Source organism: Sus scrofa, chromosome 14 (genome assembly GCF_054392235.1).
Source record: "Sus scrofa isolate SSC_HxYL_T2T_F1_AM1 chromosome 14, Sscrofa_HxYL_maternal_Yorkshire_Landrace_v2.0, whole genome shotgun sequence".
Classification (NCBI taxonomy): Eukaryota; Metazoa; Chordata; class Mammalia; order Artiodactyla; family Suidae; genus Sus; species Sus scrofa.
The window spans coordinates 79940967-80517682 of record NC_139396.1 but is presented as its reverse complement, the minus strand read 5'-3'; the positions used below and the strand labels follow the sequence as shown (position 1 = coordinate 80517682).

The 576716-nt window shown below is 44.8% G+C and overlaps 3 protein-coding genes, 1 long non-coding RNA gene and 1 pseudogene across 17 annotated transcripts in view; 3 read left to right on the top strand and 2 right to left on the bottom strand.

Annotated features, from left to right (window-relative positions):
- Nucleotides 1–118968: 118968 nt before the first annotated feature.
- LOC146396811 (signal induced proliferation associated 1 like 2) lies at nucleotides 118969–233937 on the bottom strand. 3 transcript variants are annotated; one of them, XM_021073828.2, is made up of 21 exons: nucleotides 232216–233869; nucleotides 211669–211802; nucleotides 209293–209481; nucleotides 205311–205485; nucleotides 200220–200323; nucleotides 189838–189995; nucleotides 182826–183402; nucleotides 178964–179238; nucleotides 164168–164425; nucleotides 161384–161467; nucleotides 159978–160078; nucleotides 159540–159643; nucleotides 156975–157363; nucleotides 151347–151571; nucleotides 147344–147497; nucleotides 144078–144297; nucleotides 135347–135478; nucleotides 123255–123308; nucleotides 122579–122702; nucleotides 121585–121666; nucleotides 118969–120232 (listed from the first exon to the last, which is right to left on the bottom strand). In XM_021073828.2, exons 1-21 carry the CDS (start codon nucleotides 233693–233695, stop codon nucleotides 120086–120088), a joined length of 5166 nt encoding a protein of 1721 aa, XP_020929487.2. In that variant the 5' UTR covers nucleotides 233696–233869; the 3' UTR covers nucleotides 118969–120085. The 3 variants fall into 3 exon arrangements, 2 of the variants coding, with proteins under 2 accessions (XP_020929487.2, XP_084852964.1); XM_084996838.1 differs by lacking the exon at nucleotides 123255–123308 and having other exon boundaries at nucleotides 232216–233937; XR_014827838.1 differs by lacking the exons at nucleotides 118969–120232; nucleotides 121585–121666; nucleotides 122579–122702; ... (7 more) ...; nucleotides 159978–160078; nucleotides 161384–161467 and adding an exon at nucleotides 162612–162762 and having other exon boundaries at nucleotides 163573–164425; nucleotides 232216–233695.
- On the bottom strand, nucleotides 233481–351478 carry SIPA1L2 (signal induced proliferation associated 1 like 2). The gene is made up of 4 exons (XM_084997483.1): nucleotides 351130–351478; nucleotides 298212–298254; nucleotides 251035–251121; nucleotides 233481–233937 (listed from the first exon to the last, which is right to left on the bottom strand). The coding sequence occupies exons 1-4, from the start codon at nucleotides 351476–351478 to the stop codon at nucleotides 233934–233936; spliced, it is 483 nt and encodes a 160-aa protein (XP_084853609.1). The 3' UTR covers nucleotides 233481–233933.
- A 210-nt stretch (nucleotides 351479–351688) lies between these two features.
- Nucleotides 351689–353043, top strand: LOC146396810 (large ribosomal subunit protein uL4 pseudogene; annotated as a pseudogene).
- Nucleotides 353044–441414: 88371 nt separating this feature from the next.
- Nucleotides 441415–576716, top strand: part of LOC146396806 (uncharacterized) — a 769570-nt gene continuing 634268 nt past the window's right edge. The window contains exon 1 of the long non-coding RNA XR_014827920.1: nucleotides 441415–441468. This is a non-coding gene — a long non-coding RNA (uncharacterized LOC146396806). The remainder of the gene's footprint in view (nucleotides 441469–576716) is intronic.
- The window catches only part of MAP10 (microtubule associated protein 10), an 82604-nt gene continuing 4861 nt past the window's right edge, over nucleotides 498974–576716 (top strand). Inside the window, exons 1-5 of one of the 12 annotated variants that reach the window (XR_014827877.1) lie at nucleotides 498974–501500; nucleotides 501798–501884; nucleotides 507443–507632; nucleotides 510046–510126; nucleotides 549988–550106. Coding sequence is in view for 1 of the 12 variants with exons in the window: in XM_084996866.1 (XP_084852992.1) it covers nucleotides 498981–501674 (2694 nt within the window). In the remaining 11 variants the exon portion in view is untranslated. Of the gene's footprint in view, nucleotides 501679–501797; nucleotides 502403–507442; nucleotides 507633–510045; nucleotides 510127–549987; nucleotides 550319–553716; nucleotides 554275–576716 lie in introns of those variants that run through there. The other 11 variants (XR_014827870.1, XR_014827879.1, XR_014827872.1 and 8 more) reach the window with 11 other exon arrangements.

Genomic DNA, 576716 nt, shown 5'->3' with positions numbered 1-576716 from the left:
AGCCGCTGGCCTATGCCACAGCCACAGCAATGCCAGGTCCGAGCCTCGTCTGTGACTTACACCACAGCTCGTGGCAACGCCTGAGCCTTAACCCACTGAGCCAGGTCAGGGATCGAACCCTCATCCCCAGGGCCACTAGTCGGGTTCGCCACTGCCAAGCCGCAGCAGGAACTCCAACAGAGCATTTGCTTTTATTTTTATTTTTTAATTGAAGTGTTGTTGATTTACAATGTTGAGTTAGTTTATGGTATACAGCAAAGTGATTCCATTATATATACACATATTCTTTTTCATATTCATTTTCTTTTTTTATAATGATTTTTCTTTTCTTTTTTTTTTTCATTATAGCTGGTTTACAGCGTTCTGTCAGCTTTCTACTGTACAGCATGGTGACCCAGTTACACATACATGTATACATTCTTTTTTCTCACATTCTCATGCTCCATCATAAGTGACTAGATAGAGTTCCCAGTGCTCCACAGCAGGTATATGCATTTTCATTATGATTTTTTACAGGATACTGAATATAGTTCCCTGTGTTACACAGCAGGATCTTGTTATTTTTATTTATTTATTTTTTGTCTTTTTGCCATTTCTTGGGCCGCTTCTGCGGCATATGGAGGTTCCCAGGCTAGGGGTCGAATCGGAGCTGTAGCCGCCAGCCTATGCCAGAGCCACAGCAATGCAGGATCCGAGCCGTGTCTGCAACCTACACCACAGCTCACAGCAATGCCGGATCGTTAACCCACTGAGCAAGGGCAGGGATCGAACCCGCAACCTCATGGTTCCTAGTTGGATTCGTTAACCACTGTGCCACAACGGGAACTCCAGGACCTTGTTATTTATCTCTTCTATATATAGCAGTTTTTATCTGCTAATCCCAAACTCTCAAACCATCCCTTCCCAGCCCTTTCCCCTTTGGTAACCATGAGTTTTTTTTCTATGTCTGTGAGTAGTTTCTGTTCCATAAAGAAGTTCATTTGTGTCACAGTTGAGATTTCCCAAGTAAGTGATAGCATATGGTATTTGTCTTTCTCTGTCTGACTGACTTGCCTTAGTCTGATCAACTCTAGGTCCATCCATGTTGCTGCAAATGGCCTTATTTTGTTCTTTTTTATAGCCATGCAGTAGTCCATTGTGTTTATTTGCCACATCTTCTTTAGCCATTCATCTGGCAATGGGCATTTAGGTTGCTTCCATAATAGGCTATTGGAAATAGTGATGCAGTGAATATTGGGATGCATGTATAATTTTGAATTATGGTTTTCTCTGGATATATGCCCAGGAGTGGGATTGCAGGATCATAGGTAAACTCTCTGTTTTTACCTTTTAAAGGAAGCTCCATGCTGTTTTCCATAGTGACATGGATGCATGTACAGGAATATTCATTGCAGAATGAAGTATATCCTAAAACTGAAAGCAAGCCATTTGTCCACAGAGTAGGAAGGATAAATAAATCATCGCAGATCGCACCATAAAATAATACATGGCAATGAGAATGAACAAACCGTAACTGCATGCATCCGTGTGAATGGGTCTCACAAACAGTACTGAGTAAAGAAAGGGAATATATGGCTTGATTCTATTCTCATGATTCTATTTTCTTAAAGTTCAAAAATGAATCCATGATGCTGAAGGGCAGAATAATGATTTCCCTTGGGAGAGGGGTAACTAGTGACAGGGAAGGAAAGGAGGGCCCCAGGTATTGGTAATACTACATATCTTAACCTGGGTGCTGATTTCAGGGCTACATTCTCTTTTCTGTGAGTAAATTTAATTTTTTTTTAATTATAGCAGCCATAATAACAGGGGACTTTTCTTAAGAGACAACCATGTGCCAGGAACTGTTCTGCACTTTGTATGTATTGTCTCACTTGCTCCTCACAAAACTCCTTGAAGCTGGCTTCTCAGCCCCACTTTATGGTGCAAACAAGGCTCAGAGAGGTTAAGAAACTTGCTGAAAGTCACACAGCTAGTGAGTAGATACAGAATGATACATGGTTTTATGAAATCAATCACTAGACTGGGTGAGAGAGGGTTGTGGGGTTTCAGGGAGGGAGAAGTCTCAGAGATGAGTGAAAGAGGGGGCTGGAACATCTAAGTACCTCCCTGTTGTCAGGGGGCAAAGAGATGGACAGAAAATAATGGGTTTCTCCTGCTCAGTTCATTGGTTCAAAGTCAAAATATATGAGAGCCCAAGCATGGCCACAGTGGAAGGGTTGGTTTTCTTCTGGGAATGACGTGTTTCCCGAATGGATCCGTGCACACACACAGCCTCTGTGGGCTGTGGCCTTAACTGTCGCATTTGAAATCAGAGAGAATCTGAAAAAATGGATAAATGTATAACTGATTCACTTTGCTGTACACCTGAAACTAACACAACCCTGTAAATCAACTATATTCTAATAAAATTTAAACACACACACACACAAAGCCCAAACACAACCCCAAATTAAAAAGATGGAAAAAAACCTTGAGGCCTGTACAGTGTGTGATAAGCAGAAGGGAAACCGAGAACCCCCCACGCACCTGCCATCTCTAGGGCTGTTGTGGAGCCGTCTGCCCCCCGCCCCCGCCCCAGCCTTCGTCCCTCCCGCAAAGGCTTATGGGAGAGCAGCTATTTGCAAGTCCAGTGCCAGGCACGGCAACATTTCATTTTTCAAAATGACAGTGTCAATATAACCTGACGCATATGTAAGCTTGTGAAATTATTCATACGTCCCCAAATAGAAATAGAAGGATCTATGACCCAATAAAACAAATACTGCAAAAATTAGGAACGTTCAACTAAAGCCTCTTTCCAGCACAGGCAGTGGAATGAGAGCATTTGAAACATGTGTCTGAGTCCCTGAAGGTATCAATAAACTTTTATATGGGGAACACTATTCAGATAGTAGAGCATACACACTCTAACATTTTATGTTTTATTTAGCAGCAGTACGTAAACTCCCCGAGGCCTCACAGACAACACTGGTGGGCTCTGCCTTCCTCAGCGGCTAAAGGGATTCTCAGAATATTCATCTCGGTCATTCCAATGTAATGCCTCTCGCCTTCACTGTGGAATCAGTACCTTTCAGCTTCAGGGAATTTGCGCTTGCTGTTTTCAAAATCCTCTTTTCAAAATGGAGCCACGTAAAAACTAGACAAAAGATAATTATTTTCGAGAGGAGTCGAGTCATCTATGTTCTGCCTCATTAAGTGTGCACGGGAATCGGGTGCTGTAATCGTGTTTAAATCCCTTCCCTTTTATGCTGGTTGTGTTTATGTACGCACATGCCGGCAAAGAGATAGCTGTTATGGCCGTAAATTGTGCCTGATACAGAGATTAATAGCTATAAAAATTGTGCTTGAGGGAATTAGGGGTCTGGTTTAACCATCTCTGTAGTGTTCCTACTCCAAGAGCAATATTTCACGGGTGTTGTAAAATTTATAAGCCTATATATAAGAGGCCTGTGTGGTTCCAACCAGGCGAGACCGGAAGTTTATTTCCAGGACCGAGTGGCTGTTGGCCGCTGCCTCCTATTCCAGGCATCAAAATAAACACAGAAGCAGTAGTTAGAAAAGCTGAACTCAGCAGGGTCTTGGCGCCTACATGGGTGAAGGCAAAGCTCCATTGGAACCGGCCCTTCCTCTTCCACAGCAACACAGGAGGGGGGAGGGGGAGGGGCAGCTGGGGAGGAGGATGGGGTCACATCCCAGTAACTGGCACTTCATTAATTCCACCCCCTCCGGCTGGACAGGAAGGGGAGTGTGCCGTACTCTGCGTGCCTGTCACCGGGTGAATGGAGGCCCACGGCTTGCCCTGCTGCGGTGAGGGCTAGAGGCGGACTCTTCCAGCTTGCCAGTGAATCATTAAATGTTCACGCATTTTGTGAGCCTGTTGTTCCACACAGCCATAATTAAAACTAGAATCATGCAGGAGTTTCCTGGTGGCTCAGCGGGGTGAAGGATCTGGTGTTGTCACTGCTGCAGTGCAGGTTCAATTCCTGGCCCGGGAACTCCTGCATGCTGCTGCAGTGAGGCCAAAAAAAGGGATGGGAATCATGCAGACTTACAATTAATAACATATTGCCTTCAAAGTTAAATGCTCAAAATGTTTCTTTTACTATGGAACTCAAGCCTCTGCTCACTAGTGCTGAATAGAAACTCGGAGACAGAGTTTTGGGTGAAGGAGAAAAAAATAGCTTTATTGCTTTGCCAGGCAGGGGAGGATACAGCAGGTTAATACCTTAAAGACTTTGCCCCCCACTTAGGAGAGACTGGGAGGTGGTTTTATAGTTTTGGGATTGAAAACCAGGGCCACAGATAAGGAGCATTGTTTTCAAAGCTGGCGTTCAATGGTCTTGTGGTCTTCTTTCCAGAAAGAAGAATGCTTCATGAGCATTTTCTGTTTGTTGGGGGGTTAGTTCTGTAGAAGAACTCAAAGGTATTGTTATGTATGTTCCTTAAGGAGGACCCAGGACCCTGCTCCAAGGCTGCACTATTGTCTCTTGGCGGCTTCTCCCTGGGGTCTGCATCCCCGCCCTTCCCTGATCAGCAACTGTTTGAACCTGCGCTTTGGGATGCAAGGAAGGTCATGGAGGCTGAAATTTATACCCTAAAAACAAGAAATGGGGGAGACAGAAAGGCTTGTGTGCCCAGGAGTCCATGGGACCCTGCTTGGTTTCAAAAATTCTTCAGGTCTTCATTTCGCTGCTGTCTGTGTCCTGCAGGGTGGTGGCCTTTAATAGTGGAGCCCTGTGACCTAGGGCCACGGCCACCTCTGCCTGACTCCAAAGTCAGCGATGGCAGTGATGGCTTGGATTTGGCCACCATGGGGGGGTGCTTGTGTCCCAGAAATGAACAGATGCTCTGTATCAGGGTGTGCATGAATGTGAATGTGAGTGAGTGTGTGTGTGTGAGTGAGCATGTGAGGTGTGAGACTGAGTATGTGAGAGTGACTTTGTGGGTATGTGAGTGAATGCAAGTGAGTGTGAGTGTGTGAATGTAAGAGGGTATAAGTGAGTGTGTGTGAGTGTGAGATGTGCGTTTTTGTTTGGAAGGCCAGTTGTTAAACACTGACCAGCATCCTGGCTGCATCCTGTATTTTCATCCCAGTTGCCTCCTCTACCCCCGCCCCTGCCTCTGCCAGGTCTTTCCTCAGACGGCTGCCAGAGTCTGTCCTGGTGTGGTTGAAGGGGAAGCCTCTGTAGCTGCCCCTGTCAGCATGCCCTTCATGGTACACAGCATTCCCACTGATGGCCTCATGGCTGTCACCCCCAAGGCCCACACGCACCGCCCACACTTCTGCCTACTTGGTGGCCAGAGAGCCTCAGGCCACATTCTGGGCAGGGGGATGAGGAGGCAAGGGACCAGAGGCTGTAAAAGAGGCGTGTATATGGGGATCAAAACTCCAGAATTTTGAGCTGATGGTTTGTTACATTTTAGCTTGCAGTTCTGGAAAACTCACAGACATTGAGTGAACCCTCATTTTTTTGCATCAGAAGAGGAGGGGTGAAAAGAGTATCTTCCTTCCTTACTTTGCAGAGTCCTTTTTTTTTTGGGCAGCACCTGTGGCATATACAAGTTCCCAGGCCAGGGACTGAACCAACCCCACAGCAGCAACCCAAGCCTCAGCAGTGACACCACCAGATCCTTAACCCACTGAGCCACCAAGGAACTCCTGTAGAGTCATTGGACCTCAGTTCAATGTTGTCAAACATGTAAGAACATAATTTGTAAACTATCATGGGCTTTATAATGGCCTTGTCACTCCCTGGTGATTGGGTCTTCGAAATGCCCTGGTAAGAAGTACTGTTCAATATGTAACAGGGATAATTCACTAATAGAAATTTGCTTGGCATCACAGAATGCTAGACCTGGAAGAAACCTCTCAGCCCAATTATCCACTCAATGCTCCAACTTATGAAAAGTTTAAGGACTTACAAAAATTCCCACACCTGCTAAGACCAAGGACCAGCATGTGAAAGCCGGCTCTGTCTCCAAGCCCACCTCCTCAGAGACCCTTTCAACCCAAATCAAAAGGCTGCTTTGGGGTCTTCAGGTCACAAAGAACAAAGATTCATTCAGTTTCTGTAGGAAGCAGATGCAGGAAGGCAGGTTCTTACAGACACCTGCGTGTTGATGGGGACAAGCGCATGGAAATAACAGAGAGCCTGGTAACCTCATTGTACTGTTTTCTTTGCTCCATGTATCCCTTTGCTTAATCATCACAACTTCCATGAATTCTTTCCTCTGTTTTGCAGATGAGGAGGCTTAGGCAGGTCAAGTGTGTGCCAGATCACAGCCAGCACTGCACCAAGCTAAGATGCGAACTTGGATCTGCCTGACCTCAGAGCCTGGCCTCTCAACTTCAGGAATGCAAACTGCAGGACAGCTGGCTCCGTGGGGACAGAAGCCAGGGAGTGCCCGCCACATTGCACGAGGAAGCAGGTCTTTCTCATAGCATCTGCTTCTTTCTCACCTTCTAATTTCAACTTCCAGCAGCAGACCACAACCTCGACTCCAGCTCCATTAGACACGCCCTCCCATTATCCCCGTCTCTGAGTTTCCTAGCGTCAAACCACCAAGAGCGCCTTCTCACTGGCCCCATCCTCTTTTCAAGCTGGGCCATAATTCAGCACATTTGCAGTGGAGGTCAGGCCTCCACTCCTGGTTCAACCAGCTGTGTGCATGCAGCCGAGACCAGCACATCCAGGACATCAAAGATCCGCTTACAATTTGATCTCCTGGAACCTCCACAGTCTCCTGGTCTGTAGCTCTCTTTGTGAATTCATCATATCTTCCCCACCAGACAGCAGGGCCAGGACCTACATCTGCTCCAGCTTTGTATCCAGCATCTGATACTGTAGCAGGTGGTCCAGGAGGGTGGACTGAAGTGGTGAGCTATCGGTTGGCTGATGGGGAGGCCAGGTTACACTAGTAAAAGAGATGTGTGCAATTTAAGTAAGAATCCAGAGAACTGAATGCCATTCCTTTGCCCCAATTCTCTGACTATTTCAGTGAAAGTGTAATATTCTTGGTCTTTATTCACAGAGAAGAGACTTGTGATTGACAAGGGGGTGGGGACTGGGCGAGAGAGGAAGTGAGAGTTTGGGATGAGCAGGTGCAAACTAGTATATACAGGATGGGTAAACAATGAGGTCCTATTGCAGAGCACAGGGAGCTGTATTCAGTATCCTGTGATAAACCATCATGGAAAAGAAGATGACATGCAATGTATATACATGTATGACTGAGTCACTTTTCTGTACAGCAGAGATATACACAACACTGTAAATCAACTGTACTTCAATGAAATAATTTTTAAAAATTATTGACCTTTCTTATTGAGATTATTAAGTTGACTTCCAATTTCACTTGGCTGGCAGACATAAGATGCTGAGAACAATGGTACTTTTTGGCAATAGGGACTGAGTGTATCTGTGACCCAGAAATGGGAAGCAGCCCTTGGGTCCCCCGGCCCACAGGTCATTCCAGGCTGACCAGGAAGGGAGCAGCCCTGCCAGGGCTCACGCCATCTTGCTCTTCTGCCTTCCCGGGCATGTGGGAAGACTTGCCATCACTCCTTGCAGTTGTGTTGGCCCCATGGAATTTGGCCCTTGGACTCTGAGCAGAAGGGAAATGAATTGAGGAAGAGCACATATATGTATGAATGGGTCACTTTGCTGTACAGCAGAAATGGACAGAACAGTGGAAACCAACTATAATAGAAAAGATTAAAATCTTTAAAAAAGGGGGGGGAATTGCATCATTTCCAGTTGGGGACAATTGACAGCAGGTGTACGTTTTCTATGTTCCTTCTCTTTCCTATCATGGCAATGCAGTAGGCTGCTCGCTGAGATGGCAGGGCTGCCACAGAGATCACAGCAACAGATGCCCAGAGAGTCACCTTAAGCTTGCACTTAAGTTGCATGAACAAAAAGAAACCTTAGTCTTAGTAAGCTTTTAAAACTTTGCTTTCATGGAATATCATAACCTATCTGACTGATGCAAGCTTCCAGAACCCCCAGCCCATAGCTCTGACCATGGATGCCCTCAGAGGTCACCTTCCTCTATTCAGACTCCTCAGGGGCATAGCTCAGTGACTCAAGGGTAGCTGTGGTGATGGACGGGAGCGCTGATCAGGTAGACCCAGATTGGAATTGCCTCTCATGCTTCATAGCCAGGTGACCTTGGAAAAGTTAAACCCTCGGCTCCTCCTTTTCCTCGTCTCAAGAAAAGGGGTTGAAGCAATGTCGCAGGCAATGTGTGAGGAAAAAATAAGAGAATACATACTCAGCACCCCTGTGTGATCTCATAGCCCCTCGCTTCCCCTCCCATGTCTCATGATGTCACCTGATGCAGGTGTCTTCTCTGAGTCACTAATCATGGGCCATGCACATGCTGCAACCTTGTTGGGTCAAGTTAAAGGCAACAGAAGTAAATTGAAGATGAGTATGGTTTATGAGTGGCTTTGGCCATGGCCAGTCTGGGCAAATCCCAGGCATGAATCAACATGGCTACACTATGGTCCTCCAGTGCCCAGGAGAGACAGAGGGTCCGGGGGTTGGGGGGGGGGGCACATACAGTTGCCTCCTCATCATGGCCTTGGAGCAACATAGTGGTCTGGATGCAGGTCAGAAAGTGTTTGATGAACACCTTTAGCTTTAGGGAGGATTCTCAGTCCAATGTTTACCCCTGGGATTAAATAATGGGACATCATCCAATAATTCTTCGTCCTCTTTTGGTTTTCTAGAAATTATCCTAGGGAATTACAGAGCCTGAATCCAGACTCTTATCCCACAGGGTGTGTGTGTGTGTGTGTGTGTGTGTGTAGAGGAGAGGGTTCATGAGATGTTCCCTAAAAGTCACACCTGATGCGTCTAGAGAATTCCTGTCTCAGAGCGGCTCGCAATTTTTGGAGTGATTGTAGGTACTTCCAAAAATGACCCCAGTTTGACAAATTTTACTTTAAAGAAAAAAACGAGACTCTCGTAGACCCCCTAAATAGAGATGGGAAAATAACATACAGGAAATTGTGTGTGTGAAACAAAAGGGAAAGAGTCTATTCTTAAAAGCAAAAATAGGAGCTCCCGTCGTGGTGCAGTGGTTAACGAATCCGACTAGGAACCCTGAGGTTGTAGGTTCGATCCCTGGCCTTGCTCAGTGGGTTATGGATCCAGCGTTGCCATGAGCGCCATGAGCTGCAGTGTGGGTCACAGATGTGGCTGGGATACCGCATTGCTGTGGCTGTGGCATAGGCCTGCGGCTAGAGCTCCAATTTGACCCCTAGCCTGGGAACCATATGCTTTGGGAGTGGCCCAACAAATGGCAAAAAGACAAAAAAAAAAAAAAAAAAAAAAAAAAAAGCAAAAATAGAAAGTTCCTGTTGTTGCTCAGCAGTAATGAACCCAACTAGAATCCATGAGGAGGCGGGTTCAATCCCCGGCCTCACTCAGTGGGTTAAGGATCTTGAGTTGCCATGAGCTGTGCTGTAGGTCACAGATGCAGCTTGGATCTGGTGTTGCAGTGGCTGTGGTGCAGGCCAGCAGCTGTAGCTTAGATTCGACCCCTAGTCTGGGAACTTCCATATGCCACAGGGGCAGCCCCCCTCCAAAAAAAGGCAAAAATAATGTCCTTTAATTAAACAAGATATTGAGGGAAAAAAATACTCTCGGTAAACTACAACCTCCAAGTATTCATCAAAAGAAATCCAGATGTAGAAATAGAATTAGACAAACCTCCCCCTCCCCTGCCCAGCACAGGCTCTGACAAACCACCTGTGCTCAGAGCTGGACATGGGGCTCAAGCAACTTTTGCAATCCTGACAGAATTTTTCTACACAATGGTTTTTGGAAATTTCCTGTAGAAGGAGTTTTGTCCACTTTCCTGATCTGTGACTTTTCTCCAACAGGTAGAGGAGGAGAGAAGCATTGCCTGGATTGCCCAGGAAGACCCCAGATCCCTCTGAACTGTTTGTGGCACACAGGTAACCCTGCCTCTTGGGAGGTTTCTTCCCAATACTGAACCAGAATCTCTCCTACCCTCATCTTAACTATTAACAATGTTTCCCCGCAATGGAGGTCAACAGGTGAAAAGACAATTCATTATTATTCCTCCTCTTCTATCCCTTTTCTATCTTTCTCTTTCATTTCCCAAAAGGCAGAAATTAGACAGATGCAAATCAGAAAGTGAGGCCGTCTCCACTGTGAGCTGGAAACAAGAAAATGAAATCGGAAAATGCTTCGCTCAACAGGCCCTGTCTTTGCAAGCTGGGGTCGGCCAATTAAGCAGCTGATGGAGTGTGTTCACCCACATTTCCTGCTCTGGACATTGTGAAAGCCAAGCATTCAACTCCAGCTGGAAAGAGTTTTCGGCACAGTGTTAAGGGAGAAGCAGCCTTTACCTTAACACGGCTCTACCTCCTCTGGATGCTACCATTAGCATCCAGAGGTTAAAATATGAAATATCACTTTCTCATCCACTATCCAGCCAGGATGCAGGGAGTGTTCGCTGACCTACACAACACCTGGTGAGCTCCAAGCCAAATTAGACCTGAGCAAGTGAAAATTACAGAACCAGCAGCTCCTTTTCTGTTGGGCTATCAGCAAGAAAACCCGCTTTAATAACCAAATATGAAATATTTAAATGGATGCAAATTGCATCAATTAAAATTGTTTCCATTCCAAGCAAGCTCAGATGGCTTGCATGTTTTGACCCAATGTCTTTTTATGTTTGATATACTTTTTTAATTAAAAAGTACACTGCGATTTTTTAAAAAAAGCATGAATGATGGTAACATAAATGTTTAAGTGCAAAATTAAGAAAAAACTTAAAAAAAAAGGCAGAGGTAGAATTCTTTTGTAAGGTATACACTTTATGTATTACTGCTTTGTGATTTTGGCAACACAGTAAGCCATGGATATAAGGAGTGCTTTTTATTTCTAAAGCTGACCTTGGTTTCTGTCTCTAGGATGTGCTGACCCCTTGGCATGTCCAGACCTTAAGGACCAGGATGAACCTGTAAGGTACCAGGAGAAGACGGTACAAATGGTCCTGGGAACAGGTCACCTTAGGGCTTAATGAGGCCTTTGGGAAAAATAAATCAGATCGGTCTTTCTCTTACTTAATACTGTCCAACTGCTTCCAGGTAGAACAAATCCAAGCTATTGACTGAGTGCTCCGGGGCCCTGTAGAAGCAGACCCCAGCATCTTCCTTGTCTTCATTCACCTCCCTCTTACCCTGTTGGCTGTCTTTGTTTCCTGGGAAACTGAGATTCTACCCACCTCGAAACCTTTGCCCTTCCTGTTCCCTCTGCCAAGAACATCCTCAGATATTTTTTGTGTAGCCGACTCTCTTCCTTTAGGCTCTGCTCAAACACTCACCTCTTTGGAGCAATTTTCTCTGAGCACCCAATCTCCCCTCCCCCCCCAGCTCCCTCCCACCACCAGCTTTCTATCAGGATATCCTCTTTATCTCTCTCATTCCTTCATTACACATAATGCCTTCAAGAAATTATCTTTTTAACCATCATTTATGAATTTAATACCTGTTTCTCTCAACTGAAGTATAAGCTCATGAAGGGCAAGGACTTCATCTGTTCTGCTCACCTTGAAGCCACAAAAACCCAAAGCAGTGCCTACACATAACATGTGCTCAATAGATACCTGTTGAACTGGCACATCTGAAAGTAGCAGCCCAAACACAGGGTTAAACCAGCCTTGCCCTCATGATGCCACTGAAGAGTGTGCTGGTCTTATTAAGTGTCTTTTGTCCAAGCCTTTGAGAGACTTAGGCCTCATCAGGTCCATCCAGGCTAACTGTATCCTGGCACCATGTGATTTAGGATGATAATTTTTAGATAGTATAGAATGAATGAATTCTATTAGAATAACAAAATTAATAGAATTATTATATAATAACACAATTCCCCTTTGAGGTCCCCTGAGAAAATATTCTAAGACTGGTTCTTAGACTGAAAATGATAGAAATAATGTCTGCTATTCAAATATTAAAATGATGCTACTTACTCATCCTCAATGCAAAACATGCTTTTTGGTGTTCTTGCAGGGATGACTAATTTGAGTTTATCTTTACTAGTTCTTTCAATTTCATTTCTCCTTCTGACCAGGGTCAATGACTGATTGACAGATGGGGCCCTTACTTGCTATGAAATGGCTGTAGGTGCTCCTAAACCCCCAGGGAGGCAAGCTAGGGTAATGGGAAAGAGAAAGTCTCCTGTTGCAATGACCTGGATTGAATCATGGCTCCTCCACTTACTAGATGGGTGACTTTGGACATGCTTCCTAACCCCTCACTGCCTTGATTTTCTCATCTCTAAGATGTAGACTAATAATAGCAGCCCAGCTTCTGAAGGGTGTTGTAAAGAGTACATGAATGAATGCAAGAAGAGCACTTAGAACAATGTGGAACTGTGCTCAGTGCCTGGTAAGTGCTGTGCTATGTGCTATGCCTGCCCTGAAGGAATTCACTGTCCAGAAGGAAAACCAGGACACACAGTGGAAAAGGTGATCCAAGGCTGTACATCTGATGAATGCCAAGTGAACACTAGTGACCAGAAATACCATGGGGCTTCAAAGAAAGGGAGGAAGTGCTCTGGGCTGGGCAGCTTTAAAAGGGCATGAGCCACATGTAAGCTGAAGCCTTGAGATGTGTTCCTTTTTGGGGACAATTGATTAGGTTTCAATGAAATCTCCAGACCTTGGATTCAGATGTCCCTGCCCGACATTGTGATCACTAAGCTGCGACATGAGGTTGGTCATATCGATCGACCCCCTCAAGGTAACATCACACACAAGAAGAACGTGGTCACATTTAAGCTGTTTGGTTGAAGTTTTTTTTTTTCTTTTTGTTTTTTCCTTTTTACAGATTTTTAAATTAAAGTATAGTTGATTGACAATGTTCTGTCCATTTCTGCTATACAGCAAAGTGACCTAGTCATACATATATACACAGATGGAAACTGTTACATTTAGAATAGATAAGCAATGAAGTTTTTTGTTTTTTTTTAAATGGCCACAGCATATGGAAGTTTCCAGGACAGGGATCGAATCAAATCCAAGCCACAGCTGTGACCTGCACCACAGGTACAGCAGCACTGGATCCTTTAACTCACTGCCCAGGGCTGGGGATCAAACCCGAGCCTCCACAGTGACCCAAGCCATTGCAGAAGGATTCCTAACCCAGTGCGCTACAGCAGGAACTCCTGATTGAAGATTTTTAAATTTATTTGTTTCAAACTCAAGATTTCAGAGCTGAAAGCACTGTTAGAAAGAAGGGCAACCCTTTTCTTACTCTGCCAGCTAGCTCCTGGAAGTTGGACAATTTTGGTTTTATTTTTGCAATACCTAGAATTTCTTTTTTTTTTCTTTCCATTTTTAAAAAGTTTTATTGAAGTAGAGTTGATTTACAGTGTTGGGTAACTTCTGCTGTACAAAGTGCCTAGAATTTCTCAGGGTTAGCCTTTGCAAAATGGGTTAGCACATCTGCTTTTCTCTCTCTTGACCAGGAAAGGACCAAGAAGGTCATGACTTGAAGGGGAGCCCAAATTCAGGCAGGCAATCCCGGGAGTGGTGGGGTGGGTGTGGGGGAGGAATCGTGGGGCTTCTTTCAGCTCCACCTCTGACTCCTGCCCTCCTCTCCCCACCTCTGATCAAGAGGCTGTGCTGCTTACATCTCACTGCCCACACCTCAACCACAGGCGCCAGCAGCCTACCCCATTGTGGGGGTTGAGGTGGGTTCCTGCTGCTGAATGCCAGGGGATCAGGGGCTGGGAGGGACCCGCATCTTCTACATTCCCTTCCAATTTAAGCCAGAGAAAAGCTCCATCTGTTGGCTTCCTGGGTGTGGAGTCTGCCTTCATCATTTTACTAGCGTGTTCGGTCAGGCTTTGGAGGGTGGTTCCTTTGCTGTTGGGAGACAAAAGCCAGCGGAAGTTGCCTGGAGAATGGCCTCTCATGGGCAGATGCTTAATTAGGGAGAGCTTGTTAACTACGCCGTTATATGTGCCATTTAGATGCATTTATACACACACACACACACAAACACATACCCCAAACAATATATATACACCTACCCATGCATGTAAGTAGAGATGCAAAGGCGTATATTTCTTTTTCTGTCCAAATGTTGACTGCTCTGTTAAGGCATCTGATGAAATGGTACCTCAGAGGGAAAAATGAAAGATTGTTTCTTATTCCAGGCTGTTTCCATGGTAGCTTAATCCCCTAGGGTTGCACCCTAATGATGAGTTATTACTTTTTAGCTAAAACACATTGTGGGAAACTGATTAATCATATAACTTGCATAGCAAAACAACAGGTTAATTTTTCTTATGTTTATTCTCAGACGCGCACGCACACTGATATGGATGATAATTTCTCTCCACGACCTGACTCCCTCATCCTAGCGCTTCCTTCACAGAGTTAACGAAGGACGGGGAGAGGAGGATAGAGGGACCCTCAGGGGCTCCCTCAGGCAAAGCATGTAGGTGGCATCTCAGATGCTGCCCTGAAAGGGGTATTTTAATCAGGAAAGCCCCCTCTTAAAACTGTTGGACCAAGTGTTCTGGAGGCTGTGTTCTGTCAGATGTGATGGTACCCATGGCGCATCTTGAACTCTGTAGCAGAACTGATATTACAAAACGGTCTGACTGTTTACAAGGGTTTCTGGGAGGAAATTGCACCTGCCATAATGAGAAACCTCTTGCCTGGAGGAGTGACCGAATCCCTGGGGTTCTCCAGTTTGACCAGCCGGCCTCAGAGCTTAGAGCAATGTTCTCCTTGTGGCCAAGATGCAAAGATGGCCTAGGGCCCTTAATAAAAGTGCCTGTGGGCGAGAGGTGATGAGAGGGGTTAATACAGACTGAAGCCCAGGCAGAGCAACATCAGGCTGTACCGAGAGCCCGAGCCAAGGGGCTTATGGAATTCTCTTAGGAATTGAGAATGTATTTGGTAGCTTAAGAGGTTAAAGCCCTGGATTTCACGCTGCTTCTACATTCCTAGGATGCCTTCCACCTCCTCCTTTTTCCAAGGCCCATTTCCCCAGGCAAGTCTGGACATAGGGCAAGACCATCTAGCTGAAATATTCAACAACGAAAAATAATCAAGAGAAGAATTCCAAATGTGCATGTGGGGACAGACAGTTTAAATCCCTCAAATGCATAGAAATCAGATGGTCATCTTCAGTTTAAAGTAAAGATTTTCAGGCCACGTGTTCATCCAAGTATAAAGAAAATATAAGACAATGAACAGTGGATAAAATTACAGTAAATAAATAAGCTATCATCCATTTTCTGTCCTGGACCCACTAAGACTTGGAGACTAAAAAACAAACAAATAAAAGACTGTAGCTATATTCTTAGTTATAAAAAATATGTATTCCAAAATTAATTATATATATATACCCCACACACATATATGGATGTATATACACATGCATACAATGTAATATATATTATATTACATATATCAATATGTATTATATATATATGACATTCCCTGGAGAAAGTCAGAGACTAGAAAATGTACTATTTTATTAGAAGATTTATTTATATCATAATCCAGTTCAATTTGGTTTATTTATTTTTAAATTTTATTTAATATTAACATATAATTTGTTTACAATGTTGTGCAAATGTCTGCTGTATAACAAAGTAACCCAGTCGTACGCATATATACATTTTTTCTCATATTATCTTCTATCATGTTCTATCCCAATGGTTCAAGTGAATTTAAATGTCAAAAGAAAGCTAACAGGAGTTCCCATTGTGTCTCAGTGGTTAACAAATCCGACTAGGAACCATGTGGGTTTGGTCCCTGGACTTGCTCAGTGGGTTAAGGATCCAGCATTGCTGTGAGCTGTGGTGTAGGTCGCAGATGCGGCTCGGATCCCGCATTGCTGTGGCTCTGGCATAGGCTGGTGGCTACAGCTGATTCGACCCCTAGCCTGGGAATCTCCATATGCCGCGGGAGTGGCCCTAGAAAAGGCAAAAAGACCAAAAGAAAAAAAAAAAAAAAAGAAAGAAAGAAAAGAAAAAAAAGAAAGAGAAATTTATCAATAAGTAATGTTTTAATCTGCCCAAAGGATTTGTAATAACTTATTAAAATTGAGGATTATTTTTACACAGTTTGAAAAAAGAAGACATTTTTATGTTTCTGAACTGTGTTTATAGAGGACAGAAGAAGAACTACTTTTTGAATTGAGGTATAATTCTCATCTAACATCATATTAGTTGCAGATGTACATCATAATGATTATATATTCATTTATACTTCAGATGATCACCATGATAAGTTTAGTTAACACCTGTCACCACACACAGTTACACCTTTTCTCCTTATGATGAGGACTTTTAAGACATGAAAGAATAGGAGTTCCTGTCATGGCACATCGGTAATGAAACTAGCATCCATGAGGATGTGGGTTTGATCCCTGGCCATGCTCAGTGGGTTAAGGATCCAGCGTTGCCGTGAGCTACATGTAGGTCACAGATTTAGCTTGGGTCTGGCATTGCTCTGGCTGCCAGTGTGGGCTGGCAGCTGCAACTCCGATTCAACCCCTAGCCTGGGAACGTCCATATACCTCGGGTGTGGCCCTAAAAAGCAAAATAAAATAAAATAAAATAAAATAAAATAAAATAAAATAAAATAAAATAAAATAAAATAAAATAAATCTGCAAGAATACCTTGGAGATATTGTGGATTTGGTTCCAGACCATGGCAATAAAGTGAACTTTGTAATAAAATGAGTCACATGAATTTTTTGGTTTCCCAGTGCATATAAAACTTGTGCTTATGCTATACTGCAATCTATTAAGTGTGCAATAGCATTATGCCTAAAAAATGTACATACCTTAATTACAAATACTTTATTGCTAGAAAAAAAAGTTAACCATCAACTGAGCCTTCAGCGAGTTGTAATCTTTTTGCTGATGAAAGGTTTTGCCTCAGCGTTGATGGCTGCTGACAAACCAGGATGGTGTTTGCTGAAGGTTGGAGCAGCTGTGATAATTTCTTAAAATAAGGCAACAATAAAATTTGCTATATCTCCTGACTCTTCTTTTCATGAACAACTTCTCTGTAGCATGCAATGTTTTTGATGGTATTTTACCCACAGCGGAATTTCTCTCAAAATTGGAGTCAATCCTCCCAGGCCCTGCCACTGCTCAATCAACTAAGTTTACATAATATTCTAAATCCTTTGTTGTCATTTCAGCAATCTTCACAGCATCTTCACCAGGAATAGATGCCATCTTAAGAAACCACTTTCTGGGCTCACCCATGAGAAGCGACTCCTCATCCACTCAATTTTTATCCTGAGATTACAGCAATTCAGTCACATTTGCAGGATCCATTTCTAGTTCTAGTTCCCTTGCTGTTTCCTCCACATTTGGCAGTGACTTCCTCCACTGAGGTCCTGAGCCCCTCCAACTCATCTATGAGAGTTAGAATCAACTTCTTCCCAGCTCCTATTTTAATGTTGACATTTTGACCTATTGCCATGAATTGAGAATGTTCTCAACAGCATCTAGAATGGGGAATCTTTTTCCGAGGATTTTCTTTTTTTTTTTTCTTCTTCTTTTTCTTTTGCCTATTTATTTATTTATTTTGATTTTTAGGGCCGCACCTGAGGCACATGGAAGTTCTTGGGCTAGGGGTCAAATCAGAGCTGCAGCTGCCAGCCAGCACCACAGCCACAGCAACTCGGGAATCCCCGACCCACTGAGTGAGGCCAGGGATTGAACCTGAATCTTCATGGATACTAGTTGGATTCATTTCTGCTGCACCACAATGGGAACTCCTTCCCAAGGGTTTTCAATTGATTTTGTCCAGGTCTATCAGAAGAATCACTATCTATGGCAGCTATATAGCCCTATGAGATGTGTTTCTCAAATTAAAGACTTGAAAGTTGAAATGACTCTTTGATCCATGGGCTGCAGAGTGGATGTCAAGTTAGCAGACATAAACACAACACGAATCTCATTGCCTGTCTCCATCAGAGTTTTTGGGTGACCAGATGCATTGTCAAAGAGCTGTAACATTTTGAAAGGAGTCTTTTATTTCTGACCACCGTTGGCTTAAAGTATTCAGTGAACTATGTTGTAAACAGATGAGCTGTCATCCAGATTTTCTTGTTATAATTATACCACACCGGAAGAGTAGATTTAGCATAATTCTTAAGGGCCTTAGGATTTTCAAAATAGTAAATGAGAGTTGACTTCCACTTAAAGTCACCAGCAGCATTAGACATAATAAGATAGCTGGCTTATCCTATGAAGATTTGAAGCCAGGTATTGACTTCTCCTCTCTAGCTACAGTCAACGGAAAATTAACCAGTTGATCTAAGAAAGAGTGGAGGGAGTTCCCTTCATGGCTCAGAGGAAACAAACCCAACTAGTATCTATGAGGATGAGAATTTGATCCCTGGCCTCGCTCAGTGGGTTAAGGATCCAGTGTTGCTGTGAGCTTCGGTGTAGTTTGCAGACATGACTCAGACCCTGCAATGCTGTAGATGTGGCATAGGCTGGCAGCTGTAGCTCTGATTAGACCCCTAGCCTAGGAATTTCCATATGCCATGGGTACAGCCCTAAAAAGCAAAAAAAAAAAAAAAAAAAAAAAAGTGGAAAATTTTATTGGAGCCACATTGAGGATGACAACCTGGGAACAGCCTCTCAGAAAGCTCTGAGAACTCTTCTGCCTATTAGAAGTCAAAGCCCAAATATACAATTTTCAAGATAGAGGGCTGCACATCAAATGATGCATTATTGACTGGTTTACAGTATCCACATCTGGGTTCTGTGACCTCTTACAAGATCCAGAAGGAATGTTATCTTTTAAGAAGCTGTCACCCAAATGTGACACAGCAGTGCAGAGTGAGCAAATGCTGTTGGAAAAGTTGTGCCAATAGACTTACTGAACACAAGGTTTCTACCACCTTTAATTTAAAAAAAAATGCAGTATCTGTGAAGCTCACTGAAGTGAAGTGCAAGAAAACACCTGTGCTCGCTTAGCAACTTTCAATGTTCAATACAGTATTATTAACTATGGTCGCCATACTGCACATCACTTCTGTAAGACATTTGTTTTAGGAGTTCCTGTCGTGGCTCAGCAGAAATGAAACTGACTAGCATCCATGAGGAGGCAGGTCCGATCCCTGGCCTTGCTCAGTGGGTTAAGGATCCAGCATTGCCGTGAGCTGTGGTGTAGGTCACAGATGTGGCTTGGATCTGGCATTGCTGTGGCTGTGGTGTAGGCCAGTGGCTATAGCTCCAATTAAACCTCTAGCCTGGGGACCTCCATGTGCCATGGGTGCAGCCCTGAAAAGGCAAAAAACAAAAAATAAAAAAGTTAATAGAAGTTCTCAACACTTAGAATGCCACTAAATGTAATCCTTTCCTGGGTTTCTTGACAGTGAAGCCATAAATGAAAGACATTAAATAATCATGTGAAATCTACTTTCCAATGTAAACAAAAATCCAGCCACTTTCAGTGGACCAAATTCTGCTAGCCTATGCCTCCATTGAAAGAACCTTTATCTGATGTCCCCATGTCAGTACTATGGGGAAAAGATGCTGTCTGCTTGGTCCGTCATTGTATATTGGAGCTGAAACTGATTTCTAGACAAAATAATCCCTCAGCAAAAAAATTTTTTTGTCTTTTTTGTCTTTTCTAGGGCCAAACCTGTGACATATGGAGGGTCCCGGGCTAGGGGTCTAATTGGAGCTGTAGCCACTGGCCTACACCACAACCACAGCAACACAGGATCTGAGTCACATCTGCGACCTACACCACAGCTCATGGCAATGCCGGATCCTTAACCTACTGAGCGAGGCCAGGGATCGAACCCGAAACCTCACAGTTCCTAGTCAGATTCATTAACCACTGAGCCATGACAAGACAGGAACTGCTCTCAGCAAATATTTGTTGAATGAGTAACTGAATTTTGTTTCCAACATCAGAAAATTATATCCGTGGTTAATATCACCTCTGATATTATCAGAACAGTCTTTAGGTATACGAAAAGGTTAGCTTCCAGTCATGGATACAAATTTTCCAAAATTATATTATACACATATATACGTATTTTTGTAAAGTTGTATCATCATTGGTAACTAATACTGTTGGTTGTTTTTCTTGAACAGACGGGGTCACTTTTTCATTTTTGAGAAAACACCTGCCAAATAATCTTGTTGAATAACCAGAGTTTGCCTGTCAGTCACTAGCGGAAGAAAAGCAATGTCCCATGAAAATAAAAGCAACTAGTTCAGCTGGCTGATGAAACACATAGTGCTTTTCTTTAAGACCATCTCTTGCTTCGGGCTGCAGCAGCAGATTGCATGTTCTTTCCCTCTTATGACATTAATATTAAAAAGATGTATTCCCAAGGGTTGATGTAATAAAATTAATAATTTTTGCTGCCTCATCAAAGACCTTCTTAAATGAAACTAGAGGTTTTTTTTTTTTTTTTTTTTTCTCCTGTGGGTATTTTGGCAATCAAGAACACAAGTTCCCACTGTGATGCCGTGGGCTAAGGATCCGGCATTATCGTAGCTATAGTCTAGGTTGAGGCTGTAGCTCGGATTTGATCCTTGGCCTGGGAGCCTCCCTATGCCAAAAAAGGAAATAAAAGTGGAGGGGGGGGGCGGACCAGACGGTGACTCCCAGAACAGTCTAGGGTTTCCACCTTGATTCCTGCTAAGGCAGCAGTAGTTTTACCCAACCCTTGTTTGGCACTATCAGTGCCAGTGTTGACACAGTGAAAAAGCCAATGATGTTTCTGTACTATCATGAAAATAGCGTGCACGTTGCAACCCCCCTGAAAAAGTCTTGGGACCATGGACCACACTTTAAAAACCACTGGTCTGGAGTTTCTGTTATGGTTCATTGGAAACGAACCTGACTAGCATCCATGAGGACGAAGGTTTGATCCCTGGCCTCACTCAGTGGTTTCAGGATCTGTCATTGTTGTGAGCTTTAGTGTAGGTTGCAAACATGGCTCAGATCCCACGTTGCTGTGGCTGTGGTGTAGGCCAGAGGCTGCAGCTCCAATTCCACCCACTAGTCTGGGAACCTCCATATGTCATGTCTGTGGCCCTGAAAAGACAAAGAAAAACCAAAAAACAAACAAAAAAAACCCCTCTGGTCTGTGATCTCTCAGCAATATTTTATTGTTGAAAGGAATTTGGGTAATTACCTGATAGAGTTTTCTGAAATGTAGTGTGAGGTCTATAAGCATTAGAATTGCCGAGGACGTATATTCATAGGCCCCAGAAGTAAACAAAAAAATTTTTTTTGTCTTTTGTCTTTTTTTTTTGTCTTTTGCCTCTTTTTCGAGGGCCACTTCCTGCGGCATATGGAGGTTCCCAGGCTAGGGGTCAAATCGGAGCTGTAGCTGCCAGCCTACGCCAGAGCCACAGCAACGCAGGATCCAAGCCGCGTCTGCAACCTACACCACAGCTCACGGCAATGCCGGATCCTTAACCCACTGAGCTAGGCCAGGAATCAAACCAGCCACTTCAACGTTCCTAGTTGGATTCCTTTCCACCGTGCCATGACGGGAACTCCACTAAATGAATTTTTGAAAAAAGAAAACATCATTTGAAGTACATATATGGGTAGATCTCTGCTCCAAAATCATTGTGGAGCAGTAGGGAATTTGTTCAAAATAGGGAAATATCTTTGATAATTATCTTGCTGTGAAACATACACCATCGTGAGAAGAAGCTCAGAAAATGGCAGGAGAGGAGGTTTAGCTTTTCCTTTTCCTGGCACCCTGAGAAGTCACAAATATGTCATAGTCACCGATTTCAAGCCCACCTCTGCTTTGGCTTACCTAAATGCACCCACTCTCCATGACTCCTAGCGTTTTCCATCAGAGCTATTGCAGATGGGAGCACGTTTCTTCTGTGGAGCCCACTGCTAACCCTCTACAGTGTCAGAATTCACATGCTGAAAATAATGCAACAGCTCTACTTTGAAAACATTCTATCATTCGGCCTCGGCCTGCACCTGAGCCGCCTTTATCATAGCAGAGTGACTTATACATGGACAGGTAGAAAATGCACCTGTGACACAGGCACAGGCCGTGGAGAACAGAGCACAAACCGTTCTTACCACACACACACTGTGGCATTTAACTAAATACTTCTTTGAGTTGTTATTTACTCTTTTTATGAGAGCACTCCTCGTGCTGACCTGAGCAGAGGGCAGGGAGACCAGACAGGATTGTTATTATGATAATTCAGACAAGACGGTGGCAGGAACCAGGATGTGGATAACGGTGGAGAGCCAGGCTGGAGTCCGGAGGCCTCGTAACGCATCAAGGAGTCGAGGGGGAATATGGGAGCATACTGAGCATGCATGGCCAGGGCCTGGCCAGGGAGGACAAGGAACAAGAGTGTGGTGTCTTGAAAGCCAACGAAGGAGAGACAGGGAGGGGTAACCTGATCAAAATGCTGATGGCCAAGTAGGAGGAGGACTGAGAACCCGGGTTTAGCTGCACGTGGGTTTGGATGGCAGGGGAGCTGGCAGGGCTGGGGGGTGGAGGGGCACAGACAGGGTGAGGGCTGTTCAAAGCGGGTTTAAGACACAGTCACAGAGGAGGCGCTGTGGACATAGAGAGCAGACAGCTCTGCCCAGGTGATGCTGCAGAAGGGAGCAGAGGAACGGGGTGCAGCTAATCAAGGAATGGAGGTTTGTCAACTTCCTATTGCTTTTGAACGTGCGAAATATGAAGCCTGTGCTAAAAATAAGGGTATGGCACCAAGGGGAAGATGGATGATTTAGCATCGATGGAGGAGTTTTGCCAGAATCACATCCTTGAAAGGTTAAGAAAGGGTAGAATTGTAGCCTGACTCGCCAGATGGCTTTACCTGGGACTTCCCCCAGCGATGCAAATCTTGTGTCCCAGGAAACCCTTAGCTCTGGGCCAACCAAGACAGTTTATCCCCCTAAGTGAGGTTGGGGAAAAAAAGGTCACCTGACAGTTGACTGGGGGCAGGAGGGGCTGGGGGGTTGGGATCGAAGGGAGGGTGGGAGTGTTTCCTGGGACACAGCTCAGATGAGCCACACCTGTCCCCACATCCCAGGAGAGCAGTGAGCTTTTCATCATAGTTTCTGATAAAAATAAAGTAAAAAATAAAAAACTGGTAGTGAGAGGAAATCTTTAGCCACAAAGGCTTTTGGGGTCATGGGAGAAAAATTCAAGAGATGTCTAAAAAGAAGTAAAATAGGAGCCTTAGCTGATAACCAGTGAAAAGAGAAAACATTCAAAATATTATACCCGTCATTTACCGTATCTTTATAGTTAATGAAAAATCACATCCTCTGTGAGCTTTTGGGAAAGAGGTTTACCAGATAAGATCCTTGGAAAAAGTCTCATGTGGAGAGCTATTGACCATATCATTTGTTTTCCGTCTATGCTCTCGCTGGGACTGTAAACTTGGCTGGCGTGATAAGGGTCCTTCATGGGGAAGAGTCAGAGATAACATCCGCAGAGGTCCTGGCTCACGCTCAACCGATAAATCATGTCAAGATAAGGAAATCATTTGGTTCTTTAAAGCTGAAAAGAAGATGTGATTAAAAATGTCATTTGGCGGATATATGAAAAACTTTCCTATAATCAGTTACCCCAAATAAACCATATTATTTACTGGGTGTCAGCAGGGAGACAAGTCAACGGATATTTAAGACAATAACGGAAATCAGAAGAGATCCCCAACATGAAAGTGCTTTGAAAAAAACGTGTATTGATTTTGGAGGAAAAGAGTGAGCAATATATATGTTTATATTTTAAATGATAGCCTGATATGGCTGTGAGGGGATTTTTTTTCCTAACGAACATAGAAATGAAGGGGTTCTCGTCGTGGCACTAGTGGAAACGCATCCGACTAGGAACCATGAGGTTGTGGGTTCGATCCCGGGCCTCTCTCAGTGGGTTAAGGATCCGGCGTTGCTATGAGCTGTAGTGTAGGTTGCAGACGCGGCGTGGATCTGGCATTGTTGTGGCTGTGACTGTTTTTCAAGCAGGAATATGGGGTAAAGTAACACAGGACAAGACGGAGTTTTTAGAAGAGAAAATAGAAGCAAAGAAGCTAAGAAAAGATTGTAAAAACATGTCTCGTGATACCCACCCCCCTTTTAAACCTAGAAGTCTGGAATGACTTGGCTCTTTGATCACCACGAACACCTTCCCAGCAAGCCAGTGTCTTCTCCTCCTCCTGCGCGTTCCAGCGTTTTTGCAGCTTCCTTCTTCACCATGACGCCTGGAAGGCAAGGAACACGTGAATGGATGGGTACCCAAATGAGAGGCTGAGCTTCTGGATCGTCTTTCTTACTCCGCCCTGCTCCTGGCCAGGCTGTGGTTGACCAGCCCAAGCTGCAGAGGCATCACCTCGTTTTCCATTGTAGGAAAGTGGCTGTGCTGGCCACCAAGGATTCTGCTTCTCATGTGCTCATGGATTTCCCAGGCCTGCTCCTCTGGGTCCATCCTACAGAAGCAACACAGCAAGAATATTCTTGTGTGCCTGAGGTCGCCGTGGTTTCTGTCCTCAGAGAGAAGAATGTGAGGGGCCAAGAAAATGATGGAAAGTAAAAAACACACGCTGGTCTCAGTACCAGTCGGGAAAAAGCAAGCCACATAAAGGCTGAGTGATTAGAGGCTACAGCTTCTGTCCTGAGAAACGGTGGGAAAAAGATGAATGAAATGGACCGAAGAGTCATTCAAATTATACCTGAGATCCTGAATGGTCATTCAAAGAAAGCACAGGACTGCCTCACTCCAGGACAGCCAGTGCTGTGTTTCTCTGCCCACTTTTCCTTCATCCTTGAAAAGACATGTCTCACCCAAATAATTGCAAATTGGACTCAGTAGGTTAGAGTGTGGGGCCTCCTCCTCCCCTTGAGATGAAGCTCCCTCTTTATACCCAGGCTCTTATTCTGGGTGGTAAATAAGATTGTCGCTTCCTGGGCTTCTGCTCTGCTCGGGAGGCATCAGGTTGATCCAAGCACAGCTGTGTTGTGGGGGCTTAGGAGCCAGTGGCACCAGTGCATGGCTAAGTTCTAGGTTAACTCCTGGGTGTCGGAGGGTTGTCCTGCACTGGTATTGACCCCTCCAGGCTCCTGTTCCCTGGCTAGACTGCGTCTCCATTCCCCTGAGCTCCCAAATTCATCTCAGCCCCCAGGCATGCATGATGACAAATATCTGCTGGCTTAGAGCTGTCTCCTTCCCCTCCCCTCTCTCCATCACCCTGGCCCCTGCTTCAGGACTTCCAGCATCCTCAGCGGCTTTTTCCATCCCTTGTGAAAATTACTGGGGCTGTGCTCCATGCTCATGGGGTGATCGCCCCTGTCTTGATTAATCGCATAGACCAAACAGGGGTCCATTGCTTCCCACTAAGCCCCTACCAAAAATGTTGGCATTTTAGTAAGGAATCGTTGAAGGACTGGGGCTGTACTTTAGCAAAATGAGTCTAGGCATTGAGGAGAGTAAGGAAGTGGAAAGCAGAGTCAAGAAGGAAGGGGAGTGTGTTGAAAGGCTATGTGTAAAGGAGGAATCACGAGGCAGCAGCTAGGACCACGGTGGTGGACAGGGACATTAGTATCTTTGGGGATGTCAGAATCTTTGAAGCTCCCATTTTTGGGCAGGGCCAGAATGAATCCAGCCTGCCCTAGGTAGACTTGACCTTGAGTCATAGTGAAAACGTTCCCATCTCCTTGGCACCGAAGGATCAGCCACCTGACTTACACTTGGCTAATGGGGCGCCCATTTAAAAGAAGAAGCACAGTGTCTGCTGGCAAGGGCACACTATGTAGCAGAGTGGTCCCCTGATTCCACTGGCTGCAGGGCAGTTGTCCTAGCAAGTTCATGGGGTAACGGTGATCTGTGCCCAGAGGAGGCTACCCATGGCCTCCGCTGGACTAATCTACTAAGGAAAGAGCACGCGTGTTCTTCCCGGCTGTGAAAACCCCAAGCTCAAATCTTGGGAGATACTGTGAGTTCCCTGACATCTGCATGTGAGTTTCTTTTCTGTTTAGCCTACCTTGAGGGGTTCCTTTCCTGCAACCCTGATTAATACAGGATATCGTGGAGAGGATTTGAGTGACCCGGCTGAGGCTTGGACAAGAGGGTCAGTCCTTCAAGAACCCTACTGCACCTGCTTGATAGCCTTTGCAGGACCTACACACTAACAGGCATTGCCTAGGTAGTGAGGACTGCGCATGCTGATTGAGAATCTTCTGAAAGTTACCAAAGACCTTCTGGTTTTTAAAGCCAGATTTGGTGCAATACATACAAGTTCTCAGTGACCCCTCAGAGCTCCCCAACTAAGCTGGGTGTCTTTGAAGGTTCTCCATCTGTGAAGCAGAAGCTAGAGGGAATGTCCAATAAGTGCCTGCAGATGAAATGCGTGGGCTCTTGGAAAGGAAGCTGTTCCAGGACAAGGATGGCTCAGGAGGCGGAGAGGCAGAATCCCTTCACAGAGACTGACGTGGTCTCTAACGTTTGATCTGACTGTGTGAGTGAGAGAAAGAATTTAGCATGAAGGATGCTTAAATTGGGCCTTTTATTTGCCTGAACAACTTGTGCATTTTTTGAATTTCACCTCTGTTTTATCTCTGGAAGAAAGGAAAAGAAAAGTCTCCAGCAGAGCTGAGGCGAGAAACGATCATATTAAAAATCCTATTTGCTTGCCTGGCAGCCAGTGCCCTCTGAGCTTCGGTGAGATTCACAGCCTCCAGGAAAGCTGAGGTCAGGGCACTAGGCTGGGCTGGGCTGAGCGGCTTGCAGGTGAGCATTGGTTTCCATCCTCATTCATCATCCATCCAGCAGAGCGGGTCTTCCCTGCTTCCCATCTGAAACCCCTTTGCTCTGCTTGGAGACAAGCTGCAAAGAACTAGGTGAAAAACCTCCACAGAACACAGGTCACAAAGGCAGCTGTAATGTTGGCAACACCAGGTGTTGAGTTTACAGGCTGCAGAGGAAGAGCCCTGGATGCTTTTATCAAGAAAACTAGGGTCACATTGATCCTGGGAGACGTGACCAAGGTGATGAGGAAGCTAAACTAAGCATGCCAGCCATTCAGAGGAAGGGCAATACCAACCCGGCAGAATGCAGGCCTTAGGCGTCAAAACAAAGGGGAGCCGAAAAACCAGAGCACTGAGCTCTTGACATCACTGGCCAAATGACATCACTGGCCTTTAGAGTGAACTTCCTTTAATGCATCCAACACAAAGTGCAGGTTGCTGTCTTATAAACCTGTGCAACAAGGAAGGCCACTTCAAAGAACTGCATTTGCTCAGAGTTGAACAGGGCAGTGGGGGAGAGCGCCTACTGTTTGAATCTACAACACACGAATTTAATGCCACGCTGTTATCTCTGCAATTTCCTTAAAGTTCAGGGATATCATTAGGAGAAAGTCTAATGAGCCGGTATGGGATTTTCACAGTCACTGAAATGTCTGTTGGGGTGACTTTTGTTCTCTTTCTGAATAAGTTTAATAATAATATAGTAGGTATATAGCTTGACGGTTTAAGGCATTCCTAAACATTATCCAGCTGTGTTATAATCCTGTGTGAGAGTATTTCTAACCTTCTGACTTTACAGATGAGGAACCTGGGGCTCCAGGCGATGAAGCTCCCTCCCTGTGTCTTGCGGCTGGTGCTTGCTTCTGACCAATCCCCCGGAGATTCTAAACGGACTCTCTAGACCACTAAGCCAGTCTCAGTTTGGTGATGGGATGAAGGCCAGTGTCGTCTTTCCTACAGTAAAGACATGGGAAACTCTTCAGTGGAAGATAACAAAACACATTCCAAAGATAGAAATCTGCTGCCTCTGGTAATACAGACGGGAAAGTGTTTTCCTTCCCCCTGTGCAGCGCCCACTTTTGGTTGGTCTTGGTCTCCCTGGGTTTGGTGCATTACAGAGTCACTGCAGACTGGTGGCAGTGTTACCGACCAGGGGCCTTGGCCTCCTTAATCAATAGAAACTGAGAAGAGGCCAGACTAGAAATTTAGGCAAAAAAGTTCCCCTCCTGGAGTTCCTGTCGTGGCTCAGTGGTTAACGAATCCGACCAGGAACCAGCTGCGTTATAGTCCTATGTGAGAGGTTGCGGGTTCGATCCCTGGCCTCACTCAGTGGGTTAAGGGTCCGGTGTTGCGGTGAGCTGCAGTGTAGGTTGCAGATCTAGAGTTTCTGTGGCTGTGGCTGTGGCTCCGATTAGACCCCTAGCCTGGGAACCTCCATATGCCACCGGTGCGGTCCTGGAAAAGGACAGAAAGACAAACAAAACAAAACAATTCCCCCCTGATTGCAGCAGGGGGAAGTGAAAAGGAGCAACAAGTTCCCTAGCTTGCTCACTCCCAAGGCAGGCGAGTTGGTTCCTTACATGGAGTGGGTGCGGCTGGGTCTAGGGGTCTGGCCAGAGGGGTGGCTTAGGTGGTTTGCCCACCCCCTTGGTGTGGATAGGTGCAGGGGGCATACCTAGTTCCCTGCTTTTGCTCCCAGGTCCTCAGAAGTGGCAGTTGCATTTTTTGATCTTTTTGTATCTTGTCCATAATTTACCTCAACTGCACATGCCCAGTTATTTTTAGCCGTTATAGTCTATCTGTATTTTTTTTTTTTTTTTTTTTTTTTTTTTTTTTTTTTTTTTTTTTTTGCTGGAGAAGACCTTTGTACAGGTGCAACCACTGCAGCAAAGGGTCCCAGGTCCCAGGTCCCAGGTCCCAGGTCCCAATCTGCTTCAGCATGACTTCTGCAAGTTGCTCACCATCTCTCCAAATCAGTGTCCTCAAGAGTAAAATGGAAATAGAGGAAAACACTGTACCACCAACTGCTATTGAAGCGTTGGGGAAGCGGTCAGGACAGCGAAACTGTCGCACATATGGGACAGTGCCTTCAAATGACCTAGACCTGAGCCCGGGACACTCTGTGCAGAGCATTGAATCCAACTGAATTTGCAGTGTTTCTGGGAGGAAGTGGCTGTCACATCCCCACAGAGACTGACACCGCTAATGGCCTAAACCTAGTCAGAACACAGATTGGGGTTTGGACCCACCGTTTTAAAGTAGAGTCACTCACCCAGTGTCTGGACTCACAGAGGTTCAGGTTCTTCATGCCTCCATGCAGAACAAATTCAGCGACAGACAAGCGATAGGCAAGAAATAGATTTATTAAAATAGGACGATTCCGAGAGATGCAAGCAGGCAGGCAAGGAGGCTCTGCCCTGAGGATTAGGTGGGCTACAGTTTTATCATCCAAGGGGAGTGGGGGTTGGAAAAGACCACCTCTTCCTCTTTCTTAGAGCAGCAGCTCTTCCTTAGTATCCCGTAAAATGTGTATTCAAATCAGCGGAAGGGCAGTCCTCAGACTCCTGTCCTGGGTCTGAATCCTCATCCCATCCCCCACCCAATGACCTAGACGATTCTCACATCTCCACTAGTCGAGCAAGCCTGCCTTGTTCTGATGGCTTTCTTGAGCAATTATTAACTTACAGTGGTTTCCTAACGTCCCCTGGGTTTCCCTCCTCACCTATGGTCCCTTAACTGGGACTTCTGCAACTGCCTGTGCCTACTCCATCCCTATCACCACTGGAGCCTCTTCCACAAACAGATCAGACTCTGGGACCTTCTCCCTGATTCACCAATTGCAGTGTTTGTATAAACCTCCAGGGACAGTTTAAGAAGGACTGAGGGGCACTGTCCTACCTAGTGGGATCGGCTGGTAACCCCGGGTCCCCAGTTTTAGGCTCAATGGGGACACTTCTCTGCTCTCTTCTTCTTACTGGATACTTGAATGGTCCTCCAAGTTCAACGGAGAAAGCTGAGGGGAAGCTGAGCTGTGACTGGTGGCAGATAAGCTGGCTCGGAGTCAAGAGGTGTCCGGGAGGCGAGCTCCCTCTGGTAAATCTAGACTAAATCTGTCCAAACAAGCTCCCTCTGTTTCCCCCTCCGGGCTGACAAATCTTTAAATAAAACGCACAAAATTTGCATAGAGCTCTTTTCCTCTTTTGTCTTCCCCCCTCCCTCCTTCTCTTCCCTCTTCCCCCCTCCCTGCCTGTCTTTAACCACACTGGCTAATGTATAAAATCCTGGTAAAGATCAATTCTAAGGTCAGTTTTCAGGTCTGTTCTAATAGCGTTCCTAAAATGGAGAGACTCTCTTATTACATTAATACATTAACATAATTAAGCTCTTCTCGCTGCAGAAACTGAGGGACTAATTCAACACCCGGAAGCAAAAGCTGCTCTGGGTTGAGGGTAAAGGCAGAGGAGGGGAAGCACTGTGCCCCCACTGGGGACAGATTTGGAGGAGGGATGGCTGTCAGGGGTGGCCTGGAGCATACTGTCCCCTGGGGGTGATGGAGGGGCACGTGGTACCTCTCTCCGGTTATGGCAGGAGATGATGCCAGCTCAGACGAAAGAGCACATAGAGGCTGTAAGTCAGAGATACTGCTCCAAGTTAATTAAATCTCTCCGGGACTGTGGCAGTCGGTGGAAAGGACTCACGTTTTACTAGCCATGTTTATCATCATAAATGCCAACTATGAACTGCTGCTAAACTTTCTCTAAGAGGGTCCTGTTTAGAGTTTGTTCAATAGGATTTATTTCTGACTCATTAGGGGAAAGAGGTTTTTTTTTCCATCTAAAATTACTGTCATTGCGGAGTTCCCATCGTGGCGCAGTGGTTAATGAATCCGACTAGGAACCGTGAGGTTGCGGGTTCGATCCCTGGCCTTGCTCAGTGGCTTAAGGATCTGGCGTTGCCATGAGCTGTGGTATAGGTCACAGACGCGGCTTGGATCCTGCGTTGCTGTGGCTCTGGTATAGGCCGGTGCCTACAGCTCGGATTCAACCCCTATCCTGGGAACCTTCATATGCCGCAGGTGCGGCCCTAGAAAAGGCAAAAAGACAAAATAAATAAATAAATAAATAAAATTACTGTCATTACATAATAGCTGTACTTTTCACTTATTTCATCTTAATAAATTTACTGTGGAGCTCCCTGGTGGCTCAGCAGATTAAGGATCTGGTGTTGTCACTGCTGCGGTGCATGTTTGATCCCTGGCCCTGGAACTTTTGCATGCTGAGTGCAGCCAAAACAACTTTTTTTTTTTTTACTTAAATAAATCTTCAAAATAATCTTGTAAAGCAAGGACCATCTCTACATTTCAAAGCCAATACAATCCTAGAGGGGGAAAAAAGAGGCAGTCAAAATAATGAGACAGTTAATAACAACATATAAGATGTTCCTGGTTTCACCTCCGTCTAGTATTTTAGTACATCTACTCCTTGACTTAAAGCCCACTTCCATACCCATTACCTCATTTTCATGATGTTTGTGGGATTTGGCATTCAGGTTGCATTCTACCCTATTTTTTATGTGTCTCCATGGATGGCATGGACTGGAAAATATATTTTATAGGCTCTGCATCCAGGATCTGACTGGTTCACTATGAGCACCCTTCATGATTTGGAAGGTGGAGGCTGCCTGCTTGTGGCCTCAGCTGTCACTCCCAATGCTAGAGTCCTGGTGATGCTGGGCGGCCTGACTCAACATCCAGGGTCCAGCCACCTGCCAAGAAGCCACTGTGGTTCCTGACAGACGGACACTGGTGATATGTTCTTGAACTCTGGCATTCCACTCCGGTGCTGGCCTCCAGACCCCCACTTCCTCAGCAGAAGCAGTAGTTCTTTCCCGGCTGGCCAATTTGGTGTTGTTCTAGGAGCTGCTTTCCAGATCTCCCAACTTGTAATTCCTCGTACTGAGTGCTCTTTTTATTCGTATTGGCCATGCATGCATGGCATGCAGAGGTTCCCAGGCTAGGAATCGAACCTCCCACATAGAAACAACCCAAGCCATAGTGGTGACAACACCGGATGCTTAACCCACTGAGCCACTGAGTCTGCTTCTCACTGAAAATAGCTAGGATATTTTCAGTTTCATGCATATGAACCCCCTCCCCAACCAGTGCCCACCCAATACAGGAGCCTCCACCAGTATGTCATGTCTGCCTCTAGTCACAGCCATCCCACCTCCCAGGTGATGGTCATTGTTCCCAAATTTTCTTCTCCTGTTCCTGGTAATGACCTCTCCTGCTAAGACTTCTGAAGCCCACGAAGACCCTTGGCTGCTTCCACTACTGTTGGAAGGTCCAGCCAATGGATGTCCAGCCAGAACTCCTCTGTGGGGCCATCCCCCCTTTTGCTCCCTCAATATGGCAGCACATGGTAGCCTCTGATAAACCATGGGAATTTCTTCCTCACCTTAGTAACACTTTGACGCACCTGTTGGATTCCTCCTCTGACTCAGAGAATCAGAAGGGCACAAATATGCCCGTCAGTTTGGACTGGAGAGTCCCACTCCCTGATCCTGGCCCCAAGTTCACTAATTAAAGAACCAATTTTAGAAGTTCCCGTTGTGGCTCAGTGGTTAACACATCTGACTAGGAACCATGAGGTTGCGGGTTCGATCCCTGGCCTTGGTCAGTGGGTTAAGGATCTGGCGTTGCCGTGAGCTGTGGTGTAGGTTGCAGACATGGCTCGGATCCCGCCTTGCTGTGGCTGTGGTGTAAGCCGGTGGCTGCAGCTCTGATTCGATCCCCAGCTTGGGAACCCCCACATGCTGCAGGTGCGGCCCTAGAAAAGCCAAAAAAAAAAAAAGCAATTTCGCAAGTGTTTGCAGGGCATCTGATGTAGGGCGGGCGTGAGGCTACAACTAAAACCATCAGTTTATTCTGACATTTGAGCTTTGTCACCTGGTCAAGTTTCTGTCCTGATGTTCTGCTCCCTTGAAGGACCCCTCTGCCCCTCAACCCCGGGGCATGAATGAGGCCCTTCATCCACCATATAGATACTCTGTAGGTCTGCCAGACAGGACTGCAAGCTGAGGGGAAGAGCCAGCGCTGCCTGGACGCCAGCCAGGAGGAGCAGCAGACGTTGGGAGGTGCCTGGGGAGGTATCTGTGGATGCTGGCTCCTGCTTCCCAGAACCACCTCCCCAAGACCATGCTCCCTTGTCCACCATGTCATCTAGTGGATCTGGTGGTGACACAGCCAAGGAAGGAAATCCCTGGACAGCTGAACTTAGAAAGGTATTGCTTTTGCTGACTCGCTATAATAACTGCTTTCCCGAATTTTCCTTTTGACTGCTCCATTATTAGAAAATGAAACTAATCCACCAGTGGTCCCTGTTAGCGGACTTGTTTCTTTGAAGGCTTCTTTAAGTACAGTACAAAGTATTGCAAATAAAGTATTGTATATAAAGTATTAGGTCTGTTTCACTCTTTGGAAACTAACTTTTCTTCCTCCCTTCCTTCCTCTCTTCTTGCCTCACTCCCTCTCTCCCTCTCTCTCTTTCTCACCTTCCTTCCTCTTCCCTCCCTCTTTCTTTCCTCCCATCCTCCCTCTTTCTTTCCCCTTCTTTCTTTCTCTCTCTCTCTTTTTTCTTTCTTTCTTTCTTTCTTTCTTTCTTTCTTTCTTTCTTTCTTTCTTTCTTTCTTTCTTTCTTTCTCTTTCTCTCTCCTTCCTTCCTTCTTTCCTTCCTTCCTTCCTTCCCTCTTTCTCTCTCTTTTTTTCTTCTTTCCTGGCTGCACCCACAGCCTGTGGAAGTTCCCAGGCCGGGGATGGAATTTGAGCTGCAGCTGCCAGCCTATGCCACAGCTGCAACACCACCAGGTCCTAAGGGACGAGGAGGGTTAATCTGGAAGTTCCAACAGAGATAGAAAAGAGAGAGGAGCCTTGAGGGACGGTGTTTGAAAAGTAATGCCTGAGAGTTTTCCAGAAGAAAAGAGATAGGCTTGAGGACTTAAAAAAAAAAATCTCACAATATGCCAAGCAGAATGCATGTTTTTAAAAATCCACTCTTGGATGCATTTTGGTAAATGCTTGAAACATAAAAGGGTAAAGAGAAAAATCTTATAATTGATGAGAGCAAGACACACACACAATAGACACATACTCCTCATAGAATATATTCATAGGACTTAAGTCTTGTAGAATAAAAGCTTTTTATTGATTGTGATGAGCATAGATTGCTTCACTGCTTCTGCCTTGATAATAAAAATTAAATGTAAGCAAAGTCGTTGTGGGTACCCGATAGGAGAAAGACGGAGGGTTGCCTTCCAGCCTTCATGAACTGGAAGCCTGGGTAAATTTAATATCAAATATTGAGGTTATTAACTTTGTCCCAGTATTACTGAGTGAGAAATATTTCTTCCCTAAGCCAAATGTCAATGTTTGGAGCTAATACTTCAGGCCAAAGTCAAGCCCTCAGAAGACAAGTCTGGCTCCATGTTCAGAAGAGTCAGTAGACTTGGCCCTCAAATGCTATTTAGGAAAAACCAGTTCCGAGACAAGGGTTCCTCACTAAAATACGGAGTCCAGAGACTTCTGAACTTGCTTTTGGTGTTGTTAGCAGACACACCTAAGCAAAGAAACACCCACTCCTACTGGTTTGAACGCTGTGCCCAAAACACATGCACATTTGGGACCTCAGAAGGTGACCTTGCTTGGAAACAGCGACACTTTGCAGATGTAATGAGTTAAGAGGAGGTCATTCTGGGAGTTTCCGTTGTGGCGCAGGGGAAACAAATCCAACTAGAACCATGAGGTGTCGGGTTCAATTCCTGGCCTCACTCAGTGGGTTAGAGATCTGGTATTGCCGTGACCTGTGGTGTAGGTTGCAGATGCAGCTCGGATCTGGCGTAGCAGTGGCTGTGGTATAGGCCAGAAGCTGTAGCTCCGATTTGACCCCTAGCCTGGGAACCTCCATGTGCTGCAGGTGTGGCCCTAAAAAGCAAAAAGAGGGAGGTCATTCTGGATTAAGGTGGGTTCCAGTGGCTGGTGTCCTAGAAAGGAAAGGGTGATATGGAGACAGAGGAAACAAGGAAGAGGGCCGTGAGACCATGGAGACAGTGATCACCGAGGCCGAGGGAATCGAAGGATGCTGTAATGACTGGAAATGAGCAAAAGCAAGGAAGTGTTCTCCCCTAGAGCCCAGAGGGAGTGACACCCCGCCAACATCTTGACATCAGAATTCTAGCCCCCAGGAGTTCCCACTGTGGCCCAGCAGAAATGAACCCAACTAGGACCCATGAGGATGCGGGTTCCATCCCTGACCTTGCTCAATGGGTTAAGGATCCCGCGTTGCCATGAGCTGTGGTGTGGGTCACAGACAGGGCTCAGATCAGGTGTTGTTGTGGCTGTGGCCTTTTGACCCCTAGCCCAGAAACTTCCATATGCTGCAGGTGCGGCCCTTAAAAGTTAAAAAAAAAAAAAAAAAATACTAGCCTCCAGACCCACAAGGGAATACACTTCGAGTGTTTTGAACTTCCTCGTTTGTGGTTTGTGTTGGCAGCCCCAGGAAACTAATACACCTGGGGGATAAGAGGACACCGAGCCCCTGTAACCATTCTTATCTACCATTAACATCCAACAGGCAGTTTCAGCAGAGGGCCCCTGCCAGCCTCTCATGCTCCTTGGAGACATTTACCTGACGGCCCAGGGTCTACCTTCCTGGTGGGTGCCACACCACAGACTTTCAGGGTCCCCATCAGCTTCCTTGTGAGCCCTGCCCCAGGCCTTCCCCTTGAAAACTTGCCAGCCCTTGACTTACACAAGCAGTCACGGTCTATCACAGAGATCAGGATGCGGCAAGGGGAGGTCATTTACGGTAATTGCTTTGATGGTCTTTCTCCAATGCAGTATGGGCTCAGAGCCCTGGGTTTGAGCCTCAGCTCTCTAATGTGTAAGCTGTACCCTGTGCCCCCTCTGCCCCCATACATTGACTGTTTACTGAGGTCTTTTGTCTGGAGCTCATCTCCTCCTCTGTTTCATCAACCTACTTCACTGGGAAGAAGATCAAAATGGGAAAAAAACAATCTGAGCTGTAAACAATGTTAGCTGTTGCTGTTATGCAATGTATTGGCATCATTTTACTATCCGAATTCCTCTGGGGATGGAAGCTTTCTTTCCCTGGGAAAAATCCCTTGGTAGGGCTCCCCAGAGCCCTTCGGGAGCTGTGTGCTGGTGGGCACCGAGGTTGCTGAAGGAGAATTGAGTTGTTTTAAAGAAAGAGGGTGACGATTTTAGAGTCTGCAGGAGAGGCGCTAAGGATGGTGGGGATGGTGGGGGCCGGTGGCGGGACAGTTGAGAACTTGGCGTGAACATGAATGATGTTCCCTCCAAATATTCTGGAGATTCTAGTGAGTCTAATCCCTGGAGTAAGAGATTCATTTGCTGTTTCTTTTTTTTTTTTTTTGGAGGGGGTGTCTTTTTTTTTTTTAAGGGCCAAATGCATGGCATATGGAGATTCCCAGTCTAAGGGTCAAATCTGAGCTCTAGCTGCTGGCCTATGCCATAGCTGCAGCCACAACAACACAGGATCCGAGCTGTGTCTGCCACTTACAGCACAGCTCACGGCAACGGCAACGCCAGATTCTTAATCCACTGAGTGAGGCCAGAAATTGAACCCCTATCCTCATGGATACTAGTCGGGTTCATTAACCACTGAGCCACAATGGGAACTCCCTCATTTGCTGTTTTGCAGTGGAGACTGGGCTTCCCATTGGAATTGATGTGTACATTCGTCTTAATAGTTACTGATCTCATGGAGACACCTCCTCATTCCTCCCTGGGGATATGCAGACGTCTTAGGGAGGAGCTGGAATTGCACGGGACTTAGAATTGCAGTTTGTGTTTCTGCAACTAGACTCAAGGAGCACAGCAGCCTGACTGGTCCCCAGCTACCTTATCGGCTTCATCGTCTCAAGGCAATAGTGTGATTGCAAGAGAGATTTTATCTTTTACGTCAAATTTGATTGACTGTCTCTAAAAGAGGTCAAGGTGGTTGCTAACAACATGTTCTATTTGGCTTACGGTGTGGAAAATAATGGAGGCTCACATTAAAAAAAAAAAAAAATCAGAGATGGGAGTTCCTGGCTCAGCAGGTTAAGAACCCAACTAGTACCCACGAGGATGTGGGTTCGATCCCTGGCCTCACTCGGTGGGTTAAGGATCCAGTGGTGCTGCAAGCTGTGGTGTAGGTCGCAGATGTGGCTCGGATCTGTCATTGATGTGGCTGTGGCTGTGACGTAGGCTGGCAGCTACAGCTCCGATTCGACCCCTAGCCTGGGAACTTCCATGTGCCGCGGGTGTAGGGCTAACAAAATTTTTTAAAAATCAGAGATTTCCCATGCAATGTAGATTTCAGACATCTCCTGAAAAGTCGGAACCTATGACCATGTTGCCAAAATCAGCAGGTGCTCCCCAGGGCCACCCCTTCTGCCTCGCACGCCCCTGTGGGTGGCAGCCCACCTGTCATCTCCTTGCAGGAGGGTGAGTGTCACGGTACTTTTCTTTGTTATGGAGGAAACTTCAGGACCCATCTTTTCTTCACAGGTGGGAAAACATATTGACTGAGAAATAGGGCTTCTAAGCAAAACGAGAGAAGGTGTATTTCTCTGACGAAGTACTGGGTCCTGCTGGTTACTTGGTCTGCACACACTCTGCTGGGGTGAAAGAAGTCGAGTTGGCTTGTGTTCCTCATTTATGTTATCTGCTCACTCCCTGCAGACATTCCAGCCCCCGGTTCTGGGCTGAGCCAACTTGATTCTCAGCCTCATGTTCTATCTTCCTCACTTAGCAATGAACCATGGTCCTTTATAACTTATCCTCCTCTTTTGAATTGACTTCATTAGCCTCTTATTTGTCTTGTCTTTACAACTAGATGGTAAGTTCCATGAAGGAGCTTTTCCTGAGGGTCCATCCCCTTTCCACCCCTGCCTGGCACTGCTCTGCCCAGTGGAAGCCAGAGCAGATGCTGAGGCCACCAGGTCAGAACAAGCCACCTCAAATCCTACCAGAGAAACTCACCTGAGCCACTTGCTCTTTTTCTTGGGAGTGGGGTGGAGTCTGGTCTGCTCTCTCCTCTAGATTTGGCTTATCCTCCAGCTTAGAAATTCTGGGCCTCCAGAGAGGGGTGCTTAGCCTTGGTGCTTCCTCTAAGGGCTTTGCAAGACCAGCATCTCAGCCTGCTGGACCATATCAAAGCTGGACTTTGCTACCACATCCTGCTGTGCCGGAGCCCACTTGACACTAGGCCCCAAGCAAAGCCTGTCCAGCAGCCTCCCTTTGAGGAGAAAACAGACACCTGCCTTGATTGATTCAGCAGCTGATTCAGACCAGCGTACACCCAGAAGTACATGCCTTCAGCTCCCAAATTCTTTTTTTTTTTTTTTTTTTTTGCTGTTTAAGGTTGCACCTGCAGCATATGGAGCTTCCCAGGCCAGGGGTCAAATCAGAGATACAGCTGCCAGCCTACACCACAGCCACAGCCACACAAGATCTGAGCCGGGGATGTGACCTACATGGCAGCTCACAGCTCACAGCAATGCTGGATCCTTAACCCACTGAGTGAGGCCATGGATCCTTAACCCACTGAGCCTCCTCATGGATAACAGTCAGGTTCATTACCGCTGAGCCACAGTGGGAACTCCCCAAATTCTTTTAAACTTTTTTGTTCCTTTTCTTTTTCTTTATCTGGAGCATGGGGGAGGGTAATCAGCTGTTCTTTCTTACTTTCTTGATCTAAGGAGGTCTTCTCACTCCGTCCCTCCTGAAGCTCTGTGCCCTAGTTTCACACTCTGCAGGGGAAGCAAACCCTGACCATTGTCCTCAGTTCCTTTAAACGTCCCCCAGTGTGGAAGAGCCCGTCACCCCCAGCCTTCTGGAGAAGTCTCACACCCACGGTAACGTCCTCAACTTTATTTTTCAGCCACATGGAATTCTTGGTAACTATTTCCTCCACTTGTGCAAAAAGTGAGGTGGCAATTCCTGGGGCTTTTTGGCTCTGACAGATGTCTGCCTGGCCAGACGCTATGCCAAGCCCAGACCCTCCTTTCACAGAGAACTCAGATTTACGGGGAGACAAATTTCAACATGGCCTGCAAATATAGCAATGATACAAATTGGAGCCCAGAAAAAGGAGGGCCTTTAGTCACCTCAGGGTGACAGAGCCCTGGATGAAGAGACATTTGTGGTGTTTATGCAATACTTTGAAGAGATATTCGTTTTTTAAAGACTATCAATATTTCAAAGTGAAGGATACTTTATAAGGAATACATGTAATTTATACACAGATCTGAATTGGCTAGACTGGTGAGTTTTGACCAGGGCATATAACCATGTGACTGTCACTCCCATCACCCCTGGAAATGGCCCCAAGCTTTGCTCCCAGTCAATCTGCCCCCTCACCACGGTTCTAATTTCTATGACTATAGATACACTTTGCCTGTTACTGAACTTATAAATGGAATGTGTACAACATGAATCATACATATGGGCCCATTGCTTCAGCTTATTTTATTCAAGAGGATGTTTCTTTTTCGGGTTTGTTTTTTTTTTTTTTTTTTCCCAGCTGAACTCATGGCTTATGGAAGTTCCCCAGGGCCAGGGATCACATCCAACCTGCAGCTGCGACCTAGCTTTTTTTTTTGTTTTGCTTTTTAGGGCCTCACCCATGGTAATGGAAGTTCCCAGACTAGGGGTCAAATTGGAGCTGCAGCCAGGCTTTGCCACAGCTCATGGCAACGCCAGATCCTTTAACCCACTGAGCAGGGCCAAGGATCGAACCAGAGTCCTCATGGATACTAGTTGGGTTTGTAACCCGCTGAGCCAAAACAGAAACTCCCAGATCCTTAACCCACTGCCATGGCAGGAACTTCGACAGGATATTTCTGAGGTCTGTTCGTGCCATTGTATCCATAGTTTCTTGTTTTCTAATGCTAAGGTAATCTCTTGCATGAATAGACAACAGTTCATCCATCCATTCTCCTTTTGATGGACACTTGGGTTCTTGCTAGTTTGGAATTATTACAAATAGAGTAGCTCCAAACATTTGCGTAGAGGCCCTTTTTTTTTTTTTTTTTTTGTCTTCTTGTCTTTTCTAGGTCCGAACCCACGGCTTATGGAGGTTCCCAGGCTAGGGGTCTAATCGGAGCTATAGTCACCAGCCTATGCCAGAGCTACAGCAACTCAGGATCCAAGCCATGTCTGCGACCTATACCACAGCTCACAGCAATGCCAGATCCTTTATCTACTGAGCAAGGCCAGGGATCAAACTTGCAACCTCATGGTTCCTAGTCGGATTTGTTTCCGCAGCACCATGACGGGAACTCCCATATTTTTTGGATCAGAGTTAGCCAGGACTGTGTCTGTTGCAAGATATCAAGATTTCTAGCAGTGGGAAAGGAGGTGAAGAAAAACAGATCAGCGGTTCCACATTCTTGGGGTAAAAACTTGTGGGGGGTGGGGTGGGGAGGGGCTGGCTCATACTCACCAAAGAAAATGTGGAGAGTGGGAAAGTTGTGAGTTTTCTTGCATGAATTCTATTCTCTCTGAGTGGGAGGAGCTGGGGTGCTGCGTGGGAGGGAGTGGAGAGAGGGGATCAGATGGAGGAATGAAGCACCCAGGGCAGGGCCACTGTATGCCCGTGGCCTGGGCCTGGCCCTTTGTGGCTGGGAGAGCAGAGGTTGGGAACAGGTGTGACCTGGTGTCTCTAAAGCACTGCTCTCAGAGCCCCATGGCAGGAGGCCAGCTGTGAGGCTCTCTGCAGGCTTTGGAGGGAAGGGAAGAGGACGGGGCTTTCCTGCCCCACCATCCAGGGAGCCAGCTTTGTGCTTAACGTTCTGTGAGGGGAGGAGAGGTGGGGTCTGGGTTTGTCTGTGAGGTTAGAGACCCAGGGGGCAGCTCCATGCTAGCCGGGACCCTCTCTGTCCCACGGCACTGTAGAGGGATCCTCGTGCAGGTCCTGGAAACTCTGAGCTCTAGCTTCTTCCTCTGCCAGGATGATGATCCTGCTGGCCCAAGGTCCCCCATGCAACAGTCACAATGATTAAATCCCAGGAAACATGGTGAAGCACCGACGGACCCTAAAGGGTCTATATATGTGAATTTGTATAAGGATCATCCCACTGTTGCTGAGGGGTTACTTCAATTAATCCGGCTTAAGATCAGGAATTCCTGCTGTGGCTCCATGGGTTAAGAACCCAACAAGTACCCATGAGGATGCAGGTTCTATCCCTGGCTTCATTCAGTAGGTTAAGGATCTGGCGTTGCCACAAGCTGTAGGTAGGAAGAAGCTCAGATCTGACATTGCTCTGGCTGTGGTGTAGGCCAGCAGCTGCAGCTCCGATGGGACCCCTAGCCTGGGAATTTTCATATACTGTGGGTGCGGCCTTAAAAAGCAAAACACAAAAAATAAACAAACAAAAAAATTAATTTGAGATCCACTTTAGAGCTGTTGACCAGCACAACTTGAAAGAGAGCTGAGAGGACTGCAAATATTTCCCTCTTTGGTTCGAGCAGCATTGGGTAAACAAATGCTCCCACAAGCAGAAAGTGGGCAAAGCTACTTGTGGAGACAGCTCGGCAGCTCCTCAGAGCCTGCATGTCTCATAAACCAGCACTCAGTGGTTTCTGTGTGTTTGTTCTTCTGCACCCGAGCCTGCATGAACATAACTGCTTCGTGTACCTGTGCGTACACAGGACACATGGTATCTATGCATTAGAAGAAAGATCACATCCATAACACAACAAAGACAAAGGTGGAATTGGAAGCCCACACAGGGGTGGAGCCACAGGGTGAGTTTGTGAGCTGCCTAAGAATGGAAATGAAATGGTGCCTCTAACACCAGAGAAAGGGTTATCTGGAAAAGATGCTCATACTTTTGCAGCAAGAATGAAACTTAAGAATTTTAGCAGTTTGTATTACTTACAGACAGGATAAACAACAAGGTCCTGCCGCAGCACACAGGCTTATTCTATCATGGCTTATTCGATATCCTGCAATAAGCCATAATAGAAATTATATGAAAAATAGCGCATATATATATATATATATATAACTGAACCTCTTTGCTGTACAGCAGAAATTAACACACCGTACATCAACGATGCTTCAATAAAATAAATTTTTAAAAAAGTAGTAAAATGCCAATAAGCAAAAAATAGGAAGAAAGAAAGAAAAGAAATTTTAGCAGCTTTAAATAATTATTTAAAGCAATTATTTGACCCAAAAAACAAACAAACAAAAACTAACTTAAGATCCACTTTAGAGCTGGTGACCAGCACAACTTGAAAGAGAGCTGAGAGCACTGCAAATAAGAAAACAGGCCTGGAAAGAAGATTTCGAAGATAAGAAAACAGGCCTGGAAAGTCTGATTTATTTTCACCTGGCAACATAGCTAATTAGAAGTGTAGCTGGTATTAGAATCCAGTTCTTCTAAATCCTGGAGGTAAATGATGGCAGCCTGGGACCTGTCTTGGTCACGTTACCTTGCAAGATTGCCCTGTATGCTCAGATTTGAGCAATTGTTTCAAGTTTGTATAAGGTATAATGTTTTCTGGGAAAGGAGGACTCATTGATTAGAAACCACATGACTGACTAAAGAAAACCACTGTGACCAGGAAAATGCCTCTATGTATCTCCGAAATCTCAGCAGGAGGAGTTCGAGAAGAAAGAAAAAAGGATGGGGAACAAATAAAACAATCAAAAAAAAAAAAAAAATAGCGCGGCTGGAGGGGTCTTAGGAATTTGCATCCTTGAGTATTTTCTGAAGAAAAAAAGTTCTGCATCACTAGGAAGGATTAAAATCCCTTAAAGGATAATAACAAGAAAAGAGAAAAAGAAAAAAATACCTAGACAAAGGGAAAGACTCCCCAGAGGAAACGACACCAGAATGAGGCAGGCGGCAACAATGGGGGATGACAAGGGGACACAAGAGGCAGCGAGAAAGAATGTACGAGGAGCATCAAAGGGGCCACACACCTGGGGAAGCAGAGCAGGCAGAGCGGCCTCCCTGCATCAGCACCAGAAAAGCAATTTCTGACAAGGTACGTGCTAATAAGCCTGAGATGCAGGCTTAGCTGCTGCATCCATTATTCATGACTTGGTTTGAGAAGCGCCCTCCTGCAGAAAGCAGGACACAGAGAGAGAGGTGCAACCACCATCACAGTGCGGCCACTGCCCGCTGTCCACACCCCAGTGACCCTCTGAGGATTCCCCATCTGAGGGAGGAAATAGAGTCCCCTGGGGCTAAACTAAAGAGCAGTTTCTTTCTTTTTTTCTTTTTGGGGCCATGCCTGCGGCCTATGGAAGTTCCCAGGCTAAAGGTGGAATCAGAGCTACAGCTGCCAGCCTACACCATAGCCATCCCAACACCGGGATCCCAGCTGCACCTGAGACCTACACCACAGTTCATAGCAAGGCCAGATTTTTTAATCCACTGAGCCACTGAGCGGGGCCAGGGATCGAATCCATATCCTCATGGATGCTAATTGGGTTTCTTTCTGCTGAGCCACAGCAGGAACTCCAGGAGGTAGTTTTCAAAATGGAAAATGAACCCAGGCCTGAGAGGCCAGGGTGGCCCTTGGGCTCAAAGGCATCGAGTGAGCCTGGATGGAGAGGGGGAGGAAAACCACTTCAGAGCTCCCTGTACACCTAGGCCTCCTGTGCAAGTCTCTGCAAAGGCCTGTGTCCAGGCCCTGCCCCCACCACTGTTATCAGCCTGGGCTCTTGGCCTCCTTAATCAGTAGAAGTTGATAACAGGCTAGACAGGAAAATTCAGGCAAGGCTTTATTGAGGCCCCTGTTGCAGCCGGGGGTGGGGGTGCGGTCGGGGGGGGGGGGTCGGTACTGAAATTAAGCAAGTTTCCCTTGCTAGCTTGCTGGGGGGGAGGGGTGCAGGGGGACCTGGTTACTTTCATAGGGGTTGGTCCAGGGGTAGGGCCAGAGCTGTGGCTTCGGTGGTCTGCCCTTCTTTGGTGGTATCATGTGCTTTTGCTCCTGACACCCGGTTTTTGCTCTCTGCTTTTCAGAAGTGGCAGTTGGGGTTTTAGAGTTTTTGTATCTTCATGCCCATAATTTGCCCCGACTGAGCATGTCCACAGTTATTTTCAGTCCCTTGGAGTTTCTTTGTATTTTGTTGCTCCAAGAGATGCTTGTCCAGGTGCAAGCACTGCAGCCATAGCAGCAAAGGGTCCCAGGTCCCGCTTGTCTTACCACATGCTCTTCTGGTGGCAGATACTCCAGACCCAGGAGGGTGACCAATCGTGACCAACCTCCCAAGAAGAGTTAAGCAGCAGGCTGACCACCCAGAGGCATTGCTCAAAGGCAGTATCATTTGACTGGTTTAGAGGAGGCCAGGGTCCTTGAGCACCAGGGCCACCTGGCACTTTGTATTTCAGGTCTCTGTCCATTCACTGCTCCATAGGTCTCCTCACCAGAGAGAAGGAAATCCAGTAACTAGCTCACACAGCTGGGTGGTGGCAGGACAGGATTCTAACCGGGTCCCTCTGGCTCCCAGCCTGTGAATGTCCCTGGAAGCAGGAACTTGAACATCCAGTGCCCAGACGTACATCTACACCCCAACTGCAAAGCACGACATCACCCACAACAGGTCAGTTACAGCGACAGAGGCAACAGGCAGCCCTGCAGTGTATTCTGGGCCCGATGACTTGTGACTTCTCTTGTGACTCCAGGCACGAGTGCCGGAAAGCAGAAAGAAACACGTTCTCCCACTGCCAGGCGCATCCCTCCTAAACAGATGCACCCATGCCAAGAAAAGTGGGTGGGCGGGGGGAGGAGGAAATAATATGAGAAACAAAATGAAGGCCAAGCTGCAAGTGGGATAAATCATTTTACTACTGTTTGATTTGTTTCGGCCGTACCCTCAGCCAGTAGAAGTTCCCGGGACAGGGGTGGAACCTGCGCCACAGCAGTGATCCAAGCCACTGCAGTGACAATGCTGGATGCCTAACCCCCTGTACTACAGGAGTGTTTGATCTTGATGGAAGGCAGATGCCTTAGAAACCATCCAAAATGCCCACACAGTATACATCCGACGAGATGCGCTCCACTTCAAAGGGCAGTTGGTTCAGAACCACTCCAAGCTCTGCAACCCATGGGCCAGAGCCAAAGCCCTGCTCTTAAAGATGGTTGTTGTCTGGGGCCTTCTTTTGGACTTTGCGAGGATTCCAGGGAAAGCTGCCTCCATTTGCCATCTGCTTCGAGCGACAATGGTGGGACAATAGCTGTGACAAGTCTCCAAACGGCAGTCATCACCATCGTGGTTGTCAGACCTCTTACAAAGTGAGCTTTAAGCTCCTTAGGATGCAACTTGCTGTCTAAAATTGTCTCGTTTGTTACCTATTTCTTGTCACTCTGGAGCATCAGCCCCATGGGCCAGGGATGAAGCAGGAGATGGAGGGGTCCCAGGCTGAGCAACTGAAATCTGTCCCCTGTGGACAGATAACTTTAAGATAAAGATTATGGCAGGAGCAAGGAGGAGCTATCCTGTTGGGATAAAAGAGAGAGACCACCTATTTCTCATTCTTGAGGTCAAGGAGACCTCCCAGACCACACATGTGCAGAAAGGTTCCTCAGGGGTCAGAGAAGGGAGGGGGCGTCAGCCCATAGTACATCCTGTCAACTTCCCAGAGACCTCCTTGCTAGAATCCATCCTGGCTAAAAGATGCCATGTGTGCACAGGGAAGGGCCCTGAGTCAGGCCAGAGGTGGGCTCAAGGCCAGACAGCGCAAGACGATTGGCCAGAGGAAGCTCAGAAGGACTGCCCCATACATGTGGTTTAAACCACCCCTAAAGAATGTGCCATGCTCTTACTTTTTCTGTCTCTGTCTCTCTCTCTCCACAGCCCCCAGCCTGCTTTCTCCACACCCATGTTCTCTCTCTCTCTCTCTCTTTTTTTTTTTTTTTTTTTTTTGCTTTTTAGGGCCTCACAGAAGTTCCCAGGCTAGGGGTCCAATTGGAGCTGTAGCTGCTGGCCTACACCACAGCCAGAGCAACATGGAAGCCAAACTGCATCTGCTACCTACACCGCAGCTCACAGCAACACCGGATTCTTAACCCACTGAGCAAGGTCAGGGACTGAACCCACATCCTCATGGTTATTAGTCAGATTCGTTTCTGCTGCACCACAACAGGAACTCCCTGTCTCCTATTTAATAAACACTTATTTGCCTCACCACCTTCAGTGTCTTTGCAGCATTCTTCCTCCAAAAGGACAAGTTCTGGGGGCCTACATCAAGCGGTTAGGGTTCAGTGTTCTCATCCTACAGCCACCTGAGAACACCATGCCCTTTTGCCTTTTTTATTCCCCTGTAAGCCCAGCATACAGAGGTGCTCAAAACTCACTGAGTGAAGGAACAAACGGACTGTCCCACAGTCCACAGCTGGAGAAGGTGGGCAGGCAAGAGCCCCCAGGCCCTGTACCCCACCCCCCACCCCCCATGTTGCCTGTTGATTCTAGAAGAAGTCAAACAGGGTCAAAAATAAATCCTAGAAATATTGAGTAAAAATCTTCAACTGGACCTGAGGCTGGGCCCTGCCTGATTCTCCCTTTTGGTTCATCATTCCAGAAATTTCCTTGACTTTCTCCTCAAGCAGATGTCCTAAAAGATCATCCCCAAGTGAGTTTCATCCCTGAGCTGGGCACCAGTGGAAGCTATAGTGATGGGTTGATGGGGACTTGCCAGCCTGGGGCATGTGGGGTATTGTCCACCTCATGCTGGGGGGACAGGCCCCGGGGCAGCTGAGCTGTGAGTCCTCAGCCTTTCCCTGAACCAAGCTCACACTTACCTGACATCTGACCACCCCCTCGGCCTGCTTCTGTCCTTTAGAGGACCCCTGGGGCCCCCACCCAATTCACTGACTCCCACTAGGAAATCCGCACTCTCACAGGGAAAACATTTGATGCTCAGGGAGGAAGCGTCCTTCGCTCCCACAGGCTTGGCTGTAATGTGAACCTGGTCTTCTGAGAACAAAGACCACATCCTGTGTTGGCTCACAGGGCACCAGCCTGGGGAAGGGAGTCCCCAGGTACCGCTGGGAGATCCCCTAGAGGAGGACAGTCCACGCTGAGGTCAGGGTCCCCAGGGAGAGGCAATGAGGGGAGGGGGGACGGGGCGGCTCGACCTCTGACCTGAGAGAGGGGGCGGGGCCTGGCAGCTGAGGCCCCAGGGAGACTCGGGCATCTCCAGTCCATGGGGAAGTGTGCCCCGGGGCCGCGGTCACTCCGGACAACCATGCGGGCACACAGGCAGGGGCAACACGGTGCCTTTGTGCATTCGGCCTCTCAGCTGTCACCTTCACTGTCGGTTGGGAAGGCAGCCCAAAGGGTGAGGGCAGCGGGCTTCACGGAGAGTTGGAAAGTGCGTAGTTGTAGAAGGTTGTTTGGGATGTCTTGGCTCTTCACAGTGAGTGACTTTGTTCCTCTTTGTTCGCAGCCCTCTTAGAGGAAAATAGAAACATATTTCCAGTTCTCCTGTGCCAAGAGAGGGCGAGCTGCCAGAACTTTCTTCTAGTAAACAGAAAAACTTGCAAATCGAGAGCTCCCAGGAGATGTGATTGAGTTTCCCAGGTCAACCAGGGGAAGTTATGACCTTGGAAACAGCACCACTCTGGGAATAGGTGCTTCACCTTGAATGACTGGAGATCTCCCTCCAACCTTGCCCAGCGGGAGACCACCTTCCAACCCCGCCCCCACCCCCGGGACCTCCCTCCAACCCCCGCCCCCCAGAGGAACCCCCCCCACCCCACACCCTAGAGACACCAAGGGCACGTGGGCTGTGGTACCTGCTGGAAAGTGAGTGGTCATTGGTTTAAGGGTAAAAACCCCTCTCCTCCCTTCCAGGAGCAAGAGCTGTGGATTTGGTTTTACAAAATGCATAGAAGCTCTGAAAATAAGCACTCCATCAATAATAGATGGAATGGAAAATAGGAGCAAACAAGTCAAAGGAAGAGGAGGTGGAAGGCAAGCCAGCCAATTCTCTTTTAATTGCCCTCCCGTCCATAAATGTCAAAGGCACAGCCACCCTGAAAGTTTCCTAATCGAATAGAAGGCCAAGAAGGGAAAGTCTCTCTTGGAGGAGAGGCAGAGCAACTTGAGTTTAATAAGCCGAAACGTATTAGGCCAGCGAAACGAAACCTGCGGCAAAATTCAATTCTAAAAACAGAAACTGGCTGTTGTAACTTTTTTGAGCTTTCCAATTTTTTTGAAGAATTTTTTTTTTTTTAGAACTCTATCCACAGACACAAAGTGCAAAACAAGCATTTTAAAGTCCAATTACATTCAGTTAGAATGGCTTTTTTGTACAGCATCTCCTCTCCAAACATCTCAGCCATCTAAGGAAAAACTCAACCTCCCCAAGAAAGTGTGCTGTGTTTACCTATAAACAGGTGAATGTTCTCTTCAAAGGCTTTTCCCTCTTGAGCCCTCATCCTCACCTCGTGTCCCATCCCAGGCAGAATGTCATTTAACACAGATCAAAGCCTTTGAGGATGAAGTCCTTTCTGACAGTGAAATTTCAGCCATCAGCCCTTGGGTTGATAAGGGGTTGACAGGCATCAGGGTGCACCCCTTAAACCACATCATGTATAACTTTGGGGCAGGGTTAACCTCTCTACCAAAACAAATCGTTACCCACCCCCCCAAAAAAATCAGTGCATTTTCAGGAAGAAAATTAAGGCAAGGTGTGTGCTATGTCACTGTCATCCACACATCTCTTTTCTTCGAATGAAATTTAGAAAAGCTCACTTGCTAATGAACTTCAGAGACCTTGAGCTCTATTTTAGCCCTAAGTCGTCACAGTGAAAATAGTGTTTTTATTTTAATTTATTTATGTATTTATTTTGGCTGTACCTGCAGCATGCAGAAGTTCTAGGGCCAGAGATCGAACCCAAGTCACAGCAGTGACAACATGGAATCCCAAACCACTAGGCCACCAGGCGACTCCCCAAAATACTGTTTTTAGTAATCATTTGAATAAAGTTGTATCACTACAAATCTATTTGAGCATTTTATAGAATTCTTATTACTATTTATTAATTCATCAAATTTTTATTGTATACCTACTCTGTGCCCTGGGAAATACAAAGATGAACGGAAGTGCCGGTGTCCTGGGAGACTTTGCTAAACTTGTAATTCTAATCTACTATTATTGTTTGTAGAAATTGTTATGACACAGGGCAGTCTGTGGTCCTGGGAGTCATAGTGATAGCTTCATTTTACCTCTACAGACCCAGTGCTGACATATTCACACAACCAAAATTTATGTTGTCTTTTTTCTTTTTAGGGCCGCACCCATGGCATATGGAGTATCCCAGGCTAGGGGTCAAATTGGAACTGTTGCTGCCAGTCTACGCCACAGCCCCAGCAATGCCAGATTCGAGCCACATCTGCAACCTACACCACAGCTCACAGCACCACCAGATCCTTAACCCACTGAGCAGGGCCAGGGATCAAACCCGCAACCTCACGGTTCCTAGTCGGATTCATTTCTGCTGTGCCAAAATGGGAACTCCCCACAACCAAAATCTATTACCTTAAAAAGTAACTAGGAGTTCCCATCGTGGCACAGTGGTTAACGAATCCAATTAGGAACTTTGAGGTTGCAGGTTCGATCTCTGGCCTTGCTCATTGGGTTAAGGATCCAGCATTGCCGTGAGCTGTGGTGTAGGTTGCAGGCGTGGGTCAGATCTGGCGTTGCTGTGGCTACAGCTCCAATTCGACCCCTAGCCTGGGAACCTCCATATGCCATGGGAGCGGCCTTAGAAAAGGCAAAAAAAAAAAAAAAAAAAGTAACTGAAGGTATTCCCTCGTGGTGCAGCAGGTTAAGGACCTGGTATTTCTACTGCTGTGGCATAGGTTCATTCCCTGACTTGGGAACTTCCACATGCCATGGGCATGGCCCCCCAAAAAAGAAACAAAGAGCTAACAAGTGAGGGTATAAGCTGGAAATGTGTGGCCCTTCAGAATTCATGTGTTAAATCCTAACCCCCGGGTGATCACATTAGGAGGCGGGGCCTTTAGGAGTGATTAGGTCATTAGGGTGGAGCCCTCCCAAATGGGACTAGTGCCCTTATCAGAAGAGTCACAGAGCTGGTGGCCGCATGAGGACACAGGGAAGCTGGCTGTCCACAAACCAGGAAGTGGCCTCTCACCAGGCACTGGATCCGCCAGCTCCTTGATCTTGGACTTCCCAGCTTCTGAAACTGTGAGAAATAAATTTCTGTTGTTCATAAGCCGTCTTGTCCATGATGTCCGGTTTTAGCAGCATAAATGGACTAAAATAAGTGAGCAAGGTCTTAAAAGAGAATATGAGGTAACTAGGAGATGGCTGAGTCACAGACGAGATGTTTCCAGACGCAAAGCATGTAATGCAGGGCTGAGAGGAGGGATTAAGAAGTGTTCAGGACAAGGACAGTTTCGGCAAGGTGAAAAAAAATGAACACTAATGTTTGGTTAACACATGTGACTGGATAACATTTTGAAATTAACTTGCAGGGTGGTTTTTTTTTGTTTTTTTTTTTGCCCCCATATTTTCTCCCATGTGCAATAGCACTTCTCTCCCCAACTTCCAAGTGGTTCAAATGGAAGAAACCCTGTGTTCATTGCTTCAGGGGAGCTATGCCTGCAAGGGGTTTTCGATTTGTTTTCAATAGGCCAAGCTCAGAGGAGAAAGATGAGCAGAAGCAGAAGAAGAGAGCCAGGGCTTGGTTGAAAGAAGCAGAGCGACTTGGAAGAAGTCGGAGGAGGCAAAGAGGCACTTGAAAAGAGAGAGAGAGAGACACATTTCCCAGGACGCAGGAAGGAGGAGTGAGATGGGCGTGTGACCCACAGTGGGCTGCCACGCTGCTTCCCAGAAGCCCTTGAGGGCGTGACAATCTGGCACATGGAAGAGGCAAAAATCCGCGTCCAGAGAGGCATTGATCCGAAGAGCCTGTGATGGGAGGGGCAAGGGACACGCTAGTAGGAACTTGGGTGAGCAGGCGGTAATGAGCAGGGTCACCCCAGTCCTTTGGCTCAAACCCCAGCACCCCAAAAAGGCTCAAAGTGAAAACCCCAGATATGTGAGTCTGAATATGAACAGGTGGTCTCGTGTTAGAGCTCCTCCTCTTAACCACCATGCCCTCTGGTCCCGATGATTCAAAGTGATGGTGTGAATAATTTACACGGAACAGAAAGAAATAACCAAAATGTATGTGAGTGTGTATACACACTCACACACACACACACTCACCCCTTCAGTAAATTTATGATCTTCTTTTTCCAGATTTTGGGGGATTTTATCTTGATGACTTGATGGAGGAAAAAAAAACAAAACACGGAGGGAGGGAAATGGTGGGCAGAAATCAAGATGAGTGTGTTCCCAGCCATCAGCCCCAGGAAATCCTATTAGGCAGCAAAAATGAGATTATTGTACTTTTTACTTTGCCGCTATATGCAAATGACTTGATTTAGCTGCTAAACATGTTGTTATTGAATTCTGAGAAATTCCCGTCACAAAATGTAATATTTTTGTGACAATATTGTCAGCAATACCAGATTGCTTTTCTATTTTGGTTAAGCTTTTATCCGAGTCTAGTATATGTCATCTACTCTCAGATTCCAAATGATTGCTTTTATGTAATTTTTGTGTATGCAAGAAATAATAACATACTTAGAAATGTGAGAAATGTGTTAACCTTCCCATTATTTTTCAGGGCCCAAGAGAATTAGAGGGTGGGTCACTGTGGGGAATGTAATTATTTCTCATGATGAATTTTTATTTATGTTAATATCCTTTGAGAGCCCACATGTGTTATTAACCACATTCATTTGTTTTGCTCCAGCCTTTATTTCCCGTGTCTTTAATCCTTCTACTTTTAGAAGCTTTTTGCGTAACAGACAAAGACGTTCAAAGCCTGTAAACAAAGGATTGTGAAATCACACTTTCTGTCTCTGACACATTTACCCCCTCCTTGGTCACATCACTCTAATTCCACCCTTATTTGTTTATGTATGTATGTATGTATGCATATATTTTTTATCTTTTTAGGGCTGCACCTGCAGCATATGGAGGTTCCCAGGCTAGGGGTTGAATCAGAGCTGTAGCCGCCGGCCTACACCACAGCCACAGCAACATGGGATCCAAGCCGCGTCTGCGACCTACACCACAGCTCATGGTAATGCCAGATCCTTAACCCACTCAGCGAGGCCAGGGATCGAACCCGCATCCTCATGGATACTAGTCGGGTTGATTAACCACTGAGCCATGATGGGAACTCCAAGACTGGCCTTTAAATCAAAGAACTTTGAGGAAAACAGGTGAGCCTCCAAAATGTGGAGGCCTCACCCAATCAGTGGAAGCCTTGCTAGAAAGAGGACTGAGGTCTGGGAGGAACAGGAACTTCTGCCCCCAGACGGCCTTTGGATTTGAACTGCAACATCAACTCCTCCCTGGGTCTCTAGCCTGCCCCTCACCCCTCTGGCCTGAAGATTTTGAACAAATCAGCCCTCGCAATTGTACCAGCTGTTCCCTTAAAATAAATAACTCTTTCTACACACACACACACACACACACACACACACACACACACACACACACACACAATCAGTTCTATTTATCTGCAGAACCCTGACTAATACAAATAGGTATGGTCTACTTCACAGTTATAAACCATTAAACGCTCAATTGGCTGGACTTATGGTCCGCTACTGGGTCCCTGCTAATATCAAGGTTTGGCCTGACAGCTGAAGTTGTAGGTACAGGATTCCTATTCTAAGACTGTTTTCCTGAATTACATACCTTGTCCCTTTACCGCTAGGTCAGCAGAGATGCCCAGGTAAGTTAAGATCTCTAAGAGAGACTTAGCATGACTCTTGCTTGAAGCAAGATAATAACTGAACATCCCACATGCATCCATTTAAAGACTTTCAACAGAACAGGTGCTCTCCAATGGGACAGAGACAGTGAAGCAAATAAGGACTGATAAAAGGCCCTAGATTGATATAAACTAAGTCATTGAAGGGTGTATTGATTTGCTTTTGCTATGTTAACACACCACCCCCAAATGTAAGGACTTGTTCTTACTATTACTCCCAGGTCTGTGGGTTCCCTGAGCAGTTCTGTTGTCGGCCCTGGCATTGGCTGGGTGCTTTGTCTAAGATTATTGACTTGAATATCCGGCTGTTGGGGCTGGCTGTCCTCTGGTGCCAGTTGAGATCACTGGGGTGACCGGGCTCCACGTCTCCTATCGTTCTCTGGGTTTTCTTGACCTTCTTCATGTGGTGGGAGAAATTTCTAGCAGAAAGAGTGGAAAAGCCCCAGTGCATTTTCCAAGTCACTGCTTATAACACGTCACATTTGCTGATGTCCTATTGGCTAAAGCCACATTGCCAAGTCTAGATTGAAGGGTGGAAAAAATGATGTCTACCTCTTGATGGGAAGAATGGCAAAGTCATGTCACAAAGAGGCATTTAGGCAGGGATGGGAGGAACCTGAGCCGATGTCTCCCCGCCCACAGGCCACTGAGTGGTGTCACTGTGCTGCATGCACGAAGAAAGGGTGGCCGGCTGTGCAGACAAGCGCTCTGACAAATGCACTGAAAGAAATGATAGAAATTGAATGGAAGTTACAATGATCAGTAGGGCCCATGTAGAGTACTTTTTTTCTTACTTAGGTTAAAAAAAAAAAAAAGCAGAAAAATAATGGAAAAGTGTCAAAGGCACGTTAGAGACCCAAGATTTGGGAAAAAGAAGAGACACACAGGAAAGAAGGCGACTTAGAAGTTGCAAAGGTTCAAGGACGTGCTCCCTCAGTGAGGTGATTATCAGACAGTGCTTGGAGGCATATTCCAGGAGAGAGGTCCCCAAGGGTCAGCCTGGCGGAGGGAAGGGGAGGCCAGGCCGGGGAAGGTCGCCTTTTATCGGCTTCACAAATTGGACTCGGTGGAACATTCTGTTTAAAGATAATAATAATAATATTTTTAAAAAGGATTCCACTTACTGAAAAACCTTTGCATACAACCACCGCCTCCATAAGGGGAGATGACTTTTGAGACTTTGAGAGTCAAAGGAAAATGGAAAGAGAGATTTACACAGAAAGGGACCAAGGTCAGAGGATGGAGAGAGAATAAATGGGAGATGGAGTGAGTCAGGGCTGGAAGATGAACAGCAGAAGGTGATGACCCTGGAGGGTGGGAGGGAGCCAGGTCTGGAAGAACTCTGACCAGGATGGCCTGGAGGGCACTGATCGGGGGTGGATCAGAGATGGTGTGGGGAGCTGGGAGCTCCCCAGCCATTTGCAGAAGGAAATCCATGCATGCATCACGCCATTTTTCTCCAGCACCACAACTGACCATCTCAGGACAGTCCAGAATAAAACTGAGGGTGAGGATGTTCCAGGGTGGAGCGAGGCTCAGTGCAGAGTCTGAGGGAGAGCAGACTGGAAGCCAAGTGAAATGGGGGCTGGGTGGGAGATCTTCTAATCTGAAGTGGCCTGGGAGCCTGTAACCTGGAAGGAGATCCTGAGTGGTTGGAGGGTCTAGGGCTCGAGTGTTATAAGTCGAATGAGTATAAGGCTGGGGTTGCTAACTGCTAGGTAGGTTTTGGAGCCGCTTGGCACTCTTGAGGGATGAAATGCAAAAATCACATCTTATAAATCAAATTCCTGGGGCTTTGTGAGACTTTTGCTGTCTCAGAGGCAAAGCATTTGATGTTTGAGTGCAAAGGAAAAAAAAAATATTACCTAAGTCCTAGCCACACTCCTTGCTTCATGCCAAGAGATTTGACTGGGAAGGAACAGAGGTCTCTTTGGGTCTGTGGGCCAGAGATTTTTCATGAGTCAGACGATGCAGACTTCTCATTTGCATAATGGCAACTTACTAGAAAATAAGGACCAAGGCTCCTATGGATCTATCAGGGAATCAGTGTGCTAATCCAAGTCCTTCCTCATCTTAGCCCAATAGCCACTCTTTCCTGGAGTCATTTTTTGTTTTTTATTTTTGGACACACCCACAGTGTAGGGAAGTTTCTGGTCCAAGGATCAAACCAAACCACAGCACCTGATCCTTAACCCACTGATCCACCAGGGAACTCCCTAGAATCTTATCTAGATTCATGAAGGGAGAGAGTTTGAGGAAGTGAACTCGGGATTTTTAAAAATTTTTATTTATTTGTTTGTTTGTTTATTTATTTATTTATTTATTTTTTGCTTTTTAGGGCTGCACCCTCAGCTTGTGGAAGTTCTCAGGCTATGGGTTGAATTGGAGATGCAGATGCAGACTTACACCACAGCCACAGCAACTTGGATCTGAGCTGCACCTGCAACCTAAACCACAGCTCACGGCAACATCGGATCCTTTAGCCCACTGAGCAAGGCCAGGGATTGAACCCGCATCCTCATGGATACTAGTTGGGCTCATTACCACTGACGAGAACTCCGAACTCAGGATTCTGGTGCAAAGCAAGAGGCACAAGTTTCCCCCACCCCAAACCCAACATTAAACCCTGGGCCATCCTTCCACTTTAATTGCTCAGACTGTGCGCCCTGAGTTACTGTCATACCCGGGGCAGACAACCGCTAACAGCTCCTGGGGTCCAGAGAGGAGCTCTGTCTCAGGGCTCTCCTCCCTGGACACATACTCTGCTCAGAAAGCACCACCACACCCCTGAAACAGAAGTCTGCACAAAGCAAATTTTGCTCTGAACACTTGTGACTGTTGATGGGCTGAGAAGTCAGCTGTTCCCTCAGGAGCCTGGGGACCTGACTGTGGCCAGAATCACCTGGAAAGACATCTGGTAGGGCAGGGGGTCAGGTGGGCTGCCAGGCGGGGCCATGGGTGAAGCAGCTGGTGGAAGGCCCCGCTCCTGGTGTGGCTTGGACTCACAGAGGGTCCAGCTGAAGAAGGAAGAAGTGGGGCTGCTGCTCTTTAAGGAAAAGAACGTGGACTGCGTACTAAATGCATCTCTGTCATCTTGCTTTTCAGCCCAGAACGAAGAGCTGAGATTTACCCTCTGCCTGGAAGGAAGCCCTTCCTTGCCGGGCTGCACTCATTAACCTGGCAGTTGTGCTGGTTTGATGGGCCTCTATGCTGTGGTTCCCGAGGAAGGCCTTCTCACAGCTCAGGATTGTCCCTGAGGGGCAGCAGGGCTGTCCTGCAAGGGGCCAGCTCTGTCTGCTCCCTTCCTCCTGTAGCCTGCTCCTGAAAAATGATGCAGACCCTGGTGACAAACTGCCTTAGAACCCTGGAGCTAATGGGATGGGTTTGGTCCCTAAACTGATTAAGCCTAAAAGTCTTCTCCCAGCTTCTCTGACTTGTCACTGAGATTTCAAAGACCTCTCTGAGCCCAGCTAGGGACGAACTTTAACTCTTTATTTGCATATGGAACACTGAAAGCATCTGCAGGAAGGGATATGTATGTAAACACACATGTGCTTGTGTGCACGTGTGTGTGCGCACACGCGCACACACGCGCACACACACACACACACACACCCCTAAGATCCCTCTGCAATCCTGACCTACTCTTCATTTTCTGGAACCCCTCTCAGAAACGAGAAAAGAGCTTAGAAAGGTATGAACAGGTTGACTCACTTAGCAGTTCTGGATTTCAAAGCCACCTCTTAACCTCCCAGCTTCCATCCCCCAGCTGACACTGTACGATTTCAGACCTAAAACAGAGCTCTGTTCTGCTTTATGAGACTCTGGCCCTAGGGACACTTTTGTCACCTCCCAGTCCCATAACAAATGTAATGGGCTGTTGAATTACCTTCACGTGCCTGGAGCCTTGGCAAGGGTCACTGTCTATCAACAGTAAAAAGATAAAACGCTGACTCTTTGGCCTCCAACTTCAGATTCCATCGTGATTGACTTGTCAGATGGATAAGGCATGAAATTAAGCAGTTGCTCTTGGAGTTTTTTTTCCCCTCTGGAGAAAACCATCTGATGGCAAAATCCTCTTTGACCTCAAAGAGCTCAAGTTCTTATAAGATTCCTCACCTGCTCATCCCTGGGTTGGCAGAAGAATGAAAGACCAATCCTGGGGCCTGGAACTGACCACGCCTTCCCAGCCTGACGGTCCCCCACCTGCACCCCACTCACCACGGTCCTCTGTCTCCATCTCTCCTGCGGGGATGGAAAGCTGCTTCCAGGTGCAGAAGTCCCTTGGCAGCCCTGTGGCGCGCACCCCAGCCGCTGGCCGCCCTCTTTGCACCCACGTGCATGCACACTCCCAGCCCCCTCCCTGCCCCTGCACACCACACCCCAAGCTGCTGAGATTCCAGCTTTAGGAGGTGAGCAGGGCTGCCTTAATCAAGCTCTTTGAGGGATTCAGAGAGAAGGGTCAGTAAAGTTTTTCTCAGCTACGGGTTACGGTTGGAGGAAACCATTATATTAAACATTTTGGCAAGGCCAGTTTATGCCATTGAGGGGTTCAAGAAGAAAAGTAATATTCATCTGTTTAGAAAACATTTTTATGTCATGAGCTCCTTGTATTTCAGGCACTTTCATTATTCAGAAAGGCAGGGGATGGGGTCCCGCAAAAACTTTAACAATTCTCTGTCTCTCTGTTTTTGTTTTTGTCATTTTAGGGCCTCACCTGCAGCATATGGAGGTTCCCAGGCTAGGGGTCCAATCGGATCTGCAGCTGCCAGTCTACACCACAGTCACAGCACTGTGGGATCTGAGCCACGTCTGTGACCTACAGCACAGCTCATGGCAACGCCAGATCCTTAGCCAACCGAACGAGGCCAGGGGTCGAACCTGCGTCCTTATGGATAGTTCGTAACCAGCTGAGCCACAAAGATAACTCCTGACTTTAACGATTCTTGACTCTCAAACCTGATGGTGTAGGAATCACAGGGGAGCTCCTCCTACGCAGATTTCTGGGCGGGGATCTTAAACATTCCAATTCTGAGGGCCTCAGGGTGGGAGCTGAGGTCTGCTTTTGAATAAACACCCAGGAGATTCCATTGTAAGTGGGCGAAGGCATGCTACTTTAGCTCAGAGTTGACCCCTTGCAGGTAACCCATTTTCACAGAATAATAATGTTTTCAACATGGATCCCTGGCAGGAAACCTAATAGGAGAATAATTTAAAATGGCTTTGAGGGAAACCCTCTGAGTATTCTGCTTTACTCTGCCTTCTCAGAAAAAAATAAAAATAATAAGCCGGTAACTTCATGATTTCCACAGAAATAATGAGTGACAGTCTCAAGTGCCATGACCCCATCACATGCATATATGGTGTCCGCAGGGCAGGTCCTGGTGAGAGCCTGACACCATCTGGCTACAGTGCCAGTGGCAGACCCGCACCTCGGCCTGCTCAGCCACCCCGTCACTGCCACCCCCCAAGCCTTCCTCCCTTCCCTGCCTTTGCCATGCAGTCAGTCCTTGGCTCTCAGAGAAACGGACAGGTGAATCACAGAATGACACTTGGCCAAATCTTTGGGGACTCAGAGCCAGTGAAAGGTGGGGGTCCAGTGAGCAGAACTGAGCAGGGCATGCTCAGAGCAGATATGTTTGGTAAATATTGTGTTCTGCTCACGCAAAGACTTACTGGGGGCGTTTCCGTTGTGGCTCAGTGGTAACGAACCTGACCAGTATCCAAGAGGATGTGGGTTCAATCCCTGGCCTCGCTCAGTGGGTTAAGGATCTGACATTGCCACAAGCGGCAGCATACGTCACAGAGGTGGCTCAGATCTGGCGTTGCTGTGGCTGTGGCGGAGGCTGGTAACTGTAGATCCGATTCGACCCCTAGCCTGGGAACGTCCATATGCCACAAGCGTGGCCCTAAAAAAAAAAGGTACAGACTGATCATCAAGAAAGAAAATAAGACAGAGATAATATGTGCTTTCCCACCACCTCCCTCACCCCTTCCCTGGTTCCCCAAACAGCTGCTTGGCACACAGCTGTGGCCAGTCCTGTTCAAAGTGCCCAGACTCACTGCTTGCTGGGTCAACGTTCCCAGGAGCTTCCGTAACACACGTTGCAAAAACCACCAAAGTAAAAATGCTTGTTACTAGCTGCTCCAATCACACCTGCCTTATTAAGGATGTGACCCTAAATCCTTTAGGAACAGTCTAGTTCGCAAGTCTTACCATTGGAGGCGGGGGAAAGGTCCATCTTTGGGCCCAAGGCAAGGAGAGTGACCTAATGTAAGCCTGTGCTGGGAGCCTCTAACCCAATCCCCTCCCTGCCCCGGAGCTGACTGTCCCACAGCCTAGAAGCAGGTGACAGGCATGAGTTGCAGCCTCAGCAGAGAGAGGCTCTCCCAGGCAGTAAGCTGGCTGCCCTGCCCGCAGTTTTATCAGGCCAGGCGGGGGTCCAGCAGCTTCTCCCCACGCAAGTCCAGAGTCTCCTGGGAGGCCCGTGCATCTCAGCGGAAAGCTGTGTCTCTGGGCCTCTTGTGGAAGATGGCTTGTCACCCTGGAGAAGCCGTCCTGTAAATAACCTGAGGCCATTGCCTGGACCCACATCAGTAAGTCGGGCTGGCGAGGGTGTTTTTCCCCTTTTCCTTATCATTATGCTCCCTTCTGCACATACACCCCCCAGAGCTCTTGGGGTGGGATTTCCAGTCATCAGATACCAAATAAGATAAGTTTTAAGGCTCATTTTTGGCTTGTAAATGTCAGCCGAGTCAATCATACACAGAAATTATTTCCAGACCATGAAAACCAGGCTAGGGCTTGGATTGGCAGGCCTCTCACTGATGGACTCCATCCACAGGCCTGGGAACCCTCTCCTGCCTGATGCTGGGGGACACGACCTTCTCTTCCCCTCTGCGGTCACAAATAGACAGAAGCCTCTGCACCTTACTATCCAGCCTGAGATGGATGCTCTAAGCACCACCTCAGCTCCGGATTTCCGCCCCACCTGCTGGACCACAGGTCCCAGCACGGTGTTTGTGGGAAAGGTCTAGGTCATTCCAAGCACCACGACAAGAAGACTGTAAAGGCGTAATAAATATTTAAAGAGGAAGTGATCTTATGGTCGAAGCCTGAGTGGAGGTGGAAGAAGAGCCTTAGCAAAGTGTCTTCTGCCTGGTGTTGAGGAACCTGTCCAATGCCACCTGGATGCCATCCTCCTGGGGGCTCAGGGCAGCCACAGGTGCTGCGTGGGAACAGACAGGACATCAGTATGGGAGCAGAGGACCAGCAGCCTCTCACCTGTCCCCCACCCCGCAGGGATTTTGGCAGGGAATGAAGCTCCAACAGAAAACTAATTGAGGAGTTCCCGTGGTGGCACATCAGGTTAAGAACCCGACATAGTGTTCTTGAGGATGCAGTTTTGATTGCTGGCCCAACCCAGTGGGCCATGAGCTATGGTGTAGATAGAAGATGTGGCTTGGATCTGGTGTTGCTGGGGCTGTGATGTAGGCCAGCAGCTGTAGCTCCATTTCGACCCCTAGCCTGGGAACTTCCATATGCTGCAGGTGCAGCCCTAGAAAGCAAAACAAACAAACAAACAAAAAAAAAAAACAAAAACAAAAACAAAAACTAAATCTAATTGAGGGAGGGTGTTCTGAGTTTCCAGGAAATGGCACAGAGCTGGGATTCTTCCAGGTGCCTGGGGGAGAAGTTAGTAAGCTGGGCACCTGAAGGCTCAGGGCTCCATTCTCAAGGAAGTTGGGTGGGGGGACTCTGGGGGCCAGAGTATCCGGTGGCCTGCTAACCCCTCTCCTCCAAGATGCTGCAGAACAACTGTGTCTTCCTAGCACTGCCCTGAGAAGCTAATACCCCTTTGGGGGAGGAAGCGGGAGTTGTTAGAAGCTATCCGGGTTGCAACTTGCTGTGGGTTCCAGATAAACAGCCGCCTCCCATTGGGCCAACAGGGATGGGCCTGTGCTGGCCCGGCCTTGTGTGGGCGCCTCCTCACCCCAGGGTGTGTGACCAACCACCAACCCTTATGCCAGCTGTGCATTTCCTAATTCAGTCACACCTCTGGCCCCTAGAGGCATGTTCCAGTTGGTGGTAGACGCTCATTAGCAAGTCTGGCTCCAGGGAAACTCGACCAGGAAATAACAATCCAGTCCGTTTCCATGTCCCATGCTGAAGCTTCATGTGCTAGAGGAAACTCTGACCTGAGCTGTCGAACCAGTGAACTAAACAGAGCCGGGGGAGTTATTGTCACGGTTCAGTGGTAATGGACCCAACTAGTATCCATGAGGACACAGGTTCCATCCCTGGCCTTGCTTAGTGGGTTAAGGATCTGGCGTTGCCGTGAACTATGGTGTAGGTTGCAGACGTAGCTTGGATCTCATGTTGTTGTGGCTGTGGTGTAGACCGACAGCCGTAGCTCCAATTCGATCCCTAACCTGGGAACCTCCATATGTCACCCGGTATGGCCCTAAAAAAAAGACAGTAAATAACTAGATAACTAAATAAGGGAGTTCCCATTATGACTCAGCGGAAACAAATCCAACTAAGAACCATGGGGTTGTGGGTTCAATCCCTGACCTCATTCAGTGCGTTAAGGATCTGGCATTGCCGTGAGCTGTAGTGTAGGTCGCAGACATGGCTCGAATCCTGAGTTGCTGTGGCTGTGGTGTAAGCCAACAACGACAGCTGTGATTAGACCCCTGGCCTAGGAACCTCCATATGCTGTGGGTGCCGCCCTAGAAAAGGCAAAAAAACCCCAAAAACAGAAAACAACTAAATAACTAAATAATTAAATAACAGAGCTCAGTGTACCCACTTCACTTCTTCCTGATGGTGAAGATGCGTCCTTGCTGAAATTAATGTTTCATCTGAAATCCTCTGGGTGGAGAAGAATCAAGTTCCCCATGGGTTATCCCCCCACCCCCGAAACTGGTTCTGCTGCTAAACCAAGGAGAGGTGGGGGAGGGGAAGGGGAGGGAACAGACCTAAACATGCATTCAAGAGTCACAAAGGTCAAAGGGAAATTTCAGCCCCTCTGTCTAAAAATCACGTGACTTTTCATTCTTCAACCTCAAAGGTCAAAATTACTTCCCTCAACTTCATCAGTTTCATAAGGAGCGGAAGTAAAACCCTGTGCAAGGCAGAGATTTTATTACAAAGGGGCAGAATAGGACTTGCCCTTGGCGGGAGGGTCTCCACAGGGGATTCAGGATGCTGGGGTAAATTTGAATTTTAGAGAAATGACAACTAACTTTCTTCGTGTTAGCATAACTATACTGCACAGGATATTTGGGACATACTAAAATTCTTCTGAAATTCAAATGTAAGCGGGGGTCCTGTATCATTTTCCTTTCTGAGAAATCAGGCAGCTCTGCCTGGACGGTAGTCCACGGTTAGTGCCTGGGAGACTGACCTGCCTCTGCCCTTGGCCCTTTAACAGGGCGGCGCTGTCATCCACTCACCTGAGCAAAGACACAGAATGGTGCAGGTGGCCACGGACATGGATGTGTCCAGGATTTGTTTTTAAAGCAGTTCAAAACAGATCAGCCGACGAATACAAGGTGGAAGGCTAGAGGGACCCACTTTGGGAGGGAGGGTGGCCAAAAAGGGTCCGTACTGAATCAATCCACCTACAGACTGACCCCATGGGATCCTGGCTCAGGAGCTCCGCCTGTGTCTACAGCCAGCAGCACACCTCTAGCGCTGGGGCAGAGGGGCTCTCAGAGAGGTTCTTGTCCCCAGGTTCTCCTTCCCAGAGTGTGCCGAACTGGCGAGCTGTGGGACAGGCCCGTCAGGATCCACAGGGGAAGCAGCATCGCATTTTGAGGGGGTAAGAAAGGCGACAGGAGGAGCTTGGCCCAGGAGAGGACCCTCATCCTCGGCGGCGGTGGGGAGCAGTTCTGAGGACCCTGGGGGTGTCCACCTGGATGTCACCCTTGGGCCAAAGTTTGAGAGCTGAGAAGTAAATGACAGCCACAGGCGTGAATAAACATAAAAAGCTACCCACCCCCACCTCTGCCAAAAAATAAATAAAAATGAAAAGCACCCCCTCAAGATCCTTCTCAGAACAACTCAAAGAGCATGAGTTCTCCCTAATGTCCCCAGAACGGATTGCCCCACCTCCTGGCAGGTGTGGCATGGTGAGGCCCCCAGGACACTCACACTGGGGGCAGCTGGGCTGGCAGGAGCCAGGGACCCCACACAGAGGGGAGCTGCAAAGCTTTCCACTCCCAGCACAGGGGCTGTGGCCCCCAGGGTGGTCGGTGGTGGCCATTGGGCACAGCTGTGCCAGCAGGGCCTGGTGCCAGCAATGGGGGAAGACCCAGGGTGACTGGTGGGTGCTCCTGAGAGCAGAGGCAGCACCTGACAGGCCTGGACTTGGTGCACAGGAGCCAAGCACTCCTGGGAGGGTTCCAGCCCCCTACATAATGGGTGCTCCGCAGAGGAAGGAACGCAAGGCTTTTGTGATTTTCACACAAGTGTAAAAACCCAACCCAAACTGGAGTGGAGACACAGGTTCCTGTTTAAGGCAGGGATTTTGCTCTGTAATTTCTAAACTATGGCTCAAGAAATTGTCAGCACCGCTTGGTTCAGTTCCCACCTGGCACCTTCCTCAGGGGTAAATTGATTTCAGTATCCTTTTTAAAGCCTCATCACGAAGCATCTATAGTCAAGTATAATTCATCAAGGTTTAGAATTAGCCCAAATTTCTCTAACTCCTTCTTTATTTTTTCACACAAGGCTTCATGATTGTTGGTTTGGAACATTAAGATGCAAATGACAGAGGAAGCCAAGCACATTGAAATGTGCAGGATTGGGGTGGCAGGAAGCAGCTCTGGGAAAGAACCATTCTGCCCCCTCCCCCTCCCTCTCTTCCTCCTCCCCCTCCCCCTCCTCTGCCTTTTCCTCCCCTGCCCCCTTCTCCCCTTTTTCCCTCCCCCCTCCCCTCCTCTTCCAGTTTTTTTTAGGACAGAAAGGGGGCAGGTGTAGAGAAAGAGGGAGATTTTAGTCAGGTTAGTTTGACTCACGCTTTGCTGGTTAGGCTGAGAGAAAAAACTTTACGAGCTTTTAAAAACCTAATGTGCAGACACTTTCAGCAAAGCCCCTGACTCAGCAGGGCAAAGCTGGGATGGGAACAGATGGTCTGTTTTCCACCCGGAAACTAAGCTAAGCTTTATCTTTCTCTTCCCCTAGGAGAGTTTGTGTGATCCAGTCCCCTCCTAGCAGGTGGCGCTTCCTCTGAACAGAACTAAAGGTGACAAAGCGGAGGAGTTCCCTGGTGGCTCAGTGGCTTAAGGACCTGCCTTGTCACTGCAGCGGTTGGGTCGCTGCTGTGATGCAGGTTCAGCCCCTGGCCTGGGAACTCCCACATGCCACCGGCTAGGCTAAAAAAAGGAAAAAAGTAACAAAGGGCATGAGGAGTGATGTTGGGACAGAGGCCTGGCAGTTCCAAATCTGTTCTCCCAGAAGTGTCCCCCCAGCCCCCACCCTGACTGTCCAGTGCTTCTGCCAGGCCCCTGTCTCCTCCTTCCTTGCTTTTCTCAGCTGCCTGCTCCAGATCCCTTTCCCCTCCCCTCCCCCTTTCCCCTCCCCTCCTCTTTCCCTCTCCTCCCACCTCCTCCCCCTTCCCCCCCTTCCCTTCCCCTTCTCCCCCTCCCCCTTTTCTGGCTATTCCCCCTCCTTTCTGCTTCCCCTTCCTTCTTCCTTCCCCTTCCCTCCCCCTGCTCCTTTTGGTCCATTTCCAGTCTAGTCCATCCATCCATCCCTCCCTCTGGCCCGCAGCCCACCCTCCCAGCCTGATCCTTGCTGCTACAGCCGCGCGCGTGCACACACACACACACACACACACACACGCACACGCACACGCGCGCGCACACACACACACACACACACACACACACACGCACCCCTACCTCTCTGTGAAATCCACCCACCCTGGGAAGGATGAGCAATGCGTTCCGGGCCTGGAGCCTTTGAGGATGGGCTGTCAGGAAGGGTGAGTACTTCCCCTTGACCCTGAGCCAAGCTTAACTGGGGAGAAGCACTTCTCGGCCTCCAATAGGCTTGCCTGACAAAAGGGCAGCGGAACCCCCGCCCTGCTCAGCCCACCTGCTCATGGAGGGAAAAGAGAGACAGGCCTGCTCTTGCCGGGCGGCCTCTGCTGCTGAAGTTGCTGGAAGTCTTGTCAGCTAGTAGCTGAAAGCAGCTCTGGGTGGAGAGAGGAATGCCTGAGGCAGGGGCCTTGAGCCGAGGAGAGGAGACCTCGCTGGGGGCCAGTGAGGGTCAGAGATCCCCAGCCCTACCTGGCTCCAGGTCCGGGATCACTGCCTTGACTCTGACCCTGGCCATGCTGGGTGCCCCTCCTTGGCAGATGGGTGTTGGGTGGGGCTATGAATGCCTCTTGTCTGGGAGGCACTGGGATGAGGGCAAGGTGTGCTGGAAAGCAGGGCGCTGCCCACTCTTCACCCTCTGCTTCTCCTTCCTTCCTTCCGGGGCTTCTCAGAGAAGTGTCTTCGGTGGACCTATTGACCAAGGTACCCCTAGGATGGGTAAGGCCAGCAGGTCAGTTTTAGGGAGGGGTTTTGCCGACAAGGGGCTTCATACCCTGGGCATCCAGCTGGGATGCTCCCAGAGCAACCCTGAAAGCATCTCTGTGTCTGAGATGCTCTGGAGGAGAAGGCGTCGGTCACCTGGGTTATGTGTCAGGCTGCCGGAGTAACATTTATATTTTATCATGACATTTTTTAAGATACGAAGCCTAGGGAGGCATGTCCAAGCCGTGTTGGAAAGAGGTGATAAACACAGAAAAATAAACATAACTATATTTCAGTAATGTCAAAAAAGTCCAGGAAGGGTTATGGAGAGGCCTGGTCATCTTATGTCCTATCACAACTCTCCACGCTATAGATCTGGGAATTTAAAAGGAAAAACTTATCCCCAGAGTTCCTTTTTCTTTCTTCCTTCTTTTCTTTTCTTTCTTCCTTTTTCTTTCTTTCTTTTCTTTCCCTCCCTTCCTTCCTCTCTCTCTTTCTTTTCTTTTTTCTTTCTTTCTTTTCTTTCTTTCTTCCTTTCTTTCTCTCTTTCTTTCTGTCTGTCTGTCTTTCTCTCCCTCTCCCCCCTCCCCTTTCTTTCTTTCAGGAAGAAATCTTTGCAGGCAGTGTCACACAGAGAGAAGGCTTGGTGTACAGCAGCTGTGTGGGTGCCCTCGTGTGAACACCGCCCCAGGGGTTCCTGCTGCCCGCACAGCTGGAGAGGTTGGTGTTGGCTGGTGGGCTAGGGTGTGAAGGGAGGCATCACCAGCGAGATCATCACCTCCCCTCCCCCACCTCGTTTGTCCCCAGGGGAAGGGAAGATTGGTTAAACTGGCCCCCAAACCCAAATCCACAACCCGTTAACAGATGTTCATTGGAGAACCAGCTTACCAGCAGGAATCGTTCACACCAACTGTCAGCCTTTGTGCCCAAGCTTGTTTATTCCTTTTCCCAGGGATGCAGGGCTGACACAACACCCCGACCCCCCCACCCCAAAGATGGGGAGACTGGGAAGCTGGGAAGAAATGGGCCAAGGAGAGCTATCAGACTCTTTCAGATCAGTGGATGGCGCCACCTCACTTTTTAATGATTCCAGCATACAGAAGAGCTCATCTGACTGGTAATCAAGTGGTGATGTACCTTCCAGGAAAGTTATCTCTAAGTAGACAAAATAGGATGAGGGGTTCTCGTTGTGGCTCAGAGGGCTAAGAATCTGACTAGCATCCATGAGGATGTGGGTTCAATCCCGGGCCTCGCTCAGTGGGTTCAGGATCTGGCATGGCCACAAGCTGCATTGTAGTTCACAGATGCCACTCAGATCTGGCTTTGCTGCAGGTGCAGCCCTAAAAAGACAAAAGAAGAAAGAAAAACAGAAAGAGAAAGTAAAAGAGAAGAAAATAGGATGAGATTTACAAAAGCTGTGCTTACACCTGACCTTTAAGAAGAGAGTTATACTTGAAACAAAGACTTTCTCCGATCTATTTTTAATTCCCCACCATTCTGCTCTTGAAGCAATGCACAAGCAAGATGAAATGGTGTGCTTTGAATAGAAGGTGCAACTCAGAAAAAAAAACAAGAAGTGTATGTGTGTGCGAGGTCTGGGCTTATATATATATGCACACACAAACACATATGCACATCTTTTCAATATGAAAGAGAATGTGTATGGGACTTAAAACATGTAATATAAAAATACTCAACTAGACAATAGCATCATACAGAGACTCAGAAAGTATGTGTTTGCCTTTTTGATTTGTCACAAACTTCCACTGAAATTCCTTAAACTCCAGCATCTCTGACATATACAATTTGACTCAAAATACCAGTTTGGTGCAGATTTTTCTGACACAGATTGTGAATTATCCTACGAGACGTTGTATAAGTTCTGCCAGTTTCCCCAGAAACAAATATACATATTTATTGATAATAGTCCTGGGAAACTAAGGTCTCCATAAAACCCAAAGTGATTTTTTTTCCTGTGTTGCCAGCTTCTGTCCCTCCAATCTTCAGAGTCTCTTTGTGGTGACTGTAATAAGAAGCTACCTCCACTTCCATCCACTCTTCCTCAGATAACTTGCCCCAGGAGGACCAGGATTTGAAGGGAGCGAGCAGGGTACCACTTTGGTCACTTGGAGATGCAGCCAGTATGCTGACTCTTTCTCTTCTCCTGGCCTCTCCCTGACGCCAAGGGCATCTTCTTTCTCCAGTGGAATGTACAAGCCATCCTGCTTCCACCTCCAGGTGCTGCCCCCAGCCAACTGAGGGCCAGGATGCACCTACTTCTCCTGCAGCCCCACCCCTTCCAGGGTATAACTTACCACGAGAGATGCAGCTCTTGTCTTGGGAGGTGTCTTGAGCACTCAGTGGCTCCTATCAGCACATGGTGGTGGTAGACACAGCAGAAAAGGGTCAGAGAAATGACCTCTGTGATCTGGACCATTCTCCTGCATAAGGCTCTTCCCTCCTTCCTGAATTCCAGATCAAAGCCTGCATGATGCCAGCAAGTCTTCAGTAGACATGGGAAGGGTGGTTTAGATAGCAAGCCATCAGCAAGGCAGCTAGTGTGGGTAGGAGAAGGCATTATCAAAAATCAGTGCGAGCAGGGAGCTTGTGGTTTTATTTAAGAGTATTTTAATGCTTGAAACTATTAAGTGTGTGTTGTTGTTTGGGGGTGGTTTGTTATTCTAGGCTATCTTCCTCTCTCTTTCAACTGTACCGTTCAGCCCAGTCTCTTTCCAAGAAACAGGAGACTTCCAACCCACCTCTTTAAGGGATCAGCTCTTTCTCGCAGCAGTGGAAGGAGTTGGTGCTGATCACCACGTGCTAATCTCCCTATTTCACATCTCCACACTGCTGGCATTTGACTGTATGACATCTAAGTGAAGGGCATGCCTATATTAGAAATTTTGGGTCAGATCATTCTTCCAGGAATGTTTAAGAGGGAAGTTTGGAGTGGGTGTCCTATCTGAAGCTCTCAGAGCTATGAAAGGAGAGCTCAGAGGGACCTTTGAGGTTGCTCAGAACAGCAGCTGTTCTTTGCTGGGTTTAAAAACATGAGCCTTTGGTTCTTGGACTTCCTGTAGATTGTCTGGTTATGAAAGCTCTCCTTTCTCCCAATGTCACCATGAAATACTGTGTCGTGTCTTCTGGACATTCTGTCTTGAGGCAGCATGGCTTTGTCATTTTAAGCTGTATTTTGGCACCAGCCTGGCTGTTTTGTTCCTTTGTGGTAGAAGCTAGAAAGTAAGGCTGATGGATCATCATGATTTGTCCAGGCACATTCAACTACAGGACCATGAGGAAACACTGGAGACTGTGTTGAGAGCAAGGCCTATTATCTTGCTGTTGGACTGGACACATGGCCTAGACATAATGCACCCCTTCTGGGAGTCTCAGTTCTGAGTCATCCACCAGAGTGTTTTATATTCGAAGGCTACCAGGAGCGTCTATGAAGGAGCAAGAATCCTTGACTGAGGGACACGGCTCCTCCCACTGCCTTTGCTGCTAACCTGCTCAGGACCTAAGTCCTGAGGACACACCTGGCAAACTGAGGTCAGACCGCTTCACCAGTGATGATGTGCAGAGGGTCAAAAAGGACCAGGTGCTCCATAGAGAAAGTAGACCTGGAAGATGTGACTACACAGAATTTTTTTCTTTTTTTTACAAAATCATCTTTTTAGCTTGAATGTTTATGGTCAATCCTTGTTTCCTCCAACGCCGACTTTAGCCAAAGAGAAAAAAGTATCAGTAAGACATTCTGATTTTCATTCTCCTGGGCTGAGCTGTCTTAGCCAGTCCTAATTGCTGGCTATGAAGGGCCAGAAATAATGAGGCTGGTCAGACTCTGCCCGAGTCTCAGCAATTCCCAAGGGGGAGGGGAGAGACAGGGAGGAACCAAGGACAGGCCAGGTTCTAACGGTCTCGTTGCCTGCGGGTTCAGACTTTATCCCTCAAAGCCACCTGTCCCAAGGTATTTCTCTTCAGTTACTGATGGTGGGCTGTAATGACGGCTGAGCTCTGCTGTTCCCTCTTGGCTGCTGACACCACGATGTTCATTGGAGGGTGGAAGGGGCCACGACAGATGGGAAGGGCAGAGACAGATGGGAGGGTCCAGGACAGGTGGGAGGGGCAGGTGGGAGGGGCCAAGACAGTTGGGATGGTCCAGGACAGAAGAGAGGGGCCAGGACAGGTGGGAGGGGCCAAGGGAAGTGGGAGGGGGCAGGACAGGTGGGAGGAGCCAAAGGGCAGGTGCGGTAGTGCCCAGGTCGCTGGAATCCAAGTAGCTGTGGCTTTGGCTCCTCTTTGATAATCCCTGGAACGTCTTTGGAATAGAAGACAACACTGAGAACTTCTAGCTGAGTTAGAAGCACCCGGTCAGGGTATGTGGGCAGAGGGAAATACCTGCGTCTTTGGGGGTCTTGGGAAGGGTCTGGCCCAGGGAGGCGGTGCTGGGGTCGATGTGTATAATTCATCCCAAGTCTCAGTCAGCTGAGCACACTCCTGGGTGAGCATACTGGAGATAGCTAATAACCAGCGAAATCCCGGCGGATGACACCATCTGCAGCCAAGCTGATGAATTAAAATCCAAGTGACAGTGGCAGGAGCTGGAGAGAACTCTGCAAATGAGGCTGACAGGACAGCACACTGAGGGAATAGACTCTCCTTTTATAGCTGCACCACCCTCAGAGGTCCTGGGTCCAAGCCCGCAGGCTGCAGCCGGCTGGAGAAGCAAGGACAGTGCCCTGAAAGCTGCAGTCAGGGGTCTTCTCAGGACACGGCTGGAAGGAAGGCGAGAACCCCTGGATCTGAATAGTCCGGAGCAGGGTGAGTCCTGCTTTTGCCTTGGAGGAGCTCCGTGACTTTGACATGCCTACTTGACTTCTCTGGGCCTTGTGTTTGTTTGTTTGTTTGTTTATTTGTCTTTTCTAGGGCCGCACCCGCGGCATATGGAGGTTCCCAGGCTAGAGGTCTAATTGGAGCTATAGCCACCGGCCTACACCACAGCCACAGCAACTCGGGGTCCGAGCTGCATCTACAACCTACACCACTGCTCACAGCAACACCGGATCCTTAACCCACTGAGCAAGGCCAGGGACCGAACCCGCAACCTCATGGTGCCTAGTTGGATTCGTTAACCCCTGAGCCACAAGGGGAACTCCCCCCTTGTGTTTATTATTTCCAAAATTAATAACTGCCAGATAGGGCTGTTGGGAGATTAAAATGAGGTAAATTGCGTGAAATAAATCAGAGCTATATCAGTTGCAAAAAAAACAGGACTCCCACTTTAGGCAAAATGGGGAATTTGGCACAAGGACCTCACACTAGTTAACGGAAGGGAGGGCAGCCCTGCCCAGGAGTTCCCAGAACCAGGGGCTGAAATGCTGCCCAAACTTTTTCTTCATTTCTTACCTCTCCGCTTGGACGCTTCTTCTCTTTCTCTGGGAGACTGATTTGCTGCACGTGTCAGAACCAGAAGCCAATGGCAGCCCCCAACTTTCATATCCACTGCTTCACCACCGGAGAGAAGTCAAGTTTTGCTCCCTAAATTACAGGGAAGGCCTTTGACTGGCTCATCTGAGGTCAGGTGACCCACCTTCACCCAATCAACTATGGCCAGGGGGGCGTGGTCTGAGACGTGGGCCGGCCTTCCCAGAACAACGTAGTGGAGATGTTGAGCAAGGATATCCTGCAATAGTGATTCCAGGGCCAATAGATGTCCACCCAGGGCCAATAGATGTCCACCCAGGGCTTTGTGAGTCGTCAGGGCCATGTCCCATGTGAAGTCTTGGCAGTGACTACTGGGCAGATACCCTCAGTGCTGAGAAGGTTTTAGCCCATTGTGTGCACATGTGCAGACAAGCATCAGTCTCCACTTCCTCCTCCTAAGAAAGATATCTATTCCCTGCTTGTGTGGATGTCTACCTTGAAGCAAGAGTTTTATACTTTCTGAGCTATAGTTTGGCACCAGCTAACTGCTAATACTGCTAGGAAAGAACAGAGAAGAAATCTATAGTCTGAAGGCCTATCAGCCTTTGGACAGACACATTGAGCTGAACAACAATCAGAAAAGGCTAGAGGTTTGTGCTGAAATGAGAAGAAAATGAATTTGTTGATTTACCATACCCTGTGGCCAGGGAAGATGATGTGAGTCATGAGTCTGAGTTATTTAGCGCTGGAAACTTTACTGCCCTGGTTTATCATCGTCCTGTTGCTCCCTTCCAAGAGCTGTGTCTACCATGAAACGAATGCACTGCTTTGCAAGTGGAGAAGTTTGTGAGGGGGCCATGCCTGGAGTGGGGGGGAATTGTGGGAGAAGAGTAACTTCTAACTATAATTAAGGCTCAGGGAGCTCCCCTCCTCCCCTCCCACAGTGCATGGTGTGTCCTGCATTTCTCAGCATGGTTTAACTCCTCACCTGACAGCATCTGAGTTTCTCTGAGGTTTCAGCTTGTAAATTTGCTTCTAGGTTGGCCGCCCCTGGAGACTAGCATGGGTAAGAGTTACCTGGCTACACTGACTTTTACCTTTGTTTCCTCGGGCTTGTGCATGGCTTCCCCTAGCCATGTAGCCCTCATATTAAATAATAGGGGAAGGAGTTCCCATTGTGGTGCATCAGGTTAAGAACCTGGTAATGGAGTTCCCGTTGTGGCCCAGCAGAAATGAATCTGACTAGCATCCATGAGAACGCAGGTTCGATCCCTGGCCTCGCTTAGTAGGTTAAGCATCTGGCGTTGCCATGAGCTGTGGTGTAGGTTGCAGACTCGGCTCAGATCTGGCATAGGCCAGCAGCTACAGCTCTGATTCAACCCCTATCCCAGGAACCTCCACATGCCTCGGATGTGGCCCTAAAAATTAAAAAAAAAGCAAAAAATAAAAAATAAATAAAAAAAAGAACCTGTCTAGTATCCATGAGGATGTTGGTTCAATCGCTGGTCCTGTTCAGTGGCTTAAGGATCGGGCATTGCCATGAGCTGTGGTGTAGGCTGAAGATGTGTCTCAGAAGGAGGATTCTGTCTGTGGAGGAATTTAATAGAGCATAAAACCTCAGTCATTATTTTGCAATGAGCAGCTCCCTCATTTTAGGGTCTCTTTTATGAAGGCACTAATCCCATTCATGAGAGCCCCACTGTCATGACTTAAAAACCTCTCAAACTCTCTACCTCCTAACATCTTCACAAGGGGCATTAGGATTTCAACATATCAGTTTTGCAAAGACACAAACACTGAGACCATTACACTGCCTTAAAAAATGTAAATGTATCTAAAAGAGGATCATTGAGTTAATCTCAAAATCAGAGGCATCTGGGTTAAAATATACATTGCAAGTGGGGTTTAAGTACATTTTACTTTATATTTATTTATTTATTTAATTTTTGTTTTTCAGGCCCGCACCTGAGGCATGTGGAAGTTCCCAGGCGAGGGGTTGAATCTGAGCTACAGCTGCTAGCTTACACCACAGCCACAACAAAGCAGGATCCGAGCCATGTCTATAAACTACAGCGGAGCTTATGGCAACGCTGGATCCCCGACCCACTGAGTGAGGCCAGGGATGGAACCCTCATCTTCATGGATACTAGTCAGATTTGTCTCCACTGAGCCACAATGGGAACTCCCAAGTACATGTTATTTTTAAGACTCAAATAGATGTTGTGAAATTTGGAAGACATGTTGATGGTTAGAACAAGAATTAGGCCTGGGCTGTGTGGGGCCTTTCTCGACAGGGAAAACGATGGCAGACTGAATGAGAACCAGGCAGCCAGAAAGCATTCATGTGTCCGTCACTTCAGAGCTTCATGGTTAATTCTGCTTCCCAGCATCAAGATCCACTGTCAACATTGCAAGGCTTGGAGCAGATGGAGGGTCATATACCACAGGCCAAACTATTTACAAGAGTTAAACTAAAAACTGGTAAGTAACAGAAGTTCTCTCCTTCTATTTTTACCATTATTTTTTCAAAATTGCTTGGAGTTAGGTTATAAGAAAACATGGATATGACCTTAGATCCAGCAATGGTTTCTTGATGGTGACACCAAAGGCAGGAAGAAAGGCACAAATAGATACATTTTACATCACCATAAAAATGAAATGCAGAGTTCCCTTCATGGCTCCGTGGTTAACAAACCCGACTAGGATCCATGAGGATGCAGATTCGACCCCTGGCCTCGCTCAGTGGGTTAAGGATCCAGCCTTGCCATGAGCTATGTTGTAGGTTCCAGCGTTGCTGTGGCTGTGGTGTAGGCTGGAAGCTTTAGCTCTGATTTGACCCCTAGCCTGGGAACTTCCATATGCCACAGGTGCAGCCCTAAAAAAAAAAAAAAAAAAAGAAAAAAAAATTAAATGCTTTCCTGCTTTGAAAGACAAAGTGAAAAGACAACTCACAGAACAGGAGAATGTATTTTCAACTTATTTTTAAAAATCTTACAACTCAGCAGTGAACAGACAACCCATTTTTTAAATGAATGAAAAGTTGGAGCTATTTGTACAAAGAACACATACAAATGGTCAAAAAACACATTAAAGGAAGCCTCAACATCATTTGCCGTGAAGGAAATACAAGCAAAACCATGATGAGGTACCATTTCATGTCCACTAGCGCGGTTCTAGTCCAAATAAGAGATAATAAGAAGTGTTAATGAAATGTAGAAAAATTGGAATCCTCATATATTACTGATGGGAATGGAAAATGGTTCAGCCACTTTGGAAGAACAGTCCGGAAGTTCTTCAAAAGTAAAGCTTAGACTTATCATATGACTCAGCAATTCCATTCCTTAGGTATATGCCCAAGAGAATTGAAAACACAAGTCTACACAAAAACTCATGTTCCTAGTAGCATTATTCATATTAACCAAAACCTGGAAATAACCAAATGCCCATCAACTGATGAATGGGTGAACAAAATGTGGTACAGTGGAATGTTATTCAGACTTTATTGAATTACTGATGTATATTCCAACATGGATAAACCTTAAAAATATTATACTAAGCGAAAGGGAAGCCAGTCACCAAACCCCCCTCATATTTCATTTGTATATGTCCAAGAACAGGCAAATCCATAGAGACAGAAAGATTGGTGGTTACTGGGAATGTGAGGAAATGTCTGGAATTAGACAATGATTATGGTTGTAAAAGTTCATGAGTTTAGTGAAACCTATGGAATTTTACACTTTGAAAGGGTGAATTCATAGCATTGAGAACTATGTCTAGATACTTATGTTGCAACAGAACAAAGGGTGGGAAAAAAATGTATACATGTAAGGATAACTTGATCCCCTTGCTGTACAGTGGGAAAAAATAAATAATAAAAAAAGAAAGGGTGAATTTTAAAGTATGTGAATTAAATCTCAATTTAATGCCATTTGCAGCAACATGGACGGACCTAGGGATTATCATACTGAGTGAAGCAAGTCAGACAGAGAAAGACAAATACCATATGATATCACTTGGATGTGGAATCTAAGGACATGATTCAGATGACCTTATGTACAAAACAGAAACAGACACAGAGACTTTGAAAACAAACTTATGGTTACAAAAAGGGACAGGTGGTCAGGGGAGGGATGGACTCGGGGTTTGGGACTGGCATATGTATACTGAGGTACATGGAATGGATGGTCGACAAGGACCTGCTGTAGAGCACAGGGAACTCTATCCAATATTCTTTGATAATCTATATGGGAAAAGAATCTGCAAAAGAATGGATGTGAGTCACTTTGTTGTACAGCAAAAATGATCACAACCTTGTAAGTCCACTCTACCTCACCAAAATTTTAAAAAATGAAAAAAAAAATTCTCGACTTAAAAAATGACCTGAAAAGTTGAGTTCTAATTTAGAATTTGCATCACCAATCCCCTCCCCTCCCCTCCTCCCTGCATCCCGCTTCTCTTCCCATGGTTGGCCCCTCCTGCGTCACCAGCGCCCTCACAGGTGCCTATGTGACCAGCCTGCCCATATGTCCTGGCTCTGTCCATACCCCAAGAGCACCCACTACTCAGACCTGGAGGTTCTGCACTGGCAGCAGAACCTGCCCCAGGAGGATGGTCCTGGACAGGAGTGTAGGCAGGCCCTAAAATAGGGCTCAGTGACATTGGAGCAGGGGATTCTGGTATTTAAGTACCTGGAGTGTGATAAGTGATTGAGGGGTCCAAGGAGGCAGTTCTCTTGGCCCTGAAGACCTAGATGAGGCTCGGATCTGGTGTTGCTGAGGCTGTGGTGTAGGCCTGCAGCTCTAGCTCCAATTGACCCCTAGCCTGGGAATCTCCATATGCCGCAGGTGTGGCCCTAAAAAGCAAAAAAAAAAAAAAAAAAAAGGCAATCCTTTCTTTAATTTAGTGCAAGTTACTAGTCTAAGGTTCTGGTTCTGGTTCTAAAGTATCTACTTTTGGAGTTACCATTGTGACCCAGCAGTAATGAACCAGACTAGTATCCCTGAAGAGGCGGGTTCGATCCCTGGCCCTGCTCAGTGGGTTAGGGATCCGGCATTGACGTGAGCTGTGGTGTAGGTCACAGACGCCACTCAGATCTGGCGTTGCTGTGGCTGTGGTGTAGGCTCTAGCTGCAGCTCCGATTGGACCCCTGGCCTGGCAACCTCCATATTCCATGCCTATGGCCCTAAAAAGCAAAACAATACAAATAAATAAATAAGTAAATAATAAAAAATAAAGTATCCACTTTGAAGAATGGCTGCCAAATAAAAAGTGACGAGTCTGTAATCAATCATTCAAGGAGTTTCTGAAGAGCCTTGGGTGTGAGGTGGGGCTGCTCTACTATGTTCTTGGCTCACAGAAGCTTACTTCGCAAAGTATTCTGCTTCCCTCTGCCTTGTCTATGTCCACCCCACTCCCAGCCCAGAGATGGCTGTGTTCTAGCTCACTTCCAGGCTGCTTACCAAAACCTTGTACCCACCACGTACTCACTGCCTCCCCAGCACACACACACACACACACACACACACACACACACACACACACACACACACCACACACATACACAGCAATAGGGAGGGAGCAGATCCTCGGTTTTCCGGTCATGGTCCCTTGCACAGGGCAGAAATAGAGGGATGTGAAACAGATGCTAACCCACCCTCAGCTTTCCCACCAAATATCAGAACAAGGTGCCCGTCCCTCCACTTCCGATCTGTTTCTCTTGCTCTATTTGTGTCTTTGTGTCGATTCGGGACAATGACACGAGGTGTGTGTAGTGGTGGTGGGTGGGCACACTACAGGAATTCAGGTGGTTCAACATTTTGCTATTCTTCCTAAACGACTTTCCATTCAAATTCTGGACCAAGGGCTATTTTGGGAGCACTCAGCCTGAAACAGGAATGATGAATCGTGCAGTGCCAGGGGAACAGAAAATAAAGAAGGACCACGTAGGTAAAAATAAGGCTGCTGTGATTCATTGGGCTTCGTTATGCTTTTCTCTCCTCTTCCAGGAGTCTTCTGACTTTTTCTCACTTCTCTCAGAGAGTTTTTCTTACTCCTAGGATTTCGTGTTGCTTTTACCTTTCCAAAGTTTGTTTTATAATAAATAACGTGTTCTCCCATGGCCTGCTCTCAATGAGCTCATGATGATTCACGCCACATAATTTCTTCAGCACCTGCCATGGGTCAGGTACCAAGGAGGAAAGGAAGGTGAGCCAGCAACTGGCCCAAGGCCAAGGAGCTCACCCACCCCCTGGTGGGAGACAGACATCATAGATCTGCCCTGAATCCATGACAGACTGGAGGCCCCCTACTCCACAAAGATGGACAAAAGCACAGCCCAGGTTTGGGGACAAGTTGGGTGAGGCTTCTGGAGAACCCCATGGGGCTGTGGGGTGAGAGATCCTATCCTAGGAGGGGACTCTTGGGCGAGCACCTAATGAAGACCATTGGAGAGGCAGCGCTGTGTCATTTGGAGCTAGGCTGCCTGGGTTTGAATCCTACCATTCGTATATGCCAGGTGGGTGACCTGGGTTAATTTATGCAACCCTTCCAAACCTCAGCTTTCTCCCCAACAAAATGAGAATGACAATAGAGCCTATCTCACAGCATAACTGTGACAATTATTTGAATGGCTGTATGTCAAGTGCTTAACAAAATTAGCCGCAATAGTATCAATAACAAAGTGCTGTTATAACAATAATAATGGCAACTCAGGCCCAATCCAGTGACCCAGGCAGGAGGGCCAGAGGAGGCCATGGGCTGCTCTTAGAGGCCTAGAGCTGGCAGCAGGGGTGGGGAGGTTGGAGGGAGTTGCCAGCTGGTCTGTGCTCTGAGGGCCCCGGGCAAGTGCATTGTTGATGTCCCAGGGGCAGTGGGGGCGGGTGGTGGTGGTGGTGAAGCATTTAGTCTTTTTTTTTTTTTTTTTTTTGTCTTTTCTAGGGCTTCTTCCCTTGGCATATGGAGGTTCCCAGGGTAGGGGTCGAATCGGAGCCGTAGGCACTGGCCTACACCACAGCCACAGCAACGTGGGATCCAAGCCATGTCTGCAACCTACACCACAGCTCCCGGCAACACCACATCCTTAACCCATGGAGCAAGGCCAGGGATGGAAACTGAAACCTCATGGTTCCTAGTCAGATTCATTAACCAATGTGCCACTACAGGAACTCCTGAAGCATTTAGTCTTATAGCCAACAAACATCTGACGAAGTCCCTCCTGTTGTGAAACTCAAACCCCGGAGAAGACAGAAACTGCAGAAGTGAGGTCACCCCTGACAAGAATCTCCCAATGAAAATTCACGGAATGTTACATTCGTGACCCTTCCAGCCGGAGAGTTATAGACTTGGCCTCTGGAGTTAGCTTGCCTGGGATCCAGAATAGCTCTGCCATTTTCCTGTTGTGTGGCCTTGGGCCAGGTCTTCAGCCTCTCTGCCTTCATCCCCTCCTCTGCTAACTGGGGTGATCAGCAACCACCTTGTTTTTAGAAGGATTAAATCTGAGGGAAAAGTGCTTTGTGTAGATCATGTTATTATTATTATTATTAAAACTAATTAAACAAATTCCAGCCATGGGTATCCGCTTCATTCCTTCAATCAATTATGCCTTTTTTTCCCATTGACTATTTATTGGAAAATACTTATTATAGTAGCCCTACTATACTGTTCTAGGGTCTAATCAACTAGAAGATTGTTATTAAAACAGTCAAAGCCTTCATGGAACGTGCAAGCCAGTGGGATAGATGCAAATGCCATATAATGGCAGGTGATAATAATAAGCTATAAAAGTAAAATAAAATAATAATAATAAGCTGTAAGAGTAAAGCCAGGAGAGGCAGTGGAGAGGGAGAGGGTGACAGCCTCCTCTATAAATAACAGGCCAGCTGAGCCCTGATGAATCGAGAAGGTGAGCCGGGCTGGCCTCTGGGGGAAAAGCCCTCTGCAGAGGGACCAGCCAAGAAGCGTGGGCTGGAGTGAAGCGAGAAGGGTGGGAAAGGCAGTCAGGGCGTATCTGCGTTTCCTCTTGAGATGGTTGGAAGTCATTGGAGGGTTTCGAGCAGGGGTGGCCTGAGCTCACTTTGCAAGGCCACTTGGGGTGCTGTGGGGGAAGCCGACCAATGAGAGCAGAAGCAGAGCAAGGAGACCAGTTGGTCACATATGGGGGGGCCTAGTGATAGTGGTGGTCATGGTGGAGGTGGGGAGATGTGGTCAATTTCAGAATTCATTTAGCTTGTGGAGCCAACAGGAAATGTCCAGAGACGGAAGCGGAAAAGAAGCATCACGGGAAGCATGGTGCTGAAAGTTACCAGGCAAATAGGATTTTCGAGCGTGAAAGGAGATGCTTAAAGACGGTCCAGGTGAACTGGCATATACAGGTGCTTTCATCAGGGATTTTTTGCCCACCTGGATGATGCTCCAGCAGCTCACCGTGATGAAGGACATGGGACAAAGAGCAGGTGGGTGGGGCCCAGGGAGCTGGGAATCAAAGAGTTCTGTCCAGGGCAGGCAAAGCTTCAGAGGCTTCCAAGTGGCTTGGGGGTGGGCCAGGCGAATGAATGACGAGGCGGAGTCACACATATGCAGTCATGGCCCTGCTGAGAGCCCACGTGTGGGTGGAGAAGACGGGGCCTCCCACTCAGGTCATGATGGGGAGAGGAATCCGGGAAAATGGTCCTGAGAAGGAACAGTCAGTGACCAGGGGAGAAAGCAGGAAGGGCAAATGTTGCAGAAACCTGGAGAAAACATTTCAAAGGAGGGGTGATGAAATTTGTCAGAAGGGACTGATTGAGGAAGAGGAGGACGAAGGGGCGAGCACAGGATGTGGCTTCGTGCAGCTTGGTAGTAACACTGACACTTACTCCAGGGCACTGGTTCGACAAAACCCCATAAGAGCAGGTGCCAAAGAGAGTGGGAGGTGAGAACACCGGGACTGTGAATGCAGGCTTTTTCAAGGCATTTCAACGGGGGCAGTAGTTGGAAAGGAGTACTTTTTATTTTTTATTTTTTACTTTAATTCTTTTTGGCCGTACCCGTGGCATAAAGAAATTCCTGGGTCAGCAATTGAACTGGCGCCACAGCAGTAAACCAGAGCCACAGCAGTGATAATATGCGAAACCACAACAGGAGCAGGTCCTTAACCTACTAAGCCACCAGAGGACTGTCTGGAATGTGTGTGTGTGTGTGTGTGTGTGTGTGTGTGTGTGTGTGTGTGTGTGTGTGTGTGTTTAGGGCCACACCTGTAGGATATGGAAGTTTCCAGAGTAGGGGTTGAATAGAAGCTGTGGTTGCTGGCCTACACAACAGCCACAGCAACACTGGGTCCAATCCATGTCTGCAACCTACATCAGAGCTCACAGCAATGCTAGATCCTTAACCTTAACCCTCACAGCACTGAGCAAGGCCAGGGATTGATCCTACATCCTCATGGAGACAACATAAGGTCCTTACCCACCGAGCCACAGTGGGAACTCCCAGGAGTGTGTTTTAAAACTGGGAGAAATGATAGTGTTTATTATGCTGATGGGAATGAACAGTCCATGGGGGAGCTTCTTGAGGTGGGAGAGAGGAAGGCTGATCACATAAGGGCTAGGTGAGAGGGGACAAGTCCAGGGCATGTGTCCAGGGTCTGGCTTTCAAGAGGGGCAGAGGTGGTCCGTACCTTGGGACAGCAGTGCACATGGCGGAGGTGTGGCCAGAGGCATCAAGGGAGCAGATGGGACTGTACGGGGTCACCAGCCCTCCCAGAGCTTCTGCTTCCGCAGCGACATAGGAAGCAGGTGGTTGGCTGAGACCAAAGAGGGAGAGAGGTTTTGAAGGACTGAAAGGGGAGGAGATCAGAGATGAAGGAGTGGGTGGACAGGGGGCTCTTGATTGGCTGCTGAGCCATCCTGAGGAAGCGCTGAGCGTTCAGGTCATCAGCAGGTTGACACCAGCTCCCCAGGGGGCCCTACCATGCTGGGCATAGTCAACAGCTCAGGCGCAGACACAGACTCCACCTGAACAGAGCCAGTCGTCCTGAGGGGCTGAACAGCAGAGCCAAGGGTGCTGAGAACGTCATCAAAGTGACGGGTTGCGGCTGCGAGAAAAGAAAGTGAGAATGTGAAAGCAGTAGAAGCGGCAGATGACAGTCCTTGGGGAAGAGTGAAGGGTGGGCTTCGGGGTAGGAGAGGGAGTGCACTGGAAAGAGGGGGTGGAGTCAGAAACCCCAATGCTTGAAACTTGCATTTTGGTGTCTCTGGGGTTGATGGCAGTGGAGCAGGTGGCTGGGGCAGGCTGGGGTGTGGACAAGGCCATTGGCAGGGACAAGACGGCAGATGATGTGTGTGTGTGGCACCGACATCGCCAGGGCTGATGACAGCGGTGTTGTTGAGGGAGAATCAGAGAGACACGCTCGTATTTTTGGTCCTCTGGAGAGAAGGCCAGGTGGCTGTAACGGGAAGATCGGGGAGCTCCCATTGTGGCTCAGCTTGTTAAGGACCCAATGAAGTCTTCCTGAGGAAGCAAGTTTGATCCCTGGCCTGGCTCCGTGGGTTAAAGATCCGGCATTGCTATGAGCTGTGGTGTAGACCGGCAGCTGCAGCTCTGGCCCGGGAACTTCCATATGCTGCAGGTGCAGCCCTGAAAAAGGGGGGGAAAAAAGATGAGGGGATATCCCACAGGAAACTAAAGTTGGAAAGGGGTGCTGATGACTGGCTGTAATTTCCAGACCGCTGGGTCAGGGAGGGTCAGAATCTCCCAGGGCCTGAGTCAGATTTGGGGGTAATGACCCAGCTGTGTTGGGACATTGCTTCTGAAGGGGTGGCCAGAGAGTTTCAGGTTCTTACATCAGCTGTGGCAGAGAGAGCTGAAGGCCAGCTGGAGTATCACTGTGGTCCTTCAGGGCAGATGGAGCATCAGCTCTATTTTCTCCTCCTCCTTGGCCCTGGTCTTTCAGCAGAGGTGAAAGGTTGCAGAGCAGATGGGGGCATGGAGACCTGACCAGGAACCTCCCCAGGGCAGGTGTGGGACCATCTTATCAGGACATCTGGAGCTCCAGAGTCAGTGCAGACTTGCCAGGGAGCAGGGAGGGCAAAGACCCAGGGTGGGGAACACCTGTGCGTAGGGCGGCCAGAAGACCCAAAGATACCCTGTCTAGGGAACCCCAGACCACTGTAGTGCCAGAGCTTCTCTGTTATGACCACAAGAGCTGGGGGCATCGCCTGCCCCTACAGAGGCTCTGGTCTGTGTTACAGGAGCAGTCCCGGCTTTCTGCTTCTCTGTCTCATCCGCACAGCAGCTCCCTGTCTGCTTGCATGTTAGAGATGGCAATGAATTAAGAACAAAAGATTAATGCTGCTGGCCTGGTGTATTTATATGCTCAACCTCCATGGTGACCCAGCAGGTAGTAAATCAGCCAAAAACTATATTTAATAATTCCTAGTAAAACCCAATTTACTCACCTGCCAAGCATGGACAAGTGGATTGCTTTGTTAAAGGGATCTCATTCATTGCAGACCACAGTAACTGCCCTGGATGGAAGAAACACATTTTCCTCTTTGGGATAAGGAGGGTGCTTTGAAAATGAGCCATAAAATAGCCTAGAAGCAACATGCCTGCAGTGAATAATAGCGCTAGATCACTTTATTTGTCGTATATTCCAAATCTATCTACTTAGTAACTGACATCATTCTTGATTTTTTTTGTGGGGGGGGGGGCATGCCTGTGGATGTGGAAGTTTCTGAGTCAGGGATCAAACTCATGCCACAGTAGTGACCCACGTCACAATGGTAACAGCACCAGATCCTTAACCCAGTAAACAACCTAGGAACTCCCATTCCTGAATTTTTAACAAGAGTCCTTATAGGGAGGAAGCAAATAACTGTAGACTTGTAAAGGAAGACTTGAAGAACAGTGCCCTTCCTTCCTGGATGTTTAAAAAAAAAAAAAAAAAAGTCATTTGGGAGTTCCTGCTGTGGTGCAATGGGATTTGCAGCATCTCTGCAGCCCTAGGATGTAGGTTCAATCTCCTGCTCCAGTGCAGCGGGTTCAAGGATATAGCATTGCCAAAGCTGCAGCACAGGTCACAACTGAAGCTCAGCTCTGATCCCTGGCCCTGGAACACCATATGCCGCAGGGTGGCCAAAAAAGAAAAAAAAAGACGTCATTTAGCCTTAGCCTTGGAGGAAGATAGGAGCTGTCTGGACCACGTCTTACTGAACGCTAATTGTACTATTAGGTTTCCTGGGGACCTGCTTACGTCATGACCTGTTAGCTCAGTGATTGGATTGATCTGATTGTAATGATGAGGAAGCTTTCGTTTCCACCTCCTTGATTTCAGCTCTTTATTGTCTGCCTAGCATTTTCTCCATCTTTCTCTTCTTTCATCAACAAGCTGCTTGTTCCTGAGAAATTCCACGTCCTCCAGCTGCTTTCTAGATGCAAGTGCACTTTGACACAAGACATGTGAACCAGGAGGGCCAAGCACTGGAGAGGGCAAGTGATGCTGTTTCCTGGATAATTCAGTGCCTACTTCACTGCCTCTTGCGTCTTTTTCTTTGATGGATAAGCATCGATTGTTTCAAGGGGATGGGATGCTTTCTGCTTCTGGTCAGAGCAGCAGCGCTGGTATAACTTAAAAGAAAGTTCCTGTATCTCCTGGGTGACCAAGACCTGGAAGACATGCCCAGGGAAGACTCCTAGGATCCAGGACAGCAGGAGGGGCAAGGGACTCAGTCCACAGCCATGACCATGTAAGTGTCCCAGGATTCAGACCTTTCCCTCTAAAAACCCTCAACCATGGCGAGACTGGGCTTGAGCTCACGTCTGCAAATAGGCCACACCTCACAATCAGCTCACTAATTAGAAGTCTAGGCTTTCGTTGGGTGTGGACTAGCCTTGTTTCCCTGGCTGGACTATGTCTCTTCAGAAATCTTTCACAGTCATAACAAGAGGATGTGGGTCATCCAGGCTCCCTTTGAATGGTGGGAGCCAAGGTTCACCCAATATTTTAACCAATAGAAGCTCTTTGCCTTCTTTCTCAAATAAGCCTGGGAGGATACGTTCTCACAGATCAGAATTTGGAGAATGTCTTCATTTTTTTTAAGTGGTATATTACCTTTTTGCTAATACTATAAAAAAAAAATCAACATGTACATTTGCTCATAACTCCAGGCTGGTTTCGGTGTTTCCTCTAGTTCACAATTAAACACTAGCACTGCATGTATGTAACTGTACTCCAGGCACCATCAAAAGTAGGTACTTATTTTATCTTCACACCAACACTGCAGGATGGCAACTATCATCTGCCTCTTACAGATGAGGAAAGAGGCACAGAGATGGTAATGTCCTACCCTGTGTTGCACAGCTGGGGAGGGCTGGACCCTGACCCACCTGGCAGTCAAGTCTCAGAGCTGGTAGCTCTTAACTGCTTTGCCATTTGTCCTTCGGGCTGACAGCATGCCTCTTTTTCCTTTTTGCTTTTTAGGGCCATACCTGCGGCATATGGCAGTTGCCAGGCCAGGGATCAAATAGGAGCTGCAGCTGCCAGCCTATGCCACAGCCACGGCCTTCGTTTTCTCTCTAAAATGAGGGAGTTTTAGTAGATCAATTTTACCCTCCTTTTTTTTTTTTTTTTTTTGGTCTTTCTAGGGCTGCACCCACAGCATATGGAGGTTCCGAGGCTAGGGGTCTAATCAGAGCTGTAGCCACCGGCCTACGCCAGAGCCACAGCAACATGGGATCTGAGCCACATCTGCAACCTACACCACAGCTCCCGGCAATGCCAGATCCTTAACCCACTGAGCAAGGCCAGGAATCGAACCTGCAACCTCATGGTTCCTAGTCAGATTCATTAACCACTGAGCCACGAAGGGAACTCCCACTCCTTTTTTTAATAGCTAGGACACTTCCATCCAAAAAAAACACATGCCCCTCATAGCATATTTGTTTCGCAAAGCACAACTTAGACCCATTCTTAGCGGCCATCTGGGCTTCGTGGAGAGAACTCTATGACAAGAGAAAAATGGGTGATGGATTAGCAATGTCTGCCAGGGGTATAGAGAGCAGACAGGGTTCCCAATGAATAGCATCCTGTCTGGAAGACAAATACAGTATGCAGGTAACAGGGAACATTTCAGGCTCCATCTGCCTGACTCCAGATTACACTCTTGAGTGAACCATTTTGCTATATTATCTTAGAATTCTTCTTAGCATCTCTTCATCTCTATTATTCTAAGTCTTGGAGGTAAAATACTAAAAATCTACACTAATAAATGAGATTTTTGAGAGGAGCTTGCTGGTTAGTGACTAAAGGAAAATGTTTTTCTTTTTCAGCCATCTCTGCAGCACCTGGAATTCCCAGGCCAGGGATCGAGTCCAAGCCCACCATGACTTAGACCACAGCTGCACAGCAATGCTGGATCCTTAACCCACTGCACCATAGCAGGAACTTGGTTTATGACTAAAATGATCCCAACCGAACCCAGCACAGAATGTGAGACTAACATCCTCTGCATTGGAACATTAGGCCCAGCCACTACAATATCATTATTTATTTTTTATTTTTTTTGCCTAAAGCCTCACTTTAATTGAGAGACGGGAAATAAATTAGGCTTTCGGGAAGCAGGGGTTAGTACCAGATCATCATATTTGGCTGTGGAATGTTTAGTCTCCTCTTGCAGGCACCTGCTTCGTGTAATTGGCTGTCTGGTGGGATGTTTTAATAGCCTTTTTCTAAGGGATGAATAATGTCCACTGTATCGCTCCAGGAGCAAAAAAAGGCCACAGCTGGGCAAGACGCTTAGCAACTGTTACTGTGTTGAAGAGATTTGCCGCATTCAGCAATTTGAGGCCGTAGAAATCCATCACTGTGTTCACAAGATGCCTCAGTACCAACTAGGATGGGGACTCCCCTTTGGTAGGAAAAGAAAAAAATCCTGGGGAGCCACCCGCCTAAACACTCACCAAGCCTCCAAGCCTCGGTACCCTCAGAACAAGGTACAAGCTCCTTGCCCCAGATAGAGTGTTTGTTTAAAAGATTTGCAGGCGTTCCCATCGTGGCGCAGTGGTTAACGAATCCAACTAGGAACCATGAGGTTGCGGGTTCGATCCCTGCCCTTGCTCAGTGGGTTAAGGATCCGGCGTTGCCGGGAGCTGTGGTGTAGGTCGAATACAAGGCTCGGATCCCGAGTTGCTGTGGCTCTGGCGTAGGCCAGTGGCTACAGCTCTGATTAGACCCCTAGCCTTGGAACCTCCATATGCCGAGGGAGCAGCCCTAGAAAAGGCAAAAAGACCATAAATAAATAAATAAATAAAAGGGATTGCAAACAAAACGAGGGGGTAACAGCAGCAAGCCTCAGTGGCTGCAAATTGTACTGCAACAGAGAAGACGAGAAAGAAGAAACCTTGGGTGAAGAACAGACACAAATGCATAGTTTATAGGTATATTCGAAACTTCATTTTAGAGACTGCTTCTCCTTTATCAAGTTACTTTCAGTGTTGATCCTAAAAAGATGGCTCTAAGCCGATGAAAGGACTCACCTCAGGTTTGCTGGGCTGGACGAAGGTAATGATCTTATGAGAGTAGGTGGGACTGTAAGACATCAAACTGTTAAAAAAAAAAAAAAAAAAAAGATCTAACATCGGTGGTGTCCTTCATTCATGCGTAATGCAGGATCTCGGGCAAAGCATTCCAGCAAAATAATCATGACGCTTGTTCTTATCCTTGTATTGAGAGGGATGCAATGGGAAGTAAAGATGAATTAAATGATTTAAGTCAGTGCTTTCAACTATTTAGATAATTACAAAAAAGGCCACAAATATATTATGACCTGGAAGAGGTCAAGACTCAAAAGAGGTCTTGCCTTGTAAACAGATGCCACTATTTTTTTCAAGCACACATAAATGCCATTGTTGTTAGGCAGAGAAGAAATTCATCATGTGGAGTTCCCTGGTGGCTCAGCAGGTTAAGGATCCAGTGTTGTCACTTCAGTGGCTTGGGTTCCTGCTTTGTTGTGGGTTCAGTCCCTGGCCCTGGAAACTTCCACACGCCATGGATGTGACCAAAAAAATAAAAGAAAGGAAGTCATGGAGTTCCTGTTGTGGCTCAGTGGTAATGAACCTGACTAGGATCCATGAGGTTGCAGGTTCGATCCCTGGCCTTGCTCAGTGGGTTAAGAATCTGGAGATGCTGTGAGCTATGGTGTAGGTCACAGACATGGCTTGGATCTGGCATTTCTGTGGCTGTGCCATAGGCTGGCAGCTGCAGCTCTGATTCAAGCCCTAGCCTGGGAGTCTCCATATGCCACTGGTGCAGCCCTATAAAGAAAAAAAAAAAGAAGAAGAAGAAAGAAAGAAATCCATCTTGCTTCTCAGCTGTGCATCTCCATTCAGATGTGTTTGTACCTTTCATCCAATGTATACTCACTCATCCATTCATTCAGCACATGGAAAGATGCCCAACAGCCTTACTTGGGTCAAAATCACAGTGAAATACTGTGTTGCAACCACGAGAATGGTCATCATAAAAAGACAACAGCAAGGGCTGGCCAGGTGTGGAGGAATTGGGGCCCTCATACGCTACTGGTAAAATAAGGCAGTCCCGTGAGAAACGGTCTGGCAGTGCCTCAGAAAGGTTAAACATAGTTACCACATGACCCAGCAATTTCACTCATAGTAACATACTCTGGAAAAATGAAAATACATGTCTGCTTGTACACAAATGTTCCTGGCAGCAGTATTCATAACAGTCAAACTGGGAAATAATCCCAGCGGTCCATCAACTGATGAATGGATCAATCAAATGTGGTATATTCATAGGATGCAATATTATTTGGTGATAAAAAGAAAGGAAATGTAAAAAGAAAAAGAAATGAAGTGCCAATACAAGCTGTGTATGATATGGATACACCTTGAAAACATACTAAGTGAAAGAAGCCAGACATAAAAGGCAACCTATTGTTTGATTCCGTTTATATGAAATGCCTAGAATAGGCAATCCTTAGAGACAGAAAGCAGGATAATTGCCGCCAAGGACTCAGGGAGAAATGGAGAGTGACTGCTACGGATGTGAGATTTGGGGGGAGGGTGATGAAAATATTCTAAAATGAGTTGTGCTGCGGGGAATTGTCTTCAGTATCCTGTGATTAACCATCATGGAAAAGAATGTGAAAAAGAATGTGTGTATGTGTGTAATTGAGTCATTTTTCTGTACAGCAGAAATTAACACAACATTGCGCATCAACTCTACTGCCATGAAAATTTTAAAAGAATTTAAAATTAATGGGGCTGACAATTGCACACTTATGGATATACTAAAAATCATTAAATTGTACACTTTAAATGGGTGAATTATATGGTATGTGAATTATATATCAATAAAGCTATAGTATAAGAAAAAGAAATAACCCAGAAAAAAAAACCCCGAATATTAAGAGCCAAGACTAGAGTGATAGAACAAAAAAAATCCATGGATTAAAAAACAGAGGCAAGAAACATACCATTAATTTAATACGTGATAAAATTTGCACTCCAAATCAGTAGTGAAATAATGAAATTATGTCATTAATTAGTTCAGTAAATTATGGCAAAGAAGCTTGCTAGTCATCTACAAAAGAAGAACAAAGTTAGGTACTAAGCTCTAAGCTCATGGCACATATAAAAACAAATTCCAAATGGGCTAAGAGATAAATGGACAAAAATAATATACAACTGTTAAAAATTAGGCAGGTAATCTTGTCAGGTAGAAGGTCTTTCTAAAAGAGAAATAGAACCTAAGTATTCAAAAAAAAAAAGGGCAGACAAGTCTGATGACCTGAGAATCAAAATACTTTATGACCAAAATAATAAAAAGTTTAAAAATAAGCAAGACTATAAGAATATTGCTACAGACAAATGTCCAAGGACAGAGAAGTCTTATAAGTCAATAAGTAAAAGAAAAATTAAAAACTTTAGAAAAGATGGGAGCAGGTAATTAACTAATGGACAAAGAAATTCATGTGGCCAATAAACATTTGAAAAGGTACCCATGGAAGTTCACCATAAACAACAAAATTTCTTTTTTTAATCTATATGATTGGCAAGAATTAAAGACGGGAAATACCTAATGTTGGTGGGAAAAGATATTCGTTCTCATAGGAGATAAACTGGTCCACCTTTGGGAGATCAAAATTTGGCCACGTCTGTATAATTTTGTATTTATGCCATCTTTGTGGTTCCAATTTAAGAACCTAGCCTTAAAAGAATACTTGCGCAGGTGCCCAAAATGATAAGTAAAGATAATTACAACAAGGTTCATAATATTAAACACTGGAAATAAATTACAGGGACTATTGCCGGGGTTATCACATAAACGAGGGTACATGCCTGCCATGCAATAGTATGCCCTTGTTAACGTGGTGCATACTGAATGGAAAGACCCTCAAGACACATTCTTAAGGAATGAAATGCACATCTCAAAACATTAACCATGGCAAGAGTCCATGCTTATAAAAAATTCATATGTAAATATAGAAAAAGATTAGTGTTTATAAAAATAAACACAAACTTTTTTATAAAAATAGTTATTTTTATAAAATAAAGTTTATTAAAAATATCTGTGTAAACATAGAAACTGACTAGCGATGCTAACATGGTTACTATGGGGCACGTGATATAAAGGGAGGATCCTCTTACTCTATACTTGTGTGTTAGTTTTCAAGGAATACATATTTATGTATCATTTAATTCATCTAAATTGAGATTTAAAATAATAAGGGATGCTGGCTGGATTAATTCTCAGTTTCTTTCCAGCTCTCCCCCTCTCTGTTGCTCCACATGGGCATCTGTGACTGCCTCCTCGATCTGCCTTCATCTCTGCAGAGGCAGACAGGAGAACCCTGCCAGCTCCAGAATTTTGTAGCTGGAGCCACCTCTGTGCTGATCCGACACACAGGTGTTTAGCCCTCTTGCTTGAATCAGTGCCTCCCAGAGGAAACATATCCGGTGGTAGGTCAGTTTGGGAGACAGTAAACTTAACGTGGTAACAAAATCAAGCTGTCTGATGGCATAAATCAGAAGCTAGCCCACAGTGGGGTGCCCGTGACTTTCCCCAGCTGGATCAGCTGTGCAAACCAGACCCAGGGGCAAAGCTGCCAAAGAGGAAACTGTGGGTGGGGGGTTTGGGGGTGCTCAGTGGGCATCCCCACCTGTCCTTTGGTCCTTTGCTGTTTAGGAGGACAAATGGATGCACTAGCAGGAGAAGGGAGAGAAGCCATCCCGTCCAAGAGTGTCAGCCACGTCTAAGGGAGAGCCTTGGGTGGTGTCACCAGAATCTAGGTGAGATGCAGAGACACTGGACTCATGAGGTGCACAGACTATCTTGGTTAGGAAACTGGATGCAAAGAACAGAAAACCTCCCAAGCTATCATGGTGCACTTCCAAGTGTAAAATGTAAAGTTATATCTGGGCCACAGGGAAGACAGAACTGGAGCAAGAAAGAAGTTAGGAACTACTTCACTGTCCCCACCCCTTCGTCTCCCCTCCCCATCACACACACACACACACACACACACACACACACACACACACACACACACACACACACACACACACCTGTTATTGCATCTACTTCATCCTTCCTTCCTCCTGCCTTCTCTCTGTCCATCTGTCTGTCCATCTTTCTCTTGTCTCTCACCCAGTTGGCTTCCTCTGCTTTAAAAAGTCCAAAATAACTATTCAAGGAGTTCCCTGGTGGCTCAGCAGGTTAAGGATCTGGTGTTGTCACCTCTGTGGCTCAGGTCACAGCTGTGCCTGGCAGGGGTTCAATCCTAGGCCCAGGAACTTCCACATGCCTTGCCTACCACCATTTATCTGGTGTGGCCAGATAAATAAATAAATAAGATACGCAACAAGGACCTACTGTAGAGCATGGGGAACTATATTCAATATCCTGTAATAAACTCTAAGGAAGAAGAATTTGAAATAGAATATATATATGTATAACTGAATCACTTTGCTGTATACCTAAAACATTGTAAATCAACCGTGCCTCAATTTAAGAAACAAAGAAAAAGAAAGAACTGCATTCGTCATCCACAGGATGAAAGTGTCACTACAGAAAGCCCAGGAGCTGGGAGATGGTAGGAGAGGAAGCCAGCCCGGTGTGGGTGATCAGACCCTCTTTTCCTCGGGAGCAGCACTGAGGCTGAGGACAGCAGCTTGAGGGATACGTCACAGTGGAAGCAGAGGCCTCCCAGGACAGGGAGAAGCATGGGCAGGGCCCAGAGGCAGCAGGCATTTGACCAGCTTGAGGCCTGAGGAGGCCAGTCTGGCTGGAGGTTGGTGAGTAACAGGCAGGGGCAAGAGAGGAGGCAGCCAGCAAAGCCTGGAGGGCACAGCCAGCGGAAGGGGGAGAGCCTCTGCCAGACTCTAAGCAGGCAAGTGGGATGGCCATATTTTTAAATTTTTATTTTATCTTATTTTATTTTATTTACTTTTGGCCATGCCCATGACATGCAGAAGTTCCCAGGTCAGGGATCAAACCCCCGCCACAGCTGCGGCAACACCGGGTCCTTAACCTGCTGAGCCACCAGGGAACTCTCTCGTATGTTTATCTTTAAAAGCTCCCTCTGTCTGTTGTGCAGGTAAATCAGAGTGGAGGCAGAGTGGATGGGAGGGCAGGTCAGAGGGACTGCGGGCCTCTGAAAGAGAGATGGTGGCTGTTTGGATGGGGTGGGGAGTGGAGGGAGTGTAGTGGGGGTCAGGCAGGGCAGAAGAGTTGGAAAGAAGTCAGTCAGTAGATTTGAAGTGTATTTTGAGGGCAGAGGACTTTGTGATGATTTGGAAGGGGAAGGAGAAAGGTGAGTCATGCTTACTGAGACAGAGAACAGTAGTGGTGTCAGGAATTCAGGATGGGACCCAGGAGGGAAGAGATGCTCAGGAAACATCCAAATATAGATGCCAGGGTACTAAGTGGAGAAAATGCCCAAGCCGAAGTCTGGAGCTGTTCTAACTAGAATTCTGTGGGCAGCCTTAGCCGGATCGCTCGGAAGCAAACTCTGTTTCATGAAGACCCTCATAGACAGGAGTTTCCATGTGGCTCAGCAGGTTAAGACCCCACCTAATATCCATGAGGGTGAGGGTTTGATCCCTGGCCTTACTCGGTGGGTTAAGGATCCAGCATTGCCCCAAGCGACGGTGTAGGTCACAGATGTGGCTCAGATCTGTGGCTGTGGGGTAGGTCAGCAGCTGCAGCTCCGATTCAACTTCTAGCCTGGGAACGTCCGCATAGATCCTCATAGCAAGTATAATTCTTCACCCTGCTGTAAACGTGGAGCCATGACAATCAAAATGCAACCAGTTGCTTTGTAAATAAAGCATCTTGAATAAATAAGTTTCTCTTTGGCCATTTTGGAAACCGAGAGAGTCTCACAACTCAGTCATCACGTTACCACGACGCTACAGTCTCATCACACTTTCCTCCTTTCTCACCCCTTTGCTTGCTGTAATTCGACCACAAGAATGAGTTCTGGGGCTCTGGGGCCTATGGGGGTGTGGGTGGTTTCCTGTGGTGGCATCAGCAGGATGATTTCTAATTAGGACCCAGGGTAGGAATCGTGAGGCATCAGGCCTTGCTCTGATAATTAACAGTGACACCTTCAAAAAAGAGCTGATCAAAACCCATCTGCTCAGAGCCGCAGCCCAGGATGAGGGGTGGTCCCCCAAGGCACACGCCTGCAGTTGAGCCCAAAGGCCTCCACCCTGGGCAGAGAGGACTTGGGTGAGGGACAGAGGCTGGCAGAGGCAGGCTCTGGGTTCCAGACTATTTGCCTGGCACTGCAGTTCTCCTTTCACTTCATCCAAGCCCACAAAGGAAGGGCGGTCAATGGCGGCCCATCACGATGGTCCCAGAGCTGCCCTGAGCGGATGCAGTTCCCACTCGGGTGGGTCCAGGATTTGGGGGTTACTGTGGCCAAAGGGGATCCCCAGGCAGGGGACTCAGACTTGCAGACCTGCTCAGGCGCCTCTCTATTTCCCTCGTGATGCTAACTGGGACTAGCCTCCAAGCTAAGATGAGCTGTCACACCCTCTCTTGTCCCACTGTCTCCCCTGGCCCCACTCACCCTGTTAATTGAGTTGGTCAGAAGGTCCCCGCTGCAAAGAAACCTCCACTTATCTGCACCCACCCTGGCTGCCCTATTGTGAGACAAGCAGCTTCTCAGTGGCTGCGTCTTGTTTTGTGCACACTTGGGCTCTGGCTAAGGGACATGGAGCTCTGGGCCTGATGGGTGGGGGAAGGGCCCATGGGCTTGGAAGGAGGCTCCCAAGGCACCTGCCAGCAAAGGGAGGGGGGAGGGTAGAAGCAAGTACACCCACAGCTGGAGGTGGAGGGGTGCAGTCTTTCAGGGTAGAGGGCGCCGTTCCCCCCCAGACCTCTGGCAAGGGCTGCCTGTCCCCTGCTCCTGCACCACTGCACCCCTATGACAGCAGCACAGAGACAAGGCAGCTTCTGTTTTGAGGTTGCATTTTGGATGCCCTTGCTCAACAGCCTTGCGGGGAGTTGCCAGGCAGCTGGGGAGAACCTTGTCTCTGACTCTGGGATTGACCTTGACTCCATGACCAGAAGACAAAGGGCCAGCCACTGAAACAGGGACAGGGAAAGCCCGGTCCGCTCCCAACCTGCCTGGCTTGCGGGTCCTCACTGCTCTTCTCTGGAACCACCATTCAGGTGACATCACATGTCTGAGGTTTTCCCCACCAGGCAGACTTTCCTGCACTTGAAAAAGTTACCCAGGGCAGCTAATGGTTCTGGAGGCTGGTCACAGGCCGGCCTCTTAACAAGCACATCTATTTCTGGTATGTGGTAGGGTCAGCAGGAACCATGCTGGCTTTTATTAATCAGCTCAGAATAGGGCGTAAAGACTGCACCCAGGCAGAGTGCACGCAGTTTGGGGGGGCAGACAGCAGCGCAGATTCATCTCTTCAAAGTGGCCTTGGATTTGCGGAATCGACCACCATCCTCAGTGTGGCCCTACCTTGTTGCCTTAGAGTCCGAGAACCATTTGGACAGGGGATGTTGACTCACCCGACCCAAACTCTCTAGAAAATTCAGTATACAACCAGACTGCCAGTTTTTAATTTTAGGATGAGAACGTTAACTGGCAGGTAGACCAGATGTTCACACTGGCCTGACTGCTAACACTTTCTCTCCCTGCAGGCAGGTTATATGGGAAGCGGAATATGAAAACAATATTTGGCAAGAATAGAGCTTGGGCAGGAAGCGTGTGTGTGTGTGTGTGTGTGTGTGTGTGTGTGTGTGTGTGTGTGTGTGTGTGTGTGTTTAAGGGTACTCAGAGTTTGTTTTAAACAGGTGTGATGGGACACACAGACCTAGAAATGACTGTCATGAAGGAAGAAGTCATAAAAGCTATGAGTATAAAGCTCACAGATCCCTAGAAATTGGAGGCACAGCATGGCAGGTAGGGCCACATGGGGAAGAACCAGGGTTGGTCAGGAGGGAGAGGGAGCAGGAAAAACATGGACAAGAGCCTTAATTGTGATTTCCATGGGAAGGGACAGGTGAGGCAGGGTCAGCAGCCTTAGGATGAGCTAGGTTGAAACACTTCATCAGGTTCTGGGGTATAGGTGCTATCTGCGGTCTTCTGGTACTGACCATGGGTGACTAGGGCAGAGGGATAGTGGCCCTGAGAGTGAAAGCCCGATGAAGGAGGAGGCTGGAGAGCTGGCTCTGTGTTGGTTGGCTGGTATTTGAAAAGCACTCTTGCAGGTGCATTGTTTGTTTTCATTAGAAATAGGTTAACCTGGGGAAAGGCTGTTCATCCAGGGTCACCAGGGCCCCAGAATATCAAAGCTAAGGATACAGAATAAAAAGACATGATTAGGGAGTTCCCATTGTGGCTCAATGGGTTACGAACCCCACTAGTATCCATGAGGATATAGCCCCCTTTCAGTGGGCTAAGGATCTGGCATTGCGGGGAGCTGTGGTGTAAGTCGAAGACGAGGCTTGGCTCCCATGTTGCTATAGACGTGGTGTAGGCTGACAGCTGCAGTTCTGATTCAATCCCTAGACTGGGAACTTCCATATGCCACAGCTGTGGCTCTAAAAATAAATAAATAAAAAAAGATATGACTAACACAGCATATAATTTACATGTGTGTATACATATGAATGATTTGAATATTTAAAAGAGTGATCCGTTTATTCCAACATTGTCAAACGCCTACTATGAACGAGTTGCATGTATCACCCCTAACCTGTTGGAGCTCACAGTTCAGCATCAGTCTCCGAAAGTCCAGGAAGTCTATATTCAAAATAAAGATACACCTAGTTGAGACTCGCCCTTGGCCAGTAGAACACCCTTCTCAATAGTGCTCAGATGGGCACTGCCAACGTTAGGCTCTACGACTTTCCATTTTCTGACTTTCTATGTCTGACCCAAACCTGTGATGAAGGACACGGTCTTTGTTTCGGCACACTGATACATCTTGGTGACCTTCCAAGTTCTTGTGCGTGACTTTCCATAGCCCAGTTCTGTGCTGACTTCATGATTTGAAAGGTATTTTTCCAAGAACCATCTTCAGGCTGATTTCACACACTCCAAGAAGGACAACTCTGGGGATGGATTGCAACATGTGATTTCTTAGGGTGACGTGTCCCATGACAATTCCCTTTGTCCTGGGGAATATTCCTCATCACACTCCTGAAGGGTGGCTCTCAGAGGGGAGAGGAGAGAAAGGTTGAACTAAAACTTCTCCCTTCATAGCCTGTGGACTCAGAACATCCTGGGAAAGCTGTGTCTTCAAGGACAAGCAGGCATGTTTGGGGCACACACAGTCCCAAAACCCCAAGGAGAATGTCACCGTGAAGCACAGTGAGTTTATTTTAGCAATTTCTGTCCCACCATTAGGTCCAGTTCTGCCACATGGTTTTCAGGTCAGTATTTTGCAACTCCAAACAAAATTCTCAGTAGGAACAAATTTTATAAAAGTCATGCTACATGATGGCTCCTCCACACCTACTTCCTTTCCCTGGAAGATCCAGCTCTGATGATGAGCAGTTTATGCAGGGATCACACAATTTTCACCTAAAAGATGAAAACACGTGCAGAGCAGGGCATCCAGGCAAGTAAAGCCAGCAGCACGGAGCTTCCAGGACAGCGCCAGGGAGGGCTCCTCACCATGCAAGAAGAGGTCGAAATTGGCCACTCTGTGCAAAATAGAGGTGTGAGGGTGCAAAAGCGGACGTCTTTTGCGGAACCAGCCCTCATGGGCAAGTCTTGCCTTCATCATTCCATCTCCCACATTCCCTGTCAGCCCCCACATTTTTCCTTCCTGGGCTTACACTGCCTGCTTGAATGTCAGCTACGGAACCAGTCAGGATGAGTTTGGGGTCTGTCTACATGACAGAGAAACCTAAAGAAGCTTAAACAACTCTCTCGTGAAGAAGAAATTTTGGTGGTGGCAGTGCAGGCCATGGAAGGCCCCACCAAGCCCCCCGGTACCCAGATTTCTTCCAGTTCCTTGCTCTTCCATCCCGAGTGTGTGCTCTGGGTGTGTGTGTTGGGGGCGGGGGGGCATCTTCTCCCGCACTGTCCACTCTTTCTACTTGCATCCCATTGGCCAGAATGTAGTCACGTGGCCACAACTAACTCCAAGAGAAATGGGGAGATAAGCTCATGGCTGGGCACATTGTCACCCACAGGCACTCAGGGCTTTTTTCCTAAGGAGGAAGGGGAAAAGTGTAGATGTGGCACCTAGCAATTTCTGCCACAGCGGACAGTGACAATGAGCCCATCAATGAACCTCACTGGCTGCAGCCATGATAATAATAATAACACTTGCTGTTACTAACTTCAAGTTCCACCTGCCTGATCCATGAAAAGCCAGTGAAATAACCTTTGGGGCAAGGAATAGCTTCTTTATCCAGAAAGGCAGCAGACCAAAAGATGATGGATGAGTGTCCCAAAGAACCATCTTATGTAGATTTCAGGCTTCCTTATACCAAAAGTCGAGAGCGTGTTGGTTGTTGCAAACTTTTGGCTGCAGGACTCCTTTGTTCTTGCAGCTTTCCACGTAGGTCAGGTCCCAATGGTCCTGTAAACTTCCAACAAGACAAATGTTATTCTCTGTTCTCCAACTTTTTAATCTCTGTGTGAATGGAAAAGTATTTTACCCTTAAAAGTCAAAGCCTTGAGAATGGGCTCTCCTGTATATTTCAGGCGATAGGCAACATTCCTAACTTGTAGCAGAAGCACTAGAATACAAAGTTAAAGTAAAAGAAACATCCAATTGGAATGAGGTGTGTTCTTTCCTATGACACTGTGCAGAGCCCCAGGCTAAGTATTTAAAACACACGCTCTCTTAATTCTCATTGTGACCCTGTGAATTACATGATTATTATCCCAGTTTAGTGATGCGGAAACTGAGGCGCAGAGAACACATCGGGAGAGGGCAGAGCTGGGATGTAAAGGCTGCAGATTTACCCTTTTTGCCCTGAGACCAACAAAGGTCTGAAAATGTAGTGGGGCCATCTGTGCAGGACTTGGGGCTGTCCCCGCCCCTGGCCACAGATGTGTAAACTTCCCATGGCTGAGTTCATATATCTCCTTGTTAACCCTGAGGATGGGAGCTTGTCCTCCTGCCAGAGCAGGACTGGGTGGAGTATTTGACTTTTTTCATGTCCCATAGCTGCAATTTTGCTCTCATTAGCTCACAGAGTGCCCCTGTCAATCCTGCTTTCTTTTAATGTCAGCTATTGTTGATTTCATTCATGTCATTCTGGTGCCGGCCATAGAAAAGGCCGCCAGCAGCAGCAGCACCTGCCAAATTAGGAAGGTGCTGCTTTGCCAGCAAATGTCAGAGGTCAGAACTGAATACTGTAGACAGGAAATGGAGCTGCAGTGGAGACCAGGAGGGCAGGGGAGGGAATGCCACGTCCACACCGGTAGGACCCTGGGAATGGTAGAGTCCTGGTAGATGGAGGAGCCCTTATGCAGATGGCGGGACCCTTGTGTGGATGGTGGATGCCTGGTCGATTGCGGGAATCTTATGTAGATGGTGGAGACCTTACGTAGATGGTGCAACCCTTATGCAGATAGCAGGACCCTTACACAGATGGAAGAGCCCTAATGTAGATGGCGGGGCTCTGGTAGATGGTGGGGGCCTTGGTAGATGGTGTTGATGCCAGTCTAACCTGGCACCAACCTCTGCAGGGGCACCATGACTATCTCCACCTCAGATCAGAAGGACACCATCACTTGCTCAAGGCCACTTGAAATAAAACACAGAAGAGCTGATTCTTCCTATGCCCCAGCATATCCAAGATGAGGAGGTAAGATGGGGAGAGAAGATACGGGCCAGGCTGGGGATCACAGAGGAGCAAACAGGGCAAAGTCAGAACCAACAGCCAAGGTCACAATCCAAAGCTAGAGGCCAAGGGCTGAGTTGGGAACGGTCAACGGAGCATGAGAGTGAACACCGGGATCCTGTGGCAAGGCTGATCCTGGGATCGCAGGCCACTTGCCTCTGCGCAGAGGCTGGTGTCTGGGAGGCAGACAGACCTGCCCACCATGTATAATGCAGTTTGGGAGCAGGATGAGTGGGTCCCAAATTCCAGTCTCAGTGCTACTGACCTGGTTGTGGGCCTTTCCCAGAAGGATACGTTTCTGAATTCATACAAAGATGCCTCAGAGGCCAGCTGCAGCCTTGGAAGAAGGTGTGTCTACCAGAGGATGCTGCTTTCCCCAAAGCCTCACTCTGCTGCTGGTTTCCACCCCAAGACTCACATGGAATCTCCTGGGCAGGTATGTGTCAGAAACTGCAGAGCGAGAAGGGGCCTGTGTTGGGCAAGGGTCCCTCTCTAAATGCCACTGCCTGAAAGGGCCCTCCTTGAGGGCTCAGACCCCAAGTTATACCCCTACCACTGGGCCCCCAGCCTTTCCCCTGCCCTCTTGTGCAAAAGCCTCCAGTGACTGGTTCATAATCCTTACCTCCCCAGAACACTCATGATGGGGTTGCCTCTGTATCTTTCAAAATATCCAGCCCAGTCCTAGGCAGGAGCTAGGAGAGGAGTATTGAGAATTCCCACTGCCCTTTCTCTGTGACCTTTGGCTTCTCCAGGCCTCCACCGATCTTCCCGCCCAGATGGAAAGAGACTGCATCAACTTTCCTGCCCCCCTCGGGAGTTTCCGTCATGGCTCAGTGGTTAACGAATCCAGCTAGGAACATGAGTCTGAGGGTTCGATCCCTGCCCTCACTCAGTGGGTTAAGGATCTAGTGTTGCCGTGAGCTGTGGTGTAGGTTGCAGATGTGGCTCGGATCTCGCGTTGCTGTAGCTGTGGCGTAGGCCGGCGGCTACAGCTCTGATTAGACCCCTAGCCTGGGAACCTCCATATGCCATGGGTGTGGCCCTAAAAAGACAAAAAAAAAAAAAAAACCACGAACCTTTGCTGCCCCCCCCAAAGATAACATGATCATAAGGACCGTAATTACACATTCAAGCCCGCTGGGGAATTTTACTCATTGAGATCCTACTATTGACCAGACATCTTAAAGACATTGTATTTTTTTTGGCCATGCCCATGGCATGAAGAAGTTCCCAGGCCAAGGATGGAACTGATGTCACAGCCGTAACCAGAGCCACAGCAGTGACAATGCTGGATCCTTAACCTCCTGAGCCACCAAGGAAATCTAAGACATTGTATCATTTAATCTCACCACAGGACCATGCATTTTGTGTCACTCTACTCACTATGCCAATGAGGGACCAACAGCTCAGAGAAGGTAAGTGATTTGCCTAAAGACACACAGCAGAACTGGAATGCAAATAGTTTCTATTCCAAATCCAAACAGTTTTCCTTTTTTTCCTTTTCCTATATAGCACCGTCATCTCAGTTCCCAATATACTTTTAATTGAACATCTAGCATTATGTCAGACCCTGGGGGTCCAATGACAAATAAGATACGCTCTCTGCCCTTAAAATAATTTTGCTTATGGATTAGAGCAAAGAAAGATCATCTGAGTGGAAATGATACAACTTTATGAGTGTTAGCAAATGCATGATCAAGCCCAATGGCCTCTGGAAGTTCTCTCTTTGCTAGCACTTCACAATCCATGATTACAAACAGCAGACTTCCCCAGACCCGCTGGTGGCAGGAGGATGGCAGGAGGATGGCAGGAGGGTGGCAGGAGGGTGGCAGGAGGGTGGCAGGAGGGTGGGCCCTCCCCTCCAAGGACATGGCCAGTGCTCACAGGCTGGGATCTGCAGACAGGAGCTCAGTTGGAAGCAAGAGGGCTTGCTCAGCTGTGTACACGGCTGCCTTGGAGCTGCCTGGGGCCAGGCTCTGTGCAGAGCTGAGGGATGGAGGAAAGATGGTGCCCATGCTCCATCCTCCTCCCACTCCAGCCTGTGCCCGAAACCTGGGCTGGTCCTGGGCGATAGCATTGCTGGAGCTCTTCTTATAGACATTTCCCAGCGCTCCAAACTTCACTCAGGGAACTTCACAGGGCAAATAGCAACGGGGCTGGTTTGTGCAGTGGGGCGGGCAACGGAGAAAGAGATGGGAGCCAAGATTCTAACTCACAAAGTACCCTGGAAGGAGCTATTGGCCAGCTGGCAAGTGGTGCCATGGAGCCATGACTCCAGTTGCTAGGTTGCAGCACAGGCGGCTGGCCCTCCCCTCCAAACCCCTGCCCCACACTATGTTCTCAATCTGGAGGTCCGTGGAGATCTTGACAGCTAGGAGCCAGCTCACCAGCCTGGGAATGAGCTCAGGGAGGGGCTGGTGGCAGAGTGTGTGTGTCCAGGAGGGTGTGGGTGGGTCCGAGGCTCCAACACAGCCTCGATCCTGTGGGTGGAGGGTGTAGACTCTTGGTGACCCTGCTTTTAAAGTTTGTTCCCCTGCTCAGATGTGACCACATCCATTGGCCCAAGGGGCTAGCTTTTCTATCTTCTGGCAAATGAACAAGACCTTAAAAGAGAACGACTTTGCAGGGAAGGAGAAATGCTTGGGTGCAGCCTTGGGTCAGGCTGGGACGAGCTTGCCATTGACCAGAGACAGGAGTTCAGGGTATGAAACTTTGCACATTTTTAAATATCTTTGAATGAGGGAAGATGCGGTACCAAATGGCAGCATGATTTGGAGAGGAGTTTGAAAGAGAAAGCGGACATAGAGGAATGCAGGCAGAGGTGAAGCGGGGAGACCCATGGCAGACCCTGGGTGCCTGAACTCTGCAGGCAACCCAGCTTCACAGGGTGCAAGGGGGACTTACTAACTGTGCAGCTGACAATCGTTTTTTTCCTGGACACTGGGGGATGCAAGAGGGTTACCCTCATTCTGGACGGTGTGTGGGAACCACCCTGCTCCTCACACCCCCTGCAGCTGCACCCAAGCTGGTGCATGCGTGAGCACACACACACTCACACGCACACAGGTGTATGTGTGCATGCGTGCACACACAGGCCCCATTGGGTCTAGGGGTCTGTAAGCTGTATATCAGGGCTCTCCAACAGCCAGCTATGCAATTTAACTCCCTAGCACACACATTAGAAAATTAAAAGGAACAAATAAAATTCATTTAAAGAACATATTTCATTAACTAAATAATGTGATCATTTCACCACGTGATCAAAATAAAACTGATTAACAATCTATGACACATAGTGTTGGGGGGGGGAGGCTGGGAGACAGTGACAGCAGGGGCCCCTGTGCTCACTCTGAGGTACGGAGTGTGTCTTGTTCTGGGAACAACACAGGAGCCTTAACCCACTAGGCCAAAAAACAAACAAAAAACCAAAAACTATGGAAAACTATACAAAAACTACAAGGCCAGAAGGAAATGTTGGTGACCCTCTTTGCAATCCTGCTTGGGAAAAACTCTGTTGAACAAAATACAAAAAAGAAAGGCCAGAAGACAAAAATCCGATCTTTCCATTAATTCGAAAGTCAGGATTTCTTTTCCATAACTGGCATCTGAGACAGAGTGAGCAGATGGGTGAAAATATTATCTGGGATAAGCTATAGATCCATTTTCTGTAACTGAGAAATGTTGGTATTTAGAATAGGTAAAGAACGGTGGCAAATTAGCCAGGGAAGAAGATACACAGGAGCGAAAACTAGGCAATATATCTGAGTAGGCACATCACGGGTGGGGGCCGGGGGGAGGGGGGGGCTGGGCTAATGGGTGTAGGATGAGGCTCTCAGCCTCGCCAGCTCTCAGAGCCAGACAAACACAAATTGCAGAGAAATACAACCCCCCCACACCGATTGGCTAGAACTCAAAAACTGGGTAATAGCCGTTGGTGACAAGGATGTGGGACGGGGTCCTCATGCGTGGCTTGCTGGAATGGGGCCCTGTGTGGCCAGTGGGAGGGCAGCCAGGCAGTGAGTACCTGGTAGAGCTGGAGAGGAGATAACCACACTACACATCATATATGAACCTGTACCAGAAGGAGTGTGCACTTTTGTGTCCAAGGGGCTGGGTCTGAGACTGGTCGTCATGGTGTCACTTGCGAGAGTCAAGGGCTGGGTGGCCTTAGTGTCCATCATGAAGAGAAGGGATGGTCAGACGGGGTACTGTTGGCACAAGAGATTCCCTGCAGCAACCAGAAGGCATAAACCAGGTCTGCAGAGACAAGGCTCAGGCCTCAAAAACACACCGTGAGTGCAGATTGAAGAAAAGGGGTCAGATACGAGTTGTAGTTGTAACCTCTGCCGAAGCTATGGCAACGCCAGATCCTTAGTCCACCACGCTGGGCTGGGGGTTGAACCTGCATCCCAGAGCTCCAGAGATGCACTGATTCCTTTGTATCACAGCAGGAACACGCCATAGATTGATTGATTGATTGATTGATTGATTGATTGATTTAGAGAGCCATAGCTGTGGCATATGGAGGTTCCCAGGCTAAGGGTCGAATCAGAGCTGCAGCTGCCGGCCTACACCACAGCCACAGCATGCGGGATCTGAGCCTCACCTGAGACCTACACCGCAGGTTGTTGCAACGCTGGATGCTTAACCCACTGCGCGGGGCTGGGGATTGAACTTGCATCCCAGAGCTCCAGAGATGCACTGATCCCAGTGGGAACTCTCCATAGTTTTAAATCTCTTTTTCTAGCTCTCTAGCTTTACCTACTATATTTAGTTATTTCATGAATCTGGAGTTCTTAACATTTGAATCATGTAATGTCTGGAATCGGCCTCCTACAATTCTGCAACTTTACGCAAGGATAGAAAAAGTGTGCACAAGCTCTAAGGAACCAAGGGTGCTGGGTCCAGGGTGATGAACTGGGTTGAACGCCAGGCACCCAGGAGCTGAAACTGCCTGGAACGTGGCAATTAGACAAGCCGGTGGCTTCCCGACTTGAGCCAAGGACTTCTGGAGAGACCACCTTTTATCCTAAACTGCATTGGTACCCAGTTCTTTGTCTCTGGCTTATATTCTGTCATCCTCTGATGCGCCGATCATTTACTGCAAGGCCCAGGGGTGCCAGGCCTGTCTGTCCGATCTCCACATGCAGACACACAGACACCCACTATCCCTGAGCCCCTGAGGGCTGACCTGTCCCTGGCACAGGCTGGATTGTCACTCTCCATTCCTCATCCTCCTGTTTTTTTTTGTTTTTTGTTTTTTTTGTCTTTTGTCTTTTTAGGGCCATCACACCTGAGGCACATGGAAGTTCCCAGGCTAGGGGTCCAATTGGAGCTGCAGTTGCCAGCCTACACCACAGCCACAGCAACGTGGGATCCAAGCTGCATCTGAAACCTACACCACAGCTCACAGCAACACCAGATCCTTAACCCACTGAGTGGGGCCAGGGATCGAACCTGAAACCTCACGGTCCCTAGTTGGATTCATTTCCGCTGCGCCACGACGAGAACTCCATCCTCCTGGTTTTGAGGACACAGCCATTGGGATCTGCTTGTCTGCAGTGGCTCTAGACGCTGCATTCAGTCATTTTCACTTTAGCCCCACGAAAGATAACTGGCAGGAAATCATTGCATAATTGATGGTGACACAACCACAGGGGCCTCTGAGGGTCCCGGGGGGGAGGCCATGCCCTTTCTGTGGCCTTTCTGAGTGAGACACCCGTCTTCTCGCTCCTTTCCATCAACATCCACTGGCACCTAATACCAGGTGACAGTGAGCCACGGAACCAGAGGGTGTTTGAGTAAGAAACTCATGTGCCAGCTGGAGAGATTGGCACAGGAAAATACAAACTGCTAAGTGGGATGGCCAAGGCTGTGTACAGTCAGTGTGTATCTGCTGAGCCTCTGGCGTATGCCAGGCAGGCTTTCAGATGCCTGGACAGAGCCCAGTGCAGGACGGGGCAGGCATGCCCCCTCTAGAAGGGTCTATCAGGATATTAACAGCTTGCTTTTATCAAGCAGTTACTTGCATGTCATGCTTTTCCTTTTTTTCTTTCTTTCTTCCTTTTTGCTTAGCCTGCACCCCACCCGAGCCACAGCAGTGACAACGTGGGATCCTTAATTTACTGAACCACCAGGGAACTCTCAAGTTTTAGATGAATGAAATCATAAGGGTCCGAAAAAGTTTTTTTTTTTTTTTTGTCTTTTTAGGGGCGCACCCACAGCACATGGGAGTTCTCAGGCTAGGGCTCAAATCGGAGCTGTAGCCGCCAGCCTATGCCACAGCTACAGCAACGTGGAATCTGAGCTGCATCTGGGACCTACATCACAGCTCATGGCAATGCCGGATCCTTAACCCACTGAGCGAGGCCAGGGGTCAAACCTATGTCCTCATGGATACTAGTTGGGTTCGTTAACCACTGAGCCACAACAGAAATTCCCCCAGATGCTTTTCTAAGTGCTTCTCTTGTATGTTCTCTTTCTGTTATCATCCTTCTTTCATACACGGGGAAACTGAGGCACTGCGATGCTAAGTAGCTAGCCCACGGTCACATGGCTCATAGGCATCTGAATTCTGGATTTGAATCTAGTTAAGCTGGTGCCAGAAGCCCTGACTTATACTCTGCCCAGTGGGGAACAGACTGTTTTCTAGAATTCAAGTGTCCTCCTGGCCGCAGTGCCAAAGTAAGAAGTACCCAGAACACATTTTATCACGTGTCACACAGGAAGGAGTGGGCATCCCATCATCTCAGTTTCCAGCCCAACAAATGTGAACTAGGCACCTAGCCGGTGTCGGGTGAAAGGGATAAAAATGTGCAGCTGAGTGGACAGTAAGCACTTAATCAGGGTTTGTTGAATGAATGATTAAGGGAGTCACTGAATGAATGAGAGACAGGGTCTCTTTTTCTGGTAGTCCAGCCAGGTGAGTGCTCCATCTGTTTGATGGGTGAAAGGCAGTGAGGTCTCAAAGGGCCTGTGGCTGGTGATGTCTGGAGAAGAATGTGTTAGGGGAACCCACGCACGAAGTCATTCCCAGCATGGCTTTGAAGGCTGAGCATGACATTATCAGTTGGAGAAGATGCGCTGAGGCGGATGAATGAACTAGATGTCAGATGGCCCGGTGGGTTCAGGAAGCCAGTTGGTGTGTGAGGAGGAAGGTGGGCCCAGAGGTGCTGGCTGGAGCCATGAGGGCAGGGAGGCTGGGTTTGGTTCTGAAGCCTTTCTCTGGGGCTGGGCAAGGCAGGAAGTACAATTCACAGCACCCTGCGGCCTGCAGCGTGGTGCTGGGGGCCACGCGGGGATGGGGGGGGGCAGGGGCAGAGCCTGGGGGGCTACTCAGGAGTTGGGGACCAGACTCCAGGCAGGGAGTGGCAATAGTGATGCCTGGGAGAGAGGATGGAAACGTGACACATTTTCTGGGTTAGGACATTTGAGCCACCACCACCAGCACCATCGCAGTGCTTCTTGGTGATGGATGAGATGTAGCCAGCAAGGAGGCTCTGTGACCAGGGCTGACTCCTAGACTCCTGGCCTGGGTGCCCGGCGGATGGTGTCATCCTCTGAGATGGAGACAGGGATGCAGGGCGGTCACTGCTGGGGAGGCAGGGAAGGATGGTGTTTCGTCTCCTGCCCGCTATTGACTTTCTCCTCCCTTACAAGACAGTCCTCTGAATCAAGCCAGGGTACTCAATCCTATGCTCCACGTGCTTTGGAGGAAGACAACCCAGGCCCAAGTTCCCAGGGGCTTTGAAGGTCTTCCCTCAACCCTGCCTGTTGGGATGAGCTGAAATGAGATGTGGTCCAAGCCACCCAACTGAAGCAAACTCTTGGAAACTTGCTTAATCCTTGGGGCAGACATGTGTCCTCTCTCACTCTGGAGGTGAGGAGGAGAGCAGGCCACCCTGGGAGAGGTGGGACAGTCACTGTGTCAGAACAAGAGTCAGCCTTATGATGAGGCAGACCTGCTGAGCGGGACAGAGACCCAGACAGGAGCCAGCGCCTGGAGATGCGACTGTGCCATCAGATGAAAGCCATCCAGAAGCCTGTCCTACAGCGATTCCCTGTTCTGGGAGCCAAAGATCCCCTTAGGGTTCAAGTCCGTTTGAATTGGGTTTCCATTAATTAGAACTGAAAGCATCCTAATTGATACAGAAGAACAGACTTCTGGCTTGGGGAGGGAATTGACCTTGAGACAGAGGCTGTGCTCCAGGTGAGTAGAGCCAAAGAGCTCCCTGCAAGCAGAGGGTGGTCTGTAGAAGTGGCTTCCACGCCACTGGGGGCTGCAGGAGGATGCTCCTGGAAGGCTGGCCGGAGGAGCCCACAGGGAAGGTAGTGGGAAAGCAGTGGTCAGAGAAAGAGCAGGGCCAAGAGTCCTAGAAAGATCTGGAAATCCTGTAAGGCTCATAACCTTCCATACGTCAGCAGCCGGAATGTAGAAATTCTATCATGAAAGGTGACTCTGCTTATAAAACTGAAACGTCTGTTTGTTTTGGTCACTGGCAGCCGTCCGGAGAGCCTTCAGGGTGGGGGGAGAGGGGCGAGGTGGGGATGGGGGGTACCCTTAAAAGAGGTGGTTGGAGTCTGAGACAGAGGCGCTGGCCTTGATGGAGGGGAGGGACCGCCCATCTGCCTCGGTGAGAGGAGAAAGAGGAGGGGAAGGCTGGAGGGTGTGGCCAGAAGGGGCGGGGCATAGGAGCTTTCAAGGGGGAGAAGGTAGCTGCCGTGGGGAGGAAATGAAGCTCGCAGGATGCAAAGGACAAAACCAGCCTCCTTGCGTGTGCCCCCCTCCACTTCAGATGCCCACTCACCTTCCTCCTACCCTCCGACCTTGCTCCTGGCTCCGGCTCTCTGCTTCCCGCTTCCCACCCCTCATGCAAGCAGGAAAAATGCATTTATCTATTTATTATTATTAATTTTTTTTTTTGCTTTTAGGGCTGCACCCACAGCATATGGAGGTTTCCCAGGCTAGGGGTTGAACCGGAGCTGTAGCTGCCCGCCTACACCTACATCATAGCAATGCAGGATCTGAGCCACGTCTGTGACCTATACCATAGCTCACAACAACGCCGGGTCCTTAACCCCTGAGCAAGGCCAGGGATCAAACCTGCATCCTCATGGATGCTAGTCAGATTCGTTAACCACTGAGCCACGATGGGAACTCCAGGAAAAACACATTTAATGTAGTTTGCAATTGAGTGAGTAGGAAGGGAAACCCCTGACGATGCTGCTTGTACTTCCAAGAATACTTTGTGTAACGTGTCAGCCTCTCTGATGGACCATTCTTTGTGGCCCAGGTGTCCAGCCTCCAGAGGACAGGCTGAAGACAGGATGCAGCAGCCCACGCAGCCGGATCTCTAGAAAGGTCATTGGTCAAGGCTTGACCTGCTCCAGACCACACTCCCACCCTCCTTCCGAAGTCTGGAGCGTCAGCCTCAAAGCCAAGTGCGTTCAGTGCCCAGGCTAGCTGATGTGTTCCATCCCAGAACACAGAGCAGGGGAGCAGGACCAGGAGCCCAGCCCCAGGAAGGGAACTCTGTCTGGTTCCCCCACTATCCAGACACCCCTCCTGGGGCTCACCCGAGTGGGCACACCTCCTGAGCTGGCCATGCCGGCTCCCTCTAGCGAAAGCAAACCACGGAAGATGCTTGGAAATGTCCCTGCAGAGGAACTGGCTGACTTACAGAGAGGGCTGTGCGCTGGCCTGGCTGGCCCAGGCCCTGAGCAGCTTGGAGGGAATTTGGGGGCCTCATGTGGAGCAGTACAAACAGGAAACGGCCGGCTGGTCCTTCCTGGGTCTCTCTGGAAGGATGTGGGAGCCTGGGAAAACCTGGGGCACAGCCCCCAGAACGGCTTCTGTTTTGCCAAGTTTTTAACAATTTAAAACTTGGAGCAGGGGTTGGGAAATACTTTCACGGCAGGTGTTTACTTTGGCTGGCACCCCTTGAAATGAGTTGGCTCCTGGCTGGGAAAAGGCATTGTTAGGTCTCTTTGCAGCTCGGTTCGGGGTTCAGGGGGCCCTCGCTTGCTCTGCCTGGCACGGTTAGTGGGAAGCCCAGAGCTGAAAGCCGGGAGCCAGGTCTCCACCTGAGTCCTGGGTTTTCCATGGGGAGAGGGATGATCCCAAGGGACTTGGGCTAGGAAGGGGCTGTGGGCATTCAGAGTCGGTGCTCGGGGGGGTGGCCAGGTGGGTCCCACCTGCCAGGAGCAGTGATGTGGCTCTCTGGCATGGGGCCCTTGGGCTGCCTTGGGCTCCCGGATCAACACCATGTCCAGCCTGCCTTCCACAGTCCTACAGGATTTCAGCTGCTGATGACCACTGAGTCCCCAGGGTACACCACACACACACACACACACACACACACACACACACACACACACGATTTACAACTTTCTGCCGTCACCTACATAGATGTGTGTAGGTCTGCATTGCTAGTTCGTATCTTGGTGCCCTCTGGCAGAGAAAGAAAATGACTTGATAGCAACTATACTTGAATTTTAAAAATATGTGTGAATATATATATATATGTATATATTCCTATTGGACAGCACTAGTATTTATGATGTATTTTCTTTCTTTTCTAAAAATTACTGCTGTGTGATTGAGTTTTATCTCACTAAGTATTGCTCACGCTCTCAATGCTGCCTTAAGCTTGTCAGGGATATTTTGGTAAATTCCTCTGCTCACTGCCAACCACCTGGATCCAGAGAATAGAAAGGATCTAGAACAGTTGAATTACATCATAAGATCATCTTAGGAATTCTCAACTTTTATGACCTCAACAAAGTGTTAATTCCTTTTTTTTTTTTTTTTGGTGGTGGTGGTGGGGGAGCTGCCCCCACAGCATGCAGAATTTCCCATTGCACCACAGCTGTGACAATGCAGATCCCCTGCTGCACCCCTAGGGAATTCCAAAAGAAGTTAATTCTAGTCCTTTCAATGTCCTTGCTTATTTCCTTTGACAAATAATAAATTGTCAAAATGGGGGGAAAAAATGACTTGATGTTAACACCCATATATTTTTGACTAGAGCAGAATTGATTTACAATGTTCTACCAATTTCTGATGGACAGCAAAGTGCCTCAGTCATACAGATATATATGTTCTTTTTAAAATTTTATTATTTTTCATCATGGTCTATCCCAAGAGATCAGATATAATTCCCTGTGCTGTACAGTAGGACCTCATTGCTGATCTATTCTAAATGTAATAGTTTGCATCCACTAACCCCAAACTCTCCGTCCATCCCACTCCCTCCCTCTCCCCCTTGGCAAACCACAAGTCTGTTCTCTATTTCGCTTGTTTGATTTCTGGCACCCGAGGTGTCACATGTTTTCCTGTCATGCCTGGAAAGAGGGCCTGTCATTGTACTTCTCTCAGCAACAGGTGGGAGAGGAAATGAAGGCCAGATGCGTGGAGGGGTGAGGACCGGCCAGGGGGTATTCCTGGGACCATCCGTGCCTGCAGCCTTCCTCTCAGCAGCCCCCTCCCCTGTCCCTCCCAAAGCACTCGGTGGCCCTTGGGTCCTTACAGAACCCACGGTGAATCTTGAGTCCACTGCTGATAAAGTCATTTCTCTCATAGCACTGCCCCTTAGAGACTCCTTCAGGCTGTGTGCCCAAGGCCGACCCCAGTGACTGCCCCTCAACAGGTACTGGAAATAGCCTGTGGGGTGGGTGGGGGCAACAGTGGGAGAAAGAGGAACATGGGAGAGAGAGGGCCTGGTCATGAGGTGGCTTATGAATTATGTCTCAGTTCCAAAGATGATCCATCCATGTCACTTAGGAGACAAAGCTCCTGTGAATACTAACACTGTCCTTGGGAATATTGTCTAGATATGATCTCAATCCTAGATTCTGCTGAGAAAACTATCCAGCTATGAGTTTTTCCTTCCAGGGTTTTCTGATAACTGACACATTCTAGGCCTACCTGTCATCCTAAAAAATCCTAGGCCATGGAGTTCCCATTGTTGCTCAGTGGGTTATGAACCCAACATAATTTCCATGAGGACGCAGGTTCGATCCCTGGCCTCACTAAAGGTTAAGGATCCAGGGTCACCGTGAGCTGTAGTATAGGTCACAGAAACAACCTGGAGCCTGTGTTGCTGTGGCTGTGGCAATGGCCGGGAGCTGCAGCTCCAATTTGACCCCTGGCCTGGGAACTTCCATATGCCACAAGTATGGCCTTAAAAACCAAAAAAAAAAAAAAAAAAAAAAAAAAAGCCTAGGCTGTGGCCACCTGGAAGAGCCAGAAAAATGGGCAGAGAGCATCTTGGACAAGGACCCACTGAGAGGCTCAACATTCTTTCTTCCCAGGCCAGGTTCTGCCCTTTCCCCTGACCTCCGTGGGTGAGGGGCAGCAGGGTACGCCACCATCTGTGGGGTGATATGGCCCTTCCAGGCAAGTATTTAAGAAAATTCACTTCTTAGCTTCAGAACTGATTCATGCCCTAAGCACTGGGGTCAGCCAAGAGTGTGGAAACCGCCGTTCTCTTCCTGTCAAGGCTGGTGAGCCACTGAAAGGAAGCTGCCTTTGGGGGGCTGCATGTGAACCCTCTGCCCTCTGCTTGCCGAGCAGTCAAGGGCACTGAGGGATGTTCCCCAGCTCCCTCTCTGCCAGCGAGGTCTGGCAGAGGCTGCAGAAGTTCTGTGAAGACAAAGACTGCTTGATTAGCCCTTTGATATCTGCCAGTGGCACTGGTTAACCGTGACCTCTCCAGGTAAAGGGGCCTATGAGTCAACGCCAAGGTCTGGCGACTCTGAATGGAAGTAGGGGGCCCAGACTCAGTGTCCTCCACGAGGAGCTTCCATCTGGGCTCTGTCGGCTTGTGCTCAGGGCTGAGGTGGCTCCTTCTCCTTTCTGAAGAACAGGAAACAGGGCAACTTGCGCCTCTGAAAAGGTGACGGGGGCTGATGGAACGTCTGGAATCTGACCTGTTCTCCGTCTCTGCCCTGATCTGGCTCAAGGGCTCTTTGGCCAAGGGCAGAAATCACTGTGGGAACCAAGCTGCAAGCAGGTTCAATAGGGTCCAGTTTGGGGTTTAAGGCAGTGTGGAAAAATCAGGGTTTCCCCCTAATTCCTCAACTTTAAGGTAACCAGCTTTGCTTCCTCGTGTTTACTTCTCAGCCCTAATTGTCCTAACTTGACTGAGATTGATGGAAGTACAGAGCTTACAAACAGAGCACTTCTTTTGATAAAGCTGAAGGCTCACCATATTGCAGACTTCGTTATGAACCTGACCTTGCCTGGGTTCCCAGCCTCAGCCCAGCCATCCAGCCTGGAGCTCTCTTTTCTATGAAGGGGAGGGAAGGGGTTGGTCCTTTCCAACTTTTTTTTTTTTTTTTTTTTTTTGCTTTTTTGCTTTTTAGGGCCGCATTCGTGGCATATGGGGGCCCCAGGCTAGGGGTCGAATCGGAGCTGCAGCTGCCAGCCACAGCCACAGCCACAGCAACAGCAACACCGGATCCGAGCCACACCTGTGACCTACACCACAGCTCACGGTAGCGTCAGATCCTTAACCCACTGAGCAAGGCCAGGGATCGAACCTACAACCTCATGATTCCTACTCAGATTCATTTCTGCTGCACCACAATGGGAACTCCCTGGACCTTTCCAACTTTGCTGCTCTTCTCCTTTCTGGTCAGTGCCAGGGTCTTCTTAGAACGGCCTTTGTTTTTTCTTCCTTTGAAGCACCAAAGGCTTCTGAATCCTCAAGGGCCCCTGAAGCTATTCCTCTTTAATCCTTTCCCTGCTGCCTCTTCAGCTCATCCAAGCTCCCAGTCCCACCAGATGCTCCAACTACAGAGCTAACTGTTAACATTCAGGGCCTGGAGCAAACATTTCAGAATCATTCTTCCTCTCCTCTGCATTAATTACCAAATTAATCACTCTTTGGAGAGTAGGCTTCTTTCCCCTGTCGCTTCTCCCGCGGGTCCTCCAGAGCACAGCTTCTTGGAGTGGCATCTGTCTGAATACATGGCAATCGATCCAAGTCTGTGGTGGTTTCCATTTTTCTGCAGTGGTTCCCACAAGTCTAGATTTTATGTGAGGATGAGTTTTCTGGTTTCTCTGTGCTTCTGCATCCCAAGTACCCACACACTAATTCGTTCGGCATCCCACCTCTAATCTTTGCGAAAAGTTTACCCGTTTTTTTTTTTTTTCCTTTTGCTTTTTAGGGCTGCTCCTGCGGCATACAGGAGTTCCCAGGCTAGGTGTTGAACTGGAGCTGCAGCTGCAGACCTAAGCCACAGCCACGGCAACTCGGGATCTGAGTCGTGTCTGTGAGCTACACCCCATCTCACGGCAACGCCGGATCCTTAACCCACTGAGCGAGGTCAGGGGTGGAACCTGTATCCTCGTGGATACTAGTCGGATTGTTTCTGCTGTGCCACAACGGGAACTCCCAACTCCAAATTGACCGTTTCCCCTGTTCTGAAGCGTTGCCTTAAGCACCCTGATCTTTTGTGCAACCACTGCCATCTTCCCTGCCCAGAGCTGTCTCCGTCTTCCCAAACTGAAACTCCAGGCCCAGGAACAACTCCCCATCCTCCTTCCCCATCTCTGGCCCCCATCTTTCTTTCTGTATCCATGAATCTGACACCTCTAGAGATCTCCTGTAAGTGCAATCATACAGTAGATGTCCTTTTTCTGGCTGGCTAAACTTATTTCACTTGGTGTCATGTCCTCAGGTTTACCTATGTTGTACCCTGTGCCAGAATTTCATCCTTTTTGTAGGCGGAATACAATCGCTTAGTATGTATAAGCCACATTGTTTATCCATCATCCACTGACCAGCACTTGCTTCTCCCTTTCAGCTCCCACGGATCACAGTGCCGTGAACATGGGTGTGCATATATCTGAGTCCTTGCTTTCAATGTTGGGGTGTAATGACAAGAGGTGGAATTGCTGGATCCCATGATAATTCTGTATTTAATTTTTTGAGGAACCATTATAGTTTTCCACAGCGGCTGAACCTGTCTGCATTCCCATCACCCGTGCACACGAGTTCCAGTTTCTCTAATCCTCGCTGACATTTGTCCCACCCCTACCGTTTCATTTATGATACAACTCATCACAAGGCAAAATCTGGGAGAGGACAAGGCCATGCACAATGAAGTCTCAGAGAAGAATAAAGGCAAGTTTATTGCAGGAGGACTGGCTGTGTCAACTTTTCCATGCAAGATATTGAAAATGGTCATAGGTATTGGCAAATATTTTTATAAATACCATGCCTACGTGTAAGTTACATGTTCACATCTGTTATTGATATGGTAGAACTAAGTTCATTTACCCAAATTGTTCTTTGCTCAAGTGAAGGTAGGAGCTTTAGGATTCTTGCAGGCGTTTTTCTGCACATGGCAATATTAATTGATACTGTATATTAATGGATACTATTTATTTATTTGTTTGTTTGTTTGTTTTTAGGGCCGCACCTGTGGCATACGAGGTTTCCAGGCTAGGGGTCGAGTCAGAGCTGCAGCCATAGGTCTATCTACACCACAGCCACAGCAACAAAGGATCTAAGCTGCATCTGCGTCATTTAAGAGGCTCCTCTTTTTATTTTATTTTATTTTTTTTGTCTGCACCTGTGGCATGTAGAAATGCCCAGGCCAGGGAATGAAATTGTGCCACAGCAGAGACCCAAGCCACAGCAGTGACAGTGCTGGATCCTTAATCTGCTGCGCCACCAAGGAAGCTCCAAGAGGCTCCTGCCTTAAAAGACTAGTACAAGAACCTGTGAAATTAAGAAGAAACACTCAAGTTCAGATTTCATCTCAATGATGGCATTTGTACAAGCAGTGCGTTGCCCATGCTTGGTCTAATAACTAGGTCACTGTCATGCCTCCCTCTACTTGCTCAGCAACAGCAATGAAATGGTTTTAGGTTGACGTTGGGCGAGCAATGGCCTTTGGAGGGTTTGAGGGCAGCAGTAAAAAAAAATCAAGTAGGAGCTGAGGGGGTTAAGCTGCTGACTCCTGTGCCCCCTCCTCCCCTGAACAGTGCTGTTTTGAGTTCTTGAGAGCTTAATTGGCAGGGGTATAGAAGGCCCAGTCTTGGAATGCTCTATTCACGGAAGCGGGCGCTGTGGGGTTTAGCCTGCTGTTTGGCAAGCCCTCAGCCCAGATGGGGTTCAGTAATGACTTCTACAAGGTGTTTAATCCGATCCTAGAAGAGCCTGTGACTGCCATGTTTAATTATTCCGACTTAATGGACAGCATTCAGCTGGCTCCCGCTTGGTTTGCGATCAATGATTGCGGTCATGGGAAGAGGAGCGAGGACACAGACACCCAGGCCCCGCTGATGGCTCTACACAGTGACAGAGCAGTGCTGCCAGGGTGTGACATCTCCAGCTGCAGATGGGTATTCAGAGCTGTACTCACGGAGCCAGCACCGATTTAGTCGAGGCAGATGATTTACCGAAATGTTATCCCTCCAAAGCCCCCTCCCCATCTGCACACAGCCTTCCTCCTGATTCCATTGCATAGGGAAAGGCTGGGGAGCAGGGATGCTACAACAAAACGTCTACCTCACTGCCTAAGAGCCTGATGGGTACTGATGGCCAGGACCTTGGTCATCTAACCCTTAATTGTGTTTTTAATAATACAGCCTTAAGAGTTCCCTGGTGGCTCAGCGGGTTAAGGACCTGGCATTGTCACTGCAGTGGCTCAGGTTGCGGCTGTGGTGGGGGTCCCATCCCTGGCCTGGGAAACCCCAAAACCAAACAACAACAACACCCCCCCCCCCACACACACACACAAGCCTTAGCAGCCAAAGGATATTTGTATGACAAGGGGACAGATTATTTTTTATTTGCTCTTCTGAAAAACCAAGCTACTCTGCAAATTTTATGCAGGTCTCTGAAATTTGGGATGGAAAACAGGGTGTTATATTTCAGAATATGCAGATGCTAAGAGTTGAATCAAGATCTTGAGTGTAGGGAGTTCCTGTTGTGGTGCAGTGGAAATGAATCTGACTGGGATCCATGAGGACGTAGGTTTGATCCCTGGCCTCGCTCATTGGGTCGGGGATCTGGTGTTGCCATGAGCTGTGGTGTAAGTCGAGGACACAGCTTGGATCCTATGTTGCTGGGTCGTAGGCCAGCAGCTGAAGCTCTGATTCAACCCCTCGCCTGGGAACTTCCATACGCCGCAGGTGCGGCCCTAAAAAGCAAATTAAAAAAAAAAAAAAGATTTTGAGTGTAAGGATTTAATGGAGCAGTGAATTTTCTAATATTAAGATGAACTGGATAGGGCTTAAAGGAATTTTTTTTTTTAAAGTGACTTAAAAGCCCCCGAATCTCATATTAAAACCCAAGAATGTCATCTTTGGAAGTGATGCTCATTTAAAACATAAAAAAAATTTTTTTATTATAGTTGATTTATAATGTTCTGTCAATTTCTGCTGTACACATTTAAACCTTTTATAAAATTCAAGAGGAGACTTTCTTTAGGCTTAAGCTTCTGCCTAATTCCTGCTATAGAAAGTCAAGAAGTTTGGTTTTTGGGTTAACTTGAAGGTCAAAGGTCAGAAATCTAATGCATTCCTTGGGTTTTGGCAGGTTTCTTACCATTTTCCCTTCTGAGGAGCATAAACAAAGGCATTTCCCTCCCACCCGCCTCTAACTAGGTGTTGAATTAAACCCAGTCAACTCTACTTTCTTTTCTCCTAGTGAATAATACATCTGACATGCATCCATTCAAGCTAGAGAAATGGTTTTAAATTTGTAAACACCAAATCCACAAACGTTCAGGTGAATTGGAACTTACTGTGTCTCACTAACCCATCATCCAAAGGAGCAAAGCATCTATAAAAATCTTTATGGCTTCCTCCTGAACCCCCCCTCCCCGCCGCCAACCCTCAACTTGGAAATTCTGAAGAACAAATACTAGCTTGATTTCCGATGATGAGATTCCTTAATCACCTCCTGAGGATGGGACTGAGGTGGTGGGCCTTTGCCTCTGAGAAAGGCTCACATGAATAGCTCATGCTGATCCTGGCAGAGGGGTGGCTTGGCCATCGATGGCACTTGGTCCAGGGACTCAGCTTCCTTGTTGAAAACTAGGGACAACGCTTCAAGAGGTCAAAGTCATGGCTTCTTTGCACCTGGAGAGTTCGTGGGCAGGACAGTCTAAATTTCATGTTGGGGAGTTCCTATTGTAGCTCAGCAGTAACAAACTCAGCTAGGATCCATAAGGACTTGAGCTTGATCCCTGGCCTCGCTCAGTGGGTTAAGGATCGGGCATTGCCGTGAGCTGTGGTGTGGGTTGCAGATGCGGCTCGGATCCCGCGTTGCTGTGGCTGTGGTGTAGGCCAGCAGCTACGGCTCCGATTCAACCCCTAGCCTGGGAACCTCTATATGCCGTGGATGTGACCCTAAAAAGACAAAAATAAATAAATAAATACATTAATTAATTAAATTTCCTGTTGCTTCTCTCTTTCAACTACAGTCCAGGCTTCCCAGGCCAATATTTTATACGAGGAGCCAGAGACGTTACTATCCACATGCTCATGTTAGTGTAACTGGGTCACCATGGTGTACAGTAGAAAAAAATATATATATAAATAAATGATAAAGAAAAATATCCACATGCTTCACCACTGACCTCAGTTACACTCCTTTATGAAGAAATCCACCCAGAGCGTGATTCCTACCATTTTTAAGAGATAGCTCTTTGATCTCTGGCTCTGCAGACACGAAGCTATGGTTGACGGCTTCTTGAGTTTGATGGAGACTCCGATTAATGATGCCCCATCAAATTCTGCATTTTAATGGATTCACAGGACAGCAGACTCCTGGCCTTTCAAGATAACCGTGGTATCAGCAAAGGCAGGCTGTATTGTTACACCCCTCCTCCCCCACCCGAGGTGACTTATGTTTGTAATGATAAACCTGCTCCCTGAGACCGAGACTGGCAGGATAAAGCCGCTAAAATACCAATTCACTTTAATCATCACATCTGAGAACGGCCTTCATACATAATAGATCACTGCGCATGGTTAGGAAGCAAAACTGCCTATTACTTATTCTAAAATAAAAAAGATTTTCAGTAGATATATTCTAATATTCAATTAGTTGGTACCCAGTTAAGTCCTTACAGAAAGTCAACGTGTGGAGCTGCCAAGAGGTATGTTTTATAATTAACAGTGACCACGAGGATGCCAAGTTGCTCAGCACTACATGCACCTCGGGAGCAGGACAGGGATCTTCTGCAGCGAGGCGGCTGACTGGAAGCATCTGTTTGAGAAAAGTTGAACAGGACCAAAGTCACGTGGCCATGCTCCCTGGCAGGGCACTCTGGAGGCGGACTTGAGCCATGATACATTCTTTGCTGGTATTACCTGGAAAGTATTCGTTCTGGTCTCATCTGCAGGTGTGGCTGAGGAAGACAGGATGGCTCTCCATTCAGCTAGGGTTGGGTCACTTTCCTCTAAGCAACATCAACCTTTGCACCTGCTTGGTTGACCACTAAGGCAAAGACATCCACCCTGACCCAGCAATGCAGAGTGCTATGCAGGCCCAGCCAGAAGACACAACTAACGGTTCTTTTTTTTTTTTTTTTTTTGGTCATTTTAGGGCTGCACACATGGCACATGGAGGTTCCCAGGCTAGGGGTCGAATCGGAGCTGTAGCCACTGGCCTACACCACAGCCACAGCAATGCCAGATCCGAGCTGCATCTGCAACCTACACCATGGCTCACGGCAACACCGGATCCTTAACCCACTGAGTGAGGTCAGGGATCAAACCTGTGTCCTCATGGATACTCGTCAGATTCCTTTCTGCTGAGCCACAGTGGGAACTCCTGTTCTCAAGCTTTCACTAAAGGCAAGAAATGTTGAAGACCAGCTGTCTGGCAAACATGAAGTTCAGCGATTCCACTGAAGTTTAGCGCTTACCCCCAAATCAAACCTTGCCCTCCTGCATCCCCCCACCCCCAACTGGCAAAGACCTCTCCAGGTGTGACCCAGATCCTTGAACCTGTCTCTTCTCCTCCAGCGCTGCTGCTCACCTGCATGGGCTTTGTTCTCTACTCTTTCCTTTGGCCCAGGGGTTGGTCCCTGATGCTAGTGGGTGGCCTGCAAGCTAAGAATGGCTCTTCCATCTTTAAAGGGCAGTAAAGTAGGACTGAGTAGGCAACAGACAGTATGGGAAGCCCATGTGAGGAATCCCTTTGAGGAGTTCCCATTGTGGCTGAACAGGATAAGGATCCAATGCTGTCTCCGTGAGGATGTGGGTTCAACCCCTGGCCTCGCTCAGTGGGTTAAGGATCTGGCATTGCCACAAGCTACGGTGTAGGTTGTGGGTGTGGCTCAAATCTGGTGTTGCCAAGGGTGTGGTGTAGGCCACAGCTGCAGCTCCAATTCGACCTCCAGCCCAGACTAGGAGTTGAACCTGAGCCACAGCAGTGACAATGCCAAGTCCTCGACAAATAGGCCACCAGGGAAGTCCCAGAAGGTGGAGAACTTTGGACCTTAATTACTGTGGTTCCCTTCCTACTATGGCCCCTGTTCTGTGTCTTCTTTTTGTCTTACATTTCATTCAAATTTCTGGTTTCCCCATTCCTGCTGATATTTTCCCCCAATTCCTATGAATTGTGTTTATTTTATTGTAAGCAAGACCAAATCCTTTGTTGAATAAGATAAAAATAAAAAAAGGAAAGGCAACCTTGGGTAAATTACTTGACTTTAGCCTCAGTTTACGGAGCTGTCAAATGGGAATCCCAGACCCCGCCTAGTAAGGGTACCATTAGGCTTCAAAGAGATGGAAGAAGAGTGCAGAGAGCAGTGTCTGGCACACAGCCTCCATTAATCAATACTAGTAACTTTAAACCAGGTTGGGATTCTGTAAGAAGGCTAAGTGGTACTCGAGAGTGGTTCAGGTCCTAAATGACCCAAAGTAAATTCTCAGACGGCTCAGATGGTTGACATATTAGCATCCAAGTCTACATTCACCTCACGACACCATTCCTTGAGTGGACTCTTTTACACATTTATTAAAAAAGCAAAATGTACGTTCATCTCAAATAGAACAGTTAAAAATGGTAAAGCAATACAAACAACTTGTTACTAGCAGCATCCAGTTGTTAGACGGTCCTGCCCCGCTCATCACTCTGCTCTGGCAAGCTCACTCCTTTTCCGAGCCTGCTGCTACCTACACACCGCCCTCTGTCATAGCGCAGGTGCAGCCAAAGTTTATAAAATTAACAATGGAAGGTTAAATAAGCTTAAATAAGGGTGTTAAATACAAGACACTTCATCAGAGCTTCTGTACAAAGATAAACAAATTTGGCATTGTACAAGGGGCTCCGCTGGCTCACGGCACATGGGAGAGCTCTAGGGATTAGCGGGTTGACTCTGAGCATTAACTCTACAAAAGTGAACTAAGAGTTGAAGTGACTACTCAGTGAGCCATTTACAAGGCATACATATCTTTTTTTTTTTTTTTTTTCAATCAGAACACTGTTAATATTCAGGCACCGTTTGCTCCTGCAAATAAATATGTCTCTAAAGGAACTGCATTCGAAAGCGTGTTCAACACATCAGTGCTTTTCCTGTCCCCTGCAAGGAGGGCTTTTCTGACGATTTCCTCTGCCTCTTTCTTATTGCTATGATAATGTGGCTGTGGAAATAAAACTACTGTACATCCAAAAAAATAGAGCACCTTTAACATTAAAGTATACGTCTGATTATTTGTTCTCATGTTTATTTTACAATTCTAAAGCCCAAACTATGGTGAATTGCTTTTAACCTCTCTACTGGGTCACCTGATCTACAGGAGATGAAACACAACCATCTTTCCTCGGGAGGTAAGCCCACGCCAGAGCTCCGTTTCAGAAGAGTCTGAAAGGTCCACGCGGACACCAGAGTTTACATTCATCTTGACACCAGCGTTACATTCATCTTCACGGGCGTGGCTCTCTGCGGTCACACGTGGCTCCCTGTCCTACGGGGGACGTGGTGCTAGACAGAGCGGGGCAGCAGACACGTAGCGACGATGGGCCGGAAGCACAGCGAAAAACCACATGTTGGCGACTGTGAAGGGACTCCAGGCTTCCCTCAGGGCCCCTGGCTGGGTGGCGGCCTGCTTACGGCTTCTTGTCGATGGTGTTGAAGAACCACTCGGTGAACTTGCGCAGCTGGGCTGCAGCCGTCTGGGACTCCTCCTGCAGCCGCAGGTTGTCCTGACGCAGGTGCTGCACCTCGGCCTGCAGCACGGCCTTGTCCTGCTTCTCCTGGCGGGGGGTGGGGTGGGGGAGGTGGGGTGGGGTGGGGGAGGTGGGGTGGGGTGGGGGGGTGGGGTGGCGTGGAAACAAAGGATCATTGGCAGGCCAGACACAGTCTCTCCTCCTAGTGGCAGTCTGAGACCCTCTACCTTTATTTTTATTTATTTGCTTATTCCTTTTCTTTTCTTTCTTTCTTTTTGCTTTTTAGAGCCGCACCTGCGGCATATGGAGGTTCCCAGGCTAGGGGTTGAATCGGAGCTACAGCTGCCGGCCTACGCCACAGCCACAGCAACGCGGGATCTGAGCCGCATCTGTGACCTACACCACAGCTCACGGAAGTATTGGATCCTTAACCCACTGAGCGAGGCCAGGGATTGAACCCACAACCTCAGATTCGTTTCCGCTGAGCCACGGCAGGAGACCCATGCTTACTTGTTTCTTAAAGGAAGCAGGTATATGATTTCCTCAGAGCTGACTTGCCTGCTCCTGGTTACTGCCAAATACAGCTGGGATGGAGACGAATAACTCAGCATATGCCTTCCTTCCTTCCCTATTCTTTGTTCCCAGGCTTAGGGGTCAAGTGAGGCCAGGGATTGAACTCGAGTCCTCATAGATACTTGTCAGGTTCATTACCGCTGAGCCACAATGGTAGGACACTACTACATTCTTTACTCTCACCGTTATTTCCTTCCCAACTGGATCATTCCCACCAGCATTCATGCCAGCTGTAATTTCTCCCTTCCTCCACCAACAAAGCCCTCCCCACAGTACCCCACCCCACGTTCATGCTCTGACTTCTGCACTCTATTCCATTTCCCTGGAGCGCCAAGTGGCTACCACCTAGCCTGCTGCTGATCCAACGAGGACCCAGCAAACGTCTTGGGAATGAATCATTTCACGTCTTTGAGGACCCACCATGGACAGTGGGAGGACAGCAGCTTGCGAGGAGGACAGCGGCTTGGGGAGATCAGGCCTCCCTGCTGCAAAGGACTCCTCTTAGCTTGTCTCATAAATAGCTCATACAATTGATAACTCCCGGAGCTGAAAAATGCTCGCCTGTTTTTCTACCTCATTCTGAAGATGGGCCACCCAAGACCTCATCTTCCTCCTGTCAGAGCTACTGGACCTTGTGTCCCCTCCAATGAAAGGCAGTAGCCGTGGACGAGAAGATGGAATTAGACTTCAGGGTCTCTGCTTCCACGTACTGTCGTGTTTTGATCAGGGCAGCTACTCTCCCCAAATCTCTTTGTTTTTTATTTCTGGTAGTTAAAAGGGGTTGACTGTGTAAGAGTTCTGAGCACGGACTTGTGAGTCTATTAAGTGTGCAAAAAGCCGGATGTCTATGAAATACTTTGCTCTACCTTCCGAAGGTCTGTCTGCAGCTGTCGAAGAATCAGCTCCAGCTGGTTGACTTTCCCAGTCAAGGTGGACGGAGACTGCACCCTAGGAAGGAGAGAAAGACTTAGAAAGACTCAGGAGACCGAAGTCAAGACACAGCATTCAGGATTTTCACTGGGAATGTTTTCATATAAAAAGTTCTCTCCTGTGCTTGGAGCCCAGCAAGGAAATGAATCAGATTATGTCAGAAGCTAACAGTGAACACATTGCTGCTTTGGTGGAAAATCCCTCCTGGGTCACTTTTGATTGAAAAGGGGGTTCAGAATCCTTACAAGCATATACCCTGCTGAGAAAGACAAAGGTAGGTGATCTAAACACATGGCGGCAGCTGAGATGAGCCAGAGGAGAATGAAAGTCCTGAGAAATAAATATAGACTCAACTTCCCTAATTTGCTTTCTTGGTCAAGTAGCAAGAAGCTTGTTACTGAGATGACCGTGCAAGTTATTGATAACTCCAGTTGACAGAAAAGTGGAATTAAGGATGGATGGCGCTGGAAAAGCACGCACACTCTGTGGGCGATGAGCACGTGGAGAACAGAGGAGAGAGGGGGCTTGCTCTGGACACACCTCAGTGGGAGGCGTGAGGCTGGGTGGAGGCAGGGCTGGGAGAAGCCTGGCCTTGGCAGGTGAGCAGAGCAGCCTCGCACATGGAAGGTGACCAGCCCTGTCCACTGCAGCTGCAGTGATCAGGTGGCAGACACTGGCCTGGGGCTACATGGTCCCACTGGGTCAGGAAGCCTCAGCACAAGGGCTGGGCTATGTGTCTCGTGGAGCAGAGCAGTTATGCTGCCTAGCTCTGCCTGCTCTGGCAGGGCGGGAAGCCAGTCAGCCTCCTCAGTCCCTTCGCTCAAGGGCCAGGCGAAGGCAGGTGAAGAGGTTTCTTGGCTGGCCGGGGGTGAACTGGATCCCGGTTCATGGCTGGCGCACCAGCACAACGGGAGGGAGACGGTCACTTACCCAGTGGCGTCCATGAAATCTTTGCCACTGCCAGGGTCAACGCACAAAGGCAGGTCCTGGGCCCCTTCCAGGTCCTGCCCATGCTGCATATCTGCCAGAGGACAGAAGGATGCCACTCTCTGGTCTGAAAAGGGGAGACACAGAAAGAAGGTTTAGCAGTGGCTGCAAGGCACGATTTCTTTGTGGAAATGACGAGTTACTGCCTAAAATCATCCCCTTCTCCCCCATCAGTTACTGCCCTGTTTTAAACAAAACAAAGAAAAACAAACTCAGGCAAGCTGCTGACAATGAGGAAGCATGCAGATTGGCTGTCCTTCTGGGCTGTATGGCAAATGCACATCACAGCCACAGGGACAATGAGCAGACGCGGGTTTTGCTTGAGCCAATCTGCTTTCTTCTGTTGCATCCCCGGAAACACCAGAGCTGCCGGCTGCATGTGCAACAAGAGCATCAGATGACAACTTGGCTGATGAGCAGAACCACGGGGGGGTGGGGGGGGGCTCTTCTCAAGCTGCCCCCAGTCCCAGAGAGCAGCCTTGAGACACAACAGCCTAACACGTCACCCTGGGCACCCCCAGCCCTCCGTGCTTCCATGACCATGCAGACGTGCAGACAATGACACAGAAAGACAAGGTCACGGAGCATCCAGAGCCCAAGGTTGGCCCTAGACAATCACCTAGATAGGACGCGTGGTGACAGAGCAGCCCCAGTTCTTCATCTGAGTCAAGACCTGAAATAAGATTTAGAATTTACCCATTATCTCTGCAGGTGAGGGCTTGGATGAGGGGGTCCTATGAAATACAGCTGTGTGTGCGTGTGTGCATATCTGCACGGGTATAAGTGTGTGCACATGCCTGCATGTGTGTATACATGTCTGCGTGTGTGTGCACATGTCTGCACATGTGTACTTGTTGTGCTAAAACAGGACCTGTCCAGAGGGCCAGTGCCACGCAATGCCAGACAATATGCTTAGATCACACTTTTCATGTGTCATGGTCCTGGCTGGACACACTACCATCATGGACAACAAAGATCAGAGGCATGCCACACAGATGCCAAACCAGCAGGAATAGGTAACCATTGAGGGTCTGTGCAAATGACCTGCTCCCTGAATGCAAAGATGGCAGTGGTGAGAGATTAGGTCCATATTCTCCCTAAAACCCTTAAAGGAAGATCTGAGGGTCCCAGTGGTTACAGCAGTGGCAGCAATGACCAGCATGACCACCCACCCCATCACAGGGCCATTTCCGTTCTTGGCATCAGTGACTCACATCCAGTGTGTCTAGAGCTAGGCAAGAAAGGGAACAGAAGATTCTTTGGAATGGCCATCAGAATAGCCAGCTCTGGGTGAGGAACGCTGGCACAAGAATACTGGCCCGGAAGTGCGGAGTGGCATGCACAGAAAGTTCTTCTTTTGAGCAAGGTAGAGGTGAGAACCAGGCACATCTAATCATCACTCTCCCTGACCCTGGCGTCTGCACACATGCGCATCCATAGCTGGTTCCCAGGGATTCAGCAGGTGCGATAGTGCTGCAGTAGCTTTTTCTCAGGATTTGATTAATGGCTGGAGAAATTAAACTAGGGTCCATGTCGGGGGTGCTCTGTTCTTAATTCATCCCCCTCTGTCTCCCTCTGGCTGCTGGATGCCTCTCCTAATGAGGCCACCTGCTTGTCTGGTTTAGGGAGGGTCATGCACATTCTGTTCATTAGAGAGGGTGGCGGAGGTGGGGGGGAGCCCTGGAAGGGACTGGGCTGCCGGGCTGTGGGCTCTGTCCATGATGGAGGCACCCAGAGGCCACCCTCCTGGAGCTGAGCTGAGTGCCCTGCTGGATCAATCGCACAGCACTCTCCAGCCAGGCAGCCCTTTCTTCTTACATCATGATATCTCCACACTGTTGACAGGTGTGCAGATGTCCTTCAACCAACATTCCCATAAAGCTCGAAGGCATCCTTCCCCACACGCTGTACCTTCTACAAATTGACAGTACACCTTCTGTAATGATACATTCCTGAGAGATTACCACGTTCCCAGTCTGAAACAGACTAGTAGGATATTTGCATCGGATGAAATAATTTGCTTTTTTATTTCGTTGTTTATTTATTTATTTATTTTTGTCTTTTGTCCTTTTTTTTAGGGTCGCACCGTGGCATATGGAGGTTCCCAGGCTAGGGGTCTAATCGGAGCTGTTGCTGCCAGCCACAGCCACAGCCACGCCAGATCTGAGCCACGTCTGCGACCTACACCACAGCTCACAGCAATGCCGGATCCTTAACCCACTGAGCGAGGCCAGGGATCGAACCCACAACCTCATGGTTCCTAGTCGGATTCATTTCTGCTGCGCCACGATGGGTATGCCATAATTTGTAATATGAGATAATTCAGGTCCTGCCTGCTTTTAGGAGATGATGAGCAGAGGTGGGGCAGTTGTGGCAGGGCATACGGGCTGGGGGTGAGCAGCTCTGGGGTGGGGTGGGAGGGTTTGGGCTATGACTGTGTCTACGACAACCCTGACACAGGCCTGGGTCAGGGAACACTTCCCACTCAGAAACATCAACAGCAGACACAGTTTTATTCCACCATGAGTTTAACTATTGACCAAAAGGCGTGTCAAAAGCAAATAAAGAGCTCATTTTTCTTACTTTTAAAGAGAGTTCCATTGACTCACCCATATTTTATGCAACCCAGTGACAGTTTCCATCCTTTTTAATATACATGGTGCTGTGGTCAAGTCTACATATCTCAATGAAAACGTCTTAGCTTGCTTCATCTATTTTTACCTTAATTGATAAAACATCCACATATTTGAAGAAAGAGAACTTGCTACTGGCAGCCATTCAAACATTCCTTGGGGAGAAGCAAGGTCCTACTGGTCAGGAGGCAAGAAGCCAAAAATAGGGTTTTGCCAGCAACGTAATTTCACAAAGAGGATTTCACTTTGAATCTGAAAAGCCTGGGAGGTTTCAGTGCAAACAGAATGCTACTTGACTAAGTCCAGACACTAAAGGACTTTGTAAAAGAGCTAATCTTAGCAGCAGTTTGCAATGGAAGCTTTTTTCCTCCACAGCTTATTTTTGCAATGATAAATACTCGGTCACCAAGTAATTACTGACATTGAACCAAATGGCGCAGAAAACAAAACTGTAAGAAAAGAGGTGCAGGATATGAACTTCATGTAAATGGTTAGTGTGGCCAAGATCCAACCACCTACACTACATGTTTGTTTTTTTCCTTTCTGTGCTTTCCTGCACAAGCAGAGCTGTCTAAGAGGGGACATGAGGAACAGCTTATACACGATGTAATCCATCCCTTTAAATAATCTTTAAAAACTATTTCCATGTTTCTTATTTTAGTGCATTTATCACTAAACGAGAGGATGAACTGTCCATACGCTTTTTTATCTAGAGCTGAGGGGGCACAGCAGTTGCCTGCTAAGAAGCCCCAAGGCTCCAGGCAAACTGCTCAGAGCACAGACAGAGACCTGGGAGTCCAGGCCTTCATCCTGCATCCTGGCCAGGCCAGGATGGGTGCTCTGATCAACTAGTCATGTCTGCTGAAACAGGAGAATAGACCTGTGCCAGATATAAGCCACAAAGGACAAGTAAGGATGGGGCCAGTTTAAATTAAATGTATTTCCACCAACAAAGCTGTTCTAATATGTCCATGTTACAACTACAACTAACAGAAGAGCTGGAGCTCTACAGCTACAAGGAGGAAATCAAAGGTTCTGATTCTGACAATTATGCTTATCAAGACTGCAGGATACGTCTAGGGCAGGGGTGGGATGGGGAGGTGACACCGCATTTAAACATAAAATACCTTGGTTTAGGCCTTTGGCAGCCCACTGATGAACATGGGAAGATAATGGTCTAGAATCTGATTAAGATTCAACTATTGTTGTTGGCCTGAAAGAATTTTCTTACTTTTGAGAGAATTTAAGTCAATTTACTATAGTAAAGTAACTGTGCACTTTTCTTTTAAGTAGTTGTCATTTTTCCTATTTTTTTTTTAAACTGTGTCCTTAGGAGTTTTATAGTGTCACATTTTGTTTATTCTGTTTGTCTGCTTGTATCCACACAGTGATCAAATATCAGTAACTTTAACAACCTCAACTTTAAGCTGCAGCTTCAGAACTGAAAAAGTTCTCACCATAAAAATATATGCTTGTACAGCAGAAATTATTATAAGATTGTAAACCAACTATATTTCAATAAAACTTTAAAAATGAAAAAACAAGGAGTTCCCTTTGTGGCTCAGTGGTTAACAAACCCGACTAGGGTCCATTAGGACACAGGTTCCATCCCTGGCCTTGTTCAGTGGGTCAGGGATCTGGTGTTGCCGTGAGCTGTGGTATGGGTTGTGGACAAGGCTCAGATCCTGCATTGCTGTGATTGTGGTGTAGGCTGGCAGCTGTAGATCCAATCTGACCCCTAGCCTGGGAACTTCCATGTGCTGTGGGTGTGGCCCTAAAAAGCAAAAAAAAAAAAAAAAAAAAAAGAAGATAAAAAGCATATATACATATATATGAGACATGTATTTAACATGTCTATATATAACATGTAATATGTGATGGAGCATGATAAGCACACATGGATGTTTATATATATATAAATAAATATCTCTGTATATGCTTATCATGTTCCATTTAAGAAATCAAGGGTGTATGGAACCTAATGAATGTGTAAACTTCCATTCTTTTGGAAAACATACTTAGGTGGAACATTTCATTCCCATAGCGGTGGCGGATAAATGAGTTGATTCTGCATGTGTCAGGGGCACACATGCCCACTTGTCTGCAGGAAGATGGCCATGTTCCCACCTGTGGGAAAGAGCTGAAATCTGGAGGGGAGGAAGGCCTGCATGGAGTGTGGCCTGTTATGCTGTGGGGACACCAGGGGCTTCGTCACCAGTTTATACCATTGCCTTTGATGCCTGTTTTAAGACTACATCATCCATTTGGCCACAATGGCTGGCTTCTGATATTTTGATAAATGAGAACTATGTTAAATTCTAGAACTTTGAAAGAGACTTGGAGTTCCCTGGTGGATCAGTGGGTTAAGGATCCAGTGTTGTCAGTGCAGCACCTTGGGTCACTGCTGTGGCATGGGTTTGATCCCTGGCCTGGGAACTTCCCCATGCTACGGGTGTAGCCAAACAGAAAAAAAAAAGAAAAAATCCTAGAACTTTTAAAGGGACTCCACTTCCCTTCCTCTGCTTCACTGTGTGACCCACAGCCAGCTCTGCTAGTTGGGTTTGCTTGTTCGACTGTATCGGGGCAGGGAGGGGATCCCTGTTATCTGGCCCCTCTATACATTTCTTTATTCTGTATCATAAAGGAAGTGCATAGCACTACAAGGGTGACAAGCAATGGCCTCACTGGGTACCATCAATAAATATGATGTAGGAGTCTTGATGGGCAGAGGAGCAACCAGGACAGGACAATGGGCCAGAACTGACCTGACTGTCACAGGAGAGGGGAGTGGGAGGCGTGGACCCTGGTGAGATGGACACTCTGCACGTGCAGCACCTTCTTTCTCACAGGCCTGGGAAGGAGTTCTCCATTTTCAGACAGTGGTTTTGGGAGTAGAGTTTCCTTATTCTATGAAAAATTAATTCTTAATAACGCTGCAAGGCATTTTTCTATTGGAACCTTTTTTTATGCTTTTGAATCACCATCAGTAAGCAAGTTCTCAGGAATGAGATTTCTGGTCAAAGGGTGGGTACATTTTCTGTCTCTAGTACACATTGTCTGATTGCTTGAACACAAAGATGGATCCTTTTATAATCTTTATGATGAAACCAGCTGTGAATGCTCATCACCTCCCAGAGCCATGGCCTTGTTGTTCACACTCAAAAGGTGGGAGCTGGAACCTCATTACTGTTTAAATTTACCTGCGTGGCTGAACATTTTTCAAGTCCTTATTTATCGTGTGGTCCTTCTTTTGGACTCTGCACCATCTGTCTTGACCACGTGTTTATGAGGTATTTGAGACTTTTTGCTGGTCATGTGCCTTCATTCACTTAAGATGCCTTGGTTTTAGCCATCACATTTTTTATACATCTTTCCCCATATTCCCCCGTTTCCTTTTTTATTTTAATGTTGTTCTCTTTCAGGTTCATAAAGGATCTATTTAAGTACTTTTTCTGGGCCATGCCCAGGGCATGTGGAATTTCCTAGGACAGGGATCGAATCCGAGCCACAGCAGTGACAACACTGGATCCCCACCTAAGTACTTTCATCTGGTCACATTACACTCTGTATGTTCTCGCACTACTCCATAATTAATGCACTGCCATGCTTCCAAAACACTAATCTTTCTTTCTTTTTTTTTAGAAGTGACTTTTCCAATTCCTAAATCCAAATGGCATATATAAGTTTCTTTCCCATTTAACTCTTAGAGATACTCAAATTTAGGTCTAGGTGCTTTTTTTTTTTTTTTCTTAAAAAGGACTCATTTCTATTTTCTGCATCATTATCATTCTTTTAATTATTGTTATTGATTTATAATAAACCTTTTGTTGAACGCTGTTCATCTACTTTCCCAATGGATGCAAATATCCTTTAGATATTTGAACTAAAATGGTAGGAAATCTGCAAATTGACTAAGGAAGGGCTCTCATCTTTCCCATGCACTTTCTATCTATACTGATCCTTACATATATTAGGACTTTTCAGTTATCAAAGTGTCCAGTGCTTTCTCTCATTATAATTTAATGATGAATTTATAATTTGATCTTGCTGATGGACCTTTATTACTGCTAATAGGTGTCCTTTATTCCTGCTAAATGGCAGGCACTCTGCAGATGGCGACTGTGTGCCCACGCCACTCCTCATGCCAAGAAGCAGAGCCTACTTCCATCCTGGAATCCAGGCTGGCCTTGGGACTTCCTCTGCTCAATAGAATGAGGTGCATATACTGTTCGGGGTCTTGAAAAACCACATATTGTCTGCTTTTGCTCTCCTGACCCTTTAAACCACATGGAAAGAAGTACAATTACCCTGTTGGAGATATAGGTCCAGCCAGACCCCACCTGTCCCAGGTACAGATACATATAAGAGTGGAGTTACTTTTTTTTTTTTTTTCTTTCTTTTTAGGACCACATCTGTGGCATATGGAAGTTCCCAGGCTAGGAGTCGAATTGGAGCTACAGCTGCTGGCCTACGCCACAGGCACAGCCATAGCCACAGCCACACCAGATCTGGACTGCATCTGCAACCTACACCACAGCTCACAGCATTACCAGATCCTTAGCCCACTGAGTGGGGCCAGGGATCAAACCTGCATCCTCATGGATACTAGTAGGTTTGCTTCTGCTAAGTCACAATAGGAACTCCAAGAGTGATGTTACCTTAATGCTCCCATTCCAGTTGAGCTCCAGCTGAATACAGCTGTATAAGTGACCTCAGCTGAAACCATAAGAAACAGAATAACCACTCAGCTGAGCCCAGCCAACCCATGGAATCATGAGACACAATAAACCACTGTTGTCCTCAGCCATAAATTCTGGGGTGGTTTGTTATATAGAAATAGATAACTGAAAAAAATTAACAATGCTTTGAAATGAGGCTTATAAAAATATAAAATATAGTTTAAAATATCTGAGCTTTCTTTTATAATCTCTAATAATGCCTTTTGATTTTTTAAATATTTCCTAGATATAGAATCATATGTATAAATATTTCTTTACTTCCAAAATTTATTCCTTTATTCTTTGCATTGCTTGTTTTAATTTTTTATTTTAAAATTTTTATTGAAGGATAGTTGACTTATTATTGCGTTAATTTCTGCTGCACAACAAAGGGATTCAGTTATACATATATATAGTATAGATTCTTTTCAAAAATATTCTTTTCCATTATAGTTTATGACGCATTGCTTGTTTAAGGATTCCAGTACAAAATTAAAGGACATGGTCTCAAAGGATACCCTTGTCTGGTCTCTGGACTTAAGGGATCTACTTAAAAACCGTTTTTTTTCAGTAAGTATTATGTAGCTATTTGGAACAAAGCAGACATTCTTTGTTGGGTTTTCAAGGTCTCTCTCAAAGCATAATTTTTTATTAGAAATATGTCTTAAAATTCTGTTACAACATATACCCTTTTTGGGAACGTGACATGACAATTTTTAATTACTTCATCTACTATAATTTATTATAAACAAAAGTTTTTCTTATATGAAACCAGCTAACTTCTTACCAATAAGTATCTTCTAAATTTACTACTGAGTTTCACCTAGGCCTTCTCACATCAATATTGACTAAGGCTTCTTGTAATTTTCTTTTTTGTGTGTGCTATCAGGAAAGAATCCTATTATGCAATAAGGCTGCTATTACATTTCAAGGAAAATGTATATAAGAGCAGCATCATTCCTGGAATTTTTTTTTTAATCTGATTTTTTTTTTTTTTTTTTAGGTCCACACCCACAGCATATGGAAGTTCCCAGGCTAGGGGCCTGTAGCCACCGGCCTATGCCAGAGCCACAGCAACTCAGGATCAGAGCCACGTCTGCAACCTATACCACAGCTCACAGCAATGACGGATCCTTAATCCACTGCGCAAGGCCAGGGATTGAACCTGCAACCTCATGGTTCCTAGTTGGATTCGTTAACCACCATGCCATGATGGGAACTCCCAGTCCTGGAATTTTTGAAAACAATTACCTGTAAACATTAGTTTCAGGTGATACTTGGAATTTGGAGATATTCTTGCATAATTTTTTCAATGCCCTCTACTTACTGTTTCTCATGCTCCTTCTCCCACTTTCTGGCAAGAAATAGCCAATTATTCATTTATTTCCTATATAAGAATAAATCTAATAAATCGGCATTCCTCAACAATTTTTTTACCCTCTTATGTATTTAATAATATTAATCTCTTTTGCCATTTATAATTTTGCTCATTTGTGCTTTTCATCTTTTGATCAAATTTATATCAGTTTACCAGTATTGTGAGAAAACTGATCATGGATTTTATTTATAAATTGCACTGACATTTCAATTGCCAGATTTTCACAAGAAAATCATTTGATTTCTGCCTTGTCTTTTTTTGTTTTCTCTCACGGCTTGTGTAGAATTTTTTCAAAGTACAGTTTATTAGCTAATTTTCATGCTCCCCCCCTACCCCCGTAAGCAGTACATTTTTGTTTAAGGACCAATCCCGGCTGCAGCCCAAAGACTTTAACAGGCAGCTTCTCTTTCATCTTCACTTACTAAAAAAGAAAAAAATGCTCTTATCTGATTCCTTAATTCTTCCTAGCACAATCATCAGTAGAGTAACATTTAGAATTTTCCGAATGGTGAGAGTGTCTTCATTTGTGTTTCGCTCCTATGTTTCTGGCTTAATTCTCTTTTCACGCCTTGTCACTCAGAAGTGGTGGAAATGCTCCTTCTCTTGCAGGGGACACAGGGAACACCTGTGAATAGGATGCCTGGAGAACCTGCACCCCAACCATACTTGCGCATGACCTTCCGTGGACCCATAGTTTAAACAAATTTAAGCAACCATGATTGAGGCAGATCAGTCTGGTGCCTCTGCTCTCTTCTTGAATAGCAGAGTAAAACTAAATCCTTAAACTCATGGGTCCAGTGTCAATTTTAGCTCTTAGACAAAAGGGAATACGTCACATTCGAGAGTGTGGGACATTAACAAAGCAGACCAGCGGGGAAGGGCACGTCTGCTAGGGATGAAGGCTACTGCTGGATTATACGAGGGTCACGGCACCTCAACCCCATAAGCAGATGCACCCCCCCTTTTTTTTTCCTGCTTTTTAGGGCTGAACCCAAGGCATAGGATAGGAGGTTCCTGGGCTAGGTAGGGGTCGAATCAGAGCTGCAGCTGCCGGCCTACACCACAGCCACAGCAACACTAGATCTGATCCGCTTCTGCAACCTACACCACAGCTCACGGCGACGCCAGATCCTTAATTCCCTGAGCGGGGCCAGAGATCGAAGCCACATTTTCATGGACACTAGTTGGGTTCTTAACCTGCTAAGCCACAGCGGGAACTCCCAGATGCATTCCATTTTTAAAGCCTGCTCATGCCCAAGTATGGTTGCTGCCTTCTTCCAGAGGAGTCTGAGCTCAATAAGGCGTCTTGAACTGCCTCGATTAGTCTGTAACAATTATGACAGGAATGTTGGCGGGGGGGAGGGTTTGGACCATCTTTTCTTCATGACGTTGAGTTTAGCTCGTAAATGGCTTTGAGAACTGGTACAAAAAAGGTCTAGTCACGGGAGGGGTAACGGGGTCATCTGGGTGAAGATGTTTCCTTTTGAAGAGCTAAGAGGATGGATCACACCCAATCACCACTGTGCCAACCAGAGTCAGAGTGGACCTGATGCTGAGACAAAGATTCTGATTAGCCCAAGGTCTGAGTTGCAAATTCTTGAATTTTCCTGAGCTGTCTATTGTCACCAGGTGATGTGCTACCCTATGGAGTAGTGCCCCACACAACCTCAACTCTGTCCATATTTTCTAAAAAAAATGTGTGGACAATTCAGGAAGGTCAGGGAACCAAAGTCGTCTCCCTTGGCAGACAGAATCCCACATTCTTTGGGTTGAACTTGGGTACCGCTGCCCTTGAAGCGCTGGCTGGCTGGGATGTCTCTGCTTTTCTCTCCTTTATCTGCAGGTGCCAACCCCCAGCTCGCCTCCAACTTCAGCTGAGAAAGGCTCTGAGAGCGGAGGGCAGGCCTGGGAGAAGCCTTCCTGGTTCTCTGGCAAAGGTCTTCACTTTCTAGGCGAGCAGGCTGAAGCCCAACCCAAGTGTTCGTCTCAGGAGCCTGCTGTCCAGCCTTCAGGCGGGCACAGAGTGTTCACTCCAGTGACTGGTCCAAAGGCCCGCAGCCCAGCTGCTGGGCTGCGACCACAACCAGAATCCCTGGGTGGACAGTTCCGTCACCGCTGTGTGCGCCATTCTGCCTTTTCAACCTCCCACCCCGACCCAAGCTCCCCGAAAAAGATCTACTTCATAGCAGCAATTTTATTCTGAAGGGGGTGGAAGGGAACTAGGCAAAGATACACACAAGGAGGGAGACTGAGATAAAGTGATACATACTGTTTTAAATTAAAAAAAGGAACACAAAATGCAAAAGGACCTTAGAGGTTAAATACTATGCCGTGAGCAGGGACAGCTCAGGGCTGCACAGGACCCTGTGTATTTCATACCCATGGACACCTTTGCACCAACTCTCCTCATTTGGTTAGCTTGCCGTGCACTTGATAAATAAAGATAAACTTAAAAAGCAGCCTTCCCTTGAGAAACTCATCACGGAATAAGGAGTGACAGAGATGTGAATAATGCAGGATTCAGTGGGGCCAGTACTATGCAAATATTGATGCAGTGGGGGAACAGAGGAGACAGAATAGATGCTTTTACATTCTCCAAGGGCTGTAAGGCAACGGTGTGGGCAGAACATGCCAGAGAAAATGCTGCTCCCCCTGCCTGGGCTGCTCTGGACAGAGGGAGTCTGCGTTCCTGCCCTTTGGTGCAAGTTCCATGGAGTCAGGGTCGGGAGCACGGGAAATAACCAGGCCATGGGCCTGGGGCTTTTAGAGTCCACTCGACCACCTTCTGGTGGACTGCTTACCAAGCAGATGGGCCCTCTCATGTTTCCACCCGGAACTAGTACTTTGTCAGGACACTTGCACTCTGTCGATTAAGGGAGCAGGACGCGCCCCTGCCTTCTGCAGCAGGTTCTTCTAGACAACCTCCTCCTACTGCTTCTCGGAGCTAAAGGTCCTTGTACCTGAATTAACTTGAGAGGAGCTTTCAACTCACCCCTCCCCCTAAGGTGCTCAGGACCAGAGGTGCAGATACCAGGTGACAAGGAACCCTGTCTAGGGGGACAGCAGACCTCCATCCTCTGCAGCAGCTAATTTCAGAGCGCGCCTGGTCTCCTGGGGAAAAGAATCTGAATTCCCTTCCTGAAGCATGCATGGCACAGAGGACCGGAACCTACACCTAGAGCAGGTGAGTGGAGAGGGGAGGGCGGCAGTGAACAGCTTCCCCCAGATGCTGCCATCTGGACACACAGGGAATTTTCAAACAGGGGCCCCAGATGGCCTGGCCATCCGTGGGTCCTGCCAGCCACCCAGGAGCAGAGGCTGCAGCCGTGGAAGGAGTGTAGCAGCAAATGGCAGAAAATCCTCATCTGGATCATGGGGACCCACATGTGAAGTCCTGAGGGTGCCAGGGGGTGGGGGTGGGGGCAAGCCTCTCCCTTTTTTATGCCTACTTTTATCTGTGGACAAAAGGAGCTTACTACGGAGCAGATTCACCTCCTAATTCATGGAAACATTCACCAGAAACGGTGGAAGGCAGCCAGAGGGCCCCTGAGGTCAGCCAGCTGGACACCATTCCCAAACATGTTAGAAGAGGAAGCCAGAGCCTGGACTAGAACCCCATGCCAGAGCCTGCACGGACCCCAGCCACCAGGCGTCCAAGCCTGCACTTGTCCTGCCAAACCCAGTGGCTTGGGCCTCTGAAGAGAAGTCCCCCATGTCTGACCTCATCACGCTAGGAGGAAAGATACCACCTGTGTCCTGGATGGTCCCCTCTCCATTCCAGGTAGGAACAGAGGTGGAGGACAAGTGACTCTTGCAGGGTCACAGCTGGTGCCTGACTTCTGCCCGGTGCTCCCTCCCATGGCTGGAGGCCCAGGTCTCCCTAAGGAAACGCCCCAAGGTAACCCAAGCCACCCCCAGGTTTTTCTCCTCAAAGATGCATAGAGCATCTAAACGCCCTCGCCCTGGAGGCTGCGGTTTTTACCTTCAAATGCCCGGGCAGCATCCACGAGGTGGGTCCAATCTAACCCCGTGGCAGTGTCTGGGAGGGGCATCAGGCCAGGATCTGCGCACTTGGACTTGTCTGATAGGGACCCATCGGAGAACCAGAACTCATCTAGACAGAAACAAAACCAGTGCAACAGTCAGATGGTAGTGCTGGTACTGGCCAGGCATTTAGAGGGGCCCCGGGGGCTTCTTGTGACAGACCTCCTGCCCCATAAAGGCAGAGACATCCTGCAGCAGTGACCCTACAGACACACGGTGGGGGAGAAGGGGTTCTGGGAAAGAGCCATGGCCTTTGCATGTATAAGAAAAGCGGGGGTGAGGAGTTTCCGTCGCGGCTCAGTGGTAACGAACCCGGCGAGCATCCATGGGGATGTGGGTTCGATTCCAGACCCTGCTCAGTGGGTTAAGAATCTGGCATTGCTGTGGCTGTGGTATAGGCCAGCAACTGCAGCACTGATTAGACCCCTAGCCTGGGAACATCCATATACCACAGGCATGGTCCTAACACAAACAAAAAAAAAAAAAAAAAAAAAAAAAGAGAGAGAGAGGGAAAGAAAGGAAGGAAGGAAGGAAGAAAAGAGGTGAGCTTCCCTTGGGCAGGTGTGTCCTGAGGCTGACCAACCCCAGGACCACAGCCTGCTTCCCTCCGGGTGACCTGCCCTATGTGCTGGGTGGGTCAACTTCTCTCTTCTGATGGTTTAAAAAGCTTCCTGAAAAACACAGTTATCTAAGCTGAGCACTAAGATGCCAGGAATATCAGTTTATTACAAAAATGCAGAAAGATTACCTTTGTTTCTTTAGGAGCAGACAGGAATGAGAGGGAACAGTATTTTTCACCCTAGGCACAAAAACGGTGGTTGGCTCACTCTTTTGACTTTACTGGGACGGCTTGATCGCAGGCTAAACCAGAACCCTCTCCCCCTCCTGCACTGCGTGTTTCCTAGTCTCGCATTGTCTGTGCAGACTTCCGCCTTTCTTCTTCTCTTAATGTCTCATTACAGGGCTCGAATCGTTCATGCCACTAACCGTACTGGTGGCATCTATGGACGAATTTTCAAAAGGCTTCAACTGGACTTTCTCTAACATGCCTTTTCTGAACCTGCCCAGGGTGCAGCATGCAGCTGCTTGCCGACACATCTGACTAATTAGACCAATCAAAATAATGACCACCTGGCTGTGCGAGCCTGCAATGAAGTCAAGGAAAGGATGCAATTAACCAAGGGCACCTGTAATTGGGGGTGGCTGTGAAACGCTGGCATCTGGACTAGGACGTGTGATTCGAGACACGAAACCTCTCTCTCTCCTGGCACCTTCCACACGCAGCTCCTAGCCCGCCTCTGACAGCTGCACCTGTCATACCCCGTTTTTCATACCACCCCATTTAGATGTGGGACCACCACCCTGCCATTTTGAAGGGCACCCAGTAGTGGGTATTTTATCAACACTCTTCCTGCCACCCTCTGTCTCCACATGCTTGTCTCCGTTGAACTAACAGCCCTTCCAGAATGTTCTGTGTGTGATGTTCTCTGTCCTTGTCTCCTCCTCTCTTGATGGCCCCTTCTGAACCCAGGGAGGCACTGCAGGGCAGAGGCTGGGCTGGCTCCGCCCACATCCTGTCTTCACCCAGGAGCTGAAGGTTCAAACCCCCAGGCAGAAAAGCCAGGAAGCCCAAGGACCTTCAGCCCCTTACCTATCACTTTCTCTTGTCTCTCAAACACTTGGGCTGCTTTGCTCAAAGCAGGTTTTCTGCACCGAGTGTAAAGAAATTATTCAACTGGCTGGGAATGACTTTTGCCAATGATGTCCCTGCAACTGCATTCATCAGGAACAAGGGTACGCCTCACAGTGCTGGGAAGGGAGTCCAGGGCCGGCTGGGAGTAAAGAAATAATACTTCACCGGAGCTTTGGGCATCTGAGAGCCTACAGCCAAACCTGAGGCACATTCTATTTGAAGCCCACGTTCTCCCCAGTGCCCCAGACAATGCCCTGGCTGGCTCTAACCGGGGTCAGGCAGAGAGGAGATGACAGAGGACAAAAGGGGACAATGCAGTGAGAAAAGAGTGCTGGGCTTAAGTCCCGTGTCCCCTGCTCGTGTCCCTCCCACAGCTGTGGACTCAAAGAGCATATTCTCCAAACACCCAATGGGGTGCCGATAAGGGAAACCGGACCATCTCGGGTTAAAGATGAGAGCTCTGACTGTGTGCAGCACAAATCTGAAGCTTGGGGGCTGTGGAGCTCAGCCTGAGTGAGGCAGCGGGAGGGTGGGTCCAGCGACCCACACAGCTCAGTGGGCACTCTTGCTCACCACCCGGCACTCAACGCATGTGAGACCACGCACCAGGCAGCACTGAGGACTCTGGGAAGGTGTCAGGGTGTAAGTGTCACTGGCAGAGGCAAGTGCAGGACATGCTTTTCAGCCCTCCAACTTTCATGGAGAACCAGGAGGCCAGAGGCAGGAACGTGGTGGGTCATACTCCTTCTTTAATAGAAACGATGACCCCACTTCCCCTAGTGTCAATGGGACTTCTGTGTTTATTTGATGCTCTGGAATTGGCAAAGATGATGAGTAGCCTGGAGAAGATTCCCTTCCTGAAGAGTCTATCTGGGAGTTCCTATTGTGGCTCCATGGTAACGAACCTGACTCGTATCCATGAGGATGTGGGTTCGATCCCTGGCCTCACTCAGTGGGTTAAGGATCCGGCATTGCCATGAGCTGTGGTGTAGGTCACAAACACAGCTTGGATCCAGTGTGGCTGTGGCCAGCAGCTGTAGCTCCAATTCAACCCTAGCCTGGGAAGAGCCTTCCATATGCCGTGGGTGCGACCCCAAAAGGACAAAAAACGAAAAAAAAAAAAAGAGTCTATGTGGAGTATATCCACACAACTGTCCCTGGTGTGCTGGTTAAATGCCTGCTGTATGCCTGGTGGTGAGGCAAAGCCGTGGGTCAACCAGACGAAGCCCATCCTCTCATGAAGCTTAGAAGGGACACAGAATGAGAGAGGAAACAAATAAATGAGAACACATAAGCAGACACAGGTCTTTCAAAAATAAAACCAGGAGACGTGGCCCAGGAGCCTGATGGCATCTTTGGGGAAGGCCTGGCTGGGGAGGTGACTCTTGCCAGGACACAACCGAGAAGCAGCTGCTTGAGGAAGAGAGCAGTTCCGGGAGAAAAGCTGTGAGTGATCATGGAGTGAAGCCCAAAGGCATCGTCTTTCAGTGAAACAGGGGAGCCTCATGTCAAGGACTGTCACCTTCAATGGACTAAGGCACGTCCGTTCCTGTCTGGATTACCAAAAGGAAAAGCTCCCCTGGCCTCTGCCCCCGCCCATGCTTGGAAAATCATATAACTGGGGGACAAAAAAATGACCTTTTTTTTGGGGGGGGGGATTTGAGACTCCAAATCACCAAAAATCCTTTACAACACTTTAAACTGACATTAGGCATCACTGCTTCTATTGCCCAGGTGACGTTCACTCAGCATCTGAAAGCATCTGTTCAAGGTGCTACCAGGTATCGTCTCTGAAGAGAGGGATAAATAGCCAGCACGACACAGGCTCTGCCCTTGAAGAGCCATCAAGGGGCAGATGCACTCTGTTGCTGCTGGTCTGGGGTCTGGGGAAGGCACCTGCAGGGAGCCAGCCCCTGTGCTTGGTGCAACCACGGCAGCTGTAACCAAGATGTTTCCCAAACTTTCCAGATGGGGAAGAAAAGGCATGACTGGCCTTAGGGAGCAAAGCCTGGTACATCAAGGCCAGTTCTCTGAAGCCAACGCTGCCCCAGAGCCCAGGCTCCTCCTCTGGCCAATCTCGGAAGGAAAGTGACTCATGGCTTCTTAAGGGCAGCTAATGTCCAGACACGGCCACCTGGGCTCCCTGCTCTCTGGCCTGGACATCGATCCTGTGGCTTCTTGTTTGTTTATCTGGACCCTGAAATCACAGGGACCATCTTGATTGAGTCTGACTTTACTGCTGTTGTTATAAACGCCCAGGAGCCTTCATGACAGCACTTCCTGGTGGTCAGATAGATGAGGTTTCACAATCACTCTCCAGAAACCAACAGAGGTTTACTAGAGGGGAGACTGGGAGCATCAGAAAAAAAAAGAGAGATGCGTCATGCTGAGACGGAGGGCACCCTGCCTCTGATGGTCATGGCCACGGCTGTGATGCCAATAGATCAAGGACGACGCTTCTGCTGACCAGCAGCTCGGGTCACCTGAGCCACATGTCACTCAGATGCTAGGGGTCTGTGGCATCCTGCATGTGTACCAAATCTACAGGAAAATGCTAGTTTCTTTTATTCTAAACTTCCTGCACCCCTTTTAAACTCCAAGGGGCATCTTTTGGAAGGGTGTAGGTCATACCTATAGGATTTGGGAACAGGTATAAGCCAATACTCTGTTTTCATCTTTCAAAACTTAAGAACTCTGGAGTTCCCATCAATGGCTCAGTGGTTAACGAATCCGACTAGGAACCATGAGGTTGCGGGTTCGATTCCTGGCCTTGCTCAGTGTGTTAAGGATCCGGCGTTGCCGTGAGCTGTGGTGTAGGTTGCAGACTCGGCTCAGATCTGGTGTTGCTGTGGCTGTAGCGTAGGCCGGTGGCTACAGCTCCGATTAGACCCCTAGTCTGGGAACCTCCATATGCCGAGGGAGCAACCCTAGAAATGGCAAAAAGACAAAAACAAACAAAAACTTAAGAACTCTCATTAGTCCATCCATATAGGAAGACCTCCATCACTTCTTGGAGTTTGGATCAGGAATTCTTAAGCATTCTGTAAACTTGCCACATGGCCCTAGCAGCTCCTGTTTTTATACCTCCAGGTTGAAGACATAATAATATATCACATTGAGGGGCTCCCCTGTAAGGAGATATGGATCATGACACGGGTCACACACAAAATGTATTTGTTAAGTATCATTTGTCTTCCAAGGCTGGATTAAGCTCCTGATCACAGAAGAAGAGAAATTCTGAGACAGGTTCAGGTTTGAGTCTAAACCTGTCTGAACGAGGAGTCGCCACAGTGGTACAGCAGGTTAAGAATCTGACTACAGTGGCTTGGGGCACCAAGGAGGCATGGGTTCGATCCTGGGCCCCGTTCAGTGGGTTAAAGGATCCAGCCTTGCAGCTACAGCTCAGATTTAATCCGTAGCCCAGGAATTTCCATATGCTGAGTGTGGCCATAAAGATAAATAAATAAATGAAATAAAACTGAAGGAGAAGGCTGGGGCTGTGATCATCTCATGGAGGAAGATAGGGTGTGGTCATGAGGTCTCTTGACATCCACTGTGAAAAGATGGACTCGCCAACCTTGCCCCGCGCTGTCCTTGCTCCAAATGAGGACCAAGATCCGAGCGAGTATCTACAAGTGGAAGGTCGGGTGCTCCCTAGGAACAGGTGGTTTCTACATGCTCTTGCTGCACCTACCCAGCCACTGAATCATCCAGGGCTACAGGCGCTCGCACAACTGACCTCCATTCCAAGTTCTGGCATGAAGCTAGGTCCCTGAGAAACTAAGAGAAACACCTAGGCGACCTCACAGAGTCCCCATGTCTCGCTCACAGGCACCTGCTGGGCACATGTCAACTCTCTGGCTTGTTCCGATGTCGGACTGTCGAACTGCCAGGAGAGTCAGCTTTTTCACAGGGGTTCTGCTGAGCAACCAGAAACCACAGAACGCAAAGGATGATGGTAACTAATAAGCACATAGCTGAATGTGGGAGTCGGAGGTCCCACAGTCGAGCGTCCGCCCAAGGACAGCCTGATGCTTGGAGCCGACCCCCGTGCTGGGCAGGGTGAAGGGAATCAGGAGTTCTGGGGGAGGCACATTCATTCAAATCACCTCCACATCCTATTTACATCTTGTCATTTTATCCATCAAACCTAGAGAGCTTTTTTTCTGAGCAGGTTGTGGAGTTTAGAGATTAGAGGAGTCACACGGCCAAATAAGGAGGTTTCATCAGAGAATAGCAAACAGCAAGGGCCACTCTTATTGCTTTTCCTTGAGAAGCGAACAATGAAGGCACGCGAGGCGGGTCTGAACTTGGAGAGTGAATAGCGAGCGTATCCTGCCTATTTCCACCGCGCCTTTCTGCTTTGAACACACTTAAAAAGGATATAGCCCTTCAGCAGGTAAATGGAGAAATAAATTGGTCTATCCAGACAATAGAACATTAGTCAGCACTTAAAAAAAAAAAAAAAAAAAGAGGTATCAAGCCATGGAAAGATATGGAGGACACTGAATGCATTTTACTAAGTGAATTACTAAAGAAGTTGATGTGCAAAGCTACAGACCATAGCATTCCAACTATAGGATGTTCTGGAAAAGACAAAACTGTGGAGAGAGTAAAAGGACCAGTGATGACCAGGGGTTAGGGAGCGAGAGGGATGAACAGTTGGAGCACAGAAGACTTTTAGGAAAATGAAAATATTCTGTATAATACCACAATGGGAGTTCCATGTCATTATGCATCTGTCCAAACTCAAAACTCACAGAATGTACAACACTGGGAGTGACGCCTAATGTCAAGCCTGGACTCTAGGTGATGATGACATGTCAATGGACACTAACAGATGCACTACTGTGGGGAGGGGAGAGTGTGCATGTGTGCGGACAGGGTGTGTATGTGGGAAATCTGTGTGCCTTCTGCTCAGTTTTGCTGTGAACCTAAAGCTGCTCGAGGTAAATAATGGTTATTAATAAAAATAGTGGGGGGTTCCTGCTGTGCCGTAGCGGAAATGAATCTGACTATTATCCACGAGGTTTCGGGTTGGGTCCCTGGCCTCGCTCAGTAAGTTAAGAATCCGGTGTTGCTGTGAGCTGTGGTGTAGTTTGCAGATGCGGCTTGGACCCTGCATTGCTGTGGCTGTGGCAGAGGCTGGTGGCTACAGCTCTGATTTGACCCCTAGCCTTGGAACCTCCATATGTCACAAGTGCAGCCCTAAAAAAAGAAAAAAAAAAAAAAAAAAAGGAAAGAAAGAAAAATAGTGAAGCCAAAATAAAAAAGGATATACAGCTGGCCCGTAAACAATGCGGAGGTTGGTGCATGGACCTCCTGTGCAGTTGAAAATCTGCGTATAATTTTACAACTGGCCTTTGTATCTGAAATGCCACATTTCCTGACTCGACCAACTGTGGGTCGTGTAGTCCTGTGGTATTTACACTGGAAAAAGTCTTCAGGAAAGTGGATCCATGAAGTTCTAACCTGTGTTGTTCAAGCTGTAGGTCTTTCACAGGGAACCAAGTGAACGTAAGAAGGGAAGTACTGCCTTTAACACATAAGCCATAGATGTCACAATCACACCTCATTTTAAATGAAATACATAACAAGAGTTTTATTGGTTTTAGGAAAGCTTTCTTTTTTTGTCTTTTTAGGGTTGCACCTGTGGCACATGGAGGTTCCCAGGCTAGGGATCTAATAGGAGCTGTAGCCACCAGCCTATACCACAGTCACCACAACGCCAGATCTGAGCCAAGTCTGTGACCTACACCACAGCTCACGGCAAAGCTGGATCCTTAACCCACTGAGCGAGGCCAGGGATTGAACCTGCAAGCTCACGGTTCCTAGTCGGATTTGTTTCTGCTGAGCCACGACAGGAACTCTAAGAAAGCTTTTTAAGTAGCCATTAAAATTATCTATTTACAAAAAAGGACAAACACTTGGAGAAATACTCGGGTATTAGACTATGTCTGTCTGAACTTTCATACCTTTACCAAGAGGGAATATAAGGGTTTTGCCAATCCAGGCAAATGGACTTTTCATAATGGGCAGGATATTCTGTTACTTAAGGAAATAGATTAAGAATTTTATGAGGCTAGGTTCATTTCCAATTATGTTAAACATCAGAAAGATTATTAGAACTTTTATTTCATTTGGCCTGGGACTTACATGTGTATTATGAAGTTCAAATTGGTTCTAAAGATAATGCTTTCTATGATGAAATTAAAAAAAAAAACCTGACGATGAATATATTTCTGATTAAATCCTTATTCTTCCCATACAATAGAAATTAACTATGAAGAAAGGAAATAAAGCTAACTAATTTTAAAAAAAATCACCCTTTAACACTGACTTGTTAATAAGGAACTAATATGATGTAAAAATGAAGGGTTTTAGGATTTGAAGGAAAATCATCTAGAAATTATCCAGTCAATTCATGGCCAGTAAATTGGGGTGAATAGGATACAGAGACTCTAAGTGACAACCTAAGGACATCATGCTGCTGTGGGAAGAGCCAGGTCTGGGGCTCAGGTGTTCTGACAGCCACCCACCACCCTCTCCATCATCAGCTCTTGAAGGTCAAGAAGAAAGAGACACAAAAATTTAAAAAACCAACCTTCCTCCTTAGATGCTGCCCACTGGAAAAATCTACCCCTGTGCTACAGTTTTCTCTTCATAAAATCAGGTTTAATAGACGCTGTTTCTTTATGGATGTATACCCGAGCTAAGGTATAATGGTCACTATTTTACTCAATCAAGATGTTTACTATGGGTTTTTCAATTTTCTGCCAAGTTGGTAGTGGTGCTTAACTTTAAAAATGTCCTCCTGGGGGCCTTTATCACATTTAAAAATTAGAAAAAAAAAAAAAAGAAAGAAACATCACCCAATGATGTGAAGTTTGAAACAGAACCAAGACCCCCCCACCCAGGCCCCCATAGGAGACCCTCTGCCGAGCCCGTGAGGCAGGTGGCCCACCCTGGCACTTACTGCGCAGGCTCCCCAGGCTGGGTGCCGGCTGGGTGCGGGGGGGCAGCGTGCTGTGGTAGGGCGGGGTGGTGCTGAACAGGATGTCGTTGGGCAGTGCCTGGTCCAGGATGGAGCTTCGGGAGCTGCCGAAGGAAGACCCCCTCCGATGGCTGCAGATGCTCTCGTCCGAGAGGGTGCGGTACAGTGAGCGCCGTGGGGACAGATTCCCATAGAAGGAAAACTAGGAGTTCACACAGGGGAGAGGGGAGAGACATGTCAGAAAGCCGAGCACGGGGACTCACTGAGTAACTTGGGGCGAGGGGTCAGGGTGCCACACCACCATGGGAGCATCTCTGAGTGGTCTCTGAGCGGTTCCCCCAGTGGGCAGAGCCTCAGCTCAGGGAGGCTACACCAGGCACGTGGGTCACCCAGGCAAATGCACAAGTGCTTCCTGCAGTTATTGGATTTGGATGTTTGCCTCCTTTGACATTCTGTGAAATATTACCGTAAATTAGACATGCACAGCTTTATTAATTCTGAAATGTTAAATGGAACCTCCATAACCTTGGAACTGTGGCAGCTTCTGAAAATACGTCAGGTTTCCATCTCAGGCAATAGTTATTCAAAACCACACCTAGTGCTGGCTTGACTTTAATTGGAAATGACTACATTTTCATATTAGGCAATTTCTGTACCAGTCAACTACATGCAAGGTTCAATCTCATCTGGATAAGAAGAGTAATATTCATTCTTGAGCCCTGCAGTTAAGCCCCACCAAGGGTGTTATTGGTCCAGTAAAATCTTATTGTGCTTTACAGTCTCACTCGCAAAAGTCTATTACAGTTGTTGAAAATGGAGTTATAATAATCAATCATAACCAGATTTACAGAAAGCACTAAAGTCATTGTGCATTAAATAGCAGATAGGGAGGAAAATTCTTTTTTTTTTTTTTTTTTTTCAGGGCCTCAACTGTGGCATATGGAAGTCCCAGGTTAGGGGCTGAATCGGAGCTGTAGCTGCCAGCCTACACCACAGGCACAGCAACACCAGATCAGAGCCGCATCTGTGACCTAAACCATGGCTCGTGGCAACCCTGGATCCTTAACGCATGGAGTGAGGCCAGGCATTGAAACCATATCCTCTTGGGTACTAGCTGAGTTCGTTACGGCTGAGCCACGGCAGGACCTCCCGAAACTTCTTACTAAAGAAGCAAGTAGTCAAAAACTCAAGAAAAATGAAATCAAATCTGAATTTCCTTCTCCTTCTTCTATATTCTGAACCACATTCCTTTTATATAAATAATAGTAACAGCCAGAATGTTTGCATCAAGCAAATATAGAAATGGCTATTTACGTTTGAGAGTGCAGCCAGAAGGCTAAAAATATTTCTATTGTATATGTTCCCTCCATTCTGTCAAGTCTGTCCAGCTGATGAATGGGAACCAGAGTGTGTGTGAACTACCAAGTTTACACTACGAAAAGAGGTGATTTGTCTTCGAAGGAAAAAAACACCTGTCAAGGAAAAAGTTCATTCCTATGAAAAGGAAAGCTATTTGTGCTTTTGTTAACAACAGTCTACACTGCAGCTTATACAGTGTTATATATGGGATTTGATACAATTTTTTTTTGTTAAAGCTTCACTCTGACTGAATTCTTCTGGGATTCCCTCTTCACACACGGCCAGCGGGCTCATCAGAACATGATTACAGGCCCATTAGATTAAAGCAGCTTTGAGGTAGGATCTAATTAGAGTGTTCGTCTAAGAACACAATTAGGTTAATTGTGCAGCATTGTTTTATTATAGGGAAGACAGGAGCAGAAAGACTTGCTGTTTACCCTGACCACAGTCAATATGGCAAGGCCAGACTTTATTCTTTTCATTTGGACAAGAGAGCACTGGATAGAGGGGAGAAGACCTGCATTTCATTGCTGACTCAGCCACCAAATATCTATGGGAACACCTCAGTTACCTGCAAAAAGATGAGACTGGGCTAGATTACCTGTGTGTCCTTTTCAGATGTTCCATCACTTACCAAAGTGGTTTAAGAGATGTAATAATAAAGCATGAAACTAAAACTAATCAGGACCCTAAGTAACAGTAACGAGGGACTGCTCCCTAGCGACGGAGGTGTGCCTTGGAACATGGGGTTGGTTTGGGGGACTGCTTTGGGACTGCCGCTTGTGAGTGCCGCACAGCTTGACAAGCTCACTACAGGTTCCATCCTCTTCGTAAAGCCCGGCAGGCAGTGGAGGACCTGGCTCCAGCCCGTTTCTGGAACAGGATTACATGTAAGCAGGATGGCTTGCAGAACTCCATCCTTGGCTTGGTAGAGTTCCAGAGTGAAAGTCGGGTGGTGTGAATTTTAACAGCTACTACTGCTTTTTTTGGCCATACCCAAAGCATGCAGAAGTTCCCGGGCAAGAGATCAAACCCACCCCATAGCAATGATCTGAACCACAGCAGAGACCATGCTGGGTCCTTAACCCACTGGGCCACCAGGGAACTCCCAGCAGCTACAATTTCTTTTCTTAATAGTACATTGGACTTTTTTAAAAAATTGTGGCTCAGCAGTTAACGAACCCGACTAGCATTCGTGAGGACACGTGTTCTATCCCTGGCCTTGATCAGTGCGTTAAGGATCCAGCATTGCTGTGAGCTGTGGTATAGGTCACAGATGTGGCTCAGTTCCCGAGTGGCTGTGACTGTGGTGTAGGTTGGTGGCTACAGCTCCGATTCAACACCTAGCCTGGGAACCTCCATATGCTAAGGGTGCAGCCCTAAAAAAACACAAAAAGACCAAAAAAAAAAAAAAAAAAAAACCCTAAAAAATTACAATGACATACCATTACATACTCATTCTAATGAGTAATTAGAAGAGTAACAGCTACTGTTTCTGATCACCCGTTATGTGCTGTGTGGGTTATCTTTGCTTGTAACTCTGCAGTACATTTTTGTTGCCTTCCTTTTTTCAGAGGATGACACTGGGCCTAGAGGTCACCTGCACAAAATCACACCTGACAGTGGCAGGAGCCGAGATTGGAGGCCAGGCCTACCTGCCTCTGGCTCCCTCTGTCCACCTGGAAAGCTGCCCTTTCTGACGTCCTCAGGCTTACTCTGCTTTCCTGGTGGAGTAAGAGTGAAAACAGCTGACCGGACAGACAGCTATGGGGAGGATCATGAGAAAAACCACCCAAGGGAGAACTCGGGGGTGGGGGGTGGGGCTGGTGTCTCTTGAGGCTTTTCCTGAGTGTTTCCCGGAACATGAAAGCCCCACCCAAGGTGCTAACCTTTCTCCTCCCCTCCTCCACCAAGGGGCTGTCGGGAAGCATCAGTTTCAGAAAGTCTTCTTTCGACAGCACGTGTTGAGTTTCCGGAACAGCATCGCCCACCACAGTCTGCTGTGGCACCGCCGTGGACAGGAGCTCCATCTCCCCGTAGAGCCTGTGGCCGCAAACCAGATGGGAAACTAAGATGAGTTGTTTTGTGCAGCACCTGCAGCCTGAAGAATTAAAATCCGGTAACCAGTGTTGACCATCACTTTCACAGACACCCAGCTCTGAACGGTGCAGCTGCATCACCTTTGCTGCACTTCCTCCAGATCCCTGGAACACTTTCCATGTGTGAAACGAGCTCGACCGCAACGTGAGATTTCTGAAAAATTCAGAAACAAATCAGGTCCCCAAAGCCCTGGATGAGAAAACATGCAGCCAATTTTTCCAATAAGAGTGTGTTTTCCCTTTCCTGATCTGTGTCAGAAAACAAGAGTTTCAATAATTCATCAGAGATTATTGTGTGTTCTTTGAAGGAAACCTTGTGCTTTTCAGAACTTGAGGGAGCCTTGCTCCTGGGGCTGGACAACCACATGTCACGTCCTCCCAGGAACACGGAGAGCAGAAAGCCTGGTGTTTAAGAGCAATCGATCCAGGCATGTGCCAAGCATTTTTATTATCAGCAATTTTGCCAAGCTGCTTGGATAAATAAAGCAGCTGTCCCCTGTAATTTTGGACTGGGATTTTGTGGTTAGTAGATGCAAACTATTACATTTAGAATGGATAAGCAATGAGGTCCTGCTGTATAGCACAGGGAACTATGTCCAATCACTTGGGATAGAACATGATGAAAGATAATATGAGAAAAAGAATGTGTGTGTGTGTGTGTGTATGCCTGGATCACTTTGCTATACAGCAGAAATTGACACAACACCATAAATCAACTATATATATCAAAAAGAAATGTACTTAATGGACAACAGAAGACTGTTGAGCTGAATTATTGTTATCAGCTCTTTTCCAGGGAGAAAACTGGGGAGTCATGTGTAAAGAGTTTGGTCTGGAAGACCCATCTGAGCCAGGGAATGTTCCTGAAGACATGGTAGGCAAAGAACTCGGGGCCGTACTGTGAGCCCAAGTGGGCGATCTGTGCCACGTGACCTGGCAAAGTGGTGCTCTCGGCATCCACGGCTCAGGGTGGCAGCCACACCTGCGTGCCGCTGTCCTGTGTCACCAAAACGACACTATTCTAAAGCAAGTCTGTCTCGTCACTGTGGGATGGCTCACTGGGAAATTATCAGGATACACAACTCACAGGCATGCTCAAAATTAGAAAGAATATATCTTAAAGCACTGCCGTTCTCGCTTTGCTCCTGGGGTAGGTTCCTGAAGCACTGGAAGCACGGCTCTGGAAGCACCAGCAGTGGTGATGATGTGAATGCAGTGACCAGGGAAGCAGCTTTAAAATCTCTTAAATGTGACTGAAGATCTGGCTGGCTTGTAAGATGGCAGGACTTGAACATGGGAGCAAGGTGTACAATGAGTCAAGGATATTCCCTAATTTACACCGGTGCACAAACTCACCTGGCCGTAGTCTCACATCTGTTTCTAAGCATATCTGCAGTGACTGGGTGACATGTTATCTGACAGAATTTCAAATAGAGTTGGTGTGGTCCTGCAGGTCGGCTGTCCTGATGCATTTATCACATCCACATTAAACAGTGGCTACATCGGATGGGATGAGCAGGGCCCACCGAGAAGAGCCCTGGTCAGAAGCCTGGGAGGCCTGGGTTTGAGTCCCAGCACTAACCTGCTGTGATAAGAGGAAATAACCTCTCTGCTTACAATACTCCCCACGCTGACTTTTATTAAAGTCACTGCCACTAAATCAGTGTTAAAAATGTACGAATTTGGGAGTTCCTGTTGTGGTGCTGTGGAAACGAATCTGACTAGTAACTGTAACAATGCAGGTTTGATCCCTGGCCTCACTCAGTGGTTTAAGGATCTGGCCTTGCTGTGAGCTGTGGTGTAGGTCCCAGATGTGACTCAGACCCCTTATTGCTGTGGCTGTGGTGTGGGCTGGCAGTGGCAGATCTGATTCAACCCCTAGCCTGGGAACTTTCATAGGCTGCAGGTTCGACCCTAAAAACAAGCACAAACACTGGGGGCTCTCTGCTAAGAAGAGTTCATCCTTTTCTGGCCCTTTGGGAGGCCCTCAGCTGAAATCCAGCCTCACACTAACAAGCAAAGTGTTTCTACAAATAACTCGGGGAGCTTACAAGGCTCAGGATGGACCTCTGCAATGCACTCCAAAGATTCCATCAGACAGAAATACCAATGTTACCATGGGCACACTTGCATTTATGATCAGAACAGGTCTTTATCTCAAGATTTTCTTATAAATGACTCATTTGCAATTATTGGCATGATGCATCTTTTTTTTTTTTTAAAGCCACAATGTGCAGCAGTTTGTTGTGAGAATCTCAGTTCCTGGACCAGGGATTGAACCTGGGCCACAGCAGTAAAAGCACTGAAGTTGCTTAACCACAAGACTACCAGGGAATTCAACCCACTTTTTTTTTTTTTTTTTCTTTTTAGGGCCACACTCGCAGCATATGGAAGTTCCCAGGCTAGGGGTAAGGCTGTCTTTTAAAAAATAAGAAAACCTGGAGTACCCATCGTGGTGCAGCGGAAATGAATCCGACTAGGAACCATGAGGCTGCAGGTTCGATCCCTGGCCTCGCTCAGTGGGATAAGGATCTGGCGTTGCAGCTCAGATCCCGTGTTGCTGTGGCTCTGGCGTAGGCCGGCAGCTATAGCTCTGATTAGACCCCTAGCCTGGGAACCTCCATATGTGCGGGTGCAGCCCTAAAAAGACAAAAGACAAATAAAATAAAATAAAATAAGAAAACCACCCTGACCAGTCTTGCTTTGCATTCATGAAATGTGATTTCTTACACTTGTCTCTTCAAAGATATATTGGCATAGTTTTCACACATGTTATGAAATGAGGTGTCAGAGTTTTCTCCTCCTTTCTTTTTTCCCAACAGATAAAAAACAGTCCCTCCCTACCTGGCCCTGTGAAACCTGACAACTGAAAGGGAAATCAACGCCATGCTAAAATGAGGTAAGATGCTTTTTCCTTCATGCTATCCCTTAAACGGCAACTTTATGAAACACATGCACAGGCTCTGTGCACATTCACATTGTCCTTGAACTTATCTGCAGAATCTGCATGAACGTCATCAATAGCCCTTAGCCGTGACTTTCCTATTGTGAAGGAATATTTATATTTTTTTCTTTTCTTCTTTTTTTCTATGATCTTTCCTGCAGCATATGGAAGTTCCTGGGCCAGGAATCAAATCGGAGCTGTGACCTATACTGATGCGGCAGCAAGCCATACCCTTTAACCCACTGTACCAGGCTGGAGATCAAACCCATACCTCTGCAGTGAGCCAAACCTCTGCGGTTGGAGTTGTTTTTTTTTTTTTTTTTTCCTCCCTCCTTTTTAGGGTCACACCTGTGACATATGGAAGTTCTTGGGCTAGGGGTCGAATTGGAGCTGCAGCTGCCAGTTTACATCACAGTCACAGCAACGCCAGAGCAACGTCACATCTGTGACCAGTGCGGCAACACTGGATCCTTAACTCATTGAGTGAGGCCAGGGACTAAACCCACATCCTCGTGGATACTCGTCAGGTTCTTAACCCGATGAGCCATAACGGGAACTCCCGCACTTGGATTCTTAACCCCCGGTGCCACAGTGGAAACTCCCTACTGACAGCTTATTGAATATAAAAACCAGGAACAGAGATTCATTTTAATTTTACATGAAAACATCAAGGGAGGAAAAGACTTTTAAAGACTGATATAAAGGCCAACATTTTAAGAGTTCTACAAAGAGGTTTCTAGATGTTTCCTTTTTGGGACATCTGTTCCTACTGGGAGAGGTGGGGACACATCAGCTTAGTCAATGCCCTAAAGGCCACTGCTGCAGAGAGAGGATGCCAGGATGCCTTACCCCTGACACTCAGGCACGTCGGGCTCCTCGGGCGGCGGGCTGCCTTCCGACTTCTTCCAGCCGATGACGTATTTGTTCACTGCTCCGTGTCTGTGGTAGGGCTTGGTCGTGGACCCAGGGACCTGTTGACCGCTGCTGTGAGACACGATGTAGACTTTGGATGTATCCAGAGACCCGGTACTTTTGGAGCAGTGAGTGGAGGGGCTTCCTGAATGGTGGGAGCCACTGGGGAGAAAACAGACAGAGCTGAGATGGGGTCAGATCTCAGCTGCAGGCACGCTGCCCAACTTGGGGCCACTAGACTTGACTCTGTCCTTCTCGGTGAGCAAAGTCGGGCAGAGGGTGTCCCACATGGCCGTCTTTCAGACCTACACCTGGTTAGAATACTCCATTTCCCACAGGCCAAGGAGGACCCCCTGCAAACTGTATGTCTGTGGCCAGAAGGATGTTAAAAGCATGGCCAGGGAATGTCTAACAGAAAAATGAGCATCATTCTCATGCTTCAGAAGAAAAGAAACACAAATGGAGAATAAATATTAGACAAGGGTTCAACCTCAGCTGCCACCAGATAAATGCCAGTGCAAACCATAGCAGAATATCACGTAGGTCCTTGTTGTTATCTGTTTTATTATTATTAATATTATTATTTGTCTTTTTAGGGCACTTGTGGCATATGGAAGTTCCCAGGCTAGGGGTCCAATCAGAGCTGTAGCCGCCGGCCTATGCCACAGCCACAGCAATGCGGGACCTGAGCTGCGTCTGCGACCTACACCACAGCTCATGGTAATGCCAGATCCTTAACCCACTGAGCGAGGCCATCCATCCTCATGGATGCTAGTCAGATTCATTTCTGCTGAGCCACAACAGGAACGCCTATCTATTTTATATATAGTCGTGTATATATGTATATCTCAACCCGCTAATTTATCTTCTCCCCACCCCAGTGGGAAAATCTAGTCAGTATTCTGTAATGACCTATATGGGAAAAAAATCTGAAAAAGAATGGATATATGTATATGGGTTACCAATTCACTTTGCTGTACACCTGAAACTAACACACATTATAATTCAACTCAATTATAAGTATCTCTCATACACACACACACACACACACACATAGAGAGAGAGAGAGAGGGAATATCATGGCACACTCCAGATTGGCAAAAAATGAGACTGTCTGATGGGGAGTTCCTGTCGTGGCTCAGTGATTAACAAACCTGACTAGCATCCACCCCTGGCCTTGATCAGTGGGTTAAGGATCTGGTGTTGCCATTAGCCGTGGTGTAGGTCACAGGCACGGCTTGGATCCTGCATTGCTGTGGCATGGGCTGACAGCTGTGGCTCCCATTTGACCCCTAGCCTGGAAACCTGGGAACTTTCATATGCCATGAGTGCAGCCATAAAAAACAAAGAAAAAAACAGAAACCACAGAGTTTTAAATGTTTCAATTACAATTCTGGCAGCAGAGCTGAGGAAAGCAGGTGAATAGCACTTTCAGAAAACTCAACACATGGGTGCACCTCAAGGATTCTGGAGCCAGACTGTGGTCCCTTAGCAGTGGGAGGACCCAGGCAAGTTTACTAATCTCAGTTTTCTCATCTGTAAAATGGAGAGAACAGTATCCACCTCAGAGGGCTGCTCTGAAGATTACCCGAGTTAGTATCAGTGAAGATTTAGAATAGTGCCTGACACAAGCTAAGCATGCCATAAATGTAGTTAGTTCTTTTAAAAAGTGATGCATGAAATAATTAGTCACAAGTTCTTGCTACTGAAAGAGTTTATCACAGGGTTTCTCGGGTGACAATGGTGTGAAGAAATACCATCTTATTCTGAAATCTCTAACCAGTACATACTTTGAATGAAAAAAAAAAAAAAACCTATGTTTAAAAGCCAAGTGTCATTCAATAGAAAAAGGGAAAAAAAGAAAAAAAAGAAAAAAGAAAAAGAAAAGAAAAAATATTAAAATGGACTTTTCACAGCAGTTCTAAATGAAAAAAGGAAGCAGTCAGTCAATCTATTTGTAGGTCTTTGCATGATGGAGACACCATAGCATTTGATAAATTAAAACACACAACAAATAAAACACCTCCTCGGTCTATGCCTCTGAATCCCTGGGCTGCTGGTGGTAGGTCTGGTGTTCCTGAGTAGGACTGAGGCTCCCTTCATGTGGGGTCTAGGTTTGGGCCCTGGGGAAGGTGTTCTAGTGCCTTTCCCTGCTGCAGAGCCACCTAAGGAATAAAAGAGGAGTAAACAGGCACCGAGAGAAGGTGCTAATGATCATTTTCCCTTTACTGGGTGGACACCGGTCAGTGAACTCACCCCCACCCCCCCGCATGAAAACTCCACGCCCCGGGGATGGGCTCTGAAGGCCCATAATCTTCCCCTTAAGTGTTTTATTTTGACAAACTTCAGATCTACAGAAAAAGTAGAAAGGTGGGAGACACTCCACCTCCAACCCCATCCAGACCCCTCGCTGTTACCACCTTGCCAGCGCTCCCTTCTGCAGAGATTCCTCACGGCACTATCTGGAAAGGAGCTGTGAGCTTTATGACATCACACGGCTATATTTCAAGATCTATTTCCTAAGAATAAGGACGAGCTCCCGCATAGCAACAACAGGATGACCAGGCCCAGAAGCTCAGGTGCAAACGCAATACCGTTATCCAACACGGTCTGTATGCTCGTCACCCAGTTCCCCAGTCACACTGGTGGCTTTAGTTTCCCCATTCAGAGCCCAGTGAAGGACTGCGTGCTGCCTTTAGCTATGTGGACATTATGCGTTTAAAAGCCTTTGATTATCCCTTAGATGTTTAATAGTTAAAGTCCAGGGTACCCAAAGTCTAACATAATTAATATGCTGCATATGCTGTGCAAACGTCTACCCTGAAATCACCAAAGAAAACATTTTTTTTGAGACTGTTGTGACTGATGACAGTGTGGTCACAAGCGCCATGTGTTTTCCCATTTGTTTTATAAAATGTATTATCCTAATTCAGGCTCGATGAAAAGTGTCTTTTATCCCAACAGTAAAATATTTTAAACTCTAGAACGAATGTGTTGAGTCCATTTGATGAGCAATATGGTAAAAGCCTCTGTTTAGCAGACGCAGCACCATTGTAAAGATTTTCTTGGAAGCTGGTAAACATTCTAGAATGTTGGCAATAAGGTTTTTTTCATGAATCCCTTCCTTCTAGACTCAAGTTCTTATTTTAGACTTTCACTGCCAACTTCCAATCCTTTGTACTGAGAGTATGATGACATGAATAGGGGTAAACAACAGATAATCACATGAGCTGTTTACAAAAGAATCCAGAACGTGGGTGTTTTTTGTTGTTGTTTCATTGTGGTTTTTTGCAGTGGATTTATTTCACTTTGCAAAGCCTTAGTTAGGCTAATATGAATACTGCTTTGTATTCGGAGCTCTTATCTAAGTGCCCTGCCCTCACAGGAAAAAAAAAAAATCCAAAGCAAAAACCAAAACGGTTCGCTGAATTAAAAGCACTGAGCAGCAGAAGAAAGTAGGCTAGGGATAAGCTTGTGTTGCTTAATAGTAACTGCATACCCCTTCATTCCCCCTCATTTTCTCCTCACACCAGTGTGGTCTGTCTTAAAGAGTTTTAACTCCTCCTTTCCTGCCCACAGAGCAATCCTGGAATCACACCGTATATCCAATTCCTTATTTGCTTTATTACTGGATGGCTGTTGGAAGCATGTGTGTGTACGGTGGGGCTGGCAAGGGTGGCAGTGGGGTTAGTGTTAAAAAACCAGAATCAGAGTATTACACAACCTAAATGTCCATCGACAGAGGAATGGATAAAGAAGAGTGGTACATGTATACAATGGAATATTACTCTGCCATAAAAAGGGACAACATAATGCCATTTGCAGAAACAGGGATGGACCTGGAGATCATCATACTAAGTGAAGTAAGTCAGAAAGAGAAAGGCAAATATCATGTGATATCACTTATATGTGGAATCTACAAAAAAATTGATACAAATGAACTTATTTACAAAACAGAAATAGGCCCATACACATAGAAAACAAACTTATGGTTACCAAAGGGGAAAAGGGAGGAGGGATAAAATAGGAGTTTTGGATTAAAGCATACACACTACTATATATAAACTAGATAATCAACAAGGACCCACTGTATAGAACAGGGAACTCTGCAATATGTATATATAAATCACTGTTCTGTACACCTGAAACTAACACAAAATCTTAAATCAACTATATTTCCATAAGACATTTTTAAAAAATGAAAAAGAATGGATATGTGCAGGTGAATAACCGAATCACTTTGTTGTACAGCAGAAATTATTTCAGCATCGTAAATGAACTATATAATTCAATAAAACTTTAAAAAACAAAATGAAAATAAAAGAGAAATAAGACAGGTAAAAAGGAATTCACTTGTGGTGCAGCAGGTTAAGGATCCAGCGTTGTCACTGCAGCAGCTTAGGTCTCTGCTGTGGTGTGGATTTGATCCCTGGTCTGGGAACTTCCATATGCCATGGGCGAGGCCAAAAAAACAGAAAAAAGAAAAAGAGTATGCCAGGTATGGATCTGGGCTCTTGGACCTGTGACCCAAGAAGAGCTGACCCCGTGTACCTCCTACTTGCTCTCCAATGAAGGGGAGACAAGTGGCATCACCTGGGGGAGGTACACAATGGGCACAAACTGGCTTAGCTAGAGGTGAGTGCTAAGAAGCAGCTCAAACAGGGAGAGAGTCAATACTTGCGGGGAGGGGTGACCAGCCAGGTGCTCAGCTCCTAAGAGATGCTTCTGCTCTTCTGCTCTCTGGACCACTCCCAGTCACAACCCTGGGGTGGGGGTGGGGGTGGGGGCTCAGCTCCAAGCTGCCTACACACAGTCTGAACTGAGCAGAGCAGAGGGCCGACGACACTCATCACCAGAGACATACGTGCCCCAGGCTGGACCCCGGCATTTCAGGATCTGCAGGGTCTCATTGCCACTAGGTTTGGGGAGGGGGTCCCTTGTGCGCTAGCAAGTGAAGTTCCTTTTGCCTCCACACACAGACATTTCACATCTTATTTTAAATATAAAATATTAATGCAGCTAGTAAAAATACTTGAACAGTTTAAAATTTAAAATACATTAAAACCAACTTTAAAATCTCCTTTTCTCCAGCCCTCCCCCATGGATCAGGGGACAGACAGACAGAAGTGTTTCAAAGGGTAAATTTATTCATTCATTCATTTTTTTTCCTTTACCACTGCACCTACGGCATATGGAACTTTCCAGACCAGGGTTCGAACTGGAGCTGCAGCTGCCAGCCTATACCACAGCCACAGCAACTCAGGATCCGAGCTGCATCTGTGACCTACACCACAGCTCACAGCAACGATGGATCCTTAACCCACTGAGCGAGGCCCACTGAGTGAGTATCCTCATGGATACTAGTCTGGTTCGTTACTGCTGAGCCACAAAAGGAACTCCTATAATCACAAACTTGTTAACATGCAAATTTCAGATTCCAGAAACCAGCATTTCATTGGCAGTCTGGCTCATGGGTGACAAGGCTCTGAGGTGCGCTGTGTTCTACTTCAGGGCCCTGCCCCTACCCCTGCAGGTGATGGTACCCAGGTGCCAGGAAGCTCTCACCTGGAGTGGGAGGAGATCTCGCTGAGGTCGCCCAGGCTGCCATCAGTGGCCCCGCTGGTGGAGATGGCCGGCACATAGCTGTGGACAGCGTACAGCTTGGCCTGCTCATCATCGGGCCCCGGGATGTCAGCGGCATCAGCCCACTGCTCTGGCCGTCCATGGACCAGGGACCGGCTGCCAGGCAGGTGCACAGGACCCAGGACCGTGGCAGGCATGCATGGGGCTGTGTCGATACCGCTGTCCGTGGAAGCGCCTTTGATGTAGGTTAGCCCCAGGAGCTCTGGGTCCATCAGGTCCCCAGACCCGAAGTGCTTGTCGTCACTGGTGCTGGAGGCGTTACTGGACAGTGTATTGCTGCTGGAGTGGCTGGAGCAGCTTTGCTCTCCAATCTTGAGAAGAAAGAGAAATGGGAAGGATTTCAACAAACCCTACACTTGGCGTTTCTATGAAGCCATGACTCTCAACCTGACGCACGAAGCTACAAACCAGATGACTTCACCAGAACCCTTGCCACTCACTCATCCACAGGAGGCAAGGAACAGATTTACTTTTTAAAATTACCCTGGTTTGGGGAGTTCCTGTGGTGGCTCAGTGGGAATGAACCTGACTAGTATCCATGAGGATGCGTGTTTGATCCCTGGCCTCGCTCAGTGGGTTAAGGATCCGGCGTTGCCGTGTGGTGCAGGTTGCAGATACGGCTCGGATTCCGCATTGCTGTGGTTGCAGCTCCAATTCGAACACTAGCCTGGGAACTTCCATACACTGCATGTGTGGCCCTAAAGAATGCAAATCAATAAATAAATAAAAAATAAAAATACCCTGGTTTTATGCATAAGTCCCTGGGTCATAATTCCTCCCATAATTCATCTTAAGATACATGGGTACCTTTTCAAATCTTTGTCCAATTATTTGTACACAATGCACAAAAGTGCTGTCACCATGTCACTAACCAGAAAGTAATCAATGAAGGTTACAGGAGCTGGGAATGTATGTGGGAAATTAATAAAAAAAAAGGAGAGCAGCATTTTATCCAGAAAATGCCCCTATGACAAATGACAGTGCCAGGCCTGGGTTTGAGGCAGAAGGCCTGGGTCTGAATCACAGTGGTGGGACTGCAGGCAGTTAGTCGCTCGGCCCCCTCTGTGCTGATTACACTGACCCAGTGATTGATGTGGTGACCCAACCAGCTGACACATGTAGAGGCATTTTGCATCACGAAGCATAGAGGGGGCACAAGCCGCTTTCCAAGTGAGAGCCGCCCGGGGCTTACGAGGTGGGGTGCTTGTTACAGGAAACAGGAGTGCTCTCAGGTGCTGGGAACATGAAGCCAAGAGAATGGGGTACATGTCCCCATCTGACTGATGTTCCATACTGACACAGTCCCTCTTCTTAGCCTCGTAAAACTAATGGTCAGCAAAGGGCTGGGGAGTAAGGAGAGCCAGCTGAGCCCTGATCTATTTTCACGTGGTCTGGCCCTGCCTCCCGTCCTATTGGATCCTTCAGCAAATCCCCCTGCCCTTTGTATCAGAGAGCAATATTCTCAAGGTCACTCTAGCCCCTGCCTCCACAAGCAGGTAGAATCAATCGGCTTCGTAAGGCTGGTTCCAGACAATGTTGGGGCACAGGTAGGGGAAAGATGCCACATGTTCCCACATAGCACTCAGCTCTAGAGCTCGCCAACGACCCTCAGAGGTGGAAGGAAGAACTCAGGTCTGGAGCTGATAAAACACCTGCAAATTCTGAGAACTGAGCTACCTGGCAAAGGTGGCTTCATTTGGCAACAGCCACAACTGCCATTTTCTCGTTTAACTGGGTGCTCTGTTTCCCTGAGCTACAGTCACCTCCATGACTCATCTTTTATTTTTTGTAAGAAGGAAACAAAGCCACGTTGTGGAAATTTCAATGCCTGTTAGTTGGCTGTTGCTCATGTCACTGGGCATGGGATATGGCTGTGCCCTGAGCAGCCAGCTCTGGGGCCAAGGCAGCTCTGACCACACACCCTACTTTTCAGGAACTTCCAGCTTCTGTACTACACCCATGAGCAGATAATGCGTAACAGATTAACAGCAGCTAGGCTCAGGGGCTAAGGCTATATACTCTAGGCTTTGCCAGTAATTTACTGTATGACCCTTTCTTTTCTTTTTTTCTTTTTATGGCCTCAGCTGTGACATATGGAAGTTCCCAGGCTGGGGGTCGAATCAGAGCTGCAGCCGCCAGCTAGCACCACAGTCACAGCAAATCAGATCTGAGCTGTGTCTTGCAACCTACACCCCAGCTCACGGCAACACCAGATCCAATCCACTGAGCAAGGCCAGGAATTAAACTGGCATCCTCACGAACACTATGTCAGGGTTCCCAACCTGCTGAGCCACAATAGAAACTCCTATATGACCTTTCTTTGAGGTTCTTTATAAATCAAGGGGGAAAAAAGAACCTTAACTTTTTATTTAATTATTATTTTTACTTGACCCAAGAGCCTTGTGAAGTAAATGACACCACTGAGAGCCCTCAGCAGCAACGCTAACCCATCACGTGTGCCAAGAGGGTCAGAGGGGAGGGACTTACGTGGGAGAGCTTGTTGGGGGAGTCTTTGCAGCCTCCGTCCTTCTGCAGGCCTCGGTCTTTATAGGAACTCAAGATTTTGGAAGGTGGGCCGTGCCATTTGGTTTCTGTCCCACAAAGAGAGAAGGCTTGACGATCTAATTTCCAGTGTTAACAAAGGAGCAGAGAAACCCAGAAGTGCCCGACCGATAGTTAGATGAACGTGACCAGGGCCATGCTCCAGGGCCTTCGGATCCTACCCATGGATTATAACCCCAGAGCAGGGAGAAGCATCACCATAATCCTAACGCTCCATTTCCCAGGCAGCAGAGCCACCACCCAGCCCGACCGCATCCCCAACAGACGTTGGGAGGCCTGCGCATGCTCTTCCATGTGGCAGGAAAGCATGAATGAGGAGGGGCAGGAAGGGGAGGGGCAGCAAGGGGCGGGGCTCCTTGTTACCCGAGTGTCTGCTTCCTTCAGCCGTATCCTCTCGATCCCTGGACCCTTCACATTCCAAAGGGCTGGAGCCCTGGTGCTCCAGTAGCAGGGGAGACTGGCACCTGGAAAGGACACAGTGCTGAGCCCACCTCACCACCAACACCAACCTCGCCACAGGTAGCCCCTGTGTGTGCTGGCTCCCAGCAGGGCAATGCAGGGGATCCCTACTCAGAAGCTTTCTCCCAGCAGATAGAAATGCAGTGTTTGTGGAGAGGCTCAGAGCATCCTGAACGGGGCTCTCGTTTCACCACTGGGTCAATAAGGTACTTGGATGACGCCATTTACAGATAAAGAGGGTGGCCGACGCCAGGCAGGTGGAAGGACTGGACGGCTCGTCCCTGATGGGCTAAGAACAGGCTCACTGCTTCTGTGGTTGCTGTTTCTCTTGTGCGTTGATGCGGCTTTATATCAAAGTTTTTATGGAAAAAAGAAATTGGTGCTAGACCACATCCAGGTTTTATGAAAATTTCAATTATGATAATTCGCTCTTCCAAAAGAAACTGCGGAAAATTTCCTTCTATGTTTAAAACACATCTCAACTGAGAAAAATATCTTTATACGCAACATTTAAGAACCCCTCCACGATCTAAGGTGGGGAATGCATGTAACAGCCTGCAAATCTCCACTTCTCAGCCCAAATTAGAAGGAAGGGGGGGGTGCCAGGGAGAGACCATCCCGTTGACCTGGCCGTTTTCTCGGCTCGATCAGTGCAGCAGCTCCTTCGAATGCCAGAGGCGAGACTGGGTTGCAACAACACAGAAACACTGGTGCCAGGAGCATCTTCTGGGAAAAGCACAGCCAAGGCCCCGGGACCCCCCTCCTCCCTGAAGTACAGGAACATTTCCCTGAGTTATTGTATCGGGCAGTTCTGTGTCCCATCCCAAGCGTTCGCAGGCTCCTGGACGCAGCATGCGCACCCACTGCAAGGGCCGACTCTGCGCCCAGCTTCTACTTGCTCTAACAGGAGGCAGAGAAGACGTGCCAAATGCTAAATAAACCTGTCTTCTCTGATTCTGGGCTATGTTTCAGAGAGAGAAGTATTTGGGAGAGAGGCTGTGAACTGACTCCTCGTCAGCAGTTTCAGTGAAGAGAAACTTCCAAAGGCATTGGCCCAGGGGGTCTCCACATCCTTCATTTTCATGTGTACAGAAAAGACCCTCCCTTATTAAAGAGAAAAAATGGACAAGCTCCAAGTACAAGCGAATGCCACCTCCACAGAAATGGTGAGCTGTCTGGACTGGATGAGCGACCTATCAGGGGCCCACCTGCTTTTTTCTATCCCCCAGTGGCCTCCTGCACAGCACGTGCACAGTAAGTGCTTCTGAATGTCCCCCCAGGGGCCCGCAGAAGGTACAAAGGAGCCATACCCGTCGTGTCCAACTTGTGGCCTCCAGGGTCCACTCCTGCCAGGGCCGGGGTCGCTGGAGGATGACTGGTTGCTGGGCGAACTCCTGAAATGTTGACCAGCATCATTAACAGGCCACTGAGGTGCCTGGGGGCCAACAGCATCATGACCTGGCTTGTGGTGTTTTACAAATGAATTCACTTTTCCCATGACAAAGAAAAGGGAGACACACGCATTGCAGTCCTGGGCAAATACTCTAAGAATGGGTGATGCCATGAGATTTCAGGTGGGTTGTGGGTGGTGATTGATTATAGGAAAGAGACATGGCAGGAATGAGCCTTCACCCTTAATAGATCTCAAGCACACATGAGTCCAGCGAAACAGGAGGAACAGCAGTAGGATCCCCCAGAACACAGAATTATGAAAACATCACTACTTCTTGCTATGAAACTTAATGCAAGGTATGTTTTGGTTCTCTACTTAAAACCTATGCAGAGGAGTTCTGTAGTGGCTCAGCAGAAACAAATCCAGAATCCGACTAGTATCCATGAGGACACAGGTTTGATCCCTGGCCTCACTCAGTGGGTTAAGGATCTGGCGTTGCTGTGAGCTGTGGTTATGTTGCAGATGTGGCTCATATCTGGCGTTGCTGTGGTGGTGGCTTAGGCTAGCGGCTACAGCTCAGATTTGACCCCCTAGCCTGGGAACTTCCTTATGACGCGGGTGTGGCCCTGCAAAGACAATAAAATAAAATAAAACCAAACCCACGTAGAGAGAAAACACTACAGTTGGCAAAACCATTTCTTTTGGCGCATCTATGGATTGCCATCCTATTTATTTCTGACACACAAAACCGAGTAATACTTCTGAACATGCACTTGGTGAAGATGTGCTCGTCAAGTTGCCGTTTTGCTACTAGAACCCTTCCCTATAATTTACTAAATTCTGCGTTCATGAAGGAGGTTCTGCAGACCCCCTGTACCTGGCCTACCTACCCCATGCATTTCCCAGAATATGGGAAGTTTATAAACTCAGCCAACCTTCGACAAAGGAGACCCAGAGCCAAGATGTCTTGGTGTTCAATTAAAGTAACATCATTCCCATACTTATTTTTAGAAGAATAAACTAGAAAAAGGGAAGGAGGACCCTATAGTTTAATCTCATTAACTGTTTATTATTAGTACCTAGACAGGCTGTGGTTTTCTATGTGCCCGGAACGGTTTTAAGCACTGCTTTTCTTCCCCCCTCCGTTTTTTTTTTTTTTTTCTTTTTCTTTTTAGGGCTGCATTTGCAGCATATGGAAATTCCTAGGCTAGGGATCAGATCAGAGCTGCAGCCGCCAGCCTACACCACAGCCATGGCACTGTGGGATCTGGGCCGAGTCTGTGACCTATACCACAGCTCATAGCAACGCCAGATCCTTAACCCACTGATCAAGGCCAGGGATGGAACCCAAATCCTCATGGATGCTAGTCAGATTCCTTTCCACTGTGCCACAACGGGAACTCCAAAGTAGACATCTACTGAATGACTCAAGCCTCCTGATGTCCTGTGGAGGTCTCTCTTATTACTAAGTTTCTTTTTCAGAGAGGAAACTGGAGGCCGGGAGAGGCTAAGTAACAGGCCAAGGTAACATCAGCACACAGCCTGGCCCAGCATCTGCTTACAATGTCCTCTCTGTTAGACCAGAGCCTGACAAGACATTACGAAGAAACTCATGGTGTCTCCATGGCTTGGAAGCTACATGAAACCTAAAACGAAAGGAGTGGGAATTAACAACAGAAAAAAATCTATTTGTTCACTTAAAACCACCTCTGGGAAGGATGAGGCCCCTGACTCTTACCAGCTACTAACGCTGTTGCATTTAACTTTTAAACAACTGCATTATCTCATAGAAAAGTTAATTTTATTTTTAAATTAACTACTTAATTATTAATTTTTTGGCCTAGCCTGAGGCATGTGGAAGCTCCTCAGCCAGGGATTGAAGCCATGCCTCATCAGTGACTCAGCCAGGTCATTAACCTGCTGAGCCACCAGGGAACTCTGGAAAAAATTAATTTTTTTGTTTTTTTTTTGTTTTTTGTCTTTTTAGGGCCACACCCAAGGCATATGGAGGTTCCCAGGCTAGGGGTCGAATCGGAGCTGTAGCCACCAGCCTACGCCACAGCCACAGCCACGCCAGATCCCAGCCATGTCTGTGACCGACACCACAGCTCATGGCAACACTGGATCCTTAACCCACTGAGCAAGGCCAGAGATCGAACCTGTAGCCTCATGGTTCCTAGTCAGATTCGTTTCCACTGTGCCATCATGGGAACTCCTGGAAAAAATTAATGTTAAACTCAACCCATTTTGCTTAAAATGAGAGAGAAAAAAGCAAAGAAACGCTAATGCTCTTAGGACCTCTTAAAATACTGCACCTGTGAGGATGATGGGATTTAATTGCCGATTTGGCAGTTTTGCTTTCTTTATATTCAAAACTGTCTATACTGATCTAGAGGCTCCTGCAGCATAACTTCTTGGGTATCTTTCCCAAGGTGTTTTGGAGAGCAGGTTGACACGAGAGTCACAGTGCAGAGGGACAGCCATGGCCCTGGGGGTGGCATCGCTGGGCCAGGGGTGGGCTGGACCCCAAGCACCACAGCATCTACGGTTCACCCAGCCACCCTACCGGCTAACTTGGTTGGAACAAGCCAACTTGGAACTGCTGAGGCCACAGCAAAGTCCCTCCAACCACCAGCAGTCCCCGCCTGCAGTGCCGTACAGGGCCTGACCTTGAGGAAAGGGTGCCAAGAGCATTCATTACCTGGTGCCATCGGGCAGCTTCCGGTCAAAGGAGGTGCTGCGGGGGATGGCGGCCTGGTTCTGCGGGAGCAGCGGCTGGCACTGCAGCCGGTCGGGTGTGCCGGGGACTGGGGAGGCCCTGGGCAGCGGCTGCAGGGCGGGCGTGGGCACTCGGTGCCATGTGGTGTTCTTCCGGAAGGGGGTCTTGTACTTGCAGGGCGTGCCCTCGCTGTCCAGCTTGTACTCCACCATGGGGATCCGGCAGAGCTCTGAACACCCTCTGTTGGGCCAAGGAGAGCAGGTGAGGAGGGAACTCGGTGCTGAGCCATCAGCACAGCTCACTCACAGCTGTGCCCCAGCATCTCGGAGCTCTTGGATGTGGAGGTAGAGCCATCCACCCACGGGAACATCCCTGGCTGGCGGTGACCTTGTCTGTTCATCAGCCAGCATGGATCAGAAGGATCCAGTCTCATGCTTGAGGCTCTGTTGGGCAACAGATGCCGCTGTCAGGAGCTTCAGGCAGAGGCTCTGTCTTTCCAGATTGTCAGCAAACTTCTTAGACAGACCTGGATTTAATAATCAATCTGCATACATGGACTAATTCACATTGAACATGAGTGATAATGTAAACTTCAACTCACTAAAAACATCTCATACATAATCTGAGCAGATATTTGAAGATACAGTGTATAATCAGGAGTCAGAGTCACATGTTACCCTTTCTGTGGAATCTGAGAAAAGTGAAAAGCAAACTTAGCAAAAGCTGGCACAGTCAAGAAAAATCCGAGTGGCCATCCCATCAAATTCACTGTGGTTTTAGTTACCATGGTCACTCCCTTGAATTAGCGCCACGGCTCCCACAAGGTCATCTCCCAGAGTGTTCTCCTGTGGGCTCAAATGACCAGTCAGGGACCTAAGACCTTTCAGCCTAAAAAATATGACTTAAGTCAGATCTCCCTAAGTTCCCACCAATTACACCATGTACACAGTACTATAGACTGAACCAAAGTGAGGCTACGGAGCCATTTGGTGCTGTATGGCAGGGATGCAAGAGCGAGCCTCAAATTTGAGAGTCAGGGTAAATCTTCCCAACTTACCACACTGATGAAGTCAGTGCCTCTTCCCTCAGACATTCCAAAGTCAACATAATAACTTTCTCATATTTACCCTCTAAGAAATCTAAGAGGGTAGTGAGTATCGATCTCTCTTTAAAAAGGAGATTTCCATTGTCAACATGGTGGAGGAAAACTTTTCAGCCTCTTCTCAAAATCATACCAAAAGAACAAAGAGAATGAAACCCAGAAACAAACAACCACCAGCCAAGCTTGGAGACACCAACTCAGTATATAAAGATGGAAGGCAAATGGGAGAATGCCAAGGGTTGAGCAGAAAAAGGCAAAACCTAAGGGTGTGCAGAGAAGGCCATGAAGAAGCATGACCCTCCCCTTGCACACATGAACAGGTGCAGGAACAGGAAGCATTAGGTGCCACAGATGTTGGAAGGGAAAGGGAAGGAGTGAACAGAGAAAAGTGTGACCCTGGGGTTTCATTCTTAACTTGGCCCAGGCAGGTAATACTCATCCCCACCTCTAGGGGAGCAGGAGCCATGGTCTAGGGAACCCAACCTAAAAGGATGGCGTTAAGGCCGGGAGGTACCCCAGAAAAGCACAGTTGAAAACAGAAGGTGAAGTAACAGCCTCACTAGAAACAAGACCCTGGGTGGCTCCTCCTTCCTCCAAACCAGTTCAGGATGACCCCACAAAGAACAGAGATCTCTCTGCAGAGTAAGGACAAGCTGATGGAAGCCACCTCATCACTCCGCTGTGAGGTTCACCACCCTCAGAGAAAGAGAAGGAACATTTGAAATTTAAAAACAAGAGAGCTAAAATTCAAAACAGAAAACCTAGTAAGACAGTTGGAAAGTAAACTGAGGAACTCTGTCAAAATGTAGAAGAGGGGAGTTCCTGCCATGGCACAGAGGAAATGAAATCTGACTAGTAATCCATGAGGATGCAGGTTCGATCCTTGCCCTTGCTCAGTGGGTTGGGGATCCAGTGTTGCTGTGAGCTGTGGTGTAGGCTGCAGACACAGCTCAGATCCCGTGTTGCTGTGGCTGTGGTGTAGGCCAGCAGCTATAGTTCCAATTTGACCCCTATCCTGGGAACCTCCATGTGCTGTGGGTGCAGCCCTAAAAAAAAAACAAAACAAAAAAAAAATTGTAGAAGAGCAAACAGAAGAAAATTAAAGTTCAGTCCAAAAAGCCTAACATTTACCAGACAGAGGAAGAGAGGAAAGAAGAAGGTGGGTCAGAAATAATTAGGAAATAATACAAGAAAATTTCCAGAACTAAAAAATAGTAAATCCAGATTTGAAGGTCCTCAGAGCACTCAGTGAAAGGAATGAAAAAAAGGTCTGAATCAAGACATGTTATGATATGTGTATGTGTAACTGTTTCACTTTGCTGTACACCTGAAACTAACACCACATTGTTAAGTCAACTATACTCCAAGGAAATTTAAAAAAAAAAATGTCTCTATTCCTGGGTTAAAGCAGAGATCCTATAAATTAAGAGTGTGGGGTTATTATATACACACAGTACTATATATAGAATAGATAACCAACAAGGACCTATTGTATAGCACAGAGAACTATGGTCAATGCCTTATAATCACCAATAACGGAAAAGAATCTGAAAAAGAATGTATATAACTGAATCACTTCGCCATAGACCTGAAGCTAATACAACATTGAAAATTAGCTATATGGGAGTTCCCGTCGTGGCGCAGTGGTTAACGAATCCGACTAGGAACCATGAGGTTGCGGGTTTGGTCCCTGCCCTTGCTCAGTGGGTTAAGGATCTGGCGTTGCTGTGAGCTGTGGTGTAGGTTGCAGACGCGGCTCGGATCCCGCGTTGCTGTGGCTCTGGCGTAGGCCGGTGGCTACAACTCCGATTCAACCCCTAGCCTGGGAACCTCCATATGCCGCGGGAGCGGCCCAAGAAATAGCAACAACAACAACAACAACAAAAGACAAAAAAAAAAAAAAAAAAAAAAAAAATTAGCTATATGTCAATTTAAAAAATGATTTAGAAGAAAAGATCCTAAATTTCTGGCGGGGAGGGGATAGAGGAGGGAGCAAGCCCCACACAAAGACTGGAACACACAACATTCTTCTCCACAGCAATACTGGGTGAAAGTCATTTCTTACCTGTCAAACCAACAGTACTTGGAGCTTGGGATGGACAGAGAGAGAAAAACCAAGACCAATGTCCTGCTTTTGGGCTTGGGAAACCAAATGGATGGTGGTGCTACTCTTTGAGGGTAGAAAGGAGGAACCAAACAAAGCATCCTAAACAGATGCTTATGCCTGTTACAGGAGGTGAAGCAGAGGTTATCTATTTACCAGTAAACTTGACTTTTATTCTTGTATTATCTTATCTTTTTCTTTTTTTTTTTTTTATGGCTGCACCTGGGGCATATGGAAGTTCCCAAGCTAGGCGCTGAATCGGAGCTGCAGCTGCCGGCCTACACCACAGCCACAGCAATGTCAGATCCAAGTTTCGTTTTTGACCTACACCACAGCTCATGGCAACACCAGATCCCCGACCCACTGAGCAAGGCCAGGTATAGAACCCACATCCTCATGGATACTAGTCGGGTTCATTTCCATTGTGCCACCACAGGAACTCCCTTATATTTTAAATCATCTCCTTCCCCCATAGCAAAATTCATCTCTCTTATCTAAACAAGTTGAAATTATTCTGGATTTCCTGAATGTGCTAAATTATTGGTCAAATTTAGTAAGCTGAGATTTACATTGTATTGTGCTTTTTAAAAATAAAATGCCAAGACACTACAATTTTTTGCTCATGGACTTACACGAATTCCAAGTGTTTTTCTATGCATACGGCCAAAGACCTAATCAGAAATCACACAGTGCAGTAGGATACATCAAAACATCAAGAAAACTCTTGTCTTCCACCCCAACCGGTGTCCTAAGCAAGTCATTGAACGTTCAGGTGAACCTCAGGCTTTGGTGTCTGAAAGGCTGGCTGCCTGAATAATCCACGTCAAGGAATCTCTAACAGAGCCTCCCAAAGTGAAAGATCCTGGAGTTATGTCTTGAACAAAAGGTGAACCTTGAATTCTAGAGACCAAAGGGCACCTTGCATTTCCAGTGTTTGTTTCGGTTTCTAGTTTATTGGGTTTGGTTTAAAAGAAAGAACGAAACAGAGAAGACACATGGCTGGGTAGCGTGGCATCTTTCATTCATGCTCATAGTCTTTAGTAAGATGTGGCAATTCAGCTCCCATCTTGGAAGAGAAAACACGATAGAAATGCAGAATCGCAACTAATATTTGAGAGACGGCTGACAACAACCTGTACAACGTATTACGTCGAGGAGAGAATCAGGGTCTGATTCTTTTATTTCCAAGCTCTTGCAAAAGGTCATATGTAAATGAACTTTTCATACTAAACACGGGCCTTCTTTGGCCCTGATCAACTTAAAGAATGGCTTCTTTTTTTCAAATCAAGATTGAATGTGTTGTGGAGTTCCCATTATGGCTCAGCAGTTGACGAATCTGACCAGCATCCATGAGGATGTAGGTTCGATCCTTAGCCTTGCTCAGTGGGTTAAGGATCCAGTGTTGCCATGAGCTGTGGTGTGGGTTGCAGACGCAGCTCGTATCCTGTGTTGCTGTGGCTGTGGTGTAGACTGGCAGCTGCAGCTCTGATTCAACACCTAGCCTGGGAATCTCCAAGTGCCGAAAGCGCGGCCCTAAAAAAACAAACAACAGCAGCAGCAACAACAACAACAACAACAACAAAGATCGATTGTGTTGTGATTTGACACTTTTACAGTAACCACTCTTACAACTAGATTTGTGCTTTGTTTACTTCTATGACCATGACATCAAATAAACACCGCTCATGATAACCTATCCGCAAACCTCATCAAATTCAGTTCTGCTCCATATGGATGAGGAAATCCTTGAAGGATACACACGGAAATTTAACCTGTTTTTAGGGAAATGGGGAGAAGTATAAAATAAGAATTACAAACTAGCCTAAGGAAGTCCTCGCGATGCAGCAGACACCAGAAAGAGAGCTGGCCCTGCCCTTGCACACTCCTCTCCCCCTTGGGAGGTCCTAGCACAGGATGCCAGACAGATCCCCAGCTCCTCTGAGCATCAACCTGGCACTGCTGTGAAGGGTACACATTTCTGCAAGTAAAGTAAAGGCCAACTGGAACCCAAAATGACCAAATGGAAAAAGACGCCAGAATAAGAAGACGTTTCTGAAAAAGTGAACTAATCTTTTTTTAAAAATTATAGTAGATTTACAATATTGTGTTAATTTCTGCCGCAGAGCAAAGTAATTCCGTTATATATATATAATATATGTATTATATACACATATGTATTCTTTTTTATAATTCTTTTCTTTTTAAAAAATTTTACATTGTAGCTGATTTACAATGTTCTATCAATTTCTGCTGTACAGCAAAGTGACCCAGTTATATATATTCTTTTCCTCCCATTATCCTCCATCATGTTTGATCACAAGTGATTAGATATAGTTCCCTGTGCTATATAGCAGCATTTCATTGTTTATTCACTCCAAATGCAATAGTTTGCATCTGCTTTTCCATTACAGTTTTTCCCTGGGATATTGAATATAGTTCCTTGTGCTGTAGAGCAGGACCCTGTTGTTTATCCATTCAATATGTAACAGTTTGCATTTCCTAACCCCAAACTCTCAATCCATCCCTCCCCAACACGCTCCTTCTTGGCAACCACAAGTCTGTTCTCTATGTCTCTGAATAGTCAAAACATGGAAGTAACCTAAATGCCCATTGATAGGTAAAGGGATAAAGAAGATGTGGTACATACACACAATGGAATATTAATCGGCCATAAAAAGGAATGAAATAATGCCATTTGCAGCAACTCGGAAGGACCAAGAGATTATCATAATAAGTGAGCTGCTAATCTTGTGTCCACTAAACCATTTTTGAAGATTCACGTCTTTTGCTTTCCCAAATGAGTGTAGAAATCCAGATCTCATTGACAAACAAGATCAATCGCCTTCCAACAGACCAAATCAAGTCATGGATATGCACTGCATTTCTAGCTTCCAGGCACTGTTTTCCTGGCATGCTTGCTGAAAGAAGGCACTCAAAGAAGTTAGAGAAACTTGGGGATCACTTACAAGTGGGCACGTACACAATTTTCTCTTTCCTCAATAACAAATGTACACATCATCTACCTATGCTTCTAATTACCATGCTGGGTACAGATCAATACCAACTCAGCTTCAGGGTTCAAAATACATACAATTTTTTTATTTTTATTTTTTAATTTTTTATTTTTTTTAGGGCTGCTCCTGAGGCTTACGGTAGTTCCCACACTAGGCGTCGAATCAAAGCTGCAGCTGCCCGCCTATACCACAGCCACAGCAACGCCAGATCTAAGCTGCATCTGCAACCTACACCACAGCTCACGGCAACGCCAGATCCTTAACCCATCGAGCAAGGCCAGGGATCGAACCTGCATCCTCATGGATGCTAGTCAGATTTGCTTTTGCTGAGCCATGAGGGGAACTCCCCGACCAGAAGATTTCTAGTCTGTAGCTGCACCCTCTTTCTACCCTCTGGGCATGAGCAGTGCAGAGATGGTGTCCCCTCTAGTTCACAGGTGACGGGCAGCCTCACTCACTGCCTGTAACTTCAGGACACCCAGCAAGGTCCCCACAATGACATCCACTGGCACAGCCTCATTCCTTTCAAATGACACCTCCCATTTCCTAGGAGGACCATCCACTGACCATCACTACACAAGCACTTGGGAGTTGAGGTCCTGTGGCCACACCCTGGACTCAGGGCTTTAACTCCGGCAGCCTGACCAGCAGGACCGTCACTGTATGAGCCCAGTCATGCCACGCAGTTTTCTCTACTCTCAGCAGGAACCTTCTACAGCAATCAAACTCTTCCACTGAGCATTTGGGTTCCAGGCTCAAAACCCAGACCCACCAACGTGCAGCTCAGAAAGAGGATCATCTCTTTGATCCATGTTTCTCCTCCTGCAAATGGAACAGTGACAGCAAAGGATGCGTCAAAGATTAAATTATACAAAGGATGCAAGCTTCCCAAAGTGACAGCTTCAAACAAAGAAGCTGGTTACAGATGATCTGGATTTTGCTTCCACAGAATGGAGAAAATCAATATAATACAGCAAAAGGCTCATACACTTTCACGAAAGTTCTTTCTAGGTAATATATATTTACAGAACTTTGAAACTGTAAGGTTTAACTTTAGGTAACACTCCAAATTACAGAAAATTTTGGAGCTGCAATGTTCCCTTCATGTACAGAGAACAATTAACCTACTGCTATATTCTTGTATTTTCTATGCTACTTCCAAAATGAAGAAGGGGAAAAAGTCCTAGAGATAATAAACAGGGACAAATGCTTCTGAAGAGTAATATACCCCCTCCCAACCTAAAACCTAGAGAATGAAGAAAGCTTAAAGGAGCAAGACACATTCTTTAAAAAAAAAAAAAGAAAAGAAAAGAAAAAAAGTTGAACAAATTAGCAGGACCTACACTGGGTAAACCATGGCCCCGTAGCCACAATGTAATCCTGTAATTACAACCTGCATTTACTCTGAAATTGCTTGTTGGTTTTACTTTGCTTGGCTGCATCTTTGTGAACCTTTAACAGAACCCACTGATGGAACGAAGTCTTCCAATGTACCGCAATGCTACCCTTTACGTCTCAGCCACACTCCCTGTGATGGCATTTGACAGGTGTCCACAGACGTGGCACCATTTTAATTTCACAAAAGCGTTGGAAGTAGTGCAAAGGAAAATGCTAATTTTCAGAGGAAGGCTCGGGGCCGGGGGTGGGGGGGGTGGGGGGGTGGGGGCGGCTGGCTAATCACATACAGGTTCACTCCAGAAACAGGAAACCCACTCTTAGCTACTTTTTATTATTATTATTTTTTAATGGCCACACCTTCAGCATATGGAAGTTGCCAGGCTAGGGGTGGAATCGGAGCTGCAGGTGCTGGCCTACACCACAGTCACAGCAACGCCAGATCCAAGCCGAGGCTGCAACCTACGCGGCAGGTTGCATCAACACCAGATCCTTAACCCACTGAGCGAGGCCAGGGATCGAACCTGAGTCCTCGTGGCTATTACGTCAGGTTATAGACGTAATAGCCTGAGCCACAACAAGAACTCTGCTCTGTGCTCTTTTCAAAGCACTTGCCCATCTCTTGAGAACAGTTAATGGAGCCCAAATCAGTCACAGTTTCCACCAGGAGGTGAAAGAATCCGGAGACAAAGGCTGATAGATCCCCTCACATGAAGGACCTGGTCCTTTTATATTATGCACTCTGTGAAAGAGCCCTGACAGCCCTGGGGACTGAAGTAATCATAGATGTTTTAATCATTTTAATGTCTGTTATGCTAATAGCCTGCTAAGAGCTTAAAGACGCTTTCCCAATGATCCAACAAGGTGACAGGGGTAATTGGTGCTCATCCACTCGAATCACAAACTCTTTCTGTTGCATCAAAAAGCAAAAGCTTCGCCTAGGGAGAGAATCACATAGTGTAACTTACCGCAAAGGCGAGAGCAGGGTCACACATGGAATAGGCCCTGACTGCAATATCCACGCTCTAAATGAAAACTTGATTCGCTTTTCAACAAACTTCCTTAAGGTACAGGTAGAAGGAGAGAGGCATTTCCACTACAGACAGGAAAAGAGATGTCTAGGCCATGACCCCAGTGGACCAAGCCCTTTGAACAAAGGTCTTGAACTGAAAAGGCGCGGGTCACGTTACACAGAAAGTGAGGCTGTCTGGTCCTGAATAATCCACTAGTTTCCCTGCCTTTCCTTCTCACCAGACACAGGGGCGAAGGGTATCTTCATCCACTGCACCCCAGGACCTAATGCAGCATTCGACTTAAAACAGGGCCAAGGATGTTCTTCATGAAGCAATCACTTCCTTCTTTTTCCTTAGTTTTTTTTTTTGTCTTTTTGCTATTTCTTTGGGCCGCTCCCACGGCATATGGAGGTTCCCAGGCTAGGGGTCAAATCGGAGCTGTAGCCGCCGGCCTACACCAGAGCCACAGCAACGTGGGATCCGAGCTGCGTCTGCGACCTACACCACAGCTCACGGCAACGCCGGATCGTTAACCCACTGAGCAAGGGCAGGGACCGAACCCGCAACCTCATGGTTCCTAGTCGGATTCGTTAACCACTGCGCCACGACAGGAACTCCTTTCCTTAGCTTTTTTAATGGCCGCATCCATGGCATATGGAAGGTCCCAGGCTAGGGGTCCAATCGGAGCTGCAGCTGCCAGCTCACACCACAGCCACAGCAACACTGGATGCAAGCTGCATCTTCTACCTACACCATAGCTTGCAGCAACACTGGATCCTTAACACACTGAGTGAGGCCAGGGATCAAACCCATATCCTCACAGAGACAACATCAGGTCCTTAACCTGCTGAGCCACAATGGGAACTCCTGATGCCTGATTTTTGATGGCTATATTTCCATGAGCACTAATACCCCATCTGTTCATCATCATAGCCGGTATAGCCCATCAAGCACATGAGACAGTGACTGGCCTCACAGAAAGCCCTTGATTTATACTGCCCTGCTCTCCATTTCATTCTGGTCACTGTGCCAATGTTACAACATTTCAAACGACAAAAAAGGCATGGGCACTAAGGTATAGATGATTAATTGGAGGAGCTGAGAGCATTTTTCCCACCGAGATACTTATTATCAAGTAATAAGCTGTGGGCTCTAATTTGAGAAAACCACTTTTAACTAGCAACAAATAAAAGTGGGAAGTACCGTATTGTAGAAGAACACACGGACGGAAAGGAGCCTGTGAATGTCAAGAGTATGTTTGTCTTTTCCATTTTTAATAGACCTGGTGCCCAGCACAGTTTCTGGGACAAACTAACTGGTTAAGAGTGAATGAATGAATGAAAGAAATGAATGCAACCCCATATTCTCACCTCCAAGAAGGAGATCCTTTTTTTTTTTTTGTCTTTTTAGGGCTGCACTCCTGGCATATGGAGGGTCCCAGGCTAGGGGTCTGACCGGAGCTACAGCTGCTGGCCTACACCATAGCCACAGCAGCATTGGATCGAGCCAAGTCTGTGACCTACACCACAGCTCACGGCAATGCCAGATCCTTAATCCACTGAGCAAGGCCAGGGATTGAACTCAAATCCTCATAGATCCTGGTCAGATTCGTTTCCGCTGCGCCACAATGGGAACTCCCAGGAGGGAGATCGTAATCTAAACATTAAGTTGGAGGACCCTGCAGAGGACTCAGAACATGACTGCGCTTCAGGTCAGGGTGAGTTCAATATTCTTTTCATAGTTCACATTAAAACTCATGACTGGAGGGCTCACGCGCCAATACCAGTTATAGCTGATCTTTCTTATCTGTACAAATAAATGGGAACTCTAATCTAAAACCTGACTCTAATCCAGATTCCAACTCACCATCTATCTTTCTATCTGTCTCTCTATCTACCAACTGCTAATCTGACAAAATTGAGTTTTCCTTCCATTTCTATTTCCATGCCCCCCTCTTCAGGGGGTCCAATGGTCAGGCAACCGGCAGCCAAACAGAAGACAAGAACACATAGCTTCAATCTGAGAGAATGATCAGAGAAGAACAGTTTAGATTCATGACAACACAAGATAATTTCCACTGCTTGGCATTATGTAGAAAAATGTGCCTTGGATAGTATGTCAACAACATAGGAAAAATCACACCAAACAGATGCACCACAGCAGGAATGTCATTTCCATTTTTATTGGACATATTTACAAAATCACTCACACTGTATAACGACTCATGCATACTCCTGAGGAGTTGTTATTTTCTTTATATCAGCCTTTTAAGTTGATGTGAAAATGACATTGATAGAATGGCAGTCACCTTTGAAGGCTGGGGGCTGGGGCCATGCCAGGCCTTGCAAAACCAAGGAAGGCTTAATTAAGCTTCTTCCAGACTCTTCATCTTGGCCCCAGAGACCTTCTGCTTGGGAAATGCCCTCACTCCCTTTCAAAGCTCATTTCCATTTGAAGAGTGCAATTCCCTCACTGCTTCTTGCCACTCGGCCCCAGTATCTCTGAATCCACTCCCGGATGCAATCCCAGCATGAGATCTGTTAATAAGCGTCCCCAAAGGGAAGCTTCCCCGCTTGGTGTTCTCTGGAAGTCCACAAGGAAAATGAAAAACGGCTCTTCCTTTCAAGCCGAGGGACTGCTGAATTACCATCACCCTGAGGCTTGAGAATGGGGACTTCAGAACTCGGGGGGCCTTTTGATTCCAGAGAAGTACTTTCCCAACTAAAGACATCATTTAGTCCGGCAGCTTCTGCGTCCTAAGCAAACATCTTCTGACCTGAGGACAAGCCAGGAGTGAGCCTAGTTAAGTGAAAGGCCTCTCCCACCACTGACAGGAGCAGATGGGCTCTCAGGAGAGCGACTTCTCACTGAGGTCCCGCAGGACAAGAGCCAGGCTGATAAATGGCAAAAAGGAACGGAAGCATTTTTCACCCCTCTATTCGCAGTGTTTATGAAGACAGAAATAGCTTGCAATTCATTAATCTGGTCATTTTGGTAATCCTTATGGCTCTTCTAGCAAAGACAATTTAAAAGGAAACATCACACACACACACACATCCACTTAAATGAATGTTTTCTTTTGGCCCTTTGCCCTGACAAGTACTAAGAGCCAATTTGCAAAAGACCAGGGTCATTTTCTACATCGCAAATCAAATAGGTAGTTCTACCTGGAGAGAAATCTTTGTATATTTGGCTGCAGGGGTAAGGGTGCTAAGGGATGTTTCGTTTAAAAGGTTTGAACTTTAATTTTCAAAATGAGTGAAGTACTACTCATTTCCTTTTTTATACCCTCCTCCATAGTTTCTTTAAAAAAAAAATATAATAATGCAGAAGGTTAACCTTGCTCAGAGCATGGATGAAATGTAAAATGCTGCTGCATACCTAACATCATCGCAGTGTAAAGCAAAGGGCTGTCACCGCAAGATAACTTCCTGTTACTAGAGGCTGCTGGACGACAGGGAGTGTTTTATCAGGGCAGGCAGATAGTCACAGGCAGAAGACGACTCCAAAGCTAACAAAAACATGGATTTGCAGATTTACAAATTCAAGTTCACAGAAAACTAAAGAGATTGAATTGAAAGAATTTTTAAATGATACACACGAGGCTTAAAACTTTCCTGATCTGCAGAAATGCAGGTGCAGGCATGTCCATTTCGGAGTGTTACGACAAGCTCATTCTAACCCTGGCTAAAGTTAAAAATACGCAAGATAGTTATTCCCGATTAATCAGGAGAAAAATCCGTATCTTCAGGAATGACATTAATGAGACTCTGAGGAGACGAAGGCAAAATCTCTAAATATCTTGAATAGCTTCAATAAGAGAATTTGCATTTAGAACAAAGAAAGAATTAATTATGTGCAGACCAAAGCAGATAACATATCCTTGTATAAAAAAAATAAAAGGCGGAACCTTTAAGTGGCAGGGTTTTTTTTTGTTTTGTTTTGTTTATTTATTGGCTTTTGCTGAAAAACAATTCATTATTTCATAGGAAATTCTATTTTTCTAAATCATATGTTTTAAATACCAAATATAATGATAACTTTCACATTTTTATTAACCAGATCTCTTGAAAGATAAAAAAAAATGTCTTACTGAGCAGCAGTAGACCAAAACTAAAAATAGGAGAGAAATGCTGTTTTTTAACCCAAAGGGAGAACATGGTAACAGCTTTGTCTAACTCTACAGAAGTCATCAACCTCTAAGACAGATGAAAAGACCTGCTTCTCACCATGAAATTTAAAAATCTCCAATTTTAGTCCATGAAGAGAGATCTTTCCATATGGAAAAATTTCTAATAACTGGCTTGGCATTAATTTTAAAAGATTTTCACAAAATATTTCAGCTTCAAAGGTTAAAGGATTTGCTTCCTGTTCTTTTTTCTTTTCAAGTCTTTTTTTTTTTTTTTAAATAAAGTAGTTTTTGTCTCTGGTTTCTTTGGACTCATGCCATGATGAGTGATTCATGGAATTACTGGGGAGCAAATGGGGCAGAATCCAGCAAGGCGGCAAAAAATATCTGGTATTTCCATGACACACAGCTGCTACCCTCAAGAGAAATTTCAGCTCATTAACCTTGATTTTGTAAATCTATTGGGAAGATATAGGAAATAAGACCATAGAGAGTCAAGCAGGGAGCAAAATGGGTGAGATAATCAACAGAGACACATTTTTGCAAATTCTGCAGAATAACCAGAGAGGAAGGTGGTATAGCTACCACTGGTTTGCTTTGTGAAAAAAAGACCATGGTTTAGCATTGGCCCATCCAATATGGCAGCCAGGAGCCAGATATGTGTTATTCAATCTAATTCACTGATTAAAATTAAAAAAACTCATTTCCTCAGTCGCACTAGCTACATCCCAAATGTGTGCTGGTCACATGTGGCCACCACTTCGATGGTAGAGAGAACACATCAACAAAGGTGTGGACAGCACTGGTTCAGAGGATGAAGAAAGGAGAAGGAGAGGGTGGAACGAACAACCTCAGGGACCACAGAAGTAAGATCAGAAAGTGGGCACCGTGATCTTGTTATCTTTGAGCGAGAAAAAATCCAAATGAAGATCCTACAGTTTTAGTTTATTTGTCTAAACTGAAATGAGTGGGGAGCTGGTGATGCCAGAAGGTGCTAACATGCGCTTTATACATCATGGCCTTACTTAATCTTCGTAACGCAGCAGGAGGCAAGCGAGATTACAATCCCCATCTTACAGACATTAAATGAAGCTTCGAGAGAGCTGGTGACCCACCCAAGATCACGCAGCTAAGGCCTGGGTCCCAAGCATGCTTCCTCCCTCCAAAGCCAGAGCTCTCACTGGCCGGTAGGAATTCCATTCAAGGTGGCGGCGGAATGTGTTCTCCAGAGACCAGCACAGACCCTGCCCCACAGCAGGGGCCATGGCCAGGTGGATGGCTTGCTCTTTGGGCCTAATAGCTTCTCCCTGTCCAGCAAGAGTACTGCCTATTGATAACGAACAGTATCACTTTCTAAGCCCATTCTTGCTGTTACTGCCCCTGCTACCATCCACCTCTGAGCTTTCCAAGCCTCGCCATTTCTTTCCTATGTTTCTCGTGACAGCTTATGAGAAAGCCCTGGACCAGTGCAAGCAGAATGGACTGGCCACCAAACAGTATCTGATGTCCCAGTATTCCTTCTCGCACATAAGTGCTGATCTCTGAAATAGCCTGTTAAGCAGCGACTTCAACCTCCCAACAAAATGCTTAGAAAATGGCAATATTATCATTCATAATAAGCTGATGACTTTTTTTTTCTTTTTTCTTTTTATGGCTGCACCTGTGGCACATGGAAGTTCCTAGGCTGGGGTCAAATTGGAGCTGCAGCTTCTGGCCTACACCGCAGTCACAGCAATGCCAGATCTGAGCCTCATCTCTGACCTATACCACAGCTCACAGCAATGCCGGATCCTTAACCCACTGAGCAAGGCCAGGGATCGAACCTGCGTCCTCACAGAGATAGTCAGGTCCTTAACTTGCTAAGCCACAGCAGGAACTTTGCTGATGACTTTTTAAAGCTTTTATTACACTAATGGTTGACGTCCAGCCAGTTTAGGAGGACGGTGCCCGTGACCCCATTTTCCGAGGCCCCTGCAGAGGCCAACGAAGGACTGGACATAGATTGGAGCCTCTGTCCTTACCTCCGAGGTGACCCATCATCATGGGGCTGGATGATGACCACCTTCACAGTCACAGATGTCCGGAGAAGGTCGATCATCTGCTCGTGAGTCAGTGTGGCCACGGCCACTTTGCAGATCTCCACAAGGCGGCTCCCTTGGCGAAGGCCGGCCTTCCACGCAAAACCAAAAGGTTCCACGTCTGCAACAATGCCTTCGAAATTCACGTGGAAGCCAAGCTGGCCCAGCCCGTTCCTCCTCAGGGTCATTTCCACGGTCTCGCAGCCTCTGGTCACGATCTAAGGGGGAAGGGGGCTGTCAGAGGTGTTGCTGTCATGGGGCCATCACAGCCCTGCCCTCCAACTATCCCAGTGATGAGACAGGGACATGGTGCAATCCACCCTTGACCATAAGTAACCACAGCCTCAGACACAAAGGAAATATAACAATGGCTTCATTCCTCAAAGGCAAACCTGATACAGGTGTCCTGCTTTGTCTCAGAAGCCACTGGCCTGGAGTCTGTGAGCTAAGACAGGCTCTGATAATTCTTTCCTCTCCTTTCCATGTCAACTGACTTGGCCCTCAAGCATATAAATTCCATTATTCCAGATGGACTGTAGCAACTGAAACAATGTGAAGACGTTCACTCACCAAGCATGAAGACATATTAGACAATTTCATTCAACTTAAAAAATGGCCCCAAACCCTTCCAAGCTAATCCGTAGTGACCTGCCCTCAGGATGGGCGGTAGCAGGAAGTCATGTTAGGAAAACCGGAAGTGCTCTGGGAGCACCAGCCACGTGGACATCCTGTTCTAATTTCTAGGACCCTTCTCCTGGGAACTGCCTTGCCCTGGTTTGCCTCAGGTCAGATGTGGGCTGGCCAGCCAGCCTCTCTGGGGTGTCTGTGAAGGGCAGCGTGCAGACTGGCACTCTTGCAGACAGCATCCCACTCAGTGAACTAAAGCACTGATAATTAGCTAATGCCACCCTCCAAAGTGCTTACAAAAACTGCCTACATGCACGGAAAGAAAAAGATAGGCTCAGTGACTATCACTTGATGACACCAGCCATCATGCATTGGTTGGAAATTTAGAGTCAGAAAGTATCATATCTACATCCCCAAAGCACAGAGCTAATGTATCCAGTTGCAGTTTAATAAAGCTCCATTTCCATGAAACATGCTCCGAATACACAGATTCCTATTTAATAAGACCTATGACTCTAAGTACAGCTGTGGGACTGGGGCTGGTTCGGTGCATCATCAGTGTGGCTGAGGTTTCCATGGTTACCGCCATGGTACGCACACTGCCAATCAGTTTCTCATAGGCACACAGTTTGGGGCTTAGAAAAATGGGGAAAGGGATTGCTGGTCTTAGTGGTGAAGTTTTAAAAAGATTGAAGTTTCCAAAGTTGTGATCTGAATGAATTTAAAAATGTTGAAATGGTGCTTTGGTAATATACACAACATGAATACATTTTTCCTTCACTTGTTTTTCAACTTGGTTTCAGCTAAGCTCTCTACCAAAAGACCACATACGATAGGTGCTTGGCCTTCTTTCCAATATTAATGAAATTTTCAGTTGAAATGTAAAGTCCATATATCAGGTTGAAGAGTCAACAGTCAAACTTTCCTTCAGTTCTGGGACTCTGTCTCTTCCTCTCATTTCTTCTAACCACCTGCCACATTCCCTAGATTTTGCTTTATTTTTTTCTTCTTTCATTTTTTGGCTGCGCCCATGGCATATGGGAGGTCCTGGGCCAGGGATTGAACCTGCACCACAGCAGTGACAATGCTGAATCCTTAACCCACTGTGAAACAGGAGAACTCCAGCCTAGGCTCTTCTAAGAGTGAGTGGTCCTGCCTGTTCCTTTGGACGTGAGCTGTCTATCATTCCCCACTTGTGTCTTTACTTGCATAACTGACACCTTCGGTTTCACTTTCCACCACTATAAAATGCACAGAGGAGTTCCTGCTGTGGCTTAGCGGGTTATGAAACCAGTTAGTATCCATGAGGTTGCAGGTTCGATCCCTGGTCTCACTCAGTGGGTTAAGGATCTGGTGTTGCCATGAACTGTGGTATAGGACACAGACGCAGCTTGGATCCTGTGTTGCTGTGGCTGTGGTGTAGGCCTCCAGCTCCGATTTGACCCCCAGCCTGGGAACCTCCATATCCCTCAGATGTGGCACTAAAAAGCAAATATATATATATGATGCACAGAGTTCACCATCTGCCAAACAGCAGACTCCTTCCCAATCTCTCTGCTATGACGGTACTATCCTCTTTCTTTCCATTTCTATTGCTTCTGTCCTGCACCAGCCTTATGTTCTAACCCCCCATCAGACTTCGTGTTGGTTTCTTTCCCCTGTCTCTTGTTGCGAGTCATCCCCAACATAGAATATACTTCCTCAAATATATTCCAGACATCAGGCGCCTTCATCACATTAGCAAAACAGTCACTTTTCTGGGAAAATGGTAGAATGGGGACCACGGAACAGTGAAAGGGTCAGATCCTACAGGATGTGCATTTTGGTGGAGGGTGAAGGGGCACAGGTTGGCGCTATATTTTCCAGAGCAAAAGAGGATGACTCAGTGGATCTTCTAAGAAGGATGTGCAATATTACCAAAAGCACAATGTGTACTGAGAGTCACATGATAACTCAGTTCTCCAGATACATAAACTGATCACACACTTAATCATCCCCAAATCGCATCTCAGTTGGCACACATACGTCCTATGATACCGATGTACCAATACCGTTGAATACACTGAAGCCTCTCCCTGTAAACAGCAGACTCCTGCAAATTTGTGTCTGCAAATAATGACATTATTTCTCCAAGGCCAGCAGACACTGACTTGATTGTATTGTCTCTCAGATGTCTGGAATAACACAAGATTTCTATTTGGTGGGAGGAAAGGAGGCAGGAAATGGGTATAATTTCTCCTTTTTTTCATAATCCATAATTAACTAAATCTTTTAAACTAATGAAATATACATCCCACTGGGGGAAGATTTATACATGAACAATTCTTTTGTCAAAGCATGTTTTGCTCTTATATTTGATTGATTCTTATAATTTTGCTGTACATAAACTAAAATCTGTATCTTCCTTTGTTAAAGGAACACTGTTGTAGAAACACAACTGTTAACCACGGTAGCCTCACTTACTGAAAATAACAATCTTTTATGACTGATTTCTCTTTTTTTAAGTCTTTCTAACTGAATGGGTAATTTTACGAAACCTCTGTAAGAAACTGTGGCTGCAAGATTAAGAACCTATTTAATCTGGCAGACTAAACAAAAATACCTGCTGTATAAACATGCACTGAGCTGAAGGGGCAAAGAGGGTAAGTCTGATCATTCCTATGGTCAACAGTGACACTGTGCCTGTTACTTTCCCTCCAGGAAGGTCCTGTCATATCAGCCTCTGCAAAGAGACATAATATCTTGTCAGTTTTCCTGTCTTTCCTTCAAATGCTATAAAAATAAATCCTGATGTTCCCTTTTGAAAGTTGACTTCACTTTTCCTTTCTAAACTGGTATATCTCCACCATTCATGGATTCAGCAACTGCTCAAAAGGACACAGCATTTAAAATCAAACTTTGCTCAGAGGGAAAAGTCACCCGGAGCTCCCTGGTGGCTCAGCAGGTTAAGGGCCTGGTATTGTCACTACTGTGGCATGGGTCACTGTTGTGGTGCGAGCGCACTCACCCGTTTGGGAACCTAGGGAATGCCGTGTACAGTGGTTGTGGCCAAGGAAAACCAAGAAAGAGGCATTCATTCCCTAGGGACCGTTATCAGGGTGGAATGTCCATGGTGGAAGCTATTATGCATCTGCGGTTGAAGACCTGAGGACGGTGAAAAAACAAAACCTGTACTTACTCCCAACCGCTGGACGATTTCCCGCACGTCTTCGGCACAGCTGTCCACGGAGGACAGAAGGATACATTCCCCTCGTTCGTAAAACACTTTGATGCTCACTAATCCAGAGGTCCAGCCAATGACATCCCTGCAGGAACAGTTAAAGACGACGTTCTTGGAATCCTTCTCAATCAGCATGATGAACTCGTTGGAAATCCCAAGCAGACATTCAATGTCGGCGGACTGGCCGAAGTCCCGCGCGATGACGTGCCACATGATGGCCCCGACGCTAAACAGGTGGGCGTCCTTCCTCGGCTTTACTTTCTCCTTCTTCTTTGCACCCAAGGTAATGAAGCTGAATTTCACAGAGGTGTCCACGGTGGCGGTGGTGACAAAGTTCTCCGCCAGATCTTTCAGGTACTCCTGCCGCGTTCGAGTGGCCATCGCACGAAACTTTTCTGACTTGTGGGCTGCGTTTTCCGCATTGATTACTTTGGCTAAAAGGAAGTCCCGGAATACTGCTGACTTTGGAAAAGTTACGCCTTTGGGAATTGGTGGACCAAACGGTGGCACGTCTTTTGATCGAGAAACTCCAACACTGAGGGAGAAAAGTGAGAACCAAGATGAACGGTGGTGCCATAACGGTCACCATCAGAAGTCTGATGTATATGCACACTTTTAACTGAAGCCATCTACTTTGTAGCTTCTTGTTATCCTAGTTTCTGGATACCACGTTTCTATTTTTTAAGCAAAACTTTTCAAACTTAGCAGATGGGAGGATGCTATGGGCCAAATTGTGTCCTCTTAAAATGTATAAGTTCCAAGCCCCAGTAACAGGGAATGTGGCTGTATTTGGACAGAGGGGGACAAAGCGTCCTTAGGGAGATGATTAAGTCCAAGAAGCTCATTAGGATGGGCCCTAGTCCAATCTAAGGAGATTGGGGAAGTGGACACACAGAAGGATGCCAGAGGGGCAGAGGACAGATCATGTGAGGACACAGCAAGAAGGCAGCCTTCTGCAAGCCGAGGAGAGCAGCCCTGGGAACAACCAAACCTGCTTGATCCTGGACTTCTAGCCTCCAGAGCTGTGAGGATACATGCCTGCTGCTTAAACTACCAGGTGTCTGTGGACTTGCCGCAGCTGCACGCTACGATAGGGGGTGACGAGCCTATAGCCAGGCCGGTGCTCTGTAACTCGGGGCCGGTCACCACTGAGAGAAAGGGACCTTCAACAGAAGTGAGGGTAGCTCAGGTGGCTGCCTATAATCTCACAGGTACTGGACACAACAATCATATTTACAGGAGGCCAAAATGCCTGGGTATCATTTTTTTTTTAAATAAATACTCACTTGATCACCTTTTGAAAATCTAAATCAAGCTTTTATGAGCATAACCTTTTAAGAGATTCCAGGGATTGGAAAGATCAAATGTATAGTGACAGTAAAACCATCTTAATGTGGAAAAATCAGTGACACTCCCTGTATCAGATAGAAGCTTTGGTTGTCTCAAATCCTTTTGGGGATAAGACTGGATTAATGAATTAACAAATGAGGGACTGGAGTGAGTGAATGCACGAACCTCACGGCATCTACTTCCCAATGACTGAGTAGCCCTTGAAGATTTAAGAATGGGAACCAGGAGTTCCCATTGCTGCTCAGCAGAAATGAATCCGACTAGTATCCATGAGGATGTGGGTTCCATCCCTGGCCCCGCTCAGCTCAGCGGGTTAAGGATCCTGCATTGCCATGAGCTGTGGTGTGGGTTGCAGATGCGGCTCAGATCCCTAGTTGCTGTGGCTGTGGTATAGGCTGGCAGCTGCAGCTCTGATTCAACCTCTAGCCTGGAACCTCCATATGCCAAGGGTGTGGCCCTAAAAAGCAAAAAAAAAAAAAAAAAAAAAAAAAAAAAAAAAAAAAAAGAGAGAGAACCAACCCTTCATCTGCTGTCTAGGATGATACATACATATATACATATACATATATATATATATATACACATTTTTTTTTCTGTGCTGGGATGAATAAAGGAAGCGATGCAGGCTTCATGTTCTTCACTGTAGAAAACCCTGACAGAAGTAGAAGTGAAGTGAATTAAGGAATGAAAACATTCTGTCCCCCTTGTTCTGTTAGGTGTGAATTCCTCTTCTGGAATGTGTCTGGTTAGACTCTAAAGAGCTCACAGTCCCCAGGCGTCTCTCACCTGGGCTGTAATCTGTACACTCTTCCCCAGAGTTCACCATTTCCATGGAAACAGCTGCAAGATGGAAGCTGGTCTGGGCGAGGCCTTAGCTGGAATGACGGGGAGGGAAGGGCAGGCTCCCTTTGGGACTAACGACCAAATTTACTCATGTATGTTAGTCAAGGTACTGAACCAGAGAAGGATGTGGGGGCTTGACTCCTGTCCTCAAAAAAGGTTCTAGAAACTTGGCAGTGGTTGAAGTGGCTGAGGACCTGACCCCATACTTGACCCGTCTTCTGCTCCCTGACTCCTGAGGATAAACGCTCTAGGCTGAGTAGGAACTATCTTGTCCTTACATGTTCCCTCCTGGAGGGCTGTCCCAAAGCTCTCTGACTGGACTGTGGTTAGTCTTATAAGACCTCGGCTTCTCCTCCAGCATGATCCACCAGCTCCAGCTGCCCCCCAGCACCAGCCATTATAAACCCCCATGCTCACCTCTCCTAAACAGAGTTTTCTCTTCCAGTGAAGAGGACAGACTCCTTCAGTATTTTACCAGAGAACACTGCAGAGGTTGAACCCCATGGAGCATATTACATGATTACTTTCTGCACTTGGCTCTGTGGGTCTCAAGCTACTCTCTGACTAGAGCCCTCATACCCTTGAGCCAAAGCATCAGGGTGGACTTTTTAACATCTAGACATGTTCCAAGATGGCTCTCCCCCTGGATCTCCATTGTGGGTGCAGAGAGACATTGGTTAAGGGGGCAGCTCTTTTTGTCCCAAATATCTAACTGGACATCCCCTCTCCAATGTATGATATGGTGCTGCTCAATAACTGCAATCCTATGCATCTCAGATCAGAGCTGTCCCAAAGAAACAGTTGCAGAATTTAGGCATAGCTGGTCCACAGTCACTATGATGCTCTGGGGATGAGGACCAATTTGAGATTTCTTGGTTACAAAAGGCTACATAATACATAATCCTTAATTCTTTCGAGCAGAGTTAAGGTCAGAGAAATACTTCTTTTTTTTCTTTTTTTTTTTTTTTAAGATTTAGGTAACTCCCAGTGGGTGGAAGCAAGAGTATATTTTAGAATTTCTTATTTTACCCAAATCACCTGATAGCATTTGTTGGTGATTTAGATCTAAGGTGCCTCCACTGAGGGCAGCAATACCGAGATGATCCTTCCTTGACATGCAAGTTCAAGGGTTTTAGGAAAGCACGGTGGTGAAGAGCAGAACTGGGTGCTCTCACCTGGAGTCCAGCTGCACCACTTTGTGAGGGACTCTGAGTTAGTACCTTGGTGCCTCTGTTTCCTCATCTGTAAAATGGAGATGAAACTAGTACAGTGCTCAAAAGCCCACTGGGAGGATGAAAGAAAACAAGGCGTGTGAAGCTATGATTAACCTGTTATTATCACTGTTATTGTCACAAATCGTCATTATCATCCTCATCAGTTTAAGAGTAGCATCCAATTTTTGCAAGCAGGGGCCACAGAGTAAGATTTCTGAAATGGCAATCAGCACTCCCTGTAGATATTTCTTCCCTTGTAACTGACAGTTAGCTACTCAGTTAGCTACTAAGCCTATGCAGCAAGAAATTTACTCATTCAGTTACTGAGGGATGCATTGTGCCAAGAGTTTATCTTGGAAAGTACGCACACAGACACACACATCTTTCCTCACTACCTCTGCGATGGCGACAACCGCGGAAGTGAAAGAACCTCGTGTAAAGACACAGGCCCTCCTGCTCTTCAAAAAATTCAGGCTGGGGAGTTCCCATTGTGGCTCAGCGGGTTACAAACCCTACTAGCATCCATGAGGACGGAGGTTTGATCCCTGGCCTCCCTCAGTGGGTTAAGGATCCAGCGTTGCCATGAGCTGTGGTGTAGGTCAGACACTTGGATCCCATGTTGCTGTGGCTGTGGATGGGCCGGCAGTTGTAGCTCCAATTTGACCCCTGGCCTGGAAACTTCCATAGGCCACGGGTGTGGACCTACCAAGACAAAAAAAAAAAAAAAAAAAAAAAAAAAAAAGATCAGGCTGAAATGACATTCCCTGGAGCTTTGAGGATGCCACCCCCTCATTTCTTTCTAGGTTCAAGTGGCCCCAGCATCACTTCCTGACAGTGCTGGGGTACCTGCATCAAAGCATCCGTGCGGGATGCCTGCCACTTCCCTGGCAGGCAAGCTCCTGCTCGCCCACACTCTGGCCTGGTGAACAGCATAGAGTCAGAGGGAGCACCTCACCCCAGTGGCCCTTCCCGAAGTGGCTCTGCAGTAAGTGGCACTGCGGGTCGTCATCCTCCAGAAGTCACTGCCACTCAGCACCTGCCCGAAGCTATGCCCCAGGGTCACGGTGCGTGTGCCCTCCACCCTGTCTTATATAAAACACACTTGTGAGTAAGATGCAGAACCTAGAGAGCAGCAGACTTGGACCCTAATTTACTGTTTCCGCAGATATTATTTTAATGAATTTGCTTGTGACTGGTATGTTTTGAGGACATCATGGGAAACGGGTCTAGGAGGTGTTTCTAGAAAATCTGGGCACTGTCACCATACTCCAGGTGGCAGAGGAAACACATCTTCATGAAATGCCATGGAATTGACTACAGTTTTCTAGATTATGACCGATCTTTTGGGAAACACTCATGAAGCTTTAAGTATGATCGGTGCAAATGTCTGAGGCATCTCCAAACATTTGAGGTACTACTAGTTCACATTTGAATCTCATTAGTAAATGATAATTTAGTGATAACAATGTGGTTTCTTAAAAGCCAATGACCCCATCTTTGAATGGTTTACTACACGTCTTGTGTCATACAAAGCCACTTTGTCAAAAGGTGAGATCTGTGTCAAAAGCATCCCTCCCCAGTAACTGAATTCAACCCAGAAACCCCCAAAGAAATAAAAATAAATAAGTACTACCAGTCTTTAAGGTTTGTGTGTGTGTGTGTGTGTGTGTGCTAATGAGCCACCTCATGATAGAAGGATAAGCTAAAAGTAGAAAGTAATTAAAAATACTTGATTTACCTAAAAATAGTAGCCGCTCAAGTAACACCAAATACAATAAAGCCCTAGGCTTATGTTTCCAATCCATTCGGAAGGTTCATTTAAGATTATTTTTCATAATTACCATTCGTCAGGTGAGATCTCAGAAGATAAGGCAACTTAGCACGCTTGCACCAACATGATCTGTTTTTTGTGTTTTTTTTTTTTTTTTTTTTTTTAAATAGCTAAGCTCACAATATGTGGAAGTTCCAGGGCCAGGGATTGAATCCCAGCTGCAGCTGCGAACCTATGCCACAGCTGCTGCAATGCGGGACACTTAGCACACTGCACCAGGCCGGGGACTGAACCCACCTCCTCACAGAGACCTGAACCACTGCAGTCGGATTCTTAACTCACTGTGCCACAGCGGAAACTCTAACATGATCTGTTTTAAGCATGTTTTTACAGCCTAGATGTCCTTTATTACTCTTTAAATATTTTGTTGTTTTCTATCACTTTTTAATGTTTTAATTTTTATTTTTGGTCTTTTTTTCTTTTCAGGGCCGCACGCGAGGCATATGGAGGTTCTCAGGCTAGGGGTAGATGGGAGCGACAGGTGCCAGCCTACACCACAGCCATAGCAATGCCAGATCTGAGCCAAGTCTGCAAACTATACCACAGCTCACGGTAACGCCAGATCCTTAATCCACTGAGAGAGGCCAGGGATCGAACCCGCATCCTCATGCATGCCAGTCAGGTTCAGTAACCACTGAGCCATGACGGGAAATCCCATTTTCTATTACTTTTTTAAAAAATAAAAAGTAGTTCTGAGCATTCAGGCCAGTGGCCTTGAACCCAGGGGTGTGCAAGAATCATGACAGGAGGAAAACAGGCAGCTGCTTGGGTGGACTTTAGGTCTGTTACAGCACAACCCCCCCATGGGGGAGGGGGGTGCAGAGAGTCAGTGTTTAACAAGGTGGCCGTGAGGCAAGATTAGGGCCAAGAACTTCTGCCTTCTAGTCTGTATTCTCTAAGATGGCTGGGCCTGGGGTGGGGACGCGAGCTGGCCCCCGGGAGCACACGGGCCAGTCTCCCAATCCCCTAGGAGGGCAGGTTCTGCCAAGTTCTCAGGCCCCTCCAATCTCACTCCCAGCCCTGCCCCCACTTGGCCCCCAGGGCAGCTTACGGGACAACTACTGAGATGAGAGCCAGGGCCCCCAATAGGTGTTTTGCCTACTGCCTGCTATTTATGTTTCAAAATTACATATCAAAGTAGGTACTGTTATCCTTCACTTTCAGAGAAGGACTGGAAGGCTCTGAAAAATAAGCTACCTCGCACAAAGCACCATGAAAGCATCTCAGGCCAGAGACCCCGCAAGGCAGGAGCCTCCTGTGACAGCTGCTTCCTGAGACAGAGGCCAGAGCAGGTGTGAGCAGGGGCCAGACGGTCCCTGGATGCGGAGGCATTGGGTGGCCTGGAGGAATCAGGAACACACACACCCAACGCTTGCCTGGCGGCCCTGCAGTGTTTCCAAGGTCCTGGATGAAGAAATGTTTTCCTGCCAGGGCTCCCTTCCTCCAGGAGGGCACAGAAATGGCCAGTGCCCTGCCTCCCAACTCTGGAGGGGGCAGGGGTGGGGGGGACCCCCATTTCTGAACTGCTAGGAAGCCTGCTGTTTCAAAATGGGAAGAGGGCAAGGATTTCTTCCAGAAAGTTCCCAAATGAAGACTGGGGGAAATAGAATTGGGGGGTGTGTGTGTGAGAATCATGGGCTTGGAATAATAACTGGAAAGCACAGCTGTTTGAGGGAAAGATGTCCTGTTTGGACAATCCTGGGAGCACGGCGCGCCAGGGCTGCTGACTCACCTGTAACACACATTCTCGGTACACGGGTTATGCACTTTGACGATGACGAAGACGTGTTGAAAGTGGGACCGGATGCTTTTGGGAGTAAAAGGAAGTGCTCCAGGCTCTTGGAAGACAATGGTCACGATGTCATTTCCTATATGCCTTTTCCTCAGGAGCTGCAGTCAGGGAAGTGAACACACAGAGTTACAGGCAAGGTTTGCTGCGAGAACCAGATGTGGGAATAGATACAATTCACCCAGCTTTCAACTGAAAGGAGTTGTCTTTGTTTTCTGGGTTTTTGTTGTTGTTGTTGTTGTAAGAAAAGCAGACCTATAGAGAGAAAAGCCTCAGTGTTTAAGTACATCTCTTTTCCTTTAAAATGCAGCTTGCATCTCTCTCCTCCTCTTGGTCTTTTTACCCTGAAATAATTGCACGTTAGAGCTAAAATCACTCTAAGGAATTGTGTAGGTTAAGCCCTTCAACTTAAAAGAAGGAGACAGCACAGGGTTCCTGGGAAGGGACAGCAGCTGCAATGCTGTCCCTTCCCCAGATGCATGGGTGCATGGGAGGGGGAGGGCTTAACTATCTTTGCTCCCACAGTCCTACACATTTCTGCACAAAAAACACACAAGACTGTCATGGTGGTGGCTAATCTATTCCAACCAATTAACTGAAATCTAGCCTTTTTGTTTTTCTTTCTAAGGCCGCACCTGCAGCATAGGGAGGGTCGCAGGCTAGGGGTCAAATTGGAGCTGCAGTTGCCAGCCTATGCCACAGCCACAGCGATGCCAGATCCAAGCTTTGTCTGCAACCTATACTGCAGCTCATAGCACAAAGGATCCTTAATCTACTGATTGAGGTCATGGATTGAACCCATGTCCTCATGGATACTAGTTGGGTTCATTACTGCTGAGCCACCATGGGAACCCCCCAAAATCTAGCCTTTTAAAGGTACTTCAGTCACACAGAATTCCACCAGATAAACAGCTGGAAAACCCAGTACATTACGGATGCGGCAGGAGAGAAGGAACCCCAGGGCAGTGACATTTTAACACCTTTTCTTGTGATGTTCCTTCCACCAAGACTGCCCCCTGCCCCAGTCTCTCCCAGACGATTCAGGTCTCTGTTCAGCATCACTTGTGAGCCTGCACTGGCCTTGCCCCTGTACACCAGGCCCCTTGTGCCAATGACATTAGTTGTTGTACCCCATTGTAATTGTTGGTTTATTTCTCCTGCATAGGTCTTAATCTTCAGGAGGCCAGGAGATGTGATTGTTGACTCCTGGTTTCCTGGTTTCTAGTGGCCTGCCCAGGACACAGCAGACCCCCAATACACACTGGCTCAATGAATAAACAGCCACATAACACCGCACAACAAAATGGAACCCGCTAATAAATCCATACACTTCATAGGCTTATGCGTGAACAGCCATCAGCGTCTGCGCTCACGAAGTTTCTGATCCTCAGTTTTCATAGAGACAATAATCCTTACACAAGTCGGTGATGTCACTGGGTGAATGGTATAATCTTAGGTAGTAAATCCTGCTTTACGAGGAATAACAAAGACAACGAGCTTGCTCTGAAATTTATTTGGCACCTACAGAACATACTTCACTGTAAAGAGCATTAAGTTCAACTTTTAAAACCTTTTCAACTCAGATACAAAAAGGATTTCATTGTCAGGCCCCTGACTTGTGATCAAGCAGGATAAAAGGCCTGGAAAAGTGGGAATGAAGTAAATGTCCCTTCTTCCAGAGTTCACGATGTGCCAGTGAAATCACAGATTCATGCACGGGAAAATTCCTATATTTCAATCCCCATGGTTAAAGTTATAAACACACAAAAATTGTTTTACTGCTTGAGTGAAGTTCGGAAAGACATCTTGATATACATTAATGAGCCATCTACAGTTTCTAAAATGTTTTGCTCGATATATAGCATAAAAGATGCCAATTCAGATGCATGTTAAAAAAATCAGTAGCAAGCGAGTCATAAATTAACATATATTATTCACCTGTACTGTAGTGGACAGCAATGTTAACCATAATGAATATTTCATGTAAAGAAAAGAAAACGAGGCAAGGACTCTTACCTAGAACAGGCATCAAAACGAACAAGGTGAAAATCGTACAAGGCTAAGATATTGTTCCCTTTCCCCAATAACTGAATTACATGATTCACATGTACTGTAACAGGACAAGGGAAACTCAGGAACAAGTGAGAAGTTAACAACAAAAACAAAAACACCTAAAAAGGGCCCCAAACAATAACAACAGCAAAAACTCAAACATCTAACAACCTGTTTTCTGATCAAGGAACACAGTGGCTTACTCTGTACTTTCTTTGATATCCTGGAAACACAGGAATTCGCAGTGTCCCGCAAAAGATGGAGCTTGTAGTGGCCAAGGCCATGCCAGGAACTCTGTAGCTCCTCCTGCCCGAGAGACCTGGGCGTCTACTGGCTGCCCTCTTGGTTAACCTGGCAGCAAAAAGCTAATTCCTACCTATGTCTCTTCCTCTTGCAGTAAGAGGTTGAGTCCAACTCTACACTTTACCGCAGGAAGATTTAGTTTTTCATTATAATTTTTTTGTCTCTCTTTTTTTTAGGGCCACACCTGCGGCATATGGACATTCCCAGGCTAGGGGTCTAATGGGAGCTGCAGCTGCTTGACCTATTCCACAGCCACAGCAACGCCAGATCCTTAACCCACTGAGCAAGGCCAGGGATCAAACCTGCATCCTCATACATACTAGTTAGGGCTCGTTAGCGCCTAAGCCACGATGGGATCTCCAGAAATATTTAAAGCATAACTTCTAGGAAACTTTCGGTCCAGTTACCTTGACGACCTGCCAACCTTATTTTGTCCCCTTCTAAGCATATCCTTTTGCTTTGTACGATGGGCTAGAAATGTTTTTAAAATTCTAATGAAGTGAACTATTGTCACAAAATGCATGCTCTAGAAAAAATAAAGGGTGGGGAGAGTGGGAGGCGGGGGTAGGAAGGGGCAAGGAGATTCATAAAGTGGAAAATAAAACCCTGGCAGAGAATAAACTGAGAAAAACGAACACCTTGTCCGTGACGAGGATACCTGACTCTTTTCAGAGACTAAAGAAAAGCAACATCTAGAAAGTTAACAGAAACATGATTTTGTTTTCAGACTTTTTAAATAACCTAAGTAATTCTTGGGCTTCTTACATAAAGGTTCTCTTCTGTCCTTGGTTAGGTTTCATTCTAACTGGTCAATGAAATTCTGTAGAATCAGAGTCCGGAAATGGGAGGGGAAAGGGTGTGGTGGCCCTTAAACCAGGGCAGCCCAGTAGGACAGGAAGGCAGGTTCCGGTCGCCAGCACACCCCTGGCGGCACCGTCTGTTTCAGGAATTAAGGGATGACATCTTCTAGGCCTCTCTAGACATGAGAGGCTCCTAACACTTTTGCAGAGCCAAGGGAGCCGGCGTAAGGTCCTCAAATGCAAGCATGAGTTAATAAATATTGTATTAGATTTACACAGCCAATTCTACTAAATTCCCAACACTTGATTCAAACTGAGAGACAAGAATCAGCTCTTGTTGTGACAAGGAATATGAAAATGGGATTCTTCACCCGATTCCATGACAAAAAGCATGCTACGGAAATAGCAACCTTTGGGTTTATTTCTAATTCCTTTCACAAACTTCAGGGTCTCGCAGGTCCAGCTTTAACTTGGTGCAGCAACCACAATGCAAGGGAAAACAAACAACCTTCAGGCGGCTGCATGTGCATCAAAAACGGCCTCAAGTTGACCTTGGTTAGATCTACTGGCCTCTATGCAAATAGCTTCATTTGTTATATATATATTTTTAAATCTAGCAAAATGGGGGAAAAAAGCATCCTGCACCTAGTTCTGGAGGAGACGGGAAACAGGCTGTACAACATGAAACAGAAGCAGTTGGGATGTAGTTCAGAAATCATCTCCAAGAGTTAGTGAAGAGAAGGCTGAACTTGAAACTGGAGAAGGCAGATCTCCAGAGGTTCTTGTCTTAAGAAGCAAACATGTGAAAAGCAGGATGACTTCAAAGAGAAAATTACATCATTTAATGATTACTTACAAGTTCTGAAATTCAAAGCAATGGGCTCAGAAATGAGCAAAAAATTAAATGTGTCTCTATTGAAAAAGCCATCATGGTGGAGTTCCCATCATGGCTCAGCTGTAATGAACCCGACTAGCATCCAAGAGGATGCGGGTTTAATCCCGGGCCTTGCTCAGTGGGTTAAGGATCCAGTGCTGCCGTGAGCTGTGGTGTAGTGGCAGATGAGGTTTGGATCTGCTGGGGCTATGGCTGTGGTGTAGGTTGGCGGCTACAGCTCTGAATCTACCCTAGCCTGGGAACCTGCATATACAGCAGGTGCGGCCCTAAAAAACCAAAGGAAAAAAAAAATCATGGAGTTCCCTGGTGGCACAACAGGTTAATGATCCAGGGTTGGCACTGCAGTGGCTTGGGTTGTTGCAATGGTGCAGGTTTGATTCTTGGCCCAACTTCCACATACTGTGGGCGCAGCAAAAAAAAAAAAAAAAATCCTAAGTTCTGGATCTTAATTCTTGGGGTGTCAGCTAAAAGTCCTAGCAGTAAAAGCAGGGCTGACAAATATGGGTTGGCCTGATCCTTCCCACAGTCTAACCTCATCACACATCTTTCCCTTTTAGCCACTGGGTACCTAAAACCTGCCCATGTGCTCCTGCAGCAGGCACTGTGCGCTTGCCAACCTCTTGCTTAGACAGTGTCTCTCCTTTACACGGAGGGCAAGCTTCTCCTCCTTCAGAGACTGTCCTAATTTTGCATGCACACACACATCACACACAACATCCCCCCATACATACTCTATACTCAAGAGAGCACGTACCAATGATACAAATTTTGCTTTTTTTTTTTTTTTTTTGGCTTTTTAGGGCCATACCCATGACATATGGAGGTTCCCAGGCTAAGGGTCGAATCAGACCTGTAGCCACCGGCCTAGGCCAGAGCCACAGCAACACCAGATCTAAGCCACATCTTCAACCTACACCACAGCTCATGGCAACGCTGGATCCTTAACCCACTGAGTGAGGCCAGGGATCGAACCTGCGTCCACATGGATGCTAGTCAGATTCATTTCCACTGAGCCACGATGAGAACTCCTGAGAATTTTACTTAGATTTTTAAGAGCCATCTAGAGGATCCCGTGGAAGGACATGGAAAAGGTGAACATAGTCATCTAAGTAACAAGAGCGAGCCGGAAAACCCGCACACGTTCCCACACACGTGACCAACAATCGACATTGAGAGAAGGAAAGCCTTGTCCCTTTGCTTCCACAAACGAGTAACTGTGAGTTAACTACTCTTATCTCAGATCAGCAAGATCACAGCAAATTTAATCACCATTTCAAGGATGCACTGCTGATTATGATTTTAGATAACCCATATAAAATATGATATAAAATATTGTACCAATGGCAAAAGTAAACATACAAACCAGTTAAGCAAGGCTGAATATTTTGGAAGTGGAGAAACAGACATAAATCAAGAATGTGGATTTGTAATGATTTAATGACAAGATGATAAAAGGATTATGAAGATGGAAGCATTTCTCTTCGGAAACTGGGCAATTCCAGCCCTTTTTCAAATCTTTTTTCAAAGTTCTTCTTATCTGGTATAAGTTTACCTTCCTAGGTCTGCAAATTTCTGGGAATAAAGTTAATACTGGAAAGCCAAATAAGCGTATTATTCTTCCAAAATATTCCAGATTATCATTTATAGGTGAAGCCAAGAGCAGGACCTGCTGGTTTAGCACTTAATGAAGGAGATTCCTCCAGTGTTTGGTTTCTTAGCAGCACCCATGAGAGACTTGTAGAAGTATGGACACAAACCTTTTAAGGCAGGGGCTGATCATCCGCCTCAATTATGTGGAGAGGGGGTTCCAGCCTGCCTCAAGCCTGTCACGCTCTGCCCCCATCACCTCTGCAGATGTCAAGCCCAGTATTTTTCAGACAGAATGTCAGAAACTTTGGTCTGATTCCTCAGGAACATCCATGGACCCCTGCCAAGGGGAGCAGTTCTAACTTTACACGTGCATTAAAAAAAAAAAAAAAAAAAAAGGAGTTCCCATTGTGGCTCAGTGGTAATGAACCCCACTAGTATCCATGAGGACTGGGGTTCAATCCCTGACCTTGCTCAGTGGGTTAAGGATCTGGTGTTGCCATGAACTGTGGTGTAGGTTGCAGACATGACCCAGATCCTGCATTGCTGGGGCTGTGGTGTGGAGAGGCAACTGTAGCTCTGATTCGACCCTTAGCCTGGGAACTTCTATGTGCCACAGGTACGGCCCTGAAAAGCAAAAAAAAAAAAAAAAAGAGAGAGAGAGAGAGAGAGAGAGAGAGAGAGAGAGAGAGAGAGAGAGATTACAGTGTGCCAGCAGGAGCCCTGCTACCTCTGTATTACATACTTAGTTTGAAGATAAAGTTTTTCTGCCCAGAGAAGTATGAGGCTAATTTGTGGGGTTCCTGTCACTGATAAGAACCCATGAGAGTTTAACTCTGCTTTGTCGGTAGCACTGGCAGGAGAGAAGCTTGCAGGGGAGGCGGCCCTGGGAAAAGTGGACAGACTGCCAAACAGCCCCAGAGGGAGATGGGGGAGGAGGGCAAACACTCCAGCACTCCCAGATCAGGCTTCCTTATCATCCCCCCAGTCTGGCTGCGTTTTCTTTGCAAGAGTCAGACATTCCAAAGACTGAACTCTCCTACGACTGTGGTGAACTCTCTAAAGACTTTGAAGACATCCTGGAATTAGTTTTTGGTTTGATTTATTACAAGAGCAAACCCAAGAAATTATATCTGAGGTGGACGTGTCTGGGCCAGCTAAATAGTCACCAAAAACGGAGTGCCAATGAGGCCAAAGTCGGGGCAGAGATTCAGGGAGAGACCAGTTAACGCTGCTAAGTTCTGTGGCCTTGGCAGCAGTCATGAGCCCAGAGGGTCACTTCAGACCCTGATGCCCTTGGAATTTACACAGTTTGAGGGCACAGGTTGGGTGGTGAGAAATCCAGCAAGAGGAGCATAACCCACAGCCGATCTGGAAAGTACAGGTTCCAAGACTGCAGAGAGCCACTGCTGACCTGTGAACAGTTACCTGATGACAGCTCAGGATCAGCATAATATTTTATTTTTATTTTTATTTTTTAGGGCTGCACCTGTGGAATACGGAAATTCCCAGGCCAGGGGTCAAATCAGAGTTGTGGCTGCCGGCCTACACCATGGCCACAGCAACTCAGGATCTGAAACTCCTCTGTGACTTACACCATAACTCATGGCGATGCCAGATCCTTAACCCATGGATCAAGGCCAGGGATCAAACTTGCATCCTTATGGATACTAGTTGGGATCATTAGCACTGAGCCACAGTGGGAACTCCATGGATCAGCACAATACTAAATGTCAAGGTAAAAAGAACTTTCTGAAATGACTGAAATTAGTCCCTTACTTTCTTAACTACTCAGGCCTTGGCTTTTTTTTTTTAATTATTTTTTATTTTTAATTTATTTTTTGGCCACACCCATGGCACGTGGAAGTTCCTGGACCAAGGCTTGAACCCGAGCCACAGCAGCAACCTGGGTTGCTCCAATGACAACCCTGGATCCTTAACCCACTGTACCACCAGGGAACTCCAGGTCTTAGCTTTTCATGATGGAGCTTTAGGATCAGGAACAGAAAGATAAGAAGCAAATTAAGTCAATCTAAATTACTTGTTCTTCATATCTCATAAGTTATGAAATAATAATTACAGCTAAAACACACCGGGCATACTCTGGGTCAGATACAATTTTAAGTGCTTTCTACTCATCTAATTCTAACTACTAGCTAAGAAAAGGTTCGTTAATTCACTCAACGAATGCTCATCGACCACTTAGCACATTCTGGGTGTGGTTCTAGGTACCCAGGACACCTCGGCAAAGAAAAGAGGTAAAAGTCTCTGCCTTCAGTGGTAAAGGAAACCAAAGCATAGAAAGTTGTGCCTGAGTCACAAAATTAGCTGGTGGCTGGGATTCATTTCTAGGATGTGTGGTTTCAGAATTTTTGTGCTTAACAACTACCTTTTTCTGCTGAAGCTTTTTGCCAACCTAGAAGGAGGAAGCTGTAATGAAGCCCTAGAATCCCAGAGTTCTGACAGCAGGCGAGAGATTTCATGTACCATCCTGCCCAAGTACAGCTCCTGTGTGTCACATGTCCCCACTTATAAATCCTCAGAAGGCACCTCAAAAGTTCCTTCTGCCTGAGTCTGGATGTTGAATCCTTCTCAGTGCAGCACTCTAGGCATCTCGCCCCCACCCCCCACCCCCCACTCCTGGTGGCCATCTAGACATTGTCCTCACTCTATAGTCAAATTTCTTCCCTTTTTCTCTTTTTTTTTTTTTTTGTCTTTTTAGGGCCACACCCGTGGCATATAGAGGTTCCCAGGCTATGGGTCAAATCGGAGCTGTAGCCACCAGCCCACATCACAGCCACAACAATGCCAGATCTGAGTCGCATCTGCGACCTACACCACAGCTCATGGCAACGCCGGCTCCTTAACCCACTGAGCGAGGCCAGGGATCGAACCTGTGTCTTCATAGATGCTAGTCAGATTTGTCTCTGTTGAGCCACAACAGAACTTCTATAATCAAATTTCACGAGATTAAGACTCTGACCCCAGGCCACAAGGCAAGTGACTGCTTGTAAAAGATCCGGAATGCAAGTCCACTGGCTCTTTCCTCCACCCTATACTCACCTCCTTTATCTAATCATTACTTGTCCATATCCTATGCTCAATGTATAGATTTCCCAATGAACCATATATAAGATCATATACATGCCATATATAGCAAGAGCAATTCAAAAAGCAAAACCGTTTTCTACAGTTTTCCACCTCTAATCCACCAGCATAACTTAGTCAATGCCATGGAATCTCAAGTTAAAAAAGAAAAACAAAAATGGAACCAAATGAGTCTCTAGGCTACAGTTTGTAATGTATAATCTCAATGTGCTGGGAGTTTCAAAAAATCTCCTTTATGGGAAGTTGAAAACACCCATGTACCCCACTCCCCATCCCCCATCCTTCCATCCACATTTTGTGCATAGGACTTTTCAGGGGTCGTTTCAGTGAAAGAAAGCCAGGTACAAAGCACTTATAAAATCACAATTTGAATTACTGTTCTAGTAACTAGAACCTGACTAGTATCCATGAGGCTGTGAGTTCGATCCCTGGCCTCGATTAGTGAGTTAAGGATCCAGTGTTGCTTCGAGCTGTGGTGTAGGTCACAGATGTGGCTCAGATCCCGTGCTGCTGTGGCTGTGGATCGACTCTCAGCCTGGGAACTTCCATATGCCGCAGCTGTGGCCCTAAAAAGAAAAAAAAAATACATGTTATGGAAGGATTGTGCCTCCATCTCATAAAAAACATACAGATATGTGATCAAAAGACAGGTTCTCTGTGGGAATGGGCAGAGCTCTGATTATTAGAAAACACTGGAAAATACAGGAAGGACAAGGGAATAAGGTTAAGTGTTAGGTAGGAAACCGCTCCCATCTAGCAATTACCACGAGGAAGGTGAACAGAGGAGCTGCAGCTCCAAGTGTGATGAGCTGGGCTGGGGGTCAGAGGCCTCTTTCCCCTCCCAGCTGCAGGATCTAAGGTGGTTCTTGCAACCTGGGAACAAGGCAAGAGGTCTCTTTGAAAAAAATGTATCCTCTGACTATTTTCATTGAATTTCATGAGCATTCAGGAAAAAAAAAAAAAAGGAAAAAAGAAAGAAAAAGTTCTCTGCAACAATTAAGTTTCATTCATTTGACATTCATTCAAATGCTTACTGGACAAATACTATGCAGTCCTCAATGTTTTCATCTAGGTCAAAGAAGTGCAATTAAGTGATCTCAGGAAAACTACGTTTTCTAAGCAGGAAAACAAAGTTTGCTTTAACTCTGGATTTAACCCCAAAACAATCAAACCCCCTGAAATTAAAGAACGGCACAAATGAATTATACGGTTCTTTCTTACAATATTTTCTAGAAATAAGTTATGCACCCACGTGCAGAAACCCAAGTTCAGGTTACATAGTTGACCCTTTTGTAATTAACACAGTTGACAATGGTTCCCCTTAAGATTTTACCTGGCGAGCGATCCAGGTGAGCATCAAAGAGTTTCTAAGTTTTGTCTGAAAAAAAGGGCAATGCAACCCGTGCCATAAGACTCCTTTTCAAGCCTAAATGGTTCCAAATGATGAAACAATGACTGTTCATGCCATTCGAGGAAAAGAACATTAATGATTCATTGCAAATTCTCAGAACGCCAGGCCCATGGAAGGCAGCGCTAAGGGTTCATCTGCCTTGAACGGAGGGGCCATAGGACGTACGTACCTGCTGCCTGTTGTTGGGCATGTGGGGAAGCATGGTGGACACGTGGAACATGAGCTCATAGTCTTTGTACGTGGTGTACAGGGAGTGCGTTCCAGTAGAATCAGCTAGCAACACAAATCGGGTACAAGTTAGGCAAGGGCAGAATGAGCAATTCACATTTAGAAGGTCATTATTACACAAGGCAATTCAATTGAAAAAAGCAGACCGCCCAGTGGTAAAGGATCAGTGTCGTGGTGGTGCACCTGCCCCACCTCACCAGGCAGTGTTTCTACCGCTTTCCAGCCCATGCCCGTGGCCTTTGCGGTTTTCTCAGCGGCTCTCGCCCATGTGCTTTCTCCTGAACACACAGCTTCTCTTGTCTTTTCTCCTACACTCTTGCCTTCCCAGTACTGATCTGGCCAATCCATGTCCAGCAAGATGCTTCTGCCAGGAGGATTACGGGTGAGCGGAGGAGGAAAGAAGCTGGAGGTGTGGCCTGGTACAGGCTTGGGTGCAATCCTTAGCAGGGTCTGAGCTAGCTGGAAGTCGGCCTTGTTCCATCCTGTGCATGTGCATGCATGTGTGTGTTTACAGTTCATTCCTTTTTTTTTTTTTTTAAGACCGCACCCATGGCATATGGTGGTTCCCAGGCTAGAGGCCGAATTGGAGTTGCAGTTGCCAGCCTAGGCCACAGCCCCAGCAACGCCAGATCTTAGCTGCGTCTGCTCAAGGCAACACTGGATCCTTAACCCACTGACCGAGGCCAGGCATCGAACCCACGTCCTCATGGATACTAGTTGAGTTCACTACTGATAAGCCACAACGGGAACTCCTACAGTTAATTCTTAGCTATTCTTGCGCACTTGACCTCGAGAACCCAGAAAAATGAAAACAGGATTCACTTAATATGGAAAGAGGGCCAAAAAAACGTTAAGGATTTCTTCCCTGAATGATGGAAATAATTTTTTTCTCTGTTCGACGGGTGATGAGATGATGTGGTCATACGATTAAGACTGTGGAGAATGAATGTGATCTCTTATTGTATATCAGGCACTGACACGAGTTAAAAAACTATGACATTGGAATCCCTGTTAATCACACAGCTATTCATTTTTTGGAAAGCAGGCTGATTCTGTGAAAATTCAAAACCCATCTGTATTTTCTCACAAAGAGTTTTGACACCCAAACCAACAGGGCAACTATAAAACATTTAAGTAATAATTTTAGGGTAGAGTTCTGAGTCACTGTGCATGTGGCTAAATAAAGACAAAAAGATTAAAAGTAATTAAGATATAAACAGAACTCAGTCTTGCCTTTCTCAATCTTTGACCTATATACAGGTTTATTTTCTACCTTTTAACAGTAATAAACAATACTGTTCAACATTATTCAAAACAAAGTTTATTCCATTGTGTTTGTTGGTGAAACTCTAAGTAGTCAGTTTGGGATAAGCTTTTTTTTAATCTGAAAGTTAACAACTTTAAAAACATTCAAACATCTAGCTTTCATAGGCTTTTATTATTTTTGTTCTGAATTCTATGGTATATTTTTATTTCCAATATTTATACCTGACTAGCAAGAACCCCAAAAGTTCTCTAGAAAAAAAAAAAAAAAATCCAGAGTTCCTGTTGTGGCTCAGTGGTAACGAACCTGACTAGTATCCATGAGGATGCAGGTTTGACCCCTGGCCCGGCTCAGTAGATCAAGGATCCGGCATTGCTGTGAGCTGTGGTATAGGTCCCAGACGTGGCTTGGATCTGGTGTTGCCGTGGCTGTGGTGCAGGCTGGCAGCTGCAGCTCAGATTTGACCCCTAGGCTGCGAACCTCCATATGTGACAAGTGTGGCCCTAAAAAGCAAAAAAAAAAATCCCACAATTTTGCACTAAACAGGTCCTCACAGGAGGCGATTTTGTGATTAAGGTGAATATATACAAGGTTTATCTGAAAATATTGAGACATCTACTTGCAGATGGTCAGGGAGGTTACTACTCATCTAATAAGCTATGTATGAAGTTTCCAAATGAAGAAATTTTCTTTTAACTGTTCGTTGAAAGAACAGTTGTTAATTTTCATTGGACTTTAGAGAGTAAATGTCGTTTTAACTCTTCTGTCTATGGGCCTTGGGAATGAATGTGGCTTTGGAAGTGAACAGGCCCCATCGTGGGGAATGATGCTCGTCCCTCCCTCCCCACCATGAAGATAATAGCACTGAAGGTCAGAGGACGAACTAACCCAGCAGGTTCAATGACTCCCATCACGACACTGTTAGTACAATGCTTAAAGTCAGTAAAAGAAATGCTGACAGATGTGTAATGTCTGTCCAACAGGCTTCAGATTCAGGAAATTGCAATGAAAGAAGAAAAATGCATTGTGGGGGGGAGGTGGGATTGGGGAGGAAACACTTTAAAAAATGGGATCATAATTTGTCTGTCCCCAGCAGTACTAAAGGACAAAATTCTAAAATTATTTTTTAAAAGTTTTCATCTCAAACATCAGTGTGATAATGGCAAAGGTACACTCACAAGCTTGCTCAAGGGTTTGTTGCAAATATTTCTATTCAAAAAGAGATGGAGGGGAGTTCCCGTTGTGGCGCAGTGGTTAATGAATCCGACTAGGAACCATGAGTTTGTGGGTTTGATCCCTGGCCTTGCTCAGTAGGTTAAGGATCCGGCCATAGCCACGAGCTGTGGTGTAGGTCGCAGACGCAGCTCGGATCCTGTGTTGCTGTGGCTGTGGCATAGGCCGGCAGCTATAGTTCTGATTCGACCCCTAGCCTGGGAACCTCCATATGCCTTGGGAGCAGCCCTAGAAATGGCAAAAAGACAAAAAAAAAAAAAAAAAAAAAAAAAAAAGGAGAGAGAGAGAGAGAGATGGAGGCCATCATGGTGGTCTCTGGTTTTAGCATCCTCTGCACTAAACCAAAGAAAGGCTGGCCATGACCTGGGGTCTCTGCTGGATAGCAGAGCACCTAAGCAGCTCACGGCCCCTCCATTTCCTGCCCCATTTCATCTTGTACTTGAGAGACAAACAACCCATTTCAAGCTGGAAGGGACATCTCCGATACTCTAGCCCCCTACTCTGAATTTTCCTCATGAAGAAAAAGAGGCCCAGATATGATCAAAGTCTTATGGGCAGACAGAATTAAAACTGAAACACTATTCTCCTGAATTTAAGAAGGAATTTTTTTTTTTTTTTTGGCCTAAGGCATGAAAGACATAATTTTTATTTTACCATTTGACAAATATAACTCTTAGAAGCCCGCTCTCCGGTAAAGCCATGCCACAATTTCTCTGCATCTCAGAGAATGACGTGCTCATAAAAATAAAAGACTTTGTTGATTATTAGAATCAACATGTCCAAGTCTTGTTCTGATGTTATCACTTCCTTGAGCTGAGGTGCGCAGTACTGCATCTGTAATGTATTAAAGACATCTCCGAGGTCATAAACACTCAAAGCTCATGTCAGTTTTATACATAGGAAAAATATCTGCGTTATCTATGCTGTAGTTTTATGGAATGCACAGGTCAGGAGCGCTCAAAGTGTTTCCTCTGTCTGCTCCACTGCAGGCGGACAGCAGGCACACAGAGTAAGGAGTCCCTGATGCAGCAGTTCTGCAGGAAGGTCACTCCTAAAGGGGAGGCATGCTAGCACCTCTTGAGGGTGCGTGGTGGTCTTGTGGGTGAGGGGCACGTGCAGAGAAAAAAAGAAGAAAAATCAGAAAAGGCTTCACTGATCTTTCTTAGAATATGTGGATATTCACAATGAGTGTCACAAGTTATTTTCCAATCTTTCCCTTTCTGAGGCAGAAGCAATACACATGCAACAACAGCCAACCTTAGTGTGTGTGTGGACATGCAGGGGCCCATGTGTGAGCTAACGCTGTCTCAAGGGTCTTGGGATCTATCCTCTAAGTGCAACTTTCGATAACAGATCAAAATCCCAGAACTAGAGTTTCTGTTGTGGCTCAGGGGGTTAAGAACCCAACTAGTATCCATGAGGATGTGGTTTTGATCCCTGGCCCTGCTCAGTGGGTTAAGGATCAGGCATTGCTGTGGCTGTGGTGTAGACCAGCAGCTGCAGCTCTGATTCAACCCCCAGCCTGGAACCTCCATATGCCACAGGTTCAGCCCTAACAAAAAACAAAAAACAAAAAACAAAAAAAGAAAAGAAAAAACCCAGAATTGGCAACAGGCATGGAGCATGACAACCAGTACCACCCCAGTCTAGGTAGGAGTCATTGATGGCCCCAAGGGCAGTGGACACGGGGTGGGCCCCCTGCAGGTTCAGTCCTGGCTCAGCCACACACTGACGCTCCCTCAGGGGAATGTTTGCACCCACTGCTCCTGTTGGGAGGGGCCAGGTGCCATCCCAGACCCTCCAAGTTCAGCACCTCTCTGCTCATCCCCCATTGAAAAGGCAAATGATGACTTGCCTGACAATAAGAATTTCCCCCAATACAAATAATCACTCTGCCAGGTATTTTTAGGTGCTAAGAGCAACTAAATAACAGCGCTAATACAAAGATAAAATATTTAGAATTTAGGAGGCCTTAAGGAATGGGATTACCTAAAGGAAGAGCCAGAGCAAGGTCACCCATCCCAGGAAGGTGTAATCAATCAGACTGAGAGCCCATGGAGGGGACCCGCCTAAGGTCCCTGGGATATAGAATGGCCTGCTCCCCAGGAAACATGGTCAAAATGGAAATGAACTGTGAATATGGCTGTGAGCAGGGCGTGAGTGAGCGCGGTGGTGCTGGGTCTTTCGAGAATGAAAGCAGGGACTGGCCTCCCTGCAGTGGAGCCAGGGAGTAACAGAGAGGTGAGGCGAAGAGAAGGAAGAACATATTAAAAGATTCCTCAGGAAACACTGGGGACTCTCTGCTATGGTTACAAAGGAAAAAGAATTGACCTTTGAGCTTATGTGGAACCCAGACCTCTTGAGAAATATGCTTCTTCTGTTCAACGGAGCAGATCTAAACTCCATCCCCAGTAAGCTGGCTAGGCCGCTGCTGGGGTCAAGAACGGGAGAGCAAGGGGAGTCCGGCTGAGCTGGATGTGGCATGTCTGCCTTTGGAGAATTAAACCTGCAGATGCTCACGAGTCGGAAGCTTACTTTTATTGTCTAGCTGAGCCCGGTATTTGCTAAATCCTTTCAGCCGCACTCTCTGGCCCAGCAGATCAAGGAATTCTTCAAAAGCTGGTCCCGCCGTCTCGTTGTTGTACATTTCCTCCTCTGTGCTCTGGCCAGCTTTGCAGTAGAGGATCCCGATCTTGTGCTGAAAGCTCAGCTGAAATGGGGGAGAAAGGGAATTATTTGGCAAAAAAAAAAAAAAAAAAAGAAATATCAGACAAGCTAATAGTTAAAATTATAGAAGCTGAGAATTCTGTTCACAGCAAAGCATACCAGGATGAGTCCCAGAAGTTAAAAAACAAAAGAGGAAGCAACTGTCAACTGTCAAAATACTACAAATACATAATGAACACAGAGACCCCCAAAAAATGTCAGTCACCCTAAGAACCATAATGGATGGCCAGGGCCCTGTGGGAGTTGCCAGTTTTCCAAAATGGACAGACAGGTTCAACTATTTAAAGAAAACAAAACAAAAACAACTGGTGGGTCACCAGGATCAGGATTCCCAGCGTTGTCGATGCTGTGGGGAGGGAACTTCTGCATGCCATGGGTGTGGCTAAAAAAAACCAAACAAACCAGGAATTCCCATTGTGGCTCAGCAGAAACAAATCTGACTAGCATCCATGAGGATGCAGGCTCAATCCCTGGCTCTGCTCAGTGGGTTAAGGATCCCACATTGCTGTGAGCTATGATGTAGGTTGCAGACACGGCTTGGATCTGATGTTGCTGTGCCTGTGCTGTAGGCTGGCAGCTGCAGCTCTGATTCACCCCTAAGCCTGGGAACCTCCATATGCTGTGAGTGTGGCCCTAAAAAGCAAAAACAAAACAAAAACAAAGCAGAAAACACAGAGGTCTCGTCATGGCGCAGTGGAAACGAATCCGACTAGGAACCTTGAGGTTGCAGGTTTGATCCCTAGCCTGGCTCAGTGGGTTAAGGATCTGGAGTTGTCATGAGCTGTGGTGTAGGTTGCAGATGCGGCTCGGATCATGCATCACTGTGGCTGTGGCTGTGGCATATAGGCCGGCAGCTGCAGCTCTGATGGGATCCCTGGACTGAGAAGCTCCATATGCCGTGGGTGAGGCCCTAAAAAGACCCAAAAAAAAAAAAAAAAGGGACAAAAACACAACAAACAACCCCGTTTTAAAAAGTTTTCCCGCTCTGGTTCCTAATGCTTTTTTTTGTTATTGTTATTTGAACATTCATGGAAATAGAAAAGATTGTAATGAAAAAACAAATCAAACTAAGGTCTGGTTAGGAAAGAATCCCGTTGGAAATTGTGATATACGTATATGGATAAAATAATGTTTTCCTTTCCATAAAAGTCACTTTGGCTGAACAATTACCGTCATTTGTACATTTTTTACTATCTTGAAAACATCCGCTAAACGTACAACAGCCCATAAAGAATTTTAATAGCAACTAAGGAGTTCCTGCTAGAACTCAATTTCCCTGTCAATCCTACATCATTCTGGGAGCTACCAGCTCCCAAGGCTGGGAGAAATGGGATCCCCCTTACAGCTTCCTTCGTTTCCTTCAAGAGGAACTACTTCTCACTCAGGAAATCAGGGCACTTAATCTCACTAGCAGCAATCTGAGCCTCAAAGGCTGACGGATTATCTGACATCGCCAATTCCCTAAAGGCATCAATCCATAACACTGCTCCCTGTTATTACCGAGCTGTGAGACAGAGCCTGCCTTTGATCGGAACTCCCAGCTGACTATCTCTGTAAAGTAAGGCCAAATGGTACTCACTTCCCCCGAGCAGTGAAGTGATAAGAGCGGTCTCGTTCCCTGTGACAACATCCAATCCAGGAAAGCTAGGGAGCCACTGGTTCCCTGTGACAAATCCAATCCGGGAAAGCTTGGGAGCCACTTGCTTAGGTCCTCTTAGCAGACCGCAGGAAATCCCTTACTGCCCCCAGGGGAAGCTCAGAGCTGAGCAGGAACCAGCCCCCATGCGTAGTTCCCACTGCAAGCTCCACCTTGACCAATGCTGTGGGGGATGGGAGGAATCCGAGGAGACGTGACCTGTTCATACAGTCTGACCAGGTGAGCTCCCTACGGTGCTGGCTCCCTTGGGGGAGGGTGGTGGACAGCCCCAACCACACACTGGAGATGAGGGTCCACGCCCTGGGTGCAGGGCTATATGATGCTGGGCGTAAACTTTGGCGCTCCCAGTACTATGAGGTGTACTGACGTGGTTCTTCAGGAGGGTCAAGGGCAAAACCATTTCCATTCTCCCAGAGACTGAGGAGTCACTCTCAGATCAACTCCACCCGCCAATAAATGAGACACCGCACTTACTGGCCACCCTCTTTAAGACAACAGAGCGGTATGATAAAAAGGCCTCCTATTATTTCACTGTAAACACTAACTGTCTGGCTCAGAGGACACTCCTGGATCTGGAAGGACTTCAGGAAACCCTTCGGACTGGCAATTATCACCACAGTGTGGATGACCTTGGTGACGGACAGAATCTGGATTAATCCTCTAACATGACCTCCAGATGGTAGTCTGACCTCTCTTTCTCGCTGTGAGGAGAGGATGTCTGCTCCTCCTCTACTTGGCCTTGGCCTTCTGGAGTATCCACTGGGAACACCAGGGGATTGGCAGGTGCAGGAGCCCAATGGCCACGTCTGCCCACCCCCTGCCCCCTGACGTGCATGCATCTCTGAGCCCTGCCACATACCAACACTGTCCTGCCCCCTCTTCTGGTGCCCCCCAGCCCCCAGCCACACCTGCAGCTTGTGCCAGGCCACCTGGCCATCCCGGAGGGAGACCTTCCCCTCTCACACCCACCTCTTTGAGGAGGAGGCCCTGAATAAAGCCGTCTGGGCACTCCCAAGCTCGGCCTCTTTGACCAGTTTGCCAGGTGAGGAGGCCACCACATGGAACATAGGAGAGAATGTGCCCAGTGACCGAGTGTGAACCACAGCAGCCTGTTTGCTACAATGGCTGTGATTCCACCAAAAACAATAACAGGATGAAACACTGCATGCAGGAAAAGGCATTTCTCACTGCTGTCTCTTCCTGCCTCCTGCAGCAAGTGTAAGCACCGAGCATCCACTTATATGCTCAAACCTCAACATGCTCTACTGTTGTTTTTGAACTCCCAGCCTCCCTCTGTGTACCCTTTTCTTGTAGGGAAACTTGTCCTCGTTCTAAGACGAGCCGACTACTCCTCTCCTCTCTCCTTGTTGGAATTCGACTTCTGTCTCGAGGCCCGGTTGGTTACAATGCTACCTCCTTCAGATCGGCCAGAGGTTATTTCTTTTTCTTCCAGAACGCACACTGCACTCTGACCTCTCCCAGAACCGGCACCACCCTCTGCCTTGCAAAGACCTCTGCAATCTTAGTCTTAATGTCACCAAGGATAGGGGCCAGGTCTTAGCTTCAGTCCTCCTAACGCATGCTCCTCACTTCCGTCTGTTAGCACAATGCTTTGGGCAGAGTAGACAAGAATAAATGTCAGTTCAGGGAAAGGCCCCAAGTGAGTTTTTAAAACCTGAGGACATACACCAGTGACCTCTAATAGTCATGAATCAGATATGCTCCTGCCCACCACAACCTTGGTATTAAAAAAAAAAAAATGCAAATAATGGAGTTCCCTGGTGGCCTAGCGGTTAAGGAGCTGGCATTGCCACTATTGTAGCTCTGGTTTGACTCCTAGCCCAGGAACTTCTGTATGCCTCAAGTGCTGTGGGATAAAAAAAAAAAAAAAAGAAATCCCAACCAACCAACCAACCAACCAAACAAAAACCAACAAGTCACAACTCGCCAGGAGGTGCATTATACTTTAACTAGTATAAAGGCATAGTCAGGAAAAAACTGGAAAGAAAATGCTTTAAGGTATTAAAGATATATGATCTTGAAAGATGGGGGAAATCTCCAAAACATTCAGAAACATGGACACAAAGTCTCACACACACACACACACACACACAGGTCTTCAGTGATACACACCCCTTGCTCATCGAGCTTAAGCAGCTGCTCTGAGACCTTCGGTGAGCTGGAGGCCTGCCTCAGGCACTGGACACTCAGCTCCGGAATGACGTATTCCAGAACCTCCTTGAGGGGAAGTCCCCGTGCAGTCCCATGCCTGGCAGTAGAGGGTATGGCATCTTCCAAAATCGCTCCTCTCAGTGTTGTCAGCTGCAGGGGCAAAATAAACCATCGGTTAATATGGATTCCTGGTTACCTCTTTAAAGCATAGAACTTTTGGCTGGAATTTCCCCCACCAGGGCTCAAACCCACGCAACAGCAAGCAATCCCAGCCACTTCAGTGACAGCGCCAGATCCTTAACCTACTGAGCCACCAGGAAACTCCTAAAGCATAACTTTTTAATTGCTTTAAAAAAAGGAGGAAGATGGGAGTTCCCTGGTGGTCTAGGGATTAGGATTTGGTGCTTTCACTGCAGTGGCCAGGGTTCAATTCCTGGTCTGGGAACTGAGATCCCACTTCAAGCTGCTGCACACCATGGCCAAAATAAAAATTAAAAAGAGAGAGAGGAGGAAAGCGAAGGCTTTTCTGAGTGGGACAAACGAGGATAAAGTTCTCAATCTGAAGAAACAAATTCAACACTCAAACAGCCTTTCAACCACAGAAGGGGACAGGGATCCGGAACAAGCCAGGCAGGGCTGACCTAACTAGATGCGCCCAAAGCAGGAGGAGGGAGGCCAAGCAGGACGTGGGCCACGAGGACACTGACCAACACAGGAAGGACACGGAGGAGGAGCCGGATCTAGGGCCACGACCACCTCCTCCAGCCTTCCTTTTTCTTTCTCCCTTTGCTCTTTTTCTCAACCTTATCTTCTTGTCTTCCATTCTTTCTCTTCTTCTTTTTAACTTTCCATTGCTGACACTTCCTGATGCAGAGGGGGGGCCATCCAGTGACCAGGTGATTCAGGGCTGAGAAGCCAACCCCCCAGATTCTGCCTCCCGACTTGGGACACATTTCCTCAAATGTGGGTTCCTCTCCCGGCACACCTAACCTAATCCCAGACCTAAGGGGCGGAGTGCGGAAGCCAAACACTGCCTGTCTAGAGGCCTGGTTCTAATCTTGCCCCGAGCTGCGCGGCTTGGTGTCACACGGAGCCTTCTGCAGTGATGAGGATGCTCGCTTCTGCGCGGGCGGATCCGGGAACCACAAACCCCATGGGGTTGTCGAGCCTTTGACCTGTGATAGATATGACTGAGGAATGGCATTTTTTATTTGATTCGGTGACCTTAAATAGCTACATTAAATGTAGATTTAATGGCTCCTGAATTGGACGGTGCAGGTCTGCAACTTAAAACACGTGAGGGCGGGACCAGCAAGAGGCTCTCTGTCACCTGTCTAATCAGGGAGGAGTCAGGGAAAATACACGTTCTGGAATATGTGCCTGACGCATGCCTGTCTAATCACAGTGGTCAAGAGAACGAAGCATAGGGTGCAGGCCAGACCCAGTGCTTCATATATATCTGCGTCCCCACCCGCCTAGCTCCACGCATCCCACCACTTGTGACTGCTGGATTTTCTGCATTTGATTCTAAAGTCATATTTATTTATTTATTTCTTGATAGGGCTGCACCCGGGGCATATGGAGGTTCCTGGGCTAGGGGTCGCATGAGAGCTACAGCTGCCGGCCTACACCAGGGCCACAGCAACACAAGATCCAAGCCGTATCTGCAGCCTACACCACAGCTCACGGCAACGCTGGATCCTTGACCCACTGAGCGAGGCCAGGGATCAAACCTGAATCCTCAAGGGTACTAGTCATGTAATGTGGCTGAGCCACAACGGGAACTCTGTGAAGTCATTTTTTTTTTTGCCTTTTTGCCATTTCTTGGGCTGCTCCCAAGGCAAATGGAGGTTCCCAGGCTAGGAGTCGAATCGGAGCTGTAGCTGCCAGCCTACACCACAGCCATAGCAACACGGGATCCGAGCCACGTCTGTGACCTACACCACAGTTCACGGCAACGCCGGATCGTTAACCCACTAAGCAAGGGCAGGGATGGAACCCGCAACCTCATGGTTCCTAGTCGGATTCGTTAACCACTGAGCCACAACAGGAACTCCTGTAAAGTCATTTTTAAACTGACATGAATCATATAGTTCACGTTTGCCCTCTCTCTCAGACCGGAAAGCCCCTCTGATCAGTGTGTCTATTCCATCACATAAGGTGACAGTAAAATCACCGCCACCTAACATCCATCACAGGTTTTAGAATTTTTTTATTGGGAACAAAATATTAAGTCCTTTCAGTCATTTCAGCTGCTGGAATCAACAATGACAATAAACGCCACCCCTAAGGGGAAACCACCTGAGCCCCAGCCTGACAGACACGGGCGTCCCTTACCTCACTCGTCCTGAAAGCCACCCGGTAGTTGAACTGGGACCCTTCTTTCTCCTTGGGGTCTTCCACCTTCTCCCTCCGGATGCTGACTGCCACAGGGCCAAGGTTCTCGTCAATTCCAAAGTAGTTCTGGTGCTCTACAATGGAAGACAGCAGCAGCAGCGTGAGAAGAAAGGGACCGAACACAGGATGGGGACCTTTCAGCTTGTGTGTCCTGCCCCTGAAGATACACCCCATGGCTCTGGCACACGAATCCCTGTGTGTGGAATCACAGATCAATTTTTTTTGCCTCCCGATCAGATGGACTTTTCCATCTCATTTCCTCTCACCTCCTCCTCCCTTCTGCCTCCCACTAGCTCAGGAGCAGCCGGAGCCCCAAAGGTGAGAGTCTTCTGTCATGTGAATAGCATCACCAGACAGAGTGTGTTGGTATCTTGGAAATCGTTAAAGGCAAAACCTGGGAGTTCCCTTGTGGATCAGCAGGTTAAGGACCTGATGTTGTCTCTGTGAGGATTTGAATTCGATTCCTGGCCTCGTTCAGTGGGTTAAGGATCCAGTGTGGCTGTGGCTGTGGCTGCAGCTGCAGCTACAATTCGGTCCTCAGTTCTGTAACTTCCATATACCATAGGTGTGGCCATTAAAAAAAAAAAAAAAAGAAAGAAGGAAAAACCTGTTACCAGGAGAACCATGACTGAGTGGTTTTCCTTCAGCTGGGAAGTGTACCTTCTCTGACTGAGGGCAGCAGAGGTGAGCAAGCCACTCAGACTGGCCAAATTCATCTTGGTGATGAAAAAAGCACCTGATAGTCTAAAGCAAAATTGAGCAGACAACTGAAAATGCTGAAAAGGTCATTAAGCTGCTGAGTCCAAACTCTATCTACAAATACCATAACTTAGTTTACCAGGTTATCAGCTAATCGTCTCTTTCACATAAGTCACTGGTCCCGGTGGGGTCTAAACACCCACCCCCTCGCACAGTAGGAAAGGACTTTGCGGTCCTCCTGTCCATCCAACACAGGACCCCGAGGTCATTCTTCCTGACAGAGGGTCATCTGTTTCATATTCACACACTCAACAGTTGTGTGCCAGGCACCATCTCAGGAGGGGTCACAATCCAGAAAAAGCCCCCAATCCTGAAGCTAACTGAATGATAACATGCCAGGTACTGTTTCAGCAGTAGAGGTCACAATACAGAAAAAGTCCCCACCCAGGAAGCATATAGTCTCATTTGAACACCACCCATGACGGGAGGCTCACCACTTTGCGAGAGTCCCTTCTGGATTTGTGAGTGATTCTGCTAAAAGAAATAAAAATGTTCTATTGCAGCCAAACATTTTAAGTGTCATCTTCTGAAAGGACCCAAACTTAACACTGAGGTGTGCCCTGAGTCATACAAAATAGAGAGCTGTTGATACCCTCATGCTGATTCATGATGCTCCTCAATTTCGGAAACCCCTTCACACTACTAATCCATGCAGAGCAAAGTGGTGCATGTAAACCTCGAGGCGTTATTCGTTTATTTCTTAATGAGCTGTTCCCAGGTCCGTTTCTCCAAGGGGTGCTCTCATAGAAGAGACTTTTCACCACACATGAAAAACCATTTTTATCCCTTTCTCATGTCAGCTTAGTGGTTTTGGCCAACCTTTCTGAATTACAGTTTTCAGTTAAAAAGAAACATAATATATCAAATGTTTATAAGCTGGAAATAAAACCACAGGTATCCCAAAGGCTTTGGGTCATGCTAATATTTTCTGCCACAATAATTTCTGAAGGAATAAGAAATGTTATTCAGAAAGTAGAAAGTAGGTTAAGCTCAACAAAGAAAAATGGCACTTAGAGCACTCAGAGCAAACATGATCCAAAGCCACTGATGAATACAGGCTACATCTTAAAAGGAAGATCATTTACTTCGAACGTCTTGCGACCAAATGGGATAAATATTGACATGATTTCCCTTTTGAGCCAGCCTGGGCTAGAAGCAGCAGATCAACTATTCTAGGGACTGAAAGGTGAATTAGTGACTTAGTGCTTGACTTAAACAACAGGAGGAAATGAGCCTTTGTTTTTCCTGGATAACTTGTCCTTATAAATTATATACTGATAACAGTCTGGTGAACTGTTATAAACATGCATAATTCCAGTGAAATTAAACATATGTTGAAAAAAGTGAGTTATTTACCCTGATGAGTTATGTTTCATAAGCCTGATGCATTAAGAATCCATCTCAGGAGCTTCTGCTGTGGTGCAGTGGGTTAAGGACCTGACTGCAGCAGCTCATGGGTTGCTGCAGAGGGTCGATCCCCTGCCTAGTGCACTGGGTTAAGGATCTGGCATTGCCATAGATAAGTCACAGCTGTGGCTCCAGTTTAATCCTGGCCTGGGAACTTCCATGTGCCTCGAGTGTGGCCATTGGGGAAAAAACAAAACAAAACAAAACCACTTCAAGAAGTTAATCGCAAAAATGCTCAAATTAGTTCACTACTAGGCATCCGATGAAACACATGACATGAACAAATTAGCTTCAAACTGGAGTTTCCTGGCAGCCTAGCGGTTAAGGATCCAGCATTGTCACTGCTGTGGTGTGGATTAGATCTCTGGCCTGGGAACTTCTGCATGCTGCAGGTGTAGCCAAGAAAGAAAAACAAAACAAAACAAAAAAACAGTTTCTTTCAAACTATTTTAGAAAGAAAGAGTGAACAAATAAATGAAATCCCTTGTTAGGATAAAACTGAGAGCCGAGATTAAGTGAATTAAACCATTAATTGTAATGCCTGACAAATGAAACCCTTGATGTGGGTGCTATAGGACAGAAGACAGAGCAGAGGCAGCAGGGCAGGGGTTGACTCCAGGGGCACATAGGGGAGTTTTCTGGGGTGATGGAGCAATGCGACATCTTGATTGTGGTAGCAGTTACACACCACATTCATTTGTCAAAACTCAGAACCGTACACTTAAAAGAAGGGTGAATTTTCATGCATGTATTTTACATGCATGAAAGGTTTAAACTGGGAGGAAACAGAAGGTCAACGAGAGGGAGAGCTGGTGGTCCTTACAAGCGGATGGGTCTCTGGCACAGATACAAGTCAGGGCCATTTCACTCACCATTCATGCCAGTAGTTTCATTCCACCTGCCTTCAGTGAGAACACCTATTCCTTCAGTAATCACTCTCTCTCTTCCCATTTTCTCAACTCCTCCTCAACCCAGCTCACACTGGCCAATGCTCCACTCAAGACTTCCAGGGCATCTTGTGCCAAACCCTCCATCTACCTTCCAGACTCTGCCTTCGCCAACCTGCCCGCCAAGTTCACGCTGCTGGCCCCTCCCTTCGGGGTGGGACCTTCCACTTCCTAGACCTCTGTGATGTCCCCTAGAGTGAACCACTTCCCAGCTCTTTCTCCCTGGGTCTCCTCTGGCCCCTCCATGCATGGACATGCATGTTTCCCAAGGCTCCATCATCTACGCATGGCCATCCTTTCTGATACTGACTCTGTCTTCAGACGAACCTCTTTCAAAGTCTAGCCTTCTACCCATCCTTCCACCCATCAAACCATCTTCTTCTTTAGAATCCTCAATGCTGGCATCGCAATCTCTCTCCAGGCTCTTCTCCATGTCATAAATAAATCTCCTAACTCATATGTGTTTGCTCCCTCTGCCTGGAACCTCTTCCACTTTCCTTTACTTGACATTCTTACTCATTGTTCAAGACTTGATGCAAAAAATAAATAAATAAATAAATAAATAAATAAATGACTCAGCGCAATCATCATTGCCACTGGGAATATCCACCCCCTCTCCAGATGAGGCTAAATCCTTCAAATGTTATTTTTTTTAATATAGCTGTCTGATTAACAATTGTAAATCAGTTTCAGGTATACAGCATAGTGATTCAGTATTTTTATAGCTCTTACTCCATTAAAAGTCATTACAAGATAATGGCTATAATTCCCTGTGCTGTACAATATATCCTTGTGCTTATTTCCTTCATATAAAATAGTTTGTATCTTTTAATCCCCTACCTTTACCTTCCCTCTGGTTACTAACAGTCTGCTTTCCAAACCTGTGAGTCTGTTTCTGTTTCACTATGCACATTCATTTGTTTTAGTTTTTTAGATTTCATATACCTCATACATTACTTCTCTTCCTCTGGCTTATTTCACTGAGCATCATAATCTCTAGGTACAACCGCGTTGCTGCAAATGGCAGAATTTCATTCTTTTTTATTGCTTAGCAACATTCCAGTGTATATATACCAATTTCTTGTCCATTCGTCTATTGATGGGTATTTGTGCTGCTTCTGTTATTTGGCTACTGTAAACAGTATGCTATGACCACTGACGTGTGTTTATCTTTTCTAATGAGTGTTTTTGTTTTTTCTGCTTATTTACCCAAGAGTGGGATTGCTGGATCATACGGTAGTTCTATTTTTAGTTTTTTGAGGAACCTCCATACTGTTTGCCATGGTGGTTGTACCCATGTACATTCCCACCAGCAGTGTACTAGGGTTCCCCTTTCTCCACATCCTCGCCAACATGTGTTATCCATGAACTTTTAGATGATAGCCATTCTGACTGGTGTGAGGTAGTCTATCATTGTTGTTGTAATTTCTATTTTTCTAATAATTAGTGTTATTGAGCATCTTTTCATGTGCATGTTGGCCATCTGCATATCTTCTATGGAAAAATCTCTAGTCACGTCTTCTGCCTATTTTTTTGGATTGGGTCGTGTGGTTCTTGATATTGAGTTTTATGAGCTGTTTATGTTTTCATGATTAACCCCTTGTTGGTCACATCATTCACAGATATTTTCTTCCACTGGGTAGAATGTCTTTTCATTTTATCAATGGTTTCCTTTACTATGCAAAAGCTTAGGTTTAATTAGGTTCTATTTGATTATATTTGCTTTTATTTCTTTTGCCTTGGGAGACATATCCAAAAAAATATTGCTACAATTTATGTCAAAGAGTGTTCTGCCTATGTTCTCTTCTACAAGACTTATGGTCTACAAGATTTAGGTCTTTAATCCATTTTGAGATTTTTTTTGCAAATGGTGTGAGGAAATGTTCTAATCTCACTCTTGTATGTCCAGTTTTCCAAGCACCATGTATTGAAGAGATTGTCTTCTCCACTGTATCTCCTTTTCCATGAATTAATTGACCATAAATGTGCAGGTTTATTTCTGGGCTCTCTATTATATTCCATTGATCTATGTGTCTATTCTTGTGCCAATGCCATACTGTTTTGATGACTGTAGCTTTGTAGTATAGTCTGAAGTCTGTTTTTTTTTTTTTTTTTTTTTTTTTTTTTTTTCCCTCAAAGATTGTTTTGGCAACTTGGCGTTTTTGGGTGGATCCATTGGAATTTTAAGATTATTTGCTTTGTTCTATGAAAACTATTATGGATATTCTGATACAGACTGCAGTAGATCTGTAGATTGTTTTGGGTAATATGACTATAATATTCTTCCAATCCAAGAGCATGGGATACCTTTCCAATTCTTTATAGCATCTTCAATTTCCTTCATCAGCATTTTATAGTTTTATAGTTTTACCTCCTTGATTAAATTTATTCCTAGGTCTTTCATTCATTTAGATGCAATTTTATTTTTTTATTTTTTGTCTTTTGGTCTTTCCTGGGCCACATCTGCAGCATATGGAGGTTCCCAGGCCAGGGGTTGAGTCAGAGCTGTAGCTGCCGGCCTATACCACAGTCACAGCAACATGGGATCCAAGTTACATCTGCAACCTATACCACAGCTCACGGCAATGCCAGATCCATAACCCACTGAGCGAGGCTAGGGATTGAACCTGCAACCTCATGGTTCCTAGTCGAATTCGATTCCACTGGGCCATGACAGGAACTCCTAAATGCAATTTTAAATGGGACTGTTGTGTTTTACTCTGTCGTTCTGCTACTTCATCATTAGTGTATAGACAAGCACCTTATCTCTTGTATATTAATCTTGAGTCCTGAAACTTTGCTGATTACATTTATTAGTTCTAATTTTTTTTTCTTTTTTTTTTTTTTTTTTTTTGATGGATGTGGGACAGCCAGCACTGGGGAGAAAACTCGGCCATGGAACAGAGGTGGCCCAGTCCCAAGGCAGAGCCTGGGTGGGGCAGTGGCTACAGCTGAGACTTAAGCAGCAGCTCAGAAGCAGCCCAGACCGCTATTGGTGGCCACTCCACCACAGCTCACCCCACCAGCCTCCTTCAGAGGTACTGCTCTGTGCCGTGGACTCACTAGCCTCTGATGGCCTGTCCACCAGTGTTAGGTGGGAGTGATGCCCTCTCACTTGCAGAACCATCCTGCTCTTCCACAGGCGTTACTGGCGTATCCACGTGGTTCTTCCTGGTCCTCTGTTCCCTTGTGGCTATATGACCTTTTGTATTTCTTCACTATCATTTTTTAGTGATGTTTGGAAGGGGGAGAGGTAGTATGTGTGTTCATATTGCCACATTTAACTAGCAGTCCTAAACTCATTTACTCTTAAGTATCTGTAATTCTAACGAGCCTGATACTTGGTTTCTGAATCTGAGCTTTCCTACTTTTCAGCTACTTACCTTTGGGTCATAATCTTTCTTAACCTCAGCATTCCCACCCCATCCCCTCAAAATATATATAATACATTTATCATCAGTAACCTGAGAGAGGCATGATAGTTAAAGGAAGGCATATGACTAACTAAAAAAAACAACAACAGCAAAAAAAAACAACTCAGGGAGTTCCCATCATGGTGCAGCAGAAACAAATCCAATTAGGAACCATGAGGTTACAAGTTCGATCGGTGGCTTCGCTGAGTGGGTTAAGGATTCAGCGTTGCCGTGAACTATGGCATAGGTCACCAATGTGGCTCAAATCCTGTGTTGCTGTGGCTGTGGTGTAGGCTTGCAGCTACAGCTCTGATTAGACCCCTAGCCTGGGAACCTCCATATGCCACAAGTGCGGCCCTAAAAAGCCAAAAAGAAAAAGAAAAACAAAAAGGAAGTGAACATAAAGTAAACAGCATTATGGGGCATTTGATTTCAAGCCCAACAGTCATGCACAGCTCAAGAGTCAGACTAAAGGAGAGTCATACTTTTAATTCCCCAATTCCAATCTGTAATCAGAGGTTACATCACATTCAGAGTAATCTTTTTATTTTTTTTTTCTGGTTGCGCCTGCAGCATATGGAAGTTCCTGGGCCAGGGGTCAAATTGGAGCTGCAGCTGCAGGCCTACACCACAGCCACAGCAATGTGTGATCAGAGCCATATCTGTGACCTACACCGAAGCTTATAGCAATATCAGATCCTTAACCCACTGAGCGAGGGCAGGAACTGAACCCACATCCTCATGGAGACAATGTCAGGTCCTTAACCCACTGAGCCACAATGGGAATTCCCAGAGTAGTCTTTTAAAGAAAGCAGCAGCACATATAATATTTTATTGACTAATATCTATCAGGAACTAAATTTTTTAAATGAGGGAAATCCAAAATGTACATACTACTCTTTTCGCCAAAGATGGCATGCAAATTTGTAAGAAAAACATTTTTTTCCTTTACGTCTACCTCACCAAGTCAGGCCTCACACTTGTTTTTGATTTTTCTCTCCATCTCACACACACACACTTTTTGAATACAAGTAGAGATGACATTTCTGCTACTTAAAAGCATCACACCTCTGGACTTGCCGGATCCGAGGCCCTGTAGCTATTTCTAAGTGAGCTCTCTGCACAGTCAATTTCACCAAGAAACACAGCAGGTTACCTGGATGTGTTTCTAAAGAAATCACAATCTGTTGCTGCACCTCTTTCACTTCTCAAACAACACCTGGTGCTTCCGGGCAGTTTGGCTTGTCCAACTCCATCCCCAGAGCCTCCCTTCTGTGGGCCCAGGACAAAAAGCCCCTCACCCATGGAAGCCCATTCTTTTCCCAAGCACCTGATTTCCATAACATTGCTTCAAGGGTGAATCAAATCAAACACTTTCTCAGCAGAATGGAAGCTGTGTATAGACTGTGGAAAAGCTGAATGAAAATCCACATGTCATGCAAACACAATGGGGCCAGATAAGAGGAAAAAAAAAAACCCTCCGTTAACAAGATTTCAGGGTAGGAAATGAGATTTAGTGCTTCTCTGTGGAAGACTCAAGCTGTTCAGCAAAGAAAAAAAATTCTAACTTGGAAGAGTTTTTTTAAAAAAGGGCTACCTGGAACCTGAGCCCAAAGGCTGTTTCCACGTACTGTGGTACCTTGGGAGGAAGAGGTACTGGGTTACTGCTAAGGCCAGGATGTACAAAAGAAGCCCCATGGTTCTATTCATGGCATTTCTCAGAGTTGTCAGCACCACCCAGGCCACGGTACCATCGACAAGTCAATCAACAGCCACAGGCGATTATGGATCTGGGCCCCATCTCACCCTGCCTCCTTCAGTGCTCATGGCAGCTTTGTTCATTCATTCATGGTTCTTTGTTCTTTCAATGGCGAGTGGATCATTTAATTGTCGGCTCACTGCCCATCTGGGTTAAACCCACAGCTGCGGGTGGCTGCTGTCTTTGCTCCTGCCTATGATGTATCTTCTATTATCTTCCCCTCTAAGCAACTGTTAAATCATCTCCCCCTGTTCCAGGAGTTATAAAGACATGAGCAAGGGGTGACGAAAACAGCAACGAATGAATGAAGAAAAGAAGACCTGCTTTGCAGATAACAACATTAAGCGTTGTTGAAGAACCTCAAGGAATGTCAAACTCCCTGCTGATGTTTCATAGATGAAACTCAGTAACATGATGTGGAAAACAATGCATTTTTGCTATGTGACGGCTTCTTTGACCAAAATTTAACCAAAGCATTAGCTAACCTTAAAAAAACCAATAGGTTGTACAGCGAAAACAATATAAAATACATTATGTAAATTAACACATTTCATCTCCTCACTGTATGAGAAAATAGGCCCATTTCACAGGTAGAAATACAGAAGCTTGAAAAGTGAATGATGTGTTCAGGGTCAAAAGCCTGTGTGACCCGACTGAGTCAGGATGCAAACCTAGTCTGCCTGGCTCTAAAACTCCCTCCTGTAAAGCAACTCGAGGGTGATGGGATTACCCTCAAGATTTAGGTGAGAAAAATCAACTCATGCACAGTAAAATGAACACAACTTAAAAGATGCGACAACAAAAATGTCCTGAACATAGGAATGGTATCTCAGAAGACACAAGTTTAAGAAAACCTTGAGTTTTAGTGCATGTCTGGAGAAGTAAGGCAGCTGTCAAAGGCTTCCTTTATTTTTGCTTTTCTTTTTTTTACTCTTTTTTTTTTGGGGGGGGGGGCCACACTTGTGGCATATGGAAGTTTCCAGGCTATGGGTCAAATCAGAGCTGTAGCTGCCAGCCTACACCAGAGCCACAGCAATGTAGGATCCTAGCTGCATCTGCGACCTATGCCGAAGCTCACTGCAACACTGGATCCTTAACCCACTAATCGAGGCCAGGGATCAAACCTGAATCCTCACAGATACTAGTTGGGTTCATAACCCACTGGGTCACAATGGGAACTCCACAGGCTTCCTTTGATAAAGGATACTTTTCAGTATCACTTGCTACAAGAACAGGAGGAAGAAAGAAAATACTAGAGCAAGAAAGGTGCACTGCATGAAAGCTGAAAGGCCTGGGCCATTGCTGAGGGAGTAATTGTCTAGTTTCTTTTATTTCTTAAGTGGGACGAAGAGTGAAGTAAATTTTGGATCTGAACAAATACAAGGTAGGTGAGTTTTACTAAGCTTCTAGGTGCTCTGAGACCTTATGTTCCAAAGACTTTGACTTCCAGCTTACTCTCCCACTGCTACCAAATGCAAATTCATGTGCCTGACACATAGTGAGGCCAAACAAACAAGAAGTCAGAGTCTGGAACAAAGAGAGGTTTATGGCAGGGCCAAGCAAAGAGACAAAGGGCTTGTGCTCCCAAGCCCTGAACTTGAAGGGTTTAGCAAAGCACTTTTTTTTTTTTGCTTCTTTTAGGGCTGCACCTTCAGCACATGGAGGTTCCCAGGCTAGGGGTCCAATGGGAGGAGCTACAGCTGCTGGCCTATGCCAGAGCCACAGCAACACAGGATCTGAGCCATGTCTGTGACCTACACCACAGCTCACGGCAACGCCAGATCCTTAACCCACTGAGCGAGGCCAGGAATCGAACCTGCAATCTCATGGTTCCTAGTTGGATTCGTTTTTGCTGCGCCATGACGGGAATTCTGCAAAGCACTTAAAGGCAAGAAGAGGGGGGTTGTGTGGCTATTGCAAACTTCTTGGAGTAGGGATCCTTTGTTCTTGGAGCTGTCCATGTAGATCAGGTCATCGGGTTCCTAACCACCATCAAAACAAATGTTATTTTTTGTTCTCCAACTTTTTATCTCTACATGCACGAAAAAGTATTAGACCCTTAAAGGTCAGAGCGCTGAGAATGGGCTCTCCTGTATATGTCAGGCTATGGGCAACATTCCTAACTCAAAGCAAAAGCAGTAGAATAGATCCAACATGGAGTTAGATCTGTTCTTCCCTATTATGCCAGCAGCAAAATGCAAGGGAGTTTTCCCAGTTAACTGCTGTGCTGACGAAACGATACAGAAATACTGGAGTATGAATACCTCTTCCTAGAGAAACATGGGGATCATCAGTCTCTCTGTCTCAAAAACTGAGAAGACTTTTGAGGCTGAAGGATAAACAGGATGAAGAAGCATACAGTCGTGAGAGGCTGCCATGGATGGGGACTGTGACACTCCCCAGACCCCCCTTGTCAGGAGGGTGTCCGAGTTTTCCCTGCCCCCCACCCCCACCCCCTCAGCCCCACGGATCCCTTCTGAGGATAACCCACAGGCTGAATCTTGTGTGCAGCTGGGTGATTCCTCCCTGCGGGATCCCCCTGGGCCTCAATGGGAGCTCTGTTCGTGGAGGCACTGAGGTGAAGAACTGAGTGATTATGGCCGCTGAGGCAGGGATCTGTGGCTGAGAATAGTACTATTGTGAGGTGGTACTCAGCTCACCCGTATGAATGTAATAGTGTCGGGCTCCCTATTAATTTTCTTCAGGGACTGTATAAAGCCAGAAGAAGAAGGGAAAAAAAAAAAAAAAAAAGAAACCACCAGGCATGAAATTCAAAGCAAATGCAGCCATGCATCCTCAGCAATCATTTGATATGTAAACGTACACTCCCGCCCACAAGGACCACATTAGTGAAACCTAAGTGACTGTGTTTGGAACAGAACAGAGTGGCAGACGCCACCAGACACCTTTCCCCTGGGGCCCACCTTGCCATATGGTTCCCTCTCCTCTTTTCTCTCTCCATCTTTCCAGCACTAAAGTAAAGTACTGCCCTTGAAACGCCAAACCAGTGGAGGGGACTACGGCTTCTTTTTAGAGAGAGGCCTCACGAATTTATTTAAGAAGCACTGGCAGGACGAGGATGCAAACTCTGTAAGAGGCACTGGTCCAAGCCCTTTGTAGGACATAGTTTTATTATGATCCCATTTTATAGATGATTAACTGAGGCACAAAGCAGTTCAAGCATGCTTTGCCCCAAACTGAACTGGGATCGAAACCCAAAAGCCTGATTTCGGAAAGTCTGTGCTGTTTACTTTAAGACATGCTGAATGGCCCGCCAGTCAGAGGCCTCCAACTATAAGGAGAATGGACCCTTGCCTACTGGCAAAAAGACAGCTTTCCAGCTATGAAACTGTCATTGAGAGGGGAGAGAGGTCTATTGCACATATTTTAGAAGAATCCTTTCTTTTTTTTGTTCATTTAGCAGGTGTGTGTCCAGAAAGTAAAAATATTAATGACAAAGATTACCCTGGAGAAAAAGGTGAATTTACATACAGCTGTGTAAGAGTGGTTTAAAAAATTAGTGAACTTAAAAGATTTTTACAGAACAGAGGCCCTAGAAAGAATGCCTGGAGGTGCTGCAGATCCAACACAGACACAGGAAGGGCCTTCAAAACTTAAGGGCTGGCATTTTGGGGTGTAGGGAAGAACAAATCTGACTCTCCCTGGATGTGTTTCTTTTACTTTAACCTTGTATTCTATTGCTTTTGCTACAAGTTAAGAATGTTGCCTATAGCCTGAGACATACAGGAGAGCCCATTCTTAAGGCCCTGACTTTTGAAGTTATAACACTTTTCCATTCATATGAAGACAAAAAGTTGCAGAAGAGACAGTAACATTTGCCTTGTTGGAGGTTTACAGGAACATCATGACCTAACCTATGTGGACAGCTGCATGAATAAAGGATTCCTGCACCAAAAAGTTTTCATGCACCACCCACACCCCCTCCCCTTTTAGTGTAAAAGAAATCTGAATGCTCTGTCGGGTAACATGGTTCTTTGGGACATGAGTCCACTCTCTTCTGGATCTGCTGGCTTTCTAATAAAGTCACTATTCCTTGTCCCAGTAACTTGTCTCTCAATTTACTGGCCTGTCTTGAGGCGAGCAATATGAATGTGGAGTTGGTAATGGGGGCAGAAACGGACCTTGCAAAGGCCAGTCTTATACTCTACTTTGCGGTCTGGATATGGATTTTGTTGGATACCTGGTTCACGCTGAAGCAGCTAAAACACTCTTTTCTGAAAAGTTTCAACCTTTTCAGAAACAATTTCAATCTGCCCACACCTAAGTGGTCTTGCAGAGCTGAGCTGGGAAGGGGAAAAAGATGTTCTCTGCCATGTTCATGGGAACATAATGGAACTATACACACCAGGACCCCAGGCACCAGGCAGACAGGAGCGAACAGGGCAAACTAAGACTCTTTCCCACACACAACAGTCTGCCCCATAAAACCAATTCAGCTCCTTACAAAGGATTTCCACAAGACACACATTTCTTTTGTTGTACTTGGCATAGAAAATCCCAAGAAAAAAACGAGATGGGCACAAAAGACTCCTTCAGGGAGATGAGTGACGATTTGGGAGCCAGGGCACCAAAAACACCCCAAACGGCCCCTCATGGCCACCTCGCTTTAACCTGCAGATCTCAGGGGAAATTCAAAGGGGTTGTCTTTGTGCAGCTCAATAGAGACAGCAGAAAGAGTAAATTCTAAAGCTTAATCATTTCCCCATCCCTAACAGTAAGTTTGAGAAGAAACTCATGGCCAGTGTATACAGGAAGGGCTGAGCAAAACCGATATCTTGTCCATTTTACTCTATTTGAAACACAGTGGAGTCAGCTGCTCACAGGAATCCTGTGACAGTTTAATTAACAGACACCCAGATGTTTACTACTTTGCAGAAATGTATTTTTTTTTCTTTCTTCTAATTTTATTTTTTCTTTTTAGGGCCGCACCTGTGGCATATGGAAGTTCCCAGGCCAGGGTCGAATCAGAGCTGTAGCTGCCAGCTTTTGCCACAGCCACAGCAACACTGAATCCACTATTCATCTGTGACCTATGCTGCAGCTTGTGGTGATGCCAGATCCTTAACCTACTGAGCAAGGCCAGTCATCCTCACAGAGATTAGGTTGGGTTCTTGTTCTTGACCTGCTGAGCCACAGTGGCAACTTCTCTTCTTATTTTAAAGATTCTCATTTTAAACACAGCATGAGAGGAGTTCCTGCTGTGGTGCAACGGAATCAGTAGCCTCTCTGGAGCACTGGGACACAGGTTCGAGCCCCAGACCAGCACAGTGGGTTAAGGATCCGGCGTTACATTACTTTGGTACATTTGCTCAATGAATGAATCACTATTGATATATTGTTATTATAATTACTATATAATTTTTTTGTCTTTTCTAGGGCCACACTGGAGGCATATGGAGGTTCCAAGGCTAAGGGTCAAATCTGAGCTGTAGCCGCCAGCCTACGTCACAGACACAGCAACTTGGGACCCGAGCCACATCTGCAACCTTTCCACAGCTCACGGCAAGGCTGGATCCTTAACCCACCGAGCGAGGCCAGGGATCGAACCCGCCACCTCATGGTTCCTAGTTGGATTCATTTTGGCAGTGCCTCGATGGGGACTCCTGACCTTGGCAGTTTTGAGGAGAACTGGGCAGGGACTTTGGTACCACAGTTAGGATTTATCTAATGTTTTTCCCTATCAGATGGAGGGTACGGACTTGGAGAGTGAGACCCCAGAAACACTATCCCTATCACACCAAGGGTGCAAACTATCCATGGGATTTACCACCATGGGCAAGTGGTAACTTCCCAGGCATATGGAACTTCCCAGGGGTTTGCCCGGCTTCTCCGCTGGAGGTAGGAACCCCCTTCTCCCACACTCAGTATTTTGCAGATGATTCATCCAAGTGGAGAGGGGGAAAGGCTAGGACTTAAAATTTCTACCATTTTTCAAATTGTTTGGAGATTAAATATTTTTATAATAATTTGCTTTTCAAGTAAAGACTAGTTTGTGAAAGTGAACGTTCATTAATATATTTGCCATGAGCAGTTTTGCAGGTGTAGTGTGTCTACAAGGGTAAGAAGTATATGTCTCTATCACTGTGCTTCTATCAAGTGGAGAGGATTTTCTCTGAAGCAAAGCAATATAGTCATTCACTCTTCTGCCCAGATCATGGTTGGCAAACACCTGGCATCTCCCCACATGCCCCCAGCAGATAATGACCACTGATAATGGCTCGGTACCTAATGACCGATGTTCTGATGGCAGAAGCATGATCACGCAAAGCAAATTCCACAGCAAGAGCAATAGAAGGTTCCGTTTGCATGCATTTATTTGCATCGGAAAAAGCCTACCAGGATAAAAAGCAAACTGTCCATGGAGGTTCTCTCTTATGGATCAGGGTGGTTTTGTCTCTTTTTCTTTTGCTTCTCTACCTTTTCTTTTCTTTTTTTTTAGGGCCACACCACCCACGGCATATGGAACTTCCCAGGGGTTGAATCAGAGCTGCTGATTCTGCCAGCTTAAGCTACAGCCACTGCAATGAGGGATCCGAGCTACATCTCTGACCTACGCTGGAGCTCATGGTAACGCCAGCTCCTCAACCCACAGAGTTAGGCCAGGGATTGAACCCACATCCTCATGGATACTAGCTGGGTTCTTAACCTGCTGAGTCATGATGGGGACTCCTCTACCTTTTCTTATTTGCCTGCAATGATCATATTGTATTTACACATCATGTAAAAATTCTAAAAAAAAAAGATAAACAGTGTCAATTTTAGCATTCCCCCCTCCCCGCCGCCCCTGGCACATCCACAAGAATACACATTCCTGATCCAGCAGAGTGGCTCTGGTCACACAATGTTCCCAGAGGCGCATAAAACAATTCAGCCCCTTTTCACTTTACTCCTGAGTCAGCAAAGAGCACCAGCCTTCTCCCTCTCTCTGGTTTGACCTCTCTTTACCCCAAAATGACTTACTTCACCTTCTGGAGCCATTCTTGCGTGTGGGACCTAAGGGACGGCATTGGACAGCTTTAGAACTGCTGGTAAACCTGGTGCACAAGACACGCAGGCACCTCAGCATCTCTCTGCTGCCCAGGCAGCTCCAGTTCTGGCCCCACCAAGGACAGCCAGCTGCTGACTAGCAGCACTAAGCACTAGGAGGTCTGCAGCAGGCACAGGAAACTAAAGGGAACTCAAGCCAAGTCCACGGCTGGAGTCCCCATTGAAGTGGCACAGCTCCCAGAGGAGGCAAGCCCAAGTTTCCCTAGAGTTCCACCTGAGAAACAGCGGCATGGTCATCACCCGAGAAAGGAAGGAACATTCTGGAATGTTCACTAAGCTTGTCACCATCCCCACGCTCTTTGAAAAAGCTGGTTCACTGAAGGCTACAGATGGATTTGCCTGGACAAGCATCATTGCTCACTGGGCACCGTAGCCACTCCTCTGCATAAATCCTTTTGCAAAGTTATTAAAAGCCATTCAGTGACTCTATGTCATAGGAATACACCTCGACATGGACAGCACCCACCACACGAGAGCACCTTAACTACCCAATAAAGAGTCAACCACCTCATTAAAGCTGGTTCTTTAAACCTTTCCCAGCGACTGGGAGACATGTCACTCTTTTGCAAATAAAGTTTCACATGAAACAGCAAAGAATAAGAAAACTAAAAGGCATTCTGGAAAGAATGAAAAGATTCCCTGAAAGCTTGCTTCCAAAGAGAACAACAGAGGAGTTCCCTGGTGGTGCAGTGGGTTAAAGATCTGGTGTTGCCCCTGCAGTGGCCTGGGTCGCTGCTGTGGTGGGGTGGCGTGGTTCAATCCCTAGCCTGAACTTTAGCATGCTGTGGGCATGACCAAAAAAAAAAATTAAAAAACAAAACAAACAACAACAATAATAAGGAGAAAAACAGAGAGAAGAGAAAAGAGAAAAAAAAGGGAAAGCAAAAAGCTACCTGCAAAGACACCCTCTCCTTCTGGGCCAGTCTCCAGGGGCCTCTGTTTTTAAAACGCAATGATGTTCCTGCAACTTGTGAAGTGCTGGCAGATATGAAGTGCAGGGGCTGAAGCTGGCATGGATCTGGGCTGATGCAAAAGGTGGGGGTTCATTAATTTAATAACTGCACTTTATCAGGCCAACAAATGCTTTTAAGCATGAGGTCCATGGGAGAAGGCTGGGATCCACACCCACCCAGAGGAGGCATTGGCCACCCGAGCATGGGGACTTGGGGCTGCTGCCTCTGCCTGTAGTCCTTCTTGTCTCTGCAGAAAGCAGCAACAGAGCCTACTGGAGTCAACTGCATCTTGAAGTCACAGAGGCCCACAGGGGAAAAGCTAAATATAAGAGAGAGCAAGCAGAGGTCACCGCTGCAGGGGGAAGCAGGGAGAGGGCTGGGCTGCGACTTATTCTGTTTCCTCGTGCTCTGTCCTGCCCCTAGGTCCCATTAGCCCCACGCTAGGCACCATGACCAGCAAAGAACTGCAGAGCACAAGGCAGAGGGCCTTAGGGATGGCTACGCTGAGCCCTCATTTTGCAGGCTTTGCAAAGGAATCTAGAATTCAGCTGTCTGGCTCATTCCCAGGGCGGAGTGAGCCTGGCACGCCGGAACTGTCAAACCACATGTCTACACCCCCATACAACTCGACCACAGGGCGTCTACGCTCAGTTTTCCTTTGGAGCTTCTTTATGTTTGATTTCACATTCAAAGTTGGATGATGTCATTCCTAAAGCCCTGGAAAATCCTAAGTAGCAAATCAGAAAAAGTGGAGGAAATAAACCACTCACAGATGATCTAAAGTTAGCAGGAAGTGAGAGTGAGAAAAGTTCAAGAGGAAAAAACTACAGAAAGCGGTCAAGAAGACTAACAGAATCTAGCAAACTAAAATCATCTCATGGAACAGACCCTACGTGGGACAGGCTGCAACTTGGGACCTGGGACCCTTGGCTGCAGTGCTTGCACCTGGACAAAGGTCTCCTCGAGCAACGGAAACTATCTGGGACTAAAAATAACTGCATGCATATGCAGTTGGGGCAAATTATGGACAATAAGATGCAAAATGACCAAGAAAAAAACCCCAACTTCCATTTCTGAAGAGCCTGGAGCAAAAGCAGGGTATTGCATATGCCCCCTGCACACAGCACCACCTGGGATGGGGAGTGTGGGGGAGCAGCATTTAAGACACATAAGGACATTAAATGTATCAAATGGTGGCAACCCTTGTAACAGAAAACATCAGTTCTTCATTCCATATACGGTGGGGACACTTAATAGACTAAGATATGCAAAGGAGTACAAATGAGATGCTGGTGCTAAGTATTTGCATAAATATGCATGAATACATATGCACACATCTATCTAGTTTTCACATACTGATTTTTAAAGGGTGACTCTCAAACTGCTTACAAAACTCAGCTAGCCAGAATGACTTAATGCCTAAGGATGTGGGGCACAATAATTCAAGAGATCATTTTATTGCTAGCACTGATAGCCTCGGCTTTTATCAATTAAAAAAAACTTGATAAAAAATTTTCTTTCCAAGAATAACTAACTTCCACCTCGAGAGCATCTGTGAGTGGGGTTTGTTTTGTTTTTAGGGCCACACCTGCGGCCCATGGAAGTTCCTGGACCAGGGGTCGAATCAGAGCTGCAGCTGCCGGTCTACACTGCAGGCACAGCAATGCCAGATCTGAACCGCATCTGTGACCAACACTGCAACTTGTGGCAACGCTGGATCCGTAACCCCCTAAGGGAGGCCAGGGATGCAACTCATATCCTCAAGGATACTAGTCGGGTTCTAAACCCGCTGAGCCACAACAGGAACTCCTTTGTGAGCAGAGTTTTACGATGCGCTGCCCGGGTCTGAACAGTCATGAGCTATTTCTGACAGAGGCTAAAAAGAAGGTCCAAGGTTCTGTGAGTTCACTGGCTGGAACGGTGATACTGATGCCCACTGGAAGCCAGGACTGAGCCGTACATGCAGGGGTCACATCTGGGGAACCGAGATGTTGACAAAATTACTTTAGTTCCATCACATCATCAGCAGAAGAACTGAAAGTCAGCTAGAACTCTGTGGCCGGTGGCCATGAAGTGCCTGCCTATTTACCTATGCTGCTTATCAGCATCGTCTTCGTTCCTCTGATTCATATGATTTCACAATATTAGGATGATGGACTACAGGACTACGGAAGACTGGTTCAATCTGGAGTGATGCAAAAGTGGAGGGGAATTATTAACTTGATAACTGCACTGTCTCTGCCTTGTAGTCCATGGGAAAAGGTGCTAAAAAGGCTTCAGGGGAGTTCCCACCACGGCACAACAGGATCAATGCGTCTCTGAAGCAGCAGGGATGTGGGTTCGATCCACAGCCCAGGGCAGTGGGTTAAGGATCCAGGGTTGCTGCAGCTGTGTCATAGGTTGCAGCTGAGGCTCAGAATCGATCCCTGGCCCGTGAAGCCAATAGGCCACAGGGCGGCCAAAAAAGAAAAAGAAAAAAGTCTCCAGGGACTGAAGCAGATGAGGGGACCACCCGAGGTCAGAGTTACACCCCCATCTACCCCAGAAAGAAACAGCTGGAGTCAGAGATTATAGACAAGCTGAAGACAGAAACCAATATTCAACACATTCGAAGTAGAGTCAGCTTGCAGTTAGTTATCCATGGTGGCGGGAGGACCGGACACGTGGAGGCACACTGAGGCTGGCTGGCCACCTCCACCTCCTTGGTGCCCCAAGAGGTGACGACACCTGGGAATAGAAGGAGGGGTGGCAGTGGAACTGGAAAGAGAAAAGGAGCCTGGAAGAGTGTGCTGTGCAAGAAGGAAGGGGCAGAGGAAGTCAGTCCAGGCCCCTGAGAAGGCAGGGCAGGGTCGCTGTCGGTTCTATCTGGCGTGTGTGACGCTATGAGCATGGAACATGTTCCTCGAACCTCTCAAACCGGGTGGATTCTCATGTCCCCGGGGACATGTACTTGAAAGGCTGAGGGCTCAACTACATGACTTCTGAGAATGCATCTTTCAAGCCTGAACATATAATTAAAAATAAAACATCACTTGTTTTACATGTACTTAAAGAATTTCTAAAATAACAATACCAAGCAATTATTTGTATGCAAGAAAACTAGATTCATCTATCAGGCTAATTCACACATTCAGTCTTTCAATGAAGATTTCCTTAACACTTCCAATACATACTGTGAAGACATAAAGCTAAAAAGATGGAGCAAAGGTGTGGGAGAAAAGTACAGAGAAGACTAGAGGGAAAAGGCCCAGAATGATCCACTGTAAAGGATAAGAGGTTATTCAGCAGAATAAACAAGCAATGGAGCTTATTAGAGAAGATACCTTAAAGGGGGTAAAAGGGGTAAATCTTTTCCTTTTTTCTTTCTTTTTCTTTTTCTTTTTCTTTCTTTTTTTTTTTTTTTAAGGGGTGTACTTGTGGCACATGGAAGTTCCCAGACTAGGGGTAGAATCTCCAGCTGTCGGCCTGCGTCACAGCCACAGCAATGCCAGATCCTTAACCCACTGAGCGAGGGCAGGGATCAAACCTGCATCCTAGTGGAGGGATATTAGTCGTCAGACTCAACTCACTGAGCCACAACTGAAACTTCTCTTTTTCTATTTCTCTCTTTTTTTTTTTTTTTCTTTTTGGCCCTGAGGAAGTTGCCGGGCCAGGGATGGAACTCATGCCACATCAGGGACCCGAGTCACAGCAGTGACAATGCTGGATCTTTAACCTGCTATGCCACTTGGGAACTTACTATAAGGGGTAAATCAAAATGAAATCTGGGAGTTTCCTAGTGGCCCAGCAGGCTAAGGATCTGGCATTGTCATTATTACTGTGGCTCCGGCTGTTGCTGTGGTACAGGTTTGATCCCTGGCCCAGCAAATTCTGTATGCCCAGGGTGCAGCCAAAAACTAAATTATATAAATAGAAATTTTAAATAATAAATAAATAAAGTCTGACATGTATGATGTTCATGACGGGCAGAGAGAGGCATTTCCATGTCAAGGATTAGGAATCCGCGAGGGCAGGGAGCTGGGGATTTCTAAAGAAGTGTTGAGCCTGGCACTGATAGAGAGTCCAGGGGAGGCCCAACCCAGTGGACAACTAAGTACCCATAAGGAGGTGCTGTGCCTCAAAGCCCCATATCACAGGGGGCCCCAGGGAAAGGAGCCCGAGCCCCAAGAGGCTCCCCTCACCTTTGCCGTAGAAGAACTTGCGGTAGTAGTAGGCGCCCAGGTCGATGTGCTCGATGATGTAGCGCTTGACCTTCTCCCTGTGGATGGGCTGGTTCTCCCGGGGCACCTCCAGGACAGAGACGCCCGCGTTGGTGCAGTGAGAGCTGAGGGACGACTCGAAGGAGCAGCTCTCCCCGGAGCTGAAAGGCGCCGAGTTAGCCCTGGACAGCGCGATCCGCCTGTCGCTCTCCCCGCCGGTCTCGTTTCGGAAGTAGGGACAACTGAGGACCAGCTCGTTGCTCTTCCCGTCGCCCTCATCGGCATCCAGGTTCTCTTTGGAGTTGAGGTCCTCCTTGCTCCCCAGCGGGGACTCACAGCCACCCGACTGGCCGGCGGGCACCTGAGCCTGGGAAGCCGCAGAAGCCCCGGTGGTGATGTTCTTCCTCTTGCCCACGTTCGCCCGCGTGGCCATGGCTTCGTTGATATTGAACAAAATGCTCTGGACATCGTAATGTGCAAAACACCGCTGGCAGTTCCAAGGGCGGACGCCCCTCTCCAGCCGCCCGTCGTCCAGGTCAGAGCTGAACTTGAAAGTCTCGTGTTCGCTTTTCACGGTCCGCAGTTTCCGGAAGAGGGACGTTTCCACCGACTCGGACTTTAACCTCCGTTTGAAAGGCTTGTCCCTGTCTCTCCCCATGAGGAGAGCGCTGTCCATGTAGTCTAGTCCTGAGAGGCGGACGAACTCACCTCGAGAAATCTGCGCTGCCGCGTGGAGGCTGGGAGAGATGGCGGGGTCGCAGGGGAAAAACTCAGGGACCCCGAAAGGGGCCAGTGCTTTGTGGTCGTAATTTTCCACCCGGTACCCTCGGAGCATCGCAAAAAAGTTCTCCCCTGACAAGCCCTGCCGATCGATGGAAGAGGTGCTCCCATACTCCCTGTGGAGGGCGGCCCCTGTATTGGGGTTCACCGCGTTCTGGTCTAAGACGTCCTCGGCATCGATGTCGCTGATGGTGACATCGCTGTTGCTTCTCTGCCGGATGGGGTGCAGCCCTCTCTGCGGAGAGTGGACAAAGATGTCTCCGATGGTATACTTGGCCTCCACGAAGTCTAGGTCCAGCTGCTCCTCTTGCTGCCCCTCGCCCTGGTCATTCTGCCCGTTGTGCATAATGGATGCGACACTCTCGTAGCTGGTCTGAGCCCGGCTTTCCCACAGGGCAGCCTTGCAGGTCAGCTCCTTGGAGCAGTCCTTTTTAGGGGGCCACTCAGACACTCTTGCTCTCACACCCATCTTGGGCATGGCCGGGGTACCATTGGCTGGACAACCAGTCTCATTGGAACTAGAGGAATTCAAAGAAGCGGCAGGTCCCATGTTGCCATTGATGGCTTTAAATTTTCGCGCAAAATAGTCATCGGACTGCATGATTCTGGGAGGATCCTTGAACTTGGAAGAGGCTCTGCCAAGCTTGTGCTTCTCTTCTTGTGACTGCCTGGGGTCGCTCATGTCTACCGAGGCAAAAAGTTCCAACTCTCACCAGAAAGATGGATGGAAATCAAATTGCATTGTTATTTACAAAGCCTTCTGCGACAGCTGTATTCTCTTCTCCTTAACCAAAAGCAAACAACATCCTCTGAGTATGGTCTCTCCAAAACCAAACAGTTTCTCAGTTGTTGTAGTAACTTTGAACACGCCTGTCCTTTTCAGAAACATCCCTTAGTACATCTGGCCAAAAGTATCTCCTTCACCTGAATTAAAAAATAAATAAATAAAAAAAACAAACCCAGGTCATTAACAATCGTTACAGCTCAAGTCCAATACATTCTTCAGGTGGCTCTTCTCTGTCTTCTCCTACATCTGCCTGTCCCCAACCACCCCCAGATTTTCCTGAAGTTTCATGGTGCCGCACCATTGCTCATCCCGCCCCTTTCTCTCTGGGACACTGGGCCTTCCTGCTTTACTTGGCCTAGAATATACATCACACAACCAAGCAGTGCCTCCCACCCTCAGCCCGCATCTGAGCAGAGTGCTTCTCCTATGTTTCCATAGCACCCGCATCCATACCATCACAGCAATTTCCCTTATGTTCTTATTTATCTATTTTTTGCTTTTTTAGGCACATGGACGTTTCCAAGCTAGAGGTCAAATCGGAGCTGTAGCTACCAGCCTGTGCTACAGCCACAGCAACTCAGGATCTGAGCCGCATCTGCCACCTACACCACAGCTCACAGCAATGCCGGATCCTTAACCCACTGAGAGAGGCCAGGGATTGAACCCACATCCTCATGGATACTAGACAGGTTTGTAATCCCCTGAGCCCCAACGGGAATTCCTCCCTTACACTCTTAATGCTGGTTACCAGTCTCCTCCCACTAGTTAACTGCAAGCTCCTCAAAGCCAGGCACGATGCCTTTCATCACGGTATCAACATTATCTATTAATATAGTCAGGCAACACATCAATTAGTTGTGAGATTAACACAATGCTCAGATAATTGTTTTGTTTTTCAATTTTCTTTCAAAACAGTTAAACTCGAAATATCCAACAACAAAAAGATGAAAACTAGATATTAACAGTGAATTTTCAGAATGCTCTCCTGCAAGCAAATAGGAGCTGACAGAGATTCCTTGACAGGAGAAAGGAGTCTTGAAGAATCTGGTATCTGAACAAGTACAACTTTCTAGTCCATTCCACCAGGAGCAAGTTGACAAAGGTGCAAGGGAAAATAAAGGCTTAGAGACTTAAAATACCGCAATTTACCTTTGAGGCTGGAAGAAATTTGACCTAATCGACTCTTCTTTAATTACAAATAATTTTTTTCAGTTGATTCTATCTTTAATTAGACAAAAATATTTTCCAATATTACATATTTCCCTAAGTCATGGCATGGCTGCCTGGGAATCTTACTGTTGGCACAAGAATAAAAGAATGACTCTACTTCTTCTGAAAATAATGATGATAATCAAGGTATAATGTAGCTGATTTCCCACAGCCTTCACCAAAGCATCAAAAATAACTGCAATTCAGTTAGAAATAATGTTAAAATTCCAACCAGCTGAGCAGTGTAAGGGCTGTTTCCAATGGGTTCTTAATGGCTTTGCAATGACCATGGGGTGAGCTCTTGGAATAGAGGCTATTTTCTTATGATGACAGCTTGCTTTCTCCCCCATTGGGGGAAAAAAAAAATTGGTCTGGGCAGGACAACATGCTGTCTGTTCCCACGGCAGCTTCATAATTGAGGAAACCATGATATTTCCAGATGTGGCAAACAGAGAGGGGAAGAGTGGTCAGATGCTTCTGTGCACTGAACAGACCAGCATCTCCCAGGGTTCTCAGAGTGAGACCAGAGCTGACTGCATCTTCTCTATGTCACCTAGAATTACTATATTCAAAAGAACCACAGATGATTCTCAAGTATCATTGTTTTCTATATAATTGAGATTATCATCAAATCCTTTCCTGGAAACTGAAAAAAAAAAAAAAAAAAAAAAACCCGAGACACGAAAGAAAGCAACTTCTTGCCTGATAGCTCTTGCCTGAAATGGTATTTGACACCCTACTGGGCTTCTACATAATCTCTACATTCTGTTGCTAAGTCTGCTGCCTACACAACACTCAACACAATGTGAAAGGGTAAGAATTACTTTGAATGTTTGGTGCAGAGCCATGTGAATTCTCGAGGCATTAATAGGATGCTCATGTTCATTACCGACTACTCATTTATCAGCATCCTTGTTACAGAAGGAAGAACCATGCCCTCCCCAGCACCTCGTTCCAAACACTGAGCTGTGTTGTGTCTAGAACTTGAATCAGGACCTAAGTGCTCACCACCTTAAGAAATTAGAAAACAAAAGAACAAAATGTACCAAAAGAAACCAGGAAAGAAAGAATGAAGACTAGTGTCCCCACTGCACACAGCAGTCAAGGCAGAAGGTTCCCAAGGCGCTGGTCATCCTTGTCCAACCCCATCGCCAGTAAACCAGCACCTTCCAGTACCAGCAACCCACCTACACACCCCACAGGGAAGCGCTGAGTTCAAGCCACCTGCCAGGAATGAGTACAACACAGAAAGCTGAAAACCAGAATTAGCAAGGATGACACAGACACTGAATGATCTATTCTGGACAAACTAACCATAAAGTTATCAGAGGTCACGGGGCTGGGACACTTAGCTGAAAGCTGGTCTTCTGAGCTTTCACATCCATTTACAATTCTAAGTTTATCATTGTTTGTAACAGATGGTATTAAAAATACAAAAGCTTTACTCCACAGATCTCTGGCAGAAATTGAAGACACTAAGATGCTGTCAAAATGTAAAGATTATTACTTTAAAACTTGAATGCATGAAACAAAAGCAAATAAAAATAGAAGAATCAGTGCTGAATTTTTATTATAAAATTAGGCTTGCCAAAATGCACAAAAACTCCTAGATGCACACAAACCCCTTTCCCCAAGAAATCTGAGAATATTCCTTCAGTTTGGATTTTTAAATTGTCTAAGTGATAGGAATATTAGCTGTAGTAGACAGCTACTGATTTTTCCCATTTCTTTTGGTAATGGGAACCATACCTCTAAAAACATTTAAGTGATGTGGGGCTAACTCCGCCCCTAACATGTGACCCAGGTTTGACCAATGAAAGGGCTGCCTTTTCAGGCCACAGTGGTTGGTCCAGAGATGATCCCAGGAGCAAAGCCAGGACCAAGATGGCTGTGCTCTGGGGATCAACGCTGGTGCTCTGATTCTTGGCACTTGGCTTAAGCAGCAGAACAGAAGATGGAGCGGCTGGGGCTCACAGTCCAGAAATGAGTGAGAATGGGAACAGCAGCAGGACATAGTACCAAGTGAGGAAAAGGACACCTAGGGACGGAGCTCTGGAACCAGCTCCACCCATGGAATTTTTCAGCAGCTTGAGCCAACTGATCACCTTTCTTTGCTTATTCAGTTTGACTTAGGTTTCTGCGTATTCCATACCAATTTTAAATGTTCCAAGAGACCATACTTAGATTCAACTACAGACCAAAGTCAGGAAATCTGATGTCCACAACTACTGTATACGACGGTACTGCATAGATTGCCTGGTCCAGGGATAAATGAAAGTCATGGTGCTGGTACTTGCATCCAAATCAAGGTCAGAGCCTTCTGGGCCAGAGCCCTGCTTTAATGCCATCATAACACATCCTTCAACCCATTTTATATATGTGCCGCTAACAATTTAAAGCATTCAAAGCCAGAAAAATCCTTGACATAGTAGCTGAACAGTAAACTTCATCTAAAGTTGCTGCACCTGCAGCATGCAGAAGTTCCCAGGCCAGGAATCGAACTTGTGCCACAGCAGTGACACTTCCAAGTCCTCAAGTGCTAGGCCACCAGGGAACTCCAAAAACATGTTGATTATAGAAATTCAGACAAAAACACATAGTTGTTAACTCTTGGCAGGACTATCATACCCAAACCCTTACAACATGCTACCTTGAATCTACATTCAACAACTGCTTTACTCTGTAACAGCAGGTCCCACTCCCATTTCTGTACCCATCAAAGGCAGTGATGACAGGCAGGTCTTCTAAGTGTATAGGGAGAAAGAATGCCACACTCCGTCTTCTAACATTTCAGCAGCATCTTAGGCTAAAGGCCCATTCCCGAACATGACAAGAATAAGGAGGCCGAAATCGCCAATCCTGCCTTCAGTTCCTGTCCCCTCCTGAGTCACGCAAAACAGCCGGTGGGTCACAGAGCTCCATGTTTCTGTGGATGGCACAGTGCCAGTGTCCTGGGGAGCTGGATGTATGCCCGAGAAGAGTTCCACTTCAAAACAGGACGGCAAGTGGAAACCATACCCTCAGGGTCTGGCCGAAAGGGCACCTGGGCCTCATGTTCATCCCAGCTAGAGATGAAGGTCAATGAACCCAAGCGCCTGGACCTAATATAATGCACATCTGAAGGTCCACTCCTGCCCTCCTCCTGTGATTTCACACCGTCCTCATTCCAACATATTGTGCAGCACTGGTTAGGACAGTGGCCGACTGGCAGACACAGGGAATTCTCCAACAAAACTGTATGACCTTTTTCCAAAAAAAAGGAAAAGCCCTATTTCATGAAATATTAAGAAAGCATAAAATGAATCAGATCCCTATACGTGCAGGGTATGGGGACCAGCCTTATCCTCTGCTCGCACCTGCCTTAATCCTGCTTAAGGACAACGTCAAAGTATTGTGTTTCTACCCTCATGGTTAAGTGAATTCACAATGCTACCTTGGCGTGGTGCCCAAAAAAGTAAACATCAAAGAAAATGCAGGGAGTTCCCGTCATGGCTCAGCAGAGGTGAATCTGACAGGGAGCCATGAGGTTGCAGGTTCAATCCCTGGTCTCGCTCAGTGGGTTAAGGAGCCAGCGTTGCCGTGAGCTGTGGTGTAAGTCACAGACGTGGCTTGGATCTGGTGTTGCTGTGGCTATGGTGTAGGCCTGCGGCTACAGCTCCGATTAGACCCCTAGCCTGGGAACCGCCACATGCCGTGGGTGTGGCCCTAAAAACACTAAAAAAAAAAAAAAGTAAAAAAAAAAAGTAGAAGAAAATGCAAAGTCATTGAACTCCTTCCTGAGGACTTTATAAGAGGACCAATAATAATACTAATTAATAATAATTAACAATAATCAGCAATGAGGGCTCAGCAGTAGCCTCCTCTCCCAGTAACTCTTGGAACCTGGACACTGACCATTTGCCAGGACAGCAGAGACAGAGCACATCTGAGAATGATCTTCAATTAAAATGGAGTTTGCAGCAGCTCAGGTTGCTGCGGAGGCTTCCGTTTCATCCCTGGCCTGACTCAACAGGTTAAAGGATCCGGTGTTGCCAGAACTGTGGCACAGGTCACAGCTTCAGCTCAGATTTGATCCCTGGCCCAGGAACTTCCACATGCTGTAGGTGCTGCCATTAAAAAAAAAATTAAAAATTTTTTTAAAAATTAAAAGGAGTTCCCTGGTGACACAGCATGTTAAAGATCTGGCATTATCACTGCTATAGCTCAGGTTTGATCCCTGGCCCAGGAACTTCACCCATGCAGTAGATGAGGCCAAAAACAGACAAACAAAAAAACAAAAAAATGGACCTCGAGCCTGTTTCTCCAGATGGTGTTCTTCCTTTCCTTAGGTTCATTTTTAATGTCAAGGATACCTCCCCCCATACGCACAATAGTTTCCAGCTACTCTTGCATTGCATCAAATTCTATGGCTCCCACTACCCAGAAAAAAATTAAAAAATTGTCACCAGCACCCTGCAGGCACTTCACAAATCCATATGTTGCCCTGTGTGACCTCATGGGTGGCAGGGCAGCTTGAGTTGGGAAGGGCTAAATGGAGGCAGCAACCAGCCACTGAGAGACATCACAGAATCTCAGAGCCGGAAGGAATCATCTGTTCTCATGCTAATGAGCTCAGTAATAACTTTTCAAGGAGAGAACAGAAATGGAGAAAATGTGATATTTCAGCATAATTGTCTTAAACAGAATGTTTTCCAAAGTTTTCCATGAGATATCAGCGAGCCTTCAAGACCAATATTATAGCTATAATCGAGCCACTTACCAGGATTGTAGAAAATGGAGTGAAAACCACAGAATGTACAAATTACCAGCTTCATTCAAGGAAAAAAGTGGTTAAAATGATATGACAGATTTATAAGAAAAGTGTAAGTCTGTAAAAACATTTATTTTTCAAACTCATATTCCATCAGCCCCAATACTGACATGTGTAACTGAGCAGCGAATAAAAAGAGGAAGGAAGGGGAGTTGCCATCGTGGATCAGTGGTTAACGAACCCGACTAGCATCCATGAGGACATGGGTTCGAGCCCTGGTCTTGATCAGTGGGTTAAGGATCCAGCGTCACTGTGAGCTTCAGAGTAGGTCGCAGATGCAACTCTGATTCTGAGCTGCCATGGCTGTGGCGCAGGCTGGAGACTTCAGCTCCAATTGGACTGCTAGCCTGGGAACCTCCATGTGCCGCGGGTACGGCCCTAAAGAGACAAAAGAAAAGAAAAAAAATTAGGAAGGAAGGTTTCCCCACATTCACCTCTCTGCGGGCCAGAAAGAGCTGAGGTGTGTTCACGTTCAAGGTCCAATCAGTCACCTGAAAAGCACTTCTCATAACATCACGAGGTTCGGGTCCACTCAGCCTATTAAATGAAGTTATAACGAAACAGCCATCAAACAGTCCTTTACCTCAAATTCTTATCATAGGAGACCATGCACTTCAAGGCTACGAGACAAGCTGATAAAAGCTAGAACTCAACAATAATGGTCATCAATGGGAACAGACCTTCCATAATGGTCAGACTTCGCTAAGTTTTTGGTAGATCCGGACAGGAAAATTTCTCAGCCATCGACTGTGAACTAAACACTGGGATGGTACCAGTGATAAATATTGTGGGGCATGAGAATAGTTTTTAGAAGAGCAAAATTTGTCTCCTTGAGGTTTTATAACATAGGAGTAACATATGTTTTAATAATTCTTTTTTTGGGGGGTGGAATGTTCACCAGAGCATGAGATGATTTTTTGAAGTGCTCCATGTTGCTATATGGAAGAATTTCTCAAGTGATCCCAGAAAAGTTGATGCCCTGGGTGTAGTGAAGTTTTGACATCAAAGTAAAGCAGAGATGACCCCCGCTCCCCCCCAAAAGTGTCTGAAGAATTCAGTCTAGGAGTTCCTCTATGGCACAGCAGGTTAAGGATCTGGCATTGTCACTGCAGCGGCTCGGGTTCAATCCCTGGCCCAGGAAATTCCATGTGCCAGAGGCATGGCCAACCAAAAAATGGAAAAAAAGAATTCAGTCTAGGAGTTCTCCTATGGATTGGCTGGTGAAGGATCCTTAAGGATCCAGCATTGTCACTGCAGCAGCTTAGGTCACTGCTGTGGCACAGGTCACTGCTGTGGCTCACGTTCAGTCCCTGGCCCAGGAGCTTCCACATGCCACCGGCACGGCCAAAAAAAAGGAAAAAAAAAAGGAATTCGGTCTACACTGGCACCTGTATGTTATACTAAATTGTTATCCATGGTGAATAAGAGGTCAAATCGAAGATTTGTGTGACCCTCTAAATGAAGTGATTAAGTGGCCATATGCGCTATCATCATCAGTAGGTCTTAGTTTACTGTATTCTCTGCTGCTCCCCCTCCCCCACTTAGCTGGCACCCACAATTAGCTCACATTCATCCATCTGAACTGAAATGGTTGAAAACCAAACTATCCCAAAGTACTGATTCAACATGTCATGACACATGCATGGAACACATGACTCCTGATCCTCTCCTTTTTGGTTTCCTTGCTGACTCCTCCTTGGGCCTACTTTAAATGCTGATGCTCCTCGGGACTTACTGCAGGCTTCCTTCTCTCTTGGTTCCATCTGTTTCCTTGTGCAGTCCTAGCAGTTTCATTTGGAGCTCCACACTGATGAGTCTGAAATCTATCCTCAAGCCCAGGGGTGGCTCCTAGGCGCAGCACTGTCAGGCTGAGCTGTCACAGTTGTATCCTCCTGCCCACCTCCAGCCCCCTTGAACTGCCCCACCATCCACCTTCCACCCGTGTGCAGCACCCAGGGCTTATCCTGCCTCCCCTCACACAGTCCACGTAACACCCAAGACCTGTCACCTTGACCTCCGAATGTCCTCAAATCCATGCAAACCCTGCTACCTTGACTGCCACCACCAGAGTCAGAACCAGAGCTGCTATCTCACTTTTCCTGGATTACCTTAAAACCCTTCACTATGTCCTCATTTCCCTCAGCCTAGAGCCTGACAGCTTTCCGTGGTGTAGGTTCCTCAGGGTTGGGTCGATGAGGGGCTGCCTACTCCCTGGTCCTGCTGCAGGAACCCCGCCTCACGCCCGCAAGTGCTGCCCTTTGCTCAAGCATTTCTGCACAGGCTGCTCCCCTGCCCACATTATTTCCAAGACCACTCCATGCCCCTCACCTTGCAAACAGGTGTTATCAGTCAGACCTCAGCTCACAGACCTACCGGTGGTCATAAATTATCTTAATGCTGGTTCCCCCAGCATCCTGCCCCTTTTTCTCACCATGCATTATAGCAGACTGTTTTATACCACACTATTTTACATGTGCTCACCTCCTCTAGACACTCTGGGTTCTGGGCAGGCAGTGGCATGGCTGTGCATGTCACACTCAGCAAGCATCCATGTTCTCCCACAGGCTAGCTAAGCCTACAGCAGTTTCTCACCCTCTCTGAGCTTCAGCTTCCTATCTGTAAAAGGGGGAGAGTCCTGTCTATTTCAAAGGACTATTCTAAAGCATCTCCTGCTGTAGAACACAGGGAACTATATCTAATCATTTGTGATGGAACCTGATGGAGGATAATGTGAGAAAAACGAATGTATATATATGCATAACTGGGCCACTTTGCTGTATAGCAGAAATTGATAGAACACTGTAAATTAACTATAATAAAATAATTTTAAGTAAAAAATCAAATAAAGATTCAACGAGATGCAGATGCAAAGTGCCATGCTTCCTATATCCAAAGTTTGAAAAATATTATCTGGGAAAATTGATTTATATACGAATGAATATTTACGGATAAACTGACCTCAAATTGAGCAACTTAAATAAGCACGACACATAACTTTCCCCGGGAGCACAGTCATGTTTACAAAACATGACATGGTAACTGCGCATGGATTTACAGATGAACAGCAACACAAAGCAGTGACAGTCTTGCCACAGCTAACCTGATTCTCCAAGAGGCAAACAGAAGCTTTCAGAAGGTGCAGGAAAGGCCCAGACCACCTCCATGCACGCCCTACCCTCTTCCCAATGACCGCTCCTATTTAAAATTATTTTCGGGACTGCCCTGTATTAGAATGAGATTATTCTGAGAGTTTGAACTTTTGTTGTGTTGGTAAAAAAAAAAGGAACCCATTCCTGAGACGAAGCTCCTTTCAGCCATCCCTCTGTCCATGTCTGTGGATATCAAAAGTACCATAAACAAAGAGCCAGTTTGTGAAATGGAATATGTGGATCATGGAATTTTTCCAAGGAGACAGAAGAACAGCTGTGGGTATTGACTGTTTCCCATTAAATCTTTCAGATATGGAAAAGATAAAAAGAGATGGCCCTGCCCCTCCTTCCCTCAGGAGGTCTATTAGTTATGGCATGTTTTTCAGCCACGTGGCCCCCGAATTACAGATGACACGGTAGGAAGTCAGCCATTTCAATTAAAAATTTAAGCTGAGGCATTTGTGACTTAGGAGAACACAGCAAACGAACGAAAGAATTTCTATTTCTGGTGCCAATCGATTTTGACAGTATCTCTGTTGTTTTCATATAAAAGTCATAAAAATAATTTATTCGATTCTTTTTTTCCCATTTTTTTAGAGTTTCATTGAAGCATCATTGATTCACAAGGTTGCGATCATTTCTGCTGTGCCACAAAGTGGACCCCGTTACATGTGTACGCGCATCCATTTTTTTCCAGATTCTTTTCCCTTGTAGATTATCATAGAATCTGTTCTATTCTTTAAGTGAAGGTTTAGTGATACTGGGTGACCAAGAAGGGTACCTGAGCATTTTATAATAAAAACCTGGTGGCTGGAGCCTTAAATCAGTACTCCTGGGTATCTTTCCTGTTGTTTATCTCAAAGAGGAGCAATTTTCTCACTTAGAGTATTTTCCAGTGAACCCACCCTGAAAACTCTTGCAGAGTGGAGGATCTTTCTCACCTTGCTCAAGAAAACTAAAATCAATCAATACCATTGAAAACTCAACTAAATGGACAAAGCAGCTACCTTCAATGCATTCTTTGTTAAAAACCCAAGAAGTAGACCAGAAAGCCGCCCAATCTAAAGATGCTTCCTTTCAACTGACCATAAAGGGCATGGAAAGAAAACCCCGCCAACTTTGATAAATAGGCCGGTAATTGAGATTTTTTTTAAAAAATAGGCACTGTGGCAGCAAGTACACAACAAACTCCATTCACTAATCACACGCTCGATCTCAAAGCATCTTCTCATTGTTCTCGTGTTTATTCGAATTATAGGATACTGAGTGTTGCTGAACAGCTTTATGAAGTTGATTATGTGATACAGAAACCTTTTTGTTCCACCAGTAAATAAGTGTATTCAGCTCTATGAGGCCCTGTGCCGGGTGCTGGGGGGCCTGGGGCTGCATCAAAGATGAATGGCAATGACAAGAAGATTCCAAGCTGGGTAGGATATGCTCATGCATAACAAGCAACAGGAGAAATGAATCTCACACTTGTGACTTGTTATAAATGTTATCCATGTGCATGTGCACATGTGTGCCCTCTCCAGGCTAGTGAGGGTCTGGGAATGGACACCCCCGTGTGCGCTACACACAGTGCCTCTGTCTGAACTGAACACTAGGTATAAAAACCACTATTGATTACAGATGCACTTTAATTAATTTCGGCTGATCATACTTAATAAAGTTCCTAACACCGAAGACCTTTACCTGAAGAAAAAAAGTAAAAGGATGACTACCTAATAAGATATATAATAGTTTTATTTTTGTTTTGTTACCTTTTTTGGCCATCCCTGCAGCATATGGAAGTCCCCAGGCCGGGGATCGAACCCTAACCAGAGCTGCAACCTTCGCCACAGCTACAGCAATGCGGGATCCTTAACGCACTGCACCTGGCTGGGGATCAGACTGGTGCCTCCACAGAGATAAGGTGGATCATTAACCCACTGTGCCACAGGGGGAACTTCTGTAATAGTTTATTCAAAGAACACAAAGAACAGTAAGAACTCTATTTCCTTACAAAAATGATGGTCACACGGAGTTCCCATTGTGGCTCAGTGGAAACAAATCTGATTAGCATCCATGAGGACCTGGGTTCGATCCCTGGCCTCCATCAGTGGGTTAGGATCCGGCGTTGCCGTGAGCTATGGTGTAGGTCGCAGATGCAGCTCGGATCCTGTGCTGCTGTGGCTGTGGTGTAGGCCAGCGGCTACAACTCCAATTCAACCCCTAGCCCGGGAACCTCTCCATGTGCCGCAGGTGCAGCTCTAAAAAGCTTAAAAAAAAAAAAAAAAAAAAAAACCTGTAATTAGGGGAAATCACTATTTTCTTTGACTTTCTGGGTTAATAAGGAAGAGAGAGATGCAGATGCCATGGTTGTCAAGGCCACCTGTCTGGGGAAGTAAGCAGAGTGCCAACCAAGGACAACTGATGTCATGGCAGCAAGTATGGAAACTATATCACCACAGCCTCCCTAAAAATCATGGGTAAGACCCAGAGAGCGTAAGTGACCACTCAATGTCTTTTATGATAAAATGTTAACATCAGTGCAGTATACTTATTTAGGGATTTCACAATTCCAAAACCCTTTTCTGTTCATCTGAATCTAGGAAGACCTCAAGAGAGAAAAGAGGAGAGACTACTCTCCCATTTAATGGAAAAGGAAAGTCAGTAATTTGCTACAATCAAATGACCATCCATCAAGAGGATCAGAACTGGAAACCAAGTGGCTTCATCCTTTCTAACATTGCTGGTAGCTTCTCAGCGTTACATATGGCCTTTAAAACTGAGGAATAGGAGTTCCCATTGTGGCTCAGCAGTAATGAAACCGACTAGTACCCATGAAGACGTGGGTTCATTTCCTGGCTCCGCTCAGTGGGTTAAGGATCTGGCGTTGCTGTGAGCCATGGATGTTGGTTGCAGACGCAGCTCAGTTCCTGTGTTGCTGTGACTGCGGTGTAGGCCGGCAGCTACAGCTCTGGTTCAGCCCCTAGCCAGGGAATTTCCATATGTCCTGGGTGTGGCCCTAAAGAATCGAAATCAATCAATCAATAAAGCTGAGGAATAAAAAGAAAACAAAATTACTGACTTTGTCCAAGAGAAGCCAAATTCACTGCCTTCATCTCCAGGGCTCTGAGGCCTCAGGAAAGGAATGGTGTGCGTGGGGGTTGGGGGATAGAGGTGCGCACTCAGATCAGGGTCGGGGGAGGGGCTGCAGGGAGGATGCTCCAAGGCCTGACCTGCTCTGCCCTGCCGGAGGGGCCATCCTGAGGGTAAGTAGGGTTGCTGTCCTCTAGCCCACCTCTCCTTCCAGTCTGTCTCCGAGGCTCTTCCCTCACATGGCAGGCGGACCCCCCTGCTTTGACCGTCTTAGAACCTTGGGACCAGACTGTGGGTAACCCTGAACATGGGCCTGGCGGAAGGCGGCTGCTCCTCCAGCCCAGTGTTTCCAGGGAGACCGGTGCCCAGGCCCAACTCATAAGCAAGTGGTCCCAGCTGGCTCCCACTCATTACCCAAATATCCCAAGGGAAACTCAAGTGTTTGTCTGGCATCCACAGGGCCACCATTAATAACAACGTCAAAACCTCCACCACACAAGTAACAGCAGCATTTTTACTGATTCTCTATTTTGCCTCAAAGAATCCTCCTTCCTTCCTTTACACCAAAGACCGCCCTCTGGCGTTTCAGTATTCATCACTGCTCGGACTCACAATCATAACATCAGATCTTAAAGGAGAGGGAAAATCCACTCTGACACCCTCAATTTATAAACCCAGAAGTTAGCTGATCTGCCTCAGGTCAGACCAGTTAGGAGCAAAATGGATTTCCCATGGGATCCCCAAAACACTCACTGTTATTCACTGTTCTTTTTCCCTTTCTATTTGAATATGATATTGTCAGAAGTGATCCATTTGGGTTCATGTATCTCGCTCTGGCTGAGAAGATCTGCAGAACCACACCCCCACCGACTCCTCCCCTCCCACCTCTGTGCTTTTGCTTATTTAATCTGCCTTGCTTGGAACGTCTTTTTTCTTCCATCAGAAGTGAAAACAGGAGTTCCCGACATGGCACAGTGGTTAACGAATCTGACTAGGAACCATAAGGTTGTGGGTTCGATCTCTGCCCTTGCTCAGTGGGTTAACGATCCGGTGTGGCCGTGAGCTGTGGTGTAGGTTGCAGACGTGGCTCGGATCCTGAGTTGCTCTGGCTCTGGCTCTGGCTGGCAGCTACAGCTCCAATTCGACCCCTAGCCTGGGAACCTCCATATGCCTTGGAAGCGGCCCAAGAAATGGCAAAAAGACCCAAAAAAAAAAAAAAAAAAAAAAAAAAAGAAGTGAAAACATCCAGTGCATTCAGATCTATAACCTATGACTCTGCCCGGCCAATTCATTCTTGTTTACCCTCAAACTTTACTTTGAAAAGACTCTCTGTTTCTTTATTATATCCTAGTCTACATTTTTCATCCATGCAGCAAACACCTACCTACCTACCAAGTGCCAAGTGAGGCACAGAAGTTTGGGTGACACAGCTCCTGGCTCAGAAGGGACCAATGAAAGCTTCCAGGTAAAGCACCTGGATGAATGCAGCGTGGCCAGAAGACTGTCCCCTTGAGGATTTCCTGCTTCTGCTCCTGGTTCATATGAGCTAGAGTCATGTTCGGAGCTGGGCACCTTCCCTTCTTTATTGCTAAGATGAAAAACCCACTCATCTATAAAACTGGAGGGGGCAGCAGATGTGACTATAGGATGGTGAATGAGACACCACAGTTGCTTCTCTCTTGGCTCTTTACATGGAGTAAAGAGTTGCAAATTTTACCTCGTGAGAAAAAAATAAAAGGTGTTGCCAACTCTGGCCAACAGAAGGCAAGAGTAAGTGCTAGGAGGTCTGTTTCACATCTTGAGGGCGGCCCTGCCTCTTCCAGGGAAGGGTGTCCTGAGTGCATTTCACCACCAGGCTGGGTGATAGGAGATGAGCTGGTTCCCAGGCTTCAGGAGTGATAGTCACTGTGATTAAAGTGGAATTCCTCCGACCCTTTGTCAATGAAGGTGAACCAACCTGTTTTTCCTGCACTCTGCCTGCTTAACCAGAACTCTTGTCACGTATTACAATTTATTCTACTTGCATTTACGGTTTCCTTTGTATTTTAGCCACAGATGTTTTATTGAAGCCCAAGTCCCTTCGTAAGGATGCAGTTTAACTAGAAAGTTTTCTTAAAACTTCAGAACCACTTTCTAAGCAAAAAGATAAATATTCCACATGAGGGATAGTTTTGACCAGTGGGTACCAATTTCAAAATTACTATTTATACCTGGATTCTGTAGTCCTGAGATTCTGGTCCCAAGAGGTGAGTTCTGGAATCTGTAGCTTTAAAAGGTGATTCTTGGGAATTCCCATTGTGGCTCCAACGGAAACAAATCTGACTAGTATCTAGGAGGATGCAGGTTCGATCCCGGGCCTCACTCAGGGGGTTAAGCATCCATCGTCCCTGTGAGCTGTGGAGTAGGTTGCAGACGTGGCTCAGATCTGGTGTTGCTGTGGCTGTGGCCAGCAGCTACAGTTCTGATTCAACCCCTAGCCTCAGAACCTCCATATACCGCGGGTGTGGCCCCAAAAAGCCAAAAAAAAAAAAAAAAAGTGATTCTCAGACACAACTGGGATCAGAAATTAGAGGTTTAAACACAATTTGAAAAGCTGGAAAGTAAAGTTAAATTCATGACTCTCCAATCTTCCTATTTTTCTCTTTCTCAACTACTAAAATCTCTTACTCAGAATGAACAGCTAAATGCCTGGCAATTTATTTACTCATAACATTTTTTTAAAGTTAGCTTTAAGGAAAATAAATGAAATCTGAAATTGAGAAAACTCTGGAAACCACTTACATGAGTCCATAGCACTGGAAGTTTCTACCCGGCAACTGTAATCCAGGCTTGCTCTGCTGACAGGATATACTTGGGCTCGGGGGTGGGGGTGGGGGGGTGGATGAATTAGGAGTTCGGAGTTTGGATTTAACATATACACACTACTGTGTATAAAGTAGGTAAACAACAAGTATTTGTATATTATTATTGTTTATTCCCTACTGTATAGCACTGGGAACTATATTCAGTATCTTATGACAAAGGTAAAAGAGTATGAAAAAGTATATATGAAAAGTATATATGAAAAAGCCGCGTTTGCCACCTACATGGCAATACCAGATCCTTAACCCACTGAGGCCACACAACACACACACACACACACACACACACACACACACACAACTGAATCAATTTGCCATACACTTGAAACTAACACAACATTATAAACCAACTACACTCCAATTTAAAAAAATGAAATAATATGTCCCATTAAATAAAATCACACTCTCATCGCAACATTTATGGGCACTTCCTATGTACTTGTCAAGTATTAACTCCAATAATAACCTTATGTGGTAGGAATTACTTTTATTCTCAGTTTAAAATAAAACTTCTCAAGCCCCCAAGTATCACACTGAAGGCCCTTCCCCAATTTAGTTCCATTCGGCCAAGATCATCCTTAGAAACTCCTCAGCATCTCCCCCAGAATGTCCTTTCCATTCTATCATGACAACCCCTTTGCGATTTCAAGAACTCAGACATGACGTGAGCCCTAAGTTCAAACACTGGCTAGGTCACTCAGTGTTTCCTCCAGGGAAACTCCCAAAGTTCCTAGCATCTCAGGTCCATCATCTGTAAAAGAGGGTTGGTTTGTTTTTGTTTTTGAGAGCCACACTGTGGCATATGGGAGTTCTCAGACTAGGGACTGAATCGGAGCTGCAGGCTACACCACAGCCATGGCAACACAGGATCCGAGCCGCATTTGCCACCTACACGACAGCTCCCGGCAACACCGGATCCTTAACCCACTAAGTGAGGCCAGGGATCAAACCTGCATCCTCATGGATACTAGTCAGGTTTGTTACTGCTGAGCCACAATGGAAACTTTTGTAAAAGAGGTTTTATGATATGTATTCCACAAAGACAAGATGACACTGCCACTTGAGGCCTAATTAATAGGAAGGAAGGAGTCGGCCCCTAGCAAGATGGAGTTGTCTATAGGAGAGAGGGGGTTTTAAGGCCAAATGCAATCACATATACAAAATGCCTATGAGCACGTGCCTGCAACACAATCAGAACCTGATATACACCGACAGTTATTTCTGGGGCTGTTATCCTGATTCCAGGCCAAGGCTGGAACCCCCAGCTTGCACTGATCACGCCTTCCTGTAAACCAGTTGTATGTTCCGTTCATCTCAGCACATGAGAAATACTCACCTGCCTGGCCTTTTAGTGCAGTTTTTTTAGGGGTGAGGGGATGAGAAGTAAATTTAGCTTCCCAAACTGTTCACATGCTTCTTGAGGGTGATAAAGCACATCCCATAACACTCGTATCCAGGGAATTGGAACGTGTGTTTTGAAAAAAATGTTCTGAGGCTTAGCTGCTCCGTGATCCAGCTGAACAGACAGCAGCCTTCCTGTCCAGGTTAAAATCCCTGAGCCAGAGCAGGGCCAGGCATCATGTTTTCATCATAGAGAGCACGTCAGAGAGGCCCTTGGAAGCAAGGTCCCCAGAGTAGAAAACAGGAGGTGAGAATGGTTGGAGGGACCCCTGCCTTTGGGTGCAGGGCTCTCTCTGCCCTTAGCCGTGTCCACATCTGCCCTGTCAGTGTCTGAACACGAGATTCTGGAACTGGCAGAGCGACAGGTCAGGGCTTCCCAAAGGCCTGTCTGTGGACTGGGGCCAGGCCAGTTGCCAGAAAATTGGCTGAGAAGAGTCTGTCAAAAACACCAATTCCTCAGCTACTCTCCTAGGATTCTCACTCACGAGACTGGGTGTGGGGCCCCCAGACCGTTTCTAACAAGTTCCTTAGGTGTTTCTCGTGTTGATTCATCTTGGCGAACTGCGGGGTCGGAAACTACTTTGCAAAGTATAAAACAGGACACAAGCACATCATGATGTGATTAAACCATGAGTTCAAAAGCAGTGCTAGCGGCTGCCCTTTAACGCCACCCGCCCTTTAACGCCACCCCCGCATCCCCTTCCCCATGGTAACCACACTCACCCAGGTCCACACTTCTCCAAGGGCTGGATCCCAGCTGGTCCAGGCTTACAGAACCAAAGAGTATATGGCAGGGCACGGCCAGAGAGTCTGTGACCAGTAAACCAAAAGGGAGAATGGAAACAGGTTTGAAGCCAGACTAGGAGTCCTGAGTTCAGGGTTCAGTCTAAAATATGAGCAGGGCAGTTCCTGTTGTGGCTCAGGGTAATGAACCAGACTAGTATCCATGAGGATGTGGGTTTGATCCCTGCCCCACTCAGTGGGTGAAAGGATTCACATCACCATGAGCTGTTGTGTAGGTTGCAGATGTGGCTCAGATCTGGTATTGCTGAGGCTGTGACGTGTGCTGGCAGCTGCAGGTCTGATTTGACCCCTAGCCTGGGAACTTCCATAGGCTGAAGGTGCAGCTCTAAGAAACAAAACAAAACAAAAAAAAAAAAATAAAATAAAAGTAGGAACAGGCAAAGTGGGGGTTAAAACACAGAGGACAAAGCTGGTGTCCTCTACAGGACAGAAGTCCAAGATAACCCAATATGTACTAGCCACACAATACGTAATATTCACACAATTTCCGTTTAAAGAAGAGGAAACCACTGCTCAGAGACATGGGAAAGACTCATCGAAAGTTGAACAATTTGTCAAGTGGCAGAACAAGAATCTAAGCAGGTCTGCCTGGCCGCACCCAAATCTGTATTCTGGCCAAGGAAAGATGTATATTTCAAAGTATCAGCCTCAAATAAATGGAAAGACATGCCATGTTCATGGACAGGAAGACTTTATATTTTTAAAATGTCAACTCGACCCAAAACGATCTAGAGAAGCAATGCAATCTCTACCAGAATCCCAACGATGTGCTTTGTGAGAAGAGAAAAGTCCATCCTAAAACTCATACAGAATCTCCAGAGAATTGGAATAGCCGAAACAATCTTGAAAAAGAAGCAATCTCGAGGTCTCTCCCAAGATACAATTTCAAAACTTACAAGCCTCCAGTAATCAAAACAGTGTGGTCCTGGTATAAAGACCAGGTCCAACAGACCAGAACACAGCCCAGAAATAAACCCTCCTGTATGTGGTCAACTGACCTTCCACAAGGCAGGCTGTTTAAGAAGGAAAGAACAGTCTTCCCCACAAGTAGTACCAGGATAACTGGACATCCACATGCAAAGAAACAAAGATGCATCCTTACCTCACACCATATACAAACATTAACTCAAAGACCTAAATGCAATAGCTAGAACCATAGCATTCACTGGATTTGATAAGCAAACATGGGGCAAAATCTTCATGACATTGGATTTAGCAATTTCTTGGGTAGGATGTCAGAAAAAGAGGCAACCAAAGCAAAAATGGATTAGGTGCAGGAGTTCCCTGGTGACCCAGTGGTTAAGGATCTGGTGTTGTCCCTGCTGTTGGATCCCTGGCCTGGGAACTTCTGTATGCCATGGGTATGCCCCCCCCCCAAAAAAAAAGATTAGGTGGACTTCATCAAAATCAAAGAACACTCTCAACAGAGTGACATGGAAAGGCAACCTATGGAATGGGAGAAAGTATTTGCAAATGGTGTATCTGATAAGGGGGGGCCAACAGCACGTAGCAATCCTGCCAACCCCAGATGCCTGCTTCAGCCTCAGCTGGCATCACCACAGAGAGGTCCTACTTGTCCAGCAGGCAGAGAGGTCCTACTTGCAACTTTGAGAAAGAAGAGTCTCCATTCCAGCAGGTACACGCAGCCACTCCAGGAACCCTCCCATTACCTGCTCCCCAACACAGATCCCAGCTTCTCATAACTTCAAGCCCCGCATCCCCATTTGAACAGTGTATGAAAATAAATTAGTTGCACAGCCTATCTGTTGAGCTTTGACAAATGGAATAAATCAGTTGTAACTGGTAGCTTTATAGTCACAATCTAAAATGGCAATTTACACTCATAAATATAATACAATATGACAGGACAGAATTACTTCCACTGACAACATCAGGTTTTGATCCTGCAGTAATGTATATGATATAGTCCCCAGTTGCCAGACTCTAAGCTGAGAGTTTGGGGTCCACTAGTCCAAAGAAAGATAAAAAGAGAATTTAATAAATGGCTGAAACATCAAGGAGCCAGGTTTTGCCAGAGAGAGTACACTCAGAGCCTGGGAAATATCCACAACATATGTTTTTTTAAAGCTGTCACAATTTAAAGTCTCTCTAAACATCTACTGTTTAATCTAATTTTCCTTCATGAATGTTTGGCTTTGGCTCAAACTGAATCAACATTTCCATTATAAATCTCTATTTTCACATTTTGCTTGATTGTAAAATGTCTTGAGTCTGAAATATGACACAAGCAGAAGCCTGCATCTTAAATGGTTTTACTACAAAACCCAAACCGCAGTTTTCTGCAAGCCAAATGTCTAAAAATTCGTTTAGGCAAAATGAAAAATACAATTCTATAAAATATTCTTCAATTGCAAATTTTCTCCCTATTCTTAGAAACAAAACAAAACTTCTGCTAGGTATTTTATTAGTATTAATTGCCACCCAGGTGAGGATACTACATTTAACTTTGCCTCTTGAATGGAGACATGCGCCTTGAAACCAAGGCCCAATTCTGTTAAATACCAATCCTTACATTCCCATCAAACACATCCCCGGTAGCAAGGAATTCTGCAGCATATCATCATGACAGTTCTTTTAGCAAGTTACCTTTTTTTTTTTTTTTTGTCTTTTTGCCATTTCTTGGGCCGCTCCCAAGGCATATGGAAATTCCCAGGCTAGGGGTCGAATTGGTGCTGTAGCTGCCAGCCTATGCCACAGACTCAGCAATGTGGGATCCGAGCCCAGTGTGCAACCTACACCACAGCTCACAGCAACACCGGATCTTTAACCCACTGAGCAAGGCCAGGGATCGAACCCACAACCTCATGGTTCCTAGTTGGATTCGTTAACCACTGCATCAGGACGGGAACTCCCACTTTTTTTTTTTTTTTTTCAATGGCCACACCTGCAGCATATGGAAGTTCCCAGCCCAGGGACTGAATCTGTGCTGCAGCTGTGACCTATGCTGTAGCTGCAGCAACACCCACTGTACCAGACTGGGGTGGAACCTGCACCTCTAGAGACCCAAGCCATAGTAGTGGGATTCTTAATCACAGTTACTTTTTGATGTGTACATTACAAATATTGAAAAGCAACACCATCAAAAACTCTACTAGTCATTTTTGTCAGGGTTAGCAATTTCATACATATTAAGATGAAAAACAAGTGAGGTAGACTCCATAAAAGAGCTTTAAGGTCCAATGGCAGTTACAAATGCTGGAGTGTCAGGTGTCTTCCTCCTTAGGGAGGCATCCTGTAGCTGAAACAGAAGAAAATGCTTCCGATATTCACACCCAGCCAAGGACAAGGGCACAGCACACTGCTTGGAGCTGGGGAGGAGCCTGGTGGAAAGAGCCCCCCCACCTTCAGAGTCAGAGGACATGCCTCCACCTGAGACATGGGGGCTAGAAGCTGGAAGAAACCAGGCAGCAAGACCTAGGAAGCGCCTCCCACTATTTCAGCCCCACCTGCCACACTCCCGTCATCACCCCAGTCCTTCTTCTTTCCGTCAGCAACACAGCTCTGCCTCGAAGCACAATATCTTGCCAATGTCTTGTATACATGGTTGGTTTTCACACACAAAGACTCCTTAAAGAAGAGGGAAGGGAATGAGTCTAACAGCAGGAGTTCACAATGGTCAAGGCCATGTACTTGTCCTCCTGGCCTCTTTGTCCCTGCCTACGAAGACCCACTTTCCTCTCACTCTGCTCCGCATAGTGCTTGATGGCAGTCATGAAAGCCCAGGCACTGAGTGGAAAAATCAAACCTGTAAGGAATCAGGCTACCTAATAAACAAGCCCTTTCGACAGAGCTAGCAGACAGCCTGATAACACCGACAAAAACCTGAAAATGTTGAGGGGAGGGAAGAATGGGGAGGGTGGGAATATAGATACACTACTTTATAAAACAGATGATTAACAAGGACCTGCTATATAGTACGGGGAAATCTACTCAATAGTCTGTAATAATCTATACGGGGAAAAAAAAAGAATGGATACGTTTATCTGCATGACTGATACACTTTGCTGTATATGAGAAACTAATAGAACATTGTAAGCTGAGACTCCAATACAATTGAATTTTAAAATAAACACATAAAACACAAAATAAAAATCTGGAAGCAGATGGGTGCAAAGCTTATCAAAACAAAAACTGAAAACCTAAGTTCTAATTCTGCCTTCTTGTCTCACAATTGCAATATTCCCATGAATGTTTTCACATCAAAAAAAAATAGAAGAAGGGAGTTTCCACTGTGGCTCAGCAGGTTAAGGACCCAATGTTGTCTCTATGAGGATGCAGGTTCGATCCCTGGCCTCGTTCAGTAGGTTATGCGTTGCTGCAAGTTATGGTATAGGTTGTAGATGCGGCTCAGATGCGGTGCTGTTGTGGCTGTGGCACAGGTCTCAGCTGCAGCTCTGATTCAACCCCTGACCCTCAAACTTCCATATGCTGCAGGCGTAGCCGTAAAAAGAAGAATAAATTTTTTTAAAAAGTTTTAAAAATAAAACAGGGAGCTCCTTGGCGGTCTAGTGGTTAGGACTCAGAACTTTCACCACTGTAGCCTGGGTTCAGTCCCTGGTCTGGGAACTGAGATCCCGCATCAAACCTCAGTTTGCCATAGCCAAAAATAAATAAATAAAATAAAATAAATAAAAAGCTCTTTTGCCTAGAAAAACTTGAACTGATTGAGAAGAACAATAGTTGAAGAGACATAGATAGAAACATTAAAAACCAATTTCTCTTCTGTGCAAATACTTGAGAAATCCAATAGCTTAAGATGTTTATGTTTCAAAGAAAGTGCTTTAATCTAATATTAACGGCATGCTAATTTGGTGGTACCAAACAGTTTATTTTAGAATGCCCTACTTTTTGGAACAAATTCTATTTTGATCCACAGAATTAAGAAATATTCGGGAAAAAAAAAAAAAAAAAAAAAAAAAGGAGTTCCCGTCGTGGCGCAGTGGTTAACGAATCCAACTAGGAACCATAAGGTTGCAGGTTTGGTCCCTGCCCTTGCTCAGTGGGTTAATGATCTGGAGTTGCCGTGAGCTGTGGTGTAAGTCGCAGACGCGGCTCGGATCCTGCGTTGTTGTGGCTCTGGCTTAGGCTGGGGGTACAGCTCCGATTCGACCCCTAGCCTGGGAACCTCCATATGCCGTGGGAGCGGCCCAAAGAAATAGCAAAAAGCCAAAAAAAAAAAAAAAAAAAAATTCGTTTGTACACAAACACATAACAAAACCAATAGTATAACAGCAAGACACTTGAGTTGCTTAAAAAGAAGGAAAGAAACAATCCATCCTTTTTATAATTCCCATGTGAAATACACACTGACATTCACAGATCGAAACATGACGTAACAAGGGAGACTTTACCAGTAAGAAGTTCATTTTCCTGACTTAAAAATTCCTAACACTTTAATACTCTGCCCACCCTCCTTGTTTGACAGGAGACGTAATGTAATGATGGCCTTTGAGTCAGACGAGAGGTTAGAACCACAACTCCACGCTCACAGACCATGTGACTTAGGAAGGCAACCTAAGTTTCTGAGTCTCAGTTTTCTCATCTGTCAAATGGAGATAAGGACAGGATCTACCTCACAGGTGAGGACTAAAAAGCAGACTCAGTGGGTTAAGAACCCAAACAAAGAAAAGAAGGTAGACAAAACTCTAGACAAAATTCCTGGAGTCAGCTGGCCTAAGCGGGTGACGGTAACAGGAAAAAGAACATCATATGCTCTACCTCACAGACCTAGATGCCAAGGTCAAATTACTGGCGAGTGGGTGCACCTGCTGCCGCTTGGGGACCCAGTACTGTGAGCCAGGGGGGCGTCCCAGCTCTGTACCCAAAATGTGGCCACAAAGTCTGGAAATAGTTTTCTCTCATCTTCTCAGTTATGTGTGTGAGTGTGTGCATGCATGCGTGCATGCGCACCTTTTGGGGGGTATATGTAGTAACAAAACACTAAACACTAAGGGCTTTCAAGATTATGCAGAGTAGAAATTAGCAATATGGAAGCTCTTGAATATACTCTGTAGCAATGCTCTTTGGGTACCTGGAACCCAGCAAGATTAGAGACTTCGTTTTAGGTGCTCTTGCTTGAGTACCATTGGTGGGAAGGTTTTAATAAAAAGTGGTCCTGGGTTTTCTGGAAAGGGAGTCTGTGCTTCCCAAAAAAGTGTTCTCCTGCAAAAAGAAAAAAAAAAAAAAAAGTGCTTTGAAAGGACCAGAAATCCCTGTAATGGCAGGTGTTCTTTGAGGGAGGTATGACCTCTTATTGAGGCTGTCACTGCCCTCTGCCACATTTGAGAAAAAAGTGCCAGTTTGCAGGACTAAGGGACATTCCCAGGCTTGGTCCAGCTGCCTAAGAAACACCCAGAGCCTCCCTGGGGGCCTTCCTCTCCTGCTTCACTTGGGCGGGTGGGGTGGGAGGGGGTTGTCCTGTCACTCCCACCCCAACCCTGGCCCCAGCCGGCATTCCTGCTCACCTGTGACCTGCCAGTACTGGCATGGGGGTGTTTGAGCTTGCACTGCTGCCCTTGACATGACGGAGGCTTTTTTGTTTCTATTTCACAAGTGCTAATGAGGGTTATCCATCAGGGATAGAGCACTTTTCTGGGAGATCATCAGAGATAACAGGAATGAAGTTTATTACAAAAAGGGTTACACCCAGAATATTTTTTGTCATGCAGGATGACTGTAATGAATAAGTAATGGATAAGCTGAAACTCTCTTCCTCAGAGGGAGCAATGTAAGAAACATGAGGAAACAGTAATGAGAACTATTGTACTCACCGTCTAGCAGAAGCACAGTTCTAAGCTGTACCTGCTTTCCTATTTATTTTTTATTTAATTTTAATTTAATTTATTTTTTTCTTTTTAGGGCTGCACATATGGAAGTTCCCAGACTAGGGGTTGAATCAGAGCTGCAGCTGCAACCTACACCACAGCCATGCAACTTGGGAGCCGAGCCACATCGCGAACTATGACACAGCTTGCGGCAATGCTGGATCCTTAACCCACTGAGCAAGACCAGGGACAGAACCCACATTCTCATGGACACTATGTCGGGTTCTTCACCTTAACAGCAGGAGGACTCCATTGTCTACTTTCTTTTCTTTTTTCTTTTTCTTTCTTCTTTTTCTTTCTTTCTTTCTTTTTTTTTTTTTTGCTTTTTAGGTCTCCGCCTGCCACATATGGAAGTTCCAGCTACGGGGTTGAATCTGAGCTGCCACTGCCAGCCTACACTACAGTCACAGCAACTCGGGACCCAAGCCACACCTGCGACCTACACCACAGCTTATGGCAATGCCGGATCACCAACCCACTTAGCGAGGCCAGGGATCGAACCTATGTCCTTGTGGACACTAGTCAGATTGTATCCACTGTGACACAATAGGAACTCTGTGTCTACCTTCTTTCCAATGCGTCCTCAACTCTCTGACCTGGGACGTGGGTACTGGCATATCTGCGGTGCCCCGAATGGGCTGCCTCGCCCCTAGTGTCCTCTGCGGAGCAAACAGGGAGCCGGTTCACTTGCCTCATCATTCCGGGGTCTCCAGCCCTCTTCCAGGTCACCACCATGAGCAAAGCAGCCCTCAGACCAGGGTCCCTTCTGTGAATCACCTCTGGTTCTGGGTGACCAGCTAACTCCTCAGGCGAGGCCCTGAGGGACCGAGAGGAGGCCCTCCCCATACTTCTGGGTGAAAAGGCTGAGGCTTAGGGTCCAGTCAAAGGTATTCAAAATCACTGAGTTTACTTCCTCGTATCACAGATGAGGTAAAAGACCAACAGAAATTAAGTGCTTTCCTTGGTCACCCTGAGCCTGAAAAGCCCTGTTACAGGGTCTCCCTTCTGCATCTCCTAGGAAGGTACTTGTCAATGGATTCTGTTCTCCCCTGAAGGACATCTGGTCCCACATGGCCTGGCCTTTAAACAAAACCTTAGATAGTCTGTGCAGAGCCAACACTGTGCTCGACTCCAAGCTGGTCAGAACCATCCTGTTCCCTGTGCAGGAATGTAGACGAAAGGACTGAGGGAACAGCGGTCCTGGGTGCACCGTGTAGCCCAGCATCTGTCCACCAGGAGCCTGACGACGGCGCTCATGCCTCAAAAGGCCCCCTGACTCAGCAACCCAGAATTGGCTTGATTCTACCGGTGGCTGTTATTAATTCCTACTGCTGTGCAGAGTGGAGGCCCACAGTGTACCTGGAAGCCTGCACCTGCTCCCTGGGTGCGTGCTGTCGGGGGAAGCCCAGCTAAGCCCTAACACCAAGACCCATGCTGGGTGGTTCAAGGTGTCAGCCTATTTTCTCCCTGTGAAGTCACAAGGTCAAATCAACAGCACCTGGAGTTCCCGTCGTGGCGCAGTGGTTAAGGAATCCGACTAGGAACCATGAGGTTACAGGTTCAATACCTGGCTTTGCTCAGTAGGCTAAGGATCCAGCGTTGCCGTGAGCTATGGTATAGGTCGCAGATACGGCTCAGATCCCGTGTTGCTGTGGCTCTGGTGTAGGCCAACGTCTACAGCTCCGATTCAACCCCTAGCCTAGGAACCTCCATATGCCGTGGGAAGCAGCCCTAGAAAAGGCAAACACACACACACACACACACACACACACACACACAAAGAGAGAAGGAAAAAAATCAATGGCACCAATCGGGAGAACCAGAGAGCGATGAGATGGGACCTTCATCCTGGACTCTAAATTCCCTTGACACTTTTCCCACATCTTTATTTGCAAAGCTTCACCCCTGCCTGCCTGCTTCCCACCCTGCCTATTTCCTCCCTGAGGACAGAAACCCACAGGCAGAGGGCCCTAAGGCAAGCGAAGAAAAGAAATATGAGGACAGAGGCCAGCCACGGTGCCTCTGGCAATGCACGGAAGTGTTCTAGGAAAATAGCTCTGGAGTCCAGCAGACACATATATTTAACATGAAGACATCTGAAAATAGAGAACATGTAGAAACCTTTAACAGTCTTCTTGCATTCTAAGAGCCAAGGGCCTATAAGATTTTCTTTAAGAAATGAAATCAAATACTGATCTTTTTTTTTTTTCCTTCTAGAACTCCAGGCTGGAGTTCCCTGGTGGCCTAGTGGGTTAAGGATCCGGGTCATAGTTTGGGTCACGGCAGCGGTACGGGTTCGATCCCTGGTCCAGGAATTTCCACGTGCCACAGCCAAAAATAAATACATAAATAAAACCTGGTTTGTCAACACTGAACAAGTCTTAAATTTCTTTCTTGCCAGTATCCGCATCTATGAGTTAAGACGGTTAACAACACAATAACTCTTACGCAACAGAGATGTTCAGCTAGATTGAGACTTTATCCCCCATCAACTGTATCTGCTCTTGTGCTGCTTTTTACTGACATCCATGGGGTTTAGGCAAGGCTGCCCCCAAATATACTTCAGCATATTGAATATATTGAATTAAAGTTACTTGAGACACAGCCAGTGTGAGAAGGACACTGTGCCCTCCCTCTGTTCCCTCGGAAGCAGGAAACAAAGCTCACTTGGAAAGTCCCACCACCCCAACCTTCCCGAAGGATGGAGGGTCTACTATTGACAGAGAGAGGGAATTCAGGCAGAGGAAGGTGTATAAGTAAATTTTATTTCTTCATCAATTTGCTACTTCTAAGCCCAAACCCTCAAATCATCACAAATAATTGTTTATTTGTCTACAAAGGTCCAGAAACATCTTGGTTTGGTCATTTCTTAGGTGCCATACCTATGGGTACGTACGTATGAAATGAAATGTTCATTTTTCTCCTGTTACAGCTTACATCAAGTTGATGATTGGACCAACCAAGAGAACGCAGAAGGGTAGAGGAAAAATTCTTCCTCCCCTCCAATATATCAACAAAAGGAAAGAAACGGTGAAAGAGAATCACATGAACACTTTGAGAAACCCAGTTTCCAGCACAGCCTCACAATCGAGCTACCTCTGAGGCAGCGTTCTCTGCATACACGGAATACATCTGCACAACCTGGAAGCAAGGACAACCTTGATCCTGCTGATGAACGAAAAGCAAGGGGGGCAGGAAAAGAATGTGCTGAGCCTGAAACCTCTCTCTCTCTTTCTCTGTACATTGTTGAAAACAATACCTCCCCAACTCATAACAGAGGAGACAACATATTGTCATTCCTTATTTATTTATTTATTTACTTACTTACTTACTTATGTCTTTTTGTCTTTTCTAGGGTTGAACCCACGGCATAGGGAGGTTCCCAGGCTAGGGGTTGAATCAGAGTTGCAGCTGCTGGCCTGCAGCACAGCCACAGCAATGCGGGATCCGAGCCATGTCTGCGACCTACACTATAGCTCATGGCAACGCCGGATCCTTAACCCACTGAGAGAGGCCAGGGATCGAACCCGCAACCTCATGGTTCCTAGTCAGATTCGTTAACCGCTGTTCCATGAATGGGAACTCCCCCTTATTTTTTTAAAATCACACTGAATCTGATATATAAAAAATAAGCTCTGAATATTTAGCATTTGTTGTTAAAGCTATTATGATAAATATAAAAAGCACTGCACTGCTACCACCTACATCCATAATCGTGGGAAAGCCTCTGGGCTATGCAGCAATCTACAGGCAAATTTCTTTCCTTTTTTTTTTTTTTTTTTTTTTAGGGGCGTGGTGGCTAGCACCCATGGCATATGTAAGTTCCCACGTCAGGGAGCAAACCCAAGCCACAGCTGCAGCAACACCTTAACCCACTTTGCCATAGTGGGAACTCCACAAATTTCATTTTATTGTTAGTTAATCCATAATAACATCATTTCAAAGATACCCAACATAAATAGAGATACAGCAATTATTTAATTCAACCTCCTGCAGGGAGGAGGGGTATATCTGTGCCGTGCCCACAGAGGTACATCTGTGCCGTGCTTAAAAATGTGGGCATTTTCTCCATCAGGAATTACTTATTTCTAGTAGCTCCAACATACAACGATTCACTGGAAGCAGAGTGTACCTTTAAAGAAGTTCTCTTACAATGAATAACAATTTTGTCATCAAGTTCGAAAATGCATCCACTTCTAGGTCTGAACGCAGCGCCAGAATAACCTTCATGAAGTCTCATTACGTCCAATCCTTCAGAACCTTTGGTTGCTTCCCTCTGCCAACGATGAAATGCAAATTTCTCATCCTGGCTATCAGGGATCCCCTACAACCTGACCCCAACCTACCTCACTCCTCATTGTCCAAGAAGCCAGAGCCTCAATCAAAGGAACGGAGGCCAAAGCCCACAGAGGGATGGAGAAAAACACAGTGACCTCAAGTCTGCTGGGGGCTGGGCCCTGCCGAGGTGTCTGCTTTTACATCACCTCATTTAATTCTCACAGCAACCTGATGCAAAAAGAGATAACATCATTGGTACAAACACGGAAACAGACTTTAACCAGCTGGAAAAAGAAGCTAAGAGCAAGGATGAGGAAATAACCAAGCCAGTGTCCAGGGAGGGTGGGTGAGCCCACCTCACCTCCAAGGAGCCAGAACGCCCCCAGGAATTGCCCCTTTCTTGTGCTCCTTCCTAAGTGTCTGCAAAAGGCCTGGGGCTGAGGACGGAGCAGGCTGGCTTGTACATACTGGCACCTGCACATGACAAAAATCACCTCCTCATTCCCTCAGCAACAGCCAGACAGCAAAGTTTTCCAAGAATCTGCAAGGAGCTATTTTAAGTAAATCTGATAAAGGCGTGCTCCCCAGGGAGGCTTACTCCGGGTCTCTGTGCAGTAGGTCTGTGACTACCCCTTCTTCCAAAGGAAGGCCCACCCTAGGCTGCTGCCTGGCCAGAACAGAGAGACCCTGGGCACAGCCATGACCGCCTTTATCTTCAACCGAGGTCTAGCTCATGAGCAAGAGGAAAATAGATCGCACATAGACATAACTGGAATGATTTACTGAAAGACATTTTGTGCCATGAAATAAAAGAATCAGGACTTCAGAAAACTGGAATTTTTTTTTTTTTCTTTCTAGGGCCGCACCTAGGGCATATGGAAGTTCCCAGGCCAGGGGTCACATTGGAGCTGCAGCTGTGGCCGACGCCACAGCCACAGCAACCATCGAGTGAGGCAAGGAATCAAACCCGCATCCTCATGGAGGCAAGGTTGGGTCCTTATCCCATTGAGCCACAATGGAAACTCCATAAGACTGAAATTTCTAACTTTCCTTAACATTCTCAGAGTAACTGTTTTACATGAGGGCATATACATATAGGGATACAGAGAAGTGTGTGTTTATATACCCCCCCATCCCAAAGCTTCCTTTGTTCTGATATAAAAATTAAATGTTCAGGCTCTTCCACACAGAAGAGGCAGCAACCTGTTATGTCCTGGGGCATCCTGGGACACAGGGAATGCTTTACTTGATTTCATGGTTGTAAAGGGTAAATAGAAAGGTGCTTAAATGACAGCGATGACCTCCTCCTCTCAAGAAGAGTATCTATCCCTAATGGACAGGACAGGAATTTGGTCAATGGTTAAGAAGTGTAATGGTGGGAAGAAGAAAACTATGGCTCCTGGGAACTTTCCGACCTCACGGTCACCTAGGTCACTATCAACAGGCACCTAAAACCCAGAGCAATAATTTCAAGTCTTCTTAAAGCAAAAGAGAAAGAAGCCCCCGAGTGCCTAAAATATCCTCATGATTAAAGAGGAGTTTTCACTGTGGCTCAGTGGTAATGAGCATGACTAGTATCCATGAGGATGGGGGTTTGATCCCTGGCCTCGCTCAGGGGGTTAAGGATCAGGCGTTGCTATGAGCTGTGGTATAGGTCACAGATGTGTCTCGGAATCTGGTGTTGCTGCGGCTGTGGTGTAGGCTGGCAGGTGCAGCTCCAATTCGACTCCTAGCCCAGGAACTTCCATATGCCATGGGTGCATCCCTGAAAAAGCAAAAAAAAAAAAAAAGGAAGCTCCTAAATTGGCCCGCTCCTCTCAAGCTGCAGCGGACACACTCCCCTGCAGGCGGGCGTGGAGTCCATGGCACTGGGGGGAGCAGCACACATGCCTTCTTTTCAACAGAGTTTTCAGGACTTAACCCCACTGGTCAACAGGCCAGGCCTAGCAACAAGACCGTTTGCTCCTCCTCACACCTTTCCTTTCTGAGAAAAAGTTGGCCAAGTTAGGAAGATGGTTACAGGAGAACTAGGTGGCCAACTAAGTATGAAAACAAGGTGCTTCCACTTGTAAGGTGTTAAAATTACAAGAAGCCTGCGGCCACTTTGAAGCCCAAGGATTCTTGACCAGACATCTTGGCAATTCAGGAAGCATGAACTGTTATAATGTTCCCTGCAGCTCAGCACTGAGAAGCATCTTTCACAGGGGCTTAAATTTGGGCCACAAACAGCGTAACTGATTTCTAGCTTCCCATACACATTTCTGAATTGGTTTTGGTGCGTGATTTTGAATCTTAAACACTTGACTCAAATATCTAATAGACTCCATGTGAGAGCTATAGGAACCATGGTTGGGTTTGGTTTAATGATGAGTAATCTACTTACCTTAAAAAAAAATGTGAAAAGACAGATAAATAAGAAACCATACATAATATCACCACCCTAACAGAAGCTGTGATTTTTGATTTTTGTCTTTTTTTCTAACCTTGTCTTCCCTGCCCCCCCATTGAAGTCACAAATGCCTTTTCATTCTGATAAAGCATGATAATGATCATTTAAAATTTTAAACTATCCAGAAAAAGGAAAAGAGAAAAAAAAAATTTTTGTCTTTTTAGGGCCATACCTGCGGCATATGGAAGTTCTCAGGTTAGGGGTTGAATCTGAGCTGCAGCTGCCGGCCTACAGCACAGCCACAGCAATGCAGGATCTGAATCACGTTTTCACCCTATACCATAGTTCATGGCAAAGCCAGATCCTTAACCCACTGAGTGAGGCCAGGGATCAAACCAGTGTCCTCATGGATACTAGTCAGGTTCATTACCTTTGAGCTACAATGAGAACCCCAAAACTTTTCTTAACTATTATTAAGATAGATAGATAGATAGATAGATAGATAGATAGATAGATAGATAGGTAGGTAGACAGACAGAATCACACATTTATAGCCTTTCAGTTGTCTGATTCACATATAATTATTTAAACATTTACAATGTAATAGTAAAGGCATTACACCACACTATAGATGCAATATTGTTCTTTTTTCAATTAACTTCTATCAATGATTTCTTTCCATGTCAATAAATAAGATAGACTTCTTTTAATAAGCCACTGTTGGCTTTTTTTTTTTTTTTTTTTTTTTTTTTGTCTTTTTGCCTTTTCTTGGGCTGCTCCCGTGGCATATGGAGCTTCCCAGGCTAGGGGTCTAATCAGAGCTGTAGCCACCGGCCTACACCAGAGCAACAGCAACGTGGGATCCAAGCCGCCTCTGTGACCTACACCACAGCTCACGGCAACGCCGGATCCTTAACCCACTGAGCAAGGCCAGGGATAGAACCCACATCCTCATGGATACTAGTTGGATTCATTAACTGCTGAGCCGGGACAGGAACTCCTCAGCTCTTGATAACAGACCTTCCCCCTGCCCTGAGAAGAGAGGGGAAAGAAAACTCTAGAAGGCCGCTATATTCTGAGATGGCCTACCTCACCGACATGTCATTTTTCATCTGCTTTCACAACAGGGTCTGTATGGCCCACTCCTTTGTGAGAGGCCATATGCTTTAGGAAGCTGCCGTTGCGTCTAGTAAAAGACTGAGCAGGCAATGTCAGTGACGTGACAGGTGACACAGCTCCAGAGGACACGGTCCTGGCTCTGGAGGAGGTGCCAGGTGTGACCACAGACATGCTCTGACTTGCTCAGCATGGGGGAAAGAGACTTCCCCAAGGGGTGACTTGTGGTCCTGCTCCATCAAACACAGCACTCCACTCAGTGTCCTCTGTGCCAAGGATGTGCCAGGCAGGCGGCATTCCCAGAGGCGAAATCTCAGTTCCCCAGACAGTGAACAGTTGGTCAAGAAAGAGGCAGGCAAATAGTTGAAAATGTTGCTGTGAGTATTAGGAGAGAGGGAACTGCATGGCGCTGTGGAAGCATCAGGAAGAAAACAGACGGTAGAAAACAGGGGGGCTGGTCAGGACAGCACCTCAGAAGCAAGGAAACCTAAATGGATCCTAAGGGACGAGCAGGAGTGTGGCAGGAGGGGAAAAGGAAGCACCGTTTGGGTGGCAGGAGCAGCTGTGACAGCACTGAGGCAGGCAGAGCAGCAGGGAAATGCTTGGGCAGTGGGGCGGCTCCAGCAGAGAGGACCAGGGTTCTGAAGAGAAGGGACCAGGAATTCCCACTGTAGCTCAGCAGTAATGAACCTGACTAGTATCCATGAGGATTCCGGTTCAATCCCTGGCCTCGCTCAATGGGTTAAGGATCCGGAATTGCTGTGAGCCATGGTGTAGGTCGCAGACGTGGCTTGGATCTGGCATTGCTGTGGCTATGGCAGAGGCCGGCAGCGACAACTCTGATTTGACCCCTAGCCTAGGAACTTCCATATGCCGTGGGTGTGGCCCTAAAAAAAAAAGGGGGGAGAGAGAGGACCAGACCAAAGGGCAGTGGAGACGGAGTGTGAAACCAGATGGTCCTGGGCTCCCCATCACCCCTATATGCATGGGCTTTCCCAGGGAATGGAGACGGGCTGCTAGGAAAACAGTACAACTGGATATTTCCTAATATGCCGTCTAGAGCAGTGTATCCACCTGGGTTCCAGCAGAGGAAGAGAACCTGCAGTGTGTGTGCATGTACAGGGAGGGAGGGGGCAGGGGGGAGGGAGGGGGAGGGAATTGGTTTACACAACCACTGGGGCTGACAAGTGTGAGATCCCTGGGACTGGCTAGAAATGGGACCTGAGCCAAGGCTGCAGTCCACAGACAGAACTGTTCCTTCCTCTGGGAAGCCTCAGCTTTGCTCTGAAAGCCTTCACCTTGATTGGGTGTGGTCCACCCAGACCGCCGCCTTTACCTCAAGTGGGTGGGCCCGAGTAGTCAGTGGCATCCGCAGACGGCAAAATACCTACTCAGCAGCACTGTGCCAGCGCCCTTGACCAGACGCCCAGGCATCGCGGCCCAGCCAGGTCCACACATCAACCACCACCAGGGGACTGTGCTAAATGAATAAATGAACGTGTGGCTGAGAGATGCCCAGAAGGAGATGGAGAGCCCAGAGACAAGGGACGAGGGACAGAGAGAAAGAATGTGTGCCAGGGGTTAGAAGGGATCACGGGGAAGTTCCTGCCGAGGCTCAGCAGTTAACGAACCTGACTGGCATCCATGAGGATGTGGGTAGGATCCCTGGCTTCGCTCAGTGGGTTAAAGGATCCAGGGCTGCCGTGAGCTGTGGTTGTAGGTTGCAGACGCAGCTCGGATCCCACGTTATGGCTCTGGCGTACGCCGGTAGCTACAGCTCTGATTCAACCCCTAGCCTGGGAACCTCCATATGCCGTGGGTACAGCCCTCAAAAGACCAAAAAAAAGAAGGGATCACAGAAGCCGGAGCTGGAGACAGCACACGGAACATTCGGGAAGAGCCATCTGCAGGGAGTGAGAAGGGGACTAGAATTCAGTACAGGTTGACTGAGGAACCACTGCTTCCCCTGAAATCACCCGACCCTAATGTGTAAGACACGCCGTCTGTCTTCTTCTTTCTTTTTTTTTTTGTCTTTTTGTCTTTTTGTCATTTCTTGGGCCGCTCCAGCGGCATATGGAGGTTCCCAGGCTAGGGGTCAAATCGGAGCTGTAGCCACCGGCCTACGCCAGAGCCACAGCAACGCGGGATCCGATCCGAGTCTGCGACCTACACCACAGCTCACAGCAACGCCGGATCCTTAACCCACTGAGCAAGGCCAGGGATTGAACCCGAAACCTCATGGTTCCTAGTCGGATTCGTTAACCACTGAGCCACGACGGAAACTCCCGTCTGTCTTCTTTTGATGAGTTAGATAAAGGACCACATGAAGTTAAATGCTAAGTCTGGGCCCACAGACTGTGTGAGACTGGCATGGTCAGAGGATGCGCGGGTGGTCAGCAGGGACAAGGACACGCTGGGTGGAGGGTGCCGGAGGAGTGGGGGGCTGGAGGGGGAATGGTCTGCAACTTTCTGTCAGTTTGCCAGGGAGTCATACTATGTCTGAGGAAACAGGCAAAAAGAGTAAGAATTCTGGTTAGTCAAGAAAGGTTTTCTGGGAGTTCTGGCTGTGGTGCAGTGGGTTAAGGATCCAACACTGCAGCAGCTGTGGCATAGGTCAGCTACAGCTGGGATTCAATCCCTGGCCCAGGACCTTCCTCATGCCATGGGTGTGGGAAAGGAAGGGAGGGAAGGAGGAGGAAAGGAAGGCAGGAAGGAGAAGAGGTTGGTTTTCTGGACTTGAGGGGGCTTTGTTGTTTTTTGTTGCAATATCAGAGATTGTCTCACACCCCCAAGGAGTGATGGGTATTCTGCCAAGCAGGCAGCCACCCTGGTCTCATCTGGCCTTCTTGGATTACATAAGCAGGAGGGTAATAACAAAGGCCATTTTCCAAATTAACTTACTTACCATGTAAAGCTAACACATTTAAGAAACATTCACAGTATACTTAAGAGATGTAAGGTATTGCATCTGTGGTACCTAAACCTAAAAAGGCCCGGACATAAAGAATACTAGTATTTGTGAAGACGCATAACACACGACTGGAAGGATACACAAGAGGCTGACAGCACTAGACGCTGTGATGAGGGCAAGTGGATGCCGGGGCAGAGAATGAGAGAAAAACTTTTCATCAAATATGCTTTGGGACCATGAGAACACATCTCTCCAAATAAGTAGAATGTTAAGGAATTCCCATCATGGCTCAGCGGAAACGAATCTGACGAGGAACCATGAGGACACAGGTTCCCTCTCTGGCCTGGCTCAGTGGGTTAAGGAGCCAGCGTTGCCATGAGCTGTGGTGTAGGTCGCAGACGCGGCTCGGATCCGCATTGCTGTAGCTGTGGTGTAGGCCGGCCGCTGTAGCTCAGATTGTAGCTCAGATTTGATCCCTAGCCTGGGAACTTCCATACTCCATGGGTGCAGCCCTAAAAAGACAAAAAAAAAAAAAAAAAAAGTTACATAAGAAATAAAACAAATTCTTGCCCCAAACCTCTCCTTCACCCCCTCCCCAAAATAGATTTGTATATGCAGGACCCAATGCTGGAACAAATAACAACAGATTAGTGTCCACAGGTAAGTCAGTGGCTAGCTTCTCTGAGTCATGTCCAGGTGACCCTGGGATATGAGAACCAGGTGACTGCTCCAACAAGATGCAAGCACTTCCTGGGTGAGGGGTCACTGTGTGACAGTCAGTCTTCCCTAGGGACAGAATCGCATGTCTCATTCCAGTCGTGTGTGTCTAGAACCGGGTTTGTTTTTTTTTTTTTTGGCCAGGGCTGGGGGTGTTGGCTGCACCCGAGACACACAGAAGTTCCCAGGCCAGAGATGGAATTGGCACCCTAGCAGTGACAACATGGATCCTTAACCCACTGAGCCATCAGGGAACTCCTAGAATCTGGTTTTCAAAATGTGTGTGTTCTGAGGATCCCTTTGGTGGGGAGGCGGCAGAGCAGGGTGGTGAAAAATAAAAACCTTGAAAAAAGTTAAAAAAATAAAAACCTTGAAAATGACTCCATCATCCGAATCCCACGTTATTCACAAGACTTTCTCAGGGGGCCTTCTACAGTTTTTATTAAAACAATTCCTGCTGATAAGTGATGAACCAACTCTACGTTTTTCCCCCCCAAATTCCTCAGTCATCATGCAGTTTTCTCCAAAATGTTCCATACTTAGCAGAGATCTCTCACCTGCAGAGCAGTGGAGGACTTGAGATCAGCTAAAGGCACAAGCAGCTCTGCTCCTGGCTGGTTGTGCAAAGGCTACAAAAAATGGTCCAGGCTACAATGGACACAGGGCCTGTGGTCCCCAAAGGGGATTCCCATTCTTCTCGAGTCCTCCTAAGAGCTCATAAAAAGCCAAGTTTCTGGAGAAGTCATTACATAATCCGCTTTTGACAGACAGGCTTTTCTACAGAGCGAAGACTCAAGCCAAAGGAAAATAAATACGGGTATGATATTACTATTAGTAATCACGCACATACTGAAGGCAGAGCCCAAATCACAAGGGTTCTCACAGATTCCATAAGCCTCGGATCTGAGAACTGGAAGGTCTCCTCCTGCAGCTGTGTGGCTGCCTTGGTAGCAGGCGGGCATGGTTGAGGTCTGAGATGATAAGCAAACACAGCCTAAGAGCCACCCTCCTCCCGAGGGCATCCTCTCAGACACGACAAACAGTCTCACTCACCACCCCAATCAGCTTCCCACACACCCTTTCCTTGGTTCATCATTAGCTTGGAACCCAGAAAGCCTGTATTGTCTGGCCTTTCCCCTTCCCCAGGATCAAGACTCAGAGCAGACACATTTGTTTTATAGCCTCCAACCATGTTTGCTGAATGACTAGCTCAACAAACATAACTTCATTCATTAGTGATTTCGACCAACATTCGCTCAGCACCTACTCTAAGGCAGGTGAAGCTCAGGACTGCAGGCAAGTGGGGACAGGGGGACCCAGACAGGCTTCCCTCCTGGGACTAGTGATGGTGGGAATGCCACTGTCCCCCAGGATCCCAGCCAAGTGCTGGAGGGGGCGCTCACATCACCCGGGCCGCATGCAGAGCAAGGGCATCCAGATGCAGGCAAGAAAGGTGGGAGAGCAGAGAAGAAAGTACGTGGTAGATGAGGGGGAGAAGAAAGACACATCTGCCACATCCCCAAGCAGGAGTCCCTGGAGTTATCAAGAAGCCAGGTCACAAATAACAGACTATGAACATGCTTGGATAAAACTGGCTAAAGGGGTTTCCTCAAGAAAGAATATGGGAAACTGGGGTTCCTGCTGTGGTTCGGTGGGTTAAGAATCTGACTAGTATCCATGAGGATGCGGGTTTGACCCCTGGCCTTTCTCAGTGGGTTAAGGATCTGGAAAGAAAGATTTTCTTTTCTGTGGAAAGGTTCATTTGTGCCATATATTAGATTCCAGATATATGTGATATCAAAATGGTATTTGTCTTTCTCTTTCTGACTTACTTCACTCAGTATGAGAGTCTCTAGTTCCATCCATGATGCTGTAAATGGCATTATTTTGTTCTTTTTATGGCTGAGTAGTATTCCATTGTGGATATATACCATATCTTCCTAGTCCATTCATCTGTTGATGGACATTTGGGTTTCCATGTCTTGGCAGACTATTGCCTTTGGAGTGGATAAGCAATGAGAGCCTGCTGTGTAGCACTTGGGACTATGTCTAGTCACTTATGATGGAGCATGATAATGTGAGAAAAAAGAATGTATACATGTATGTGTGACTGGGTCACCTTGCTGTATGGTAGAAAAAAAAATAATGCATTGGGGAAATTAAAAAAAAAAATTCCAAAAAAAAAAAAAAAGGAAAGAGAAATGAAAAAAAGAAAAGAGGAAGGAAGGAAGAGAAAGAGAAAAGAGAGAAAGCCTACAGGAAACAGAAGACGTTTTCTCTTACTGCCCATGACCCGCACACCAAACAGAACATGGGGCCTGGCGTTGCTGGGCCTGCACTGGGGGGCGCCCTCCATGCCACAGAACCCCCTCCCGCTCCCACCCCCGAGACAGATGTAGCCACTCCGAACATTCCCCCAACTAAAGGGGACAAGAGCAGCCCGCTGCCCCCAATTCCAGCCTGCCTTCCACAAGCCACACCTCCCCCCTCCCAGTGACCTAGGGTACCCCTGCCATTGCCCTTCCTTCCTCTCAGCTCCACTGCAGATATCCTGGTCTTAAACCGCCACCCCCCTCACCCACTTTCCTCTTATTCTAATTACTTCCAAAAGGCGAGATTGGAAAGCACATCCTCACGCTTGCAGTAAGGTCTACAGAATGAAAGGTGCCTCCATCTGAGGATAAGCAGGCAGCAGGGTGTTTCTGAGAACTTCTCAAGGAGCATGGCTGATTCGAGAAATCTTGGAAGCAGCTAAAGGTTTCCAGAACCACCTATCTGGACCTAGGCTGGTCCAAGGTGAAAGGAAAATACGTGGGATGAAGCTCTTACCCGCCCTGTTTTGCAGCAGTTGCTCGGGATTCCAAATAACCCAATTGGACAAGAGAAGAGGAGCCTTTTAACTTCTTTGCAGTTAACACCAAGGGCTTTTTGTTCTTTGCTGGGCAGGGAGCGCTGGTAAAGTGAGTAATACATTCTGTTTCGAGATAAACCGGGACAGTTTGAAAATGCTAAGTTTGGGAGTTCCCGTCATGGCTCCGTGAAAACAAATCTGACTAGTATGCATGAGGACACAGGCTCGATCCCTGGCCTTGCTCAGTGGGTGAAGGATCCGGCGTTGCCATGAGCTGTGGTGTAGGTCACAGACGCAGCTGGGATCTGGTGTTGCTGTGGCTGTGGTGTAGGCCAGTGGCTACAGCTCCGATCTAACCCCTAGCCTGGGAACCTCCATATGTCAAGGGTGCAGCCCTAAAAACCCACACAAAAAAAAAGAAAATGTAAAGTTTGGGCACAATGTTTAACCCTGGAACTGCACCTTAAAAACATGCAGAGTAAAAGAATGTTTTGTTGGCCAGGCACCCACTGAACATTATAAACAGTTCCAGAAGATTCTTGAGAGTGGGCAGGTTTGTTGAGACAGTCTAGTCTTTTGACCTGGGAGGCCCACGTACCATTCCAGGTTTCCTAAGACTTAAGAAGAGAAAACCTGTCAAAATGATACTAATTTATTACTTGGCCTTTTCTCTTTTCTTTTTTTCTTTGTTTTCCCATTCTCAAGGAAAGAGTGGATTTTCTCACTATGCAATGATGGAAAGCAGAGGCCCACGAGCACCAAGAAATCTTATTGAAGAGATCCATGTCAGTTTCTTTCTTTTTATTTTTGGCCACACTCAAGGCATGTGGAAGTTCCCAGGGCAAGAATCAAATCCATGCCACAGCAGTGACAGTGTCAGATCCTGAACCCACTGAGCCACCAGGGAACTCTTCCATGTCAGTTTCTAATGCATTCATGAACTAAAATAAAGATGACGACATATATTAAAAAAAATTTATGCTAAGTGATTAAGAGGGTGCGGTATTAGATGAGAGCTTCTGCTACCTGGGAAACTCACTTCAGGGGGACACTTTTCCCTAATTACAAATCAATGAGGTCTTGCACGTGCCTAAAACTTTGGAGGTTTAAAGGAGGGGCTTGGGCACAAATAGGAGATGAAAAACTAAGCCCCCTCATTTTTTTTTAACTGAAAAACTGCAGATCTAATGGCTTATACATTGAAGTTACACCTGCAAAAATAATGCACAATATTCTTCCTTGTGATCATTTTTGTTTCTGTATGTCCCTAAGTCAATCCATCCTGTTGCCTTAGAGTCTAATCAACAGCAAGAAGGAAGGAAGACTTAATCACTGCGAAGCCCAGCCACACACAGGCAAGAGATTCTTAGTAAATACAGTTTGAGGACGATCACTGTGACAGGGATCCTCTTTCCACCCCTGAAGATTTGAAAGAGAGACCAACTGTTGAAATGCCTGGAAGTTCTGTCTATAAGATTGAGTTTAGGATTTTTCTTTTTTCTTTTTTTTCTTTTCAGGGCCACACCCATGGCATATGGAGGTTCCCAAGCTAGGGGTCTAATCAGAGCTGTAGCTGCTGGCCTACGCCACAGCCACAGCAGCACCAGATCCCAGCCCTGTCTGCAACCTACACCACAGCTCACAGCAACGCCGGATCCTGAACCCACTGAGCAAGGCCAGGGATCCAACCCACAACCTCCTGGTTCCTAGTTGGATTCGTTTCCACTGCGCCACAGTGGGAACTCTGTTTAGGATTTTTCTAACCCGAAGCTACCTACTCTCATGTTGGATTTTTTTTTTGTCGCATTAAATATTTATTAATAATGCCACTTCATTAGTCTACCAAATGGCATCTTGCTGTATTCAAAGGAGTGTTCATTCCTCAAAAGACCATCTGTCTGAGAGCTCAACAGAAGGTTTAAATAATCTCAACCTAGTGAAGAATGTACGGTCACATTATATCAAGTCAAATATTTACATTTCTCGGCAGTTTAAATAAGAACGTTCTTACCCAGCCATCTACCACCAGTCAGGCTCAATTACTATGCCTTGTCTTTCTTTTTCTGGTATTTTTACCTTCTATATTTTCAAACCAATCCAGAAATGACAAGGATAGCTTTAACTTAAGCAAACAGAATTGCCAATCACACGAATCTGTGCAGTACCTTCATTTAGACAAGAAATAATCCTGACAGCAGCAGGATTTTCAACCAGAAAAGCAGTTAAATCGTATTACACAAAGCAGAAAAACATTTGGAAAAACAGCTGATTCTGCCTTTTCCGAGCATTAATAATTGTGGCCATTGTTGCTGAGGCTTCTAGCAAAATCAGTTGCAGCCCCAGCTCTGCCAGTCCCACTTTTAAGCATCCAACACCCCTGCCATCTTCATAATGCAGACAAGAGAGCCTACAGTGGGCAAAGGCTTTCCCACTGGGGGAGGTGATATTGCGAGAAAACTCGAAAGGCATATGGGTTAAAACAGACACCAAAAACAAAACCAAACAAACAAAAACCCTGTTTTCAAAATGTTATTTAAAATACTCAAGAACATAAAAATAGGGAAGGGGGTGGGGGCCAGTGTGGAAGAGATACTGTCAAATCAATTCACCAGACACCCGCTTCAAGCAGCGGGTGGAGTTGAACAAATAGACAAAGACAGCGAATTCAGAGACAAGCAAAGAGGAGCAGAAACAGCAAGGACTTCAGAGAACAAGCAGCCTGGGAAGAAGGGGAATCCTCTTCCTGCACCTATTTGTTGGATGGCCTTGGGGAAAGGACCCTACATCTTTGAGCCGGCTGCTCCATCCCTAAAAGGATGGTGAAGGATAAGGTAGGATTGGTGGGAAGATTAAATAACACAATGCGTGTGGTTAGAGGCCGAAAGGCACGCCAAAAAACAAACGCAAGGTTGATTCCTTCTCTCATCTTCCCCTTGAATGTGTTCTGGTTGTTTAGGACCCAGGACCAATTTTTCCTCCCTCTATAAGATGAAAAAGTGAGCTCAGAACCAGTACATAGGAGTTCCCGTCGTGGCGCAGTGGTTAACGAATCCGACTAGGAACCATGAGGGTTTGATCCCTGGCCTTGCTCAGTGGGTTAAGGATCCGGCGTTGCCTTGAGCTGTGGTGTAGGTTGCAGACGTGGCTCGGATCCCACATTGCTGTGGCTGTGGTGTAGGCTGGCTGCTGCAGCTCCAATTCGACCCCTAGCCTGGGAACCTCCATATGCCGCGGGAAGCGGCCCTAGGAAAGGCAAAAAGACAAAAACAAAAAAAAAACAAACAAAAAAAAAAACCAGTACATAGTTGAAAGTTCCTCAAAGGTTGAGACCTTTAATATCCAAAGACTGGCCATGTGTGCGCTGGGGGTGCATGCCAGCGTGTTCACTTCTCCGTGCTGCACTGGGGGCAGACCACATACAGGGTGGGACAAGCATCTGAGCAGTCAGTGCAAACGGAAGGCCCTGTGCCAGGGCTAGGACCAACAGGCAGGCAGCAGGCACAGGCGGAGCTGTGGGAATTTAGAGGAAGGAGAAAAAGGCCCTGGGGGGGGTGGAGAGGGGAGCGTGCCTCCAAGCATGGTTCCACTCTCTCTTCAAAGAGAGAAAAAGGGCAGTGCTCTCCAGGCTGCGCAAAGCCTCAAAGCGGATGATGGATACGCGGGTGTGGCTGGGGCAAATGATTCATGTTCAAGTGAACAGTAAAAGCTACAGCTGGAAAGACTAGTTTTTTAGCAGGCGCATTGAGCACTAAAAGCCAGCCCAAGCAATTTTAACTTGATCTTGAAAGCCCCAGGTTTTTAAGTCAGAGGAAGGTTTAATGGATAGAAAGAAAGTATCCAGCCCCACCCCTCATAGTGAGGACTGGGTGATTAAAAGTGAGCTTTCTGGAGTTCCTTGGTGGCTCAGTGGGTTAAGGATCTGGCATTGCTACTGTTGTGCTGTGGATTCGATCCCTGCCTTGGGCGTGGCCAAAAAATAAATAAATAAATAATTGTAGGAAAAAAATAAGAGTGAACTTTCATCAGCATCAATAACAACCTGCTTATCTAGGGCATCAGATGTTTTTCTTCACTCTTTCAGGTAGAAAGTCGAAACTGTGAGACTTGTGGCTCTTGCCGACTTAAGGAATTGGGTGTCTGACACAGAATAGGTGGTCATATTTGTTGGACAGAAGAATGTATAAATGAGTGGATTACCCCCAAGAAATACAGTGTCCGGGGAAGAAAACAGGAGAAAGAAGAAAGGAAGAGGAGTTTCCATTGCGGCTCAGTGGTTAACAAATCCAACTAGGGTCCATGAGGACTTGGGTTCCATCCTGGCCTCGTTCAATGGGTTAAGGATCCACCATTAGCATGAGTTGTGATGTAGGTTGCAGGTGCGGCTAGGATCCTGCATTGCTGTGGCTGTGGCATAGGCCTGCAGCTGCAGCTCCTATTCGACCCCTAGCCTGGGAACTTCCATATGCCATGGGAGTGGCCCTTAAAAAAAAACAGACAAGCATCTGCTAGCGCCTCTTCCTTCTTGCATCCAGGCGTTCAGGAAGCATTTACTAAGCAGCCAGGCCCTGTAGCAAGTGGTGAAAGAGACTCAAGGCCAGAGCTCTGGCTTGAGGAAGCAGACAATCCACCCAAGGAGGCAAGATGAACAGACAAATCTCATAATGTCACTTTCGGTTTCTTCTCTAAGAGAATATGTATTTTTTTTCCCAACAGAATACTTATGGAGGACCAAAATGGATGCTTTCTATTTTAAATTCCTACTTTGATCTCCTGTCTGTGCCTTTGAGCAACAGACATTAACAAGTGCTAAAATTATGTAAATGCAGTGGTCAGAAAAAGTCGGAAAGAAGGAAAAAGAGGCAAGACCTCAAAGTTAGATGTAAGATACAAAACATCAGTGGCAAGACTGCAACTTCCATAACAGAACAAAGATGTTCCAGTGTGAAGGAGGAAAAGAGCCAGAAAGGGGTGGGGTGAAAAGCAGCAATTATGAAATAGAAGATTTACCTCTGAAGTTCTATTTTTAACAAATTTACTCCAACCTCTCAAAGACCAAAGACTTCAACAGGAAAACCCCTTCCACCATGCTGCCCCACAATCAAGTCCCTCTATGCTTCCTTGGGTACCCATGAGATCTCCCTTCAGCTGGCTTTTGCAAGAACACTGGCCTCCTGAAGAATTAAACAATCACTTATTTTTCTTTTTGTCTTTTTAGGGCCTCACCTGAGGCACATGGAGGTTCCCAGGCTAGGAGTCAAATTGGAGCTGTAGTTGCTGGCTTACGCCACAGCCACAGCAATGCCAGATCCAAGTCGAATCTGCAACCTACACCACAGCTCACAATGCCGGATTCTTAACCCACTGATGGAAGCCAGGGATTGAACCTGCATCCTCATGGATACTAGTCAGAATTTTTTTCACTGAGCCATGATGGGTACTGCAACGATCACTTATTTTTACCAGATTACGCTATTTATGTAATGCAGATATATCTTGACACTACAGCACATGCAGGGATGTTTTCTTTCTAGAAATGTGATCTGTATCCAGCCGTGTTTGGTGCACGCCCTGGCCTTGCAGCTGTCGTGGCAAGCTGGACGCTGTTCCCAGGCATTCCACGGAGTTTGTCAGTTTAATTTTATCTAACAGGCTAAAAAGAGGTTCAATTATTTTTATTAAAATAACAATAGGGAAATAATTTCCCACAATGAATGTCTAAGTGAGTGGGTTCGCACAGCATACGTGTGCATCTGTAATTAGCAAAAATCAAGTGTCCCCTTTTCTCCCCTATGATGGATGTATTTGGCTTGCATCCTTTTCATAACTGCCTGAGGAGGAAAAGCAAATAAGTTAAACCCGAAATTGCATTTACAAATTGATGCACATTAATTAGTCCATTTGGGCCGAGGCTTTTACTTGAAAATGAGATACAATACCAACATCAGCGAAAGTCTAGCTCTAAATGGCAAAGCACATCTTAGCAGTACTAAGGAAACAGGGCATATTTGCATCAAACCAAGGAAATCACCAGGTGAAACATATTTGTCTTGCAGTTGTGTTTCCCCACATTTACATAGAAAAGTGTTTAAAACTCAACAATTCACCTCCAGGGTATTCAGGTCAGAGTAGGAAATATGTATTTGTGGAGGCAAGTCTGGAAGTAACCAGATCCATGGCAACAGGTGTCACCTAACACTAACCTGACACAAGAGAATCAAAAGACCCCCCCCCAACATAACACCCCCTCTGGATGACCACGGACACCCCACTTCTCCTCCTAAGTCCTGAAGACAGACTCATCTAGAGCCACAGACACAGAACCTGCTCGGCCTTATACAGGCTCTCACCGAAACATCGCCAAGTGCAAGACAGAGCAGAGGGCCCCTGTATAATCCATCTTTCTCAACACCCCCTGACAAAGCCCCCAACTGCCAATGTGATCCGATAATTAGCATATGTAAGGGTGAAGGTCTAGACCATGACATCAGCTTCACAGAGAATCGGCAGATTCAAAAAAGAACCAACTAGCTCATGGGGTCTTTGGAAATTCCAAATAAATGAAAGGATGAAAAGGACAGAACAGCAGGAGACAGCAGACTACATTCTCAGTCCTAGAAAGCACACACACAAATGCCTAAACCAAGCCATTCTGTGAATTCTCCATTAGAGAACACTATGGGGGGAGAGCGGGGTGGGGGGGAATTGGGTGGGGTGGAGGGGGTGGCCGCATCCACCCATCACAAGGGCATCAGCTCACAAGGGCATCAGCTACCAAGTTGCTTCCTTCCCTGGCAACCTGGGAGCCACCACGATGTCCTTGAACAACACTTTAAAGCAAAGTCGAGCCGAAGTTGACGCAGAGGATTGTCAACAGTTCAAGGAGCACCTACACTTGGTGACAGCCCCCGAACAGTGAACGCAGGATTCCTTGGACGTGGCATTCCAGCCAGAGATAACACAAGTATCCAGCGTGAACTATGGGCCTCAGGAATTCAGGGGCCACTGAGCTGCTGTTCAAAGATGTTTCATGTATAGACTATGGGTAAAGCTGATGCCTCTGCCTGTTTGAGAAACCGACAGAGGGACAAACAAACTAACCCGAGCATCCATCATCCAAGGGCTGTGCTGGCAGCCCCAGATCCTCCAGCTCCCCCCACGACGACTTCAGCTGTTGGGGCCCCAGGTTTTCACTGGAGGTAAGGGCTGCTACTGCTGCTTAAAGCAGACATAACCCAAAAGGCAGATGCCATTTAATACTGGAATCAGAAATTTCTCTTGCCTCTCTTCAGTGGAGCAATCTTTTTTTTTTTTTTTTTGATAACTGGAAATCATTTCTTACAAACATCAATTTAACCTCAAATATATCATTAAGTATAAGAAAAGTAAATTTACTAAATGTTTCAATTAAAACATAAACATGGTCAGACCAGTTTTTGTAAAAGAGCATAAGCTTCTTCCAAGAGACTTACAACTTGTATAAATAAAAATTGACCTAGAATAGATTTACAAGGAGATCCTGCTGAATAGCATTGAGAACTATGTCTAGATACTCATGTTGCAACAGAAGAAAGAGTGGGGGAAAAACTGTAATTGCAATGTATACATGTAAGGATAACCTGACCCCCTTGCTGTACAGTGGGAAAATAAAAAAAATAATAATAATAATAAAAAAAATTGAAAGTAAAAGAATGGGAAAAGATAGATGCAAACATTTAGCATCTGAAAGCTAGTGTAATCTGTTGTAACACTAGATAAAGTACACTATAAGGCAAAATGCAATACTGAAGAACATTTCATCATAATAAAAGGTTTGAAATATATAAAACAAAAAATGACAAACTGTATAGAGAAACAGACAAACTTACAATTGTTTTGGGACCTTTTAACAAACTTTTCTCTGAATAAGAGCAAATAAACAAAAAAAGTAATGATAACGATTTAAAAAGAAACCAAACTGATATAACAGATACACATATTACACCGCATCTAACAACTGTAGCCAACGAAAAAAAAATTTGTCCTATACAATGAATATTTACCAAGACAGACTGTATGTTGGGTCATAAAGCAATTATCAAATTTTAAAGAAATGAAATTTTAAAGATTTAGTTCTTATTACAGTGGTGCTAAGTTACAAACCCGTACCAAAAAGCCATTTAGTAGTAACAAACCCAACTAGTATCCATGAGTTTGCGGGTTCGATCCCTGGCCTTGCTCAGTGGGACAAGAATCCAGCATTGCCATGAGCTATGGTGTAGGTCACAGACAGGGCTCGGATCCTGCATTGCTGTGGCTGTGGTGTAGGCCGGCAGCTGCAGCCCCAATTGGACCCCTAGCCTAGGAACTTCCAGATGCTGCAGGTGTGGCCCCACAGATCAATCCTGACAGGCCAGGCAAAAAAAAACAATTGCACTTGATGTTTGCTTTGTAAAACTAGCCATCTTATCCTCTCTTCTACAAACAGTTTAAAAAGAAAGAAGAAGAAGGGCTCCAAGGTAATGAACACTGGAGTCGGGCTTAGGTCTGCAAGACAGCAGATAAGATGATTAACCCAGAGAAAGTTAAAAGTATACTTTTTTTGTTTTTGTTTTTGGCCACACTCAAAGCATGTAGAAGTTCCTGGGCCAGAGATGGAATCCACAATTACCCTGCACTGTTGGAGTGACAATGCCAGGTCCTCAACCTGCTGAGCCACCAGGGAACTCCAAAAGTATACCTTTTTAAAAATGAGTTCATTTCATTTCAATTTTTTAGACCCAGATACCAAATCTCAAGAGAAGAGAGGAGATCCGAACGGCCAAGAGAGACATAAGCCAGCGCTGTTCGTAACCGCTCTGGGACAGCAGGCAAGAATGGAGAGAAAACTCTACTCCCAACAAAGGTAGATTTTCACCTGTGCTCCATCAGCAAATATGAGAGAGGATAGCACAATAAAATAAAGGGGCAGGGGGGAGGTGAGAGGCTAGCGTTGTCAGTGCCTCTCAAACCCACAGGAGGTGTGGGTGGAGGTGTCTGTGGAACAGAAGCAGGAGGCATTCAGGGTGAATGGGAGGGCGCAGCGCATTCTGCTTGAGGTAAGACATCCAACCTCGCAGTTATGGGTATCCCTATTAAATGTGAGCCAAGGGGCTCAAAGAGTTTAGTTAGCTACTCAGTGGTGGAAGCCATACACTTCAGGGGTAGGCATTTCATTCTAGCTAAGGGCCTAGAAATTTTGTCTTTTTCCTTTTTATAGCTGCACCTGCGGCACATGGAAGTTCCCGGGCTAGGGGTTGAGTCAGAGCTTCAGCTGCCAGCCACAGCCACAGCCAGATACGGCATCCAAGCCAAATCTGTGACCTACACCACAGCTCATTGCAATGCCAGATCCTTAACCCACTGAGTGAGGCCAGGAATCGAACCCGCATCCTCATGGATACTAGCCATGTTCTTAACCTGCTGAGCCACAACAGGAACCCCTGCAAACATTTTCTTGTGTGTTTCTTCAACATGCATGCCATTTACCCTCCCGACCCCCAGATACGAGGCCCTACTAGACAGGTACTTCAACCAGAATGTCCCTTCTCCACCTCTGAGCCCTTGTGAGCCCAAGCCGCAGCACTATGGACCTCCTGAAATGCTCCAGGAACATTTTCTTTCCAGCCAGCGAGTCTTCTGTGTCTTGTCACCACCTCGGGGTCATGGTGGCTTTCACCGGCTCTGCATGCTGACAAACATCACCCAACATGATCATTATTTATTTTCATGCTCATCTGTCCCACTAGACAAAGAACCTTGAGAGCAGAGAGAGCTATTCAACCCTTGGGTTCTCTCACCCCACCTAACAAGGTAATTGGCACAGGAAAATGCAAAACAAAAACAAACAAGTCAACGAACAAGTCAGCTAAATGAAACATTGCCAGGCAGCCCAGGGCAGAAGAGTGTCAGCAGGCCAAACTCCCTGCACCAGCACAATATCAACAGCTGCGTGACCAGTAGACAAAGAAATGACACATTTAAAACACTTAGACAGGAGTTCCCGTTGTGGCTCAGCAGCTCAGCAGTAACGAACCCGACTACTATCCATGAAGATGACAGTTCAATCCCTGGCCTCGCTCAGTGGGTTAAGGATCGGCACTGCCCACTGCCATAAGCTGTGGGGTAGGCTGCAGACGAGGCTCGGATCCCAAGTTGTTGTGGCTGTGGTGTAGGCCAGCAGCTGCAGCTCCAATCCACACCTAGCCTGGGAATTTCCATATGCTGCAGGTGCAGCCCTAAAAATAAACAAATAAGCAAAAAAATAAAATACAACACTTAGGCAGAATGTTTTTATATAAATTCTTATATCCACATCAACAAAGCCATGCTGGTAGGGAAAGTAAGCCAAAACAAAGGCACAGCCCTACTGGAAAAAGTGACAAGTCCTAACAGCATTGTTCAAACAGAACCCTACCTGGAAACCAGCTGCTGTGGGTTTTCACCTTGCAGCAAACTCTTCCCAGAGAACTGAGAAACAGGGGGAACCATCACCCATCACCCATCCCCCCACTCACGCCCCCCCCCCCCAGTCAAATTTTGAAGAGCGAGAGGCCTTGAGGCCTGTAAAATGTGACTGGTAAAACCTGAATTAATGATGAAATATAATTAAAGAAAGAGTTTTGGTCAGGGAGTGGGGACACAGAGAAGGGAGAATCTGGTAGCAAAGGCTGCAGATCAGGGACAAAGGACGCTTGGCCACTAGACGCGGTGTTTCCTCCTTGCTGTCCCTGCCCTGATCCAGCGATGGCTCAATTCGCCAACCTCCCATTTCCCCTGCAAATGCACCAGCAACCTTCCAACCTCTGCCCACCTGCAGGCAGTGGACCTGCTGGCTGAGAAGACTCAGCATCCAGGGCCCCATGGTGATCATCTTTATTTGTGTCAATATTCGTGTGTGGTCATACTTATTTGTAAGTTACTCAACAGGCATGCTTGGTATTACCTAGCCTGGCGAATGCGATTATGGGTCCAAGAGGTGGATCCACTCTCAGCACGCTGAAAAAAAATTCTTTTCTCGGAGTTCCCATCGTGGCTCAGTGGTTAACGAATCCGACTAGGAACCATCCCAAGGCTAGGTTCGATCCCTGGCCTTGCTCAGCGGGTTAAGGATCCCGCATTGCTGTGAGCTGTGGTGTAGGTTGCAGACGCGGCTCGGATTCCGCGTTGCTGTGGCTCTGGTGTAGGCCGGTGGCTACAGCTCCGATTCAACCCCTAGCCTGGGAATCTCCATATGCCGCGGGTGTGGCCAAAGAAATGGCAAAAAGACAAAAAATAAATAAATAAATAAAAATAAAATAAAATAAAATTCTTTTCTCCACCTGAACGCCAAATAATGACTATAACCCACACAAGCCTCCTTCATATTCACACACGTTCTCCTCAAACCGCCACACTGTGCACATGACATTTAACTGAGGGTCTTCTCTTTTGGTCAACAGCAGTTTGCACTAAACAGACAATTTCCTTAGCAAGATTCACTGTCCTAAGGTACAACAAACCTTAACCTCTCAGGGTAGAATCATCATGGAAATAGTTTGGCTTTACCAAGACTAAAGCAATACTGCCTTGGCAGGGCTGAGGCTAATTGCTGCAAAACTGAATTTTTAGGAGTTCCTGTCATGGCTCAGTGGTAATGAACCCAACTAGTATCCATGAAGACTCAGGTTCGATCCCTGATCTCCCTCCGTGGGTTAAGGATCCAGCATTGTCATGAGCTGTTGTGTAGGTAACAGATGTTACCTCAGATCTCACATTGCTGTGGCTGTGGTGCAGCCTCAGCTGCAGCTCCGATTCAACCCCTAGCCTGAGAACATAAATATGCCTTGGGTTCGCCCCTAAAAAAAAATAAAAACAAAAACTGAATTTTCAGGAGTTCTCGCTGTGATGCAGTGGGTTGAGGAGTCAGCTTGTCACTGTGGAGGTGTTGATTCAATCTCCAGCTCAGTACAGTGGGTTTTAATGATCCTTCGATGCTGCAGCTGCAGCCTAGGTCATTTGGATTCGATCCCTAGCCTGGACAGTTCCATACACCGCAGGTGTGGCCAGGAGAAAAAAAAAAAAAAAAAAAAACCTAAATTTGCCAAAGCCAGCCCAAGGCTACCATGATATATAAATTCCCTTGATAGGTGCACCCCACACTCTTAAAGTTCTCGTCCCACCAGTGGGTGGGTGATCACCAGGATGCAGTGGGGGGAGTGTCTGGATTCACCCAAGCACCAGATGTCAGCCATCTAAGCCTCACAGGGAGCCAGAGCCAGCTTCCACCCTGCAGCCCAAGGGATTCTGGAAATCTGGAAACCAGCACAGCTAAGGAAAGGATTTCTCTAGGCAGAGCACAACCACTGGGCACCGGCCTCTTGTTCCATAAATTTTCCTCCACATCTTCATATAGAAGGGAGGGTCTTGATACATGCAAATCATAATATAAACTCAGTCAGCTCTGCTGGATACAACACAGAGACAGTAGTCTGAGCTCCAAAGCCATAGAGCCTGGGAACCACACTGCTGACAAGCGCAACCCCTCTCTGCCCAGGTCTGTGTCCTTGAGACAACAGTGCCAGGTTCTGTAAAATAAATACGATAGATGTCCTAGCAAAAAATACTGTTGATAAAGACCATGAAACAATGAGCTGTGCCATGTGGAACGCTCAAATAAAAATACACTGAAATTTACAAGCAGCATGTTCACAACAATAGAATACAACCACACATGGACACCCCTATTCCTTCAAAGAAAAGATGAAGAAAATTCTCTGAAAATGTTACCAGTTTCTATCTTTGGTTTTGACACTTAGGGTGATTTTATTTCCTACTTTCTACCCAAATAGGTGGAGCATGCATATTTATAATGAGGATACCCCTATAAAAGCAAAGAAGCCTTTCGAGATGAATATAAATATCATTTGATTAATCAGTAAAGATCCATATATATCACTTTAAATCAAGAAACTGTTCTAGGAGCTCCCTTCGTGGCTCAGTGGTTAATGAACCCGACTGGGATCCATGAAGATGCAGGTTCAATCCCTGGCCGCGCTCACTGGGTTAAGGATCTGGCGTTGCTGTGAGTTGTGGTGTGGATCGCAGACACAGTTCAGATTCTGTGTTGCTGTGGCTGTGGTGTAGGCCGGCAGCTATAGCTCCAATTCAATCCTTAGCTTGGGAACCTCCATATGCTGAGTGTATGGCCCCCCAAAAAAAAAAAAAAAAAAAAAAAAACCACCAAAAAACTGTTCTCTTGTCAGAGTGACAATGTTTCTACCAAAGGCTAATTTGATTCAAAGATAAAATGACTGTATCTGTCCATCGGGGCATAAAAGTTTTGTGATTCAGGGAGGGTAAAACCTCTATGTCTGCAAATCAGTCCGGAAATAAATGTTCACTTGTTGGTACCCCCCTGATTCATTTCTTGACTTTTTATCCCTGTCTCATCTGTTATCTCTATCATACAAAGAATTGCTGCACTTTCAGGGCCCACGAAAGCATTAGCTCAGGACAGAATTATATCTTGGCCAGTCCTATACCGACAGCCAAGAAACGTAATTAGGGTTTAAAAAAAAAAAAGGAGTTCCCATTGTGGTGCAGTGGAAACAAATCCGACTAGTATCCATGCAGATGTGGGTTAGAACCCTGGCCTCAATCAGTGGCTTAAGGATCCCGTGTTGCCGTGAGTGTGGTGTAGGTCACAGATGCAGCTTGGACCTGCCGTTGCTGTGGCTGTGGCTGTGGCCGGCAGCTGTAGCTCCAGTTGGATCCCTAGCCTGGGAACCTCCAGAGGTCACACCTGTGGCCCTAAAAAGTGGGCCTGGGAATGGAGAGTTTGACAAAGGCCTCAGGAGACTGGACTTGCAGGTTTGGAAACCACTAAGCTCCTCCGGGGCCAGAAAGCCAGCCACTGTCAAGTCCCCACTGCTCCAGCCTCTTTCTGGGGCTCTCACAGAATAAACACAGCAATACCAGGAATTCATTGTGTGGATCAGAACTGACTCCCTGAGGAGGTCCAGAGGGGTTAAGACCCTAGAGAAATCCCGTTGAGAAGAAATGGGGGAAACGGTCTGAATGCAGTTGGCAAGACCAAAATGTTCCCCTCAACAAGACAAGCTAGGCCTGTCCTGATGTAGCGACACCGTTTGAACGCCAAGAAAAATCACACATTTGGAACAGCAACAGAAAGGAATGAATGGCATACCTATTAATCCTGCATGTCATCACAGATAACCTAGAATCTACCTCTCACCAAGCACTGGGGAGGGGAATCTTCACTACCATATTGCCTGACTGAAAATTAGCTTGGGAATGATATGTACTTTAAAAAGGCAAAGCTATCTCTGCTAATCTAAATAGTGCTGCAATGAACACTGGGGTGCATGTATCTTTTATGGTTTGCTTTTTCTCCGTTTGCTTGTTTTTTGCTTTTCAGTGAGGCGCCTGTGGCACATGGATGTTCCCGGGCTAGGGGTCTAATGGGAGATGCCTGCCTACATCACAGCTCGTGGCAACGTTGGATCTCCAATCCACTGAGCTAGGCCAGGGATTGAACCCACATCCTCAAGGATACTAGTCGGGTTTGCAACCTGCTGAGTCACAAAGGGAATTCCCATGTTTCTTATAGAATTATGGTTTTCCTCAGAGAGATGTACAGGAGTGGGACTGCTGATTCCTATGGTAGTTTTATTTTCAGTTTTTTGAGGAACCTCCATAGTGTTCTCCAAAGTGGTTGTATACCAATTTACATCCCCATCAACAGTGTAGGAGACACTTCCAAGGTATGGAAACAACCTAAATGTCCACCGACAAACGAACAAAGAAGATGTGGTCCACACATGCAATGGAATATTACTCAGCCATAAAGAATGCAATAATGCCATTTGCAGCAACATGGATGGACCTTGAGATTATCGTACTAAGTGCAGTAAAGTGCAGAAAGACAAACATCATATGATCGAACTTATATGTGGCATCTTAAAAAAAACAATATTCATTTGAACATATTTACAAAAACAGAAGCGGACTCATAGACTTAGAAAATAAACCTATGGTTACCAAAGGGTAAGGGTAGGTGGGAGGGATGAATTGGGGGTTTGAGATTGGCCTGTGCACACTGAGGTATATAGAATGGATGCTCAACAGGGACCTGCCATATAGCACAGAGAACTCTACCCAATATTCTCTGATAACTTATACGGTAAGGGATGTGTGTATATATATAACTGAATCACTTTGCTGTACAGCAGAAATTAACACAATGTCGTAAATCAACTATACTTCAATAAAATCTTTTTAAAAAGTCAAAGCTATCTAGTAGAAACTCTAGTCCACAGCCTGTTATAGCATTTTAATGGAGGGAGATACAGTAACTGAAGGAAAGAACCATAAAAAAAAAAAATCCAATCTATTATGTGGACACATTAAGAGCATCACATTATTTTACAATGAGCAATTTTTTTTTTTCCATTGCAACAACTAGTAATTCATGTTTCTGCCTCTTAATGATTGGACGCAGATTTCTAAGGACGGATTAGAACCCAGTAAAGTCTGGTTGCCATTTTAAAAAAGAATTTAAAATAACAGCAGGACTGGCTTTCACTGTTGATTCACTTGCGAAACAAGCACGGGGATCTCCTCCGTGGAGGAAAAGGCATCTTTTTAGACAGAGGGCAGACACTCAAGCACAAGAAAATGCTTCTTGTGTTCACTCCCCACCACCCCCAGCACTACTCACTACGCATATTTTAGCACATTTTAAAGGAAAAGGAGAAGAAATAAAAATTAGCAACCCAACCCAACACCTGCGAAGCTGTAGGTGTCTGGAGAGCTAGGACTTCGGAGGGGCGCTATGCAGACATCTGGCTTCACCTGTCACACTGCCAAACCACTGTATTGCCAAACTATTCAGATGCTTTCTAAAGAAGAAACAAACCAATCCTACATGCCTGAACTGGGAGGTGGGAGAGCCTACTTGTAACCCAGCCCCTGTCAGACAAAATCCAGCAGCCTCAAAAGGTTCAATGGCCTTTTTATAAACCTATTGTGAGGGTTCCTGCCTAAAAATAGCACATTTCCGCAGGCAGATCAGACTGAGGAACCATTCCTACACACTCAACTTCCAAAGAATAAACAAAGGAGTGGAAAGAACATCAAGATGTATTCACAGGCGGTACAGAAGCCCCTGGATTCTTCATCTTGTCTGAACACACAGCCAACCAATTTACCCAACCGCCCTAATGGGAGGTTGGGGAAGGGGGGTGGCAGCTGAGTCACACATTTCTCAAGGGTTCACTGCCACCTTTAGGAGACCTGAGGTCCCACTGACACAGACACAAAGGTGATGATTACATTATAGTCATTGTTGACTAGGCTAGGTTCACAGCTGCCTGACACGCAAACAGTTCCCAGCCTTCAGGGTGTAGCAGAATTACTTAGGGAAAGTTTTGAAAACTGAGGTGTCAGAAATTTAGTTTCCAACGTAGTTTTTTGGGATCAGTTTTAAATATCTTGGAGTTCCCGTGTGGCTAAGCAGATGAAGAACCCAACTAGCATGCAAGAGGATGCAGGGGTAAGCACCAGGGACAAAGCCTGCAAAGGATGGGCCCCCAAGAGGCCATAGATGCTACTCTTCTAGAAACCACCACTGGATGGAATACAAATCAAGTTGCAACAGGCAGTTACCAAAAAAGATAAGATTGTAAGAAGCTGAAAAACTAAAACCCCAATTTTTTAATTTATTTTTATTATTATTTTTTTTTTTGCTCTTTAGGGCCACACCTGTGGCATATGGAAGTTCTCAGGCTAGGGGTCAAATCAGAGCTATAGCTGCCAGCCTACACCACAGCCACAGCAACACTGGATCCGAGCTGCATCTGTGCCTTCGCCACAGCTTGTGGCAACACTGAATCCTTAACCCAGTGAGCGAGGCCAGGAATCGAACCCACATCCTCATGGATACTAGTCAGGTTCTTAACTGACTAAGCCACAACAGGAACTCTCTACAACCTAAATTTTAATATGCCTTGATCCCCAAATTTTAATTTAGCATTTGCATTTTCCTTCTTTTTCTCAATATATTTATTGAAAGGGAGATTCTACCATGGATTTTTATTATGGGGAGATAAAGCTGAGATGGCGACATAAATAACTGTGCTTTACAAACAGACTTCAGTGGAGTTCCCGTCGTGGTAAAGTGGTTAACGAATCCGACTAGGAACCACGAGGTTGTGGGTTCAATCCCTGGCCTTGCTCAGTGGGTTAAGGAGCCGGCATGGCCGTGAGCTGTGGTGTAGGTCACAGATGCAGCTCGGACCCCGCGCTGCTGTGGCTCTGGCATAGGCCAGCGGCTACAGCTCCAATTAGACCCCTGGCTGGTAACCTCCATATGCTGCAGGAAGCCACCCTAGACAAGGCAAAAAAAAAAAAAAAAAAAAAAAAAGACAAAAAAAACAACAACAAAACAAACAAACAAAAAAAACCAGACTTCAGTGGACTTATCAGATAAAATCAAAAGGAAACAAATTCAGTAGCTAGAATCAGTTGTAACAAGCACTGCCTCCCTGAATTCAGAAGAAAATCTTCAGAGAGATTATCACCTGTATTTTGCCATTAGCCAAAGAGTGACACATAAGAGATGAAGTAAATCGCCCAAGGTGGCATTAGGTTAGTAATCTGACAACCTGGATGGCACACTGTGTCATGGTCCAACTTTAACGCAGAGGTTCTTTCCTGTTCCTGCTGCTGAATCATGCTGTTTCCACCAAACCCATTTGCCGGACGTTTTTCTCTGTGACTATGTGGAAGCCAGGCGGGGCAGCTCAGGACCCACTTCCCAAATCCCTGGGGCGCCTCCGTCCTCGGGAGTGGCAGCATCACAGGGCGGGAGACCGCCCAGGAGCTGTTCCTGCCAAAGGGAAGAGCAGCTTGGAACAGGAAGTGCCCCTGACTTACAGCTGCTACCATCACTACACTGAGAGCAAGAGGGAATCGAAGACTCTGATCTTACAAATGTGTTCATATCTGTTAGCAGGTTATTGAGTAGAAAAAACTGGCACATTTCACCAAACAGGTAGACTATGCCTCTCTATGAAAACCATCTCCTAGAAGGGAAGGCTGCCAGCTGGGACTCCTCGGGTGCCTCAGCTGTGAAGGGAACAGACCAGAGGACCTTAAGCCTACAACCTTCCCAGTCACAGAAACAGAGGCAGAAGGGACTCTCCAAGGGCAACAGGTCCATTATTTGTCAGCTTCCAGCAGGCATCTGCTAATGACCAAGGAAAGTTGCTTTTATCAAGGAAAAAACAACAACCGAATGAAAATGTTAACACGATCCATTGTTTCTCATTGAATGCTCCCTTTTTGAAAGCACCCACTGATATTTCCTCTGAAGAAAAGTGTTGGATTAAAAACAAGCACAGGAAAGAAAACTCACAAAACTACAGTGTGTTCTCTGAGAAAGCCGTGCTGGCTCTCAGGTTCCTGAACGAAGACGGGTGTGAGCAGCTTGTCATTAAAGGAATTCACAGGATCATGTTTGGGGACTTGGGTTTTTTTTTTCCTTTTTTTTTTTTTAAGACCACTCCTGTGGCATATGGAGATTCCCAGGCTAGGGGCTGAATCGGACCTGCAGCTGCCAGCCACAGCAACACAGGATCTGAGCTGCGTCTTCAACCTACACCGCAGCTCACGGCAATGCCGGGTTCTTAATCCACTGAGCAAGTCCAGGGATGGAACCTGCATCCTCACAGACACTATGTTGGGTTCTTAACCCACTGAGCCGCAACAGGAACTCCCAGGATCGCCTCTTCATAGCATAGAAGTGTGAGTGTTTTCCAGACAATAATAGTAACACTGGAGAAGGCTTACACAGTGTCTGGCGGGGCATTTTAAACATTTCACAACGATAATCCCTAATACTCTGACTTTCATATTGGTCACATTCACTGTTCAGAAATCATGCAGAATTATCATTGCAACTAAGACGCCACTAAAGAGTCAGCAAAGCTGTCAAAGAGCCAGCGTCCATAACCCTTAGGCACAAGCATGTCTTGAGCGGCTTGATAATTTCACGGGACCTCAGGCCACAGATGGGTGGTCCACTCAGCATTCACTTGGGTGTCAGAACACACCTTCTCATTGCAGCACACATCCTCAAAGTGCCGCCAGGGCTCCGTTTGGTTTTACAGAGTATCAGTGTGTTTATCTTTATGGGTGATCAACATACAGCTGTGTTATCAATGTAGTTGTACCAACTCTTTGTTCTTCCTGCATCTGCCCACAGAAAATAAGTTCACATCTGGACAGCTCTGTCAGATGCGACTAAAGGGAGGACTCAGCTGCTCCTGAAACCCCTGCCCCAGGGGCCCGGCCACTGGAGTCCAGACAGACCATTTCTGTGACCTTGAGCAAACCTTTCAAGCTCCCTTGGTCTCAGTTCCCTTATTTCTATGAGGGGAATGATAATACCTACTTTAAACCACTGTTGGGAGATTAACAGAGATGGGTGAGGCACTAAATACCACCTACCACCTTGTAAATAGTAAGCAAATAAAGCTACAGTAACGTACGGTCAAAATTATTAGGAGCATAGGAGAGGGCCTGAAAATATATCACAAAGGAGACTAAGTGTCTGCCACATCCACTCAGATTGTGACTGATCAGGATTACATTTGGGGGGAAAATCCTTTGCTTTACAGTCAGCAGAGCGCACACCGTCAGGTATTTAACCAGCTTGAACCTTATGGTAAGCACAGAAATTGGAAAAAGAGAATTAAAAGAAAGAAACTCCTAGTTATCAAGACACATGTATTTCACTTTGCCCATTAAGAGAAACAACGCCAGAGTTGCTGCTGTGATGCAATGAGATCAGCAGTGGCGTCTCTTCAGAGCCAGAATGCAGGTTCGATCCCCAGCCCCACACAATGGGTTAAAGGATCCAGCGTTGCTGCACCTGGTGCATAGGTTGCCACTGCAGGCCAGATCTGACCCCTAACTCCAGAACTCCATATGCTGTGGGGCGACCGAAAAAAAAAAAAAAAAAAAAAAAGGAAAAACAATTCCAAGTGCAAAGCAGGTCGGGTTTTGTTTTTTAAATCTGACAGCGTGAATCAATCCACGAGAAACCAGGGTGCTAGTCCTATTGAATTTAGGGCCAAATCCTACTTTGTTCAAGTGATGGCTTCAGGGGAAGCAGAAAATAGACTTCGCCCAGGCTTGTGGGGAGGAACCAGCAGGACTGCCCCCAACACACAAGCAGAAAGGGTGTCTTTATGTGATGGAATCTGCCCAGCTTGCCCTAAACCCTTGGTGACCTCACCAGATTCTCAGACCTCTGGGGCCATAAGAAATCCCAGAAATCACCTCTTTCTACACATCTTTTTTTTTGCTATGAATAAAGTACACCAAAATGCACATGTTCAAATGCATTCATTTACCCAGTGAAATGGGTATATGAAGTGCCTATGGCATCCTGGAGGGCATGGAGATTCAGGGTCATCTCAGCACTAGGCTTACTAGGATTTGATCATTACAGCACTTGAACCTTCTATTAGGGCTACTTGCATGGACTTTTTCTCTTCCCCGCTAGATTATAAACCCTCGAAGGGAAAGGGCTGCATTTTAATCATCGTGTTTCCCTTGGCGCCTAACAGAGCACTCCACTTACAGAAATTACCTGAAAAAACATTTACTGAAGCCAGATCACCACCAGGACACAGAGAACAGGAGAGCCCCCGTCTCCTTCCCTTGAGGTCTTCCAATCTTAAGACTGTCGGCCTGAGGTGGCTAAACCTTTCTAAATCTGGCTCATAGTGTGATATGCCATGAAATGTTTTTAAACATAATCTGAAAAACGTTAACCCAGTTTTAACTTCCATGAATACAAGCAGAAAAAAAAAAAAGGAGTTCCCGTCGTGGCGCGGTGGTTAACGAATCCGACCAAGAACCATGAGGTTGGGGGTTCGGTCCCTGCCCTTGCTCAGTGGGTTAACGATCCGGCGTTGCCGTGAGCTGTGGTGTGGGTTGCAGACGTGGCTCGGATCCCACGTTGCTGTGGCTCTGGCGTGGGCCGGTGGCTACAGCTCCGATTAGACCCCTAGCCTGGGAACCTCCATATGCCGCGGGAGCGGCCCAAGAAACAGCAAAAAGACAAAAAAAAAAAAAAGAAGAAGAAGAAGAAGAAAAAGGGAGTTCCTGCTGTGGCACAACAGGATTGGCTGAGTCTCTGCAACACTGGGACGCAGGTTTGATCCCCTGCCCAGCACAGTGGGTTAAGGATCCAGCATTATTGCAGCTTCGGCATAAGTCACAACTGTGGCTCGGAACCGATTCCAAGCCAAGGAGCTCCACAGGCCTTGGGGTGGCTATTAAAAAAAAAAAAAAAAAAAAAAACTTAGGGAGGAGATGCGAGATCCCTTCAATGTTTTACATACAGGCTGATGCATTTCCCAACACCCAGGCCCCTTCACAGTTGGAACACATGCCTGACATCCGGATCCTGATGGCACAGGGCACCAGGCTGTTGTAAGCAAGCAATGGTTCCCCTAGGAGAGAGATCTCATTTATAAACAATGACGTTTCTTCAGAAACTTGGGCAGGACCATGAGAAACTTATCAGGCTGAGAACATTTTAAGTAAACGAAGATAAAGAATGGCCCCGCCAGAGGTCCATGAGAGTCCTAAGAACTCTACTGGCCTTAACAAAATAGGCCAAAAAGGAAAAAGGACAGGATCACAAGGAAGCCCACCCAGCACCACCCCAACAATACTTATTTTCATTCCAGAAAAGAAGAAGCTTGAAGGGGAAACTGAGGGCAGAGAGAGGAGGAACAAGGTCCCCAAGGCACCGAAACAGCAGCTTTGGGTTAAGAAGACGACTAAGGAGTTAAAAATCCTTACCAGAAATCTGAAGGCGGAAACGTACCCCACTACGATGCTATGGTACCAGCTGTCTTGGAAAATTGTATTCATCTTCAGAAGACTAAGAACTTAGGGCTCAGCCCAAATTTTCCTTAGTAATCCCCTAATGATAATAATTGCCTTATCCCACAGAACGATCTTCTAATCCACTGATGAATAAGCTTCTAAGCCTGGATGAAGGTTCATGAAATAACTCCTAATGACATCAGTGGGAAAACGAGGACATGAAATGATCAACTCCATCTCTACCGGGTCATGCAACAAGTCAGAATCAAGCCAGTAACAGCATCTCCTCAGTTCTGATGCTGTGACAGAACTGATAAATGATGATGTTCTCATTACATATCAATGTCTATGAGAATAAAGGGCCTTTCGAAAGAGAAAATAAAAGAACCAAAGCAAATGAACTCTATTCATATTTTTTTAAGCAACAGATTGTTGTGCAGATTTGTGAGGTTGCCTTGAATTGGGGTATAACTATAACCCATGTTAAGAGAACCCTGGGAGTTCCCGTCATGGCGCAGTGGTTAACGAATCCGACTAGAAACCATGAGGTTGCGGGTTCGGTCCCTGCCCTTGCTCAGTGGGTTAACGATCCGGCGTTGGCGTTGCCGTGAGCTGTGGTGTAGGTTGCAGACGCGGCTCGGATCCCGCGTTGCTGTGCCTCTGGCGTAGGCTGGCAGCTACAGCTCCGATTGGACCCCTAGCCTGGGAACCTCCATATGCCGCGGGAGCGGCCCAAAGAAATAGCAAAAAAAGACCAAAAAAAAAAAAAAAAAAAAAAAAAAAAAAAAAAAAGAGAACCCTAAGAGGGTTTTCAATTGAGGATTTTTTAACTGGGTCCACATCATTAATGGAAGGAAGGAAGGGAGGGAGGGAAGGAAGAGAAGAAAACTAAGAATTGGCAAAAAAAAAAAAAAAAAACCCACACTATTTGATTCATGTGACAAAGAACTAATATCCAGAATAAAGACATTTTTTACAAAATCAGTACATGTACTAATTCAAAAGATAAGTGGGCCAATGAAATACAAGCAGCCAATAAATATGTAAAGGTGTTTACCTTCAGCATTCATTTAAAAAAAAGAACATAAATATTAAAGCAAGGTTGTCGTTTTTCCATTAAAATCAGAAACAAATAAAATGTGGAGATGCACACTGTGGGTGGAGGCCGAAGACTCACTCATGGATCACTGGCGGAATCATACATGAGCACAAACTATCTGGAGGGCAAACTGGCAACGCCACAGAAATTTTAAGTGTGTTCGCTTTCGTCCAGGAATTTACCCTAAAGAAAGAGTTGTACGAGCCTATATATAAACATTTTGTTAAGGACAGCCAAATACTACAAGCACCTCGATGTCCTTCAACAGGGATTAGTAAAATAAATTATCGTCTATCTAAACAATGACAAACAATTCATCATTAAACAGAATAAGCACAGAGTTCCCTGGTGGCTCAGCAGGATAAGGCTCCAGTGTTGTCACTGTAGTGGCTCGGGTCACTGCTGTGGCATGGGTTCGATCCCTGGCCTGGGAACTTCCACATGCCATGGGTGTGGCCAAAAATAGTGATTGCCTTTGGCAGGTGAGATTTTAGGGCAGATTAATGCTCTACCTTATATATTTCTGTATTGTCTGAACTGAATACATCTATAAATCTTAAAACTAAAGTTTTGGTTTGTTTTTGCTTCTTAGGGTTGCACCTGTAGCATATGGAAGTTCCCAGGCCAAGGGTCCAATTATAGCTGCAGCTGCCAGCCTACACCATAGCCACAGTAACACAAGTTCTGAGCTGAGTCTGTAACCTACACCACAGTTCACTGCAACACCAGATCCTTAACCCACTGAGTGAGGCCAGGGATCAAACCCTCATCCTCAAGGATACTAGTCAGATTCATTACCACTGAGCCACAATGGGAACTCTTAAAGCATGTAATTTTTGACCAAATGCTTAAAATTACATCATGGGCACACATCACAAATGGTTACGTGGTCGTATATTCTATAGTAAACCCATATCATCACCCATCAAAATTAATCATAAAGAAATCAACCTGGAGACCATACGCTCTAGGTTGGTTGCTGTACACACTAGAGAAAACCTAGCAAGTGTTCATTCCAGGCAGCAGCCACTACCCCCAGGTAGGAAGAGCACAGAAAAGGGATGCAGGATGCTCAGAGCTGTGGTCAGGCAGCGAGGGGTGCCCCCCCTCTGTGGGCTGGAGGCTAGTGTCAGAATGAACTCATCACTGGCTTCTGCAGGGAACCAGTAGGGACAAGGCCAACTGTACAAAGCAAGGGCCTTTCCTTAAAACCAACCAAGATGCACTTTGCTGTACACCTAACACTAATACCACATTGTAAATCAACTATACTGCAATAAGATTAAATTAAAAACAAAAACCAACCTAGGTAATACCTTCTGTTTCCTGTGCATAAATGTAAATTATTTCCCTCTATTCTTTTGGTTGTTTTGGTTTTTTTTTCAGCCATGCCTATGGCATGCAAAAGTTCCCAGGCCAGGGATCAAACCAGCACCACAGCAGTGGCCCCAGCCACGGTAGTGACAATGCCAGATCCTTAGCCCACTGCACCACTGGGGAACTTCTGTTTTGTTTTGTTTTGTTTTGGTTTGGTTTATTTGTTTGCTTGTTTTTGTATCTCCCTCTATTCTCACTCCCCCATCAGGATTCACTGGGCTCCTGTGCTTTCATCAGCACCTTAGCCAAGTCTTCTGAGCCACTTATAAGAGGGAACAGTCTTTTCAGGTGGAGAATCTCTACTATGGTTTTTTTGATACTCACTCCTCCCTTTCCTGCAAAAGGTTTCACAATCTCCCCATTCAACGTGTAGATAGACAGACAGACGGATAGACTCATGGAATGATAAATATTTTAATCATTTGTGATAAGAACACATGTGATGGATAGCTCCCCTCCTCCAGTAATACTTTGCCACCACTTAAATGCCTGTACACCTAAAAACAGTTTTGAATGCAGGCTCTCAGACCACAGACTTCAAAATGCACGAGCATGCAGAAACGGCAAAGGCTTATAGAAATACAGGTGATCACGAGGCATGACAACTAAATGCAGAACCTGACCCTAAACTGGACCTGTGTGAGGGGGACACTTTGCATCAGATGACAACACTGACATACAAAGAACAGATTAGGTAAAAGTAACGAATCAGTACGAATTTATCTGAAGTTGACCACTGCACTTATTTTTAACTTATTTTAAACTAAGTGAATATCTCTATTTTTCGGAAATAGAAGTACTTGGAGGGTAAAGGGCTGTGATAACGTTACTCATCCTTAAAGAGTATAGACGAAAACTCTGTGTGTGTGTGTGTGTGTGTGTGTGTGTGTGTGTGTGTGTGTGTGACTGTGTCTGTGTACAAACAGACTGAGAGAGGAGGATGGTAATCCACTTATGATAATCCAGGGCCAGGGACCAAACATGCCGGGGGCAGTTGCTTCTCATGGCTCCTTCACAAACCCCCCAGAGAACACCATGTCACATCGGTGGGCACACATGAGGAAGGAGAGGTGGGGCTCTGTCTTTACACAACGTCTGAGGGCAGCATCTAGGGGACCCTCTGGCCCAGGCAGAGTCAGCTGGGCCTGCTGTGGAAAGCCCTGGTCCTCCTTGACCCACCCCCATCACCTCCCACCCTCTCCCCAGCCTCTGTACACGCCAGGTCACAGGCCTCCACCAGGACAGCAGCCCTTTACCCACCATTAAACTCACACTGTCCCTTTTGCCTAAGGGACACTCAGGTACAGAGATACAACCCAATCTGTAAAACCATACCCTCTTAAACACACTAAGGGGTGCCCTCAGGCACTTGCCAGTGACTCCTCCCGAAGCCCCCAACTTGGCAACTCCAAGTCCAAACGGGCTTCTTAAAGCCATGCTCACCATTGTCCGCTCTGAGTCACACACCCATAAGCCAAGCGGAATGGATACAATCCTTTTACAAACCCACTCACGGGACACACAAGCCCAATCAAGGCAGTGGCGGGGGTGAGGGGGCTTTGCAGGTCCAGCCTCCCTGGCAGGCTTACCTGGGGGGCTGCAGGCTCCCGCTGGCACAGCCACAGCAAAACCCTGCAAGAGAAGAAAGAGACCCAGTTCAGGCTCCAAGAAAACTCCTGCTCAGCAGTTTACAGAGCTTGGTCCAAGGACTCCCCAGGGCTTCCCATGACTCTCTCAGGGGGCCCGGGTCACAGCCATCTTCACCAGGATACCAAGCATCAGTAACACATCACACTACAAAGAAGGGGTTCTAGCTGATCCTCTTATACTAGAGATTGGCAAAAACGTAAAATAAAACACGGCCATCCTGCTCACTAATTTCTTTTGTTTTGGAAGAGGATGATTTTCATAATACATGGTTTTATGATAAAACGCACAGGGCTTATTGCCATTTCAAATGAAGTAATCAGTATTTTAAAACTTCTCAATTTGAGTTCTAATATTATAAGCATCAGCAGAGAGAAACTAATGAGGCAACAGCTCCTTGAGATCCTCAGAAATTTTTAAGGGTGAAGGAGGTCTAAGACCAAAATTTTGAGCTCTGCTGCTCCAGACGTCTCTTTTGGGCCTAACTTCTTCTACCCTGCATCTGCTTTGAACAGTGATGGCCAGTATGATGTACTCAGCACTATGTACCATGCGCCCTACTGAATACATCATTTCCAAAGTTGTATCATCTTCAAAAAAAGAAAAACCTAGGCTTTCTGCCCCACACACACACACCTGGATGTGGAGACCAGGGGTCAAAGGATTGGTTACTTGCCCAAAGTGAATTAGCAAATTACAAAGAGCAGGGTGTGAACTCAAGGGAGCCTGGGTCCTAAGAACATGGCCTTTTACTCCATCATTTTTGGAAACAGGACTCATGAGAATTTCTGCAAACTCAACCAGGGCGAAGTAGCCGGGACCCCTCTCTTCCATGACATTGCATGGACTCAAGATGTAACGATGTGAGTGCAGAGCCTGGATGAAATGCCACTGACACAAAGACACAAAGCCTTCCCCACCCAGTTACACCTCTTGTCTCTGCACAGTCCTAACAGTGTCCCTGATAAATGATAGGGTCCCCTTCCAAGAAAGCTATAACTGGCCTTGGCGTCAGAAACCCAGCTTCTCTGCCAATGTCTCAATTTTTATGAAGCACTGAAACAGCAGGTGAAGAGGGACTCTTATTAGTCCTTCAATTGTAGCTGAATTTAAGATTATATGCAGGGGGGAGTTCCCATTATGGCTCAACAGTAACACGCCTGACTCGCATCCATGAGGATGTGGGTTCGATTCCTGGTCTCGCTCAGTGAGTTAAGGATCCGGCCTTGCCATGAACTATGGTGTAAGTCACATATGAGGCTCGGATCTAGTGTTGCTGTGGCTACAGTGTAGGCCAGCAGCTGCAGCTCAATTCTAGCCCCTAGCCTGGGAACTCCCATGTGCCTGCCGAGGGTGCAGCCCTTAAAAAAAAAAAAAAAAGACTATGTATTGGGAGAAAGGAGGGGAAAGACGTTCTCACTGACATCAATTGTGCAGCCAACGCAGCCAATTCTAGGCTCAAAAATCTAGAGCATGGTGCAGTTCCTGCTGTGGTGCAGTGGGTTAAGGATCTAACTGCAGCAGCTCAGGTGGCTGTGGAGATTCAGGTTTGATTGCCAACCTGGTGCAGTGGGTTAAAGAATCTGGCATTGATGCAGCTTTAACATATATCACAGCTATGGCTCTGATTCAATCCCTGACCTGGGAACTTTCACATGCTGCAGGTGCAGCCATAAAATTTAAAAAAAATTTTTTTTTTTTAACTTAAAGCACCAGGAGTTCCCATCGTGGCTCAGTGGTTAAGGAATCCGATTAGGAGCCATGAGGTTTCGGTTTCGATCCCTGGCCTCATTCAGTGGGAAAAGGATCCGGCATTGCTGTGGCTGTGGTATAGGCCGGTGGCGACAGCTCTGATCAGACCCCTAGCCTGGGCACCTCCATATGCCTCAGATGCAGCCCTGGAAAAGATAAAAGGACCAAAAAAAAAAAAAAAAAATTAAAGCATGGTATGGTGAGTTCCTCAAACAAAAACAAACAAACAAACAAAAAAACAGAATTACCATGTGACCCAGCAATTCCACTTCTGGACAGATACTCAAAAGAACTGAAAGCAGGGACTCAGACACGTGCACCCCCTGTTCACAGCAGCATTATTCACAATAGCTGAAAGGTTAAAACCAACCTAAGTGTCTGTCAGATTGTGGATTATCCACATGGCAGAGTATTACTCGGCCTCTTAAAGGAAGGGACTTGGGACACATACTAAGATGTGGATGAATCTTGAAGACATGACGTTAAGTGAAATGAGCCAATCACCAAAGGACAAATACTGGATGATCCACTTCTGTGAGGTCCCCAGAGGAGTCAAATTCATAGAAAGTAGAAAGGTGGTGAGTTCCTGTCATGGCTCAGAAGTTAATGAACCTGACTAGTATCCAGGAAGACACAGGTTCGATCCCTGGCCTCGATCACTGGTTTAAGGATCTGGCGTTGCTGTGAGCTGTGGTGTAGGTTGCAGATGTGGCTCGGATCCCGCGTTGCTGTGGCCGTGGCAAAGGCGGGCAGCTGCAGCTCCGATTCAACCCCTAGCCTGGGAACTTCCATATGCCACAGGAGCGGCCCAAGAAATGGCAAAAAGACAAAAAAAGAAAGTAGAAGGGTGGTTGTGGTCACCAGGGGCTGGGGGAGGGGAATGGAGAGTTAGCGGTGTTTTTGCTTCAGATTTTTTTGTTGGCCATACCCTGACATGCAGAAGTTCCTGCCACAGCAGTGACACTGTGGGATCTTTAACTCACTGAACCACCAAGGAACCCTGGAAGTTGGTGTTTAATGGGTAGAGTTTCTGTCTGGGAAGACGACAATGCTCCAGAGACGGCTGGTGATAACGACTGCACAACAATGTGAATGTAACTTAATGGACTCAAGTGTACACTTAAAAATGGTTAAAATGGTAAAATGCATGTTATAGATATTTTAACACACACACACACAAATACACAACCCCACGTGCAAGTATGTATTGAGAAGTTTTCCTAACATTAAGTGGTCAGACAAGAATAGACGAATGGGTATGTAATGGTTTCAGTCTTCACTGAGTTTATTAAATCCACCCAAGGATCAATCCACTCAGCAAGTGTCCACTGACCACCTCCGAGTTACTGGCTCCTGTGCCGGGAGCTGGTCAAGGAGGCTGGCCTTACCCGGCCACACATACGCCAAGGACCCAGGCACAGTACTCCACATACCAAGAAGCACCCAGGGGCAGCCCACATTTCAGACATAACCACACTATAAATGATAAATGTTTCTTGCACACAAAGCATGACCTTGTACAATTAAAAAAGAAATCCAAGTCCACTACGTATCATTATTTTTCAAAGTTTTAGCGATTTATTTTTCTCTAAAGAGGCTCTCTTTTCTCTTTTTTTATGCTGATCTCCTATAAAACCCTCCACTTTAGTTTACGAAAGAAATCTTTAAAAATCCTACTTATTAAATAGTCCAATTGAATCCTAGCAATTTTTCTTTTTGTTTGGTTTTTTGTTTGTTTGTCTTTTTAAGGCCAAACTGGCAGCATAGGGAAGTTCCCAGGCTAGGGGTTGAATCAGAGCTGCAGGCGCCGGCCTTTGCCACGGCCACAGCAATGCAGGATCTGAGCCACATTTGTCTTTTTTTTTTTTTTTTTTTTGTCTTTTGTCCTTTTAGGGCCACACCCACAGCATATGGAGGTTCCCAGGCTAGCGGTCTAATCGGAGCTGCAGCTGCCGCCCTACACCGCAGCCACAGCAACGCAGGATCTGAGCCATGTCTGCAACCTACACCACAGCTCACAGCAACGCAGGATCCGTAACCCACTGAGCAAAGCCAGGGATTAAACCTGAGTCTTCGTGAATACTAGTCAGGTTCATTACTGCTGCTCCAGCACAGGAACTCCAGAATCCCACTGATTAATAGTCTAAATATTTTGTGGTTAACTTCTCTTCTCCAGCAAAGGCCCCTTAAATGATGTGGCAATACCCCCCCCCCAAGGCACACAATGAACACAGCTCTGTAAAGGGCACTTTTCCTTCCTTCGATACAATAAACATCCTGTCAACAATCAGTGCCCCTTCTCTTAACCCTCTGCTTTTGTTTACCCACAGGAAAGGAAACCACAGATCCTCCGAGTGGCAGTGGGGACTCCAGAGTTTTGCTTCATTTCCTACCAAGCAGGTGGTTTCTATGAGGCAACTGGCTATTGTCTTTTGCCTTGTTTGGGCTTTGGAGGGAAAAAAAAAGAAGAGAGTGTGCTTTCTGCAGAGTAGGCTTCCCAAGCTGCAGATCAGAGCTGTCCCCAAGGATAAGGGCACGTGCCCTCTAACCCCCTCCCCCAGCTCTGCTCAGGGGTCCCCCTACCTCAACAGGAAGCTCTCTCTGCCTGAAAACCAGATCTGCAGAAACAGAGGTCAGGCCCTTTGTCCCAACCAGCAGGTCTTTCAGCTGCCTCCCCAGTGTCATAGAGTTCTGAGAAAGTGAAGGCAAATCTCTTGTTTTCACTGAGAAGAGTAAAAACATCCCATACAGCTCAAAACCACTCCTTCTTTCTCAACTATTAGGGTTAGACCTGCTAGGACCCAGGGACGGCAAGTCAGCCCTAGAGAAAGGCCAATTTTTGTCCTTGGGTCTTATCTTAAAAGTGAACATTCCTTTCTAAACAATGAGATGTCTTGGAGAGGGCAAAGCCGGAAGTACTCATTTCAGTTCCTGCACCTGCAACCTCAGGCCATGTGCACGGTGGTCCTGCCTCTGCCCATGGCCAGGCCCCCAGGCCCAAGGAGCTCCATTCTCAAATTCCCAAGTCACAGTCACACCCTGTCCATCAGCATCAGGCCAAGAACCCGAACCCAGACCTCACCCATCCCAAAAGCACCTTACATGGGAATAGCACCCAGTGCCAGACTCAAAGGGCCAATCATACCTGGAGAGGCGTCTGAATCGCAGGGGTTTCTGTACCTGAACTTCAGATTATGTCACCTCCTCCAGCAAGTGCATTTTGGAAACCAGAGAACCTGTCAACGCCCAGCATTCAACACCGGCGACCACTCACCAGCACCCATAATCGGGCTTGACGGTCTCAAACAGTTGTATATAGTCACACACACATACACACAAACAGGGCCCCTCTGGTCTCTGAGAGGGGTCCCCAGTCTATCTGAAAGTCAACTTCTACACCGCTGTCTAAATCAATGGACAAGATGTCAAGGCAACTTTAAAACATATTGTAGATGTAAACTATTCCATTTAGAATGGATAAACAATGCAGTCCTGCTGTATAGCACAGGGCACTATATCCAATTACTTGGGATAGAGCACGATGGAAGATAATATGAGAAAAAGAGTGTCCACACACACACACACACGTGTGTGTGTGTGTGTGTATGATATATGACTGGGTCACTTTGCTGTAGCCCAGAAATTGACAGAACCTTGTAAATCAACTATACCTTAATAAAAATATTTTAAAGAAGTATCTTGCAATCTTGAGCAAATGACTGCCCACTCTAAACGGTCGGTTTTCCCTGTGAATCAGGTCAGATCAGCAAGACCCAGGACCCTCTCCCTGGAGACATCTCCCTTTGTGATTTCGTTTGGCCTAACACAAAGCATGGCTCTCGCTCGGATACTGCATTTTTCCCCCTTGGGTGGCTGTCAGATGTCTATTGTTTAATTGTAGTAAGAACAGCACACGAGATCTACCCCCTCCAAGAAGTGTGTAAGTGCACAGTATGATACTATGAACTGTAGGCATGGCTCTGCCCAGCAGACCCAGAGAACTTATTCATCGTGCATAACTGGAACTTGATACCCACTGGACAGTCACTCCCCAGCTGCCCTCCTGGCAACCAACAGCACACTCCGTGCCCATGAGTCTGAATATTCCAGATGCTGCATGGAAGTGGAGTCACGCACTACTCGCCCCGCTGTATCTGGCTTATTCCACTTGGAATAACGCCCTTCGGGTCCAGTCACGGTGTTGCCTGTGACAAGATATCCACTTTAAGGCTGAACACCACTCCACTGTATATATACTCCGGTGGGGTTTTTTTCAGTTGGGTAGACATGAGGCGTAAGAAAGAACCTGGAAACAGAGCCCCTGTGGTGTTACTTCAGCCTTTAACAATATTCACTGAGCACTTACAGCACCCAAACGCTGTCCTAAATGCCCTCCCTGTTAGGAATTCCTGAAGCTGGAGTTCCCATTACGGCGCAGTGGAAGAGAACCCAACTAGTATCCATGAGGATTCAGGTTAGATCTCTGGCTTCTCTCAGTGGGTTAAGGGATCCAGCGTTGCTGTGAGCTGTAGTGTAGGCCGGCAGCTGCAGCTCTGATTCAACCCCTAGCCTGGGAACTTCCATATGCTGTGGGTATGGCCCTAAAAAGGAAAAAAAAAAAAGAATCCGTGAAACTTACTGCCTAAGGAAGGGAGCCAACTTCACACAGAGGGTGGAACCAAGTGTCAGCAGAATACAAAGGAAGCCGTCCCTGGTAGAGAACCTTGAGGGCACCGAAGAGGAGGCCAAAGAGTACGGGGCGGGGGGGGGGGGGGGGGAAGGGGGGGGAAGGGGGGGGAATGGGGAAGAGAAGCTGGGCCACAGCAGAGATACGGAGAATGGGGTGGGAGACCTCTGCCCCTTCACCCCTCAATTCTGTTAGCAAGGTACATAACACTCCAAATTCCACACAGGCTCTTCTCTGCCCCCAGCCCAGCCAAGGGTGATCCAGGAAGAATCTAGGGCTTGGCTGCCTCCCATGCCTCAAAGACAATTCCATCAGGTCCTAAATACTCTGCTTTCGCATCCAGACCTTGGGATCCAGCAGGGCAGGACAAGATCTGGTTCACGACTGCATAGCCAGGACTGAGCACAGTGCTGTGCACTTCAAAAGCACCTGATGCCTATTTTCCCCCCCAAAAAAAAAGAAAAAAGAAGAGAAGGCTAGTGGGAGGGGGAAAGAAAGAAAAAGAAAGGGAAGGAAAAGGAAAGGAGAAAGGGCTGGCTGTTGGTGGAGACTGGAACACCGCTGGCAAGGGGAAGAGAGGTGTGTGTCTGCCAAAAGAAAGAACATTAGTTTCCAAACAGAATTCCCACACGACATGCTGAAGCTCAGGGAATCACCAATATACTGCATCACTGACCTCAAAAAGCCTAATAGTCGCCCCTTCTCAGTGGGCTTATCTATCCCAACACCTACTCTATCATCAATGCTTGGTTGGGGACCAGGCCAGCCTTATGCATCTCTCTGTGCCCCAGCAGCCCACTGCCACAGGAAGTGGCAGCCCACTGCCAGCACCTCTAACTCAACCTACAGAAAATAGAGTTCGCGCACAAAGCTCCCCCTCCACCCCTGCTTCTGACCAGGTCTACCAGCCCAGTCTTCCCACATCTGCCCTCTTCTGCTGCCTAAACCATGGAGCTTCAGGGTCTGTCTGCCCAGCACCCCTCCTTCTGGCTCTGAAGGAACTCCTGCCCTAAGGTGGTACTGCCCTGGGGATGCCCCGGGCAGAGCCCTCCCTCACCTCAGCAGCGAGTTCAGGGTGCAGGACCAAAGCAAGCCCTCTGCATCTTTTCTGGAATAGTGTGGGGAGCTTGGCAGAGGGAAGGTTGGCTTGTCACCAAGGAAACTAGGGAGGAGGGGGTGAGGTGCTGGCCACCAACCTGCTGATCACACGGAAAGGGCTAAATGTGAAGATCCTGTAAAGCTGAGAAGGGGAGTCAGGATACAAGACAGAGAGGGAGCTCCCTGGTGGTCTAGTGGTTAGGACTTGGACTTTAACCCCTGCAGCCTGGATTCAATCCCTAGCCTGGGAACGGAGATTCCCCCCCTCAAGCTGGTGTTCCTTGAAGCCAAAAAAAAAAAAAAAAAAAAAAGTACATGACAGAAAGAGCCTCCAGGACAATGTTTGAGCTCCTGGATCCAGCAGTATCTAAAACATTGCCAGACATGCCAGGTACCTGAGCAGGACCCTCCTTTTTCTGCTATGATGGTTTAAGTTGGTTTTCTGCCACTCATCACTAACAACCCAGATAAACACACCTATTCAAAACTGCATCATGCATAACTTCAACCTCAAAATAGCCTTCAGATAATTCCATAAGGTGGACCCAAGCAGCTTTGACCAGTCACAGCATGGAAAAAATGGCCTTTCCCAAATAAATATGCCCTAAAGTCTCCTGTCCCACCACCCCAAATACACGACAACCTTCACAGCCCTGGTCAAAGGCCTGCACTCTCACAAAACTTTCTCACACATCTCCAGGGGAAAAGGTTTTACAGAAAAACTTCCTAGGAGTTCGCTCTGTGGCTCAGCAGGTTAAAAACCTGACTAGTATCCATGAAGATGCAGGTTCGATCCCTGGCCTCACTCAGTGGGTTAAGGATCCAGTGTTGCTGCAAGCTGCAGGGAAGGTGGCAGATGCTGGTATTGGTGGGGCTGTGGAGCAGGCCGGCAGCTGCAGCTTCTATTCGCCAAAGCCTGGGAAATTCCATATGCCTCGGGTGTGGCCCTAAAAAAGCAAAAAGCAAAAGAAAAACTTCCCAGACAGAGCCAGGCTCTCTATGCCTCCCAAAGACCATTACTTGTAGCTTTTGCTTTTGCTCTTTTTTCAGGCAGTCTCCTCATATAATTCAAGTGTGAGTTTTTACTGAGCAGAAGCCTTAGGCATAACAGGTCATCAATGAATAATTGAAATGAATAATCCTAAACTGGCAGCCTTCCATTTCCCAACGAGGACAGCACGTTTAATCCAAAGTCTGTCTCCCTTTCCCATAAATGTATCACATTAATGTTTCTCTGAATTATAAGAGTAAATAACTCAATTACCATGACCATGGGCATGGGGACGGCCTTGATGTGCTGGAGAGATCCTGGGCTCCTTCAGTATCTCTCGCAAACCAGATAAATGAGAAGGCTCTTGGGAACCAATGCACCCCTGCTAATTCAAGCTAAAAAGCTTAACTACTCCACAGGCACCACCAGGTCCAAACTTTCAGCCACAGCAACCAAGTCAACAGCAAGGTCTCCATCGACCTGTCCAGGTCCTTGCTCTCCCACCCTTGCTCAAACCCACTGCTTCGTTTTCCAGATTGCTCAGGGCAGGGATGGAGCAGAAGAAAAATCCTGACATTGCATGTAGTGAACAAGCCTATCCTCTACCCAGTGTGCAAAAAGAATAATAATATAATTCTTCTTATGTTATTATTAATGATAATATAATTATAATCCTTATATTCTTAATAATATAATTCTTATCTAATATAATTCTTATTATCACTAATATTATATTATTATTAATATAATTACAATTTTATATTCTTAATAATATAATTATATTCTTCTTGTTAATAATAATATATTATAATCCTTATATTCTTAATAATATAATCCTTATCTAAATAATTCTTATTATTATTAATATTATATTATTATTAATATAATTATACTTCTTATATTCTTAATAATGTAATTCTTATACTCTTATTTTTATTAAAGAATAATAATATAATTTTAATGTGGGGACCGGGAACAATTTTACTAACAGAACCATGGATGTGATGAATTCATGGGCGTCTCCATAAGCATGTCGATCCAGGGGCAAAAAAAATAAATAGGACACTGAACATGGCCTGTACAATTGAGACAGGTTCTTTCATCATCATTTGATAGTTCTGCTTTATCCCCTGTGTGGAGACAAGCAAAACATTACAAATAAGAAGATGTCATTTGCAAAACATTACGAATAAGATGTCATTCTATAAAAGGAGTTCCCACTGTAGCTCAGCAGTACCAAACCCAACTAGTATCCATGAGGATGTGGGTTCGATCCCTGGTCCCATTCAGTGAGTTAAGGATCTGGTGTTGCCATGAGCTGTGGTGTAGGTCACAGATATGTCTTGGATCTGGCACTGCTGTGGCTAAGACCCCTATCCTGGGAACTTCCATACATATGTCACAGGTGAGGCCCTAAAAAGGCAAAAAGAAAAAAAAAAAAAAGGAAGAAGAAAAAGATGTCATTCCTTAAGGTTTGTTATCCTAAGAGTTGAGTATTGATCCAACCTTGGAGCACCCATGACTGAATGGAGCCTGCTTGCCATCCTGTGGTATGCTACATTCTTAGGACAGGTTGAATAAAAGTCTAACGTAATGATGTTATGATGTCATTTTAAGACTGGGGTGGCTGGTGGAGGGGGGGATCCTCTATCATAAAGCAATAGTTATGAAATCAATGAAGAAAGGAAAGAAGAAAGCACATTTGCAAAATTCAAGTACATTCTCTAGTTTAAAAACAGGTGCAACCATAATAAGCTAAAGCTAAGAAATCTAAAATCAAACGAAAGACTACCAGTGTCCATAAAAGGAAAAAAAAAAAAAAAAGCCCCAAATGATAACCTTGCTAGTAGTGCTGTCTTTGTTTTCTGACAATGAAAGGGAGAAAACTCATTATGAGATGAATTTCTTCCTTAAATCACACTTAAATTATTACTAGCATAATGTACAAGACGGAAATCTATGCCAGCTGGGAAAACCAGACAGAAGGAAAATGAGGGAGAGAAAATGAATTGGTATAGATTTGTCTGGGATAGGCTTGACCACATCTAGCACAGAAGTAAATCTGACAGAGCAAAGTTACATAATAACTATGTTGTCATGTTTGGGGAGGAAAGGAAAGTGTAGCAGCGGATACACATCAAATATTTAGTAAGTGGTTAAGGATGTATTTCATTGAAGCCCTATTAGTTCAAATTGTTCAGGTTTGAAACAATGACGTGCCTACTCAACTGAGATGTACATTTTTACTTGACATACTTAAAAACAGAAGATGCAAAGATAACTCCTGTAACTGAGACACACTTCAGGAGTGGACGTCCAATAAGTCATGGATTAATAGTTCATCTGACATTTTCATTTTATGTAGACAAGTACATGATCTCTGCAATGCCTCCAGGATGGAGTTCCTAAAGGAAAGAGCAGCTGAAGGAAACCAGCCCCATCTCAACAGGCTCTGATTTCACACGATGACACAGGACTTTCTCCGACCCGAGTATTCCAAGTTCCCAGGAAGAGGTCCCGTGTCATCACACAAAATTAGAAAACTGAAGAGAAAAAGAAAATGGAGCAAAACATTAACTCACAAGTAACCAGCTATCCTGAATGACTGGTTTACTTACTTACATATACATGTACATACACTTGTGTGTATAGAAATGCATACACACACACAAAGGTAGGTAAATCAGTCCTCACTACCACCAGAATAAACTTTGTTTAAGGAAGAAAAAAGAAAAGCATTAACAGACATGACCAAGTATTCTGGGTGTGGTAACCTCTCTCTTCTGGAAACACTAAGAACACACCTTTGATACCTCACACATAGAAAACAAAGGAAACAACAACTGCCTAACCAGCAAGCCATAAAGCTAAAACACTGGGGACACAGGAGTGGATGACACTTTGTCACACAGAGCATAAGTGACTTCCAACCCACTTGATGCTGTCCTTTATACCGGACACACACACACACACACACACACACACAAACATACACACACAACTCCTATCAGGAAAACCACTGGTCAGCTTTTTAAGCTAAAATCGACCAAGGCTGCAGTTAGGGTTGCTGGAGTGGCTTGGCACAGCTGGCGACAGGGACTGCAATGGAACAGGAAACAGACCTATAAAGGCCAGGTGACCAAAGAAGATTATGGGACCACAGCAGGACCTGGGGTGGGAGGGGCTGGGCAGCCATAGTTCACAACTTTTTTGCTACCTTTAAAATACAAGAAAAAAATATACTTTGACAGGAGTTCCCATTGTGGCTCAGCAGGTTAAGAACCTGACTAGCATCCATGAGGACGCGGGTTTGATCCCTGGCCTTGCTCAGTGGGCTGAGGATCTGGCATTGCTGTAAGGGGTAAACTGGAGATCCACTGGCCTCCTGGAAGCTCACCTGAGCATTGCTGTGCTCAGATCTGGCATTGCTGTGCCTAAGCTGGCAGCTGTAGCTCCAATTCGACCCCTAGCCTGGGAACTTCCATATGCTGCAGGTGCAGCCCTAAAAAGAAAAGAAAAGAAAAAAAAAATGTTTAACAATTTGATTGAAAAAAAAGCTACTAAATTTATAAACCCATTACTCTCAGTGTAATCATTCAAAGTACTGTCCATATGTCTTGCATAACATAGCAGGCACTGATTTAGATATTCAATGAAAAATTCTACTGTCCACCCCAATGGAAGTCCCTCTGTCCAGTGACCCTCACCCATCTCACCTGCCCCCACACTGCCCAGTCCGATGTTTGATCCATCTCATTTCTGGAATATTCAATTAGTACAAATCAGGTCTAGCTCCTGCTGCATTGAGCCCCTTCCCCATACATCTTAAAGCCACTAGTCCTCAAAGGGGTAAAACTGGGGATCTGCTGGCCTCCTGGAAGCTCATCAACTGGACCTACGAGGTCACACCACTTTCACAGTAACCATGAGACACAAATTTGCCTGTGTCCATAGCAGGAAGTAACAAGAGGCAAAAGTACTGGCACCTTAGCACAGAGCAAGGCAGTGACACCCACCTGTACTAGTAACTGCAGGTGAAACAAAGCAGATAAAACAAAGCAGATAAAATGATGGGCTCGCTCAATGTCCTTGATGAAGAAGTAAAATTATTCATTTTATCAAAGCTCCATCCTTGAGTGCACACTTTTTAAGATTCTGTGCAATGAAAACAGAGTGCACAGAAAAAGCCCTGTGCCACATGTGGCTGGGGCTTCCAGGAAAAGCACCTGGGAGATGAGCTGTGGGCAGATGAGCCACTATGTCATGAAAATCACCTTTGACTTGAAAGCACAATGTAAAAACTGTGATTATTCAGACATGGCTCTCTGGAAGAGATTTTATATAAGGGAAATAAAATGGGCCTCTTTTCAAGGAAAGTATTGAAAAAATAAGATTCAAGACTTTAATGCAAAAATTAGACTTTTTGAAAACCAGTATGTCCATGTTCACTGCAAAGATGACAACATTTCTAATTGGTAATATAATGTGTTTTAAGTTGCAAAATGAAACACATCAACATTTGGTAGAGTTTCCAAATGACCATGCATGATTTTTTTTTTCTTGGTCTTTTTAGGGTTGTACCTGCAGCAAATGTAAGTTCCCAGGCTACAGAGCTGTAGCTGCCGGCCTACACCACAGCCACAACAACTCGGGATCCAAGCTGTGTCTGCAACCTACACCACAGCTCACGGCAATGCCGGATCCTTAACTGAGAGAGGCCAGGGATTGAACCCACATCCTCATGGATAGTAGTCTGGTCTGTTACCTCTGAGTCACAACAGGAACTCCATGCATGATATTTAAAATCATACAGGGAAGAGAATTTTAAAAGTTCATAGACAGGGTTTCAGGATCTACCTCTCAACCAATCTTTCAGAAACTACTAGTTGTTTCATGTAGTATCAAAAAAGCAGACTCCACAATGACCTAAAATGAAATTAAAACACTCTCCGCCTTTTGCATCTACATATCTGTGTGGGCCTGGATGTTCTTCATATATTGGAACCAAAACAATGCATTAGATCAAAATGAATGCAGATATAAGAGGAGACCCTGGCAGTTTTCTAGTAAGCCAGATATTAGGGATATTTGTAAAAAATGATAAAACATACTTCTAAATAAGGTTTCTTCCATTATGAAAAAAAAACAGTTATTTTTCATTAAAGTGGTATTTACATTACCATGTAGTTGGTTTTTTTTAATTTAATATTTTTTTTTAATCTCTTGGGTTTTATTTCTAGTAGAATAAACATCAATAGATAGAAGCCAGAGAATCAAAAGCTCTTTGGAGTCCTCAATACTTTTTTTAAGAGTATAAAAAAGTTCTGGGACTAAAAGCTTTCAAAAGGAAGTTTTAGACGGCAAGTCCACCAAGGAAACAAATTTGAGAAATAAAGCAGGTAAATGAAATGAACATGTCTTAATCATCAGATGACAATGCAAAAAAAAAAAAAAAAGAAAGAAAGAAAAAAAAAAAGAGTCCCATTTTAACTCAGCCAGATACACATTTATTGAGGTTTCTCTTTAGAGACAGACAAATAGGTAAAGTATTTAAACATTTGGGTTTCCATTAATCTTCCATCAGTTTCCCAAATGACTAGTCTTGTGTGACACTACAGTTAACACCGTATGTAAATCTGCCCAATTAGTTCACTCATACTTGTACATTCTCCCAAATTCACCAACATTCACTGCACTGTCTTTTCCCACCACTGGCTGAAAGACTTCTCACTGAATTATTGATTTTCTGCCAACTAATTACCATAGTAAGATTCAGTTGAGCTCATCCCGGCAGCATCTTTTTTTTTTTTTTTCAGCCTCATGTCTCTGGTACCCTTTAGCCCCTGTTGGGGAAATGAAAATAATTGGAAACCTAAGAATGAGATATATCCTGATTTCTAAAAATACCCTTGGCATTACTAGCAAATAATCCACTTGTCAGACACTTCATTGGGCAAAGGCCTATTTTCCACTGGCTTCCAGACTTTGCTGTTTTTCACTCACATCTTCCCTCCGTTCTCTGACAATTCAACAGCTTCCCTATGTGATCTTAGAATAAATTAGTGTTACTGAGCCCAGCCTACACCTGGTTAGCTACCTTTAGGTATATGCTCTCACTCATAAAAGAGGCATGCTTGAGGTGCAAGAACAGTAAGGGGAAAAAAATTCATTATCAGTGGAAAGTGTGAGTCTCAGGGAAGGAACAAAGAGGTTCTAATTCCTGGAGTTCCCGTCATGGTGCAGCGGAAGTGAATCTGACTAGCATCCACGAGGACGTGGGTTCGATCCCTGTCCTCGCTCAGTGGGTTAAGGATCTGGTGTTGCGTGAGCCGTGCTGTAGGTCACAGACGCGACTCGGATCTGGCGTTGTTGTAGCTGTGGTGTAGGCTGGCGGCTACAGCTCTGATTTGACCCGTAGCCTGGGAACCTCCATATGCTGCGAGTGCAGCTCTAAAAAGCAAAAAACAGATTCTAATTCCTGACACAACACTTGCATAGCTAAGTGGACCCTCAAAATCACTTACTCTAGGAATAAGACTCCCAAGAAAACAGGAAGTTCATCTCTGCACCAGAAAAGCCTTCTTCTACAGCCCTCTGAACACACCTGCAATCTACTGATTCAAGTCTCATGGGGGCCCAACCCCCCCATCTCTTCTCCCTGCCACCCCCGGGACACCTTGTGGGACAGGACCTTATCCTCACGTCCTCATTCCCACACTCTCCCAGCCCTATCTCACAGGTTCTATCGGGCAGGCTATTCAGAGCCTCCAAATTTATCTTAAGAATGCCCAGAATGACTCTCCTTGATGTCTTGAAAAAACGTGGCTGTCACCAGTTTGAGCAGCGGGGCTTAGGAAGGCTCAGTTTATTTTGGTGCACACTGGAGTAGGGGGAAAGGGACCAACTGAAAACAAAGTTGAAAACCCAAAGAAGGAGAAAGAGACGAACACAAGAAAGACAACTGGCCGAAAGCATCAACACGAACAAAACGGAGAGACATTCAGAATTCAAACACATTCTCTTCTGGAAAGAGGAAGCTATAGAGAAAAAAAGCACATAGGACTTGAGGGCAGATGCTAATTCAGGCCCCAGCCCCACCAACTTCCTGAGAAGGAGCTTTTGGCTCCATGGAGCCTGCAGCATGGGGCCCAGCCTGCAGGAGTTGTCACTCACAAGGCCAAGTTCACCCAGCCTCCCTCCACTACTTGCACCACCACAAAAAAGACAAAAATGGGAGTTTTCGCTGTGGCATCATGGGTTAAGGAGCCAACGTTGCAGCAGCTGTGGTGGAGGTCACAGCTGTGGGTCAGAGTCAATCCCTGACCAGGGAACTTCCATATGCTGTACCTGCGGCTGAAAAAGGCAAAAAAGAAAAAGAAAGAAAGAAAAAAAGAAAGAGAGAGAGAGAGAGAGGAAGGAGGGAAGGAAGGAAGGGAAAGAGAGAGAGAGAGAAAGAAAGAAAAAAAGAAAGAGAGAGAGAGAAAGAGAGAAAGAAAGAAAGAAAGAAAGAAAGAAAGAAAGAAAGAAAGAAAGAAAGAAAGAAAGAAAGAAAGAGGGAAGGAAGGAAGGAAGGAAGAAAGGAAGGAAGAAAGGAAGGAAAGAGAGAGAAAGAAAGAGAGAGAGAAAGGCAGGCAAAATAGTCACAGTATCAAACAGCAAATTCATTACCAGGCACTGGAGGAAGCAAACTGCACAGAGTAGTCGCCCTTGGAAGAGAACTGAAATCCATCCATTTTTTTTTTTTTTTTTAAACACAGTAATACAAACAGGAACGGCTGTGCTTTGTATGGGTTTCCTCAATACAGTTCAGAGCAAACAAAAGGTACTAACCCTGCATGAAGTCAAAGGTCTACTTAAAGGCGAAGCTGGCAAATAAGAATGCGACTCACTCAGGGGGGCGGGTGTTTTCTGGGGACGATGGGAGAGGGCTGGCCATCCCTCTCAGCCCTGCTGGACCCTCTAGCACCCTATGTGACGGTATCGCCCCAAAGAGGAATGAGGAGAAAATAGCCAAGGGTATTTGAATGGAAAGACTTAGTAAAACATAAATGAGTGACTCTGTCTATTATAAAAATATTTCACACGTGATTCTCTACTTCCCTGACCAAACTGGAAAATAATCCAACTGTTTATATTTCGGGGGAGGAGGGTTTTTTTAATTAAAAAAAAAAAAAAGTATTGACATTTTCCACATCGGTCAGCAGGGGGTGGGGATCATCCCTGAGCAGGGGACCAGCTGGTCCTGGGCTGCCGGTCACCACCTGCTCTACCCCAGGTCTGCCCTGGGCACAGAGGACCAGTGGAGCCAGTTGGGGTCTGGGTGCTCCAGCTGGACCCGACAGGACAGCAGGGAGCAGGGGGACCTGCCACAAAGGCCCTCCTGGGCCAGCTGCCCCCATCAGGGCACAAGGATGCAGCCGCCTCCAGCTGTGTGGTCAGGCAGACAAGAGCTTAACCTTTAACCCAGAACTGCTTGACCGTCTGGCACCTCTGTCTTTGGGCTGGTTTTTACCTTGAAGCTCTCTCAGTGTAGCTTATCCACTGGCCTGGCTTTCTCCCAGCTTCCCAGACTCCCTAGGGAGGCCACACCAGGACAGAGTCTACGAAGTCAAAAAGATAACAGTACTTTAAAGAAATGAGAGGGGCAAATGCTTCAGAGTCCTTGTGCCAAAACACTCCAAGCGGACGGGGGGCAGTTGGTGTACAGAGGTTATTTCTACTTAAACAATTGCTGAGCTGGGGCTACAACTCCAACGTATCCTTTAGGACAGGGGAACGCAAGTCACAGGAAAAGTTAATTTACTAGAATATGCTAAGACTCTTCTTTAAGAAAAAAACAGTGGAAATGGCAACAGTGCAGTCCTCGAACCCCACCTACCAGGAAGGGCCACTCCCATGGTACCTCTAGAAAGACGACTGTCCTCCTGATTCTAGGAGCTGAGCCCTTTCCCACTCATCAGTGCTGGAAAGAGGCCCCTGGAATCAGGGGGGAAAGGATGACTGTTAGCTATTTCCACCAACTTACTCCTGAAAATAAACCTCCAGAGAAAGAGAAGGAAAAGAAGTCAGATTATCAATTCTTAGACACAGACGCACACACACTCTCTTAGAGGCTGTCTCACAGCAAGAGAATATTTAGCACAGACATTTGCAGACACTTACTGTCTGAATTAAAATGGGAAGCTGCAGAGATGGAAGTCGGTGAATAATTAGCAGAGAAGACAATTTGACTCTGCTCTCTGCCAGATACAATTACTTTCACTCCCTCTCCAGAGGTAAATACATCTAAACTAGTAGAGCTGAATGGGACCACCTGCCAATTGCTTTTCTTCTCTTTTTTTCTTTTTCTTTTTTATCTTTTTAGGGCCATACCCCTGGCATATGGAAGTTCCCAAGCTAGGGGTCAAAACAGAGCTACAGCAGCCAGCCTATACCACGGCCATAGCCACAGCCAGGCGGAATCTGAGCCATGTCTGCAACCTATACCACAGCTCATGGCAAAGCCGGATCCTTAACCCACTGAGCGAGGCCAGGGATCAAACCCATGTTCTCATGGATACTAGTCAGGTTCATTACTGCTGAACCATGACGGGAACTCTGCCACTCGCCTTTCTAAAATGATTTTGGCCACCTAAAATGCTCATATCTTTAAAGAAAAGAGTCATAGTCTATTATAAATTAAGTCTGCCGGTCTTAAATCAAAATGACCTCGGGTTTATGTGTGAAAATAAGATAAAAGCTGATTTATCTGCACACTCCTGGCCCTAAGGCATCAGAAGACTAAGAAAAACTTTCTGAATCATCCAAGAAAGGAATGTTTATGGTTGACCAAAAATTTGGTCAACTGATAAGTTTTCTAGAGTTTAAGAAAAAAAAATTCCGGAACCTTTCTAACCATTCCTTAAAGTTTTAAAGATTCTTAGGAAACGAGCAACAAGACTAATTTCTTGTATAAAATGAAAATGAGCCCTAATATTTCAAATTTCACTTTATCCTTTCCATATGTTCATAGAAAAAGAAAAAAAAAAGTGAAAATGCCTTTCTTTCCTTAAATCCTGTATTTCAGACTTTTCTATTGTATAACTAGAAAAACAGAAGAGAAGGCAAAGTTAGTCGCAAGTAATAAAAATTAGAATTCCTTGTAATTCTTCCCTTCAAGAGAGTCTCGGTTTTATTTTTTTATTTTATTTATTTATTTATTTATTTGCTTTTTAGGGCCGCACTGGTGGCATATGGAGGTTCCCAGGCTAGGGGTTGAATCGGAGCTGTAGCCACCGGCCTACGCCAGAGCCACAGCAACGTGGGATCCGAGCCGCGTCTGCAACCTACACCACAGCTCACGGCAACGCCAACGCCGGATCGTTAACCCACTGAGCAAGGGCAGGGACCGAACCCGCAACCTCATGGTTCCTAGTCGGATTCGTTAACCACTGCACCACGACAGGAACTCAGGAAAACCAGATTTTTAAGAGAAACAAGATCCTTTTCTCAAAGTTCAAAATCAGATATTCTACTTTCTCACAAAGATGTCTTTAAAATGTTCCCTTGAGTTATCTGGTCAAACTCCTGTCTGACAGTCAGGAAATGTCCATTTGCTTGACAGGAGCATGACAAATGGGCCACGTCACAGAGGTCCTGCTGTGGCCCAGGTCAGGCTGCCTGCATTCAGCCTGCATCAACCCATCTTTCCTGAATTTCCTGAGCATTGGTGGGACAGTAACTAGAGGAGTTTCTTTGAAGCCCTGACCCAGAGACTACATTACATTTTTCTAAAAAGTAGTTCTGTAAACTAAGGAATTCTGAAATAACTCATAGGAAAGATTTACTGTCTCTAGGGTGCTTTTCATAACATGATTTATTATGGCTTGACTGCACTGATTAGGGAGAAACGTTCCCAGTGATATATACAACACTGCAAGGCATCCTGAAAGTTAACAGAGTGGCAAGAATTTTCCAACAAATTGTCAAAATCAAATGAAAAGACAGAAATTTCTCAGAAAACAGAGAACATAAAGATATCCCACTAAAAAAACCAAAAACAAAACAAAAAAAAAACCAAAAACAAAAAAACTCCTGTGAAATAAGCAATATTTGTGAAACCAGAATGATGCTCTTGCACATATTTGGACTTTCAGACCTAAGAGGGGTTTGTTCTCTGTGGACACGTCAAGGGCAGAGAACCTGCCTGGGCAGACACGCCAGCTCGTCTGAATGGTCAGGGCTAACCCGCACAGGCAAGGTCAGGCCCTCTGTCAGCCCAGCTCAGCTGCTACCCTGACCTCCTCCCCAAGGGTCTGACCTCCGACCCTCGAGCCTCCAGCCTCCCATCAACTTCAGGGCTGGTCCCAGTCCCATTACTTCTCAAAGACCCCTCCCCCTCCCGTCTTCCAACCACCCCACTCATTCACCCCCTCCACATTAACTCTGTAAAATCAAGTCGAAAACATGAACCAAAGGAGAAGGAAAATGTAGCCAAGTGACAAGGCTCATGAAGGCGGCTGCAGTGGCGGGGGGGAGTGAATGAGTAAAAATGAGCACCGGGTGCTGGGAAGAGAATGTAAACATAAGGAATGGAGTCTGAGGGGCTGGTGCCCAAGATCAAACATCAGGGGAGACTCTAGCCAACACCCAGAGGCCCAGGGCCCAGTCTCACGGTGACGCCGCTCTGTGCTCCTGGCCACACACTCCTCCTGGAGCTCCATCTTTACCCACCTCCTGGAAGAACCACCCTGGACCAGTGCCAGTTCAACTGTCCCCTCCCACAGCCTTGTTCTAACTTGTCATCTCTCCGACCTAGGGGTCCTGCTTCCACTGCCTCAGGACACCAAAACCTACAGATACTTAAGCCCTCCCAGGACCCTCGGATCCTGAGCCCACTGTAGGCCCTCGAGGGTTTCAGGAACAGCAACAGCTCCAATGTTCTCACTCAAGTTTCTTCCAGGCTGTCAACCCTGCGTGGCCCAAGTCTCATTAATTTAACAAGCCCTCGCTTAGGGCTGCTCAGAATTGTTTCTGAAATCACCTCTTGCCATCCAACTTTTTACAAATGCAAGTTCAGAGGTCAGGAAGCGAGGTTAGCCAAAACACCCGGAAGGACAGCTCCTGTCTGGGCGGGGCAGCCCAGCCCTTGGGGCCAAACAGGCCCCCTCCCATTACATCAGAATCTCTGGGGTGGGGCCTGGGCACCCTCCCATGATTCTAGTGTGTGGTTAAGTTTGATCAGACTGAAAAAGCACTAGCAAAGGACACAAATGGCTGACCTGGGAGCGGCCAGCTCCCACCGGGCACTGACCCTGTCCTTCCTAGCATCACCGCACTGACGCCTTTCAGCGGCCCCCTCGCTCAGTAAAAATCCATCCAGCTGGAGGAAGTGACCGGGTGACTGGCCAGGGAGGGGTCGAGCTGGGGGCTCAGGGTCATTCCTGGTACCACTCCCATTCATTCCTACAAAAATCCTACCCCCATCTCATTGAATTTCCAGTCCGAAAAGCACAAAGCCTGGGTGGCCGGGGCGGGGGGGGAGGGGGCCCTTACTCACATCAAGTGGCCAAGAAAATTAACCATGTAAGAGAAACATGCCCAGGACGGGGTCTCGAAGTACAACTGAAGATCTAGGGAGACGTTTCAACCCCAAACAACCGCCCTCCCCCAGCCCCCACCCCACGCAGTGGAGGAGCAGGTACAAAGGACAGGCAGAGGTCAGGAGCACATCACCTTTGTGCTCAACTGTCAACGCTGCCACTGGGCGGATCCTGGCCCCTTTCAGCTGTCGCCTTCCTCACAAAGGAGAGCAGGCCAGCAGCCCGCACCCTCTCCCTGCTCACTAACTAATCTTATTCTCTCCAGCTCGACGACGCGGGCTTGAGGTCTTAGAAGTCATCTATTGTGCTGACTCCCCACAATAGGGGTTTCAGAACCCTGACGTCCATCTAAACCGTGTCAAGGAACTTTTCAACCCAGGGAGGGAGGGGAACTACGGTCATATACATATTTCCACCCTTAGGATTAGAGTCTGTGCGGTTCATGACCCTCCCCCTTTTTTCCAAATAATATACTCTCTTGAAAAAAAAAGAACACTTGGGAGTTCCCTTCGTGGCTCAGCGGTTAACAAACCCGACTAGGAACCATGCGGCAGGTTCCATCCCTGGCTTCGCTCAGTGGGTTAAGGATCTGGCGTTGCAGTGGCTGTGGTGTAGGCTGGCAGCTGTAGCTCCGATTGGATCCCTCGCCTGGGAACTTCCATATGCCGTGGGTTCAGCGGCAAAAAAGAACGCTTGACTTTTTAGAGATACGTGAACTCTAACTTTTATTCTTTTAAGTATTTCGAAGGAAAAAAACACTCCTAATTTCATTATGAATGGATCCACAAATACTAGCAAAGTAGGCATTAACTAAGTCTGTGTAAATATCAACACTGACTTCCGCAGGGGCTGGCAAGTTCCATTACCCTCAAATTCCACTGCTGGGAAAGGTACCTCCCTTGCTGTTTTCAAAACTGCTGATTCCATAACGATGCCCGCAGAATGCTGCCATCATAAAGAAGGGATCACAGCAGGACCTAAGCTGGGGATGGGGGTGAGGGGGTGACTGGACACAGTAAGGGGAGAAGAACAGCAAGAAAGGTTTTCCTTAAAACCAAGCAGATTCGGGCAGGTCTTGAAGTAGGGGTACTCGTGCTCAATTCAGGCAACTCCGGAACGCAGCGTAACATACTGAGTTCACTTCTCTCTCTTTGTCCCTCCCTCCCCCCACACACACACCCCACACACACCCTCTTCCTTCATGAGAAAGCACCAAGCAGAAACAGCACCCGCTAGAAGATTCTTCCAGCAGTCACAAGGCTACAGGAAAACTGGCCCCCATGTTTGCTGTACATGAAATGAACTCCAAGCTTACACAGCCCCTGGTTCCTAATTTGCTGAAAGTAACCCAGAGGGAGAGCTCAAGTGAAATAGAGCAGAGGTTGGCCTCAAATCACAGACAAGGAAGGACCGTAACACAACTCTTTGATCACTGAACGCACTTATGCCAACAGGAAACATTCAAAATTGGTTCCAGGAAAATAAACTGTTAAAACACTGCTTGTTTCATCTTTTGGGAGTTAACATATATTCTAAAGTCCCCGTGTTCAATATGGAGAAAGGCTGCTTCCCTATTTGACTTCAAAAAATCATCTATGATATATGGTTTATCTACTTGGAGAAACAGAACCTTGTCCTGTTTTTTGGTTTGTTTGGCCGCACCTGCAGCATGCGGAAGTTCCTGGGCCAGGGATCAAACACGAGCGACAGCAGTGATGGCGCCAGATCCTTAACCTATTGAGCCGCCAGGGAACTCCATAACCTTATCATTTGTAACATTGACACAGTCACTAGAGGAAAAAGGTCTGTAAGGAGTTCACTGTCAGTGAGGAGTGCTTCTTTCCATCTCTTCCTGGGTGGGGCTCCACTAGGTCACTCTAGAATCCCTTCACTCCTGAGGTGGAGGGACTGGCCTGATAGAACAGCAGCTCCCCCGGGGCCAGGCCCCCAAGCGGTCCCCATGCTGCCCAGACCTGGCTGGGGACATGGCCTAACCCTGAGACTGTCAACAGAGCCATTTGTTTTGGACCCCAGTCTGAGCCTGCCAACTGAACCCGTCCAATAATAAATGAATATCTCAGCCTCTACTTCTTTTTATAGTTCCCAGCTCTGTCAAAGCCTAAGCAGAAAAAGGGAATGCTACTTACTGTGCCTGCCAGAGATGCCGACATCTGTGAATGGGTGACAGCACATCAATTTCATTTCCCAAAAGGACACCACAATCTAATATTCTTGAGATTGTGACCACAGCTAAAATTAAAATGTGGTATCGATAGAAATACATACACACGCCCCAATCAGGATACCTGAATTTGCATCACGGTTGGTTTATTGAAATATATTAGCTATGCTTGCAATTGAAAAGAAAATACTCATATCCTCATTCATTTCACAAAACTTTGCTGACCGCCCATCATGTCCAGAAATGTGCTGGAATTCGAGGCTCTAGGGGACAGGAAGGCAGCCTCCTGATCTCTGGCCCCAGAGCATGTGGTCCCACAGGGAACAGAGGCAAGTCCCTGGCAGGCGCAGTGAGTTGCAGAAAGTGCCAAGGGGAGAAGATGAGGATGCTCGGGGAGAGAAGGGCTGAATCCGAACCTGAAAGGGGGTCAGGAAAGTGTTCTCGGCCCGGGAGTTTGTTGAAAATGGAAGCGGGCCTGGAGGAGAGCATGGGGCAGGGGTGGCAGCTGCTGGGGAGAAGCGCTGCAGGATGAAGGGTCAGGGTGGGAAGGCACTGGTGGGGGGATGGTGGGTGTGCAGGTGCTGACAGTGGGTTCAGCAGAAGCCAGGTGACAATAGCCTCTACAGTAGCACTTAGGGGACTTCAAGATGTGGTCCCAGAGTCAGAGAATCTTCAGGCCACTGTTGCAGCGACCCAGACAAGAGAGGCAGCTCCTAGCCTTGTAGTAACAATGAAGACTTTAGAAATTCCAGAGAACCAGAACCCCGCACTGAATTCCTTTTGGACGGGCTAGTCTGAGGCATCCTGAAAGACCACTTTCACGATGCAAATAAACACCTCCTTTGAGAAATCTGTTCTCTGCTGTGAGATCACACCTCCATTTTCGTAAAGCCAGACACACCTCCATGTGCACCACAGCAGGTCCTGAAACTGAAAGGCTCACAGATGACGTGCCTTCAGCCGCAGCCCTGAGCTCTTAAACATTCTTACCTTGCTCTCAGAGTCAAACCTGATCTATTTGGTCAATGTTCCTTTAAAAGAACATTGTCCAGGGAGTTCCCTTTGTGGCTCAGCAGTTAATGAACCCAACTAGAATCCATGAGGATGTGAGTTCAATCCCTGGCAACATTCAGTGGGTCAAGGATCTGGCGTTGCTGTGAGCTGCGGTGTAGGTCGAAGATGCAGCTCGGATCCTGCATTGCTGTGGCTGTGGCATAGGCCAGCAGCTGCAGATCTGATTCAACCCCTAGCCTGGGAACCTCCATATGCCATGCATGTAGCCCTAAAAAGACCAAAAAAAAAAGGAACATTGTCCAAACGTTTGTGCCCAACTCAAAAACACCTGTTGTCCTTTGGTTCATTCCTAAGGCGTCAGGAAAGGTTGGTGAGCCAGACTGAGAGATGAACCAAGACAGATAGGCCTCAGAAGCATCCCAACTCTGAAACTGTCCCCAGGCTCGTGGGATGAAGGCAGTCACTGAGAGGCCCTCGGTGAAACATGTATCTTCTGTGGCTAGAAGCTGGTCCCTGAATTATGTGATACCCCTGGCCCAAATAAAATACTCCCAAACCTGGGGATTTTCAATCTGCTGACTTAATTTTTTTTTTCTTTTAGCTTTCAGCAACACAGGATCCTTAACCCAATGAGCAAGGCCAGGGATCGAACCAGCATCCTCATGGATACCAGTCGGGTTCTTAACCAGTTGAGCCACAACAGGAACTTCCTGTTGATTCAAATTTACTTCAACAATTGCTGACTGAGCCATTTCCTGGATGACCTGAAATTCATTAGGTCCAGTAATGTTACTTCCCTGAACAAGTCATGAATACCCGCTGGGTGAACAGGACCTGTCACAGGCTTTGATACCTGGACCATCACAGAACCGGGGTAGAGTTCTCCTGGATTTAGGTTACACGGGGCTGCCGCTGGTCCTCTGGAACACAGCAGCTGCTACAAGGCTACGCATCCTGCCGAAGACAGTAACAGCTCTGAGCTGCACAATGGACCTCATCCAAAGGCTGCTTCCTGACACCTTTATCTCCCACTAACTGCACCACTTGGCAGGAGTCACAACAAGAGAATCACAGACAGTTTTCCAGTGAAGCTCTGCCAGGAAGAATTTTGGCCCAGGGCAAACTTTTACCTGCTGCAGGAAGTTGCATCACTTTCTGTACACAATCAGATCCAAACATGTTGCCCATTCTGGGGTAGCCCACAGTCCAAAGTGGGCACCCCTGTGTTGCCCACCCTGGGGGGCTCACCAGCAGGAAGCAGCTCTGATGGCTTCTGAGACTTTCGGGGGGTGGCTGCATTGCCCCACCTGGCTTTGGGCTCTGAGACAATCCCCCCACACCTGGCCCCCTGCTGCAGCCCAGCAGAGCCACATAAAATAGCTTTGTGGGAGGCCTGGGCCTTCCACAAAAATGACTGTCACCACACACAGCCAGGCTGGAGGGAGGCCACAACATGATCTTCACAGGCTCTGCAGAAAGCTTTCACCCCAAAAGACTCCGCAAACCATGCATTAATCCCTGTCTTGACCCTGGCATCTCCTGTCCAAGGTAAGAAGCATCCTCCTGAATGTGTGTTAGACTCAGACTCATCAGATGAAAATTTTAGCAATAAATGTACCAGCGATTAGAAAGCAAAGACTTGGGCTCCGCTGGCATAGATCCAGGGCTCTTGCCAGAACCATGGGCAAAAATCCAGGCCGGAGTTTACCGCCTTCCTGCAGGGCACCCTGAGCCTGAACTGGCTCTGAAAGCAGGACTTGGCCTTTGCTGGGTGCAGGCCAGGGAGGCTTGAGAATGTCAAGCTCAGCTCTGGAAGGGGCTCTAAACCTGATGGCCACTCTGAGTCTTCAAATGCAGGGACGGTGTTGGTAAGTTATGCTACCACTCCCAAACCAACATCTCCTTGCCTATCTGTGTTTAAGCTGAATTGGGAAGCAGATTTTGCAAACAAAAAAACATTTAAAGCAACTTTACCCTCCCTATTAAGTTAGGGCCAAAATCAACATGCTCTTTTGTTTTCCAATCAAGCATTTCTAACTTATTCTGGTTACTTCAAGCTTGTCAGGGCAGGACCACCTCACCCGGGCCCAGGCCTGTCCCCCTGTGAAGTGGGGGCTGTGAGTATGCAGGGCTGAGGGACTGGGCCCCAGAATAACTGAGCGTCAGACTGCTGCTATCTGAAACTAGCTTCTTCTTTTTGTCTTTCTTTTCTTTTTTTTTCTTTTTAGGGCCACACCCACAGCACATGGAAGTTCCCTGGCTAGGGGTTGATTCAAGTTGCAGCTGCCGATCTACACCAGAGCCACAAGCAGCAGCAACACTGGATCTGAGCTAACTGAGTGAGGCCAAGGATTGCCCGCATCCTCATGGATACTAGTCAGGTTCTCAACCTGCTGAGCCACAACGGTAACTCCCTTTTTTCTTTTTTTTTTCTTCTTTTTTGCCTGGGGTTCTGTTTATACAATTTCCTAAAAGAGATGCCAACCTTATATAATTTCCTAAAAGAGATGACAACCTTTGTGAAAGAGGGTGCCAGCTGGACGACACAGCAGGGTCTCTCTCTGAGCTGCCCGAGCAGCGGGCAGAGGCTGATCCTGGGCTCCCAGTTCCAGAGCAGGAGTCCATGGTCCCCTGACCATGCCTCCCTCGCAGGAAGAAACAGACATCTCAGGGCACGCACGGCGGTCCTGCACCCCACACTGGGGGACATGAAGGTGTTCCCTGTCCTGTCAAACTGGTCATGTAACGCTGGACCAAATGGTGCAGGCCTCCATAAACACAGCTGTTTTCCAGGACAAAAATGCTCCCACGCCTCCCCCAGGCACAAGACAAGGGACCTGCTCCCTGTCACCGGCCGCACCCAAGGCAAATCCACAGGGGAAGAAAAGGCATCTGCAGGGGTCCTCAGCTGCACCTCTCAGGGAAGCAGTGACCCGAAAGGGAGGCTGCGGTCACTGCACGCGGGAGACACACCTGCTCATCCAGTCACAGCTGAACAGCCAGGGTGCACCCCACCCAGCCCGCCCTGCCCTAGAGCCACGGTCTCCCAAGGAAGGCGCACAGCCCCCAGGGCCTCAGGAGTCCAAGGGAAAGGTTCCAGAAAAACCCTGCAGGGCAATTTAAGGGGTCCTTTTCCAGATCCCCGCCCTGCCCGCGCATCCTCCTGAAAGCTGAAGGAAACCCCTGTCTTCCCAATCACTCCCCCATCACGGAAATCTCATCCCGGTGCCTTGTTCCAGAGTTCGAAACACTAGGACACCAAACAAAGGGTAATTCAAAACGATGATGACCAGGGCAGTCTCAATAATTAATCATGGCCCCTTGAACTCAGAAAGGTTCCTGACTTTATACATCTCTTTTATTTATTTATTTTTTTAATTTTATGGCCTCACCCGAGGCATATGGGCCAGGGACTGAATCCCAGCCACTATGATCTACTTGCAGCTGCGGCAGTGCCGGATCCTTTAACCCACTGCGCAGGGCTGGGAATTGGACCTGTGCTTCTGCAGTGACCGGAGCCACTGCAGTAAGATTCTTAACCCATTGCGCCACAGCAGGAACTGGTATATCCTAAACATATTTCTGTTAAGGGTTAACATATGGCCCATTTGGGGATGTTCTGGATTCACAGGAATGGAAAAAAAATACAAATTAATGATATATATGAATTATCACCTGGAATGTTTTCTCCAAATGCTAAAATGTTCAAGCCAAGTTAGAGATACACTACAGATAACAAAGATAGCTGAACTATTTACATTTCTTAACCAGGCAGTTAAAACTGAAACTCGAAAAATTCTTTCAAATTGTACTGTCAAAGATTTATTCCAACTAAGTCAATCCTCATCTTACTTTCATCTTGTAAGATGTTTAATATTTTTCTACTTCTTTTTAACAAAAATAAATCATTCGAACCTGTGATAAGAAGGGGTGGATGTCGGGAGTTTCTACACAGTGGGTTAAGGATCCAGTGTTGTCACAGCAGCGGCTGAGGTCATTGCTGTGATGTGGGTTCAATCCTTGGCCTGGGAATTTCTGCATGCTCCAGGCATGACCAAAAAAAAAAAAAAAGCTGAATGTCATCTTAAAAGCATAGGAGGGACTACATAGTTTTTAAAAGATTATTTCAGACGCTACAGAAAAGAAAACATTGGACGGTGGTGCTGTAGATGAGACCCTCAAACGGCGAGGCAAGGCAACAAACACAGGGTGAACGCAGTGAGGAAGCATTGCCACCAGAAAGGAGTGATGAGCCTATGAGCTTCAAGGAGGCAAGGAGAGTGCTCTGGAGGATGAGATAGAGAGGGTGATTTCGTGATGCAGATAAAAGATCCAGGAGGGACTCTTTTACTGTGAGATGTATGAAGATGACCCAAGGAAGATGACCAGAAGGAAAACATCAGACAGGTAATGATGTCACGGAGACAGCGAGAGAGGCCACCAAGAGGGTGGGGTGCCCCCAGAGGGAAAAGACCAAAGGAACCCCGACATTTCCAAGGTACTGAGGGCAGGAGAGGCTGGCAACTGCAGAGGAACAATGACCAGAGGCAGACAGAGAGCCAAAACTGAGGGCAGGAGAGGCTGGCAACTGCAGAGGAACAATGACCAGAGGCAGACAGAGAGCCAAAGAGAAGAGTGTCAGGGAAGCCAGGGGGAGGGAGATGGGGGTATTCAAGCAGTGGGAGTGGCCAAAGACAGGCCCCAGGGCAAGCCAGAGCTACAGGATTCTCAGGAGCCCGGGAACTGCACAGTGCAGGATGGGATGGCGGGGGTGGAGGAAAACAGATGACAGGCAGGAGCAGAGGAAGCGGGGGTGGGGCAGGGACCAGAGGGTCGGGTGCACTGGTGGACAATGGGAGCACGGCCAGGCCCTGGGCACTCAGCGCTCCTCTGGTACCCAGGATCATAGGAACTTTTAGATGCACCTGGGGCCCTCAAGCCCTGCTCTAAATAACACCAGCTGCAAGACAACGTCACGGCTCTCACCAAGGCAATTTCTTTTTCTAGGCCTCAACAGAAACCATCAGAAAGGCAGTTACCTATTTTTCTTTTCCTTTTTATTTTATTTAGTTTTTTGTCCTTTTGCCATTTCTTGGGCCGCTCCCAAGGCATATGGAGGTTCTCAGGCTAGGGGTCAAGTCGGAGCTATAGCCACCGGCCTACACCAGAGCCACAGCAACGCGGGATCCGAGCCGCGTCTGCAACCTACACCACGGCTCATGGCAATGTTGGATCCTTAACCCACTGAGCAAGGCCAGGGATCGAACCCGCAACCTCATGGTTCCTAGTTGGATTTGCTAACCACTGAGCCACGACGAGAACTCCTTTTCTTTTCCTTTTTAGAAGTTTTATTGAAGTTAAGTTGATTTACAAGGTCATGAGCATGTCTGCTGTACAGCAAAGTGATTCAGTGTACACACATCCATTCTTCTTCAGATTCTTTCCCATATAGATTATTACAGAATATTGGGGAGCGTTCCCCGTGTTGTCCTATTTTTGAGTAAGTAAAAGGGTATCTGGCAAAAAGACACCTTTGAAGTCCAGAAGTTAAGTGATCAAGAAGCTTAATGGACATGATACTCAAGCCACAAAATGTCTCCTGTCACCCTACACCGATCCGTCACCTATGGACTGTTTCTTTGAACACCTGATAAATGGTACTTTTTAAGCAAACGGACTTGATTCCACAGGCAGAAGGACAGGAGGCACGCAGGGATCTTCCTGACCCCGGTTTAAGATTCTTCGAAGGATTCCAACAGGCTGTTAAGTGTGAGGGAACCTCCCCCGCAAGAACTCAGCCAACTTTTTTCAAAGCTACCGTGTCTCCGATGCTCACGGTCACTCATGCGAGGCATATCAATGCTGGAAGAGAAGCTCAGTTTCCTTCATGCTCTGACTCTAACCGGCAGGCAGTGATACTTCTTTTTCTTGCCAGCCCAGCCTCCCCTGGACCCTGGGGCAGGTGTCTGAGCCCCTCCGCACACACTAGATGCTCAATACTGCCGATGAGGAAGAGTGGTTAGGAGTCACGGGGCACCCACTATGTGCCACGTGCCAGGCAAACACTTCTGGAAGCATCCCCAGTGATCTCAGAGCCAGCTTTCACAACAGGCTTCACGTCCCCACTTAGAGATAAACTGAGATGCAATTTGCTGATCTCCGATCAAACCCCAGGTACTATAGGGCCTGAACCGTGGTAGGCAGGTGCTTGGGAGACCAGATGAAGAAAGGCGGCTCCAAACCCACATTCCCTCCTCTAAAATCACACTGACTTGCGAGATCTAATTTTAGAAACTATAACCAAAAAAATATTTTTTAAAATATGGCATTTCTGATTGCCTACCAATATCCACTACCACTGGCTACACCTATCACACACATGCACTGGCTGTCCCTGCTGTCAGATATGGTCCCTGCTTTCTGACCAGCAGACACAGCACATTCAGACCACACATCTGGGCCTCAAACCATAGATACTAAAAGCTGACTTGAGGGTTGCTATTGAAACATAAGTCTCAAAATCATGCTTTCATAAGTCATGTAGACTGATTCACAGAAAGACAATTAGCCTTTGACACTGCACTTAATTTAATAAGCCATTTCAGAATTTTAATAGAAGCACTAACAGGCATGAAAGGAGAATGAACTATTTTTTTTCAGACCTTATAACTTACAAATTAGCTAATTTTTATTTTTAATGTAAATGTCAAAAGGCATAGAATCAAAGGGCCAGCAATTATACTGCTAAAAAAGACATGGATGTTATCTGAGTCAACCTATCTCTGCTCTCACAAATAAGCAAAGAGTATCAATGGTATTTTTAAACTAAATGCCAAAGTCCGGAACTTAACTCTTAGTAATAACTGAGAATGATGTTCCCACTGTTAAGGAAAGAGAGTTGTGAGAATTAAATAATGTATGTAAGAGCAAGTCATTCAGTGCCTTACCAATGAATCATGTCATTAATAGTAAAAAGTAAATTCTCTGAAATTAATTTTATGCCTTTAAAAAATATGTATACTTTATATATACATATATACATATATATGTATTTTTCCTATGCAACAAGTTTAAAGGAAAGAAGGCAGTCAAGAGGTTAAAAAAACCACTCAAACAAGATACAAGATCAGCAAATAATTTTCAAAGGATATATACCTATATGACACTAAACTAAGATTACAAATGTTTTTATGGTAGAAAACATGTACCAAAAACATATTTATTCATATTTATTAGATGTAACAGATGTTTATAATAAATGTGTCCTAATCACTTGCCTTGAAAACCTCTGGCAAATATAACTCAAAAATACAAATCAAGGAAGATTACATAATACAATAAAATAAATCCCAAATGTATATATTGAACCAAGAAACTATACTGAAACTGACTAATAATTTTAAAAGATACATATAGAATCATATAATGCAAATACTTTAATATCATGTTTGTTCCTGTTACAAAATTAATATGTTCCAGAGGTCCCACTGTGGTGCAGTGGTTAAGGATCCAGTGTTGCCACAGCTGTGACATGGGTTGCAGCTGTGGCTCAGGATCAAACTCTGTCCCGGGAACTTCCACATGTCATGGGTGTGGCCAAAAATAAAAAAATTAATATGTTCATTTTAGAAAAACAGGAAAACAAATGCAAAAACAAAAGAAAATGGTAATTAGACAAAGCAATAACCACTATAAATTTTTAATGTGTCCTATTCTGTTAATGCATATGCATATTTAATTATCCTATGAAATTGGGATCTATTATGTACACTGCCTAGCAAAAAATTTTTCATTTCATATTCTATGCACATTTTCCCATGTCATTAAGTGGGCTTATAAAACCAGCTATTTAATTGATTTAAATTACTTGATCATATGGAGAATTATAATTTAATGTCTTACTGCCAATATTTTTCCAGTTTCTCACATTATAACTCATACTGCCTGAGCATCTTTCTATATAAATCTTTTGGACCAACTGTGATTATGTCATTGGGATAAATTTCCCACCCCTAATTCCCAGTTATTAACCTTCTACTTCACTAACAACTGCATAGAACTTGGCCCAGCACACTGGAGCAGCTGGAAAACTGAGAGTCAAGGAGGCGGATACCGGCCCTTCCTTTCTCCTGCCTATTATTAACCTTTGACCCAGTGCCCTGGAAGAGCAGCTTTGTTTAGAGTCTTCAAGCACAGGTGTAGGGTTACCTGGTGATGCTGGCATCTCCTACCCAATACCCCACCTTTCACCTCGGGAGGGGGATGAACAGAGAATATTAGGTATAGCTGCTCACAACAGGCCAAATGTCCAGCAAGAGGTGGGGGCAGAGGACAGACCACCTGCAATAGGCACAGAAGACTCTGAAATCCTAGAAAACAAATGAATGGGTTGGAATCCACAGGCTCGCACCCTGCTTTCAATATTCTCTCTTCTACCCACTCAGCACAACCTCAGCCCACGAGAGGGTCCTCCTCTCATTGAAAAAACCATCTCGGCATTTTGTCTTGTCAGGTGACGCAAGTGAATAAAGGGTTCTCTGTATATGTCACACACCCACATCTCTGTGCATATATCACAAACAAGGGGTGGTCTGCAGGCAGTAGGGGGGCTGACCAGCAGTCCCAATAAGAGAGGCGTGGGCCAGAAATGCCCACCAAGTGCCAGGCAGGCCACCCTAGCCAGAGGGACTATGACATTCCTCTAGCCCATCTTCAATTCACAGCACAAAAGATTCTTCCAATGACTTCCCTGTCCATTGCTGCTTTCTCACTACAGGCCAGTCTTCATGAGGTCACATGTTCCCTAAAGTTATTCCTTGTCCCCCACTTTATGTATGTATTTTTGTCATTGCTGTTGTTTATTTGGGGACTATGACAGGTAGAGGCCGTTAGATCTCACTTTCCAATCCAGGGATAGAACCCAGACTGCATTGGTGAAAGCCCTGAATCCTAACCACTAGACCACCAGGGAACTCCCCCATGCCCCCCACTTTAAAGAAGAGGTGGCTATTTTTCAAAAGTGACCTCTCTAATGGCCTGTATTCCACAATTTTAACTTTGTTTCTCTAAAAGCTTAGTCAGGATAATCACCCACATCAAAAGACCTGCAGACCAGTCTGAAAGTTGCTGAACGGGTATGGTGAGTCACATGACAAATTAGGGTCATTAGCAGTATTATGACTGTGATACTTTATAAGGAGTTGTCAACCGTAATACCCAAGTACACAAAATCCAGAAGCCCTTGTGTTTACCAAGAGACAAACCAACAATGGCTTTACAGAATAAATTGCTGGACCTGGCCATTGAACAAGATCAAAGATACATTGTGAAATGTATCATCTGCCTTTTTTGGTCAAAGCTTGAAGTGAAAATAATGAACTTACTGAAAGTGCTTTCAAATCTTTTCCTCCATTTCTATCAGTGCACATACTCCAAGAGAGGGTCTCCCTACAAGAGGGTTATCAAAACAAAAGACAGAAACTATTTAGATGCAGATTATCCCCAGCAAAGAGCAGGTCATCAATCTGACCCTGATTAGATGAATAAGCAAGAAGCCAGCAAGTTCACTTATCACATTATAATCTTTAAATACTGATATACATGGTATTTGTTCAAAACGAATGAACAGCATGTTAATACAGGAAACTGCTCTTCTCCACATTACTTTTGTTTGACCACAGTCGCAGAACAAGAAAAAGTTACATGTATAATTGCAACTCTATTTGAATCTTCTAAATGCACAGTTTAATTGGACAAACTGCACAATTCTTTAAACGTCTTTCTTTGTTCCTATGTTTACTGTGATTTCATTCACAGGAGTGTAATTTTCTGGGTAAGTCTAAGGACTATCAGAAACATCGGGGAGGAAACAGCCTTGCTTATTTCTGTGGGGTTTTTTTTTTCTTTTTTCTTTTATTTTTTACTCAAGTATAGTTGATAAACAGCATTGTGCCCATTCCTTCTGTGCAGGCTGTAGTTTTTTGTTTTTTTTTTTTAATGAAATACATAAGAAACTCTACTGAGAGATGGCAATAACAAACTGTTTGTAAGCTCTCCAGTTACCTGCCTTCAAGCCTTATGAACAAACACAACTCCACACACAACTGACAACAATCAACCCTGACCCCTGGACTGATCCCGGGCCCTAGACCAGCTCAGGGCTCAGGCCCCTCGGTGTGGGGGCACAGAAGGGGGCCACTTCCACACCAGTGCCCAGGAACCTGAACGCAATAGAACAGCAGTGTCTGAAAAAAGTAGAATAAAGTGAATACATAAAAGTGAAGAAAATAAAGGCAATACAATGATGCGAGAGCCCCTCTATCCAGGCAGTTACTTCAACCCATACTTCTAAAATGAGTTCATTTTTAAACATCTAAATGTGCTTACAAGAGGCCCCAAACACAGAGGGCCACTGATGCTCTCTGACCTTCAGCTCCTCACCCAGAATGAGCTGAACAGTAAGCAGTACCTTTTTTTTTTTTTTTTTTTTTTTTTTTTTTGCTTTTAGGGCCGCACCTGCAGCATACAGAAGTTCCCAGGCCAGGGGTGGAATCAGAGCTGCAGCTGAGGCCTATGCCACAGCCACAGCAACACGGGATCCAAGCTGCATCTGCAACCCACACTGCAGCTCAAAGTCACGCCAGATCCTCAACCCACTGAGCAATGCCACAGGTCAAACCCACATCTTCATGGATACTTCTCGGGTTCTTAACCTGCTGAGCCACAATAGGAACTTTGCAGTACTCTCAGTGATCTTATTAACAATGTCTCTCTTCCAAAAGGCACTATTGAAAATAGTACTATTTTGATAAGATCCTTCATATTAGATTTTTTGGAAAGCTATCCCAATGGGAAAGGCTGCAGAAGTCCTGGAAGCAAAAAGTAAAGTCACAGTGGTCTCCAGCAATCACCCACGCCTACTACGGAGCCAAGGAGATTTTTTTCAGGTGTTACTAATGTTCAGTGTATTTTCTCCGAAGGTGTCAAACATGGAACCATCTTCCAACTGTGAACAAAATAGAGCTATTACTACAGAGGCAAGAGTCGAAGGATCAGGCTTCTGGAAACCTCCAGTGAAGTTATCATTTGAGAACAGAAAAGCTACAATGGCGAAAAAAATCCCTGATGTTGGTCAAATTAATTCATCTCGATTGGGGAAGCACAGAACAGGATCTTTCGGGTGGTGTGTGCCTTTTCAGTCCCCAGCCTCTGAACAACAGGAAGCCAGGATGGTGTGGGACACAACGTAGGAATCGCCCCCGGGGTGAGAGGCAGGGCTCTGCTGTCTTTATTCTGAGTCCAAGGATAACAAGGAAAAGTTCGTGGGATGAGCTGTGTAAAAACCACTTCTGGGAGGATTAATAGGATATCTGCAATTTCTCTGGCTCTTCCCAGGGAGACATGACCCCTGAAAAACCTCCTCCTCTCCAGAAGCATTCCCTCTGCCTTTAAACCATTCCACCAACTGACCTGACATATGAAATACAGGCCCACACTCCCTGCAGGGGCTGCCAAATACTTGTGTAACAGCGCAAGCAGAAAAAGATAAAGGGTTTGGGTGGATGGAATAGTGAGTTATAAGGGCAAAGGCCAACGTAAATGTTTACCCATTAATGGAAAGTCAAAGCACACACATTTTTAGAGGCATGTAATGCGGGGCTTAGTCAGACATCAATACATCACGGGGCCGGTTTTCCTCCCTTGCCCATAAGTGTAATATTTCAGTTAAGAGAGAGACAGCGTCCTTGGAATTTATATCCACTTGATCTAGCTGATTAGGCTCCACGCAGCTCTTTTGTCCACTACAAACAAAATTACGTCCCAAGCTTCCAAACTGCCACGGTGTGAGTTGAAAACCCAGAGCTGCAGCGACTGCCCCTGAATCCAGGGAGTAAGTTCAAGAAACGCGCCTCTTGTCTCCAAGTTATCCTCTTCAGCTGTGTTCTTATCGCTCCAAAGGTCCCCTGAATCCTTCCGCGCTTCGATTATTGGCAAAAATTAGCAAAATCAGCACAACCCATCTGCACAGTGTCCCGGGCAGACAGCAGCAAGTGAGAGGAAACGCAGGCAACTTGCAGATTCTCAAGATGCTCCTGCTGAAATAATAACCGCTCAACCTCTTCATCCTTCAAAAAAGGTCAAGCGGCACTTATTTCAACCGGAAGCTTTTCCTCTCCCCTTTGAAACGGTTAGCTGGAAATGACACAGGCAGCCCTCTCAGTCATGTCTGCGTTCGAGAATACGAACACCCCAACACCAGGTAAAACCAAAGTTTCTGTAAATCCAAAGCTGGAAGCAGTCCCTGAACCTGAGCGAAAGAGCCTAGTCTTTGCTCTCAAACATCTGGAGGGAACTAACTCGCGGCCCCGGCACAGTATGGGAGTCTCAAGGTGACCCTCGTGGAGGTACACCTGCGGATGCTACCACCAGGATCACTCTGCACATCCTTGGGAACTCACAGGGTAACCAGAGAACACAGAACTCAGAGCCCACGCACGGTGGTCATGCCCCCCGCCCCGTTGGTATCCACGAGGCACTGGCCTTGGCCCCTGGAGCCTGGACAGACTCACAGGGGCTCCACTCGGTCTCCAGGCAACCACTCCCATGCATGAGACTGCCACAGCATCCTCTTTCAAGGGGCTGGCAAATAGTCCATTCAAAGTTACTGTGGAGGAAAGCGGTGTAACGTCAGCTCATTAACGGAGGGGGAATCACATGCACAACTGCTTCCCTTGGATTCGTCCAGGACCACAGCCCAGCCCTTCTCTGAGCTGAGAGGGGGCCCAGCCTCTGCTGGAACTTCTCTGGAACTTCCTTCTGAACCAGCAAGGCAAGGGCGCCCTGCCCTCACCAGGGAGGCTTCTGCTCCCCAGAAACCCTCCAGCCCCTGAATAAATGATTAACTGCGATCCCATTCATCACGTGTCTCCTAAGCCTTCTATTATGAGTTTGAATTTTAAACAAGGGACTAGGTCCTTTATTACAGTCCCTAATCCCTGTCCCCCAGTAACATTTCTTTCCAAGTTACAGAAACTGCAACCTCATTATTATTAGACTTTCGCCACCCAGAACTAAACCGCACTTGAGAGAGACAGCACTGCCTCCAATTACCAAAAAATAAAAATAAATAAATAAAATAAAATCCACCAAGAGCAATATCATTAGGTGACCGACTGCATTTCCAAGATGAAATTGCCCTCAGAGCAACACCCCTTCCTGCCCACTCACCCCCACAACCTGAGTTCCTCCCCAGGGCAGGACAGAGCAGGTGATAAGTGACAAGTGACTCCTCTGAGCATATGCAACAGGCAAGGCCAATTCCACAGCACAAGCAGGACCGTGTAAGGAGGGTCAGCTCCAGGACGCTGCTCAGCACCCCCTGAAGCCTGCTGTGGTCATTAAGTTCTCTGGAGGAGGAGAGCAGAAGTGGTGCAGACAGCCTCTGCCCCCGCTCCCGCCAGGGTATTCAGATGACCCCTCCAGGGTCCCTCGTTGACCAGCCTGAGTGCAGATAGCCCCAGGGGACCCCCACCATGCCCTAAGGCCAAGGCCCAGTGCTGGAGGAACAAGGGAGAAGGAACCTAAGTATCAAGGAGGACAGCAGCCCCGCTACCCAGACCTCAGGCTGTCACCCAAGAAAGGAGTCAGCCTCCCTCTTGTAGGAACACTGCACTGTGGAGTCCCTTTTATAGCACATGGAACTACCCTAACCAATACAGCCCCATGGCAAAATCTTCACACACTGACTGCACACACACACACACACACACACACACACACACACACACACACACATACATATATACATACATATAAATATTAAACCAGTACTGCTGATGAGAACTTTTTTTACCAATTTTGTTCATGGCTGGAAAGGTTTAGCAACCCAAAACTCCAGTAATAGTGGACATAGCAAAGGTGGCAGTTAAGTCTAGAATTTTATTTTTGCATCAATTAAGACTTTACTTTGCCAATCAATAGCTCCTCAGCACAGGTGATTTAAAAATATTCTAAGGAGTTTCCGCGGTGGCACAGTGGGTTAAAACTCAACTGCAGCGGCTGGGGTCACTGAGGAGGCAGGGGTTCGATCCCTGGCCCAGCACATGGGTTAAAGGATCCAGTGTTGCTGTAGCTGTGGTTCAGGTCGCAGCTATGACTTGGATTCAAAGTCTGGCCCAGGAATTTCCATATGGCGTGGCCAAGGCCATAAAACAAAAAAAGATAAAAAAATTTTAAGAATAAAAATAAATAAAAATCTCCTAATATTTGAGGTTTATTTAGTCTCCTCCATATAGGGTCATAAAACAAAAGTGAGGAGACTTTAGTCTTAGAAATTCTTGCATTTGAACTAGAAATTACAGTCAGTTCTCTGTATCCTCAGGTTCCACATCTGTAGATTCAACCAATCATAGACAGAAAATATTAAAAAAATTTTCTAAAGTTCCAAAAAGCAAAACTTAAATTTGCCATGCACTAGCAAATACACAGCACTCACACTGTATTAAGTCATATAAGTAATCTAGAGATGATTTAAAATATATGGGAGGATGTGTGCAGATCCTATGCAAACACTACACCACTTTATATCAGGGACTCAAGCACCCCTGGATTTTGGTATCTGAGGGGGATCCTGGAAACAATCTCTGTGAATACAGAGGAGTGACTGTATTCCTCAAAGATGCCTTACTATACTTTTTTTTTTTTTCTATTTCAAACTTCTTTAAGAAGTTAATCACAAAGCTAAGAATAGGCCTTGCAAAAATAAATAGATGTGTTTCCTTTTACCTAATGTTTTCCAAGTAGCAGATACAAAAAATGGATAATGTGTCAGGATCCATCTCTTCCGAGGCAGGAGAGCTGAATGCCTCAAGCTGGCCAAGCAAACTAACAGAAGAAGCACCTGGGCTGCAGAATGGACAGAAGAGACCCAGGCAGAAAATGGCCAAATCAGACATGAAAATCACACCCCATTGGGAAGGGGGAAGACAAGACTTAAGAAAAATACACAAATGCCTAAAAGAAATTGCTATTGTTCCTGATATCGTTTGACATTGTGACCTTCGAAAAGAGCATGTGATCAAGGGGCAAGTATATATTTAAAAGCATGTGGCAAAGCAGAAGTCATTATGCTGAGTCAAAGACACCTTGCATAAAACAGTACCTGCTGCAGAGTTCCATTTATATGAAATTCAAGACCTGGTATAAGACTCAACTGTGGCCCAAAAAGAGAGAAACAGTGGTTGCCTGGGATGGGAAACTGAGGTGGAAGTGGGGAATGGAAGGACTCTGGAAGGGGCATGAGAGAATTTCTGAATTGGAAGGTAAACCTTCATAGATGTATGAGTTACACAGGCATATGCATTTGTCCAGATTCATAGAATGATACACTTAAAATGTATGCATTTCATTGTATCCATTTTGCCTCCAAAAAGTATTTAAAAGTTTTAAACTCATTTATGATATGTATGCTGAAGTGTTCAGCAGTGAAGTGCAGTGATGTGTGCTACTTATTTTGAAATGCAAACTGTCCCCCCGCAAAAAAAAGAGGGACTGATGAGTAGACAGAGATGGATAGATATGTTTAAAGCAAATAGAGCGAAATGTTAATACTTTGCAGAAGGCACATGGTGGGTATCTCAATTTTAAAAAATGAGACACTTTCCATCTCTGATGGATCCAAAATATCTCCCCCTTTAGGTTTACAGACACACTCTGTAACCTTTAGCAAATTACAATGGGGGGAAAAAATCAGACTCTCTATCATGATAGACTAGTTAGTCTCCACTCCGAGAATGCTGTCCACCATGTCTCTTGGTGTTGCTTTTGTTAATAAAATCCAGTTTGGTGGAGTTCCCGTCGTGACTCAGTGGAAACGAATCTGACTAGCATCCATGAGGATGCAGGTTTGATCCCTGGCCTTGCTCAGTGGGTTAAGGATCCAGCGTTGCTATGAGCTGTGGCGCAGGTCGCATCGGAGGCTTGGATCCCACATTGCTGTGGTTGTGGTATAAGCTGGCAGCTATAGCTCTGATTTGCCCCCTAGCCTGGGAACCTCCATATGCCTCAGGGCAGCCCTAAAATAAAGACAAAAAAAATCCAGTTTGGGGGATGCTAAACCTAAAGCAGGCTAGGATCTGAATTTGGTTTTAGGCACAGTAAGTTGATGGCGACAGTCCTATGAGCAAGGGAAGAGCTAACACAGGGAGAGTTTTGTTTGTATTTCTTTGTATTTGCAGGTCCCATACAGAGCCAGGAGTAGCCTTGCATAAAAGAGCCCTTCAATGAAAATTCAAACCCAGACCACTTTCCAAAGCCCAACTCAGGTCCTCCCTTTGCCCTGAATGTTCTCCTGATTATGCCCATCCACCATCCTCACCACCACCCACAGAGTCTTTCCTCTGAAAGAAGCTATAGTGCCCATGGGTGTCCAAGGGTCTCGGGTACATAGCAATCTTCTAGTACATGGGATGCGTGGCCATCAGCCAGGCCATCAGTTCGTCACCTCACAGGCAGCCCATTCTATTAAAGACAGCAGGCCTGGGCACCACACCATTCTCTTACAGTCTCATATTTTTGAGGGTTTGACTTTTCACATTTATGAATGAGGACCATGAAGAAGACTGACTCCAGGATAACCTGAAGGTCTCTCTGAGGCCTAAGACACTGAGTTGGTTCATTCATTGACTGTGCTGGATACTTCCCTGGGCCAGAGGACTGAGAAGTGACCAGGTCCCTGCCCCCAGGGTCTCACACCCTCAGGCACCCTCTGCTAACTCAGAAACTAGAGTGACAGAGTGGAAAGAGACTAGAGACTGTGGGGCCCAGTGTCCCCATTTTAAAACTGGCTTCATGGAGTTCCTATCATAGCTCAGCAGTAATGAGCCCGACTAGTATGCATGAGGATGTGGGTTCGATCCCTGGCCTCACTCAGTGGGTTAAGGATCTGGCATAGCCATGAGCTCGCATCCCGTGTGGCTGTTGGCTGTGGTGCAGACCAGCAGCTGTAGCTCCAATTCAATCCCGAGCCCAGGAACTTCCATATGCCTTGGGTGTGGCCCTAAAAAGACAAAAAAAAAAAAAAAAAAAACCCAAAAATTGGCTTCATATAGCACAGGGAACTCTACTCAATACTCTGTAATAACCTATATGGGAAAAGAGTCTGGAAAATAATGGATATGCGTGCATGCATAACTGATTCATTTTGCTATACACCTGAAACTAACACAACACTGTAAGTCAACTGCACTCCAATAAAACTCCCAGGTAGGTAGGTAGATAGACAGACAGATAAAAACAAAACTGGCTCAAACTCCGGGCCCTAGAAGCACAGCAGCGGGACACGGACACTTAACTACTCCAAGCCCTCTCGCCACCTCCACCTTCTGCTACAGCAAAGAAAGGCTCTTCCGTGGGGCACTCCAAATGTTTTCATTTTTGTTTGAATGCTCACCTTTCTCCTTGATTGTACCTTTGCCAGAAAAGGAGAAGGTAAAAGTTCAGTGCTGAAGCTGTGATCACTGGCAGGGAGGGAGGGGAAAGGAGTGAACAGGGGCACCAGGCTGCTCACAGGAGGCAGGGGTGGGGGTGGGGGTGGGGGTGGGGGAGGCACACCTGCAGGTAGGTGCTTGTGGATGAAATGACGAAGAACGTAGTCAGATGCAAGGCAGTGCCTCCCAAACCCTCCCAGGGCCCACCCCTCGCTCCATCCCCGGATCCTAGGCTCCCTAGGCTCCTTTGGGAAAGAGCTGTGAGTTAGGATGCCAGGCAAAGAGGCTGGATTTAGAAAGTGCCACATAGCCAGACGCACACCACAGCAGCCATCAGACATCACCCAGATTTAACTGGCCTAAAATTAGCAGTAGGAGCAAAGTAGTTACTGCTCTGATTGCGTCAGAGCTTTTTGACTGGCTGACTGCCAGTTTTAAACAAATTGTCCTGCTTTCTCTACCAGGGAAACAATATTTTGGAACAGAGCCAGCAGAGCATTGCCATGACAGTTCCCATTCTGGCTTCGCTATTAATGTTTTATAATTCGGTGACAAGGTGAGCAGAGCCAGTGCGGGCGGCATCTGCGAGGGGGTTATTTTCATTGTTGTAAGCACTTATGCTTTGGGTGAGTAAAGTGCTGTGGATGAATCCTTTTAAATATTTAAACGCCTGAAATGTATTTAGGGCTTCACAATTCAACTGACTTAAACAAAGATTATGCAAATCTAGCCAAGGATAAATGCAAAACAAAAAAATTGTTTTCCTCTTATACTCCTTTTTCATCCTGGCAAAGACGCAGGAGCTTAAAGAAACGTTTTTTCTCTGCAGGATCACAGCAGAGCCCTCTTGCTTCCCAACAAAGCCCAGAGGACCTGATTCAACCAGCAGAACTGCTACCTCACTGCAAACTACAACGTTTCTCTTGAAGAACAGAGGATCCACGGGCTAAAAGAACAGGGCAGTTGTTAGAGCAGAACAATAGCGCCTTAGCCCAGCCCCGGCACCACTTCCCATCTGCAGGGACAGTGGGGGGATCATTCTGGCATTTACCTCAGCATGCACCTTCTTCACCCCCTCTTCCTTCTCCCCACTCCCATTCCTTTTATGATTTACTGAGAACAACAGGACCTCACAAGGCATCTGGGGCCCCACAGTGGGAGCAAAGAGACTGGTTTAAACTCTAAGAGCTAATATTCAGAGAACCACATGTGTTCTCATGTTAAGTCTTAGTTTTCACATCAGTACAGGGGGCTAATCCCATCAGCCTTCGAAGGTTCTGGGTCAACCCGTGAGAGACAGGAAATGAATGTTCAAGCTCAACAGCTTGTTTAAGTCCCCCCTTAGGGAGGTCTCTCCCTGGTTCCTGATTTGGTGGCTAAGTCAAAAACATCAGCCCCCCTCACCCACTCCTCTCATCATTGAAAACTTTTTAAAAGAGGAAAACAAATCCATCATTCCAAGCAAATGACTTGCAAAGGCCCTCCAATAAACAAAACTGTTGGTGATTAGGTGATTTTACTGTTACTTGGGCTAATCTCTCAGCCTAGCCCACCACTCTCATCACAGTGTACCTTAAATGCCATTTTTTTTTTCCTTTGTAGGGCCACACCTGTGGTATACGGATGTTCCCAGGCTAAGGGTCACATCGGAGCTGCTGCAGCTGCAGGTCTATGCCACAGCCACAGCAACACCGGATCTGAGCCGCATCTGCAATCTATACCGAAGCTTGCAGCAACACCGGGTCCTTTAACCCACTGAGCAAGGCCAGGAATCAAACCTGCATCCTCATGGAGGATTCTCAACATGCTGAGCCACAAGGGGAACCCCATAAATGGCCGAATTTAAACAAGCAGGGGTTAGAATGATGCCCCCTGAATTTATCTAATACATGAATTAGCACTAGGTCAGGGTAGTAAGATAAAGACTCCCACCTATAAAATATATTTTATTTCATTTTATTTTTTGTCTTTTTGGGGCCCCACCAGAGGCAGAGGGAGGTTCCCAGGCTAGGGGTCGAACAGGAGCTACAGCTGCCAGCCTACACCACAGCCACAGCAATGCCAGATCCCAGCTGCATCTGAGACCTACACCACACCTCACAGCAACAGCTGATCCTGAACTCACTGAGTGAGGCCAGGGGCCGAACCTGTGTCCTCATGGATGCTAGTCAGGTTCCTTAACCACTGAGCCACGACGGGAACTCCCCACCTGTAAAATTTAAACTGTGTACCTACTACATTTAAGGCACAAGTAATTGTCTCACATACTCTGCCATCCTCAAATGAAAAGGACTGAACTGACAGAAGGTGTCCAATATACTACTGACAGGTTTTTAAAAATCATTACTTTCTACAGAAATGATCATGGCTAATGGATAGAGAGAGAAAAGACAACAGCTAAAGTGGCACAATTCAGAGAGCGTTATCTGTATTAATGGGCCCAAACCAGGCTTCCAAGTGAACTGCGGCTTCCTCTGACCCCAGTAAGACCCAGCCCTAATCAGCAGGGATGAGACTTTGGAACCGGGAAAGGTGTAGAGCACAGCCTCTCGCTCCGGGTGCCCACCCTCCCCGGAACCACACCCCTCTCAACGGGGCTGTAAAGGTCCTGATAGAGCAGATGGAACTCTGCAGTCATCCTCTTCCCAAACTACTTCCCCATGTTTATCAGTTTGATATCAGGGTTCAATGACAGGTCATTGTAAGTGACCCAGAAAAGATATAAAAATGAGGTGTAAAAGGCTGTTTGGGTAGATCATTTACAATAGAAATAATGAGAACCTTAAGACAACACTTACTTAGGTCAACAAAAGCCAAGATACACAGTTCTTTCATGTTTAAACCTGGGACAGAATTCCCCTTTGTGGCTCAACAGGTTAAGAACCCAACCGGTATCCATGAGGATGAGAGTTTGATCCCTGGCCCCGCTCATTGAATTAAGGATCCGGCGTTGCTATGAGCTGTGGTGTAGGTCACTGACATGGCTCAGATCTGGTGTGGCTGTGGCTGTGGTGCAGGCCGGCAGCTGCAGCTCCGATTCGACCCCTCGCCTGGTAACCTCCATATGTTGCAAGTGTGGCCCGAAAAATAAAAAAAAGAAAAAGAACCCAGAGTGGAGTTCCCGTCGTGGTTCAGTGGTTAACAAACCCGACTAGAATCCATGGGTATATAGGTTCGATCCCTGGCCTGGCTCAGTGGGTTAAGGATCTGGCATTGCCGTGAGCTACGGTATAGTTTGCAGGCTTGGCTTGGATCCTGAGTTGCTGTGGCTGTGCGTAGGCTGGCAGCTACAGCTCCAATTAGACCCCTAGCCTGGGAACCTCCATTTGTCCTTCTTAGGTGCAGCCCTAAAAAGACAAAAAATAAAAAAAAAAAAATTTAAAAAATAAAAATAAAAATAACCCAGAGCACTTAATTTCTCCTTTATCCAACACTTCTTGGCTAAGAGGCTACTGTATGGTAGGAACCAGGGCAGTACGCAGAATACAGCAGGACACCAGAATTGTCCTCACCCACAGGGCATTTCTCTTGAGGTGTGACAGAAGATAAACATATAAAAGTTAGCATACAATATAATGTCAGGCGAAGATAAATGCTATAAATGAAAATGGATCAGCATACAGGGGAGGCTGAGTAGTGGGTGGCTGTGGGTGATACAGGGTGTGGCTGCTATGCGCTCCCACCTCCAGAGAGGCTGGGCCACTAGGCTCCCTGGCACCAGGGTGACCGTGTGCCGCAGTTCTAGTCAGCAGTCCTCAGGGTGAACTACACTATCAATCTGCACTTCCAAAGTTGTTCTTACTCTTTAGAAGTTTCTGGATGAGCAAATGATTGTTCATGGCTTTCTCTGGATTCTGGGACTGGTGTCAGCTGTGTGTCAATAGTGCGATGCTTCTTAAACAGCTGGGTTCAACCAGAATCACTGCAGGGATGATGGTTTCCTCCATTACATTATCACATCCCCCAAAAACAGAACCTCAAACTAAGCAACTCACAGCCAATTCTGGAAGAAAACTGCCAAAGTGAAAAAAGAACAGATACAGTAAATAGAGGGCCCATCAAGGATAAAGTCTGGCTGCAGCTTCCCTCACAAGACCCTGAAAGGCCCCTAGAAATTGTTTCCCAACAGCCCTGAACTCTAATGCAAGAAGGTGGGGGAGCAGTGCTCTCTGGACTCAGGCCCCACATTTCAAAGGGTAACAGGTAGCCTCTTAAGAGGCAAAAGAAAATACTCCAACTCTTTTTTATGTCTACTATCACCCTTCTTAAAATTTATATTATTGTGTTTTATAATGTCCATATCTTAGCATAGTGAAGTTATGTGTGTGTGTACACACACACACACACACACACTATATTGTGTGTATATACATATGCACAAACATATAGAGACAGATGTGCATATGTGCATATATAGACAGTAAACACAGGAGATTCTGTACAGATGGAATGCACAATGGAAAAAGTTCAGAGACTCTATTACAAAGAAATAATCACTCTTTGGATTAAGGCATTAAACACTCCAAACAACAGCATCTGTCCTGTATGAAGATTCGACAGTGTTACTCCTAAAATTACTTATTAGAAACTAGAGGACTATTCCTTTCTTTTTTTTTTCTGTCTTTTTTCTTTTTTTTTTGTCTTTTTGCCTTTTCTAGGGCCACTCCTGCGGCATATGGAGGTTCCCAGGCTAGGGGTCCAATCAGAGCTGCAGCTGCCGCCTACGCCAGAGCCACTGCAACTCGGGATCCGAGCCATGCCTGCGACCTACACCACAGCTCACAGCAATGCTGGATTCCCAACCCACTGAGCGAGGCCAGGGATCGAACCCGCAACTCCATGGTCCCCAGTCAGATTCCTTAACTACTGACCCACAATGGGAACTCCCAAACTAGAGGACTACTCCTGAACCAAGTGAATATCCACTGCTCTACAGGGAACCAGGGTTATCAAAACATCCCCGGAAGACCGTGACAGCAGTCATCACGCAGACAGCACTGCTTACAGCGCTGCAAGCATGACAGATTTTTTTTTTAATGTCCACACAATAGTTGGTGTCAGCATATGTAGCTTTGCGTTGACCCAAAAGTTCTTACTTTCCACACTAACAATTCTGTTGGCTCTTTACCAAGATTTTTTTGTTTTTAACTTTAGAATAATTGAACACAACTAAACAGCCTACTTTGGACCACTCTGATTTCCTAAGCAGCTCAACTCACCAGGAGCTTCTTCTGGTGGATGTAGCAAACTATGCAAAAGTGAGAACGATGGGAGACTCTAACTGGGAGTGCTCAAGATACCCCTGATGGCTGAATGCTTACTTGTGAAAGAGGGAAGAAAAGAATATCAACGAATGCAAACACTGGGAAAATGGGGAGAGATGGTGTTTCTCATCCCCACTATCTGAGAGCAATTCAAAATAAGACAATACCCCACGGCAAAATAAGTTTAGGAAAGTCTGACAACATTCTGCTTTCTTCTACCATCTCGTCAGTGCCTAAGGCCTCTAGAGGTCACAGGTCACAGTACAAGCCTAGCTTCTCAGTCACTCAGTCAGGCATTGAACACCTATTTCTTAATCCCCCACCATGCAGAGCATGGCTCTAGTTTCTAGGGACACAGTGAAAATGAACTCAGGTTTTTTTTCTTTCTTGCATCTGCAGCATGCATAATTTCCCAGGCCAGGGACTGAACCCACACCACAGCTGCAACCTGAGCCACTGCAGTGACAATGCCAGATCTTTTTTTTTTTTTTTTTTTTTAAATGCTTTTTAGGGCCGCACCCATGGCATATGGAAGTTTCCAGGGTAGAGGTAGGGAATCAGAGCTACAGCTGCTGGCCTATACCACAGCCACATCAAGTTGGGATCCGAGCCGCGTATGAGGCCTACACCACCGCTCACAGCAACGCTGGATCCTTAACCCACTGAGCGAGGCCAGGGATTGAACCCACAACCTCATGGTTCCCAGTCAGATTCGTTAACCACTGAGCCACAAAGGGAACTCCTTGAACTCAGTTCTTAAAATAACTCGGTCAGTAGAACCAGCAAAGGTCTGACATGCTCTTTCAGGGCATCCAAGTGGAAAAGGTGGGCAGCAGTGAGCTAGCTTTAAGAAATTATGAGCATTTTCCACAGAAAAGAAAATCATGGACTTGGAAAATAGACTTGTGGTTCCCCGGGGGGAGGGGGAGGAAGTGGGATGGATGGGGAGCTTGGGGTTAACGGATGCCAACTATTGCTTTTGGAATGGATTAACAATGAGATCCTTCTGTGTAGCACTGAAAACTATGTCTAGATACTTACAACAGAGTATGACAATGGGAGAAAAAATTATGTATGCATGTGTGTGTAACTGGGTCCCAATGCTATACAGTGGGAAAAAAAAATGTGTTGGGGGAAATAACAATAAAAGAAATAAAAGAAAAGAAGAAAGAAAAAAAAAAGAAATTATGAGCATTAGTACTTAACTGTAACCAAACCAAGAAGGAAATTTCCAGACACCATTCGTAGCTCAGCCAGTGTAACAATTTTATCAGTGACTTAGGTGGGATATAAAAAACCATCTAATCTCGTACACAGACAGCATTTCTTTGGGAGGGCGGGCAAAGGTGCCAAATAATAGCTTCAAACTCCTAAAAGCACTGTGGGAAGAAGCAGCTAAAATAAAAACAAAGTCCAAGAAATGTTAGGTCTTGCAGTGACATTAGGACAGGACAGGAAGATGTGGTTTCAAGACAGCATGTGGTTAAGGACCCAGGGGTTCAAGTGAACAGGAAACTCACTGAGTCCAAGTAGGAAAGTGAACGTAAACTTGGCCTGTGTCAGTATAGGCAGGCCATGCAGGTCGAAGGAAGGGCACCCTTACCCTACTCTGCAGGATCAAGGGGGATTGGCCCTATTTGGACAGGAATTGTCCTGTGAGTAACAGTGAGTGAATGGATGCAGTAACCTCTACACAAAGATGAGTCCTGCAGGCCACCAAGGGGGTGGCATTCAAATAAATTGGGAGAATTGGATTTCAGTTCTAAGGGGTAAAAATCACCTGCCAGTAGCCAAAAACATCAGGAAGGTAGGACTCTCCACCCCTTACTAGACCACATGCAGAGTATATCAAAGAAGTGTTAGTGGAGCTGCTCAGTGGTTTCCAAACTGCTCCTTAATGAAGTTTTCCCTGGCCCCTGCAAATGGAAAAAGTGTCCATATATGGGTGGGGAAATATACATGGTGGGGTATGATTTTAACCAAAGCCTTCTCTGGATAGGGGGAACTTTCCAGAAGTCAGCCTGACCACATGCATACTCTTCCCTGTCTGTCTTTTCTTTTTGGTATAATCAACATATCTTGAAATGCATTGAGAATAGATAGTAACTGCTGTTGTTAATTTTCAATCTATCCATGTATCGACATCAAAGAGTGACAAATCTGACCATCCCCAGCATTTGATTTTTGTTTCTGATTTTCAATTTTACAGGTAGATAAAAACAAAACGTAGAGGAACAACAGGAAGTGATAACCTTCTGGGCCTTTGTGGTATAGAGATGCTTTAACAGCTGGACAACTAGATTCAACTTACTGCATCTCTTCTTTTTCCTATCACCCAGGTTGGCTATACAATGTTGTACAGGGGAAAAAAAAATACATACTTACATTTTATATTATATATATTATATTTTATATATTTGTATAGTATATGTTTGTGTATTACATACATCATGTTATATATATAATATATATAATGTTATACATATATAAAATCAAAGAATAGGTTATGCTAAATGTAAAATCTTCCAAGAAACAGAACTTCTACTGTGGGTAAGATGTGGCTCCCTTAGACCACGCTTTGGAACTATGAATCCAGTCCAGGAAGGATCAAATAATTTATCTCTGAAGTTACGAAGCATTTAAATTCCTATCACACTGTTATCCTTCCTTTAAAAGGGTCCCCAGCTAAATGTGATTGCAACCGAAAAGCAACCTCTGGATCATTGATTTCAAGGTAAACCAGGTAAACGATAACTCTCATGAATGTTCCCATACAAACTTACTATAAACCACAGACAGAAAAGACACAATCATGAAAAAATATAAACTAGCCCTGTTGGTCATTTTCATTATTCTAAGACATTGTAAACATTAAAGAAATCTAACATTTTGGTGCTAAAAGGGATCACGGAAGATCTTGATCCAAATTCGACAGACAACAGAGGCGGGAAGCTAGAGGTCCCTGTCCCTCTTGCCTAATGCCATTTCTATTCCATCACCCTGCAAAGGAACTAGATACTTTAACAGAAGTAGAAAATCTAAACCATGGATCCCTAGATATGAAGTGACTTCATATTTCTTTCAAGTTAAAAATAGAAAAAAAGAAAACAAAACCACTTTGCTTTCAGTTAATAACAGACGAAGTTTTCTTCAACTTCAGCAAGTCTTTGAAGGGAGTGGTAATCCTAAACCACCTTAAGTAGATGACAAGTTCAAAGATGCAGGGCCTTCCTCAATCTTAAAATAAATAAATAAAAAAGAACATTTCTACCAATTATAACGGGAGGTAGGGGACTATGGACTATATCAACATAATCACAGTTTGTTGCAAAGTATACTGTAAACGCAACCCCTCTTAAACTAGTTTTGATGACCAAACACAGCACTTTTAAACCAGTTTCAGTTACCAGACAATGGCCCTTTCAGGGTTGCTTGCTATTATTTCCTCGCTTTGAAGAATAGATAGATTTTTAGAATGAATAACCCAATAACCCTTTTTGCCTCAAGTAAGGAGATTTCCCCAAGGTGGACAGGTGTTTACCAAGGTCAGGTATCAGGGAGCCCTTCTAAATTCCACGACAGTCTCATGAGCAACAAAATCCAACAAAACTTACAGACCCTATTACACAGCTTTAACTACAACAAGCATCGTAAAAGTCAAATCACGATGCTGATAATTCCCCTATTACATTCCATAAAATTCAAGCTCTTTGAGAAAGGCTAAGATTTAAAAGCATCAAAAGCATCTGACAAAAACTATGCACTTTTAACCAACTAGAGAAAGTCTGCAAGTCCATACTCTAAAGCCGGAAGCTCCACCTCCATACCTGTAATTGAGCTCTTGCTATATCTTCCAGCCTAAATGCTTACACTGTTTCTTATCCCAGTTCATTTCACCCCATCTATAGGTAGCATGTGGGTACTGATAAAAGCTGTTTCTGACTTCATTTCATTTCTTACTTCCCAGATGTTTTCGAGAGAGATTGTTTTTTGGTTTTGTTCCTGTCAGCTATTTGTGAATATGCTCTAATTTAGAACAAACAAATTTAACATATCATATTTTAAGCTAGGCAAGGCACACAATAAGAGACAGCTACAAAGAATTTCGAGATGTTCCTCCAGCTTGTAAGTTTGCCTACCTAGGCAAGATGTGGACAGGCTGCCATGGTCTTGCTTTAGAGGAAAAGTACTGAAAACACCTAACTGAGAACCTGCTGCACTGAAATGGCCAATTACAAGCCACTGTATTTCCTATATATGAAAAGCCAGATATCAACTAGAGAGAATAAAGAGGGCCCTAATACAATCCTTTGCATGAATCATGAATATATACTTCTACTCTGTCTCTTCTCCAAAACTCAAGAAAGACTGTACTTTCTCATGAGTAATATTCTTTTATACATCTCCGAACTAAGCAAGAACTACTAAATGAAGCAGAAAATATCCTCGGTAGAAATGTTATATACACAGAATTACGAATTTCACTGTAGAACTTTGAATTCCTCAAATCAAAACATAAAAACAGACAACCTTAAATTTGTGAGTAAAAACAGTAACCACGATGTCCCTTGAAATTCAGCTTTAGGAATGTCAGAAACAAGAGGCCACCTCTTGATATCTGCATAAATATTGGTTTCACAGGGAAGAAATACCTTTCAAAGAAAGCAACAGTTTTGGTGACTTTTTTCTGTCCCATTACTAATTGTAAAACTGGAAAAATTACAACCTGGATTGCAGACAGGCAACTCAAAACTGCAGTTTACTAAATGCCTGTCATAAGAAAGCCATCTAGTGTTAACATTTAGAAATGAAAACTGCAGACAAAAGAGGCAAAGAAAAGAAAAATCTAAGTGACTATTTTGAACTTGCTGAGCAAACCGATTAGAATCACCAAGATTCTTTGTTTAAAAAAAAAAATGCACGTCTAAATCTAAACAAAATCCAAAAAGTAAACAGTTGTATTTTCACCAAAATCAGATTGCGGTGACCACAATTCCATGACCAATGCACTTGATTTTTCCAATACTCACGCTGGAGTCATCTTGGGCTGAATTAATTTAACCGAAGCAGGTTAATGATGACAAATATCTCCCAGAGGGGTCATGCCAACTTGTTTTCTCTTCCCCAGAAGCATCGGCTCTCGCTCGCTGATGATGAACCGAGACTGATTCTTTGGGTTTGAGGCTCGGTTGAAAATTAATCTGTAGGTGCTCGTGGGGATACTCTCAGGACCTGGCCAAACTAGCTTCAAGGTTATGGGGCCCCGAGCAGGACCGGGAGCCGAGGATGGAGCGAGACACTGACACCGGGAAGGGCGCTCGCCGGCCGCTCAGGACCTTACAAAGACGGGCCGGGCGCCACCACGGCTCGCGCTCAGGGCACAAGCCTTCCAGGGGAATCAACCCCGCAGCAAGTTCAGCAAGTCACCCCGCCCGGCGTGCCGGGAAGCGCGCCGGGCCACCTTTTATCTCTCTCTTCGGTTAGTCACAGAGGAGTTGCTGTGCGCCGGGAGAGCTCCTCGTTAGTGCTCGTGTCAACTAGACGGGAATAACCTTTCAGCCGATCGATAAGTTTGAGAACAAGCGGCGGTGGCTCCTCTTTCACCCCGAGCTCAGGAGCGCGGGCGCAGCTGCCAGCCGGACCCCCGCCCTGCGCCCCGGCTCTGCCGAGCTCCGGAGCGCTCTGCCGTCTGCCCCCTGAGGCGCCCCGAAGGGCAGCCCCTACACTTCAGGACGGCCCCTGGGCACCACCCGGAGGCTCCCAAGCGGACCCGCCTCGCCTCCCTTCGCTCGCCCCGACACGCACCTCGGACACGCAGTCCGCAGGGACCTGCTACAGCCCGCGAGCGCGGGGCGGCGCGTACCGGGGCCGCCGCCTCGCCGCCCGCCGCTGCCCGGGGCTGCCCATCGGCCCGGACCCTGCCGGCGCCGGGCTCCGGCGGGAGGCGGCCGGGACCTGCCCGCTGCGGCTGAAGCGATCGGCCTGTGATCCGGCGGGCGGGCGGCCGGGGCGGGGGCGCGGCGCTGCTCCTCCTCCTCTGTCCTCCTCCCGCTCCGCCGGCTCCTCCCGGGCTCCTGGTCTGCCGCGCCAGCTCCCAACGCCACCGCCCGCCCGCCCGGCGGCACCGCCCCCCGCCCGCTCCGCGGCCTCCCATTGGCTGCTTCCTGCCCGCCCCCTCGGCCCCGCCCAGCGATTGGGCGCGGGCGCCGTCTGTCCCGCAGCCCCGCGGGGCTCCGGGCTCAGCCGGTGCGCGGTTCCCAGGCCCCGCGGCTCGCTGGAGCGGCGCGTCCCGGAGGGGTTGGTGCTCTTCTTTCAGATGGGGCTGCGGGACGCCGGGTGAGCGGCGCCGGCGACCTCCAGGGAGATGCAGCCTACCTGGACCCGCAGTCTGGGAAAGCTGTCCCTCCTCCTCGGGACTCGTTTTCGCCCCTCTGGCACCGATAACTTAAAAACCCTGAATCTGTAACAGTGATGTCGTCATTTGCGTCTTACTGTATTTTCAGCTACAGTAGCCTAAAATTCTTACTGAGTAAGACATAATCTTTCTTTTAATTCCTAAAATTTGAGAAATACGTTTCTTAACTGGGGAAATAGATGTGTCGTGGGGCCGCACGTTGCGCAAACAATTCTGGCGCCGTTGGCCCAGCAGAGTGATCACAACACAGAAACGATGTGCCATTTGCTCTGCCCTGGCTGCTTCGGCCTTAGGGGCGCTGGTCATGGCTAAAGGTCAGTGTATTGAGGAAGTCCTGAACTTCCTTTGGTGGTTGTAGATAACATTGAAGGCTACTGAGAAGACGAAGGGGACTGTTTTGCTTCTTAAGAAACTTAAGGCCTGGAATAATATCAAAAAGGTCTCTGCGTCTGAGCGAATGAGAGAGCTGGCAAGGACAAAGTGAGAAGCCATGGTGCATGCACAGCAGGGGATCTGTAACCAGGACCACACTATCAAGGCCTTAAGGAACATCGCTGGCTCCTTAATTCTACATTCCCTTCAAAAGGAATTACTATGCCGAATGTAAGCAATGAAACTTGCTCCTGGTGGACAACTGGGATGTTTCGAATTTGCTTTCAGCAAGTTAGATGATCTGTAATGACACTTCCTGCAGCACTTCTGGAAGAAGCTGCCTCCTTCCTTCAAGAGTAACTACAACCTTCCCGTGCACAAGCTCAACACAGACCTGGGCATAATCTTGAAAAATCCCAGAGCACCATGCAAGAGAAATCATGTCAGGGTCCTGTAGAAGAATTCATTGGAAAAACCTGAGAGTCATGTTCAATCTAACTAAACCCACGTTCAAAGATCATGCACCCGGGGCACCATTCTTCACCACGCTAAGAATACCAAACTAACTCCGTGCATCCAGGGCAGCAGCGGCGGCAGAAGCCAGATCAGATGAGTAGAGGTACCAGGCAAGGTAGAGAGGAGAGAAAGGAAGGCTGTTGGCTTTAAGAAACAGAAGCAGCCGTTGGTGGGGGGTTAAAAAAAAAAAAAAAAAAAAAAAAAAAAAAGGCAGCAGCTACCAAGAAACCAGCCGCTGGGAAGCCGGAGGAAAAGAAAGGCTCCACAGAAAAGAAGCCTGCTGCGCAAACTTAGATGTGTTTATCCTCTGAAGGTCAAATCATTTTGGTCAGCTCATTTTGAATAAAGACCTGATCAAAGAGGCAGAGAGAAAAGCGATCATACACACCCGCTAACCTGGCTCCGCGCCGCCCCCTGGCGCAGCCGCGGCCCCTCCCGGACTCCACTCTCCCGAATGGGGAGAATCGTGCCCGCTGGCTCTTGGTCCCCGCGCCGCGAGAGCCTGAGTGTCGCCTCCCGACAACACAGCTGCCAGGCGCTGCGCAGGCACCTGCTCAGAGCCGCAGCAGGATCGCCGCACCTCCGCGTTCGCAGGAAGCCGGCAGGAGGAGCGAGCCCTACTGTGTGCGGACACCCGAGGGCGCCTTGGACCGCCCAGGCGGTGCCCCTGACCCCCAGGGGATGGAGTGGCTGGATGCGCGGAGAAATGCGCAAGAAGTCAGGTGGTGCCAGCGCGCAGGAATGCTGCGGAAACAGACCATTGGGAGTCTGGAAGGAGGCTGGGAGAGGTGTGCAGGCTCTATCCTCCCCGCCCAGCCCCCCCAACCGGCCTCCAGGCAGCCCTCCACTCACGGGAGAAATGCTCCTGGATCTTTATCTTGACGAGGAGAAAATGAACTCTTGATATCCACCTTTTCCACTTTCCTAGGAGATGTTGATCACCCAGGAGGAAGCTCTCCCTGAAAGGATGAATGTAAATTGCTTGACACTTGAATTGGCTGCTGAAAGATTAAAAGATCTCAGAGGACCTTTTTAAGCCACACTGGAGTTAACTCTACCGAAAGGGTTTCATGGGAGTCAGAACCCAGGAGCAGGAATAGACTGGATTACATAGACTGTACCTTACCTTCCAGCCCCACCGCAGGATTTCCTGAGCCGGCTTTTCTGAGAGAGAACTTCTCTGGCAGTTTCCAGAAACAAGATTCAGAGTTTTCAGTTCCTCCTTTTCTGGAGGCAGAATTCTTCCTGGAGAGATAACGTTGTCTATACTTCCCTATTACAAACACTCCCTAGGGTAACCCTCTTAAAAGTTAGAGGCAGTCCCTCCCATGCCTTATTTCTCTGTGGTCTAAAAAGTATGTAAACATTTTACAGCCTTTTATATCTCTATGTAAATATGAGCATGCAGTATAGGAGTGTGTGTAATAAAACACGTTAGAGAGCAGTACTATGACCTGACAAACCTCCTGAGTTCTCCCGGGTTTGATGGGCTTCCCAAACACCACTTCATTAACAGCATTTACCAAGATGGTCGTTTATTCATTCAGCAAACATGTATGGAGACTCTGTATGTTCCAGAAGGTGCTAGGTGCTGGGGACAGAGATGCATAAGAGATAGGCCCTACTTTTCACAACCTCTCCATCTCACCTGTGCCCATCCCTATACATGACAGGTGCTCTCCCATGTCCTATGGACACAGGAATAGCCATGGAGGGACCCTTCCTGTGGAAGCCAAGGGAGGACAGACATCACCGCCCCACCCCCACCCCGCAGAGCACGTGATCACAGTACTTCTCACACTTCTCACAGCTACACATGTCATTGTCTTTCCCACTATTCTGTAAGGGCCCTGAGGAAAAGAACTGTGTCTCCCTCAGTGACTGCCTGAGCCTGTGGGTTGTCACCAAGGTGGGTTTTATAGCTGGAGCTGCAGTTGTCCACTGCCTGCTAGACACAGTGGGAGTTTTAATGTGTTCTTAATGTCTTAATGATCTGATAAGGAAGTCTTTAGTTTTGTAAGCTAAAATTAAAAATAACCTTAACCCTTTGGTCATAACCATTGTTGGCAGTGTATATATATATATATATATATATATATATATATGTATACACACACACACACACACACACACACACACACATATATATATACATATATAGTCATTTTGGGGCTATACCTGCAGCATACGGAGGTTCCCAGCCTAGGGGTCAAATCAGAGCTGTAGCTTGCCAGCCTACGCCATAGCCACAGCAACATGGGATCCAAGCCTCGTCTGCGACCTACACCACAGCTCACAGCAATGCCTGATCCTCAACCCACTGAGCCTGGCCAGGGATCGAACCTGCATCCTCAAGGATACTAGTCAGGTTCTTTAACCACTGAGCCACAACAGGAACTCTAGCACCATTTTTTTTTTTAATGCTTATAATTGACAGTGCAGAACCACAGAGCACATGCAGCCTTGCAGAATGTTCTAGGCCCCAGCAAACATGACCCAGAGGCTTGGCTTGGCCTGGCCTGGCCAGTGCTGGACAGTGGTGATCAAACCCGTGCTACACCAAGAGTTCCCGTCTTGGCACAGCGGAAACAAATCCGACTAGGAACCATGAGGTTTCAGGTTCAATCCCTGGCCTTGCAAAGTGGGTTGAGGATCCAGCATTGCCATGAGCTGTGGTGTAGGTTGCAGATGCGGCTCAAATCTGGCATTGCTATGGCTGTAGCATTGGCCGGCGGTGGCAGCTCTTGTTGGACCCCTAGCCTGGGAACCTCCATATGCCACGGGTGCGGCCCTAAAAACAAAAACAAAAACCTGTGCTACACCAGTGACCTGAGCCCAGGGCTAGACCTACAAGGTGTTGGCCTTCTGGCAGACTACCAGCCCTTCAAGAGACTAAGCCCAGGAATGATTTGTTGGGCTCTTCTTCACCAAATAACAGACCCTAGAAATCCTAGTGGATATAATGCGTGTGTCCTCTCTGGCTGGTGTTCTTTCCAGCAGCAGCTTTCTGGTTTTTTTTTTTTTTGCATTTTTAGGGAAAGGAAACAGGGCAGAGCCTGTGGAATTGAAGCATCTGTTGAGATATCAGTTCATCATTTTGGCCTTAGAATACCTTACTGAAAAAAAAAAAATCTTTTTTTCTACTAAAGCTATAAACTTCCCTGAAGTTTTAAAGAAAAATATCAACTCTGAAGTGTGAAAATGTATTGGCCTCAATGCAGAGTGAACGATCTTATGTTTAATTTCCTCACCTTCACCTTCCCTCAGGTCAAGACTCCCTTGTTCTCGAGGCATCATTTTGTGTCTCTCAAGTCTTTTTTCTCCCGTGAATTTCATCATGCTCTAGGAGTTCCTAAAGAAATGCTCTTTAAAATTCTGAATCAGCACATCAACTCCCTCTGAAATAATTCCAACATCAGTCTTACCTACCTTCCTCTAAAACGTGTAAAGAGGCCCAGCGTTCAAAGACATACCAGTTGTCTACACTGTTCCAAGATTTTGAGCTTGTTGGCTGACCTTGGCAGGTACTTGTATCTATTTACCTGTGATTTGAATAGAACAGGAGTTTTATTTCCTTGACACACTCCAGAAAAATTCCACTCACAAATGATAAGCGTATACTGTAATAAACCTGAATAGCTAAGTTAAATAAAGCTTTAGATTCCTGCCCTTATTTCCTCTTTTCCTTTTTCCACTATCAACTCTCTCTCTCTCTCTGGCCTTACCCATGGCATACAGAAGTTCCTAGGCCAGGGATCAAACCTGTGCTATAGCAGCTATGAGCCACAGCAGTGACAGGGCTGGATCCTTAACCAGCTGAGCCACCAGGGAACTCATCAACTCTTTTTTTAAAAGTATTTCTTTTACACCAAATAAATACTCATAATTTGCAACAAATAATGTATTGACCACATGCTCCATTCAGGACACTATGCCAGGAAGGGCATTACACCAGGGCATTATGACTGGAAGGACCCAAAGGGCTTTATGCCAGGGCATGTGAATTTCACAAGAACAGAACTTGGGAGCAGATGCTCCAGGATCACCAATGAATGGCATCCCTGGGGAGAGCCAGCTGTCTGCAGGCAAAAATCTCGGGTCCGGTGGGAAAGCCTTCGCCAAGGGTATCAGACTGGCCGAGCGAGGAGGAGAGAAGTGTGCCTAGCAAGAGGAAGCAGTGGACACACACTCAGGAACCGACTGTGCCCTTTCATCAAGAACAGACTTATTCACTTATGTTACAAACACTTAGAGGGTGCCTTGTCCATGTTAGTTTCTTTTTTCTTCTCTCTCTCTTTTTTTTTTTTTTTTTTTTTTTTTTTTGGCAACAGCTCAGCATAAGACGTTCCCAGACCAAGGATTAGATCTGAGCCACAGTCATGACCTGCACCAAAGATGTGTCAGCGAAGATCCTTAACCCACTGTGTTGGGCTAGGGATCAAACCTCTCCCGGCACTGCAGAGAGGCCTCTGATCCCATTGTGCCACAGCGGGAACTCCCTCTGTTTTCTTCTCAAAGGAGAAATCTTCCCGTTGGACAAGCACTGGGCACTGCTTCGTTTTTCTTTCAAGATGGAAAGAAAAACTTGGTACGATATGGTGTGAAGCAAGATAGGAAGTGCCAAGTTCTGCTGTCACTTTTAAAAAATGGTTAAGCTGCAGCTCAGAAAGCTGGGTTTCTGGCCCTGGTCATGAATATGCCAGTGGTCCTGATAAATATAATATGCACCTGTTCCTCTTCAAGAGGAACCCAGCATAATAATGTAAGAGCTATTAGTGTGCCAAATGTCATATACTATCCACAAGAGCTAAGGAGAAAACCTATGTAATAACTAAAAATAAATTAAATTCTGCAAGATATATTCAAAGGCTTGCTGTGTTTTGCCCTGGGGAAAGCAGAAGATTATTTCATAGAAATATTGAGACCCCATGGAAGCAACCTAAATGTCCATTGACAGATGAAAGGATTAAGAAGCTGTGGTACATATATGCAGTGGAATAATACTTGGCCATAAAAAAGAATGAAATAAAGCCATTTGCAGCAATATGGATGCAATTAGAGCTTCTCATACGAAGTAAAGCAAGTTGGAAAGAGAAAGACAGATACCATAGGATATTGCTTATATGTAAAATCTAAAATATGGCACAGGAATTCCCACTGTGGCTCAGCAGTTAAAGAACCAGACTTATAGCCATGAGGACGTGGTTTCAATCCCTGGCCTAGTTCAGTGGGTTCAGGATCCAGCATTGCCATAAGCTGTGGTATAGGTCACAGATGCGGCTCAGATTCTCTGTTGCTGTCGCTCTGGCATAGGCCAGCAGCCACAGCTGAATTGGACCCCTGGCCTGGGAACCTCTATATGCAGTGGGTTCAGCCCAAAAAAGACAAAAAGACCAAAAAAATAGAATAAAATAAAATAAAATAAAATAAAATAAAATATAAAATATGGCACAAATGAACTTATCTACAAAACAAAAACAGACTTGCAGACATGAAAAAGAGATTTGTGTTTGCCAAGGGGGAGGGGAATGAGTAGGGATGGGATGGACTGGGGAGTGGGATTGATAGATACAAACTATTACATTTAAAACGGGTAGACAATAAGGCCCTACTGTACAGCACAGGGAACTAAATCCAATCTCCTGGGATAGACCATGTTGGAAAAGAGTATTTAAAAATGAATGTATGTATATATGTACAACTGAGTCACTTTGCCGTATGGTAGAAATTGGCACAACATTGTAAATCAGCTATACTTTAATTTTACAAAAAAAGAAATATTGAGACCATCCTCCAAGAAGTACCACAGAGCTGAACTGAGATATTTTTACCTAGGAAATAATTTGAAGAACCGAGCAAAGGGAACACATGAAAAATGTAATGTATACACAGGTGCCATTGAGATCTGGAAAGGATGGGATAATCAAAGTTTAGTGACCAGAATGGGGCAATGTGACCCAATAAATAAAGCAAATAGATCCTAAAAAAAGCCTCAAAACCTGTATGAAATATTAAGAAAGTACAGTTTGGTTCAGAATCAGCATATACTATACATGTGGCTGCCACTCCCAGCTCTTCCATCAGGCCTCTCCTGCTAATGGCAGCCAAGAAAGAAAATCAAACTCCTTCATACTGAGCAATGCAATTTAATATTAGGATCATTCATATCATTTCTTAAATATATTAGGTTTGTAGTCCTAATTATTAAAAAAAAAAATCCATGGCCGATATCCTTCCTATTTGTTGGTCTTTGCTGGAATGTTCCCAACCCAAAGTTATTTTAAGAATCATCCAAGACAGACAGGTTGTTTCTTTTCTGATGCTCCAAACTTTTAGCCACACCTGCTCACATTTCTACCACTTACCCTCTCCTGTCCAGACTCACAGCTAAATGACTTGCATAAATTTTACCACTACCACCCTTAAAACTGTCTTCTGCCCTCTTAATTCATCTCACTTAAAAAAAAAAAAAACCAACAAAACTAAACTATATGTAATTGAAAAGCATCTCCCACCACTGCCCTTGATTGTAGCCCTAACAGTGAATTTTTAGAAGCTCACACACTTTGATGCCAGACAACCCTGGCTCTGAATCTTGCTTACAATCTTCTAAGATAAACAAGTTATACCTCTGAGTTCCTTTTTCCATCTGCAAAACAGGGGCAGTCATACCGCAGGGGGTTGTGGTGATGATCCGGTATGATTTGGAGTATGGAGTGCTTAGCATAGAGCTGGGCCCAGTGGGAGTGTGGAAAACCAGGGAAAACCAGCGGATCACCACCGTTTACCATTTCCTCTTGCCAGTCAAGGGGACCAGTGAGATTTTATTTCCAGTCTCTCACACCAAAATTAGCATGGGTAGTATCTGATGAATGATTAAAGGAGTGGGTGGATGTCCTCATCCAAGGCCCTTGTCCGCCTCAGTCAATAGAAATTGATAAGAGGCCCGACAGGAAAATTCAGACAAGACTCTACTGGGCCCCTGCTGCAGCTGGGGGGTGGGGGTGAAAGCAAGCAACAGGTTCCCTTGGTTGTTCACTCCCCAAGTGGGGTTGATCTGATCCCATATATGGGGTGAGTTGGGGTTGAGTCTAAGAGTCAGGTCAGGGGGGCGGCTAAGGTGGTCTGCCCACCCCTTTGGTGGTGGTGAGTGCAGGGGCATATGTAGTACCCCACTTTTTATCCCAACACCCTGCTTTTGCTCTCTGTCTTCAGGAGTAGCAATTGGATTTTTAGTTTTTTGGTATCTTCTTGCCCATAATTTGTCCCTACTGCCATTTATACATTTATTTTTAGTCCCTTATAGTTTCTTTTTGTGTTTTGTGGCTGGAGAAGATGTTTGTCCAGGTGCAAACACTGCAGCAAAGGGCTCCAGGTCCCAAGTCCCGGCAGGTCTCAGAGGGATTACACTGAGGGATAAAGGCCTATATTTTTTAAATAATTTTTTTTTGCCATAGGATATTTAAGGTTTATATCTAAATCCTCCAAATTTTATTCCTATTTGGGATTTATAGTATTCTTTCAGCAGTGTTTTGGGTTCCACTGTTAAGAAATAATGAAGTTATAATAATAATTACAGCAACATAGAAGCAGAATTGATCTAAGCGCAGCTGCTATTCTGCACCACCAGATGGCGTCTACCAGTAATAACACCACATGGCCTCACACACACACTGCTAGGTAATATTTCTAAAGAAATTAATACAGAAAAGGCATATATACACACAGACATATATACTGTGTATGTATAGTATGCCTTATAGTTTGGCTTTTACATGTGATTTCTTTTTCTTTTTTCTTTTTTTTTAGCCATTGCTAGGGCCGCCCCAGCGGCATATGGAGGGAGGATCCCAGGCTAGGGGTCGAAGTGGAGCTGTAGCAACCGGCTTACCCCACAGCCACAGCAACGCCAGATCCAAGTCGTGTCTGCCACCTACACCACAGCTCACAGCAACACCGGATCCTTAACCCATTGAGCGAGGCCAGGGATTGATCCCACGTCCTCATGGATGCTAGTCGGGTTTGCTAACCGCTGAGCCATGACGGGAAGTCCTACATGTGGTTTCTTTTTCATATTGGTTATGAATTTAGAGCTGCCCACAGTTTGGCAAACACTTGCTTTCCAAATTTTCAGTCTCCTGTAACAACATTTTTATTTTATTGCCACACCCACACCTGCAGGACACAGAAATTCCCAGGGCGACGATGGAACCCACACCACCACGCTGGATTCTTAACTCCATGAGCCACCAGGGAACTCCCATAACAACATCCTACTTTTTGGGTTCTACTTTTAAGAATCCCTACTTTTAAGATCAAAGTTAGAAAAAGTTGAAAGTCTAGGGAGAAAATGAAAAGGCAGACAGATTCTTCTCTTTTTAAGACATTTTTTAAATTTAATTTTTGTTTTACAGACAAACTCTTCTCCCTGCCTTCATCATCCCTTCATTCATTCAACACCTGGGGATCAGGCTCTTGGGGATTGTACACAGCACTGAGGTTCTAGTGGTAAATGAGACTCACTTTTAAAGGTGTGTTTGCTCTGCTATAAAGAAAAACTAGGAGTTCCTGTCTTGGCTCAGCAGTAACGAATCCGACTAGTATCCATGAGGAAGTGGGTTCCATCCCTGGCCACACTCAGTGGGTTAAGGATCTGGTGTTGCTGTGGCTGTGGTACCAGCAGCTGTACCTCGATTCAACCCCTATCCTTGGAACTTCCATATGCTGCAAGTGAGGCCCTAAAAAGCAAAAGACAAAAAAGAAAAACCACCAGGATATTAAGAGACAGATGATTATAACATGATATTTAAGTCATATAAGGGGGGACAGGTGTTTCTCAGAAACTGTTGGACGTTCTAAGGGAGAAATAGGCATCAATTCAAAAGGTCCCATCAAGACTGGAGAGTTTCTACTTTCCACTTCCCAGGCGGTTAACAAGGCTGTGCTTCCCCCTTTTGCTGTTTGGTTGTGGCATTTAGGCCAAGAATGGCTGCACTTGTGCTTTCTTGGAAGAGACGTAATTGGAGAGAAAAGAGGGAGAGAAACAGCAGTATAAAAGGACCAGTGGGTGAGGAGACAACCAGAGAGAACTAGGAGAAGAGTGGCCAGGAATAAACAGTGTGAATTCTTTCCACGAAATCGATATTCAGTCTTTCATATGGAGGGAATGAGCCCTTATTTATTTATTTACGTTTTCTTTTTCTTTCTTTCTTTTTTTTTTTGGCCACACCCCTGGCACATGAAAGTGCCTGGCCCAGGGATTGAACCTGAACCCACAGTAGCAACCCGAGCAGCTGCAATGACAACTGGATCCTAAACCTGTTGTACCACCAGGGAACTCCAAGGATAAGCCCATATTTTAAGTAAAAGTAAGGTTAAAAGTAAAGTAAAAGTAAAGATGATTAAATAAAATCAGGAGTTCTCATCGTGGCGCAGCAGAAATGAATCCAACTAGGAACCATGAGGTTGCAGGTTTGATCCTTGGCCTCGCTCAGTGGGTTAAGGATCCAGCGTTGCCATGAGCTGTGGTGTAGGTCACAGACGTGGCTTGGATCTGGCGTTGCTGTGAGCTGTGGCGTAGGCCGGGAGCTGTAGCTCTAATTCAGTCCCTAGCCTGGGAACCTCCATATGGCACGAGTGCGGCCCTTAAAGGATAAAAGACAAAAAATGAAAATAAAAAATAAAAAAACAAAATCAAAATGCCTTAATATTCCTAAATCCAGTGTTTCCAGAAATTGTAAAATTAGATATGGAGGTTGCAGCATGAACTTGGACTAGTGTGAAATTTTACTTTCTGCTTTCTAGAGAGACAGAGACATGATGGAAGAGAGCCATTTTCATTCCAGAAGCCAGGGCGCACCCAGCAGAAGGGCCAGGGTAGAATCAGTCCTGAGGCTCAGCCCTGAAGATGCCCAGAAGTACGTGAGCCAGTTGATGACTTCATAGATAGGTGGTGTTCTATTTTAGCAGATGAGCATGAGAACCAAAGAAAGACCCATGAATACTCTGAATGTGGCCCCTTCCATACCTGAAGCTGGTCTAGGGAATCTTTAGTCACATCCAAATTGAGTGTACGTGTCAGGTTTTATCATAGATGTTATCTCAAACTCTTGGTTATTATTGGAATTGGTACAATCAAGGTCTTATCTCTCTAACCACATTTGATAAGTGATGGAGATAAAGCTGTCTGAGCAACTTGGCCACTGTTCAAGAAGCTTTAAAGAATGCTATGAGTGTACGGTATTATTTTGAGACTGTAATACCCAGGGAGGCAGGACTCATGTGTTTTTGCTCCTCCGAGAGTAGAAAACCAGGAGAATGTACAGGCATGCCTCGGAGACATTGTGGTTTCCTTTCATTCCAGACCATGGCTGATATCACAATAAAGCAAGTCACATGAAAATTTCAGTTTCCCAGTTGTTATGTAAAAGTTAACTCTACTGCAGTCTATTGAGTGTGCAATAGCATTATCTTTAAAAAAAAAAACTTACTTTAAAAATACTTTATTACTGGAGTTTCCACTGTGGCTCAGCAGGTTAAGAACCCGACATAGTGTCCATGAGGATGTGGGTTTGATCCCTGGCCACACTCACTGGGTTAAGGATCCGGGGTTGCTGTGGCTGTGACATAGGCTGGCTGCAGCTCCAATATGACCCCTAGCTCAGAAACATTCATATGCCCCTGGTGCAGTGGAAAAAAAAAAAAAAAAAGATGTTAATTAAAAAATAAAAATACTTGATTGCTAAAAGGTACAAACCATCACCTGAGCCTTCAGCAAGTTATAGCGGTAACATCAAAGCTCACTGATCACAGATTGCCATAACAAAGAGACTAATAATGACAATTTGGAGGAGTTCCCTGATGGCCTCATGGTTAAAGGACCCGGCGTTGTCACTGCTGAACTTGGGTCACTGCTGTGGTATTGTTTCAATCCCTGGCCCTAACACTTCCGCATGGCATGGGTGTAGTCACAAAAAATAATGAAAAAGTTTGAAATAGAGCAATAATTACCAAGATGTGACACAGAAACACCAAGCGAGCAAGCACCATTGGGAAAAAGTTGCCAATAGACTCACTTGATGCAGAGTTGCCACAAACCTTCAATTTGTATTTTACAAATTGACATCTGAGGAGCACAATAAAATGAATCATGATAAAACAAGGTGTATCTGTAAATCAGCTTTTCATCTCTTGGGTACACAGGGCCAAACCCCAGTTTCTTCACAATCTTGCCAAGTTTTCAACGTGGTCTTTCCTCGATTGCCTCTTTTCTCTCCATTATCTCCCCGGCTGTTTCCCACAGGAAATTAGAGGAGAAGGCTGTGAAGAGTGAGTATTGAAGGTATAGGTAGATGAGTGTTTATGATCAAGTGACCTCTCCAGCTCCATTCTAATAACAAAAAGCCATTGCTCTGGGGTCGTCTCTTATGGTCATTTTCTACATCTCTTCTCCAGGCAGGCGCGCGAATCATCAATAATAGTGTATGATTGTTTCTTCCCCGAAGACAAGTTATATGAGTTCGAACACAAAGCAACAAAGTCTCAGACAAGCTTTTTTACTTTAATGTTTTGTTCAGGATGGTTTCTGATGGCCTGGTAATTGCCCACTAGTGACCTGTTCTGGTAGCCTGCATTCCCCAGGAAGGGAACAGAAGGGACATCGCAAGCCTTTGCAACACCAGCGCAGGCAGCATACAGCATCCAGTGGCCACGATGACTAGTCAGGTGCCCAAAATGTGCAGTCTGATCATGTATTATCCTACCGTCCGTTGACTATTCCTCAGTACACTCACGAATAAAGCCTACCCTAAAGGAAAAAGACATTATACCTATGTCTATGCCTCTCCATATATCTATACGCACATTAGTGATACCCTTCAAACAGGAGGCTCGCATTAGCTCAAAGAATGTTCCACATTACGTTTAATTTGCTCCTGTCCCGATCCTTTCATGTTTTCAGTGGTTTACCAGTGGGAAACCACAATAGGGGACGTAGCCAGACAAGATTAGACAACATACAATTAGCATCTTTAGTATTCCAGCTTGGAAAATTGACTGATATTCGTGTGGAACAATAAAATCAAATTTGCTGGCACTTTACTCCCAGTTCACGGTTATAAAGAGCAGATCTGGTGGAGGGGGTGTCACTGTGTATTGGGAGCAACACCAGAGAGGAAACTGCATCTGTATCGATTGTAAATACGTAGTTTAAGCACTGACATGATTCACTCCAAATTGCCTGTTTTCTCTCTTTCTTATAGAGGAATATGAGTGATCTGATGTTTCTGACTTGCCATGTGGAGATCAGAGACTCTCTCTAGCACAGTCGCGGAACAAGCCTGTACGATAGTATCAACCATTCACTGAATGATGGGTGCCCTGATGGGGAGAGAGGAGTGCCATACCATAGGTCCACCTCATAGGTGAAACTGGTTCGTATCTAGTTTGGGGCTGTAAAACCCCCAAAGAGAATAGGGCATATGACAAAACAAACAAATAAATAAGCAAAAAATAGCATAGGATAAATGCTTATTCATTCATTTTTTCCCCCATCCATCCCCCTATCAAACATTCTTTTTGTGTTATTGCATGCCCAGCACATTGTGCTCAGAGGCACTGTGGTTCCAAAGATAAATCAGATAGAGCTTAGGTATCAGTGGAAGCAAAAATAAGTAGATGAATACCTTTATTTGAAAGTAGGATAGGAGTACCCATCGTGGCTCAGTGGAAAAGAATCTGACTAGCATCCATGAGGACACAGGTTTGATCCCTGGCCTCGCTCAGTGGGTTAAGGATCCGGTATTGCTGTGATCTGTGGTGTAGGTCGCAGACGAAGCTCGGATCCCATGCTGCTGTGACTATTGTGTGGGCCAGTGGCTACAACTCTGATTGGACCCCTAGCCTGGGAACCTCCATATGCCACAGGTGCAGCCCAAAAAGACAATAAATAAACAAACAAAGTTAATTAATTAATTAATGTAGGATAGTTCCTAGGACTTGAATCCACTCCACTCCAGCAGTCAGGAAGAGATATGGTGTGAAAGCCAGACCCAAAGAATGTTAGCTACCAGCCAGGTGGGGAAGAAGCCTGTTTTGGATAAGATGCTTCCTACAGGTCTTTTCAGCTACCACTTTTCTCACCTATTCACCCCTTCACTCTGGTAAAGGCAATATTTTCCTATATTTTAACTTAGACACTGGCCTCCACTCAAGGTGATAATATATCGAGGTTTATTTTTGAGCTAAATCCAGCGAAATATTTTCCAGGTCAGAGGTAATGCAAAAAGAATTCTTTTTAAGATGAAATCTCCTGAACCCGAATTACCACTTATTATCAAAAGATTTTAAGCTCCTCTTTTTATCCAAAATTGTTGTTTCACTAAGGTTACATCTACTTCTTTGATTTGTTAGTTCATCCACTTTCACATTCTGACTGCCAAGGTAAGCAAGAGAAATCAAACTTAATTGACAGATATGAGAAAATATAAAAATATGTCTCCGAGTCCTATATAAACTCATCTACATGGCATGACTGTGATTTTCAATCCTCCTTCAATTTTTAAACACCATATGATCCATTCAGTGACTTCAATTTGAATAAATACTTTTTCAATTAAAAAAAAAAGTTGGTAGATGCAAACTATTCTATTTCAAGTGGGTAAGCAATGAGGTCCTACTGTACAGTATAGGAAACTCTACCCAGTCTCTCAGGATAGATAATATGAGAGGTAATAATGAAAGATAATATGAGAAAAAGAATGTATGTGTATGTGTGACTGGGTCACTATTCTGTACAGCAGAAATTGACTCAACACTGTAAATCAACTATACCCTAATGAAAATAAATTTTTAAACATGCAAAAAAAAAAAAACATTAGCATTACCTCTTGTTCTTAAAATTTTCAGCCACCATTTGCACTGAGTTATTGAAGTTTACAGGAACATTCTATTTTAGCTTGAGAGAATATAGATTTTATTTCTACTGCTGTGTGGAGTTTCCACCATTGTGCAGTGAACTTTAACCTGCTTTTTTTTTTTTTTTTTTTTTTTTTTTGCTTTTTAGGGCCATACTCACGGCATATGGAGGTTCCCAAGCCGGGGGTCCAATCAGAGCTACAGCTACCGGCCTACACCACAGCCACAGCTACACAGGATCCGAGCCACGTCTGTGACCCACACCACAGCTCACGACAACACCAGATCCTTAACCCACTGATCGAGGCCAGGGATGGAACCTGAAACCTCATGTTTCCTAGTTGGATTAATTTCTGCTTTGCCATGATGGGAACTCCTTAACCTGCTTTTACTCCCCTTCAGAACATAAAACTTAGCTAACTATGCCTTATTGGGCTCTTTCTAAAGGAAACAAGACATAGAACGTGATGCTATGTAACCTTTTTGTAGCTGCTTTTACAGTTTATCCCATTAATAAGTGGGAAAACAGATGAGGCTAATTAAAAGGACAATAAAACACCTCAAGGAAAGAGACTGCAGTCTGGCTTCCAGCTCAGGAATTGTTGGGACACCCCAGAGAATATGAGAATATTATTCATCTTTGTTGCAACCCAGTGATTCACCTGGGACCATTTTCACGCCCACGATTTTTGCTCTTCGTGACAGAACTTCTACTATTCAAGTAAGACAGGTCCTACCACCCAAACCTTGACAGTTAAGACTCTGCTACACAAAGTCCTGAATTTACCTGTAAGGGAAGACTCAGCCATTAATTCAGCCTTGCCTATCACTGCCATAGGTGCAGGCAATGAAATTTCTTCTCCCATTGAACTGGGAGTCAGGGAGTCTGAGGTCCAGCCTGGGGCTGCTATAGACTAGCTGTGGATTTAGGGATTTCACTCCATCACTGAACACCTCAATTTGTTTGGCTGCCAGTGATGGAGCAGAATTAAAAACCTCTAAGATTCCTAGTGGCTCATCTTGTAGGAGTCTGTAAGGAAGAGATAGACGTATGTAATCCTTCAGGCTTAGCAGAAGCCACTCAAGTCTCAGAGGTTTCTGCTCAATTACAGAAGGGGGACATTTCCAATTCTTCAGGGCAACATCACTTTCCAAATACAGTCTTTCATGTTCTGCATGTCTCTCCTAAAAGCGCATTGAAGGCAGGATGTCTCTTCTAAAAACCGGCTCATCCAAAGAGCGGAGTGTGCCTCCTTGAGACTTAACCTTTTTCTATGATTTCTTTGCAGCTAGAGTATGTAATCATTTTTATTTTATTTTTTAAATTTAATTTTACTGGAGTAGAGTTAACTTACCATGTTGTATTAGTTTCAAGTGTACAGCAAAGCGAATCAGTCATACGTGTACATATATCCATCGCTTTTTCCCATGTAGTCATTGCAAACTATTGAGTAGATTTTCCTGTGCTAGACAGTAGGTTCACATTAATATCTTTCATTTTAAAGGATGACTGAGTGGAGTGGAAGCTATTTCTGAGCAAAGGAGTCATAGATCACAGAACCCGAAAGTCTAAGAGAAAACTACAAAGTTTTCCCGGCCTCTCCAGGGAAACCATCCAAGACTGACAAGAACCTTTATTGTCGTTATTTTGTTATTGTTTTTTTTTTTTTTAAGTACTTTAAAATGTTATTTTTTCTTAAAGAATTTTCATGTGGTGGTTGTGTGTCTTTTCACTGTTTTTTCATGAGTATTGATCTGTCAATCTTCCCCTGACCTGTGCCTGAGCTTTCAAATACTGGACTGTTAACAGTCACAGAATCTGCCAGCCTTGTCTATTACTAATAAAATGATTGTCACAGGGACGTTTCTTCTGGAGTGTAGACATTTCTTCTACTTTTCTCCAGGGAGCAGTAGGGACTCACCTTCTTCTTTCATTAGTTATAAACCTCTCCCTAAACAGAAGAGATTTTGACCAGGAGTCAGACCTGCTATATGACAGGTGAGAAAAGATTTGTGACCCTAATTCTCTGAGCAAAAACCTGTAAGTTTGGTCATCCAAAGAAAATGACAAACAGTGTGAGTTTATCCCTTACGACAATGGTTAATCTATTGATTTTTGCATTGTGATGTGCTGCCTTTTAAGACCAACTTACATGAAAATAGAAATTGAAAGCCTTGGTGAAAAGAGAAAAAAAATTAAAAGACCCAAAACTTTGAGCGAGTGACGGTAAACATTCTAGTTCTTTTTTTTTTTTCCTAATTAAGACACTGCTTTAACTGGATTAAACAGATTTTGTAGGCCTTCAGTGGTTTGGGTATCCAGTGTGTTTGAATCAAGAAGCAGGTCCAGGTTTGTGTGAAATGAAGCTTAAATAAATGTGTGCTCTGCTTAAGAAAAAGATTACAAAGTTATATACAAAATTAGGTATGAAAGTGTAGTTTCTCTGCTATTACTTCCCTGCTTCGGGTGCTGGACACAGTAGGACCCATTCCTCCTGGGACACAAACCCTGGCCCAGCACCGTCAAGCCTGGCTTTTTCAAGAGAAAAAGGCTCAGAGACACAAAAGAGAGGCCTTTCACCCCATTTACAAGCTGTAACCTTTTCAGGCAGGATTTACCTAGAAAGAAAAAAACTACTCAAGGTGGGATGTTGTATAGGAGAGGAGGGAATCTGAAAACCTCACAGAGGACAGGGAAGCAATATAGCAGTTAGCAGGAACAGACACTTCTTCTATCCCTAGGGCAGGGTGACAATGGATAAAGCCACCAAAGCCTGGGCCCTGTCTGATCTGTGGATTACAGAGGAAGACACTGCTGGTGGGAACTGGAGACACATGTATTAGTTAGCTATGGCCGTGTAACAAATCACCCACACATTATGGCTTATGACAACATGTATTATCTCACAACTGCTGTGGCTGAGGAATCCAGACATGGTCCTAGTAGAGTCCTCAGCTGTGGTTCTGTCAAAGCTGTCACCCAGGTATTGGCCAGGGCTGCCATCATCTGAAGCCCCAATGTAGTGATATTTGGCAGGACTCAGCTCCTCACGGGCTGTTGCCCAGAGGTCTCCCTCCATTTCTTGCCACGTAGGATAACTCACAAACAGGTGTGAACAAAACAAAGTCGACTTGTTTTTTCACCTAATCTTGGAAGTGACATCCTGTCATTCTTGCCGTGTTCCATTCTTTGGAAATGTCCAGCTCCCGTTCAAGGAGAAGGAACTCTAGAGGAGCATGAATAGGAGGATGGTGGGGTCTTTGCCAGCCCAGGCAGAAGCTGCTGACCATGCAGGGAGACAAGACACTGCCAAAGACAGCAGAGGAAGCAGAGTGAGGGGGAAGGACCATCCCAGTCTTTTCTTCTACAGGCCTCCAGCTGGCAGGAGAGTCTTGGAAATGCAGTTCTTTGGCTGGAGCAGAACAGGACAAGGGCAGGGTCTGAGAGTCCACTGGCTGTGGACCAGCATAGTATCCTTTTGTGTTTTCTTTTTTTTTTTTTTTTTTGTCTTTTTGTTGTTGTTGTTGTTGTTGTTGTTGTTGCTATTTCTTCGGCCGCTCCCGCGGCATATGGAGGTTCCCAGGCCAGGGGTTGAATCGGAGCTGTAGCCACCGGCCTACGCCAGAGCCACAGCAGTGCGGGATCCGAGCCGCGTCTGCAACCTACACCACAGCTCACGGCAACGCCGGATCGTTAACCCACTGAGCAAGGGCAGGGACCGAACCCGCAACCTCATGGTTCCTAGTGGGATTCGTTAACCACTGCGCCACGACGGGAACTCCCTTTTGTGTTTTCTGATGTAACTAGACAAACAACACAAGGAGATTTTATCTAAAGCGAACCATTTAGTGGTAATTATGGCTCTTTCTGTGATCAAAGGATATTATTTTTGTTCTCTTTTGCAGTGGCCCTGTTCTACAGTCCAACCTTCTTCCTCACCAAAGAGCCCCCAACACACACACACACACACACACACACACACACACACACACACACACACACACACACACACCCCTTCAATTCTTGCCCTCACAGTGGAATTTCCTTACCTGGCTGGGAGCAGGCAAGATGTACTAAGTGCCTGAACAGCTGTAACCCAGAGAAGATAGCTTTAAGTGACCCAGCTCTGACTTTCCAATCTGCATTTCATCATCCAGACAAGTCTTGGATATCTGGTTAATACTTCAAAGAAACACAGAGATGCATAAAGAAGACGTGGTACTAATATACAATGGCATACTACTCCGCTGTAGAAAAGAATGACATTCTACCATTTGCAGCAACATGGATGGACCTAGAAAATATTATGTGTGGTGAAATAAGTCAGAGACAAATACTGTATACTATCACTTATATGTGGAATCTAAAAAAAATACAACAAACTGGAGACTATAACAAAAAAGAAGCAGACTCACAGATATAGAGAACAAATCAGTGGTTACCAGCAGGGCAAGGGAAGAGGGGAGGGACAATATGGGGGAGGGGGTTAAAAGGTACAAACCATTAGGTATAAAATAAGCTACAAGGATATACTGTACAACACAGGGAATAGAGCCAGCATTTTTATAATAACTATAAATGGAGTATAACCTTAAAAATTGTGAATCATTATATCAACCTATAACATATAATACTATACATTAACTATACGTCAATTTGAAAAAAACTCACAATATATATATATATATATATATTTTTTTTTTTGTCTTTTCAGGGCAGCATCCAAAGCATGTGGAAGTTGTCAGGCTAGGGGTTGAATTGGAGGTACAGCTGCTGGCCTATGCAACAGCCACAGCAACTCGGGATCCAAGCTACCTCTGTGACCTACACCACAGGTCAAGGCAACCCCTGATTCTTAACCTACTGAGGGAGGCCAGGGATGGAATTTGCGTCCTCATGGATACTAGTAGATTTGTTTCCACTGAGCCATGACAGGAACTCCCCTAAAATTTTAAAGAACTATATTTTAATAAAAAATTTCAAAAACAACATTGTAAATAAGCTACACTTTAATAATAAATAAATAAATAAAATACCTCTCAGAGAAGGCAGGGAAGCTGTGAGTCCATTGTGACTTCCCTTATTTAAAAACTTTGGCAGGGAGTACCCATTGTGGCTCAGTGATAACAAACCTGACTAGTATTCATGAGGACCCATGTTTGATCCCTGGCCTCTCTCAGTGGGTTAAGGATCCCCGGTTGCCTTGAGCTGTGGTGTAGTTTGTAGATACAGCTTGGATCCTGAGTTGCTGTGGCTGTGATGTAGGCCAGCAGCTACAGCTCCGATTCAACCCCTTCCCAGGGAACTTTCCATACGGTGAGGGTGCAGCCTTAAAAAGACAAAAAATAAAAAAAAAAGAAAAGAAAAATAAAAAAATTAAAACTTTGGCAGGATTTTTGCAATAAATCAATACTCCAATATCGACTTATTCCTCTTTTCTCTAATATCAGTGATCAAATATGAACCTCTGGACTGCAACAATAAAAACAAGCATAGACAACAACCCTGGTATTATAAGACATCTTCTAGCAGATTGCATTCTCCAAAGACAACTGTGGCAATATTGTTCATTCCTCATGCTCAAGGCCCTTGCCACCATTAAAAGATGGTGTTTACATCCTTTTGAACCTGGGCAAGTGTTTGTGACTGCCTGCACCAATAAAGTGGGGTGGAAGTGATACAATGTGGCATCTAAAGCTAGATCATAAAGATGCCGCACATCTGCACCTCTTTCTTTTGTTACACTTGCTCTTGGAGTCTAGCCCCCATGTTGTCAGGAAGCCCAGGCAGCTGCAGAGATGCCCACAGGGAGGGAAACCAGCAGCTTCTGGTTCCAAACCCAAAGTATGCCCAGCCAACAGCCAAGACCAGCTAGTTACATGAGAGAACTGTCTGGAAATGCATTCTCCCATCTCCCGTTGAGCCTCTCCAGCTGATGCCACTTGGAACAGAGAGAAACCATCTCCACTGAGCCCGGTCCAAAGGACAGATTTGTGAGCAAAATGAATGGTGTCATTGCTGGTTAAGCCTCGATGCTTTGAGGTGGTTTGTTCCGCAGCCATAGGAAACGGGAGCACACCCTTTGGGGAGTCCCCCTCCTCAAAACTAGGGTAGAGTACGTCAGTTAGGAATGGGTTTGGCGAGAAGGAACAGCAAATCTGCTCAAACAAACAGGGTTTGCTTGGCTCACTCGGCAGGAACGCTGGAGGTAGAAGGCTGTTGGCAGTGGTTTCCAGGCACAACTGTATCAGAGCCATTTCCTGGGAAATTCCTGTCCTTTCCTGCGCACCTGTGGCCTCAGTGTGACAGGAAAGCTGTCCTGGCTCCAGGCTCAATGACTGTGTACAAGATGGATGAAGCAGAAGGGAAAAGAGACCAAGTCAGGCCTTGGCTACCTTGAGATTCTCCTCAAGCTCTCTCAGCCCACAGGTCCTCGGGCACCCCAGCTGGAAGAGAGGCAGGCATAGTGTGCCTTTGCCTTTCACCCACTACAGCGAGAAGGTGGCAAATGAGAATGGGGTTGGACCCTGGGGCCTCAAACAAAGCCTTTGCCCTAGGACTTTGCAAGAAGTCCTGCCATGAGGCTTCAAGTGAGCCTCAAGGAATCTCCAGAAACCAAAAAGAAAATTGACAAGAAGCCAGGTCATTCCTACCAGTAAGGAAAAAAACCAAAAAACCCAAAAACCACAATTTAGATGTTGTTGTCACGGACTTAATATTTTCAAACATGGGCAAAACTCCACACCCATATGACTAATAAGCATTTTCCCCGAGTTCTTCAGATATGGCTTTGCAGAGCTTTCCCAGTTTCCTTTCTGCCACCCAGCCTCTCCTTGAATTCTAGTTCCATGTATTTGCTGCAGCCTCAAGTCAGAGGGCCTCCCACCACTTCCAAACCAGCACAACTAACTGATCTTACTGCTAACCTCTCCTCATCCTTCTCCCCTATGAAGGCCAAACTTCAGCTATCTTTTAGCCCCCTCTCTCCCAGTCTCTCTTTAGTGTACCTTTATGAGAGATCTCTGCTTTTCCATCCTTTCTGCCACCCACTTAGCTTAGGCTCCTACTGACTTCCTCCAGAACTAGCACCATAAACCCATTGGCTTTTTCACCCCCACTCCCTTTCCTTCTTCTTAATCCATGCTATACTCAGTTGGGTTATTAGGAATGACTTTTATATGGTTTGATATAGTTTTGTAATTTCCTAGGAAGATAATGTGGGCTATATGAGTGGCTCCTCCAGCAACATTGTCTGCCCTTTTGTAAATAAACACATTATTTACTCATCAAAGTGTATCGGGCCAAGTCCTAAGGGTGTAACAGTGGTTTCAGTTTAATACCTCAAAAATACAGATGCGGAGTATTTCTCATTGCTGAAATCTCTTCTCGACTTTCAAGGGCATAAGAAAGGAAATTCCATGATAGCTACCAGATAGCACAATCCTTCATATAAAAAACAGGATGTCGGGAGTTCCTGTTGTGGTGCACTGGAAACAAATCCAACTAGTATCCATGAGGATGCAGGTTTGATCCCTGGCCATGCTAAGTGGGTTAAGGGACCCGGTGTTGCTGTGAGCTGTGGTGTAGGTGGCAGAGGCAGCTTGGATCCTACATTGCTGTGGCTGTGGTGTAGGCTGGCAGCTGCAGCTCCAATTCAACCCCTAGCCTGGGAACTCCCATATGCCCCAGTGTGGCCCTAAAAAGGAAAAAAAAAAAAAAAAAAAGAGGATGTTGGAATTCCCGTTTGTGGCTCAGTAGGTTAAGAACCCAACTAGTATCCATGAGGATTTGGGTTGATCCCTGGCCTCGATCAGTGGGTTAAGGATCCAGCTGTGCCACAAGCTGTGGTATAGGTTGCAAATGCTGCTCAGATCCCACATTGTCATGGCTGTTTTGTAGGTCACAGCTTAAGCTCCAATTGGACCCCTATCCAAGGAACTTCCATATGCTACAGGTGTAGCCCTAAAAAGAAAACAAAACCAAAACCGAAAAAAAAGGGGGTTGTCTGTGTGTGCCTTTTTGCTAAATTATCTCCTATCATATTGGTGGGGGAGTCCTGTTCAGCTGTGCATATGCCAGCTGAAGAGTCCAATAGCCCTGATGTCTCCTTCAGTTTCTGAGCACATGGAACCGTTCCCCACCCCTGCCTTCCCTCCAGAGTTATCAACTGGAATGAACAGGAACAACTTAGCCGGATACGCAACTATACCAGATTAAGTCTGAGTGCAGCTCTGCTCACGAGTGTTTCAAGGCACCTCCTTTTCCCATTTCTGCTTCCCTCCACAGCTAAAGTCTGCTTCTCCATGTCCATCCATCTCTGCTGTCCAGCTGCCCTCTTACCTCCAGGGCTCATGATTTTCTCAAGCTGCTTCATCTCATCCAACCATGTTCTTCCCTCTTAACCAAATCCAGTTCAAAAGATGTGTGATATCATAGAAAATGTATCCACTTATTTAAGTAACTTATAAGGGCATAAATATCTCCATCTTCATGAGTTTCATCATGTCTTGTATAAATTTGGCACTCAATGAAAAAAAATGAATTTAAGATCCTTCACCTGCCAGCTCTCTCCCAGATAAACAGGTCCTAACTTACACGAGGCTTGCCATGATGCCTGGTTAAATAATTGTCCTCTACAGTCCATGATGCTGCCACTTTGCGAACAGGCATCTGTCCCGTATTACGGTTCATAGTGCTTGCACTAATGTAAACTACTGGCCAAACACACATGGGTCATGCACATGCTATTTTTAAAATTTATTTTATTTTTTATTAAAGTGTAGTTGATTTACAATTTTGTGTCAATTTCTGCTGTACAGCAAAGTTGCTCACTCATATATATATGTACATGTATATATGTGTATGTGTGTGTGTGTGTGTGTATATATGTCTCCTTTTTCTTGAATAATCTCTTCCATCATGGTCTATCCCAGGAGACTGGATATAGTTACCTGTGCTCTACGGCAGAACCCTGTTGTTTATCCATTCCAAATGTAGTAGTTTGCATCTACTAACCTCAAACTCCCAGTTCATCCCACTCCTCCCTACCCCACGCCTCAAAACCATAAATCTGTTCTCTATGCCTGTGAGTCTGTTTTACACGCCGTTTTTAAAAATTAAAAAAATCACTATTTTTTAATTTTTTATATAGCCACACACACAGCATATGGAAGTTCTTGGGCCAGGGATTGAATCTGAAGCAATCAACACTGGATCCTTTAACCCTCTGCACCGGGCCAGGTATTGAACCGCACGTCCACAGCAACTTGAACCCCTGCAGTCAAATTCTTAATCCATTGCACTACGCTGCGCCACGATGGGAACTCTTCTATTTTTTAATTGAAATACAAGACCTACAACACTGTTAATTCCCGGTGCAAAATATAGTGATTGGATACTTCTATTCATTCCAGGATGATCACCTCATTCATGTACTATGAATTTCCCCGCCACCATATACACCTACATACTGAGGTATCTCTGGCACCTCCCTGTGAATTGCCCTAATACAGCAACCGAGGTGAAGCTAAGGGTAATTCCAGAAGGCTGCTGGAGAGCTCCTCTGAGCTCGAGCCTTGACCTTGACCTGTCCAATGACTGAAACAGATTCACTAGCCAGTTCCTAAAGTGGATACACCCCCCCCAAACTCATTCAGCTTATTCCACTCTGGTTTTCAACAGGGCAAAGTGGAAGCCTAGGCGTACTTGTGGTTTGAGATTTAGGAGATGCCAACCTTCATTCCTGTCTGCAGTTTCTCTGCCTCATATCAGTAGCTAGCAGAAGACTCTGCTTCTCCCTGTTTCAACGTATGACCTTCCGTTTGAATATTTTTCAAAGTTCTTAAGGAATTCTCTATTTCTAAATTTGCTTGCAAACCCACGAGTTTGCAAGCTCTGTCCTACCTCAGGTCAGTGTTTTTCCCTGCCTCCCACGGAGATTCTTACACTGTCTTCAGGGCCTCGTAATTTAGGGAGGGTTTCTAAGCCTAGAGGAGTTAATTGTGGAGAACAGAGGCTGCTGGCTTACCGTGTTACAGTTACTTTACCTCCAGTTAGTTAAGGAAGACCATCCCCCTCACACTCTCTCTTAAAGGACAGTAATTATCCTTCCACATAAGGATACAGAGCACGTGAAACCAAAAGACAGCATAAACCTTTCTGAAAACAGCCCCCGATAACGGTAGAATCTTAGCTATCCTTTTCTGCCTCGGCTTCTTTTCTATAACTAGGAGAATTCTAGTAGCTGCTTCCCTAAGAAGCACTGCTAAAGATGACAAGTTGATTTTAGTTGAATCGTTGAAGCCTTCCCACTTGGTGTGTACTAAATATTATTGGCACTAATGAGCTACATAACATAGCCTCTGCAATACTTCTGTTTTACTTATGAACGTATTTCTTGTTATACTTTATTTTGTGTTTTTTTTTTTTTAAGCCTTTCTTCTTAGAGCTCAGGCTAATATAATTACTCTAACTCAGACATCAAATGGCATAATGTCAGAACTGCTACCAACAGAAACTCAAACACTATTAGAGATTTTCCAGCTAAGAGTTAACACAGACATCTTTTATGATTAGAAAATGTCTGCGTGTTTTATGTTTATATGTTATCCTTATTATGCTAATTTCACCTCATTCCTAATTCTATGTTCTTTTAATTTGATACCTAAGGCTTTCCGGCACTTCCTTTTCTTAATAGCACTGAGCTCAGTGCCACCTGAATAAAAGCCCAATGCCCAGTGAGAACACAGCATGATTTGTTGAATGAAGAAAAGAGTGAATGAATGAAAAGAAAATTTACAATGATACAGAAATGCAGACCAGAGCCTAGGTGTCCGTGTGTAATTTTTGTCTTATGAATTCTAACATCACGTCACGTGAAGTATACTTTTTAAGTTCCGTTTGATAAGAATTTAGCAAATGACAATCAGCTACCAAAGCTTACATGGTTGATGAAGGAGTCAGATCTAGCACATGGAAATATTTTAAACAAAAAAATCAGAAAGCACTAGCGCATTCTTAAAGTTAAAATGCTCCTTTTAGGCTCTTTGCCTTTTGCAGTTAAAGAAATTGAGACCCTGAGAAATGACATGATTTGCCCAGGGGCACACAGTTAGGCAAGGTCGTGGAGCCCAGCCACTTGACTTCCCTGGCAATCTTTCACCCAGAAGGTTTCTCTCCACCCCCAGCCCATCTGCTGACTCTGGGCATGGCATCTGTATTAGATCCAGCTTCTCAGAGCATATCAACTGTGAGCCAATTGGATGCAAGTACAAAGAGAAGAAAACGCTCTTTTTCCAGGCAGCTGGAAAGTTTCACTTGGAATTTATTTTTAGAATTTTGCGTGTGCTCAGGAGCAACCATGGCAACAAAGGCACCTGGGAGAACCTTCAGGGGACACTGGAGGGAAGGCTGCTTTATCTCTATGGGGAAGTGCAGGCAGGCTGGATGCCTCCCTGTCACCAGGAAGGCCATCACCAGGGAAGAATAAATTCAGAATCAGCAGGACTCACCTCCACTTGGGCTCTCAATGATTGACGAGCTCATCCTTGTCACACTGTCTTCCCCTCCCTTCCTTTCCTCCTCCCCATAACTCCAACACAACATGTACATAAACCAAGCAGGTCTCCTCTGACCTGGAGGTCTGATCGTGTGTGCTGTTAAGTTCAGCCCTTCATGAAACATCTACACACACAGCCCTAGAGAGGAAGTGCCCCTTAGGCTCCCGTTGGAGGAATGGCTTCTTCACCTCAGCAAGGACCAAATAGAAGCTCCCTCCTAGAGTTCCTTTAGCTCAGCAGGTTAAGAACCCAACACAGTGTCCATGATGATGCAGGTTCAATCCCTGGTCTTGCTCAATGGGTTAAGGATCCGGTCTTGCCACGAGCTGCAGTATAGGTTGAGGATGTGGCTTGCATCTGGTGTGGCTGTGGCTGTGGCTGTGGTGTAGGCCGGCAGCTGCAGCTCCAACTCATCCCGTAGCCTGGGAATTTCACTATGCCATAGATGTGGCCTTAAAGTGACAAAAGAAGAAGAAGCCCCCTCCTTTCCCTCAAACAACAGGTGAAAGGATGACCACTGTATGAGGCCGCACCTCCCTCACACTGACTTCACGTGTGGCCCTTTGCCCATGTCAACCTCTTCCATTTACTCTTGGGAAGGGACAGAGCTGATTCAGAAAACTCTCCAGTTCCTGCATTTCTCTCTCTGGGTCTCCAATCCTGATGGACACTGCCAGTGACGGAGGCCAGGTCACAGTTTGTATTTTTGGGATGTCTCTAGGCTTCCCCACCTTCACAGGTAAGGCCACACCCATGTCTTTCCTTCCCCAACATCTGCTGAAAATGCCGGCTGGGCACAGTCCTACCTTGAATGAGTCCAAGTGTTCAGCAGTGAGGATAAGGTTGGTCCAAGGACAATGCGACACACTTCAGCTCAGTCTTGCTCACTGGGTATGTCTCTGCTTGGGTGCGTTTCCATGATGACTTTAGAAAAGCTTGAGTGTTTCTAATTAAACGTGGTACCTTCCCAAAGAATAGACAGATGTGCTGCATTGACTTTGGATCTCATCGTTATCTGGAAACATGACAGGGACCGCGAAAAAATGTTCTCCAGGGGCGTAGCTTCTATCGTTTTAAACACATTTCAATAGAATCTGAAGTTTCACAGTGAGATCACCACACTGGGTTAGGCCCACACACAGACCTCTCATTCAATCACATTCAAGATCCAGGGCGGTGTCGTTCGCAAGGAGGTATTTAATAAATAATAAATAAAGCAGGAAAAGAAACCCATCATTATGGTCACATGGCTGGAAAGACCGCTATTGATCTTCACTTCCCCACAAAACCACATAAATATGTAATGGTGGTATTGAGCCAGCTGCCTCCAGGCCAATGAACTATGGCATCACTCAAGAGACAGGCATGTTATTATGGAATGAAATCCTAAAGATAAAGTAAGAAGATAGCCTCTTATCTGATCTCAAACTGAGGATGATTGGAGGAAGGTATTCAATTTATTACTTTTCCGTTCCTAACAAATTCTGTGAGGCATCGTAGATTCTCAGAATTGGAAAACATCCAAGAAAGCAAAGTCATCCTTGGTTGGCTTTTTTCCTCCATAAACTCCCAGCCACAATGTATCATACTGGAATGAGTCAGTTGCCAATTTTAAGTTCCTAGGCAACTCTGTGCTTAACAAGGGGCCAGACCCAGATCCAGCATAGAGGATGGTCCTGGGAGAAAAGAGGGCAAAAAAACTGCTGAGAACCTAGGAGCTGGGGTCCGTTTCTGTGGGCATTCACTCCCCAGAATTAATTGTCAGTGTTCCAGGAATCACCACCCACCTTCCCACCCCACTGTCCTCAGAATACCAAAATCCAAGGATGCTCAAGTTCCTAATATAAAATGGCATAAGGGAGAGGGGGAGGGAGTGGGATGGATGGGGAGTTTGGGGTGCATAGATGCAAACTGTTACATGCAGAAAGGATAAGCAAAGAGACCCTGTTGTACAGCACAGGGAACTATTTCCTATCTCTTGGGGTAGACCATGATGGAAGATAGCATGAGAACAAGAATGTATATATGTATGATTGGGTCACTTTTCTGTATGGCAGAGATTGACACAACATTGTAAATCAACTATACTTTAATAAAAAATTTTTGAATAAATAAAACGGCATAGAATTTGCGCATAATCCACGCACATCCTTTAAATCATCTCTGGATTACTTATACTACCTAATATGATGACAAGGCTGTGAAAATAGTTGCCAGCAAATGACAGATTTGAGGGTTGCCTTTTGGAACTTCCTAGATTTTCTTCCTTCCCTTGCATTTTCCGTCCAGATTTGGTTGAATTCCCAGATGTGGAATGCGCAGGTAGGGTAAGGAGGGCTAACTCTATTAACATTCACAGTGGCTATATTCCAGGCACAGATGAGTGGCACTACACAGCCAGGCTAACAGCAAAATAGAAGCATTCAGAGAGATTCTGTATCAGTAGGAATAAGGCAAGGTATGACTTTGAAAGAGGGGCCTATTTTTAATTTAGAATATTTGCAGTATATGTATCAGAAAGGAAAGCTATGCATGGCAAATAAATTCCCTTACACAATGGAGATTGGAAAACGGCCATCATATAATCTTCAGGCCAATGCCACAGCCACAGCAACACCAGATCCGAGCCGCATCTGTGAACTCCCCGCAGCATGCGGCAAGGCCAAATCCCTAACCCACTGAGCAAGGCTAGGGATCGAACTTGCATCTTCATGGGGACTAGTCGGGTTCTTAATCCCCTGAGCCACAATGGGCATTCCGTCATCCTGTAATCTCTAGACTGCATTTCAAGTTGTGTGTCTCTCTGCCAAAAATGAAAACCTCCTCTTAAACTGGTTTTCACCCCAAAGTATGTAATGGAAGACTTGGCATTCTACATAAATTAATTGTGGAGACAATTTTAAAATCTCTTTGAATATCCTCTGATCAATTCCAAGTAAGCAAATAGGACATGGCAATGTTTGCACAGCCATGTGATATGCAGGGCAAGACTTAGCATCTCTGTGCCCCAGAGTTAGGACAGAATCTGGATCATTAAGTTTTAGACAGGAAGAAAAATGCAAAAATTTAAAAAACCCCAGAAGTACAAATTGAGGAGGTGATGACAGCCCTTAAGATTGTACAGGCAGTATGAGCCTCACCCCTGCGTGTCCTCCAAGAATAGAAAATATGATTGATCCAGGAAAGGATTGTGCTGGAGAACAAACAGACAAATGAAAGAGGCTATTCCCTAAAGCCCACATGCCACTCACATTTCCACTTAACCACACATGGCTACCCACTTGCCCCTGATACTCAATCCCTGCCTCAGAGAGAGAAATCAATGGGGCAAGTTCTTCCTTGAAATGCATCACAGTTTACTTTTTACTTATAAAAAGAGAACGAGACACATATATTTTCACATGGTTGTAGAGCTGGAGGCAATGAAAATGTGTGAGGAGTTCCCTGGTGGCCCAGGGGTAAAGGATCCGGGATTGTCACAGCTGTGGCACTGGTTTGATCCTGGGTCCAGGAAATTTTGCATGCTGGGGGTGTGGAAAAAAGAAAGAAGAGAGAAAGAAGAAAGAGAGAGAGAGAAAGAAAGAAAGAAAGAAAGAAAGAAAGAAAGAAAGAAAGAAAGAAAGAAAGAAAGAAAGAGAGAGAGAGAGAAAGAAAGAAAGAGAGAAAGAGAGAGAGAAGGAAGGAAGGAAGGAAGAAAGAAAGAAAGGAAAGAATAGAAAGGAAAATGCATGAGAATTGCAGTCAGTAAACTTGTGTTCAAGGCCAAATTATGGAACTTAATCTCTCTGAGACTTGGTATCCACATTGGTACCCAGAGATTAATAATCCCTACATAACGGGGATGTCTTGAGGATTAAAAGTCCCAAAGCCTGTGAAAATAATACACAAACATTGCTCTAAAAAGGACCATGGAAAATCATCTTAGCCACCCCTCTAGCTTCTCAGCAGAATCACATCTCAGTTTTCACGCACTAAGTTAAACAATTCAGAGAAGAATCGACAATAGAAAGCTCTTGATAACATTCTAATATATGATACCCACATCCTTCACATCAGAGTTTAAGGCTCTATTCCTTTCTTCTCATCTGAGATGAAAATTTACCAGGGAATTAATGGCCTTTGTTTTTGTGAAGCATCACTCCTTAAACATGTCTTTTAGAGACAGAATACTGTTTCTTAAAATCATGCCTGTAGGTATATATGAGGCTCCCTCCAGTTTCCCAAGCTCATTTTCTCCTGGCCCCAGAATTCTGTGTGAACAGTTCTCCTTCGGATGCAGCACGTCTTGTTCCTATAGGTGATTCTCTCAGCCTTCTTACACTTGCTGACAGAGTGTCAGCTCCTTGTCCAAGTAACCTCTCGATATTTTCCTGCCATTAATGCACATAATTGTTTTGTCCTGTACTTATGCATTTTCCTCTGTCCTTGCTGTCCTTTGTTCAGGCTGCAAATGTACCAGGCACATATTGAATTCCTGCCTTCCAAGACCTCTGTCTCATCTGTCTCAGAATTAACCACAAAATTAATGAAAGATGCTCCCATTGCCTTCAGGGGTTATACAGTACTGAGTCTAGAACCCATACCCTGGAACAACAGTGGTTATGCAATCTTAAGTTAGTATTAATGTTTTGAAAATATCGCTTCTGTATGTGAATTTCTCATCATGTGTAGGGTCACATAATAGCTGCGTAGCTTAGCTCATGTCCTCCTGCTATTTTAGTCCAGAATAAATGTCTCTGTGAAGCTAAGACACCTGTGGTTTTTTTCTGGTCCTCTCTGGCTGATTATTGTCAAAAGGACTTGATTAGCCTGACCAAGCTTGTGCTTCACAAAACTGTGTTGGTGACTCACCAGACCTTTTTTTCTTCGTCAAGACGATTTCAAAGGGAGATTTTCTGGGATATAAGTCAAATAGTTAATATGGATTGAGTAGAACAGATTCAACACGGACTCTTAAAGACTTGGAGATTGTGCTTTGAGTTGACTGTTTGCTCATTTTCAGAAAGAAAGGAGAATGACTTCGACAGAAATAGGCATCTCTGCTGAACTGGTGCCATCAAGCAGTGGGCTGATAACGACAGTCCCTTAAGATGAGGGCAGGGGAAACATAGCTTCTCTCTATTTTGTCCCCAACCTCTAGCCACTACAGTCTTGTTCACAGATGAAATAAACTTTGATTTATTAATTCAGTGAGAGCCACATGCTCTGAATGAAAATAAGAAAAATGGCTTTACTTAACACAGGGGAAATGTTTCAAATCGGCTGCTGGCTCAGTGAGTCAGCTCTCCTTGGTAGTAACTGATGATTTTTACGGGCTTCCAAATCCACTTGACCGTGATAATAGCAGAGGTAAGAGGACAGCTTATTTGTAGAGAACTATTAAAGGTCTAAGTTTTTGACCTCACACTTTGAAACCCAGAAGAGGAATTTAAATCTTCATGCTGCCGTTTATAATCATCATCCAAATTAGACCCAGAAAGAATCAAGACTTGGAAAGCAAAGCATACAAAAGCCCCTTCACTAAATGCTGGCAAATCTCTAGACCCACTCATTTATTTTCTCCCTCAAAAAGCTTCCCACAACCCACACAACAACATAGCTAAGGAGGCACTATTCCCCATCATTGTGATTTATTTCCTCCAGGACAATTTTTCAAAACGAACACAAAAATCACCCCCCCACACCCCATGTTTAAGATTCATTCTAACCACCAGAGCCTTCTCGGCATTTAGACCAGAGATTCTTAGGGAAATACCAGACCTTCTTTTGAAGACAATGCATGGCATGTGTGAAGTAGCTCTCAGTAAAGAAGCAATCTCTATAAAATAATCTCTCACAGTGTCCTTCATAGGCTCAGTGATTTAAATGATATTCAGGAGGCTGAGAAGGAGTGCTCTCTTTTGTGAGAAAATAAATTAGGACACTGAAAAGTGAAGTCACTGATCTTAAATCAACCCATTCATTAACTAGTGAACATTTAAAATGTACTAAGTGATGTGGGAATTACAAAGAAACTGTCAGATGCAGTCCCTTACCTCATGAACTTGCGTTTAATGTTGAAAAGGGCAAAGCTAGTGTGTGTTATAACAAGGAAAAGAAAGCAGTGTCACAGAACCCAACCCCGTGGCAGCGAATAAGAGGGAGGTTAGACATAAGGAGGCTGGTTGTTGCATGTGGTGGAGGGATGGGAGATTTAAATGACCTCCATGATTCTGTAACTCCATGGGAGAAACCCGTCCCAATGGGCCAGATCCTACGGGTAGAGCTAGAGACAAATTTCAACTATTCCTAGTCCAAGATGTAATGCTTGGCTGTCCATTCCTACACACTTCTAGGAACCCCGATTCACACTGGTAAATGGATTTTAGGAAGGGAGTTATGGGAATCACGACCTCAGTGTCCAGGGAAGCTGGACATATGCCCTGAAAGCCCGTGACAGGCTTCTTTCCTTCAGTCGGTGGAGGGTATGCTGCCTACTGTTATCAGAACTCCTCATTTTTTTTTTTTTTTTTTTGCTTTTTAGGGCCCCACCCTCAGCATTTGGAGGTTCCCAGACTAGGGGTCTAATCAGAGCTACAGCTGCCTTCGCCAGAGCCACAGCAACACAGGATCCAAGCCACCTACACCACAGCTCATGGCAACACCGGATCCTTAACCCACTGGGTGAAGCTAGGGATCCAACCACAAGCTCACAGTTCCTAGTCAGATTCGTTTCTGCTGCACTACAACGGGAACTTGGCCGAAACTCCTCATTTAAAAAAAATAAGCTATAAGCGCAAACTTTTAGTAAAATCTTATTTATGTATGTATGTATTTATTTATTTATTTACTTTTGTCTTTTTAGGGCCACACCTGCAGCATATGGAAATTCCCAGGGTAGGGGTCAAATCAGAGCTGCAGCTGCTGGCCTACACCACAGCCACAGCCACAGCACCGCTGGATCCTTAACCTATTGAGCAAGGGCCAGGGATCAAACCTGGATCCTCATGGATGTTAGTCAGATTTGTTTCCACTGAGCCATGATGGGAATGCCCCAAATCTTACTGTTTTTAAATGTTCACTCCAATTTTGTGATTTCGAGACCTCTGCTTTGGATATTTCTAGTATTTTACGGTGGTATAGGTTAGCCTGAGATGTCAGTGAACATAGGTAGTTTAGCAACAGATGGTGTTTCAGCCTGTGAACCATTATCCCCTGGACCATTGCATCAATATGAGCTTATTAATAATTGACGGTAAAGGAATTGTCTACCTGACTCAGACTGCCCACAAGTATCCTAAGGGGTTTCTGTGGCGTAGCTACTACTGTCATCAAGAATAGTCTATATATCCAAACTGCTGCTTGGCCCACAACTATAATTCATGATGAGACAGAGCCACCCAACATAGGAATGACTTCAAGGTAGAGATATTTAACTTCCTAAACTCAGACACAAGCCAAGTCGCATTACATTAATAACAGCAGAAGAGTGGGGGAGTTCCCTTTGTGGCTCAGCGGATTAAGAACCCAACTAGTATCCATGAGGATTCCAGTTGGATCCCTGGCCTTGCTCAGTGGGTTAAGGATCCAGTGTTGCTGCAGGCTACGACGTAAGTCACAGACGTGGTGCTGCTGTAGCTGTGGCATAGGCCGGCAGCTGCAGCTCCAATTTGACCCCTGTCCCAGGAACTTCCATATGTGGTGGGTAAAAAGACAAAAAGACAAAAAAAAGACCAAAAAAAAGTGTGGGGGGGTTTCCCCCTCCCTTCCCCACCATAGTAGAAGACACTCAGGGGAGAAAGCTGAGCTTTGAAATAGTCTATATAGAACTTTACAAGCCACTGGAAAAATGTTTGTCATTGGGCTGCAATAGCCAACACAACTAACTGGAGTTTCTGGACATGAATAGCCTTTGCCTTGCTGTGTGCCATGGCGCCAGTACTTGGGAAGACAATCAAGAGCCCATATCAAAGGTGCTGTGCTGTCTAGCCAGGGTGCAGGGTCCGGGGTGCACCAGGGGAACCTTCCCAACACACGCACCGAAGAGCATGCTCACCTGATGTGAGGGACCTGAGGTTGGTGGACACAGAGCTGGTTATTAGATAACTGTCCAAGGCCTGCTGTGAGTGGCAGTCTAGGAATCAACTCCCCTGCTGCACACGCTCACTTAGGATCCAGAAGCTGACCGCCCTATAGCTAATTGGAAGTGCACATAGCATATGAGTTATGTTAGGAAAAGGGAGGTTGGGGGAAAGGTCCATTAAAGAAGAGAATAATTGAACCCAAGTGCTGTAAGATTGGGGGAGATGTCAGTTATCCCATTTTGTTCCTTTCTTCTGGAAGGGCCTATTACTACCGTGTAATTTATGGGTCTGAAGAGATCCATAAAACCATGGAGAAGAGGAAACAGAAGAATCCAGGCTATTAAAACAATGTGAGGTAGGCCTTGTAGATCTTTATCCTTGATTTGTGAAGGAGCATACTAAAACCTAAACACAGGGGAGGAAAAAAAAAAAGATGATTCATTTCAAAGACTGCTCTGTCTTCTTCACACGCGTTTTTACTTAGAAAGAAAACACGATGCCATCCCTAAAGTCTTTTTTGACCGAACGTTTTTGGTATTCAATTGTTTTCATACCTTTGACAGTGGGCTTTTAACAGTCTGACATACATACTTTTTGATAGCAGGGCCCAGAAAAAGGATATTCATTTCATAGCCCTGAAAAGAACATGCCGTAGATGGACATGGTGTTCATTTTCCCAGACCCAAACTAGAGAGTTATGAAAAGCCTGCTATGAACACATATCCCCACTTTCCAGCCCATCTCCCCACGAAGCATATGTGGGTAGGAGGGAAGCAGGAGGGTATCTTTAGCTGCAGCCACAGTGCATGGAGCCAGGGAACAAATGCCAAATCGTGTCCAGCCGTCAGTTCTAGAGCAGCGTTCACAGAGGAGAAGCAGACAAGCAAGGGCCTGTGTTGGTTGGGAAAGGGACAGGGTCCAGGGGCTGGAGATCCCGGGAGAACCAAGGCAAGGCCTTGTGAATGACGCAAGTGAGAATGAAGGGACCCTTGTGCGATGCTTGAGGCTGCTGATCACTGGCCCTCCAAGCCGGTGGTCCAGGAAGAGGAAATGGGATGGAAAGACTCTATTTGGAAGAGTCTCTTCGTCCACTAGGCCTGGAGCATATTTCTCTTCTAGAAAGGCCTGCTCTGAATTCATTCCCTCTCAGAGAGTGTCTCTCATTAGCTGTCTTCTGTTTGACCTGAATATTCATTTTTGTCTCTGCAACATGAATACATCTAGTATGCAGCCCTCAAATGTCTGCCCATTTCAGAGTTTATCTCTAGAAAAGGTAAAAAAAAAAAAGAGTTTATCTGGAGTTCCCATTGTGGCGCAGTGGTAAACGAATCTGACTAAGAACCATCTCTGCCCTTACTCAGTGGGTTAAGGATCTGGCGTTGCCGTGAGCTGTGGTGTAGGTCGCAGGTGCGGCTTGGATCCCGTGTTGCTGTGGCTGTAGTATAGACTGGCGGCTACAGCTCCAATTAGACCCCTAGCCTGGGAACCTCCATATGCCATGGGAGTGGCCCTAGAAAAGGCAAAAAAAAAGTCAAAAAAAAAAAAAAAGAGTTTATCTGAGCAAGTCTGAGCTGGCTATTATCGAAAGTGGATATTCTTCAAAATACTCTAGTTTTTTCCATATTGGCTTGTCTTTATCTAAGGAGAAGCATTTGTGGGAGTTCCTGTTGTGGCTTAGAGGGTTAAGAACCTGACTGGTATCTGTGAGGATGAGGGTTCAATCCCTGGCCTCACTCTGGGTTAAGGATCTGGCGTTGCTGCAAGCTGTGGCATAGGTCACAGATGCGGCTTGGTCCCAGTGTGGCTGTGACTGTGGCGTAGGCCCCAGCTACAGATCCAATTTGACCCCTAGCCTGGGAACTTCCATATGCCACAGGTGTGGCCCTAAAATGAAAAAATTTATATAATAATTATTGTATATATATTTATATATATAAAAAACAATAAGTAAATATTGTTTATTTAAGACAATAGCATTTATAAAAGCTATTGTTGTAAATAAAGGCAGAGTAAAATTGAAAACTAAATGAAAGCCCATTATATTTTTCATTTCTAAAACATATTTAATTTCACTCTAGTTTTTTATTTCCTTCATGCTTTTAAAATTTATTATTGTTTTTCCAAGTATCAGACTGTCTCATGTAAACTGAATCCTGAATTACTTCCCTTTTTCCTTACACAATTAGGTGGAATATTTATTTTTCATTCTGTAAATTTGCTATATGGATCTATATAAACACGTATGCTGACTTTTCAGAGTTGCTAAAGTGTGGTTGGTCTTTCAGAAAGATTCAAAGTAGCATAAAGCGACCTTTTAAATAAGCAAATATATATTCCTCTGCTAAATTATAACCTCCTCCAGAAAAATTAAAGGAAAATTTGATGCATTTTATATTGCCAGAAACTAAGACGGTAAATATGAATTATTTAATAAACTAATGAACATTTATTGATGAATGCTTTAAATACATGACCTTGTTCGTGTGTGTGTGTGTGTGTACATCTCCACATGCTTTTGGCCTCTTTTCCTCTTCTGAATTCCTTACAATCCAGCCAAAGGGAATATTCATTGTTATGTATATAATCCCATCCTTTCACTGTTTTAGTCATTTATTTATTCATTCATATTTCTTCACCCAATCGGTTGTTTGGTCAGGAAAATAATTATATTTTCAAAGTGCTGGAAGAAAATATCCAGTGAAAAGGTCTAATAACATAGCTTTAGATAAACAAAAATTTGAGGAAATTCATCACCACTAGGTCTATAATAATATAAATATTAAAGGAAGCAATTCTGGGGTGAGGAAAATGATTTCATGTGATAGTTTAAAGATTCTGGAAGTAATGAAGAGCAATATAAATGGTAAATAAATGGGTGAATCGAAATGAATATTGGCTATAAAAATCAACAATAATAATGTCATATGGTTGAAGTTCCCTTTGTGGACCAGTAGAAAAGAATCCAACTAGGAACCATTAGGTTGGGGGTTCGATCCCTGGCCTTGCTCAGTGGGTTAAGGATCTGGTGTTGCCATGAGCTGTGGTGTAGATTGCAGATGCAGCTCGGATCCTGCGTTGCTGTGGCTGTGGGGTAGGCCAGCAGCTGTAGCTCTGATTAGACCCCTAACCTGGGAACCTCCATATGTTGCAGGCGTGGCCCTAAAAGCAAAAAAAAAAAAAAAAAAAAAAAGTCTTATGGTTTAAAATATATGAGAATTTGAAAACAGTAGTATATAAGTTGAGAAGGGGTAAAAGATGCAAAAGAATACTAAGGCCTTTATATTGTCCAGAAAGTGGGAAAAGTACTGATTTATATTTGATTTGATAAGCCAAGGAAGGATGTTCTAACTTCTGAGTAATCACCCTGGAGTAGTAAAATAATGAGATGAAATACAATAAAAATAGATATGAAAAACCCCACTTAATCCAAAAGTCGACAAGAAAGAAGAAAATAAGAACAGAAAAATGTTGAGAGCAACAGAAAACAAATAGTAATTAACAAGAAATTTAAATGTACCATATGCTTCAGTTGAAAAACAAAAGTACTCAGGCTAGACAAAAATAATTATTTTCTCTTTACAAGACAGAAAAGTAAAAAGATGAAGAAAATAAACCATGTAAACTACAAGCAAAAGAAAAGTGGAGTGACTATTTTTTTTTTTTCTTTTTGCCATGCCGACCACATGCAGAAGTTCCCAGGCCTAAGCCAGGGATTAAACCTGTAATGCACTAGTGACAACTACCAGGTCCTTAACCACTAGGCCACCAGGGAACTCCTGGAGTAACATTTTATTATCAGAAATAACAGGCTCTAAGGCAAGAAGTATTGCTAAAGAGAAAGAGGATACGTGGAAGTTATAAAGGTTTTACAGTCATATCTACTAACGAGACATCTCATAACATGACAATATATAAAGCAAAAATTGACAGAACTAAATATAGAAATTGAAAATTTGAAATCATAGTGAGAGAGTTTTAAAGATTTTAACACTTCTCACTCAGTACCTGATAGATGCACATACAAAAATCTAAGAATACGGAACATCCGACCATTATGATTAACAGATGTGACTTCATAACATATATCAAACAGTGACCCCAACAACTGAAAAAAAATACTTCCTTTTCAAGTGTATGTGGAGCATTTACTAAAATTAACTATGCAATCTCAACAAAGTATAGTGGGCTGTCCTACAGATTTTGTCTTCTAATCTCTGTAGAATGGCAATATTTTAGAAAATCTCCACATGTATGAAAATTAAGCAGTAATGTCTAAATAGCACATTGATAGAATAAAAAAAATCACACTGGAAATGAGAAAATATTTGGAACCAAATGATTAAAAAATTATTACATGACAAAACGGAGAATAAAGCTTCTGCCACATGTCAGGGCACACTTACGGTTTAAATGCTTAAAGAAGAAAGACTAAAAACAATTTGCCATCTATCTTAAGAAGCCAGAAAAACTTAAAGAAAGTTTAAGAGAGGAAATAATAAAGATGGGGTAGAATTTAAAAGGAAAATAAACACACAATACAAAGATCAGCAAGCCAAATGGGGTTCTATGGGAAGGATAATAAAAGTTAATAAATCCCAGGCAAAGGACAAATAAAAGAATAGGAGTTCCCGTTGTGGCGCAGTGGTTAACAAATCCAACTAGGAACCATGAGGTTGAGGGTTCGATCCCTGGCCTTGCTCATTGGGTTAAGGATCCAGCGTTGCTGTGAGCTGTGGTGTGGATCACAGATGCAGCTTGGATCCCGAGTTGTGGTGGCTCTGGCGTAGGCTGGTGGCTACAGCTCCAATTCGACCCCTAGCCTGGGAACCTCCATATGCCACGGGAGCGGCCCAAGAAATGGCAAAAAGACAAAAGAAATAAAAATAAAAAAATAAAAAGACACGACTAGCTTATATCAGGGCAAAACTACCCATACTACAGATATGAAAATAACCATAATAGGATGTAATGAACAACCCCGTGCTAATGTATTTGGCGATTTAGCTGAATTGGGCACATTCTTAGAAAAAGACAGCTTCTCGAAATTGACACACACACGAAAAGAAAATAAATTCATAGTTCAAAATCTTCTCAAAACAAAAGCCACTCACCCAGATGACTTCGCTGATGAATTCTTCTAGATATTAAAGAAAAAGTAATGCCTATTGCATGCAAATCCTCCCCAAGAATGGAAAGAGCAAGAACATTTCCGCATATTTTAATGAGACCAGTCTAACCATGACACTAAGAGTATATAGAAAAGTCCCAGAGCAAATAGCTTATTTCACGGTAAAATGCTGAAAGCTTTCCCCCAGTGACAGAGATGTCCACTATCACCACTTCCACTCGGACTTTTCCTGAAGGTTTTAGTCGGAGAAATAGGACAAAGAAGAGAAGAGACATAAGGACAGGGGGATGGGGGAGAGTGGGGGCTGTATATAACTTGTTATTCGCAAGCGACAAGATTGGATGTAGAAAATCCAAAGGCTCTACAGATAAAGTGTGGGAATTAAAGAATTTATCAAAGACCTGGAATTTGATGAAAAAATTGCTCTTCTTACACGAACAATAAGGAGAAAACAAAGTATATAAATTGATACTATTCACATTAGCATTAAAAAGCCCCAAACACCTAGTAATAAATAAAAAGAAAGATATGCAAAGCCATTACCCAGAAACTATAAAACGTTCTTGAAAGAAGCGAAATAGAACTTAGCACATGGAGGATTAGACCATGTGCATAATGGGCTGATAACATTCCAATGCTTGACCTGGGTGGGAGCCAGCCAGGTGTATTACATTCTGACAGTTCAATCTACACATGTAGGATTCTCGCACTTCTCTGCTTATATGTTGTACTTAACAAAGTTTAAAAGAGTAAATAGATGAAGTAAATAAACGTTCTTTGTTTTACCATATTCATAAACAGTTGTAAAATCATATACGGCTTTCTTCTCTTTTTGATTTTTTGTGGTCTGTTTTGGAGGATTTGTGCCATTAAATGTGATTCTAGGAACAGAACCTCAATGATCACAGTGTATGGATAGGACATGCGTTTTGACGTGTGACCAGAAATTGATAACCTAGAGAGCGATAGGAATGGTCCCACCTATGTCAGTCCAGTTATCCCCTTTAAACAGTGTGGAGGGGCAGGAAGTATGAATCAGTTTAGACCTCTGTACTCGGTCCAGCTTGCCACATTGTCTGCCTGGGTGGGCTATGGGGTCAAGGACAGACATCATCATAGAACATAAGACTGGACTTCGATTTCAAGAAGGCGCTGAAGGGTGGAGTGATGCTTCAATTTCCAGTCCAAGAAGATGTTTTCTGTGGATCCCCCAGGATGGCATTTTACGGAGACTTAAAGATGTTTATCATGAACATGGTGTGATAAATTGGGAAGGAATGAGTGGTGGGGATGGTGGGACAAATGGTTTTGAGGATGGTGGCTCTGAATTCTTATCTTAACTTAGTAATAAATAATCCCTGTGGCACAAGCTGTCGTCTACTCAGTCCATTTCCCAGATATGGATCCTGTTTTTGCCTCTGGCCATGTCGAGTTTCTTTGTGACTGTGATACTGATAAGGTAAAGATTGTCAAACTTTTTTTTTTTTTCCCCACTAGGGATTTCTTCAAAGACGAGGAGCGTTATTGTTGATTGAGCCAGGAAGCAAGAGAGAAATAAGCAGATGTTGACAGCTGATTACCAGTGAGTTCCATTTTCCATCAGCTGGCAACCTTCACACACTTTCACTCGGGCTATATTTACCCAAAAGTCAATACATTCAGTAAAAAAAGAAAAAAAATTAGCAATGTAAATCAGACCAAAACATCTGGATATTAAGTAATTTGGCCAGATGTTTTGGTGGTTTATAAATAAAAGCCAAAAAGAGAACCAGAAAAAGAAAAAAGGGGTCCGAGAGTGGGCAGGGACTAAAGCTGTAGCAGCCCACGCTCCCCCTCCACCCCTTCAGAGTCCATAGGGAATGAGCCTGTGTGAATCATTATGAGAAAGTGGAATTAAAAGGATCATCCCTCTTGGAACTTAGCCCTGAACAAAGAGGAGTGACCTTCGTTGTACTGAGGAAAAAAATGGAAGGTCGCCTCAGACTTTCTGGGTATCTAGAAATTATTTCTCGATTGCTCATAATTTTTGAATTGTATTTATACAGCTTTTCAGATCCAAGCCAAGATCGCAATTCTCTAAGAGAGGTGGATCCTTTGCCAAATTGGAAATAGATTTGTTTTCCGTGGTGGAATTACTGATGAAAACTGCAGGCATTTGTTTCTACCCCTCCTCCTTTTCTTTTTTAAAGGTGAAATACGTCTTGTTTGTTCTCTTTCTCTCTTGCTCAACACAGCATGAGTCACTGAATAATTCTCAGAACAGTTTTGGGAAGAGCCTCTGGTTTGGGAATAAGTTTGTGCTCAAAATCAGTTTTTCATGTTTTAGCTTTCTAACTTTAGTCATCTTAACCTCTTAGGGCTTCAGTGTCTATCTCCATAAGATGGAAATAATAATTACCTCATAAAGTTATTGGCAGAAAGAAAATGGACTTAACAAACGTAAGAACTCTTTTGCGAGTTGAACCTCCCCTCTGCTGTTTGTGATTTGGAGATGGCAAATTATTTGGGGTAACTACCTCCTAGCCCAGAAAAAGTTTTCTAATATGATCCCGCAATCCCACTCTTGGGCATATATCTAGATAAAAGTTTCCTTGAAAAACACACATGCACCCGTATGTTCACTGCAGCACTATTCACAATAGCCAAGACATGGAAACAACCCAAATGTCCATTGACAGATGACTTGATTAGGAAGATGTGGTATATATACACAATGGAATACTACTCAGCCATAAAAAAGAACAACATAATGCCATTTGCAGCAACATGGATGGAACTAGAGACTCTCATATCGAGTGAAATAAGTCAGAAAGAGAAAGACAAATACCATATGATATCACTTATAACTGGAATCTAATATACAGCACAAATGAACATCTCCACAGAAAAGAAAATCATGGACTTGGAGAATAGACTTGTGGCCACCCGGGGGGAGAGGGAGGGAGTGGGAGGGATTGGAACCTGGGGTTATTGGATGCAACTTGGAATGGATTTACAAGAAGATCCTGCTGAGTAGCATAGAGAACTATGTCTAGATACTTATATTGCAACAGAACAAAGGGTGGGGAAAAATGTATACATGTAAGAGTAACTTGGTTCCCATGCTGTACTGTGGGAAAAAAAAATTATAAGAAAAAGAGAATCATAACAAATCTAAATAAAATAAAATAAAATAAAATAAAATAAAATAAAATAAAAATAAGAGGCTGGCTGTCATAGATCCCAGCAAAGACAAATGGGATCAGAATGGAAAATTACCAGCACATCAAATCTATGCCAGTTAATGTGAAAGAGAAAACATTCCACATTCATTCAACAAATACTCATGGAATAGCTGTTACAGCCAGAAATCCTAGGTGTTTAGGATATAGACCTTTATCCCTGCTTTCATAGAATTTATTTATTTTGCTTTATTGTATTTATTTTGTTTTATTTTTGATTTTTAGGGCTGCACATGGAGGTTCCCAGGCTGGGGGTCGGATCAGAGCTGCAGCTGCCGGCCTATGCCACAGCCACAGCAATGCCAGATCTGAGCTGCATCTGCAACCTACACCACAGGTCATGGCAATGCCGGGTCCTTAACCCACTGGGCAACGCCAGGGATCAAACCTGCAACCTCATGGTTCCTAGCTGGATTCGTTTCTATTGCGCCACAATGGGAACTCCTTTCATAGAATTTATATTTGTATTTGTGTGTGTGTGTGTGTGTGTGTGTGTGTTTGTGTGTGTGTCTGGGGGATATGGATAATAAGAAAATAAATAGCTAAACCATATATAAGTTAAAAGCTGGTAGGTCTATAAAATAGCACAGTTTAGGGGTTGGGAGGGCTGAACGAATGAATATTAAATGTGTTGGCAACTCGCAAATATTTCTGGGCCTATGAAAGTTGTGACATCAGTCAGATAATAGTAATAAGAATAATAAAGACTCAATATGAAATCCTGGCAGGGTCGCCCTCTTAGGCTGCAATTGTTACTTAGTTGTTGTGCATATGACATCATACCACATCACCACCATCACTGCCATCATCGCCACCACCACCACCGCCACCTGGGGGATGAGCTGCCATTTGGACTGAGATATAGTCCTTCTGCAAGAAAGAAACTGAAACCATTGCATCGTGGGAGAAAAATTAACAGAATAATCCTGGCCCAGAGCTATATTTCAATCAAAATATTCTTTTTCAGGGAAACTAGCATTGCAAGGGGCTTGCCTCAATAGTCTGATATTTCCAGACATCATATTCTGCTTCTAAGTTCTTTAGATTCTCAAATGATTGCCCTATAAAATGCTATAGAAAGAAAATCTATTTCTGATATTGGTTAAGTCTTTGTAGAAATATTTCAAGTTTCCAAGGTTTTCTTTGATACAAAGAAATAATTAGTTGGAAGAGAAATTAATACCACAATGAAAAGGTCTATCAAAATACCAGAATACGTTGCTTGAGAGCTGCAGTTGCTAAAGGACTTTGAAGTGTCTGCAGGAAAGGAACTATATAAACCAAAGTCAGCTTTTTATGACTGGGCAAGAATTTTAGTATTTAACCTCAGCAAATGACCTAGTCTCCTACATCATACAGAAGATAAAGGAAGAACACAATCCTGTTCTGTTCCTATCTCCAAGTCTCTTCCTCCCAAATGTTAGCATATTCCAGAAATATCCACATTCATCCCCATTCTTACTTTCTTTTACCCAAGACTACTTTCCCTTTCTTTCTGAAGTGAATGGCTTCCCCAGATTTCTGAGTCCTATGCCATTCAAACCCTCAGGAACGGTCTCCCCCAGCGTCTTGTCGTTCCTTGTCTTCTTTTTCCTTTCTCCACTCTTCCTCCAGCTTTTCACTTTGTACCACGACTCCTTTTCTTTTGCACACAAACATGCTTAAGTCTCTCCCATCCTCAAAACAAGCACTAAACACCACCACCATCACTGCCACCATTACCATCATCATCACCACCACCATCACTACCATCACCACCATCACTACCATCACCACTATCACCACCATCACCATCATCACCACCACCATTACATCATCATCACCACCACCATCACTACCACCACCACCACCACCACCATCATCACCATCATCACCACCACCATTACATCATCATCACCACCATTACCATAATCATCACCATGATTATCACAACCATTATCACCACCTCTACCTCAGCTCAGCATCTCCCTCCGGGTACTGCACTCTTTTCAATCCTTCTCCTAGGTTCATCAGAGAGGTCTTCAGTTCTGCCTCCACTCTGTCACCTCCCTCTCTGATTTCAGCATAACCTGGCATCTGGCTGTTCCTTTTTTATTAATCAGGTCATTGATGACCTCTTGGCTGCAAAATGCCTGGGATGCCTTTGAGTCCTTATATGACATGACCTGAGAGCACTAGACAAGTGACCGCATCACGCAGCAGTTGGTGTGCTTTCTCTGCCGGCACGCTGGAAGTAAAGGACAGGCAAGAAGGTTCATGTGGTTTCTGTTTAAAAGTGTGCCTCTCTTCTGAGAGTTTATTTGCCCTTGCTCTTTTTCTACCTCCCTGACCTCTCCATCTCAGCATCTGTTCATTTCTCTTTTACCTTTCCTGCAACAGTTAGTTTTCCCTAGAACTCCATCATTGGCTTGTTTTCACTCCATCTCCTCCCTGTGGGCACTCAACAGACATTCAACCTGCGCAGTCACCTGTGCACAGAACAGTCTTGCCCTTAGACGGATGTTTTAGGATTGTCATCTCGAAATCCTACATTTTTGAACAAGGGCTCCTGCCTTTTTGCTTTGCGCTGGATCCCACAAATTATGTAGCCTGTCCTGCTCCAGTCAGTGTCATCCACCAAGAGTTCCAGGACCACCTGTGACTGACTAACTTTCTAGGTATTAGACATGCTACAGAATATGAACATTTTCCTCTGAGAAATGTATCATAAAACTCCAACTGCTCTAAATTTCTTAGCAGGCTTGGTATATATTGTCTATTCTGGGCTTGTGGTTTTTTGTCCCAAATGCCTTTACCCTTTCTCTCTGCAGGTAAGGCCACAGTTTTCCTCAGGAAGCAGTCTTGGGTCTGTTTCAGCAAACGAACAAGAGCTTGATTGTGTCTCTGTAGGGCTGCAGTGCTGAGTGCGGCTCAGATGACATTGCCTTGGAAAATGTTCAGAATTGGTTTTAGTAATCGGTCCCCTCCAGGGCTATGGGAAAATCTTTAAAATGCTTCTGTGAAAAGGTCTGTTGAGCAAAATAGCTTCTTTGTGAATCCATCAGCATGGATTAGCTGCACAATGTGTCACCGGGTAACCCAACGATTAACAGCAGCAGGACGTTATTTGATCAAAACTAACAGAATTCTCAAAACCTCTCCTGAATAATGATCTTTTTAAAGAATGGGTAGTTCCAGGCCATCCTTAGGATAAAGTTCGTTACCAGCATCTAATGTCTTTTGAGACTGCTCTCAGTCAGCCTGAACATTCCTTGGTGGCAAAGCTATGTGTCCCGTTCATCTGAAGCTGGTTTTGTATTATTAAAAAGGAAGTAAAACAGGAGGGAGTGGAACATAGCCTTGTTTTATGCCACTGATGACAATTACCTGTATTGGAAATCTGTTCTTGTCAATCCTGCTTTTGCAATGGCATTGAAAATGGGAATCTGTCTTAACATAAAAAATAACACCCCTTCTCAGGTGTTAGAGCCAAAAGACGCTGAAAAGCCATGAAAATTACATTATTACATTATCTAATAGTGTTCTTTTCATATTTCTCAAAAAGCATTGGGTTGATAAACCCAAACCAATGGTTTGTGTGTGTGTGTGTGTGTGTGTGTGTGTGTGTGTGTGTGTGTGTGTGTGTGTGTGTGTTTGAAAAGCAAGTTAGCATAATAATCTGAAGAAACGTTAGGTAAAAGTCATGGGCCATTAGTGTTGATGGCATTATATGTTAATGAACTTAGTTCTATTCTCTTTGTCCTTGGAATGTTATCCCAGAAAGGAGCCTCTTCCTTCCTTACCCCCAAGTCCTCTGTCTTATTACATGCAGTCTGAAATTACGGTAAGACTAAGGAAAAAAAGAAAGAAAGGGAGAATGAAAGGAAGGAAGGCATCTGAAAGAGAATGGGTATGTGTATATGTACAACTGAGTCATTTTGTTGTACAGCAGAAATTATCACAAACTTGTAAATCAACGGTACTTCAATAAAACTTTTTAAAAAGTCCCCCGTTGGGCTGTTATAAATATTAAAAAAAGGAAGGAAATAGGTAATAAAGGAAGAAAGAAAGAAGAAAGAAAGAAGGAAGGAAGGAAGAAAGGGAGGGAGGGAGGGAGGAAGGAAGGAAGGAAGGGAGGGAAAGAAAGAGGAGTTCCTGTTGTGGCTCAGTAGTTACCAAATCCGACTAGGAACCATGAGGTTGTGGGTTCCATCCCTGGCCTTGCTCAGTGGGTTAAGGATCCAGCATTACTGTGAGCTGTGGCGTGGGTTGCAGACATGGCTCGGATCCCGGGTTGCTGTGGCTATGGTGTAGGCCAGCAGCTGTGAGCTGTGATTGGACCCCTAGCCTGGGAACCTCCCTATGCAGTCCTAGAAAAGGTAAAAAGACAAAAAAAAAAAAAAAAAAGAAGAAGAAAGAAAAAGAGAGAGAAAGAAAGAGAAGGAAAGAAAGCAAGATAGAGAGAAGAAAGAGAAAAAAGAAAGAGAGAGAGAAGCTTTCAGAGTCCTTCATCTAGGTCTGCTCCTTGCCTGTACCTCCTACAATGGTCCCATCATCCCAACCCCTGCTCCCCAAAACCTTCTATAACTAGTGCCACTCTCCCTCCTGTTCAGGGGTCCCGACCTCTGTTACATCTTGGGGTTAAGGTAAGGGAAACTAAAAGTGTCTTAAGAGCCAGATAACTTCAAAAGAGCAGAAACTGCCACAGCAGTGGAAGAAGGAGAATTTCACAGAGATTTCCCAGAGAGCAGCCTTGTTCACGCTATCGTAGGACCTTCAGTTCCCTCTTATCCACATTCTCCCTGCCGACAGCACATCTCATCCCCAGCTACAGTGTAGGCACCATTGTCAGGAGAGGGAAAGATGGGTCTTGGCTATCCATTTCTATGCTCCCTTCTGCCTTTTCATCACCCCTCGTGGGCACTGGCATCTGGGGTTCGGACACCACTCGTCAGGACCAAAGGTGCCATACTGCCAGGCGCCCTGCCACCTGGGAGCTGCATACGCTCTTCAAGTTCATGTTCTTCCCCGACATGCAGGAACCATCCATCAAGATGGAGCGTGTGTCCAGGTTACCTACCTCGTCCTACTAGCACTTTATGGGAAAGGAGCCAGGGTCTCGCTGTGCCCTGGTCACTCACAAAGTCAACAGGACATGCCCAGTGTGTCAGAGTTCCCTGCTTAGATGAGAGTAACTTAGGATGTGAGAGAGTTTTTCCATTATGTTTCTTATGAATAAAGGTGACATAGGAAACGTATTATTTATCATAAAGGCTGACACTCAGAGACTATGAGGAAGGAAGAGAGGTGTCTTCAGCCAGGGCTGGATTTAAGCTCATCAGCACCACAAGCTGGATCCCAGTGCAGCCTCTTCCCACCGTGGCTTTGCAGCAGGCCTTGCCCACACCCAACAGTCCTTCTGATGCCCATGCTCACTCACACTGCTGGGTCTCCGTGTGGGGGATGCCCTCTATCCAGAATGCTCCTTGCTCAGGTCCCTAACTGGGTCCCTAACTGGGAGGTACTGAAAGGATGAAAGGAAAAGGAAAGAAGGGTGGGAGGGAGAGGGAAGGGTGGGAGGGAAGTCAGGAAAGAAAATGTAAATGAAGAGAAAGGAAAAGAAGGAAGAGGAGTTCCCACTGTGGCTCAATGGGTTAAGAACCCTACTAGTATCCATGAGGATGTGGGTTTGATCCCTGACCTCGCTTAGTGGGTTAAGAATCTGACATTGCTACAAGCTATGGTGTAGGTCGCGGATGTGGCTCAGATCAGGTGTTGCCTCAGCTGCAGCTCTGATTCAACCCCTAGCCTGGGAACTTCCATATGCTGTGGGTGAGGCCCTAAAAAGGAAATAAAAATGAAAAAGAAAAAGAAGGAAGGGCAGGCTGAACACTCAGACTTGTTGCCTCTAAATAGATTTTAAGGAAGCTGATAACTTCATCCAGGTGAACAGCCGGAGGACAGTTAATGGATGCATACATCCAGCAAACCCATTTTCCTCGAGCACGGTTCATTGAGATAAGGAATAACAGTCCCCAATTCAACCACTATTACCCTCTCTATAAAAATATAACCCCTCATTAAGATCACAGCATCGTTTTAACTAAACACTAATTGCTCTCTTTGTTTAACTAACAACCCTTAAAGAAATATGCAATTGAGAATTAGTTTTGAGCAAGGTAAGGTCTAGATTCTGAAGGCGGTGAAACGGCAGAGCTTTAGACCTGCTATGAATCGAAGCAGGCTTCCACCCCCACCAGCCCCCGCCCCCATTCCTCAGCAATTCTGACCAGGATAACAGAAGTGAGCAGGTCACAGACGTAGAAAATAAACTTATGGTTACCAAAGGGGAAGTGGGGGGAAGGATAGATTAGGTGTTTGGGATTAGCAAATATGCACTATTGTACACCCAACAGATAAACAACAAGGACTTCTGGGATGACGCAGGGACTCTATTCACTACTTAGCAAGAAACTATAAGGGAACAGAATCTGAAAAAGAATAATGTTGCCCCCTCCCTCCCCAAATATGAGTGGGTCGAGATCCTGAGCCCAGGACCTGGTCCTCAGGACCCAGAAGGTGAGCCATGGGCACATGAGTGCCTGGTTTCTGATACAAATGTCATCTCACTGAACTCTGTGACCTGCTTGGTTGAGGCTCTTGATAGTTTGCTTAACCCTTGCCAGCATCCCCTCTCAGGCAGCTTAATTCCATGTCCTGAACCCCAGGCCACCAGCTGAAGGCCTGCTCTTGTGGATTTCTCATGTGCCACCCTGGTCCTGCCACTAATTTGAACTGCCCTAAATGGGGTGCCAGTCTAGGAGTTCCTTGGCAGTCTAGTGGTTAGGACTTGGCGCTTTTACTGCTGTGGCCTAGGTGTGATCCCTGGTCTGGAACCTGATTCCCACAACAAACTACTGCATGCCACAGCCAAAAAAAAAAAAAAAAAAAAAAAAAAAAACAACTGTGGTGCCAGTCCAAGCAAGCCCAAACACCCACCCTTCAGGTGCTGAGATTAGACAAGCTCTCAGCTCAGGGGCAGGATCACAGCTGTCACTCAGGCCTTTGAAGTTTCATCCTGAACCACAGCCAAGCTTCCTAATCTAATCTGTGAAAATATCTTAGAAAATGATGCAATTGGTTATTAGGCAGATATTTTGTCAACATTTATGAACAAACATGTCTGTACCATGGCAATGGCCCTCCCATTGGTACAGAAATCAGATCCAAAAGAGTAAGGAGCCAGGATGGTCTCTCTCTACTTGTTTAAAAAAATGAATCAGGGAGTTCCCGTCGTGGCGCAGTGGTTAACGAATCCGACTAGGAACCATGAGGTTGTGGGTTCGATCCCTGCCCTTGCCCAGTGGGTTAACAATCCAGCGTTGCTGTGAGCTGTGGTGTAGGTTGCAGGCAGGGCTGGGATTCTGAGTTGCTGTGGCTCCGGCATAGGCCAGCGGCTACAGCTCCAATTCGACCCCTAGCCTGGGAACCTCCATATGCCACAGGAGCGGCCCAAGAAATGGCAAAAAGACAAAAAAAAAAAAAAAAAAAAAAAAAAGACAAAAAAAAAAAGAAAGAATCAGAAGGAGTTTCTGTTGTGGCTCAGTGGGTTTAAGAAGCTGACTTGTATCCATGAAGATGCAGGTTTGGTCCCTGGCCTCACTCAGTGGGTTAAGGATCCAGAGTCACAATGAACTGTGGTATAGTTTACAGCTTGGGTCCTGCGTTGCTGTGGTTGTGGTGTAGGCTGGCAGCTGCAGCTCTGATTCGACCTCTAGCCTGGGAACCTCCATGTGCCATAGGAGCGGCCCTAAAAAGAAAAAAAATGAGACAATGAAATGGAATGAGAACTGTAGGCAGAATGTAGGCAGAACTGTAGGAGCTAGAGACAATAATCAAGAATTTAGTAAGAGAATAGGGTTTTCATAATCTTCTCTCATGATACAAACACATATATAATTTGTTTCTCAGAATGGTGAGCATGAAAACGCTTAATAGGAAATATATAAGAACCAAGTCAGTGGAGCCCTGGTACTATGAGTGAAGTACTCAGGCTTAAAAGAGCACAGATGCCCAGCTAAAATTTAAAGTCACCCGTTATCACCCCTGATTTTCCCTCCAGAGCTCCAGATTCCTGTTGTCCACCTGACTAGAACCTTCTGCTCTGCCCCGTGCACCTAGCACAGGCCTGCTTTAGAAGATTTGTAGGGCAGAGTTTTGCCTCCTGCTTTTGTGAATGAGTTCTGGAGTCCACGGGGCTCTCTCACTGGCATCCTGTATCCGGGGCAGAGCAGAGGGCTTCCTCACTCCCCTTCTCTCCTGGCATCCTCAGGCCCCATGGAGTCTCAGCTCCCTGAGACTGTGGCATCTGGGCTATGACAGCAGCAGGGAAGTGGCCTGGGGACCCCTGCCCCCACTTCCTCTATGGATGTGCCGGACATGGTCCAGCCCTTCAGGGACTTCGCAGTGTTTTCTGTCAACCCAGGTTGTTTTAGGAGGACAAGCCCTTTCCTCTGAACACTTTCAAACACATTTGGGCAAACACAACAGTTTTTCAAACAAAGTTAGGGCGAGGTCTCCTCACACCTTGGAAAAGCTGCTAGGGCTCGGGGTGACTCATTCCGCCCACTGTGAAGTGGAGGTTACAATAAATAGCACCTGCCTCCCGAGACCCCGGGAGGCTTTGCCCACTGCTCCATTGTTTCTGTTGCCACAGCATGTGTGTCTCTTAGGCTTCTCGAAAGAGCAGATCTGCAAATCTGAGTCACCCATGTGCGTGTGCGCTGATAAAATTATATGCAAACTGTGTCTTCTAAGCTTGGCAATTAGCTAATTAATTGAGAGCCAGGGTAAACAGTTGAGACTAATGTCTAAACTGCATTAATTACTGTTTATAGAAATCCATGAAAAGCCTACGGGGCAAGGTGCAATATATGTGGAGGGTGTTATTATTACTGCCAGGCTGCAGTTGTCAGAGGAGGGGAGGGTGGGGCGGGGAGGGCTCCAGAAGTTCACTCCGGGGTCCTGGGTTCCTGGCTCTGCCAGGCACACATTTAAGTATTTCCAAGATTGGATTTCATGTGTAAATCTAAGGCCATGTGCCAAGTCATGAAAATGCTTAAGATTCTTTGCAGCTTGACTAGACAGACGGTGTAACTGGGAGCTCAAAGTGCATGAGTAAGTCAGCAGTGGGGTAAGGGCCCTCGCGGTCTACAGATCAAGATGGTTTTCAACCAACATGGCATAACTCCACATTCAGTCGAGGCCTGTCCTTTAAAGCAGTCCCTCTGGAAGGCTTTGCTGCTATTGCATTCACTGCAACAAATATTTACTGAACATCCGCTGCACTGGACACTTATGGGAAATACAAACGTGAATAAAATACCCCTTTGCAAGGAGGCTGTGATCCAGCTGTGGCTCCGAGACAAGAACACAGAGAAGGAAGGCCCTGGAAGAAGCACTAGAAAGTGCTGGAGAGTTCAAAGCAGAGGCTAAGATTGCCATTGAAGGAGCTTAGCTACAAGTCTGGCGATAGACATGCATCAGGGCGGTGTGTGAATGAGTGGTCATTTGATAAAAACTTTGAAGGACAGCGATACTGTTTTGTGGCGGGAGGGGGTGCGGAAAGGTCATGGGAAGAGATGGAAAAGGCATTTGAAACAGAGGACACAGCAGATGCCAAGGGGGCTGCTGGGGACCCCCCCCCCAGGAGGTTGTCCCCACTTTCCTTCTCTCCCCCTGTTCCCATCCCATCCAAGTCTTCAGCATCTTTTTTGAAGGCCACGCCCACCCTGAAATATAGACATTCCCAGGCCAGGGATTGAATCTGAGCTGGGACAGGCATCCAACCCACACCTCTGCAGAGACCTGAGCTACTGCAGTCAGATTCCTAACCCCCTGCACCACAGCGGGAACCCCCAAATCTTCACCGCCTTTGAAGGGATGACTGGAGTCCCACCACTGCCTTTGATTGAAGACTGTGTTTACCCAGGGTGTGGACATGAACGGATTTCTTCTTCTTTTTCTGGTTTTCATCTTTTTTTTCCCCAAGATTTCTTCTGAACTGAGTACTTCTTGGGAGGCACAACCAATGACTGCAGGTGTAGACAGCAGTTCCCAGTCACAGTCCTAAGCCTCAGGTTACCTGGTTTCAAGGTTTCAGTTAAGAGCTGACCTGGAGCTGATTTGTCTCGAGTCCATCTCAAAAATTCTTAGTAGTCATGGTAGCACTGAAAAAAAAGCATTTTTAAAATTGTTCTCCCCTGAGGCTCTGTCAGAGTTGAATGAAAAGGGACCAACTTCCATTTCGCAGGCTTGATAGGAAGCTGTGGAGAGACAACTGAGTTGTAAGCATCTCATTTCAATGGATCGCCATGATATCATCTGCCTGCCTCCAATTTCCCCCCTGGCAGCTGCCCAGTTGGCCCACCCTTTCATCTGGCCATGCTTCAGAAGAAGATGCAGAAGCACAGATGTTAGGGTGGTCTGCGCCTTCACTCCTGGGTGAGGGGCTGGAGCACATGGAGAGCTGGGGTCATGGAAGCTCAGTGCATGTGGCCTGCCCACGCTCTCGCCTCAGAGGGGAGAAAGTACCCTGGGGCCCCCCGGGGTGCTATGACAGGCAAGTTAAAGTTGTGGCCTCTGTTTTTTCTTTTTTTCTTTTTTTGATCTTTTCAGGGCCATACCCACGGCATGTGTAAGTTCCCAGGCTAGGGGTTGAATCGGAGCTACAGCTGCCAGCCTACACCACAGCCACAGCAACTCGGGATCCAAGCCATGTCTACAACCTACACCAGAGCTCACGGCAACACTGGATCCTTAACCCACTGAGCGAGGCCAGGGATCAAACCCACATCTTCATGGATACTAGTCGTGTTCATTACCACTGAGTCACAACAGGAACTCCTGGCCTCCTTCTTACTTTCAGCTGGATGGAAAGTAAGGACCAAGAAAATAAGGACCTTAAGTAGGAAGACTTCTTTCTTTTCAGACCAATATACCAAACATTTCTATCTCTAGGCAAATATTGGGTCTCCTGAAAAGGTCACCTTGAGGAGCTCTCTGTTTAATCTCAAAATGCTGACCTTTTTCAAAACATAATTTGAAACTCCTCATGTGGAATGGCCATTAAAATCGCTGTCACCTCCTTTTGACTATCCGTAATGGAGTTAGACTCTGACCCCAGGTTAATGAATTGCAAAGCAAAGTGGGTAAAAAATATGGTCCCTGGCGTTTATCTAGCGTGGGACACCTGAGTTATTGCAGGAAGAGCCAAGATGCTGAAGTAAGTGTCGGGATGCTGTAATCAAAGGTATAAAAAAAAATATACTCTGATGGCAGAGAAGGAAGTTGGTAATTAATTCTGGTTAAAGTCATCAGAGAAGTTTTTCTGAAAAAATTTCCATTTGAAAAATGCTTTGAATGTTGGCAATGATTTTTTTCCCAAGGTGTTGGTTTTGCAAAGCAAATATGAGGTTCTTGGATACACGAGGTTGGGAAGAGGTAGCTGGGGAGGAAATCATGGAGGGTAAGTGCTTTTTGCCCCTTTTTTTTTTTTCACAGTGGTGGAAATAAACTTATCAAAGAATAGCAGGTGGCTGCCTCCGTACCACGAGGAAAATCATTTCTGTAGTTCTAGGGACAAGCATCAATGTCAAAGGCTCCCAGGGATGGAGCCTGAGTGTGGTCAGGAGGCTACTCTTGTGCGGGAGGTCAGCTCTGAGCAGAGGCCGCAGCCCCATAGATCCCACCCTCCTCCCTAGAGCCTGTCTTCCTTCTGCCTCACCCCACTTCCCAGCTCTTCCTTTAAGAAGTCACCCCAGGTCTAAGCTTGGAGGTGAGTGACCAAACTGAGGAGAGAAGTCACTCTTTCTCCTGTTGTGCCGAGTCACAAGGTGCTTGTGCTCCGGGCCTCCTCAGCCAAGACACAGCCGTGAGGGTCCCTCATCACCTTGGATCAAATGCAAGCTTCAGTGCTGTCCACCTAGGGTACCACTCTCTGTGGTGGGTGTCACAGCAAGCCTAGGGGTCTTGGTATTTGCGGGTGGCCTAAAAACTATGTCTGGGGAATATCCAGTCTTATGGACCCTGCATTTGCAAGCAAGAACATAAGAAACCATCTTTCTCTACATCTCTGAAGCTAAGCTATAAGTATGAGGCCTGCTCTTCACCCGTCGGACCCACTTGTGTGGCACATTATCAGACATCAGAGAAAGGATGCACCCTCTGCCGTCCACCGGTTTTGTTAGTGCACACAGAGACAGAGACAGGTGAAATTATTTGCATGACTGTGACCCTTGTCAGAGGTTAGTACAATGAGTGACAACTGTGATGTCCGTTCTCTCATGTTCAGTGGGGCAGCATAATTTAGGCCATCATTCCTGGAACTCTAACCCAAGTCTGATTGTCTGGGCTGCCCAGCAGTTCTGTGAGAATCCCAAAGCCTTTGATTAAACCCCCTTGGTGCCTGATCAGGGTGAGTTAGCATCTGTTAACTGCAGTCAAGACTCCTCTTGGAGACACATGTATGGATCCAGAATTCATGTAAAATTTCACTCAGTTAAACCATCAACAAACTTTGGACAACTAAGATTTGCTATACTAATTTATTTTAATTTTATTTTTATTTTTTCCTTTTTATTTTTATTTTTTGCACCTGTGGCATATGGAAGTGCCCAGGCTAGGGGTTGAATCAGAGCTGCAACTGCTGGCATATACCACAGCCACAGAAACACCAGGTCTGAGCCTTGTCTGAGACCTACATCACAGGTCATGGCAACGCCGGATCCCTGACCCACTGAGCAAGGCCAGGGATCAAACCCACATCCTCATGGATACCTGCTGGGTCACAACGGAGACTCCTTGATACGTCAGTTTCATGGCTGAAGTTTCTCACCAAACATTGAAGGGAATTTCATTTGTTTTGCTCAGGAAAACACCCTGTTTCCCTGTATTTCTTATGCAGACCTTAAAAAGCCAACCAAAATCTCCCCCTCCTCTCCCAAGCCCCTCTCCCTTTCTCTGCCCACCCACCCCCCACTTTGCCCCAACTTTGCTTTTGTCACTCTCCACTCCGCTCCATTCAGCATTTCGATCGTAACCCTGTGACACTTGCCATGTGGGTCACATCAAGGCCGTCTAGATTCCTTTCATTCCTCCCTCATTTATTAGCCCTGCTCTGCTGAGAAAAAGCCCCAGAAAAGTGTCCTATATAATTTTAGAGAGATCACGAACCCCAGTTATAAAGTAAATAAAGTGCCCAGAGTTATGATGAGATTGACAGAGACTGGACTGGAACAGGGATGCAGATAGTCAATGCAGAGCATCTTCTACGCAAGGCCACCTTGCTCTGCAGAAGCTCCAGGTGGTCTGAGCATCTTGTAGTTTTCCGTGCAACCCTGGACCTGACCAACATGTGCTCTCTTAGCAGGGGCAGATCAGGTTGAAAACCCTCAGGATGGAGTGGCCATGTACATAGAACACACTCTGAAAGAATAGAAGATAAGCTCCATGCTTTCCTCATTGCTTTAGTCCAAGTGTCTAGAGCAGGACCGGGCACATGAGCGGTGTTTCATATGTATCTCTTGCAGAATGAAAGAATGGGCAGGACCAATTGTGAAAAGGGGTCGTGGTAAGGCTAGGACGCCGCAGGCTGTATTGAAACACACGGAGAAGGAATCTAGTTCCATATGCTTTTGTCTGGTTGGCCTTGCCTCAAGGGTAATAGCAGCTCTACTCAGGAAGCTTTCATAGGGCTGTTTTTAAGGCCTAAAGAAGTGAGAAGGCAGTTTCTTCATTTATTCACTCATATGCTCATTCATTTATTCAATATTTTTTAGCATTGGCTACGGAAATGATACTAAATTGTATGGGTCTTCATTTAAAAAGTACAGTTAAGCTCTATACTAGGAGAAGAGAAAGCCACTCAAAAATCTTTTCAATAGTTGGTTAAAGTTGCTTCTGAGCTATGTATACATAACTCTTTAGACTACATACCAAATTCAGTGGTTCCAATAGAAGGGATTAAAAACCTAGGACTTAGTCTTATCACCAGATGTCCAGTAAGAATCAACATCAGCTATGGCCGAATTAATAATATATGGATTTTTTAAGGTTTGATACCTAAACTTCTATCTTTTGCTGTTGAGAGACCCTCACACAAAAATGTTCAGTTGTTCATCAAAGAATACATTTCAAATGTCTGTTATGGGCTGATATCCGGAGAAAAAAGTCTTTATCCTTCAGGGGCCCCCTGTCTGGCAGGGGGTGGCCCATGAAGGGATCTTTCTCACACTGTAAAAACCAGTCAAGGAGGTGGAGTGCCCTAGAATCAGAGGTGGGAAAATATTTGCTTCTACTAATTCTAAGACTTGCCTCCAGTTGGGAAAAGTGGAGAGTCACATGCAAAAGAATGAAAGTGGACCCTCATCTCACATCATACACAAATATCAACTCAAAAAGGATTAAAGACTTGAATCTGAAATTATAAAGCTCCTAGGTGAAAATAGGGAAAAAACTTCATGACATTGGTCTTGGCAATGATTTCACGAATATGACACCAAAAGCATGGGCAACAAAAACCGAAATAAACAAATGGAACTACATTGAACTAAAAGTCTTCTGCACAGCAAAAGAAACAATAGAATGATAAGGCAACTAAGGAGTGGGAGAAAATACCTACAGATTACATATCTGACTAGGGTTTCATAACCAAAAAAAATAAGGAACTCTTACCATTCAATGGTAAAAACCCAATAAGCTGATTTTAAAATAGGCTAAGGACTTGAATAGACATTTCTCCCAAGAAGACATGCAAAAGACGGACAGGTATATGAAAAAAATGTTCAACATCACTAATCCTCAGGGAAATGCAAATAAAAACCACAATGAGATACTACCTCACATCTGTCAGGATGGATGTTATCAATAAAGGGAAAGACAATAAGTAGTGGTGAGAATGTGAAGAAATCGAAACTCTTATATACTGTTAGTGGAAATGCAAAAATGGTGCAGCCATGATGGAAAATAGTATTTTGAAGTTCCGCAAAGTATTAAAAATAGAATTGTCATATTACCTAGTGATGTCACTTCTGGATATTTATCCAAAAGATTTGCAATCAGGAGTTCAAAGAGATATCTGTACTTTCACGTTCATTGCAATATTCACAATAGCCAAGATGTGGAAACAACCTAGATATCTATTGATGGATGGAGAATGAAAATGTGGTAAATATAGGAGTTTCCATTGTGGTACAGTGGCTAACGAATCCAACTAGGAACCAAGAGGTTTTGGGTTTGATCCCTGGCCTTGCTCAGTGGGTTAAGGATCCGGCGTTGCCATGAGCTGTGGTATAGGTTGCAGACGAAGGCTCAGATCCTGAGTTGCTGTGGCTCTGGTGTAGGCTGGCAGCTACAGCTCTGATTCGACCCCTAGCCTGGGAACTGCCATATGCCACAAGTGCGGCCCTAGAAAAGACCAAAAAAAAAAAAAAATACTGTGGTAAATACAGACAGTGGAGTACTATTCAGCCTTGAAAAAGAAGGACATTCTACAGTATGTGACAACATGAATGAATCTTGAGGACAATACGCTACCTGAAATAAGCCAGTCTTAAACAAATACAGCCTGCTTCCGCTTATATGAGATTATTTTTTTACTTTTTGGCCATACCAATGGCATGTGGAAGTTTCAGGACCAAGGAATCAACCCACACGACAGCAGTGACCAGTGCCACAGCAGTGACAATGCCAGATCCTTAACCCACTGAGCCACCAGAGATCTCCTTATATGAGGTATTTAAATAGTCAAAATCATGGAATCAAAGAGTTGAATAGTGATTGCCAGGGGCTAAGAAGATGGAAAAATGAGGAATTACTAATCAATGGGCCTAATGTTTCAGTTAAGTAAGGTGAATAAGCTCCAGTGATCTGCTATAGGACATTGTACCATAGTCAGTAATAATGTACTATGCATTTTTTTAAAATGTTAGGAGGTGGAAATTATTCAGCTATGAAAAAGGATGAAATAATGCCTTTTGTAGCAACATGGATGGATTTCGAGATTATACTAAGTGAAGTAAGTTAGGCACAGAAAGATAAATTCTGTATATACCACTTATATTTGTAATCTAAAATATGACAGAAATGGGACTTCCCATCTTGGCTCAGTAGAAACGAATCCAACTAGGAACCATGAGTTTGAGGGTTTGATCCCTGGCCTCGCTCAGTGGATGAAGGATCTGGCTTTGCCGTGAGCTGTTGTGTAGGTTGCAGACGCAGCTCAGATTGGATCCCTGGCCCGGGAACCTCCATATGCTGCAAGTGCAGCCCTAAAAAAGACAAAAATAAATAAATAAATTAAATAAAATATGACAGAAATGAACTTATTTACAAAATAGAAACAGACTCACAGATATAGAGGACAGACTTGTGGTTGCCAAGGGGGAGGGGGTTGGGGAAAGATGGATTGAGAGGCTGGGATTAACAGATGTAAACTATTATATATTGAATGGATAAATAATAAGGTCCTACTGTATAGCACAGGGAACTATATTCAATATCCTGGGATAAACTGTAACAGGAAGGAATATGAAAAATAATGTATGTATATATATGTTTGAATCACTTTGCTAAACAGCAGAAACACAACAGAAACACAACATTGTAGGATTCCTGTCATGGCACCGTGGAAATGAATCTGACTAGCATCCATGTGGACAAAGGTTCAATCCTTGGCCTCGCTCATTGGGTTAAGAACCTGGTGTTGCCATGAGCTGTGGTGTCGGCCAACATCTGTAGCTCCAATTCGGCCCCTAGCCTGGAAAACTTCATATGCCACAGACGTGGCCCTAAAAAGACAAAAAGAAGAAAAAAAGAAATAGAACATTGTGAATCAATTACACTTCAATAAAATATCTTTAAAAAATTATTAGGAGAGAACTTGCGTGCTCCTACCACAAAAAATTTTTAAAAAATTAGTTCATTTTTAAAAAGCTCCTTTTTTGGGGGCAGGTCCCATTGTGGCTCAGTGGTAACGAGCCTGACAACCAGTATCCATAAGGATGTAAGTTCAATCCCTGGCCTTGTTCAGTGAGTTAAGCATCCTGGGTTGCTGTGGTGTAGGTCGCAGATGAGGCTCAGATCTGGTATTGCTATGGCTGTGGCATAGGCCAGCAGCTGCAGCTCCAATTTGACCCTTAGCTGGGGGACTTCCATATGCCTCAGTTGCAGTGTTAAAAAGACAAAATAATAATAATAATAATAGTAATAATTAATTAATTAAAAAGCAAAGAAAAAGAAAAAGCTCCTTTTTATTACTTCCTCCTGGCTGCCAGAAAGTTTAGAATTAAGGTCTCCACTCAGTAGTCTCCCCTGATTTCTGGATTTCTGGGATTCCCATTCTCCCTACTCCATTACTCAGAGCTTAATCCACACATGTCACAGAAGGAGCTTTTATGGTACTTGTGCTTTTAATGTTTTTGGAAGGAGGCTGGGCACAGGTGGAAAATGAATGTGCGCCCCTCCGAGCATAAGAGTGATGAAGTCACTAGAGCCCAGGCTGCCTGGGATCAGATTTGTGACTCTCTCTTTGAATTCTCTTGCAGGAATCTAAATTGCTCAGGACTTTAAAGATCCATCACTGTATTTTGGAGACTTCTAGTGGTATTTGCTTCAGAAGGAATTGAAGCTGGGGGATGGGTAGGGCAGGTAGGAAATGCCAGCTCCATTTTCTTTTTTTCTTTTTTCTTTTTTTTTATGGCCAAACCCAAAGCATATGAAGGTTCCTAGTCTAGGAGTCAAATTGGAGCTGTAGCCACCAGCCTATGCCACAACCACAGCAACAAGGGATCCGAGCCACGTCTGTGACCTATGTGCCTGTGATCATGGCAATACCGGATCCCCAACCCACTGAGTGAGGCCAGGGACTGAACATGCATCTTCATGGATACTAGTTGGATTCATTTCCACTATGCCACAATGGGAACTGCTGCCAGTTTCACATTTACGATAGCACTGCGACTGAGGTGGTGTGAAGAGAGGAAGCCAGGGAGCACCAGGCCTTTCACACCTGAAACCCTAGAACCTTATACACGCCTGACTCATATGAGGCACAGATATGACACTTTTCTTCTGAGCTTTGTCCCTGAGTCTTGGTAAAGATGGTGACCATGTTCTTTAAAACAGGGAAGCTAAGGAGTTCCCTGGTGGCTCAGCAGGTTGAGGAGCCAGTGTTGTCACTGCTGTGGTGCAGGTTGGATCCCTGGCCTGAGAACTTCTGCATGCCTCCGGTGCAGCCAAACAAACAAACAAAAAATCCCCCAAAAACAGGGAAGCTAAGAGGAGCAGCAGGGTCAGGGGCAGAGGTGAATGTAACTGGTGAAGTGTGAGGGGCAGGCCATCCAGAGGGCAGTGCCTACTAGAACTTAGAAATTTCCTATGAGCTCTGTGGGCCTCAGTGTTCTCATCCATGCAATGGGGATAATAATAGCTCCTGTCTCAGAGGGTGGCGGAGAAGGCCAGATAAAGTGGCATGAGTCCATGTCACAAGGCTTGATTCAACCTCGTGAAGCATGAACTGAAAGAAACACCTCCTCCCTTGTATTTCCTACCCACTCACAAGTCTTATGACGCCCCAGAGTATATCTCGCTTTAGCCCCATCTTCTTTTCCCTCACTTAGCCCCTCTTTCCAACTTCACAGGAGCTCTCCCAGTTTCTCCACCTGCCTTGCCCCCCATGCCACCAGGTGACCTTCTTGGAGCCTAAGGTGACCCTCTCCTTCTCACTGGTATCCACAATTTTCTGCTGCTTCTACTGCTCCCCGGAGAAAGGCAAACCAGCCTGGTGCTTGAAGCCTGGCATCATCTGCTTGGCCAACCTGATAGTCTTTTTTGTTTGTTTGTTTTTTTAGGGCCACACCTGCAGGCTAGACGTTCAACCAGAGCTGCAGCAGCAGGCTTACACCACAGCAACACCAGATCCGAGCCTCATCTGTGACCTACAGCACAGCTCAAGGCAACGCCGGATCCTTAACCCACTGAGCAAGACCAGGGATTGAACCTGCATCCTCATGGATGCTAGTCAGGTTCTTACCCACTGATGGGAACCCCTCCAGCCTCATCTTCTTCTTCTTCTTCTTCTTCTTCTTCTTTTTTTTTTTTTTATCTTTTTGCCTTATCTAGGACCACTTCCCATGGCATATGGAGGTTCCCAGGCTGGGGGTCTAATCAGAGCTGTAGCCACCGGCCTACGCCAGAGCCACAGCAATGTCAGATCTGAGCCATGTCTGCTACCCACACCACAGCTCACGGCAACGCCAGATCCTTAACCCACTGAGCAAGGCCAGGAATCGAACCCGCAACCTCATGGTTCCTAGTCGGATTCGTTAACCACTGTGCCACAGTGGGAACTCCAGCCTCATTTTCTAATGCCCGTGATTTCTACCCTGACCCAAGCTAGATGCAAGGCTGGACTCGACCGGCAGCAGCTGCCGCCCCATGGGAGAGAGTCTTTTCCTTCACCCACAGTGGCTCATCCCCTTTCTCCTGGTATTTTCACTCATTCATTGACTTACTGTGTGAGGCCCATCCTGGGCCCTGCATCTTCACAGCCCTGCTGTTTCCCAGCTGCCTGACTCTGCGCAGGTGCCTGAGCCTCTCTGGCCTCACTTTTCTTTTTTCTTTTTCTTTTTTGGCCACCTCTCGGCACGTGGAATTCCTGGCCCAGGGATCAGGTCAGAGCTGTAGTTGCAACCTAAGCCACAGCTGTAGCAACGCTGGATCCTTAATCCACAGTGCAGGGCCAGGGATCAAACATGTGTCCCAGCGATCCCAAGATGCTGCAGATCCCATTGTGCTGCAGTGGGAATTCCTGGCTTCAGTTTTCTTATCTCCGATGTTCACGTAAATAAACTAAGCCAAGGGGTCGGGCATAGAGGAGGGGCTCAGTAAGTAAAGGTTCTTTCACTTCCAAGGAGCCAGACTTCGAGTGTCTAAGGCCTGAGTGTGACCCACAAGCCTCTCTCCTCTGTCCTGCCTATAGGAAGGGGGCAGGGTTACACCCAGTCTGCTGAGGCGACAGGAAGCCCCGGGGGCTGGCCCTTGCTCCTGAGAGGGTGACAAAGCCTAGATGGCAGTGGCCTCCCCAAGGGGCACAAGTGGGTCTGAAGAGATTAGGAGGTCAAAATGGATCCCCTAGTCCAGGCCCCTTGTTTTGAAAAGGGAAGAAGCTGGGTCCTAACACCTATCATTTATCCTGGTCACAGAGTGAACAATATCCTGCCTCTCACTTTCTAAATCCAGCCCTGGCCAGTGTGATCAAACACCATCCTCGTTCTAAAGGCTTTACCCCTTTAAAGGAGATAGAAGTAAGCTCTTTTGAGACAGACTATGTTACATGTATCTGTATCTGTATATGTGTATATATATATATATATATATATATTTTTTTTTTTTCTTTCTCTTTCTAGGGCTGCACTTGTGGCATATGGATGTTTCCAGGCCAGGAGTCAAGTCAGATCTGCAGGTGCAGGCCTATACCACAGCTACAGCAACACTGGATCCAAGCCTCCTCTGTGACCTATGCTGCAGCTTGTAGCAATGCTGGATCCTTAACCCACTGAGTGAGGCCAAGGATCCCACCTGCTCTTAACCCACTGAGCCACACCAGGAACTCCCAGGCTACGTTCTCTTTATCTTTGGGTCCCTACCACCCAGAACAGTGCCCGGCACACAGTAGGTGTTTGCTAAATGTGTGTTGAGTGGATGAATGAAGGAGTTGCACACACCCATCCCAGGGGACGGGCCCTGCTTGGCATTTCCAGGGCCCTGCAAGGAATTCCCTGTTGGACTGGAACAAGGCTCAGAGGGACACCCTGAGTTCTGTGAACCAGACTCAACGGGTGAATGTAGGTGCAAGAGCTTCTGATCCGGGAGTTCCCTGGCAGTGTACTGGGTTAAGGATGCTGCTTTGTCACTTCAGTGAGTTGGAGCCTGGCCCAGGAATTCCCACATGCTGCAGGTGTGGCCAAAAAATAAAGCGAGTTTCTCATCCAGATGAGGTCCTCAGGGCACTGCAGAGCAGCCTGGTGGGAATACCAGGCCCCTCGTTCCCCATACAGGACACTATTCTGCTGTCTGCCTGTTAGACATGCATGAAGAAGAACTTGCTTTACTTGGAAAATGGCTTCTGACACGCTACGTTCAGGAAGCGAGAGCTGTTTCTTTTCTTTCTTTCTTTTTTTTTCTTTTTTTTTTTTTTTTGTCTTTTTGCCTTTTCTAGGGCCACTCCCATGGCATATGGAGGTTCCCAGTCTAGGGGTCCAATTGGAGCCGTAGTCACCGGCCTACACCAGAGCCACAGCAACACAGGATCCGAGCCACGTCTGCAACCTACACCACAGCTCACAGCAACGCCGGATCCTTAACCCACTGAGCAAGGCCAGGGATCGAACCCACAACCTCATGGTTCCTAGTCAGGTTCGTTAACCACTGAGCCACGACGGGAACTCCCAGAAAGCTGTTTCTTGGCAGAGATGTGACTCTAATTGCAGGGGACAGTGAGTCACTGTGGGCCATCTTTCTCAAGACCCCAGAGTGGCAGCCACGTGTCCCAGACCCACGCTGGTTTTTCCAGCCTTCTCTCAGTAACAAACCTCGAGGAAACCAAGGGTCCACGGGGCCGGCTCGCAAGTCTCTTTGATGTGCATGTCTCTCAGTGAGAACAAGCTTGAAACGTGTTTCTAAATAGGCTTCGAAGCCTCAGGGAAAGCTGACCCCAGAGACCAGAACGCCGCTCTTGGCCGGCAGGCTGAGTGCTGACCCTGACTCCCTTCCTCAGGAAGCCCGAGGTAGCCCTTTCCTGGCAGCGTCACCGGAACCTGGGCTTCCTGATGATGGTCCACAAACCCTGGAACACACCCTTGATCAAAGTCCTCTGCACACATTCGGAACAGAGAAGAAACTGTCGTCTTGAGGTGCCAGCCCCTCTGGGGACCACTTGTTCCCCAGTCAGTGCTGACTGGGGAGATGGGGCTGGCCACTGACTCTGGTGGCTGAACTCATTGGCCCATCCTCCTTTCAGGGCTGTGACTCAGCCAGCAGCCACAACGACTCAGAGGCAGTCTGGGCTAAACTCTGATCACCACCACACCGCTCCTTTGGAGCCAGCCCAGGCTTTCTGCACTGGGGCCCCAGGGCTGTGCAGGGAGCAGGCCTGACCTGAAGCTGGCAGGGCCCTCCATCCATGGAAAGGCCTCTTGCCCCTGCCCCATCTCTCCAACCAGTCAGATGCCTCCAGTTCCCTTATTATGATTCAGTCTTTGAATTCTCCCTGCTCTCTTTTCACTAAGTGCCAACAGGAGGCTCTACTATGCAGAGACTGATGTTTCAGAGAGAGTACATGGCTCATGCCTTCTCTACTTGCAGAGATGAGGCCAAGGACCTTGTCTGACAGTTCTTCAAGGCCTTTTGCACACTGGTGGGAAAGGGGCAGGGGTCCTTCTTAATTTCCCTCAGGACCCACCCTTCTTGCCCTTAATAACGCCATTTGCTTTTCCAAAATGACTCAGAGTCAAGGGTGGAGCCTCTGGGGCCAGATCCTTTGGGGAAAGGTATCTGATATTGCCTGGTTTATATTCTGAGAGGTCTGATGGCTGAGAGTGGTCGTTGGCTGGGCCTGGTTTGAAATGCCACCCTTTTCGCTTAGATGCACAGGCAGTTTTTCTCCAGAGCAGAGGAGGACACAGCTCAGTAGGTTACTCCTTGATCTCTGAATACACTTTGCCCCGGCCCTTCCCTAGGGGCTCCTCTAAGGCGCCTGACAGAGGGTGGGGAGGAGTAGCCCGGTGCCTCGATGTCAAGACTGAACCAGGACCCCAGCTTGCCAGTAGAATCACGTTGCCCTCTCCTCTCAGCGTCTCACCTGCCTCCCCACGCCCTTGTCTCCTGTGCCCCAGGGGTGTGGAGCTGTCTCTGTGTCACTCAGTCCCTTCCTCCTCCAGACCAGGCACCTGTTTGTTTCTCTTACACATCTCAGCCCTGTCTCTGTGCAGGTTACCTGCAGACGTGGAGCTCTCGGTGGGCGAAGCTCAGTGTGCTTCTGTCCCCAGGGGCATTTCAACTACATGTGCCATCTGACCTCAGGGCTGAGAAATCCACTGAAGAGGAAAGTGAGCACCACATTCTGGTTTTCTCATTTTTAATTCGTTTCTGACTTGCTGTGATAAGGCCCAGCTATGGGAGAAAAAAATGCTGCTTTCAGTGGGATGAGAATCAGAAGTACTGAGCTTCAAATCCCATCTTTTGCTGCTCCAATGGTCAGAATATTTAAGTTTTTCTTTTCTTTTCTTTTTTATTTTCTCTTTTCTTTCTTTCTTTCTTTCTTTCTTTCTTTCTTTCTTTCTTTCTTTCTTTCTTTCTTTCTTTCTTTCTTTTTCTCTTTCTTTGTGTCTAGCTCTTTCCTTCTTACTTTCCTTCTTCTTTTTTCTGCCTTTCTGTTTCTTTCTTTTCTTATTTCTTTCTTTCCTTCTTTCTTTCCTCCTCCCTCCCTCTCTTTCCCTTCCTTCCTTTCTTTTTTTCCTTTTTATTTCTTTCTCTCTTTCCTTCTTTCTTTCCTTTTTCTTTCTTTTTCTTTCTTTCTCTTTCTTTTCTTCTTTCTTCTTTCTTTCTTTCTTTCTTTCTTTCTTTCTTTCTTTCTTTCTTTCTTTCTTTCTTTCTTTCTTTTCTCCTTCCTTCTTTCCTTCTCCCGCCCTTCCTTCCTTTCTTTCTATCTGTCTCTTTCTTTTTTTCCCATTCTTGCAGCATGTGGAAGTTCCCACGCCAGGGATTGAACTGGAGCCACTGCAGTGCCAAAGCCAGATCCTTGATTGCTAGGTCACCAGGGAACTCCCCAACTTTATTACTGTAACTAGCCCACCAGGCAGGAAACGTCCGTGGACTGAGGAATGACTGTTGTGCTGTGTTTCCTAACACACGTTCTGTGAAGATTCATTGCAGAGAAAAGACTATGACTATTGTCAAATAAGTTTCGGAAATGCTAAATATTGACTTCTCACCCTTGAAAAATCCTAACCGAGGCTGTTAAATATATTTATGAAGTGTATTCAAAAGATGACACATCTTCAAGGAAAAGAAACTGAGCTGATGGTGTTTAATCTGGGATGTTTCCAAGCTCGGTGAGCGCAGATAATGTGCTTCCTCTCAGGGAAGATGCCTCTGTTGGGAAGTGTTGCGCTGGTGAATATCTTCTTAGATGTTGATAGAACTCCACACCTCTCTCCTCAGTAGGCCAGGCATATTTATTACTACAATGTCAGATAATAGCTCGTGACAGATAAGCCTCCTATAAGCAGACAAATCGATTGGTTCGTATTTGGGCTTTTTCTCCGCTTCAAAAGGCTCCAGTCATAAGCAGCAGCATTTACTCAATCTGCTTCCAATTTGCACATTCGAAACACAATCTGGCTTTCAGGTAAAGGCACGATTAAAAAAAAAAAAAGAAGAGAGAGAGAGAAAGAAAGAAAGCAAAGAAAAGAAACCCTTTTTCCATAGAATTCTGCCTTTTATAAATGTCTTCAATTTTCTGGCTCTAGATAAATCAGAAATCGCCCAAGAATAACTGTCTTGTGAGTAGTTTGGGGTTTTCTCCAGTTTCCAAATCCTGAGATTTGACTCCCAAGTTGGCACAGAGCCAAGTTGGCTGGATTCCATCCACGCCGTCCTCAGCGCAGCCTGGGAAAGGAGAGCCAGGGACAACTGGAGTATTCTGTGCTGCATCTGGACAGCAGCAGAAGACAGCAGAGGTGGGACTTCGCCATGCTATCGAGGAATTGCTGCTGCAGGCCTGGCAAGAATAGGTGGTGTGTTGGGTCCTGTCTACTTGGGACAGATGGGATGGGACTGGGGGGCAGCCCAGGCTGAGGCTAGCTGTTCTCAGCAGCAAAGTGGTCAGTGGAAGGAGTTTACATGCAACTCACTTTTTCTTCATCTTCTTCTTCTTTTTTTTGCTTCGCCCTAGGCATGGAGCAGTTCCCAGTCTGGGGATCAAACCCAAGCCAGAGCAGTGACAAGGCAGGATCCTTAAACCGCCAGGCCACCAGAGAACTCCCAGTTTGCCTTTCCTGAACACTCCTCCTGTGATAGCACCTGCATCCAGTGGCTTTCAACCTCCCTCAGTCCTCTTCCCACTTTTTTTTTTTTTTCTTTTTAGGGCCACACCCACATCGTATGGAGGTTCTCAGGCTAGGGGTCGAATCAGAGTTACAGCGGCAGGCCTACACCACAGCCATAGCAACATGGGATCCGAGCCTCGTCTGGACCTACACCACAGCTCAGGGCAATGCCAGAGCCTTAACCCACTGAGCGAGGCCAGGGATCAAACCTGCAACCCACAATTCGTTTCTGCTGTGCCACCACAGGAACTCCTCTTCCCACCTTCTTAAACCAAACCAGCTCTCAGGGCAGTTCTTTCCCACAGGTGGAGGAAACCTAGAATGTCATCCTTCCCCGGAGCCTCTGAATGCAAGGAGGTGTAAAATGTCTCCAGGAATCTCAAGGCTGGCTCGGGCTGAGCCCCATCTCAGCTGTTTGCAGGCAGGATCCAGCCTCTCCCTGAAGTGATAACTATGATAAGAATTACCATGTATTAAACCATGAAATGGGATCTGCTTCATGCAAGAATAGAGTAGTTTGACTGTGACCAATTAGTGAATTTTTATAAGCAATATTCAAAATTTCATGATCACTTTAATGACTCCATTTTTAAGGACTGGGAGTTCCCTTTGTGGCTTAGTGGGTTGAGAACCGACATAGTGTCTGTGAGGATGTGGGTTTGATCCCTGGCCTCTCTCAGTGGGTTAAGCATCCCTTGTTGCTGCAAGCGGTGGCATATGTCACTGATACAGCTCAGATTCAACCCCTGGCATGGAACTTCCATTTGCTGCAGGTGCAGCCATTAAAAAAAAAAAAGAGAGAGAGAGATACTGTAGCTTTAAGTGATACAAAGACAGTTAATGTGAAGAGAGTTAGTGGAAATAAAATAATGGAGTGCATTATGCACAAAATAAAGAGTATTGTACTTCCAATATAATTTACTTATTAGAAAAAAAGAATTACCATGTATAACCTTCTCTCTAGGTGGCAGGCCCTGCAAGCAGTGCTTTCTGTTATGTACTTCTCTCAAACAACTCACGAGGTCGAATAGCAGCTCTGTTTTAGAAATGAGGAAAAAAAATCTGAGAGTGGTTAATTCCCAGTGGATGGATGGCAGCGCTGGTTCGACAGAATCGCAGAGCATGTGCTTTTCAGTGACTCTGCGCGCTGAGAAAGTATGAAACTCCATCATGAGACACTGACCGCAATGACCAGCAGCCAGGGATCCATGGGGTGGATGTAGCAGAAGCCCAGGATGCAGAAGGATGCCCTGCCCTATAGCTGGAGGCCCACGAGGCTCTGGTGTTCATGTAGATGTTTTGGAGAACTTGTCATCAAGGCAGCAGAATGCCTGGGCGTTAGGAGGAGGGCATGCTGCCTGGCCAGCGATCACCTCCTCCCCAGTGGGCAAACGTGGACTCAACTCCATGACCAGTCTGTGTGGTCAATTCTCCTTGGCAATCATCCTCCACCAGGCAAGGCTCCACTTCTGCCCCTCCCCACTCACGCCTCCCACATGGCACACTGCTACAGAGCCTTGGTGCGGAGATGATGGGGCAGGGTTGTTGACAGTGTTGAATAAATGGGAGATGATGTGCTTTGTAAGAGAGCACCTCTCTGAATCTCAAAAACCTGTCCTAGTGTCTGCTTTTTTTCTTTTTTCTTTCTTTTTTTTTTCAATTTTTCAGGGCCGTACTTGTAACGGCTAGGGGTTGAATTGGAGCTGCAGCTGCCAGCCTATGCCACAGCCACAGCAAAGCGGGATCCAAGCCATTCTGCAGCCTCCACCACAGCTCATGGCAATGCAGATCCTTAACCCACTGAGCGAGACCAGTAATTGATCCTGCATCTTCATGGATTTTTTTGCCTCGGAATTCTATAAATTATAAAAATGGCTCACATCATTTCCTACATCTCAGAATTGTCCTTTGGTCAATTGCCCATCATTTGATTCTTATCTTGATATATAGTGATTTCTTCTTCACCTGTCTAGATCTTTCATGAGACTGTATTTCTTGAGGGCAGGAAATGCTTCTTATCAGTACCCTGTTCCTGGCTTGGCACATACAGGGAAGTGCTAAGGGTTTGACTGAATGAGTGAGTGAATGGACACCATGCTCATAGGATAGAGGGAGGGTCTTGGAAGGAAGGGTCTTGGACTTGCCATGAGGTTCTCAACTAAGCCAAGATGGCTTTTGTTCTTTTTTAAAAAAAAAATTAAATTTTTCATTTTTAGGGGTGTACCCACAGCATATGGAGATTCCCAGGCTAGGGGTCAAAATGGAGCTATAGCCACTGGCCACAGACACAGTCACAGCAACGCCAGATCTGAGCCATGTCTTCCACCTACACCACAGCTCAAGGCAACACCAGATCCTTAATTCACTGAGTGAGACCAGGGATCAAACCTACATCCTCATAGATACTAGTCAGATTCATTTCCTCTGAGCCACAACTTTTGTTCTTAATCACACTTCACACAACCTAGTTCTTACCCTCCTAAGTTGTGTTCATAGTCACTGACCTGTTCCCACCCTCAGGAATACCCAGTATGTGTGGCTTCTCCTTATGTTCTTGACAATTAATCTGCAAATGAGTGTAAATTCTCTTCCCTCACTTCAAAAGTATAGAGATACCTTAAACCTGTTTTGCAGAATGAGATGAAAAAAATCAAGCTGTTGCCCCTTGGCCCTGTCCTATCAACTCTGGACTGAGTCCAATGCCACCTGGCTGGGTCTCGAGCTCCAGGCTTCTTCTGCTGGGAACGAGAATGGTTTAAGCTGCAGACTCTGCTGGAAAATCTGTTGAGGAGGCTTGAGATTCACATAAAGGCTTCTGGGCATTCTGCACATGTGCTAAATTATTTGTAGTGAGGTCCTGGCTCTCCGAACTGGCACAGGAACAAACAGGGCTCCTTCTCCTTACAGCACAAGAACACTTTAGAGAGTACAGTGCCAAGTGTGTAAATGTCAAGCCCTCAGACCTGAGAAATCAGAGGCTAGGGGATTCCCAGAAGCCATGCCAAAGATAAAGAGATGAGAGGAGGAAGTGCTAAGGTCTTGGTTTCTGCAGATCAGGTGGTGTGAGAGTCAGGGAGCATGGGCAGGGTTGCAGGCAGCTCTAGAGAAGGCGTATCTAGGTTTGCGGTGTGTTGTGATTTTTCCAACATCCTGTGACCCAACAATCCAGGGAATCTGAGTAGGAGAGCAGGTGAGGAAAGGAGAAAAGAGGAGGAAAGCTTGTAGTTGAGTTACACATTGCTTCAAAGAGATTGCATCTCATTTGAGCGAAATTTACTTTCAGTTAAATCAGACCCTCCTGGAGTTCCCGTCGTGGCGCAGTGGTTAACGAATCCGACTAGGAACCATGAGGTTGTGGGTTCGGTCCCTACCCTTGCTCAGTGGGTTAACGATCCGGCGTTGCCGTGAGCTGTGGTGTAGGTTGCAGACGCGGCTCGGATCCCGAGTTGCTGTGGCTCTGGCGTAGGCCGGTGGCTACAGCTCCGATTCAACCCCCCCAGCCTGGGAACCTCCATATGCCGCGGGAGCGGCCCAAGAAATAGCAACAACAACAACAACAACAAAAAAGACAAAAAAGACAAAAAAAAGAAAATCAAACCCTCCTTTCCCATCCACTCCTGGGAAATTTCCAGATGTGACCCAGCATTGCTGATCCCTTAGCATGATGTTTCAGGCTTGCTTTTAGCCTTCACAAAAAGGACATTATCCAAGTAAATTCTTTCAACTTTGAAGACATCCTGACCTAGATTCTTAACTCCCAAAAGAAAAGAAAGAAGCAAAATCACAAAGGGGCCTAGAAGGAAAATTGAAAGGCAGGTATTCAGTTCCTCTGGACAGAAAAACTGTCCTTTTGGAGGGAAGGTGGAGTGGGAGAGTCTCAGGTGTGGGGAGAGGAAGGGACCACACCCCAAGCCAGCCCCATCCTCCTTGTGATAAGTTGAAGTGACTAACATCACCATTGGAGCATGACAATAACGTCTCGCTTTTGTCCTTATATTTGGCAAAGGATTTGTGCACAGCTCATTTAGTGTCCTCCTCACACAGTCGAGAGGTAAGCTAAGTGGCACTGAGTGTCATCACCCCTGCTCGGCTACACCCCCAGGTCCACACACCCTGTACTCACCTAGCTTCAAGATCTAAGAAAGAGCTTGGAATCAGCAACAGAGACCTCAGTGGTTTAATGGATGGGGTGTTTACACATCTGAAGCAAGGTTCTGGAAGACATCCTCACCAAATGCAGCAGACGGTGGGCAGGGAACAAAGGGAGTCCTCAGTCCCAGGGTGGGAGGTGGGGGGTGGCAGGGAGGTTCCCACTTAGAGGGGGAATTATGTCAGGTGGGCTCTTACATATCAGAGAAACCAGCAGAGGGACAGGACCTCACCACTGCTTTGATAAGAACAATCACTAGCTGGGGCCAGGAGCACATACTTTTTATCATTTTTTATTAGATTCTACATATAAATGATCTCACATGGCATTTGTCTTTATTTGACTTACTTCATTTGTAAAAATGGCACTGGAGGAATCAAGCTCCCAGACTTAAAGACTATACTACAAAGCTACAGTTATGAAAACAGTATGGTAGTGGCACTAAAACAGAAATATAAATCAATGGAACAGGATGGAAATCCCAGAAATAAAACTAAGCACCTATGGTCAACCAATTTACAACAGAGGAGGCAAGAGGATACAATGGAGAAGAGACAGTCTCTTCAATGAGTGGTGTTGCGAAAACTGAACAGCTACATGTAAAAGAATGAAATTAGAACATTCTCTAACACCATACACAAAAATAAACTCGAGGAGTTCCCTGGTGGCTCAGTGGGTTAAGTATATGGCATTGCCACTGCTGTGGCTCAGGTCTCTGCTATGGCCTGGGTTCAATCGGAAGGCTTCTGCATGTCATGGGTAAAACCAAAAAAGAAAGAAAGAAAGAAACAAACAAACAAACAAACACACCAAAAACCAACCAACCAACTAAACAAACAAATAAAAAACACCCCTCAAACTGGATTAAAGATCTAAACATAAACCTGGATACAATAAAACTCTTAGGCAGAACACTCTCTGACATAAATTGCATCAATATTTTTTTGGTTCCTCCCAGAGTAATGGAAATAAAAACAGAAATAAACAAATGGGACCTAATTAAATTTAAAAGCTTTTGCACAGCAAAGAAACCATTTTAAAAAGAGAAAGACAGAAAAGAAAAGACAACCCAGGGAATGGGAGAAAATCTTTACAAAGAGGACTTTATAAAATTCGGGGACTATACCTACTGGCAAAGAGGCCCAGTCAGTGTCCTAGAAACCAGCACTCTGGGACTAGAACTGGGGAGGGGGAGGGGAGTCTTCTCCTGTATTTGTACACTAAGCCAAGAAGGTGCCTGGGACAGGCCTCCTGTCCTAACCATCCTTGTAGCTCTGTCCCCATCTTAAAATGCTGTGTGACACACAGTAAGCTCAGAAGAGATGTCGCCTTTCTAAAAGGACACAGCACTCTGATTTCAGGCTAGTAGGGGGCAGTGCCAGAGCTTGGACTCAAGCTTCTGAATTGGGTGTGACTTCCTCTGCCTACACTGCTCTGCTGTGGGACATCACTGCTCTGCTGTGTGACATCGTTCTAGGGCAGGTGGAAACGTGTCTCCTGGTTCAGGAGTGCTGTCCCATGAGCCTCCTGAGGCTGAACCACACTGTCTGTGGGTGTGTTTTCTGGGGAGAGGCTCCCTAGGTTTCAAACCCTCTCACCCCCTCTTTTCTGAAGAGATAGAATCCCAAGACCTCCTTGTTTTCACAGCTTCACCTTTGGCAGGTGGCTAGCTTGTCGTTTCAAGTAGAAGGTAACCTGACTCACATAGGAATGTATTTTCTCTCACTTGAAGAAAATAAAGCAAATCACTTTGCAGCCCCAAAATATCTCTGTCAAGCGAGAATGACATGAGAATGTCATGACGACGACTGAGAAACAGATGCGTCCAGACATTGATCCCCACCATAACGATAGTACCTTGGAGGATGACCCAAACGGTCTCTCGGAAATCTCATCACATCACCACCCCTGAGCTGGAAAACGAAGGAAAGAACTAGGAATATTAGATTTGTATGCAAAAGGGTTTCTTCATTTTCTCTCAGGTGGTTGTGGTGGTGGTTAGAGGAGAAGTTTGGAGAAATGGGAGGAGGGGGAGAAAACCTTCTGTGATTTATTGACTTTCTCATATTTGTTCCTTAGAATGAGTATTCGTCAGGATAGGATTGATTGTGCTGTTGTAATGAATAACCTCCACATCTCAGGGGTTTAAGGCCACAAAAGTTTATTTCTGCTTATACCACACGTGTCAGGACTGCCCCGTGGGGACTCTGCTCTTCGGAATTGCTAAGGGACCCAGGCTGATGGGGGCTCCCATCAGTTTACATCGCCAGCTTGCATGGTGTCAGAGTTGATTGGAGCAAGGTCATTGCTGCTCCTGTTCCTTTAGCTCCAGCAAGTCACATGGCTGAGCCCAGCTCCAAGGGAGGCAGGATGTGTACCCGGGAGGGTGACCGGGTAGTGCTTAATCCCCAAATCCTGTCTCAGGAAACATTTCTCTTCTGAGCTGGGTTTGAATTGTTCCTGTGGCTATGGAAGCAACCTAATGCCCATTGACAGAGGAATGGATACAGAAGAGGTGGTACATATACACCATGAAATACTACACAGCCATGAAAAAGAATAAAATAATGCCATTTGTAGTAATATCTATGGGCCTAGAATTTATCATACTAAGTGAAGTCAGAAAGTGAAAGCCGAAGATGATGTCACTTTCATGTGGAATCTAAGAATGATACAAAAGCATTTATTCGTAAAACAGAAACAAACACACAGATATTGAAATCAAACTTCTTGTTACCATAGGGGAAACCATGATGGCGAGGGATACTGGGGGGATGGGACTGGCATATATACATCGTTGTATATAGAGTAGATAACTGCTGAGGACCTGCTGTATAACACAGGGAAATCTACACAATATTCTGTAATAACTTATAACCTATATGGGCAAAAAGAATGTGTGTGTGTGTGTATTCACTTTACTATGCACCTGAAACTGATACAACCTTGCAAGTCAACTATACTCCCATAAAATTTTTAAAAATTAAGTAATTTAATTAAAAAAATTAAAAAATAAAATAGTCATGTGGCATTGGGAAAAACAAAAACAGAGTTTCTGCACTGCATGTAAATAACCATTTTTAAAAATCTGACCTGGTATTTAATGAACAACAATATTTACAATACAGAGTTAAAACTGCCTCTCCGAAGGACACAGGTCTAAGATATATGCAAAGAATATGTTTGTCTGGGAATTATTTATTTATGTATTTATTTATTGAAGTACATGTAACATCATCATGTTAGTTTTAGGTGTACAACAAAGTAATTCAGTTATGCATATACATATCTATTATTTTTCAGATTCTTTTCTCTTATAGGTTATTACAAATTATCGAGTACAGTTCCCTGTGCTTTATAGCAGGTAGTTGCTGGTTATCTGTTTTATATCTAGTCATGGGTATATGTTAATCCTAACCTTCTAATTTATTCTTACCCTCATCTTTCCCCTTTGGTAACCATAAGGTTGTTTTCTGTGTCTGTGAGTCTCTTTCTGTTTTGTAAATAAATTGTTTCGCATGTGTTTTTTTTTTTTTAAGACCTCACATATGTAAGTGATATCATCTGATATTTGTCTTTCTTTTTAAATTTTTTTTTATTTGTTTGTTTTCAGAGCTGCACCCACAGCATATGGAGGGTCCCAGGCTAGGGGTCTAATTGGAACTACAGCTGCTGGCTACACCAGAACCACAGCAACGCCATAGCCAAGCCATGTCTGCGACCTACACCACAGCTCACGGCAACGCCAAATCCTTACCCACTGAGTGAGGCCAGGGATCAAATCTGCAACCTCATGGTTCTTAGTCAGATTCATTTCTGCTGCGCCATGACTGGAACTCCGTGATATTTGTCTTTCTTGTTCTGACCAACTTCACTTAGTACAAGAATCTCTAGGTCCATTCGTGTTGCTGTCAAGGGCTTTATTTTGTTGGGGAAGAACTGCTTAACCCTGGGCCGAGCCCAGCTCCAAGGGAGGCAGGTGTGTGCACCCAGAAGCGAGTCCTGGGTGGCATTTAATCCCCAATTAGTCAGGAATCCACTCCGTGAGTAAGCGCTTTGTCACAGCCCACCTTAAGTGCTGGGGTGAAAATCTAAGTGTTCATCTCTGGTTATCTCTGTAAAATGTGCATCCACAGAATTCGTTGGACCAAGGTTCCAGACAAGTGTTTGGTGCGGAGGAATTGCATTAGGTTCCAAGTGTAGTTACTCTGTGAGGCTGGCACTTTCACACACGTGGGTCACATTCAGACCATCAGTGACCTCCTTTAAAACACCATGGTGCTGCGCTGGTTTGGACGGCTAGTGGTCATGGAATATGATATGGAGAAAATGAGCACGGCCCCTGCTCAGCGACGACACCCAAACTTGTGGAATGATCCGTGTTTTGGGGAGAAGGTGAACGAAGGTCTGTGAATGGAGGGTGATGGTTGCAAAAAAGTGTGGTGTACTTAGTGCCACTGACTTGGGCACCTAGTGGTGGTTACTTTATATTTGTTTTTTGTATTTTATATTTTATAAAATGTATTTATTTTATATATTTTTATTTATTTGTTTTACATTTATATTTATTTGTTTTATTTATTTGTTTTTATTTGTTTTATATTTTATGTTTTATATTTATATTTATAAAATAAAATGTATTTATATGTATTTATTCATTATCCTTATATTTTATATATATTTATATTTATTTTATATGTTTATGTTTATTGTTTATATTTATGTATTTTATAGTTTATATTTATTTATGTTTATAGTTTTATTTATTTTATATTTTTATAAAAAATATCATGTTAAACAGGTATACTCAGTTTTTGGATATACTCAGTTAAATAAAATATATTATTAGCATTTTTTTGTAAAAGTCAGGGTGCTGGTTAAACAGAGCAGAGGCAGAAATCCACATTGTCAAGTCCACATTGTCATCACAGATTGCACTATAGAAAGACAGATAATAATTATAACACTGCCCAATAATTGTAACACTTTATTTTGAGTAATGATACTTTATTATGAGCAAGACAGACCCAATCATCCCAGACATAGTAACCCACCCACAGCTCACACAACACTACAGAGTTATTATTCTAAGTGACAGGTGAAGAAGCACAGCCTTGAAGAGATTGACTGGTCCAAGGTCACATGGCTGATAGGAGATGGGACCAAGATCAAAGCCAGGCAGTCTGGCTCCCAAGTTCTTTGCTGTCCCACAGCCCCAGTGCAGAAAGTCGGGGTTGCTCATGAAAACAGAGGGGAGCAGCCACGAATCCAGGCTAGCATGGTGACCTGGATCAGCCAGGCAGGTGACAAAATCAAGTGTCATTAGACCTGTTGATTTTCAATGCAGGCCTCCCAGCCATGTCCTCAGGAGGACAGATAGAAAGGGCAGAAAAATGATGAGGCTCAAGCCAAAGATGTTGTAGGTTGACCTCTTTCTAGGGCCTCATCCGTGGCATATGGAGGTTCCCAGGCTAGGGGTCCAATCAGAGCTGTGGCTGCTGGCCTACACCATGGCCACAGCAAGCCAGATCCAAGCCACATTTGCCATCCACACCAGAGCTCACAGCAACACTGGATCCTTAACCCACTGAACAAGGCCAGGGATCGAACCTTCATCCTCATGGATGCTAGTCAGATTCATTAACCTCTGAGCCACGATGGGAACTCCTAGGTTGACCTCTTTGCTGGAGGAATTCCACCTGCCACAGGATCAGTGAACATATGCAGTGCTCTCTTATGAGTTCCCAGCGTGTTCATCCCTGGGGACTATAGGACTCACTCTTCAGGGGGCAGGAGGAGCTGGGGAGCAGTGAAGGCAAGGGTCACAGGCAATACAGCCCACCCTTGGCTGGGCTGTGAGTCTATCTGGGGCACAAGAGCCATTGCACTAGTCCATTGGTGATGCCTGCAGGCTAAACCTTGCCCTCTGCTGATAGTGGTGGTGAAAGCCATTGTGTTGGGGATCAACCCAACTCACTCCCACCTGCACCCCTACCCCCACCTGCTCCCTCCCACCCCCACCTGTATTCCCAGAGTCCCAGACTTTGGCGTTCAGAGCCGGCCCAGGGGCAAGAGGACACCATCCGACCAATACTCATTAGTCCTCGAACAGCAGCCACCTCCCCGTGTGCAGACACTGCCCACAAGTTTCTTCCTTTCATTCCCGCAGTGGCTTTTGACACAATTTCGCAAGTGTGGCTCTGAGGTCGTAGTGTTAAAATTCAGTCACTGCTGTGATGGAAGGGATAGAAGGCATTCAAACACAAAAGGCAATTTCTTTTCATAGCAGGAACCCAACTTCTTTCTGTAATGGCGGTGTCTCATTGTCAAGCTTTCCAGGAATTCCCACGGGGCTTCAAATGATAAAGAGGAACAAGGCTGGGTTTCTCTTCCTGCAGAAATTGTCTGTCCTCTTCTCTGCCTGCTCTGCCTGACTGCAAACCTTGTGAAGCTGAGGCTGTGGGTTTTCCCTTTGATATCCACTGCCTGCTCCCAGGGTTCCCCAGTTCCACTCCTCCTTGCAAGTAAGACATCCTTGCCCCCTCACCACACTCGAGTCTTTACCTGTTCAAGGATGCCTTCCCTAATCTTTGGATTCACTTTTGTTCTCCTGCCTCCAACCTCCAACCTGCATCCTCCATCCCTATCTCTATCATCCCTATTTTTTTTCCTGACATGTATTTTAACCATGTGTTTGTTGTTCTTCTCTTCCCACTAGAATCTTAGCTCCATGAGGGCAAGAAATTTGTCTGTTTGGTTCACTGCTATAAACCTAGTGGCTAGGACACTGACACTGAATGAATGAATGAATGAATGAATGATTATATAAATGTCTAGCATAGCACTTGGCTCAAAACAATCTATGAGCTTAGATATTTCCATTTCTGATTTTTCCACTGAGCTGCAAGCATACAGTAGCTTCCATTGCCCACCTATTAGCCTCACTGGGTTGTCTAAGAAGAGTGATCAAACCACATGGCCCTAGAAACACGGACTGCCCTCGCCCGTCTCCTCCCACAGCCCTGAACTCGGTCTTTCCCATCTCAGTTACAGGGACGACCATCCACCCAGATGCTTAGACAAAAAAACTAGGCATTATCCTTAATGTCTTCCCTCCCCGATTCTCACATCCCATCCATCAACCCAGCCTGGTGGCTTGATGTCCGAGATGAATCTCTGCCATATGAGCTTCTCTCCATCCATGGCCACCAGTCTGGTCCAGGCCAAACTACCAGTTTCTCACCTAGATTACACACAGTCTCCAACCTACTTTCTCTCTCTCTTTGCACGCGGGCCCCTCTGTAACCTCAACCTGCTGAAGCAGACAGAATGATCTTGTTAAAAGGCAGCTGAAATGACATCACTTCCCTGCAGAAAATTTCTTCCATGGCTCAGTCTATCACAGAACATAGCCTGACCCAGGTTCTTTCCCAGGCCCCCAGGCCCTTCCTCGCTGGCCCTGCCTGGAACCCCACCTGATACCACAACCCGGTCCCACCCTCTCCTATTCCCTGCACTCCACCCACAAGTTTCTAAAACAATTCCAGATCCTTCTTGCCTATGAACCATTGTTCTTTCTCTTTTCTCTGTCCCCAGAACTTCACAAAGTTGGCTTTTTTCCACAAAGTCTCAAGGGAACGCTACCCCCAGTGTGACCTTCTCTGACACCCGTTTCTGTCACATCACCTTCAGCCTGCTCACTCGTTTCCTATATCACCCTATTCTGTATTTTTTGGTTTGTTTCCTAGCATGTATCACTGGCTAAGATTATCACATACATTTATTTATTTGCTTGTGTATTTTCTGTCTTCCCCCCAACCCCCAGCCACCCTAGATGACAGATAAATTCATTGCCATGCAAGTGGGAACCTTGTCTGTCTAGTGCCCAGAACAATGGTAGCCTCATGACAGTTGATCGAGGCTAGAAATACACAGGCAATCAGTGACAGAGGGAACTAGAGGCCATGGGCGGGAAGCCTAGTCATGGGGAGATCATGGGACCAGGCACAGTAAGCTCATATGGTAGGAAAGTGAACCAGATGTTGGGAGAACCCATCATTAAGGACCTGGGGTTTAGACAGGTGCCTAGCCAGAGCTTCAGAGATTGGGTGATCAGGCAGGAAAACTAGACACCGGGGAAGTGGGTACTAAGGTAGGGGTAGAACTGGCCAGAAATCTAACTGCCTAATTGCCAGGGAAACCCCTTTCATAGGGGAAGGTATGAGTCATAAATGGGGTCCCCAAAGGGACAAGAATGAAGAAGCAGGCATTCTAGGGTCACAGCTCACACCTCCAAAGCCAGGGTCACCCTTTGTGCTTCCATGGCTGGCTTTATGGTTTGCATTTTCTTCTCCCCAATTGAAAGACATCCTATGTCTCATCCTCAGCTAAGCTCCCAGCCCAGTGTGTCCCATTGCCACCTATGTCTTGGTGTGACACACACAAGAGTTAATATGCACTAAAACAGCCCCATTAGTAAATAGCTTGTTGTTTCAAGGGCCCGGTGAGATCAGAACTAGACAGTATGAACTGTCTGCTCGGGGCATGTGTATAACTGCATAATCTCACAGAAGGAACAAACAGAAAGAGAGAAAGAAACATCAATTTAAAGGAGCCTTGTTTGAGCATCCATGGCGACCAACAGCTTCCTGGGCGTAAACACTCACGTTGCTGGGTGCAAGTCTCCAAAACAGTCGGCAGGCAGAAGGTTTTGTCTGTTTCATAAAAGTACTGGGTCCAGCTGCCAACCCGAATTTGTACATCCTCTCCTGTAATGATTCCACAACTGTACTCCCTTTCTGACCACCAATGGCTGCAGATGGGTCAGCCTCTCAGTGAGTGACTCAGCACCACTCCAGTAACAGAGCAGACCTGCATCTCCCCGAATCTGCTGCAGGAAAATGATGCCTTTTGGGTGGAATTTGTCCCTTTCCATCTCTGCTGAGAACTCATGACCTGATACCTTGTGTAAAGCATCCCATACTCAGATAAATCATTCTTGCCTTTTGCAACGATGTGGATGGGACTTGGAGCGTATGGTGCTAAGTGAAATAAGTCAGACAGAGAAAGACAAATGCTGTATGATCTCACATGTGTGTGGAATGGAAAAAAGCTGAGCGCAGAATAGGGAGTAGAATGGAGGTTGCCAGGGTCTTGGGGGTGGGAAAAATGGGGAGATCTTGGCCAAAGGGTACAAACTTCTAGCTGGAAGATGAATAAGTTCGGGGGCCTTGATGGGCATCAGGGTGGTTATAATTAACTGTATTATATACATATATAATTATGTGTGTTTTATATATATATATATAGTGTGTTATATATATATATTGCTTTTTAGGGCCATACCTGCGGCATATGGGAGTTCCAGGCTAGGGGTTGAATCGGAGCTACAGCTGCCAGCCTATACCACAGCCACAGCAACACAGGATCCAAGCCGAGTCTGTGACCTACACCACAGCTCATGGCAGCACTGGATCCCTGACTTACTGAGTGAGGTCAGGGATCAAACTCGTGTCCTCATGGATACTAGTCAGATTCGTTCCCGCTGCGCCACAACAGGAACTCCCTGAATTATGTATTTTCAAGTTGTTAAAAGAATAGATTTTTTGGCTGCATCTGCAGCATGTGGAAGTTCCCGGGCCAGGGATGGAACCCTTGCCACAGAGGTGAAGAGCAGTGACCTGCTACAGTGACAAAGCCTGATCCTTAACTGCTAGGCCACCAGGGAACTCCAATTCTCAGAGGTTTAAAGTGACTTGTCCAGGTGCATTGGTTGGTAAGTGGCAACTGACACTTAAAATCCGATTTTCCTGATTCACAATTTAGTGCCCCATCTGCGGGAAGGACAAAGTTTATAAGACAAGGAAGAGACATGGAGAAGGAGAACATTCCTGGAAACTGAAGTGGGGATACCCGTGAACCAGGAAAAGGGGAAAGACTCAGTTATGGGTGAGGAGCTAAAACAGAAACCTCAGGTCCTTCCAAAATCGAATGTCTACATGAGACTGCAAACACCCCGACAGGGGATGGATATATATAACAGACTAGCAGAACCAGAGATATGCTGGAATGAGACACAAGGGCTGCTGATGGTTCATGGGGGACTCTGGGAAGCGTGACAACTTAGGGCTGTCACAGATTTAGGACAACGATTATCACAAGTCAGTGGCCCATTGTCACTCTTGGCCTTTCCCTTCAATCAGATTGTGATTTGACAGCTCTAGAGCATGAAAAAGCAATGAAAAGTCATCAACAGCTCAATTCCTCACATGTCTGCTCTGAATAATGAAAGTGGGAAGTAGAAAAGGTGAATTGAGGAGTTCCCATTGTCACTTAGCAGGTTAAGGACCTGACGTGAAGATCTGGGTTCAATCCCTGGCCTCACTCAGTGGGTTAAGGGTCCAGTCTTGCTGTAAGCTAAAGCAAAGGTTGCCAAAAGATGCATCTTGGATCCGGTGTTGCTGTGGCTGTGGTGTAAGCTGGCACCCGCAGCTCCAGTTCAGCCCCTGGCCTGGGAACTTCCATACGCCACAGGTGTGGCGATAAAAAGAAAAAAGAAAAAAAAAAAGATAAGCTGGATCAATGCTCCATCCACATGATGTCCTGTTAAAAGAATGACTGGCAGCATCATGGAGGAGAAAAATTTCCCCTGGTGTCTAAAAGGAAATATAATTGCCAATATTTGGGACAAAGTTTTCATAGTTCAGTAGTAACCTTTACCTTTTTCTGGGTGTTCTCTCCCCAGGGTCCTAGTAGGTGAAGGGAGGTGTCTACTAACCAGGCCAAGTGGCAGACAGCACTTCCTCCAGAATCTCTTTGACTCCAGTACCCTGGGTACCTGTGTAGCTGGTGGGGATGCATCCAGCACTCCAGCCAGCACAAGGCCTCCTCAACACTCCCAGGTCTGATCTGTCTGTAGAAAAATGGACCCCAATGCCTTCTGTGAGGCCACAGTGATCATTCTGAAATCCAGCTCCTCAAAAGGCCCAAAAGCATCTAGAAGAGGATCAACTTTTTAAAAATAGCCAATATACGGCAGAAATGGATGGAACATTGTAAATCAACTATAATAGAAAAAATAAAAATCTTTTTAAAATAAAAAATAAAAATAGCCAATAACTGTATTTGAATACAAATTTATTTGAAATAAATGTATTTGGAATTAGAGTAATAATGGAATTTATTTGAATTTAGCCTAATGAGGACAACTGAAAATCAAACATGGGGGAGGGAATGGAATGGACTGGGAATTTGGGGTTAACAAATGCAAACTACTGCCCTTGGAATGAATAAGCAATGAGATTCTGCTGTAGAGCACTGGGAACTATGTCTAGTTACTTATGGATGGAGGATGATAATGTGAGAAAAAAGAATGTATACGTGTATTTGTGACTGGGTCACCTTGCTGTGCAATAGAAAAATTGACAGATCACTGTAAACCAGCTATGATGGAAAAAATAAAAATCATTATAAAAAAAGAAAATCAAATATGGAAACATCAGTTGCACATATTTGCACTCTGTATGGAGCTCAGGACTGCGGGGGTATCCTGGAGAGGACAGTGGTGGGGAGGGGTGGTTCTTGCCCTTGAGGGGGTCGGAGTTCAGTTAGAGAGTCACTTGTCCCCAGTCTGTTCCTCCTTTTGGGTTTGGACCAGCTAATACCTCAGACGAGAACTGCATCAAACTTTGGTCCTGGTTGTGTCCTCAGACTGTATGCTCCTTATCCCCAGGGGAAGGACACAATAACCAGAGTGAAAAAGACAAAGAGCAAAGACAGCAGAGCACGGAAGCCGAATTGAGTGGCATGAGCTTAACTACCTCGAATTCAGAGAACCAGGGGCTGATGCAGATGGAAGTCAGAGGGAAAGGTGACCTGAAGAGAAGCGGAGGCAGAATTCCAGCCCCTTTCCTTAAGTCTTTGTGACCCTGGAGACATCGCTTGACCTTTACGATTCAGTTTCTTCATGAAACGTAAATCCAGGTTTGACGACAGCCTTTAAAGAGATGGCAGAGGGCTTCATATATTTAGGAAGCCTTACAAGACAGGAAATTAAAACCAATGTGGGGATTCGCTCCTTGTGACAACTCTGCATCAGGGAAGCATTTATTTTTAGACTCTCTAAGCCTCTGCAATTTATTTCTGAGGATTCAGAGAGAGAGTATGGATTTTCCCGTTGGGATGAAGTGAGATCCAAAGCGTGAGTCATCCCTTGACCTGTGTAATCTGCTTCATCTGATGGTTCAGTTAAAAGTTCCAGAGGGCATTTCCCTGCTTCCTGGCTAAATTCACAGTTGGGGGAGTGGGAGCAACATTAGGGGACCTCTTCCAGGAAGACTGTTGAGTAAGTGACCAGATGCATCCCGGGGTGATGGCGGCCCTGGGTGGAACAGCGGTACCCGACATCAGTGCCTTGGTTACACCGTGAGACTGGGGGTGGGAGGGGTCGTAGTGGGGATGGAGGAGTGCGTAGGGAGCAAGCGGAACATCCTGGAAGCAGAACAAGGACAGTGGGAAACTGAGAGATGGCTTCCCTATTCTCAGTCATCAGAAGTGGTTCCTTCAGGCTCTTCATGTGTTTTTGCACCCCTGGTCTAACTGGGTGCCCCATTTCCGGGGCTCCGGGACTAAAATGGAATCTGCCGGTCCAGCCTGATCGTATATCAACTGCTCACCCAGCTTCTCCAATAGAGGATGCCATGAAACTCAACAAATGCTCGTTAACCCATTGAGGCTTTAAACCTAGTAATAAAAGGGTGGCTTGGACTTGGTTAACAGCAGCCCTACACTGCTCTTCAGAGGGACCTAGTCCTTGTTAGTATGATATGGATTTTATATGGACTCCAATGATCACATATTTTTGTTCCTAGATTCTCTATTTTCTCACAGAAAAAAGTCAGAGTCCCACAGTAGAAAACCAAAGCAGAAACAATAAAAAAAATACTCCCCCAACACCACATTTTCTTACTTAGACCATGGCTGTTTTATTTGTCTGTATTGAAAAGCTCACTGTTTTTCTTAATTCATTTCTGACTGGTCCCCTTTGGATAAAATTGAGGGCCATTGTGGCTATGCCTTTTAATAGCTCTGTAATTTCAGTTATCCTTGAGAGGTGTAAGTACAGATATTTAGATTTTTGAAGTTACCTGCATTTCTTTTTTGAAGATTCTGTATACTCTGCTTGTACTATTGTTAGTCAATAAAGTCTTTAGCTAAGAAATTGTCAGATGAGAATTCCTGTTGTGGCTCAGTGGGTTAAGAAGCAGGCTGGTATTCATGAGGATGAGGGTTCAATCCCTGGCATCGCTCAGTGGGTTAAGAATCTGGTGTTGCTACAAGCTGAGGTGTAGGTCTCAGATGCAACTCAGATTTGGTGTTTCTGTGGCTGTGATGCAGGCCAGGAGCTGCAGCTTGGATTTGACCCCTTGCCCTGTAACAGAAGTTCCATAGGCCACAGGTGTGACCCTAAAAAGAAGAAGGGAAAAAAAAAAGTAAAGTTTGTCATCTTGATTTACCAATTATCACTCTTCATTTTTTTATCTTCAAATGTTACCATTTTGATGGTCTTCTCTGCTGTGCTAAAAGCCATACTTATCTTGTATTTTTACTTAAGTAAAAAGCAGTGAAAAGATTTTTTTCCAAATACAACTCAAATATTAAAGTAAAAAGCAGTGAAAAGATTTTTTCCAAATACAACTCAAATATTAAAGAAAACCTAGCTGAAAATATCCATTGCTGCAAAATACACAAATAACATCCAAATGGGCAAGCACTTGTTTACAGTCTGTTTATTTTAAGCCAAAAAGTCAGTCCATGAAAATTTCAGGGTATGGAGAGACCACCCCTGGCAGCTGTCCATCATGCTGGGACTTGCTTGATTGATGTCCCACGGCTTCGTAAAGCTTTGTGGAAATAAGTATGGACACACACAGGCATTGCAGCCAAGCCCCTCCGTTCACTTACTTCCTAAAACTGGTTCTGTGTGTTGTAACCATTGGTTTACCAATCTTAAGTCCCAGGATTCTTATTTATGTCTCAGTCCTCTTAGATTCCTCTTCCTCTTTCATTTTTAGGCATTGCTTTTTCTCTCCTTCCTTCCATGCAAAGCGTTCTGGAAAAGATTAAGAATGTAAAAACACGGCACCCGTGTCCATATCCTCCTCCTTCAAAGTATATGAGACGATCTGGTCAAACACGCTGCTCCTGAGACCTCACCTCAATACCTTGATATACTGCCTGCAACATTTTATTTAATCCCCATGCGCTTAGGTCATTCCCAGTAGATTCTTAAGTGTCTTGAGTTTGCAACTCGTTCATCTTTATAAGCACCCCCCACCCAGAGTCCAGCACAATGCTTTACACATAGATACTCATGATTTTTTTTTATTGAATGAATAATTATCCCCCTTTAGCTACAATAATTCTCTTCAAATCCAGGTGGAAAATGTCCAGTTTCAGACCTATATTCTGTATACTCGTTAGTCTGCAGCCTTTGCCAATTTACCTCCTCATAAAACAGTGATAAAGCAATGTTTCCCCTGCTAATATTTCACTGGAAAACAGGACATGCTTAATGACTGGCTAGGGCCCCGGGTGGGTGTGGAACAACGTGGTTTTGCCTGGCTGTTCTTTTTCAAGACCTAGTTCATCACTCTCCCGGAATATGGCATATATTACCTCCCTGCGAAGGCTTATTTTATTTTGTTCACTTTAAAACTTGGAAGCATTTTGGATAGATCTTTTAGGCGTATAACTGTGATTCATTGTCAGCCATCCCACGATTTCATCTCGTAATTAGATTTTAATTTTTTATCACCGTAACCCAGAAACAGTTTAGCAAGTCCAGCAGTACTACAAGGCTTATCGTAGAAAAGCAGTCCCCTCACCACACTCTTTTTTCCTCTTTTCTTTATCCCACTCCTCAAATGGACTCACTTTTAACTCTCTCAGCTATTTCTTCTAGTTTATGCCTCGCTCTTTCAAAACAGCATCCTACAAGAAAAAGTTTTTCATTTTCAAATGTAGACATTGTCTATTAACCTTCTATTATAAAAATGGAATTTAGGACTCTCCCATACCCCTAATACACACGCACACGCGCACGCACACACACACACACCCACACAGACCCTATGGTCCCTGCACCCAATTATATTGCTACTTTGTTCAAATCAAGATTGAAGACATACATTCAGATGCTAACACCTGATTACATCATCATTTATAGTTGAATCATGTAAAGCAGTATTATTTCATTTCCTTTTTGAAATAAATGAAATTCACGAACTTAATTTTTTTTTGGTTTATTTTTCTATATTATACTAAATCTCCTCCACAGGTCCCCACACATTTGAATTTCCTCTCTAGGTATTCAAGCCATCAGATAATCTTTTTTTCTTCTGATATGCTAATTCAGTATTATTGCTGTGATTGTTTGACGAATCCCCCCAGGAGCTGTCTCTCACTCAGCTCCCATCTGTCCTATCTTGTACTTGGCATGGTGAGCATCTGAGCCCGGGACCTTTCTTTATACAGGTTTAATTTTTTTTTTCTTTTTTCTTTTTTTTTTTTTTTTTTTTTGCCTTAGTCTAAGGCTGCACCCACAGCATATGGAGGTTTCCAGGCTAGGGGACTAATGGGAGCTGTAGCCACCGGCCTATGCCAGAGCCGCACCACAGCTCATGGCAACACCGGATCCTTAACCCGCTGAGCGAGGCAAGGAATCGAACCCACAACCTCATGCTTCCTAGGCGGATTCCTTAACCATTGAGCCATGACGGGAACTCCCCCGGGAACTTTTTTATTTTTTTAAATTTTTTAAATGCATTTATTTATTTATTTATTTATCCGCTGTATAGCATGGGGACCAAGTTACACATACATGTACTTTTTCCTCCCATGAACTCCCTTTGCCCCTCCCTCTCCTGGGTTGGATCCTTGATTCCTAAACCACAAAATCTTCCTCTTTCCTTGATTTAGTCCCTCAGTTCAGTGGAACTAATTTTGCGCTTCTTGGGCAATAATGGGAACAAAGGAGAGAACTATTTCAAGGGCACGAATGTTGGAAAATATTTGTATTGTGTCCTAACGCTTGATCGATGGTTTGGCTGGGTGTAAAATTATAGAATTTTGGAGGCATTACTCAATTGCCTTCAAGCTTTCTGTATTCTTTTTGATGTTTGGTTTTGTCTGAGAAGGTTTTAGCATTACTCTTTTCCCTAAATTCTAACTGGTATGTCCTAGAGTAGCCTTTTGAAATTCCACCTGTTATTCTGTGTAATTGCTCTTTTTCTTTTCTTTCTTTTTTTTTTTTTTTAGGGAGGCACCTGTGGCATATGGAGGTTCCCAGGCTAGGGGTCGAATCAGAGCTGTAGCTGCTGGCCTACACCACGGTCACACCAACGCAGGATCTGAGCCACATCTGCATCCTACACCACAGCTCATGGCAACACCGTGTCCTTAACCAGTGTTAAGGATGCCAGGGATCGAATCTGCATCCTTGTGGATGCTAGTCAAATTCTTTTCCACCAAGCCACTATGGGAACTCCCATGTAATTACTCTTCCATCAAGAAACTCATTGCTCGTGTCCGAGAACTTGTATTATTTCTGAGTTCCTTCTTTATCCATTTTCCATGTATTCTCTTTCAAGAATGTCTACTAGTCAGATAAGAGATCTCCTGGAGAAAGCCTCTGTTTTACATTTTTTTTCTCTCGCCTATATTCCATGTATTTATCTTTTAGTTCTACTTTATGAGAACATTCTTTACTTTATCCCCTAGTCTTTCCATTAATTTTTAAAAATCATCATTAACATAATTTTATTTTTCAAAAGCTCAGACTTACTCTTAGAACAGGAGAACATTCTTTCTCGATTTATGGTTACAATATATTTTCTGTGTTCCCTCAGAATTTAAAAATATGTATTTTTAAGGAGTTCCCATAGTGGTGCAGTGGTTAACGAATCCGACTAGGAACCATGAGGTTGCCGGTTCGGTCCCTGCCCTTGCTCAGTGGGTTAAGGATCTGGCGTTGCCGTGAGCTGTGGTGTAGGTTGCAGACGCGGCTCGGATCCTGCGTTGCTGTGGCTCTGGCGTAGGTCGGTGGCTACAGCTCCCAATCGACCTCTAGCCTGGGAACCTCCATATGCCGCAGGAGCAGCCCAAAGAAATACCAAAAAGACCAAAAAAAAGAAAAAAAAGTATTTTGTAAAGATTTCTTCTCCTTGAGTTTCTTTGTTTCCTAATGCTTTGCTTATTTTTCTATCTTGCATGGTAAACACTTCTCTCAAATGCCTGGTGATGGGGGTCTACCTTTTTATGTTTAAGAGGAAGGAATTAAGAGCCTAAAGCAAGCTCTCAATGTGTGAGGAGCATCTGTTGACATTTAGGCTTTACTCTCAGATGATAAAGCGGAAAACCACATTTTTCAATGAAAGACACGAAAATGTCTGTATATGTAGATTGTTTTCTCTTTGACCTTTTTTTTTAACACTTTAAATTCTTTCTTGCCTTTTTTTGGATTAATTAATTATGTTATGATTCCGTTATGATTATTCCACTATTGACTTATTAAGTATGTCTTTTGTTTTACTTTTTAAAGTTACCTTAGGACTTCCTGTGCGGCTCACAACATAACTACTCGGCTTTGCTTCTACAGTGGCTGTGGCTGAACCCCTGGCTCGGGAACTTCCATATGCGGCAGGTGCAGCCACTTGTTTTTTGTTTTTTTTTTTCAGTTACTTTAGGTTTTGCAATACATATCTTTAATTGATTATAGTCTATCGTCAAATAATAATTCCTCTTTTTAAGCAGGAAGAGAATTGAATTCTGTTCTGTTCTTATCTTTAAAATTAGTTCCCTTTTCATTCTCTGTGTTTATTCTGGTGTTCTTTTTTGAAATTCCTGAGTTGGAGTTTGGGTTCATTTGCTTGTATTATTTTATTCTCATAAATGTATGACATTATAAAATTCTCTCTAGGTATGCTTTTATTCTGATAAATATGTTAAAACTGTAAGATTCTCTCTAGGTATGCTTTTATTACGTCCTCTTAGTTTTAACAAATAAGTAACTTATTCAGTTCTAAGTATTACAGTATTTCTTCTAATGATTTATCTTTGTCTCAAGGAATTTTGGTAGTATTTTATTAGTTTGTATAATTTAGTTTAGATATTTAATTTACTTAGCTAAGTCACTTTTGTTTTGTTTTGTTTAATTTTGTCTTTTTAGGGCTGCACCCTTGGCATATGGAAGTTCCCAGGCTAGGGGTCAAATCGGAGCTGTAGCCACCGGCCTACACCACAGCCACTGTAACACAGATCTGAGCCATGTCTGCGAGCTGCACCACAGCCACAACAATGCCAGATCCAAGCTGCGTCTGTGACTCACACCACAGCTCACGGCAACGCCGGATCCTTAACCCACTGAGTGAGGCCAGGTATTGAACCTGCATACTCATGGGTCCTAGTCTGGTTCATTACCACTGAGCCACCATGGGAACTCTTGTAAGTCATTTAGTTTGTTCATTTAGTTTGTTAGCATATGGTAATTATTACTTCTTGGTTGCTAGTTTATTTTTTATTTTATTCAGTTTTTTATTTAGTTTTTAAATTAGTTTATTATTTAGTTTAATTAGTTTATTATTTTTAGTATGCTATGTAGAGTTTTAGATATTTTATAATGATTTACTATTATTATCGCATTATTTTCAGAAAACATTGTTTCTTTTGAAATTTTCTTTGACAGTTTCATCCTGACCCAACATGTGGTCAAATTTGACTATTCAATTTTCACTCCAAAGGGCCCATATTCTACATCTGTTGGATATGTATGTGTACACATAGTAAGCTACATACACAGTACTTCAGTCTTATTAATTGTGTTATTTAGATTCATTCATTCGTTAATTTTTTTTCAGTGAATATTTATTCAACACCTATTATTTGCTGAACATTCTTCTAGGCATCAGAGAAACAGTGCCAAACAAAACAAAACCCCTGCCTTTCATGGGATTTATATACTAGTGGGGCTAATAATAAATAAATAAACAAAAATATAATATATGTCACACATACACACATACATAGTAGTGATAAAAGCTTTGGAGAAAAATAAGGGGAATAGCAAGTTTAGGGTAGATAAGGCAATACTTAATTCTTAAAGGGTGGCCAGGAAGACCTCTCTGAGAAAGTGATATTTATTTATTTATTTATTCTTATTACTCAAATGAATTTATCACATCTATAGTTGTACAATGATCATAACAATCTGATTTCACAGGATTTCCATCCCACAGCCCAAGCACATCCCCCCACCCGCCAAGAGAAAGTGATATTTAAACATACCTTTGGAGTTCCTGGCAGGACTCAGCTGTAATGCACCTGGCTAGGACGTGGGTTTGATCCCTGGCCTCACTCAGTGGGTTAAGGATCTGGTGTTGCTGCAAGCTGTGGCGTAAGTTACAGATGAGGCTCCAGTCCTGCGTTGCTGTGGCTGGGGTGTAGGCTGGCAGCTGCAGCTCCAATTCGAACCCTAGCTTGGAAATTTCCATATGCCATGGGTGCAGCCCTAAAAAAGTGACCTAAAGAAAAATTAAAAAACCCATATCTTTATACAAGTGTTTATTTTTCTTTGTTTGATCTATTGGTTTGAAAGGGGTATGCTGCAAACCGCCAAATACAATTGTTTTTCTTTTCCCCAGTATCTGATGCCCTTTTTGACTGGTATTTTTTTTTTTTTTTTGTCTTGAATTCTGTTATGTCAGATGTTAGTATCTGGACACTTGTTTTCTTTCAGCCCATATTTGCATACCTTTCTTGTCCTGCCACTGGGTTTCCCTCCCAGCTGTACCGTTTACTGGTTGTTTTGTCTTGGATTGATTATCTAACTTCTACGCTTTCGTGTCCTCATCCACTGGGGTACTAATAGCCACAACCTCATATTGTCATTCTGAGGATCCAATGAATTAATTCTTATCAAATGCTTAGCACAGTGCCTGGCACCTACTAAGTGCTATGGAAGTAAGAAGTTATAGAAGAAAATAAAACTTTGTTTCAAATATTTGTTTGCTTTTATTTCAAGTGTGTCTATTGCTAACAACCCATTAGGTTTTTCCTTTATCTTTTAGAATCCAGAGTCAGTTTTTATGGAGGTTTTAAATCCATTTACATTCAATCTAGGTACTTTATTTTATTATAACATACTTCTCTCTTCTTCTTTGACATTTTCCAAGGTACTCTGCCTTTTATATTTTTCCTTCATTTCCAATTTTAGTTTGACTATATGGCATTTTCTTCCAAGAACAAAAGCAGTTAACCTAACTTCTTAAGAAACTATGTCCTTCCCCATTTCCCACTATTTCTTTCATTTCTACTTCATTCCTTTCTGTACATATTTTGTATTATTGCTTATGAATTGTTATATGCTATATTTCAATCCCACGCTATTGTTTCCATATCACGTACCCTCCTTCTTCTTTTCTTGGTATCACCTCCAGTTCCATGTGGTGTTTTTTTTCTCTTTTTTAAAAGTTTTGTTGAAGGATAGTTGATTCACAACGTTGTGGTCATTTCTCCTGTACAGCAAGGTGAGTCACTTACACATGTACACACATCGATTCTCTTTCAGATGCTTTTCTCACACAGATTATTACAAAATATTGACCAGAGTTCGTTGGGCTGTACAGAAGGTCCCTGCTGACCATCCACTCCACATGCAATAGTTTGTATACGCCAATCTCAAACCCCCAATTTGTCTCTCCCCCTTCCCCACCCCGTCCCCTTTGGTAGCAGTAGGTTGGTTTTCGAAGTCTGTTTCTGTTCTACAAATAAGTTCATCTGTGTATCCTTTTTTTTAGTTTCAACATATAAGTAATATCATATGATATGTGTCTTTCTCTTTCTGACTGACTTAGTATGTGAATCTCTAGTTGCATCCATGTTGCTGCAAATGGCATGATTTCGTTCTTTTTTATGGCTGAGAGGAATTCCATTGTACACATGTACCACATCTCTAGTCATCTGTTAATGGGTCTTTAGTTTGCTTCTGCGTCTTGGTTATTATCAACAGGGCTGCTATGACCACTGGGGTGCATGTATCTTTTCAAATTGTGATTTTCTCCAGATAGATGCCCAGGATTGGGAGTGCGAGGTCATATGGCAATCCTATATTTGGTTCTCTGAGGAACCTCCCTGCTGTTCTCCAAGGCGGTTGCACCAGTTTACATTCCCACCAACAGTGTAGAAGGGTTCCCTTTTCACCACACCCTCTCCAGCATTTATTCCTTGTAGATTTTTGACGATGGCTGATGTGAGTTGGAACACGGTGTTTTCATACATCCATGGCTCCCACTACCCCTCATGTGTTAATGGCTGTTGCATCCATATCTCTGGCTCTAATTCCTATCCTGATCTTAAACTTGTGCATTCAGCTGACCCTGACATCCCACCTACATGCACCGCAGGCCCTTTGAATCCAAGTATCCAGTGCTAAACACGCTGTTCTGGGTTGCTTTGCTTGGAATGGTACCTCTATCTTCACAGCTGCCCAGCCCATCACCTTAATACTCCTTTTTCCTTCTTCTCCTACTTCCATATAACATCATGTCCTGTCAGTTCTTCCTAAATTTGCTTCAACTGTCTGTGCTATTTCGTTTTTTAATCATCCCGGGTTAGAGTTTCCGTCATGGGTCAGTGGCAATGAACCTGACTAGTATCCATAAGGACATGGGTTCGATTCCTGCCCTTGTTCAGTGCGTTAAAGATCCAGCATTACTGTGAGCTGTGGTTTAAGTCACTGATGTGGCCCAGATCTGGCGTTGCTGTGGCTATGTCTTAGGCCGGTGGCTACAGCTCAAATTCGACCCCTAGGCTGGGAACTTCCATATGCCTCACACGTGGCCCTAAAAAGAAAAAAAAAAAAAAATCATCCCATGTCTAGGTTATTGAATGACCTTTCTGTGTCCAGTCTTCTCCTTCCCTGCCTACCCCAGTACACTCTTCTATCCTAGAGCCTGTGATCTTCATAAAATTAATATCCGATGACATCACTACCTACTTAAAACTCTTTGGTGGCATTTTATTGCCCTTTGGATCAAATGCTAATGCTTTCATATGCTTTACAAGTCCACAGATGATCTGATTCCTGCTGACTCAGTTTTCCCCCTCCCAAGCTCCTTGAGGAGTTCCTTCTAGCTCCTCAAACACATCAGGTGTTCTCTTTCCTTCCTACATTTTCACAAGTGGTTTCTTCTTCCTAGAGTGTGTTTTCTTTCCTCTTGGCCTGGTGAAAAGATACTGAACATTCAGGCCTGGTTTAGATGTTTCCTCTGAGAAGTTTGCCTTTTTCAGGAGGCCCATAGTCTCTAGCACCCCTCTAGGTTTCCTCTTCTAGTTGATGTAATATGAATGGTTTTTGAAGCTTCAGTTTCCATATGTTCAGCAAAGACAGGGGCTCTTCTTGTGTCATTTGTGCCTGATGCACAGGAAGTCCTTGGTGAAATGTATGCACCTGAGTTGCATGTCTGAGCTGTACTTCCAATCCCTGGGATTTTTTTAACTCTATGCATTTCTCTCAGACCCCCCACTCATTGGCTTCTTAGGGACATCCTGGACCTCCTTAACTCTTTACACTGTCCTAACTGATGTCTTACATTAAAATAATCCTAAATGGTTCACAAGGTAATTTTCCATGGACTATGTCTCTCCATGTTCCTGGAATATAACTAGGTGTAAGTTAAGCTTCCCATTCTACAGTGAAGCAACTAAATTCTGAAGAAGTTAGGGAAATGCACAAGACCAGTCAGGACATTTATTTACGTCTTTGGATTCAATTGGCTACTTTTTTTTTTCAATTGTAGCAAAATGTACATGACATAAAATTGATCCTTTTAACCATTTTTAAGTGCACAGTTCAGTTGTCTTAAGTACATTCACACTATTGTGCTACCAATCCCAGAGCTCTTTTTACCTTAAAAAACTTTCCCCAGCCCCTCACAGCCATCACTCTACTTCCCTTCTTAATGAATTCAGCTATGCTGGGTATCTTGTTAAGTAGAATCCGACCATATTTTCTTTCTTATGATTGACTGACTTTGTTTAGCATAATGTCTTCAAGATTCATCCATGTCGTAACATTTATCAGAATGCCATTCCCTTGGAAGCCTTCCCTTTTGGTGTATACATATGTACATATGTGAACATGCACAATCATATGTGCATATTACGGTCATATGTATTTACCACATGTTGTTTATCCACTCATCTGTTGATGGTCACCTGGGTTGCTTCTATCATTTGGCATCGTGAATAATGATGCTGCTATGAACATGGATGTACAAATACCTGTTTGAGTCCCTGCTTTCAGTTCTTTTGGGGACATACCCAGAAGTAGAACTGCTGAATCATGTGGTCATGCTATTTTTAATTTTTTGAAGAAATGTCGTACATTTTCCATAGCAAGTTTACTGTTTTACATTCCCACCAACAGAGCACGAGCAGGCTAATGTCTCCACATACTTGCCAACACCGCTTACTTTGTTTTTTGTTTTTGATAGTAGTCATCCTAATGGGTGTGAAGTAGTGGCCCACTGTGGTTTTGGTTTGCATTTTCCTAATGATTCATGATGTTGAGCATCTTTCCATGTGCTTGTTCACCATTTTAATATCTTTTTTTGGAGAGGAGTTTACCCAGGTCCTTTGCCCATTTTCTAAATGATTGTTTGCTTTTTGTTGTTGTGTTGTAGTTATATGTTCTGGATATTAACCCCTTCTCAGATATGCATTTGCAAATATTTTCTCCCATTCCATAGGTTTGCCTTTTCATTTTATTCAAATGTCCTATGGCTCAATCAAGTACTCTTGACATGATTTTATGTTGTCTTATTAGAGGATTATTTTCAGAAGGGGTACAAAGCATAGATGGAGTCATAGAAATAGGACTGGAGCCCAGTTAATGGGACAGACACAGGAGGTCAAAGGACCATATCCAAGGCTAGATACTGAGCCTCCCAGGATGGGAATGTTGTGGGAATGGAAGCACTTGATTTTCTCCTGCCTGGAGTACAGGTTTGTCATAAGGATTGAGGTCAGCCTAGTACAATAGATGAGGGTCAAGTGACCTCAGCAGTGGTGGAGGAAGGGATGCCAACGCTGAGAGTTCTCCAAGCCTCTGGCCCTTTTCTTGAGTCCTATACAGAAGACTAGAGGTTAATTTCATGTCTCTTCTAAGAGATCTGAATTACTATTCAAGCAGTAAGAAGTACCTGGGAGAGTCCCACCAGGTACTCAGAGAAACAACTAAGAACCATACAACAAAGTACAGGTCCTGGGAGAACTAGGAGCCCAGGTTAAGCTGATTGTCTACTCATGAAAATCTTGCCTTTTACTATTTTTTTCTTATTAGGGCTACATCTGCAGCACATATGATAGGGATTAAATTGAAGCTGCAGCTGTAGGCCTAAGCCACAGCCATGGCAAGGCCAGATCCAAGCCGCATCTGCAACCTATGCTGCAGCTTACAGCAGTGCCAGATCCTTAACCCACTGAGTGAGGCCAAGGATCAAACCCAATTCTCATGGATACTAGCTGGATTCTTAACCCACTTAACCACAACGGAAACTCCAAAAATCTTGCCTTTAGTAAAGGAAGAGCTGAAACCTCAGGCCAGATATCACCAATTTGATTGGGGTTAGGATTTGTCATTTGTCCATGAGAATGAAATCAGGAATTATACGTATCAATGTCAGATTATTGGTAACCAATTGGTGCCTTTCAGGTAAAGGCTAAAGCTTCCTGAGTCAAGTTAGATATAAGACCCGGGTTAACAGTGAGCCAGGACTGACAGACTAAGTTGGTTTAAAAGAGGCTTTAGGTGAATTGGTTTGTTATTTGAAGTCCATAGCTGTCACCCCCCCCACACCCACCCACCACCACCACACCATTTGTTTTTTTTGTTTTTTTTTTGTCTTTTGTCTTTTTGTCTTTTGTTGTTGTTGCTATTTCTTGGGCCGCTCCCGCGGCATATGGAGGTTCCCAGGCTAGGGGTTGAATCGGAGCTGTAGCCACCGGCCTACGCCAGGTGCACAGCAACGCAGGATCCGAGCCGCGTCTGCAACCTACACCACAGCTCACGGCAACGCCGGATCGTTAACCCACTGAGCAAGGGCAGGGACCGAACCCGCAACCTCATGGTTCCTAGTCGGATTCGTTAACTACTGCGCCACGACGGGAACTCCCACCACACCATTTGTAATTAAAGCATCTGTCTCCCAGAGGGACCAGTTAGCCATATGTTACAATACCTATATATCCCCCTTTAGCCATATAAATGAAACAAAAATCACCTCTTTACAAGTCTTTAGCCCATACATTTCTCCAGTCATAAGCCAAGCTTTCCTCCTGAGCAAATTGTTTCAGGTCCCCATGCCACCCACAAATGACATCAGTGGTCTGCGCACTCATTTTAGACTCAGACATCCTGCTGTTCAATAGTCTGTTTATTATTGAACTGTTTTAAGAACATCATGAAGCCCATGACATTTTTAAAGCACTGCTGAGAAAATATTGATAGGGTTCAGAGCAGAGATGTCCAATTCCAAGGATAACAGAGGAAGTGACTTTTAAAAGTTGAAAGTGGTGGGGAAATGACAGAGGTAGCGGGTGTACCCGAGATGGGTCAGCTGACACTAGGAGTTATTCCCACGGGTAAAGTCAATCACTGGCAGCAACAGGCAAGATGAAGAAAAGGGATTTAGATGGTCAAGAAACTAGGTGCTATAAGTCTACTGAGTAAGCTTTTTAACTTTCATTTATTAGACTAAGTTGCCGAAAGTTAGAGAATTTGGAGGGAAAGCCAGGGGACCACACTGCTGCAGAAACTTCCGTCACAAGCCTTGAATGCTTGAGTGAGCTTACAGTTGCTTGATTCTGCCCCAAAGCCAAGTGAGAAATGACAGAAATGGCAGCTATAGGTTGTGCAGCATCTAAGGAGTTAACAGAGACACTTTCAAAGATCCCTAGGGGTTGGGATGGGGATTAACTGCCTGAAAAACGTTCAGTGCCCACAGAACAAATATCAGCTAGGAAAAATGTATGCCTAATTATAATGCCTCAAAGTCGCACCCCATGCCCGTTTCAGTGGGTGGGAATGTGTCCGGGGATTTTCAACTTAAAACAGCCTCCCTCACTGTGCATTTATGAGCAGACGGCTTTTCAAAATGCCTTTTAGAACCAAATTGGTCCATAGGAAGAGGAACTTTTATGCATTGGTTGAATTTGTTTTCCATTTTGTTCTATCCCGGCTGCAAACTTGATAGAAACACTTTCTCTGGGTTCATAAATATCATTGGTAAGCTATTTTAGACATGACGAAGGATAATGCCTAAGGACATGTGACCAGAAGGACATTTCCCAGAGTGTGTCCATGGGTTCTGTAGGAGGAAAAAATTTCATGTAGAGTTCCCGTGGTGGCGCAGCGGTAGTATCCATGAGGGGTTACTCCCTGGCCTCGCTCAGTGGGTTAAGGATCCCGCATTGTTGTGAGTGAGCTGGGTGTAGGTCGAAGACAGGACTGGGATCTGGTGTTGCTGTGGCTGTGGTGTAGGTTGGCAGCTGTAGCTCTGATTCGACCCTTAGCCTGGAAACCTCCATATGCCATGGGTGCAGCCCTAAAAAGACACACACACACAAATTCCACGTGGAGTTCCTGTGGTGGTGCTGCGGTAACGAACCAGACTAGTATCCAGGAGGAAGTGAGCTTGATACCTGACCTCATGTTGTCATGAGCTGTGGTGTAGATCGCAGATGTGGCTGGGATCCTGCATTGCTGTGTCTGTGGTGTAGATCACAGACATGGCTTGGATAAAGCAGGGGTGTGGCTGTGGCGTAGGCCAGTAGCAGCAGCAATTCCAATTTGACCCCTAGCCTGGGAACTTCCATATGGCACAGGTGTAGTCCTAAAAAGACACACACACACACACACACACACACACACACACACACACACACACAAATTCCACGATCAAATAGATTGAGAAAATGTGAAAATACTCAGTAAAATTTGAATGTACTTCTTGAAGCGCATGCTTCAAACCAGGTATTGTTAGCTTTCACCTAGCTCACCTCCAACTATAGGGAGCACGACTGCCACAGCTCCAGCAGTCACCCTCCAAAGTCATCACCACATCTGTTATGAGGCCAGCCTTCCCAGAAGCTGCTCCTAGGCAAAGACCCAGAGAACAGGGTCTAAGGTAAGCCTGTTACTGGAAGAGGCAAGACTCCCCTGACAGGCAACTTGGGCCCAAGGATTTCCTGGCAGGCTTGCTGAGCTTTGCATTAGACCTCAGGGCAGTCTAGAAGCTTCCTCCAGTCTCGGGTACTCAGGGTCAGACTTGCTTTATGGTCTGATGCCTCTTCCAGCCTGCCTCCCAGGCATTTCACCTAATAGAATTCTTCCATATTTAATCCCATCTTGGCGTCTGCTTCTCAGACAAGCCAGACAAACATCATAACTCATAAACCTCTGTGCACACACACAAAAATAGCAACTAAATATATGAAGCAAAACCTATTAGAAATAGAAGAGGAATTATATAAGAAGGTAATCTTCGTGAGAGATTTTAATACAACCCTTAAAATCAGTCATAAGTAGCAGACCACATGAAGAAATTTATGAATCCATAACCCCTCAACAGATGATAAACATTTTTTTCTAAGTTGATGGAACAAAGAGAGATTTTAAACTCCATATTTCTTATTATTATTCAGTAGAGTTAGAATAAGTAATAAAAGGCAATAAAATTAATATCTAGAAATTAAGAAATACAAACAGACAAATTTGGGAACAAAGAGACAATCAAAACTGAAAGATAGCATAAGTTGTCCTCAAAGGAAACTTTAGAAATTTAAATGTTTTATTAAAAAAGAAAGATTAAAAATAATGAAACTTTGTATTCTAGAAAATTAGAAAAACAATAAAAACATAAACCAAAAGAAAGTACAAAGAGGCTATTAATGAAGATAAAAGTGAAAATAATAATAATAAAGAAACAATAAAAAATAGGAGAATAACTACATAACTAAATCCAAGGGCTGATTTTGTGAAAATACCAAACCTTTATGTATATAATTACGATAAAAAATTTTTAAATGTTGAAATAAAAATGAGTGAAAAATACACTTGATTGGGAAGAACACAACCGTAGACAGAGATTAATTTAAAAAGAACAACAATATAATATCTCATACAACTTCTGGTAACAAATTTGAAAAACTATATGAAATCCTTTCTACACACCATACATGGCCAAAATTGACCCAAGATAAAGTAGAGAACAGACACAGAGTAATTGCCACAGAAGGATTGAAAAGGTGTTTAAAGATCCATGGTTAAAAGGTTTCAAAGTCCAGATAGTTTCGCAGCCCCTTAAACTCTCAACTCTAAACCATAAGAAAAGATGGAAAGACCCCCATGACTAAAGTTATGACGCTAACATAATTTTAGTACCAAATTCTGGTAAAGATGATTATTTTTACCACAAGTAATATTTTAAAAACCTCAACCAATATTATGTACAGCTAAAGAAGCAAAAATTATAAATAAAAATATAGCAAATACAAGTCAATATTCTCCATGTTGCCAAAGATTAATACATAATACGGCCAATTTGGATTTATTCATGCATCACAAGGATCCTTCAATACTACAAAATCTAACATAGTGCTTGACATAAATAAATCCTGGCGTTCCCGTTGTGGCGCAGTGGTTAACGAATCTGACTAGGAACCATGAGGTTGCGGGTTCAACCTCTGGCCTTGCTCAGTGGGTTAAGGATCCAGCATTGCTGTGAGCTGTGGTGTGGGTCGCAGACACGGCTCGGATCCTGGGATCCTGCGTTGCTGTGGTTTTGGTGTAGGCCACTAGTTATAGCTCCGATTCGACCCCCAGCCTGGGAACCTCCACATGCCGCAGGAGCGGCCCTAGAAAAGGCAAAACGATTAAAAAAAAAAAAAAAAATCCCTAAAAGGCATTAAAAAAATCTGAGTCATGCTGAACAAAAGTAAATTAAAAATAAATTAAAAAAACAAAAATAAATTAAAAATGAATTGATAACAACTTGATGATTTGAAAATATTTCTATCACTGAAATAAGACATTTTTTAAAGTTTTACTGAAGTATAGTTGATTTACAAGAAAATATTTCAAATAATGAAACAGAATCATTTCAGTTAGAATTGTAAATCTCATAGAATTCCTTCTATCTGTGTTGTTAACCAATGTGTTGCAGGTTCTAGCAAAAGCAGTAACAATGAATAAAGAATTTCACAAGGACGTTGGAAAAGAAGCAATAATAACATCTATTTTCACTGACAATGTGATTTTATACCTAGAAAACCCAAAAGATTCTCTTTAAAAAGCTGCCTTAATGAAAAAGAAAAAATGGAAAATGCGATGCCTGTCAAAAATACAAAATCCAACTCCTTTTCTTTATATAAGCAATAAACACCTGCGAATGAAAGTAGAAAAAAATTAGTTTGTTTACAATAGCTCCAGAAAATTACCAACAGCTAAGAATAAATGTAAAATGAAAGGCAGAGGTCTAAATAAAGAAAATTATAAAATCATATTGAAGGAACTAAAATACATGCTGAACAATGATAAGGCATAGAAAATATGAATTTGAAAATTTCATTTCATAAAGTGTGTATCTTTACGTTTTATGTTTATGGGTAATGCAGTTCCTGTTAGAATCCCCTGGTAGAGAAGGGCTCTTCCTCCAAGTTCATTCTATCGCCTTTCTTAGTAAGAGCAGGTTATCTGCAGCGACACAGTATCCACCAGTGTTCTGGAAAAACCCACCGTTCTCCTCCTCTTTCTCCTTCACTTTTGCACAGAACACTTCACTTCTGATGCTCTGGAACCAAATGGGGGGGGGGGGTGTCTTCTCCACTAAGCATTTTCTGTGACACCAGCTGGGTGTGCTACAATTTAACTCAAGTCTGACACCATCCACCTGGAGAGAACATCAGATCTCACAGGTTAAGGGCTCAGTGCCACAAGACGGCCCCCACCTCAGATGCCAACCACAAGCAGCAGGTCCGCAGGTGACCCACAGCCTCTATCCAACCTGCAACAAATCCCAGGTTTCCATGACCTCCTCCCACTTGGATGTGATTATTTGCTAGTACAACTCACAGAACTCAGGGAAACACATTTACCAGTTTATCAAAGAATGTGCTAAAGGAGGAGTTCCCACTGTGGCTCAGCAGAAATGAGCCCACGTAGTATCTGTGAGGATTTGGGTTAGATCCCTGGCCTTGCTCAGTGGGTTAAGCATGCAGTGTGGCCGTGAGCTGTGGTGTAGGTTGCAGATATGGCTCGGATCCAGCATTGCTGTGGCTGTGGCTTAGGCCAGCAGTTGCAGCTCTGATTCCACCACTAGCCTGGGAACTTCCATATGCTCACTTTTTGGCTGAGGCCCAAAAAGAAAAAAAAAAAAAAAAAAGAAGAAGAAGAAGGATGTGCTGAAGGAGACAGAGGAAGAGCCAGATGAAGAGATACAGAAGGTGAGGGTCTGGGAGGACCCTGCTCACAGGAGCTTCCGTCCCTGTGGAATTGGGATGCATCACCTTCCCAGTATGTGGATGTGTTCACCAATCTGGAAGCTGTCCAAAACCCTCCTGTTGGGATTTATGGATGCTTCCTTACACAGGCCCGAGCAATTATTAACTCCTTTTCCAGACTTCTCTTCTCTCTAGAGAAGTAGGGGGCAGGGCTGAAAATTCCAAGCTCTCCCCCGCCACCCTTTTTTTTTCAAGGCCACACCTGTGGCATATGGAGGTTCCCAGGCTAGGGGTGGAATCAGAGTTGTAGCTGCCAGTCTACACCACAGCCACAGCAACGCCAGATCTAAGCAGCATCTGCGGCCTATACCTCAGAACATGGCAACACTGGATCCTTAACCCACTGAGTGAGGCCAGGGATCAAACCTGAGTCCTCAAGGATACTAGTCAGGTTCATTATCACTGAGCCACGATGGGAACTCCCTGAAAACCCCAAGCTTCTAATCAGGACTTGGTCTTGCAGGTGACTAGCCCCCATTTAGGAGCCCACCCACAGTCACCTGAGTGAAACAAAAGATGCTCCCAGGGCTCTTATCAGTGAGGAACTTCTAAGGGTTTTAGAAGCCTTGTGCTAGGGACTGGGGGTGAAGACCAAATATGTCCTTCCTATTCTAAATCACAGAATCCTTTGCTTCCCTTACAATGGGGTGTGTCATGTGATCAAGTTCATGCAAGCGAGATGCACACAGAAGCTATAGTCTTCCCTTATCTGTGGTATCGCCTTTCCTGGTTTCAGTTACCCATGGTCAACTGTGGTCTGAAAAAAAAAAAAAATGGAACATTCCAGACATAAACAAGGAGAAGTTTTAAATTTCTCACCATTCTGAGGATTGTGATAAAATCTCAAGCCATGCCACCCAGATGTGAATCATCCTTTGTCCAATGAACCCTGCCTTTTGGACCCCTGGTAGTAGCCTGGGTTATCAGGTTGACTGTTGCCCTTGTAGCTGTGCTTGTGTTCAAATGACCCTTATTTTACTTAATAAAAGTCCCAAAGTGCAAGTGTAGTGATGCTGGCAAAGGGAGGCCATAAAATGCTTGTTCCTGACTTAATAAGGAAAGGAGAAAAAATCATATGCTGAGGTTGCTAAGATTTATAGTAAGAACATATCTTCTACCCGTGAAATTGTGAAGAAGGAGAAGAGATCCATGCTGGTTTTGCTGCTGCATTTGAAACTGCAGAAGTTATGGCCAAAGTGCATGATAAGTGCTGAGTTAGGATGGAAAAGGGGGAGTTCCCATTGTGGCTCAGCCTTAACGAACCCAACTAGTATCCATGAGGATGCGGGTTTGATCCCTGGCCTCACTCACTGGGTTAAGGATCTGTCATTGCCCATGAGCTGTGATATAGGTTAGATCTGACATTGCTGTGGCTGTAGGGTAGGCTGGCAGCTGCAGCTCCAATTTGACCCCTAGCCTGGGAACTTCTGTATGTCTCAGGCACAGCCCTAAAAAGACCAAAAAGAAAAAAAGATGTAAAAGGCATTAATTTTGTACGATAAGATACTTTTTGAAAGAGAGACCACAGTCATATATCTGTATTACATAATGTTATAATTCTATTTATTATTAGTTTTGTGGTTAATCTCTTACAGTACCTAATTTATAAATTGAACTTTATCATAGGTATGAATGTATAAGAAAGAGCGTACATGGGGTTTAGTACTATCCACAGTCTCAGGCCTCTACTGGGGGTCTTGGAACGTATTCCTTCTGGATGACAGGCAACGAGTCTATGTGCAACTTCCATTCTTCAAAGGTGGTGAGGTTGGGATTAACCTCTACTTGCGTATTTTCCCTTTTTTACTGGAACGCAGGTGAGTTACACATAGTCTTGGGCAGATGGTAAAACAAAAGATGGAGAGAACTTTGGTTTCTTACCATAAATCTGACACACGGACCCTAGTCTGCTTATATTTGGATTTTTTTTTTTTCTGTAAGAAAAGCACAAACAAAACTAAAACTCCTGTCTTATTCAAGTTACGGTTACTTGGCTCTTTATTATAGCCTCTGAAACTCTACCCTAAACAAGCAAACCCCAAAAGAGTTTTTTAAAGTTGTTATATGAAAGTATGTAAAAGTTGAAATGAGACAATAAATACCAATAGAAAAGTAGAAAGGGTTTTGTTTGGTTGGTTTTTTGTTTTTATCTTTTAATTTTAATTTTATTTTTTGCTTTTTAGGGCTGTACCCATGGCATATGGAGGTTCCCAGGCCAGGGGTCGAATTGGAGCTGCAGCCACCAGCCTATACCACAGCCACAGCAACGTGGGATCCGAACCATGTCTGAGACCTACATCACAGCTCACTGCAATGCCAGATCCTTATCCTACTGAATGAAGTCAGGGATTGAACCCACATCCTCATGAATTCTAGTCAAATTCATTAACTGCCGAACCACGAAGGGCACTCCTGTTTGCTTTTTTTAAAGAAAGGAAGAATTTGCAGAATTATATAAAGCATCTGATCAAATAAATGTGGCAATGGTTTGGGGACAGAAATATCGAACACAGAAATAAGGTAGTTAAGCTAGAAAAGCACCCAAGAATATATAAGAATGTAAAATAGACAAGTGTGATTTTTTTTCATTGTGTGGGAAAGTGGTTCATTTAGTCCACGGGCTGTCACTGTCTCCCTGCCCATGTCCTGCAAGAAAGTAAAATTACGCTCCCATCTCAAATCATATGGACGCTTAAATTCCAGATGGACCAAAAGACTGAAAAAACCTTCAGGAAAAGACTAAGAGATCACAAGAAAAAGCAAGGAAACCTTCTTACCAAGGAAGGAAATCCAGAAGCTGTTCAGGAAAAATAAGTATATTTACATAAAACCTGTTAACATATTGTAGGAAAAGACAGAATACAGATAAACAGAAATTATATTTGAAATCTGATGGCAAAATAAAAATCATACTCTACAGGAATTCTCTCGTGGCTCAGCAGGTTGAAGATTTGGTATTGTCACTGCAGTGGTGTGGGTCACTGCTCTGGCTCGGGTTCTATCCCTGCCCCAGGAACTTCCAGATGGTGCAGGTGCAGCCAAAACAAAAAAGAATCATACAGTACAAAGATCCCTTACACATGGACAAGAAAGAGATCTACAGCTCAATAGGAAAGTGGGCAAAGGGTATGAACAAGCAATACACAGGAAAGCACTGCCAACTATTTGATATAGATGATGAAAGGACATTCATATTCACTAGTTTTGGGAAAAGTGCGAGTTAAAAAAACAGTGACATATGACTTATATGCCTAATGCCAGGTTTAAGGAAGAGCCTTTGGCTGGTAGGCATGAAGAGAAGAGCACACTCTGGGATTTCCTGGTGAACGTGAATATTTATGGCTTTTGGGGGAAAGCAATCTGGGGCTATCTATTAAAATAAGAAAATGAATTGCAATTCCACCCAATCAAATATTTTCCAGGGAAACAAAAGTATCAACATATCATAAGATTAGATGTATAAAATGTTTATAGAAGGTGTTGTTCGTAGAGTTAAAAAATTGCAAACATTGTATGAAACGATGAACAGAGGAATTGTTGAATCATTTATGAGACCTTCACTCCATGGAGTTTTAGAAAACCATCACAAACCGTGAATTAAAGCTGCAACTGAGCGAGAAAAGAAGATGCAAAGCAATACGATTCCATTTCTGCAAAACGAGGCCAGAGGACTCTGTGTGGGTATGATTATATTTCATGAGCCTGGAGACAAGCAGGGAAGAATCCACATTACGCTGGTAAGAAAGCTAAACATGGGGCTAGTTGCTGGGTCAGCAGTTTGACAAGGACAGGAAGAGAAGGAGGAGAAAAGAGAGGAAAAGGAAGCCAGTAAGCCGTACAGAACACCCAGTGTGTGTGGCCTTGTCGCATTAAAGTAAAATGACGTGTGAGTGTGCACAGGGGCGTGTAAACGAAATTAGAATTAAGACATGACAGAGGCAGTATGAGGCTTCTTTTCATTTTTTAAAGCGTTGTTGAAGTAGAGTTGATTTACAGTGTTGTGATCATTTCTGCTGTACAACAAAGGGATTCGGGTAGGCAGGTACACACATCCACTCTTTTTCAGGCTTTTTTCCCATATGGATTATCACAGACTCTTGGGTAGAGCTCCCTGTGCTCTACAGCAGGTCCCCATTGGCATATGGGATTTTTTTATGGTATAGTTTATTAGAATATTGAATAGAAAATAAATGGTTACAAAGTCAAGCATAGCCTGTGGTTGTCTCTGAATAAAATATGCAGAGATAGAAAATATGCAAAAATATGGAGTTTCCATTGTGGCTCAGTGGAAACGAATCTGACTAGTATCCATGAGGACGCAGGTTCCATCCCTGGCCTCGCTTCAGGGGGTTAAGGCGCCGGCGTTGCCCTGAGCTATGGTGTGGGTTGCAGACTCGCCTCGGATCTGGCTTTGCTGTGGCTCTGGCATAGGCCGGCGGGTACAGCTCCGATTCACTCCCTCGCTTGGGAACCTCCATATGCCGTGGGTATAGACCTAAAAGGACCAAAAAGAAAGAAAGGAAAAGAAAATACACAAAGATTGGTGGGCCTTGTGTTAAACTGGAAATTGTAGAACATGGCTGATGGGATTTTAGATTACTTCCCATTTTATTTTCTGAGTTTACTTCATATTACCATATCATTTTTTAAAAATATTTAACAAAGTATATAAAAATAATGATTAGAGATCAGAGACCACATGGCACGCATTGCTTGAAATTCGTATAGAATTTAAAATGGCTTCAAAATACAATATGGACTGGACAAAGTGAAGTGAGAGGGTGAATGCTGGCATTCTTCATTTTCTCTCATTTATGGTCATTTTTCAATTTTTTACCTTAATTCACTGGGCAAAAAATGAGATGTGACGATGACAGATTGACCTGCAAAAATAAACTTTAAAAAATGCTTAAAATAAATGGGCGTATTTGCTGAAATCCTCTTAAGAAACCACAGAGAGCCTTGGATGGATGACTTCTGAAGAAATCAGCAATTCCATCACTTCCCACTCTCCTTTCTTCCACTCAGCTGGCTCTGTTCACAGCTGACCGACTCCGACAAGGGGTCAGGGACATCGGGCCTTGTGAGATGGTTCCAGGGCACCTGCGACAGTGTCAGGGACATGAAGACAGACCCTGGAGAGGGAGGGGGTGGGGAGGATACTGATTAAATGACCATCCGGGCAGCAAAGTGGAAAGGCAGCCAGGGAGGCAAGCTCACTTGGCGTCTGCAAGGGGACCCATCCAGTGAGTTCCCCCAAGGTCATCGGTCCTTGGAAGTGGATTAGCAAAGTGTTTGTGACAAGCGTGCTTTGCCCTCCTGAGTGGAGGTTTCCCATTGCAATGGCTCAGGATGGCTCTCTGTGGAACTGTCCCCGAGAACAGACAGAAGATGACATTGGTCCCCGCCTTCCTCCAAACGTGAGTGTTCGCTGTCTCCAATTTCAGATTGGCAGGGCTCTAAGGAGTGCAGGTGGGGAGGGTGGGAGAGGAGAGCAAGCTAGCCAGGTCCACGGGCCTCCTGGTGGCCACTCAGGATGTCTCACTGGCCCACATACTGGCCCCTGCCCCTGGCCCAATGCCTCTTACAGGGTAGACCTTCACAGGTGCTCCACTGACTGTATGCAAATCGTGAGGCCGATTCATGACAACATACATTTCTGGGGACACAAAACTTTCTCAGTTGTCTCTTCCTCACTGAGAATGCAGCGGTTCCACAGAATGGTCACGGGGTCTCTTATGAGCATGACTTTCTCCCCAGGCTGCCGAAAGGAAGGCCTGGAACTGCCCCTTGTCCTCAGCCTTGTAGGAAGAGTGTGATGCAGATCTGGGTGTTTCTTCTCACGCTTGCATGCTAACTTGGCCTCGTCTCTCAACATCTCTGGTCCTTGAGGTGAGGCTAACATAGAGGTTCCCAGGCTGAGGACACTATCCCCTAAAGGAAGCAGTGTTCAACGAGGGACATTCCCAGGAAGGGGGCACTTGAGCGCTCAGGTCCCGCGTGTCTTCCCTGAGGAAGCCCCCTCCTCTGATGGGAAGTGCAGGTGTGTGTTTGGTAATTGCTCTGGGAAGCGCTAAACGACAAAGCATGTGTGTTGGCGGCACCCTCTCCCTCTCACCTGCTCCTCCCGGCCCCGGGGGGACACATTTCACAGGAACTACCCAGTTCAAGAATCACAGCCCTGGACTGTTTCCTCAGGAAGGGGTCTCAACAGAGCCATAAAATAAAACGATGCTTGTTTTTTTTTTCCCCCATTGGTTTCAACAACCCCAGGCATGGCTGGTTGCAGCCAGCACTCCCACCCCGATTCTGTCCTGCGACGTCTCCTGTCCCCAAAGCTGTGAATGGATTCCTCAGGTAATGGCTTCCTCTCTTCCTGGCCAAGAAGACGAAGAGCTATTTTCAGGGTGCATTCGACCTAAAGGACTAGGCATGAGAAAGAGGCTGCAGATTCATTTCACTCATAAGTCAGACAGGACAAAAGTCCTCTGGCATTCGTTTTATTCACGGAAGCCAAACTGTGTGATCACTGTTCACCCTTTCAGTAGACGCCACACAAAATCTGACCTTTCGTTGTCCAAGGAGATTAAACTTAGCTTCCCATTTCCACTTAGGCCTGAGTTTCGTTTCGCATTTATTAAAGGCAATGGGAGCTATTTTAAAACATTAACCAGCACTCTTAAAGTTCAGTAAAAGTTATCCCGTCCTGCGTATTATCCCTGTGTGATCTGTGTTGCTTTGTGAAAACCCCCATGATGAGTACCGGAGTCCTGAGGAGTCTGTAAAGGTCTGAGAAACAACAAAGACGAAGTGCGCTCTTTGTAAATTGCTGGAGCCTTTCTAGAGTGCTCCTTCGCTGGGAAAGGCACAGAGAAAGGAGTGAGTAGCTTGGCCTGGAATGTCAATCAGAGAGTTTGAAATGGTTTACCCACCAAAGACCATTCTGATTTCATCGGTTCTGTCTGTGAAAGGCTTTCAGAACCAATCTTTAGAAAGAGTTCACTTTCCTTTCTTTGGCATAAGGTCACAGGTTTCCTGACATGTCTTGGTGAGAAGCAAATACAATTTTGTTCCTTTTCTGATGAAATAGGCTTGGGGCCCTTAATGGCTCCTTCCTGCAGCTCTTTTTTAAATTTTTATAATGATTTTTTTTTGTTATAGTTGGTTTACAGTGTTCTGTCAATTTTCTACTGTACAACAAAGTGACCCGTCATACATACATAAATATATATACACACACACACATTCTTTTTCTCACATTATCCTCCACCATGCTCCATCACAAGTGACTAGATATAGTTCCCAGTGCTACACAGCAGGATCTCATTGCAGCATCTTGATAAAATCCTCTTTGTTTGCTTTGTACCCTTCTTCACTTGGACTTGCATTTGACTGACCCTCTTTGACTGGCCTTCTGACTGCCAAGGCCAGCACAGGACCATGGCAAGAAACCCCTGGCATCCCTTTCTGCTTCACATTGGACCTGGACAGCAACATTTCCTAGGTCCCTGCAGCCTCTGTGCCATGGGGTCCTGGCAAGTATGTCCCATGGGGCAGATTCTCAAAGTGAAAGAGGGTCTACTGGGAACAAGAGAATGTACGTAAAGCCCAGGCCTGGATCCCTGCCGCGTGGGTACCTTCCATAGACACAGCGGATGCCCAGCTCATCTGCAAACACATCCTGTCCTGGGAGCTCCTCTGCTCTTTGCTCTTTTCCTTCTTCGCTCCTGGGGACCTTGCGGTTTTCAGCAAATGAACAAAAGGGTAAGTTTGCTTCTTTCCCTATTATCCTCCCCTGGGCTCATGCATGACGATGACTCTCTTCCGATGCTCTTCAAGTTCCTGGAATAGCTCCATCTGAACAGTCCTTCCTGCAGTCTGGTCCAGGTGTCCTGGAAGGTGATGCATGGAAGATGCTCTTTGTCCTCAGACTGCTTCGTTTATCTTCCAGTGCTCTATTATCATTATTATTCTCATCATATGGCCACACCCATGGCACATGGAAGTTCCCAGGCCAGGGATTGAATCCGAGCTGAAGATGCAGCACCGGATCCCTTTAACCCACTGCACTGGGCAGGGGATTGAACCCACCACTGCAGTCAGATTCTTAACTCACTTTGCCATGGCAGAACTCCCATCTTCCAGTGTTCATGAAAGCACATCTTATTAGGATTTTCTGGACCCCCGAGGTCCTGGTCAGGAATCCATCGACCCCCAAATGGATCCATGAATAACAGGGACTCTTCAAACTCCTTACATTTGTATGTGAATTGTTCCATATGTGGTGTTTATTTTCCAGAGGCGAGAATCCACAGTGTCCATGATGTATTCGAGGAGATCTGTGATACGAAAAAGATGAAAAACAGATGTCTACTTGGACTACTTTCCTCCTCCTGACATTTTATGAGACGCTGGTCATGTTTGCAGCTTTACCAACAAGCACAAACCTAAAAAAAAAAAAAAAAATGTCTATCCCAGAGTGTAACGGTGTCACAGTGGAATTTCACAGCGCCCTCTGTGCATGCTGAAGAAAGCGCCAATGGTTCTGGAGATGGCAGGGCGCCCCTCACCTTGAGGTCATTGTGATTTCCAGCCATTTTTGGTGCTTATTGGATGGCATCATGGGTCATTTTCTACTTTTGACCATAAATGCCTTGATAAGAGTTCCTCTTAAGAAAGACAAAGATTTATTTAGTTCCTGGAAACTCCCAAAGACCTTACCTAACTCTGCCCCAATCCTCATCTTCTCCTGCCCCAGCCTTGTCATGAAAGGTCAGGACAATACAGGAAAATTAAGTTACACGTTAGATTCTTTTTCCAATTTTTTAAAATTCTTTTTTGTTTTTTTATAGTTTTATTGAAGGATAGTTGATTTACAAGGTTGGGATCATTTCTGCTGTACAAAGTGATTCAGTGATACATGTACACACATCCATTCTCTTTCAGATTCTTTTCCCTCATAGGTGATCACAGAATATTGGGCCGAGTGCCCTGTGCTATACAGCAGGTTCTCGCTGGCTGATCATTCCACACACCTCAGTGTGCATATACCAACCCCAAACCCCCAGTCCATCCCTACCTCCCATTTGTCCCCCTTAGCAAGCATAAGTTTTTCAGAGTCTGTTTCTGTTCTGCAAACAAGTTTACTTGCATCTTCTCTTCAGATTCCACACACAAGTGACATCATATGATGCTTGCCTTTCATTAACTTCACTTGTATGAGAATCTCTAGGTCCATTCATGTTTCTGCAAATGGCATTATTTTGTTCTTTTTTATGGCTGAGTAATATTCCATTATACATATGTACCATATCTTCTTTACCCATTCCTCTGTTGATGGAAAGCTAGGCTACCTCCACGTCTTAGCTATCACGGTAATGAACACCAGGATGCATGCACCCCCCCCCCGAATCATGCCCCTCTCTGGATAGATGCCCAGAAATGGGATTGCTGGATCACATGGAAGCTCTATCTTCAGTTTCTTGAGGAACCTCCAGTGTGCATTCTCTGCGACCTCCAGCCACACTTCCCCATAGCGGCTGTACCAATTTACATTCCCATTGACAGTGTAGGAGGGTTCCCTTTTCTCCACACCCTCTCCAGCATTTATTACTTGCAGACTTTTTGATGATGGCCATTCCAGGTGGCATAAGGTGGTACCTCATAATAGTTTTGATTTGTATTTCTCTAATAATTAGCCATGTTGAGCATCCTCTCATGTGTTCCCTGGCCATCTGTATGCTGAAGTCCCTTTTTAAAACTCTCTCTCCCTTTCCTTTCTATAAAGATCCGTTCTGTCTTCTTGTCCGTGCCGAGTTCTTTTGTGTTTACTGCTTGATGGGATGTGATTTGAAGGGCAAGGGCCTATATTGGAGTCGCCGTGGACTCTGCTCTGAGGGTTTCACCATTAGCCAGATGTGGTGCTGGTTTTAAAACACCATGCTCTTCAGGTTCGTATTTCCATTTTTGGGTCCTATTATGTCATTTGACCCAAATCAACCTTTTCCAGCGTGGCTTACCTGGTGACCATGGGCGGCACTTTACCCCAGATGGAGCAGGCAGCAGGTGTCTGGGCACCCAGCTGTGTCACCCCGCCGGGCTTGTACTCTATCCTCCTCACCCACTCTCGGCATTAGGCCAGCATCTCTTGGCACTGTGCTGCAGTAACCACACATGTAATTTACCCAAGAAAGAAAACATACCCTTGCTCTTCAGTGAAAATAAATCTCCTAAATGAGAAAAATCATCCTCTAGGCAAGTGTGAAATGCTTTCTTTTTCATTCTCCTTTTCCCCAATAGTTTATTTTAAGAACATCCACAATAAGGGCATGGCAGGCATATTAACTCACATAACAAATATTCCTTGGAGTTCCTGTTGTGGCTCAGTGGTAACAAAACCAACTAGTATCCATGACATCGAGGGTTCAATCCCTGGCCTTGCTCAGTGGGTTAAGGATACGGCATTGCCGTGAGCTGTGGTGTAGGTTGCAGATGAGGTTTGGATCTGGCGTTGCTGTGGCTGTGGTATAGGCCGGCAGCTGCAGCTCTGATTCACCCCTAGCCTCGGAACCTGCATACCAGGGAGGTATGGCCCTAAAAAGAAAAAGAAAAGAAAATCCATGGAGCATCTGCAAACTAAGAAGGTACAAAAATCAGACAAAATCCAGACCAAAGCCTCAAGGAGTGAGTCGTCTCCAAGGGGAGTTACGAACACTGATTCTCAAGCAGGACATAAAGATCCAGCTAGATAGCAGCTGGAGTTCAAAGGACCAGTCATGACTTCTAACTGGGAGATCTGGGGAAGAGGTGGCCACTCAGTGGGTCTGGAAGATCAGTTAGATCTCTATGTCAAGATGGACAATATATCAGAGGACCTGAACAGAGGGGCAAGGTGGGCAGAAAGATCCACCTTCAATTGAGGTCCAGAGGGGTTTCATTTGCTCAGCCAGTAACACAGGTCTTAGAAGGTGAAACAACCATCACAGCCCATTGTGTGCAGCAGAAGCCTCACCTTGTCTCTTTTCTCGCCATATTCAGTAAAGTTCAATTCTATTCTTCCTTCCCCAAAGCTTCTGAGACGTTTCCATACCTGTGCCTGTAAAGAGGTTTAGTGAAATTAAAGGTTTTTTGTGTTTTTTTTGGCTCACATATTCTTTGCTCAGCTTATTGCACAGTTTAAAGTGCCGGCAGATAAGCAGGCTGCAAGGCATGCTCTCAGCAGTGATGTGGGCAGGGTTCGCTGAGCCATCAGCTCAGCCCCAGCTCAACAGGTGCAAGGTTCTGGGCATCTGCTTCTATGTAAATGTGGATCTGTGGGAAACACACGCCACCAGCAGAAACCAAGAGCTTCACATTGAAACTCCAGGCAGCGCCCTAAGTCCTAAGTCTTAGAAGATTTAAGAATGTTGTGAATCATAAGAAATATGCAACAAGCTTTGGGACAGGCAAGAGGTTGGGGAGAACTTTCCAAAATCAGCAGTAAGGGAGCTGGTTTTGAAGAGAAAAAAAGCAGTGAATATGCAGTGTTTAAATACACATCTTTTTAAGAAAATGCATATCCCACCTGAGAAGGTTAGCAACCTTGCTTAAAGCATTGTTCATGTTTAATTTAACATATGGAGTATAAATAGGTGGAAATGTATTCCCCCTGGCATTTCTGGCACCATATTGTCAATAGTGGTCCACAACCATGAGGAAATGGGCTCTCCAGACTGGACTGGCCTCTGAACATCATTTAAATTACTCTGGTCAAGCCCCATCAGGACTTGGGTCTGCATTTCTCCCAGGAGACTTTTCTCTTGAGTTTGATTCCAATTGTCCTTTCTCCACAAAATCATCCACAGATAACAAAGCAACATATCCAGAACTGCTATTTGCTAAGCGAACTTTGTCCCAAGTTGTATTCATTCCTCCTGAAACCATCACAGCAGCATAAGTGTAAATGTTATCCCCAGAACCACTTCCTCCCTCCTCCTGGGTGACAGGCGGCTGCATAATCTATGAGAAATCCCCTATCACATTTGGAATTGCATTTCACTATTTTTATGGCCAAGGATTTCTTCTATCAGAATTTCTTTCTAATGCTTTACACTAATTTTCTCTGCTGTGGTGAACCTCATAACTCCTTTCCCTATACTTACATATGAACAGAAACCCACTGTAATTAACATCCTGTCTGTAAAGTTGGAATCTAGTACCTGTCCTGGAATCAGAGACCCTAACACTCGCTCCCACTTTCTGGTAGACAGACAGTCACAGAAGGCCTGGCTGGAATGAATTCATATAAATCCATTGTTGTGTTAATGTTTCTAACCAAACATCAAGTTAATAATTAAAATTAGTTTTCATCGTCAATAAAATTTGTGGAAATTATTATAGATCCTTTAAAATATTCTCTTCTCTAGATTAAATATCCCAAAGACTTTCAGCTTTTTGTGCTTAGAATCAGCTTTCCATTTCTTTTTCTTTCTTTTTTTTCCCCCCTTTTTACAGCTGCACCTGCAGCATATGGAAGTTCCTGAGCTAGGGGTCAATTCAGAGAGGTCTACACCACAGCCACAGCAACACCAGACCTATGTCACAGCTGATGGTGACACCAGATCCTTAATTCACTGAGCGAGGCCAGGGATCAAACCTCCATCCTCACAGAGACAACATCAGGTCCTTAACCGGCCGAGCCACAGCAGGAACTCCGACTTTCCATTTCTTTAGTTAGAGTTTGCCTCTCTTCTGATGTACCTTTAGGCAGCGTCCTAAGACCCTAAGGGCTAAGGTTTAGTTCTTCTGGTCAACACCTTTAAGGGACCAGACAAAGTCACTTTCTTGGTCTCCCATTGTGGTGAGCACATTTTTTCTGAATCTCACCTCAGGAAAAAAAGATTGAACAAGGAATTTATGTACCATATTTGTTTGTAAGAGGCAGCATACAGCAAACAGTCTAGATGTTGTTCTATTAGAATTGGGGGGCGCTTTCTAAGAATTTCTGCGACCTTGGTATCCAATACTGTAACTGGAAATAGGACTGGCCTGGGAATTCTGAGCCATGTGTTTCTTTGATTGTATTTCTCAATCTTATTGCTACATTTTGTTACAGTTCTTTTTTCTTTTTTTTCTTTTTTTTCTTTTTCTTTCTTTCTTTTTTTTTGTCTTTTAAGGGCCGCACCCGCACCCACGGCATATGGAGTTTCCCAGGCTAGAGGTCAAATTGGAGCTGGCTTACACCACAGCCACAGCAACGCTGGATCCTTAACCCACTGAATCAGGCCAGGGATGAAATCTGCATCCTCATGGTTACTAGCCAGATTTGTTTCTGCTGAGCCAGGACAGGAACTCCATGTTTCATTTTGGTTTGATTCTTACGACAGAAAGAAGATTTTTTTCTCAATGTACAGTTAAGTAAGTAACCTTCCATAATCATACTGATAATGTTCAATTCAACAAATATCGAGAAGCCAAACAAGTTTTCTAGGTAGATTCCATTCTACTTTAATCCTTTTGTTGGTAGATGAAAACAGTCTTAAGATTTAGGAATCCAGTTACCCAGACACACAGGGAATTTGCTAAACCTGAACGCCCCCAGAAGCAGTCATGGGAACCCCAGCTTCAGCACTGGGGAGGCAGGTGGGTTTCTTTCAGTGACTGAGGCACCGCTCCCCACTGTCTTCAATTAATTCTTACTCGATCATACAGTGGAAGCTCCTTGTGTCGTTTCTAGAAACTCTGTGAAATGCAGGAAGAGATCAACAGACGTCTTCCCACTGTGGGGAGATTTTCAAAGGCATCTGTTATGACGGCGGTGGAGGAAGATTGGAGCATTTTTAGTGCTAATAAAGATGTCGTACAAGGGGCCCTGCACTTAGGGCCCCTCCCTGTGCATCTTCAACGCGGTTTCTATTTTTGCTATTTCACCCTTCTTTCTTAGAACCAAGAAAATCCTACCTCAAGGATCTCTGACCCTCTGCGCCCTTCAGAGGAAAGACTGTTAGAAGCATTGGTAAAGTTTGTTTGTTGTTGTTTGGTTTTGTTCATTGGTTTTGATTCCTTGTGCCTTCAACAGTCTGCTAAAACATTTGCATTGCCCCTTGTGAGAAGGGACTGCCAGGTGGATAGAGGGTTTAAAAAAAAAAAAACTGAAGTAAATAAAGATATTGGCATTCTCCAGTCTATACCATTTTTCTTTTTTCTTTTAAATGTTTTTATTAAAGTATAGTTGATTTACAATGTTCCTGCAATTTCTGCTTTACAGCAAAGTGACCCGGCCAGACATGTGTATACATTCTTTTTTTTTATACTGTCTTCCATCATGTTCTAACCCAAGAGCCTATACACAGTTCCCAGTGCTGTATAATAGGACCCCAATTATTTTATTATCTGTTCTAAGTATAATAGTTTGCATCTACAAACCCCAAACTCCCTTCTTCCCCCACCCCCGACCCCCCGGCAACCACACATCTGCTCTCCATGACCATGATCTGTTTCTATTTTGTAAATGGGATCATTTGTGCCATATTTTAGATTTCACATATAAGTGATACCATATGGTATTTCTATCTCTTTCTGACTTACTCCACTTAGTTGAGAATCTCTAGTTGTATCCATGTTGCTGCAAATGGCATTATTTTGTTCCTTTTTGTGCCTGAGTAGTATTCCACTGTATATATGTGCCACATCTTTATGCCATTTCTCTGTTAGATTCTGGAAACTTCTGTGCAAGGATAAATATGTAACCCTGGTTATATGGTATTGAGCTTTCTTTTTTTTCTTTTTTCTTTTTTTTTTTTAGGGCCACACCTGTGGCATATGGAGGTTCTAGGCTAGGGGTTGAATCGGATCTGCAGCTGCCAGCCATCCCCACAGCCACAGCAACACCGGATCTGAGCTGCTTCTGAGACCTATCACCAGATCCTTAACCCACTGAGCAAGGCCACGGATAGAAACTGCATCCTCATGGATGCTTGTCAGATTTGTTTCCTCTGATCCATGACAGGAACTCCACTGAGCTTTATTTTAAAACATGTATGTATCATATACACACATACACACACACACATTTAGAAGACAGTCTCTTAGAAAGCCTAAGGCCCCTCTACTTCCCTCCCATAGACTCTGGGAGTCCTGTCCTCCGAGAAACAAAAGTAACACCAAGGACCTCGCCACATCCCCAAACGGAGCAGGCCTGACTCAGCACACCCCATGATGGCCCTTGAGTCTGCAGAGAGCAAATACACCATGGGCATCCCCATTAGAACCACAGAATCCCAGGATTGGAAAGATACTTAGAGATCACATAAGGTAACCCTCTTGTTTTTTAAAATAAACCAGGACCTGGGCCCAGGGAGGTAAAGTCATTTGTCCAAGGAAAATGCCCAATTACTGGATGAGTTAAAGCTGGAGGTTAAAGTTCCTTCCCTTCAGTCTGGAAGCTTCCCATTCACTGCAGAAGGCTGCTTGTGTGTATTCAAGAGGCGCCTGGGAGCCCAAGTCCTAGCTTGGTCTTTGAGAGAAATGCTACAGAAGACACATGGAAATGACATCAGTGGGTATCCCCAACACCAACGCAACCTCTTCATCTCCAGGACTTCCAGGGCTGCCGCAGGGACTAGACAGGGCATCAGGGATGTTGCCAATAACAACCCGCCTTCTAAAAGTGCATTATCTCTCTTCCTCCTGAACCTGGTACCACAGCCCCTAGGAAACAGGATTGGTACATGGCGAGAAGTAAAATTGTCATCGATAAGTGGTGATGATAATTGTAATCACACTAATGGCAAAACAGTATTGGGTATTTAGAATGTATTACGCCACTCATGTGCATTGTCTAATAGAACTTTCATAGGTAATTTAACTTCCATAACAATTCCATGAAATGAATCCTTTTATTATTCCATTTTCAGATGAGGGAAACGGGAATCACAGAGACGAATGTGCCTAAGCTCACACAGCCAGGCAGCCCAGGGATGTGAATGGAGACCAGCGGGCTCCAAAATTAGCATCTTCTTCATTCCTACCCTATGAAAGGGGCAGAGGGAAGGTGGGCGAGAATTTCAGGTTGAAGAAGCAGTGTGTGCAGAGACATACAGGATACCAGAGCAAATCCTGTTTGAGGAGCTGCGATACTCCATGAGCCCACAGCTCAGGGTGAGCCTGGGGGGAATTAAGTGTGGGCTACAAGACCAGGGAGAGGGATGGAGTCAGAGCACAAGGACTTGAATAGATATCAGGCTCAAGAGTTAGATGTGACCTTGGAGCATTGGAGCCAAAAGAAAAGGATAAAGTCAAATATTGGGGAAATAAAAAATAAGTAAGACCCAGGGATTCCCAGTCTCTCCATTGAAACTGCCTTCCCAAGTGACACATTGCATTATCTTTCCTTTAAAAGACATCACAGTAGGACTTCCCATCATGGCTCAGCAGAAATGAACCTGACTAGTATCCACAAGGATATGGGTTCGATCCCTGATCTTGGTCAGTGGGTGAAGGATCCAGTGTTCCCCTGAGCTGTGGTGTAGGTCTCAGACACAGCTCAGATCTGGCCTTGTTGTGGCTGTGGTGTAGGCAGGTGGCTGCAGCTCCGATTCAACCCCTAGCCTAGGAACCTCCATATGCCGTGAGTGTGGCCCTAAAAAGCAAAATAATAATAATAAGATAATAAAATAAAATAAAAGATACCACAGTAAAAATTATCAATAAAGGCAAATGAACATGTATACAAAACAGAAATAGACCCACAGACATAGAAAACAAATTTATGGTTACTAACAAGGACGGGGAGGAATAAATTAGGAGTTTGGGATTAACGTACACACTACTGTGTATAAAATAGATAAACAAGGACCTGCTGTATAGCACAGGGAGCTATAGTCAATGTCTTATAATAACCTATAATAAAAAAGAATGTAAAAAAGAATATATATATATATATATGTACACACACATACAGATAGATAGAGATATATGTATGCATAACTGAATCACTTTGTTACGCACCTGAAACAAACACAACATTGTAAATTAACTATTCTTTGATTTTTTAAAAAAATTGGTTAGGAGTTCCCATTGTGATTCAGGGGGCTAAGAACCTGATGTGGTGTCTGTGAGGATGCTAGTTCAATTCCTGGCCTCGCTCAGTAGGTTAAGGATCCAGCGTTGCCATGAGCTGTGGTGTAGGTCGCAGACGTGACTCAGATCTGGTGTTGCTGTGGCTGTGGTGTAGGGAGGCAGCTGCAGCTCTGATTCGACCCCTAGCCTGGGAACTTCCATATGCCACAGGTGCCACCATAAAAAGAGAAAAAAAAAGTTAAAATGTTTAAACATTATCAATAAAGACATGACCTATTATGGGAAACATAAAGAAATAATCTCTCGGAGTTCCCGTCGTGGCTCAGTGGTTAACGAAGCTGACAAGGAACCATGAGGTTGCGGGTTCGATCCCTGGCCTTGCTCAGTGGGTTGAGGATCCGGGTTGCTGTGAGCTGTGGTGTGGGTCGCAGACACGGCTCGGGTGGGTTTGCTGTGGCTCTGGTGTAGGCCGGCGGCTACAGCTCCGATTCGACCCCTAGCCTGGGAACCTCCATATGCTGCGGGAGCAGCCCAAGAAATGGCAAAAAGACAAAAAAAAAAAAAAAAAAAAAAAAAAAAAAAGAAATAATTTCTTAATTTCTTAGTCATAGTATTTCACTTCAATTTGAACAAATCTTATTATGCATTGTTCAATTAAAGTCATGTTTCACTTTAACATTGATTAGGTTATGGGAGATGGAGTGTCTAAATAGAAAACCAATGAGGCAGAGACAGTTAATAAGCCTCTAAACCTCGGAGCAGAGACACTGTACCATCCAAGAGAGGTTTTGTTCCAACAGGGAGATGGCATTTCCCATATTTGTCTTGATTATTTTCTTTGCAAGATGAACATGAGCAATTGAAAGGGAAGCTGGAATTAGCATATTGAGGACTCTTTATTATTTATGAGATGGAAATCAAACTCCTATATAACCAAACTCATTAAGGCTCACATAAAGCTTTTTCCATCTTCTTCCACAGAGACTATTCCCGTAACAAGAAATTACATGGTCCTCAAGCACATTCGACTCTGAAGTCCAAGTTTATTATCCAAAACTGGATGGTTTTATCCTAACCCCAATCCTCTCTCCTCCCAGAAGTACTGTCCCCAAAGTTCCTCCAGGAAGTGAGTGCATCCAGGGCTCAGCCCCACATGCTGAAAACTGTTTCTGCGCCCACAGTACTGATCCCATGGTCAGCGTCCACCCTCCCCTTGGCTCTCTGTCTCACCGCACCCTTCCCACTGTGTCCCCTCTTCTCCAATTCTCTCTGCCACCCTTCTGGTCATGAACTGCATCTTGGACAGCCCCAAGGGGCTGTCTTCTGCCCTCATCTGTGAATACAGAGGTTGAATCAGCCCGGGTCCCTGCTCTGCTCCAGGCTTAGCCATCCGCTGCCTGTCAACCCCACCCCACTTGGGTTTGTTTTGTTCCTCATCATGTTCTCAGTATCTAGAACGGAGTCTGGAAGATAGTGCTTAATAAGAATTTGTTAGAGGAGGAAAGTGGATGCCTTGGTGTGTTAAGTTCTTAACAACAACGACAGATGTTTACATTTAAAAATAATTACATCAATTACATAGTTAGGTCATTCAAGTAAATGTGTACTTATTCCATCCACAAAAATAATTTTAAATAATTGAAAAAAATAAATAAAATTAAAATAAAAAGAATCACATCTATTCATCTTTTCCCCACGATGTCTGTTTTGTGCCAAATTTATGAAGATATTTTCATAAATGTATCTATTTGGAAATATTTACAGAATACATATATATTCATATATGCTTTGCATATAATGTGTGTGTGTTATATGTCGATATAGAGAGAGATGATTAAATTTTACCAAATAAGTTCTATCTGCCAGATAATGTATTAAATATTTTGTATATTTTCTCATTTAATATTCACAACAAGGCTTCATTGTAGATATCACTGCCCTCATTTTTTTTCCAGAATAAGAAGATTTAGGTGCCTTATTTCCTTATTCACGTGAAGGCTATTTTTATGTTTAATTTTTTGGTTCAAAGTTTCAATTTATCTGGAATTTATATTGGCATCTGATAGGGGTTCTTTTCAAGAATTCATATTGGCATCTGATAGGGGTTCCAAAATCGATCAGAACTGCATATATACACACAACACACATATATATATAATCTCTATGTATATATACATATATATATGTATATATATGCACCTCTGTGTGTACATATACATGTGTGTGTGTGTGTGTGTGTGTGTGTGTGAGAGAGAGAGAAAAGGATCAATATTTTTCATCAGATTCTTTAAGTGATTCAAGGACTGAAAATGATTACAGTCATCAGTCTAAGAGATGATTTTATTCTAAAAGAAATGCCAGTTTTCATAACACTGTATATTGACAGCCCATTCTTTCCCCTAGTAATGTCAAGTGTTAATTTCATCGGCAGCTAGGGCACCAGTGTTAGAAAGACCTGGATTTGAATGACAATTCAACTCTCCACCAGCTCTGTGATTTCAGGCAAATTAACCTAACCTCTCCAAGCCTGTATCCACTTGGGTAAAATGGGATACCTACAGTGTCTCATAACCCGATTTTAGAATTAAACTGGGTAATATTTATGAAGTACACAGCAGCGATCCTGATTCAGGATAGACCTTCAACAGAAGCTGCATTTATTGGAATTCCTGGTGCTGCAGCAGGTTAAGGATCTGACGTTGTCACACTGCAGTGGCTTGGGTCATTGCGGGGGCGTGGGTTCGGGTTGATCCCTGGCCCAGGAACTCCCGCATGCCCCCAGCGAGGCCAAAAAAAGTTAGCATTTATTAATATAATTCTCTTGCACGGTTCTAGTTTTGAATTCTCTATATCATCCACTGATGTGGAGATGTTTGCCAAGATATGACTATCTTAAGGGTCTTGGTTATATTGCTAAGTTGCTTTCAAGGCACAGGCAGTTTATCAGGGTGTCACATCTCATCTTCATTGTTAAACAGCGTTAGTATGGTAAAGAATCTTTGCTTATTTGGTGCATGGAAAGTGATGAGCCGTGTAAGTTTTAACTGGTGTTTTTTGGTTGCTAATGAGGCTTGCTCTTTTCCCCGCATGTATGAGGACATGTATTTGCTCCATAGTGAACGCAGACATGGCGGGTCTCCTCTCATCACAGCAGCAAAGCGGGGCTAATGCCACACAGCTCAGCACTGCAATTCCGCATCTCCCCGTATCTAAATTCTCAGGAACACAGTGTGTGCAACTCCCCCGTCACATGAAGAGGAGGACCTGTCCTTCTCTCCCGCTGGCTAAACAGATACATCCACAGCCCATCCAGCCATGCAGGTGTGAAAATCCCTGGTGACAGGGAGGGACAGTGGTCTGGAGGTAACCAGGGTCTCAGAGAGCCCCTGCCCCTGCCTGCTGGACCACTAAGTTCAGGACTGCTATCAGAGAAAGAAACTTCTATTCTGTAACCTGCTGGATTTGGGGATCTTTATATTACGCATACCTGTCCTTATAGGAATGTTAACATTTTTTTTTTAATTGATTTGTGGAAATTCTTTGCTCTCTACGAGGCAAACATTTTTATGCTGTCAATTTTGTTATGCTTTTTTGGTGACATCTCCTTTTGGATTAGCTTTTAAAAGACCTTCCCAGGAGTTCCCATTGTGGCTCATTGGTAACGAATCTGACTTGTATCCATGAGGACATGGGTACTATCCCTGGCCTTGCTCCGTGGGTTAAGGATCCCGCGTTGCTGTGGCTGTGGTGCAGGCCTCAGCTGTAGCTCTGATTTGACCCCTAGTCTGGGAACTTCACATACTGCAGGTGTGGCTGTAAAAAGAAAAAAATAAAGGTCCATTAATAATATTGGGGGTAGGAATTTCTAAGCTTTCACCAAGAGATATTAACAATATGGCACAAAGGAATACAAGAAAGCTTTTGTTATACAACTACAGATGTGATAAATTCATTTGAGTAATAAAAAAATAAAATAAAATAAAATAAAATAAAAAAAGAAAGTTTTTGCTCCTTTTTTTTACCAGCTTTGAATAATTTAGAACTTTTTTAAATTGGCCATTTAATAGGCAAATATGTCATCTTGTTTTAATTTGTATTACTTTAATTACTAATGAGATTGAACAGTTTCATATTTCATAAAATATTGCTTATTGTTGCTTCTTTGAGGAATTGTTGGTTTTGTATTTTGCCCATTTTCCCATTGGACTTGACAGAACATTAAAAAAAAAAAAACCTGCAAAATTCTTATGGAGTCAAATACTAGTATGTCTTCACCTTTAATCCATCTTGTCTATTGGAGGGTGATGTAAGTCAACTTTATTTTTCTCAGTAGTCGGTTGTACAAGGAAGGGCCTCTTGCCATGTGGCTAAGGGTCCATATGCATATCTGGGCCATCAGGATTTTCAATTCAAGTTTAAAAGTTTTTTTACAAGTGCAGGAAGTAGCAGAATTAAATCAGTTGCCAGAACTTATCAAAAACACAAAAGCAATGAATATATTTCCTTAAGCTTGGCTTTAACTAAAACCACAGGGGCAAAATTTTTTATTATTTGGAAACTATTTTCTCAAAATACTGACCCCAGGAAGGTCAGACATGTGAAGTTCTGCATTTTAGTCTTTCAAGTGAGAAAACATTTATCAAGCATAAGGCAGTACCATTTGGTTTTTAATGTCGGTATCAGCAGCTTCATCTAAGTTATCATATTTTTTATCAGCTGCAAAATCAGGAACAAAATCAGTTTTTACCGGTGAGAATCATGGTTGGGGGTGAACCATAAAGTCTCCTCAGTTATGTGGTACATTATCTTCTTAGGATCACAGAACCTCTGGTTCTCTTGCTAGTTAAAAGAGTAGAATATATAAATGTATTTTATAAATATAATATGCATAAATGTATATGTGTGTGTGCTTGTGTATTTTTCCAAATATTAAGGACCCCAGCGCAACACTTTTAATCTATAAAGGAAGAAACTGAGGCTAGGACTATGGTCTCTAAATATTTTTTATTTCACAATCTTAATAAGAAGGGGTGTATATATATCATTGTATATCATTATATATATACATACACATAGTGCTGAGCTAATTTTTTTTACTGTATTTAAACAATTGCATATCTGATTCAAGGACAGAGAGAAAATTACTAGGCTAATGACAAACTGTGAGAAAATATTTGCAGTCTCAAAAATCGAAGGACAACTATCCAGGCTCTCAAAAAGGGGTGTATTTCTGACTCACATTCATGTACTACTTATTAAAGTTTAATATACTTTGTAAAACGCAACACACATACTAAACTTTTAAATGATGCAACGAAAATAGATATAAATAGAGATTCTGATTTTATTTAGTTGTTTTTATTTATTTATTTTTGGTTGGGCCTGCTACATGCAGAAGTTCCTGGGCCAGGGACTGAACCCACGCTTCAGCAGCAACCTTGAGACATAGCAGTGACAATGCCAGGTCCTTAACCCACTGAGCCACCAGGGAACTCCTAGAGGTTCCGATATTGCCCTTCTTCATCCCAATGGGTCATTCCAAGGACATATGCCACCCCCCTACGCCTGCCGCTCTCTCCCCTTGAAAATAACTAACTCAAGAGTAACTGATTTGTCCACAGTCGTATGCAGCAGAGCAGAACTATAATTGTGGTTTTCTGACTCTGAGTTGCACTTACTGCTACTACATTGACCTTTTCCTTCCAAATATATCCTCAGGTTAGAACTGGGCCAGGACAGACTGGGTTAATAGTTTCCACTCATGTAAACTCTATGCTTAGAAATATCTTATTTCCACAAATAGCTGAACTTTAGGTTTCAGGCTAATATTAAAGCCACACTTGTGCTAAATTAGAATCCCACAAATTGACTTTAAGGTTATATCAGAGGGAAAGCTTCAAATTATTAATTTCCTGCCAGTCTTATACAACCCTGGCTTAAAACTGCAGTGTATTCTTAGAAAATACTCCCCACTCCATCACGAGGTACTGATGGAGCAGGGAGTATTTAAAGGTACTACTTTTAAAAATTATAGCACAGAGACATTTCTTTAGGAATGTAATTTTGTCTTCTTGCCCTTGAGGAAGAAAAAAAAGACGTGTTTTCCTAATTCAAATTTCCCCACAGTTGCAAGTAACTTGACAATGTCATAAATTGAGGGGTTTTTTTTGTTTTTGTTTTTTCTTTTTAGGGCCACACCTGTGGCATATGGAAGTTCCCAGGCTAGAATCAGACTGCAGTTGCCAGCCTTACACCACAGCCACAGCAATACCAGATCCAAGCCGCATCTGCAACCTACACCACAGCTTGTGGCAATGTCGGATCCTTAACCCACTTAGCAAGGCCAGGGATCGAACCTACATCCTAGTGGACATTATGTTGGGTTCTTAACCCACTGAGCCACAATAGGAACTCTTAAATTGAATTTTTGAAATCTTTCTAGCATAATATGACCAAAATTCTCCTAAACCAAATGCTCTGAAATAAGAGTGTTTATACTTTAGAAAGGGCTAAGAAAAAAATTAAAAAGCTGCCAGGTGCAAGTTCATGGACAGATATTCTCTTGACATTGGATGAGTGTGAGTTAGTGCCTTCATTAGAAGACCAAGCACAGCCAGCACTCTTTCCCCTAGCTTGGGATTTATCAAACCAGGCATATAGGTATGGTCTTAGCTCCTTGAGATCTTGTCAAGGATTTTGTGTGTGTGCCTGTACATGGGTGTGTGCACATGCCATCACAGGATGGTAATTGGAGCCACATTTTTGTGCCATGCATATTCCTTCTTTTTTTTTTAAAGGGCCACACGTGTGGCATATGAAGGTCCCAGGCTAGGGGTCAAATTGGAGCTACAGCCACCAGCCTACACCACAGCTCACAGCAACGCCGGATCCTTAACCCACTGGGCGAGGCTAGGGGCCGAACCTGTGTCCTCATGGATGCTAGTCAGATTCATTTCTGCTGAGCCACGGGCACAGGAACCCCACCATGTGTATTCTGGATCATCTGAACAGCTGTCTTAAACTTCAGTACCCCATGCAATATCAGTGTTTGGATTTGCCTCTGGGTTAAGCTGCAGCTAAGTAGAACTGCTTTAGTCATCATGGACTTTCTCAGGACTCCATTGCTCATGATTAAAACCCATTTCAAACTAGTAGCCTTGTAAAAGAGATAGGAACACCATGGGCTCCTACACCACAAGTCCCATGTCCAGGTGGTTATAATTGTGGACACAGGGAGAGGACAGCCAGGGAGGAGCCAGGAGGTGGGCAGCTTGATCTTGGCCTTCCAGCCTCTAGAACTGTAAGAAATGAAAATCTTTTGCTTATAAGCCACCCAACATGTGGTCTTCTGTTTTAGTGACCGGAAGAGAGGAAGCCATGCCCCATTCCTCCCACATGTTTGATCTCTCATAAACACCTCACACCCCAATTCCCCCTGGTACCTGTTCCTGGAGACTGACTATGCTCTAATGGCTGCCCCACTGTGTGCTAATCCTGCCTGACCACCTAGACAGGTCTGTTACTTCCTTCGCAGCCAGATGTATTTTGTTCTGATCGTCTGCTCAAGGATTCCTTGGGTTATAGAGATAGCAAAAAGCATTCAAATCAGTAGACTTACAAGCACTGTGCTTAGTTTATGGAATTTTCATGCATGTATGGAGTGAGTGCTTTTATGTGGCCAGCACTGCTTAATTCATCACAACCCTATTGTCAAAACTGCTACTACACTGATTCTTTTGTTGTTGTTGTTGTTTTTTAGGGCTCCACATGGCATGTGGAGGTTCCCAGGCTAGGGGTCGAATTGGAGCTGTAGCTTCCCGGCTACGCCACAGCCACATCAATGCAGGATCCAAACCGTATCTGCGACCTATACCACAGCTCACGGCAACGTCAGATCTTTCACCCACTGAGCGAGGCCAGGGATCGAACCTGCATCCTCATGGGTACTAGTCAGATTAATTTCTGATGAACCACGATGAGAACTCCTACACCAATTCTTTCGGTGAGGAAACTGAGGCTTAGAAAGTCCTGCAGGTGGTGAGCTGCTACAGCTAGATTTAAATTCAGGCGGTCTGACTTCAGAGCCCATGATATTCAGCACCACGCCAGTGGCTCTCAACTGAGCCGCACCAGTGTCACCTGGACAACTGGCCCCTCTCTGATGCAGCAGCCCTCAGGAGGCTGGGAACAGGATATCCATGTCTCCAACGTGTTCCCAACTGATGCTGGTGATGCTGTTCAGGGACCACATTCTGGCAACCACTGTGCTTCATGACATGGCCTCCCAAGTATAACAACAACCAATGTCCTGTGGAGATGCATGACATTTCTCCACGGGATAAATATGAGTTTCCAAATATGGTTAAGATTGGGGAACACTAGCTAGATCATCTTATCAATGGCTTCTCCAACATCTCGCATTTCTCATCTTCCCGGTGCTAGGTTTCACTCTGCTGTCCATGTGTGGCCGAGTACATATGATTACAAATCCCAGTGTTGCTGTCCTTGGATGTTCATGAGAACCTAGAATTGATAAAGTATATCTAATACATATGAAGTGTACATATTACTAAGACTTTTTAAAAAAGGGACAATGGCTCTTATTAGCTCAGCCAATGGCAGGGCCACCACAGCTTAATCTCAAATGTAGTACTTCAGAAATTTTACCAAATAAGTTGTATGAAAACCTCTCTATTTTTTAAAAAACATGTGATACTTTTGAATCCTGAAAACAATAAGGTGATGTGTCAGATTGTACTTTAAATGTGAATCTTGGATGTGTCCATTAATTCATTCAGTTAATATTTGGTAAGCACCTATGAGTCTACAGCTTTGCGTTTGCAGAATTATATCATTGTTATAATAATAACCACTAATGCTTTTTTAATATCGTACTCACTTTCTCGGGGAGTTTAAATCCTTTCCAAACTTTAGGTCATTGGTTTTCACATCATCTTTGTGAAGTGAGATGATCTTGTGTTCTGTTACGTCCGGTGTTTACTCCAGAAAGCTAAGGACCCGAGAGTCAGCACTGCCCCCCGGCAAGCCCGGCTTGGACCCACGAGTGGACCTTGCAATCCTGGACACTTACTCTGCCAAACAATGTTCTATCTCTAGAGAATTATCTGTCCTAAGTTTTTACGGTAAAATGCTTACCTCTAATTTTATTTTTTTAAGGAAGAAAAAAATTCTATAGGGTAGTTAAAAAAATTAACAGGGACTTGGCTCTCTCCTGGTTCCAGACAGGAAATCTGTTAACGCGAATCTCAAGCCCCAAGGAGGGAGCTCTACTGCGCCCCCTAAAGGATTCTGTAATTTATAGCCTTTGGGAAATACTCTTCCAGGTTAAGAGAACTGTGAGGAGGTAGAAAGAAGTAGCCGCATGCATTTTGGGGGGGTTGTAACATTATTAGTCTTTTTCCTTAGAGTGTGGGGAAACCAGATGGATTCATTTTTGCCTTTTTAAAAAGACTATGATCTCTTAGGAACTATGGTTATACTCCTACAATTATCCATTTATTCCACATTTTATTGGAGGTCCTAACAAGTGCAGTGAGATAAGAAAAAGTAAAAAGTATAAAGGCTTGGAAAGGACGAAGCAAAAATATTATTTTCATGATGATATTATTTTATACATAATAAATAAAAATAAATAATAGAATTAATAAGAGAGGTTTAGCAAGTTGGCTGGATATAAAATCAATACTCAGAAATGAATGTGTGGAGTTTCTGTCATGGTGCAGCAGAAATGAATTTGACTAGGAACCATGAGGTTGCGGGTTCCATCCCTGGCCTCGCTCAGCAGGTTAAGGATCCAGCATTGCTGTAAGCTGTGGTATAGGTTGCAGATGTGGCTCAGATCTGGCATTGCTGTGGCTGTGACTGTGGCTGTGGCCAGCAGCTGTAGCTCCAATTTGACCCCTAGCCTGGGAACCTCCATATGCCACAGTGTGGCCCTAAAAAGCAAAAAAAAAAAAAAAAAAATTCAAGTATTTCTATGCATCCACAACAGTTAAAAATATAGCTTATTAAAAGAGAGCATTTATTGGAGTTCCCATTGTGGCTCAGCAGTGGGTGAACACGACTAGCATCCATGAGGAGGAAGGTTCGATCCCTGGCCTTGCTCAGTGGGTTAAGGATCTGGCATTGCTGTGAGCTGTGGTATAGGTTGCAGATGAGGCTCAGATCCTGAGTTGCTGTGGCTCTGGTATAGTAGGCCGGTGGCTACAGCTCCGATTGGACTCCTAGCTTGGGAATCTCCATATGCCTTGGGTGCTGCCCTAAAAGACAAAAAAAGACCAAAAAAAAAAAAAATAGAAGAAAGCACTTATTTACGGTTACCAAAGGAGACAGGCACAGGGGAAGGAAGGGATGGACTGGGGGTTTGGGATTGGCATATGCACATTGAAGTACATGGAATGACTGGCCAACATTACCTGCTGTATAGCACAGAGAATTCTACCCAATATGCTGTGATAATCTATGTGGGAAAAGAATCTGAAAGAGAATGGATGTGTGTACATTTATCACTGAATCACTTTGTTGTACATCAGAAATTATCACAACCTTTTAAATCAACTCTACTTCAATAAAACATAAAAAAGGAAAGCATTTATAATAGAAACAAATAAACAGAGTACCTAAAAATAAATCTGAGAAAAGGTGTGCAAGACATTTATGGAGAATCATTGAGACATTAAAGAAATTCTACATAAATGGAGAGGTGCATTGTGTTACTCTATAAAAGATTCAGTAATGTTCAGATGTCCAAACTTCTTCCCAAACTGATGCAGATATTCCAATAAAAAGCCCAATAGTGTTTCTGCAAGAACTCAAAGAAATTCTGAAATATGCATCCTAGAGAAAAGCCCAAGATTAAAGAAGGCATTTCTAGTAAGAAGAATAAAATGGGATTTTCCTCACAGGGCAGCAAGATATTTTTTAAGGAAGTTATAGTAATTAAGGCAGTATTTGTTGGGTGTGTGTACATGTATAACTGAATCACTTTGTGGTACAGCAGAAATTACCACAACATTATAAATCAATTCAACTTCAATAAAACTTTAAAAAAAAATTTTAAAAGACTATCTCTATGACACAAAGAACAACAAAAACAAATTATGAAATAGAGTAGAAAATTCAGAAACAGAACTTTGTGTGCAATAGACTATGATGGAGATGGCATTACAGATTACTGGGGGAAAGGATGGACTTTTAAATAAATAGCACTAGAACAACTGATTAGAAGGAAATACATTTTTTTTTTTTTTTTTTTTTTTGCTTTTTAGGGCCACACCTGTGGCATGTGGAAGTTCGTAGGTCAAATCGGAGCCACAGCTGCCGGCCTATGTTGAAGCCACAGCAATGCCAGATAGATCCTTAACCCACTGAGGAAGGCCAGGGATCAAATCTGCGTCCTCATGATTCCTAGTCAGGTTCGATAAGCACTGAGCCGCAAAGGGAACTCTGGAAATAAAATGTGATCTCTATCTTACCCTAAACACAAAAAAATTACTTCTAGGTATAATAATGTGTAAAAGGTAACACTTAAAACATTTTAAAAGAAAATACTGGGTAAAATAACTATGATCTCAGCTTAGAAAAGATTTATTGTACCAGACATAGCAATCACTAAAAAAAAAAAATAAAGAATGACAAATGTGACTATATTTTAATTAAGAACATCTGTCCATAGAAGTTTATTATAAGGAAGTTAAACCATAATCTCCACAATCCAACTAGAAATACTAAACATACACATACATATATACACATATCCACACACATATATATATAAACCCATATATGTTTATAAAAAGCTCCTATAAATTAATAGGAAAAAGAAAACAATCCATAGAAGATAGTCAAAAGCATAGAGATAGTAAACATAAGATGTTACTGTCATTTGTAGTCAGAAAAATGCTAATTAGAAACAAATGAGATACCATTTTTTATCCACAACACTAGCAAAAAATAAAAATATTGAGACTATCCAAAGCTGGTGAGAGTATAAACTGGATAATAATGTTGGCGTATTTCTAAAAAATGATACAAATGAATTTGTTTACAGAACAAGAACAGACTCACAGACACAGAAAACAAATTTATGGTTACCAAAGGGAAAAAGGAGGGGGAAGGAGGGATAAATTAGGAGTTTGGGATTAATGCACACACATACCACTATATGAAAAAGAATCTGGAAAAGCTTATATATATAAAACTGAATCACTTCACTGTATACCAGGAACTAACACAACATTATAAATCAACTATACCTCAATAAAAATCTAAAAAAAAATTTTTTTCATCTTTTTAGGGCTGAATTCACAGCATATGGAAGTTCCCAGGCCAGGGATCAGATCAGAGCTACAGCTTTGGACCTATACCACAGTCACAATAACGCAGGATCCGAGCCGTTTCTGCCACCTACAACACAGCTCACAGCAACACTGGATCTTTAACCCATTGAGGGAGGCCAATGATTGAACTCACATCCTCATGGATACTAGTCAGATTTGCTTCTGCTGTACCACAACAGGAACTCCCTAAAAGTTTGTTTTGTTTTGTTTTTGTCCTTCTTTTGGGGCTGCACCCCATGGCATATAGAGGTTTCCAGGCTAGGGGTCGAATAGGAGCTGAAGCTGCCAGCCTACACCACAGTCACAGCAACACGGGATTCAAGCCACATCTGTAACCTACACTACAGCTCAAGGCAACACAAGATCCTTAACCCACTGAGCGAGCCCAGGGATCGAACTCACGTCCTCATGGACACTAGTTAGGTTCATTAACTGCTGAGCCACAATGGGAACTCCTAAAATTTTTTAAAATATTTTAAATTTGGGTGTGGAGTTCCCGTCGTGGCTCAGTGGTTAACAAATCCGACTAGGAACCATGAGGTTGTGGGTTCGATCCCTGGCCTTGCTTAGTGGATTAAGGATCCAACATTGCCATGAGCCGTGGTGTAGGTTGCAGACGCGGCTCGGATCCCGAGTTGCTGTGGCTCTGGTGTAGGCCAGTGGATACAGCTGTGATTCGACCCCTAGCCTGGGAACCTCCATATGCCACGGGAGTGGCCCAAGAAAATGGCAAAAAGACACACACAAAAAAAATTGGGGTGTATGTATCAAAACTAAATATGTAAGTACTCTTTGATCAGGTGTTACATTACTCAGAATCTATCCCACATATATACAAAAAACAAACAAGCAAAACCTATCATTATTAATTCTAACAGTCCTACAAAATGATGATGGAACTTGACCTCATCTCAGAATAGAAAGGAGTCAAAGTAATTAGTGTCACTGGCTCTGATGTTGCACAGATCAGACACCCACAGAGTCTGATCAACAGAAGTTGATAAGAAAGGAATTGGGAATTTCAAATACAGGCGAACAATTCAATTATAAAATGTGAAGTTTTTTACATGTTTACACCCCAAGTTTTGCAAATATGTTCACTTTATGTATTTAGATTTTGCCAGAGTGTCTTTTCAAAATACTACTTATTTTCTTTAATTGGCAGTGAGTGCCAAATGCAATGATTTTTGCATCGATTGCCATTTACATAGGAAAGCCTAGGAGAGCTACTTTTGGAGAAAGCGTTTGGGTCAGCTCCATCTATCAACATATACTGAATTTTTGAGGGAAGTAAAATTATAAAAAGACTCAAGCGTCATGGTTTTTTATCTAAGTAAGCATCCATCAATAAAAACCCAGACTTTCTGTTTTTATTTCCAACTAAGCATCATATTTGTTAGTTGAATTGGTAATATTTAGGAAGAAAAAGTTCCAAATTATAACTTCCCCCTTCCTTCTCAGTATACATTCGTTAAGTTAGTGCCCTTGAGGTAATCAGGCTTTAGGATCAGTGATGACATTAAATCTAAAATCATGAAAAAATCTAAATTATAATACAGATTTATAGCAAATGTTTTTATAATGACACATATACAATAGAGCCCCACAAAAGGGATCATAAAGTTTTCTTTAGGAAAAATCATGAAATCAGAAATCATAGCAAAAGCAGCTAGGTTTGGAGGACAAGATTAATACTCACTAACCACACCATTTCAAGGGTGAAGACAGGAACATTCCTCTCAATGCGTTTTTCGTAAATACAGTACTTTTACTCCTTTTGGAAGGCATTTTCAAAAAATCCTGTGCATATATTTTAATTGATATTTGAGAGGAGTAATGGTTATCATTTATAAACACCCCCAAATTAAATGTTAGTTAATTTAAAATTCTAAAGGGCTTGGCAGAGCTAATGAGGGATGAATCGGGCAAAGAGATAAAGGGGGGGATTGGAGGCAGCAAGGGGTTCAGTGTGAGTGGAGGAGGTCTGTCTGCCTTGGGGGTGCAGTGTGAGTGCTGGGGGTCTCTCTGTATTGGAGGGGGTTTAGGCGGATACATCATGGTAAGAGGACTTTGCATGCTCTGGGGACACAGAGGATGGGAGAGCTCAGGTGTCTTGCCTTGTGACAATTTTTCCTGGATCAAGCACCAAAGAATCACCAGCTTATTAGTTCCAATAGTATATGCTTATTATGTTAATGTAGGAAGCCTGTGGGATGTGTCCGAAAAACAACTTGATCAGATGACTAATTCAACTCACTCTTGGGTGCAGAAGGATCATCACAGCCCACGTTTTTACAGTCTTCCAGTCATCTTTCTTTCCTCTGACCCTGTCTAACCTTTAAAAATGTTTATTGTATTTAAAATTTATTATTTTATTAAAAAACATAAATTTACCATCTTAACTATTTGTTAGTGTACAAGTGTATTCACATTGTTATGAAGCAGATGTCCAGATCTTTTATATTTTTTAATTTTTTTATTAAATTGTAGGTGATTTACAATGTTCTGTCACTTTCTGTTGTACACTAAAGTGACCCACTCATACATATAGATACCTTCCCTTTCTTATATTATCTTCCATCATGTTCTATCACAACTGATTGGATATAGTTCCCTGTACTATACAGCAGGACCTCACTGCTTATCCATTCTAAATGTAATAGTTTGCATCTACAAACCCCAAACCCCCAGTCCATCCCATTCCCTGCCCTCCATTTGGCAGCCACAGTTCTGTTCTCTATGTCTATGAGTCTGTTTCCATTCTGTTGATAGGTCCATGTGTGCCATATTTTAGAGTCTACATATAAGTGATATCATATGGTATTTGTCTTTGTCTTTCTGACTTACTTCACTTAGTATGAGAATCTCTAGTTGCATCCATGTTGCTGCAAATGGCATTATTTTGTTCTTTTTTATGACTGAGTAGTATTCCATTGTGTATAGGTAACACATCTTCTTAATTCATTCAACTATCAATGGATATTTAGGTTGTTTCCATGTCTTTGCTATTGTGACTAGTGCTGCTATGAACATAAAGGTGCATGTATTTTTTTTTTTTTGGTCTTTGTCTTTTTAGGGCTGCTCCCGCAGCATATGGAGGTTCCCAGGCTAGAGGTCGAATCAGAACTGTAGCCACCAGCCTATGCCACAGCCACAGCAATACCAGATCTGAACCACGTCTGTGACCTATACCACTGCTCACAGCAACGCCAGATCCTTAACCCACTGAGCGTGGCCAGGGATTGAACCTGCGTCCTCATGGTTACTAGGAAGGTTTGTTAACACTGAGCCATGAGGGGAACTCCACGTGTACCTGTTTGAGTTGTAGTTTTGTCCAGATATATGGCCAGGAGTGGTATTGCTGGATCATACCGTTTTTATCTTTCAAAACTGAAATTCTACACCCTTTAAACAACAGCTCTTTCCCCTGCCCCCTGTCCCCAGTAACCACCAATACTACTTTCAGTCTCTATGAATCTCACTCCTCTAGATACCTCATATACATGGAATCACACAGTATTTGTCCTTCTGTGCCTGGCTTGTTTCACTTAGTCTAAGGTCTTCCTTCATGTTGCAGAATGTGCCAGGATTGCCTTCCTTTTTAAGGCTGAGTAATTTTCCAATGTATGCATACAGCACATTTTGTTTATCCATTCATCTACTGATAGATATTTGTGGTGATTTTACCTTTTGGCTATTGTGAATTGTGCTGCTATGAACATAGGTGTTCAAGTATATTTTCAAGACTCTGCTTTCAAACTTTTTGAATGTATATGCCCAGAAGACAGATAACTAAATCGTAAGGTAGATCTAGTTTTAATTTGGGGGGAACTACCTGTATCAGTCAGTAAGGGCTACCATAACAAGTTTATTTTCTCAGAGTTCTGGAGGATGCAAGTCCAAGATTAAGGTTCGGGCAGGATTAGTTCCTCTGAGGGCTCTCTCCTTGGCTCTCAAGAGTCCTCATATGGCCTTTTGTCTGTGTGCACACACTCCTGGTGACTCTTCTTTTTCTTGTAAGGACACCAGTCCTGTTGGAGGATTTGGGCTCTACCTTAATGACCTTATTTAACAGGTTTTTTTTTTTTCTTTCATTTTTGGCCACCCTGAGGTATATGGAGTTCCTGGGCCACGGATCAGTTCTGAGACACAGTTGTGACCTAAGCCAGCTTAGCTTGATCCTGTGTCAATGTAGGATCCCTAACCCACTGTGCCGGGCCAGGGATCAAACCAGCACTCCCAAGATGCCACCAATCCCGTTGTGCCACCGTGGGAACTCCTCATTCAACATTAATTACCTCCTTAAAGGCCTTGCCTCCAAGCAGTGTCTTCAGGGGTTTGGGTTGCAACGCAGAAATTTTGGAAGGGCACGATTCAGTCCATTTTATAATCCCACCCACAATGCACAGGGTTCTCATTTCTCAACACCCCGGCCAACACTTGTTCTCTGCCACCATGCCCCTTACCCCTCCCCCATCCCCCAATCCTCTTTCCCCCACCCTTTTTTTGGCAGTAACCATCTTAATGGGTATGGAGTGTGACCCTGTACGTGGGACCTGGGAAGCAGGAGTTGAGTTGAGCAGCCACCCTTCTATACTGACTGCTTTGTACTGCTGACAAGTAGTATTGCCCCAATACACCAGGCTTTGCAGGTGGGAAACAGAGAAAGAAGAGAAAAGACTGACACTTCCAAGAGAATGATTTAAGAAAATCTAAGCTAAGTGAACACCGAGTCTATTTTTAGCCAGGCTGGATTACAGTTTCCTTCGGAGGTTGCATATATTAGGAGTAATCGTTTAAAAGAAGGCAGAGCTCACAGTTGCTGGGTATCACTTACAGCCTCAGCTGTGGCTGCAGCAGGCATTCTGGCCCTCCTGCTGTTGCGTGGGCACCGAGCGGGTCTTCAGAGAATGTTCACACCCAGGGCCTCAATAGAAAGGAAACCCGCAGAGAAGCCCGCATATCATAAAACTGGCATGGAGGGAAGAGCACTTAATCCTGTTTACTTTCATCTAATACCTAAGGCCTTGGATTCAGTCAACCAGAACTTCAAAATCTAAGGCAAATTGAACGCAGTAGGGTCCCTTTGAAAAGGCCCGCACATTCTGTGAGGTTGTCCTTGGTTTCTAGAAAACACTATTCCACACAAAGGAGAACGCTGCAAATGGGGAGGCCTCAGAGCTTTCTTTTAAATATTCACTTTGTAAGTCTTCAGCTCGGGGCATTTTTCAGACTTTGTTCTCTGCACAAGCAAGTGGTAGATTATAGTGTTCATGTAGAAATACATCAGATATACACAAATCTTTATGTATAGAAACAGGGCACTCTGTTCACTGAAAGAAATAACACTTTTAAGGAGCTTATGGGGGACAAGGGACAATAACTCATGTGTGCAAGAAGAAAACTCCGAGACAGAAAAAGAGTTTGCAAAAGAGATTCGGTGCTTTGGGAAAAGAAAGATCACTTCCGGCCAGGACCACCAGCAAAGAATCTCAAAAAGGAAATGATGTTTGAGTTCGACTTTTTAAAGCCGGCTTAAGCCTGAAGCCTGTGGAGAAGGAGAGAAAGGGTGTTCTAAGCAGAAGGAAAGCAAACCATAAAAAAAAAAAAAAAAAAAAAAAAAGCACTGAGCATAGGAAACTATGGGTATAAAAGTAGAACTATAAATCGTTGATTTGGATGGTAGAAATAAAGACAAAAAAGTTGGTTGGGATCTGGTCTTAGAGGCTCCTGTGTTGTACTTTACAATTTGGACATGTCACTGTGTACTTAACATTGTATGACTGATATATATACACACCCATCCACAGGGCCAAATTCCCCCTTTGAAGTTCCAGTTCAAGACATGGTCAACACAGGCATATCTGAAGGAAAAAATAAACCTTTAAATGTAAACCGTGCCTGTTACCTTAAAATAGCTGGTGGAAATAAAAGCAGTATATTAAGAGATAATACAGGCATACACAGGAAAGGTGGGGAGGAGGGTTCTTGCTGTAGTTAGGCATCTGGTACTGAGAAATGAGGCATGGTCACAAGGACTTCCAAATATGTTTGGCCTTTAAGATCTATAAATAGGAGGCATGCTATTTATACATAACCTCCTTACAAATACTTATTTTAAGTGGCTACTTGGGACAGCCATCAGAACTTAATTCTGAGTAGACCAGTCGCTCCCCACTTGAGCAAGGAAAAGAAGTTTTCCCAGGAAGCATTATGATATATCGTGGTTCTTTTTCACAGTACAGACAGTCCAGTACATTACCGGTTCCTACATCACATGGCTGATCTGGTAGAAAACCTAGAAAACAAAACGCACTAATATTTTGTTTTTACCATGAAAGGTTCCAACAACCTAAATGTCCATCAACGGATGAATGGATTAAGAAGATGCGGTACCTATACACAATGGAATACTACTCAGCCATAAAAAAGTACAAAATAATGCCATTTGCAGCAACATGGATGCAAATAGAGACTCTCACACTAAGTGAAGTAAGTCAGAAAGAGAAAGACAAATACCATATGATATCACTTAGTTGTGGAATCTAAAATATGGCACATATGAACCTATCAACAGAACAGAAACAGACTCAAACATGGAAAGCAGACTTGTGGTTGCCAAGGGGGAAGGGGAGGAAGTGGAATGGACTGGGAGTTTGGGGTTGGTAGATGCAAACTATTACATTTAGAATGGACAAGCAATGAGGTCCTGCTGTATAGCACAGGGAACTATATCCAATCACTTGTGATAGAACATGATGACAGATAATATGAGGAGTTCCCATCATGGCTCAGTAGTTAACGAATCCGACTAGGAACAAAGAGGTTGCAGATTCGATTCCCTCCATGGGTTAAGAATCCAGCGTTGCCATGAGCTGTGGTGTAGGTCGCAGACATGGCTCGGATCCCGCGTGGCTGTGGCTGTGGCGTAGACTGGCAGCCATAGCTCCGATTAGATCCCCTAGCCTGGGAACCTCCATATGCCGTGGGTGCGGCCCTAGAAAGACAAAAAACAAAAAGACAAAAAATAAAAAATAAAAAGAAAGAATATGAGAAAAAGAATGTGTATATATATATATACATATACACACACACACACACACATATATATGTGTATATAACTGGGTCACTTTACAGTAGAAATTGACAGAACATTGTAAATCAACTATCATTTAAAAATTTAAAAAAGAAAGGTTCACATATACATAAAAGTATAGAAAATAACATAATGAACTCACATATACTTATCACAAAATTAGATTCTGTAATTATCAAGATTGACACCTTTGCTTTACCTATTCAAATTTTTAGAAAAATCCTGAGGCTTTATAATGTGTTCCAGTCATTGTCATTTCATTCCCACTACTTCAGCCAGCATCTTTCATACACAGGATCATTTTCTTAAGTAATTTTAATGAGATCCTCACATTTGACATTAACAATAATTCTTTGGTTTCATCTAAAATGATAGACATTTACAATCAGATTGCCTCTATTGTCTCAAACAGGCTTTTTTAAAGAGTTTGAGTAAGAATCCAAAGAAGGTCCACACTTGACATTGGTGATTATGTCTCTTACAGCTCTTAATTTGGACGAGGCTCCTTCTCTTCCTCTTCTTTCTCTGTGCCCTTGACTCGTTTAAACTGGGTCTGTTTTCTCACAGAACATACCACATTCTGCATTTGCCTCTTTCTTAGCTTCCTGGTGGTATTATTTAACTGTTCCTCTGTATCAAAATACATTTTCGAGGTGGAGATTGTCAGTTTTCTATACATCAATGCCCTCCTTGGAGATAGGTAAATAAGGTAGGGGAATTTATTGGGATGAACATAAGCTTTTGGTTTTTTTTCTCAGACAGGCAGAACTGATTTTTTTTTTCTTTTATGGCTGCATCTGCAGCATGTGGAAGTTCCCAGGCTAGGGGTTGAATTGGAGCTGCAGCTATTGGCCTATGCCACAGCCACAGCAGCACCAGATCTGAGCTCCATCTTTGACCTATGCCACAGCTTGTGGAAATTCTGGATCCTTAACCCACTGAGCCAGACCAGGGATCAAACCCGCATCCTCACAGAGACAATGTCAGGTTGCAACAAACTGCAGCATAGGTCGCAGATGTGGCTTGAATGTGGTGATGCTATAGCTGTGGCGTAGGTCAGCACCTGCAGCTCGGATTCGACCCCTAGCCCAGGAACTTCCATATGCTGAAGGTGCGGCACTAAAAATAAATAAAGGAATAAATAAATAAATAAATAAATAAATAGGAGTTCCTGTCATGGCACAGAGGAAACGAACCCAACTAGGAACCATGAGGTTGTGAGTTCAATCCCTGGCCTCCCTCAGTGGGTTAAGGATCCGGCATTGCCGTGAACCGTGGGGTAGTTCACAGACACAGCTCTAATCTGGTGTTGCCGAGGCTGTGGTGTAGGCCAGCAGCTGTAGCTCCAACTAGACCTGTAGCCTGGGAATTTCCATATGCTGCAGGTGTGGCCCTAAAAAACAATAAATAAATAAATAATATTGAATATAGTTCCCTGCACTATACCGTAGGTACTTGCTGTTTAACTGTTTTATATATAGTAATGTGTTATGTTAATCCCAAACTCCTAATTTATCCCTCCCCCCAGCCCCTGCTATTGCTTTTGGAAACCATAAGTTTGTTTATTATGTCTATGAAAATGTGTGTGTCTATGTCTTTCTGGTTTGTAAGTAAGTTCATTTGTATCTTTTTTTTTTTTTTTTTTTTTTTTTTTAGATTCCATGTACAAGTGATGTCATATGGTATATGTCTTTCTCTGACTTACTTCTCTCAGTATGATAATCTCCAGGTCCATCCTCGTGGCTGCAAATGGCATCATTTCATTCTTTTTATGGCTGAGTAATATTCCATGGTAAATATATACCACATCTTCTGTATCCATTCCTCTGTCAATGGGCATTTAGGTTGCTTCCATAGCCACATGAACAATTCAAACCCAGCTCAGAAGAGAAATGTTTCCTGAGACAGGATTTGGGGATTAAGTACCACCTGGGCTCCCTTCTGGGTACACATCCTGCCTCCCTTGGAGCTGGGCTCAGCCATGTGACTTGCTGGAGCTAAAGGAACAGGAGCAGTAATGACCTTGCTCCAATCAACTCTGACACCATGCGAAGCTGGTGATGTAAACTGATGGGAGCCCCCATCAGCCTGGGTCCCTTAGCAATTCCGAAGAGCAGAGTCCCCGCGGGGCAGTCCTGACACGTGTGGTATAAGCAGAAATAAATTTTTGTGGCCTTAAACCCCTGAGATGTGGAGGTTATTCATTACAACAGCACAATCAATCCTATCCTGACGAATACTCATTCTAAGGAACAAATATGAGAAAGTCAATAAATCACAGGAGGTTTTCTCCCCCTCCTCCCATTTCTCCAAACTTCTCCTCTAACCACCACCACAACCACCTGAGAGAAAATGAAGAAACCCTTTTGCGTACAAATCTAATATTCCTAGTTCTTTCCTTCGTTTTCCAGCTCAGGGGTGGTGATGTGATGAGATTTCCGAGAGACCGTTTGGGTCATCCTCCAAGGTACTATCGTTATGGTGGGGATCAATGTCTGGACGCATCTGTTTCTCAGTCGTCGTCATGACATTCTCATGTCATTCTCGCTTGACAGAGATATTTTGGGGCTGCAAAGTGATTTGCCTTATTTTCTTCAAGTGAGAGAAAATACATTCCTATCTGAGTCAGGTTGCCTTCTACTTGAAACGACAAGCTAGCCACCTGCCAAAGGTGAAGCTGTGAAAACAAGGAGGTCTTGGGATTCTATCTCTTCAGAAAAGAGGGGGGTGAGAGGGTTTGAAACCTAGGGAGCCTCTCCCCAGAAAACACACCCACAGACAGTGTGGTTCAGCCTCAGGAGGCTCATGGGACAGCACTCCTGAACCAGGAGACACGTTTCCACCTGCCCTAGAACGATGTCACACAGCAGAGCAGTGATGTCCCACAGCAGAGCAGTGTAAGGCAGAGGAAGTCACACCCAATTCAGAAGCTTGAGTCCAAGCTCTGGCACTGCCCCCTACTAGCCATGAAATCAGAGTGCTGTGTCCTTTTAGAAAGGCGACATCTCTTCTGAGCTTACTGTGTGTCACACAGCATTTTAAGATGGGGACAGAGCTACAAGGATGGTTAGGACAGGAGGCCTGTCCCAGGCACCCTCTTGGCTTAGTGTACAAATACAGGAGAAGACTCCCCTCCCCCTCCCCCTCCCCAGTTCTAGTCCCAGAGTGCTGGTTTCTAGGACTCTGACTAGGCCTCCTTTGCCAATGGGTGGGGTCACCGAGCTTTATAAAGTTCCTTTGTAAAGATTTTCTCTCATTCCCTGGGTTGTCTTTTTTTTTTTTTTTTTTTTTTTTTTTAATGGCTTCCTTTGCTGTGCAAAAGCTTTTAAATTTAGTTAGGTCCCATTTGTTTATTTCTGTTTTTATTTCCATTACTCTGGGAGGAACCAAAAAAAAAATACTGCTGTATTTTATGTCAAAAATCTACTATAAGGATCCATGTACTGTAATTTCAAATTCCGCTTCTTCATTGCTGTATAGAGGAAAACTATTGACTTTTTGTGTATTAACCTGATATCTTGCAACATGCAATGAGTACTGATTAATTTCGAGTTTATTCTTCCAGATTTTCTACCTAATACAAACATGTCACCTGCAAACAAAGACAATTTTTCCCCTTCTCAAACTGTATACCTTGGATATCTTTTTCTTTTCCAATTGTCTTATTGCTAGGACTTTCAGTTCGATGTTGAACAGTAGCGGTGAGAAGGGACAGCTTTGCCTGGTTCCTGATCTTAGTGGGAAAGCTTCTATTTTCTCACCATTAAGTCTGATGTTAGCATTCGGCTTTTTGTACATTACATTCCTTTAAATGCGGGGAGAGGTGAGGAGGCACTGGTATAAAGGATGATTTCAAGCAAAAGGTGTTGGATCCCACTTCCCCGGAGTTATCTCCACCCAGGCCTTTCCTTTCCTTGATTTAGTCCTCCTCCTGGCAGACATCTCCAGTCTCCTCATCTGTGTCTATTGTACGTGGTTATGCCTGCCTGGCTTTAGAGCCAATCCTAATTAAGCCACAAAGTCCACAGGCAACAGGACATCCCAACAAATGGGGCGAATAATTAGTATTTGGTGTTTCTAGAGTAAGTCTGGGGCATTTTTATGGTCACTGATCTATTACTCCTCCTAATCTACATTTGTTCAGTCCACAAAACTAAATGGCCATCTCACTTCCCTCAATAGCACCATTACCACTCTTCATTTTCTGAAGCCGAATAGTCTAGGTTGGAGCCATGACGTGTACCTGGCTTTTGCAAGCCTCCATGGTCCTCCAGGAGCTTATATTTTCCCATATGTCTACATTTCAGCTTCAAGCTGGACTAACCACCAGAACATGATGCTGTTTTTCTACTGAACATCACTGTTGCCATTTTGTTACAACTCCTGACAAAACATGCCTCATCCCTGCCCCCTTGCTGGATCCATCCCTTTAGGTCCACAAGCCTTATGATATCACATACGGTTCTGCCTTTAAAGAGCCAGACCCGCAACTCAGTTTTACTTAATCCAGTTGCAGTTTCCTCTCAAAATTGTTAGGCTTAATATGTCTCGTAGCTATACTACCTTCGTTAATAATTCTGACTTCCTTTGTCTCTTTTCACCCTAATGTTATTTCCCTAGAAAGACAGCATCTCATCTGATCCTGCTAATCCATTAGAAATCAATTCTTGAAATATGTACAGTGTCAAGATAATTCATATAAAAGGAGAAAATGATGTCTTATCATTATACTTATTTAGGTCGTATTATGAGAAAATTAGGCTACCATCTCCATTGCAATGTCTCCTAAACCTGTATTTCTGGCCCAGATCCCTTCTAAGTGTCAGATTCATATATCTAACTTAGACCTTTCCACCTGGATGTATTTCAGGTACTTCAAACTCAACCTATCAGCCTGAAACGCAGTTTTCACTCTGGCCTTCCTCACCTCCCTGATCAACAACAATTATAGAAACCTTGCTTGGGAGTTCCCGTTGTGGCGCAGTGGTTAACGAATCCGACTAGGAACCATGAGGTTGCGGGTTCCTTCCCTGGCCTTATTCAGTGGGTTAAGGATCTGGCGTTGCCGTGAGCTGTGGTGTAGGTCGCAGACTCGGCTTGGATCCTGAGTTGCTGTGGCTCTGGCGTAGGCTGGTGTCTACAGCTCCGATTAGACCCCTAGCCTGGGAACCTCCATATGCCGTGGTGGGTGTGGCCCTAGAAAAGGCAAAGAGACAAAAAAAAAAAAAAAAAAAAAAAAAAAAAAAAAAAAAAAAAAAAACTTGCTTATCTTTATTTATCTCGTCTACCTAATTGCCCAGAGTGGGAATTGGGCTACATTTTTCATTCTTTCACACTTCACATCCAATAAACCAACCCAAATATTTCTTGAGTCCATCCATTTCTTACTATGCCCACTGACGACATCCTAATTCAGGCCACCCCACAATGGCCTCCCGGGGCCCTCACAGTAAAATTCAAACTGGTTAACATTGTACAGCAGACTTCTTTCTCAAAGTATTAGTGTGAATCAACTCATAATGGCCTCTGGTCTAGCCCTGCGTTTACCTGTGACAAACAGCTGTCTGCTGTCTACCATGAAAGATAAAGTACACAACACAGGAACTTTTGAAGATTGAAAACAATAAGTCCATAGCAGATAAACTACTTATTCTAACTCATAGCTAAGTGCTTTAAAAAACTCAGCTAATGGAGTTCCTGTTGTGGCTCAGCGGTTAATGAATCTGACTAGGAACCATGAAGTTTCGGGTTTGATCCCTGGCCTCGCTCAGTGGGTTAAGGATCTGGCGTTGCCGTGAGCTGTGGTGTAGGTCGCAGCCATGGCTTGGATCCTGAGTTGCTGTGGGGTAGGCGGGTGGCTACAGCTCCAATTAAGACCCCTCGCCTGGGGGCCTCCATATGCCTCAGGTGCAGCCCTAAAAAGACAAAAAAAAAAAAAAAAAGACAAAACAAACAAAAAAAAAAAACACAAAACCAAAACTCAGCTACAAAAACCTGCCATATGGAAAATAATAAATAAAATAACATTTATTTTAATGAGCATTTACTATGTGCCAGGCATTGTTCTAAGAATTTTGTGAATATTAATTCACTTCATAGTTTTATTTATGAGAGAGACACTAAAACTACCTTATTTTGGGGGCAAGGAAAATGATTCACACATTGTTAAGAAACTGGTACTTGGTCACAGAGCCAGGATTTGAGCCAGGTAGTTTGCCTATAGAACCCAGGCTCTCGGCCAGTGCGCTATGCTATTTTTCCATGTTTGATCTATGAACACTGGAAATTTCTGACTGTCACAGGTCAAGTGGTACTCGTTACATTTAACATTATTTACGATTGTAAAATTTTGTTCATATATTATAGAACCAGTGGTGTAGAGAATTTATCATCCCTGAAGAAACTATATATTATAGGAGTAATGTCCTTATAGGAGAGGCACATTGATTTCCCTGTCCATGCAAGTACTAACATCCCACACTGTTAACCTTACTCAAAAGACTTCCTGCAGAGTGTCTTCCATGATGAATTTTATCTGCTGTGTTTGTCTGGCACACATGGACTCAACACCTCATCGCTTTTCACTTGTGAACATGTGCTTTACTGCTCTGTGTCACTGCAGGATGTCTTCCATGAGGAATTTTATCTACTCTGTTTGGCACACATGGACCCAAACCTTCACTGTTTTTTAGTTGCAAACATGTGTTTTATTCCTCTATGTCATCCATCTCTTCAGTATGTCACTTGATATATGCTTTCTTGCAAGTAGGCAGTAAGATTCTGAAGGAGGAGCACTATCTTCTATTTATTCTGCAATGAAATTTCCTTCACAACTTCACACTTAAGCACCACATCCCAACAATCCTGAATTTTTCCGGGGGAGGGTAGGGGAGCGTCACATGCTCTTTTGAGCTTCAATGCAGTATAACAATGATAAATTATAAAGCTGTCTAAAGTTGGACATATCACATAATGTCTAGCAGGCATCTCAAACTTTACATATGCCCTAAACCCAAAGTAACTTTTAAAAATCAAATCTGTGCCAACTCAATTTTTTTCTCCCTCAGTAGCAGAAAATTTTCACCCATAAACTTCTCTCCCATGGTCACCAAATTCTAAACTCTGCTATTACAAAGGCCTCTTGTGACTGTCACTTCTATTTCAACTCCACTGACCCTAACCACATTCAGCCACAATGATCTCTCACTCAGACCATGGCAATAGCCTTCTAAAAAGAATGCTCTGAATTCAATGTCTTATTAGTAGAATCCAACCTTTGTGCTGCTACGTTTCCAAACATCAATATAATCACAGGTATTCACTGAAAACAACTTATAAAGAAGTCCTAATTCCTTGCTATGGCATTCACTACTTTCCATCTATCAGACTTGTTTCCACCTGGCTGGCTAGCTTACTGAGGTTAGAACTATGTCTCCTTGAAAATCTGGGACAGTGCAGTGAGACTCTCCCACCCGTGTTTGTGTAGAGAAACTAGTTTTGTTGAACTGGAATTATTAACATAACTCTTATACCACGACAGCTCAGCTGGAAATGTGGCCACACTGTGTGTGTCCCTCTACTACCACACTCAGAGAGGCTCCTGGGCCGCTTCAGAGCACTGTCATCACCTTCTGGGTAGAGCAGCAGCAGAGAAGGCCGACTGTGGGCAGTCAACTGGCTTTCCTTACTCGGGAGTTTGGAAAGGGAGCCCTGATTTACTTTCACTATTCCTCTGACAGATTTGACCTGCCTCCAAGATTGAGTGGGACTAGCAGTGATAAAATGTGATCGAAACCAAAAAATGACTTTCTTTTTTACTTTTGTCATTCTATGGCCTCAACATTATCCTAAGCATTGTGCTAACATAGCCTAGAAAGCAAAACTATACCTTGAGCACGGCAAGTTCCCAGAGCAATCTCAGCTCTGACAAGCAGCGGCATCTTTTCAAGTCTCGCGAGAGAACAAGAGAAACATCGGGTTCTTCCTGTTTCTCGCGAGAACTAAGCACCAGCTTGCAGCTTGCAGCATCTCCTGGGTCAACAGCAATGGCGGCCGAGTTGTCTGAGCGGTTGTTTTCGCTGGAACTGCTCGTCGATTGGGTACGCCTTGAACCCGGGCTGCTTCTGCAGCCCGTAGTCGCGCTGGAGGAGCAGGAGGACAAAGAGGAGGCGGAGGCAGAAGAGGCATCGCAGCCGCGGCGTTCGCGCGGTCTGTGTCTCGCCGTGGCCTTCCGCCTGCTGGACTTCCCCACGCTGCTGGTTTACCCTCCCGGCGGCCCCGCCTCCCCCGCTCCCGAACCTCGACCGGGCCTGGTCAGCTTCGGTCGCGGCAAATCCTGTCTCTTCCGCCTGCACCCCGCCACCCTGCACCGCCTGCTTCTTCAGACGCCGCTTTACACCTTGCTGCTGCAGCTCCGCCCTGGGCGCCCGACTCCTGCCCCGCTGCTCCTGGGGGCCTGCAGCATCTCTCTGGCCGCTGCAGCCCGCAGGGTCCTGGGGCCCGCCGCCTCCGGCTGCTCCCAGGGTTATCGGGGAAGCTTCCCTCTGCATAACCAAGAGGGGGAGCGGATTGGGGACATTGCCCTGGGCTACCGTCTGACTGATCTGGGAAGCAGCTTGTTGGGTCATCTGGAGCAGCCAGTCACTTCCACGGGAGTCGGAGTGGCAGTAGAGGTCAGTTCCCAGACCTTGCAGGAGAAACAGCAGCCGAAGCAGCTGAACTCAGAGCCACACCCAGGAGATGCTGATAAGCCTCTGGTGGATGTGAACATCTCAACAGCACAGAAGGATTTGAAGGACCACAGTAAGGCCAAGTCTGGTAACACAGGTTCTGTGGAGAATGGCAAAACCAACTCTCTTATTTGTTCAAATGCTAGCAGTGAGAGGCGCGTTAGCCCCCCAGATCAGGAAGAGACAGAGTTGGACATGGAAACCAACATAATTTGCCCTCCTCCTCTGTATTACACTCATCTGACCCAAGAAAAGACACCTCCTAAACAGGGTAAAATTACTATTGAGTCTCAAATGAACGCATCTGAGGAATTGGATGGTACTTTTCCTGAAGAAAAACTTGTAAATCCCCCAGCACATACCAATCCTTCAGAACATACAAATTCTGCAACGCAGGAGAGGCCTCCTGGGCTTATAAATCTTCCACATGTTCAGGATACAGGAGCCAGTAACCAAACTACATACCCTCCTCAGAGTGAACAAAATAGAATTAATACTATAAGGCAGCTGCCTTTGTTAAATGCTTTGTTGGTTGAGTTGTCCCTGTTATACAGCCAACCCATGGCAAGCCCTTCTCATATACACCCTCACTTAGCCTGGTTATATAGAACTGAGGATAAGAGGTCGCCAGAATTTTCTGCCAAATCCACATGTAAATCCGAATCAAAGAAGGATGAGCTTTTTCGGGGGGAAAAGGAAAAGACAGTGAGTCTTCAGTATAGAAGGAGCCAAACTGAAAATCTCAAGAAAGGTAAACATTTTGAAAAGAAAGGTGGTGCCCTCCCAAAAAGAGTTCCAAAGGGAAAGCTACTTTATGGCTTAACAAATACACTTAAACTACGTTTAAAGCAAACAAACCCTGGTATGTTGGCAGTACACGAAAAGAGAGAACAGTATAGAAAAATGCAAGCCCAGATGTTAGATGCAAAACTCAGAATTCCATCATCCAAAGTTAAGGTATTCAGTTTTGCAGAACAACATCAACTGCCTAAAGATAAGAATGAATCAGATGCATTTTTTGCTGACAATAGTGATACCTCAAAGCAAATTAGTGTAGTTTTGGATCACTCCAGCACAACTCAAGAAACTCAGCTGAAATGTGCAACTGAAAAGACAGTTGATTGTGGTGAAAATAGAACCAGTGATGATTTATTGGAAGAAATTGTGGATTCTTCAAATTCGATTGTCTCAGAAAAATTTGTTCATGCAGACATTCTGAAAGGGGAAGTGAAAGTCCACAGTTTGGGTGTTTTCCAAGAGGTTGCACTTGTTGACAGAACTATAGTAGGTGAAGAGCTAGGTGATAAGCAGGTCAGAACCATTGATAATGACATTCCTACTGCTGATGCATATATGAGTGAAAAGAATCCAAGTAAAAGTAGTTGCTGTGAAAGCATCTCAGAGATGAAGTATTCAGATGACTTCACCAGCCCTTGCTGTTCTGAAGACAGCAACAGAATTTTACAAGCTCGTGATAACAGTCCAGGGACAGAAAATCCAAAGCATAGTCAACATACAAGTAAGTCGAGTGAAACAAGATTGTCCATGAGGAAAAATAGCAGTGAACAGAGTTCTATTCTTAGCCCACCTTTTTCAGCTGGATCACCATTACTCTCAAATAAAAGATTTCACTTTGCAAAGACTGAAGATAAAAGTTTGGAGGAAGCATCTCGTATCTCTACTAGTGATTTCTCTTCATCACTTTGGACTGAGGAAAAAGAAAACCAGACATTTATGCACAAAGTTATAAAAAGGGATCAAGGCAGCTCTACTGAACTTAAAACAAGAACTGGTTGCAAGTCCTCAGAAAAAAGCCAGTCACCTCGGACATCTCAAGTGAGTTCTTATCTGCCGTCTAATTTGTCAGAACTAGAACTTAATGTCCTGGATAGCAGTACATCACATCACTTTGAAGAAGACAGCGATGACATTGGTCCACTAAACATTTCCAAGCAATGCAAAGATATTTGTGAATTAGTAGTAAATAAACTTCCAGGATATACAGTGTAATCCTGTATGTGCTTTTAAATAACATTTAATTTTTTATAAACTGTGTGTACTGTTAGTGAAACAGTTTTTAATAGCTCTACATTATTTTTAGTACATAAATTTATGTGACTAATTCTTTTTCAGAATGTAAATGTTTGTCATTCCTTTCGTGGGTAAATAGGATTCTACCACTGAATCTGACAAAGATCATGTGATCACCTTATAACCTAGGTAAGTTGTTTTATAAGATAAAAGTATCTTCCTAAACTGTCTCTATTAAAGTATGCCAAAATATCAGTCATCCCAAAGCTGACTTCATGCACAGCATTGAGAAAAGGCTGGTTAATAAGGATAGCCTCACATTTTAATGGGAATAAATCATTTAGTGAATATAAAAGACTTACTGTATGAGATGCAGAAAGGTACAAAAAATTTAGGATATAGCCCCTGCAGTTTTGAGAGCTTACAGTTTTATATAGATGTTAATTTTTAAGAAGTCTTCCTGGACACATACACATTCCATATCTCCAGCAGGTGAAGTCCTTTGTATATGCTGTTGTGCTTCATATTTTTTATACCACAGTTTCTGTGTGTGATTAATGTTTATTTCATAATATGTTGTAAGTTATGTAATGGAAGGGACCATTTCTGTTTTGTCCACCAATATGGTCTTAGTATCTGGCATAGTCTCTGGCTGGGGTGCAGTAAAAGCACTTGTTGAACAAATAAATGGTGACCATTTATTGTAAGCAAGTTTTCATTATTATGGAGGAAACAAAATATAAGCAATATCGGAATCATCAGAAAGATAATTCTTTAAAATACCTAATGAGCTGGGGTTGTGGGATGGAAATCCTATAAAATTGGATTGTGATGATCATTGTACAGCTATAAATGTAATAAATTCATTGAGTAAAAAATAAAGTTAAAAAGTAATAAAAAAATAAAATACCTAATGAAAGGGATTAGAATTAAGCAGTAAAAACAAGGAAAAACTAAGACTATCCTTATTGGAGACATGGTTATTTGACTATAATATTTTTGTTTTGCTAGATATTAACATCCTTTAGGTATTCTCTGAACTATTTGGAAAAGGGAGCCAAAAAAGTTGTCTTCCTATACAGTTTCATATGTAGAAATCCAGTTTATTGTCATTTCAGCTTGGTCCATAGTTATTTTTAACATATGAAAGTTTGTATGAAGTCTAGTGATCATTTCTTTATGGTTTTTTCCAGTGATTTTATACTTAAACCTTATTCTGTGTTCAGATATTTACATATGTTTTCTTCTATCTGTGTTACATTTTAATGTTTACATTAATTTTTAAAATATAATATTTTGGGATGTAGGAGGCAAGGCCCTAATTTTTGTTCCTTTAAAAAAATTAAATAATTATGTGTTGTCTTTTGAATGATCATAATAGTAGATGGAATTTATATAGATGTTAAAAGATGAAGATACTGTATTTCGAGGAAAAGTATGGATAAAAGAATGATGATAGGAGTGAACATCGTGTATTCATGGAATGTGGAAATATTATCTTGACAGAATGGAAGATAATACTGAGTGGTAGAAAGAAAATTTGTTGAGTAAGAAAAGTCCCAGATTGTAGAGAGCTTCAAATACCAAGCATTATAGTAATGAAGTCCTAAGCAATAGAAATAGTAGGGTATTTTAATTTGTAAATGAGTACCAGTTAAGTAATTGATATTTTAAATTATCAAAATTAGTTCTTAGAGAAATTTCTGAGAGAAAGTTTTACTAGTGAAAGTTTTGAAATATGAAATGTTTTTAATGTCTAATGGCTATGATCTTAATTTTTTGGTAAATAGAAAGCATATGGTATGTCATCTTGCAAAATCAAAATCATTTAATGGCAGGTGCTGTAGTGAGATTTTCAGATGACATCAGTGGGATTGTAAATTGTTAGCAAGTTTTCATTATTATGGAGGAAACAAAATATAAGCAATATCAGAATCATCAGAAAAATAGTTCTTTAAGTATTTTATTTGAGAGCAAGTTGTCTGTGATGAGAGTAAGTGAGGGAAATGATGAACTCTGTGTTTAAGGTACAACAAACACTAAGGAACTAATGTACTTTAAATCAGAAAATTGAGTAGATGAATAAGCTTCTCTTTGAATTTTCCTGTGAATACTTACTTCTAGAATTGTGGTGGTGGTTCTTCTAGCTTAATTCTAGTGAAAAAATACCTATTTTCATGTATTTAGTACTTCCTGTTTGCGTCCTGTCTGGAAATTCTGCTTCTTGTTCTAATTCCACAACCTATAAACTTAGTTTTTGAAGAATATCAAAATAGATACTACTCCTGAACCCTTATTTATCTCCTTAATTGCTTATAATCATTGAAACATGAAATAGTATATCCGGGTCATGTATAAAGGAGCCTGTCATGTAATTATAAAGCTAAGCTACTGCAATCCAGCTTTTATGAGTAGCTTAGGTGTCTAAACTGCTGTGAGCAAAGCTGAATGGGAAATGAAGTTAGAACCTACCTCTGTGTAGTATTGATACCTGCAGCCTAGGAGGCAGCTGTCAATGATGACAGTTCTTTGAACTGTTATTGGGAGCAGGTCCGGAGAGGACCGCAGATGCATACATCCAATATGTTGTCTCCCCAGTCATGTGCATGCTGTTGCGACATCTTCAGATACAAAGAATAGTGATACTGAACTCTCATGCACTTGGGACTTTCTGTTGAGAGGCTCTCTTCCACATCACATTTAATTTAGTTTTTCTGCCTATACAAGTGCATTTATTATGGAATCAAATTAGGAACCATACTTTTGTTGCAAACATATAGGTCAAGGCTATACATTAAAAAAAGTTTTTAATTATCCTATTGTGTTGTTGGCAAGGCAAAGAAATTTCATAACTAAGTAACATCTAAATAAGATAAATAATATTTATGTTTGTCTAGTCATAACCTGTCCTTGGACTTAGAGCATAGCCATTCTTTAGGCTGTTTATGTCTTAATTTGGATTATAATATCTAGAGAGTTGTACAGATTGACAGTTTATGAGCCAAGATTTGCTGGATCCTTCTCTTCCCATTTTTAACCTAAAACAATGCACGGAAAATTTACTTGGTCAAGAGCCAAGGCATTTTTAATGTTTTTCTCCAGAAATCTAACTGCCATGCCAGGAAATAACAGACTTCAGGATGAGCATTATTAGGTTGGAGTGCCAAGTCATATTAGGAGAAGTATTTCCTTATTTTCCAAACATTTCTTCTGTCTCTGTTATACAAATGATATGTATAAAATTCTAGGGGGGGCAAAAAAGGAAAATTCAAATAAGAATTTTTGCTTCAAAGCTGTGTTGGTTATGGTCCTTTCCTTTCCAAACCCCACTGACATGAGAGAAGAGATGTAAAATGAAATGAAGCCTTTGTCCTGGAGAACAAGGAAAACGCTGGTGGTGGACAGGACGGTTGGAGGACATTCTGGAAGATACAAAGCAGAGGGGCTTAGGCTGATGACCGATGGTCTAGAAATCTACAATTCAGCATAGCTCAGTGAGGTGCTGCTGGGAGAGGAGAAGGCAGTGTTTTCTAATAGAGCCCAAGATGAGCTTCAGATGCAGTCAGCAGGCCTTGGGAAGGAGCAGATTTCTACCCGGGGTAGAAACCAAACCCTGAGTGTGATGGAGGAGTTGGGGTTGGGCCAAAGGTCCTCTACTGGAAAGGGTGTGGGGCCAAAGAGAAAAAATAGTACTTCTGCTTTTGACACCAAAACATACTAACAATTAGTGTCTTTCTCAGTTTTACTGGGGAGACCACTAACCCTGGCAGTAAATTAAAGTGATAAACCCTGGTCTTTGGAGATGGATGAATGGTGTTTGCATCTTTGATTTTGTTGTACTGTTTTTGAGATTATTTCTTCATTATAGGATTGGTTTGGGGATTTGAATCAAATAACATTTATCTGGCACATAGGGCATGTGCAGGTGAGAGAGTTGGTGGATTTAATATTACAGAGAATGTATGTGATATCTGCATTCCTGCCCTGGGGGGATATATTTTCAATAAAACCTCAGTCAGGAAATCACCTCTTCCTTCCAAAAGGTTAAAACAAACTTTCTGTTTGACATTGTAACTGAGTAGGAGAACCCTTGGCAACAGGAATTCGTGGAAAGGTTTGGGTTTCAATAGAGAATGTTTGTGCTTGTCCAGGAGCAGGTCAGGGCAGGTGATTAGACAAGCTGCTGAATAATAGTGCAGCAGGAGAGCAGCTGAAGGTCATAAGTTGGAAAGAAAGAATGTGAAATGGAACATATCCATGAGTCAGTAAATGAGTCAGTTATTACAGGATCGGAAACCTATTCTTGTAGGCTTGACACTTTAGGATGCTTTGTTTTATTTATTTTTTGTTTTCTTCTTGGTTTTAATATAGTTCTTTTTGAAGAATCTTATAGTTGAGCTCTAAGAGCTATAGGAAGTGGATTCAGTCGTGACTCGTAATTGAGCTGAAATCCTAAAGGAGGAGCAGTATAACCCCCTGTCTCCATATTGAAAGTCTAAAAGAAAAGATACAGGGAGTTCTCCTAGAAGCCTGGGAGGGTTTTGCTTTTTGTTTCATTAGGGGAAGCTGTTACAGAGAGTTTCAGACACAGCAAGTGCCTGGAGGACTGTATTTCATACCTTGTGATTTTGAGAGAGAATTGGGACTAAACTCTGGACTTAGAATGACATAAAAAAAAAATAATGGATTGCTTTAGATGTGGATGAACTTATTATCAGAAGAGTTGGTCTGAAAATTACTGCTTGCAGATGCAGAATTCTTAGGAATATTTCCAAGTACTTTGGGACAGTATTTGTTAACCCGAGGGAAGAGATCTTGCTAATCCGAAAAAGTTCCAAGTGTGAATGCTGGAGTCTTGTCAGCAAAGTGCTCCATACCCCCTGCTCCTGCCTGTGAAAGCCAGAAGCCAAGTGTTAAGGGGCTTTTATTTTATTTTCATGTGGCCCTGCCTTGCGTTCTAGCCCTCCTTTTCCAGAATAGGTGACTTCTTAGTTCTCTCTTCCTGGCTTCACTGATCAACGTAAGCTCTTACTGTCAACCTCTAAGAATCAAGAGTTTTCACTAAAATGATGGCCTTGCTTTTCCCTGGAAGATAGAATTGCTGGGAAAAAAAGTATTTTGGTTATGTGGCCTCCATTGTTGTCATTAATTTAATACTGATGCCTCCTGACACTGAATAGTACTTTATAGCTGGTGAAGGGCGGCCCTGAGAACCCTAGGAGTTATTAATGTAGATGAGAAAACTGAGGCTGTCTTCCACATTCATTGCCTTTCTCACTTTCATAGAAAAGCTGAAAGGATCTTGGTATAAGTCTCAGGAAGTTAATATTCCTTCAGTACTTATATCATTTCCAGAATCAGAGTAAATCATGTATAAACAGATGAAATTCCAATATTAAATATCATAAAACTGTGCTGTACTTATCCCTCCCAATTATCTTTGTGTATTTTATTTTCCTCCTCGAAGTCACTTGTTTTTACTAAACCTGATGTATGCTCTCCTGCATCAACAAAGCAGTACCCATCTCTTTGCTGAGAATATGATTACACTGTCATGAATACAAGTGTGGTATTAAAACGTAGCTGAAATTTTAAGATAACCACAGTCAGAAAAGAAAGCTTGAATTCATAGGAATTTGGAGCTGGAAGATAATTTAGAAATTATTTAGTTCACATTCTTCATTTTATAAATGAGGAAGGTGGCTCCAGATAATGAAGTTTGCTTGTCTCTTGCCCCATCTTTCCAGAAGATGCCACTTTGTGTATCAAATTGGGAACATAGCAGACCCAACTGTGTGTCTGGCAGACATTCTGTAACATTCATAGTGAAAGTATGAACTGAAAAATGAACTGACCTAGAGATGTGGGAATTCATCTGTGGGAAGGGCATTTGTGTTTGATGGAGTCCTGGCTCCTCCACTCACCTGTTGACATTAGGTAAGTCTCTCTGGGACTCAGTTTTCACATCTGTAAAATGGAGAGATCAATAGTATTTATTTCACAGGATTTTAAATATTAAATGAAGTAATATTATAGTAAGTGATTAGCATAATCCCTGGTACCTGTCAAAATATATTAACCATTATTAGTTCTCAAAATATGATCATATGCAGACTTTTTTCCAGCCTGATCAGCTTGTCGGTGACACCAACCTTTACCTTTTTCCCGAAGCCAAAGTGGTTTCATCCTCAAGCTCTGAAGCACTCTTTTAAGTTTCCAGTGCTTGCTCTGTCATGTTCTTAAACATACAGCTTCAGAATGAAGCTTAATACCAGGGGAACTTCATCTTTCTGAAAGACATTATGACTTTATTACACATAAAAAGGTATATCACTTACCATGTTACCTTTTACATTAGCCACCAAAAAGCTCAGATATAAATGTTAATGTTTATTTTTTGTAACTACTCATTACCAGTTGTTGTTACCATTATTTCTTAATTTTCCTTAGCTTGCTTTTAACCTCTCTCTTCCTCCCTTTGTACCCTCTTCTCCCTTTCCTTCTTCCTTTCCCTCTCTCTCTGTACATTTTGTGTAGTATACGTTTTATGCAAATTTTTATTGAAGTATGGCAGTCATCCTAAAAGGGCACAAATGACAGGTGGACAGCTCTATGAATTTCCCCAAGTAATAACGCTTTTGGGTCACAGCATCCAGATCCAGAGCTGAAATTACCACAATTGTGGCAGACCCCTCAGGCTCCCTTTCAGCCCTTGGAGTTAGAAGATGTTTTAGAAATGATTTAGTTCAGATTCTTCATTTTATAAATAAGGGAGGTGGCTCCAGATAATGAAGTTTGCTCGTCACCCAACCATTGCAAAGGGAAATGCTCTCCTGAAGTCCAGTACCTAGTTAGGTCCACAGGACCATACAGTACACATACTTCTGTGTCTGGCTTCCTTGCTCAGCTTTATGTTTATTAGGTCTGCCCAAATTGTGGCATATAGTTGTTGATCACATGTAGTTAATCTCATTGTTTTATAGTTGTCACTATGCGCATATAGCCCAATTTCTTTAAATGCTAGTTATTGTGGACATTTGGGTTATATCTAGTGTTTCGATATTAGGAATCGTGCTATGAACAGTAGATATGTGTGTGTGTGTGTGTGTATATATACACACCTATATATGTGCTGTTATATATGATATATACTATATGATGTTATATATAATTAATTTAACCTGTACACACGTCTGTTGGTAAGAGTGAAGATTTTCCTGTGTTGAGCTGTAGTAGATGCTTTCAAACAGTTTAACAAAGTGTTGTACCAATAGTGTACATGCTTTTTTTGTTGCAAACTATCTCAGCTTACCTTTTGGAAACAGAGGCCACAGAAACCAGTCATCATGGTGAAAGTGCCACAGTAGTGACATCATTGAAAATGACTTTTTGTTAGTGCCCACTACCTGGCAGTATCTGTACAGGTTAAGTCCAGGTAGGGGATGTCGACCAGAAGAGGTCATCCTGGTGGTGAGTACTTCTTATTCATGGGTACCACCTGATCTTGCCAGAAACCAGACGACTGACACATAGATCATGAGCCCACTGGCCTCCAGAATTTAACTTCACCTCCATGTCAGTTCAGTGCTGTACTTTCCTCTAGTTGATAAACTTGGCCTTTGATAGCCTACTTCCCGTCCCTCTCTCTATGGCCTGGCCCTCACCTAGAGTGAGGAACCCAACTAAGAGAGCAGAAGGTCGATTGTTGACAGCTGTGAGGCAGCAGCGGGTGTAGTCCCTGTGACGTAGGAGAGGTCGGAAGAGCTGTTCTGCAAACGTCTGCACCCTTAAATACATACTTGGGTAACTGTGGGTTAGACTTTCTGGTGGGCAACAGAAAGAATGGTGCAGCCATACTTGATGTCCCCTAAAAAGGAGGGGCTCAGGGAAATGTCAGTAGGACAGGGTTCATGGAAATGAAGCCTGTGTCATCACGTAAGCCCTGGACTCAGAGAGTCTCACGCTGGGTTTAGTGCCCTGCTGTGGCCACCTTGAAATTCCCAGTAACTTTCCCTTTGAACTTGTGTTTATGAATGAAGTCTAACGGGACAATAACTCATCCACATTAGCAGGGGAGATGTGTGCCATGTGCGTGTCCACCCCTGTTGCTTCCCATCCTATTCTCACACAGCCGTGCTGCTTCCACAGTTACCTGCCACTCAGGGCCCCACTCAGGGCACTGCACATGGTTTAAGGTTCTGTTATCACTGTTGGGATGTTTAACAACCCTATCTTTGAATGTGTGTTGTGCAGACATACAAATTCAAGTCTGATGGGACAGTGCAGCATGTACCCGAGTAGAAAAAATGTGTACAATGTGCATACTGTGCCATTGCTGCCCTTTTCGCAGGCAGTGTTCAGGACACTCCATGAGCACAGAATCCCAGTGGACTCACAACGTGGGAGTTCAGTGAGACTCAGTGCAGTACAGGTGAGTGTGTTACATCTGCAACTGGGCAGCCCTGAGAGGCCAGAGCTTGATTCAAACCCAGAGAGAAGTGCTGTTCTAAGCAGCATGAGTGACCAGGGAATCCCATCATATCTTTAGTTGCATGTGTTATTTCCCTGCATTAACCAACCACTGATGTTGAAAATGTTGATGTAGAAGGAAAGAGAAAGAGCAACCCAGAGTTCCTCATCTTTCAACTCTTCCTTAGTCATCAGGAAGCCAGTGGTGGAGGGTTTTGGTAGGACGTGCAGGTATGTACTTCTACGATAGAGCCACTCCTAAAAATGGTTGGTTTTGTAGATGGCTGTGGAGATAATGTTGTGTAGCCAGTATGATGCACTCCCTACTTTGGAGGACAGATGTAATGATTGAGTAGATTGTGCCAGCTCCACATATTCATGTTAGCAGGAAATCCAGCACCCTACTTTTATTGACTGCACCATCCCAAAGGACCAAGGTCCTGAGAAGCTTACTTGGTCTTACTTAAGTGGCCTCTTCTGCTTATAAAGGAGGCATACTTTCTAGTTGGTCTTGGTTTCCTACTGCAGTGACAAATTGTGGCCTCTGAAGACCAGTCTGCCCTCCTCCCACCCCCAGTCCCTGTTTTAGCACAGTTTGCAAGGGTGCCAGTTACTTTGGATTTTGCTCATAAGCTCACATTTGCAGAGTAGCTGAATCTGGAGTTGTCTTCAGGCCCTTCCACCTGATGATCTAGACCCGCTGCAAAGCAAGGATCCCTAGGACAGGTTCTTAACTATTCTTGTTTGCTTTGGGGTCTTCAGCATCCTTTCCTGCTAGAGAACTTTGACTGAAAACTATCCTAAAACATCTGAGTTCCTAATAATTTCAAACATGTATAGGTAAGGAGTCAGGGCCTGGATCTTTTTCTTCTCTGAAGCCTACTGAACCCCATGCAAATTTACTTCTCTCAGTTTCTATCAAATCACACAAAGGATCTGATTCTAAAGGCCCATGGATATATATTTAATTATATTTACATAACCAAGAGAGACCTTTGCAGTGTTGTGAGAAGAGCCAGAAGACTTTTCTGGCGAGTGATCTATGCCCTGTTACGGAAAAGCAGTTGGCAGTCATTGGCTTAAAAATAATAAATAAAACTCACCTTCTCTGTGCCAGGCACCTGCTACATGGTTATGTGTTGAGAATGTCCTATTCAGTTTTGTTTTCCTCCCTCATCCCTAGCAGGGAGCCTAACACAGCCCCTTTCATAAGGCAGGTGTTTAATGGATGTTGGTGGAATTGAATACTAGTAATAATCAAAACTAACATCTGTTCTGGAGTTCTCTGGTGGCACAGCAGGTTAGGGATCTGGCATGGTCACTGTAGTGGTCTGGATTGCTGCTGTGGCATGGGTTCGATCCCTGGCCCAGGGATGTCTACATGCTGCAGGCGCTGCCAAAAACAAATAAAACCAAAAACCTAGGATCTAGTCATAGTTTATAAATTAGGGTCTCCTATACTGTGTCTGCCTCACCACTTAACTAAGAGCTCTGCCACCCAGTAATTTAGGGGTTGGGGCCCTAGGAATGGTGACCCATGAAACTAACTCGTGATCCTAAGGAATAAACCTAGGCCAAAATTCTGTGGTTGATTTTTCCAACCAGATCTTTTGGCTGATAACCCTTAGCCCCACCTGGGTTAGGAATGGAGCTGACTGTAGAGGGGGGACATACCCAGCTCATCCTTGACGTCACCCTGTTCTCCAAATTTACTCTCAGACTGGTTATGCAAGCCGACTCCCCAGAATCCTGGGTGCACTTGTGTAGCGGATGTTTTTCTGGCTGACAGCTATTCTAACATATGGCACCTCCTAAGAAGCAGCAGAGGATTTGAAATATTCTGATCTCTGTGCTTCGACTGCATTTCTTGAAATAGCTTGGTTATAAAACTCACAACAAATAAAACTTCCTTTGACACTCTCTCAGTGTTAGGAGGAGCTAGACTGTGGTGTGTATTTAGACCACTTTGTGCCTGGATTTAAATTCTTAACATTCCCTTTAGAGGCAACCAGTTTCTTGCTGTGTGCATCTTAAAGAGCAAGAATGTAAATGATGTGTTTGATCTCCAGTCTGTGGACCCATTCACTTGTTTTTATTGTGTGACATCTTAAACATTGAAAAGAATAAGTAGTACAGCCAAGGCCTGTGTACACGTCACCCAGATTTAACCCTGTGCTGGCATTGTGTCATGCTTGCAGGCTCCCTACCCGCCCCCTATCCTCCCTCCAACAGACTTCTCTCTTCCTCTCTCATAAACAAAACATAAAGCTACCACTGAAAGCCCCTTTGCCCTCCCTTCCGAGGGGTAACCATTACTCTGGGTTACTGTGTACCCGTCCCATTCCCATTAGGAGGGCCTGTAGGTCGTTTCCAGATTTTTCTTGTTGCCAACTATATGCCATTAACATTCTTGTCCTTCTGTGCGCATGAACTCAAATTTTGTCGGGATTTCATACCTGAAACTGGCACGGCCAGGTTCTGTGTTAAGTGCGTCTTCAGCATTTTGTCAAATTACTCTCCAGAGCAGCAATTTACCGTGCCACCTGCAGCACACAGCTCCTTTTTCTTTATAAATATATATACTTTTTTGCCCTTTTGTCTTTTTAGGGCTGCACCTGCGGCATATGGAGATTCCTAGGCTAGGGGTCGAATCGGAGCTGCAGCTGCCGGCCCACACCACAACCACAGCAACGTGGTATCCAAGCCTTGTCTGTGACCTATGCCAGAGATCATGGCAATGCTGGATCCTTAACCCACTGAGCGAGGCCAGGGATGGAACCTGCGTCCTCCTGGATATTAGTCGTGTTCATCTACCACTGAGCTATGATGGGAACTCTTCTTTCTTTATACTTTATCACTAAACTTGGTACATACTGGACATTTTAATTTTTGTGGCTGTGTTTAACTATTGTAGCTTTAGGATAAGTAACAATATCTAGAAAGGCAGTGCGCACCCTTCTTCCTTTTATATATTGTTAAAGTTAACGGTTCTCCATCTTTTTGAACCCTTTACACTCTTAGAAATTATTGAGTACTCCAAAGAGCTTTTGTTTATGTGGGTTATTTCTACCAATAATTACTAGAAATTGAAAGTGCAAAGTTTTTGAAATCTGTAATTATGAAATTCATTTAAATGCAACATTTGTAAGCCTATTACATATGGACATGAATAACACTTTTCAATAGAAAATAGTATTCTAAAACAGAAGGAAGAATGGCATTGTTTTATACTTTTGCAGTCTCTTTAATGTCTGGGTTAATAGAAGACAGCTGTATTCCCATATCTGCTCCTGCATTCAGTCTGCTGTGATATTAACTGTCATGTAGTCTCTGGCAAACTCCATTGTACACTAGTGAGAGCACGAGAATGAAAAAGGCAAATAGTGTCTCTGTATTATTGTGAAAATAGTTCTGACCTCATGGACTACGCCCAACATCCCAGAAGGTCTCAGGGATGCCTAGGGATTCCTAGATCCATGCTTTGAAAATGCTGTCCTAGGCTATTCTTGATTCTTTGACTTCTTTGAATTTTAGAATCAGCTTATGGAGTTCCACAAAATAGGCAGAACATTTTATTTACATTGCTTGGAATTTATAGATTCTCTTGCTATAACTGACATATTGATGATATTGTGTATCCATAAACACAATATATCATCCTATAACTCTAAGCTCTGTTTTAGCGTCCTTCAATAGTACTTTAACATTTTCTTTGTCAGGTCTTATATTTATACACTGTTTTAATTAGCTGGTTCATGTGTTTTGCTGCTATTGTTAATGGACCATTTTATTTTTATTTTTTTAATGGCTACACCCACAGCATATGGAGGTTCCTGGGCGAGGGATTGAATCCGAGCTGCAGCCACAATCTGTGCCATGGCAGCACCAACACTGGATCCTTTAACCCACTGTGCCAGGCTGGGGATCAAACCCGTGCCTCTACAGGGACCCGTGCCCCTGTAGTTGGATTCTTAACCCACTGTGCCACAACAGAAACTCCTGTTAATGGTCTATTTTAAATTTATATTTCAAATTGTCTGGTTCCTGTTATATCATTGGAATCATACTGATTTTTGGACACTGACATTGATTCTAGCAGGCTTCCTAAGCTCCTGTTTTTTCTTATGGTCTATCTATAGATTTTCTTGGCTTTTCTCCATAGTAGACAATCACATTGTCTAGGAATAACAGTTCTGAAGATCTTATACCAGGGGAGGACCAGGGGTAAATTGTGTTGGCAAGGACCTCTTCTTGTCCAGTGCTTGTCCAGAGCTGAGCTGAACATTCACACGGTCAGTTAAAACAAGACCAAATTACAGTAACAGGCCATACTGCCACAGTATAAGCAAGAGTCTAAACAGGAAAGGAGACTGGCTCCCCCACTGCTTAATTTTCCCAACAGAATGGCACAAAAAAGTCTCTCAGCATTTGTGGCTCCCTGTGACCAGGGGAGGAGAGATGGAGAAGGGCACTGCTGAGTTCTGAGTCAGAGTGGAGAAAAGTATCTTCAAGCCACTCCCAACCTCACTCCACCTCATCGGCCCCTGCCCTGGCCAGGTGGTCTTGGCAGAGGCACCTAAGACTTGAGAGAGGGTCCCCAATAAAGTGGCCTCTGAATGCAGGCATTTGGGGGAGGAATATAGGTATCTGTACAAGTATTGTAGGGGGTGGCTGGGGCAGAGTCCTTGACTGCAGCTCTCCATCCTGGCTGCACCAAGTCCTTTCCCCATCAGTCCTGCTACATGAAGCTTTGGTGGTTCATTGCCAAGGGGTGTTTGGGTGGGGCTGCTGAAAGATCAGAGGTGGGATTTGGGCCTAGAGCTGGATTCCTCGGTGTTCAATGAAGCAGTGGTTATGAGCACCCTTCTCTTATTCCTGACCTTAGAAGGAATGCTTCAAATAGTTCACCAGGATGTACGGTGTTTACTCTAGGTGCTTGATGAATAGGCTTTAGAAGGAAGTTCCCTTTACTACTTAAATTGCTATTATTGAAATTTATTTCTTAATCATAAATACTTCTTGAATTTTACTAAACACTTTTTCTGTATCTAATGGGCTAATCATAGGCTTTTTCTTCCCCAGGCTTGTAATGTGGTGATTAAAGTAAGAGATTTTCTAGTTTTGAATCACCCTTACATTCTTTTCCTGGTCCCTATGCATCCTATTCTATATATTGCTGTATTTCAATTTGCCAATACTTTATCTGTAATTGCCCTTTCTCATACTATTTTAATCTTCTCTTCATATCAGGATTATAAGAGGCTTGAAAAATAAATCATGGAACTTTCTATTTATGTTCTCTAGACTGGTTTAGATGAGATGGGAGTGATCTGACCTTTAAAGTCTGGTAACACTTTGCTTGTAAAACCGTTTAAGCCTGGTGTTTCTGTTTTGCTTAGATTATTTGCCTTATGACGGTCACACCCAGTTAGCTTTCCCATCCTGTGTCACCTCCACTCCTATCATGGCAACTGTTGATACCTTTAGAGTTTATTACAAGGTGAAAGTATGTAGGAGAGCAGTCTTTTCTATTTGTTCTTCTTTATTTTCTGTCTTCTTTGCTCAGCTGTAAACCTTTTGTGTCAGACCTAACGATTATTTTGTTCCCTGATGAATCCCTCGTTTTTAATACAACTCTTTGGATTCTGGCACACAATTGCATTTGATAAATATTTGTTCAATGTGTAGATACTTATGTATTCAAGTGGAAAAAAAAATATTTCCTTGAGAGGTTCATAACAAGTGGCAATGGAAACTGAAGAGAAAATTTTCTTAACAAAGAGAGAGAGGAACTTGAAATATACATACATATATATACACACATATATATCCCCTTTTTTCCCCCTGAGGGAACGATCAACATTTAGATGTTCTTAGCCTATTGAGGATCCAGAAAAACCACTTAGCTGCAGAGGAAATTTCAATTACACAATGGAGATTAAAGTTTCAGCACTTGGGGATAATTACAAAGATGTTTTCCATTATATTTGCTCAAGAAAAAAAGAAAAAAGTGAGAAAGACATGAAAACCCAATGGAAAAGCATTTCAAATGGTAATCAAATTATTACCTTTATCACAACCACAGAAAAATTATTTCAAAGCCTCAGACCTTGGGTCTAAGGTCTGAAGTCTAATCACTTAACAGTGTTGAGAAGTCAAGAATCAAAAAAACAAAAAAACCACTTGGATGAGGCAAGAATATTTTAAATCATCATGCTATTACCAGAACCATTAGATGAAGAGATGACATCTGGCTAATTATCTAAACATGCAGCAGTGTCTCCTCCTCTGAGATGCATTGGCTATTTGCACAACTAACCTACCACTTAGTATGCTCAGTCTTTAATTGCAGTTAATTTTTTCATGGGTCTGTGGTTTATTCCTCACTGCTATGTGATGAATTTTGTGGCTAAGAATGTATTTTACACTTCTTTTATTGTCCAGATAATCTTCTAGAGGGCTGTAGTGAGCATCTCTTAATCTTGCTACTCAGAATCATTCACTTTTCTTGGGATAAAATATTTACCCTAATTTTTCTCTGGGGAATCCCCTCAACACCTGCTCTTGAGCAATGTGATTTGATGAGCTTAATCCCACCACTGGTTTAAAACAACAAGCACATTTCCTCTCCCAGGCAACAGTAATCGGATGGGCATACGATTCCACGTCAGGAAATGTTTTAAAGCTGTGCTGGGAGAAACACTCTCTTTTCCCCACTGGGTCTGAAGTATGAGGTGTATTGTAAGTCATCTTGGAAGCGGTCAGGAGAGAGCCTGCCTGGAGATGGAGCCAACACTCAGGCAGAGAGACCGGACGCTGGGTCCTGCTCACACATCTGAAAAGAGTTAATTCTTGGACTTAGTGCATAAGCAAATAAATTCACTTCTAAAAAATCAAGACAGCTTTGGATTGGTAGGTCTGTCCATTGCAACCAAAACAACTCTTGTACACTGTAGATACTTTATGATTGCTTCTGATTAATTTTTACCAACTCCCTCCTCATTTCCAGGCCTCTTTCAAAAATCTTAAAAAGTTCCCTTGATTTGAAAATGGAAAACTAAATCTCTGCCATGATGAGTGTTCCTTAGTTCTTCTGGGACAAACGCCTCTGTTGGAAATCCCAAAAAGTATTAATATTTTGCTATTTCCAGGCCATTCCTGGTGTCTGAAAAACTGTCCCCCTGATACTTCTGGAAAAAAAAAAGTCCATCTCTGAATTTACAATTAAGAGGTACTTATTCTAAAGAATCCTCTTCAGAAAGTTAGAAATACATTCCTTTGCCAATAATCAATGATGGTGGCATAGTTTGATACTGTGTCTTACAAAATAAAAATCTGAAGCTATTTAAAAACCGAAATGAATTTTACAGACTTAAAAGGAATAAATGCCTCTGTTTAAATGATTTTAATATGGAAATGGAAATGAACAATCACTTGGAATCACAGCCCCACTGATACCTTGACACATACCTTTCTAGACATTTTCTATATGTAGAGGGTTTTTTTTTTGGGTTTTTTTGGTTTTTTTTTTTTTTTTTTTTTTTTTTTAGGACCGCACCCGTGGCACATGGAGGTTCCCGAGCTAGGGGTCCAGTCAGAGCTACAGCTTCCAGCCTACGCTACAGCCACAGCAACAACAGATTCCAGCCACATCTTTGACATACACCACAGCTCACAGCAACGTCAGATCCTTAAGCCACTGAGCAACTCCAGGAATCGAACCCACAACCTCATGGTTCCTAGTTGGATTCGTTTCTCCTGCACCATGACGGGAACTCCTATATGTAGAGATTTTTTTTGTCAGATGAGGAAAATGAAACCATCCTATTTATATTCTCTTCATGCTTTTTTCATTTAATAATAATGACAAAATTTCCATGTCAACATATATAAGTGTCATAATTTTGAATGACTGCTGAGTTTTCCATTGGAGATACCCTAGTAAATTTTTGAAACTCCTCCCTGGTTAAAGAACATTCCAGCTCATTCCCTAACTTCAATATTTGTAAATGAGCTGATAAATTACCATATATGTATGCAGTTTTTTTAAGAATAACATTCAAGAAATAGCTAGCACTATTTGAAAATTTGATACACATTGCCAAGTCCAAAAAGATCACAATTTCAGCTCTCTATATATGTGCAAACTCTGTGTATGAACAGTCTTGTTTATTTTTACCATGTCGAAGGTGATGATAATTGGTCATACTTTGCTGTTTTAGTTTGAATTTCTTTGGTAACTAAGGGGGTGGAACTTTTGTTCACGGATGAACTGTCAGCTTTTTGCTGCTATGCGAAAATGCACCTCAAGACTAGGAGCTCAGGACTGCAGGTGTCAGGTGGGTGGTTCTGACTTGGCCATGGCATGGTGGCCAGGCTCGCTCAGGAGTCTGCAGGGAACTTCAGCAGGGCTGAATGGCTTGGCTTCAGGCTTGACTGTAGTGAATGAGTTGGGGCACCCTGCCTTTCTTGCACATGATCTCCAGAATTCACCAGGAAAGCCCAAGCTGGCTCAGCCCAAGCTGGCTCACACAATAGCAGCAAGGTTCCAGGAGAATGAACAGAACCGTGCAAAGCCTCCTGATACTAGACTTGGAACTGTCATGACAGTCTGTTTGCCTCATTCTGTCAGTCAAAGCAAGTCATGAGGTCCAGTGAGATTTCAGGGGTAGGAAAAGAGACTATGCTATTATGTGAGAAACTACAGACTTACTGCAAAAGGGTGTGGGCACAGGGAAAGAAAAACTGGAGTTGTTTTCTTTCCAATCTACTATATATGTTTTCTTTAGGTGGATCTATAATAAGGAGACCAAAACTTCCATTTAACTCTTTTGAAACAGATTTCTATTTTGGAAAAGTAGTCATATTTTTTTCTCCATGTGAAGTGTAAATCATGACAGATTTGTTTCTCTCTTTCTTGGATTATTAAAAGCATCAGTTTAATATTTTCTGTTAGCTGAATCCTTTTTCTGCCTCAGCAATTTCCACTTTAGGTTAATCGAAGTGCAGATTTTCCAAATCAGGTTTTTCCTAGCTCACTAAAATCAGTCCATTAGCTCTGAATTTCTTCCTATACACATCTTGAAAGTTAGCATTACTGAAAAAAAAGTAACTTCTTCCCATTCAAATGCACTTTGCTAATTATTTTCTAAGTTCTGATAACAATATATGTACTGCCCTGTGGGGAAGCTTCTCCTTCCATTGAATTTTCCTGGCACTGCGTCCAGGACATTTTCTTTAAAATTTTTCCCTGAACATGTTTCTGATGCTGAGATCCTAGAGTTTAGACTACTTTTATTTCAGAGAGATATACCATGCTTAGTAAAGAGTCATTCAGAATGAAAACATAAACAAAAACCCTAGATGCTAAAAATCCAAATACTTTACTTTGATATGAGAACTCTTCTTACTGAAAGGATAGTTTGAAGAGGTACACAGTCATATGAATAGGCTAGGGTTTTTTTTTTTTTTTTTTTTTTTTTTTTTTTTTTTTAATCTAAGCTGATTCCTAAACAATTCAGAGTAAATTGTGAGTTTTAAAATATTCCAACTATCTGTAGGCAAGGTACCTGCTCTCAAGTATTTGTCATCACCCCTTGTTTGTTCAGCAAATACTGAGTGTTTCTCACACATCAGATGCTGCGGAAGGCACCAAAGCTACACAAGAAGTACATCAGACAATGTCCGAATGGTCACATGGTTTACATTCCCTGTAAGATACAGATCATTCAGCAGGTGATTACAACCAGCTCAGAATAGCCTTTACTGAATTTCAGCTTCTAGGGCTGGCCACTTTTGTAACTTCAGAAAGTAGCTACAGGAAAGCATCTCAAGTTAGAAAAACGTTTTTTATTTTACTATTTTTGCTTAGCTTTGGGGGGATATAGAGAGTAAAAGGTAATTTCGCTTACAGGTAACATGTTTATGTTGCTGCCTTAATGCTCCCTTTCCATCAGAGGGCCCGCCAGCAGTCAGGATCCAGCTGGTTTATAAGTGCTGTGGCCTTCCTCCCATTTCCTAAGTGTACGATTTTAATCTTGCAAAACCCTGGCCAGAGTAGAATGATCTGGAATAAAGGGTCAACATGACCTTCTATCTTGCTTAATAGTTTGAAAAAGTCCATTTTAAAAAGCTAAGCATGAAACAGCCTTCCTCAGAGAAAAAAGACTTTTCTGTTAGGGGGTTAAATATATGTATATTTTGAGAAGACAGCAAATTTCTCTCAATTCCACTTTCTAAAAACTTAAATCACTTTCTTTAATAGTAAAAAATAAAAAATAAAAACAAAGCTGCCTGAAGTCCTGTTGCCTACTTTTCCTAGATACCTATCAATGTGAAATAAATCTATGTACTTAGATACCTATCAATGTGAAATAAATCTATGTACTATGCTTGTTCTAGGAATCCTAGATAAAAGCCAGGTAAAATTTAATGTTCTGTACAGCATTTGGTGGCAAAGATACACTAGGTACGATGCCATAGCTACCAACTATTATTGTTTAGAGGCACTGCAGGAATACTTATCTCTTTAGCATTATTATTATTTTTTTAATCTTATATTTTAAAAATGAAGATAAGGAGAGTTCCTGTTGTGACTCAGCGAAAATGAATCTGACTAGCATCCATGAGGACACAGGTTCAATCCCTGGCCTCGCTTAGTGGGTGAAGAATCCAGCATGACTGAGCCTGGGTGTAGGTCTCAGATGGGGCTGGGATCTGACATTGCTGTGGCTGTGGCGTAAGCTAGTAGGTACAGCTCTGATTCTACCCCTAGCCTGGGAACCTCCGTATGCCGCGGGTTATGGCCCTAAAAAGACAAAAAAATTAAAATGAAGATAAGAATTTGACTCTATCCTTTAGCTTCCTGCACCATTTGCTACTGGGTTCCAGGTATTCAGCAGCTAAAAATTCAAAATTGATTAAATTAGGCATGCAAAGATGTATTTCTAGTTTACAAATGATAACATTATTTTTAACCCAATGAGGAAACCAAGAAATATAATAAGGGAAGTATGTAAAAATTGATAATAAATCGTTCAACAAAATCCATACTAATGCGGTCAGTACATTTTGTCTAAATTCCTGGAGGTTCAAGTTGGATGGGTGTGTATAAACCCGAAACAATTTTGTTTTCTATTCTTCGTGTGCTTCTGGCCTTCATCCAACCGCCCTTTCACTGTCTCCGGGATGGCCCGGCCCCTCCCACAAGTGGTCCAGATGAACAGTCCCATCTCATCAGCTCAGCGTCTTAACTTCCCAGCACCACCAGGCCTCTGCAGGCGGGGCTGGAAGTGAGAGCAGGAAGGAGGGAGGCTTTCACGCAGCCAGCTCCTGCTTTTGGTCCTGACACTGCTGGGTCTGGAGGTAGAGGGTTATGGAAAAACCGCAGCTCCCCTTATGTAATTGGCGCCGCCTGGTCATCCTTTGACTGTCTGGCTTCCTAGCTAGTGCCGAGTGACTGCGGGGACAGGCATAGCGAGCGTGCCTGGTCAGCTCCCCAGGTAGAGTGTAGGAGTTCTCAGAGGGGTCTTGAGGACTGAAAGGGGCCTTCCCCGTGCACACACCCTTGATGTTGGTTCACCCTTTCCAAACATCCCCTCCGGCACGGTGTCCCACCCACTCTTGCCAGATGACAGAGCCCTTGGCTTGGGCTACAACCTTCCATCATTCCACCTGATCCCTGGAGAATTCTCCCATCCTTACCAGCCAGGGAGTGACTTATTGGCCAAGCCTCTCCCCGCTCTGCCATTTTCCTCTCTTCCCCTTTCCTTTGTTTAGACAGGCGTGGATGCCAGTAGCATCGGCAGGCGTCCAGCCCTGGAGCAGGAGCCAGTCTCCCCTTGCTGGCATGTGTACCCTCTGTAAGTGACCCTCTGGAGCTGGGGTCAGCAGACTTTTCCTGTAAAGGGTCAGAGAGTAAGCATGTTTCAGCTTTGTGAGCCAGGTAGTTTCTGCTTTGACAACTCTAGCATTATAGTGAGAAAATAGCCTTCAAAGATGTGGACATGAGTGAGCATTGATGTGTTCCCATAAACCCCACTTACAGGAACGGGTTGGGGTGGGAGGGCTGCACTTGGCCGCAGGCTGTGCTTTGCAACTCCTGTCCCAGAGCCTCCTCTGTCTGGTTTGCTGTGTCAGCATCCCCCGGAGAGGGGAAGGGAAAACCCAGCTCTCTGCACCAAGTGGTGACTCAGGACAGATGCTTCTCCTCTGTCTCCCAACACCATCCTCCTTGTTCCCAGCCCCATTGACTGCAGAGGAGCAGGGTAGGAGTGAGTTTCCCTGAGGGGAGAGAACTGAGGGGGTTGCTCAATAAGCCCCTCATGCCCAAGCCCCACTGCCAGCACTTCCCTTGAGAATTCGGGTTTTTTTTCTCACTCTCACATCATATCAACCTTTTTTTTGTCTTTTTTAGGGCTGCACCCACAGCATATGTAGGTTCACAGGCTAGGGGTCAAATCAGAGCTGTCGCCTCTGGCTTACACCACAGCCATAGCAAAGCAGGATCCAAGTGGCGTCTACGACCTAGGCCACAGTTGTCAACAACACTGGATCCTTAACCCACTGAGCAAGGCGAGGGATGGAAGCTGCGTCCTCATGGATACTAGTCAGGCTTGTTTCGCCTGAGCCACGACAGGAAGTCCCATATCAAGAATTTTGAGTGTACAGTTCAGTGGTATTAATACTTTCATAATGCTGTGTGGCTATGTCCCAATCTATCTCAAGAACTTTTTTCATCTTATAAAACTGAAACTTTATACCAATCAAGCTATAACTCCCCATGCACCCCTTCCCTAGGCCCTGCAACCAGGCTACTTTCTGCCTCTAAAATTTTGAGTCTTCTAAGTAATTCATATACATGGAATCATGCAATACTTGTCCCTTTATGACTGGCTAAGTTCACTTATCATAAAGTCCTCAAGGTTCATCCATATTGTAGCATATTGCACACATTCCTTCTCTCTCAAAACTGATTAATATCCTTTTGTTCATATAGACCACAATTTGCGTATCCATCCATCCACTGATGCACACTTGGGTTGCTTCCATGTTTTAGCTGTTGTGAATAATGCCCCTATAAACATTGGGGTACAGCTATCTCATTAAGACCTTGCTTTCTATGCTTCTGAGTATGTACCCAAAATTCGAATTGCTAAATCCTTTGGTAATTCTATTTTTAATTTATTGAAGAACACTGAAAAGTATTCCACAGAAGCTGTACCATTTTACATCCCTAACAAGAGTGCATAATGGTTTTAATTTCCATATCCTCATCAACATGTTATTTTCTTTTTTTTTCCTTTTGGTTGTAGTCATCCTAATGGTTGTTAGATGGTCATCGTGGTTTTGATTTTTTGTTTTTCCATTAATTAGTGTTGTTGAGCATCTATTCACGTGCTTTTGGGCGTGAAAAGGGAAGGTATATTCTTCCTTTCCTATTAAGAGGCATTTTATTTCTTTTTCTTGCTCTATTGCTCTGGCTATAACTTTCAGTACTTTGTTAATTAGAAGTGGTGAAAGCAGCCATATTTGCCATTTCTCTGATCTTGGCAAAAAAACTGCAGACTTTTCATATATATGACCTTTATTATGTTGAGGTCATTCTTTTCTATTCCTAGTTTGTTTTTTAGTGTTTTCATCATGAAAGGGTGTTAAATTTTATCAAATGCTTTTTCTGTTTCAGTTGAAGTGATTATATTTTTCCCTTCATTTTGTTAATGTGTTTTATTACATTGATTAGTTTTTTAACCATTCTTGAATTCCAGGAAGAAATCCTATTTGCTCATGGAGTATATAATCCTTTTAAATATGCTGCTGAATAAGTTTGTGGTATTTTTCTTAGGATTTTTGCATCAGTGTTCATGAGGGATATTGGTCTCTGGTTTTCTTATAGCGTCTTTGCCTAGCTTTGGTATCAGGGTGATGCTGGCCTCATTAAATTAGTTAAGAGTGCTCTCCTTTTCAGGTTTTGGAAAAGTTTGAGAAGGACTGGTGTTAGTTCTTAAAGTGTTTGGTAGAATTCATTATTGAAGCCATCAGGTCCAAGGCTTTTTTTTGTTGGGAGATTTTTGATGACTGATTCAGTCTTCGTTCTAGTTATTAGCTTATTCATATTTTACATTTATTTCTTCATAATTTGGTCTTGGTAGGTTTTATATTTCTAAGATTTTTTTCACTTCATCTAAGTTATACAAATTGATAGTGTACAATTGTTCATAGTATTCTCATAATCCTTTTTATTTCTATAGGATTGATAGTAATAGCCATACTCTCACATCTTTTAAGTAGTTAAAGTTTTCTCCCTTTTGTTTTCTTAGTGCTTCTACCTAAAGGTTTGTCAATTTTGTTGGTCTTTTCAAAGAAGCAACTTTTGGGTTCATTCATACTCTCTATTGTTTTCCTTCCTTCCTCCCTTCCTCTCTTTTTTTCTTTCTCTCATAAATATCTTTCCTTCCCTCCTCTCTCTTTCCCTCCCTCCCTCTTTCTCTCTTTCTCTCTCTTTTTTTCTCTCTTTCTTTCTTTTTCTTTCTTTTTTTTCCTCCCTCCCTCCCTTCTTTCCTTCCTTCCTTCTTTTTTCTTCCTCTCTTTCTCTCCTTCTTTTTTGCTGTGACCAGGACATGCAGAAGTTCCTGGGCCAGGGATCAGACGCAAGCCACAGCAGTGACAGTGTTGAATCCTTAACTGCTAAGCCACCAGGGAATTCTTCTCTTGTTTTTCTATTTTCTATTTTGTTTATCTTTGCTCTAATCTTATGTCCTTCCTTCTGCTAGCTTTATTTACTTTGTTTTTCTTTTTCTTTTCCTTAACTTTTTTTTTTCTTTTGTCTTTTTAGGGGTGCACCTGCGGCATATGGAGTTTCCCAGGCTAAGGGTTGAATCAGAGCTGTAGCTCCTGGCCTACACCATAGCCACCGCAACATGGGATCTGAGCCATGTCTGCGACCTACACTACAGCTCATGGCAATGCTGGATCCTTAACCAACTGAACAAGGCCAGGGATCAAACCTGCCTCCTCATGGATGCTAGTCAGATTCATTTCCACTGAGCCACAATGGGAACTCCATTTCCTTAACTTTTAAAGTAAGTTTTTTGGTTTGAAATCTTTCTTCTTTTTTAATGTAAGCATTTAGCAATGCTTTCACTGTGACCCATAAAATTTTAGTATGTTGTGTATTCATTTTCATTTCCTCTCTATTCTATGTCTTTATTAATCTTGTGATTTCTTTTTTATCAATTGGTTGTTTAAAAGTGTGTTGTTTAATTTGCACAAATTAGTAAATATTCCAGTTTTCCTTCTGTTACTGGTTTTTAACTTCATCTCATTACGGTCAGGAAAGATATTTTACTTTTTAAGTCTGTTGAGTTTTAATTTGTGGCTTAACATATAGTCTGTTCTGGAAGATGTCCCATGTGTACTTGAGAAGAATGTGTATGCTTTTTTTGGTTGGGTAGAATGTTCTGTATATGTCTAGTTAGTTTATTATTGTTTAAGTCCTCTATCTCCTTACCTCTGTTTGCTTATTGTATTCATTATTAAGAGCAGGGTAGGGTATTGAAGCCTCCACTTATTGTGGTAGAACTGTCTATTTCTCCCTTCCATTTTGACAGTTTTTGCTTTGTTTATTTTGATGGTCTTTTATTAGGTTCATAAATGTTTATAACTGTTATATCTTCTTACTGTATTGAAACTTTTATTAATAATGTCCTTCTTCGTCTCTTGTCACCTTTTTAAAAATTTAAAGTCTATTTTGTCTAATCTTAGAATAGCCACTTCTGCTCTCTTTTGGTTATTTTTTGAATGAAATATCTTTTTCCATCATTTTGTTTCAGTCTATTTGTGTCTGGATCTAAAGTGAGTCTCTTGTAAATAGCAGTTATTTCATGTCCTTTTAATCCAGTCTGGACAGTTTAATCCCTTTAAATTTGAAATAATTACTGGGAGTTCCCATCTTCGCTCAGTGGTTAAGGAATCCGACTAGGAACCATGAGGTTGTGGGTTCGATCCCTGGCCTTGCTCAGTGGGTTAAGGATCCAGTGTTGCCGTGAGCTGTGGTGTAGGTTGCAGACACGGCTCGGATCCTGTGTTGCTGTGGCTCTGGCATAGGCCGGTGGCTACAGCTCTGATTAGACCCCTAGCCTGGGAACCTCCATATGCTGCGGGAGCAGCCCCAGAAAAGGCAAAAAGACAAAAAAATTAAAAAAATTAAATAGTTACTGATTAGGAGAAACTTACTTTTGCTGTTGTCTTGTGTGTTTTCTATATGCCTCATAGCTTTTTTTTGTCCCCAATTTGCTGCATTACTGTCTTCTTTTTGTTTAGTTGATTTTTTTGTGAAATGTTTAAATTTCCTTCCCTTTTTTGGTGTATATTCTATATCTAATTTCTTTATGGTTACCATGGAGGTAACATTTAAAATCCTTAAGTTTATAACACTTTAACTTAAATTTATAGTAGGTTAACTTCAATAAGGCACTCAAATTCTGTTCCTTTACAACTACATCCCCACCCCTTTTGGTTATTAATATCACAAAATTATATCAGTAGATGTGTCTACTTCCCAAAATAAACTAATAACATTTAAAAGATGCGTTAGTCTCTTAAATTATGTAGAAAATAAGATTTGGAGTTAAAACCAAACTTACAGTAATCCTAACTTTTAGACTAATAATTTTTTCTAATGTATTAATTATTTCATGTATAGTAAATATTGAAAACAAAAGTAGATTTGCAAATCATTGTTGCAATAATACCAACTTTTATTATTGCTTAGGTATTTACCTCTGTTGAGATGTTTATTTCTCCATACGGCTTCTAGTTACTGCCTAGTGTCTTTCTATTTCACCTTGAAGGACACCCTTGAGCATTTCTGGCAAGGCCAGTTTAGGGGTAATGAACTTTCCCAGCTCTGTTTTTTGTTTGTTTCTTTTTTGTCAATTTGGTTGACAGTTTTTTTCTTTTAACAGTTTGAATATATCAGCCCACTGCCTTCTGGCCACCAGTTTCTGATGAGATTTCTGATTATCATCTTGTTGAGGATCCCTTTTATATTAAAAGTTCCTTCTCTTGCTGCTTTCAATAATCTCTCTTTGTCCCTTGGAGGTTGAATATAATGTGTTTTGGGTGCAGGTCTCTGAGTTCATCTCACCTGGAGTTTGTTGAGTTTCTTGGATGTTTACAATCATGACTTTCATGAAACTTGGGAATTTTTTTAACCATTATTTCTTCAACATGCTCTCTGTCAGTTTCTCTTTTCTCTTCTGGGACTCCCACAATGTGTATGTTGGTTCACTTGATGGTGTCCCATAGTTCTCTTAGGCTTTGTTCAGTTTTCTTCAGTATCTTTTTATTCTGTTCCTAAGATTTGATAATTTCCATTGTCCTCTCTTAAAGGCTGTTGATTCTTTCTTCTGCCTACTTGAATATGCCTTGGAATCCCTCTAGTGAATTATTCATTTCAGTAATTGTACTATTCAGCCCCAGAATTTCTTTTTAGGTTTTCTGTCTCTTTATTGATATTCCATTTTGCTCATACATCATCTTCTTGACACTGTCTCTGTGTTTATTTTTTTTATGTAAAGTGTCTGCTCAAGTTCTTTGACCACTTTTTGATTGGGTTACGTTTTTAGTTAATGAGTTGTAGGAATTCCTTTAACAGATAAATGTATTTTGAATAATTGCACCCAGTCTGTGGGATGTGTTTTCGTTTTCCCCACTGGTGTCTTTAACCAGTAAGCTCCTTACTTTTAGTTCCCTCTTAGGTTAAGAAACTTCAATTTTTGAAGTTCTGTGTATCAGAAAAAAAATTTTTATTCTTTATGGATATGCTTTGGGAGTTTCAATTTAGAAGTCTTTGACTAGTAGTAGTGACAGTGGAAGTCATTGCCCCAGTGTCATACAGAAATTTGCTGTTAAAGATGGAATTAGTTGTAGGTCGTTCATAGATGTCTTTTATTAGGTAAAGAAGTTCCTAGAATTCCCGTTGTGGCTCAGTGGTTAACGAATCTGACTAGGAACCATGAGGTTGTGGGTTGGATCCCTGGCCTTGCTCAGTGGTTTAAGGATCCGGCGTTACCATGAGCTATGGTGTGGGTCTCAGACAGCAGCTTGGATCCTGCGTTGCTGTGGCTCTGGTGTAGGCCAGTGGCCACAGCTCTTAGACCCCTAGCCTGGGAACCTCCATATGCCACGGGTACGGCCCTAGGAAAGACAAAAAAAAAAAGAAGTTTCTAGTTTTGAAGAGTATCTAGTTTTCTAAGGGTTTTCCCCTGGGTTTTAAATTTTGCCAATACTTTTATGGCATTTACTAGTATGATCATGTTTTTTCCTCTTACTCTGTGGTTGTTATTTTTCACCATAATATCATAAATATATTCAGTGACTTTATAGCTATATTGGTTAACTTTATGATATAAAAAACCTGGCAGTTTAGGATGTTCAAGGTTTTATGATGCATTACCATTTTAAATAATATCGGATTTGACTTACCAATTTTTTTTTGGGGGGGGGTGTCGAACCTGCAGCTTATGGAAGTTCCCAGGCTAGGGGTTGAATTGGAGCTGTAGTTGCTGGCCTATACCACAGCAATGCCAGATCTGAGCCGCATCTGCAACTTACACTGCAGCTCATGGCAATGCCAGATCCTTAGCCCACTGAGTGAGGCCAGGGATTGAACCCACATCCTCATGGATACTAGTTGGCTTTGTTATCACTATGCCACCACAGGAACTCCAAGATTTACCAATATTTTATTAAGGAGATTTCCATCGATGTTCATAAAAACTATTGATCTGGACCTTCTTTTTCTTGTAATGCTTTTTCCTGGCATTGCAGTCAAGGTAATTCTGGCCTCATAAAATGAGTTGGAAAGTAGTCACTCCTTTTTTAATTTTGAGAGATTTTGTGAAAGACTGGTATTATTTCTTTCTTAAATGTTTGTTAGAATTTATCAGTGAATCTCACTAGGACTAGAATTTCCTTTGTTAGAAGATTTTTTAATTACAAATTCAGTTTCATGTGTCAGCTTTAGCACTTGGTATCTCAAGTAAATCATCTATTTTTATCTAAGTTGTCAAACTTATATGATTTTGTTCATAATATTCCATTATTATTTTAAAGACATTTTTATTTTTGATCTTGGTAATTTGTGTCTTATCTATTTTTAAAAATTGATCTATGTAATTGTATATTATGCTCTTTCAAATAGCAAGTTTTTGGTTTTGTCGATCTTTATTGGTTCCTCATTTTGTATTTCAATGATTTCCTTATTACCTTTATTATTTTGTTCTTTTTACCTACTTTAGGTTTAATTTGTTCTTTTTTCCCAGCTTCCTAAAGTAGAAGATAAGATCATTAATTTGAAACCTTTCTCCTTTTCTAATGTAAGAATTTAAAATTATAAATTTCCCCTCGGGCAGTGATTTAACTGCATCTCATAAATTTTGATATGCCCTATTTTCTTTTTTTCAGTTCAAAATGCTTTCTAATTTAATCTTTGACTTGTGGTCTGTGAAGAAATATTTTTGTTCGACTTCTAAATATTTATGATTTTCTAGATATATTGTGTGTGTTGCCTTCTAACTTAATTCTGTTACAATTCTAGCACATACTCTCTATGATATTGACCCTTCTAAATGTATTGAAAATTTTTGTAACTCAGCGTATGGCTTATGTTCCATGTGCACTTGAAAAGAATGCATATACTGTTGTAGTTGTTGTAGTTGTTCTATAAATTTCAGTTAGGTCAAGTTGACCGATAGTATTGTTTAAATCTTCAGTACCCTTACTGACTAGTTGTTCTGTCAATGACCGAGAATGGAATGTTGAAATTTACAACTATTAATTGTAAAGTTTTCTATGCCTCTTTTCAGTTCTGCTGGGTTTCCTTTATGTATTTTGAAGCACTCTTATTATGCACAGTTCACATTTAGGATTGTCATGTGTTCCTGATTAATTGACTCTTTTATTTTTATGAACAATTCCTTTTTATCTTTAGAAATACTTGTTTCTAAATATTTGTTCCAAGGCCTACATTTCCTGATTTTTAAATATACATGTTATCTTTCCTATGATTATAGTTTATATGGTCTACTTTTCCATCCTTTGACATTTAAAGTATCTGTGTATCTATATTTAAAATGTATTTATTTTTTACAGCATGTAGTTATGTCCTGATTTCTTACCCAGTCTGATATTCCTGCTTTTTATTGGCATGTTAGACCATGAATGTTTAATGTAAATATCAACATTCTTGCCTTAAATCTTGCTTATGTTTTATATTTTCCCATCTGTTCTATACTCCTTTTCCTATTTTTCTGCATTCTTTTGGATTCATTGGGTATTTCTCAGAGTTCCATTTATTGCTCTATGACTTACCTCTCCTTTCCTTTTATTTTAAGTTTTTGTAGCATTAGTATGTATTTTCAACTTATCATAATCTACATTCAAATGCTGTTATGCCTCTTTATATATGATAAAAGAATTTCACAACCAGAGTACTTCTACTTCTTTTCCTCCCGCTCTCTTTGCCACACATTTTACTTCTCATTGTTCTTATTTTTACTTTAGCCAGCCAGCTATCATTTGGAGATATTTAAAATAAGAAAAAGTCTTTTATTTATTACATATTTATTATTTTTAGTGGTACCCAGACCTTTGTATAGACCTTCATTTCTTTCTAGCATCATTTCCCTTCTGCTTGAAGAACTTCCTTTAATATTTTTTGAAGAGCAAGTCTGCTGGATACCACTCTGTCAACTTTTGTTTTGCCTTAAAATATCTATGTTTACGAAATACCTTTTAAATTTACAGGGATGTTTTTGCTATATATGTAATTTGCATTAACTTTTTTTTTCAGTAATTTAATGAAGCAGTACAGTTGTCTTCTGGCTTGCTGCATTTTTATGAGCATGCAGAAGTCATTCTTAGCTTTGTTCCTCTGTATACAAATGTGTCACTTTTTCTTTGGTGACATTTATGATTTTTCCCTTTTTTTTTTTTTTTTTTTTGTCTTTTCTAGGGCCACACCCGTGGTATATGGAGGTTCCCAGGCTAGGGGTCAAATTGGAGCTGTAGCGCCGGCCTACACCATAGCCACAGCCACAGCAATGTCAGATCTGAGCCTTGTCTGCGACTTACACCACAGCTCATGGCAAAGCCAGATCCTTAACCCACTGAGCAAGGCCAGGGATTGAACCCTCAACCTCATGGTTCCTAGTTGGATTCGTTAGCCACTGAGCCACTACGGGAACTCCCAATGAATTTTCTCTTTATTATTGTTTTCACCTATTTGATTTTAATGTGGTTTCATAGATTTCAAAAATGTGGGGAAATTTCAGCCATTATTTTTTAAATAGTTTGTTTTCTATTCCTTCTTCTCCTTCTTGGGCACTAATTATACGTATATTGCACTATTTTATAGTATTCTACAGGTAATGAAGAACTGTGTTGTTTTTTATTTTTCATCTCTTTACCTTTTGTAGTGCAATTTGATAATTTCTATTATTGTGTTTTCCAGTTCACCAACCTTTTCATCTGCAATTTCTAATTTGTTGTTAAATCTACCCAGTGATTTTTTTTAATTTAAGATATTATAATTTTTCATATCTAAATTATTCATTTAGTTCTTTTTTTAGATCTTTCATCTCTTTCCCCATTAGGTTTGCTTTCCGTTAAATTATTGCACATGCTTATAATATAAACTTGAATGCTAATTCCATCATTCATGACATTTTTTGAGTTGTTTCAAATGACTAATTTTTCTTCCAGTTTTATTTCATTTTCCTACTTCCTGGAATGTCTAGCAATTTTTGATAGGAATTTTGATAGGATGCTGGACATTATTAGTGTGAATTTGATGAGTACTATTGTCTTCCTTTGAAAAAGTATTTAACTTTGTTGGGCAGTGAATTTAGTTGCTTGGCAGGTGGGGAGGTAGTCAGCTTAATTTTTACAAGCCTTTTTTTTAATGCTTTGTTATTGCAATTCTAGCATAGTCCTTATTCTGGGAGTCGTTTTGAACTACTAGTAAGGTCTGACCTTCTGGGTTTCTATTCAGTGCTGGAGTTTTCCAAGATATCATCACTGTGGCTGAGTGAAACTTATATTGCCACAACAAAGAGAATGTGCAGAACTATGCTTCATTGCCATGTTCTTGGCATAATTTGAGGTAGAATGGGAGAATTTTTAGATTGAGTAATTTGTTTCTACATTTGGGGCTCTTCCAGATCCCAAAATGTCTTGCTTGCCTACACTGTTATCTAAGGCTCACATGATTTCTCCGTGTCCTCCTAAAACCTTTTTATCTACGGCAGGCCTGCTTTTCTGTCTGCCACCCTCAAGAAAAGATGCTGCTCCAGCTCTTTGTTCAACTATAAAGGGCTTGGTTTTCTTCCGAATTCCATTCATCCAGTATCCCTGTGTCTAATGCTCTTTGTTAGAAGGTGTTAGAGAAGTATTATTTTTGTCTGTGTTTTTCTTGTTACGTGGGCCAAAGATGCATGATTTTCCAAAGGTCTTCAAAATTCTCTTTTTAGGTTTTCACCTTAGTAATGGGTGTTAATCCATCATTGCTGAGTAAATTACTTCATGAATGCAAATACATCCAAATGGAGTTGATGCATAATGGGCTACACTTACAACATTCTAATATATTTAATTTTATTTATTTATTTATTTTTCCTTTTAAAGCTGTACCTGCGGCATATGGAAGTTCCCAGGCTAGGGGTAGAATTGGAGCTACAGCTGTCAGCCTATGCCACAGCCACAGCAATGAGGGTTCTGAGCCACATCTGCAACCTGTACCACAGCTTGTGGTAAGACTGAATCCTTGGGAGTTTGGGATGAAAATGGTATAAAATTGGGTTGTGATGATCATTGTACAACTATAAATGTAATAAAATTCATTGAGTAATAAAAAATAATAAAATAACAAAAAACAAATTACTGGATCCTTAACCCTCTGAGCAAGGCTGGGGATCAAACCCACATCCTTATGGAGACCACATCAGGTTCTTAACACATGGAGCCATAATGGGAACTCCTGTTATAATATTTTAAAATTATTTTTTATCCTACCTCCCAATTTGTTTACAATATTTGTCTTAAAATCTAGTCTATGCCCTTTGATATGAGTCATTTATTTTGTAGATTGATTTGAAAGGGAGTTAGATATAGTTATATATGTTTTTATATATGTCCATTTCTTATCCAATGTGTGTATAAACATATATATTCATGCATAAGTGCACATATACACACAAAGATATGTTTAAAACCCATTGAAATTCTTCAAATGGAAGATGTTAGAAAATTTTCTATCCAAAGAGAGTTGTTATAGGTGACACACACATTTTCTGCAATAAAATTACATAGCAATGGAAACATTTCAAAACATCCATTTCCAAGATGCTCTTTCCATATAGCAAATTTCTTTCAAAAAGAAGCAGTTACTTTCTCTCTGTTTGAAAAAATAACCCTTTTTTTCCCCTGAAGGGTAGATTGTGTTTTGTTTTGTTTTCTGTATAAAATATTATCTGGCCTGCAGTATTGCAACCATCTCCAAATTGATGGTGCTTGTTTAGAGCTATCTCCACTATACTCTCTGTACCATGGCTTATCTAAAATAAACCTGGCCAGCACCCTTCCACCTCCTGTAAAAAACCTCCAGGGATTTGCATTTGGCTTCAGGAGGGATGCTAACCTCCTTAGCATGTGTAAAAGCCTTCACGGATACCCAAGATCATTTCCAAACTTTCCTAGTTATGCACCGTATGTTCTAGCCATCCTTCTTTTTCACAACTTCCTGAGTATGGAGCAACTTTCAGGTCTCTGCATATTTACATATATCATACTCCTTTGTCTGGAATATCCTTCTTCCTCTTTCTTTCTAAGATTCCACTCACCCCTTCCAGACCCAGTGTTAATGTCAGCTTTTCTGGGAAACCATCATGACTCTTAGGCTGATTTTTTTTCCCCACCGTTGCAATGATTCTTTTGACTTCATTTAAAGTTGTATAGGAGTTCCCGTCGTGGCTCAGTGGTTAACGAATCCGATTAGGAATCATGAGGTTGCGGGTTCGATCCCTGGCTCGCTCAGTGGGTTAAGCATCTGGTGTTGCCATGAGCTGTGGTGTAGGTTGCAGACACGGCTTGGATCTGGCGTTGCTTGTGGCTCTGGCGAAGGCTGGCAGCAACAGCTCTGATTCGACCCCTAGCCTGGGAGCCTCCATATGCCGCGGGAGCGGCCCAAGGAATGGTGAAAAGACAAAAAAAAAAAAAATTGCCTAATAAATACAGTGCTGTAATGATCTGCTGGCAAGACAAACCTGTTACCGCAGCTAGAAAGTGTGCAGCTTAAGTGGTCCAGCTCACCTTTGATCCCCTGCACCAATGATGACATCCAAAGAAAATATGTCACAGTCAATTTTTAAATGTTTTGCTTACATGTTTGTATTTCCTTTTTAAATTATAGTTGATTTACAGTATTATATCAATTTCTGCTGTACAGCACAGTGACTCAATATATATATTCTTTTCCTCATACTAGCATAAGGAAGCCAGAGGAAATCAAATGAGACCAGGCCATTATCATTCCTGGATTCTTCCAGAAAGAGAACAATGACGGTTCTCATGTTTAGGCTGCAACTGCTTTTAGCCTGAGTAGCTCTGTTTTCAGGATTATGTATGATGATGAACTGCTAGAATTCAATAATGAGCAGTGAGATTAAGTGGTGACTGAGGATTAATTTAAACACACAGTCTGAAGTTACGCAAGGAAAAGATACTTTATTTTGCCAAAATTTGAAGTATTATTTATAGTGTTATCAGTGGTATAACTAGGAATAATAGATTAAAATTAAGAAAAGCCCATTTTCAGTGGAAGATAAGAAAAATTCTCTAGACAGTGAGACCTATTAGACTGTGAAATAGGCTTTCAAGTAAAGTGATGGAAACACGGTCCCTGGAGACATTCTAAATAAAGGGACAATGGACTCGAAAGTACTTGGCAGAGAAGAATTCTGCACTGATGGCTGGAGCAAGAGGGGGCTGGGAATTGGGCTGATGACCAGACGTGGCCTGTAGAGGGGCTGCATGCTCGGAAGGGAGGAGGGGAGGCTGAGATCCTGGGGCTGCAGAGGACTTACTTAGGAAGAGAGAAGCAAAGACAATGTCAGTGATGGAAGAGGAACATGAGGGTCAGAATTAACATGGTACGTAGACAGGTATTTTCAGGTTTGTGGGCAAGGCCAGCTAGAACCAGCATTAGCAATGGAAAAGAATTCTGGATAGAGAGAATAAATCTAGATCAAGGAGGAGCCTGATAGATGAGAAGCATTTAATCTGGATGGAGTGGGGAGCAAGGGCAGACCCCTGGACGGGGAGCTAGCTGTGCACAGTGGAATGACGCCTTCTGTGCAGTCTCTTGCCTTGGAAGGAAAGGGGGTGGAACAGGTGTGATTTGTTTCTGGTAGCCCAGGATCTGGCGGAGAATGAATATTTACTGAACATTTGTCGAATGGAGCAAAGAATGAATGGATAAGAATTACATAATCAAAGCATAGTGGTAAAGATTAGCTTGACAGTAGGGTGCAGGACCAGTTAGGAGAGAGAAACTGGAGTGAGGGCATCTGTCAAGAAACCTTGTAGAGCGTGATACAGAACACCAACCTTCACACATGCTCAGGTGAGAAATACGTTCGTGTTGTGACTCAGCACACATGTACACATACGTGTAAGAGCAATAGACAGAATAACAGTAAGTAGATATGGCTTGAACTTATGTTTTGTATTCTACTTCTTTCAATGCGTCCCAGGATACACTGCATTGATTCCATGACTAGCTGCTGCCAGGAGGTCACAACCTGTAGTTTGAAAAGCACCCATTCGGAGATAAATAATCAATTAACTAATCAAATGAGACCCAATAAGTAGGATATGTTTTTGAAAAGGACATAGTGAGGTACAGCTTTTCTTTCTTTCTTTCTTTCTTTTTTTTCTTTTTTTTCTTTCTGGCTGCACCCTCAGCATATGGAAGTTCCTGGGCCAGAGATCAAATCTGAGCTACAGCTGTGACTTGTACCACAGCTGCGACATCAGATCTTTAAGTCACTTTGCTGGGCTGGAAATCAAACCCATGCCTCGGCAGTAACCTGAGCCACTGCAGAGACTACGCTGGATCCTTAACCCACTGTAACACAGCAGGAATTCCCAGCCTTTCTTAAAGTGGGAAATTTCTAGCAGCTGGCCAATTGGTCACACCAAAGAAATGCCATCCATATGGAGTAAAGGTATCATTACTTCAGACGAACTGTGAAAATCATCCGTTTAAACCTGCCAGGGCCTTTACTATACTCATTTTCCTTCAAAACACACAAAATAAGAACATTTTTAAGAAATTTACTAGGGACTCTAGATGTGAGAGTTAGTTAAATACCCAGTAGATCATGGATTGTGGGTTTTTTTTTTCCATTTTTAAACATTTTATTGAAGTATAGGTGATTTACAATGTTGTGTGGATTCCTACTGCACAGAAAAGTGATTGAGTTCTACATGTTCACATAACCATTCTTTTTCAGATTCTTTACATAGAATATTTTCATGGAATATTAAGCAGAGTTCCCCGTGCTATAAAGCAGGTCCCCGTTAATCATCCTTCCCAATGGGTTGTTTTGATAACTCGCAATAATGTCAGTATACTGCAGAAATCGCAAAATAAAAAGTTATTATTTTAATTTGGGGGGGCAGAAAATATATTGTGAGCCTTCTAATCTAGGACAGAACCAGATTGAATTTAAGGGTTAACCATTAATCACACTAAACTTTTTATATTTCAGATTTTTTTTCCTTTTCCCAATCTTTTACAGTTCCTTGAAGTCCAAATCTCTTGGATAAATATGGTTATAAATTGTTCTAGTTTTCTGCTGCTCTTCCCACTAGCAGACACAGAAAACAATTTTGCCGCCTTAGCTTCCAAATGGGCCTTCGGATCTAATTCTCCCTTCATTTCTTAATAGGTTTAAAATGATTCTCTCTGGCGTTGGCTTCTCTCCTGACACAACAGTAAAAGGGCATCTTACTTCCCTTTATCCCTCTAGCTGGCAGTAATATCTTCTTTTCATTTCTTGTCCTAATTGACATTGTTTATACTCCTTGGGATCCTTCATCCTTTTCCTTCCTGTGGTTTTGTAAGAAAATCACCTATGTTCACACCTCATTTATCTCAGGACATTCCCTTGGGAAGCCTCGCTGGCAGTCACTCCATCCTTTGGAAGGTTTTCTTCAATTTTGGCTTCCCCTCTGGGTCTTAATTATGCATTTCCAAAAATTCTTCAGCTTTGTCATAGACATATGGATGGCGGTGCAGTGGGGTTTCAATTAATGGATCCTCTAGGGAAGAAGACCTTTATAATCCACAGTGTTTGTATTTTTTTTTTAAGGGCGAACAAAATAATTGTTATAATCCATAGAAAACAGAGTTGGTTTGTTTCACAGGCTCAGTGGGGACAAGCCTTTACCATGCTCTTGAAGAAGCACAGAGTGAGAGTCTGAATCCTCATGTGGTAGAGACGAGAGAGCGTGGGTTCAGAGGTGGACACACTTGGATTTTCACACTATACCTGCCACTCATTTGCTCTGTGACTTCGTGCTGGCTACTTGGTCACTCTGAGCCTCAGTTTCTTCCTCTGTAAAATAAATGTAATGCTATTTACTTCATAGGATAAAGGATTAAATGAGACCACACTTCTTAGCACCTAGCACAGTGGTCCTCAGACCTGATGTGTATCATAATCATCTACAAATTAATGAAGAATACAGAAGCCCACAGGCATTGAGGTAGAAGATTCCTTGTCTTTTTACAAGATTCCCACGTGATTGTTAAACTCCCCAAAGCTTGAGAAACACTGGTCTAGCATATTGTCGGCAGTCAATAGACATTAGCCCTTTGTCCTATTTTCACATTCAGAATCACTGAAAAGTAATTGTAAGCAATTTAAAGGAAATTAATGTTAACTAACCTTGAGTTTCAAGGCCCAGAGATCTGGAGAAGAAAGGAGTTATACTGCAGATAAATCTATTTTATGTCTCCCAATTTGTAGTTTGGGCCAGACGGTTCAGCCTACGTTTGCAATTTTTGTCCTTTTAATGGTCAGCTTATACATATTGATAGGGAAGTATATTCTTGATCTTAACTTTTTTAACAAGTTTATTTTTATCACCTGCCTTTCATAGCTTGTACTTTTTACTACATTATCTTTCATATTTAATAATATTTTTAGAGTATGGCCTCCTTTTTAATTTTTTAACATATCGAAATATCCTGTTATTTGTAGCTTTGATGGGACTATCATTTTATTTTGTTTTTTTATTTTATATCCTGCATCATTCCACAAAGTATATGGACTTTTGGCTTCTTCTGAAGATGTGGAAATCTGAAGAAATCTGTTAAAGCTCCCATTTTAACAACAAGAAAAAGTCAAATAGTCTACAAAATAATACCTTTTCTCAGATTTATCAGAAGGTTAAAGTCCCAGGGCAACCAACTGTCCAAAACTTAAGGAGAGACCGGCACTTCCAAGGAGTGATAGGTCAGAGTCCTGGTTTATCTATGGGAGAGGAGGAAGAAGCTTCCAGAGAATTAATTACAAACATTTCAGCTAAAAATTATAACAGACTGCTCAAGGTTGAGTACTGGCTTGCGTGAAAGTATAGCATCCCCAGGAGTCTCAGATCCCAGAGAAGTTCTCATCCACATATGGGCTGCAGTGTGCACTCACAAGGCAGATTCAGGGTAGAGCAGGAGACCAGGGAAAGTTTCCCAACTCAGACAACCTTGGAAGAGAGAGGCAGCCACCCTTCTAGGAAAGGCATCAGGTGCCCCCTTTTTTTGTCCCCTTTTTCTCCTGATAGAACAAAAGACTTGAGCCACGGTCCCCAGGACAACTCATCTGTGGAAAAGCAAAAGGACAAAAACTCTCTATACCTGGAGAAGAGGGAAGACACCATCATAGCCTCCAATTATCAGAAATCTCCTACCATTGGGGATGGTGCAGGAAACGCCCACACAGATATGCCAAGAATACAAGGCAGGTTGTGTGGCCCCAGGGAAGAGGGCCAAGACCATTAGAATTCTCCACCACTGAGACTCAGTGTCACAAGGCCTGTCTAGGACTGAAGATGAAGCAGGACAAAAGAGAACACCCCCACTCTATGGCCAGCCTAGGAAAAGTCATTTAACAAGTAACAGCAATGTACTGCTGAGTAAGAAGAAAGAACCTGGACCTTCTCTCTGAGGTTCAGGCACACACCAGAAGCCTAAAGATGAGGGTGGAATGGGAACAGTGGGAAAAATCCTCCAGCAGCCCGAGCTCTATACTGAACATAAGATAATATATGAGGAATAAGGCAATACTAGAAGGTAATTTTTGTGATACACTTACAGAAATTATAATGACAAAGCCCATATGCATCTCAATGACTGACTAATTTATCTCAATTCCTATGATAAAGATCTAGCATAAAAAGAGGCATGTTCACTTGTAGGCATAAATACTATTTACCTCAGTGTCTCCTCTTACACAGATGATGCCTACCTTTTAACCAAAATTTACAAACTATACAAATAATCAAAAAAAATAAAAAAACTCATTGTCCAGAGGCAAGCCAATCAACAAGAACCAGACTTAGAAATTAACATGTTGATGAAAGATAATATGAGAAATAGAATGTCTATATATGTATGACTGGGTCACCTTGCTGTATAGCAGAAATTGGCACAACACTGTAAGTCAACTATAATAAAATTTTTTTAAAAAAGAAATTAACACGTTGAAATTATCATGCAGAATGTTAACAGTAACTCAGTAACGGTGATTAACATGGTAATTAATAGGATGAACAACATGCATGAAGAGGTGGATAATTTCAGAACAGTGATGGAAACTATAAAAAAGCATGAAATGAAAATTTCAGAAATACAAAACAGAGTTAACAGAGATGAAGAGCACCTTGGATGGACTTATCAATAAATCGACACAGACAAGGAAACAAGCAGTGTATTTAAAAGCAGGCAAATAGAAATGAGGCCAACTAAAAGAAAAAAGAGTTTAAAAAAGGTACATCCAAGAGCTGTAGGATGATATTGGACAGTTTAACTATATATATACCTGGAATCTCAGGAGGAGAAGAGACAATGGTTGAGACTTTTCCAGAGCAAATGAAAGATAACAAATAATAAACCCAGAAAGCTTGGAGAAAGTAAAGCAGTATAAATTTAATACATACACATATTACACATGTACATACACACACCCCACCCAACTAGCCAGGACATAGTCAACAAAAAACAAAAACTAAAGAAAAAATAAAATCGTGAAGGCAGCCAAAGAAAATAGACGTATTACACACACACAGAGGGACAAAGACGAGAATTACAGTAAACTTAACAAGAAACCATGCAAACCAGAAGGCAATGGAATGACATTTTTTAAATACCAAAAGAAAAACCTGTCAACACAGAAACATGTATCCAGTAGAAAATACGCTTTAAAAACTAAGAAAAAATAAAGATGTTTTCAGACAAACAAAACCTGAAAAAACTCATTAGCAGTTCACCTTCTTACCTGAAATGTTAAAGGAATTCCTTCAGGCAAAAGAAATATGATATCAGGCAGAAACTTAGATCTAGATAAAGAAATGAAGAGTGGCGCTCTGAAAATGAAGGCATTATGAAATATATTTCTCTCTAGTTTAAATTACCCTAAAGTATAATTAACTATTTAAAGTAAAAATCATGGAAAATTTTTGTTTATAACATAGACAAGAGAAAAAAGGTATGACAATTGCAGAAAAGATAAGAGAGAGGTATTGAGACTCTATAGTTTTAAGGTGTTATTAATACTACATCTAAAAAGTATAAAATGATTTAAAGATAGAATATGATTAATTAATGATGTGTATTGGAACCTTAGGGTAACTGCTGAGAAATATTTTAAAGAGGCATAAATAGTAAGAAAAAATGGAATAAAAATGATTATCTTTCTGCTTCAAAGACATGAAGAAAGGAAAAAAAGAAAAGTAGATGAAGCAAACAAAATGCTAAGATAGTAGATTACCAGTTTTCAAAACAGTTTGTTCATTTACTCTAGTTTCTCTATTTTCATGAATTCATTTCATATATATATATATATATTTGGTCTTTTTAAAGCCCCACCTGTGGCATATGGAGGTTCCCAGGCTGGGGTTCGAATTGGAGCTATAGCTGCCAGCCTGCACCACAGCCACAGCAATGCCAATTCCAACCCATATCTTTGACCCACACCACAGCTCACAGCAATGCCGGATCCATTAACCCACTGAGCGAGGCCAGGGATGGAAGCTGCGTTCTCACGGATTGCTAGTCAGATTTGTTTCTACTGAGCCACGATGAGAACTCCTCATTTCTGATCTTATTCATTTTTTTCTTCTGTTTGCTTCACATTACATTTTCTCTCCTTCTCTTATTTCTAATGGTACAAGCTTAACTCATTGATTGTAGACCTTTCTGCTTTTTCTAAAATAAGCATTACTACTATACATTTGCCTGGAAGTCCTACTATAGTTCCATCCTGAAAATTTGATTGTGTTTTCATTCTCTTTCATTCTAATGTTCACTGTGACTTCCTTTTGGGGCATGAGAACTGGGTTGTTTAATTCAGTTTTTCTCATATTTTTTCAACTGGGCACAAATGAAAACTGTCTTCAGAAATTTTGTTTTGAAGTTATTGTCTTTGGTGCTTTTGTTTTAAAATCATGACAGCTAAAATGATTTATGAGGATTTTTGGTTTGTTTGCTTTTTTTTTTTTTTTCTCACTGTAATCTCTTCTCTTCCCTAGTGAACTGTTGAAAATGTAAATAATGTAGAGCAGAGGCTAAAGAATACTCGTTAGGTGAATACTCAAATAAATGAATAAATTGTTTTGCTTTTAAAACTTTTCAGTGATTTACTGCACTTAAAATAAAATCTAGGAGTTTCCGTCGTGGCACAGTGGTCAATGAATCCGACTAGGAACCATGAGGTTGCGGATTCGGTCCCTGCCCTTGCTCAGTGGGTTAACGATCCGGCGTTGCCGTGAGCTGTGGTGTAGGTTGCAGACGTGGCTCGGATCCCACGTTGCTGTGGCTCTGGTGTAGGCCAGTGGCTACAGCTCCGATTAGACCCCTAGCCTGGGAACCTTCATATGCTGCGGGAGCGGCCCAAAGAAATAGCAAAAAGACAAAAAAAATAAAAAAATAAAAAAATAAAATAAAAATAAAAAAAATAAAATCTAGACTTTTTATTTGGGCCTTGGAGTTTGTGCAGAATTGCTCCTTTTCTGACATCATCCTATGTGCCTCCCTTTCCCAGAATTGTCTGATCTCCCCTTCTGTTCATGTCTCCAGGTTTCATGTCTTGGCACCTGTAGATCCATAGTATTTATAGGGCACATAGGGGTAAATAGAGTCGTCTAGCCTGGGCCTGTTCTCCATCTTTTCACATGCTTATATAATCCTAATACTTCATGTCACTTTAATGGGACTTTCCCAGCAAAGCCATCCATGGCCATATTGTATGAAACGCCTTTCCTGTTACTTCTCTATTATGTAGCTTGTTGATTTCTCCCTAAATGATGAACGAAGGCAATGATTCTTTTACTTTCTGCGTTTACTTACTTATACTGTTTCCCCTTACCAAAATGTAACCTCCAAGAGAGCATGGGCCACATTGTTCCTGTCATGTATGATCAAGGGGGTAATTTTGCAGAGGAAGGTTTATTATTTTTCTTTTCTTTTTTTTTTTCCCTTTTGGTTTTTTTTTTTTTGTTTTTTGTTTTTGTTTTGTTTTTGTTTTTTGTCTTTTTGCCTTTTCTAGGGCTGCTCCCATGGCATGTAGAGGTTCCCAGGCTAGGGGTCGAATCAGAGCCATAGCCGCCGGCCTACGCCAGAGCCATAGCAAGGCAGGATCTGAGCCGCATCTGTGACCTACACCACAGCTCACGGCAATGCCAGATCCTTAACCCACTGAGCAAGGCCAGGGATCGAACCTGCAACCTCATGGTTCCTAGTCGGATTTGTTAACCACTGCGCCACGATGGGAACTCCTTTCTTTTCTTTTCGTACTTTTCATTATGGAAATTTCAAACCTACATGAAAATGGAGAACAGCACAATTATTTTCCACATCCAGTACTCAGCTTCAACATAATCAATATGTGGCCAATCTTACTACCTTTTCCTTCCTCCAAGTGAATAATTTTAAGGCAAATCACAGACATCATATATTTCATCTATAACTACATTGATACATAACGCTAGAGATAACGCTTTCTTTAACATACCATAATACTGTTATAACACCTAAAAGTTCACAAAATTTCTTAATAGTGTATGTTGATTCAGTGTATAAATTGGGAGCTCCCATTGTGGTTCAGTGGTAATGAACCCTGACTAGTATCCATGAGGACGCAGGGTCCATTCCTGGTCCTGCTCAGTGGGTTAAGACTCTGGCATTGCTGTGAGCTGTGGTGTAGTTCACAGATGCGGCTGGGATCTGGTGTTGCAGTGGCTGTGGTGCAGACCAGCAGCTACAGCTCCGATTTGACCCCTAGCCTAAGAACTTTCGTATGCCCTAAAAAGAAAAAAAAAAAAATAGAGATTTAAATTTCCATAATTAATAATTGGTTTGTTTTAAAAAAGATCAAAGTCCACTATTGCATTTGGGTGACATGTAACTGTTTCCTCTCCCCTTGTTTTTTAACTGCTGTTCATTTATCAAAGAACTTGATCATTTATTTTATAAACTTTTCTATGTACTGGATTTGGCTGGATGCATCTTTTTTATTCCGTAAAAAATAGAGATAAAATTCATATATCATAAAACTCACACTTTTAAAGTGTATAATTGAGTTTTAGTTTTATTTGCAAAATTGTGCAACCATCACCATTACCTAATTACAAAATATTTTTAAACCTTAAATAATAGTCAGTCTCCATCACCCCTTCCCCCTAGTCTGCTTTCTGCCTCTATATTGCATATTCTAGACATTCATGTAAAAGAAATCATACAACATGTGATTCTTTGTGATGGACTTCTGTCGCTCAATTAAATTTTCAAGATTTATCTGATGTAACATGTATTAATACTTCATTCCTTGTTATGGCTGAATAATAATTAATTATAATTAATTTAAAATGTATTTTAAAATAAAGTAGTACTTTTATTGTGTTCTAATTCTTTAATAACTGTTAAGCCATTCATTCATTTATTCATTTATTTATTTAGCAAATATTTATCAAATACTTACTCTGTGCCCGGCGTAAGTGCCGGGGACATAATGGTGACTGGGACAGGTGTGGTCTCCTTCCCTCTAAGGAAGGAAATGACAACTCAGGTCCAACCAGAAAATGAGACGGAATCACCAGAGTACCACCTTCACACTCATCCTGGATGAATAGATATATACTGGAGTAATATCACTGAGATATCTTCTGGCATACAGCAAGCTGTCACGAGAGGTGGAAAACATTTCCAAATAATTCCCCCATGTTCCCCTCCTTCTCTTGGTCACTCAGGATCTCATTTCTCCAAGAATTCCAGAGTGGACTTTCAATACCTTCTGTAGACCCTTTTCACCTTTCCTATCTTTTCTGTTTATTGTGTTCTCCCTCATTCCTTCCAAGGAAAGCAGTATGGCCTGTCTCCTTATTTAAGTGGTTTGCTTCTTGAATGTGGCAGGCAGGGTAAGATGTAGAAAAGAAAAGCACCAGGGTTGGGGGTAGCCCAATTTAAGAGACTCCAGACTTCCCTCACTCATCAGTGTCTGATATTTCATACTTAGAGATTCTTGCTTCAGAAAGGTGTGTGCTCTGCTGAAATGTAAAACTGTAAAAGTTGAACTTACCACTACTGCAAAGGAGAAACAAGTCAGCCTTTCAAGCAAAACTAAATTTTACTTTACTTTGGGAGTTCCCTGGTGGCTAGCAGTTAAAGGATCTGGCATTTTCACTGCAAAGGCCTGGCCCGGAACTTCTGCATGCCTCAGGCACGGCCAAAAAAATTACTTCACTTTGAAACTATATTGCTAAGTTTCTTTAAAATCTTCTTTAAATATAACACTAATAATTAAAATTATCCTAACGATAAGTATTCAAACTCTGCTAATTATAACACTTGAGATAGAATGGCACCGGGGTTATATGAAAATATTTGCAATTCTTATTCAGGGCCTCTTTTGTATTCCTTTCTGCAAACCTCTTTTCATCCCAATCTTGATGGTGAGAATTCTTAGCATTCTGAAAACAGAGTACTAAAGTCAGTGGACTCAAAATCAAGATTTAAGAAGAACACAGAAAGGTTTTGGAATGATCAAAGAAGCATTAAAATTTCAAGACAGATCTCTTGTTAAAATATGATACTCTCGGTGTATACCCTGCCCTTCTCATGTGTCAATTCCTGCTTCATCCACAAGAACCTAATTGTTTCTGTACATATATTTTCTCCTCAGTAACACAGCTCAGATTTTATTTGTTTCTTTTCCCTAGCTGCTTTCAGTATTTCTCTTTGTCTTTAATTTTGGTCAGTTTGATTAGTATGTGTCTTGGGGTGTTCCTCCTTGGGTTTATTTTATATGGTACTTGTTGTGCTTCCTAGATTTGAGTGAGTGATTCCTTTCCCATGTTAGGGAAGTTTTCAGCTATATTCTCTTCAAATATTTTTTCTGGTCCTTTCTCTCTCTTTTCTCCTTCTGGCACCCCTGTAATACATATCTTTGTGCGTTTAACATTGTCTCAGCATTCTCTTAGACTGCCTTCATTTGTTTTCAATCTTTTTTCTCTTTTCTGTTCCACATAAGTGATTTCCACTAGTCTGTCCTCCACCTTGCTTATTTGTTCTTCTGCCTTCTGTATTCTGCTGTTGGTTGCTTTTAATGAATTTTTTATTTCAGTTCGTGTATTTTGCATCTCTGCTTGCTTAATTCTGAAATCTTGTATTTCTTTGCTCAGTGTTTCTTGTAATTGAAGAATCTGTGCCTCCAGTTTATTTCCAGTGTCTTGAATCATCTTCACTATCATCAGTCTAAAGTCTTTTTCATGGAGGTTGATAATCTCCAGATCACTTAGCTGTTTTCCTGGGTTTTTTCCTTGCTCCCTTATCTGAGTCATAATTCTCCACCTTTTCATTTTTTATAGTTTTTTTGGTGTGGTCTCCTATTTGCAGACGGTAGAGCTGTAGCCTCTCTTGCTTCAATCTTTGCCCCCCTGGTGCCTGAAGTTGGTACTGGGGCTTGCTGTAGGCTTCCTGATGGGAGGGACTGGTACCTGCCCAATGGTAGGTGGAGCTGATTCTTGTCCCTCTGGTGGGTGGGGCTTTGTCTCTGTGTGATATTAGAGGTAGCTAGATATTCCTAGGGGGTCTTTAGGCAGCCTGTTTGATGATGGGCGGGGCTGTGATCCCACCTGGATTCTTGTTTGGCCTGGGCCTTCTCATCACTAATGGGTGGGGCCAGATTTTTCAACATCCTTCATCAGAGGAACACATGCTGATGAAGATTCCTGAGACCTTTGCCTCCAATGTCCTTCCCCCACAACGGCAGCTCAGATTTTAATCATCAATTATTATTTAGTTTCAGTAGGACTGTTTTAATTGCTTTTTTAAATTTCCACTGATTAATTTCAATGATAGATTTTACACTCCTGTTAAACAATAAGATTTTTAATATGAAAGAAATGACTTCAGTGAACGTAGCATTTAAATGAATAGCAGTTGTGTGAAATTGTGTGTGATACCATCCCATATAAAATATGTGGACATAACAATTACAGACCATCTGTTAAACTGGCATCTTGCTTGTACAGGAATGAAATTTCAATTAAGTTTTATTATCAGGAAGTGTAAATGACAGATCCCATACAAAAGCCCGTAGCCAGTAAACTGTCTAAATAAAGAGTGGGATGTCACAAAGTTAATGAGTTGGATCAGGTTCCCTGATTACATACTTTGTAAATAATGTATTTGTTCACCAGCTCTTGGAAGTGAGCACTGCCACTAAGTGTGGCACTTGTTTTTAAAGTGATGCCCATATGGAAGGTAAATTACAACGGCTGTGCAACACAGTCCAGAGTTGCCTGGTTAATGCTGATTCACCACTTTCATGGGAGAGACTGAAATTAAGTCACGTGTGAGATAAAAGGATGATTTGAAAAGGGGAGACACAAAAGTCAAACCTCAGAAGCCTCTAATAAATTTTTGCTTGCTGGGAGTCCTGTATCCGTGGACCCGATACAGCACTTTGAGGCTCTGATGTCATGATCCAACTGTGGTCTGACTGTGGTTGAATGTCCCAGGAGGGAAAACACCTGACAATGTCAGCAAGTCTCAGAACAAGCATCTGCCTCCTGAATGGGAGAACAAATGAGCCTGTGGTTTTTAGCCGTTGAATGTGTCTCACCACTCAGGGAACTCATTTGCTCATCTGTCCCCATTTTGAATGTCCGTTGTTGCTGCAGGTAGTCAAGAGGGAAGAAATCACACCCAAATTCTACTTGTTCAAGCAGTAACTTGGAGGGTTGTCAAAAAGAAATCTCATTTTCATTCCCATCGAATAAGCCAAAAATAATCCCAAGTCATTTCTCTTTGGTGCACTTCTGAAAAGCGTATAATTAAGTAGAGCACTAATTCATCATAGAAGGCATAACCCACAGCTTCAGAGGCCCTTGGAAAGTTATTCAGACTCTTTCTGGACTTTTGCTGAGTAATGTCTCTGTGATTCAGTAGCCAGAATCCAGCCCTGGACAGGATTTGCCAGAGGCATCTGCAGGCTGGGTGGCCTGTCGCCTCCAGGCCCAGATACCTACACCTTTCAGGCTTACTGAGTGGATATCATATCCCAGAAGGTAAAGTCTTCAGTGACTTTTACTGTTAATTCAGCTCTTCTAGCTCTTAATGGAGAGTGCCTTTCTCTTTTTCTTTTTGGTATGACCTTTTTGAAAAAGATTGGGCAGATGACAAGAGCAAGGAAAGTAAGCTTTTGTTTGGATTAAGGCTAAGTCTACCTTTTATTTATTTATTTATTTTTTTGGAGGCAAGGTAGAAAAGGTAGTACGCTATATATACATGACGCTAAGGCCATGACTAGCACTGTGGTGCACCGGAATAGCAAGGCGAGTGTTAACAGTGCAGATGAGGGAGTTCCCGTTATGGCTCAGTGAGTTAAGAACCCAGCATAATATCTGTGAGAATGCGGGTTTGATCCCTGGCCTCGCTCAGAGGGTTAAGGATCTGGCTGCCACAAGATGCAGCAAAGGTCACAGATGAGGCTCGGATCTAGTGTTGCTTTGGTTGTGGCAGAGGCCTCAGCTTCAGCCCCAATTTGACCCATAGCCTGGAAACTTCTGTATGCCGCAGGTGTGGCCGTAAAAAGAAAAGAAAAAAAAAAGAGTGCAGATGAGTTTTAACTACTGTTTAGGAATTTTGGGGGCAGGTGGGTGTAGAGATATAATTTACAAAGGGTGAAATGCACAGACCATTCAGTCTACCGTTCAGTCACTTTTGACAAATGATACATCCACATAATTCACATCCCTGTCAATATATGGAACGTTTCTATCACACCAAGAAGTTTTCTTGTCCCCTTTTCCAATCAGTCCCTCTGTCGCCCCCTCCCAGGTGACCACTGATCTGATTTTGGTCACCACAGATTCATTTTTTCCTAACTGTAGAATGGCATATAGATGGAATCATACAGTACGTACTCTTGCATGAGGCTTCTTCATGAAAGAGGTTCTGAGAATTAATCTATGTTGCATGTCACACTATCAGTCATTCACTCATTCCTATTGACGAGGAGTATATTCTGTTGCATAAAAGTATACCAATAGAGAGTTCACCTATTTTTCTATTAATGGACTCCTGCTGTTTCTAGTTTGAGGCTATTAGGAGTAAAGAAGCTATAAACATTCTTGGGTAAAAATTTTCATTTCAATTTAAACTATATAAATAGATGAGCTTCTGTAAAAAATAAAAAATGTGGATGTTTTGTATCTGTTGGATTCATATCCAGGAGTAGGATCACTGGGTTATGGGGTAGATGTATATTTAACTTCCTAAGAAGTTTCCACTGTACAAAGTGATTGTGCCCTTTTATATACCCACAGTTTCTCCATGTTCACACCAACATTTGATGTTGTGATGTTTTGAAAACATAGTTAGACACTGAGTAACTTTCAGTGCACTAAATCACAACAACCCAAGAGGTCTAAGATCTGGAAGCTGGAAATAAAGAACCTGGATTTGAAGTTCACACCAGCCCCTGGGGAGTCAAGCCTTTGAAGGCCATGTCTATCAAACAGTAAGACTTGGTCATGAAAAGAGGTTTAGTGCTTCCATCCAAGCCAGATGCCCAGAGATTATCCCATGGCCCTTTCCCTCATCTCCGATGACCACATCTCTCTGGAGACCAAGTCCGGATAACTCTTCCTCCTTCATGGCTCCTTCATCAGTCTCCAGGGATCCCACCCCAGCATTCATGCTTTATTTTGGTTTCCTAATCACCTGACCTCTCCCGAGAGTGATCCTTCTAAACTGCAGGTCTCCTCATGACGCTTTCTTGCTTGAGCTCCATCCATGGCCCCTCATTTCCTATAAGATTAGAATAAAACTGAAGTGTATTAAGGGCTCACAATGTGCCAAGCGCTGTATTTTTATTCTGCTGTCATTTTGCATTGCTCTGATAACTCTTTGAAATAAGGATTCACATTTGCCCTACATACATATTATGAAAGTAATGCTTAGAGAATGTACCTATCTTTCCAGAATCACACATCAAATCCATGATGGGAATCCAAACCAGATGCATAGACTCCCAAGCCTGTGACCGTAGCCCACCTGCACGATGAAATAACCCTTCTAGGCAGTGAGTTCTGCTTCCTAAGGTCAGTATGAGGAACTCCATGGGCCCATACCCCAGAGAAAGAAGCAAAGCTGGTGAAAACTAATGTTCAAAAACCAAGTCATTTAAAGTCTCCGAAAACTCTCCTAAGAGCATACAACAAATGAAGAAACATTTATTCAATCAAATCTAGGGAGTTCCCATTGTGGCTCAGTGGTAAAAAAAAAAACCCGACTAGGATCCATGAGGGTGCAGGTTCAATCCCCAGCTTTGCTCAGTGGGTTAAGGATCTGGCATTGCCATGAGCTGTGGTGTAGGCTGCAGACCTGGCTCAGATCCTGCATTGCTGTGGCTGTAGCATAGGTTGGCAGCTGTAGCTCTAATTCAACCCCTAGCCTGGGAACCTCCATATGTGGCAAGTGCAGACCTGAAAAGCAAAAAAAAAAAAAAAAAAAAAAAAAAAAAAGAGAGAGAGAGAGAGAAAAGAAAAGCTACTAAGACTCCATGAGAACTGTAAGAGTCTATGATATTTGAACAGCAGCCTGCCTTTTCCCTCGTCCCCATCCCAACTCAGCTCAGTTTGATGGAATTTCCACTCCAAATAGGTTGTGGCCAAAAATACATGTTTCCCTCTCCCCTCAGCTCCCAACCGAGGGTTACCTGCCATTGGGAGGGCATGCAGTCAGCATGCATCATCTGCTCTACCTCCAAGTTGAAGAGGCTAAGTTCTTGGTAATGTGGCAGAGAGGCTGGCAGCGACCTTCCTGCATCCAGTCCATACTCAGAGAGAATGGCTCTCCACTATAGGCAGGGCACACCAAAAATCCTGGGACCCTCATTGCCTCACCCCTCCTTAGTAATAAAGATTCTACATCAGGAGGGAAGAGTCAAAAAGACCAGAGATATTTCCCAGCCTGCATGCAGAGTAGTGACTCAGATGTTTTGTCCAGGAGAGAAGCAAGCAATAAGAAGAGAACTCTAGGAGTTCTCACTGTAGCTTGGCAGGTTAAGAATCTGACTAATATTCATGAGGATGCAGGTTCGATCCCTGGCCTCACTCAGCGAGTTAAAGGATACAGAGTTGCTTCGAGCTGCAGCATGGGCCACAGATGCATCTTGGATACAATGTTGCTTTGGCTGTGGCTATGACCCGCAGCTGCAGCTGGGATTTGACCCCTAGCCTGGGAAATTCCATATGCCATACATGTGGCCCTAAAAAAAAAAAAAAGAGAGAGAGAGAGAGAGAGAGGAGTTTCCACTGTGGCACAGCAGAAATGAATCCGACTAGGAACCATGAGGTTGCAGGTTCGATCCCTGGCCTTGCTCAGTGGGTTAAGGATCCGGCATTGCCGTGAGGTGTGGTATAGGTTACAGACATGGCATAGGCCGGTGGCTACAGCACTGATTAGACCCCTAGCCTGGGAACCTCAGTATTCTGCGAGTGTGGCCCTAAAAAGCAAACAAACAAAAAGAGAGAGAGAGAAAGAGAAGTCTAAAGCTCTCCAAAGGAAATGACTTGATTTGAAACAGAGTGTGGGGTGTTCAGACCTAAGGGTGGTGTTGAAAAATAATAGCTCCTTTTAATTAAGAGCAGCAAGCTGGATCTGGCCAGCTAGCTCACCAGAGCTGCCGTGAAATAAACTTTACTTCGAGATATTGGGATGGGTTGTGGATGTTAGGGTGGCCAGCATAACAGTGATTTCACCCCTCTCAAATCCCAAATTACCAAAAGAACAGCATCTGACTGCCCTGGCTTAGCTCCCATGCTATGCCTTGGTCAGAACAGAGTTGAAATCTTTGGTCGCCAGGATGAATGCAATGGTGCAAGTGTCCTCTAAGGGAAAGTCAGCAAGGAAAGGGACAGCTGGGTGTGTGTGGGGGAATCCACCACATACCCTAAGGATGTAAGTTGAAGTGACCAGGTTAAGAAAGGAGCAACTTTCAAAGGGATGTCTTCAAGCATCTAGATGGTGATTGGAAGAAATAGTGATAGTAAGATATAATCCCTTTTTCTTTTTCATTCAAAAACCCTGAATATGGAGTTCCTGTCGTGGCACAGTAGAAACGAATCCAACTAGGAAGCATGAGGATGCAGGATCAATCCCTGACCTCACTCAGTGGGTTAAGGATCTGGCATTGCCATGAGCTGTGGTGTAGATTGCAGACGAGGCTCAGATCTGGTATTGCTGTGACTGTGGCATAGGCTGGCAACTACAGCTCCGATTAGACCCCTAGCCTGGGAATCTCCGTATGCTATGGGTGAGGCCCTAGAAAAGACAAAAAGTTAAAAAAATTAAAAAACCTGAATATTGTGTGCCATGCATTGGCTTGAAAATATGAGTGTGGCACGATAGTCATTTCTGGTTTGAATTTACACTTACATGGCAAAGATGGTGTGGTGTCCTGGAAGTTTAGCTATGGCTAATTTGTCTGAAGACCCATTACTTTGCTTAGTGAAACTGATGAAGCTTTTTCATGTTTCGGATATGGGACATTGATAATTCCAGGTATCTCAACCCAAACACATTTCTGAAGAATGCCAAAATTCTAGGACTGGAATATGAGAAGTCATTAAAACCTACATTTTTATTTTTACTGCATATTATTCGTTTTCAAGTCTTGCTTGAAACATAAATTTCTACATAAATTTTTTGCTACATAAATTTCCTCCCCCTTCTTCCTTCCCTTCTTTCTTCCTCCCCTTCTCCCTCCCTCCCTCCCTTTGTTCCTTCCTTTTCTTTCTTCAAATATTTTCCTTATATTTGGTAAAGAAAGCCAGTACTATGCAGCATTCAATTGCCCAGAAATCCTTCAGCCTCAGAGGCAGAGCGCAGTAGTGATGTGTGCAGTGAATGGGGCTGGGGACTTACTACTTGAATATCAGTAGAGAGAGGAAGAGCTCACTCCCTAATCATGGTCATCAGGGAAGCTCCAGAGAACATCTGGGGTGAGCAGGTTATCTCCAGGAATTTTCTTTGCCTCTCTTTATGGGCAGACACAATATTTCTTCCTGTAAGTGTTCAAGGCTATTGAAAGTTATAAAAGAGCCCTGTGTGACGAGAAATGCTCTGTGGACTAGATGAAAATATCAATGAGCCTGAGAAATCATAAATTCATTTTAGTGAACCGTTTTGAAGAGAAATATTTTAAAATGGCAGAAGGTGAGTGAGAGTCAAATAGAAAATAAAATATATAATAGAGAACTGTGACTTGAGCTTTAAAGATTTTAATTAATATATAGTTGGATACATTCTAGAATGTAATCATCACTATAGGATTATGTATTTTATTTTACTTTCCATTTTGGATATGCAAGCATAGCCTTAAATTGAAAGTATAGACATGTGGTATTTGTCTTTCTCTTTCTGACTTACTTCACTTAGTATGAGAATCTCTAGTTGCATCCATGTTGCTGCAAATGGCATTGTTTTGTTCTTTTTTATGGCTGAGTAGTATTCCATCGTGTATATGTATCACATCTTCTTGTCTTTTTTTTTTTTTTTTTTGGTCTTTTAGGGCCGCACCAGCATCATACAGAGGTTCCCAGGCTAGGGGTAGAATCAGAGCTGTAGCCACCGGTGTATGCCACAGCCACAGCAACATAGGATCTGAGCCACATCTGCGACCTATACCACAGCTCATGGCAATGCCAGATCCTTAACCCACTGAGCGAGGCCAGGGATCAAACCCCTGTCCACATGGATACTAGTCAGGTTCGTTAATCCCTGAGCCACAACAGTAACTCCCCACATCTTCTTAATCCATTCATCTGTCCATGGACATTTAGGTTGTTTCCTATCTTGGCTATTGTGAATAGTGCTGCAAGTCAGAAAGGGAAAGACAAATACCATATGATATCACTTATATCTGGAATCTAATACATGGCACAAATAAACCTATCTACAGAAAAGAAGCAAACTCATGGACAAGGAGAACAGATTTGTGGTTGCCAAAGGGGAGGGCAAGGAAGTGGGATGGACTGGGAGTTGGAGGTTAGTAGATACAAACTGTTCCATTTAGAATGGATAAGCAATGAGGTCCTACTGTACAGCACAGGGAACTATATCTAGTCACTTGTGTTGGAACGTGATGGAGGATAATGTGAGAAAAAGAATGTATGTATATATTTGTATAACTGGGTCACTTTGCTGTGCAGCAGAAATTGATAGAACATCGTAAATCAACTATGATTTTTTTTAAAAAAAAGAAAATAGAGACATGAACCTCAAAACCTGGAACAAATGTACCCAAATTACACAGGAATTTACTGAAAAAATGCTTCGGGGTTGTAATTCTCTAGTTTTCTGTTTTTGTTCTATTGTGATGGATTTGAGGCTGTTTGCCAACATCATCAGAAATCACTTGAATGGCCTTGGGAGAGGGTGACGGTGCTTGAATGTGGATGTGGGGTCTGTAATGTGCTGGGTCAGCAGCTGCCCCAGCACCTGGACTGCAACTGCACCTGTGAATCCTCATTCTGGAAGGATGCCCTAAGGCAAGGTTTCCAAATTCCACTACACGTTAGAATCACCTAGGGAACTTTTACAGCTATCAGTGCCTGGGGCCAACTCTACACCAATTCCTTCTTATCCTTGGGGATGGGGGCCAGGCACAGCTATTTTTTCAAACCTCTCTGGGTTATTACAGTTTACAGAAGAATTGAGAACCATTGCCCTTGGGAGAAGCAGAACAGCAAATGAAATTACCTGCAAAACTGACAGTGACAAAAGAACAGAGATGAGGCTAGTGGGAAGGGGGCCAAAAAAAATCAGTGCAAGAGAGAAAGACATGACAGGTTTCAGACTAGATAGCTAAGGAATGCTTACATTTTGTCCAAAGTGGGAAAGAGAGCTAGAGGTTTCCTTTTCTCAACACCCTGAAGCCCAGAGACACAGCAAAAGAGCTAGAATATTGTTGGGATTCCTTGAGCATAGGAGACAGTGGACAATGGTCAGGTGGACAGTGGTGGACAATGGTCCACAGTGGACAATGGTCTGTCTCTTTGGACAAAAGATCTTGAGAGTCTTCTTAACTTCAAACAACTTGAACAAATCCAAAAACAAGATAAGCTTTGAAATAATTCCAATTGTGTCTCAGCAGAAATGAACCTGACTAGTATCCATGAGAATGCGGGTTCGATCCCTGGCCTTGCTCAGTGGGTTAAGGACCCAGTATTGCCATGAGCTGTAGTGTAGGTCACAGACATGGCTCAGATCCAGCATTGCTGTGACTGTGGCATAGGCCAGCAGTCCCAGCTCTTATTTAACCTCTAGCCTGGTAACTTCCATATGCTGCACCTGCAGCCCCCCAAAAGAAAAAGAAAATAAGCTTGAAGATCCAGGATTCCTCCCTGGGGTAGCAATGGCACTGGGCAGGACAGACTATGTTCTTCCTGTAGGAGACAGTGATGAGACCAGTGGGGCCAGCTCCAGTGAGCAAACATTAGTAACAGGATGGATTTCGGTGGCTGCCATCTTCAAAAACCACTTATGAATTCAACATGGCATTCCAGTTAAGGTTGCCAGATAAATCACAGGACACCCAGATAAATGTGAACTTTACAAAAACAATGGGGAACTTAGAATAGCACGGGACACATTTATACTAAAAATGTATGCATTGTTTACCTGAAATTCACATTTAACTGGGCGTCCTCTTTTATTTGCTAAATCTGGCAACTCTTATTCCCAGTGACTTTCCAGGGGTATTTTCTGACATCCTAGTCTGGGAGGCGGGAAATGGCTGAATAATGGAACCAGCCCTGTTGGGCACCTAGATGAATGGAGCTGGCTAAGTACAGTGGTGGTCTGATGGGAAAGACAGAAAGGATGTCCACTAGGTAGAGCCATTGGTGTTCACTGTAAGCAGAGGGTTCAGTCTGTTCCCAGCAGAGATGCTAGAGCCTCCTGGTAAGAAGTGCTCATGGAAGGAAGGTGCTCTGGTGGGCAGTGCTGGAAACTTCCTGGTTGGTAGTCAGTATATAGGACATCAACTGTGTACAAGTTCTGGTCCCAGGAGAAGGCCTAATGAGATCCAAATAGAGACCCAGAATAGAGTGTACTGGGATCCTAGACTGGCACCTAAAATTAAGGTGAAGAGAGAAACTTAGTGCAGCTGGGGTACCACAATATCAGGTCAGACTAACAGCAAGGACAAACCAACAGAAGGTGGCAATATGTACATACATACATACCCCTACCTACCTATTTCTATCCTTGTATCCAAATACCTACTTTATCTATCTGTCTGTCTATCTATCTATCTATCTATCTATCTATCTATCATCTATCTATCATCTCTTTATCTCCCTATCTACTTATGGTCTATCTTCTATATATTTTATATCTATCTATCTATCTATCTATCTATCTATCTATCTATCTATCTACCTACCTACCTACCTACCTACCTACCTATCTTCTTAGAATATCACCTTAGGAAACTGGCCCAATGCTTCCTGCCCAAGACCAAAACTGATTCTGTGGACAAAGCACATTGCTGATCCTGCTGGTGAGGATGGCCTGGCTCCAGCCGTGGGGGAGGGAATAATTGCAAAATCTTGGGATGGAGACTCAGGCTAAAGCTGGCAGTATCTCCATAGGGTTTGGAGGTATCTTCACAAAGCAGGCTGGACAAAATGTCACGACTCTTCCTTGGCAGTTTATACAGTGGAAAAATCAATGTTTTATTTCTCCCAGTTATCCACTGAGAGTTCAGAAATGCCCAGTGACAGAAAAATGTCTGAAATCCCTGACTGCTGAACCTCATTCTAATGGTGACTGCTGAACCACTGGGCAGAGCTGGTGTCTGTGCAGGATGGTGCATGGTTGATTTCATTTAAAGAAGCCAGATAATATACTCAGATGTCTCATCAGAAGGTGTTCTATTTAGGAATGCCATTCTTCCGAAAAGCTTAATCCTCATTTAATTTATAATTGCTTGATGTTTAAGATTTCCAGTAGCCTGAGAAATCTAAGTCCCCTCGTTGAATACAGACTCTAGTCTCTGCCACACCTGTAGAGGTGTTGGAGGCTTAATCCCCAGAAATGGTGGAAAGTGGATTCTAGTAACAGTATATGATCTTTTTCACTTCCAGCTGCAGATATTTCAGCAACAACTTCCTTCTTGGACAGCTAGGACAAAACCAAGGGTTCATGATTCACCAAGTTCTATATAAAATAAAGCAGGGTTATGATCATTTAGAAATCAACCCTGGGATCTCTAAAATCCCTAGGATCCATTGATGTCTTTAAGGCTATACCAACATTACTCTCCTAAACTGGTCCTTTCAATACTGATGATGACTTTGAAGGGTCAACTAAGTTAATGGCTTGATATAGAAGTAGACTGATAGATATACCGATTGAAGTTTTCTACTCAGTGAAATGTCTTAAAGAGGGTATTTGGCTTCCTACTAGGTTTAACTTTTGAAATGGAATATAATAGCCCTTATCAGCAACTTTTTATACCGTTGACTTCTAATTAGGTAAACATAAGAGATCCACTGAAAGTATGCTCTAGAAGTGGATAAAATTGTTCTAAAGCTGTTCTTATCTTTAAGAATGACTCAGTTCTGTTCTTTTTACAATCAATAGAAATTAAATGACTGGTTTTTGAAGCAGCATGCTGGGTATAGCATCACTTCCTTTAGTAAGAGCAGCAGGAAGGCTGAGCAGCCCAAAGCTGATGAGGGAGTGACTTGTAATCAAGATAAAGATGACCTTGGAGGAGTTCCCATTGTGGCTCAGTGGTTAACGAATCCCACTAGGAACCATGAGGTTGCGGGTTCGGTCCCTGGCCTTGCTCAGTGGGTCAAGGATCCAGCGTTGCCGTGACCTGTGGTGTAGGTTGCAGACGCGGCTCGGATCCCACGTTCCTGTGGCTCTGGCGTAGGCCAGTGGATACAGCTCTGATTTGACCCCTAGCCTGGGAACCTCCATATGCCACAGAAGCGGCCCTGAAAAGGCAAAAAGCCAAAAAAAAAAAAAAAAAAAAAGATGACCTTGGAATTATGAGAGAACCCTTGAGTTCTGATTCTTTCTCTCTCTTTATGCTACACACCCAAAGACAAATCTGCAGAGTATTTGCACCTCTTTTATAATTGAAGTACCAGAAATTCTGGCAACATCAGAAAACACCTTGTTAGTTTATTGTGAGATCCATCACTGTATAAACCAATTTAACAGGGTACAATAGTTGCCAAGCTGTCTGAGCTCCAGATTTTCTCAGCATTTCCCATCTGCTCACACAATAGCCAGAAGATGTTTGCTTTCCTAGATATAGGATAATGCTTTAAAACTGCCTGAAGGAATCTATTCAGCCAAGCTGTTCTAATAAGGTTAAGTATATAAAATATTCACCTCACAGGATATATGCCCATATGCCATTGTATCATTAGTCACAAACATAGGCAGTTAATTATTCTGGCCTCTAAAGTCCATCTTTATGGCTAGAATATGAGAGACTCCATGAACTCAAGCTGTCTTATTTACCTAGGACAGCATTTTTTACGAGTGCACAGGGCTTTCTCCATGTTGTCATGATATTTTATCTGTCTACCCATCTTGTAAATGGTTTGTTGTCCACCCGGGCAGCATATTTGGAGGCAGATGGCCCCCTGGTGTTGTACAGAATGCCCCAACCATCTCCTTTCAGGCTCTCAGATGTGCCTAAATACTCCTACTGAACATTGAAATTCTGTTCTGTCTTCATGGATTGCCAGGAAGGAAGTTCCAGGAATAAAAAGACCATAAACTGTTGATTGGAAGCCTACTTCCCACTATTTCTAGATGCAAAAGTTCTAGCCCTCCTACACCTTGGCCAACAAGAAGAAACCACATTCTGTATGGGGGGAAAGAGAACCTTTGGATATAGTAATTTTTTTTTCTTCTTTCCCTATTGAAAAGTGTCACTGAGATCTGGCATTTTAATGGATATAGAATAGGTGAATATATCATTAAGATTCCATTTTCCCAGAAGCAGAATTGTTTGTACTTCCTGTTTGCATTATTTTTAAGTCAAGATACACATCAAATAGTACATGTATAATTCTACTGCAAATATTATTATGTACCTGTTTAGATACATATCTGTCTATCTATCTATCTACTACCTGTTGAAAGATACCTACTTCCTATTAAAAGTGTTTCCCTCTAGGTGGTATAATTATAGGTGAGTTTTATTTCACCCTGTTTTCTTTTTGGTGGTTTACAATCTTTTGTCCGAGAATATGCTTTATTTGTGTAATAATTTTAAACATGTTAAAACAACCCTTTCTTAACTGAAATTGAGTATATGTGAGCGTAAATGATGCCTACCCCAATTATAAAAACCATGGGAATCCAAAGGTGGCTTCATGTCTGTCTCTCCCTTGGTGCACAGCTGGAAGACATGATGTGTCTGTTTTGCACTCCTCGCTGCTTCCCTGAAGGGCCCTGGCAAGCACTGAGGAAATCTTGGGGTCAGACGGAGTCATCACAATCTTCCACTTTTATTTCTTGAGAAAATAGTGGCGGGCAGGGAATGTACTATAAAAAAAGGAGAATAGAAAGAAACTAATGTTTAGTAAGTCTTGATGGCCTGGGTATTTGATGTGTGCATTGGCTCATTTTTTCATTATCTGGCATCATTCCTATTTTGCAGATGACATGAAGCCTCTCGTAGTAACTCACTAACCTATGGCAGAGCCAGGGCTCGAACTGACCCTAAAAATTGCAGCTCTTTCCACTCTACTCCACTGCGTTATGTTTCCCAATTTCTGGAGAAAATTAGACTGACCTGCCGGTCATCCGAAACACTGTTTCTTGAGTGCTTTCCTACCGTGATGTCTCCTGATATTGGGAAGTAAGTAAATGCCCCTAGAACTCTTTACAAGGATGTCTTTTCTTTATGCTCTTACTTGCAAACACACCCAATTAATAAAATTATTTTGGAGCTTTGATGAAACTCCTTGCATATAATATTGAGGTTCTAACCTATACCATAATACTGTATATGTTAGCTAGCTTACTATCAGAGAAAAAAGAACCATTCGAGGCGAGTTCAAAAACCTTGACATGACACCACTGATGGCTCCTCTGATTCTCCTTTCCTGACATTGATTGACCATATGTGCAGTGGATTAGTATGATCTACTTTCCAATCAGGCAACTTATTTTGACTTGATTCTCATGGATGATTCACTTGATTCACACTTCAAGCTTGACTTGGAAGGTACCCTACAACCAGGCTGTTCCAGCCTCCCATGAAACAGCCTTGACAGACCATCACCATGGAGTTAGAGATGGAGATGGAGGCAAAGATGGGAATTCACCGCCATAGGTTTGGAAATCCTTCCTTTCATTGACTTGCAACCTATTTTCTTGCAACCACACTCAGAGTGGACACAAGACTCTTTAAATGTTAGAAAACTGTGATTGGGTCTCCCTCTAAAAGTGTCTCTTCTCCAGGGGAAACTTGCAGGTTCTCGAACCTAAGAGAATCATTATTGAGTGCTTACTATGTGTTCTTCTTCTATGATCTCGTTTCGTTCTCACACATCCCTGTGGGGAAAGAATCATGGTCTCCAGACCCCTCTCCATCCTTGTCACTGGCTTTCAATCATATTATAATGTGACAGAGGTCTCTTCATGCAAGGTGCCTCGAATCTAAAGTCAACCCAAAAGAAGGTCATTAATCTCATCTGTTTCCTGGAGTTCCATTGTGGCTCAGCAGTTAACGAACCCAACTAGCACCCATGAGGACATGGGTTCGATCCTTGGCCTCCCTCAGTGGGTTAAGGATCCCGCCTTGCCTTGAGCTGTGGTGTAGGTCACAGATGCGGCTCAGATGCCACATTGCTGTGGCTGTGGCTGTGGCCAGTGGCTGTCGCTGTGATTTGACCCCTAGCCTGGGAACTTCCATCTGCTGCCACGGGTACAACCCTAAAAAGACAAAAAAAAAAAAATCAAAAAAAGAAAACAAAAAAAACTCATCCGTTTCCTCTTTAGTCTTATCTGGAGGCACAGCTTTGTCATGTACCCTTTCAGGACCTTATTGTGTAAGTCTCTCTTATTTCTGTCTCTGCCTCTCTCTGTCTTTTATGAAAATAAGTTCTCCCATCAGATCTAGTGGAATCTCCCAGTTCATTTTGGCTATTGTTTTGAGTCCTTGAATAAGACTTCATCACTTTGCTTCCATGGATCACAGCCCTTTCTTACTACATGTTAAAATTATATTTAAAATCTTCCAAGATTCTCTTCAGCTATAACCTAGACACCATTCTTTCGTGCTTCTCAAACCATCTTCGTCTGAATCACATGGTCCAGTACTTGTAAACATGCGGATTCCTACATCCCTAAACCTGCATCAGTCTCTGAGGATGCACCAGAAGCCCACAGGTAAAGGAATTCCTAGAGCACTGCTTGTTTATGCCATAAGGCTGACAACAGTGCTTTGTACACTTTACTGAAATAGGACAAATAGGACAAGTCCCTTCCCCAGACCGTCTGGCTCAGGTGATGCCTTCTTCCAACTTGTGCTCTCTGCAAGCCCTTCCCTCTATCTCATACCATAAGCAGCAATGCAATACATTTTTAAAAGGAGTCAGTAGGGCTAAGCCCATCATTATTTACTCTAGCAAGGCTGAAAATAGCAGCAACTGATGAGCAAATATTTTGCCCTCCATGTGGCTTCTTGCAGTGTTGCAGCTGTTGCTTCATCTAGAAAAAGAGCCGGGCCTAAGGGTAAACAGACACTTAATTAGGTTAGGGCAAGCTCCAAAACCTTGCAAGCAGGCAGGGCAATAACGCCCCCTGCTTCCTCACCAAGGATGCTCAACATGCTCTGAGAAGCAGTTATCCAGAGCCAGGAAGGCTGTGGTTTCACCCCGCCCCTCCCTGCTTGGCGTGTTTTGTTTGAACCCTATGACCTGATAGAGTGTTTAATCGCAAGGAATGTGGTGGCCCCAATTCCCTTCAACCCTGCAGCAGGAGCGGATGTGTTGAAGCCCTGGGGAACCAGGGTTGGTCTTTGAACTGGCGTTTCAGCATCAGACAAGTTTCAACAACCCTTGGTGTCAACAGCAGGGGCTGATTAGCAGAAGAAAAACACTCCATCCCTGGCCTGGCACAAAAATCGAGACAGACGTGCTCCAACCAGGAAGAGATGCGGTTTGCTGAGAAAAATTCATGCTTGGTAGGTCTCACCATGCCCAGTGGAGCCATTGTGGACATTTTCAATATGTTTCACAGTATAGTTTATGGTTGTTATTGTACCAAATATCACCCGTCTGCTGCCCATCGGCAAGGATCCCAGATGGTTGAGCTGGAGGTCAGAGCCTCTTTTGCCTCTGCATGTGACAAACACATTGGCACTTCTATCCCTCCAACAGCCAGACCGAGGAGACCCCCACTCCTTTAAGGACTAGAGGGGACAAGATCACAGATGGACGTGCAAGTGTGAGTCTGCATCCGCTTTAGACTCCATTCATTTTGGTTGGCCCCTAGCTGTATGCTATTTCCTTGTTTTGGGTGTTCATATTTTGTTTTGTTTTTAAACTATGCTGTTATGCTGGTTTTGTGGTGCGTCAGCTTGACGAGGCCAAACCACATGCCCAAGCATTCCCTTTCAAGGTGTGAGAGGCTGTAAGAGACACTCTCTCCTGAAAGGTGGGGAAGGGAAGCAGCAAGCTTTTTGTAGCATACATACCCCCCTTCTCCCAAGAATTCCACTAAACACGAATCTACTGCTGTGAAGGGACTTGGCAGATATAACTAAGTCTTTAATCTGTTGACTTTAAGTTCGGGAAATTATCCTAGGTGGGCCTTAGTCAGTTGAGGAGGAGTCCTTCTTTTGGACAACAGTTCATCCCATGCCCACAGGGTTCCAGCTGCTCCCGATCGTCCCTTCCAGATGGCTGCCCCAACAGACTGGATTTGCTTAACCAGATCAACAACCACATAAGCCAGTTCCTTGTAGTAGATCTGTAGATCCCTCTATCTATCTGTCTATCCATCTGTCTGTCTGACCAACATCTATCCATCTATCTCTTTATCTGTCATCTGTGCTACTGGTTCTGCCTCTGGTTAAACCCAGCTGATACAGCTTTCAGCTCCTTAAGGTCAAGAACTATGCCTTTTTTTTTTTTTCTCACCATAGCACATAGCACAGTGCTCTGCAAATACCTGGCACATTAAAGATTTACTCTTGAATTTTTTTAACGAAGGGTAGCTACTCTGTGATTTATTCATCAGGTACATATCTGCTTGATAACTCTCTGAGATCAATTCTATGTATCTATATTTACTGAGCACCTGACAAAGAGAGTGGTTTTGTGTGTGTGTGTGTGTGTGTGTGTGTGTGTGTGTGTGTGTGTGTGTGTGTTGTGTACTTACATGCATGCAAGATGAGAGATAAAACCAGATGCAGCTTTAGGACCTATCCTGGAGTAAAGCAGACCCCAGGACTTCCTGATGCACTCTCCAACTGGGTTTAGTGAAGGTGACAGTAACAGAGAATTGAGGTTGCTTGACCTGGTTTATTGTTATTCATCTGATGTTCAGTTTATCATTCACTCAATTTTCCAGTCATTGTGGCATAAAATGCAAACCTATCCATGCAGAAATATCCACTTCATTCACTAAATCTTAAAATATTTGATCAGGCTATCGTAGATACACACACACACACACACACACACACACACACACACACACATAAAATACAATAGATACTATATATACTTATATATATAGTACAGTAGATACATTACCCTATTTGCAAGTGAGGGAATCATATCACATATTTAAAAATACCGAGAGAAGATCTTGTCTGTCAGGAATGCATTCGAAGTATTAACCTCTATGGAAAGAGGCTGATGTATTCAATGGAGATTGAAGGAGGAAGCCTAAACTTTTAGGGAAGGATGACAAAATGGTCAGAGAGGCGTCCAGTCTAATCATGGGAGTCTGGGCACTGTGTGTACCTTGGCATTCTGCAGGACTCGGTGGCCTTTGAACCTCCAGGAAGACTCACAGGCTGCTATTCATGCCTGTTGAACCTGTTGAGTCTCTGGGTCTCCTTTCCCTGTGAACAAAAAGGGAAGGCTTGCTTCCCTGAGAGCTGACCACACACAGGGTCATTTTTCCTAGAAGATGATGTTGGCAGTAAGATGATGTTGGCAGAAGGTCCCAGCCCCTTATGAACAAAGGTGATGTCCAGATATGGGCATAGATTAGCAACCCCAGGGAACTGATCCTGCTTCTTAGATCTGATGTGACTAACTCATTAAATATCATGTTGTAACTGCTGGCTTCCAGTCATAAGACACAGATCCCAGTTAACACAGCATAATCAGTTAATTTCCTATTATGATATGATCTTTGAGATGAATTTTTAATGATTATTTTTACGAAGCATCTGCAGATGTCTGGGTTCTCACATTGGCCCATTAGCTGGGCAATTCCAGGCTGGGATGAACATGACGATAATGACTATTGTGCTAGAGGAGACAAGGGCCTCTTCCCCAACCAGAGATCACTTCAACAAGAAATCTTTTTGATTATGTTTAAGTACAAAGTTTTCTTTCTCTCCCTTCCTCATCTCCTGCCTTAAGCTAGACTCTTTAAATATCCAGAGAAGACTGCTTCTCCTTGCCACATGCATAGCTGTATCCTCCAACCATTTTTCTCCAGGCTGGAGGGCATGAGGTCTTGGCTGTTAGGTGCTGCTGCCTGGGGTGTTACCCTGGAGACACAACCCTGCCTGTTGAGTTGGTGGTGGATGCTCTAACCTGAGGAGACTGGCTTCAGCTCTGGAGATCTCTACAGATAGGGAGGGAGGAGATGGTTGGTGATGGTACCCCATGCCTCTCCCATGAGATAAGATCATTTGTTCATTTCTCACCCTTTGGTTCCTTCCTTTGATGGCTATTGAAGGAATGGAGGGGTGACAGAGCAGGTGTGCCTGGGATTGCAGGTTCATCCAGAGCCATCCCTGGGGAAGACAGCACAGTGGGGGAAGCTGAGGTAGAGTGTGGTTAAGGCTTTGCCTCCCGGGGCCACTGCAATGACCCTTCCTGGAAACTAGCGGATGTATGTGAACAAGGTTTAAAATGTCAAGTTGCTAAGGCCACAATTCAGGGATTGGAGGGAGGAAGATTGCTATAACTGCTCGGGATGGTCAACCCATGGGATGGGCAGCCTGTGGGCTGGATGCAACCCACGGATGTGTTTTGGTTCCCCCACCCCCACAAATTTGGACCATGTTGCATTTTTTAAAAATATCCTATTGTTCATCCCCATTACAAAACTTATTCCACATAACATTTGCAAATTCTAGCTTCTCTTGAAGAATCAGAAAGCCTGGTCCCCCCAGAGCCACCATTCCCACGTGTAGGCACCCATAGGCACCAAGCTGTCACTGCCTCTTCCTATGGGGCTGTGCTTCTCCAGGGGTGCAAATCCCATGGCTCTTGGTCTTCTCCCCAACATGGAGCCCAAGGGCCATTGTACATGTCATTATACATGCTTAATATGCAAGCAAAGAATGCTGAAAGGACACCTAAGGAGCTTTTATGAAACAAATCAAACATTCCTCCCCATAATAAATAATATAAATGATAATGAGTGATGTAAATCTACCCATGTATGTCACCTCCCTGGCCTCATTGCTATTGGAGTTTGGAACCATATTTTTAATTAGTTTGGGGACTCCGTGAGTTGACTGAGGAAGGGTAGGTTTCTGGGCTCACACGCAAAATCAGGGCTTCTGAAACTGATGAGGAGGTAGGGTGACAAACTGTCCCGGTTTTCCCGGACCTGAGGGGTTTCCTGAGCTGTGGAACTTTCAGGACTAAAACCAGGGAATTGCCAAGCCAACGGGAATGGCAGTCTCCTTAGAAGGAGACTCAGCAGAGGTGATGCAGTATCACCAGATGAGCCCCGCTGTCCACAGCTTCTCCAGGGACAACCATGCCTAGAAATGCTGGTCTCTGGGGCCCCCAAGACCTCACTCATTGCTGAGGACCATTCACAAAGGTCCCGGGGAGCCTCTTTCCCTCTGCTCTGAAACAGGTCTGGCTGTGGGTTTAAGCTTGGGGTTCCTTTGAGAAGCTCCCGAATTGCTAGTTGGTTTTGTTTGCCTTGAGCTGAGTGCCTCACCCATTCTATCTCTGAGATGGAGAAAGAAGGGTTAAGAGCCACTTGATGGGCACCTGAGGACCTGGAGAGGATAGCAAGGACACAGAAAGCAGTCACTTGGCCTCACGTTCATCTGGTTTCCGGTTTTGCTGCACTCTGCTGGACCATCCTCTGAGGTCACTGTTAAGAGAAGATTACTAGTTACCCCTGCTGGACTAGGGTCTGTAGAATCACCTCTTTTCAGGTCCTTTTCCTCCGTAGGCTGAGTGTCCCGCAGCTTCCCTCCTGCCCATTCCTGCCCTTCCCATTCAGCTCAGCACAGTGCTTACCTCCCTCGAGATTCTTTTCTCATCCAACTCTGCCTGGCCCCGGTCACCGCCATGCGTCCTTCGTCCCCTCAGGCCCCTGCGTCCCCATGACCTGGCTCTGAATGCACAGGTGATTCCTATTTCCCTGGTTTGGAATGCCTGATAGCTCCATCTGGGCTGAGCTGACTTTTATTATAGCTTATATTTTATGAAGAAAGGTTTTCACAAAGCAAATGAATACTGACAACAAAATTACATGGATGTTTAGTTTAATAAAGAGGACAGTCTGCCAAAATGCTATCCCTGCTTTGGGGCCTGGTTGGAACCCTCAGCAGATGGAGTGTCTGCCTGCAGTTAATACCAGGACGCTTCTCTTCCTCTTCCTGAAACTTTCCCTGACATCACCCCGGCTGACCCATTGTCCTGTTCCTCCTCTGGCCCTCACAGCAGTTTTGAGCCTGGGGCTTCTTTATCCTACATTTGTTACCTCTCAAGTCCAATTTCTTTAGAGAGTTGTGTTAGACCCCTTTTTCCTGCCACCTCTGGGGTCGTGACCTCACCTTCCCTCTGGGGCCCTTGGCCACTGTTCTGATCCAACACAGGATTTAAGAAAAGAAATACCATGAGTTCCCATTGTGGCTCAGCGTTTAACAAACCCAACTAGCATCCTTGGGGACATGCATTCAATCCCTGGCCTCACTCATTGGATTAAGGATCTGGTGTGGCCATGAGCTGTGGTGTAGGTCGCAGATGCAGCTCAGATCCCAAGTTGCTGTGGCTGTGGTGTGGGCCATCGGCTACAAATCCGATGCAACCCCTAGCCTGGGAACCTCCATATGCCAAGGGTGCGGCCCTAAAAAGACACAAAAAGAAATAACAGAGGCAAGAGAAGGAAGAGAGATGGGGTTGTGTTTGTGCGACTCTGAGCCTGGCCCCCACAGCGTGGCCTGCTCCAGGGTTCAGTCACCTCTAGGACAAGCTCACCCCTCCTGCCTGGGGGAGGAGAGGTGGGTGTGGGGTCTGCCTACAGCGATATCAAGTACATTCATGTCGCTCTGCAGCCATCAGCACCATCCATCCTCAGGACCTCGTCATCTTCCCAAACTGAAATTGTCCCCATTAAACGGCACCCTCATCCCCCTCCCCAGCCCCTGGCAACCACATTCTACTTTGTGTCTCTAGGGAGTTGGCTCCTCCAGGGACCTCATGTACTTGAGAGTCATTCAGTCTTTGTCCTTTTGTGACTGGCTGATTTTGTTTAGAATAAGGTCTTGAAGCTTCATCCATGTTGTATCAAGTGTCAGAATTCCCTTCCTTTTTTAAGGCTGAATAAGTGACAGAATTTTAGAGCTTAAAACTCTAAACTTGTTCCCCCTTTTGTTAAAATGAAAACCAGTGGGTTGTCAGCTCCGCTATGAGCTGACTGAGACCCTCAGAAGTGGCTGCCTGGGTGATGACAAGGGGTCAGTGGGGGTGGGGTCATTACCCCTCTAAGGCAGCTGTCTTCCTCAGCCCGGGACTGGGCTTCCACTGGGGGGAAAGGAGCTCCGCTGCTCAAAAGGGCTTGGAAGCCCCCAGAGTCACCCTCTTCTCATCCTCTTCCATCCTCCCACATTTCCACCCTGTCTAATCATTCCTGAGTAGCTGTCAAGGTTTCCCCTTCCCCCCTGGCTCTGTGGAAAGAGGCCAAGAATCTACTTCCATTCAGACCTCCCCCAGGACGGGGAGAATGGTCACTCTATCCTGCTTTGGAATGGGTGGGTTTTCATTGGCACCAGCAGGGACTGAGTTCAGCTCTGAGCACCCACTACCACTCAAGAAACTCCTGCGGGATCTTCTGCCATGAGCTGTGTTCCCTGGACCTGAAAGCTAACCTCACAGGCTGAAATGGAACTGACTCAAGCCCTCCCCACCCCCGGTCCTTATCTGGATGCCTCTCACACTAGAGGGAAAGCCAGAGGTTGCCGTAATGATAAACAGAAAGGCCACACCCTGCATTCCAAGCTCTCTGAATCCGGATCCAGAATTACGTCTTCCTTCACAGACTTTGTGGCTATAGCACAAAACTCCTGCTCTTCCAAGCACACCCTGAGCCTCCCCACTCGTGTCCATTTGCTCAACACCTTTTCTCCCTCCTGAAAGGGCTTTGTCTTTCTGTGTCTACCTGCAGCCACCTGCACCAAAGGCCCTAAGTGACCTTCACCACCTGGAGGATCCATTCCGCCCAGGTCCTGGAACATGAGAGCCACACCTGCTGGGTCATTCCAAGCCCCTCCTGACCAGCAGTGTTGGCCACCTCCCCCTGCCTGGTGAGCACAGGGAAGGATATGGTGCCGTGGGTTCCCAAGGGATAACTGGATGGCAGTTTACCAATCCCACCCAGTCTGAGGGTCACTGGTCTCCATACTAGCCTATTGGGGCAGACCAATGGCAACCAGAACCCCCTCCATCACCTCACAGGTGCCTAGCCTGGCGACTAGGGAGATGGAGGGTTTGACCCCAACACCTGGATTCTGCTAGTAACTTTCCTATATTCTCTAATTCTGACAAAACCTACTGCCCATAACTCCACCCTACTGGTCCTGGGTAATAATCATCGGACACTTTAATTAAAGACCTGCCTGTCTTGTGACCATTGTGCAATCTTAATCAAGGATATCTTAACCAAGATGGCTCATTCTTGTCAATGTTTACTTATAAATGAATGAGTATGGGGAACGTGGTGGGGGGGTGGGGGTGGGGGGAAGAACACAACCACAGTCAAGGTGGAAACCCTCTTGATCAGGGAGATCCTAGTCTAGCTCCTGGACTTCCTGTGGACTCCAGCCAGTACTCCCACGTACATATCCTCTGAGAAGCCCCCAAGTTTCCGCTTACTCACCCTCACTAGCTTTTATGCCTGTGGGGGTTGGGAAAGAAGGCCATTCCTCTGCCCTGTTGACAGATGGGGTCTTAGACTGTCTCGGGGTGATCTCTACTGTCAGGCCAAAGATTCCATCTTTCTTAGACTCTCTTAGGACATGGGCTGTAGGTTCGTGACAAGCTGTCAATAACAGTGGCGGACTAAACTTAGAGGGGAAACTAAAAACCCATTGATTAGGAGGACTGTTTTGGAATTAAAAATGTGTAACCTGGGAGTTCCCTTCGTGGCTCAGTGGTTAATGAATCCGACTAGGGACCATGAGGTTGCAGGTTCGATCCCTGGCCTTGCTCAGTGGGTTAAGGATCCAACATTGCCGTGAGCTGTGGTGTAGGTTGCATATGTGGCTTTGATCCCGCATTGCTGTGGCTCTGGCGTAGGCCGGTGGCTACAGCTCCAATTCAACCCCTAGCCTGGGAACCTCCATGTGCCACGGGAGCGGCCCAAGAAATGGCAAAAAGACAAAAAAAAAAAAAAAAATGTGTAACCTAATATGAGCTGGGCCACCAGGCCAGGGTGGCAAGTCCATGGAGCACCATGTCAGCTAGTGTGCTCTTACTTGGCTCTAAAGCAAGGTCCAGAAAAGATGCAGGTCCCCTCAGCCTGATAATGCTGGGTTGTATTTCACAAGGGCCAGGGTCCCAGGCCCGAGAATGAAGGAAATGTTCTCCCACAGCAAAACTAGGCTGTGTTCCCTCCCAGTAAGAATGAAGGCAGGCCTGGCTCACCTGCATCTCCCTCACTTGTGAGGAGAACGGCTTCCAGTCTTGCTGGTCAGGAAGCAGATGTAGAACTGGTACCTTTCATCCGGCTCCTGGGAGCCTCTCTCCCTCGGGACTCCCTCCCATGGGCATGAGGCCCCAAGGAAAGGGAATCAATCTCCTGCATCCAGCCTGAGGCTCCCAGCCCAGGAGGGAGCTTCAGAAGCTCCTCCTTCTTCCGGAAAGAGTAGAATTTCCTGAGGGAGGGGCTGAGGACAACAGGCTGGGGGACCAAAGGGAAGGTCTGTAGGAAAAGGAAGAAGTGCTGGGGAGAGAGACATTGAGAGGGTCCTTGCTCTCCTGTGCTGCCAGTGACAGCTATGTTGGATCAAGTTGTAGCATCTGCCTGGGGATCTGACTATCTCTTTGGTAGAACTTTGAGTCCCCACAGTTGGGGTGGCTGGGTGTGGAGGTGGGGGTGGATGGGGGGACAGGCCATGCCAGGGAGGCTGGGAAAGCTGGGGCTCCCAGGAAAAGAGAGGCACGTTTCCAGGGTACTGGGGCTACTTCATTCCAGGGTCCCAGGAACCCATGCAGATGCCGTTGTGTACATTTAGAAAAAGATGCTGGAAACAGGCAGGTCATGGGCATCAGGGCCAACGACGCCGCTCTAGGAGCAGAGGGGCTGTGAGAGTGTCACCACTCTTCCCCTCCATGGAGCAGCTTGCAACTTGTGTAACCCCGCCTCCAGATTGTTCTCCAGAGATGGCATGGTGACCTCTGGGCTCCAAAAATGAGGGGCCCTATACTTCAATAAATTAAAATAAAGAAAATGAGGGGCCCTGTCCTAGCCAGGCTCTGAGAACCTTCATTAGCTTTTCAAGAGCTTCCCGCAGACCAGGCACTGAGCTATTACTTCCTCTCGCCACCTCCTCCACCTCCATCTCTACCCCCACCCCTCCCATAAACATGTTGTGCACATCATTTGCATCTCTGTGAAGGAGGTGCTGAGGCTTTTTGAGTCAAGGACTTGACCGGGGACTGACAGCTGGTAACCGTCAGAGCCCTTGCTCTCCAGCTTCTCTCCAGGCACCTGGCCACTCTCCATCTCTGCTCAGGTTTGGAAGGCTGGCTCCTCTGGCCAAATTGATGCCAGACGTTTTGTTTGCTTTCTGTTACTTTTCTTTTCCTTCACCGATTCTCATCAGACTGCCCAGAGATTCAGGTGAGGTCAGGGTGCCAGGAGGTGGTGCATCCGAAAGGTCTGCCTCCCAAGCCTAGGCTCCTTCTGCAGCTATCAGCCCCTCCCCTCCTGCCTGCAGTTCCTCTGGCTCCTGCTTGAGTCTGGTGACCTTAGCAAAGCCACCCATCCGGTGTGGCCAGGCAGGACTGAGTGTCCCAGAGGTGTCTCCCATCAGCTGCACACTCAAGGCATCGTGGCTCCAGGGACACTGAGGACAGACCCCAGCTACCTTCCTGCTTCTGGCCAGTTCAAGGCAGAACTTGCTGTGACTGATTCAAGTCCAGCTGCTTCTCCTGGCTTCCCACCCACAAGGACATCCTCACTGAGCCATTTCGTTTTGCAGTCTCTCACTTTCACACGGGCAATCCCCTCCATATGTAAGTTGGGAATCTCCCTCTGTGGGAGCTTGGGTGCGGAATACAAATGAGGAGACAGAGTTCAAGGAGAAAAAGATAGCTTTCTTATTTTGCTAGGCAAAGGAGGACACAGCAGACTATTGCCTTAAATACTGTGCTGCCCTTGGGAGGAGTTAGGAGTTGGTTTTATATTTAGGAGTGGAAAATGGGGCTGCAGATAAGGATCAGAGTAGGTGTAAGCTTGCATTGTCTTTCACAGCTGGTGTTTAGTGGCCCCTGGACTGTTCTGGTGGTCCTTCTTCTCTGAAGAATGAAGAATATAGTTCTTCATCTAGTAGTTCTTCCCTTTTTTTGGGGGGGGGGGGGTAGTTCTGCAGAAAGGCTCAAAGATATTTATGTATGTTTCTTGAAGAGGAACCAGGACCCTGTCCCAAGACTGCACTGTTGTCTCTTGATGGCTTCTCCCTAGTCTCTGCATCCCCTCCCTTCCCTGATTAGCAACTGCCCTTTGGAACTCAGGGAAGGTCTGTAAGCTGAAGCTTATTCCCTAAAAACAAGAAATGGGGGACCCAAAAAGGCTTGTGTGCCCAGGAGCCCCACAGGGTGGCTTCTTCACCTTCCTGGTGTTCCTCTCTCTATTAAATGAACCATCATAGGAGCAGAAAATACGTGTGCATGTGTGTCTGTTAATGTGCGTGCATGTGTGTGTGTGTGTGTGTGTGTGTAGCTCTTACTCATAAACAGTATCAAATTGTTGACTATTCATGGGCATGTTCATGGGCGTGAATTGGGTTTTATAGACACAAAATTGGTCAAAATAGTGACATGTCTCGATAATTCCTTCCCACTGAGGAAGCAAGGTGATGAGTAGGATGGTTTTTGCTCCTGCCCAGCCCTCCATGTGGAAGCTAGGGACACGAGGGGCCCCCAGCAGGCAGTTCTCTCCTCTTACCCAGAGGCTGAGCAGTCCCTGCTCCTGGGCAAGGTACAGACAGCCCTGGTGCCCGGCAGGCAGAGCAGAGAGCTGCTGTATGCATCCCTGTGACACAGACATAGCCACCACCACAGGAAGGACACTGGGAAGGAGACTCTGTGCTTCTTTCAAAGCTCACACAAGTCTACATATGAGTGCTTTTGATAGGGTTGGAATAGGCACAGGTAGGGTTGTAGAAGTTCCAATGAGAGACCATAGTTAGAGAGGGAAAGCTAGGGGACTTACTTTAACTGTAAGTTAATGACGGCTCGAGCCGTCATAAAAGACTATTAGGAATAAATGAAATCTCTACTATGATAAATAAAAAGCATAAATTAAAAAGAAAAAAAAAAAGAAGGAGGCAGGCTTGTTTGACTATTGGAGGCGATGCCTCAGGAAATTGGGTGGGGGATGGGATGAGGACTGCATTCAGATTCAGACCAAGGGCAGGAGTTTGAGGACTCTCTTCTGATTATTTGAATAAGAACCATAACAGTCCTGGTTTGACCTCATAAGTTCAAATACTCTCTTACTGGATACCAAGGAGGAGCTACTACTACTCCAAAAAAGAGGAAGAGGTGGTCTTTTCCCACCCCCACAACCCTTGGATGATAAAATTTTAGCCCACCTAATCCTCAGGGCAGAGCCTTCTTGCTTGCCCGCTTGTATCTCTTACAAGCATCCTATCTTAATAAATCTATTTCCTGCCTATCACTTTGTCTCTCACTGAATTCTTTCTGCTTTGAGGCCCAAAGAACTTGAACTTCAGTAAGTCCAGACACTGGGTGAGTGATTCTAATTTAAAACCATGGGTTTAAGTCCCAATCTGGGTTTAGGCTGGGTTCGAGTCCTAGTACGTGGGTTCAAGTTCCAGACTGGGTTCTGGCTAGGTTCAAGCCATAGTGCTGTCACTTTCACTTTTAAACTCAGATTATGGGCAGAAGAAAACAAAAGCATGGCTTTTTTTTTTTTTTTAATCCAGTTGGGTCAATTTATGTGTAACATTATGTCATTTAATGAGATGCAATGTTGTACAAATGCTGCTTTTAAAGGGCATGACATTATGGAGGAAAATCACGGGGGTGGAAAGAAAACTTTCATTCCCCAAGTCCGGAGGGGTTTTGCCAGGTTTTCAGAGCCTCTGAGATTCTGAAAGCCACTTCTGTCTGGGGGGTAGTAAGCTGGCCACATGATTTCAGGTGATAAACTCGAGAGTGGCAGGGATTGGAGCCACCTGCAGTAGAAAACCTTAGAAAGGATATTGGGTTTAGCAAATAAAGATGCAGGATGCCTTGTTAACTTGGTATTTCTAATAAACAACAGATTTTTTTTTAGTATGAGTATGTTCCATATGATATTTGGGATATACTTATATTCAAAAGAAACACCTACTCTTGGAGTTCCCCTCGTGGCTCAGCAGAAACAAATCTGAGTAGCATCCATGAGGACACAGGTTCATTCCCTGGCCTTGCTCAGTGGGTTAAGGATCCAGCGTTGCTGTGAGCTGTGGTGTAAGTCACAGATGCAGCTTGGATCCTATGTTGCTGTGGCTGAGGTGTAGGCCGGCAGCTGTAGCTCTGACTCCAACCCTAGCCTGGGAACCTCCATATGCCACGAGTGTGGCCCTAAAAAAAAGACAGAAAAAAAACAAACAACCAAAAATGTACTCTTTATCCAAAATTCAAATTTAATTCGATGCCATATTTTATCTGGCAACCCTATAGGAAGCCCTCCCTTCAATTAACCTTAACCCCCTCCTCTTCCAGCCTATACTTAAGAGATGAAGAGACACAAGAAAGATGTGAATGAGGAAGGAATGCAGGGAACTTGATGTCTACTTCTGGAGAGCTGAAAGTAAAGTGTTAAAGAGGATTTGATGTTAAAGCTATCTTAAAAAAAAAAAACAAAAAAAAACACCTCAGAACTGAGTCAAGCTTGTGTCCAGTGTACCTTTCAGCATAAAATGTGGTTCTGATGAAATTGAAAGCTGTGTTAAGATAATTCCAGAATTACATTCAATGGTGGTCAGAAGCTTTATGTTTACTCAAGATGCTCCCCAGATCCCCAGCTCCTCCCTCTCCCTCTCCCTTCCTTCCTCTTTTTCTCTCTTTCTTTCCTTTTCCCACTTTCTTTCATTGAATAAATATTTGTTGGTGATCAACTCTGTGCATGGCAAACTTTCAAAATGTTCATTTTTCACTCTTACCCAGTTGCATCTTTCTTTGAATTCTTAAAAAATGAGCATTGCATAAATAAACTTCTGTGCATCCCATGGTGCAAGGGGGAAGAAGGGACTAGAAATATAGAGGCCAGTTTTGTTAATTCATGCCACCCTTGGGAAAGTTATAGGCTCCCTGCTCCTGTGACTATTCACTGGCGTCACCAATCCAGAAAAGAGCAGGTGCAATAGTTTTAAAAGTAAAACTCCAGGAGTTCCCTTGTAGCACATCAGGTTAAGTATCTAGTATTGCAGTGGCCCAGGTGGCTGCTGTGACTCAGGTTCTATCCCTGGCCCAGGAACTTTCACCTGCCATGGGTGCAGCCAAGTAAATAAAAAGACAAATACAAGTAAAACTCTGGAAAGTTTCTATTGTGGCTCAGCAGTAACGAGCCCAACTAGTATCCATGAGGATGCGGGTTTGATCCCTGGCCTCACTCAGTGGGTTAAGGATCTGGCGTTGCTGTGAGCTGTGGTGTAGGTCACAGATGCGTTGAGGATCTGCTGTGGCTGTGGCTGTGGCATAGGCCAGCAGCTGTAGCTCCATTTCAACCCCTAGCCTGGGAACTTCCATATGCCGCAGGTACAGCCCTAATAAAAAGCCAAAAAAAAAAAAAAGAAAAGGTAAAACTCTAAAATGTGCTGTGGAAACACATCAACAAAAATGAAAAGTGACAATTTGAGTCATAGAAGAGACAAAACCCCCAAAGATGGGGAAATACAAGTTGTCTCTGTAATGAATTATTATGCTGATACAACTTCAGGAATAGGTTCTAGTCAACTCCTTGTCATTGCTAGCCATAAGAGAATTAGAATGAGATGTCTAGAAAGAAGGTCATAAAATCTGCTTTGTTTCTCTAGTTTTCAAAATCTTTGTGCCAATATTGGGCAGGTCACTTGTGACACCAGGACCTTCCCATGGGACACCCAGTGACAATCTGGTAGGGTCGATTCAATAAATAGTCTGTAAATACTTCTTGACTAACTTTGAACGTGCATCTCTAACAACCAGGAGCTCTGAATTCCCAAACTGTTTAAGTCCCGCGTTTGTGACAACTTCCTCTTTATCTGTGGGTGTTGTTCACAGATTCCTATTTTCCATGAAGTTTGAGTTTGCTCGCTTATCTGTTAGTACTCACACACCCCAATGTCAGCTGCCTTCCCCAGGCTCGTCTTTCCAGGCCTTCTCATTCTGTCATGGAGCTGTCACCATGGGCAGCTGCTAATTCACATCCTGTCTCTTTGGACTGTTTCTGGGCTGGATCTGGCTGGGCTTTGTGCTTGAGCCCATCACTCGGCAAGAGAGGACATCCCTAAGAGAGAATACATTGTCTTTTTTGGTCTCTTTTTTCAAATGGAAATTAGTTCTGTTATGCAATCACGGGTTGACATATATTGTTCTTGCTGTACAGTTGAGACAATTGCACATTAAAAGAAAGCCTAAAAGCCAATGGTACCCAAACCAAAATCTTCCTGTTATTTCCTAAAGAGGACAAAAAAGCAAAAGGTATCAGAAAATACTGGGGACAAATGGAAGACATTCATTAGTGTTGGATGGTCACCTCATCACTGCTGGAATTCCAGTAGCTCTAATTGAGCCAGTTTTTTTTTTTTTTTTTTTTTTTTTTGTCCTTTTTGCTATTTCTTGGGCTGCTCCCGCGGCATATGGAGGTTCCCAGGCTAGGGGTCCAATCGGAGCTGTAGCCACCGGCCTACACCAGAGCCACAGCAACGTGGGATCCGAGCCGCGTCTGCAACCTACACCACAGCTCACGGCAAGGCCGGATCGTTAACCCACTGAGCAAGTGCAGGGACC

Bases quoted from the DNA above. Each gene is read 5' to 3' on its own strand.
- LOC146396811 (XM_021073828.2), bottom strand. From the start codon at position 233,695: ATGAGCGACCCCAGGCAGTCACAAGAAGAGAAGCACAAGCTTGGCAGA. The intron at 183,403-189,837 runs GTGAGTCAGCAG...TTTCTCCCTCAG, and splicing joins ACCGAGAATGTGTGTTACAG to TGTTGGAGTTTCTCGATCAA. The intron at 164,426-178,963 runs GTAAGGACAGAG...TTGGCCCAACAG, and splicing joins GATGATGGGTCACCTCGGAG to AGGGTGTTCAGAGCTCTGCC.
- SIPA1L2 (XM_084997483.1), bottom strand. From the start codon at position 351,478: ATGGGAGGCCGCGGAGCGGGCGGGGGGCGGTGCCGCCGGGCGGGCGGG. The intron at 298,255-351,129 runs GTGCGTGTCGGG...CTTCTCTTGCAG, and splicing joins CTGCGGACTGCGTGTCCGAG to GGTTTTGCTGTGGCTGTGCC. The intron at 251,122-298,211 runs GTAAGCCTGCCA...TACTGGTCACAG, and splicing joins GGGAGCCTGCAGCCCCCCAG to ACTCTCTGGCCGTGCCCTGC.